Source organism: Lepus europaeus, chromosome 12 (assembly GCF_033115175.1).
Source record: "Lepus europaeus isolate LE1 chromosome 12, mLepTim1.pri, whole genome shotgun sequence".
Lineage (NCBI taxonomy): Eukaryota > Metazoa > Chordata > Mammalia > Lagomorpha > Leporidae > Lepus > Lepus europaeus.
The window spans coordinates 103,255,040-103,737,924 of NC_084838.1; the positions used below are offsets into that span (position 1 = coordinate 103,255,040).

Here is a 482,885-nt window from a genome sequence, read left to right on the forward strand (position 1 = left end):
ATCCTTCAGACCCCAGCCTTCTTGCCCTCCCTTCCCTGAGTTCTTTCTGCTCACTGAAGAGCTTCTAACTCCCTCCATTCCTGGCGGCTCCATTCCTTTCACCTCATCCTCCTTCCCTACTCCCATCCCTGGCTTTGCTTTAACGTTAGGGTGCTGAGGGTTTACCAAGAAGAGAAATCCTTCTCTGGAAAACATCTATGCCCACGGCACTGGTGTTAACAGCCCCACACCTGTACATTTTCATCACACATCCGATGTTTACAGGTGTGTGATTGCCAGATTTCTATCAGAGGACTGCTTTTTTTTTAAATAACATTTTTAAAACATTTATTTATTTGTTTGAAAGTCAGAGTTGCAGAGAGAGAGAGAGAGAGAGAGAGAGAGAGGTCTTCCATCCGATGGTTCACTCCCCAGATGGCCATAACGGCGGAGCTGCGCAGATCTGAAGCCAGGAGCCAGGAGCTTCTTCCAGGTCTCCCACGCTGGTACAGGGGCCCAAGAACTTGAGCCATCTTCTGCTGCTTTCTCAAGCCATAGCAGAGAGCGGTATCAGAAGTGGAGCAGCCGAGTCTCGAACTGGTGCCCATATAGGATGTCGGCACTTCAGTCCATGGTGTTAACCCGTTGCGCCACAGTGCCGGCCCCATGGACTGCATTTAAAATATATATATATTAATTTATTTGAAAGGCAGAGAGACATACAGAGACAGAGAGATCTTCCATCTGCTGGTTTACTCCCCCAAAAGCCCACAATAGGCAGGGCTGGGAGGCCTGGCCCGTTTGGGGGATACCACAGAGACAACCAGATCCTAGGAGGGAATTCATTGTACCTTCAGGGCCAGGGCTGCTCCCGGGAAACTTCCTGGACGTCAGATCTGACGCTGGTCACCAACTTGGCTTTCTCCGAAGCAGACGCCTCTGCCAACCAGAGAGCTTCGGGGCAGCCTCTTGTTTGATTTCTGCGTTTTGAGGTGTGAGGCCACACAGAGCAGCGCTGTCCCCAGAGTCACTTGTCTTGCTGCACACGTCACACCAGCACAGGAAACGCAGTGTGAATAAAGCAACAACCAGACTCTCTCAGCCTGCTCAGTTGTGTCTTTGAATTTTCCCCTTTTGCCCTGCCGGTGCCCTGCCCTGGGAGCACCTTACCGAGAGATTCCATGAACCCAGTCATGCTTTTAGCCCCCAGACTAGGCAGGAAAAACACTGTGAAGACGGGGCTGACTCTTCCACAAGCAGACTTGACTGTGGCTCTGGGCCAGGAACCTTGTTAGCACCTGTCGTGTCAACTCCACCAAACCAAGCAGGCCACAGGCTCCACCCTTCAGAGACTCCCAGAATCTTTTTGGAGTAATCACACCACATACACACACACACACACACACTAACAGGAGTATAAGGAAAGTGCAAAAGTGCCATGGGAATCTAGAGATGAGAAAGTCACATCTGATTGGAGAGACGCCTCGTCTGTCAGATCCGTCTATCTCCTGTGCCCTCGTACAGACAACAACGTGCGTGACAGCAATCGTTTTCCAAACTTGAGTCTGCCATAATCCTCATGCCATGACACCTGTCGCCAGAAGGAAATGAACTCAAGTTTCCCAAGTTCATATGAATCATGTGGAGACACCGGCATCCATGTTTGATAATGGAAATGCCACAACCAACATGGGGTCGGAGCTACAGGCAACCCCTCCCACCACCGCCCCAAGAATACACTGGCTAATCCCACCACTTATTTTATTTGGTTTTATAAATGCATAATAATTTCTATGTTCCCCCCTGGAGAAATGGTCAGCCCACAGGAAGGACTGAAGAGTTGAGTGGTGTGTAAATAAGGCAGCTCCTGGCGTGTAGCCCAGACACCATAGCCACAGCTCACTGAGATATCAGACTCCGAGTGAGCAAGTCAGGGCATGGGCTCTGCCATCAGGATCAGCTCCAGGACTGGTTTAAGAAACATTAGACTGGAGCCAGTGTTGTGGTGCAGTGGGTTGAGGCCTCAGCTTGCAGTGCTGGCATCTCATGTGGGCGCTGGTTCGAGACCCGGCTGCTCCACTTCCAATTCAGCTCCCTGCTGATGCTCCTAGGGGTGCTGCAGAGGATTGCCCAGGTCCTTGGGCCCCTGCACCCACATGGGAGACCCAGAGGAGGCTCCTGGCTCCTGGCTTCAGCCTGGCCCTGCCCTGGTTGTTGCGGCCATTTGGGGAGTGAACCAGCGGATGGCAGACAGGACAAGAACAAGCCCAGGGTGCCCCACAGAGGCAGCCAAAGGGAAACATGCAGATGCACTGTGTCCTTCAATGCTCACCTGCATGAGCGGGAGTTCCCTGGGGGTGTTCGCTTATCCTTTGCCCGTTGAAGACTCTCAGCCTCTAGAAAATATAGACGTTCGCAGGCCAAAGGCAGCAATTGCCTTCCTCCACCGTCTGACCCCTTGTCCCACTCTTGTTGCATCTGTAGACCCCTCCCACTGCCAAGGTCAAGATTTTGGCCATATTTGGCACAACCACCTGAATGATTATTAAACATCTTCAAATTGAGTCCTTTTGTCCCCACATTCATTTATTTTTTTAAGATTTATTTATTTATTTGAAAGTCAGAGTTGCAGAGAGGCGGAGGCAGAGAGAGAGAGAGAGAGAGAGAGAGGTCTTCCATCCGATGGTTCACTCCCCAGATGACCATAACGGCAGAGCTGCGCAGATCTGAAGCCAGGAGCCAGGAGCTTCTTCTGAGTCTCCCACATGGATGCAGGGGCCCAGGGACTTGGGCCATCTTCTACTGCTTTCCCAGGCCATAGCAGCGAGCTGGATGGGAAGTGGAGCAGCCAGGACTTGAACCGGCACCCATATCGGATGCTGGCACTACAGGCAGTGGCTTTGCCAGTTACGCCGCAGTGCCACCCCCTCATTCATTTCTTAACAAAATAAATTTGACCCCATTACTGTAAATAAAAATGTGCTATCACTGGCCACGAATGGGGGAAAATGTGAATGGCATTAACATCTAGCTAAACTTGCCCACTGTACTTGGTCCTGGGGTTCACCCTTGCTCTCTATTTAAAGAGACAGGGCTTGCTCTTACACATCAGAAGGACTGCAACAGACCTGGGAAGAGGACACGTTTCTCAGTCTGTGGGACCCTGTCATTGAATGCCCCATCAGTGCTTCCGGCCCAACTCTGGGAGACACCAGCCTCCTTCAAACCTTCTAGATTTCCCCTGCTCATTGTGGACCCCTGGACGTCACTGGCAGGGATCCCAAGTGCCTAGAAAATTTGCAGCAGAAGTAGACCAAGACCCAGAGCTGAAGCCGTCCCAGCCCCTCCCCCTCCCTCCCCGTGGCAGAAATACACAGATTCTGGTCGTTCTGCAAGACACTGAGGAGCAACACTGCCAGGCTCCTTCCTGGGGAGGAACAAAGCAGAGGGAGCCGGCATGGCAAGCAGGCGAGGAGAGGGGAGAGGCACAGGGGGCGCAAGACAGGGTGGCGGGAAGGCACAGATGCTCACTCATCAGGGGCCCCCGCGGGCAGAAGCAGCAGTGTCAGCCAGCAGCAGGAGCCTGCAGCCCTGCTGAGCCTTCCTGTCTGCCGGTTAAAGCAGGATGACCGCCGTGGGAGCTGTTCAGCGAGGCCATGTGGACTCCCAGTTTCGCCCGCCAGGAGAGACAAGCCAAGCTGACCTTTCAGAAGGTCTAATTCTGGAAGCAAAGCGCTGTCCTTTTAAGATGGATGGCTGCTACGGAGTTCCACAGAGTCAAGGCCGGGGAACACGTGCACTGAGCTATCTGACAGTGGCCCCGATTAGGACGGCGTGCAAACCCACGTCACGTCTTCCCGAGCCTGACGACTCAGATGCACAGATGGGAGCTGATTCTACAAGAGGCAACTCCATCAGCACCCCATGGACTTCAGAATTGGGGCGTGAACCGTGGTGAATGGATTTTGTCCCAAGAACTGTGCAATGTAAGATGATGAGATGAGATGGTGGAGGGGGCTGATGGGTAATTCCACTTTTTTTAAGATCTATTGATTTAGGCCAGCGCCGTAACTCACTAGGCTAATCCTCTTCCTGCGGCTCCGGCACCCCAGGTTCTAGTCCCGGTCAGGGCGCCGGATTCTGTCCAGGTTACTCTTCTTCCAGTCCAGATCTCTGCTGTGCCCCGGGAAGGCAGTGGAGGATGGCCCAAGTGCTTGGGCCCTGCACCCGCATGGGTGACCAGGAGGAAGCACTTGGTTCCTGGCTTCGGATCAGCGCAGTGCACCGGCCGTGGCAGACATTGAGGGGTGAACCAACAGAAGGAAGACCTTTCTCTCTGTCTCTCACTGTCCACTCTGCCTGTCAAAAAAATAAAAATAAAAAAAATCTATTGATTTATTTGAGAGGCAGAGAGAGAGAGAGAGAGAGAGGGGTCCTCCATCCACTGGTTCACTCTGCAAATGGCTGCAATGGCTGGAGCTGCACCAATCTAAAGCCAGGAGCCAAGAGCTTCTTTTGGGTCTCCCACACGGGTGCAGGGGCCCAAGGACTTGGGCCATCTTCCACTGCTTCCCTAGGCCATAACAGAGAGCTGGATGGGAAGTGGAGCAGCAGGGACTTGAACCGGCGCCTATATGGGATGCCAGCACTGTAGGCAGTGGTTTTACCCGCTATGCCACAGTGCCAGTCCGATGGGTGACTACATTGAGAACGAGTGAGCAACTGTCAATAACTCCTGGGGTCCATTCCTACATTGATGGACTTTTGTTTTTATATATTGACAAGAAAGAACAGAACTCCCAGAGAGAAAAGCCAGTTTAAACTTAGGAAAATCTAAGCCACATCTTCACCTTTGAAATAGGTCTGGAACGAGGCCAGAGATGAGAAAAAAACAGAAATAAGGGGAATTAAGGGGGCCATGTTGAGTGTCTGACCAGTCACAAATGCTCAGAAACGCGTGGGCACTTAGCAAGCTCTCACCCAGTGTTCATTGTTCTGGACTAAGATGTCAGACCTTGGGTTCCAATCCAGGCCTTCTGCCACAGGAACACTCATTGAGGAAGAGCATGGATTTTAATGTCAGGCAGCAGATTGGCATACGAACTCCATTTCTGCAGGCACACCCTGAGCCTCAGTTTCACCATCTGTGAAATGGAGGACAACTCTGGTGCCTACCACCCACACAGCTACTGGAAGACGGTGTGTGCTCTGCTTTCTGGCAGCGCTTATCGCCATCTCTCTGATTATTTCTGTTTTTCACTCACCCACGGGGACGTAGACAGAACAAAGTGGATGGTGAGAGCACTGAACAGTCTTTAGGTTATAAAATTCTGGGACAATACTGTCTGGCTACCCTTCAGTAGGACAACTTTTTTTTTAAAAGATTCATTCATTTATTTATTTGAGAGGCAGAGGCAGAGAGAGACAGAGAGAGAGAGGTCTTCCATCTGCTGGTTCACTCCCCAGATGGCAATGGCCCCAAATGGCTAGAGCTGTGCAGATCCAAAGCCAGGAGCCAGGAGCTTCTTTTGGGTCTCCCATGCAGGTGCAGGGGCCCTAGCACTTGGGCTATCCTCTGCTGCTTTTGAAGGCACATTAGCAGAGAGCTGGATTGGAAGTGGAGCATCCGGGACTCGAACCAACACCCACATGGGATACTAGCACCACAGGCTGTGGCTTTCCCCACTACACCACAACCCCGGCCCCAGTAGGACAACTTTTAAAATAGGTCATAAATTTTAAAATCCCTGGTAAAGATGGAGGATTGTAAACACACTCATTCACTTTTACTCCTTCCTGAGTTCCCAGTAAAATGACGCCAAGTGAATTTTTTTTAATAACTTAAAAAACCCACAAGGACAAAGGGAAAGCAGAGGAAACATTAACAAAAAAATTTAGAAGTTGAGAATGAGAAGGACAGGTATAATTGATATAGGAAATAAGACATCCTGATCCCAATCAACACGGAAAACAACGAGAAGGAACCTCCAAAGACTAAGTCACGGGCAGCAGCAGCTAGTTTCAGAAGCAGGCACGGCAGAGACTGGGGAAGCAGCCAGGCCTTGGATGCCGTCCCTGCTGAGCCCAGCGAGGTGCCTCATCTTCCCAGCACCAGCAGAAGACCACAGGTTTTCCCTTTTCTGAAAAAGCAGCGTCAGCAGTAGCTGAAGACAGACGTGCCACAGGCAAACTGGGCCGTCATTGGCTATTTGCGCACCAGTGCCTCTCGGGACACTTCCGTGCAGTTTAGGACCTCCGGCTCTAAGATTTGAAATTCAGTTCCTTTTCTGTGCACTTGGCCACATCTAAAGTGTCCAGTATCCATGTGGGACAGTACAGACCTAGAACATTCTCCGCTGTTCCAGAAAGGTCTTTTGGCCAGCTCTGGTCTAATGCAAGGATCTGACCCGCCCAAAAGAAAGACTCGAAGATGCTGATAGTGGGAGAGTCCCAGAAAAATGGCTCATCTTTTAAAACCTCTGGTTAGGCTCCTTCTTGGAACTGGAGCAAGGGTCTAGATGAAGACAGTGCCTGTCTGGAATATACACACCAAAACAAACTAACAGGAAAGCATAATAGAGGAGAAGCAGAGAGAAGCTATCAAAAGAACCATTATTCATATCTTCAGAGAGTTGAGAGAGGTTGCATCTGTAACGCAGAGGGGCAGTATTCTAGCAAAAACACTCAGAGGCATGTCTTAAAGCTATCTTAGAAATTTTAAAAGCAAGAAAAAAAAGTCCAGTAGAAGAAATTTTTAATTAATTAATTAATTATTTGAAAGACACAGTTACACAGAGAGAGGGAAAGACAGAGAGAAAGAGAGCAAGAGAGAGAGATCTTCCATCTGTTGGTCCACTCCCTAAATGTACACAAAATGGCCAATGCTGGGCCAAGCCAACACCAGGAGCCTGGAACACAATCTAGGTCTCCCACATGGTTGGCAGTGGCCCAAGCACTCGGGTCATCTTCTGCTGTTTTCCCAGACAAATCAGCAGGGAGCTGGAGTAGAAGTGGAACAGCCTAGATTGGACCAGTGCTCACATAGGATACCAGTGCTGTAGGCGGCAGCTTAACCTGCTGTGCCACAACACCAGCCCCTCAAGAGAAGAACCCAGTGATAAGACTGGAAAATGTCCCAAGGCCAGCTCTGTAGTGCAGTGGGTTAACGTCCTGGCCTGAAAAGCCAGCATCCCACATGGGCACCAGTTCGAGACCCGGCTGTTCCACTTCTGATCCAGCTCTCTGTTACGGCCTGGGAAAGCAGTGGAAGATGGCTCAAACCCTTGGGCCCCTGCACCCATGTGGGAGACCCAGAAGAAGCTCCTGGCTCCTGGCTTCAGATCGGCGCATCTCCGGCTGTTACAGCCAATTGGGGAGTGAACCAGCAGATGAAAGACCTCTCCTCTCTCTCTCTCTCTCTCTCTCTTTCTCTCTCTCTCTCTCTCTCTTTCTCTCTCTCCCCCTCCCTTCTCTCTGTGTAACTCTGACTTTCAAATAAATAAATAAATCTTTAAAAAAAAAAGAAAATTGTCCCAATATATGTACAAAAAGATAACTAGAGAGAGAAAAGGAAAAGAAAGGTGAATATATTGCCTTAGTGTTTGCACTTCCCTCACTTTTTTTTTCCTTTTGAGAGTCAGAAAGACAGCATACAATGCTGTCTTTGCTTTGTCAAGCAATGGTTCACTCCCCCAAATGCCTGCAATGGCTGAGGCTGGGACAGGCTGAGGCCAGGAGCTGTAACTCAACCCGCGTCTCCCGTGTGGGTTGCAGGATTCAACCACTTGATTTATCATCCACAGCCTCCAGGGTACACATCAGCAGGAATGCTAGAATTGGGAACAGAATTGGGATTCAAGCCCAGGTGTGGACAGAGGACCTTTCTCTCTGTCTCTCCCTCTCACTCTCTGTCACTCTCCCTCTCAAATAAATAAAATCTTGAAAAAAAAAAAAAACAAAAAAAAGGCCAATGCTCCAATATGGGATGCTGGCCATCCTCACCAACATCTTAACCACGAGGCCAACTGCCTACCTCTTCCTCAGCCTTTCCTTATGAAATGCCAGAAAGCTGAGCTCAGGTTCTAGAAGCTAGTGCCCCGGCCGTTTAGAGAGTTGCCCACAGGCCCCTGAGAGCGCAGTGCCCGATCCTGTGTGAGCTAAACTCCTATTCTATTTTGCCTTCTTTTTTTGTAGCCTAACCTTCCCCTAACGTTCCCCCTCCCTTGCATTTTATGTCTTTGCTTAGTAGTCAAAGACAGTGATAGAACTCTTCGTGTTTCTGGAAGTCAAAACAGAGAAGGCATTTTCAAAATACATGCAGATCAAATCAAAGGAGGGTTTGGATGAGGCGACCAAGATGGGGTCATTGTGTTTAGCACAATTGGCTCATTTCTTATTTTTTTTTTTAAAGATTGATTTATTTATTTGAAAGAGTTACAGAGAGAGAGAGAGAGAGAGAGAAGGAGAGGCAGAGAGAGAGAGAGAGAGAGAGAGATCGTCCATCTGCTGGTTCACTCCCCAATTGGCCACATCAGCTGGAGCTGTGCCGATCCGAAGCCAGGAGCCAGGAGATTTTTCTGAGTCTCCCACGCGGGTGCAGGGGCCCAAGGACTTGGGCCATCTTCTACTGCCTTCCCAGGCCATAGCAGAGAGCTGGATCAGAAGTGGAGCAGCCGGGACTCGAACCAGCGCTCATATGGGATGCCGGCACTGCAGGCAGTGGCTTTATCCACTATGCCTCAGCGCCAGCCCCAATCACCTCATTTCTTTAGTGGCAGGAGCCCTGACTTTTTTTCTCGTGCTCCAACTCCTGCTCTCGGGTGTGTCTTCGCCCTGATTCTGCCCTCTGCCTCACCCATACTTTCTGCTCCGACCTCTCTGTAATCCCAGGTGCAGCTATCAATCCTGCCAGGTTATTTTAGCAGATTGGGAAATGGCCAGGATTGTAATTGGCAATGAGTTGGGAGATGAAAGAATGATTTAAAAAGAAATAAGGAGAGGTGAGTATTTTGCACAGTGGTTAAGCCATCACCTGGGGCACCCATGATCCTTCCCAGAGTGCCTGGGTTTGAGTCCCAGCTCTGCTCCCAGTTCCAGATTCTTGCTAAGGCACACCTTGGGAGGCAGTAGGTGATGGCAGAACAGGATGGGTCCCTGCCAACCACATGGGAGACCTGGGTTGAGTTTCCAGCTACCAGGCGTTTGGGGAGTGACTCAGCAGAGGAGATAACTCTCTCTCTCTCTCTTTCTCTCTCTAATAAAATAAATAAATATTTTAAAAGAATTATGGAAATGAAAAATAACATTATCAGGGCTGGCGCTGTGGCGTAGCAGGTTAAATCCCCTACCTGCAGTGCCAGCACCCCATATGGCATCAGTTCTAGTCCCAGCTGCTCCTCTTCCAATCCAGCTCTCTGCTGTGGCCCAAGTGCTTGGGCCCATGCACCCACATGGGAGACCTGGATGAAGCTCCTGGCTCCTGGCTTCGGATCAGCCCAGCTGCAGCCGTTGCGGCCATTTGGGGAGTGAACCAGCGGATGGAAGACCTCTCTGTCTCTCTGCCTCTGCCTCTCTGTGACTCTGCCTTTTCAATTAAATAAATAAATCTTTTAAAAAAATTGTTTGACCTGATTTATGCAGAATTAATAAGCTATCCAGATAGTGTAGCTTTAATATGCTGCACCGTGATACTGGCAGCCCTGGAGTTCATAGATGGACTTGGGACCCAGCAGTTTTGAAGCGTGTATATGGAGTTTTTAAAAATTTATTTTCCAGGTGCAGCCCCATCTAACTAAAACTTATCTTCACCTTGTACACTTGACAGCTGATAAAAACATAACTTGGGAGTGATAATGGGTCAAAATTTACAAAATAAAGTACTGTTTTGGTGTGGGAGTTGTCATGAGGCTGTGCTGAAGTGAATTAACTATGTGGGATATTGAGTATCCATTGAAATGGATTTGTTCAGCTATTTACATTAATGAGCATTTAAAACAGATCATTTCAGGTGACTTAACATGAATGAATAAAAGCCGATGCTATTGGAAAAAAAACCTTTAAAAATTGTTTTTAATTATCTAAAACTCAAAACATATACAAAACAAGTTTAATAAATGCTTATGTTTGTATTTTTCCTATCCAACAATATCAAGTCATAGCTCATAGCAGTTCTGAAATAATGATACTGTATTGATATTGAATACTCACCCCGCACTATGTTCTAGGTGTTAGATATAGGTTGTGACAGACTCAAAACCATCAAAAGTGCCAAAGTGCTTTGCTGCTATGCCCTGCAACAGGTGGGGACTAAGTGGCTCCTGCGCTGACTCCAGGCTGGCGCTGTGGCATGTTCTAGCCAACAGAATTCAGGAGAGCCACTGAGCAACTTCCAGGGCAGGGCCGTGAGAATCGGCGGTGATTGGTTTGAAACTGGCTTGGTGATTGGCAAAGAAAATGTAGTTATTCAATCAAACACTCCGTAGGTGTTGCGGCGAAGGCATCCTGTAGCTGGGATTGAAGTCTCGGGGAGGGGAGCTCATTCCGTCTTCTGGGTGGGTATAATCTAATCAGTCCAAAGGCCTTCAGAGCAGGGCTAGGTTTCCCTAAAGAGGAATGCATAGAGGATTCACTTCCTGCCTCGGAGCCCCCACTTGCCCTTCCTGGGGCCTGCTCCACGTGGGCAGCTCCTGGAATCATGCAAGCCGACGCCTTGCTGTAATCCCGGCTGATGCACTTCCTGCTGGTCATGGATTCCTGGTGGGACCCTGGCGGCTGCAGATTTTGGCACATGCAAACAGGACGCTGCTGCAACCAACACCAAAATGTGGAGAAGTTAGAACCCCACATGCTCTTGGCAGGAGTGTCAGATCTTGATGCCAGCTTGGAAAATAGTCGGCATTTCCTCAAAACATTATGCATGGGCTCGGAACTGTGACCGGTGTATTCTACCAGCATGAGATGGTAATGAAAGGGAAGCTGGCTGTGACAGGTACAGTAACATCAGATGTTAACAATAGGGAAAGCTGGGTGTGGGGTGTGTGGGAACTCTTTGTACTATTTCCTAATTGCTGTTTTGTACATTTAAAACTATTCTGGAATGAAAAGTTTTTAAGACTCACAAAATACATTACAAAATATTTTGAACTCAATGGAACTGAAAACACAGACATTAAAACTTGTGTGATTTAGCTAAAGTAATGGCTAGAGGAAAATTTATAGTTTCAAATGCTTATATTAGAAATTAATAAAGGCATAAATTTTTTAAAAAAAATCCATAGAGTTGGCTTGGTCATTTCATTCCTAGGTTTAAACCCAAAAGAAATGAAATATTTGTCCACACAGAATGTGGACAAGAAGTATTAATAACCATAATCGAAAAATGCAAAGGACCCAATTGCTTATCAGTTGGCAAATGGATAAATAAGAAAAGAAGGAAAGAGAGAAGAAAGAAAATGAAAATGAAAAAAGGATAAGTAAAATGTGGTATATCCGTTACATAACATTTTACTCAGGAGTGAAACACTTGTTCAAATTGAGCGAATCTTAAAACCATTATGCTAAGTAAGAGAGCCAGCCACCAAAGACCACTTATTGTATGGCCCTATTTATACAGAGAAGTCCAGACTAGACAAATCTGTCAAGACAGGGAGTGGATTACTAATATCCTAGGGCTGTAGGATGTAGGCAGAAAGGTAGGAGGGCTACTACAGGGTGTGAGATTTCTTCTTGGAGTGATAAAAATGCTCGAGAATCAATTGTGCTCATGGTCGCCTGGTTTTTAATATATTAAAATCCCTGAACTATACATCGTTAATGGGTCAGTTGTAGGGTATGTGAATTATATGTCAATAACGACTGGTATACCCCTAAAAACCCCAAAGTTTCAAGTCATAGAGCATGCCAGAGCTGACCTAACGGAACCCAGGAGTGTCCCCATCCCTGGATTCATGCGTCTAGAGCATCAGTGTGCATACATAGAAATGTCCGTGCTCCCCCAGCTGGGAACTCTGAGAACTTTCTCTGCAACCAGCACCCCTCCTCCAAGCCCTGTCACAAAAGAACTGAAGAGAGAGTCTGGGGACCAGAACGGGACTCCCGGCTCCTGGCTTCAACCTGGCCCAGACCTGGTGCCATTTGGGAAGTGAACCAGTGGAAGGAAGACCTGTGTGTGTGTGTCTGAGTGTGTGTCTGTGTCTCTGTGTGTGTCTGTGTGTGTGTGTGTCTGTGTCACTCTGCCTTTCAAATGAATAGACAAGTATTTTTTGGACAAAGAAATATTTTGTGTATATGTGTGTATATATATATAGATAGATAGATAGATAGATAGTCACAGATGTACCTAGGTTGCTGTCCATTCAGTACACTTTAGCAATTAGTAATAAGTCCACACATTTTTGCTTGTCTACTCATCTATTATCTTCACAGACTATCATCTCAAGTAATTTGAAAATGCCATTCCTTTCACTCAACTCTCAAGAAACCCAACGATCGTATTATTTTTCATTTTTTGTTATTGAAAGGCAGAGACAGGCCGGCGCTGTGGCTCACTCGGCTAATCCTCCGCCTGCGGCGCCGGTACCCCAGGTTCTAGTCCCTTCCAGTCCAGCTCTCTGCTGGGCTCAGGAAGGCAGTGGCGGATGGCCCAAGTCCTTGGGCCCTGCACTCGCATGGGAGACCAGGAAGAAGCACCCGGCTCCTGGCTTTGGATCGGCACAGCACGCCGGCCTTAGCAGCCATTTGTGGGGTGAACCAACAGAAAAGGAAGACCTTTCTCTCTGCCTCTCACTGTCTAACTCTGCCTGTCAAAAAAGAAAGAAAGAAAGAAAGAAAGAAAGAAAGAAAGAAAGAAAGAAAGAAAGAAAGAAAGAAAGAAAGAAAGAAAGAAAGAAAGAAGAAAGAAAGAAAGACAGAAAGAAAGAAGAAAGAAAGAGAAAGAAAGAAAGAAAGAAAGAAAGAAAAAGAAAGAAAGAAAGAAAGAAAGAAAGAAAGAAAGAAAGAGAAAGAAAGAAAGAAAGAAAGAAAGAAAGAAAGAAAGAAAGAAAGAAAGAAAGAAAGAAAGAAAGAAAGAAAGAAAGAGGAAGAAAGAAAAGAAAGGCAGAGACAACAGAAACCTTCCTTCCACCGGTTCACTCCCCAGATGTCTGCAACAACCAGAGCTGAGCCCGGCTGGAGCCAGAAGCCAAGAACCCAGTCCGGGCCTCCCACACGGGTGGCAGGGACCCGAGGACTTGCGCCCTCACCACTGCCTCTCCCAGGGCTCACTTTAGCAAGAAGCTGTCATCTGTCGAGGAGCTGGGATTTAAAGCCAGATGCTCTCACATGGGATATGGATGTCACAGGCAAGTTATTAACCACTGCATCAAAAGCCCTCCCCGAATGACCAAATTCTTGAGCGAGCCGGAATGAAGTTCCGATTTCTGCAGGTTCGAACAGCTTCAGTGACCCGCTGACGGGTGCTGAGAAGACTCACCGTGCCAGAGGCAGTCATCTTTGAACTGCGAGGGCTGTCTGGATGCGAGAGCCCGGAGGAAGAGAAGTTTCCAAGCTGTGCGTAGCACTGGGCTGGAGCCCACGTCTCGGAGCAGCACTCTCCCATGCTAACGCAGGCCTGGCGGCTCTGCAGCTGGCACTTGTGTTTGATGAGGCCTTCCTCTCTGCTCTTGTTCAATCACGCCTCTCTTTGATCAGAAAGATGTTCTCCCTCCATCTTCAGCATTACAAAATACTCGCACAGTTCTGCTCTTGAAATGTAAGTGCTCATGTTTCATTAGCATTACTCGGATGATTCCACGGAATTCTTGCACCTGATTCACACAGTGTTAGCTTGCCAAAGACTTTTAAGCCCGTGATTAGTTCTATACATGGATGTGCCTAAATACACGGCTTCCTTAAGGAATACATCTTCAAAGCCTCAGACACCTCATAAACATTTAAAAATACGTGCTATCTGCTAAAGGGCTTCCACTATCAATTTTAAAATATCAAGGAAATGATCAACGATGCGGATAGATATTTTGAATAGTCACGACCTACCTGTCACTTGTAATTTATCAATTAACAGAGAGCTTGACAAACGATCCTTGGGTACTAGGACTCTCATCGGCTGGAGTGGGCTCATGAAACAGAAATCATACCCAGCTAAACTGTGGGGACATTTCTGTATACAAGGGAATGTCAAAGAGTTTCTGGACTGGTGTGCATTTAGCCCGGAGGGTAAGCCTCCTGCCTCCGACCCCAGAGTACCTGGGTTCGAGTCTCACCTCCAGCTCTTGACTTTAGTTTCCCACTAGCGCAAACCCTGGAAGGCAGCAGTTCAATGACTAGAAATTGGTTCTCTGTCACCCATGAGAGAGACATGGATTGAATTCCCAGCTCTTGGCTTCAGCCAGCCCAGCTCCAGCCATTGCAGGCCTTTGGGGAGTGAACCACCATGTGGGAGAGGGTGTCCCACCACTCTCCCCAGACTCTGCTAACCACCTTTATAACTTTAACTTCAATGAGTTTTTTTTTTTTAATTATATATGGGCTTCAAAATTCTTTTGCAGAAATAAATTTGTCTTTCACTTCCATTTTTCCACCAACTTCTGAAGTACCCTCATATCCTCAAACAGCCTTGCCACATGTCTAGACTGGACTTCTTTCCAGCACAGCGGTGCCCAAGAGTTGGGCTACATACATGCTCCCTGGCTTCTCCTGAGAGAGTATTCCAAGGCAGCCAACATAAGTTGCTGGAATTCTTATGACCTGGAAGTTAGACAACGTCACTTCCACCAAATTCTATTGGCCACAAGCAAATCACAGGCCAGTCTAGATTCAACCAGGTGATAGGATAAATTCTACATCTCAATGGGGGAATGGTTTGTGGAGGCAGAAAAGAACTAACTGATATGGTATCCGTATTACAGATGAGCTACCATATCATCTACCCATCTCTTGTCACAAAGTTAAGAATGACATGGAGGACTAGGAAAATAAGGTCTCACTAGAGTTTTCTGTTTGGATAGTCTTAAGGTTTTAAACTGGTAGTATATACATGATAGCTCCATTTTCTAGAGTAAGTAAATTTGTAAATAAATGAATCCACCCAGTCACCCAGAGAAAATCACTCCGAGGATGGCTATGGGTAAAATTAATATTCTCCTAGCTAAGAAGAACACAGACACAATTTTTCAGCTGTCCCTCACTCCCCCCCTCCACCGGAAGTATCAACTTAGTGCAAGAAAGCACTCAATGTTACTCAATGCCATTGAATAGGCAAGGAGCCAGCCCCCAGATGTCAGGATAAATATCAGGGCTTAGCAATTGGCTGGGTTGGGGGGAGACAAAGGACTTGAGCAGATGCCATGCTGAAGTTGTGAGAGGGAACATCTGTTGTGCTATTTGCTAAGGTGTTTGGTAATCAGGACAGACAGTGCAAACGCACAAATGGAGCAACTCGGATTGAGATGCAGAGCATGAACGCTGATGGCAATGTTTCGCAGCTAATTAGGTGTGGAGTGTTACATTGTGGCTCTAATTTTACCAAACGAAAGCAGAGCATTCCTCTTTAGCAGAGTTTACTCCCAATTTTCCAGCCGTGTGGCCTCTTTCCCATTCTTCCAACAACATAATGAGCAAGAATGAACCACGGCAACCAAGCCCAGCTCCTTACACTGTATAGCCCATATGCCACTCATTTTAAGTGACATAATGAAGTCACATTTCTTTGCAATGCAAAAACTATGGCAAATCACACTGCCACCCACTTAGCCCTAGAAGTCAAGTTCTTCTCCCAGCTTCCTCTTCACCAGTCTCTACGTATGCCTTAAGGAGTTACATTTCCTCACTAAAGACATCTTCCAACAGCTTTTCTTAAAAAAAAAAAAAAAAAGATTGATTTATTTATTTGAAAGGCAGAGTTACAGAGAGGCAGAGGCAGAGAGAAAGAGAGATCTTCCATCTGATGGTTCACTCCCCAGATGGCTGCAACAGCCAGAGCTGCGCTGATCCAAAGCCAGGAGCCAGACGCTTCTTCCGGGTCTCCCACGCAGGTGCAGGGGCCCAAGGACTTGTACCATCTCCTACTGTTTTCCCAGGCCACAGCAGAGAGCTGGATCAGAAGTAGAGCAGCCTAAACTCGAACCAGCACCCGTATGGAATGCCAGCACTGCAGGCAGTGGCTTTAACCATTATGCTACAGCACTGGCCTCCCAATAGCTTTTCTATCTGGAGTAAGAGCACCCACCTCCATGAGAACACAAGACAACTCCCCCATTCTCATCTTTTTTCCTGTCTGAAAATTGACTCTTGAACCCCTTTCTGGTCCCAGCTTCTACTTCCTTAAAAAGCCTGAGGGATAACGGCCATGTCCAACAGGACATTGTTTCTGGATAATTCTATGCAAGCCTGTAACAGGCGTGGGAAAACTTTTGTTCTGCCTAGAGCCAGTGGGATATATGTAACATCATTCGTGGACCATATGAAATTATCAACTTCAAAATTAGCTTCCTTTAGACTTACTGAACTTTAAAACTCTCCTGTGGTTGCCTTGGCTGGGCCAGACCTCATGATTTTGTGGGCCCTATGTGGCCTAGGGGCCATCCTCTATATCACTCAGATCCAGGTCTGGTGTAACCAGGTGCAGCTCTTCTGCACTTCTCCTCCTGCCTTATGTCTCAGTCCCCAGTCCTCATGAACAGCAGGCTTAACACACGTGCACACACACACACACACACCACCTCCCAAGAACACGCAAGGAGCACAGAGTGATTGACATCCTAATGGACAAAAGCAAAGCTACCTGCCACTAACACTTTAATCAGGCAGCCCAACTGCACAGGACTCCTAAAATACCCACTGCCTTGCCTACCACCTCTCAATTTCAGCAAACCAATCCCCGGCTTCCAGATCAATTTTACTATTCACATCTTCCACAATGACAAAAGACTCTCTGTGCCCCCCACCCCCACCCCCACCACCCCCCCCCAAAAAAAAAAAAAAAAACAGAGCAAGCAGCTTGAAAGGTAAAGCAAAGCCCCCAGTCCTTGGTAAAGGAAAATGCATTCCAGAAGCTTAAAATTGTAGGGTTGTTGTGTGCAACCCGTATCCACCCTTGGGGAGGGGAACAAATGGCCTTTCGCATGGATCATTTTACGTATAGACCAATACAGACTAACCTGAAATGGTTTGACTCCCAGAGTCTGAGCCCAGAGAAGAGGAGAGGTCCCAAAAACACAAATGGAAGACATGTTTTTGAAAACTGGTTTTAGACCCTCCTGCTGAGAAAGATTCCTGAATGGCCAGACAGCCATGCAGTAGGGGGCCCTTTTGGATTCTTGCTTCCTGTCCACCTGATGCCACCCCAAACCCCAGTGCTCCTGTGTGTGGTTTGCATCTCAGGACACTTCACACCCTCCTTCCTCTCCTCTCTCTCCTTTTCATCCACCCTTGTTCTCACCTCCTCCCCTTCCTTATCTAGCTGTCCTGCCTGAGGGTACAGTAGGGACCTGGACACAGCAGGTTTGGCTGCACAGAAAACCCCAGCACCATTTCAAACCCAGAGGGAAGGACTGGGAGCTGTGGTTATGATCAACACGAAACGTCTCAACAGCCCTTGATAAAAATTTTAGAAAAAGCAATCGAAATTAAGTTTTTCTCACACAACAAATTTATACTCTGAAACATAGGGGGCTACTTTTGGAGAAAAGTTCCTAATTTATTTTTTTAAAGATGTATTTATTTATTTGAAAATCAGAGTTACATAGAGAAGGAGAGGCAGAGAGAGAGAGAGAGGTCTTCCATCCTATGGTTCACTCCCCAACTGGCCACAATAGCTGGAGCTGTGCCGATCCAAAACCAGGAGCCTCTTCTGGGTCTCCCACATGGGTGCAGGGGCCCAAGGACTTGGGCCGTCTTCTACTGCTTTCCCAGGCCATAGCAGAGAGCTGGATCAGAAGTGAAGCAGCCGGGACTCAAACCAGTGCCCATATGGGATGCTGGCACTGCAGGTGGCGGCTTTACCTGCTACACCACAGCACCAGCCCCAAAGCTCCCAATTTCTCACCATTGAGTATAATACTCGCTGTAGATTTTTGTTTTGTTTTGTTTTGTTTTGTTTTTTTGTAGTATGTCTTCCTCATTTGCTGAGAGGGTTTTTTTATATCATAAATGGATGGTAGATCTTGTCAAATGCTTTTCCTGCATCTACTAATACAACTGTAATTTTTTCTTCTGTACACTGTAGGTGTGATGAATTAATTGAATTCGCTGTATCAGCTTTTCTTTATAAAACGTGTTTGTCATTCATTTTCAAATATTTATATCGACTCTGTTGTTATGAGTTTGATTTTCTTTTAGATTCATCCTATAAGTGAGATCATAGAGTATTTTTCTTTGTCTGGCTTGTTTCACTAAGCCTAATGTCTTCAAGATTGATCTCTGCAGTTGCAAATGGGAGGATTGCCTCTTATAAGGCTGGTATCTATCCACACACACGTGTGCACAAACACACACCTTCAAAAAGGTCATAGAATTGTATATTATGAAAAAACTATGCGTATTTTCCAAAATTCATTTTGCACCAAAATACTTATCTTTCCACTCCATTTTCCCATAAACTTTCTGAAATCCCTTCACATTTTACACTTCCTTTATCCATTCATCTGTCAACAGACACCTAGGTTGACTCCATATCTTGGCTATGGCGACCAGTGTTGTAAGGAACATGGAAGTGCAGATGTCTCCTGGGGACGGTGACGCTGTTCCCTTTGGATATACAGCCGGAAGCGAGATTGCTGGATCGATTTTACCTTTAGCTTTATTTTCAGCGTCTTGAGGATGCCCTGTGCTGTTTTTTATAGTGGCTCTACTAACTGACATGTCCAACAGCAGCGTCAAGGGTGCCCTTCATTCCACACCTCTGCCAGCGCTTTCTGGCCTTTGTCTTTTTGACACCAGCCAGTCTATAAAATGTGAGCTCATAGTCTAATCCTTGCTGCTTACTGATGTTGGTCATTTGCATGTCTTCTTTTGATAAATTTTCTATTCAGGTCTTTTATTCATTTTTCAATCTGGTTGTTTTCTTGCTAATGAGTTAAGATAGAGAGACTTGCTTTTCTCCCAATCCGTAAGTGCCGAGTGAGTGATTGTGGGGGAGGCTGAATCCTGAGAGGCCTAGAGGAACTTCCTGAGCCTGCCTCGAGTTTGAAAACCTGAAGTTTCAAATCCCTGGTGGCAAACACCCCAGCCCCAGGGCACTTCTGTCTAAGGATCATTAAGGTGGTACAGTAGGAGTGGCTAAGACCCTTTTGCATCACAACACCCACCCCTTGCCCACATCCGCTCATCCACTCTGTACCATCCGCTCTGTACCTCAGCTACATATACACCTCCCTTTTACAATAAAGTGAGACCCTGCTTGGACTGGGCTCCACACCACACCTGATTGTCCCCCGGTTTTGGGGAAGGCTGAGTGGCGGGTGGCGCACTTCCCCTCCTCGGTCAAGGCAAGCTGCAGGCAGCCTGCCTAATTCTCCGGCGGTGCCCAGGAGCCGTCAGCGCAAGTGATTTACAACATTCCTCCAGAAATCCTCGGAATCCAAGGTTGTAATTTTGACATTCACTCATTTAATCATCCACTTACTAATGCCTTCGACTAATGATGCAATCAACCTATCTAATCTGATTTAATCATGCTCGTTCATTCACTGCCGCCCATTCAAGCAATTTTTCATTTATCCCTTCAGTCATTCCTTCCTATCATTTAATGAGTCGCTGTCGCGAGTGCCTACTGTCACGTAGCTCAACAGTAGCAAGTGCGACGTACGACTTGTCAGTCACGGGGAAGAAAGGAACACACGGACACAAGACTGTCTTTTCCAATTTTATTATTCACACACCGGGGACACACCAGGGGTTTTATATCACACTACTCATCATCGTGCTCATTGTGGTCAATACACTTATCAGTATCAATACACTTATCACTCTATACTATTTAAAACACTTATCACTAAACTTCACTACTTAATCATGACTTAACTACTTAGCTTAACGTAACTACTTAGCTTAACTACTGGCTTAATCACCTAACTTAACATAATTACTTAACACACTTATCAATATCACTAATATCACTATCAATAATGTCAATAATATCACTTATCATAACTTATAGCTAACAACACACTTACTGAATCACTTAGCTTAACATATCTACTTATCATCTACTTAACTTACTTACTATAATACTTAGCTATCAGAGTAACACTATTTCCTTAATGACTAGAGGACTGAATATCAATAGTACTACTTGAAATTATTCATTAATCCATAGATCACAGTATACAGTGTTAAAGTAATTTTAAGGGCTATCTAATTATCATAGTATATGTACAGATACCTCGCATAGGGTCAAAACATGGGGTCAAAGCATAGTTATTATATTACACATGACTAACACTATTTGTAAAAGCTGCATTTTCAAGGCTCGTATCACGGTCACAAAAAAGAGTGTCAGTGTTCAAGGTTCAGAGCTCCATGTCTCAGCAGAGACGGATCTCGGATCAGTCACTTACAGGCAGGAAGTTGTGGGAAGACTGACACCCTGGGCAGCAGGCGGACGGCCAGGGGAGAAGTTGGAGAGGTCCCCTGCTGAGAGGCCTGGTCCGGCTTCGGGGTCAGGTCTGGCAGCGGGCTGATAAGGACTCCAGGCAAGGCGGTGAGACGGCATCTTGGCTGGTCAGACACTGGCCTCTTGATCCTGTCGTCGCCTTGTGCTGCGCGCATAGCAAAAGCTAGCAGGCCGGCTCTTCAACTCCAAATGCGAGGAGACCCAGAGGTTCGCTCGCACTGGGCCGCACACACACACACACACACTCAGACAGTGGGGTTACAGCTCAGGGACAGCTCTGCAGGTCGGCTTGTGCTGCTACCTGCTCCGTGCAGAGTAGCGGGCTGCCACTTCAGCTCCGGATGTGTGGAGACCCAGAGGTTCACACACACCGGGCCATGATCCCCGAGAGGATGGAGAGCGGTGCAGGGCTCCCTTTTTATCCTCATTTTCGGCAGTTCTCCAGCTTGCCATCCTCCAACTTGGCCAATCAATGCTGCTTCCTCCTTGCTTAAGTCTCCCATGTGGGTGCAAGGGCCCAAAGCACTTAGGCCATCCTCTGCTGCTTTCCCAGGCACATTAGCAGGGTGCCAGATCAGAAGTGGAGCAGCAGGGACTCGAACCGGTGCGTTTATTGGATGCTGGCACTGCAAACAGCAGCTTAACCTGCTGTGCCACAGCCCCAGTCCCAACGGTCATGGTTTTGATATTCATATAATCATTCATTTACTTGATCATTCAGCAATTCATTCATTGAATGAACAAGTAGACAGAACAATGACTGATTGTGATAGAATGAACGAATGAATTGGGACTAAGTCCTTGGACTTGTCTTTTTAGATCTATATTTGCTTCTCGTGGTCTAATCAGGCATGTGAATGTGTAGATATGCTGTTCATTCTCACGTTCATAACGGCAGTCGGACCCTACCTGAGAACTCCTGACTCACACATCTAACTACTGGCCACATTTTCACCTGGATGTCTAACAAATGTCCCTAATTTACTGTGTTCAGATCCAAGCTCTGGCTCTTATCTTTTCATGTTTTTTTTTTATTTTTTCATTTTTTGGTTTATTGAGCTGCAATGCACAAAACAGAATTCACTCATGTAAATGGCACAATGCAATCATTCACAAAGTACTGCAACCATCAGCACAATCAAGTTTGTCAGATTCTCATCACCCCCAACCCCAAAGAAATCTCATTGCCTTAGACAAACACCCCCTACTCCCCCACCTTTCCAGCATTCAACAATTGCTAATCGACTTTGTCTCTATATATTTGCCCATTTTGGACATTTCATAAAAATGAATTCAGATAGCCTCGGGTGGGTCTTATGGTATAGGGGATAAAGCTGCCACCTGTGGTGCCGGCATCCCATATGGGCACCAATTCAAGTTCCAGCTGCTCCTTTTCCAATCCAGCTCTCTGCTTATGGCCTGGGAAAGCAGTAGAAGATGGTCCAAGTGCTTGAGCCCCCGCAACCATGTGGGAGACCCAGAAGAAACTCCTGGCTCCTAAATTCAGATCGGCACAGCTCCCACCATTGTGACCATTAGGGGAGTGAACCAGCCAGACAGAAGACCTCTCTTTCTGTCTCTCGCTCTCTCTGTCTGTAACTCTGTCTCTCAAATAAATAAATAAACCTTAAAAAAAAAAAAAAAAAAAAAGAGGGCCGTTGCCATGGCTCACTTGGTTAATCCTCCGCCCGTGGCACTGGCATCCCATATGGGTGCCCGGTTCTAGTCCCGGTTGCTCCTCTTCCAGTCCAGCTCTCTGCTGTGGCCCGGGAGGGCAGTGGAGGATGGCCCAAGTGCTTGGGCCCCTGCACCCGCATGGGAGACCAGGAGGAAGCACCTGGCTCCTGGCTTCGGATCAGCGTAGCTCCGGCCATAGTGGCCATTTGGGGGGTGAACCAACAGAAGGAAGACCTTTCTCTCCGTCTCTCTCTCACACTAACTCTGTCAAATAAAATTAAACTTAAAAAAAAAAATCAGATAGTCTTTTGAGTCTGACTACTATTAGCGTAACATTTTCAAGGTTCAGCCATACTGTACCACGTGTCAGTATTTTATTTTCTTTTATGAATGAATAAAATGAGAGTACTTCAAAACATTCATGGGAACTGAGATTAAAAGATAAGTTCGTGGAAAGCAGAATTAAAAGACAAGTTTAGGCTGGCACCACGACTCACTAGGCTAATCCTCCACCTGCAGCGCCAGCACACTGGGTTCTAGTCCTGGTCGGGGCGCCGGATTCTGTCCCGTTTGCTCCTCTTCCAGTCCAGCTCTCTGCTATGGCCCGGGAAGGCAGTGGAGGATGGCCCAAGTGCTTGGGCCCTGCACCCGCATGGAGACCAGGAGAAGCACCTGGCTCCTGGCTTCAGATCAGCACGGTGTGCCAGCCGCAGCGCGCCGGCCGCAGCAGCCATTGGAAGGTGAACCAACAGCAAAGGAAGACCTTTCTTTCTGTCTCTCTCTCTCATTGTCCTCTCTGCCTGTCAAAAAAATAAATAAAATAAAAATTAAAAATAAAAAACAAACAAAAAAGACAAATTTATTTGGTGCAAAATAAATGAAATCCATACAGAAGAGGGGGGTCTTCATAAAGTTCATGAAAAAGTATATTATTGGGGCCAGCGCTATGGCTGCTGGTTCGTGTCCCGGCTACTCCTCTTTCAATCCAGCTCCCTGCTAATACACCTGGGAAAGCACTAGAAGATGGCCTAAGTCCTTGGGCCCCTGCACCTGTGTGGGAGACCTGGAAGAAGCTCCTGGCTCCTGGCTTTGGCCTGGCCCAGCCACTGTCATTGCAGCCATTGGGGAGTGAACCAGTGGATGGACGACTGACCTCCCTCTCTCTTTGCCTCTGCCTATGTAACTCTCTCAAATAAATAAATAAACCTTTTTTGAAGTGTGTATTATTTAAAAAAAAAAAAACACCACTCTGCGTGGATTTGAAATGCTTTTGTGCCAAAATGAATCTTTTTTAAAAAAATTTTTATTTATTTATTTGAAAGACAGAGTTACAGAGAGGCAGAGGCAGAGAGAGAGAGAGGTCTTCCATCTGCTGGTTCACTCCCTAGATGACCTCAACGGCTGGAGCTGTGCCGATCCAAAGCCAAAAGCTTCCTCCGGGTCTCCCATGTGGATGCAGGGTCCCAAGGACGTGGACCATCTCCTACTTCTTTCCCAGACCATAGCAGAGAGCTGGATCGGAAGTGGAGCAGCCAGGACTCGAACCAGTGCCCATATGGGTTGCCAGCACTGCAGGCATGGGCTATTTATCTGCTATACTACAGCGTCGACCCCTGGGGTGGGGTGGGGGGGGCGTCTAATTTCTCCATGTCTCTGCCAGCACTTGTTCCCCTCCAGCTTTTGCCTTGCAGCTATCCCTGTGCTAGTGAAGATGTATCTTGTTTGGGGCTTGATTTGCAGTTGCCAGATGACCAAACATGGCGAGCATCTTTTCATGGATTTATCAGTCATTTGTATACCTTCTTTGAAGGAATGTCTGTTTAACACCTTTTTCCCGCTACTAAATTGTGCTCTGTTTTCATTATTTCTTTGCACATTCCAGACACAAGTTCCTTCTCTGATATATGATTTACAAATACTTTCTCCTATTCTTAGGTTTGTCTCTTTACTATCTTCATAGTACTCTTGGAAGCACAAAAGTTTTTCATTTTGTGAAATCTAATTTATTTTTGCTTGGATTGCTGGTGCCTTTGATGTCCTATCTAGAGAAGCCGTGTCTCATCCAAGGTCACAAAGCTTTTACCACCCGTTATTGAGCTCTCGTCAAACCCGTGAGAAAGCAGCTTCCCTGGGGTTCCCACTGCAGTGGATGGTTTACTATGCTTGCCGTGCCCGGACCGAAAACTCTGGAGTCCTTCTCGACACTTGTCCTTCCGTCCTATCTGAAGCCAGGCCTGCAGCACTTCCGGTCAGTTCTAACTTCAAGCCTGCACAGAATCTGACTGCTTCCATCCCTCCCCCCGGGAGTCTCCATCGTCTCCACCCTGGTTTCTGGACCAGACTCCTCACTGGTTCCTCTTGGGCAGATCACGTCACTCCTCTGCTTTCGACCTCCCAGCGGCAATCCTGCTCCCTCGGAGGACGCGCCAAAGTCCTTGAGGTGACCCAAGAGCCCCTGTACTCCTGAGATAGCCTCTCCTGCTGTACCCCGACTTCTTCTTGCACACTCTCTGCCCTCGGGGGGCACTTTGTCGTACTGGAGCATCGCAGGCAAACTCCTACATCGTGGTCTTTGCACTTGCTATTCCCTCTGACTTGTGTGTATGTTAAGCCCTAAATAACGTTTGGCTTACTCTTTCTTATTTGATTGTCACCTTTTTTTTTTTTTTAAAGATTTATTTATTTATTTGAAAGTCGGAGTTACACAGAGAGAAAAGGAGAGGCAGAGAGTAAGTTCTTCCATCCGCTGGTTCACTCCCCAGATGGCCGCAACTGCTGGAGCTGTGCCGATACGAAGCCAGGAGCCAGGAGCCTCCTCCAGGTCTCCCGCACGGGTTTAGGGGCCCAAGGACTTGGACCATCTTCCACTGCTCTCCCAGGCCAAAGCAGAGAGCTGGATCAGAAGTGGAACGGCCGGGTCTCAAACCGGCACCCATAGGGGATTCTGGCGCTTCAGGCCAGGGCATTAACCTGCTGCGTCACAGCACCGGTCCCTGATTGTCACCTTTTTAAAGAAATTATTTAATATATTTAAAAGGCAGAAGAGACGGACCTACTAGTTTACTCCCTAAATGCCTACAACAGCTGGGACTGGACCAGGCCAAAGCCAGGAGCCAGGAGCTCCTTCTAAGTCTTCCATATACATGGAAGGGACCCAATTACTTGGTCCCTTGCACTGCTGCTTCCAGGGTGCATATTGGCAGGAAGTTGGAATTGAGCTGAACTGGAACTCAAACCCAGGTACTCCAAGATGGGATTCAGGCTCCCAAGCATTGGTTTTTTTTTTGTTTTGTTTTTTGTTTTTGTTTTTAAGATTTATTTATTTTACTTGAATATCAGAGTTACATTAACATTAACAGGGAGCTGGATCAGAAGGGAAGCAACTGGGACTCAAACCAGCCTCTGATATGGGATCCTGGCATCATAACTGACCATTTAACCTGCTGCACCACAATGCCAGACATTCCTTTCTTCTTCCTTTTTTTAATGAATTTTCACACGCCAAGAGATATTTAGAGCTATCTCTTTGTGGTTTTAATTTTCTTTTTTAAAAAAATTTATTTATTTATTTGAAAGGCAGAGTTACAGAGAGGCAGAGGCAGAGAGAGAGAGAGGTCTTCCATCTGCTGGTTTACTTCCCAATTGGCTGCAACAGCCAGAGCTGTGCCCATCCAAAGCCAGGAGCCAGGAGTCTCCTCCGGGTCTCCCACATGGGTGCAGGTGCCCAAGGACCTGGACCAACCTCCACTGCTTTCCCAGGTCACAGCAGAGAGCTGGATCAGAAGTGGAGCAGCCGAGACTTGAACTGGTGCCCATGTGGGATGCTGGCACTGCAGGTGGTGGTCCCAGCCATTATGCCACAGGGCCAGCCCCATGGTTCTAATTTTCTAACAAATGTGTAGCATCTTCTCACAGACTTATTTGCTATATGTATATCTTCTTTGCTGAAAACTTTTTGCCAGATCTTTTGCCCAATTTTTTAATTGAGTTGTTTGTTTTCTTATTGGTGTGTTGAAGACCCCTTTCTAAAAGGATAGTAATAAATATGTTTCAATATCCTCATTTCAGTTGATTCATTTAGGCAGAATAATCTGATGTAGCCGTGAATCACAAATTAAGAGACACAACGTAGGAACAGGGATGAATGAGAAATTTCCATTTATTGAGCTATGGAGACCAGTTCCTCCTTTGTGTAGACACAAACTGCACATCAATTTGCAAAGCTGGAAGTAGGGAATCTGGTGCCTGTTGTCAAAAATAAAAGACCAGAGGCCTGCACTGTGGCACAGTGGGTTAAAGTCCCAGCCTGCAGTGCCGGCATCCCATATGGGTGCCAGTTCAAGTCTTGGCTGCTCCTCTTCCCATCCAGCTCTCTGCTGTGGCCTGGGAAAGCAGTAGAAGATGGACCAAGTGCTTGGGCCCCTGCACCCATGTGGGAGACCAGGAAGAACCTCCTGGCTTCAGATCAGCTCAGCTTTGGCCATTGTGGTCATCTGGGCAGTGAACCAGCGGATGGAAGACCTCTCTCTGTCTCTCTCTGCCTCTCCTCTCTCTAATTAACTCTGACTTTCAAATGAATAAATAAATCTTTAAAAAAAAAAAAAGAAAGTAGAACATAACGTATTGGACAAGCCAGCCAATGCCCGCTCGGGTATGTACACAAGAGACATGAGAGCAAACGCTCATATCCAGCCTGATGCAGAACTGTTGAGAGCAGTTCCTAAATCTCCAAAATGAAATAATCAGCACACCCACACACCTGAAGACAGGACCAACCGTAGCACATCCACAGAGTGGACCGCACGGCACAGGGAAAGTGACAAATGACTTAAATGGGTAGTCCAGGAAATGAAACTCAGAAGCAGCATGTCAGGTGAAAACCACACAGATTCTCAGCTTCCTTCGACATCAAGTACAAAAGCAGACAAAGCTAATGTCACCCAGATGGCGACTGCTTTTCTGGAGACGGACGGAGTGGGAAAGGGGGTGAGAATCCCTTCTTGGAGCCCGATGGAAGCGTGCTGTCACTTGATCGGCATGGCCATTTTATGTTTTTTTTTAAAGAAAGAATATTAGGGGAGGGAGAAGAAAGAACAGCGTTCCCACTGAGGTATAAAGAAAGGCAGGGAGGGTCCTGGGGCCTCTGCGGTAATTTGAGCTCCCTGGTTGCTCTATGGTTCCGATGAATTTTTATTCTCAGTGTTATTGAAAGTCGTCATCAGCCAGATGACAGCAAAAAGAGACAGACCTTCCTGAAATACTGTTCTCTGTGATTTTTTTTTTTAAGTGCGTTTTTCCGTCATTATCTTGGCAGAAAAACAAGCAGCTGGGTCTCTTAACAAAGAGGTTTAATAGGACCCTGGGAAAAGAAAGAAAAAAAAAGGAGAAATTGAGGGGACAATGCCGCAGCAAACCAAGCCACACGAGGTGAAGCCCACGTCTCCTCTCCGCCAGTGGCATCCTAAGAGCCCTGACGCTCCATAATGAAGGGCCCCTAATTATCAGAGTGATTTCAAGCAGGTTGTGGAAAACATTCTCCGAACCCGAAAGGGTAGCAGCAAGTGCATTGGCAGCCCTGGCCCCGGTCTGTGCAGACTTAAACGCAAAAGGGAGAGTCGGTGCGGGTGTCTCTGCTCTCCTGTCATCGCGCATCCTGGGTTTGCGCTCTGGATTTCAAAGTTTCCTCGGGATCCACCTCCCCACACACACCCCAGTCTGTTCATCCCTCCTGCTCATTCTAGCTACACACCAAATTAGCAAGATGGAAGTCATAGACGGGCCACCGAAGTTCTGAAAACCTTCGAGGCAGCCTGGGCTTGGTTCCGTAGCTTCCGCTCCCCTCTGGAGACCCCACACGTAAATGCTGTTTAATTGCACAATTCAGATGTTGCGTGCCTGGGAACAAAGGAATCTGAGATGCCTCTGAATTCGACGGAGGCCAAATTAACTCCGTGGGCAACAATGCAGGTGCTGCTTGTCCCTGAAACCTCAATATTAGCAGAGTCGCTGGCTGAACCAATTCTGTTCAGAGGGACATGAATTATGTAAATGTAATTTATAGCATTAATTTCAGCTTGTGAATTTAATCCCCTCTGATGAAGAAAGGCTTCCGTGCTGTGAATATTTCCGAGGTTGTTTAATATGTTAAAATAAATATTGAGCAGCTGATGGCGAAACATGTTCTGCGCATCACAAAAGCTGTTTTGAAACAATAATTTGAGCGCTTGCTGAATATTTACAATCATGAGTTTTTAACTCAGCTCAATTTTCTCCTAGAATACATTTGCACGTGCCGTCCGTTCACAGCACCAGACAATTTTTGAAGGCGGCAGGTCTGAGCCGTGCACAGCAACCATGGCTGGGGCGGGGGGGCCGGCGAGGGGAGCACTTTTGTCAAATAGGCCTATTTAATGCCACCTACAAGGCTACAAGAAACAGACGGGTTAGGGGAGCTTTATGCTGTGCCCAAGCCCTGGCGGCTCACAAGCGTTTACCATGGTGAATCAAATCCTAAAATGAAGAGGAGAGATTACTGGATCTACTTAGAGTGTCTGTAAGACTTTAAACGGGGTATCTAGAAAACGTCAGAAAGGATGGGGCGAGAGCGACTCATTGCACTCTTTGGGAAAGGAAAAAAGGAAACCAAAAGTTGTAATTAGGAAATTGACCCCGGGGAACTTGGAGAGGTCTGTTAGTATCCGTTTTTGACTTGAGTATCCAGAGACCATATGCTGGTCCTGTTTCTTTCCCAGAAGGCCTTTCTGTGGCCCTCAAGCAGGATTATGGGTACAGGCTCAGTTCACCGATTCTAGCATCTTAACTAAAAAGATGTGTGCAGGGGCCGACGTTGTGGCATGATGGGTTAAGCCGCTGCCTGCAGCGCTAGCATCCCATGTGGGCACAGGTTTGAGTTCCCGCTGCTCCACTTCCTATCCAGTTCCCGGCTAATGCACTTGGGAAAGCAGTGGAGGATGGTCCAGGTATTTGGGCCCCTGCATCCAAGTGGGAGACCCAGCAGGAGTTCCAAGCTTCAGCCTGGCCCAGCCCTGACTGTTGTGGCCGTTTGGGGAGTGAACTAGCAAATAGAAGATATCTCTCTCTATTTCTCCTTCTCTGTAACTCTCACTTTCAAACAAATAAAATAAATCTTAAAAGAGGGGGAAGCTTGCTTGTTCTCCTTCTTTTTTTAAAAGATTTATTTTATTTATTTGAAATACAGAGTTACAGGGAGAGACAGAGAGAAAGAGAGGTCTTCCATCCACTGATTCACTCCCCAAATGGCCTCAACGGCCAGAGCTGAGCCAATCCGAAGCCAGGAGCTTCTTCCAGGTCTCCCACATGGGTGCAGGAGCCCAAGAACTTGGGCCATCCTCTGCTCCTCTCCCAGGCACATTAGCAGAGAGCTAGATTGGAAGTGGAGCAGCCGGGACTCGAACCGACACCCATATGGGATGCCAGTGCTGCAGGTCAGGGCCTTAACCCACTGTGCCATAGCACCAGCCCCTTGGTCTCTTTCTGCCCCTCCTGTAATCACATTGTTTGGAGCTTCTCTTTTCCTTACTTAAATAAAGTTTCACTCCTTCTACTTCTGATCCAGCTCACTACTAATGCACCTGAGAAAACAGTAGATGATGACTCAAGTGCTTGGGCCCCTGTACCCATGTGGAAGACCCAGATGGAGCTTCCGGCTCCTGGCTTCAGCCTGGCCCAGCCCCTCCCTTTGCAGCCATTTGGGGAGTGAACCAGTGGATGGAAGATCTCTCTCTCCTCCTCCCTCCCTCCCTCTCTCTCTCTCTCTCTGCCTCTCCTTTCTGTAACCCTGCCTCCCAAATATTTAAATAAATCTTAAAAAATAAAAAACCAGGAGTCAGGATTCGAATCCAAGCCCTCCAAAATGGGATGCAGGTTTCTTATCTTCTGGTCCAAATGGCCTTCCCTGCTGTTTTTATGGGGAAGTGACCCTTGTTTCTCAATTGTAGTCTCAGGCCAGAAAGTTCCCTGAGCGAGGACATGGAGTCCCTGTGAACCATTCAGGGTGCAGAACCTTTAGACTGGCAAGGGCCACGTGGCTATTTATAACACCATCTGTACAAAATGACCAGCTTCAAAGTGAGCCTGCTATAGAGTTACTGAATTTCAAGTTCCACCTGCAGTTGCCTTGGCAGAGCCAGACCCAGTGACTCCCCAGCCTTATCAGCCCACGGGCCGGCCGTGCCCCTTCATGAACTCCCTTCTTCCTCAGATTCCCCGAGCTGTCCGTGTAGCCCTCTCTTCTACTGACGGTAGACTTCTCAAAAGAAGCTCCAGGCAGGCCTTTGACAGTAAGGTTAAATTGCCACTGGGAACACCCACATCCATTTCAAGGTGCCTAGTTCAAGTCCCAGCTCCTCCACTTTCTCTCTGTCTCTATCTCTTTCCGTAACTCTGACTTTCAAATAAATAAAATAATTTTTTTAAAAATGATTTATTAAAGATTTAGCTCTCTGCTAATGTACCAGGGAAAGTAGCAGAAGATGGCCACAGTGCTTGGGCCCCTGCAACCACGTTGGAGACCTGGAAGAGGCTCCTGAATTTGGTACGGCCTGGCCCCAGTCACTGTGGCCAGCTGGGGAGTGAACCAACAAATGAAGAGCGCGCTCTCTCTCTCTCTCTCTCTCTCTCTTGCAAATAAATAAATAAATAATCCTAAAATATAAAAAGATATAATGGTATCACGGAAGGACATGCTACACTGTCCAATATAGCAGTCAGTAGTCACATGTGACTAACTTTAAAATAATTAAAATTAAATAAAATGTAAAATTCGGTTTCTCAATTGCATTAGCCACATCACAAATGGGTGATACCCAGGTGTGGCTACTGGCTGCTTATTAACACAGAGAGAGAACATTCTCATCACCACAGAAGAGACTGTTGGACAGCCCTGGCCAATGGCAAACTCAAATGACAACTTTCTATATCAAGGAGAAAATATTTAACACTTAGCTTGCAGTGCTTAGAGAAAGGATTGCTTAAGCCTCTGGGCGTGTGTATCTCATTCTTTTATCTTCAAATGATAAAAAAAATATATAGCCAGCAATCTTAATAGTTAGCTTCCTCTAGCTTTTATTGACCAGTACCTTGGCATTTACAAAGTGTTTTCCATTTTAATCCATAGATTCGTGTGTGGTTGTTCAGGCTGTGCCCTGAACAGTTCTAGAAACATCCTTCACACAGACTACAATGTGAGCTCTAGAATAGTATGGGGGAGGAGCTACACAGGAACATCCAGCAGTCCTATCTTCTCCCCCCGCCCCGACACACCCACACACACACACACACCCCACGCACACAGCAGTTCTAACTCAGAACATGGCTCAGTATCACACAAACAGCACTGAATTAGGCTGAGGACCTGGGACTCCAAACGGAGTTTTCTTTTTTCTTTTTTATTTATTTATTTATTTATTTATTTGAAAGAGTTACACAGAAAGAGAAGGAGAGGCAGAGAGAGAGAGAGAGAGGGGTCTTTCATCTGCTGGTCCACTCCCCAGTTGTACACAATGGCTGGAGCTGTGCTGATCTGAAGCCAGGAGCCAGGAGCTCCCTCCAGGTCTCCCACGCAGGTGCAGGAGCCCAAGGACTTGGGCCATCTTCCACTGCTTTCTCAGGCCATAGCAGAGAGCTGGCTAGGAAGAGGAGTAGCCAGGACTCGAACCGGCCCCCATATGCGGTGCTGGCACTGCAGGCAGCAGCTTTACCTGCTGCACCACAGAGCAGCAGAGTTTTCTAAATCCAAAGATTCCTTTGGACTGCAGCACCCCCAGTTTCTGAACAGGTAATTGAATGAGGATTAACACCCAAAGGATGTGCTTTTAGTTCCACGTGGTCCGGCTCCACCACAACCCAATGGCTCTGCTGGAATTTAGGGACACAGGGACGCTAATGGCACTGGAGAGGACCCCTGTGTGTGAGTGGCTTTATGCACAAGTGGACACTTATTTCTCCATCTAGATGGAAGGCAGACAAAGATCTTCCATACTCTGATTCACTCCCCAAATGCCTGCAAGAGCCAGAGCTGCGTCGAGTCAAAGCCAGAAGCTGGGATCTCTATCCAGGTCTCCCAAGTGAGTGGCCAGCACCCGACCACTTGAGCCATAACCCACTGTCTCTCGGAGGCCTATGAGCAGGGAGCTGGAGCCAGAAGTGGAGGCAGGCACTCTGGTATAGAATGCAGGTGCCTCAGGCAGCGAGCTCACTGCTGCTTCAAACGTCCATCCCACGCAGACACGTTTTCAAGGCGGGAGAAAGGAGTTTCCGTTGAACATTTTGTAAATCTGCCTTTTAGCGGGTAAAGCTGCCGCCTGCAGTGCTGGCGTCCCATATGGCACTGGTTCGAGTCCCGGATGCTCCACTTCCGATTCAGCTCTCTGCTATGGCCTGAGAAAGCAGTGGGAGATGGCCCAAATCCTTGGGCCCCTGCACCCTTGTTGCTTAGTGGGTAAATCTGCCTTTGTCCTGGGAATCCACCAAGAGATAATATGTGAATGAAAATGCATCCGGCCTTTTGTACCAGCACATTTGTGCGTGTTTAGAAAACAGCATGGCAAACAGTGCAGCATCCGTCTCCCTCCCCCAGGCGAAGGCATGATCACACCAGCCCCGGACAGCTGCCTCACTGAGGCCGGGGAGTGATAACCCTGGCCGAACTCGTATGCGCTTGCAGCTTCCCAAGGAAGGCAACAGACATAAATTGGGCTCTGCGGTTGAAATACGACGCGGGGGGAGTGGGAGTGGCAGAGCTCCTGTAACCAGGACACCTGCAGAGCCCTCAGTGGACAGCGGCAGCTGCAAGGGGACGAGTCCTGGTTCTTGGAAGTTCAGCCCGGGGCACTCGGCGGCTGGTGTGAAACCAGTGGGGGTGGCATCTCTGAGCCTGGGAGAGAGGGCTAGAAAAAGAAGGCCAAGAGTAGGTGTGGACGTAAGCTGAGTCTTCGGGAGTTCATGGAAAATGTGTGTTATGGGAAATCTATGCGTGCCTTACACATTCTTCATGCACAAAAATGAACTTTCAATTTTTCCACTAGCTCTGTTTAAAGATGCGATTATTTGAAAGGCAGAGTTACAGAGAGGAGACACAGATACACACAGAGAGAGACAGAGAGACAGAGGGAGAGAGGGAGAGAGATCTTCCATCCTCTTATTCACACTCCGAATGGCCACAATAGTCAGAGCTGGGCCAGGCCAAAACCAGGAGCCTGGAACTCCATCCGGGTCTCTCATGTGGGTGGCAGGGGCCCAAGCACTTGGGCCATCTTCTGCTGCTTTCCCAGGCCATTGGCAGGGAACTGGATCAGAAGTGGAGTAGCTGGGACTCGAGCCAGCTGCCCTATGGGATGCTGGCAATGTAGGCAGCGGCTTAATCCACTATGCTGCAGTGCCACCCCCTATTGTCTGAAGCAGAGGCTCCTGTAGCACAGACCTGTCCGTGGGTCCCAGAGTGTGACTTGAGTCTGGGCATTGGGTTCTTAGCCCCTTCTCTGCTGCTGTCTCTTGATCTGAATGACCAGCCTTGAAATGCCACCGAGAAATATGCACACACACACATATGCACACACACATATGCACACACACAAACCATAGGGCTCATCCCTCGCCCCCAGCACCGATGGCTACAGCAGGTGTTCCCACTCAAATTCTCTCTCCCGCACCACTCCTAGGCGCACAAGCCTGGCTTCCAACACCAGCACCTGCATTCATCTTGCCTCCGGGCTGTAGCCGGCTCTTGGAATCAGCGTGGTCGCCTGATACCAGGCCAGAAGTGCCATGGAATTAACACCCTTGGGAGTAGCCCTCCACCCATCATAAACAGCCCAGCTCTCTTGGCACATGGCATTTCCCTGCTGGCTTCAGCTCCCGCTGCCCACAGAGGTAACTTGTTGGAAAACATGCTGGTTTCTGGCTGTCTTTCCAGTCCTGACCTACTTCCCCATTTCAAAAGATCGTATCGGGAACTGCTGTTGGAAACCCAAATTAAGATATCCTATCAGTTTAAATCCAACTGAAAATTGATCCCTGTTAAAAATAAGAGTGGGCCGACCTCAGAATCAACCCATAAGCCTTCCTGGTCAGGCTGAAAGGCCTGCAAGAGCATCTCAGGCATGGAAAGACAAGACTCTGTGGGAAAAATAAATCCTACATGGAGGATCTCTGTGAGACCTCAGAGGAAAGAAAGGGTCATCAAAGAAGGAGACACTCTTCTCTGAAGGAAGAGAACATCCACTTTGCTTATGGCCTTGTCCAAATAGCGACGGAGTCTATGGTCACAAAAGGCCTCCATAGCCCTGGCAGCCCACAAGAGCCTCGGATGATCACTGACATCATAAAAAAAAAGAGTGTTAATTGTTAAAGGAACAACAGTAGTCAATGTGCACTTGCTCCCCAGGTAGGACCTCTATCCCTATTGAATTGCAATATGAGAATCAACTGCAAATTCTCTCCCCAAACTGTACGTTATGTTGTGTGTGGGCATGGGGGCAGATTGTTGAAGACTATGATTAGCATAGAGTTGGTCCTCTGTATTTAAGTCACACTAAAAATGATCCATAATGAAGAAGGAGATGGGAGAGGGAATGGGAGGTGGTATGGGAGCAGGGTGGGGCCAAGGGGAAAAGACTATATTCCTGTATCTATGTAAAAAATGCATTCATTAAATAAAAAAAGGCAAAAAAAATAAGCGTGGGAATAAGAGAGGGAGGAGATGTACAGTTTAGCACACACGCACTCAGACTTACCCCTAAGGGTAAATAGAAACATGCCATGGGGACTCCAAATCCCATCAAGGTGGCATGTATCAATGCCATCTTCCTAGTCAAAGTGATCAGTTCAGCTCATAATTGATCATAAAGATAGGATTAAGTGTCAAAGGAATCACATAAACAAGACTAGTGTCTGCTAATACTAACTGATAGAATTAAAAAGGAGAGAACGATCCAACATGGGAAGCGGGATACACAGCAGACTCATAGAATGACAGATGTCCTAAACAGCACTCTGGCCTCAGAATCAGCCCTTAAGACATTTGGATCTGGCTAAAAAGCCCATGAGAGTTTCTCAGGCATGGAAAACCAAGACACTGTGGTAAAATATGACCTAAATGAAAGATCTCTGTGAGTGAGATTCTAGCGGAAAGAAGGGGCCATCAAAGAAGGAGGTACCTTTCTCTCAAGGGAGGAGAGAACTTCCACTCTGATTATGGCCTTGTCTAAATAAGATTGGAGTTGGTGAACTCAAGAGGCTTCCATAGCCTTGGCAACTCATGACAAGAGCCTCGGGTGATTACTGACGCCATAAACAAGAGTGTCAATTGTTAAATCAACAACAGGAGTCACTGTGCACTTACTCCTCATGTAGGATCTCTGTCCTTAATGTGTTGTACTATGAGAATTAACGGTAAAAATAGTCTTCAAACAGTACTTTATATTTTGTGTGTCTGTGTGGGTGCAAATTGTTGACATCTTTACTTAGTATAAGTTGATCTTTGGTATATAAAGATAATTAAAAATGAATCAATGAAGAATGGGATGGGAGAGGGAATGGCAGATGGGATGGTTGTGAGTAGGAGGGAGGTTATGGGGGAAGAAACCACTATGATCCAAAAGTTGTACTTTTGAAATTTATATTTATTAAATAAAAGTTTTCTTAAAAAAAAAAAAAAGAAGAAGAAGATGCCCCTACCAGGATCTCCTGCTGCTGCCTCAGTCCCACATGGGGAGGCTCCCCTTTGCTGTTCCCCGTCGGGTCAGAGCTCTCCAGTCTCTCACCAGATTGTAAGGGTACAAGTGGGTTTGGGATCCAGTGATCTCCTGCCCCAATCTGCCTGGTTTCTGACCCTTTATAGAGGAGGTCTCCAGCCTGCTCCAGTGCCAGGACCCTTAGGTAAGGCAGTCCTGGTGGAACAAATTAACCTGCTGCCCACAATGCTGGCTTCTCGTATCAGAGCACCAATTCAAGTTCCCAGCTGCTCTGCTTCTAACCCTGCTCCCTGCTAATGTGCCTGGGAACGGCAGAGGATACCCAAGAACTTGGACCCCCTGCACCCATTGTGGCTTCAGCCTGGAGCAGCCTGGGCTATTGTGGCCATTTGGAGAGTGAACTAGCAAATGGAAGTGGTCTCTCTCTCTATCTCTCTCACTCTCTAAACAAAGAAAGGGAGAAAGAGAGAGAGAGAGAAAGAAAAAGAGAGAGAAAGAGAGAAGGAAAGAAAAGAGAGGAAAAAAGGAAGAAAGAAAAAAGGAGAGGGGAGAGAGAGAAAGAGAAACGAAGGAAGACTGGGACAAAGGAAGAGATTCTGACCCAGAGCCCAGTAACTTGACCTTAGACAAGCCCCTTACTTGAAACTTACAGGAAATATTAACAGATATCAAATATCACCTCCTCTGTGAAGCCCTCCCTGATGAGAACATAAAGAATAGATTAGATTGAAGACGCTATGCTCTGAGCGTCTGTCCACGCTTACCCTGGCTTCTCCACTGCCAGCCGGCCAGCTTGGATAGGTCCCTAACCTCTCCGTGCCTGGAGCCCCTCCTCTCGCAGGGGAGAGCAGCGATGGTGCCTCCACCACAGGGTGTTGTAGAAAGTAAATGAAGTGGCCGGGCACAAGGCTGGCAGGTGCTCCCCTACTGTGAATGCTATTCTGCTCCTCCACGTGCAGCCGGCTGCAGCCTCAGACTTCCCTGGGCCCTTTGCACACACCTCCCAGCTAGTACGAATTGCCTGGTGTTGCCATGAGATCTTCCCACCGTGTGTGTGGGAATGTCGTTCATTTTTGGATTCTGCCGTCTGATCCAATGCAGCACAAGGCAGTGGAACAACACTGCTTTTTTAGATCATGAAGGTGTTTGACACTCGGGCTTCTCTGTGTGCGTGACTTTTGTACCGGCTGATCGGAAGTGTCCACCTGCCAGGGAGAGGATTGCGGTGTGTAACAGAAGCAAAGAACAGGGCGGATAGGCAGCCTCTGGTAGGCAACTTAGAACACAAGAGAACAGCCCTGCAGGGTGAGCGATCTTCAGAGTGCGGATTTTCCACGTTTCTTGTTGTCCCTTGTTTAATACTTGAAGACTTCTAGTACCTAGGATCATGAGGACAGAACCTTCTAGGGCTGTGGCTGCCCAGTCTGTGGGACTTTTTTATGGAGCCATGGGAAAACACGCTAAAGAAATCTCTCCGATAGCCCACAACACACCCTTCCTTACAGGTGTTTATAAGGTGGCCGGGATTTGAGAAAGATAAGTTACGCGTTTGGACTTCTGCCACAGTATGTCCACACGGCATGTTCTAGTAGCAAGTGGAGGCAGACAGGGTCAGGGCTCCGTCCACATCCCTTTGGCTTAACAATTCCCGAGTGTGCCAACAGCTCTCGCTGTCTCCTCAGCAGAGCTGGGTGCACCTGCTCACGGACTAGACACATCTGGGGGTCAGCGGCCCAAGAGGACCCCTCCATCAATGTATTCTGACTTCTTCTTTGTGGTGACAGCCTTTTCTTTTTAAGATTTATTTATTTATTTACTTACTTATTTATTTATCTGGCAGACAAAGACACAGAGATAAAGATATTCCATCTGCTGGCTCACTCCCCAAGTAGCCACAATAGCCAGGGTTGAGCCAGGCCAAAGTCAAGAACCAGGAACTCCATCCGGGTCTCCCTTGTGTGTGGCAGGGGCCAAGCACTTGGGCCATCTTCTGCTGCCTTCCCAGGTGGGCACATTAGCAGGGAGCTGGATGGGAAGTAGAGCAGCCAGAATTCCAACTGGAGCTCTTATACGAGACGCCGGTGTTGCAACACCGCCGGACCAGTATGCTGGTCCCTCCAGGGACACAAATCTGAGATATGCTCTGCATAGCATAATCTCCTAGAGGTCCCCAGAGGCGACCCTCGGTTGCTGAGCGTTTTAACATGCTGGTGATGCACCCTTCACTGGGTTACCTTCCATGTTAGCGACAGAATGGAGATTAAAAAAAAAAAAGATTCCTCAGTGCCAAATCCAAGAATCTAGTCCACGTAATCAATGCAAACATTTCCCACAAATATTTCCCTCGCCTACATCCTACCCATCCTTTCCTTCAGGGTGTGACTGTCAACAACCTACGTCTCAACTCCTAGTGCGTGCTTAGGAGCAAGGCGCACTATCCAGTGGCTAAGCACATGAGTTTTGGAATCACGGGTTCTGGGTTCCAATCCCATGTCTTGCCCCCATGGAAGCGTCTAGAAGAATGAGCAAGGTGGCTGCCACAGAGCATGCCATGGGTATCTGTGAGCTCCTGTCCTCAGACCCTGGCTAAGAGGCTCCATCCCCCAGGCTGTGGGAGAGGGAAAGTTGCCCTCATCCAAATATCCTCACCCCCGGTGAGCAGCCAAGTAAATGTGAAGCCGGCCTTGCTCTTTTAATGTGGTCTGGAAAGAGGTACTCTGCCCCACCGGCTGCATCCTGCCTCTGGGGCTGAACATCCCAGATGCCACTCTATAAATCTCAAGTGCCTCCTAAGTACTGTCTGACAATCCAGCTCAAAACCTGGGAGGGCGGCGAGACCGCGAGAGCTGCCCCCAGCACTCTCTGAGCCTCTTCACGTTGCATCCTCTGTATTTTTAGTCCCGGGCGATGTTAATGTAAAAACTCTCCAGGGCAGGTTCAATGTTTCAAAATTCAGTGCATGGGCCAGCGCCGTGGCTCAATAGGCCAATCCTCCGCCTGCAGCGCCGGCACCCCGGGGTTCTAGATCCAGTTGGGGCGCCAGATTCTGTCCCGGTTGCCCCTCTTCCAGTCCAGCTCTGCTGTGGCCCGGGAGTGCAGTGGAGGATGGCCCAGGTTCTTGGGCCCTGCATCCGCATTGGAGACCAGGAGAAGCACCTGGCTCCTGGCTTGGGATCAGCATGGTGCGCCGGCCACAGCAGCCGTTGGGGGGTGAACCAACGGTAAAGGAAGACCTTTCTCTCTCTCTCTCTCTCACTGTCCACTCTGCCTGTCAAAAAATTTTTTAAAAGTAAAAAAAAAAAAAAAAAAAAAAAAAGTTAACCATTTGGAATTAGCTATGTGCAAGAAATCTAGGTGGCTAAGACTACTGGATTATCTAGTGTCTTCTCTTAGTCTGTTCCATAACAACAGAATTTTTAGCTGAGCCCATGACCTCAAAAATAAAGATTATTTTTCTGACCCTCTGTTGAGGACAGGTGTGGTCATATCAATGTAAAAATGAGGTGGAGAGGCGGCACTGTGGTGCGGTGGGCCAAGCTCCTCCTCGGGACACCGGAGTTCCACGCTGGAGGCTGCCCGGCTTCTGACTCAGCGTCCTGCTAAGGCACCTGCAAAAGCAGCGGGTGGTGGCCCGGGTAGCTGGGTCCGTGCCTCCAGGTGGGAGGCCTCTAGGGCTTTGGCCCGGCCCAGCATTGGCTGTGCAATTATTTGGGGGAATGAACTAACGGATGGAAGATCTCTCTCTCTCTCTCTCTTTCTCTCCGCCCCCCCTCCCCATCACATTGGCCTTAAAATAAATAGATGGTTTTTTAAACAAGGAAATATACACAATTTCACAGAAATGGCCCTTGGAAGGAAGCTTCTCCTTTTACTCCTGTCTACTATCTACTATCTGGAAGGTAGATATGATGGCTTGCACTGGAGCAATCATCTAAGGACCATGAAGTGAACATAAGAATAGAGAAGAACATGGAGAAAGAAGGTAGGGAATATTCCTTAATGTGATAAATAATCCTGCCAGCCCAGGGCCATTTACCCAGACCTGTACACAAGAGAGAGGAATTTCTAGTTTTTCAGTCACTTCTTATTTTGACTTTTCTGCACCTCACACCTGCTTCTAACCCTAATTCTGTGTGAATGGTACAGATAGATAACTGACTCTATAAGGTTGAGTTTCTTACATTTTCATATGTGGCAAAATCAAGTATTATGGTTTCAAGAGTGTGTGTGTGTCTGTGTGTGTGTGGTTCTGCTGTTAACAGAATTCCTACTTTATGAAGAAACAGGAACCATCTTAGTTACCACTTAAATAAAATTTGCTTTTGTGTGTACAGAAACCTCATCTATCCTATTATCTGATACTCAGGAGATGGGTGTTTAACAGTCTTTTTTTAAAAAGATTTATTTATTTGAAAGTCAGAGTTACACAGAGAGAGGAGAGGCAGAGAGAGAGAAGTCTTCCATCCAATGGTTCACTCCCCAGATGGCCGCAACGGCCAGAGCTGATCCAAAGCCAGGAACCAGGAGCTTCTTCCAGGTTTTCCCTGGGTGCAGAGGTCCAAGCACTTGGACCATCTTCCACTGCTATCCCAGGCCACAGCAGAGAGCTGGATCAGAAGTGGAGCAGCTGGAACTAGAACCGGTGCCCATATGGGATGCTGGCGCTTCAGGCCAGGGCGTTAACCCGCTGCACCACAGCACCGGCCCCTAACAGTCTTTACTACGGTTTTACCTAGACGCTGCTGTTGGGCTCCAGCCATCATTCTTCCCAACAAATACAAATCCTCCTTCCAGCTTCTTAAATCGAGGGTGTGTGGGGGAGTGGATATCTCATCTCTTCAAAGTCACCGAGTCACCCAGTCCTATAAACACATTTCTTTTCCGCTTGGATCAAGCCTCCATCTCCTCATTCCTCTCCTTGCTTGTTTCAGTTTGGGTTTTTTGCTTTTTTGCAGCAGGTACAGAGATCTGAGTTACATGACCATAACAGAAAAATTGAGAGTGTTGGCTTTTCTGCCTGCCTTCTTCCATTCCTTCCTTCCTTTTCTTTTTTCTCTAGAGACTTTTGATGACCCATCCCTTTAAAAAAAAAAAAAAAAAACAACTTTTTAATTGAAAGGCAGAGAGACAGAGAGAGGGAGATCTCCCATTTTCTGGTTTGCTCCCCAAAGCCCACAATGGCCCAGTCTGGGCCAGGCTGAAGCCAGGAGCCAGGAACTCAATCCAAGTCTCCCATGTGGGTGGCAGGGGCCCAACTGTTCGATCCATTACTTGCTGCCTCCCAGGGTGTGCGTAAGCCAGAAGCTAGAATTGGAAGACGCTCCAATATGGGAGGCAGGCACCCCAGGGAGCATCTTCTTTTTCAAAGATTCATTTTATTTATTGGAAAGGCAGAGAGGGGAAGGGGGAGAGAGAGAGAGAGAGAGAGAGAGAGAGAGAGAGGTCTTCCATCCGCTAGTTCACTCCCCAGATGACTGCATCAGCCAGAGCTGAGCTGATCAGAAGCCAGGAACCAGGAGCTTTCTCCAGGTCTCCCACGTGGGTGCAGGGGCCCAAGGACTTGGGCCATCTTCTACTGCTATCCCAGGCCATAGCAGTGAGCAGGATCAGAAGTGGAGCAGCCGGGACTCGAACTGGCGCCCATATGGGATGCCAGCGGGTTTACCCTCTATGCCACAGTAACGGCCCCTAGTTGATTCACTTTTCAACTTGAGCTCCAGTCATATCAGCAAATCACAGATCAGATATGCACTTAACACTTTTCCCAATCCATGTTGAAATACACACCCACGGAGTAGAAAAGCAGGCGCCTGTGTGCCTTGTGCCTTTGTTCCAGGCTGAGCTGACACGAGGGCCAGCGTGCACGTCCTTTGTCTGGGGGTTATTTCTAGGAAGCGCCACTAGGGAGCTTGGGGAACAGGAGCAAAGAGGGGCAAGTTGATGAAGTGTGGAGAAGCCCAGCATTGCTGTGGCCACTGGGGTTGAGACCCCTGCCCCGGGGAACCTGCTGGAGAAAGTACAGAATGTTGCCCCGAGTTCACCACCAACTCCCCTTCTGTGTTTGAAAGATTCCCTTACGAGTGGACGCAAACTCTCCAGCGCTGTGGGCCTGCTGCACGGGTGAGCCAGGCCCACATCTCAGTGCAGAGTTACAGGCAGTTGCAACAGGAAGCCCTGTGCCAGGGAGGATGCCTGAGACCCCGACCCCATCTGCTCCAGTCACCTGACAGCCTTGCCTGCCATCACTGGGAGATGTGCAGAGCTTTGGGAAATCCTGTGAGACCAGGACCCCAAACCAGTGTGCTTTTGCAGAGGAGGACATTTTAGTCGGGTGAGGTAGGCGTCCAGCTACAGATTACGATTTTAAGAATCTCAGGAAAGATCTCCCTTAGAAACTCCTTCTCCCCTCCACTCTTTACTTTGTTTTTTTTTTTTAAAAAAAAGATGCTAAATTCTTTTCACCTGCGAGCGTTATCCCGGGAGAATAAAATGTGAAGTCATTAGCAGCCAACAGTTTAAATGTCATTAGCTTAAACAGTGGGGCAAAGCTGCAAGTCTCCAGTTAATCGTTGTAATTATTTACATCACATTTGCCTTCCCCCAGAGAGAGCAAATCCCACAGGGGCAGAAGCCAAGCCTGTTCTGTTCATTATGGAAACCCCAGGGCTTAGCATTGTTCCCGACAACAGAGCGGGGCTTAGTCACCATCTGTCCGATGGCTGGATAGGTAAACAAGCAGAGAGAGGGAGAGGCGGCAGAGGCGTCCAAGTCAGCTTGTCAGCCCTACAGCCAAATACCGGGCACAAGCTACCTGTGAAGGAAGAAGCTGTATTTGGCTCATGGTTTTGGAGGGTCACAGTTCAGAACCGGGTGGACCCCATCCGTTCAGCTGTCTGGTGAGGCTGGCGGAAGGCAATGGATGGAGTGTGTACAGAGGAGCAGCCACACGGCGAGCCAGGAGGCAGAGACACAATGCAGTCCCACTCAGCGTTTACCAGCAACCCTCTGGTGAGACCGATCTTCCAAGGGCATGGCCCCAGTGACCTGGGGACTTCCCGCCAGGCCCACGTCCTCGACACCATGATGAGAGCCATTCTCCACCCCGGCCACCCTACCCCTCAGCCCGCCCCCCACGCACTCCCACCAAGCACCACCAATCTGGAACCCTGGGGTTGAAACATTTGCGTGAGGCAGGAGGTCAAATCATAACCAAACTATAGCAGCAGATTTGTGTGGAAGAAGGGGAAAAGAGAGGAAAAGCTGATAGTTCCAATACTTCTTTCAAATTGCCAGGGATTCATAGCAGGTGGGCTGGATGGGAAAAGGCAAGGGGGCTTTTAGAAAGGGGAGGTGTGTGCTGCAGGCATCTCTACAAGAAAGTTTGCCTATTTTGGGTCAAACAGCCAAAAAACTACTCTTTAGGTTTTTCAAATAAATAATTTCTTTAAATTTTGCCCTTCTTTATTTCTATGTATTTATTTGAAAGACAGATAGCCATATGGAGAGAGTTCTTCTATCCACTGGTTCACTCTCCAAATGCCCACAGCAGCTGGGGCTGGGCTAGGCTGAAGCCAGGAACCCAGAACTCCATCCAGGTCTCCCATATGGGTGGCAGGGGCCCAGGTACTTGAGCCAACATCTACTGCTGCTTCCCCAGGCACATTAGCAGGAGGCTGGATTGGAAGCAGAGCTGCGACAGGAACTCGGGCACTCCAATATGAGATGAAGACAATGCCAAGCAGCATCGTAGCCACCACTAGATGCTAGTCAGAGATGACTCCCTGGTCCCCCTACATCTCGGAATCAGAATCTCGAGGCGGTGCACTTGGAAGTCTGAATTTTTGAGCTCCCAGTATGATTTGGATGTGGGTCAGTCGACCCACGTTTGGGGATCCTTGCTACTGAGGGTGCAAAGATGACACCCTTGTGTTCATCGAGTTCAAGTGCAAATGACAAGACCTGGATGTAAAGAGCAGAAGACAAATGAGATGACACACCTGTCACACATCTCATCCGCACTCCCTTGGGGAGATTCCAAGCGAGAGTGACATTTGACCCAGAGCAAGACAGATAAATAGACTCAGGGTGGGGAAGCCAGACTTGGGGTTAAGTAGATTTAAGGGAAAAAACCAGTGGGCTTCTTTTTCTTCTTTTTTTTTTTAAAGATTTATTTATTTATTTATTTATTTATTTATTTATTTGAAAGCCAGAGTCACACAGAGAGAGAAGGAGAGGCAGAAAGAGACAGAGAGAGAGAGAGAGAGAGACAGAGACAGAGACAGAGACAGAGAGAGAGGTCTTTCATCTGATGGTTCACTCCCCAGTTGACCGCAACGGCCGGAGCTGCACTGATCTGAAGCCAAGAGCCTGGAGCTTCTTCCGGGTCTCCCACATGGGTGCAGGGGCCCAAGGACTTGGGCCATCTTCTACTGCTTTCCCAGGCCACAGCAGAGAGCTGGATCAGAAGTGGAGCAGCCGGGACTCAAATCAGTGCCTGTATGGGATACAGGCACTGCAGGCGGTGGCTTTACCCACTACGCCACAGCGCCAGCCCCCCACCCCGCAGTGGGCTTCTAAAGCTCCACTGGAAGCTGATGTTTATTTTGGTCAGGCCGCAGACACCAGAAGAGACTTCAGACAGAACGTCTTCTGTGCCCCTCCTCTGTTCACAGAAGGGCAGGGACCGACTCACACAGCCAGCTACCACCAGGGCAAGCACTAAGGTACAACTCAACCCCCAAGTCCAAGGTCTCCACCTGCCTGCCTGCCTCCTGCTGGTCTGGCCACAGAGCTGAGGCTGTGTTCCTCTGACGGACTGCTTGGCTCACGTCCCCAAGAATGCACAGCCATCTGGGACCAGGTGTCAGGGAGGCCCATCCCCCCCGGGGTGGGGCAGGCAAACCACAGGGCCAGCTGGTATAGCCTTTCTTCCACTCAACCAGATCCTGTTTCACTCCAGCCCATCACTCACAGAATCTCTAGGGTGACAATGTTGAGAAGGATGAGAAAAATCCACACACCCCGGAAATGACCTCAGAGACACTGAGATGTCATCATGGCCCAGGCTGAGCCTTGGCCCAGGAACTTTTATGTATATGAGCCTGTGACAAACTGCACGTGTTCCTATACTGTCCCCAGTGAGAACCTAATGGGCCACCTCATCAGTAGTGCTGAGCCATACAGACACAGCAGTGGGGGACCAGCAAAGAGCATTCTGTGTCCCAGCCCTCCAGGACTGCTTCTGGTACTGGAGAAGCCACTTGATTCCATTTGCTGCCTCTGGTTAAAAGGGAAGGTAGCCCAGGCTTGGCAAAATTTGTAAAATACAATTTGCAACATAGCAGGCGGGGGCCGGCACAGTGGCATAGTGGATGAGGCCTCCACCTGCAGTGCCGACATCCCATATGGGCACCAGTTTGAGATCCAGCTGCTCCACTTCTGATCCAGCTCTCAGCTATGGCCTGGGAAAGCAGTAGAAGATGGCCCAAGTCCTTGGGCCCCTGCACCTGCATGGGAGACCAGGAAGAAGCTCCTGGTTCCTGGCTTCAGATCAGCTCAGCTCTAGCTGTTGCAGCCAACTGGGGAGTGAACCATCAGATGGAAGACCTCTCTCTCTCTGCCTCTCCTCCTCTCTCTGTGTAACTCTGACTTTCAAGTAAATAAATAAATCTTTAAAACAATTTTTTAAAAAAGCAGAGCTGAGACTCAAACCAGGGATTCTGAAATCAAAGGCAGGTATCCCAGTCAGCAACGTAACCATTAGCCCAAACGCCCACTCTGCAATTTAGATTTTTTTAAGTAAAGATTAAAATTGCAATATAAACAGATTTTGAAGTTTGATTCAAAAAACGAGTGATAACATCCAAGGTTACCAAGAGTGAGCTAACACTTATCTACCCCTCTCCCGGGAAGATACCACGATATCCCAGGCAAATAATTCAGCCACAGATAACAAGAGCCTTATCAAGCTGTTTTCTTGGGTGCAAGCCTTACATATACATTATTAAATGGACTCATATGAATGTTAAATTTTTGCACTATTATAAAAGTCACTTCTTTTTTTTAAAGATTTATTTATTTGAAAGTCAGTTACACAGAGAGAGGAGAGGCAGAGAGAGACAGACAGAGAGAGAGAGAGGTTCTCCATCCCTAGTTCACTCCCCAGATGACCACAATGGCCAGAGCTGTGCCAATCCGAAGCCAGGAGTCAGGAGCCTCCTCTGGATCTCCCATGCAGGTGCAGGGGCCCAAGGACTTGGGCCATCCTCCACTGCTTTCTCAGGCCATAGCAGAGAGCTGGATGCGAATCAGAGCAGCCAGGACTCTAACCGGCCCCCATATGGGATGCTGGCACTGCAAGCGGCGGCTTTACCTGCTATTTTTAGTCATTTGTGAACAAATACATTTCGACTTCTTCTTTCCCAGTATATATGCCTTTTATTCCTTTCTCTTGATCCAGCGCCCTGCCTAGGACTTCCAGGATGGACTCAGGTAGAGACAGGAGCGCAGGCACCCTCATCCTGTGGCACCTGCCGGGGGGAAGCATCGGACCCTCACCACGAGGTAGGCTGCTAGTTGTCGGCACCTGTACACACGTTATTTGGGTGAGAGGTCTTTGTCAGCTTCTTTTCCTGCAACTGTGATGCATGGTTTTTATTTTTTAGTCTGTAAATACAGTAAATTGCATTGCTTCATTTACAAAAGTCGGATAAACCCACTTCATCTAAAGGCACTATCCTGTCTATATATTGCTGGACTCACCTTGACAATATTTTAAGAATTTTTATGGGCGCCAGTTCTAGTCCCGGCTGCTCCACTTGCGATCCAGCTCTCTGCTATGGCCTGGGAAAGCAGTGGAAGATGGCCCAAGTCCTTGGGCCCTGCGCCCACGTGGGAGACCTGGAAGAAGCTCCTGGCTCCTGGCTTCGGATCGGTGTAGCTCTGGCCATAGCGGCCATTTGGGCAGTGAACCAACGGAAGGAAGACCTTTTCCTCTGTCTCCCCTTCTCATTGTCTGTGACTCTACCTCTCAAATAAATAAATAAATTTTTAAAAAAGAATTTCTTTGCGCCCACATTAGCGCAGGAGAAAATACGTTGTGTTGTCCAGTGCTTTGCAGCTGGCATTTGCCTAGCCCTAGGGCAGGAAGAGAGAGCATTTCTTAGCAGAGCTTTGGCTTCTGTTGGTATTTCACTTAATGACTGACAGAAGTGCACAGGCTCTTACTTGCACATGTTTTATTCATTATAATACTACAATAAATAGAAATCTATTTGGTGACTGTCACAACTCTTTCATATAAATGCATAAGTTTTCTGTCTTGCATTTCCCAAGGATAAGAACTAGCATATATATCATGGTTTATGTTTGACCAAAAGGGTTTTCATAGTAAAAAAAAAAGGGGGGGGGTGGTTGGAGGTGGGGACACTGGTGCTGTGGCATAGCGGGTAAAGCCACTGCCTGCAGTGCCAGCATCCCATATGGATACCAATTCGAGTCCCAGCTGCTCCACTTCAGATCCCACTCTCTGCTGTGGCCTGGGAAAGCAGTGGAAGATGGCCCAAGTGCTTGGACCCCTGCACCCAGGGAAAACCTGGAAGAAGCTCCTGGCTCCTGGCTTTGGATCAGCTCAGCTCCAGCCATTGCAGCCATTTGGAATGGAAGCTCTGCATGTGTGTGTGTGCATGTGTGTGTGTGTAGCTCTGGCATTTGGTGCAGAGGTTAGGATGCTGCTCAGCATACCCACATGCCACACTGGAGTACCTGGGTTCAAGTCCCAGCTCGGCTCCTGACTGCAGCTTTTTGCTGACGCACGCCCGGGAGGCATCAGTTAATGTCTCAATGACTTGGGTCCCTGCCACCCGTGCAGGGAACTCAGACTGAGCTCCTAGCTCCTGGCTTCAGCCTGGCCCAGCCCCAACTGTTTTGACCATTCAGGGATCGAACCAACTGATGAGGGCCTTCTCTCTCTTTCTCTTTCCAATAAATTAAATTAAATATGCATTTTTAATAAAAATAAAGGTCCGCAGTGCTTTGTCCCCCCTTTAAATTCAGTTAAATATATATTAATGTAAATACAAATAAATGATAATATTTGTGTTGAAAACATTATATAATAATGGTCATGGTAACACTACACAGCTTAGAAAGCTGTTTTCCATGTGTTATCTTAGTTGACTTGTCATAACCTGTGGTCAGCATTATTATCCCCTTTTGCAGGTGAGAAAACCAGGCTCAGAGAAGTCCATATCCTTCCCATGGTTGCTCAGCTACTAACAGAGTATTTAGAAATAGTCATTTTTATAAACACAGAAACAATTAACATAGTTATAAATTTTGTAGATTTTAATTCCTAATGCTAAATGCTTGCTTAAGTCACATTTTTATGACTTGAAAACAAACGTTGATAGGGCTGGCATAGTGGCATGGAGCTAAAACCCCCGCCTGCAACACCAGCATCTTATATGAGCAACGGTTTGAATCCCAGTTGCTCCACTTCCAATCCAGCTCCCTGCTAATGCACCTGGGAAAACAGAAAAACATGGCTCAAGTGTTTGTGCCTCTGCACCCACGTGGGAGACCTGGAGGAAGCTCCTGGCTCCTGGCTCCTGGCTTCGGCCTGGTCCAGCTCAGGCTGTTGTGGCCACTTGGAGATTGAACCAACAGATGGAAGATCTCTGTGTGTGTCTGTGCGTCTGTCTCTCTCTCTCTCTCTGAAACTTTCCCTTTCCAATAAATAAATAAATCTTAAAAAGAAAGAAGAAAAGGAAGGGAGGGAGGGAGGGAGGGAGGGAGGAAGGAAGGAAGGAAGGGAGGAAGGAAGGAAGGAAGGAAGGAAAGAAAAAAAGAGAAAGAAAGAAAGAAAGGAAGGAAGGAAGAAAGAGAAAATGCTACACTTTGCTTGCTACTGTATATTTAAATATGATTAATACAAATACAGTCATCCACTGGTATTTGTGGAGGCAGATACCAAGACCCCCAAGGATACCAAAATTTACAGATGCACACGTCCCTCATAGAAAATGATGCCGTATTCGGGGCTAGCAATGTGGCATAGCTGGTTTAGCTGCCACCTGGGACACTGGCATCCCACACCCAAGCGCTGGTTCAAGTCCCGGCTGCTCCACTTCCAACGCAGTTCCCTGCTAATGGGCCTGAGAAAACAACAAAAGCTAGCCCCAAGCCTTGCGCCCCACGGCTCCTGGCTTCAACCTGGCCCAGCCCAGGCTGTTGCAGCCATTTGAGGAGTGAACTAGAGGATGGAAGATTCTCTCTCTCTCTCTTTCTCTCCTTCTCTATTTATACAGGTAAATAAATAAACAAGCCCTTTAAAAAGGAAATGGTGCAGTATTTGCCTAGAACCTGCATACCTCTTCCCACAAGCCTGTCTTCTCCCGACGAGGCAGACCACCGAATCCAACGTAAGCGCTATGTAAGCAGTCATCCCATCGCGAAGGGACCAACAGCCAGGGAAGCCGCCTGAACTCGCTCAGTGCAGGTGCAGCGTTTTCTCAAATATTTTCAATTTGCAGGTTGTCTGAATCCACAGAGGCAGAGCCCACAGACAAGAGCCAACTGCACGGGCACTACTCACCGGCAGCCATTAATTGTTCCGCTACAGACGAAGGAAATTAGTTGAAACAAATGACAGGAGAGCTGGGAGCGCTCAAATAATTACGAGGATGGCAATTATTCTCCCCCAATGTATTCATTAGCGGTAATTCGCTCTGGAGGTCACATCTCCGCATCCACCGCTCTCTCCAGTCCGAAATTACAGTTCCCGACTCTCGCAGCCACTTGACCTCCAGAGGAAACAGCTGCCTCCTCTCTCCTTAGCCTCTGTTTTGGAAATGTCACTCAGACACCACGGAGCAGTCCCGAGCGTCGGGAGCCAAACCGCAGGCTGCCGCGGCTCCCCAGTGACCCATCTGTCACCACCCCCAGAACTCAGTCTCAAATCTCTTGTTTTTCTTCTAGCTTTTCTGTCCTTGCGTTCACTCTGTTTGAGAGACAGAGAGAGGTCTTCGATCTGCTGCTGCACTCCCCAAATGCCTGCTACGAGTGGGAGTAATGGGCCCCAAAACCCAGCTGGAGAGCGGCGTGATGTCGAGCCCCTAAGTCACAGTGCGAGCAACACTGCTTACAACAACGTGTTTTGTTTCAAAATAGCAAAAGGGGGCTTTTCAATGTTCCTGGCGCGCAGAGGTGATACATATTGGAAGTGACAAAAACGTTAATTGGCCTGATTTGATCATTACATATTTTATACTTGTATTGAAATATCATTTGTCTGTCTGCGCTATTGCATAATAGGTTAAACCTCTGTCTGCGGCACTGGCATCTCATATGGGTGCTGGTTCGAGTCCCAGCTGTTCCTCTTCCTATCCAGCTCTCTGCTGTGGCCTGGGAAAGCAGTGGAAGATGGCCCAAGTGCTTGGGCCCCTGCACCCGCGTGGGAGACCTGAAAGAAGCTGCTGGCTCCTGGCTTTCCATCGGCCTGGCTCTGGTCATTGCGGCCACCTGGGGAGTGAACCCCAAATGAACCCCAGTGTCTAGAAGACCTCTCCTTCTCAAATTAATTAATTAATTTAAAAAGAAATATCACATATCTCATGAACATGTACAGTTATTATGTTCAATTAAAAACAAAAACAGCTTGCTAGTCCCCACCTAGGGGGTTCCAGATCAGGATCTTGACCGCGATGAATCCGCACTTCCTACAAATCACCAGGTAACTCGGGTGCTACTCACGGGTCCCAGAACTGCAGAGCCTTTCGATTCGGTCAGTGGTTCGCCTCTTCATTGTCCAGCTTCCCTATTTTTCCAGAAAACAGAATAAAATTTGGGGAAAGATGTTAAGATTAAAAACTAGTCCTACAAGAGCTGAGTCTTTGGTTTGTAAACCAAAGAGAAAAAAAAAAAAAACCTGCAAACTTCCAGCAAAACCCAGCCTCTATGCATTTTATAGTACTTTTATCGAATATGTTTCATGTGAAAACTCTTTTCACAAGACCATCTTAGGATGTCTTTTTCAGCCTGCCGACTAAAAGAACCTTAGGAAAATGTCAACAGTAGTTATCTCTTAGAGGTAGGATTTTGAGTGATGCATTTTTCTTCCGGCTTAACAGCATGTCCGGCCTCCACTTGTTACAACAAATGCAGTCGACCTGTGTCAGACAAAAGCAAGGCTGGTAAAAGCTCAGCAAGCAAATGGTTTTGCCAGGTATTTTAATAAAAACAGGAGACACCATCAAGCTTTCATTTTGCTTGTCTGCAACGCAAAGCATTTAAGGATTTATCTATTTTTCTGGTTTAATGCTTAACTTACATTTATTTATTTTACTACTTTATGAGAGAGAGAGAATAAGAGAGAGAGCGAAATCCCCCATCTGCTGCCCACCACAGCCAGGCCTGGGCCAGGCCGAAGCCAGGAGCCAAGAACTCAGTCCAGGTCTCCCACGTGAGTGGCAGGGATCCAACCACATGAGTCATTTCCTGTTGTTTCCCAGGGTGCATTAGCAGGAAGCTGGAGTTGGCAAGGCAGCCAAGACTCCAGCCCAGGCACTTACATGGAGTGGAGGCCTCCCAAGCAAACAACGTGACCGCTCTGCCAAACACCCACCCCCTCTATTTTTCAACCTACCTACTTTTGCCCAGAACTCCATATTGCAGTTCATGCTGGGAGCCCCGTGGTAAATCGAGGCATTAAATGGCAAATTTTGAGACCCGGGGTCCTGTCTCTGATCTGTTTGCTCACTAATAGGGTCTTCCCAGGCAATCCTGGTCCCCCTAGCTCCGTCTCCCAGATCCAAGGGGTGGCTGAAACCTGTGTAGGCTGTGTCCTCAGATTCTCCTTAGGGACTGAGGGAACTACGACCGTCCATGGGTCCCATTTTCATCCAGGGTCTCCAAGTTTACCCCAGCAACTCCCACATTCCCCTGCGGTTACTACCTGAACAGACTGAGCTGCTGGCAAAAATAACCAAGACAATCTCAGTTTGTGAGTGAGAAAACTGAGGTTTCTGTCCACCTAAATGTTCATGTATATTTCAGTAATATTTCATACCATGCAAAACAACAACAACTGATTCTTGCCCTGTTTTACGTCCCTGTCTATACAAAAATCATATTGGTCTTTCTTCAGCATACCTGCTCATTTTATTTATTTATTTATTTATTTTAAAGATTTTATTTATTTATTTGACAGGTAGAGTTATAGACAGTGAGAAGGAGAGACAGAGAGACAGAGAGAAAGGTCTTCCTTCCGTTGGTTCACCTCCCAAATGGCCGCCACAGCCTGTGCTGCACCGATCCAAAGCCAGGAGCCAGGTGCTTCCTCCTGGTCTCCCATGCGGGTGCAGGGCCCAAGCACTTGGGCCATCCTCCACTGCCCTCCCAGGCCACAGCAGAGAGCTGGACTGGATGAGGAGCAACCGGGACTAGAATCCGATGCCCATATGGGATGCCGGCACTGCAGGCGGAGGATTAACCAAGTGAGCCACGCCACAGGCCCCCATACCTGCTCATTTTAAAGGCTTTCTGTTTATTTTTCCTCCACAGATTTTTTAAAAATAATAAAATCTATATTGTATTGACTATTAAGGAAAGGTTACAATATTTCACATGCCAATATTTTTTTTCTTCCTGACTGATCCACGTCAGAGAAATCCAGAGAGCAAGGATGCTTTGAATAAACATGCAAGTCTGAATGGTGGAACAGTGGAAAAGCCACATTCTCTTGATTATTGTTATTTCATCGCCAAATTAACATGCATGCAACATCCTCTTCCTGCCATACAAATTGTGCCCAAAACAAAATAATAATTCTGCTTTTCGTACAAAAACATCATCCAAATCAAGGCAAGGTTTTTCTTAATGACCTAAAATATGTGCTGTTTAAAAAGAAGGGGGAAAATGAGAAATTTAAAAGCAATGACAACCCAGTGCTTTTCCAGGAGATGTAATTAGAAACAACTTAGAGCTTCGGATAGAGCAAAAACAAGAAAGTGCTGTTTCCATCTCGTGCTAACGAGAGCCAGGCTCACAAACCTTCGTCACCCAAGAGTCGTCCCCCATTGGTGTCCTACAAGTGTATGCCATTTGCAGGGCGTGCTCCACTGGGATTTGAGATATGGGAGTGAGTTGTGTTGGTTGTTGGTTTAACCTTTTTTTTTTTTTTTTCTAAGATTTATTTTAAAGACAGAGTTGCAGAAGTAGAGCCAAAGAGAGAGAGAGGTCCTCCATTTGCTAGTTCACTCCCCAAATGACCACAACGGCCAGAGCTAAACTGAGCTGAAGCCAGGAGCTTCTTCCAGGTCTCCCACCCAGGTGCAGGGGCCCAAGGACTTGGGCCAGCTTCCACTGCTTTCCCAGGCCACAGCAGAGAGCTGGGTTGGAAGTGGAGCAGCTGGGACTTGAACCATATGGGATGCCGGCACTGGAGGCCGGGGCTTTAACCCACTGTGCCACAGCGCCAGCCCCATGGTTTAATCTTCAGTGGGACAGTTTTGTTTCCTCTCCACCAATTTCAGCATCAGCAGCTCAGCAACCACCCTGCATCCTCTGCTTTTGCTCCTCCAGAAGCTGTCCCGGCATTACTCTGAGAACGCCCAGGCAGATGCACTGAAACTCCAGGGTCAGTCCCCGATTCTGAACAGGACACTTGGAAGTGTCCTACTCTGGGCATCATAGGTCATCATTCATCCGGATGGGAAAAGCAGTTTACAGACATAAACACGTATAGGAAGAGTCCGAGACAATCACAGTCCCATTTCCTCCAGTACTTCCACCTGTCCCTTTGTGACCATTGGGCCACTAAACCCCAGCTAGCGGAACCCACTGAACAGAGATGGGAGGTTAAAGACTCTGTGTCATAATCCAACTTGGCCGACAAGAGGAAAAGGAAAAAAGCTAGCCGCAGGCCCCAACACTGCAAACTCCAGCAGCGGCTGGCAAGCCAAAAGCCATGTTTGGGAAAGAAGGAAAAGCAAAAGCCAACAAAATGAGAGAGAAAGGCGCATAGCTGGCACAGACATGACAGCGTGAAGACAATGGCAACCAGAGAACACCTGGGGAAGAGCCAGAAGGCGGAGAGACCCACGAGGGAAGATGAGACACAAACAACACCCGCAAGGCGGGCGTAGAGCATGGCACTCACCAAACGCCCTCAATGGAGCTCGTAATTCCCTCATCTCACACTAGCGCTCACTGTGGCTTCAGATCTTTAGCTCATTGGGCTACATGTCTGGCTGGTTTTCCCTAAGATGTGATCCAACATACAAAGCTTTTCCTCAACAGTTGTCTTGGAGTAATTTTAAAGTATCCAGCTACCTAAAAAATTCACTCTTTCAGGATCCAACCCATCTCGATAACTAATTTTATAATTTCACCTTTTATGGTAGAAGTTGGGTTAATAGGGACCAGTGCTGTGGCACAGTGGGTTAAGCCATGGCCTGCAGCACAGGCTTCTTATATGAGCACCAGCTCGAGTTCTGGCTGCTTCATTTCCAATCTAGTTCCCTGCTGCTGCACCTGGGAAAGCAGTAGAAGATGGCTCAAGTCTTTGGGCCCCTGCACTCATGTGGGAGACCTGGAAGAAGCTCCTGGCTCCTGGCTTCGGACTGGTCCAGCCTTGGTCACTGCAGTCATTTGAGGAGTGAACCAATGGATGGAAGATCTCTCTCTCTTTCTCTCTCTCTGCCCCCCTTCTCTCTCTCTAACTCTGCCTTTAAAATAAGTAAATAAATCTTTTAAAAACAAGAATATGTTCAATTAATATAGTTAGCTTCCCATTACTATGACAAAGTACTAGAGACTGGCTACCTTATAAAGAAAAGAGGCTTGTCTGTTTCATGGTTTAGAAGGTCACAGTCCCAGAATGGTTGAGCCCCGTTGGTCTGGCCTCTGGAGATAAAGCTATCGCTGGCAGAGTCCTGAGGTGTCCCAGAGCATCATAAAGCAAGAGACGGGGACACGTGTGTCTGTCTGTATCTCCCTCTGCCTGGTGTCTTTCTCTCTTCTTATAAAAACCACCAGGATTCAGTCACAGGGGCTCCCCCATACTCTAATTTTCATCACTTCCCAAAGTGAGTCAATTGGGTTAAATTTCCCCCACCTGCCAAAAGCTCCACCCTGGGGACCTCCTTTTAAAACGTGGGCCTTTGGGGGACATTCAACACCCACATCGTAACACACCCCAAGTCTGAACAAAAGAGGCTCTTAATTCTATTAGGAAAGTACACTTAAGGATACCCACAGCAGCCTTGTGGCTCCAACCAGGTGATTTTTGGACCTCTTCATGCCAGCACTGTCACAATTATCATTTTTTCAGAAAGCTTTTATTTAATGAATACAAATTTCATAGGTACAGCTTTAGGAATATAGTGGTTCTTCCCCCCATATCCACCCTCCCACTCCCACTCCCATCCCACCCGCTACTCCCTCTCCCATTCCATTCTTCATTAAGATTCATTTTTAATTATCTTTATATACAGAAGATCAACTTAGTACATACTAAGTAAAGACATCAACAGACTGCACCCACGCAGACACACAGTATAAAGTACTGTTTGAAGACGAGTTTTACCGTTAATTCGCATAGTACAACTCATTAAGGACAGAGATCCTACATGGGGAGCAGGTGCACTGTAACTCCTGTTGTTGATTTAACAATTGACACTCTTCTTTATGATGTCAGTGATCACCCGAGGCTCTTGTCATGAGCCGCCAAGGCTATGGAAGCCTTTTGTGACCACAAACTCTGTCAGTGTTTAGTCAGGGCCATATCAGAGTGGAAGTTCTCTCCTCCCTTCAGAGAAAGGCACCTCCTTCTTTGATGGCCCCTTCTTTCCCCTGGGACCATCACAATTATGTAATTAAATTATTTTAAAGTATGTGAACTGATGAAAAATGGGCACAAAATTGTTCTCATGGGAACTAAATTGAATGCTTTGGAAAAAATTAAGCCAATTATCATTATAAAAATTCAAGAAAGAACCATAAGACTCTAGAAAGAGTTGGCATTCAGAATGTTTTCCAAGTGTCTTTAAACTGGCTTTCCATGTTAAAGAAACAAAGGATAATACAGAAAATACGTGAGAATTTCCAATTAACAAGTGCAAATTCAAATCAAGAACCCTAATCTTACATTGAATGACTTATAATAATCATACAAGGACAAGGGGTCTTCTAAAAGTTCATAGAAAAATATGCATTATGAAAAAAACTATGCATGGATTTCAAATGTTTGCATCAAAATAAATTTACCTTTTAATTCCATTTTCCACAAATTTTTTAAAAGACCTTCATATTTTCATTTTTTTCCAGATTTTATTCATTTATTTGAGAGGTAGAGTTATAGGCAGAGTGAGGGAGAGACACAGAGAGAGGTGTCTTCCATCCGCTGGTTCACTCCCCAAAAGACTGCAATAGCTGGAGCTGAGCTGATTCAAAGCCAGGAGCCAGGAGCTTCTTCCAGTTCTCCCACACAGGTGCAGAGGTGGAAGCACTTGGGCCATCTTCCACTGCCCTCTCAGGCCACAGCAGAGAGCTGGATTGGAAGAGGAACAGCCGGGACTCGAACCGGCGCACATATGGGATGCCAGCACCGCAGGCAGAGGCTTAGGATACTATGCCACAGTGCCAGCCTCAGGACCTCATATTTTATGCTAAAGCATTTAAGGCACATATATTTCATTCTATGACAGCCAAATTGAACCAGTTTTGTTTTGTTTTGTTTTGTTTTCAATTACTGATCCCAATAGCTCAGAGAAAAAGAGCTTTCCATTAGATTTATTTTAAAATTCTAGGAATAGACACCTGGATTTTTAAATATAATTTTAAATATTTTAACTGACATAAACATTGTACAAAGCTGTGGGACACTATGTGATGATCCAATACACGTACATGTACATTGTGTCATGTGCAGTCCGGGCAAGCGTTCCTTTGAACACTTAGCATTTCCTTATGGTGAAAACATTCCACGCCCTCCCTTCTAGGTGGTTGTAGTTATTGTTTAGAGATATATACGGGGTACTGTAGTCACACCCTACTGTTATCTACAGTCACCCTACTGTGCAATTGAGCCCAGAACTTCTTACTCTTATCTAGCTAGAACTTAGTGCCCATTAATCAGCCCTCCCCCCGCCCCTTGGTTTTAACCCGCCAAGTGCACAAGTTGCTGTGATTCAGAAGACGGAGTGTTGGCTGGCTGACCGTCTGCTGAGGAATCCTTTTTCCTTATGATGAAAGCTGTTCTTGGGCTTGTTGACGGTCCTGAAAGCAAAGCATCACGGTTCTTCACCTTTTTGTATGAGTGAGGGCCCCCTCTATCACGGAAGTCTGCCCGGATAGTGGCTTTCTCTTAGGGCTTGGCCCTTCTCTGGAGATGTGTGAGCTACAGGGAAGAAAGTGTGCTGGCCTAACTGCTACCCTCTCCCCATGCTATTCCAGAAAGGTCTCAATATGATTTTGCACTTGGAAAGGAACGCTTCTTCCTTAGTTTGGATGCTGAATGGAATTTAGAATTTCAATACAGGAGCCTGCGCTGTGGCATAGTGGGTGAAGCTGCCGCCTTCAGTGCTGGCATCCCATATGGGCACCGGTTCGAGTCCTGGCTGCTCCACTTCTGATCCAGCTCTCTGCTATGGCCTGGGAGGGCAGTGGAAGATGGCCCAAGTCCTTGGGGTCCTGCACCTGTGTGGGAGACCCGGAGGAAGCTCCTGGCTCCTGGCTTTGGATTGGCGCAGCTCCAGCCATTGCGGCCAATTGGGGAGTGAATCAGTTGATGGAAGACACCTCTCTCTCTCTCTCTCTTTCTCTCTCTCTCTCTCTGCCTCTCCTTCTCTCTCCATAACTCTGACTTTCAAATAAACAAATCAATCTCAAAAAAAAAAAAAAAACACCCCAAGCTCAACTCCATTTTTAGCTTCATCCAAGCCAGCAAAGAGTTGAAATAACTCTTTTCCCGCCATGATATTCTTTCTTGGCCTTGCCGGCAAATGAGCGAATGAATAATAAACTGGGGAAAGAGTGTAAATGGCTCTGCAGCAATTTCCATTCAATCAGGAGCGGGATTAACTAAAAGGCCTTGAAAACGTAATGGACTTTTGTTTATCTTGTGACACAGCACAACTGTATCTCAAGCAGGGAAAAGGCAGGAAGGGGAGAGACATCTAGAACCAAGTGTAGGCGAGACGCTGCTTCGCCATTGTTAAGAAACCCGACCATCGAAGTGTTACATGAAACTACCAGGCGGTGGCGGATCTCAGGGACTGGATAGCACTCACATCATTTTTTATTTATTTATTTATTTATTATTTGAAAGACAGAGAGAGAGATAGAAGCAGAGAGAGAGAGAGAGAGATCCTCCATCCACTGGTTCACTCCCAAATGGCCACAACGGCCAAAGCTGGGCTGATCTGAAGCCAGGAGCCAGGAGCTTCTTCCAGGTCTCCCATGTGGGTGCAGAGCCATATGGAATGCTGACACTGCAGGTGACAGCTTTACCACAGCATCAGCCCCTCACTCACATTGTGTTTAACAGCCTCCACCTTTATCTAAACTTGTTTTCTGTGATAATCACTATGGTCTTGATCCAGTTGTTTAATTTTAACTTTTAAAAATACATTTTAATTTAAAGACATTATTCAGATTCCATTAAATATTTCATAGATAGTAGAAAATCTGCATGTGTCTACCAGCCCAGTTTGCCCTCAGTTTCACTGTTTAAAGTGTGAACTACTTTATGAGTAAACATAGATTAAAAACTGTGATGTGTGAAAGGCATTTCCGCAAAGATGCTTCCGTCTCCATGGTACCAAGAGTGCATATAAATAAATCCGTGCTGTGATTAAAGTTGAGACACCAGTTTTCCCACCAACAATAGGCTTTCTCCTATCCCAAAACGCAGTTAAACTTGTAAACATGGGCTATGATTTGAATCTGATTAGGTCCCTGAACTCACACAGAAGTCTAAACCCCAAAGTCCTAAGTGGATGGTACTAAGAGGGTGGAGACATAATCCAGTTATGGCATTTAGGGAGTGGGACCTAGGACAAGGTACTTGGGCCATGGGTGCTACGCCCTCTCTCACCAGTTAACATAAAAGCCTGAGTTTGGGCCCAGCTGTCCTACTTCCTGGCTTACCATGTGGTCAGCTCTCTGCCCACGTTCTGCCATGGCCTCTACCACTCTCAGCAGAGGCTGACTGATCTTGAACTAGAACCTTCAAAACTGAGCTAAATAACCCTTTTTTCTCCATATATAGTTGTCTCAGGTATTTCATTGTAGTAAGACGAAGCCAGGAGTCCAGAACCTAACCCAGGTCTCCCCATATGCCTGGCAGGACGCCAACACTTGAGCCATCACTTCGCTACCTCCCAGAGTGTGCATTAGCAGGGAACTCGGTCTTAAGTAGAGCTGGAACTCATAATCACAAGTGGGTACAATGCAACTTTTCAATGCATATCCAGGCGTCCCTGGGACTGGGAACCCAAGCATCCCAAATGCTGTCCTTTTTTTTTTTTAAGATTTTATTTATTTATTTGAGAGAGGTGAGCAGGGGCTGGCGCTGTGGTGCAGGGGGTTAAAGCCCTGGCCTGAAGCGCTGGCATCCCACATGGGCACCGGTTCAAGACCCAGCTGTTCCACTTCCAATCCAGCTCTCTGCTGTGGCATGGGAAGGCAGCAGAAGATGGCCCAAGACCTTGGGCCCCTGTACCCACGTGGGAGACCGGGATGAAACACCTGGCTCCTGGCTTCGGATCGGTGCAGCTCCAGCTGTTGTGGCCAACTGGGGAGAGAACCATGGATGGAAGACCTCTCTCTCTCTCTTTCTCTCTCTCTCTCTCTGCCTCTTCTCTCTCTGTGTAACTCTGACTTTCAGATAAATAAATAAATCTTTTTTTCAAAAAAAGGAAGTAGAGCAACCAGGACTCAAACTGACACTCATGTGGGATGCTGGTACTACAGGCTGTGGCTTTACCCACTACGCCACAGCGCCAGCCCTCACTTCCTTTTCACTTCTCTGTGCTTGGAGCCCACCAAGCTGCTCCCTCCCAGTTGTTTTATATACAGGGCATTATGCGTCATCTTGAACTACAGTCAGCCCACCAGGCTACAAGCGCCAGACCTGTTCTGTTCACCTTACTGTGTATTAGTCCTCATATTTAACCTTCCCCAACATGTCTCCCCTTACACTTACCATCTTCTGTAACAGCTATTTTAAATTCTGATTGAACATACATCCTGGTTTTTTTTTAATTTCTGCATATGAGAGAAAATGTGCAGTATCTGTCTCTCTGTGGTTAGCTTAGTTCACACAACATGATCATCTCCAGCTCTATCCCTTTTGCTGCAAGTGTCAGAATCCCATCTCTTCGAAGGCCGAATGACAACCCTCTGTGTGTACATACCCCATTTTCTTTAGCTACTCATCTGGTGGTGGACACCTGGGTTGAGTCCATACCTTGGCTATTGGGAATGGACCTGCAGTGAACACACAAGTACAGGCATCTCTTTCGTATGCTGACTTAATTTCCTTAGGATCTGTTCCCCGTTGTGGGATAGTTGGGGCATATGGAAAATCTGTTTTTTGGCATCTGGAGGGCCCTCCACACGGTTCTCCAGGATGGCTATCTTGATTGACATTCCCACCCAGCAGTATCTAAGGGCTTCCTTTATACCTGCTCTTTTCTTATGCACAAAACAATCCGAGATACAGTTAAGCAAAGCCTCTCCCTTTAAATCTTCCTCCACATGTTTTAACAGTATCTCATCCTCAAAATGGGGAGGCTATTTCCACCCTTGGAACTGATGTAATACAAGAGTCACAAATCTGTTAAGAGAGGGCAGGAGAAAAGCTGCAAATATTCCATTGGTGATGTCTAAATATCAGAGAAACATGCATGAGCAGGTATTCCAATACCTGCACGTGTGAACAGGATGAAAACCCATGAACATACATGCACAGTTCACCAGGTAGGTTTAACTTCAAGTGAGAAACTATCCCCTAAAAAATAAAAACATTGACGACTATACAATAGTGGGGAATCTGACATGGTCCTCTTGCCACCCCCACACCCCCACCCCCGCATCCCTGCGCCATCTCAAACATTTCACAACAGGTCTCCAGAATCTTCTCTTTGTCCTCTCCTAAGCCAGTGCACGCTGGCTCTGAGATACACTTGGTACCCAGACTGAAAGGCTGGTAACTGCCTCTTACCAGAGACAGGAAATATCACCCAGCTTGAATGTCTTCCGCCTCTGCCTGCAAATTGAAATTCTTTCCCTAATCAAGCTGTTTCCAAACACAGAAGAAAGGGACAGAAAGGGAGAGGAAATTAACATCACAGGATGTGCTGTGGACAGGTAATGAGACCCACCAAGGTTTCCAGATCCCAGACTGGGGGGGGGGGGGGGGGGGGCTCACTGCGGTGCATTTGCTCTTAACTGCTGGCGATAAAATGAATAGAACTAAAATGGTCATCTCTCTGGTTTTCCTTGGCCTCCATTTTTTTTCTTTTCCCTTTTGGTTGTTTTTTTTTTTTTTTTTTTTTTTTTTTTTTTTTTGCTTGGGTTACCATTAAATCCGTCTCACCCCGTATCGTTTTACTGGGCTAAAATTAATTCTGAGTGTTTCTGATTATAGCAACTGTACCCCAGCCCTGATCAAGCCTAATTACGAATTGATGTAGGGTCCCGCCATTGTCGCACCTCGGTAATGGAGCCTGCATTTCAGCCAGCAGTGCCTTGTAAATGAACAGGGGAGAGGAGAGGCCCACGCGTTGTCTCCAGTGACCTCCTGTGCATCACAGAGAGCGAGCTGCATTGATAAACACGCTGAGAGGGGTTATCATCCATTATTCAGTTTCACAATTAGCGAACACCTGGCCCACTGGTAGTCAGAGCCTCTTCTCTTCCCATTCGTATCTATGTGAGCCCACAACGCGGACACAATGCAGCAGGCCAATTTTCCTTCATTCAAGGCAGGAAATTAGGAGAGGGCTGAGGGAGGCTTAGGTAAGGGGACCGCTGCTTCACATCTCCTTCCTTTTGCAAAGAACAGAGATTGGCAGAAATGCTGCAAACATAAGCGATGGCTTTGAGAGAGGTGGCCTTTTAACTACTGTCCTTCTGGGTGAAAAAAGGACTTAGGGACCAAGGAGCGCCCACCAGTTCCAGGAGCCTGGGGTGTGTCCAGAACAGCAAGACCACAAGGGCCTACACAGAACAAAGGAAAACCTGTTGCATTTGGCTTGGTCCTGCTACCACCAACTTCCAGCTGGCCCAGTTCTCTGCCTGCACAAGGCTTGATTTCCAGCGTTCTCTCTTTGAGCCAGACAACCAGACTCCTGCGGCAAATGTACACAGGGACTTCTCAAAAGTGTGAGGAAGGGACCAGCGTTGTGCCGCAGGTGGGTTGAGCAGCCTGCAATGCCAGCATCCCATTTGAGCGCTGGTTCGAATCCCAGCTGCTCCACTTAGGATCCAGCTCCCTGTGAATATGTCTGGGAAAACAGCAAAGGATGACCCAAGTACTTGGGCCCCTGCCACCCATGTGGGAGACCTGGATGGAGTCCTGGACCCCTGGCTTTGGCTTGGACCGATGCTGTCATTTTTATTGAATTCTCATCCCCTTGGCCATGTGTGTGTATCTCCCCCTCTCTCTGTAACTTTCCCTTTCAATTAAATAAATAGTTTTTAAAAATAAATAAAAGCTTGAGGAAAATAGAACTAAAAGGCAAGTTTATTTTGGTGCAAAAGAATGTTGAAATATAGGCATAGTTTTTTTTCATAATACACATTTCCCATGAATTCTTTGAAGACTCTTGTCTTTCAGATTTCTGTTAAGATTTATTTATTTATTTACCTGAAAGGCAAAGTTACAGAGGGAAAGAGAGGGAGAGGGAGAGAGGGAGAGAGGGAGCGAGGGAGAGAGGGAGAGAGAGAGAGAGAGAGAAAGAGAGATCTTCCATCTGCTGGTTCACTCCCCAAATGGCTGAAATATCCGGGTCTGAGCCAGATTGAAGCGAGGAGCTACATTTGGGTCTCCCACATGGGTGGCAGGGGCCCAAGCACTCAGGATGATGGCTTTGTTAGGATAGGATGAAGGCTTTGTCAGCATCACAGGGGTTTGGTTTTATTTGGGAGCTTGGAATTCTCACCAAAATACTTGCCCCATATAAAGGTGCCCAATGAACTAAAATCAGATTGTCCAGAATCAGAGCATTGGAAATTAGATGTCAGACTTCTTTATTCTCAGGCTAGGCTCAGGTGAGGGTCCTTCAGACAGCGACCTTTGGTAATGGGCACGATAAGGAGAGAAGACAGCCAGTCATTGCATTTACTTCAACTTGGTATGTGCTTCTAATTCACTGAGCAAAAGCCTCCTGTCTTCTCTTTATGGTTGCTGATTCTCTTGGGATAAGGTCACCAGTAACAAACAAGCAAGTCATGGAACCTCAGGTCAGAACGAGACCACAAGAAATCAGGAGGAACGGGCATTGTTGACACAGTGGGTTAAGCCACCTCCTGCCTTGCCAGCATCCCATATGGGTGCCAGTTCCTGTCCCGGCTGTTCCACTTCTGATCAGCTCCCTGCTAATGCTCCTGGGAAAGCAACAGAAGATGACCCAAGAGCTGGCGTCCTGGCACCCACATGGCAGACCCTGATGGAGCTCCAGGCTCCTGGCTTCAGCCTGGCTCAGCCCTGGCCATTGCAGCCATTTGGGGAGTGGCAGTGAATGGAAGATGGATCTCTCCTCACCCCACCTCCATCTTTCCTTCTCTCTGTCACTCTGCTGTTCCAATAAATAAAATAAACCTTTAAAAAGAAATCAAGAAGCAAAATTACTGAGTAGAACCTGGACTTGCTGCTGTCTACGTGGATACATGTATGTGTGAAAGGGGAAATACACATATTAATTTCATCCATGTATTTATTCATTCACCTGCTGTGGCTGGCAGCATTTTTGCTGCTAGAGATATAACAAGGAACAAAACAGACCAAAAACTCCTTGTACTCACGGAGCTGACATTTGTAGGAAAATGAATATGAGAAATGCAAATAAAATCCGAGGACTTCAAATACGTCGCTGCAATAAAAACAAAGCGCCCTTGCTGTCCGACAGCAAGTCCTCCTGCTCGGGTACACACGCTTACCGTTCTAAACACTGAGTCCACCTCCCGAGGAAGAGAACCTTGTAGTAGTATTATTATCAGCAATATTATCACAGGCCTGCAGGAGGAGGGGCAGGTCACATGGAAGCCCCAGTCAACCTCCCTGTTCAAAAAGGGCTTTGGGAATGTCGGAGCCAGGGTATTCAGGGCAGAACTGGGTGCAACAAAGCAACAGACCTCTGACAAGGCAGAGGAAAGGGGCGGGGCAAGCGCTTCGACACATCACACCTATGCCCAGCACGGCTGCTGAGCCATCATCGGAGGTGTGTCACTTAACAAGACAATGAGGTAGCAAGACATAAGGTAACTCTGGTCAGTGATGCAGTCTGGGCGGGCTCCAGGTAGGTCCTCAGCTGCAGCCAGTTCCTCCCGGTTTTAGCAGGAATCTTAAAAAACGCAGTTTAGTAGACTTTTAGCCAAAACAATTGTTATGGAATCGTTACTATGCAACAGGCAGGGAAATGACTATTATGGGCTGTTAGTACTTTAGGCAGCCACCAGGAGCTTGCTATGAAGCAAAGGGCGGGGACCCTTTGTTGTCCACGATTTCAGCATTAAATATTTTCATAGAAAATGCTATCCTTGTCTCAGTTTTAGACCATGATCTCACTGGGGGGTGGGGGTGGGGGGAGGTGCTTTCTCAAGGTGGACTTGAGATGGAGTCCCTCTTGTTGGGGACATTTCAAAGCCACCATGTTTTACCCAGGAAATTAGCACAGTTGTTTTCGAAGAGTTTGGTGAGATGAGTATCTAAAGCACAGTGCTTCTCCCTGATCTGTTTATGTTTCTGTAGATTCAAGTAGCCACAGTCAACTGAGCCATGGCGCAATAGATTAATCCTCTGCCTGCAGTGCTGTCACCCCATATGGGTGCTGGTTCTAGTCCCGGCTGCTCTACGTCTGAGCCAGCTCTCTACTGTGGCCTGGGAAAGCAGTAGAAGATGACTCAAGTCCTTGGGCCCCTGTACCCACGTGGGAGACCTGGAAGAAGCACCTGGCTCCTGGCTTTGGATAGGCGCAGCTACAGCTGTTGTGGCCATCTGGGGAGTGAACTAACAGAACTAACGGAAGGAAAACTTTTCTTTCTGTCTCTCCCTCTCACTGCGACTACCTCTCAAATATATATATATTCTGAAGGTTCCATCTAATATAAATATATTATATATTTATATATTTATTCTAATTATATATTATATATAATTAAATATATTATAATTATATAATTATAATATATTAATATATTATATATTATGGTGTATTAATATAGTATATGTTATATTTATATTATATATATTAATATAATGTATTAGATATATGTTATATATAATATATACATTAGATGGAACCTTCAGCAGTAAACACTTTCTAAATTTGAAATCCTGAGTAGCAGGATTGAATCTCCTGCCATCCTACCCCATCCTGCCTGAGCCAGGAATCATCCCTTTGAGGACGTACCCATTCTGTGTCTGCCACCCACTCATTAACCTCTCAAAGCTGTCATGGTTGTCCTATCAATTATGACAGTCCCAAGTAAACTTTACTTTACCTACCGCTGCCCCAATCTTTATTATGGTTGATTGCTATAATTGTCTGCTTTATTATTATGTATTTATGTTGTTTTCTTACAGTACTTCGTTTATGAATTAAACTTGATCTTAGATATGTTTGGATAGGAAAAACATGGTATATGTAGGGTTTGGTACTAGCTATGCTTTCGGGCGTCTACTGGGAGTCTTGGAATATATTACCCATGAGAACTGTAAGCCAGGATTTAGGAAAGCAATTTGACACCGTGGATCAAAACCTTACATTTGGGACTGGTGCTGTGGCCGTAGTGGGATGCAGTGCCAGCATCTCATATCGGTGCCAGTTTGAGTCCCGGCTGCTCCATTCCCGATCCAGCTCTCTGCTGTGGCCTGGGATAGCAGTAGAAGATGGCCCAAATCCTTGGGCCCCTGCAACCGCATGGGAGACCTGGAAGAAGCTCCTGGCTCCTGGCTTCAGATAGGTGCAGTTCCAGCCATTGTGGCCATCTGGGGAGTGAACCAGCAGATGGATGACCTCTCTCTCTTTCTCTCTGCCTCTCCTCTCTCTCTCTCTCTGCCTCTGCCTTTCAAAAAATTAATAAATCTTTTTTAAACACTTACATTTAGGGCAGGCATTGTGGCACAGCCCATTAAGATAGCCCTCGGGTGCCCATGTTCCATACCAGAGTGCCTGGAATTGATCCGCACCTCCACTTCCAATCCAGCTTCCTGCTAATAATGAACCTGGGAGGCAGAGCTGATGGTCAAGTAGTTCAGGTCCTGCCTCCTACGTGGGAGTCCTGGATGGAGTTCCTGGCTTCTAGCTGTGTCTGGAACATTTGGGGAATGAACCATGGATAGAAACATTCTCTCTCTCTCTCTCCATCTCCCTCTTGCTCTCTCTCCACCCTTCCTCCTTAACTCTCTCTCTCCATTACTCTTTCAGATGAATAAATAAATAAATAAATAAATATTTTTAAAAGCCTAATATTTTAAAATAGATACCCTTCTACCCAGTAATTCCTCCTAGAGCTACAGAGCTCAACTTTTAGAATCCATAAAAATCTCAAAAGTTCTTTTTTTAAAAAGGGCAAATTCCAGGGTGAGCATTTGGCTTAGCAGTTAAGATGCCATTTGGGATGCCCACATCAGCATGCCTGGGTTTGAGTCCTGTCTCTATGCTTGATTTCAGCTCCCTGCTAATGCACCTGGGAAAGCAGCAGAGCATCGTTCAAGTCCTTGGGCCCCTATACCCACGTGGGAGACTCAGAAGACGCTCCTGGATCCTGGCTTCTGCTTGGCCCAACCTTGGCCATTACAGCTACTTGAGGGAGTGAATCAGCAGATGGGAGCACTCTCTCTCTCTCTCTACTCCCCTCTCTCTGTAACTCTTTCAAATAAATAAATAAATCTTAAAAAGAGACAGAGGGCCGGCGCCATGGCTCAATAGGCTAATCCTCCACCTGTGGCGCCAGCACACCGGATTCTAGTCCCGGTCGGGGCGCCGGATTCTGTCCCGGTTGCCCCTCTTCCAGGCCAGCTCTCTGCTGTGGCCAGGGAGTGCAGTGGAGGATGGCCCAAGTGCTTGGGCCCTGCACCCCATGGGAGACCAGGACAAGCACCTGGCTCCTGCCATCAGATCAGCATGATGCGCCGGCCGCAGCGGCCATTGAAGGGTGAACCAACGGCAAAGGAAGACCTTTCTCTCTGTCTCTCTCTCACTGTCCACTCTGCCTGTCAAAAAAAAAAAAAAAAAAGAGCAGGGCTGGTGCTGTGGTGTAGTGGGTAAAGCCCTGGCCTGAAGTGCCAGCATCCCATATGGGCGCTGGTTCTATTCCCAGTTACTCCTCTTGGGATCCAGCTCTCTGCTACGGCCTGTGAAAGCAGTAGAAGATGGCCCAAGTCCCTGGGCCCCTGCACTCACGTGGGAGACCCAGAAGAAGCTCCTGGCTCCTGGCTTCGGATGGGCGCAGCTCCGGCCGTTGCGGCCATCTGGGGAGTGAACCAGCAGGTGGAAGACCTCTCTCTCTTTCTACTTCTCTCTGTAACTCTCTTTCAAATAAATAAAATAAATCTTTTTTAAAAAGAGAGAAAGCCGGCGCCGCGGCCTAATAGGCTAATCCTCTGCCTTGCGGCGCTGGCGCACCGGGTTCTAGTCCCGGTCGGGGCGCCGGATTCTGTCCCAGTTGCTCCTCTTCCTGTCCAGCTCTCTGCTGTGGCCCGGGAGTGCAGTGGAGGATGGCCCAAGTGCTTGGGCCCTGCACCCCATGGGAGACCAGGAGGAAGCACCTGGCTCTTGCCTTCGGATCAGTGCAGTGCGCCAGCCGCGGCGGCCATTGGAAGGTGAACCAATGGCAAAAAGGAAGACCTTTCTCTCTCTCTCTCTCTCTCTCTCTCTCTCACTGTCCACTCTGCCTGTCAAAAAAAAGAGAGAGACAGAGGGAGAGAGAAAGAGAGAAATGCAGAGGAAGATTTGCAGGTTAAGCTGTTTATCTCAGCCCCTACTTACAATTTTGAAATTTATATTCAAACTTATAATGCTGAAATATACATATTTTGGGCCGGGGCTGTGGTGCAACAGGTTCAGTTGCCACATGTGTTGCCAGAATTCCATATGGGCTCCGGTTCCACTTCTGACCCAGCTCCCTGCTAATGGCTTGGGCCATGCACAGACATGGGAGACCTGGAAGAAGCTGCTGGCTCTTGGCTTTGTCCTGGCCCAGCCCTGGTTATTGCAGCCATTTGGAGAGTGAAACCACGGATAGAAGATTTCTCTTTCTCTCGCAACTCTTTCAAATAAATAAATAAATCTTTCAAAAATAAATATATATATTGAAATATATACAAGAACATGTATTCTTATTTATAATGCTGAACAATTATTAACTACCTAGATTGACAAAACTAAGGATATGGTAAGAGTTATTATGGTATAATCCTTATAAGAGATTAAAAATGGTCTTTGAGGAGGGGTGTTTAATAATGGGAGCAGTTGCTAAATGAAAACAATCAAAATGCAAAATTGTGCTTACACCAAACACACACACACACACATACTGAAAACCACTGCAAATACATCAACCTGCTAATAGTGGCTGTGACTGGGTATTGGGATTATGAGAAATATTTATCTTCTGTGTGTTTCTATTTCTTTGAAACAATGAGCAAATATTACTTTCATAATCCAAAAATAAATAAACGTTAAAACCATACAGTAGCCATAAATCTCTTCTCCGCCTCTCTGGTTCTCGGCAGAAATATAGCCACCTCATTCCACACATAGCTGCCTCATCTCTCTGGTGCACTTTTTAGGCCCAATTAAGGAAAGCGTCTCCAGTGAGACAGTTGTCATCTATGTCAAGCCCATGTTGTCTTGTTGAAATTTAAATCTGCTTCCTCCATGGACTCAGAGAACAGCTGTTTGCTTTCTTCCTTAGACACATTGCTGGTGTCTATTTATGTCCTGAAGGTCTCTGGGAAGGAACTGTGTGAACCCTTATGGATACGGAAATGGCTGCGGAGGGGGCTCATGGCTGCCGTCCACTGAGAGGGTAGAGTCCTGGTTTCTATGCGGACTAAGGACACGCCCACCCAAGGCTCAGTCCCACAGATTTTGGGAAGCAATTATTCAATCAACGAGTGACATTGGAAAACATTTGCCTACAATTCTCCCATGAGCACAAATTGCCCAGCAAGCATCTAAATCTTGCAAAGCAATTATTAAAGAATGCTTCCCCAGAACAGCAAAAGGCCAGGCTTACCTTCCCACGGGTGTGGGTGAAACGTCTCTTTCACCCACCCTTTCTTCCTCCTTGCCACTACTCAGGCCTCCAACAAGCCATCAAGGTGGGCAGACCCCAACTAATATCCTTGCTGCCAGTCCCGGGTCCTGATTTTCATTCTTCTGCCCTAACAAGACGCCACTAACTTAAAGAGAGCACTCAGCCTCCTTATATGTAGCATGCATCTGAAAAACAGACATTCCAAAGAGGGGCAGATGCAAAGAGGTTCCCGCTCTTCCAGGAGCCCGCCTGTCTCCTGCCCATTCAACATCTGTCTCCACCCTGCTAACGATCTCCTTTGGTGGCTCTGGGGATGCCAGGCTTCCATCGGTGCTCAGCCCACAGCGAATGTGAATCCAAGGGAGGGAAGGACTGACTGGCACTTCCTTGGATGAGGACAAGCCCTCACCTGTGTACCATCCAACTCAAGTTTTGCAAACAGAAGGAACTTAATATACATGAAGTCCTTCTAAAAAGGTTCATGCAGAAGTGGGTTATATCACCACTTAGAGGCCAACGACCCACGTTACAGTACCTATTAGGAGTACAGATTCTTGGGGGCAGGCGCCACGGTTCACTTGGTTAATCCTCCACCTGTGGTGCCGGCATCCCATATGGGCATTGGATTCTGTTCCGGTTGCTCCTCTTCCAGTCCAGCTCTCTGTTGTGGCCCGGAAGGGCAGTGGAGGATGGCCCAAGTGCTTGGGCCCCTGCACCCGCATGGGAGACCAGGAAGAAGTGCCTTGCTCCATCTTCGGATCGGCACAGCGCCAGCCATAGCAGCCATCTGGGGAGTAAACCAACGGAAGGAAGACCTTTCTCTCTGTCTCTCTCTCACTGTCTATAACTCTACCTGTCAAATTAAAAAAAAAAAAAAAAGGACTGAGGATTCTTCCACTACAGATCCAGCTTGCTGCTGAAGTTCACCATGGGAGGGGCACAGGACATGTGAGGGACTTGAGTCTCAGCCAGCAATGTGGGTGACCTGGATGGAGACCTTAGCTTTAGTCCAGCTCTGGCTATGGCAGTCATTTGGAGAGTGAACCAACAGAGAGAAGATCTCTCTCTCTCTCTCTCTCTCTCTCTCGCTCTCGCTCTTTCTCTCTCTCTTTCTCGCTCTCCTATTCTTCCTTTCAAATAAAAACTACCTTTTAGTTCCATTTTCCCATAAACTTTTTTTTAAAAGATTTATTTATCTATTTGAAAGTCATAGTTACACAGAGAGCGGAGAGGCAGAGAAAGAGAGAGAGAGAAAGAGAGAGAGGTCTTCCATCTGCTGGTTCACTCCCCAGATGGCCACAATGGCCAGAGCTGCGCCGATCTGAAGCCAGGAGCCAGGAGCTTCTTCTGGGTCTCCCACATGGGTGCAAGGGTCCAAGGACTTGGGCCATCTTCTACTGCTATCCCAGGCCACAGCAGAGAGCTGGATTGGAAGTGGAGTAGCAGGGTCTCGAACCGGTGCCCATATGAGATGCCAGCACCGCAGGCCAGGGCGTTAAGCCACTGCACCACAGCACCGGCCCCAATCCCACAAACTTTTTAAAGAACCTCACATTGGCTTAATTTTCCTGCCCCACTCTTCATTATTTATTCAATAATAATAAATCTTTGTTGAGAAAATTCTTGGTGCCAGGCACTGGGGATAAAGGAACGAACAAAATAGACATGGTTTCCCATCCAAGTACTAACAAGGCCCAACCCTGCTGCGCTTCCAAGATCAGACGAGACTGGGCGCGTTCAGGACATGGTTCCTATTTTCACAGCACTTACATAGCAGGGGGGAGGTGATGGAGCAATTGACTGATTCGTTTTTAAAGTGTTCCGTTGGGTACGTTGAACACTGTGAAGAAAATACAAATGGGTTGTGTGACATAGCCTAAGCAGTGGCAAGGACACCCACAGCTGGTCAGGGAAGGTCTCTCCAAGGAGGTGACTTTTGAACCAGGGCATAACTATGAGGCCTAAGAAACCCTAATCTATTTAGCATCTCCAAGGTTCCTGGTGGGGCTGGGAGGTAAAAGGCTCATGTCTGTGGCTCTTCTACAACTATGAAGCTTGGGGAGCGACAGCCGGCTGGGGCAACTCTCATCTATTCCCCAGGTGCGCTCAACTATGCACAGCCTCTTTCTGTCCCTGCTTACTTGAGTATTACTTTGCATTTGGCTGGTGGGCTCTTTGGTTTTTTATTATTATTATTATTATTTAAATCTATAATCTATAAAGTAAAAAAATTCAAAAAGAAAAAAAAATGTATCCATGGAAATACAGTTTTAAGGGGGCTGGCATTATAGCATAGCAGGTACTATGCCAGCATCCCATGCGGTCACCAATTCAAGTTCTGGCTGTTTCATTTCCAATCCAGCTCCCTGCTAGTGCTCTTGAGAAAGTAGCAGATAGCCCAAGTATTTAGGTCCCTGCTCCTATGCCAGAGACCCGGATGAAGCACCTGGCTCCTAGCTTCAGTATGGCCATGGCGACTGCAGCCATTTAGAGAGTGAACCAGCAGACGAGCAGACGGAAGATCTCTCACTCTGTCTTCCCTACCCCCTCCCTCCCAACCCCATAAATATATCTTAAAAAAAAAAAAAAAAAAAAAAAAAAAGGCCAAATCCAGCTCTCCCATAAAGGCAACCTGTGCAACCAGTTTATTTTGCATCCTTCTAGAGAATTCTATGTCCATACACATGCATATAAAGGATCTTCAAAAAGTTCACAAAGGTGCAGGCATTTTGTCTAGTTAGGGTGCTTGTATCCACATGGGAGCAGCTGCGTTCAAACACTTCTGACTCCAGCCTCTTGCTAATGTGGCTTCTGGGGGGCAGCCAGTAATGGCTCAAATAATTGAGTTCTTGCCGCCCACATGGGAGACCTGGATTGCATACCTGGATCTCAGCTTCAGCCTGGCCCGGTCCTGGCTTTGCAGGTATCTGGGGAGTGAACCAGTGGAGGAAGGAGCTTTATCTGCCTGTCTGTCTCTCTGTATCTCTCAAATAAGTAAATACCAATTAAAAGAAAGAAGTTCCCGAAGAATGTGTACTGTGAAAGAGTAGGAACGGGTATTTGGCACCACAGTTGGGATGCCGCTCGGGGTGTCCACTTCTGATTCCAGCTTCCTGCTAATTCACCACCTGGGAAACATCAGATAATATTCACATACGTGGATCCCTGCCACCCATATGGGAGACCCAGATTCAGTTCCGGACTCCTGGCCTGTCCCAACCCCAGCTGTTCTCGGTGTTGGGGAATGAGCCAGCAAATGGAAGGATCTCTCTCTCTCTCTCTCTCTCTCTCTGCCTTTCAAATTAAAAATGAAAATAATATTTTTATTTGGAATGTAAAATGATGGATTTCAAACATTTTCCACACCAAAATAAACTTATCTTTTAAGTCCATTTTCTACAAACTTCTTGAAGTACTCTTGTGGCCAGGTAGTAGCACACATTCTGTCCCTGTTGCTTTTAAACCTTTAATTTCATATTTTAGTGATTCTGTCCTATCAATAAAGAAAGTTGTGCTTTGCTTTTTTTTTTTTTTTTTTTTTTTGCTTATTCAATGTTTTTTAGGGCTATAAGCTTTCCAAGGAGATTGTATCATAATATTTTTAAAGATTTATTTATTTATTTGAAAGGCAGAATTACAGATTGAGAGAGAGAGAGAGATCTTCCATCCACTGGCTCACTCACCAAAAGGCTGCAACAGCCAGAGCTGGGCCCTTCCAAAGCTAGGAGCCAAGAGCTCCCTCCGGGTCCCCAGCATGGGTGCAAGGGCTCAAGGACTTGGGCCATCCTCCACTGCCTTACCAGGCACATTAACAGGGAGCTGGATCAGAAGAGGAGCAGCCAGGACTCGAACTGGCACCTATACAGGATGCCAGCCCCTCAGGCTGCAGCTTTAATTTTTTTTTAATTTTTTTTTCAGGCTGCAGCTTTACCTGCTACACCACAGCGTCAACCCTGTAGTTCCATAATTTATCTACACATCAGTATGTATTTGGATTGTTTCCAGAGTTGCACTGTTCCAAACAAAACTGCAGTAAATTGTGCACACCCTCTAAGCTTTTATGCAAGACTAGTTTCCTTTAAAAGAAAGACATGCACACTGTGTAAAAGAAAAGGTAGCAATAAAAATTCCCTTTGTGCAACACAAAATCATTGTTAGAAATTAGCATTGTTGTAACAGAAGTAGCTGCCCCCCACACCGAATCAAGACAGAGAAGTAAGGGTTCCGGCTGCAGCACCGACTCTCTTCCAGGGCATAAAGGATTCTTTTTTTCTTTTTTTAAAGAATTCTTTTATTTATTTGAAAGAGTTACAGAGAGAGGTAGAGCCAGAGAGAGAGAGAGAGAAAGAGAGAGGTCTTCCATTCTGCTGGTTCACTCCCCAAATGACCCCAAAGGCCAGAGCTAAGCTGATTCGAAGCCAGGAGCCAGAAGTTTCCTTCAGGTCTCCCACGCAGGTGCAGGCCCAGGTCTCCTTGGGCCATCTTCTACTGCTTTCCCAGGCCATAGCAGAGAGCTGGTTTGGAAGTGGAGCAGCCGGGACTAGAACTGGCGCCCATGTGGGATGCCAGTGCTTCAGGCAGCGGCTTTAACCCGCTGCGCCACAGCGCTGGCCCCCATAAGGAGTTCTATCAAAGACAGCTTTGATGTCTTCACCTCTGACCCTGGGCCAATCCACATAAAATCCAACTCCATTGTTTCTTCTGCGTTTTGTCTCTCAGCAAACACCCAGGCTCTGCCTCCTCTCCAGGCCCCAGGAAACTGCTAATGATGCACACAAGACATTGCAAGCAAAGACCTTTGAGGTTAGAAACCAAGCTTCCAGGAGCCAAAAGAAAAGGAAAGAGCCTACTCACGAGGGAAACAGAAGCTCTGGGCTGTGCATGGTCATATCTTTTGTCTAAATCATCTTTTGATGATATTTGATCAAGTTAAAAAGAGGTCAAAAGTTCCTCTCTCAACAACAGCCAAGGGTCCGGTTCTGTGGTGTAGCAGGTAAAGCTGCTACCTGCAGGGCTAGCATCCCATATGGGCGCCAGTTCGAGTCCTGGCTGCTCCACTTCCAATCCAGCTCTCTGCTATGGCCTGGGAAAGCAGTGGAAGATGGCCCAAGTCCTTGGGTCTCTGCACACATGTGGGAGACCCAGAAGAGGCTCCAGGCTCCATTGGGGAGTGAACCAGCAGATTCAAGCACCTCTCTCTCTCTCTCTCTCTCTCTCTGCCTCTCCTTCTCTCTGTGTGTAACTGACTTTCAAATAAACCTTTAAAAAAAAAAAAAAACAACAGCCAAAAGGAATTCATCTAACAATCAAACTCATAGAGCAGCAAGTAGAAAAATCTCATGGTCAGAAAGAGTTTAATTAGTTTGGGGCACCTTGGGAGAAGTGGGCTTACATTGTTTTTTAAAAACAAAAATGGATGCCGGTGCTGTGGCACACTAGGTTAATCTTCTGCCTGCAGCACCGACATCCCATATGGGCGCCGGGTTCTAGTCCCGGCTGCTCCTCTTCCAGTCCAGCTCTCTGCTGTGGCCTGGGAGGGCAGTGGAGGATGGCCCAAGTGCTTGGGCCCTGCACCCACATGGGAGACCAGGAGGAAGCACCTGGCTCTTGGCTTCGGATCGGCGCAGCTCTGGCCATTGCAGCCATTTGGGCAGTGAGCCAACGGAAGGAAGACCTCTCTCTCTCTCTCTCTCTTTCTCTCTGTTTCACTGTTTGTAATACTACCTGTCAAATAAATAAAATCTTTTAAAAAATGAGGATGATGGGTTATTTAAGAAATATAGAATGCCACCTGGGACAGGTGTTCCCACTAGCAGCTAAGATGTCTGCATCCCATATCAGGGAGCCTGGGTTCTGTTCCCAGCTCTCGCTCCTCACTCTGGCTTCCTGCTCGTGCAGACCCTGGGAGGCAGGAGTGATGGCTCAAATGATTGGGTTCCTGCCACCCACATGGGAGACTTGGATTAAGCTCCTAACACCCAGCTTGACCTTGGCTCAGCCTAAGCCATCTTAACCATTTAGGGAGTGAACCAACATACGGCATCTCTCTCTCTCTCTCTTCCTGAGGCATTGGGAGTCTTCACCAACAGCCTATCCTATCAAGCAGATCACATATTCCTATATAAAGTCCTGTTTACTCAGGTGGGCTGCCAGGTATCTTTCCTGCTCACTTTAATTAATTCATGCCTTTTTTATTTTATTTTATTTTATTTTATTTTATTTTTTAGATTTGATTTTATTTACTTGAAAGGCAGAGTGAGAGAGAGAGAAAGAGAAAGACCTTCCAGCCACTGGTTTGTCCCCCTCCCCGCAAATGGCTGCAAGGGGCAGAGGTGGGCCAGGCTGAAGTCAGGAGCCTGGAACGCCATCGGTCTCCCCACGTGAATGGCAAGTGCCCAGGGACCTGGGTCATCCTCCACTGGCCTCCCAAGCACGTTAGCAGAAGGCTGGGTGAGGAGCGGAGGAGCCAGGCTCGATCGGCACTCCCATATAGGATGCAGGTAATAGCTTCACCTGCTATGCCACAACGGTGCCCTTTTTAAACTGTCTTGTCATAGCTGGACATATTGATGGGGTACAAGGTGATGTTTGGATGTGCACATGTATTGTGTAATAATCAGAGTCATTAGCATCACCTCAAAGAGTTACTATTTATTTGTGATTAAGACATTCAAAATCCTCGATTCTGCCTCTTTTGAAATATACAGTAGCTTATGGATTACCTACCATCGGCTAACTGTTCAAGAAAGCACTTGAACTTACTGCTACTCTCCAAACGTACTTTGAACCTGCTGGCCCTAACTAACTAGTGTTTCAAATCTGAAAATGCACATAGCTTTTTTTTAAAGCAGTGCGTTTCATATGCAGAAACTTTCAAATTCCCTAAAGACAGGGGCCTTTGTGTAGCAGGTAAGACTGCTGCCTGCAGCGCCAGAATCCCATATGGACGCCGGTTCGAGTCCCAGCTGCTCCACTTCCAATCCAGCTCTCTGCTGTGTCCTGGGAAAGCAGTAGAAGATGGCGTAAGTCCTTGGGCCCCTGCACCCATGTGGGAGACCCAGAAGAAGCTCCTGGCTCCTGGCTTCGGATTGGTGCAGCTCCAGCCACTGTGGCCAACTGGGGAGTAAACCAGCAGATGGAAGACCTCTCTCTCTCTGTCTCTCTCTGCCTCTCTATAACTCTGCCTTTCAAAGAAATAAATAAACCTTTAAAAAATAATAAGTATTATTCCCTAAAGCGTTTTACTGGTTAGAAGGATATCTCTGAAAAAAGCATGAAGGTACTTCAAAAAATTCATGGAAATGGAATTCAAAGGTAGCCTTATTTTGGTGCAAAAAAAATTGGAAATCCACATGTAGTTTTATTTTCCACTGACTTTTTGATGCCCTCCCGTACATCTTGCAATCGTGTGACTTGCAGAGGGCAGTCAGGGCACGCAGGCTAAGGCAGCTGCTCTCCTAAAGCCTTCTCAGGACAAGGGTTTTATTATGAGACAGTGCTCACAGGCTGGATGTACTTCCCGCAGATTGCTTGTCCTGCCATCATGAGCGGGGTTCTGCACTGGGCTACCAGGAATGCAGGTGCGTGGAACGATGTCATGTCCTCCTACAGGGTTCACCCCAGCTCACAGGAGAGCAGCAGAGGGAAGGAACTCGAGGACCTAGGAGACACGGGAACCCAGGCCTCTCAGCTCACTGAAAGGGCAGAGCACGTACCCACCAGGATGCAAAGCTACAGCACCTCTGAGCAGTGGGAAGCTTGCGTGTCACTAAGCCCCCACACCTGACCCTACTCCCAGCCTATGCCCTGAACTCCAGTAAGGGCTACACAGCCTGGTACAGTCAGCAATTGGTCTAAAACTCGGGCATTGTGACCCCTAAGGTGGCAGTCTTGTCTCTTTCAGCAGTGCTTCTCAAACTTTAATGTGCATACAGACCACCCTGGGGGAGCCTGTTAGACGCAATTAGATTGAGCAGGTCCGGGCTAGGGCGTGGAAGTTTGCATTTCTAACACGCTTCCCTGAGATGCGAGAGAGATTTATAACCAAGAGCAGTCAGTCCATCAGTGAATAGTTATTGCATGCTCTGCCTGACACCTGTGATTGGGATGATTTATGTGTCTGGTTCTTTTTGTTGTTAGTTAGTTAGTTTAAAGATTTATTTATTTGAAAGCAAAAGAGAGAGAGTGATCTCCCATCTGCTGGTTCATTCCCCAGATGGCTGCAACAGCCAGGTCTGGCTCAGGCAGAAGCCAGGAGCCTGGAACTCCAGCCAGGTCTCCCATGTGGCAGGGGCTCAAACTTGAGGCATCATCTGCTGCCTTCCCTGGCACATTAACAGAGAGCTAGATCAGAAATGGAGCAGGTGGGACTTGAACCAGTGATCTGATACGGGATCCTCGCACCACAAGTGGCAGCTTCACCCACTGTGCCACTTTGTCACCTTCCCCTCAAAAGGATTAATTTAGTTATTTGAAATGTCAAAGTGACAGAGAGAGGGAGAGACAGGAAGAGAAGAAAGATCTTCCATCTGCTTGTTCCATCCCCAAATGGCTGCAACAGCAAGGCTGGGTCAGCCTGAAACCTGGAGCTCTGGAATTCCATTTGGGTCTCCCATAGGGTGGCAGGGGCCCAAGTACTTGGGCCATCTTCCACTTCCTTCCCAGGTGCATTAGCAGGGAGCTGGATCAGAAGTGGAGCAGCCAGGACTTGAACCAGTGCTTATATGGGATGCTGGCATTACAGGTGGTACTTAACCCTGCAACACAACACCTGTCCCATATACTGGCTCTTTTAAGAAGCTAGCTTCTTGCCATGTGTATCGTGTGTGTGTGTGTGTGTGTCTTCTACTACTTACTCCAAAACCCAGCCCATCTCAGCCCCTGTCCTGTCAAATAGGCTGGGATCCCAGCAGGTGCAGCCGAGGCAATAGACCCACACCCACTGTGGTGAAAGCATGGCTGACAAATAGAATCCACACTTACCGTCCTGCACACTTCCCTCGCTTATTTTTTCATGAGAAAAAAGAAAAGAAAAACTCATTAAAATGTTTGCTGTACTTTTTAAGCTTAATAAAGCCAGCCCTAATAGGAGAACATTTGCTGCTTTGTCTTGCATATAAAGTCGTGATTCATCTGTATGTAATTTGGCCTTGTTTGTTACACTGTTGCCATGACAACGTTTTTCCTTTCAAGTCCCCGAGTAAATTGTGGAGGAGCACAAACAGCAGGCTCCTATAGGTAAATACTCCTTTACTCTCTACACAAACATTTCACTCATTGCACCCACTCTCTCCTATCCTGCTAACCCCAGCTCCATTAAAACTCAATTTTTGAATCCCTGCCTCCCAAGGACATGTGAAAGGCTTGCTCCACAAGAAAAGATCCAAATCAAAGAGGATCTGGGCTTGAATATGCTAAAGTGGTTTCCTTTTTCTGTGATTTTTATGTAGGCTACAGGTATGATAGGAATTAAGATGCCCACATCCCATACCAGAGCGCCTGGGTTTGATTCTCAATTCTGGCTCCTGATTGCAGCTTCCTGTAAATGCAGACCCAAGAGGGCAGAGGTGATGATTCAAGTGAGTGGATTCCTGCCACCCACACGCGAGACCCAGATTAAAGCCCTAATCCCTGCCCAGGCTGGCCATTGCAGGCATTTGGGGAGTGAACCAGTGCAGGGGTGCATGTGTTGCTTTCTCTCTCTTTCTCTCTCTCTCTCTCTCTCTCTCTCTCATTCTGCCTCTCAAATAAACAAATATTTTTTTAAAAATTCAAACAAAGAAATTAGTAGCTAAACTCTTCTCCATCCCAAATAGCAGACTTTCTTGCCTTCCATCTCCAGGCAAATACGGCAGCTCTCAAAACACCTGCGCTGGACTTTAACAGCTGATTTCGTAGGCGTTCAGATATTTGCAGGGTGTTTATGCACACATCTAAGAGCCCCCATCAGCTCTCAGCCCCTCGTGGGCGGGATGTTGGTATCACAGATTTGGGATGTGGCGAGAGCACATCTGTGTCTCATCTCCGCCTTGCCCATTTCAACCAGGTAGTGTTCCCAAATGCCCAGCTACAGAGAGGCGTTGGAATCATCCAGGGGCTTGCAGAATCACGGATTCCTGGGTGCCATGCCTGGGGATTCTGACTCTGAGTAAGTCTACAAAATGGCCATCCAAGCAGTCTTTACTAAGACCAGCACTAGTGACACCCCTGGTTAAGCTGCCGGCTGCAACACTGGCATCCCAGACGAGCACCGGCTCCAGTCCCTGCGGCTCCACTTTCCATCCAGCTCCCTGTTAATGCACCTAGGAAAGCAGCAGAAGTTGGCCCGAGTTCTTGGGCTCCTGCCACCCGTGTGGGAGACTGGATGGAGTTCCTAGCTCCTAGCTTTGGCCAGGCCCAGCCCTCATCATTGTGACTGTCTGCGGAGTCACATTCCCCCTCTCTCTTTAACTCTGCCTTTCAAATAAATAAATACATTTTTTTAAAAAAATAGTCTTTACTAAGAGAACTGTTGTGAAAATTACAAGAGATCAAAAATGCATATAAAGGGGCCAGCACTGTAGTATAGCAGGTAAAGCCGCCAGCTGCAGTGCCAGCATCCCATATGAGTGCCAGTTTGAGTCCTGGCTGCTCCTCTCCGATCCAGCTCTCTGCTGTGGCCTGGGAAAGCAGTAGAAGATGGCCCAAGTCCTCGAGCCCCTGAACCTGTGTGGGTGGGAGACCCTGAGGAAGCTGCTGGCTCCTGGCTCCTGGCTTTGGATCGGTTCAGCTCCGGCCACTGGGGAGTGAACCAGTGGATGGAAGAGCTCCCCCCTCACTGACTCTGCCTCTCTGTAACTCTGCGTTTCAAATAAATAAATAAATCTTTTTTTAAAAAAATGCATATAGAGCCTGTAACCCAGGCCTTGCCATTTTAGGCAATTAATAGGTGAGAACCGTACTCACTGATGCTAAAACATGAGTGGTAACACTATGAAGGGCTAGAGTGACAGGGCCTTCATGAAGGGTGATGGTGAATGGTCCCTGCTTGAGCTACAGAACTCCTGGGAATCCATATCCCAAGCGGGGCGTTTCTGAGAGTGAAAGGCAGGACGGTGACTACCTTAAACCAGGACAACAGGCATAACAGAGTTCCTGGTAAAAAGGATGTGTGGTGTTTCCCCCAATCCTTCTTTAAACTGGAAACACACCTGGTCCAAACTTTGGTCTCAACCTTTGTAGAAACCAATGTGGCAACATATATATGAAGTAAAAGTCTTAAAAACATGCCCCACTTTTAAATTTTAGTCCTAAAATTCTAAGGAAACAATCTAAAATACGGACCAAACTTTTGTTATAAGAACATTCATTAGGAACTAAAATTATTTAATAACCCCTAACTGGAAATAAATTCAATGTCCAATAATGGGTAAATAAATAGTGGCATATCCATATGGTAGAATTTCATGGAGCCTTTTTTTAAAAGATTTTATTTATTTATTTATTTATTTGACAGGTAGAGTTACAGACAATGAGAGGGAGAGACAGAGAGAAAGGTCTTCCTTCTGTTGGTACACTCCCCAGATGACCGCAATGGCCGGAGCTGCGCTGATCTGAAGCCAGGAGCCAGGTGCTTCTTTTCGGTCTCCCAAGTGGGTGCAGAAGCCCAAAGACTTGTGCCACCTTCTACTGCTTTCCCAGGACATAGCAGAGAGCTGGATTGGAAGAGGGGCAGCCGGGACTAGAACTGGAGCCCATATGGGATGCTGGCACCGCAGGCAGAAAACTAACCTATGCACCACAGTGCCAGCCCCTTTCATGGAGCTTTTAAAAGGTTATGAGGGGCCGGCACTGTGACATAGTAGGTAAAGCTGCCTTCTGCAGTGTTGGCATCTCATGTAGGCACTGGTTCCAGAATTTTGCATAAGCAATAATCTTTGGATGGCAAATAAAAAATAAAAGCAAATATAAATACAGCTGGTACTCAAACCAAGTACTCAGATGTTGATGTGATATCAACCAAGAGGCCAAATGCCTGCCCAAGGAACAACTTAATAAGAATTGCAAGTTACACACAGGTAAGAGCCAGGCAGATCACATCAGTGAACAGGACCCTGCATGTCATGTGTAACACAAAAGAAAAAAATTATAAATAAAAAATCAGGTGTGTATTATTCCAGTCTTGTTTCTCAGTGTCCGAGAAAATCAAATGGCACATTGCTACTACGAGGTAGTGTGAGGGAGGGCAAAAGCACTTTACCCCCTGAAATAAACAAATAAAAATACAGAATCACTCTCCATAGAAATAGTCTCCAAAATAGATGAAGCCTATTCTTTGTCTGGGTGCTGACTTTGAACAATAATGACTGTATCAGTGTCTTTTGCAATGCTGAAAATCCACAAATATGCGATGCACCTTGCAGACATAGTAATTTTTTGAAAGAACTATGAGAGTACTTCAAAAAGTTCATGGACAGTGGAATTAAACAATGTTTATTTTGGTGCTTTTTCATAACACATCTTCCATGAACTTTTTGAAGATCCCCTCCTATGCATGGATTTAAAAAATATTTTGCATTCAAATAAATTGATCTGGTTTTTAAGATTTTTTTTTTTTTTGACAGGCAGAGTGGATAGTGAGAGAAAGAGACAGAGAGAAAGGTCTTCCTTTTTGCCGTTGGTTCACCCTCCAATGGCTGCCGCGGCCGGCACATCTCGCTGATCCGAAGCCAGGAGCCAGGTGCTTCTCCTGGTCTCCCATGCGGGTGCAGGGCCCAAGGACTTGGGCCATCCTCCACTGCCTTCCCGGGCCATAGCAGAGAGCTGGCCTGGAAGAGGGGCAACCGGGATAGAATCCAGCGCCCCGATCGGGACTAGAACCCGGTGTACCGGCGCCACAAGGCGGAGGATTAGCCTGTTAAGCCACAGCGCCGGCAAGATTTATTTATCTATTTGAAAGGCAGTGTGACAGAAAGAAAGGGAGAGAGAGAGAGAGAGAGAGAGAATCTTCCATCTGCTGGTTCACTCCCCAAATGGCCACCACAATCAGGCCAAAGCCAGGAGCCAGGAGCTCTATCTTGGTCTCCTACTTGGGTGGCAGGGGCCCAGGTGCCTAGGCTATCTTCTGCTGCCTTCCCAGGCACATTAGCAGAGCAGCCAGGCACTACATAGGATGCTGGCATCCCAACCCATGGCTTAACTCATGGTGGGATTGGAGTTGGGGGGCACGATTTTTTTGAGGTACCCTCTTTTCCCCTTGTGGTTAGACTATCTGCAACTTTGATAACCTTGCAGGCGGTTGACAGGCAAATTCTTCTGTAGTCTGAACTCCTTCACAAAAGATAAGCAAATAAAAAATGTACCTTTCTTTCTGTTTTTTTCCTATAGCTTTCCTTTAGCTATAGCTTTTCCAATATATGAATACTGGATGTAGAACCAAGACCCTGGTTTGTATTTTAGGTTGTTTTGTGCCATTGGCATTATAATAAAAGCAAAGATAAACAGAATCATCTATTGTTGTGTTCTTGTCCAGCATAAATTTCTTGAGTTAGACTTCTAATTATAAGGATATACTCATGTGTATTTCAGGGTTTGCAATCTATATTGCCAGATTTGGAGAACAACCAATTGGCACACTTACAATTCTAAGACCAAGGCACGAACACTTAGCCAATGCCCTCCTAACACTAGGTAGTAGCACTTATTTGATTGCTGATCATTGCAATCATTTATTTTATTTAAATATGTACTTTTTTATTAGAAGTGTTAACTTTTCTTCATCTCTTCACTAGTCATTAGCATTTTTTAATTTTGCGAATCGAGTGTCTATAATTTTTCGCATTTTTCCACTGAGATAGTCCTAATATTCTCATCTAATTCTAAGTATCCTCTATACTTTAAATATATTACTTGTCATACATTGTTTATTTATTTGCGAGGCAGAGAGACAGAAAGAAGCCCTATCCACTTTGCCCTCCCCAGATACCTGCAATGCTGGAGCTGGACTAGGGCCAGCATCAGTAGCTGGAAATTCATTCCAGGTCGCCCACATGGATGGCAAGAACCCAGCGAATGGAGCTATCCTCTGCTGCCTCCTAAGGCCTACATTAGCAGAAGCCTGGAGTCAGCAGGTACCCAAACCCAAGTACTCAGATGTTGGTGCGGTGTCTTAACCACCAGGCCAAACGCCTGCCCACGGAACAACTTAACAAGGGTTGCAAGTTGGGGCCAGCGCTGTGGCACAGCAGGTTAACGCCCTGGCCTGAAGCAGCGGCATCCCATATGGGCGCCGGTTCTAGTCCCAGCTGCTCCACTTCCAATCCAGCTCTCTGCTATGGCCTGGGAAAGCAGTAGAAGACGGCCCAAGTCCTTGGGCCCCTGTATCCACATGGGAGACCCAGAAGAAACTCCTGGCTTCAGATCGGCACAGCTCCGCCTATTGTGGCCATCTGGGGAGTGAACCAGCAGGTGGAAGACCTCTCTCTCTCTGTCTCTAACTCTCTGTAACTCTGTCTTTCAAACAAATAAAAATAAATCTTTAAATGGGCCCGGCACTGTGGCTCAGCGGGTTAACGCCCTGGCCTGAAGTGCCAGCACATCCCATATGGGCGCCAGTTCTAGTCCCAGCTGCTCCTCTTCCCATCCAGCTCTCTGCTGTGGCCTGGGAAAACAGTAGAAGATGGCCCAAGTCCTTGGGCCCCTGAACCCATGTGGGAGACCCAGAGGAAGCTCCTGGCTCCTGGCTTCGGACTGGCACAGTTCCGGCCATTGCGGCCAATTCAAGGGTGAACCATTGGATGGAAGACCTCTCTCTCTCTGTCTCTCTCTCTCTCTCTGCGCCTCTCCTTTCTCTGATGTGTAACTCTGACTTTCAAATAAATAAATTTAAAAAAAATTAAAAACTAAAAAGGGTTGCCAGTTGAGCACAGGGAGGAGCCAGGCAGGAGACAGGTCACACCAGTGAGCAGGACCCTGCGTGTCGTGTGTAAGACAAGAGAGCAGTGGCAGCTGTGCCAAACTGGAAAAGCACATGCTGTGTCTAACATTCGCACACTGAAGACCTGCGTATATGCCTCCTAGGGCACCCAAAGCATGGGTGATCCAGCTTTAGCCAGTGGGCTATTAATTCAAAGGGACCAAAAAAAAAAAAAGGCGTATCACAAAGGAAGGGCTTGTTTTATTCTTGGAAGGAAGGTAGTCTGTTTTCCTGGTTACACTGCCAAAAACATTTGCTTCTCCCAATGGGAAAGGTTTGGGTGGTGTAAACAGGCCTCCCACACAGAGTCGTCTGTCGGAAATACGGTTTGGGGATGCTCACGGAACGGGAAAAGTATCAGACAACAATTCTCCACTGGCGAATTTACCAATTGCTCCGAGGTCCCTTTAAGAACAGGAGCCTGACCCACTCCCTGCAGTGAAGCCAAGAGCAGCCAAGGCGCTGGTACTTCTTCCCTGCTAACCAGCCAGGCAACACAACTGCACTGCAGCTCCTGAATGTCCCCCAGCAAAACTCACTGTTTGTTTTGTGTTAGGAGAGCTGGCTTGAAATCTGGGGGTGGAAGGGAAAGAAGGGAAAGCCAAGTGGTCCTTATTTTTTATTAAAGTTAGTTATTAAAAAGTTAGTTAGTTAGTTAGTTATTTGGCAGAGAGAGAAAGTCATTTAGTGCCGGCGCGGTCGGGGCGCCGGATATTGTCCCGGTTGCCCCTCTTCCAGGCCAGCTCTCTGCTGTGGCCTGAGAGTGCAGTGGAGGATGGCCCAAGTGCTTGGGCCCTGCACCTGCATGGGAGACCAGGAGAAGCACCTGGCTCCTAGCTTCAGATCAGCACAGTGCGCCGGCCGCAGCATGCCAGCCACGGCCATTGGAGGGTGAACCAACAGCAAAGGAAGACCTTTCTCTCTGTCTCTCTCTCTCTCACTGTCCACTCTGCCTGTCAAAAAAAAAAAAAAAAAAAAAAAAAAGCCATTTAGTCCCCACTGCAAGGTATTAGGAGGGTGGAAACTTGATCTGACTGTGGCGTTTGGAGGTGGGACTTCAGGGGGGTGATGAAGATTGCATGAGGCCATAACGCGGGGCCTTCACTCAGCCATGCCTTTGTGAGAACAGGAGGAGAGAGCTAAGCTGGGACATCCTGACTCCCATGTGGTGCCCTGAGCTGCCTGGAGACCCTGCGGGAAGTCCCCACCAGCAGGAAGGACCTCACCCCCCCCCAGCCCCTCCCCTCCTCGGCCCGGAATGGCTGGGTTCCACAGCAGCCTCTGAGTCCTGATTCCAGCTTCCTGCTAATACGTAGCCTGGGAGGCAGCAGGCTCAAGCAGCTGGGCTCTTGCCGTGGACATGGGCAACCTGGATCGCATTCCTGGCTCCTGGCTTCTGCCCAGTTCAGCCCTGCCTGCTGCAGGCATTTGGGGAGTAAACTAGTAGCTAGAATCTCTCTCTCTCTCGCTCTCTCTCTTTCTCTCTTTCTTTCTGTCAAATTAATTAATTAAATAGATATAGGAATATTTAACTCCCCAAAATTGTATGCCAGATGTCTTAGAGCAAAAAAAAAAGGTGGGGGGGAGGGTGGTTTAGTTATGAAACTTCTTGAGGATATGGGATAAAGTTTGCATTGTGATGGTCATGTTTGCATCTTGGAAGGATTACCAAGTAGGCAATCAAAGTACAATTTTAAGAACACAAATGCATACAAAAAAAATTAATAACCTCAACAGGGGAAACTGATTCCCTAATAAAAACTCACTGTGCCACTCTGAGTGTTGGTGATGGCAGTCCCTTTGATGGAAATGGTCATCATGGCAAAAACAGCAGGGAGCTCTTTGAGCATCATTTGGTTCATTCTCTCTGGGGAATGCATTCTTTTGCTCAGGCTGCCCTAACAAAACGTGAGAGACTGGGTGGCTACAGGACCGGAACTTCACAGACCAGAAGTCTGTGATCAAGGTGTTGGCAGGGTGGGTTCTTCGGAGGCACCTTCCTCCTGCCTCCCCACATGGTTGTCCTTGTCTGTGCAGCTGCCCCAGGATGTCTTACAAGCACATCACTCACCATTGCATTAGGGTCCCAACTAACAGCTCATTTTGATCTAATCATCTCTTTAAAGGCCCCCATCTTCAAATGCAATCACATTCCAAGGTCCTAGGGGTTAGGGCTTCAAGACGTGAATTTGAAAGGAATACAATTCAGTCCATACAGGAAGTAGTTTCTTGATAGCAAAGATAGCTAACATTTATTGAGGAATTCTTATGTGCTATTAAGCACAACAGGCACTCTACATATTTTAACTCGTTTCATCCCTCATAAGAACTCCATGAATTATGCACTTTGATCATCCCCATTCCGCAGATGCAAAGACTGAGGCAGAGAGAGCAGAAGTAGCTTGCCCAGGGTCTCACAGCTGGTAAGCAGCACAGCAAGGACATGAATGCCGGTGACATGCTACAAAACCAAACACTCACCACTGTATAACAGACAAAAATGTTTCTCTGCAGAGAACCTCCTACGTCAAATTGGTTGACATCTTCATGATAAAAACTGGACAAATTAGCTATAGAGAGAACGTACCTCAACATAAAAAAGGCCATTTATAACAAGCCAACAGCTAACATCCTAATGAATGGGGAAAACTGAAGGCTTTCTCTAAGATCTGGTACAAGACAAGAGTGCCCATTTTTATTCAACATAGAACTGGAAGTTCTAGCCAGAGCAATTAGGCAAAAGGAATAAAGGACACCCAAGCTGGAAAAGAGGAAGTCAAATTGTCACTGTTGGCAGATGGCATAAACTTATGCATTAGAAAACCCCAAAACTTCCACCAAAAGGCTCTCAGAACTAGGGATTTGGCCAACTGGTTAAGGTGCTCGCATCCTAAATTAGAGTGCCTTGCTTTCATGCTGTCTCTGGCTCCTGACTCCAGCTTTGTGCTAAGGCAGAGCCGGAGGCAGCAGTGATGGCTCCTGGATTGAACTGTCAACTCAGCCTCTGCCAGTCCAGACCTAGTTGTTGCAGGCATTTGGGAAGTGAACCAGCAGCTAGGAGCCCTCTGCCCACCTGTGTGTGTGTGTGTGTGTGTCTGCCTTTCCAACAAATAGCTTTCTGAAAGCTATTAGAATGACCAATTCATCAAAGTAGCAGGATGCAAAGTCAAAGCACAACAATTAGCAATGTTGTCAGACAGCAATGTGAATCATCTGAAAAAGAAATCAAGAAAGCAATCTAATTTCCAATAACTACAAAGAGATAAAAATTAAAACTGCCTAGGAATAAATTTAAACAAAGAGGTGAAAGGTTTCTATGTTGAAAACTATCAAACATTGAGGCTGGCGCCATGGCTCAACAGGCTAATCCTCTGCCTAGACACGCCGGCACACCGGGTTCTAGTCCCGGTCGGGGCACCGGATTCTGTCCCGGTTGCCCCTCTTCCAGTCCAGCTCTCTGCTTGGCCCGGGAAAGCAATGGAGGATGGCCCAAGTGCTTGGGCCCTGCACCCCATGGGAGACCAGGAGAAGCACCTGGCTCCTGCCTTCAGGTCTGCATGGTGCACCGGCCGCAGCGCGCTGGCCGCGGTGGCCATTAGAGGGTGAACCAACGGCAAAGGAAGACATTTCTCTCTGTCTCTCTCTCTCACTATCCACTCTGCCTGTCGAAAAAAAAGAAAAACAGAAAAAGAAAAAAAAAAACTATCAAACATTGATGGAAGAAATTGAAAACACAAAGTAATGGAAAGACATGCCGTGTTCATGGATTGGAAGAATCAATATCCTCAATATGTCCACACTACCCAAAGCAAGTGACAAAGCCCATATAATCCCTATCAAGGTATCAATGACAATTTTCCTAGGACTAGAAAAAACACTCCTGGGGCTAGTGTTGCGGCACAGCAGGGTAAGCCACCACTTGTAATGATGGCATTCCATATAGGAGTGCAGTTTTGAGTCCTGGCTGCTCCACTTCTGATCCAACTCCCTGCTAATGCACTTGGGAAAGCAAGGGCCCAGGTAGTCTGGCCCCTGTCACCCATGTGGGAGACCTGGATGGAGTTCCAGGCTCCCGGCTTCCGCCTGATCCAGCCCTGACCATTGCAGCCATTTGGGGAGCAAACCAGCTGATAGAAGATAGCTCGCTCGCTCTCTCTCTCTCTCTCTCCTCCTCCTCCTCCTCTTCCTCCTCCCTTTACCCCCATCACTATGCCTTTCAAATAAATAAAATAATTTTTTTTAAAAAATCAACTATTAAAATCCGTATGGAGGCCGGCGCCGTGGCTTAACAGGCTAATCCTCCGCCTAGCAGTGCCGGCACACCGGGTTCTAGTCCCAGTTGGGGCGCCAGATTCTATCCCGGTTGCCCCTCTTCCAGGTCAGCTCTCTGCTATGGCCCGGGAAGGCAGTGGAGGATGGCCCAAGTCCCTGGGCCTTGCACCCGCAAGGGAGACCAGGAGAAGCACCTGGCTCCTGGCTTCGGATCAGTGAGCTGTGCCGGCTGCGGCAGCCATTGGAGGGTGAACCAACGGCAAAAAGGAAGACCTTTCTCTCTGTCTCTCTCTCTCTCACTGTCCACTCTGCCAAAAAAAAAAAAAATCTGTATGGAACCAAAAAAGACCCCAAATAGCCGGAGCAATCTTGAGCAAAAAGAACAAAGCAGGAGATGTTACACTACCTGACTTTAAAACATATTACAAGGGGATACAGTGGGTTAAGACATCGCTTGGGACACCCACACTCCCATATTGGAGAGTTTGGGCTCAAGTCCCACCTCCGCTTCCTCCAGCTTCCTTCTGATAGACAGCTGATGGTGGCTCATGGAGTCCTGGAGTTCCTAACTCCTGACTTCAGCCTGGTTCAGCCCTTGGCTACTTGGATTTGGAGAACTGATTCATCAGATGAAAGATCGTTCTCTCTCTTTCTTTCAAATAAATAAATGCTAATATATGTAGATCCAGGTGGATCTCACCATCTTGCACACTTTTAGTCTGAGACTGTGTGTAAGAATTGGCAATCGGTGGTAGTAGGTGTGTGTACAGTAAAACTATGAATTGTAGGCAAGAGCACACGCGCTGTGTCAGGGTGGACAGAAGAAATCATGTTTTATATGGTGCCGACAAGCCGTGAGTCACTGAGGATACCAGGGACATAATAGTTTCTGGAGGCAATAAGTCACTCAGAGGGAAAAGGGGCCCTCTGCCTTAGCCTGGGTAATTAGCCTGCTAGGAAGGCAGGCACCGTCTGGCCCAGAGGCCTGGCAGCTGTGCGTGCCTTCCTCTACCTTCTGAGCAGACAGCAAATGACCACACCGCTGGCTGACATCAGGGACTGGTCAAGAAAACAAGTCCCAGGGCCCCTGGGACCAACGCTCGGCCCATCGTCTCCATTTCCCCAAGCCGCTGTCTGGCATGCACAGCACAGCCCAAAACGAGTTACAGCCAGCTCTGCAGATGCTCCTGAAGTCGAACTAATGGGGAAAGACTCAGATCGACCTGTAAAAGCAGTGGAACAAACAAGGGGTACGACAGGAGTCGGATACCTCCATCTATCCAGAAGTGACAAGAATAACAATCATAATAATTTAATCAGACCCCCTATAGCCAGCAGTGGTTCTTGCCACTGGCTGGATTTGGTTTGGTCTTACTCGTCTGAACCTAACAAAGGATACTATACTCAGCAGCAACAGTGGATCTGCAGTGGGCAGGGAAGACGGGCAGAGTGGAGTCTCCCTCCCTTCAGCCTCTGCCACCCGCTCCCTGCCACTACTGATGCAGCTGTAATTCAAGCAGCAGCAAACTTTTCATGAGGAACACGTCCATCCGATGGAGTCGGACCTAACAGCCACGTCCATTTAGTTTTATACATTGAAGAGGCTCAGGGAAAAGGTGATGTGCGATGAGAAAAGTACTCGAGGTCCATGACTAGCCCTCTGGAGGCCCCTAAGAGAGGGCTCAGAACTGAAAGAGGTGCAGGAGAAAGGGGGCCTTTCTGACACTTGGGAATGTGGGCATAAATTCTCAGTATCGCGATGCTTTGGAAAGCCAGTAAACCAAGCTAGAACAATGACTGCTAGGCATGGTCAGAATAGCTAAGGACTGGAGAATGGAGAATGGACTTCTTTAAATGGAGAACTCCTAAACGACAGTGATAAATCGCTTCACTGTGATATGGCTACTCGGTCTTAGACATTTTTAGTAGTTAAAATTAAGAATTGGCTAAATAGGGTTGGCACCATGGAGTAGGTTAAGCCTCTGCCTGCAGTGCCCTCATGCCATATGGGCACTGGTTCAAGTCCCAGCTGTTCCACTTCCGATCCAGCTCCCTGCTAATGCACCTGGGATAGCAGTAGAAGATGGCCCAAGTCCTTGGGCCCCTGCACCCGCGTAGGAGACCCAGAAGAAGCTCCTGGCTCCCGGCTTCAGATGGGGGCACCTCCAGCCACTGGAGTGAACCAACAGATATAGAAGACCTCTCTCTCTGCCTCTGCCTCTCTGTAACTCTGCCTTTCAAACAAATAAATCTTTAAAAAAAAATTACCGTGACAACATGTAAGTTGTTAACATTAGAAAAGGCAGGTAAAGGACATTGTAGAATCCATGATCTTCACAACTTGCCTGTAAATCTAAAAAGTATTTCAAAGTTATTTAAAATTTACTTCAAAAATCAATACTTGGCACTCTCAAGGTTTAATGCCAGGGTTATCTGATGAACATTCCGGGGAAAATTTGTTCACAGCCCCCTCTGTCTTACTTTCAACCTTTTAAAGGGTTTTGGAATCAGAGTTGCACAGAGAGAGAAGGAGAAGCAGAGAGAGAGAGAGAGAGAGAGAGAGAGAGAGAGAGAGAGAAGGAAGGAGGTCTTCCATCCGATGGTTCACTCCCCAAATGACCACAACAGTCAGAGCTGAGCTGATCCGAAGCCAGGAGCCAGGAGCTTCTACCATGCAGGTGCAAGGGCCCAAGGACTTGGGCCACCTTCCACTGCTTTCCCAGGCCATAGCAGAGAGCTGGATCAGAAGAGGAGCAGCCGGGACTCGAACCAGTGCCTATATGGGATGCTGGCACTGCAGGCGGCGGCTTTATCCCCTATGCCACAGCACCTGCCCCCCTCAGTTTTTACAAAAAGGTTTACAGATATAACTCCAGACTGTCTTGAGTCTTCCCAAACTTGATCTCACAATATGAAGATTTATGTCTTCATTCCTCAGAAGAAATCTCCACTCTGACACCAGCTTCTATTGTTTAACAGAGAGGAAAAAAAAAAAGAAGAAGAAGAAGAAGAAGCTACAAAATCATCCTCTACCACTTTATAGACTAACTTGACAGCAAAAAATTAAATGTATTCTAGAAGCTTCTACCCCCCCTTACTTCCTCCACCATCAGGAAACCATGCCCTCATAGAACCTTCTTTTCTACAAACTCCAGGAGCGTGACCTTTGCTTCCTCTCACTTGCCCAACCGCCCCCTCCAAGCCTCACCGTGGAAATCCAAAGGACATGCTGGATTCTACAAGACTCATTCAAGGCAGCTTGTAGAAAGTCCAAGCAAAATTTTGCTTGTACGACCCAACAACACTCCCACTGCTTCGTGGAGTTACATTTCCGAAAACATGGTCCATAAAAGAATTTTTTTCTTAAGTTTTTTTTTTTTTAAAGCAACTAAACTCTCCATAGATTTTAATCACGCAGACTAAAGGTCTTGGGTATGGGAGGAAAGAATTTTTTATTAAGATATATTTACTGGGGCTGGTGCTGTGGTGCAGTGGGTTAACACCCTGGCCTGAAGCGCCTGCATCCCATATGGGCGCTGGTTCGAGTCCCAGCGGCTCCTCTTCCAATCCAGCTCTCTGCTATGGCCTGGGAAAGCAGTGGAAGACTGCCCAAGTCCTTGGGCCCTGCACCCACATGGGAGACCCGGAAGAAGCTCCTGGCTCCTGGCTTCAGATTGGCGCAGCTCTGGCGGTTGCAGCCATCTGGAGAGTGAACCATCGGATGGAAGACTTCTCTCTCTCTCTGCCTCTCCTCTCTCTGTAACTCTGACTTTCAAATAAATAAATAAATCTTTTTAAAAATTTATTTATCTGTTTATTTGTTTGTTTCCTTGACAGAGAGAGGGAGAGAGAAGATCTTCCATCTGCTGGTTCATTCCTCAAATGCCTCCAACAGCCAGATCTGGACCAAGCCCAAGCTAGGAGACTGGAACTCCATCCAGGTCTCCCACATGGATGGCAGGGATCCAAGTACTTGGACCATCTTCCGCTGCCCTCCCAGGCACATTATCAGGAAGCCACATGGGAAGCAGAGAGCAGCAGGGACTCAAACAGCCATTCCAATATGGAATGCTGGCATTGCAACAGGAGGCTTAACCCTCTGCACCATAACCCCAGCCCTCAGAAAATAAATTCTCATGCATAGCATAAGGATCTTGAAAATCTGTGCTTCTCATTTCTGTCATGTTTCCCCCTCCCCCATAAGCGCTAACTCTCAAATCTGAAACAAACAGTTCTTGGCTATTCCCAGCAACATTGCATCTCCAACTCTCTGCACCTCCAGATCTAGTCTTTTCTTTCTTTGTTTTTCTTCTTTTTTTTCTTCCAGTACTTGGGTTTTTTGTCTGGTTCATCAAATAAAAATTAGAGGAAGTCATTGTTACAGACTGGGCTCCTGCACTGGGCCCCAACCAACCTGAATAAAAAGCAAAATGTAGTTGCCCATGTCCCATGTCACCGAGTCAAAACTTAAGTTGTTATCTGACCTTCCGAGAAGTCAGGAGAATGAGAGCCAAATTTCCCAAACAAGAGGAGGGCGTGATGAAGACATTCCCCCCACTTTAATCCTTACGCCCTATAATCCTTTAATCCTCACCAAAAGCGACCTGATGTGAGCCAGTATTAACCAGTCAGTTACTTTTCTATTGTTCGGTCTCCCGGTCCCCACCTAACATGGAAAGTAACTTTGAAGTGGCCAATCCACTTTGTTGTTCCTGCTTGTTTTCAGCCCTTCCCCGCCTATAAAACCAACTGCAGCTCAGCCCATCAGAACCCTCATCCTATTTGGGGAAGGAAATGTTGCCTGATGCGAGACTCAAAAGTAAAGCCACGTAAGGGCTTTCCATTGTTAGAATTTTGCCCTTTGACAGTTTCTACCTTTCCAATATGAAAAGCACAGCCTCTGGGGCCGCTTCTCTCCCTGTTCAGTTTTGTAAAATAAGGCCCAGGCGTTGCCATTTCTTTTGGAGTCAAATGGAGGCTGTGTTTGCAGGTGCATTTAACATTTTAGTCCCCGTGTTAACTGGCTGAAAGTTCTGATTCTAAGAAAAGAGACGTATATAGGGAAATGGGTGGGAGCTTCATGGTGCTTCTGAAATAACCTTCAGATGAGATTTATATTTAAACTGTACCAGTTCTATTTCCCAGAAAGTGTGGTTCTTAAAATTAAAGCCCAAATGAGTTTAATTAGAGGTGTTTCAATGGTGCAGAGTTTGACATTTCTCCTCCCACGAAGAAGAAAATGAATTGTGGAGCCGTCTCCATTCATGCAAACAATGATTCCTGGCAGCCGCTCAATCAGATTCTCACCTTCTGATTGCAACAACACAGCTTCCACTCTGCACCCAAGGTGACAGGAAAACCTCTTCCCCCGCCACACCCACAGGAGCAAGGGAAAAGTTTTGCCAGCACTTTACATCCCCGAAGGGAGGCCAGGTGGCTTACAACTCTTTGTAGGAAATACCGGCTTTAAAAAAAAAAAAATTCTTTTCAGTTCATTTAAACTGGCAAATGATCTCACCTTAACACAGCTGCCAGCTCTCCCAACCACACAGTCAATCTCTCCCTGGACACTGCTTATTGTGAACAGCTAAGGTGCCCCTAAACCAAAGTGCACCAGCCCGGGTACCACGGGATTGCCCCTGGCAGAATCCCGAGCCCCTCCCCCTCAGCGGCCACAGCTGAGGGCTGCCTCCTGCAGGAAAGGCTATCTGAGGATGGCGCCTCCCAGACCTTGCCTTGTCCCCAAGAGCCATCGCTTGCTGGTAGCTGGGAAGCACCACCTTTCACGTGGTATTTCCGGGCTCAGCTGCCCTTACAGTCTGGTAAACTTTTCCACCGTGTATTTTTACCCATCTCACTCCCTCCTCCAGGAAGTCTTCCCTGATCTGACCTCACCCATCACTTGGTATAAGGTGGGTGTTTTTCCTCTATGGTCTGGAACATCTCCTGTACCTAGATTCTTTTACATGTACAAGAGTGCTCCAAAAAGTCAGTAGAGAATGGGATTACAAGATATATTTATTTTGGTACCAGGAAAAAAAAAAAAAAAAAAGAAAGAAAGAAAGCTAAAACCCATGCATACCAAGGATTTCAGAAAGTTCATGGAAAACTGCATTTTTTATAACACACAGTTTTCCATGAACTTATTGAAGATCCTGTGTATGCATAGAGTTCAAACATTTTTGCACCAAAAGGAATATATCTTTCTATCCCATTTTTTTTTAAAGATTTATTTTCTTATTTGAAAGTCAGAATTACAGTGAGAGAGAGAGAGAGGAGAGAGGTCTTCCATCCGCTGGTTCACTCCCCAGATAGCCGCAATGGCCGGAGCTGCACCAATCTGATGCCAGGAGCCAGGAGCTTCTTCTGGGTTTCCCACGCAGGTGCAGGGGCCCAAGGACTTGGGCCATCTTCTACTGCTTTCCCAGGCCACAGGAGAGAGCTGGATTGGAAGTGGAACAGCCAGGACTCGAACCGGCGTCCATATGGGATGCCGGCACTACAAGTGGCAGCTTTACCAGCTACATCACAGTGACAGTCCCAGAAGCTTTCTCAACAGGCATCAGTACCACCTGCAGAGGTAACTTGAACCTCTTGCTGGGCCCAGGCCCAGAGAGTCTGACCCACTGGTTTAGGGTGGGGCCGGAGAATTTGCCTTTCTAACACGCCTCCAGGTGATCCTGAGTGCAAAGCCAGCCATCAGAAAACAGACAGATGCCTGCCAGCCACATCTCTACAAACACACCCGTCTGTTTGGACAGAATGAATCATCTCAAAGAAAAACTCCCGTGGAGGAGTAACGTTCAAGAACTCAGTGTGTGTTGCTGTCGCTTCTGTCACATGATCCAAAGGGCATTAAATGTCACGCCATACCTACCGGGAAAGACAGCTGGATATAGGGTTGAAGAGCCCAAACCTGGGGCCAGCATCCCTGGTCCCGAACCCCAGCTCCGCTGAACCCCGGCGCTCTGCCTTCCTCCTGGGTGGAGCAGGAACAGCGGCCTTCCGCTGGAAACGCCGCTGCGAGGCTGTGATGCGTTTATTTACGCGCGGTTCAAAAACCACGCTGGCCAGGCGTTTGACCTGGTAGTGGAGATGCCTGCATCCCGGATCACAGGGCCTGGGGTTCAGTGCAGCTTCTTTTCCCATCCAGTTTCCTGCTGAGGCACACCTTCGGAGGCAGCAGACCGCGGTTCAAGTACTTGGGTCCCCGCCCCCCGCCTGGGAGACCTGAACTGATTCCTGGGTTCAGCCTGGCCCAGCCCCGGCTGCTGTGGTCCTTTGGAGAGTGAACCAGTGGATGGGGGGTGGGCGATGGGGGGGTCTCCCCCATCCCTTCTTGCCTTTCAAATTAACAAAATAAAAAAATGTTTAATGAAAAATTTTTAATTTAACTTTTTTAAATTTTAATTTATTCCTCTGTTTCATCCAGGTGAATGAAAGCAAAAATTCTCTGAAATCAAGCGATTTCACAGATTAAGAATTTGGTTTCTGAAAACAGGCTTCAGTGTGATGCCCAATCCTGTTTCTCATTATGTGATCTTGTGCCTCTTAATTCCCCATCTCTAAGCCTCAATCGGCTCATCTGTAAATAAACAACAACAAAAAACCCTACCTCCAGGTGTTGTTGGTAATGCTAAATGAAATAATGCATGAAAACCATTTAGCCTTGGATCTGGACCAGAACAGGTCCTCCCAAGCTGTGCTGTGACTTCTTATTAATGTTGATAGCCGGTTACAGGAGCTGCATGGGAAAGAGGGGTTAACAGCACAGCTTTGCCCAGCGGAGTAGAATAGTAGAAGAAAAGCCCTGGTCGATATTTGAAGCGTAATCATATTTAGGAATTTTGAGGGCTCAGCCTTACCCTTCTCGTGTGTGTAAACCTCGGCATCGCTGTAGCTTTATAAATAACCCAGAAACACGACGAGTGGTGCATTTACAGCTTCTTGAAAGAGCTCTTTGTGGTCCCCAGAGTCTAGTGCAGAAATGGACATCGGTGCGTGCTCAGAAATTGCCAAGGAATGAGAAACCATCTCAGACAAGCTTTCCACCCACTGTGGATTTCTCCTCATCAAACAGCCCCTTCCCAAGATCACCATCACAGGGTCCATGCATTCTAAAATAACTCAGAGATCATTACAAAGAGCCTGCTGCCTGGCCAACACCACAGTCTGCCCCCACACACACTGTGGAGAAAAGAACCGGAAGAAAATAACCCTTAAACGAGAGAACTCACTTGCACCTGCTTGGTTAACTCTGAAAGCAAATGCTAAGAGATTTGTGTATGTATTTCTTTGGAAAACAAAATGTGGAAGTTCAAATTAGTTCTAAATGCTTAGAAAGCATGTGTCGAAGTTGCCTAAACATTCTATAATGCTGGCATGTTATAAAATTCTTTAAAAACACCCACTGCAGAAAGAACAGATTTGTATTACTTCTTTAAAAGTAGACAAAGAGGGGCCGGCGCCGTGGCTCTCTAAGCTAATCCTCCACCTGCGGCGCCGGCACCCTGGGTTCTAGTCCCGGCTGGGGCACTGGGTTCTAGTGCCGGTTGCTCCTCTTCCAGTCCAGCTCTCTGCTGTGGCCTGGGAGTGCAGTGGAGGATGGCCCAAGTCCTTGGGCCCTGCACCGCATGGGAGACCAGGAGGAAGCACCTGGCTCCTGGCTTCGGATTGGCGCAGCACGCCAGCCGCAGCGACCATTTGGGGGGTGAACCAACGGAAGGAAGACCTTTCTCTCTGTCTCTCTCTCTCTCACTGTCTAACTCTGCCTGTCAAAAAAAAAAAAAAAAAGTAGACAAAGAGGAGCCAGCACTGTGACATAGTGAGCTAAGCCTCTGCCTGCATCTCATATGGGCACGGGTTTGTGTCCTCATGGTTTGTTTTCCTATCCAGCTCTCTGCTATGGCCTAAGAAAGCAGTAGAAAATGGCTCAAGCGCTTGGGCCCCTGGACCCGCGCAGGAGACCCAGAAGAAGCTCCCATCAGACTGACTCAGCTCCAGCCGTTGAGGCCATTTGGAAGAGTGAAACAGCAGATGGAAGACCTCTCTCCCTGTCTCTCCCTCTCTCTCTCTCTCTCTCTCTCTAACTCTACCTTTCAAATAAATAAATAAAATCTTAAAAAAAAAAGTAAACAGAATTTCTTTGTAAAATCGGCTCATCTGGCAGGTAAGTGAATTGGGGCACATGCTAGGTACAAAGGACTAGTTGGCCCTGATATTCTAGAATTCTTTTTTTTTAACTTTTATTTGATAAATATAAATTTCCAAAGTAAAGCTTTTGGATTATAGCGGCTTTTTCCCCCAATAACCTCCCTCCCACCTGCAACCATCTCATCTCCCACTCCCTCTGCCATCCCATTCATATCAAGATTCATTTTCAATTATCTTTGTATACAGAAAATCAATTTAGTATATACTAAGTAAAGATTTCAACAGTTTGCACACAGAAACACAAAGTGTAAAGTACTGTTTGAGTACTAGTTATACCATTAATTCACATAGTACAACACATTAAGGACAGAGATCCTACATGGGGAGTAAGTGCACAGTGACTCCTGTTGTTGATTTAACAATTGACACTCTTGTTTATGGCGTCAGTAATCACCCGAGGCTCTTGTCATGAGTTGCCAAGGCTATGGAAGCCTCTTGAGTTCACCAACTCCAATCTTATTTAGACATGGCCATAGTCAAAGTGGAAGTTCTCTCCTCCCTTCAGAGAAAGGTACCTCCTTCTTTGATGGCCCATTCTTTCCACTAGAATCTCACTCACAGAGATCTTTCATTTAGGTGTTTTGTTTTGTTTTTGCCACAGTGTCTTGGCTTTCCATGCCTGAAATACTCTCATGGGCTTTTTAGCCAGATCCAAATGCCTTAAGGGCTGATTCTGAGGCCAGAGTGCTGTTTAGGACATCTGTCATTCTATGAGTCTGCTGTGTATCCCGCTTCCCATGTTGGATCATTCTCTCCCTTTTTTATTCTATTAGTTAGTATTAGCAGACACTAGTCTTTTTTATGTGATCCCTTTGACTCTTAATCCTGTCATTATGATCAATTATGAACTCAAACTGATCACTTTGATTAGGCATTGAGATGGCATTGGTACATGCCACCTTGATGAGATTGAATTGGAATCCCCTGGCAGGTTTCTAACTCTACCATTTGGGGCAAGTCTGATTGAGCATGTGCCAAACTGTACATCTCCTCCCTCTCTTATTCCCACTCTTATATTTAACAGGGATCACTTTTCAGTTAAATTTAAACACCTAAGAATAATTGTGTGTTAATTAAAGAGTTCAACCAATAGTACTAAGTAGAACAAAAAAAAAAAATACTAAAAGGGATAAAGTATTAAGGTTCCTCGACAGTCAGGACAAGGGCTGATCAAGTCATTGTTTCTCATAGTGTCCATTTCACTTCAACAGGTTTCCTTTTTGGTGCTCGATTAGTTGAGATATTCTAGAATTCTAAGAGAATTTATTCGTGTTTTTCTATGTGTGCTTATTTAGGCGCACACGCTTGTTTATATACACAAAATACATATACACATACACAAATACATATACATATACTAAGATGTTACTTGGTTGCAAGCATATGATAGAATGATATAATACTATCCTATTATTTTTTAGATTTGAAATGTCTAACATCTTTCCATACTCATTTCATATGTAAGTACTCCACCTACACACATACGTGCTATTTTTTAAAGCAGGGGTGGATATATCAGTGTCACAGAACATGGGATTGGTGACAAAGATCATAAAAGGAAAGAAGGGTATATCATTACATATGGGATATAATTAAGGGAAGACGGCTATAAACACCTAAATACCAAATAATACGGCATCCACACTGTGGTACCACTTTAAATACACCAGGATTCCCCTTCCTCGGCATTCGGCTTGATCTCACACAGAGAGATTTCCTACCAGCTGGGAAAGAGAATTTTTTTCCAAAAGTAAAACTAACTCCGAAGAAAAAGAATCGGAGTGTTTTTATTAAGTTCATTGCTGGGTTTAAAAAAAAAAATCGTACAAATCCCGTCATTGTGAAACTTGGAAAACATCACCAGATTATTAAGAACCTAACTTCCTACGGCATGTCATTCAGATACTTCATGTGGGGATTTGGGGTTTGCTTTTTTGAGGAGTCAGCAATCCAGTTCCCAGGCGAGCCCACTCCTCCCTCCCCACCCCCAAAACCCAACCCGTGGACCTGGGAATGCGCATTGCAAACCTCCCACACAGGCTCTAGAGGGCTGGGGCCTGACTCCCAGGCACCTGCCTCCCCCTCCTCCTCACTGTCGGTCTCACAGAAGAAGAAAAGCAAGGAGTCCCTCTCCACCGCGGAGGGCAGCCCGGAGAGCTCCTCTTCAGCCCTCTCCCTGCGAAGTGCTGGCCCTGGGATCTGCCCAGGGACCCTGGCATTCATGTCTAGGAAGACCTGGCTCAGAAAGCATGGCAAAACAGCGCCTTGGGCGTCGTCTCGTCCTTAAGAACCCAAAAACTAGGTCGCAGGGACTTTCAGGGGCTCCCAGAAAGTGGCCTCAGGTTGCAAAGCCCCTGCTGGGAGCCAGGGAAAGTCACGGAGAACCTTGCCCTGTGCACCTTCTGTTGTGCTCTACGGCCACCTGCCCCACCTGCTCTCTTAGAAGATGAATGGCACAAAATCTCTGCTTTACATTTTGCACGGTTTCTCATGAAAATGCCCACAATCCCCCACTTCACAGCAAGCGAAGCTTTTGAACAAAGATTTGAGAATGGCTGCTTCTGAGTGAAAAACCAGTTTTGTTCACAGGTATGCACAGCAAGCACATCCTTGACCTGGGGGGATGCCTGTGTATGAAACGGTTAACGAGAGGAGAGCTAACCAGATCTTTGGACAGGCCCGCTTCAGACACAAATACAATGTGAGCTCTGGGTATCAACAGGCTCCAAAGAAAATGTGTAGGAAAACACGGTACCACAGTGTCCAGATAGGACGGGCTTTCACTCCTGATTATCCACATCTTTTGTTTTCTGGACTGTGCTGGATACAAAGGCGGGGCAGGGTGTGTGAGGGAGGCTGGCATTTGCAAAATTATTTCAAATCCCAGTGCCAGAAGGAACCTAAGAAAGCCCTCCATTAAGCCAGCCTTCCCATCTTTGCAATCAGAGAAGTAAGACCCTGAGAGATCGCAACTTGGAACTAAATCCAAATGATAGAAACAAACCCTTGAAGAGAGGGCAAGTCTGGAAACCAGCACAGAGGCCCAACCAGCAGGTAGCGGCTGTGCTAGGTCAAAACCCTCCAGGCAGTCGTCCTTCCACAGGGAGAGCCCAAGTCCAGAGAAAGCACTGTGGGTTGGGAGTTCTTCCTCAGTGTTCTAATGCAGCCCTCCCAGAGTTGAGGACTGAAGGAACAAGAGGCTGTGGTGCAGGCAGCCTGTGTGCACCAGAGGTACCATGTCCGCTTTGGCCAAACCCTCTTCACTTGCAAAAGGCAGGAAGCTGTCTCAGAGTGGTAATACCACATGTGGCCCTGGTAATGAGAGGCGAATTGAAAACAAGTCTTGGAGAGCACACTCAAAGCAAAGCAAATGCCAGCTGCCCCTCCCTCTCACTCTGTAGCTCGGAGCCAGCACCCAAGGAGCCCCTGTTTGGGACACGAGAGGGACTGGGGAAGCACGGAGGGGCACTTCTCAAGTGGAATTCTATTTATTTTTCACAAAGGTTGAAGGGCTTCTTTTAAAATGAGAGACCTAATTTCAGGCATGGAAAGCCAAGATAGTGTTGTGGCAAAAAATGTTCTACATGAAGCATCTCTGTGAGTGGAACCCCAGTGGAAAGAAGGGGCCATCAGAGAAGGAGGTACTTTTCTCTAAAGGGGAGGAGAGAACTTCCACTCTGCTTATGGCCCTGTCTAAATACTGACGGAGTTTGTGCATTCAAAAGGCTTCCATAGCCTAGGCAGCTCATGTCAAGAGCCTCCGGTGGTCACTGACGTCATACATAAGAGTGTTAATTGTTAAATTAATAACGGAGTCGCTGTGCAGTAACTTCCCATGAGGGACCTCTGTCCTCAATGAGTTGTATTATGAGAGTGAACTGTAAAACGTGTTCTCAAACAGATTCTGTGTGTGTGTGTGTGCAAATTGTTGAAATCTTTACTTAGTATAGAGTTGGTCTTCTATGTACAAAGTTAATTGAAAATGAATCTTAATGGAGAATGGGACTGGGAAGGGGAGAGGGAGGAGAAGGAGGGATGGGTATGGTGGGAAGAATAACTATATTCCTGAAGGTGTAGTTATGAAATTTGTATTCCTTAAAAAATTAATTAATTAACAAAAATAAATAAATAAAATAAAATGAGGGGCCTAGAATTTAAACTTCTATACCAACCAAGACATGACATTGTCAGCAGCAACCACTATTGTATAATTACCATTCATCTAAAAAAGGTGAGATTTCTCCTTAAAAGGACTGATTTTTTTATGTTAAATTTACATTTTGGCTTAGCCATTGAGAAGAATTAGAGCCCATTAAAAAATTTTGGTTTCCCCGGTTGCCCCTCTACCAGGCCAGCTCTCTGCTGTGGCCCGGGAGTGCAGTGGAGGATGGCCCAAGTCCTTGGGCCCTCCACCCCATGGGAGACCAGGAGAAGCACCTGCCATCGGATCAGTGCGGTGCGCCGGCCGCAGCGTGCCTACCACCAACGGCAAAAGGAAGACCTTTCCCTCTGTCTCTCTCTCTCACTGTCCACTCTGCCTGTCAAAAAAAAAAAAAAAGATTTAAAAAAAATTTTTTGGTTTCAACAGACTTTTGTTCTTCTCTGCTAAGGTCTTTCATTCAGAATTTGGATGTCCAATGCATGGGAAAGCCTTTGGTTTTTGAGAAGCCAAACAATAAAAAGGGACTTCAAAAATTCATGAAAAATGCATATTATGGGAAAACTATGCATGGATTTCAATTTTTTTACATCAAAATAAATGTACCTTTTAATTCCATTTTCCAAGAATTTTTTTGAAGCCCCTTTGTACTTCCTTGATGTGGAGCTGTCGGTGGAATTTCTGTTCCACAGTGAGGCCAAGTTTCTCAGCCTGCAACAGCCAACCTCCCAGCACACAGACCCGACCCTCGCAGGCCCCCTTGCCACCACACACCCTACACCCACTCACCCTTCCTTGTTTCTCTTTCAGGGCAGCCCTGGCGACTGGTGCTAGGTTTTTTATTCCTACTGAAGCCACATTGCAGCTGTGTGAAGGCACAGCTTAAAGGCGTCTACTGTTCTGATGGGCACTATCGCAGGTCCATTCTGGCATTTTCTCTAGCATTGAATTCATTCATCCACTTGTGGTGCCGATGGGCAAAGCAGGAATCCATCCACTCCCCTATACCTCACATCAATTCTCTATTCACCTGTGCTTGGCCAAGAATAAACTTTCATGTAAGCACCCCATACATTGCATCCTAAGGCAGTTACAAAGCAGAGAGGTTGATCAGCCAATATGAATCAAATGCAGAGTTTACTAAAAGTTCCAAGTTACTAATGTTCTATTGGGAGAAAAATGTTTCCCTTTTGAGCAGCATGGTCATGAAATGGCAGGCTTCTGACTCAGTGCATAAGAATTCAATTATACTTGAAATGTAGATTAATTATCCTAACAGCGTTCATCAGTTTGGCAAGGGCTCCTCGATAATGATGCGGTCTCCTTATTGCTGCCATCATAAGACTGCGCGCCCATCATCGCAATCAGCTTATTGATACAAATGCCGCTTCCCTTCCGTTAATTCAAAGAGAACATTTCTCCAGTACTTTCCGTTGATGGGATGGTAAATAATTTTTAGACTAAAAGTTGAAGTGGATTGATTAGAAGCCATTTTTTCTGTTTTGCACAATAAAAAGATGAACTGCATGGTCCGCCGAGCCAATTTGCAGAGCAACCTCTCCTCTCTAATTGCTGCCAGGCTAATGTAGTAGAAGCCGAGTCCTAGGAAGTAGAGAGACCCATTTACCCAGCCATGACATTTAAGTAGTGCGCACAGGAGTGGATTTTTCCATTACCCTTCATTTCAGCCCCGCTGCATTCCACCTGTGACCCTTGTGCGATGAGGGCAACATGCTTTCATACAATTTGGTAACTATAATAAAAGGCCCACTTCAAAATGTTTGAGAGCAGACTAAAAACATTTTTTTAGAAAAGCGTAATTAAGTCCATAACCAATCTCAGTAATTCCTGATAATGTATTGGGAAACCAAATTATTTGATAAATGCTCTCCTAAGCGCACATCTTACTGGAAGGGGCGGAACATGGTATTCCATCTATCACAAGGAACATTCTTTGTCACTAATAGTCCCAACCTTTTACTTTGTGTCAGATTTTCTGTCAACAGCAAGAAGCAGGCAAGTTCTCTGGAAATGGCAGAGCCTCTGTTGTTCTTGGACTCAAAAAGAAACGGGAAAGCAGCCTCAAAGAGAGTCCATAGGGAAGGGCATAGCAAAGAGGCAGAAAATCCCGGGTTTCATTTACTACAAATCTCCTAAGACATTTGCTTCTCAGCCAGAGAGTTTCCCCAGACAAATAATCATTAAAGTAAGTCAAAGGCTGTCCAGGGTCGTGACTGGCAGTGACAAGGTCACGACCCTCCTCGGGCAGAGATCAGGACCCGGGACAGAGCAGACAGACAGCACAGATGTGTTGGCTGAATGAAGAGCGAATGTTTAGGGGACCCCTGGGCGCTGTGGAGGGAGAAGGCCAGAGAAATAATTTTAAACGCAGCAAAGTCAGTTTGCTTTTGACCTCTAAAAAAGAAAGAACACCAAAGAATTTAAGATTTTTTTTAACCTCTGATTGAGATTTCTTCAGTAGCTCATCACAGCACAACTTGAAGCAAAACCATCCCCACCAGAGTTGAGTTTGGAAGCTGATTCCACAAAAAAGTCATCTTCAGGTTTTTTTTTTTTTAAGATTTATTTTATTTATTTGAAAGACAGAGTTACAGAAAGAGGTAGAGCCAGAGAAAGGGAGGTGTTCCGTTCTGCTGGTTCACTCCCCAAATGACTGCAATGGTCGCAGCTGAGCTTATCCGAAGCCAGGAGCCAGGAACTTCTTCCAGGTCTCCCATGCAGGTGCAGGGGCCCAAGGACTTGGGCCATCTTCTACTGCTTTCCAGGCCATAGCAGAGAGCTGGATTGGAAGTGGAGCAGCTAGGACTGGAACCAGCACCCATATGGAATGCCTGTGCTGCAGGCCAGGGCTTTAACCCACTGCGCCACAGTGCCAGCCCCTATCTTCAGTTTCACACAGCCTTGGGCCGGGTAACAGAAGTGGAAGACAGTCCTTGGAGAATACTAAACATTTTACCCATCCTTTATCGTTGTTGCTTGCTTACATTGCTTTGATTAAAGATTCATCTGTAGTGCTCTTCCTGGGATACATTTAATAACCATTTAAAACCATCAAGTTCGAGGTTCGAGAGAAAAATGCCAACCTTGCCCTTAACGACAGCAGACTACCCAAGTAAACACACACAGTGAACGGTGTTCTTGGTGCTTTAACTAGTGCATTTAAAAAGGCAATTTGGTATGCCAATCTCGAGCTGAAAACAATTTTAAAATAACCTCATTCAACAGAAGTGGCAAGTCTCCTCTTGACAAAGCAGCAACTTGAGCTGACATGATTTAGGTGCCGCACACTCTATCCACAGAGTAACTTCTACAAGGCCAGGGGACGCGTGCTAAGGGCTCGTGGGACTGTAGGCTTATCTTGCTTTCTCCCGCATGAGAAAAAGCTCATGTAATTGACTCTAATGAGGAACTACCACAACTTGACCACTGTAGGAAGCACTGTTATTCAGCTGCCGTGAACTAGAACAACAGTACGTGCTTGCCTTGGCTTCTAAGTCTGGTAGGATACAGGAGAAGCGGTACTGAGGTGTTTTCCCCCTAAGGTGGCACGCGTAAAATGAGAGTGCACTAGAGATCACAGGTGGGGTCGAATGGTAACGGGGGAAGCTGAGCAGCAGCCGAGTCCAGGATGTTGCACTGGGAGGACAATGACAAGGTGGCTACTACCTGACAGCTGAGCCTTGGGCAGGGGGCCGGTGTTCAAGGCCTCCGGGTGCCCCTTCCCATCCTAGGGCTAAGGCACAGACCCTGGCTGACAGAAGCCAAGTGAGGGATTTACCACTTGAGGGATCATTGACCAGCGGATGATCCAAGGCAAAGGAGGGCAACTGGCAAACGAGAGGGTGAGACTCTGGGCAAGAAGTTCCATAGCTGGGTCTCTGGTCAAGCCAAGTCCCCATGGATACAAAAGTATCTCAGAACCTTAGAGGAGGGACTGCCATTGTGGCACAGCGAGTTGTCGCCTGCGACACTGGCATCCCATATGAGTGCCCGTTCAGATCCCAGCTGCTCTGCTTCCAATCCACTTCCCTGCCAATGCATCTGGGGAAGCAGCAGAAGATGGCCCAAGTGCTTGGGCCCCTGCCACTCATGTGGGAGACCCAGAGAAGCTCCTGGCTTCTGCCTGGGCCAACCAAGGCCATTGCAGCCATTCGGGCAGTGAACCAGCAGACGGAAGATCTCTCTCTCTCTCTCTCTCTCTCTCTCTCTCTCTCTAACTGCCCTTCAAGTAAACAAATAAAAATTTCAAAAAAAAATTAATCAAGAGAGGTGCCCATCCGTCCTTACGGATGTCCCTTCCCTAATAAACCTTGCTATTTTACCTCCCCCCAAAAAATTAATCAATAAAAGACCTTACTTGAGTCTGGGCAATCATCAAAGGTCAAAGGTTTGGGATTGTGCTTGTTTTCTCAAAGCTGTCTGGGTAAAAGGAACACAGTCCCTTCTCAGATGGGATCACTGGACATTAACGGACAAGGCCTGGTTCCTTCACATTCAGCTCAGCCTTTCAGGCTCTAAGATCCACTTTATTTAATTTTTTTTTTTTTTTGACAGGCAGAGTGGACAGTGAGAGAGAGAGACAGAGAGAAAGGTCTTCCTTTGCCGTTGGTTCACCCTCCAATGGCCGCCGCGGCCGGGGCACTGCGGCCAGCGCACCGTGCTGATCCGAAGGCAGGAGCCAGGTGCTTCTCCTGGTCTCTCATGGGGTGCAGGGCCCAAGCACTTGGGCCATCCTCCACTGCACTCCTGGGCCACAGCAGAGAGCTGGCCTGGCAGAGGGGCAACCGGGACAGAATCCGGTGCCCCGACTGGGACTAGAACCTGGTGTGCCGGCGCCGCAAGGTGGAGGATTAGCCTGTTGAGCCACGGCGCTGGCCTCTAAGATCCACTTTAAAAGTGCCCAAGTGGGCCGGTGCTGTAGCGTAGCAGGTGAGGCCACCGTCTGCAGTGCCCGGCATCCCATATGGGCACCGGTTCGAGCCCTGGCTGCTCCACTTCCAACCCAGCTCTCTGCTATGGCCTGGGAAAGCAGTGGAAGATGAACCAAGTGCTTGGGCCCCTGCACCCACATGGGAGACCCAGAAGAAGTTCCTGGCTCCTGGCTTCGGATTGACAGCTTCAAACCTTGCAGCCATTTGGGGAGTGAACTAGCAAATGGAGGATCTCCCTCTGTCTCTCCCTCTCTTTCTCTCTGTAACTCTTTCAAATAAATAAATAATTTTTTAAATGCTCAGGTATCATAGTCATAGCTACATAACCTATCTCTTTTTTAAAAAGATTTATTTATTTGAAAGGCAGAGGTAGAGGGAGAGAGAGAGGGGTCTTCCATCCACTGGTTCATTCCCCAAATGGCCACAAAGGCCAGAGCTGTGCCAATCTGAAGCCAGGAGCCAGGAGCTTCCTCCATGTCTCCCACGTGGGTGCAGGGACCCAAGGACTTGGGCCATCTTCTACTGCTTTCTACTACATTCCCAGACCATAGCAGAGAGCTGGCTCAGAAGTGGAGCAGCTGGGTCTCGAACTGGCGGCCATATGGGATGCCAGCGCTTCAGGCCAGGTCATTAACCCGCTGAGCCACAGTGCTGGCCCCAACATAGCCTATGTTGATAATAGAACCCGAGGTAGTTGGGGGAAGGTGTTAGGAAAACAGACATCAGAGCCACACACGTTAGATTCAAGGGATGTTTCTACTGTGTACTAGCTGTGTGACCTTGGGCAAGGCAATTAACCTCTCTGAGCCTCCTCTGTGAAATAGTCACAGCAAATAACTCAGGGCATTGAATGAGATCAGCGAGGTCACCTATTTTGCACAGTATTTCATGCATGGTGGGCCATCCATAAATCATGAATGTGTTTGTTCTCAGCAAAATGCTGCCCTGGACAAAGAGCTGAAATCTCGCATGTGGGCCTCCAAAGGCATAATGTTCTCCATTAGGGGTCACAGCTATTGCTCCTCCTCGGGATCCTTTTCAGGATAAGGCAAGGCACAGACGAATACCTGACTAAACGCCGAGTCTCCTGGCTGGGAAAATTTTTCATTTCCCTTTAGCTCTCACTCATGTCCCAACTATTTCTAGATTGCCTCTCCTTAGAAACCATTGTTGTACACTCTAGAGAAATAGTGATTTTAATACAAATCCAAACCAAATGCAATTAGTACAATAAGCTGCTAGAGGAAAAATCGTTTCGCATTCCGATGGCAAATATTTCCAAATTGTTCATTTAGTCTGTGCCTCTTGTGCACATAATTGAGAAGGAAGGACGTGGCATAGCATTGCAGAACATTCAGGAATTAAAATGCATGCATCGTCCATGAAAATGAGATAATAGCTACCCCTCAAAGAAGAAGTCCCACCATATGAAGTACTCATAACTACTTAGGCTGGTCGTCCCACTGACATGCTCTTAAATCCACAAATGCTGGCTGTATTAAAACGTGGGGTTTTGTGGACTGGTATTGTGGTATAGCACGTAAAGTCACTACCTGTGACATCAAATTCCCATATGGGTGCCAGTTTGATTCACAGCTGCTCCACTTCCGATCAGCTTGCTAAAGTACCTGGGAAAGCGTAGAAGATGGCCCAAGTGCTTGGGCCCCTGCCCCACATGGGAGACGAAGGCAAAGAAGATTTCTGCCTTTGGTCTGGTCCAGCCCTGGCCATTGTGGCCATTTGGGAAGTGAGCCAGTAGATGGAAGACCCCTCTCTCTCTCCTCCATCTCTCCCTTTCTATCTGTAACTGTGCCTTAAAAATAAATAAATAAGGGGCTGGCGCCGTGGCTCACTTGGTTAATCCTCCGCCTGCGGAGCCAGCATCCCATAGGAGCACCAGTTCTAGTCCCAGCTGCTCCTCTTCCAGTCCAGCTCTCTGCTGTGGCCCAGGAGGGCAGTGGAGGAGGGCCCAAGTGCTTGGGCCCTGCACCCGCATGGGAGACCAGGAGGAGGCACCTGGCTCCTGGCTTCAGATCGGCGCAGCGCAGCGGCCGTAGCAGCCATTTAGAGGGTGAACCAACAGAAGGAAGACCTTTCTCTCTGTCTCTCTCTCACTAACTCTGCCTGTCAAAAATAAATAAATAAATAAATAAAATTTTTTAAATGTGGGGTGTTGATTTTTTTTTCCAGAATAAGATGATGTGCAACTGGGGCCTTTGAGGGAAGATAAATTTTCCATAGGAAAATGAAGGCAGAGAAGGAAGACCCAAAGCATAGAGAATAGGAACCACAGGTGAGGGAAGTGAACAATGCTGGATGATAGGGTCCTGATGGGGGCTGTAAGACCAGGGTATCCCAACTGAGGGGAGCAGTAAGCTATGTATCAGGCATCGTTTTACAACCAGCCAAGCCTGGATCCTGAACAATGATGAGGACTGGCCAGAAACTACGCATTAGAGTGAAATAAGGCCCAACTATTGTACACTGTCCGTGGGAATGTAACCTAGTACAGCCTTTACAGAGAACAGCATGGTGCTTCCTCAAAAAACAAATGGGAACTAGCGTATGATCCACTCAGAAGTATTAAGAGTTTTATTTTAATTGGCTTATGATTAGATTGCCCATAAATTTAAGCTGCTAAATTTAATCAAAGATACATTTTAATTTGTGTGACCTGAATCTCTGTATCATATGTTTTAAACTTGTTAGTAGAAAGAAACTAAAATCATTTTATATGGTTGTGCTTAAATTTACTGGTTAAACAAACTACACCATGTTAGATATTTAAGAGGTGTTTCCAAATACATGATTCTTAAAATTTATAGAAGGCATTGGACCTCCTGGTAAATGTTTTCTTAAGTTGTTATCTAATGGTTGAAACTGTTTGCTAAGTATTCATGTGATATTGCTATTGTCAGCAAGCGATCTAGGACTTGCTCCCTCATTTCTCTATTCTAAGCCCAACTTGTTCTTTCATTTCTCTATTCTCCTCAAGGTAGGAAACTAATTCTATTATGAAGGAATCTGTAGGACGCACAATTTAATCTTTAGACCTTATAAAAGAGATGGCTAACAATTTTCTGTAATAGCATAGCCAAAATAAGAACTTAAATAATAATCTCATAGCTAGATTTACTTCGCCATCAGTGAAGTATACAGTAAGTAGAAAAAAAACCTTCCTTTCAGACCAAAGGGAAAGAAAGTTTTAAAGTGAGAATATAATTTTCCTCATGGGCATTGTCTACCTTAGAAAAACTACTACAGAACATGCCTGTGACTATAGACTTGTAGTTCAAGCCACCGAAGATTAGAGATGGGATACGGGCACTCCCTTGACTTGCATCCTCTGGTCTGCTTTAACACAAACCAGGAGGAAAAGAAAGCTAGGCATCAGAAGCAATGGGTGGCAGGCCTATAAATGGCTGATCTGTACAGTGATCTGCCCTCAAGGAGACCCAACAGGCCAGTCCACTGCAGTGGCTTTCAATGTGGTAAGCCTGGGCTTCAGCAGAAATCAGCTTGTGAAGAGCCCTGGCAGCTCTGCCAAGAGTTGGATCACTGGAAATGGACCTGCCCTGGAGTCGAAGGATGCCCAGGTCAGAGCCACAGGTCTTATTGGCTCTAAGCTGAAAAGCCCTTCACTCAGCCCAACTTCCAAAGTGACCACTGCAGCTGAGGGGACAGCCAAGTAGGGTCAGCAACATTGAAGGCAGAACTGTAAATTTCCTGTTAGAGATGCCACCTGCCTTTACCTGGCCAGCTCTCCTCCCAGGCCAGCCAAGTAATGAAAGTCAACAGAGTGCCTTCCCCTAGGAGGTTCACACCTCCCTTAGGATATACCCCAAGTGAAGAGATAGATAGGTCTGGGCCTCTTAACTTACAAGGCCTAAAGCCCAACAGATTATTATCAAGCCCCTTCTATCAGGTTCTACTTGCCTCTAAATCAGAAAACTTAATTGTAGCTTAGACAGCACCTTTCTTAGCTCCTCTAATAATGACTCTGTCCTTTGTTCTAGACCCTGTCTAGTGCACTTGGGCCTCATTTCTTTGTAATCATAACCTCTACTCTACCACCAATTGCTCTACTCCCAACCTGTGTGTACTGATGGTCCTCTTCCCCACTTAATGCTGTATAATTGTTCAGACCTGGTTAATGCCTCTCTTAGGATCATTGGTTACTATCCTCACCCTGTCTTTTATGATCTTGTCTAAATATGATCAGAGTCGGCAAACTTGGAAGGCTTCCATAGCCTTGGCAACTCATGACGACAGCCTAGGGTGGTTACTGGCGCCATAAACTAGAGTGTCAATTTGTTGGGTTAACAACAGGAGTCACTGTGCACTTGCTCCTCATGTGGGATCTCTGTCCATAATGTGTTGTACATTTTGATTTAATGCTATAACTAGTTCTCAAACAGTATGGTTCACTTTGTGTTTCTATGTGGGTCCAAACTGTTGAAATCTTTATACTAAATTGATCTTCTGTATATAAAGAGAATTGAAAATGAATCTTGATGTGAATGGAAGGGGAGAGGGAGCGGGAGAGGGAGGGTTGTGGGTGGGAGGGAAGTTATGGGAGGGGGAAGCCATTGTAATCCATAAACTGTACACTGGAAATTTATATTCATTAAATAAAAGTTAAAAAAAAGAAAAAAAAAAAGAAGAAGTGAAGAGACGTATTCAGCTTCCTGGATAACTACAGAACTGTCCCTAAACCTGGGATGGCAGGAGCCAGGCAAGGAAGAACCCTCCTGGGATCTTCTCTACAAGACTTATTTTAATCTGTATGAGAGATGTGTTTGGAGAAGGGCAGTTTGGCACGGTGGTTAAGACCGCATGGGACACCTGCATTCCATGTTGGAGTGCCTCTGTCTGAGCCCCGGCTCTGGTCCAGTCCCTTTTGATGTGCAGGCTGGGAGGCACCAATGATGGCTCAAGCACTTGGATTCTCACCACCCTCGTGAGAGATCTGCATAGAGTTTCTAGCTCCTGGCTTAGGCCTGGCCTAACCCTAGTTGTGAGCATTTGGTGAGTGAATCATCAGATAGAAGACTCTGTCTCTGTCTCTCTGCCTTTCAAATAAAATTTTAAAAACTCGTTAAATATTTTATTTTTACTTTTTAATTGATACATAATGACTGTAGATGGTTCCAAGGTGCAGTGTAGCACTCTGATAGATGTACAGAGTATGTAATGCTCAAACACATTAATTAGCATATATTTCACCTCAGGCTTTCATCATTTCTTTGAAACTATTTGAAATCCCCTCTTCTGGCTAGTTGGAAATATATTTTCCATAATTCACTTTATTCTTTATTTTTACTAACATTAATTTTAGTATACTTGTCACAGTTGATGAACCACACTCAGTTTCCCCTATTTTCCAAACTCCCTCTCTCCTCTCACTATTCCTAGCCTCTACTGATCAGCATTCTGTATTCAGACCTTGGCTGTTCGGTTCTTCTGTGTCCAAGTGTCAAGTGGTCTAGGTGAAAGTCACCGGGAATTTACTGCAGCTGGGGCTCTTTGGGCAGTGGGGTTGGGGTTAGGAGGCTGGGACGAAGGGAATTTGGAGGCTTTCTGCATTTCTCTGTTCGGGGATCATACCACAGCAATGCTTTTCCTGTTCCACATTATTTTTTGTTGTTGTTAAATTTTTTTAGTTATATAAATGAAACAAATTTCATGTATCTCATACAGTTTTAAGAACATATTGATACTGACCACCCCATCCTCCCTCCCACCCTCCCTCCCTAACTTTCACCCTTCCTCTTACTTTCTTATTTTTCTTTTAACTGTTGTGATAATATACTTTTTTTTTCTTTGAGAACAAGTTTTATCATTAATTAAAGAAGCACCTAAGGAAACAGGCAATGGAGTTGGGCACTTAGGCTTATCTAAAACTTATGAGACATAAGAATATCTTCCACTTAACACACTAAACAAAGTATATGTTTGGAAACAAGTTTTACTATTAACTCTCATAATACAACTCATTGAGGACAGAGGTCCCTCATGGGAAGTTAGTGCACAGCAACTCCTGTTGTTAATTTAACAACTAACACTTTTATGTATGATGTCAGTGATCAACCGAGGCTCTTGACATGAGCTGCCTAGGCTATGGAAGCCTTTTCAACCCACAGACTCCATCAGTTTCAGACAAGGCAATAATCAAAGTGAAAGTTCTCTCCTCCCTTCAGAGAAAAGTACATCCTTTTTTGATGACCCCTTCTTTCCACTAGGTTAACAACTGAGGTCCTTCATGTAGGACATTTTTTGCCACAGTGTCCTGGCTTTCCATGCCTGAAATGTTCTCCTGGGCTTTTCATCCAGACCAGACTGCCTAAAGGGCTGATTCTGAGGTCAGAGTGCTACTTTAAGTGATTGTCTTTCTGAGTCTGCTGTGTGGACTGCTTCCATATTGGAGCATTCATTGTCTTTTTAATTCTATTATTATTACCAAACACTTAATCCTATTCGTATGATTGCTTTAGCACTTAATCTTATCTATAGGATCACTTTGACACTTAATCCTATCCCAATGATCACTTTAACACTTAAAATGCTTCTCCCCCACCCCCTGCCACCCCACTCCCACTTGTGGGAATTTGGCACCCCATGGCAAGTTTTTAAACTGTACCCTCTGGAATAAGTCCATAGGAATGTATTGCATATTATTTTAATAAGCTTAGAAAAAAGGTTGTGCTTCCAGTATAGTGCTATGGAAACGTACCGTGCTCTTTCTCAGCAATGTGCAGGTAGATAGGACATCTATTTTTAAATGTTCAGCCACATAAATTAGCTTGAGCCCCAGACTAATTTTGAAGGAATATTAGATTGGATCTAAATAATTGAAGACAAGTGGAGAAAACATTTTAATAAAACCTCTTAATTTGACTCTCAGTTCCTGGAGCCATTCATGCTCCCTCTCATTTCCTGCCTCCTCCCTAGGTGGTTGGTGAGCTTCAGTTAAGAATCCGGTCATGTCAGGGGTCTTTTTACCTTGCTGAAAGCTGATCATGTTGATTGGAACTATCAAACTATCATACTATCTTCTCCAATCTGAACTGCCCCCGATCCTCTACATCATTTTCTACAGGTTTTTTTTTTTAAGATTTATTTATTTATTTGAAATGGGGGGGGGGGGAGGGAGAGAGAGAGAGAGAGAGAGAGAGTCTTCCATCTACTGGTTCATTCTCCAAGTGGGCACAAGGGTCGGAGCTGGGCTGATCCAATGCCAACAGCCAGGAGCTTCCTCTGGGTCTCCCACACAGGTGCAGGGGCGCAAGCACATGGGCCATCTACTGCTTTCCCAGACTGTAGAAGAGAGCTGGATCAGAAGTGGAGCAGCTGGGTCTTGAACCAGCGCCCATATGGGATGCTGGCGCTGCAGGCGGCGGCTTTACCCACTATGCCACAGCACCAGCCTACATTTTCTTCAGGTTTTTATAAGATCTTTATGCACTGAAAAGTAATGCCATACGTTTCTGTGGTTGTACTGCACAGGAAACTTTCACAGTTATTACTGAATCTTATTGTGCAGCCTCAATTGTCAGGTAAACCTTCCATGGCACATCACTAAATATCTGTAAACTATCTTGCTACACTTCAGATTCAATCGTTTTTTAAAATGATGCTCTTTCTTAGATAATGATGAAGCTGTCTCTCTCTCTTTTTTTTTTTTTAACAAGATATTATAAAGTCCTTGTCAACTCTCTTCACAATGTACATTAAAAGATAATGACTCTGGCCGGCGCCACCGCTCACTTGGTTAATCCTCCACCTGTGGTGCCGGCATCCCATATGGGCACCAGGTTCTAGTCCTGGTTGCTCCTCTTCCAGTCCAGCTCTCTGCTGTGGCCCAGGAAGGCAGTGGAGGATGGCCCAAGTGCTTGGGCCCTGCACCCGCACGGGAGGCCAGGAAGAAGCACCTGGCTCCTAGCTTTGGATCAGTGCAGCGCCGGCCGTAGCAGCCATTTGGGGAGTGAACGGAAGGAAGACCTTTCTCTCTGTCTCTCTTCTCTGTCTATAACTCTACCTGTCAAATAAATTAAAAAAAAAAAAAACAAAGATAATGACTCTTACAGTCACATAGGAAAGAATGCTTGATTTTTTTTTTTTTTTTTTTTTTTTGTTTACTTGAGATTCAAAGAGACAGAAAGAGACAGAAAAGATAGACAGATACGGACAGAAAGAGACAGAATGAGCGAGGGCTTCCATCCATGGTTTACTCCCCCTTCTGAGCAGAGACCAATGCTGGAAGCCAGGAATTCAATCCAGGTCTCCCACAGGGCTGGCAAAAACTCAATTACTTGAGCCATCACTACCGTCTCCCAGGCTCTGCATTGGCAGGAAGTTGGAGAAAAAAGCCAGAGCCAGGAATTGAATCCAAGAACCCTGATGTTGGAACGTGGACACCTCAACTGGTGCCTTAGCTTCTAGGATAAATACCCACCCCAAACGCTTCATATTAATGAACAGATCAGGCCAAGGCAGCAGAAACTGGTCAACATCTCCAATTCTGTACTTCACATTTGTTAATGCATTTAATTATTTTGGTGAATAAGTGAGTTTAGGGGGAGTCACTTGTTAGTTCTCTGGAATCAATTTGCCTTGAAGTTATTAAGAAGTATTTAATTGATCCCACTTGAACTAATAGGACAAGGCTGAAACCCTTTGCATCGAAACAGCTCTGCTCAAATATTTTGATGTACACTGAGTCTTGTAGCCTGAGAAGAACAAAAAAACTTGAACCCTAACAACCTAGCTCAAGAAAACTCTCTGAACATGGTGGGACCCTTGAGGGAAATTCATGAGCGAGGCTGCTGCTGCTGCTGCTGCCTTATCTATTGTTCCTGCGACACTTCACAGTCTATCAAAAACAAAAAAATACCAGTTCCTCTAAATGTGTGCACAGTCAAGATAACTCAAGATAATTTTCACTTACTTACTGAACCAACTATGAATAGGGAGTATATCTCAGAAGAAATATAATCATTATCATCATTTCTCTCTACATATAATTTTTTCAGACTTTCTAGCACAAGCTTTTAAGTCTTTTATTTTTTAATTGAATTCAAATTAGATTAGTCACATTGATTTAAAGAGAAGTAATTAAATTAATTTAAATTTAATTTTTGGATTAATTTTCAAATGGTAATATAGTCAATGGCTCAAGACTCAAACAATACATAAAAGTATAGTGGGGGCTGGCGCTGTGGCAGAGCAGGTAAAGCCACCGCCTGCAGTGCTGGCATCTATATGGGCGCCGGTTCAAGTCCCAGCTGCTTTACTTCTGATCCAGCTCTCTACTGTGGCCTGGTAAAGCAGTAGAAGATGGTTCAACTCCTTGAGCCCCTGCACCTGTGTGGGAGACCTGAAAGAAGCTCCTGGCTCCTGGCTTGAGATGGGCACAGCTCTGGGCATTGCTGCCATCTGAGGAGTGAACCAGCGGATAGAAAACCTCTCTCTCTCTCTCTCTCTGCCTCTGCCTCTGCCTCTGCCTCTCTGTAACTCTGCCTTTCAAATAAACAAATAAATCTTAAAAAAAAAAAGTATAGTGTGAAAAGTGTCACACTCACCCCGGTTCCCATCACCACTAAACTTTTACTACTTTCTTATAATCTTCTATATTATGCTTCTAGAATCTAGAGTTTCTTTATGCATTTAGAAACAAATATGAATGTACTTTTATTTTCTTCTCTTTTTTCCAAAGAAGATTATGTTCTATATAGCGTGTTTAGTATTGTACCATTTTCTGCTAAACAATGCAATTATTTGGTACAAGTCTTATCTTGCTTATTTATGTTCATAGTTCCAATTGAAAAACTTCATATTACAGAGATGCTAATTCTTAAAAAAATTTACCTACAAATAGTTAGTGTAATTCTACTCAAAAGATCAACAGGATTTTTTGTGGAACATGATTCATTGATTTTGAAGTTCATCTTGCTTTACCGGATGTGAAAACATATTATAAAACTACAGCAATTAGAACAGTATACTATTGATAAAGAAACAAATTGACTAATGGGTTTGAATAAAAGTCCATAAATAATCTAACACGTAGAAAATAATTTACTATTAAATTGACTCCATGTGTAACTGCTATTTTCAAAGGTCAAAAATAGTTGAGGGGCAGGCATTTGGCCTGGTGGTTAAGACATCCACATCTGATAGTGGAGTGCCACCTCAGGCTCCTGACCTCTCTCTCTCTCTCTCCGTCTCTCTCTCTCTCTCTCTCTCTCTCTGTCTCTGTCTCTCTTTCTCTCTCTCTCTGCCTCTCAAATGCATTTTTTTTAAATTTAAGTTGAAAATTGGCAATTTTTATATAGTATAATCAAATATATAAGGGTAACATTTTATATAGGTAGAAAAAAGACAAACTGTCCAAATAAAATTGACTATCTGTTTGGAAGGGGAAAATTTCATTAGATCCTTATCTCACAGCAAACGTTAACAATAAATTATTTCATCAATTGTGTTAGAGATGTAAATATTAGACATATATTTGGGGTTTTTTGAAAGCATTTTTTAAAGATTTATTTTACTTATTTGAAAGACAGAGTTACAGAGAGATGTATACAGCCAGAGAGAGAGAGAGAGTTCTTCCATCTGCTGGTTCACTCCCCAATTGGCCGCAATGGCCAGAGGTGAGCTGTGCTGATCCGAAGCCAGGAGCCAGGAGCTTCTTCTGGGTCTCCCACGTGGGTGCAGAGGCCCAAGGACTTGGGCCATCTTCCACTGATTTCCCAGGCCATTACAGGGAGTTGGATCGGAAGTGGAGCAGCTGGGACTCGAACCGGCGCCCATATGGGATGTCGGTGCTGCAGGCTAGGGCTTTAACCTGCTGTGCCACAGCGCTGGCCTGTAGACATATATTTGTATGCAGCTTAATTAACCACAGTAACAGATAGGTCCCCAAATTTCAAAGGCTTAAAACTTATGTAAAAGTCAAAACCCAGTGTTTCTGGCCGACTGGCTCTTCTCCAAGAGACCATTCAGATCCAGGCACCTTTCATATTGTGGTCCCATCATCTTCAAGATGCAACGCTCCATTTCTCCCTGGGGTTGTGCTCGTTACAACCCAGAGGAAGGAGAAAGAGGACAAAAGATCACCTAGGCCAAGTCTTAAGAGCCAGAGATTCATCTCTGCTGATATAGCAACGGCCAGAACTTAACAAGTGGTATGATCACACCAACCGCAAGGAAGGTTGTGCTGCAAAGGTTGTGCGTGGGGGGAGAAAGAAGAGCGCTTGCTGAACCTAGCCTGGCTCTGCTTGCATTGTTGTAGCTATTTGACTCTGTAGAAGAAAATGCAGAGGATCTATTTGTAAGCTTGCAGTAAGAGAAGACTTTCCTGAAAGTGAAAAAAGCGACAGCTTGGCTGACTTGCTTCGTGACACAAAACTATGTAACCACAATAAAGACACCAGTAAACAAAGCTTAAAGGACAAATGAGACATAGGGAGAAAACACGCCAATGGCCAAAAACAACATGAAAAATGGTCAATCGTATCCGGAAACACAGAAATGTACATCGAAAGAGCAAAGGGGTAACACATTTTATACCAATCAGATCTGTGAACATTTTTCTTTTTTTTTTTTTTTAAGATTTATTTTATTTATTTGACAGGCAGAGTTACAGAGAGAGGCAGAGACAGAGAGAGAGGTCTTCCATCCACTGGTTCACTCCCCAGATGGCCGCAACGGCCGGAGCTGCGCTGATCCAAAGCCAGGAGCCAGGAGCTTCTTCTGGGTCTCCCACGAGGGTACAGGGGCCCAAGGACTTGGCCATCTTCTACTGCTTTCCCAGACCACAGCAGAGAGCTGGATCAGAAGAGGACCAACCAGGACCAGAACCGGCGCCCATATAGGATGCCGGAACTTCAGGCCAGGGTGTTAATCCACTGAGCCACAGCGCCGGCCCCCTGTGAACATTTTTCTAAGAGGAGCCACTGTTGTAAGCTTCCACTTGGCAATGCTGGCATTCTATATCACAGCAACAGTTTCAGTCCTGGCTACACTGCTTCCCATCTGGCTCCCTGCTAATGCACTTGGAAATCAGCAAAAGATGGCCCAAGGGCTTGGGCCCCTGCCACCCATGTAGAAAGACCTGGTTGGAGTTCCTGGCTCTTGGCTTTGGCCAGTCCAGCTTCAGCTGTTGTGGCTATTTGAGAAGTGAACTTGTGAATGGAAGATCTCTTTTCCCTGCTTCTCCCTCTCTCTCTATCACTCTGCCTTTCAAATAAATAAAATCAATGTCTTTTTTAAAAGTTTTTTAAAGGTTTAAAACATCCAAGTTAAGTTTCCCCAGAGCAAACTGTGCACGTGCCTAAAAGAAGCCACCAAGGGTCCCAGGAGAGCAGATGACAGGGCGACCACTGGACAACATTTAGAGAAATGTGTCCCAAGAAAGGGTTTCGAAGCAGGAGGTGACAGGAAGCAACCAGCTTGAGCAGAAAGAGGTCGGAGGGAGCAAGGGCCATTGGGCTGGGCCCTGAAGTTCGGCAGCAATATTCCTGGCTCTGTTTTGTTGGTTCTACTCTTGGTTTCCTTTCTCACTTCACTCAGTTCCATACCCCATTTTCTTACATTTTGTTCATCTTGGAAACTACTTTTCCCATCTGGGTCAGCTAAACAGATGAATGGATGATTTATTCATCAAACGGTCGAATGAGTAGTTGAATAAATTGTGACTGTTTTCAAGAAAAGAAAGATAGGCCAGACATCCAGAGAAGCAAATCGCTGGACAACAATACAGACCTCAGATTCCCAAGAAAAGGGATGTATGAGCATTAAAAGCTACACCAGGAGCCAGCACTGGGGAGCGTCAGGTTAAGCTGCCACTTTGGACACTGGCATCCCATACGAGTACCAGTTTGAGTCCCAGCTGCTCCACTTCTGATCCAGCTCCCTGCTAATGCACCTAGGAAAGCAGTGGAAGATGGCCCAAGTGCTTGGGACCCTGCACCCATGTGGGAGACCCTGATGGAGTACCAGGCTCCTAGCTTCAGAATGAGCCAGCCCTGGCCGTTGTGGCCATCTGGAGCGTGAACCAGTGGGTGGAAGATAGTCTCTCTCTCTTTGTCTCTCTTTCTCTGTGTGTGTGTGTGTGTGTGTCTGTAACTCCGCCTTTCAAATAAGAGTTACACCAGATGCTTAGAGGAGCACTGGACCTGTATCAGTACAACACACAGCCCTTTTAAGCTGTATTAAAATATATAGCTTACAACTGAAAGTATAAAAAAGTGTACTGAGGGGGATTTCCTTAGCTAAGAGAGGTTAACTGCCATTGAAAATATATATTTTAATTTATATATTATAAATATATAAAGGGAGCTGCTGTGGCATAGCGGGTAAAACCGCCACCTGCAGTGCCGGCATCCCATATGGGTGCAGGTTTGAGACCCAGCTGTTCCATTTCCGATCCAGCTCTCTGCTGTGCCCTGGGATAGCAGTAGAAGATGGCCCAAGTCCATGGGTCTCTGCATCCACATGGGACATCTGGAAGCAGCTCCTGGCTCCTGGCTTTACACCTCCGGCCGTTGTGGCCGTCTGGGAGTGAACCAGCGATGGAAGACCTCTCTCTCTGTCTCTGTCTCTGTCTCTCTCTCTCTGCCTCTCCTTCTCTCTCTGTGTAACTCTGACTTTCAAATAAATAAATAAATCTTTAAAAACATATATATAAGTATACATATGCATGTTTTCCATATACATATATGAGAGAGAGAGACTCACACTCAATAGAACTTTAGTTCTTGTTCATGAAACAGCACTGAACGAAGAACAGGTTAGTGCTACAGTCACTCCGGGAAGCCCTGCTGATGAGAGCATTGCCATCTACAGCTCGTGGCTTCCAAGGCTGCCGGGGCCAGCCAGAGGGTAACGCGTAGGAGGCTTTACAGACCAACCTGGGGAGCACATGCCAGCTTTGAATAAAGTTCAGGCATGGGACCAAACCTAACTACAAGGCAGGGAGAAAACATGTAAACCGACACTGAATGAAAAGAACATGGCTCCAGGTGAACTCCTGTGCAAGTACCTCCTGCCATCGACCATAGCAGACCTGCAGTCAGACGTGAACATGGACCTCCTTGGACTGGTCCACTTGCTGTTGCCAGGAACAGAATGCTACACACTGGGCACACTGTAGCGAAGCAGATCTCTTTGGGCTCACAGTTCTGGAGGTTCAAGTTCAAGACTGAGTAGCTCAGGTGCAGTAGGATAAGCCAGCATCCCATTTGAGTACCAGTTCTAGTCCTGGCTGCTCTACTTCCCATCCAGTTCCTGGCTGATGCACCTGGGCAAGAGCCTAAGATAGCCCAGATACTCTGGCCCTTGCAACCCAAAAGGGAAACCTGGATGGAGCTCCAGGCTCCTGCTTTCAGCCTGGCCCAGCCCTGGCCATTGCAGCCATTTGGAGAGTGAACCAGCAGATGGAAGATCTCCCATTCTCTCTATCTCTCCTCTCTCTCTGTAACTCTGCCTTTCAGATAAATACAAAAATCTTTAAAAAAAAAAAAAAAAGTTGAGCATCCCCCCAGTAGACAATGGAGAAGGATGGTCTTCTTGCTGGCAGAGTCACACCTAGTGTCACATGGCAAGAGTCAGGAAGCACACGTGTGCCTGTGTCTCTTCTGGTCTCTCCCTCTCCTTCTACAGTCACCAGGACTCAATCGAGGGAGCTCCATCCTAATGACATTATCTCATCCTAAGCACTCCACAGAAACCCCAGCTTTAAACACCACAGTCAGATTAAAGTTCCACCCCCTTCCTAACCTCACAATGGGAATTACATTTCAAATCCTGCAACCATGGAGCTCACACTCAAACTGCATCCAAACTATAGTGGACCTCAATAACTTCCATTGTCCATACCGTGGGTCCCCTTCTCAGGAGCCCATGAGTACGTTCCAAACATCTGTCCAAGAATTGCTTTGGATATAAATTCCAGATGAGAATTCCACCTCCTGAAACTCGAGTTCTAGAGGCTTTTTCAGAGAACTGTTCTAACTCGATCTGGGAAAGAAAGCAAGCCCATCCCTACCAGGCATCTTAACAAGGTCACGGTGTTCTCCAAGAGAAATCAGAGATAGAAGACTGACTGCGCTTCTCAATGGGGAAGAATGTTCTGTGTGGCCTTGTGCGTTTGTGGAGAGAATGTCATGCTGGTATCAATCTTTATTAAACCACTGATCAATCCTTGGCAGAAGTACATTTTAGAAATATATTTCTATTGTTCACTGCTGCCCTGCTCTGGTAAGGCTATTTCCACACCGAGAAATAAAAGAACAGCTACACCATGTCTCTCAACCATGAACCCTGGTAGGCACCCATTTTGCTAAAAAGAAGACATTGATTTTTAGTCTTACAAGAGGGAACTAGAGCCCATTTAAAAGGAAACGTTCAGAATGCCTACTGACATGCAAATAGAACTACAGCATTTATATGTGTCAATTAAAGTCCCTCCGAGGATTTTCTTGAAATATTAGCACTTGCTTCTGTGAATTTTTTGTTTCAGAGAAAGATACAATTCACAGTTGTTCTACATTTCACGGCAATTGCCAAAAAAAATAAAAATAAAAAGTAGATTGTCATTAGCCCTGACAACATTTGACTCGAAGGACTAATTAGTTCATGTGAAAAACATAATGACTCGTTCACCCACCCAAGAAAGGTCAGGACTTCAAGCCTATGAAACCCCACTAGACAGAAGAACCAAAGTGAGTAGTGACTGACACTCCCGATACAATGTTAAGTCTAAAGGACTGACATTTGCCAAGCACCTGCTGCATGTGCCAGGCATCTCCTCCGTTAGATTGTGTCAGTTGGTCTCCACAACCACCTGCTTTACAGATGAAGAAACCGAGGCTTAAAGAAGTAACAACTTAAGCCGGCACTGTGGCTTAACAGGCTAATCCTCCATCTTGCGGTGCCGGCACACCGGGTTCTAGTCCCGGTTGGGGCACCGGATTCTATCCCGGTTGCCCCTCTTCCAGGCCAGCTCTCTGCTATGGCCCGGGAAAGCAGTGGAGGATGGCCCAAGTCCTTGGGCCCTGCACCCGCATGGGAGACCAGGAGAAGCACCTGGCTCCTGGCTTCGGATCAGCGAGATGCGCCGGCCGCAGCGGCCATTGGAGGGTGAACCAACGGTAAAAAGGAAGACCTTTCTCTCTGTCTCTCTCTCACTATCCACTCTGCCTGTCAAAAAAAAAAAAAAAAAAAAAGAAGTAACAACTTACCTTTAGTGTCACCACTGGTGAGTTGTGAAGCCAGGATTCAAAGCCAAGTGAATGTCATTCCAAAACCCACAGCTCTGACCACTCTTCCGAACCAGCTCAGGCATGTCCAGGCTAGTTGGCTTCTTCCCACTCAGATGCTTTTCCCCTGCCTACACAGAGTCTAAGGGTGCCTTGAGTTGTATTTGTATGTAGTCAGTGCTTTTCAGGGGGGAGCCTCTTGGAGAAAGGAAGAGAGGGACAGCAATAGCTGACCCTGCCAGGAAAGTCTGCCTAGTGGCCGGCATCATTTCGCATGCCCTATCCATCCACTCTTCCAACCCAGGAAAGCTCCCGTGTCATTGCACACAGATGGTTATGATCGGCCTTACTACATGTACAAGAAAGAACAACGGGATTCCAGGAAAGACTGCCTACCAGCACCTACTAATTTTTTTCTCCCCAGCGTTTCCTGCATCTGCTCACTGCTCCCAGAAATTTATTTTTTTTAAATGATTATTTATTTGAGAGGCAGAATTACAAAGAGAGAGAGAGAACCAATCTTCCATCTGCTGGTTCACTCCCTTAACAGCCACAATGGCTGAAGCTGGAGTCAGGAGCCCAGAACTCCATCCAGGTGTCCCATGTGGGTGGCAGGGGTCCAAGCATTCGGGCCATCTTTTGCTGCTTTCTAAGGCACGTAAGCAGGAAGCTGGATCAAAAGTGGAACAGCTGGGACTTGAACCAGTGCTCATTTGGGATACTGGCATCGCAGGCAGTGGCCTAACCTGTTGTGCCACACACAACACCAGCCCCTAGAAATTCCTTTAACAGATGATAAAACCTTAGTCCCACAATGAAAGTAGAAGGGTAATAGAAAGGATGGGAGGCAAAGGAAGCAAATTACCTTAAGTTGATACAAAAACTGTACCTGATAATAAAAGACCTTTTTGCAGTGAAATTTTGATACAAGAGGCTTGTCACTGAGCTTCATGCAGACCATAACAGACATCACTAATAGAACGCAGCACGATTTCCTCCTGAACTTAGACATGACAATCCTCTCAACACAGCACTCTAATCATAGTTGGCATATTTGATTGGCCCTGACTTACTCATCCCTCCAATAGAGATGCAGCAACCTTTCTTTATGAAGAAATGTCACAGGGCCATTGGGGCCGGCAAAGGAAAAACTGGGCTCCCAATGATGTATTTGGCCAATTCCCCGGTGACCCCAGATTCACAATACTGCTCATGAAAGCCACCATTGGCAGGTATTGTAGGAGTGCAAACTTAGCAGGAGATGTAAACATTGCCTCCTTTCTGAGTCTCTTCTGCAACACTCCAGGCTTTCATTACCCTTGGAACAATAGATCATAAATATTTTATACATTTACAACCAAGAATGCTACAATAGTAAATTAGATGCTCTGGTTCCTCATAGATCAAATTCAAGAGTTATATGCAGTAGTTCCAATTCAAAGAAATATTGAGGAAGACCACTCTGCCCTGTCTCATCCATTGAATTGATATATTAAATCTGAAAAGAATGCATGGAGCAACTATTTGAGGACTCTGGAAAGTAAACAATAGCAGCAAGGCTGGGAAAGAAGATCTGAGTTTGAAAGACCCATAGGGGGACAATAGGTGAGTTCCTGTTTTTCCAGGAGTACCTATTAGGATGACACAGGCAGGCCAAAATGCAGAAGTGAGTAAATACAACCCCAGGAATGAATAAAGACAAGCCCAGGAGCAGCTCTCTAGTTTTGGCTTGAGAAATGCAACAGAGACTCCGGAGAGAGAGAGACAGAGAGATTTCCCCTCTATCATGTCCCAGGCTGCAGGCAACCCCTCCCTGGTGGCAGGGGTGATGGTGGTAGCGGTGCAGGCAGCAGCCAGGGAGTGGTAAGCAGGGTTCCCAGGCACTGAGAACTTTCTTCTCCATTCAAAGAAGCTGCGGTCCCAAGAGGACAGGAAAACACCTTTTGATTTTTGTCTCTCCTTTTCCCCTTGCCGTTTGGCCCCAGATACGTGTAAACTTACAAGAATTAGGTCATAGGCTATGGTACTTATAGCCCAATTTTCTGGCAGAAAAGACAAAAATGGGACAGGAAACTGGAAAGACCAGAGACATCACAGAAAGGAAGGAGCCCAGGAAAGTGACCCCATAAAGTTGTTTATGAGCTCCTGACTCGCCCTCAAACTACACATTTAGCAATCATGGATTTTTGAGAACTACACTACAGAATAGCCCACTGCTTCAGTCCCAAACCTGCCAATGGATGGTGAAGTAACACCTTGACAGTAGGGACTCCATTTTGGAGCACCTGAGACTCCATCCTGGGAAGGTACCCCTCCCCCGCCACCTTGAGACTCTGGTCTGAAACTATGATCTAAAACACTCGGACTATAGCAGTCCACTCCATCACACTGAGTAACCTGCATCACACTTGGCAGAGCATAGAAACCCCCTGCATGATCGCTCGAGCTTGGAGGCGGATAGGCTGCACCTGGGTTAATGATAAAAATCTAATTTGTCTATGTCCCACATATGATTTAAGCCAATATCTGGATTAATGTCAAGATTACAACTGAAATTGTTAAGATATAACTGGTATTGTTAAGATTACAGTTGATATTAGTTTCCCATAGGTTTTAGGTTAGCTCGACCCCAGTAACCATGTATTCCTCCCTGATCCTAGCTACCATGTATTCCTGCTCCAGTCCTTGTGATTTTTGCCTTTATAAACCCTGTTGCTTTGGGCTTCAGAGCGGAGAGTTCTTTAAGGCATGAGCCAGCTCTCCACCACCAGCAATAAAGCATCGTCAAATTTTATCAATGTGTGGAGCTCCTCTGTTCGCACTCGCTCAGGTCCAACAATGGTGCACACACGAGGCAGATCCAAATAGAACTTCAAAGCCTCTGAAAACAGGAAACCACGAATCACAGAAGGCAAGTCAGAACTTGCCTGAATCCAACTGGGTCAACTGCCTTCTAAAACAAAAGCACCCGTTCTCTCCTTACAATTTAAACACAATCGAGAGCCTCGTCTTGCAAGATAGACCATTTTCCGAATAAAATCCAAAATTAATCGACACACAATCAAGAAAATGGATACACGGAACCAAGAAAATGTCAACTCACATGAAAATAACATAAAGACACTGTGTCATGAGAGCAGATGTTGGGATTATCTGAGAGACTTTAAAGGAGCTGTTATTACAGTGCTCCAAGAGGCAAGGCGAACTCTCAAGCAAATGGAAAGTTGGAAATCTTAGCAAAGAAGCAGAAAATAAAAAGAGGAAGCATGTGGAAATTTCAGAACTAAAAAACAGAATAAGGGCCAGCGCTGTGGCAGAGTGCGTTAATGCCCTGGCCTGCGGTGCCGGCATCCCATATGGGCGCCAGTTCAAGACCTGGCTGCTCCACTTCCGATCCAGCTCTCTGCTGTGGCCTGGGAAAGCAGTGGAAGATAGCCCAAGTCCTTGGGCCCCTGAACCCGTGTGGAAGACCCAGAGGAAGCTCCTGGCTCCTGGCTTCAGATCGGCGCAGCTCCAGACGTTGCAGCCAATTGGGGAGTGAAGCAGAGAATGGAAGCCCTCTCTCTCTCTCTCTCTCTCTCTCTCTCTGTGTGACTCTGACTTTCCAATAAATAAATAAATAAATCTTTTAAAATAATACAGAATAACTAAAAAATTTTTATGCCCCCAATGGGTTTAATAGCAAAATGAAAATGTCATGAAATACATATTTGTTCACCTTATATAAATGAAAAAAAAAAAAAGAAAATAGACACCAGGCAGAAACAAATCAACAAATCTACTGTGAGTAATCAGTAATGCTATTTCTGTGTGTGCAGATAAATATAAATTTTTGTCTCATTTTTTATTTCTTTAAACAATCAAAACAACATAAAATTTAAAAATCAAAATGGCAAAGGAGAGAGCTGATGAACTAGAAGATATATCAGTAAAAAATTTTCTGATTTGGATAATCTGGAAATGACTAAAAATATAATTGAATAGAGCCTTTGGAGACCATGGGAAATACCAAAAAGTCTAACATTTTTTTTTAAAGATTTCTTTCTTTATTTGAAAGTCAAAGTTACACAGAGAGGAGAGGCAGGGAGAGAGAGAGAGAGAGAGAGAGAGAGAGAGAGAGAGAGGTCTTCCATCTGCTGCTTCACTCCCCAATTGGCTGCAACGTCCGGAGCTGTGCTGATCCAAAGCCAGGAGCCAGGAGCTTCTTCCGGGTCTCCCACGTGGGTGCAGGGGCCCAAGGACTTGGGCCATCTTCTACTGCTTTCCCAGGCCACAGCAGAGAGCTGGATTGGAAGTTGAGTAGCCTGGTATCTAACTGGCGCCCATATGGGATGCCAGCACTGCAGACAAGGCATTAACCCACTGTGCCACAGTGCCAGCCCCAAAAGTCCAATATTGTGTCACATGAGTCTAAGAAGGAAAAGAAAGGGAAAAGAATGTGGGGCTGAGAAAACACTGAGAGAAACAGCAGCTAACAACCTCCCTCATTGGGCAAAAAAACATAATATATAAATTGACAAATTCAAGAACGAGTAAGCCTCAAATCATGCCCAAATACATTGAATGAAAATGTTAAAAATGAAAGACAGAGGAAAAGAGTGCATTACTTATATTCAAATGATTGCAGATTCCAATGCTTGTGGATTTCTCACAGTAAACCATGGAGGCCAGAAGAAATGAAATAACTTTTTTTTTAAATGCTGAAAGAAAAGAACTGTCCACACAGAATGATGTATCTGGTGAAAACATCCTTCAGAAATTACAGTTTTTGAAAAAGGGCTATCAGGTAGGGGACACTATCATTCATTACAAGCAGACCTACACTGAAAGAGTGGCTGAAAATTCTTCAGGCAGAAGGGAAATGATACCAGAAAGCAATCTGGAGCATCGGAAATAAAGAAAAACAGGACAGGCTTTTGGCATAGCAGCTAAGTCAAGGATTGGGATGCTCATTTACCACGCTGGAGCGCTGGGTTCAAGTCCTGACTCCCTCCCTTCCAATTCAACTCCCTGCTAATGCACACTCAGGCAGGCAGCCAGTGTGGGTCTCTTCCACCAACAGTGGAAACCAGACGGGGCTCCCAGCTCCTGGCTTTGACCTGGCCCAGCCCTGGCTGTTGCAGACATTTGAGGACTAAACCAGCAGATGGAAAATAATGAAGAAAGAGCCACAGAAATGCTACCTAGATAAATGTAGTAACAGTTCTCTTGAGTTCTTTAAAATGTGTGACATCAGGGACCGGCGCTGTGGTATAGCAAGTAAAGCAGCTACCTGCAGTGCCGGCACCCCATATGGGCACCGGTTGGAGTTCTGGCTGCTCCACTTCTGATCCAGCTCTCTGCTATGGCCTAGGAAAACAGTAGAAGATGGTCCAAGTCCTGGGGCCCTTGCACTCATGTGGGAGACCTGGAGGAAGCTCCTAGCTTCGGATTGGCACAGCTCCGGCCAGTGTGGTCATCTGGGGAGTGAACCATCGGATGGAAGACTCTCTCTCTCTCTCTCTCTCTCTAACTCTGACTTTCAAATAAATAAATAAATCTTTTTTAAAAAAGTGTGACAGCTAAAAACCAAAATTATAAGAATATTTGATGGAGTTTTCATTGTGTAAATGTGTTACATAAGACAATTACAACATAGAGTGAGAGTATAAACTGACGTACACCATTTACTTCGAGCCAAGGGTCTCCAAGATCACATTTGGGTTCAATGATTTGCTAGGAAAAAAAATCCCAGGATTCAGAAAAGCTGTTACGTGGGACAGGTTTTCAGCCTGGTGGTTAAGCCTTCCACATCCCACCCTGGAGTAGCTGAGTTCAAGTCCAGCTCCTGAGTCCAGCTTCCTGCTGATGCACACCCTGGAGGCAGCAGGTGCGGGATCAAGTGGGTGCCTGCCCTACGTGGGAGGATGGATTGAGTTCCAGGCTCCTGGCTTCAGCTTCAGCTTCAGCCCCACCCCAGTTGTTGTGGGCATTTTGGGAATAAACTCTCTCTCTCTCTCTCCCTCTCTCTTCTCAAACAAATACATTTTAAAAATAAGAAAAGCTGTTATACTCCAGGTTATTACTCATCAGAGTGAAAGGATTATAGCTGCAGTGAGCGTGGGCAGACTGCAGGACACATCTGAGACAAGCTTTTACTTGTCCTCTGAATCCTCCCAGCAGTGAGATGTGACATGTATGGAGTATTGTCAACCAGCAAGACTTGCCTAAGATTCAGGTCAGTCCCTCCACGGGTCAAACTGATTAATGTAGGCACAAACCTCCACCATAAATTACACTGTCAGCATAGACTATCTGGCAAGGTCCAAGGCCCCAGTTATACCAAACAGCTTTATTAAACAAAATATTCCAAGGATTTAGAGGTTGTCTCCAAGAAGCTAGTCAAAGGGCCCCCACCCCCTTTTTTTAATGTGCAGGGCATGGACACTTCAAGCCTGCTGAGTTAATTGCTTACTACACACATCTGAAGTGGGAAAATATTTATTCTAAGTAGAATGTAACAAGCTATGTACATGTATTATTATCCCTAAGGCAATCACTAAAAAGAAATGCAGAGAACATAGTCAAAGACACAATAGATAAATAGAATACTAGAATTTGTTCAAATAACCCCAAAAAGAAAGAAGCTGAAAGGGAATATAAGACTAAACATATCAGAGGGGAGAAACAGAACACAAATAATAAGATACTGGGCCCAAATCCAAACATGTCAATAAGTAAACGTAAATGTCCTGGTGCAGGCATGTGGCCTGGGGTTATGACACCTGCATCCCATGTTGTAGTGCGTAGGTTCGAGTCCTCGCTCCACCCTCAGTTCCAGCCTCCGGGCAGTGCAGACCATAGGAGGCAGAGCTGGTGGCTCAGTCCCTGCCACCCATGTGCAAGCCTGGATGGAGTTCCTGGCTCCCAGCTTCGGCCTAGACTTAGCTCTAGCTGCCCCAGGCGTTTGGGAAGTGAACAGTGGCTGGGATGTTTCTCTCTCTCTCTCTCTCTCTCTCTCTCTCTCTCTCTGCTGTTAAAGTAAATGAAAAAAGAAACTTTTTAAAATTTTAAATTATCTAAATACAATTAAAAATAAAATTAATTACCTCTCTCTTGGCCGGCGCCGCGGCTCACTAGGCTAATCCTCTGTCTGCGGCGCTGGCACCCCGGGTTCTAGTCCTGGTTAGGGCGCCAGGTTCTGTCCTGGTTGTTCCTCTTCCAGTCCAGCTCTCTGCTGTGGCCCAGGAGTGCAGTGGAGGATGGCCCAAGTCCTTGGGCCCTGCACCCACATGGGAGACCAGGAGAAGCACCTGGCTCCTGCCTTCAGATCGGCATGGTGCGCCGGCCGCAGCGGCCATTGAGGGGTGAACCAATGGAAAAAGGAAGACCTTTCTCTCTGTCTCTCTCTCTCTCACTGTCCACTCTGCCTGTCAAAAATAAATAAATAAATACCCCCCCCAGCTCTCTCTCTCTGTAACTCTGTCAAATAAATAAATCTTTAAAAAATGAATTTAGAGATAAATAAAATATGAGGGGCTGGCGCTGTTGCATGGCAGGTAAGGCTGCCACCTGCAATGCTGGCATCCCATATGGGAGCTGGTTCAAGTCCCGGCTTCTCCACTTCAGATTCAGCTCTCTGCTATGGCTTCGGAAAGCAGTGGAAGATGGCGCAAGTGCTGGGGCCCTTGCACCCACGTGGGAGACCCGGAAGAATCTCCTGGCTCCTGGCCCCTGGCTTCGGATCAGTGCAGCTCCAACCGTTATGGCCATCTGAGGAGTGAACCAGTGGATGGAAGACTCTCTCTCTCTCTCTCTCTCTCTCTCTGCCTCTGCCTCTGCCTCTGCCTCTCCTTCTCTCTCTGTGTAACTCTGACTTTCAAATAGATAAATAGATCTTTAAAAAAAATGAGATGATATGTCACCTATAAGAAATTCATCTAAATATAATGATACAAGTAGATTAGAATAATATAAGGAAATATCATGCAAATACTAATCAAAAGAAACCTGATGTGGCTATATTAATATCAAAATAAACTTCAAATTACAAAAGATAAAGAGAGAATTCAAGTGATAGAAGAGTCAACTCACCAAAAATATATAATAAATAATCCTAAATGTGTATCCATCTACAAATAAAGCTTAATGAACTAAAAACAGAAAGGAGAAATAGATACAACCAAAAGGAAAGTTGGAGACTACTCCTCTCTCATTAATCAAAAGAACTAGTAGACAAGAAATGAAAAAGGGGCCAGCGCCGCAGCTCACTAGGCTAATCCTCCACCTGTGGTGCCTGCACCCTGGGTTCTAGTCCCAGTCAGGGCAACGGATTCTGTCCCGGTTGCTCCTCTTCCAGTCCAGCTCTCTGCTGTGGCCCGGGAGGGCAGTGGAGGATGGCCCAAGTGCTTGGGCCCTGCACCCGCATGGGAGACCAGGAGGAAGCACCTAGCTCCTGGCTTCAGATCGGCACAGTGCTGGCCGTAGCAGCCATTTGGGGGGTGAACCAACGGAAGGAAGACCTTTCTCTCTGTCTCTCTCTCTCACTGTCTAACTCTGCCTGTCAAAAAGAAAGAAAGAAAGAAAGAAAGAAAGAAAGAAAGAAAGAAAGAAAGAAAGAAAGAAAGAAAGAAAGAAAGAAAGAAAGAAAGGAAGGAAGAAAGAAAGGAAAAAGGATATAGAACTGAACACTGCACCCTCAACCAACTAAATCTAATTGACATTTATAGAACATTCCACCCAACAACAGATTGTACATTCCTTTCAAATATTTATTCATCAAGACAGAGTATGTTCTGGGTCATAAAATAAACTTTAATAAATCTCAAAGAATTGAATCTTGCACAGTACATTCCCTTATAATAGAATTAAGCTGGAAGTCAATAGTAGAAAGATAACAAGAAAGTCTACAAACAGTTGGAAATTAAGCAGTGTACTTATAATAATCCATGGTCAAAGAGGATTTATCAAGAGAAATTAGAAAATATTTCTTAACAGAAAAAAAATGTGGGATAAACTCAAAGCACTATAGCTAGGAAAATTAAAAGCATTACATGCTCATATTAGAAAAGTTCTCAAATTAATAATCTAAGCTTCTGTCTGAAACAAAATAAATCAGTGCAAGCAAAAAGGAGATCATAAAGATAAAAGCAGCAATCAGTGAAATTGAAAGCAGAAAAACAATGGGGAAAATCAATGAAACAATGAGGTATTTTTTTAAAAAATCAATAAAATTGATAAGTCTCCAACAAGTCTAACAAAGATTAATAAAAATGGATCAGCAAAGAAAAAAAAAAAAAAAGGATCAGCCTCTAACAAGACTGGCAAGAAAACAGCAAAGAATTCACAAATTACCAATATCAAGAATGAAAAGGGAGATATTACTAAAGACTCTGTAGAAATCAAAAGGCTAATAAGTGGATGTTACGGCTGGTGCCGTGGCTTAACAGGCTAATCCTCCACCTTGCGGCGCCGGCACACCGGGTTCTAGTCCCAGTTGGGGCACCAGATTCCATCCCGGTTGCCCCTCTTCCAGGCCAGCTCTCTGCTAGGGCCCGGGAAGGCAATGGAGGATGGCCCAAGTCCTTGGGCCCTGCACCCGCATGGGAGACCAGGAGAAGCACCTGGCTCCTGGCTTCGGATCAGCGAGATGTGCCAGCCGCAGCGGCCATTGGAGGGTGAACCAACGGCAAAAAGGAAGACCTTTCTCTCTGTCTCTCTCTCTCACTATCCACTCTGCCTGTCAAAAAAATTTAAAAAATAAAATAAAAAAATAAGTGGATGTTACAGAGTACACACATAAATTCAATAACTTATATGAATAGAATATTTTTGCAAAAACCACACCCTATCAAAATGCATTCAAGGTGAAATAGATAACCTGTAAATAAATGGAATTCATGGTTGAAAATCTTCTGAAAAATAAATCTCTAAGCTCAGAGGGACTCACTGATGAATTCTACCAAAATAATTAAAGAAGAAATAATACAAAATCTATAGACTCTTTTCCGGAAAATAAGAGAAGGGAATATTTATCAACTCATTTTATGAGGTTAACGTTACCCTGAAAATAAAGTCAGGCAAAAACTTGGCAAGAAAAGAGAACAATATACCTTATGAATATTTTTGCAAAAATACTCAACAAAAATATTAGTAAGTTAAATCCAGCCATGTATGAAAAAGTATATATACTGGTTTAAAGGGCAAAAGTCAATTGATACATTTCATCATTATGACAGTCTAAAGAAAAAATACATATTATCAATTTATGCACAAAAAAATCTCTTGACAAAATTCAACATTCATTCATGGTAAAAAACTCTCAGCAAAATGAAATAGAATGGAATTTCCTTAATCTGAGGGGTTTTTTTTAAGTGTTGTTGAAGTGGTTAAATTGTGTCTCCAACTTCCCACCAAAATGTACATAGGGCCTTTAAAGAAATGATTAAATTGGGGCCTGGGCTGTGGCTCACTAGGCTAATCTTCCACCTGCGGTGCAGGCACCCTGGGTTCTAGTCCTGGTCAGGGCGCCGGATTCTGTCCCGGTTGCCCCTCTTCCAGGCCAGCTCTCTGTGTGGCCCAGGAAGGCTGTGGAGGATGGCCCTGTACCCACATGGGAGACCAGGAAGAAACGCCTGGCTCCGGCCTTCGGATCAGCATGGTGCGCCAGCCGCAGCGGCCATTGGGGGGGTGAACCAATGGAAGGAAGACCTTTCTTTCTGTCTGTCTCCCTCTCACTGTCTAACTCTATCTGTCAAATTTTTTAAAAATGATTAGATTAAAATGAAAGTGTATGTTGTGGTGGGCCCTAATTCAGTCTGTCTCTTTTATAAGGCAAGGAAGTTTGGACAAGATCGGGTAAAGGACACAGAGAAGAGAAGCCTCAGGAGAAGCAGGATTGCCCACCCCTCAATCGTGGGCTTCAGGTTCCAGAACTGTGAAAGATAAATTATTGATATGGAAGCCACCCGGTCTGCAGTACTTTGTCAAGGCAGCCCTAGGAAACTAGTACAGGCACCTACAGAACATTGACAGCTGACACTGCATTTGAGGGTGAAAACCTAAATGCTTGCCCCCACTAAAATCAGGAACAAAGCGGGAATGCCTATGGTCATCCCTCTGTTGCAAAAGTGCATATGAAGAGGAGAGCTCAGGTTCTTTATCTATCAAGGTAATCTATTTCAAAGATGTTACCTCTTTCCCGCACCTCAATTCCCTCCTACATTAACTAAACACACACACACACACACACAATCACAGCTGCTATCTGTAGGTCTTAGTTAAACTAATTTTCACCTAAATTATCAAGATGGTTGCATCATTCACTTGGAATGTAGTCTTGGGCATAATGAGGAATGGGTGCAAGGAGTCAGATTAACAGTCAACAACATGAGGTCTGCATACAGGAAAACTTGCAAAGGAATTAAGAATTTTGATGCATTCCTATAGGAAAATTACAACTCGCACGTCCCTGCCATGATGGACAAGATGCACCTCTCTTACATGATGTTCTCTCATCAGGATGCAATCTCTGTATCCTAATGAAAGGGGAATCAAACTTAGCTATTTCAAAAGTTTCTTAGAAACCTCGCTTCATGGCAGTGATTTGCGGGTTTATCTTCTCCCCACATATAATGTATCCGAGTAAGTTAGAACTATCTCTAACAGGCTCCACCTCACTCCTACCCTCGCGGAGAAAAAGGTTTGATGCAAACTATGAAAATTGCAGCTGGAGGCTTTGTGGAGACAATTTAACCTTCAGGAGGGGTAATCTACATGCTATGTGTTGCCCTAAATGGACGTGGAAAAAGGTGATTAAAGGAAAGTGAGGGTTGTAGGCTGAGGCTGTTTTTCCCCTGCGGCTCTTGAAACAATGCCTTTATCTCTTCCCCGATTTCCAATTGTTTCTCCTGTGATGCGGCAATAATGTAGTAGTACCATGTGCCCTCACTCCTGCATTAGTAAACACCAGGACCTACTGAGTAATTACAGAATAACCCCGTAATGAAATGCAGTCACGAGTTCTAATTAAATTTTAATGTTGCTTAAAACCATTCTACTTTAAAATGAGAATTTTCCAGCCATGTATCCTAATGAGTTATCAGAATGCATTACTCCCCAAAAAATATACAAATGAGAAGGTAAACACAGACTATTATCACCAGCGGGTATTGTGTGGCCGAACATTTATGATCAGAATTAATATCCAACATTAAAAAATTATTAAACTATAAAAGCATATCAAAATGCTGCAACAACAGTGGGGAAGGATTTTTATGAAAGCTCATATTTCACATTGAAGGGGGAATGTTAAATTATTCTCCAGTGAAGTAGTAGCCAGGAGTGGTTAATGTTGTCCCATACTGAAAATGACACGAACACAACTTCCATAAAATCAGAACTAAAAGAAAAGTTCACTAATCTAGGAAACATGGCCTTCCACGTATTCTGTTCTTTAAAGGTTTGCCGAGAATGGGTGTCTTCCGCTTTGTTCTGCTGCTCTCCTGTCTTCATCCATAATCCTCCTTCTAGGCATTTAGCGTGAACCCCTTCGATGACGGCAGAAAGAACGCCACAGTCGTCTGCTCTCCTTTTGACTTGCCAGCATAAACAGATCAGTCCTCCACATTTTTGGAAAAGACGTATCCCCCAACTTTTTCACCATTATCTACTGCAGTGTGCTGAAATTCGTCCTCACTTCTGCTGGACCCCTTCTATTGCTGCTTCTACCTATAAGCCCCAGTTCATGCCCTTCCACGACTTTAAAATACAACCGTATTGAGCCGGTAAACACTGCCAACGGAATTCTGCGAGTTATGTGCTTGTTTTGCAAGTCCTGTCAGTCCGTTATTTCTCTCTAGGATAGAAAGCTACCCTAAGTATTACCACTGACAGACTTGAAACATTTCCACAAGCCAAACTCTTGTGTTACTAGGGATACGTGCCCACTTCAATAACCAGAATCTGAGCAATTGCCCACCGTGGACCCTCAAGCAGTTGTCTGACCCACACCCACTTGGCAGTAGAAATTGTCGATGCTGCTATTGATGAAGACATTTTTTACGGCTGGCTGTGACAAGCTATTTTGCGACCTTGTCTTCCCTGTCTATACTGAATAAACAGATGAGGAGACATCTCCTAGCTTTCCTGCGATTGTCTTTGGCCAAGGTTCTAGGTGTTCAGAACAAGGCTAGAAGCTCCGGGAACTTCTGCAAACAGCTTGCGCTGGAGCCTCACTTGCATATCGTGAACTCCACTCTGATAGCTTCCCAGCGCTCCAGGGACTGCACAGGGAATGGCCAGCTCTGTGCAGGAAATTCTGTCCTGCAGATCAACAAGGAACTGGCCTCTGCTCAGTCACCGGGCAGGACACAAGTTTTGGAGTCAAACTTGAGTTTGAAGCTCCGCTTTGCAGCTTGCAAGATGATTCCCTTGAGCAATTTGCTTAATCTCTCTGAGTACTCCTTTTGATTACCTATAAATTGAGACTAATAGAAGTCACCTCACAAGATTATTAAGTGAGCAATATAGGATAAGCACTTGGCATGATTCAAGCACTCAGTAGCTGTTATCATTCCCATGGCTGCTCCTGTCCGTTGATGGTGCCTTTCCCCACAAGCAGTAGTGCCTCCTGGCTCCTCTCATGGCAATGCTGTTCTTGCCTTGAAACACTTTCAAGTTAATATTACCACTCTCCCAATCCCATGGTCCAAAGAAGCATTAAGTCCTATCACTGCATCTGCCTCTTTGCATTTACGTTGTTACCACTCACCTGGAACTAATGTTACTTAGTGAATGTGTACTAAAGCACCTACTATGTCCTGAGCAAGATGGAAAACACAAATATGTACAAGCCTTATCTCAAAATACTTATAATCTGGCCAGCGCCACAGCTCAATAGGCTAATCCTCCGCCTGCGGCGCCGGCACACCAGGTTCTAGTCCCGGTCGGGGCGACGGATTCTGTCCCAGTTGTTCCTCTTCCAGTTCAGCTCTCTGCTGTGGCCCGGGAGGGCAGTGGAGGATGGCCCAAGTGCTTGGGCCCTGCACCCCATGGGAGACCAGGAGGAGGCACCTGGCTCCTGGCTTCAGATCAGCACGGTGTGCAGGCTGCAGCGCACTGGCTACAGCAGCCATTGTGAGGTGAACCAACGGAAAAGGAAAACCTTTCTGTCTCTCTCTCTCACTGTCCACTCTGCCTGTCAAAAAAAAAAAGAAAGAAAGAAAAGAAAAAAAACTTATAACCTGGGAGTCAGGTGAAAAGTACAGATGTTTAGTTAGGTAATCAGAATGCAAGGCCAAATGAAACCAGATAGAATGTACTGGAAGGTTTCACACACAGATGAGTCAATAAAAAAATAAGTATGGGAAGAGCTCACGGAAGCATTGCCCCTTGAGGAGAAACTTGATCAGTGAATAAAAAGAATAAAAATATACTTCTTTCTTTAAAATTTTTATTTAAGGTATACAAATCTCACGCATTTCACATATACAGATTCAGGAAATAGTGATTCTTTCCACCCTACCCTCCCTCCTACCCACACTCCCACCCTTCCTCCTCCTCCCTCTCCTATTCCCATTATTATTTTTTACAAAGGTCCATTTTCAGTTAACTTTGAAAACATAAGATTAACTCTACACTAAGTAGAGTTCAAGAACTAGTTCTGTGTGAGAAAACAGCCTGAGTAGGTGCCAGACCTTGAGAAGTCTGTCACAGAGAGAGAATGCTGAGTTGCATAGGGACAGGCGGCAGAGGGTGGGAAACTGTTACAGCTGGAGCCAGAAGAACCTGGTGGAGTTCACTGGGGTGGGTGCATTCAACACACAGATGCATGGGCTTTGGTGTGGGGCCAATCCCCACAAAAGGAAGCTGAGTTGGACCAGTCAACATTGCCAGAGCTGAGACTAAAGTATGAAGAGTGGAGCCTCGGGCTTTAAGCTTGTGAGGACTCCAAAAAGGCAGGGCACTTGCTCCCTTCAGGGAAGTGCATTCCCCGGCCTAACACCATTTCACCTGTCAGAGTCTGGTGCCTGGCTAAGAGACCTTCCGGAAGCACTGGGGTGTAGCCCCAGCCAGAATCCATCCGCTGTCTTGAGTCCTTCTCCCAGTCCCAAGCGAAGGGTGGATCCACACCAGAGAACCGAGGGGTTGGGCTGGAGGCTCAGCTCCAGGGGATTGCTCGGGTCTAAATCAGAAGCCTTGCTCCTGAATCTTAAGGCCGGCAACCACACTAATTTAATTGCTTTTTCGGTCCACGTGCTCACTGGTGGGATGATTCGATGCTGTCTGGAGTCGAATTTGAGTGGGATCCACGTCACATTGGACTTTTTTTTTTTCCCCACATTGGACTTGCTATCCAACTCACCACATCAAAATGTTATGGGTGAAACAGCGGCGGCGAAGATATTACTACCTCAGTTCTTTGTCTCACATGGAAGAATTTCCAAGCAGACAAGCAGAGAGATTTAAAAGCAGGATTGATTAGAGTCAAAGACCTCCAGCCATAGTGGCATGGAGTGGAGCTTCCAAGGGAGGAACAAAACCCCAAACGGGCTGGTGGTAGTGGGGTGTTTAAGTACAATTTTGGGGAAGAAAAAAAAAAAACTTATCAGCTTGACATTGGGTTACTAGGCAAGGACAAAACCCATCAAAAGACCTGATTTATCCTGTCTGGCTTGCTCAGGATAAAACAAAGAGCCATCAGAAGGGGGGGACACCTAATGCTCTACAGTAAACTGGGTCTCAGAAGGAATCGCCACTCCCTTGCCATTCTCATGATACGACTGGAAGCTTCCAAGGAGTGGGCCGGCAGGTGTTTTTGACATTGCTAAAGACAGCCTGTTTGGGGGAAGGAAGCATCTTGCAACCCCAGTTTTCTACCAGGGTATCACCCTGGCAGCCTATTAACTTGACTCCTCACAATAGGATTCATGTCTGTATAAGAAACATCAGAGATCTGTTCTCTTTCTCTCTGCAAAGGAAAAGCTGTGTGCAGACCCGGCGAGAAGGTGACCATGTACTAGCCAGGAGAGCGAATCAGGCAGAACCATGACACTGCACTTCCAGCCTCCAGAACTCAGAAAAAAATCCTGTATTTTCAGCCACATAGAATGGCATTTTAAGGGGTTTACTTGTTATTTGGGGGGCAATGGAGAAGCCTTAAGATTTCTGAGAAAGTATCCCAATATATTGGAGTACTGGTTTAAGTCCCCACTGCTCTGCTTCTGATCTGGCTCCCTGCTAATGCTCCTGGCAAAGCAGTACTTGGGTCCCTGCCTCCCACATTGGGAGACTTGGGTGGAGATCCTGGCTCCTGGCTTCAGATTGGCTGAGTTCTGGCCATCGCAACATCTGGGGAGCAAAACCAATGAAAGGAAGCTCTCTCTCCCTCCCTGTCACTCCGCCTCTCTTCCTCTGCCTCTCAAATAAATCAAATATTCTGAGCATGAATTACATTTAGATTGACTGAGTGTTTCAAGCTAGAGAAAACCCTCTTCACTGGCCTCCTATATCCTGTCTCTACCTTCTCCCACCCATGTGTGACAAGAGTAGATTTAGTAAAGGGGAAATTGGACTCACCCGATGTGATGGGCGTCCAGTGTGAGTCTGACATGATTCCTCCCCACCTCCAATTCCCCTCTGAGTCTCTGTCACTCACATCCCCCCACCACAGGGATTCTCTGAAATCCCTATTAGATAATGGATGGGAAAGATGGTATTGGGTGGCAAGAATCACAAACATATTTAACACCTGTTGTTACAGTGCAGTTCAAAATTTCTTGGAAATGTGTATTATGAAAAAAGAAAACTATGCATGGAGTTCAATTTTTTTGCACCAAAGTGAACTTAACTTTTAATTCAATTTTCTTCTATGAGCATTTTTGCAGTACTTTTATTTAGTGCCAGTCATTAAACTATAGTACAGGCTTTCAGTATTCCATATACTATGTTCTTTTTTTAGTACTGAAATACGTGTCCCTGTGGGTATAATGTCATCTAGGTGTTTTTTCTTAAAATCAGGGGAAGGACACGATTTGGCCAATGAGTACCAAATGAAAATATAAATACATACACCAAGTCAAAAAGTGTGTTGTCTGGACTGGCGTTGTGGCATAGCAGGTAAAGCCACTGCCTTTGACCCCAGCATCCCCTACGGGTGCTGCTTCGAGTCCCGGCTGCTCCATTCTGATCCAGTTCCCTGCTAACACATCTGGGAAAGCAGTGGAAGATGGCCCAAGTGCCTGGGCCCCTGCCACCCATGTGTGAGGCTCAGGTGAAGTTACTGGTTGTTGGCTTTGGCCTGGCCCAGCCCTGGCCATTGCAACCAACTGGGGAATGAACCAGCAAATGAAAGACTTTTTCTCTGTTTCTCCCTCTTTCTCTCTCTCTCTCTGTAATTTTTTGAAATAAATAAAATAAATCTTTGGGAGGAAAAAAACTAGGAGGTCTACTTCCTCTTCTCCAGTCCAATGTCCTCCAAAGAAAAAAGACAGGGAAGAAAAAAACAAAAGTCCATGTGTATATTCCTTGGGCTCTTTCTTTATGTGCGCTAGGAATGACATCACAAAGACAGAGGCAGGTGTAAACAAGACATCAGCTTCCTTGTTTCCTTTGATTCAATTGAAATGTGAAGCCCTATACTAGGTATTCAGTCTCAGTCAGTCCTAAACCTCTTTCCCAAGAATCATGAAGACATGTGACACTGCTTAGATCTGTAGGCCCAGGCAGCTTCCATGGGCTTGGCATACTAGATCCTGGGAACCTCGGTATCCAAGACCCAGCGTTGCAGACCTGTCTGAGGTCCTGCCGAATCAACAGGTTCCAATGCCAGGAGGCAACAGAGAAGAGTGATTAAGAGCATGGACTGCGCTGGACAGCTGAAGAGCTCCGTGCTTTATTAGTCGTATGGCCATGGACGAGGCGCTGCAGCTCTCCATCATCCCTATCTCATGGCTAATATTTGATTTTCCCATGTAATCATTATAGTAAACCTTACCATACATTGCAGTGAGAAAAATAAAACTCTTCCCCAAGGTCAATTAGTTAGTAAATGGTGAAACTACGATTCATACTCAACTTACTGGAACCAGTCTCTTGGCTGCAATAAAAGTCAGAGGGTAGGGGGCAGGCATTTGCCTAGTAGTAGAAACATTGCTTCCAGGGCCGGTGCTGTGCCCAGCAGGTTAAATCCCTGTCCTGAAGTGCCGGCATCCCATAATGACGCCGGTTCGAGTCCCAGCTGTGCCACTTCCAATCCAGCTCTCTGCTATGGCCTGGGAAAGCAGTAGAAGATGGCCCAAGTCTTTGGGCCCCTGTACCCACGTGGGAGACCTGGGAGAAGCTCCTGATTCCTAGCTCTGGATCGGCTCAGCTCCAGACATCTGGGGAGTGAACCAGCAGATGGAAGACCTGTCTGTCTCTACCTCTCTCTGTAACTCTGTCTTTCAAATAAATAAATAAATCTTTAAAAAAGAAAGAAAGAAAGAAAGAAAGAAAGAAAGAAAGAAAGAAAGAAAGAAAGAAAGAAAGAAAGAAAGAAAGAAAGAAAGACATTGCTTCTAATACCCGCTGAAGATGCCTGGATCCCATGTCAGAGTGCCTGGGCTGCAGTCACGGTCAGCTCCCAGTTCCAGCTTCCTGCTTATGTGACCCCTGGGAGGCAGCAGGTGATGGATCAAATAGTTGGGTCCCTGTCACCCATGTGAGAAACTTGAATGTAGTTCCAGCTTTCTGGTTTCAGCCTGGCCCAGCCCCAGTCATTGCAGGTATTTGGGGAGTGAAAGTACAGGAGAGCTATCCATCTCTCTTCTCTTACTCTTACTCTTCCTCTCACTCTCACTCTCTCTGCCTCTAAAATACAAAAATAAATTTTTAATATTTTAATAAAACAAAAGGTTGATCCAAAAGTTGCTAAATACACTTTCCTTTTTTAAAAAGATTTATTTATTTATTTGAAATGCAGAGTTATAGAGAGGCAGAGAGAGAGAGAAAGATCTTTCATCCGCTGGTTCACTCCCTAGATGACTGCGATGGCCAGAGCTTCGCTGATCTGAAGTCAGGAGCCAGGAGCTTCTTCTGGGTCCCCCACACAGGTGCAGGGGCCAAGGACTTGGGCCATCTTCCGCTGCTTTCCCAGGCCATAGCAGCGAGCTGGATTGGAAGTGAAGCAGCTGGGACTAGAACCGGTGTCCATATGGGATTCCAGCACTGTAGGTTGGCAGCTTTACCCACTACACCACAGCACCAGCCCCCAAATATATTCTTTCTATTTCTATTTTTGCCTAATGTAATTGTATACCAGACCACTGCAAATTCCAAGTCAGTTATGTCAAATATTTACTGCAAACCTAGCTTGTGTTGACTTAACCCGACCAGCGTGCAAGTGAAGCACAGTAGGCAGGATGCTTGCTCTGAATCCATGCAGGCCAGCTTCCAGGGACACTCACAGCTTCTGGTGTCATAGAGCAAGCATCAATCATTTAAGGCATTTTCTCAGTCAAGACTTCAACCTAGATTAACCAGGCCCCTTAACTCGGAATATTTCTACTACATCCTAGGGTGATCAACCCATTCTGGCTTGTCCACTGAAAGTCCACTGAAAGTCCTGCATCCTAGGACACCCTTCATTCCTGGCCACCCCACAGTCACATCTGAAATCATTTGTTGGGCTTGATTTGCAAGCTTCTGTTTCTCTTAGATACCAAGTTCCTTGAGAGACTGAGTCTTAGTCATCATTGGAGACTCTGGCACAGAGCAAGTATCTGTTAATTGTTGGTTAATTAAGTGAACAAAAGAATGATGACATTTTCCCTCCAGTATTTCATGCACCATACCGGTTGCTACTGAAGCCAGTGTTGTGGGCAGTTAGATGGGTTAGTGGGCAGTCAGGGTGATCCTGGTGGAGGTTTAGGGTGCAAAATGCTTGCTTTCCCCCGAGGTTGTCCTTAGCAAGGTCGAAAGCACCTGCCTTCGTACCCCTTGGAAGCTTCCAATCCTATCCTGAGAATAGCAAGGGAGTGGCGATTCCTTCTGAGACCCAGTTTACTGTAAAGCAAATTAGGTGTCCCACCCTTCTGATGGCTCTTTGTTTTATCCTGAGCAAGCCAGACAGGATAAAAGATTGGGTATTTGGTCTTTTGATGGGTTTTGTCCTAGCCTTGAAACTGAATGTCAAGCTGATGAGTTGTTTTTTTTTTTTTTTCTTCCCAAAATTGTGCTTAAACACCCCACTACCACCAGCCCCTTTGGGTTTTTTCCCCTCCCTTGGAGCCCTGCTCCAAGCCACTCTTGGCTGGAGGTCTCTGACTCTAATAAATCCTGCTTTTAAATCTCTCTGCTTATCCGCTTAGAGATTCTTCTTCCATGTGAGACAAAGAACCACAATAATAATATTTTCTCTGCCACCATTTCACCCAAAACAATGTTACCTCCATTGAGCATTATGAGTGCCTTGAAAATGACTTTGTTTGATGAGTGATATCTTCTACCACATAAATACTATCTGTTAGTTAAATGGGGCAGCTTTATCTGTGGCGCCATCTACGCCTCACTCACCATCGTAAGCCATGGCCCCTATGCTTCGGTCCCAAGCCCCATGGCCCAACCACCAGCTCCACCCCCACCCTAATGGGATTCTGCTCCTACTTCCTTGCCCAGCCCCCAGCAAAGGTTTAACAGGAACTGTTCTCAAACAGCTCTTTCTCTCTTACGCTCTTGCCCACTCCCCCTGCCGTAGGGCTTCCACCATCGGACAATAAACCTTTCCTCCTACTCCGGTGTTTGGTGTGTTTTGTGGCGGCCTTACACCATTACTGACTACCTATGCCCTTTCACTCCATGACGTTGTGCATCTATGGCAAAGCTACACCCATCTTTCCATTTGAACCATGCAAGATCTCACCGCATCATTAGACTGCCAACACTTCTCAGCCAAGACTATTGCTTCAAACCATACACCTAATCTACTAGATAGAGCTATTTCTTCACCCAGGCTTATGTCTCTGGGGTTTTTCCAATGTTTTTGTTGGATCCATCTGCCATTTATTAAGTGTAAGGTGTCCGGTGCGTAACAAATCTTCCCAGGCAGATGAATCAATTAATTCACAAGCTTTTATTGGGATTCCGCTCCCGGGCGAGGTTCCCTGGCCCCAACAGAGCGGGGCGGGGGGGGGGTGTGTGGAGTGGTGCATCAGAGGTTGAGGTTGGGAGGGCTCCTTTTATAGATACAGGGCATGGGGGTTAAAGGTTGAGGCGGGTCTGATCCTCATTGGTTGACCTTTAGGCACCCGCCAGGACCTTGACAAGGACTTTTCGTCCCAGGAAGTGTGGGTAGGGACTCCATTCCCGGAAGTGTAGGCCTGCCCTCCTTGCGGATCCCAAAGCTACCATTAAGCACCCACTGAATATTTTGTATGAATACCACTGACGCCTTCAGTAATATTTTATTGAATGTTTTAGAACTAATGAGAGCTGTGGTGATGTATTATATAACTTCTGCCTTCAAGGAATGCCTGATCTACTGAAGGGAATACAACTTACAAACATGGAAAATAACTAATAATGGAATTTTTTTTTTAAGATTTAAAAGTAAGATTTATTAGAGTCAGAGACCTCCAGCCAGAGCAACATGGAGAGGGGTTCCAAGACAGGCAAAACCCAAAGGGGCTGGTAGTACCAGGGTTTTTAAGCACAATTGGGGAAGAAAAAAAACTTAACAGCTTAATATTCAGTTACAAGAAAGGGACAAAACCCATCAACGCACCTGACTTGCAATGTTTTTGCCTGTCTGGCTTGCTCCTGATAAACAGAAGAGGCAACAGAAGGGTGGGATACCTAACTTGTTTTACAGTAAACTGGGAGCTCAGAAGGATGGAGTCATCGCTCCCTTGCTTGTCTCTCGATAAGATTGGAAGCTCCTAAGGAATGGAGTAGGCACTTTTAACCTTGCTAAAGGTAACTTTTGGGGAAAGCAAGCATTTTGCACCCTAAATTCCACTGGGGCCAACCTGACTGCCTATTAATCCATCTGATCTTAAACAATACACTTAATGTGCTAAATGAGTGGCTAGACAATACCCCTTGATTATAATTATTTTACTTGTTTTGCCCATTATACTGTGAGTGCCTTGAAAATATATTATCTTTTTAACGTCAACTTTTCAAGAGATATCTGATTCTCAAGAGACATCTGATTTTTAACAAGCCTCTCAAGTGATTTAATGTACACTGCAGTTTAAGCTCAGGACCGTAGACAGTGGAGTGGGACGGTGGTGTGATAGAGACTAGAAACATAGTCCAAGCTGGAGCAAAGCACAGAGAAAGTAGAGATGGAGGAGACAGAAAATGAAGGCTGCTGCATTTTTCCCAGCATGAGGTAGTTATGATGTAGGCAGGCAGATAGGATAAAATTAATTAGATCTGTGAGCTGGAAGACCACGCCCCTGTGTGATCTCATGCCCCTACCTGACCCCACCTGTATGCCCACCTGCCAATCAGGCTATGCGACCACTCCCCTTGGGAACACAGTGGGGCGGCTCTTATTTTCCTTGCTGCCCTGGGTCCCCTTGCTGCCCTGCACCTTTGGGGCAGGTGGCCTTCGGGCCACCCACTCCATGCTTTCCGGCCTGCAGGCTCCTCCACATGGCTCTCGGCCTGCTCTCTGCTGGGGATGGACCCCAACTTAATTTCCAGACTTTTCCTTCTCCCTTAAAGCCCTCACTCCTCAATGCATTTTCTCTCACTAAATAAAAAGCTTAAAAACTTACCATGCTGCCTGGTTTGTTTGAGCCAGTAGGCCAGAGGGAAAAGATAGAAAGAAATGGGATCTTTGGTTTGTACCACTGAATGGCTGCACCAAACCCAGAACTGATCACCTCCAGAATCCTAATTACATATGTTCATTACCTAAATCATTGTGAACTGTTCTGCGTTCTGTTACTTGCAGCTTGATAAAACCAAACAGATACAATCACTGACTACATGCCAGGTATTGGCCTACCCAATTTAACTCAGTGCCTACAAGAGCTTGGTGAGGGATGCATTCTCTTTATCCACATTAGACAGATAAGGTTATGAAGGCACCAAGAAGTCAAGTAATTTGTCCAAGCCTGCACACCTAACAGGTTGCACAACAGGATTTTAAACCCAAAGTGAGTCTCCAAAGTCCTCGCTCTTAGCCACTACTCTCAATAATGGTGACAGCACAGGTAGCAATTAAGGAAATTGGGAACAGGTGTAAACAGCTGATAATTCAAGTGGAAATGTCCGTGAGGCGATTAGAAATGCCAAGTTCAAGTGACAATAATATAAAGGATTTTATTTCAAACAAGGAGCCACCTACATTGAAATAGATTTGAAACCTGCACTCAATAACCTACAAGGTGAGTTGAACAGACCCATATAGGTAGCAATGCTAGTTGGGCCTGAATCACAATCTTTGATTGACAGAAGGCCTTTGACTCTCCAAAAACTAGCTCCCTCGATCACACAAGCACTGAAGTCCTGGCGTATGAGGCCGTCATTTAAAGAATGCTACGAGGCAGCGTCCAAGGCTGACTCTCCACTCCTGAACGCCAGGGAAGACTTTTGGCGGTGCGTCGCAATTCCCCAGTGCAGGCCAATGCAGAACATGACCTCCATCTTCCAGCCAGATGCCAGCGTGCAAAGCTGTGCTGACCCAGCAAAGCTACCCCGAACCTGGCGTAGGGCCTCCTGCACTGTGACCATCCCACTCTCTTCTTGATCTGTCCTCAGGAAGGAGCATGGATGATGGTTACCTTCCTACCTCAGGGGATCAGAGTGAAAGGGCAGAAGTCCACGAGAAAAGGAAAGAAGAGACAGGGAGGGGGAAACGGGTGACACTCATTCCAAATCAAGAACACAATGATCATCTGAGCTTGTCTTTGTTCAGCATTGACCCTGCGCCGGGTTCTGCGCTGAGCCAGTGCCTTTCCTGCGTGGTCTCACTGGAAGCAAGTTCATCTCTGGTCGACTTCTGATTTAACAGAATCACAGCTTCCAAGACGTTATGATTCATCACCACAGGTACCATGGCACTTGCCTTTTTTTTTTTTTTTTTTTTTGAGGGGGTGCTTTAGTTTTCTTCTCCTTCTCTCTCTCTCTCTCTCTCTCTCTCTCTCTCTCTCTCTCTCTCCCTCTCTCTCTCTCTCATCTTTCCTCAAAGGCTTAACAAAGGTCAGCTGCAGCATTCTTCCGATGCCTGTGACCCTGCACTGACTCTCAAGGCCAACAACTAGGGTGAACACAGACTGGCTGGCCTGGGAGAACTGAGAGCTCTCAGCCAAGGAGAAGACAGCTTCTATGACCCCCCGTCACCAGCTTCGGCAGGCCGAGACTTCCACAGCCCTAGATATGGGCCACCAGTCCTTATCGACCCCACACACAATCACAAAGGCCCAGCAGCGCTAGGAAAGTCCTAAAGAAGGGCAGGATGTGCCGTGTGCAGTCTTTGGTATTGGCATTGGTTTTTGCTTTCCTTGGCAACAGCGACTCCAGAATAATTTTATTGTCATTAGTTGTTTCACTTCTAGTACAATCACTTCTGGCACACCAATTAAAGCTTTAATTGATCATCTTTTTGCAATAGCACTTCTGTTAGAATTTAATATTTCTCTGCACTCACACCCCAAGTCCAATTATTACAATGAATTCCAATCTCGCTAATTAAGGATGCAAGTCCTTACTTGTTCTCGCTCAAAGTAGTGAAGAGTCTAAGTGGATGGACTTCATTACTATTCATGAGTGTGGTCAATCCTTCTCAGGTGCCAGGTCAGGGGCCATTTGAAAGCTCAACAATCCTACAACAAAAATAACAACAAAAGGCCAAAAGATACACATCAGGCTGATTGCAGAGATAGGAACGAGACGGGATGCATCGCCCTGGAAGGGTTCAGCAGTCCAGGGCTGCTCAGACCTCATAACTGGCAGCTGCAAACAGCTGTGCCAAGCCCACGGGCCAAAGAGCAAGGGGTCAGCACGGTGGCTTGCTGCCTCGGAGAACTGGCTCCCTGCTGCTTGCTAAATCCAGGCTGCAATAAAACCGAGAGGCAGAATCTGATCTAACTTTTTAAAAGTCCACAAACGAAGAGTAGTTTGCAAGTTTTTTTTTTTTTTTTTCACAATTCTTCAAAAGTCCACTCTTTGTCCCAAAAGAAAATGAGGGAGTGTTTTCCCTCCTTGACTTTATACTCCTTGCAGACAAAGACCTAGTGGAGTATCTTGCATACAGTAGGAGATTAATAAATATTTTTTGAAATTAAAAATAATCAGCAGGTCCTAGCATTGAATATCTGCATAACAGCACAGCAAAGTAGGTATTATTATCCCAGCATTACTACGAAGAAGTTGAGAAAGACCAGTTCAGTCACTTGTTAATAAGCAACAAAACCAAGACTCAAATTCACGTCTTCCTGGCTCCAAAGTGCTTCCTGTTAAGGCATCCTGCTGCAAGCCACCTGTTTCGCTAAACTAAGAAAAGACCCTTTCCATTTCTTTTCTAATTATAAAACGCACAAGACTGTTCTGTAAATGTAAGCCCCCTTCTATTCTGATCTCCTTATTCTCTACAAATGATCTCATTCATTCCTTTCTTCAAAATGGAGGGGGAGGGGGCACAGGCATTCAGCCTAGCTACCACATCCCATTTCAGAGCTGCTGGAAATTCACCAAACAGATAAAAAGGATGTTAATAACTTCAAGAGCACAGACACTAGTAAAATAATTAGGAATTGAAGAGCTTGGCATGTTTATTATCTTAGTTCTTCATATCATTTAATTACAAATTTTTATACATTAGCTTTTTTTTTTTTTTTTTTTTTTTTTGACAGATAGGGTTAGACAGTGAGAGAGACAGAGAAAGGTCTTCCTTCCATTGGTTCAGCCCCCAAATGGCCGCTACGGCCGGAACTATGCCGATCCGAAGCCATGAGCAAGGTGCTTCTTCCTGGTCTCCCATGCGGGTGCAGGGCCCAAGCACTTGGGCCATCCTCCACTGCCTTCCCAGGCCACAGCAGAGAGCTGGACTGGAAGAGGAGCAACTGGGACTAGAACCTGGCGCCCATATGGGATGCCAGTGCAGGCAGAGGATTAACCAAGTAAGCCAAAGTGACGGCCCCCAGCGGTGGCTTTATCCACTACGCCACAGTGCCAGCCCCAACCTCATTTAATTTTAATTACCTCCTAAAAGTCTGTCTCCAAACATAATCACATTAGGGGTGAGGGGAGTCTGCACTGTGGCACAGCTGGTTAAGCCTCCATCAGCAACACCAGCATCCCATATGGTTGCCAGTTTGGGTCCTAGCTGATCCACTTCCAACCTAGCTCCCTGATAATGGCCTGGGAAAGCAACGGAAGGTGGAGAAAGTGCTTGGGCCCCTGAGCCGATGTGGGAGACCTGGCTCCTGGCTTTGGCCTGGCCCAGCCCTGGCTGTTGTGGCCATCTGGGGAGTAAGGCAACAGACAGAGGCCTGTCTCTGTAACTCTACCTTCCAAGGGGAGGGGTAAGAAAATGCAAGGACAGGGAAGGTAAAGGAAGATAAAAGGAAGGGGAGGAGAGTCAAGAAAGTGGAGGCAGGTGCAATGTGACTGGGTGAAGTTTTACAGAATTTTCAAGACATTTGGGCAGTACTAAGCTTAGGATTCCTTTTGTGCCAAAATCTCTCCCCGTGACCGTGACTTCAGGGGTCCTAGTCCCTCTCTGACAGGCTAGACCAGCCGGGGATTGCACACGTAAACACCCACAAGGCAGTAGAGGGAGACATGTTAATGACTAGAGGCAGCAGGTTGTGGGACAGCAAGGACTGCCCAGCACTCAGGTAAATGGCAAAAGGGGATTTCTTTTTTATTTTTTTTTTTTAAGATTTTTTATTTATTTGAGAGGTAGAGTTACAGACAGTGAGAGGGAGAGACAGAGAGAAAGGTCTTCCTTTTGTTGGTTCACCCCCCAAATGGCCGCTACGGCCGGAGCTATGCCGATCCGAAGCCAGGAGCCAGGTGCTTCTTTCTGGTCTCCCATGAGGGTGCAGGGCCCAAGGACTTGGGCCATCCTCCACTGCCTTCTCGGGCCACAGCAGAGAGCTGGACTGGAAGAGGAGCAACCAGGACTAGAACCTGACGCCCATATGGGATTCCGGCACTGAAGGCGGAGGATTAGCCAAGTGAGCCACGGCGCCGGCCCCAAAAGGGGATTTCTAACTGGAGGAGGGGTCTGTGCGCCAGCTCCAGGTATTATCTCCATGTGAGTTAAGGCACAGTCGGCAGGTCCTCCCACTTAACAAGAGGACTGTGAAGTCTCACAATTGCTACGTTCTGATTTTTTTTTTTTAATTTTTAAAATACTGCTCAGGCCTAGCCTCCACAGCTCAAATAACCTCAGTTCTTCAAGCCTGCCTCCCTAACACAGCATCAGGCCTCTTCTGCCTGCTGGCAACCAAGCGCCACAGTCCTGGTGTCATCCAATGAACTGGAGACAAACAGGACGATTGTCTCACTCCTTGGAGATGCTGCCTAGTGGTAACAACATCTGAGCCTATCAGATTTAGCTGTGGCTACAGCACAGCGTGGGACACAGGTGTGGCTGACGAGCCACACTTCTCCCCCATTATAAACTTCTGCGATTATACTTTTTTTTTTTAACCTAAGAATAAAGCTGTTTGGTTACTGCTATTAAATTTATCTTCTTGGTTTCTAGCATCCTAGGCTGTCAAAATCATTTTTTTAGATTCTGATTCTGTCAACCAGTGTATTTTCTGTCTCTATTATATTTGAAAAGCACATCCTCTCTGCCACTAGAGTCATTGATAAAAGATTGTAGAATAAGAGAAGACCTAGAGGAGAGCTGTGTGACATACGACTGAAAACCACAGCCGAGGGCTAGCACCTGGCTTAGTGTTTGCCCTCTGGGACACCTCCTCATTCATATGGGAAGGCCTGGGTTCCAGTCCTGGCCCTGCTCCCAACACCAGCTTCCTGCTGCTGTGCACCCTGGGAGGCAGCAGGTGACTCAAGTTATTGGGCCCCTGCCAGCTCTGTAAGAGACCCGGATTGAATTCCTGACTCCTGTCTTCAGCCTGGCTCAGCCCTGTCTACAGCGGGCTATCAGAGAGTGAACCACTGGTTAGGAGCTCTCTTTCTTTATGTCTCTCTGCGTATCAAATAAATACATTTGAAAAAACGAAGGAACCACAAAAAGCCACAATCTCATTAATCCACCTATATAGTCAACCAGAAATGAATCAACCTGTCAGTGACAATATTTGGAAACTAAGATGTATAATATAATTTATTGTTAATGGAAGAATATTTTTAAATTGGTTATCTATATGAGAAAGAAAAAAACAGGATGATATAAAAGAAAGATTTAGAAACTGAACACTTTCTTCTTAAAGATTTTATTTATTTATTTGAGAGGTAGAGTTACAGACAGTGAGAAGGAAAGACAGAGAGCGAGAGAGGTCTTTCATCCACTGGTTCACTCCCCAAATGGCTGCAATGGCTGGAGCTGTGCCGATCCAAAGCCAGGAGCCAGGAGCCTCTTCCAGGTTTCCCACAAGGGTGCAGGGCCCTAAGCACTTGGGCCATCTTCTACTGCTTTCCCAGGCCACAGCAGAGAGCTGGATGGGAAGAGGAGCAGTCAGAACTAGAACCGGCACCCATATGGGATGCTGGCACGGTAGGCAGAGGATTAACCTGGTGTGCCACAGTGCCGGCCCTGAAAATAAACACTTTCATTACATCTTATTAATTTTATCTTTGAACTCTGTGAATAGGTTTTATGATTATAAAATAAAATTTAATTTTAAACAATCAATCCCTAGGGACCAGTTTTGTGGTATAGTGGGTTAAGTGACCACCCACAGCCTCATCCCTTATGAGCACATGTTAGAGTCCGAGCTGTTCCACTTCCAATCCAGCTCCCTGCCAATGTGTTTGGGAAAGCAGTGGGAGATGGCCCAAGTATTTCAGCCCCTGCCACCCATGTGGGAGATCTGGATAAAGCTCCTGCTCCTGCCTTTGGCCTGGGAAAGCCCCCGCATTTGGGGAGTGAAACAGCAGATGGAAAAATCTCTCTCCTCTGTGTGTGTGTATCTCCCTCTCTTTCTTTAAATAAATAAATCTTATTTTTTTTAAAAAAGTCAACCCTTAAAAATTAAAACCAACATAAAATAAACATCTGTGCATTGAGTTCCTGGCATGACCCACAGAAAAGAATATTCTGGAGTGTTTTAAAACATAATGGTTTGATGGTGCATAATTAATATACTCTAAAGAAAACAGAACTGCAAAAATGGAAAACTTTCAGTTATTCTCAGCTATGATTTTGCTGGTGGGAGTGTTAGTGCTGTTCCTTTGAGACTATTTGGTCATGTGTTTTGAATTATGTTAGTGTGGTACTATTGGAAACTGGGATTTTGGACATGGAGAAAATAAATGGAGAAGTAACATACACATGATTAATTAAAAGCCTATGTCCTGAACTTAAATTGAAAATATCAATATAGCCTCATTATGTATTTTAGCCTTAAAAAAAAAAAAAGGTTTAAAATCTCCTGGCCTTGACTCAGAAAATACCTGTAAAAATAGTAACACTGGGGCTGGCGTTGTGGCATAGCAGGTTAAGCCACCACCTGCAAGGCTGGGTTCTCATATGGGTGCCGGTTTAAGAACTGGCTGCCCCACTTCCAATCCAGCTCCCTGCCAATGTGCCTGAGAAAGCAGTAGAAGGTGACCTGAGTGCTTGGCCTCTGCCACCTATGTGGGAGACATGGAAGCAGCTTTGGGCTCCTGGCTTCAGCAGGTTCATTCCCAGCCTCTTTGCTTCCCGGTCCAGCTGCCTTCTAATGTGCTTGGTAGGGCAGTGGAAGACACCCCCAAGAACCTGGGCTCTACCATCCATGAGGGAGACAAGGATGGAGTTCCTCCCTCCTGGCTTCAGCCTGAACCAGCAGTGGCTATTGCTGCCATCTGGGGAGCTGGACTAATAGGTGAAAGATTCTCTCTCTCTCTCTCCTTTCCTCTTTCCCTCCCTCCCTCTCTCCCACTCTCTTTCTCTATCACTTTCCCTTTCAAATAAATACTCTTTTTAAAAAATCATAAGGGAAAATTATTTTCAACTTAAATTTCTATACCATACCCAGGCTTTCAATCATCAGAAGAGAATAAGGACATTATCAAAGTGCAAGGACTCAGGAAATTAATAATGCATCTATATAAAGGTAACTTCTGAGCAAGTTACATGAGGATGTACTCCAGCAAGATGAGGGAGTAATAAAGAGAGTAATAAAAGAGGGATATTAAAAGGGAAATCTTAAGATGATAACCCTGCAGCAGGCCGGCGCAGTGGCTTAACAGGCTAATCCTCCGCCTTGCAGTGCCGGCACACCAGGTTCTAGTCCCGGTTGGGGTGCCAGATTCTATCCTAGTTGCCCCTCTTCCAGGCCAGCTCTCTGCTATGGCCCGGGAAGGCAGTGGAGGATGGCCCAAGTGCTTGGGCCCTGCACCCGCATGGGAGACCAGGAGAAGCACCTGGCTCCTGCCTTCGGATCAGCGTGTTGCGTAGGCCGCAGTTCGCCAGCTGCAGTGGCCATTGTGGGTGAACCAACGGCAAAGGAAGACCTTTCTCTCTGTCTCTCTCTCTCACTGTCCACTCTGCCTGTCAAAACAAAAAACAAAACAAAACAAAACAAAAAGCTAATGTAGGGGCCAGCACCATGGCTCACTTGGTTAATCCTCCACCTGCGGCACCAGCATCCCATGTGGGCACCGGGTTCTAGTCCCAGTTGCTCCTCTTCCAGTCCAGCTCTCTGCTGTGGCCCGGGAGGGCAGTGGAGGATGGCCCAAGTGCTAGGGCCCCTGTACCCGCATGGAAGACCAGGAAGAAGCACCTTGCTCATGGCTTCGGATCGGTGTAGCTCCAGCTGTAGCAGCCATTTGGGGGCTGAACCAATGGAAGGAAGACCTTTCTCTCTGTCTCTCTCACTGTCTAACTCTATCTGTCAAATAAAAAAAAAAGCTAATGTATAAAAATTTGTAATTAAATGATATGAAGAACTAAGATAATAAACATGCCAAGCTCTTCAATTCCTAATTATTTTACTAGTGTCTGTGCTCTTGAAGTTATTAACATCCTTTTTATCTGTTTGGTGAAAATAATATGCAAGAGTGACTTACCTTGCATCCCTTCCAACTTCCTGATCAGTGTCATCACGTAATAATTTGATATTAGCAATGATGGGAATATCTACACCCTGGAACCTGGAAAACATTATAAATCACATCTTTTTTTTTTAAAAAAAGTTTATTTTATTTGAAAAGCAGAGAGTTACAGAAAGGCAGAGGCAGAGAGAGAGGTATCTTCCATCCACTAGTTTACTTCCCAGATGGCTGCAACAGCCAGAGCTGCACCAATCCAAAGCCAGGAGCCAGAAGCTTCCTACAGGTCTCCTGTGCAGGTGCAGAGCCCAAGGACCTGGGCCATCTTCCACTGCTTTCCCAGGCCATGGCAGAGAGCTGGGTTGGAAGTGGAGTAGCCGGGACTTGAAGCGGCTTCCATATGGGATGCCGGCACTGCAGGCAGAGGCTTTACCCATTATGCCACAGCCTTGGCCCCTAAATAAACAAATCTTTTAAACAAAGACAGAGGTGGGAAACTTGTTCCCTTCTGGAATTTTGTGAATTCAGCTGTAAAGGCCAAACAGAAGCTCTTGATGAACTTCTTTCCATTTGCCTTTTACTCTCTACCCTAACTTCCCCACCACCACTCAGACTTAGTTGTTAACATTTTTAAAAGTTCTTGAGTTAACAGTTTGATAACACTTACTGATATTCACAATGTTAAATTCCCAAGGACTATCTGTCCTCCTGTATTTCCTAGAAATGTGACCTAACAAAAACATCTTGGCCCACCAGTTTTTTCCCCTACAAAAAATAAATAAATAAATAAATAAATAAATAAATAAATAAAAGAGGAGAAGAAAATATCAATTCAATAAACCTGAGATTTAGCAACTCTGTTTCATTCTATATAATATAACTGGAATAAAGAATCAGGCCATCATGGAAAATGATATCATCAAATACAAATTTATTGATTTTTATTCAGTACTAAGTGCATTGTATATCTGCTCCCTTGAATCTCAAAACTACAATTAATACCGACAGCATGAGTTCATCAATATGTAAAGAGAATGTATTTATGGCATAATTAACTTTCTTTTGCACCTCATTGTTAGAGAACTACAAAAATTTGGTGTCCTATTGTTCATTCCAATTTTGAAAAACAGTTAAGACCGTCACCAAGGAATGGTCACAGACAATTCACAAAATAAGAAACAGATGGGCCCACACCGGGGCACAGCAGGTTAAGCCTCCATTTGCTAGGCCAGCGTCCCACATCAGAGTGCCAGTTTAGGTCCCAACTCCTCTGCTACCAATCCAGCTTCTTGCCAATGCACCTAGGGGGGCAGCAAATGATGGCTCAAGTCCCCTGCCACCCATGTGAGGGACCAGAACGAAGCTCCTGACTCCTGGCTTTGACCTGGCCCAGCCCTGGCTGTTGCAGCCATTTGGGGAGTGAACCAATGGATGAAAGATACATTCTCTCTCTCTCTCTCTTTTTTTTTTCTCTCTCTCTCCCCACCTCTGTTGCTGCACTTTTCAAATAAAGAAATAAGTAAATCTTTTTTAAAAAAGAAGAAAATGCAAATGGAAGGGGAGAGGGAGCGGGAGGGGGGAGGGTTGTGGGTGGGAGGGAAGTTATTGGGGGGGGGAAGCCATTGTAATCCATAAGCTGTACACTGGAAATTTATATTCATTAAATAAAAGTTAAAAAAAAAAAAAAGAAGAAATATAATTATCAGATTGGCAAGATAGCTTTTGAAAAATAATATCTTGTGTTAAATATTTGAGAGGCTTAAAGGCCATAAATTTTTTTTTTTTTTTTTGACAGGCAGAGTGGGCAGTGAGAGAGAGAGACAGAGAGAAAGGTCTTCCTTTTTACCGTTGGTTCACCCTCCAATGGCCGCCACGGCCGGCGCATCGCAGTGATCCGAAGGCAGGAGCCAGGTGCTTCTCCTGGTCTCCCATGTGGGTGCAGGGCCCAAGCACTTAGGCCATCCTCCACTGCCTTCCCGGGCCATAGCAGAGAGCTGGCCTAGAGGAGGGGCAACCGGGACAGAATCCAAAGGCCATAAATTCTTAAATATTCTTAATGGGAATATTAACTATACAAGCTTCATGCTAAAAAATAAAACGAGGGGCTGACGGTGTGGCACATCAGGTTAACGCCCTGGTACTGGCATCCCATTTGGGTGCCGGTTCGAGTCCCAGCTGTGCCACTTCCAATCCAGCTCTCTGCGATGGCCTGGGAAAGCAGTGGAAGAAGGCCCAAGCCCTTGGGCCCCTGCACCCACATGGGAGACCTGGAAGAATCTCCTGGCTCCTGGCTTCAGATCAGCGAAGCTCTGGCCTTTGTAGCCATCTGGAGAGTGGACCAGTGAATGGAAGACCTCTCTCTCTCTCTCTCTCTCTCTCTCTCTCTCTGCCTCTCCTCTCTCTGTGTAACTCTGACTTTCAAAATAAATAAATCTTTTTTTTAAATGAACGGCAAAAAGGAAGACCTTTCTCTCTGTCTCTCTCTCTCACTGTCCACTCTGCCTGTCAAAAAATAAAAATAAATAAATAAATAAATAAAGATAAAAATTTAAAAAAAGTTTACAGGAACCGACACATGAATACTACAATGGAAGATCCAAATGCATACAATGCATGAATTTCAAAAATATTTTGTGTCAAACTAAACTTATCATTTCCTTCCATTTTTCCACAAACTTGTGTATGTATATATATATGTATATGTATATATATATACATATATATATATATAGAGAGAGAGAGAGAGAGAAAGTCTAGAAATAAACTCTCACATATACGATCAAAGGGTCTTTGACTCAACATCATTCCAACAAAGGATGTTGGGAAAACTGGATACCCACCCACATGCAAAATAAACTTGGACCCTTCTATACCATGTACCCAAATTAAAAAGATCAAAGACCTAAACATAAGGGCTAAAACTATAAAGCTTTTAGAAACATAGGGGAAAGAATGCTCCGTGGCATCGCATTTGTCAGTGATTTCTGGATATGACGCCAAAAGCACAGGTAACAAAAGAAAAAATAGACAAATTGGACTACATCAAACTTTAAAACATTTGTGCATCAAATTATACAACTGACAGAGTGAAAAGACAACTTACAGAAAACTAGGAGAAAAAATATTTGCAAATCACATACCCAATAAGGGGTTAATATGCAGTATGTGGAAAGAACTCCTACCTCTCAACAACAAAATGCTAGCAATCTGATACTTTAACTGGGCAAAGGTCTCGAACAGACATTTCTCCAAAGATATGCAAATGGTCATGAGTCCATTAAAAATGCTCAACTCCACTAATCATCCCCAGTTAAAAAATACTTAACAGGTTCCACATATTATGTACATTTGGAACGTGTGTTTCTGTTGAAAATGTTAAAACTTCTGCTGAACCCATAGGGCCCATTGGAATGCCCAGAACACCTCTGAAACAGTTTGAGAACTATGGATCTAAGTTAATCATTAAGAACAGGGGAGAAATGTAAACTGGGGCTGGTGATAACACCGTAACCTAAAGGTGTCACCATTGTTTAAAATCTGAGCTCTTCCGAAGCTATAGTCAGGAGGGTTTATGGTGCTACCATAACATGTGAAATCCTCTCACTATAATATTAGATTGCATTGCTCAGTCTTCAGCCTGGTCTTCCAAACCATGAACTGAATGAAGTATTCTATTCTACTGTTCTTTGAAATGCAGCCGAATTTATATTTGATTCGGATTTCTATTCCTTAAGACACAACTTCTGAAAAGAGCCATTGATTGAACTAGTATTATGTGCACATGTAATTTAAGTTTATAACTTAAATTTAAAAGTCCATGTAGTTGCAGTCCTGAACAGACATGTTATATATATATTATAAAATATATATATATCATGTCTAGGTAAATTCAGTTAAAAAGCAAGCTTTCCTGGGCCAGCAGGTTAAGTCAGCCCATATGGGTGCCAGTCTGTGTCCCAGCTGCTCCCCTTCTAATCCAGCTCCGTGTTAATGCAGCCTCAGGCAAAGGATACCCCAAGTGCTTGAGTCCTTGTCAGCCACATGGGAAACCCAGATGGAGTTCCAGGCTCTCCCCGTTCTGTCCATTTGGGGAGTGAACCAGAGGATGAAAGATCAATTTCTCTCTCTCTCTCTCTCTCTCTCTCTCTCTCTCTAATTCTGCCTTTCAAATATATAAATACTATATTTTTTTCTTTTCTTTTTTTTATTAGAGAGACAGAGAGAAAGGTCATCCTTCCATTGGTTCACCTCCCAAATGGCAGCTATGGCCAGTGCGCTGCACCGATCCGAAGCCAGGCACCTCCCCTGGTCTCCCATGCGGGTACAGGGCCCAAGCACTTGGGCCATCCTCCACTGCCTTCCCGGGCCACAGCAGAGAGCTGGACTGGAAGAGGAGCAACCGGGACAGAATCCGGCGCCCTGACCGGGACTAGAACCTGGAGTGCCGGCGCCGCAAGGCGGAGGATTAGCCTAGTGAGTCGCGGCACCGGCCTAAATACTATATTTTTGAAAACAAAAAGCAAGCATGCCTTTTCCATCTCTATTCCTCTGGCTGGATACAGAAAATTCTGAGTCTTAAAGGCTGGCAGAGCTGCAACATGGAATAAGTCTGGATCTTTGAATCACCCCTAGAAGAAAAGCCACCCACTGATGCAGAACATCCATCAGTGTATTGTCATATTAGCAAGAAATATACTATCTCGTTAAGCCAGTGAAATTTAAAGGTTGGTTTTCTTTGCAGCAATTACTGCAATCTAAACTAAGAACTATTATTGAACATAATTAAGAATGCTTTTCTACTATTTAAGTATAATGCTTGCTGAAATTTCTTTGATACACCTTTTTTTTCCCTCACCTTAAGTAAATTCCTTCTATTCCTACGTTGATAAGAGACTTTATAAACAAGTCTAGATTAAATGCCATTTTGGCAAGAGCTGTGATGGGTCTAAGATTTTGTCCTACTTGCAACAGAATACTGCTCAGCAATGAACAGGAATGAACTACTGATATAAGCCACAACAAGAATAAACCTCAAAATTATTATGCTGAGTAAAAGCAACTACACACAAAGAAGTGCATAAGTACCTCATTCCTTCTTACTGACAAATAGTAACCCATTTTATGGAAATACCAAGTATTGTCTATGCAGTTCAACTGAGGGGCTTTTGAGTTGCTTTCACTTTTTGGCTATTATGAATAATGCTACTCTGAACACTTACGTTCTTTAAAGCACAAGAGTATCTTCAAAGGGTGTGGGAAAGTGCAATTAAGGTAAATTTATTTCAGTGCAAAAGAACTCTTCAATCCACATATAGTATTTTTCAGAAAACACATTTTCCATGAACTTCATTTTTTTTTTTAAGATTTATTTATTTGAAAGTCAGAGTTACAGAGACAAAGAGATCTTCCATCTGCTGGTTCATTTCCCAGATGGCCACAATGGCCAAGGATGAGCTAGGCTGAAACCAGGAGCCAAGAGCTTCATTCAGGTCTCCTACATGGGTGACTGGGACCCAAAGACTTGGCCCATCCTCCACTCCTTTTCCCAGGCCATAGCAGGGAGGTTGATGCGAAGTGGAGCGCCTATATGGGATGCTGGTGCCACAGGTGGTGGCTTTACCCACTACACCACAACACTGACCCCTTTCCATGAACTTTAAAAAACCTACCATGGGCATTCATTTCAAAAACTTTTTGCTTCAAAAGAAACTCATCTTTTAATTCCACTTTGCTATGAAATTTTCAAAGTACCTGAATGTAATCATGCATATTTTTTATTCCATTTATATTAAGTTCAAGAACAGGTAAAACTAACCTATGTGGTAGTCAGAAGTGTGTTACTGGTATTTTCTTTAAAAAGTCACAACCAGGGACCAGCACTGAGATGCAGCAGGTGTAGCAACCATCTGCAATGCTGGCATCCCATATGGGTGCTGGTTCGAGTCTCGGCTGCTTCCAATCCAGCTCACCGCTAATGTGAGTGGAAAAGCAGTGAAAGATGAAAAAGTCTTTGGTCCCCTGGATCCCCATGGGAGACTTTGAAAAAGCTCCTGGCTCCTGGCTTCAACCTGCTCCAGCCACAGGCATTGGAAGTGAACCAGTAGATGGAAAATCTCTCTCTCTCTCTTTCTCTCTCTCTGTAACTCTGCCTTTCAAATAAAAACAAAACAAAACAAAATTTTAAGTCACAAGAGCCTTGAAAAATCACGTATCTTACTCAAAGTGGAGGTCATAAAGGTATACAGTATAAAAAAATCATGAAACATAGAAGTTCATCATTTCATGTTCTAATAATAACCAGTAGAGAAACTAAAAAGTGTGATAGAAGCATACGGGGAAGATAGTAAGATGAGATGAAATAAACAAATTAGTTGAAACTTTACTAGAGGAGCCAGCATTGTGCATAGCCCTGGTTTGAGTCCCAGCTACTCCGCTTCTGATCTAGCTCCCTGCTAATGCACCTGGGAAAGCAGAAGACGGTCCAAGTACCTGGGCCCCTGCCACCCACATGAGAGACCCAGATGGAGTTCTTGGTTCCTGGCTTCAGCTTTGGCCCAGCCCTGGTTGTAGTAGGCCATTTGGGGAGTGAACCAGGGGATGGAAGATCCTCTCTTTATTAGCGGTGATGTGGGTTAGGCAGGGAGTTAGTGAGGGATAAAAGAGTGGAGAGGGTTCCAGCAGTCTCCGCGCCTTACCCCTACACAGCTAAAAAAAACTCCACTCTCTTCCATGCCAATTCACCCACCTACTTTCCCATGATGCAACTGGGCCTCCTCCAATATGACACCATGATAAGCACATATATGCTGAGCTCTACTGGATACCATGGGTTTTTCCCGGAGATCATCACGTGCAAGAACCTTGCCCAAACTCCTCCTCATTTTTATATTCAATTAGGGAACCACCCCCTATGCAATAAAGGGGATGGATGAAGTAGGGATGCATGTGGCTATTCTCATGTGGCTGCCCACATCCACTTCTGAATGTGCATTCTCCCATTCTTGCTCTTTATCTATGTCTCTGCTTTGAGTTTCTCTCTTACGTGAAGACAAGAACTTAGAATAAATTCAGCTGGGGGACCCTGTTCCCCACAACAGAGGGATAGGCATTGTGGCTCAATGGCTTAAGCTGCCACTTGGGATCCTCACTTCCCATATCACAATGCCAGATTGGATTCCCCATCCAGCTTTCTGCTAATCAAAGTGGAAGGCAGCAGGTGACACTTCAAGTGCTTGGGCCCCACCACCTATATAGGAGGCTCGGATGGAGTTCTGGGCTCCTGGCTTTGGCCTGGCTCAGCCCAGTTATTTTGGGCATTTGGATGGAAGTGATATGGGCCTAGGTATCTTAATCTTTAATCCAGGTTCTTGTGCTCCCCCAAAGGTCAAATTTCAAAGCAGAGGCACTCATGGCACACAAGTGAAAATAGTATGTATTTAAAAGTGAGACAGTAAACATACTCTCACATGTGAGTGAGAGCCACCCCACGTGGAAAGACACACATCAAGAGTAGGTCAGAGAGCTGCCTATGAGGAGAGAGAGGAAGAGAAAGCCGAAAGAGTCCCAAGTGCAGCCAAGGGCAAAAGAGGGCCCTTCCCCCATTAACGGTCTCTTATATGAAGTAGGGAGGCAGTGGCTTAACTGAATAATAAAGTACGGTGGGGTCTCAGCATGAGTGAAGTTCTCCAGGCACCTCCACTTGGAATTGAACTTCCATGTGGTCATCCATGGCTTCTCATCCTTCTTGGTCCTGGATGAGACTCAGGTGCATTCTGGGAAGGCAGGCATATCGAACTGACAAGTGAAGAGATAAGGTTACAATGCAGGGCTGGCAAAAATCCCAGCTCACCTGTTTTTAACTCCCTGACTAGTTTCTACACATCAGAAGCTCGCTCACGCTCTCTCTCGCTCTCGCTCTCTCTCTTTCTCTGCCTTTCTAGTACATGGAAATAAATAAACACTTTTAAAACTTTAATAGAGCTAGAATTTGGTAGGTAGATGCCTAAGTTGCAGAATCTGCACTATTACTTAGCAAGTAAGAAAAAATCCAATACACACTAAAAACAAAAGTTAGGAGCCAACAGGTATCCCTCTAGGGAGCAGAGTGGGGATGGGATATATATATTTAGGAAAGAGTGAAAAGATGGATGCTTTCTATTATGAGTCTTTCTATGCTTTGTAAATTTGCAATTATGTTTATGTATTACTTTTGATGCTGCACGCCTACTCCTGCTGCCTCTGATGTAGACATTATCAGGTCCTGTATCTCTCCATAAATTTGCAATTCTCCTATAGAGAGCAACTGGTTAAATTAAGGGGGTGATATAGGGGCCAGCGCTGTGGCATAGTGGGTAAAGCCGCCGCCTGCAGTGCTGGCATCCCATATGGGCATCGGTTCAAGTCCCGGCCACTCCACTTCCGATCCAGCTCTCTGCTATGGCCTGGGAAAGCAATAGAGGATGGCCCAAGCCCTTGGGCCCCTGTAACTGCATGGGAGACTCAGAGGAAGCTCCTGGTTCCTGGCTTCAGATCGGCCCAGCTCCGGCCGTTGCAGCGAATTGGGGAGTGAACCAACGGATGGAAGACATGTCTCTCTGTGCCTCTGCCTCTCCTCCTCTCTGTGTAACCTCTGACTTTTAAGTAAATAAATAAATCTTAAAGGTGGGGGGGTGGGGAGTGACAGAAGGCTAAAGCCAGAGCCCAGACCCTGAATCACAAAGACTCAAATTGTCCCCATAGCTAATATCTCAGTGCTGGCCTCTGAAACTTTCCTAAGAATTCACAGCTGCTGTCCAAGGTGGTCCCCAATCCACCCCTAGACCCTACACAGACTGGTGCCCACCTCTGCCATTTGCAAAGAAACACAGTCCCCTGTCCCTGACCAATGAAGGAAAGGTCACGTGCACTGTGAACTGATAGAGGACCACAGAGGCTCATCCCCCACTTTATAAAATTCACTCCCTTAGGGAGTCAAATAATTAAGCAATAGCTGCCCAACGCTTTGCTCTGTGCACTGTAAATAACAAACTCTTCCACCACCAAATACTGGGTGCCAGTAACCTGCTTGCTGTAAGTCCAGCAAGTGGAATCAGTTGGTGAGGGTTCTGTAGCAGTGTCTCCAACCAGTTCAGGGGTGTTCTATAACACTTTCATCAAAGGTTTTCACTGTTCTTAAAAAACTTCTTTTAAAAAATATTTATTTATTTATTTATTTGAAAGTCAGAGTTACACAGAGCGAGGAGAGGCAGAGAGAGAGAGGGAGGGGTCTTCCATCCCATGGTCCACCCCCCAAATTGGCCGCAATGGCCGAAGCTGCGACGATCCGAAGCCAGGAGCTTCTTCAGGGTCTCCCACCCGAGTACAAGGGCCCAAAGACTTGGGCCATCTTCTATTGCTTTCCCAGGCCATAGCAGAGCTGCATCGGAAGTGGAATGGCCAGCGGCCATATGGGATCCCATATGGGATGCCAGTGCTTCAGGCCAGGGCATTAACCCACTGCGCCACAGCGTCGGCCCCTAACAAACTGTTAAAACATATTTTTCCTAGAACATTTAGCACACTGTCTGGAATTCAGCAAGGAACTCACAACCTTGATAAGGTTTCTTGGATCCATGCATGACACAAAAACTATAAAGCGTATTTTGGTCAAAACAAAACATAACCAAAAAAAAAAAATTTTTACCTGTTTCTCTGCTCACATCCCATTTCTGACAGCAACTCTGTAGTGTTTTCCAACATGTTGGTTTGAATTGGTTGTTAAACCAAACCTCGAATTCTCTGGACACCAAATGGCTGTCCAGTGATTCGATTTTATTCTGAATTCGATTTGACTCAACACTAGCCACCTGGACTTAGCAGAGACACTGACCCTCCAAGGGCTCAGTCCCACAAAATTGCCCCATACTTCAGGTGCCAATCACAAGCCCAGGCTGCCTGAACACCTAACCAACCAGCTATAAATCAGGAGAGCCCAGCACCTCCTCCTTGAGTGTAAGAGATTGTATGCAGCTCTCCAGTGGGTGGGGCTGACAGTTCCAAATGTCTAATAACTTGGTCTTTTTGGTGACTGGCCCTATCCTGAGGCTACTCTTGGGATCCATCCCAAGTCACCTCATTAGCATAAGCCCACGTATATTCAAAAGGAGCTTCTTACAAATGAAAAAGGGAAAGACACTGGGTTGTTCTACAGTTCTATAAATTGTAGATAGCTGATACAAGTACCCAAAGCCTCACTCACAGAAACTGTGTCTTGTCTGAGAGGGGATCAATTTATTTCCCTTCTCCACTACAGGAACTCCATTTGTATGTTAACTCCCACAAAAACACCCAACACATAATTTTTTTTTTTATTTAGTAGATATAAATTTCCAAAGTACAGTTTATGGATTACAGTGGCTTTTCTCCCCCCATAACTTCCCACCCACCCACAACCTTCCCATCTCCCTCTCCCTCTCCCATTCCATTCACATCAAGATTCATTTTCGATTATCTTTATATACAGAAGATCAATTCAGTATATATTAAGTAAAGATTTCATCAGTTTGCCCCCCCCCCACAGAACACAAATTGCCAAATACTGTTTGAGCACTAGTCATATCATTAATTCACATTGAACTACACATTAAGGACAGAGATCCCACATGGGGAGTAAGTGCACAGTGACTCTTGTTGTTGACTTAACAAATTGACACTCTTGTTTAAGGCATCAGCAATCTCCGCAGGCACTAGTGATGAGATGCCAAAGCCATGGAAGCCCCCTGAGTTCGCTGACTTCGATCTTATTCCGACAGGGTCATAGTCAAAGTGGAAGTTCTCTCCTCCCTTCAGAGAATGGTACCTCCTTCTTCCAACACATAATATTTAGTATTCTTTGTTTTTCCCACTATTTCTATTTCATGTATTGAATGTGAATGTATTGGAAGTATGTTCTGGAAGTAATACTGAAAGACCCTCATCTATTATAAAACCACTAGTGTGGATATATAGATAATAGCTATTCTCAACCAAATCTATCTGTCAGCTATCTGGCCAGAAAATAAGGCTCATGGCAGGTAGCTCAACAGAAAGAATTTAACATGGAAAAGTAGCTACAAATAGTTCAAAACACTGAGAAGTCTGAAAGGGAACTACGAGGCAACCCAGAGAGAAGCAACAGCAGGAAGCTGCTACGTCCTGGGGCTGGAGGTGACAGGACAGGAAGCAATAAGCTAACTGAAATCAGCTGTCAAGAGGAGAGTACTCATGTGACATTAATGCACAGGAAGTGGCATAAAGCTACATATTTATTATCCCACAACATTCCTTTACTTCATCCACATTTGTGTCGTTGGACTTCTCCTTTGAGCCAGCTAGGACATCTGTCTAGCTCCTTTGTTGCTTGAGTTAAATAAAGTCTGTAACACATGTTCAATCTTGTAACTGTCAGTGAGCCATGATTTTACCTTTTTAAAAAATTGCGTTTTCACAGGAAATATTAAAGAAGCATAAGATTTCTTGTACCCGAGTGTGTAGACTAAGATTCATATCCACAACAAATATGTAATAAAATAAGTTCAATCTACATCCAATTCCTTCCCTTAGCTGCCGTTGATCTTATAAATGAATTGATATTACAGCACATATTCACTAGATAATTGAAATGCACTACTTAGTACCAAATAAAAGGATATTTAGTTGTTTTACTTAAGGACAGGTCTATACCAATAACTCTAAATTAAGTGATGAAGCATGTATTACTCAGCTTTTCCTTACTTTAACTAAAGTACCTGAGAGTAGCGACTCAGGAAGGAGGCAGCTCTATTCTTTACACTTCGGAGGTCACAGTCTAAGATTGGGTGGCTCCATAGGTTCAGGCATCTGGTGAGGCCAGAAAAAAGCAGAGGGGTACATGAAAGCCAAGAAACAGAGAAAGGAGCCAAAAGGCCAGACTTAGCTTGAATGGCCACCCTCTCATGACAACTACCTTCCAACGATTGGACCCGTCTCCCAGATGCCATAAATAAATCAAGCCTCTACTTTTATTTTATTTTATTTTGACAGGCAGAGTTACACAGTGAGAGAGAGAGAGAGAGAGAGAGAGAGAGAGAGAGAGAGAGAGAGAGAGAAAGGTCTTCCTTCCGTTGGTTCACCACCAAAATGGCCGCTACAGCCAGCGCGCTTTGCTGATCTGAAGCCAGGAGCCAGGTGCTTCCTCCTGGTCTCCCATGCAGGTGCAGGGGCCCAAGCACCTGGGCCATCCTCCACTGCCTTTCCAGGCCACAGCAGAGAGCTGGACTGGAAGAGGAGCAACCGGGACAGAACCCGGCACCCCAACCAGGACTAGAACCTGGGGTGCTGGCGCCACAGGTGGAGGATTAGCCTAGTGAGCCACGACGCTGGCTTCTACCTTTACTCTATTAACCATGACCATAGACTTCCTTGTTTAAACTGGTCTGCATAACTCAGGGGAGCCAACTCCTGTTCGAACCCTAACAAAATCATATTTTGGATACTAGTCCCTTATCAGAAGTAACTTTTTTTTTTTTTTTTTTGACAGGCAGAGTGGACAGTGAGAGAGAGACAGAGAGAAAGGTCTTCCTTTTGCCGTTGGTTCACCCTCCAATGGCCACCGCGGTAGGCACGCTGCAGCCGGCGCACCGTGCCGATCCAATAGCAGGAGCCAGGTGCTTCTCCCAGTCTCCCATGGGGTGCAGGACCCAAGGACTTGGGCCATCCTCCACTGCACTCCCTGGCCACAGCAGAGAGCTGGCCTGGAAGAGGGGCAACTGTGACAGGATCGGTGCCCTGACTGGGACTAGAACCTGGTGTGCCGGCGCCGCAAGGCGGAGGATTAGCCTAGTGAGCCACGGCGCCGGCCTTTTTTTTTTTTTTTTTTGCCAGGCAGAGTGGATAGTGAGAGAGAGAGAGACAGAGAGAAAGGTCTTTTTTTTTTGCCACTGGTTCACCCTCCAATGGCCGCTGCAGGCAGCGCATCGCACTGATCCGAAGCTTGGAGCCAGGTGCTTCTCCTGGTCCCCCATGCGGGTGCAGGGCCCAAGCACTTGGGCCATCCTCCACTGCCTTCCCGGGCCATAGCAGAGAGCTGGCCTGGAAGAGGGGCAAACGGGATAGAATCCAGCGCCCCAACCGGGACTAGAACCCGGTGTGCTGGCGCCGCAAGGCGGAGGACTAGCCTGTTGAGCCACGGCGGCGGCCAGAAGTAACTTTCAAATACACACTTCCATTCTGAAGCTTGTCTTTTTTACTCTTTGACATTACTATTTGAAGCAAAAATTTAAATTTTTATTAAGTTCAATTTAAGAATTTTTATTTGGTTATTTATGCTTTACATGTCATATTTAAGAAACCATTTTATCATCTAAATTTACAAATGTTTACACCTGTTTTCTTCTACAGTTTTTAGTGTATAGTGCTTATATTTAGGTCTTTTCATCCACTGTGGCTGATTTTTGTATGTGGCATGAAGTATGAGTTCAATTTCATTTTTTTTGCATGATGTTGTCTCAGCACTTTTTTTTAAAGATTTATTCATTTATTTGAAAGTCAGAGTTACACAGAGAGAGGAAAGGCGCGCGCACACACACACACACACAGAGAGAGAGGGAGGGAGAGAGAAGGAGGGAGAGGTCTTCCATCTGCTAGTTCACTCTCCAATTGGCAGCAACAGCCAGAGTTGAGCCAATCCGAAGCCAGGAGCCAGGAGCCTCCTCCTGGTCTCCCATGTGGTGCAGGGGCCCAAGCACTTGGGCCATCCTCCACTGCTTTCCCAGGCCATAGCAGAGAGCTGGATCAGAAATGCAGCAGCCATATGGGCGGCTTTACATGCTGTGTCACAGCACCAGCCCCTCAGCACCATTTATTGAAAAGACTATTTCTCCATTGATTACCTCCATATTTGCCAAAATTAGATTAGATTAATTACCTTTTTTTTAAGATTTATTTTATTTATTTGAAAGAGCTACAGAGAGAGGTAGAGAAGAGAGAGAGGTCTTCCACCCACTGGTTCCCAGATGGCCGTTGTGGCTGGAGCTGCACCAATCTGAAGCCAGGATCTTCTTCTGGGCTTCCCACGTAGGTGCAGGGGCCCAAGGACTTGGGCCATTTTCTACTGCTATCCCAGGCAATGGACCGGAAGAGGAGCAGCAGGGACTAGAACTGGCGCCCATATGGAATGCCAGCACTTCAGGCCAGGGCGTTAACCCACTGTGCCACAGCACCGGCCCCTAGATCAATTACTTTAACAAATCATTGAACTATTCAGATTTTTTTGTTCTTTTGTAACTTTTAAGATATCTGACATTTCATCTAAGTTTCCAAATGCATCAGTATGAAGTTACTCATAACAGATCCTCTTAAAAGATTTTAGGGGCAGGCATATAGTCTAGCAGGAGGATGCTGGCTGAGATGCCTGCATCCCATATTGGAGTGCCTCAGTCTAAGTACCTGCTCCGCTCTGGATTCAGCTTTTTCCTAATGTGTACCCTGGGGAGTAGCAGATAATGGCCCATGTACTTGAGTCCTTGCCATCCACTTGGAGGACCTGCATAAAGTGCCCAGCTTCCAACTTTAGCCTGACCCAGCCCTAGCCATTGCAGGCATTTGCGGAGTGAGAAAGTGGGTGGGAGCTGTCTATCTGTATCTAACTCTCATATAAAACATTTCTAACTTGTTTTTTTTTTAAATTAACATATGTAGGACAGTGGGTAATGTCTCTGTTTCACTTTTTTTTTCCATTTCACTTCTAATTTTTGTGCTTCACATTTTCACTAGTCTTGCTAAGTGTTTGTCTTCAAAAAACAACTCTTAGCTTTTGTTAATTACATTATGTTCACTTTCTATTCTACTATTTATTTTTTCTTCCCTTTTTATAATTTATTTGTATTTTTTATAATTTAATGGGATAAATGCCCAGCTCAATAATTAACCTTTATTCTTTTCTGATAAATTTAAGATATAAAATTCCCTTTAACAACAGGTTAATCTCCACTCCATAAATTTTTATTTTCTTTCCATAATTTAAAATCTCAGGGCTGGCATTGTAGCCTAGAACCAGAGCCCGTAGGGGATGCCAGTATTGCAGGCGGTGGCTTCACCCACTGTGTCACCATGCTGGCCCCCAACGGTCAATTTTTGTAAACGTTCCACATATACATGGGGAGGAAAAGGTATTATACATATGTTGAATATAGTATATATGTATTGATTGTCAAGTTTAATTGTATTTTTTATATCCCTGCCAACTTTTTCCTCATTGAGTGCATAATCTTCCTCTATGATTGTGGATTTCTCTGTTTCTCCTTATGGTTCTGTGCATCTAGAATTGTTAGAAGTTTCTTTGTGAATTAGCCATCTTATCAACTGTCCCTCTTCACTAAGTATTTTGCCTAAAATTCTACCTTGATATTAAAATAGCCAGTTAGTGTTCATACATCTTTCTACAACCCTTCACTTTTCCTATTTCAGGATCTTTGCGCAATCTGTGTCTCTGTTATATAACTGGGTTGTTGCCTGATGGTGACTGTTGTATTGGAGGATTTAGCCTACTTGCATCCCATATCAGAGCGCCAATTGGAGTCTCAGCTGTTCTGCTTCCCTTCAGTTCCCTGCTTAATAAGCCTGGGAAAGCAGGAAAGGATGGCCCAAGTGCTTGGGCCCCCTGCCATCTCTGGGGGACACCAGGATGGAGTTCTAGGCTACTGGCTTCTGCCCAGGCTAGGCCCTTGCAGCCATTTGGGGAGTGAACCAGCAAATGGAAGATCTCTCTGTCCCTGTCTCTGTCACTCTGCCTCTCAAAATAAATTTGAAAAAAAAAAAAAAAAAATTCTCCCTCTCTCTGCCACTCTTTCAAATAAATCTATAAATCTTTGAAAATAAATCACTGCTCATTTAATCCATGTATTTACTCTTTTTGCTCATCACTCCTTCTTGCTCTCCAAGTTCCCATCTAGTATCACTTTCCCTCTACTTAACAACAATTTCTTTCTGGTAGAGTTGGAGAAATTTTCCCTTTTTTTTTTTTTTTTTTGGTGTAAATTTTCTTAGTTTCCTCTATTGTACCCTATCTTGAATGAGGGTTTTACTTTTTATAGGACTCTAGGTTGGCAATTATTTCACCACTTTGGACATGCCATTCTGTTATCTTGATTCCCACTGTTTCTATCAAGTCAGTTGCCACATTTTTGGTCAAGATATTACACCTCATCTCTCTCCCTGCTGAAGATTTTCTGTTTTCAACATTTACACAGGTATGATTTTTTTCTAATATATTTTACTTGAGACTTCTGAAATGTATAGCTTGATGATTTTCCTAAGTTTTAGAAAATTCTCAAGACTTAACTCTAATAATCTCTATTTCTCTTCCTGGGACCCTGCTTAGTCTTAGCTGCTCTGTTTACATTGTTTTCTGGTTCTTTTCTACCCACTTTGTCTCTGTGTTCATCATCTGATTTTTTTTTTCCTTTCATGATCAAATTAGCTGTCTCTTCAGCTGTTTCATCTGATGTTAATCTCATTGATGTCATAGGAAGCAATTGATTGGGTCAGCAGCACAAGTGGTGATAAGAATTTACCAATGCCGGCGCTGTGGCGCAGCAGATTAAAGCCTTAGCCTGAAGCACCGACATCCCACATGGGAGCCAGTTCGAGTCCCGGCTGCTCCACTCCACTTCCCAACCAGCTCTCTGCTATGGCCTGGGAAAGCAGTAAAGATGGCCCAAGTCCGTCGGCTCCTGCACCCACATGGAAGGTGGAAGCTCCTGGTTCCTGGCTTCAGATTGGCTCAGCTCCAGCCTTTGCAGCCATCTGGGGGGTGAACCAGCAGATGGAAGACCTCTTTTTGTCTCTACCTCTCTGTAACTCTTTCAAATAAATAAAAAATAAATCTTAAAAAAAAGAATTCACCAAATAGTGAGCAGACCGAGATTTACTGAACACACTGCCAGGAAGCAACCCACAAGCAGGACAGGTAGGGGCTGACAACTGTTGCCAACACAGGCTGTAATCTGAGGGGTACACTGGTAGTGGCAGCCCCTTCTTACAGTGGCCATTCCATACACTTGAAAGCGAGCAGTGGGCAGGACAGCCAGAGGTTTTGTGTTGCAGTACAGACTACACTTCGAGAAGCATACTCACAACTGCAATATTTTCTCAGGGTGAGTTTGCTAAGGTCCAGCTTTCCCAGGTAGGTGGTTGGCATCACTGAGCAGAGATGGGAAGCTTGTATCGCCTATAGTGTGCAGCCTCCACCAAACGCCCTGGGCCCACCCTCTAAAATTAACTCCTTAATTTTAGCTACTACATTATTTCTAGAATTTCCATTGGCTTTTAAAATCCCAGTTCCCTACTAAGAGGTTCTATCTTGGCTCCCTGTGTCACTCAGACATACTACATAGTTTAGTCCATGAATGTGAGAGCTTCACATGGTGTCTGCTAACTCCAGAACTGGATAAACTCGCCCACTTAGTCACAAGCCGTGCTGGATTAGGGCACGGGCCAATCCAGGGAAGATTTAAGAATGTGCAAAGTGAAGAACGTTGACTTTTTGCAAGCAGATGCGTTCCAAAGCAAAGACCGTTCATGCCCTTTTTTCCCTTCCCATTTGCTACTTACATGTGCCCTTGAGTTAATTCTTTTTTGTGTTAAAATCTGTTTGGAGGCGGGCGCCGTGACTCAACAGGCTAATCCTCCGCCTTGCGGCACTGGCACACCGGGTTCTAGTCCCAGTTGGGGCACCGGATTCTGTCCCAGTTGCCCCTCTTCCAGGCCAGCTCTCTGCTATGGCCCAGGAGTGCAGTGGAGGATGGCCCAAGTCCTTGGGCCCTGCACCCCATGGGAGACCAGCTCCTGCCTTCGGCACCTGGCTCCTGCCTTCAGATCAGCGTGGTGCACCAGCCGCAGCACACCGGCAGCGGCGGCCATTGGAGGGTGAACCAACGGCAAAAGGAAGACCTTTCTCTCTCTCTCTCACTATCCACTCTGCCTGTCAAAAATAAAATAAAAAAAAAATTTTTTTAAATGTTTGGAGATTATCATGCAGGTAACTTAAGTGTCTGCTTAGCCCATGCAAGTACAGACCAATGGCTACAAACTTGCAAGCAGGAAACAAAACTTGTTCCAACCCAATCGAAATGTAGGTCAAGTCAGCCAAGTTTTCTGATTCTCCCTTTACTAGAAGGCAGACTTTTCTCATCTAGTGCCATGTATGCTGAGGTATCTGGGCTTCAAGTACCATACTATTGGAGATGATAAAACATCATTAAGTAAGGAAATAATGATCAGACTTCATGAAATACTGGAGTTATAAAAACGAATCATTCAGGGTTGATGCTGTGGCATAGTGGGTAAAGCCACTGCCTGCAGCACTGGAATCCCATATGGGTGCCAGTTCAAGTCCTGACTGCTTCCCATCCAGCTCTCTGCTGTGGCCTGGGAAAGCAGTAGAAGATGGCCCAAGTGCTTGGGCCCCTGCACCCGCATGAGACCCAGAAGCAGCTCCTTGCTCCTGGCTTTGCATTGGCACAGCTCCAGCCATTGCAGTCATGTGAAGAGTGAACCAGCAGATGGAAGACCTGTCTCTCTCTGCAACTCTGCCTTTCAAATAAAATAAATCTTTAAAAATGAATCATTCAATCATACGCACAGGCAGCTTATATTCCAACACAGCAATGGCTCTCAACTTGCACCCCAGGGAATATCTGCCAATGTCTGGATTTTTGGCTGTTTGGAAGGATGCTACTGGTATCTAGTGGGTACAGACCAGGGATGTTGTTAAATATCCTACAATGAATGGGACAGCCCCCTAAAGGAAAGAATCATCCTACCAAGAATGTAGCAGTAGAGTAACAGAGAAACAAATAAGCATTCACACACACACACACACACACACAGGGTATTATTTACAATATTAATTTGGAGGGCATGAAAGTGGGCACAGGAATTCATGAAACACATGGACACCTAAAGCTTAAATTGAACTGGAAAACTATGAAGGGTTTGGGAAGGCAAAAGGATCACAGCCTGGCCACTCTGAGCATGAGTATGAAAGTGAGGAGTTGAGGCCAGCACTGTGGCGCAGTGGGTTAACACCCTGGCCTGAAGCACCAGCATCCCACGTGGGCCGGTTCCAGTCCCGGCTGCTCCACTTCCAATCCAGCTCTCTGCTGTGGCCTGGGATAGCAGTGGAAGATGGCCTAAGTCCTTGGGCCCCTGCACCCACATGGGAAACCCAGAGGAAGCTCCTGGCTCCTGGCTTCGGATTGGCACAGCTCTGGCCATTGCCGCCATCTGGGGAGTGAACCAGCAGATGGAAGACCTCTTTCTCTGTCTCTGCCTCTCTCTGTAACTCTGTCTTTCAAATAAACCAAATAAATCTTAAAAAAAAAAAAAGTGAGGAGTACATTCCCTTACAGGTTAGGAAACTACAGATAATCTGGTATGACTAAAACTTACGGGCAGATGAGGTAGGCAGGGAGTAATGGCGTAAGATGAGACTACAGTGAAATCAGAGGCCAGAACACAAAAGGCCTTACCTATCAGAGGAGCTCAGACTTCACCTTGGCAGTAAGGTCGCAGGGAGAAGGTTGATATTGAAAAGTAAGAAAAAAATATTTTAGAAGGATCATTCTGGCATCATCGCAGATTTAAAGGCAAGATAAAGATCAACTAGCAAACCACTGGAATAATCCAGACCAGAACCAAAATCACAGCACTGAGTGATGGGTTGAAAAAAGAGTACCACAGCCAGTCTTCAGAGTCTGAATATCAAGAGAGGAAATAAGGTCTCATCTCAGTTTTCAAGCACCATCCACAGGGACAGAACACAGAGGAACATTTAGAAAAAAAGAGGATGAAAGATAATGCCATCCCACTTAGATTTCTTGTTGTCAAAGAGCTACATACACATACAGATGTGACTAGTATTAGAACATGTATCAGCAATATCTATATTTTGTGTGCTTTGAACTCTGATTATCATGCTTCAAACAAAAATGCAAAGTAATTTTTTATCTTTTCTTCTATATTTTATGTCTATTTATCTTACTTTCAATTGTTTGCTATTACATTGCTTTCATTAAAATAAAGCACAGGGCTCAATGCTGTGGTGTAGCGAGTAAAGCCCCGCCTGCAGTGCCGGCATCCCATATGGGTGCGGGTTCGAATCCTGGCTGCTCCTCTTCTGATCCAGCTCTCTGCTATGGTCTGAGAAAGAAGTAGAAGATGGCCCAAGTGTTTGGGCCCCTGCACCTGCATGGGAGAGCGGGAAGCTGTGCCTGGCTCCTGGATTCAGATAGGCACAGATATGGCCATTGCAGCCATCTAGGGAGTGAACCAGCAGATGAAAGACCTCTCTTTCTCTCTCTGCCTCTCTGTAACTCTACCTTTCAAATAAATAAACAAATCTTTAAAAAAAACACAATGTCTTACTTTATTATTTAAGCATTGTTTAATGATTTAAAATCCAACACTTTAAATGTTTTAAGATAAAAGTAAAAACTGCTTTTTAAATATAACTCTGTAGCAGCAAAGTAGAATTGTAAAGAGCCTTTTAAAAACTCAGTACTTACAACAAAACTAAAGGAAGGTTTATATACAGATACCTAGAAAGATGATAATATTTATAGACAAGTGCCTTATTTTAATCCAATAAATGAACTGTTTCCTGGAAATTAATAATCAAGTTTTCAAAAAGCCACTTAAAATAAACTATCCTTGAAAATAAGGCTTTTAAATCATTCAACATTATCATGAAATAGTAACTTGTTAACAAGATTTATATTAAACATACCAAACAAATATTTACATTCAGCAAAATAAAAAGTAGCAAAGCAATCTGCATCTTGAGACCTGGTATTCTGATTCACTGGATTCTAATTTTTTTTTTTCCTAAGAATAAGGCTATAAACAAGTACTTTGGGTACTAAACGCAGAAGTAAACATCCTATTTATAAATAACTTTCATCAATATGATTCATCAGTTAACACTAATTCAATACTTTAGCAATTATCTTACGTTAAATGGCAGATCAAAAAATTACTACATTTCTTCATTGAACAATTAGTATAAAAAGTTAATTTATTAAAAAAACCTACATCTACAACAAAATAAACATTGCAAAATTAAATTGGGACAGCTATTTTTCTTTTTTACAGACAGAAAGCTTCAACAAATTGTGAACAAATTTAATTCTAAATATTTCCTTGTTGTCTTGAATTGTTCTCTAATGCAATTCTTAGTAAATTTATTTATTTAATCGCTTCTTCAGGCTCTCAAGGTGTTCCACATTAACATCTTCTAACGCCAGTACCATTGCTTTAGATGATGAAGGATTATATGAAATAGTCATGACACAGCACAAATCTATTAAATCTCTCTGGCATTTCTGCAAACCTTCCAGGAACTTTTGGTATTGAAGAGGATCCTTTTTTAACCGTTTCATTTCTAGTACTGAAAACCCTATCAGACTAGTAAGTATCTCATCTACAAAGTCTACATCTAGATACGCGGTACCATCAGAAACCTTTGCAGTTATACTCCAAACTCCACCAGAACTTGAGAGATTTCCAGTTAAAGTTACAATAAAGGCTTTCACTTTCACAGTTGCAACTTCCTTTGATTTGCTGGCCATTAGAATGGACAAATAGCTAAAGGGTGGAGAATACAAATCCACGGCAAGAGAAGAATCAGTGTTACTCACTGATGACCTTAAAGGACGAGTCTGTAAATGATGATCATTTTCTTTAGACCTTTGTGAACTCTTTCTCGGTCCACAGTTGAGCAGCTCTCTGTTTAACATTTTATTTGTCAAAGAGTATCCACCTGAACTGCTAATGGTTTGCTTTGTTTTATCATCTGAGTTCTCATATTTATTTGCAGAATCATGGGTCAGGGGCACATCATGCTGTACTGAAAAAACACTACTACTTTGGTCTCTAGCAGATGGACAACCAAAAGACTCGTCTTCATTAGCCATTTGTTCAGATAAATTTTTTTCATTCCAGCTACTGTTTCCATTTCTGCAAATCAAAGAAAAATTATTAGCAGTATTAGGTTTATGTGAAACCCTCTCTGTACTTCTATCTGTGTTTCTGTTTAAAGCCAACAGCTGCAATTCTTCAGTATCCATCTGTTCTTTCTGGACAGTTTCTTCTAAAAGCAAGGCCTCTTCCAATGAAAAGTCATCTAATTCCTCATCAGTGAAATGCATAGACTGCTTTGGTGGTTTCTCCTTTGATTTTGGTTCAGAACTTGACTGTCCCATGGGAATAATATTTGAAGAACTACCTGAGTTGAAACATCTTTCCAAGGAGGTGATATGATTTCCTGTAAGCTCATCATTCTCATCAAGACTTGCCAAGAGTTCTTCATCAGAAGGTCCTAAGGCAGGATCCAGAATATCTGTAGCTCTGGGGATGTTCTGGTTTGAATTACTTGGGATGACTGCAACTGCAGGATCAGGTTCCCCAAGTAATCTTGCAAGTACGGTTTCTTGGGCATATTCTTCTAACAGAGCATCAACTTCACCTCCTAACACTTTCACATTCTCTGGTTTCAATAAGAGAACACCAAGACGGAAAGAAATGTTTCCATGAATCAAAATTTTTGTACCTGGAGAAAGATTACTATGAAGAGCTGGAATAGTCTGATACTCCATTCCCTGCATTTGTATAATTCCATCAGTTAGCTGTAGCATCAACATTCGTGAAGGTTTTGCTTCCCAAGGTTTTTGGGTTACTTGTGTTTCAGCTGTAACTAGATCGTTTGCTGTATTCTTTCCTCTCAGCTTCTGTATCTGGGAATATGCAGGTTGGCTCACATCAACCAAGGAGTTAATCTGAAGAGCATAGAATCCATTCAGTTCTCCTTTTGGAACTTCTAAAATACCATCAGGTAAAAGAGGATGCTCTAAATCTCTCAGATCCGTAAGTAGCCATTGTTCAAACACTTGTTTATTCATTTGTGCCTGACTCAAATTGACATTACTGTTTTCTTCTTGGATCCAGTTAATACAAGCTTCCAGCCACATTAGAGGCACTTTAACATGCCATGTAGCTAAAAGCCAGGTTTCAACTCTTAATGCAATACTAGTTACACTCATTTCTTCTAAATAAAATAATATGCTTCTGTTACCTGAAAACAAAAAATAATATATTTAAGTACAATTCTATAATTATCTACAATGCACAAACAAGTATAACCGTACCCTTTATATTTTTCTCTTTAGCATCTGAAAACTGTTTACCTTCTACATGGCCAAATTCAAACCCCACAGGAAACCAATTAGTGTAATGAGAAAAGTGAAAGGTTCCAGACAGATACATGTGTGAAAACTGCCTCTGTCAAATCACAAACTAAACTACGTCACCTAACAGATTTCTCACCTCCTCTAGCCCCGTATTTTCATCTCCAGCATCTGTCCTACAGGGTTGTTGTGAGGGTTACGTGAATACAGATTTATGAAAGACACTCAGCAACAATTATTATATTAACATGATAATCAAATTCTAAGCATTTGAAATTTAAAATTTGGTTAAGGGGGTGGGCATTCAGCACAGCTGTTAAGAGAATGGCAGACATCCTAAATAGCACTCTGGCCTCAGAATCAGCCCTTAAGGCATTTGGATCTGGCTGAAGAGCCCATGAGAGTATTTTAGGCATGGAAAGCCAAGACACTCTGGCAAAAAAAAAAAAAAGAAAAGAAAACCTAAATGAAAGATCTCTGCGAGTGAGATCCCAGTGGAAAGAACGGGGCCATCAAAGAAGGAGGTACCTTTCTCTGAAGGGAGGAGAGAACTTCCACTTTGACTATGACCCTATCGGAATAAGATCAAAGTCGGCGAACTCTAAAGGCTTCCATAGCCTTGTCAACTCATGACTAGAGCCTAGGGAGATTACTGACGCCATAAACAAGAGTGTCAAATTGTTCAGTCAACAACAGGAGTCACTGTGTACTTATGTCTCATATGGGATCTGTCCATAATGTGTTGTCCAATGTGAAGTGATGCTATAACTAGTACTAAAACAGTATTTTTACACTTTGTGTTTCTGTGTGGGTGCAAACTGATGAAATCTTTACTTAGTATATACTGAATCGATCTTCTGTATATAAAGATAATTGAAAATGAAAAAAAAAAAAAAAACCCTGGTGTTAAATTGGAAATTGCATAGAAAATTAACCAATTTTTTTTTTTTTTTTTTTTTTTTACAGGCAGAGTGGACAGTGAGAGAGAGACAGAGAGAAAGGTCTTCCTTTTGCCGTTGGTTCACCCTCCAATGGCCGCCGCAGTAGGCACACTGCGGCCGGCGCACCGCGCTGATCCGATGGCAGGAACCAAGGTGCTTCTCCCGGTCTCCCATGGGGTGCAGGGCCCAAGCACTTGGGCCATCCTCCACTGCACTCCCTGGCCACAGCAGAGAGCTGGCCTGGAAGAGGGGCAACCGGGACAGGATCGGTGCCCTGACCGGGACTAGAACCCGGTGTGCCGGCGCCGCAAGGCGGAGGATTAGCCTAGTGAGCCGCGGCGCTGGCCAGAAAATCAACCAATTTTTAAAAAATATCATGTAGGATCTCTGTCTTTAATGCACTGTACACTGTTATTTAATGCTATAACTAGTACTCCAACAGTATTTTTTCACTTTGTGTTGCTATGTGGGGGCAAACTGTTGAAATCTTTACTTAATATATACTAAACTGATCTTCTGTATATAAAGAGAATTGAAAATGAATCTTGATGTGAATGGAAGGGGAGAGGGAGCGGGAAAGGGGAGGGTTGCGGGTGGGAGGGAACTTATGGCGGGGGGAAGCCATTGTAATCCATAAGCTGTACTTTAGAAATTTATATTCATTAAATAAAAGTTAAAAAAAAAAGATACCACTTGGGACACCTGTACCCCATTTCAGAATGCCCAGGCTTGGAGCCCACCTCCTCCACTTCCAATCCAGCTTCCTGCTAATGCAAATCATGAGGGGCAGCAAATGATGGCTCAAGTATCTAGGTCACTACTACACACCTGGGGAGACCGAGACTGAATTCTGAGTTCCTGGCTTTGACCTCGCTGCTGTGGGCATTTGGGAACTGACTCAGCAAAGGATCTATCTCTATCTGATTCAGATTCTCTCTCTGCCTTTAAAAAAATAAATAAATAAAATCAAAAAGTAAAGTTCAGTGAAGATACAACGTTCACTAAGATTGTTTTCACATCCACAATTCTATATTCAACGCTATTAAAACTTATGCCACTTATGTTTGGTCATTTAGCACTTAAATATGTGATCTAAGGATAAAGTTACAGCTGTAATAGTAGACTTTGAACTAATATAAAACATATTGCTAGGCAAAATATTCTTGAGAGTCCAGCCAGGAAAATATATTTGCTTCTGATTTATCAGTATGGTAAAGCACTAGCAAAACACTCAAGACCGATCAATCACATATTCACAAAAACATACTTTGTTCCTTCTACAGAAGAGGATAGAAGAGACAACATTTATTAACATTTTAATGAGCCCATAAGAAAACTGACCACTTGGAACAGTAGCAGGGACTCTGACGACAGGATTTGGAACTGGCTGTTCAGTGGCGTTCCTGATAGCTCTACTGCTCAGAAATGGCCCTGCGAGGTAAGCAGCAAGGGTGCTAAGATGAAGCTTTAGAAAGAATCCCTGGCCTGCTTTCATGAGGGCAACAGTGTGATGGTACAGTTTTCCAGAGTCCTGTTATCAGTCAGGGTTCAGTGGAAGCAAAAATAGAATAAAAACATGAGGTTTGGAGTGAGTTAACAAAAACAAGATATTCTGAGAAAGTTACACTCCCTCTAAGCCTGTTTCCCTATCTATATACAAGTGTACTTTAAAAAGTTTATGAGAAAATAGAATTAGGAGTTATTTATTATGGTATAAAATATTTTGAAATCCATCAGTTTTTTCTTTTTCTTTTTTTTTTTTTTTACTTTTTGACAGGCAGAGTGGACAGTGAGAGAGAGACAGAGAGAAAGGTCTTCCTTTTGCCGTTGGTCCACCCTCCAATGGCCGTCGCGGCTGGCGCACTGCGGCCGGCACACCGTGCTGTTCCGAAGGCAGGAGCCAGTTGCTTATCCTGGTCTCCCATGGGGTGCAGGACCCAACCACTTGGGCCATCCTCCACTGCACTCCCTGGCCACAGCAGAGAGCTGGCCTGGAAGAGGGGCAACCGGAACAGAATCTGGCGCCCCGACCGGGACTAGAACCCTGTGTGCCGGCGCCGCTAGGCGGAGGATTAGCCTGTTGAGCCACGGCACCAGCCATTCTTTTTTCTTTTTTTTTTTCAAAGATTTACTTGGGGCTGGTGCTGTAGTGCAGCAGGTAAAGCTGCTGCCTGCAGCACTGGTTCCAGTCCTGGCTGCTCCACTTCCCATCCAGCTCCCTGCTAATACGCATGGGAAAGCAGTGGAGGATGGCCCCAGTCCTTGGAACCCTGTACCCACGTGGGAGACCCAGATGAAGCTCCTGGCTCCTGGCTTCAGCCTGGACCAGGCCTGTGTGTTGTGGTCATTTGGGAGTGAACCAGCAAATGGAAGACTGCTCTCTCTCTCTCTCACACCTTGCCCTCACCTCTCCCTCTATAACTCTTTCACTAAAAATAAAATAAATCTTTAAAAAAAGACATTTATTTGAAAGAGTTACATGGAGAGAGGGACAGAAAGAGCGAGAGTGAGGGAGAAGGCAATGGTGATGGCGAGGGTGAGGGTGAGGGAGAGGGAGAGGGAGAGGGAGAGGGAGAGGGAGAGGGAGAGGGAGAGAGATCTTCCATTCGCTGGTTCATCACCCAGATGGCCACAATGGCCAGGGCTGGGCCAAGCCGAAGCTAGGTGCTTCTTGCAGTTCTCCCACATGGGTGGCAGGGGCCAAAGTATTTGGGTTATTCTCTTCTGCTTTTCCCAAGCAAGGAGCTGGATCAGAAGTGGAGCAGCCAGGACACAAAACGGGCACCCACGTGGGATGCTGGCATCATAGTCAGCAGCTTTACCTACTACACCACAACACCGGCCCTGCAGTTTTTTAAAAATACACATGAACTTTTTGAAGATCTCTTGTATACACAAATATAACATTTTTTGTACCAAAATAAACTCATCTTTTAATTCATCTTTTAATTAAACTTTTTGAATCAGCCTCATACTTACCTCAAAAGAACATGGAAAAAACATGTTTGATGCAGTGATTCAGAATATAACTCCAGGGCCTAACTTTCACTTTCAGATTCTGTAACTCCAAACAAGTTACTCAACATCAAGGTACCCTACTTATATGACCTGTAAAATGAGAAGAATAGCACTTCTCTCATAGGCTTATTATGATTAAATTAGTATGGGGAAAAGTAGCACCTTGCACATAATAAGAACTTAGTAAATGTAAACTATTATTAGAGCACCTATTACAGCACTTGAAAAAAAGCAGTCACACAAAAACTATAGTTATTGTTATTTTAGGTTAAATGTTTCCTACATTGGATAAAGTCCTACATAACCCTGAAATTAGTGAACTGACACTTTTTAAAAGTTCTCAATGAAAGAAATAATGCACTTACTTGAGACTGTAGGAGCTTAAATGCTGAAAATGCTAATAGAGCTCACCTTAAGCTACTGCTGTAGCAACAAAGTTATTTCACACTGCATCCCAAAAAACAGCTGAAAGAAATGTAGCACAGCCGGCACCATGACATAGCAGGCTAATCCTCCGCCTTGCGGCGCCGGCACACCGGGTTCTAGTCCCGGTTGGGGCGCCGGATTCTATCCCGGTTGCCCCTCTTCCAGGCCAGCTCTCTGCTATGGCCCAGGAAAGCAGTGGAGGATGGCCCAAGTGCTTGGGCCCTGCACCCACATGGGAGACCGGGAGAAGCGCCTGGCTCCTGCCTTCGGATCAGCAAGATGCACCGGCCGCAGCGGCCATTGGAGGGTGAACTAACGGCAAAAAGGAAGACCTTTCTCTCTGTCTCTCTCTCACTATCCACTCTGCCTGTCAAAAAAAAAAGAAAAAAAGACTGTAGGAAAATGACATTAAAAAAAAAAGAAAGAAATGTGGCATGTGCCTGAGAAAAGCTGCAAACTAAATATCCTTTCATATTTCTTAGTGACAAGAATTCCTATTATGCCTCTAAACTTTTCTTCCACTTTGCTGCTATATATACTACTGGTACATGGCAAATGGGATGTAAGTGCTCGCTACCATTAAAATTTTTTAAACAGTCCAAAAAAGAGGACATGGAAGCATACAGCTCTCAGGAATCTACAAACATTCATTTAATTTAAAGAAAGGTTAAAATTTAAAGAAGACAGGACCGTAGTAGGTAAAGCCACTGCCTGCAGTGCCATCATCCCATATGGGTGCCAGTTCAGGTCCCAGCTGCTCCACTTCTGATCCAGCTTTCTGCTGATGGCCTAGGAAAGCAGAAGACGGCCCAAATATTTGGGTCCCTGCACCTGCGTGGGAGACCCAGAAGAAGCTCCTGGCTCCTGGCTTCAGGTTGACCACACCTCCGGCCGTTGCGGCCATTGGGGAGTGAATCATAGGATGGAAGACTTCCTTCTCTCTCTAACTCTGCTATTCAAATAAATAAATCTTTAAAAAAAATTTAAAGAAGATGGGGAAGTTAAGGTTATTACAATTACACAACTGATGAATCTTTCCATCAAAGAAAATGAGACTATTTTAAATTATATGTGGAAGGGGCTGGCACTGTGGTGTAGTAGGTTAAGCATCCACCTGCAGCACTGGCATCTCATATGGGCGCTGGTTCAAATCCCAGCTACTCCGCTTCCAATCTATCTCCCTGTTGATGGCCTGGGAAAGCAATGGAAGATGGGCCAAGTGCTTAGGCCCCTGCACCTGCATGGGAGACCTTGAAGAAGCTCCTGGCTCCTGGCTTTGAATTGGCTCAGCTCTGGCTATTGCAGCCATGTGAAGAGTGAACCTGTGGATGGAAGACCTGTCTCTCTCTCTCCCTCTCTCTGTAACTCTTGTTTCTCAAGTAAATAAATAAATCTTTTAAAAATGTATTATGGAAGGCTGGCGCCACAGCTCACTAGGCTAATCCTCCGCCTTGCGGCGCCGGCACACCGGGTTCTAGTCCCGGTCGGGGCACCGATCCTGTCCCGGTTGCCCCTCTTCCAGGCCAGCTCTCTGCTGTGGCCAGGGAGTGCAGTGGAGGATGGCCCAAGTGCTTGGCCCTGCACCCCATGGGAGACCAGGATAAGCACCTGGCTCCTGCCATCGGATCAGCGCGGTGCGCCGGCCACAGAGCACTACCGCGGCAGCCATTGGAGGGTAAACCAACGGCAAAAAGGAAGACCTTTCTCTCTGTCTCTCTCTCCCTGTCCACTCTGCCTGTCAAAAATAATAAATAAATAAATAAAAATAAAAATAAATGTATTATGGAAAACAACATAAAAATTCAAAGGTGGGACTGGTGTCATGGCATTGTGGGTAAAACTACCACCCGTGATGCTGGCATCCCATATGAGTTCCAGTTGGAGTCCCAGCTGCTCCACTTCTGATCCAGCTCTCTGCTACAGCAGTAGAAGATGGCCCAAGTGTTTGGGCCCCTGTATCCATGTGGGAGACCCGGAAGAAGCTCCTAGCTTCTGGCCATTGCAGCCATCTGTGGAATAAACCAGCGGATGGAAAACTTCTGTCTCTCCCTCTCTCTCTCTGTAACTCTGCCTTTCAAATAAACAAAATAAATCTTTTTTTTAAAAAATTCAAAGGTAGGAAAGGTCCCTGCCTGTTGTAAAGAAAATAAACTATGTAGAGTTTGAAATATATGAAATCAGTCTTTTTTTTAAGATTTTTATTTTATTTATTTATTTATTTTGAGAGGTAGAGTTACAGGCAGTGAGAGGGAGAGACAGAGAGAAAGGTCTTCTTCCACTGGTTCACTCCCCAGGTGGCCACAACGGCCGGAACTATGCCAATCTGAAGCCAGGAACCTGGTGCTTCTCCTGGTCTCCCATGCGGGTGCAGGGCCAAGCACTTGGGCCATCCTCCACTGCACTCCCGGGGCCACAGCAGAGAGCTGGACTGGAAGAGGGGCAACCGGGACTAGAACCCGGCGCCTATATGAGATGCCGATGCCGCAGACAGAGGATTAACCTACTACACCACAGCGCCGGCCCCATCAGTATGTCTTTTTAACAAAGAAACCAAGAAATCAAGCTTCTTTCACAAGCTTCCTGATTTATCAAATAGAAATGCCTTCAACCTTCTTGGTAAAAAAGGAAAGCAAAATATTGAACAGGCTATATGGCATGCTAACTTCTATATATAAATTATATATACAAATTAGACAGAAGTAAGCACATGCTTATACACTTACAAACTCATCAAAGACATCTAGAAGGATCTGTAATAAACTAGACAAAACTAATTGGGCACTAAAGTAATGCAGCCTGCAGGAAAAGAAAACAATGTAGCCAACATTCCAAAAGCTCTAGAGTCTACTACGCCATGCATGGGGCAGAAGGCTGGAAACAGATTCCTTGCCAGAACTGGGCCAAAAATTGTACCTCACAACAGCAACCTGTAGCTTATGGAGGGAGCAGAGCTGCCCTGAGCCTAATTCACACATGGAATACACACAAAAATACTTCAAAAAGTTCACAGAACAGGGGATTAAAAGTAGGATGGTAGGCACTGTGGTGCAGCAGTTAAACTGCTGGCTGAGATCCATGTACCCCGTATCAGAGCACCTGGGTTCAAGTCCTGCCTCTGCTTCCAATCCAGCTTACTGCGAGGCAGCAGGTGATGGCTCAAGGACAGGTTCCTGCCACCCACATGGGAAACCTGGATGGAGTTCCAGGCTCCTGGCTTTGGCCTGGCCCAGCACTGGCTGTTACAGACATCTGGGGAATAAGCCAATAGGTAGAAGATCTATCTTTTTTTTTTTTTTTTACAGGCAGAGTGGACAGTGAGAGAGAGAGAGAGAGACAGAAAGGTCTTCCTTTACCGTTGGTTCAACCTCCAATGCCCGCTGCGGCTGGCGCACTGCGCTGATCCGAAGCCAGGAGCCAGGTGCTTCTCCTGGTCTCCCATGCAGGTGCAGGGCCCAAGGACTTGGGCCATCCTCCACTGCACTCCCGGGCCACAGCAGAGAGCTGGACTGGAAGAGGGGCAACCAGGACAGAATCCGGCGCCCCGACCGGGACTAGAACCCAGGGTGCTGGCGCTGCAGGTGGAGGATTAGCCTAATGAGCCACGGCGCCGGCCCAAGATCTAGTGGCGCCGGCACACCAGGTTCTAGTCCCGGTTGGGGCGCCGGATTCTGTCCCGGTTGCCACTCTTCCAGTCCAGCTCTCTGCTGTGGCCCAGGAGTGCAGTGGAGGATGGCCCAAGTGGTTGGGTCCTGCACACCATGGGAGACTGGGAGAAGCACCTGGCTCCTGCCTTCGGAATAGCACGGTGCACCGGCCGCAGCGCGCCAGCCACGGCGGCCATTGGAGGGTGAACCAATAGCAAAAGGAAGACCTTTCTCTCTGCCTCTCTCTCTCACTAGCCACTCTGCCTGTCAAAAAGTAAAAAAAAAAAAAAAAATTAAAACAGATTAAAGATCTGAAGATTACACCTGAAACTATAAAACTAGAAGAAAACAGGCATCATGAAGTACAGATAACAGAAGCAAAAACAGACAAATGGGACTTTAAAAACTTAAAAAAAAGGATACATACAATCAACAGAATAAAAATCCACAGAATGGGAGAAAATATCTGCAAACTACATATCAGATGACAGGTTAATATGCAACATATATATTAATAAATGTATATAATAGTAAATAGTATACATACATATAAAACTCAACTTGGTAACAAAAAAGCAAATAAGTAGGCAAAGGTCTTTAAAAGACATTTCTCCAAAGATATACAAATGGCCATCAGGCACATGAAAGTGCTCAACATAACTGAAGAGTAATAACGTAAATCAAAGCCACAATGATTACAACTGTTACAGCTGTTAGGGTGGTCAATATTTTAAAAAACAATAAAGAAAGAAAAAAATAAATGTTGGTGAGGACTTGGAGAATCAGAAACCCTGTACACTATTAGGGGTTAGTACAGCCATCAAGGAAAACAACAAAGGAGGTTTCTCAGAGAACTAAAAATAGAACTACCATATGATCCAGCTAGCTAACTACCTAAAGGAAATGAAATCATTATTATCAAAGGGATACATACTCACACTCCCATGGCAGCACTATTCACAACAGCCAACATATGGAATCAACCAATGTATCCATCAATGGATGAAAGGATAAAGAAAATGTCACAGACATATATCTATATACATCTCTCTCTAAATATATATACATCTCTCTCTTTCTATATATATATATATATATTTATATATATAATTCATTCTTCAAAGGGGATGAAATTCTTTCATTTGTGGCAATGTAGATGGAACGGGAGGACATCATCTTGATTAAAATAAGGTAGGTATATAGAAGCTAAAAAAAAAAATCTCAGAAGAGAACAGAATAGTGGTCACTTGAGCCCAGGAAGGGAAGAGAGGAGGGAACTAAGAGAACCTAGATAACAGGATGCACAACACAGCTAAACAGGAGAGATTTGTTCTGGTGTTCTATAGCATAGTAGGGTTAAATATTAGTCTGCATTTTATGATGTATTCATTTATTCATTTTTAGATTTATTTGAAAGGCAGAGTTACAGAAATAGAGGGAGAGACAGAGAGAGCTTCCATATGCTGGTTCACTCCCCAAATGGCCACAACGGCCAAAGGCTGGGCCAGATCAAAGCCAGGAGCCAAGAGCTTCTTCTGGGTCTCCCATGCGGGTACAAGGGCCCAGGTGCTCTCCGGGTACTACTGCTCTCCCAGGTGCATTAGCAGGGAGCTGGATCGGAAATGGAGCAGCCAGGGCTGGAATTAGCACCCATTTGGGATGCCGTCGTTGCAGGCAGCAGCTTTATCTGCCATACCACAACACTGGCCGTGATGCATTTCAAAATAACTATAAATGATGCCTCTAGAGGTTCCCAATACATAGAAATGAAAAATGTTTAAGAAAATGAAAACACTAATCACCCTGATTTGATCATTAAACATTGTTTTCATGTATCAAATTCTTACTGTACCTCATAAATATGTACATATATTATGTGTCATTTTAAAAAATCTAAAAGTTCTAAAAGTGGGCAACAGACCTTACGTTTCTCTAAAGAGATGTAGAAATGACTAACAAGTACTTGAAAAGATGTTCAACATCACTGACCATTAAGAGAAACATAAATCAAAACCAAAGGGATGTTTGCCATAGCAACTAAGAAGTTACTTGTGGGGGGGACAGTGTTATGGCACAGTGAGTTAAGCTGGCACCTTCTACACCAGCATCCCCTATGAGCTTCAAGTAGCAGCTGCTCCACTTCTGATCTAGCTCCCTGCTAAGGTCCCTGGGAAAGCAGTAGAAGATGCTTGGACTCTTGCACCCATGTAGGAGACCTGGAAGGAGTTCTAGGCTCCTGGCTTTGGCCTGTCCCAATCCCAGCCATCTGGGGAGAGAACCAGCAGATGGAAGATCTCCCTTTCTCTCTCTCCTTCTCTCTCCCTGTAACTCTGCCTTTCAAATAAATAAATTGTTTTTTAAAAAAGATAAAGTAGTAGCAGCAGCAGCTACTTGGGACACCCGTATCCCCTACCAGAGTGGCCAGAGCTCAAGTCCCAAATCCTCTCCAGATTCCAGCTTCCTGCTGATTTACACTGTGGGAGGGAGCAAGTGATAATCCAAGTACTTGGGTGCCTGCCATCCACAGGAGAGACTCGGATTGAGTTCTGAGCTCCTGAGTTCAGCCCTGATCATTGTGGACATTAAGATCTCTGTCTCTGCCTTTCAAATAAATAAAACACAAGAAACAAAAGTTAAAACCAACAATGTGGGGTGGGCATCTGATGCAGCAGCTAAACAGCTACTCAGGATACCTGCATCCGTCATCAGAGTGCCTGGCTCCATTCTAGCATTCTGAGAGGCAGCGGGTGAGGGCTCAACTAGTTAGGTCCTTGCCATCAGTGAGAGAGACCCGAAGTAAGTTCCTGGTTCCCAGCTTTGGCCTGGCCCAGTGCTGGCTGTTGCAGGCATTTGGGGAGTGTACCAACAGACAGAAGTTCTCTCTTATCTGTCTCGTTCTCCCTCCCTCTCTCAAGTGAAAACCACAGTGAGAGTTCACCTCACATCTTTTAGAGTGGTCAGTATCAAAAAACAAAATAGGGGCAGGTGGTTGGCCTTGTGGTTAAGACACCTATATCCGGGGCTGTGGCGCAGTCAGTTTGGCCACTGCCTGTGATGCTGGCAGCCCATACCAAAGCATTGGTTCCAGACCCAGCTGCTCTGCTTTTCAATTCAGCTTCTTGCTAATGTGTCTGGGAAGGCAGCCGAAGATAGCCCAGATATTTAGGGCCCTGCCGCCCATGTAGGAGACCAGGGTGGAATTCCCGGTTTCAGGCTGGCCCAGATCTGACTATTGTGGCCATCTGAGGAGTGAAGCAGAGAATGGAAGCTTGCTCACTCATTTGCTCTCTTTTTCTCCCCTTCCTCTCCCTTTCTCTGATGCTCTGCCTTTTAAACAAATAAAATAATAAAATGACCAAAAGATTTGAATAGATGCTTCACAAAAAAAGATGCAGATGTCAAACAGATGCAAAGATGCTGAATATTGTTAGATGTTAAGGAAGTGAAATACATTTAGAATAGTTAAAATAAAAAATAATGGGACGGCTTTGTGCACTGCAAGTTAAGCCATAGCCTGTGATGTTGGCATCCTATATGAGCACCGATTTGAGTCCTGACTATACCACTTCTTTTTTTTTTTTTAATTAATTAATTTATTTGAGAGGCAGAGTTACAGACAAAGAGGGAGACACACACAGAGAGAGAGAGAAGTCTTCCATTTGTTGGCTCACTCCCCAGATGGCTGCAATGGCCGGAGCTAGGCAGATCTGGAGCCAGGAGCTAGGAGCCAGGAGCCAGGAACTTCTTCTGGGTCTCCCACGTGGGTGCAAGGGGTCCAAGCATTTGGGTCATCTTCCACTGCTTTCCCAGACTACCAGAAAGGAAAAGAGCAGCTAGCACTCAAACGAGTGCCCACATAGCATGCCGATGCCACAGGTGAGGCCTAACCTACTACACCCTGGCATCTGTCCCTGAGCCACTTCTGATGCAGCTCCCTGCTAACACACCTGGGAAAGCAAAGGAAGATGGTCCAACTACTTGAGATCCTGCCACCCACATGGGAGACCCAGATGGAATTCCTGGCTCCTGGCTTCAGCCTGGCCCAGCCATCACCATTGTGGCCATTTGGGAAGTAAACCAGCAGAAGGACGATCTCTCTCTGACTCTCCCCTTCTCTCTCTGTAAGTCTGCTTTCCAAATAAATAAAATAAATCTTAAATAAATAAATAACCAACCAGCCTGTTTGGTGCAGCAGTTAAGATCCTGCTTGGGATTCCCAAATCCCATATAGGAATGCCTAAGTTCAAGTCTTGACTCTTCTTCCCATTGCAGCTTCCTGCTAATGTGCACTCTGAGATGGCACATCCTGAGCAGGTGACGGTTCACACACATGTGGGAGATCTGGATTGAGTTCCAAGCTCCTGGCTCCTGCCTGGTCCAGCCTAGGCCATTTCTAGTATTGGGGGAGTAAACCAGTAGATGGAAGATTTGTTTGTCTCTGCCTCTCTATGTCATTCAAATAAAATAAATGTGTTTTGACATATCATTTTAAAACCTCACTGTAAAAGTTCTGGAATTCTCATACCTTGCTAGTGGGCACACAAAATGACATAGCCATTATGCCATTATCAAAACCCATGGAACTATATACCAAAAGTCTAAGTTTTACTGAATACAAATAATGCTTTGATAAGAAAAAAGGGTAAATACTAAAAGAAATATAATAATTAGCTTTCACCATAGTTGAGCAAGACATAAAGAAAACAATATATAGCACAAAAGGAGTAGAAAAATGTTATAAATAGAAATAATAAATAAGATGGTAGAAATGGGCCGGCGCTGTGGCTCAACAGGCTAATCCTCCGCCTTGCGGCGCCGGCACACCGGGTTCTAGTCTCGGTCGGGGCACCAATCCTGTCCCGGTTGCCCCTCTTCCAGGCCAGCTCTCTGCTGTGGCCAGGGAGTGCAGTGGAGGATGGCCCAAGTGCTTGGGCTCTGCACCCCATGGGAGACCAGGAGAAGCACCTGGCTCCTGCCATCGGAACAGCGCGGTGCGCCGGCCGCAGCGCGCTACCGCGGCGGCCATTAGAGGGTGAACCAACGGCAAAGGAAGACCTTTCTCTCTGTCTCTCTCTCTCTCTCACTGTCCACTCTGCCTGTCAAAAAAAAAAAAAAAAAAAAAAAAAAAAAAAAAAAAAAAAAGATGGTAGAAATGTCTAAATATGTCAACAATAACAACGAATGCGAGGGGCTGGTACTGTGGCACAGTGGAATAAGCCACCATCTGCAGTGCCAGCCTCACATATGGATACCAGTTCAAGTCCCAGCTGCTCTGCTTCTGATCCAACTCCCTCCTAATGCTCCTGGGAAAGCAACAGAAGATGGCCCACTTGGGCTCCAGCAACCACGTGGGAGACCCAGAAGAAGCTCCTGGTTCCTGGCTTTGGCCTGGCCCAGTCCCGGCTATTTGGGGAGTGAATCAGTGGATGAAAGATTTCTGTCTCTCCTCTCTCTGTACCTCTGAATTTCAAATAAATAAATAAATCTTTAATACAAAATAAAAACAATGAACATGTACAGGTTAAACTCACCAGTCAAAAGATGCTCTCATATTGAATAAACCACATTCAGTTGTATGCTTCCTAAGTGACCTAAAACAAAATAACACCAAAATACAAAATTAAATAAAATCATGGCCTATTAAAATGTCCAATCACAATTCCAGGAAGCCATTAAACAGTGACATCATATTTACAAATACTGTGATAGCTGTACTTATATAACCTACACTTCCAAAGTGCTGTTTTCCTGCATCTGTTGTCATTTTTTTCTAACTCAGATATTAAGCTACATGTATTGTACTCTGTTGCATTGATTCAGTAGGGTACTTACTGCCTCCATTAATATTTAAACACCACAGTGCAGGCAAGCAAACCCAGAATCATTCTCAAAGGTGTTGTGATAAGGTGATGACAATCAGGCCGGCGCCGTGGCTTAACAGGCTAATCCTCCACCTTGCGGCGCCGGCACACCGGGTTCTAGTCCCAGTTGGGGCAACGGATTCTATCCCGGTTGCCCCTCTTCCAGGCCAGCTCTCTGATATGGCCCGGGAAGGCAGTGGAGGATGGCCCAAGTCCTTGGGCCCTGCACCCGCATGGGAGACCAGGAGAAGCACCTGGCTCCTGGCTTCGGATCAGCGCAATGCGCCGGCCGCAGCAGCCATTGGAGGGTGAACCAACGGCAAAAAGGAAGACCTTTCTCTCTGTCTCTCTCTCTCACTGTCCACTCTGCCTGTCAAAAAAAAAAGGGTGATGACAATCAACAGATAAACTGAAATCAGGACAAAGTGTACCTTCAGTAGAGTTATAATTGCTTAAGTAAATTAAGTATAATTATTTATCAAGCATAAATGTGCTCACAGAATCTTTTGTACTATAAATCTCTTTGAATACAGTACAGGTCCCTAATTTAGTATTATATGCAACCGAATAACAGATATGCTATTTTCTACCTAGACCTCGTTAAATACCAGGAGATAATACTGTTGAGACTTCAGGAGAAGGAAGAAAGACTGGCTAGTTGCGATTTGAAAAGGCCAAGGCCAGACATAAAATCAAATGAACAAGGCCAAATTTTAGAGAGATGAATCCTATTTCCCAGCAGGTACAGACACACAGAGAACTGGAGATAATGGTTTGTTGAAAATAAACTAAAACTTCTTAACCTCAAAGTAATAACTTGTGATAGAAAGAGTATTATTAACTATATGAGTGATGAACAAACTGAGGCATGAAGATTAAGCCATAAGATCATACCGAGAGGCCAGCATTGTGGCACAACAGGTTATAATGGTGCTTACGACAACAGAACGCCATCTAGGAATCCCATACTGGACTGCCAGTTTGAGTCTCTGATCCAGCTTCCTCCTAATGCCCCTGGGAAGGCAGCAGATAATGGCCCAAGTACTTGGGCCCTTGTTATCCATGTGGGAGACCAGAATGGAGTCCCTGGTTTCAGCCTGGCCTAGCCCCGGCTGTTGTGGCCATTTGAGGAGTAAACCAGGGGATAGAAGATCTCTGTTACTCTTTCAAATAAATCTTTAAAAGAGAGAGAAAAAAAAGATCATACCAAGTAACAGATCTCTGCTAATCTCCATTCCTGTAACTTCATTCTTTACCCTGTTGATTTAGGTGCAAAGGGAAAGTGTAGCCAGTCCCCACTGTACATAAAACTCACTTACATAAACAGCCATTCTAAAACACACCACCATTAAAATGAACAGACTTGGGGCCAGCATTGTGGGGCAGTTGGTTAAGCTGCCTGTGATGCTGGCATTCCATATGAGCACCAATTCAAGGCTCATCTGCTCCACTTCTAATCTAGCTCCCTACAAGTTGCTTGGAAATACAGCATATGATGAAGCTCCTGGCTCCTGGCTTCAACCTGGTCCAGCCCTGGCCCTTGCAGCCATTTGGGGAATGAACCAGCAGATGGAAGATCTCTCTGTCTGTCCCTTTCTCTCTGTAACTCTACCTTTCAAACAAATAAGTAAACCTTAAATAAAGCAAACAGACTTGAGAGCAGCATGTTTGGGCTAGCAGCTAAGGATGCCTACAACCTGTATCAGAGGGCCAAGGGAGTTCAATTCCTGACTCTATTTCCCTGCCAGTGCAGACCCTAGGAGGCAGTGGTGACAGTTTAAGTGACTAGGTTCCTGCCACCCAGGTGAGAAATATAAATTTGAGCTCCTGGCTCCCAGCTTCAGTCCCAGCCTAACTCCAGCTGTTGTGGGTATTTAGGGAGAAAATCAGTAGATGGGTGCTCTATTCTGTCTTTCACTGCCTTTAACATAAAATTCTGACTAATCCAATATGTCAATCTTATTTGGATCCTTATTCAAAATGACCCATTAGTTAAAAATCTGATTAAAGGTGCTAGCATTGTGGCACAGAAGGTTAAGCTGCTGCCTGCAATGCTGGCATCCAATATGAGCACCTGGTGGCTGCTCCACTTCCAATCTAGCTCCATGCTAATGCCCCTGGGAGAGCAGTGGAGGATGGCTCAACCACTTGGGCCCCTGCAGCCATGCGGGAAACCTGGATGGAGTTCCAGGCTCCTGGCTTCAGCCTGGCCCAGTCCTGTAGTTGCAGCCATTTGGGGAGTGTACCAGGAGATGAAAGATCTCTCTATTCTCTTTCTCTCCCTCTCTCTGCAACTCTTTCAAATAAATAAAATAAATCTTTAAAACCAACAACAACAACAAAACTCCTGTATTTTAAGAGTAATGGATCAGATGATTTTTAATTTTATTTTTATTTATTCCAAACAGGTACTTCTTTGTAAGTGTTACTGAACAAGGCAACTGACAAAAACTCCTCTCAGCTGACAGTTGGACAAATTCTAAGAAACACTGCTTGGCAAACCACAACAACTAAATTGTTCCATCAGTATGTGCCAGTCCTAATTAATAAAATTATCTCCAAGTACTACCCTCCAGGATTTGAATCTCAACTTCTTTAACTGACATACTGTAATTTTATGGTAATGTTATCATAATCAAGCAATAAAAGAAAACTCCAGTGACTAAAACCCCAAAAGATAACCAAGACATCTGCAAAACACAAGCAAATATGAGAGATGCTTAATATTGTAGAAGCATTCAAATATAACTATTCTCACGTATTGTACCAAAAAGTCAAGAAGTCTGGAGGGGAAACTATTAAATGCACATATATTACACGGAATTCTTCAATTAACAGTAAAGTAAAATAGATGGCATGATTGATTGGAACATGGCTATAGCCAAATACAAATCATAACCATCCAAATAAAAAGATGATGTATGATAGGATTTTTCCCTCATAGGTTAGAAAGCTGATTAAGATGTTTAATTAAATGGAAAAAGTGTTATATAAAGTCTGTACTATAAAGTTTAGACTGAGCTTCTATAATTGAAACCCTTAAATTATTAAGTAAATTGTATTACTTGCATCTAGTCCTTAAGAGACTTAACATTTTCATCCATCTCTTTCTGGAGAAATTTGGTAACCATAGTCACGGCAGGTAGGAGCAGCTCTGAAGGAAAGGTTAGCAAGGGCGGTACAATTTCCCATTCACTATTACACAAAGAACAGCCCCTCACCCTCAAGAACACCACTGTCCAAGAAAAGAAAAACAAATTACGAAAAGATGGTTTCTAAATTGTACACCGATATTATGTGCATACAAAATAATCTACTTCTTTTGCTTTTCAGAACTAATGCTAAGGAAACGATCAGAAATGAAAACAAAGATGTATGCGCCAGAATGTTTATCACTGTGTTTTTATATTGTGGAACAAACAATCTGTTCAAAATTAGAAAAAAAAAAAATAATCATATAGATTGCATTGCATCCATGAAATGGAAGGCTATGGACTCTAAAGAAATATTATTAAGGACTATTTAGTGACACGAAAACACATTCACATTTTGTTAGTAAAAAGCCAGATATAAAGCTTAATCCCCATTAATTTATAATCAGGAAAGAAGATTAATTTTTAAAAATTAATTAACATTTTCTGCATGATAAACTTGGCTGACCACACTAATCTATATTCTACATCTTGACTGCAGGAACCAAACAGAATAGAGTAGGAAAATTCTATCACTCACCACTAAAGCATATTTGATTTATGGGTTAATTTTCAATCAGTGTCTCATATTACAATTTTTTTTCATAGAAAAAGAGGTGGCAGGACCATCCTTTGGGGCATTTTATGCAGCATTCCACCAACAGCTAAGATTTAAAAGCACTAACAAATATTTAAGTCAAGTCCATGTTTCCATTATCTTTCCCTAAAGGTAGCTTTGCATTTTCATCCATTGGATAGATTTCATGGTAATTCCACAATTTTGAGAAGGTATTCTAAATATTAGGGAGGGAACATTTATATATAATTGAAATCAGAAATAAGTAATCAGAGGAACTGCCTGAAGATCCTTCATATGTAATGTAAAAAAAAAAAAAAAAAAAGAATAGGTTTGGGAGTCTGAAACAAGATTCTGTTATGTGACCTTGGGACCATGGCTTCTCTTAGTCTTAATTCCCTCACCATAAAACAAAGACAACCATAATTTACTCCACAGGCTGTAATAAACTTCAAATTGCCAGCACAGGCCTAGTACATAGTGGGGAACTCAGGAAATGGTAGTTAAAAATAATCATCCAGCTGGCTAATGTACAGTCTCAATTCTATTAGCCTATTGAAAGAAAGTAAATTCCACTGCTAATACTAGTTCTAAATTCAACGAGTCCAAAATGACCACTGCTTCATGCTATCATTTATACCAATTAATTATGCCGGACATCAGCCGCTACAATTATCAATCAAGTTGGCAAGACCTTGAATGAACACAGGTGTATGCAAAAAGTTCATGGAAAATACGTACTACAAAAAGATTTTGCACAGATTTTTTTTGACACCAAAATAAACTTATCTGTCAATTTCAGTTTTCCATGAACTTTCTAAAGCACCCAATATTGCTGGGGAACTCAATTTAAATAATGAAAGGATGGGAGAAAGACCTCCTGTTATTTAAAGAGACTTAAAAAATAAGTTAAAAGAGGTAAGAAAGAAAACAAACAGGTTAAGGACTGATGGGACAACCAACTCCATCACAATGCCATCTGGAGGCTGATGGCTTTCACCAGTCAGGGTCCAGTAGGTCCAGTGCAATTGGGAGGCAAAGGCTCCTACACAGCACGGCACGCTTCGAATTCCTACTCATGTCTGATTATCAACACAGAAAACGATGGCTGAAACAGAAACATTAACTCCAAAGAAAGTACTAAGATTACAGTCCCACTTACATGCACATCAGTATCAGTGAAACGTTCCAGATTTCTGATGACAGATTTTATCGCATTAACTGTTGCCAGCCCTGATTGGCACAGGAAATCACTGTAAATGCAAGTATCCCTGAGCCCCTACAAACATGCATCAATTCTTGGTTGAACGTTTCATAAAAAGCCGAATTTTCTATCTTAAAGCTAAAATGTGAGTTAAATTTCACCAACAAGACTGCACAGCCTTCATGGTAGGGGCTGCATGATATGAAAAATTACACTGCCACTTGAAGAGAACTTCTAGAAGCTCCACAACACCGGATGTGATCCCTGAGTTGTATTTGTTAACTCCCTTCCCAAGATGTAAACGCTGATCATAAAGTCCTCAATTTCCCCTACAACCATCCAAGGGTTTTCTTCCCAATCAGGCAAGGAGAGAATGGATGGATGGATGGATGTCACCACTGCATTTAAAAGGATGCTGCTGCATCCTATTTTGCAAAGTGTTGAAGAAAGGAATTAAGTTGCAACAAGAATGAATCAGCACAAACCCATCAGCAACTAAAAAAAAAAAAATATATATATATATATATATATATACACACACACACACACACACACGTATTCTGCTCCCGGCGGGTTTAGCGCCCTTGTGTAGATGTTAACATCTTTCTGCCTCAACAAGTTTGCGCCCGCAGGTGCAAGGCGGCGTTCAGGACGTGGAAAACGGGTACTCAGGGTGGCGACTTCCCAGGTCTGTCACAGACTCAGAGTGACCTTAGGGGCCTGAACAAAAGAAGTCATCAAGCCTTGGGCCCCGGGGCTGAGAAAGAAGGAATCGAGCACAAAGCGAGAGCACGCGGAGCACGCAGGAAAGGAAACCTAAGTGAGGGCGAGGGTTTTGTCTGCTTGCAACACGGTCCCGGTCCCCCGGCACGGGCAGGCGCTGCAAGAGCGAAGGGAACCCGACTCCGATGCCCACACAACGCGCTCCCGCCATCTGCACCCAGTTTAGACGACTGCGATATTGACTTCCTGAAACTGCAATAAGCTACGACGACACCACACAGTAGCCCCTCCACAGCGTTCTTCAAAACAAGGAAAAGAATGAACAATCTCGTCAGAAAGGGAAGAAAAAGCCTGGGTTCCCCCCCGCGCCCCCAACCAGGACCGAGCGGACACGCCGGCCCGGACTCGGGCTCGCCCCGCGCTTGCTTCCCGCCGGGACACCCGGCCGGGCCCCCGGGGTCCCGTCCCGCACAGCCCCGCAAGCCGGCGCGGCCGGGGGGCGTTCCGGGGAGGCAAGGGGACCCCGCGACGTGGGGACGGTGGGAACCGGGGCGTCCACCTGGGCCGAGCACCGACCTGGGCGTCCCGCCGTCCGCTCGCGCCACAGCGGCTCCGCGGGCCCGCAACGGTGAGCACGGCATTCGGCCCGGCGAGGCCCCGAACGCTTTTTTTTTTTTTTTTTTTTTTTTTGCCTCTTCCCGCCCGATTTCCCGCGCGCTCCAGCCCCTCCCCCAATCCCGAAAGACGCCTTCTGCCTCGAAGACGCCCCTGCGCCGCCCCCTCCCTGTGCGCGTGAACGAGGCTGGTTCTCGCGAGAGCGGCTCCCCTTCCCTCCCCCTAGGTAGCGAGTGCGCGAGCGAGGAGGAGGGCGCTCCAGGCGACGGCACTGCAGACGCCATTATCCTCTCTGTTTCTCTGCCGCACCGACCTCGACGTCCTGTCTGCGGACTCTAGGTAACTGGAGTTACTAGGGCTTAGGAATTGCGGATTTAGACACGGGCTGGGCCTCCCCGGAAGGCTGCGGCTGACTTTGTCCAAGCCCGGGTTTTCTTTTAGGCCCTTCGTGGCCTCACAGCCAGAAGGGAGGCGCCGGCGGGGGGCGGGGCTGTGGCCGCCGTGGCCCTGAGTGACGCGGCCTGCGGCCAATCGCTTCGCACTCGCACCACCGCCGAAGCTCGCGCAGCCAATCGGGCGCGACGGCGGGGGTAAGGGGGCGGGAGGCGGGGGAGGGGGGCTCGCGCTCGTTCTCTGTCTAGCCGTGACCGGCTGAGGCGGCGCGGCGGGCGAAGGGACGGCGGCCTCGCGTGGTGAGGAGCGGCGCCGAGCGGGCGGCGCGCGGGGGCGAGGGTCGGAGCCCGGTTTCTCCGCTGGAGAGAGGCTTTCCCCGGGGCTGTTGGTGGTTGGCCGCTTCTCGGAGGGGGGGAGGGCAAACGGTGGCCGCCTCCCCTCCCCCACCTCCGCCATTTCCCTGAGCGTGTATCCGCAGTCCGCGCCGCGGTGTCAGACCCTCCGGGGGACCGCGAGGCACGTGCCTGCTTGGGGAGGACCTGTGGTTAGGTGGCGTTGGGAGCCGGGCGCTGCGTGTGTGAGGGGAAGAGGGGGGCCGGCGGTCGGGAGTCGGAGGCGGTGCGAACGCCGCGGCGCTCTTTGTGCGGGTCCTCCCGAGCCGGGGGTTGGGGGAATGGCCTCGGCGGCTTTGTCTTCTTCGGGCGCTGGCGGGGGTGGGTGGGTGCGGGGGACGCGATCGCGGGACCGCGTGGTGGGTGGGGGAGGGGGTCCGCGCTCGGCTCCGCCTCGGAGCACGTAGTCGCCATTACGCGGGCCGCCATTTCCTGTCGGGTCGCGGCGAGCGGAGGTGCGGCGCTTTTTTTTTTTTTTTTTTTTTTTTGCCGTCGGCTTTGGCCCTTTTTTTGCGCTCGGGCCGGCTCGGCTGTTGGCAGTCGCGGTGTCGGGAGGCGGGGAGGGGGCAGCGTGGGGCGGGCTCCCCGAGAGGCTGCGGGGTGTGCGGAGTGGGGACTGCGGTGCCTCGAGGGTGAGCTGCGCGCGGCCCCCGCACTCTTCACGGTAGACGCTGCGTTTCGCTCCAGCCACCCTAGCTAAAACTCAGAATGGGACTGAGTGCCGGACTGAGAGTTACCGTTTCCGTTAGCCGTTAGGAGACCAGTGTGTTCGGCCAACGTTAGGGAAGAAAGCTTTTTCCTTTTTTTTTTCTTTTTTTGAGTTTGCGCTCTCTGGCCATTCTCATGGGGCCGTTTGTCGACTCCTGTCGCTCCTGAGAAAAGCTAGGAGAGATCCCTTGCCTTTCGGACACTGCAGAGTGTGTTTCAGCGTTCAGCTAATGGTTCGGGTGAACTGTTCTAACCTACTTCACACTATCCTGCCAGTTGTGGTCAAGGGTCCCGGTCAGTAATCAGAATGATAGTAGCGATTTGGGTCTGTTGACGGATCAGGTTTTTCGTTTCGTCCCCCTGGTTGTTGGATATGGCTTGCATTTGTCCTTGTATTTGTAAACTTGAGAGATTTCTGAGAACGGTCATCACTGGAAAGGCAGCCAAAAGCGATTCGATGTTCCAGTTTACAACTAGGTGGTTTCTTATTAGTCTCTCTTTAATATACTGGTGTTTTAAGGGCGAAATGGAAACCCATTGACTTAGCTTTTTCAGGTGTCTGAATATTACAATGTGAAAATTAGTTTTGCCTTTCTTGGCCAAAAATCAGACTCCTTGGAGATTTTTGCGCAGACGCTTGAATTTGAAAACCTGAAAACGAAGAGGCAAGTTTTAGAAATAGCTATGCAGTTTGTTGTGCTCCATTCGGTGTCTGTGGTGATCAGAAATTAGTAATGAAAGTAAACAAAGCAAAATGATTTATGTTGGTTTTTATAGGCTACTGCAGCACTAGGGTGTCAGTTGTTGGTCCCGCCCCGAATACTTCAGTTCTACTCTGCAAGGATATAGAATAACTGGTACGTTTTAGAAGTAGTCTTTTTTTCCTTAAATATTTAGTAAGATGTGGGGCTTAACTTTCCGAAAAAGCCAAATGTACTAGTGTCTTTATTTTTTAGCAGATCGGTGTCTATTTAATACAAGAAAATGGAAACTGAACAGCCAGAGGAAACCTTCCCCAACACTGAAACCAATGGTGAATTTGGTAAGACAACTGTATTTCATTATTATGATTATGTGGTTTAGTAAGCTATCAATACTATTTACCTTTATAATTTCATAGTCTTGAGATAGTTGTCAGCTGACACAAACTTATGAACTAGAAGTGATTTAACTTAAAACTAAAATGGTAGAGAGCCAATGAAAACTTTTCCTTGGATTTTGGAATGTAATTCCCTGGAGTATTTTATCGCAGTGTCTTGTTCGATAAATGCGGTCTTCACCAGAGAGGGTAAAAGCTGAGACCAGAAGTACTTTTGGCCTTTTTGCAACATGGTTTAACAACAAATGTTTTATGCACTAAATGGAGTTGCTTTCTTTGAAATCTCAACTATTAATTTCTAGGTAAACGTCCTGCAGAAGATATGGAAGAGGAACAAGCATTTAAAAGATCTAGAAACACAGATGAGATGGTTGAACTACGCATTCTGCTTCAGAGCAAGGTATGTTTCAAACTCAGTAGAAATTTGTCCCCCTGGGAAACCTTCAAAGCTTGGGAAATTAAACAGGCTTGTGGGCCCTGATAGTTACATTGTTTTGGTAATAGCTAAGAAGAAGGTTACTGGAGTGTGATCCTTAAAGCCTTAGTAGTGGGTTAAATCTTGATTGCATTGTAGATTCCTTGGGAAATTAATAGGTTGCTTGATTACTTTATCACAAGTCACAGTATAAAAGTGCCTATTTAAATTCTTGGTTTATTTTACGAGGTGGAACTCTGAAGTCTGCTTATATTTATACTCCGAATGCATGTCCAGCATTCTAAATGTTCTGAAGCTCAATCTTAACTCAGTCCTCAAAGCACATCTTGAAGATAGGGGGCTATTGATTTTCATGTGTTAAAGATGTTCAGCATTGTAGCAAAGGTTAGATTTTTGTTGCTGTTAAAACTAAGCATAGACTTTTTTGAGAGAGAGTAAGTTTTTTCTTTTGGTCTTTGTCTTCTACAGAATGCTGGGGCAGTGATTGGAAAAGGAGGCAAGAATATTAAGGCTCTCCGTACAGACGTAAGTATTACAAGGTTTAAACTGCACAAACAGCTTCAGTTTATGTTTCTAGAAGTTTTAAATAATTACATCATAAAAATCATTTAATAGTTTAGGTGCAAGCCATTTGTAATAACATTACGTAGATGATTTCAAGGTTTGCTGTTCCTGTTTTTAACAAAAGCCCAGATTAGGTTGGGGGATTTGTGTGAAACCTCTGCATTAAGATTCCTCCAAATTAATCACTTCAGGCAAGCTAACATTGTAATTAGCAATAGTAGCAAAGTGTAAAAACCCTTAATTGCACCGTTTTCCGTGTGTGAATCAATTACAGAAAACCATTGCAGGTGGCTGATTAAACCCAGAATTTTTTTTATTTTTTTATTTGTCCATCTGTTCTTTAACAGCTTGCACATGGAGCACAAAGATTTTATTTAATGTTCAGGTTGCATGATTGGAATATGGGTACAGAATAGATCAGGTACTTGATCTTATCAGGAAACCATTTGTCAATGCCTATGATTTGTTTGAGTCTTCATATTTTATAGTGGGTTGACTCTTGTGATTAGACACATTAAATGTTGGCAGTGCCAGAAGTGAGCATATTCATGGGACTTGACTACACCAAAATTCCTAAATTTTTTTCTCATGATGTATATACTTCTTAATGTTTTTCTTGCTAAAATTGAGGCAAATAGTAGCTTTGTGTTGAGTACTTATTTGACAGTATTTCATTTCTCTCTTGGTCACAGATCTTTGTATGTTCCTCTTGATTGCTGTAAACTGAACTTGAAAAATTGTTTAAAATTTTACAAACTTGCTTGTTAGGGTCTAGGAATGCATTTCAGACTTCCAGAAAACCAACCAAACCAGTCTTTTACTACTAGTAGGGGTTTTTGGTGGTGTGGGAATTTTTGTTTTGTCTTTTATAAACCTCTCTCCTCCTAATCCAGATGCTCTGTATAATTATCTGGGTTATTTATTTCCCCATTTCCTCAAGAATTTCAGTAAACTGAGTCATGATAGGTTTTGTGTCTACCCTCATGAGCCAGCCTGCTACTGAAACATCGTTTGTTTCTTTTTTTTTTTCTTTTTTTTTTTTTAAAGTTAGAACCATCATTTAAGGTCCTTAAATGTTAAGCCACAGTCAGGTATACAAAAGTCCATTATTGTGTTAGTCTTCAGAACAACTTAAGCTTGTTTCATTAATTGAGAGTATGAGTATAGTTTGTATTAAATTAAAATTTATTGCTTTTCCCCCTTTTCCCTCTCCTTGTTTTTTTGGCCATATATCTCCGTTGCCCATGTACTGGATCGACTTACCCCTGCGTTGCCCACCATGACGTTGGCCCATCCGCCCCTGAACGCCCATGTGAAAACCCTGGTTGGCTATGCCCAAAAATGTGCTCGTTGCCAAACGGGTACCATACTTGACAACTTCTGATTGAATGCCCATGCCCAATGCCAACATCCACGAACGCCAATGACCAATGCAGTACAATGCCAGTGTTTCAGTCCCAGACAGCAGTGGCCCCGAGCGGTATGTCCCAACAGTTTATGCCTCACTGCCTGATTAGAAAGAGAGAAATGTATTTTATTACCTGCCTTTTATATAATTAAATAGTATCCCCTTTAGACGGTGTATTGTTTTTCAAGTTTCTGTCTTATTTTCCCCATTAAGTCTTTTTGTCACTGAACTTTTACCGTGAGTTGCCCACCCAAACGATCCACTAATTTTATTTCGATGGAAGGAGCACAGCTTCAAGTGTTGCATATTTGCTGCATTGTAAATCAAATTGTTACCAAAATAGTCTCTCGCTCTGTCTTTGTGGCCCACCTTGCTTCCCAACATTGCCTGTTCATAATTTTTTCTGATGAAATGCTAACTCTGGTTCACTTTCCTTCACTTCTCATTTGTGTTGTCTTGTTTTGTCTTGCATTTGTATTTGTTTTCTTGCAGAGCCCATTAGTGATCTGATTTCTAACTGGTATCCATAACCTTATTCCAGATACAATGTTCACCACTTGCATATTCCCCCACTTTGCCTAAGAGAAGGTGTGCCAGTTTTACCAATGTAACAGCGAGGGTATCCTTAACGTAGTGGTGGCGGGGAACATAAGTATTCAACTCTGCTTCAGTTCTGGTCAATTTATTATTGCCCACTTAATCTGAGCCCTTCCAAAAGCCCATTCTCTGTCTCTCTGCAAGTCTCCTAATACTGTTACCATGTCTGTATTGGGCATAAAACAAAATGCATGTGAAAAAAAAATCTATAAATAGGCAACTTTAAATGGGGAATATTAAATAATTGTTACTTCTCTGTAAAAGTTTGTATGACTACTAGTGACAAACACAAAACTCATTTTTCTTTTCCACTCTTTTTGTACTATCTGGTATTTGTGATGTTTGACAGCATATTGAGTATCAGTGCTGATATTGAAACAATTGGAGAAATTCTGAAGAAAATCATCCCTACCTTGGAAGAGGTAGGCTCCCTTCTTTTTATATATATTTGGCGATATAAGGGGGAATGGGAATGTTTATAGTGTGTTATTAATAGTAGTGGTGGAGACCCAATGGTTGAAGCCATTTGTAGCAGTAACCAGCTGCTACACTACGTATACATCATTTGGGAGGTTTTTTTGGTTCTGTGTGTTTTTTTGTTTGTTTGTTTAAATTACAGACCTGCCACTTGGAGTAATATAAACTACTTGTGGCCATTTAATGGATTTAGCATGTGTTTTATAAGCTCTAATTTTAAAGTTGGTATTACTAAAATTAGAATATTCATTCTGGGAATATGTTTGAAAATGCAATTATTTACATCTGATGGTAGACTAAAGAGTGTGTAATCATTTACTAAGATAAAGAGGAAAGTACAATTAAGTCTTACTGTTAGATAATCAGTTTCTCATTTAATAATATAGATTTAAAATATGTTGTAGCTTTACCAATATATGCGACAATAGCCTGATCACGCTAGACACTTAACCTATTACTCTTATTTTTCTACTTTCAGGGCCTGCAGTTGCCATCACCCACTGCAACCAGCCAGCTCCCGCTCGAATCTGATGCTGTGGAATGCTTAAATGTATGTCATAGTGCCGTTGAACCCCACTGAAGTATGGAGCCTGGCCCATAGGATCAATTTTATTTTTAACATAGTGTACTTTTCCCATCTCTATAGAAAAAGGCTTAAACATGATACACAAATGGTCTTACAACTCACTGTTGACCCTGCTCCATGCTGCAGTGGGAATTAAACTACATTTGCAAAGTGCTTTGCAGTCATTTTTTTATTATGGTGTTATTTGAATGTTAATAATAATTTTGTGGTAACAGCGACATGCTAAATGGCTGCAGTGTGGGTATGGTGTTGCAGGACCTGAAAATAAAATAGTTTTTTAAGGTGGTGCAGAATGTCCTTTTTGGGCCTGGCTATTGAGGATAATAAGCACATAACTGGTAAAGTTATTGAAATATAAATTCAGGTTGCTCACTGCAACAGTATATTATTGTTAACGCTTATAGCAGATAAGTGTGTATTGGGGATTAATATAATTTGAGACTAAAATTCTATAACTCTCCTTCTACAGTACCAACACTTTAAAGGAAGTGACTTTGACTGCGAATTGAGACTGTTGATTCATCAGAGTCTGGCAGGAGGAATTATTGGGGTCAAAGGTGCTAAAATCAAAGAACTTCGAGAGGTAAAGGCATTCTCTTAATTGTGTTATCCTTACTAGAGAATAATTTTTTATTATAGATTTGTGTTTGTTGGGCATCTCTTATTCCCCTTTGAATTACTTCCTAAAGAGTCCTTATTTATCTTGTTTGCTTTTAAAATAACAAAAAGGCCTAGTGGTCCTAGAAAGATTATTTTATTACTTCATGTGAATCTAGAAAATCCTTTAATTTTTTTCCTCTGTTAAACTTACAGAACACTCAGACAACAATCAAGCTTTTCCAGGAATGCTGTCCTCATTCCACTGACAGAGTTGTTCTTATTGGAGGAAAGCCTGATAGAGTTGTAGAATGCATAAAGATCATCCTTGATCTCATATCTGAGGTATCTTCACAAGTCTATTTGCATTCAGTTTCATGAAATAAACATCTTCTGTAGAAGCAGTATTGTCAGGTTTGAACAATATGAGTCCTTTGTCTTGCCAGCTTCTGTTTCTTGGCTTTCAACCTTCCCTTTAATTTAGAAATAGCTTTGGAAAAGTGGAATGTGGTCATTTGGTAATTGGTGAAACCGTGATAGTGTCCTTTAAATAAAGCTCACTATGGTGCTGCTTATGTCCTCATTTTGCATAGTTTCTCAGCTTGTATCCCTACATACGGATTATAGGCTAGTCCAAGATAACAGTCACCTCAGCCAGCCAAATAGGGGTGATTTATTCACGGATTTGCTTTATTCATTTAGTTGTCCAAGTGCGAAAATAAGGGTTCGGCCATTTTGTCTTTCCAAAGCAGTAAGACTCACTTGTAGGGCTTGGAAAGTGGGTTTTTTAAATGCTTTCTACGGTGTTTGCCTGTATTTCTGTCCCGGCCTCTAGTGCCTCCTGGGAAAACAAGTGTCTTCATTGAAAAAAGAAAAGTTGATACTGAACCAAGGCGTTTTGTTTAGTCTGTAAGATTGCTATATTTTTGTTTTTAGTCTCCCATCAAAGGACGTGCACAGCCTTACGATCCCAATTTTTACGATGAAACCTACGATTATGGTGGTTTTACAATGATGTTTGATGACCGTCGTGGACGTCCTGTGGGATTTCCCATGCGGGGAAGAGGTGGCTTTGATAGAATGCCTCCTGGTCGTGGTGGACGTCCCATGCCTCCATCCAGAAGAGATTATGATGATATGAGCCCTCGTCGAGGACCACCACCACCACCTCCTGGCCGAGGTGGCCGAGGTGGTAGCAGAGCTCGGAATCTTCCTCTTCCCCCACCCCCACCACCTAGAGGAGGGTAAGTGTTTTTTCATTCACAAATTGTTAGCACACAAGAAGCTGCACTTGGTAGTAGGAATAGAGTTGGTATGTTATGTGAAACAAACTGTTTACAACAAGTACTATGCTTGCAGAGATTTAATGGCCTATGACAGAAGAGGAAGACCTGGAGACCGTTACGATGGCATGGTAAGAACAGTTTTTCTCATCAGTGTGTTACGTGGGGGCTGGGGGTTAAAATTTTTAAAATAGCCTTTTTTAAACAATGTTTAAGATGCTTTCTGCAAGTGAATTTAAATCCTTCCATTTGCTGAAGCTGTTGTTGAACTATTTGTTCTCCCAAGATACATAATTGCTGCCCAGGTGTGTTTATTTGTAATGTAGAATGGCAATTTAGGCATCTTAATATTTCTAAAACAGGTTGGTTTCAGTGCTGATGAAACATGGGATTCTGCAATAGATACATGGAGCCCATCAGAATGGCAGATGGCTTATGAACCACAGGTAGAGTCATAGGTATAAAGTACATATCAGTAAATTTAAGATGCTTCCCTGCTCACCAGTAAGTGTGCTTTATTTCCCCTCATGTTTTTGTCTTTAAATGCTGTAAACCTGAATCCTTTTTATTCTTCCCCCTAAAGATTGTCTTCTGAAATTTATTTACCAGAAGGAAATAAATTTGGGGGGTTTATGAGCATTAAAATACTTAAAGAAATTTTGAAGACAAAATAATTTTCTATTTTTTCTTTCTATTTTTAGGGTGGCTCAGGATATGGTAAGTTTTCTCTTTTGTGAAATTAAGCATTATTTCATGCTTTTTAAAAATGAACTTAACTACTCATTATTTAAATCAGATTATTCCTATGCAGGGGGTCGCGGCTCATATGGTGATCTTGGTGGACCTATTATTACTACACAAGTAACTATTCCCAAAGATGTAAGTATTGTTAGTTCTGTCAGCACTGTTTGATCTCATTATTGCTGTCTTTCCGTACATTTCTTTTCAATTCACATGGTTTTAGAAAGTATTCCACTTCAAAATTTGAAACTATTTAAGAGTTTCAGTGAGGTGTCTTTGGCAACTGACTTCAATGCCATAAAATACCTAGAGGGGTTTGAGCCCTTAGATTATTGAAGGAAATGTTAGTGTGTTCTATCAAATTGTATAAATAGCCCAAACTTTGAGGAGACATCAGGGTAATTGAATCTGAATAAATACCAAGTTTAGTATTCTTGGTGATCATTGAAAATACAGGTAGTTTTCTCTGAAAGTATATGATAAACACTTATTTTCTGAAATCTTTTCAGTTGGCTGGATCTATTATTGGCAAAGGTGGTCAGCGGATTAAACAAATCCGTCATGAGTCAGGAGCTTCCATCAAAATTGATGAGCCTTTAGAAGGATCCGAAGATCGGATCATTACCATTACAGGAACACAGGACCAGATACAGAATGCACAGTATTTGCTGCAGAACAGGTCAGTTGAAGATCAGCTTTGTGTTCACTTCAGACATACCTTGAAAAACTTCCCTTCTCAAATTGATTTTTCTTCTAGAAACCATGGTGTCTCAGTCATTTGGGGACCTAACTTCTAAACATCTTAATAGCTTTGCCTTAATTTTCCTCTGCTTTCTTACTAAAAACGAAGACATTCAGTACTAATCTTGCTGGAAGAAGCCTTAACCAAGCAAACCTCTCATTTCTCTGGTGAAAACTGCTGCCAAAACCACTTGTTACAAATTATACAGAGCCTGTAGACAATATAGAAGATTCATTGGATGTTGGCCTAGTTCTGTGTGGAAGACTAGTGATTTTGTTGTTTTTAGATAACTAAATCGACAACAAATCACAGTCTGCCATATGGCACAGGCCATGCCTCTACAGGACAAATGATTGGTGCTGTAAAATGCAGCATTTCACACCTTCCTGGCATTTCTTTTGTCTTTTCCACCAAATATTAACAGCTTTTAATTTCATTTCTTAATCCTGCTCTACTAATGTCTGATTAACTATTAATCTTTTTTCCTTGAATTTTACACTGCTTATTAATTTGTGATTGCTAATGGTTTTTTTTTTTTTTGCATTCTTGTTTCTTATAAAGGACATGTTTATCACTTAATTTAGCATTGAAATTGTCTTGATGTTGATTCAGATGTAATGAACAAAAATTCTAATTCGTACTTTTTTTTCTTTTCTTTTATAGTGTGAAGCAGTATGCAGATGTTGAAGGATTCTAATGCAAGATATTTTTTCTTTTTTATAGTGTGAAGCAGTATTCTGGAAAGTTTTTCTAAGACTAGTGAAGAACTGAAGGAGTCCTGCATCTTTTTTTTTTTATCTGCTTCTGTTTAAAAAGCCAACATTCCTCTGCTTCATAGGTGTTCTGCATTTGAGGTGTAGTGAAATCTTTGCTGTTCACCAGATGTAATGTTTTAGTTCCTTACAAACAGGGTTGGGGGGGGGAAGGGCGTGCAAAAACTAACATTGAAATTTTGAAACAGCAGCAGAGTGAGTGAATTTTATTTTTTGTTCATTGTTGGTGGTTAAAAAGAAAAACTTCCCCCCATGTAATTATTGTGAACACTTTGCTTTGTGGTCACTGTAACATTTGGGGGGGTGGGACAGGGAAGAAAAGTAACTAGTCCACATATCCCTGGCATCTGTTCAGAGCAGTGTGCAGAATGTAATGCTCTTTTGTAAGAAACGTTTTATGATTTTTAAAATAAATTTAGTGAACCTATTTTTGGTGGTCATTTTTTTTTTTAAGGCAGTCTTTTTTCAAACGGTGGCTGGATTTTCCATCCCACCCCAAACTAAACACTAAGTTTGATTTTCAGCTCTTCTGTTGGATATAAGTGCATCTCTTCTTGGACATAGGGAAATATCGAGGGAAATTCCATTCTGGTGATTCCTTCATGGTTCAAAAGTCTATTCATTGCTGGGGAAGAAATTCTATCATAATACTCATGCTTTATAATAAGCTGGGCATTTTTTGTTTTTATGAATGCTTACCCCTACTTGTCAAAGGTTTGTGATAGTTTTGAAGAATCGTAGTGGGCAAGCTGTACTTCAGATTGAGTAATGGTATAGGTCATATGCCCGAAGGCTCATTGGCAGCAAGTTTTATTGATGAAACTGACAGTTCTGGAAGTGACTGATACTGAATACTGATTATTTTTATTAGATAATTTCTCACTTATAGACTTAAATTGTCGACCTGCTAGTGTCTTATTAGTTAAACTTTGTACAAATATATATATTCTTGTTTTTCCATTGTATGCAAATTGAAAGAAAAAGATGTACCATTTTTCTGTTGTATGTTGGATTATGTAGGAAATGTTTGTGAACTATTCAAAAATGAAAAAAAAGTTCCTGTGGATGTTTTGTGTTAGTATCTTCACATTTGTATTGATAGTTTAAATTCGCTTCCAAATAAACTCCCATTAGATTTGTGTTCCCAATTTGAATAAGGGTTGATTGACACTTGTAAAAGTTGTTGAAGTGTTCCTCTTGTAAGGAAATACAATAATCTTAAATTAAGTAATTTTTTTGTGTGAAGTTTTTTAGCACTTACTAAATGAAATATGGTAGGTACCCAATTTGGGCTTTTAATTCTTTTAAATTCTGTGTTAGCTAAAAACCTAGTCATCATTTGTACCACTTACTATGAGTAGTTTTGAGTCCCTGAGGCTTCATTTTTTTAAATACCCTTACCTGGACTTTGAGAATATTAGAGATGGCCCTTAAAGTGTTATCTGTAGTCCTCTTAATGATCCAGAAAACCTGAAAACATAATTAGCAGCTTTGTATGGGAAGAGTTACAAGTATAATTCTGAAATTTAAGATCCTATATGTGAATTGAATGGTTACTCTTATTAAAGAGTACTACTGCGAGCGCATGTGGATAGATCTTTTAAGGGAATTGGAATGGCAGTGACGCTCCTTTTTTAGTATGCTCTGTGGTTTTTAATGGTCAGCAGAACATGTGACAAAACTATGAGAATATAACTTGAAACTAATGAATGCTACCTGTGGTTTAGTTTCCCCAAAAGTGAGCTTACACTGTAGTGCTGCAGGGATGAAACTTAGCCGCCCCCTGGGGTGTTGTAATATGACTTTCAGTTACTTGACATGAAATAGGCCATTTTCCCTAGAGAGAAACACTTGGAGAAGATACTGGCTTTTCAGTTTTTACAGCATCCAAAAGTGAGTTACATGAGTATATAAACTACTTAGCTGAAGGTACCTGAGGTGAGAAAATCTGATGGGTTGAATATTTGACATAGGTAACGCAGCTTTCAGGCATTGTCACTGTTGATAAATGATGCATGAAGTTGAGCAGGGAATTAACTTGAGAAACTCAAGTGAAGGAAGCAAACAGTAAATTTAGCACAACCAGTTTTTTAAACTAGTATGTGAACTATCTTGAAGCAAGAACAAGTGCTTTTGGGGGCCAGGCCAAAGCCTGAAGCCAGGAACCCAAACACTTGAACCCTCATTACTACTACTTTACAGGAGGTACATTAGAATAGAGCAGGATTGAAACTCAAAAACCTAGGATGTGGACTTCCCAGCCAGAGTATAAAATAGGTCAAACACCTATTGCAACTGTAAGGATTCAGAAGTTTAGACAAACTCGAAGTCTTGGGACTCCGGCATCCGTTAAGTCTCACATGGGGTTAGGTCCTGCTGCTCTGATCCAGCTTGCTTGACAATGTGCTTCCTGGGAAGCAACATGATGGATGGCCTAATTGGAGTTTCTGTCACCCACATGGGAGACCAGAATGGCATATTGGACATTTAGAAAGAACCAGCAGGGAGGATCTCGGCCTTATAAATCTTGGGGGATAAAAACCTTTTCATTACTTAATATCACACTGGAATGTGTCACAATTTCAGGGAGTCAGTTATAAAGAACATCTTAAGATTTTTAGTGCTCAAATGTTTATAAACAGTGACAAGGTATGATTGGTTTAATATTGCCATCAAATGGTTTTTAATTCTAAAAACAGTGGTTACAAGTAAGTTTAAATACTGGATTTCACAGCTCTCAGGAGTTTCCTCATTGCAAGTTTAAAGTGAAATTGTCCTGATTTAATAGTATTGAACTTCTGGAAAGTGATAAGGACCACATGATCACCAAAGGTGCTGGATTAGACTGCCAATTAATTGCTGGACTACAGTTCAGCTCTACTCGGTCTTCATAGAGAGGCACCGGGAATCTGTATTTAACATTCCCTAGGCGGCTCTTAACCTAAGGACATTTATAATACAGCAGGGAGGACCACATGCTTGCATGGCTTTTCAATAGCTTGTCAAATACATGAATTTAAAATTTTTGCACCAAAATAAGCCGCCTTCAGTTTAAACTTTTTAGATGTAGAGATCTCCCATCCGCTGCTTCACTCTGGAAATGCCTGTAACTGCTAGGCTACCCACCCCCCACCAGTATGAACTTTTTGAACACCCTGGTGTAGTTTGTGCTAATGAAGCATGTGAAAACAAGTGACAGGGGAAGGAGCTACACAGTACATGGTAACTAAGGAAGCAGAAACGCAACGGGCTGTGGATGTGCACATACGTATGTGTGCACGTCTGTAAGCCTGTTCTTGAACCAGGTTCATCCTGGAGTTCAACTAGGGAAATCGCAGCATCTTCACCCAAATATTTGGGACCCAAGTTGAGAACACAGATGGACATTGCTCAACCAGGGCTAGGCACTTCCAGTCAGCTAGAGAGGTAAATTTCTGGAAAAGCAGCCCAGGCAGACATGGGCTTGTGTTTGGTTGTATGTGTAAATACGCATTAGAAAATAGACGATGCTGGGGCCAGCTTTGAGGCATAGCAGTTAAGATGCAGCTTGTGACGCCGGTGTCCTGTATGAACAGAATCCCAGCTTCTCCATTTCCAATCCAGCACCCTTCTACAAAGCTGCTGGCAAAGCAGTGGGAGATGGTCCAAGTGCTTGCACCCCTGCCAAGCTACATGGGAGACTCAGATGGAGCTCCTGGCTTCTGCCTGGACCAGCCCCAGCTGTTGAGGCCATTTCGGGAAGTGAACCAATGAACAGGAGATCTAACTACTTTGAAATAAGTAAAAATTTTTTAAAGAAAATATGTAAGATACAAGTGTTTTGTTGGGATGGTTTCTACCACAAGGAGCCACATTATGCAATCTGGTAAGTTTAAGAAAGAAACCAACATGTATCTGCCCCAGAGTGGACATTGTGCTGCAGGCTAAGCACTCCCCATCCTCCAGCCCAATCCACTTTCCTGCTAACATGCCTGGGAAGGCAGTGGATGATGGCCAAAGTACTTGAGTCCCTGCACCCTTGTGAAGTTCCTAGATGGAGTTCCTGGCTCCTGGCTTCTGCTGGGGCCAGCCCTGGCTATTGTGACCATTTGGGGAATGAACCAGCAGATAGAAACACCCCACCTTGTTCTTTGTCCAGAACTGCTAAGAACTGTTGGTCCTCCTGTAAAGAGTTCTTCCTCTATTACTCTGTTTCTCCAAACTTATTTCCACCTCCTAATGCCTAGACATGCAATTATGAGGGAATTAAAAGGTATAGTCACCAAAAGCTCACACTTTTTAAAATCCTTTGAGAAATTTTCCCTTTTGATCACTGCAACTTCCTTCCCTCCACCCTGCCCCTTTTAATCATCCTCTTCTTTTTTTTTTTTTTTTTTTTAAGATTTATTTATTTGAAAGACACAGAGAGGCAGAGACAGAGAGGTCTTCCCTCTACTGGTTCACTCCCCAGTGCTGGTTCACTCCCCAAATGGCCACAGCAGCCGGAGCTGGGCCTATCCAAAGCCAGGAGCCTGGAGCTTCTTCCGGGTCTCCCAAGCAGGTGCAGGGGCCCAAGGACTTGGGCTATCTTCCACTGATTTCCCAGGCCATAGCAGAGAGCTGGCTCGAAAGAGGAGCAACTGAGACTCGAACCAGCATTCATATGGGATGCCAGCACTGCAAGCGGTGGCTTTACCCACTTAAACCAAAGCGCTGGCCCCTCTATCATGTTTTAGAACTGAGATGACATGCCGTAAGGCTATGGTGGAGGGTTGGTTACTGCATAGCAGAAGCCATAGAGAACCTAGCCAGGACCTGGATGGAGAAACAACATAACTGCGAAGATTTTCAGTTGCAATGAAAGCCAAGGTGGATTGTTAGTCCAGGAAGACCTGCTGTGCTAAGGACTAAGAAACCGCATCACCAGTTTTACTAGCTTTGGTCACCCAGTGGTTGTGAGGGGGAGAGTAGGGGCCAAAAGTCATATCCCAGCCAGCCTGCCCCTCAGCAGGAGGTCAGAGAGTGCTGACAAAAACCCTTTCCTCCTATAATCAGAACACTTAACTTTCCTTTGCATCCACAAGACATTTGAAAAGACAGAGGCAAAAAAAAAAAAAATCTTTAGAAAAACAGCACTAATAATATAAATAAAGAGGCTTCCCTGTAAATTAACTGAATAATTATTTCCCTTAAATGAGACCATTTAAAACAAAGAGATGGGCTGGCTTCATGCAGCCGGGAATGGCCACACCCCATGAAACAGATGGAGTTCTAGATGCTCCACTTCACTTTAGCTTCCTGCTAAGGTGCCTGGGAAGGCAGCAGATGATGTCCCAAGTATCTGGGACCTGCCATCCACAGGGGATGGAGTTCTGCATCCCAGCTTTGGCTTAGCCCATCTCTGACTGTTGTGGGCATTGGGTGATGAACCAGAAGATGAGTCTCTCTCTCTCTCTCTCTCTCTCTCTCTCTCTCTCTCTCTCTCTCTCTCCTCTATTTCTGCTCTGGCTGCACTTAACAGTTGAGCTGTCTTGGACCAAGCCCTAGAAAGCAGAGCGTAAGCCAGGGATTTGTTTTTTCTAATTAATTAATCAGTTACTCTGAAAGGCAGAGCAACAGAGAGAGAGGGAGAGACAGGGATCTTCCATCCTCTGGTTCTCTCCCCAAAAAGCTGCAACAGCCAGGTCTGGACCAGGTCAAAGCCAGGAGCCTGGAATTCCATTAGAGTCTCCCACATAGTTGGCAGAGGCTCAAGTACTTGGGCATCATCCGCTACTTTCCCAGGAGCATTTTTCAGGAACTGGACTGAAGTGGGGCAGCCAGGACTCAAACAAGCCCTTTCATATCAAATACCAACATCACAAGCAGCAGTTTTACCTGCTGCACCACAATGCCGCCTATTTTTGAAAGAATATATGTAGGAAGAAAATTGTTTTGGATGCTGACTAGCCAAGGTATTGAATTATAACACACATTTTGTTAGTAACATGCTATAAATTTCCTTTTATATATATATTTATTTATATATATAAATACATATAAGAGGCTTCTTATATATAAATATACATATTTATTTATATATATATATATATATATAATTGAAAGAGTTACACAGAGAGAGGAGAGGCAGAGAGGGAGATCTTCCATCCACTGGCTTACTTCCCAAATGGCCACAACAGCAGGAGGTGAGCCAAACCAAAGCCAGGAGTCAGGAGCGTCTTCCAGGTCTCCCTTGCAGGTGCAGGGGCCCAAGGACTTGAGCCATCTTCCACTGGTTTCCCAGGCCATAGCACAGAGCTGGACTGGAAGAGGAGCAGCCGGGACTAGAACCCGGTGCCTATATGGGATGCCGGTGCCGCAGGCAGAGGATTAACCTACTGCGCACAGCGCTGGCCCCCTAGCGTTGCTAATTTCAAGTCGGTCAGCAATGAAGTATGGATGACAGCTGTTTCTCTGCCTCCGCTGCCAGCCGGTATCACTCAGGTCTTCATGGGGTAATGAGGAACACAATTCTAAATTTCTGATGGTTCCTCCGCATTCAAACTTCGCCGAAATCCCACCTGGGGTGGGTGCTTGGGCACAGGGGGTTAAGCTGCTGCTAGGGACATGCACATCCTGTATCAGAGTGCCTGGTTCAAGTCCTGCCTCTGCTTCTCCTTCCTGCTAATACACACCCTTTAGGCCCTTTGACTTTCCCCTTTCCGCAGACACATGCCTGTAAATGTAGAACTGTTCTGCAACCATGAAGACAAAAGCCACAGGCTTGGGATGCTGAGGCAGAAAGCAAGAAGCCTAGATCCCTGCCGACATTCTCAAGGAGCTGCACCAACTCTGGACTTACTATGAGAAAAGCAATCCCCTTTTTGCTGAGTTACTGTAGTTTGATTTTGTTGTTGTTGCTGTGGCTTGAAGCACAATCCTCTCTAGATACTTACCTGCCCTGCCAGACGTCAAATGCTATGTCTGTCTTTGCTCCCTGTGAAAGATGAGATGCTTTCCCAGGAAGAGAAACCAACACAAAACTGCTTGAAACCACAAGGAAGTTTATTAGGAAAGACTAAGAGTTGATGCAATCCCATTATTCCACTTCTCTGCTGTTATTTTTGGTCTTGCAGGCTATTTTTCTTTTCTTTCTTTTTTTTTTTTCCCCTGTGAACTGACTTCCTACTCACTCAGGTTGCCACCAGAAGGATTACAGCAGTTCCAGGTCTAACATCCAAGCTCAGCTGGATCCACAAGTAGTGTGAATCACTTCTGGAAGAATGAGGAAACTTTTCTGGAAGCAACTTAAAACTTTTTAGCCTTTCAATTTACTGAGTTGAACTAGGGGACGTGCATACCTCCCAATCTAATCTAGTTGTGGCTCACAGTGATATTACGGATCCATACCACCTCTGGGGCTGGGGACGCTGGTCTACACTGATTGTGCTTAGGAGAGAGAGATGCCTGAACAACATCAGTTCCACTACAGGGAAGGAAGGAAGGAGATGTTGCATAAATAAATAACTCACTTTTTGTATTCTCAGTAGACATACCTGAAAAACAGAAGACAAACCCATACACACACAGTTTATGGTTTATTTCAATGTTTTTTTTTTTTTTAAGATTTATTTATTTGACAGGTAGAGTTACAGATGGTGAGAGTGACACAGAGAGAAGTCTTCCATCTGCTGGTTCACTCCCCAAATGGCTGCAACGGCTTTAGCTGAGCTGACCCAAAGCCAGAAACCAGGAGCTTCTTCTGTGCTTGGGCCATCTACTGCTTTCCCAGGCCATAGCAGAGAGCTGGATCAGAAAACGAGCAGCCAGGACTAGAACCGGCACCCATATGGGAAGCCAGCACCACAGGTGGAGGATTAACCTACTGCGCCACAGTCCAGCCCCTATTTCAATGTTGAGAGAAGCATGTTTTTTTTTTTTTCTGTTTATTCTATATCAAAACCATGAACACAGAATTCAGGTGGATTTTTTTTTCTGTCAACAAGGCTCAGTGAGAGAAAATGGCCTCACTCACTCACCTTTCTGAATTCTTTTGTAAATTGCTATTTTCTTGCTGATCAATTTTGACTAACAAGACTTATCACCCACTACGGTGGGTGGAAAAAACCTCAGACCAACAGGTTTATATATTTTTGGACAACTTTATTAGTGTACTAGAGACCTTTTCTGGAAAGCGAATTATCGTGGTCTGCTTCAAGTTCCTATTTCTTACCAAAATGAAAACACACACACACACACAAACCTGAAGGAATGTTTTCTGCTCCTCCAGGGGCATAGCTGTGAAAAGCTCCAAGCCCTCCAAAAATCCCCAAGAGCCTGTATACTGTTGATAACCAGACACGACTACTCATTTGTTTTTATTTATCTGAAAGGCGGAGAGACACTGACAGCTGCCATCCACTGGTTCATGGCCCAGATGGGACTGAATCAAGCAGACCGGGTGTTCAGTCCAGGTCTCCCGAGTAGGTCGCAGCGACCCAGATACCTGAGCCCTCTCAGCGTGTGCACTGGCAGGAAGCTGGAATGGGCAAGGGAGCCAGGACTCCGATACGTGGCACAGGTGTCTCAAGTGATTTTTTTTTTTTTTTTGACAGGCAGAGTTAGCGAGAGAGAGAGAGAGAGAGAGAGAGAGAGAGAGAGAGAGAAAGGTCCTCCTTCCGTTGGTTCACCCCCCAAATGGCCGCTGCAGCCGGCGCATCTCGCTGATCCGAAGCCAGGAGTCAGGTGCTTCTCCTGGTCTCCCATGGGGTGCAGGGCCCAAGGTCTCCCGGGCCATAGCAGAGAGCTGGCCTGGAAGAGGGGCAACCGGGATAGAATCTGGCGCCCCGACCGGGACTAGAACCCGGGGAGCCGGCGCCGCAGGCAGAGGATTAGCCTAGTGAGCTGCGGCGCGGCCTCAAGTGATTTTTTAAAGGTTTATTTGAAAGGCAGAAAGGGGGAGGGGGGGTCTTCATCCGCTGGTTCACTCCCCAGACGGCCGCAGCGGCCAGAGCTGCGCCGATCGACAAAGGCTTAACTCAGCCCCAGTCACCGAACTGCTCCGTGTCACTCGCAAGCCGCAGGTTCCGCTATCCGCTCCTGTCATACCCAGCACCGGGTGAGATTCGAGACCCAAGCCCAAGGCCGGACACAGAACAGCACCGACTCCACACCCTTGTCTCCTCACCCACTTCCCCAAACCTCCTAACTAAACCTCAGACTTCCAGAAGCGGCAGCCTGCCCAGGGGCTCGGGGCGCGGCACCACCACCTCGGGGCGGCTCGGGCCAGGCACCCAGGCCGAGGGCCGTAAAGCGCGCCGGGCCCAGGAACCCGGATGCGGGCCGTCGCGCACACTGCGCCCTCCGGAATCCGAGCTGTGGGGCCATCGCGACCGGGACCACGACCGGCAGCCGCAGTCCTCACATCCCCGCTTCCCATTCAGGGGCTGGCGGGGGGCACAGGACGGAGAAGCAGCAGCTCTCGGCCGATCGTCGCCCGACCCTTCCAGGCGGGTCGCGGGCCTCCGCAGCCGGAAGTGGGGCCAGAGCGCGCGCGCTCGGGCGGAGTGGGCGTGGCCGCCCTCCCGGAAGTGCCTGCGGCGCCGGCCCGAAGCTGTTCCCGCGGTCTCCTCGGGTTCCAGCGGCGCGGGCATCGCTGCGGGCTGGGGCCGCTCTGATTGCCGTTCTCTGGGAGGCCCGGGCCCTGAATCTCGAGTTTGAGCAGCCCCAAAGTCCAAACTGTCACCCCCCCCACCCCGCCAAGTCGCAGAGGACAGGAGCGGAATGGACGCGCCCCTGCCTCCCAGGGAGTCCGCCAAGTTCATCGCGGAACACAGTCGGGACGTGTTCATTGACGGCGGAGGCGTGCGCAGGGTGGCGGAGCTGCTGCTGGCCGAGGCCTCGGGGCCTGGGCTGCGCCTGGAGGGCTGGAAGGCCCTGCACGAGCTGAACCCGCAGGCGGCCGACGAGGCGGCGGTCAGCTGGGTGTTCCTCACAGACACGCTCAACTTCTCCTTCTGGTCCGAGTCAGACGAGCACAAGTGTCTGGTGAAGTACGGGGGCCGGGCGTACAGTGGGTACTGGGCCCTGTGCGCCGCGGTCCACAGAGCGCTCGACCAAGGTTGGTGCTAGGCGGGGCCCGAGACTGACCCGGCCTCGGCACGGCTCTGAGAGCCACTCCCCAAGGATACCAAACACAGGAAAGGCATGCTGTATGCAGGCGAAACACGCCTCGCGTGACCCTGTGTGGACGGTGGGGCCGGCGTGGCGCCGCGGGTTCGAGTTCCGGCTGCCCCGGCCCGACCCGGCTCCCTGCTGATGCCCCAAGCAAGGCAGCCCCAGTGCTTGGGGCCCCTCCTGGGCCGATCCGAAACCAGGAGCCAGGAGCTTCTTCTGGGCCTCCCCCACAGGGGCAGGGGCCCAAGCCCCTGGGCCATCTTCCACTGCTTTCCCAGGCCATAGCAGAGAGCTGGATCGGAAGAGAAGCAGCCAGGACTCGAACCAGTGCCCACGTGGGATGCCGGCGCCTCAGGCCAGGGCGTTAACCTTCTGCACCACAGCGCTGGCCTGATTAATCAAGTGTTGTAAAAGCATCCATGGATGTATGACATTCTTCTGGATTTTCTTTTCCCCTTAAAGGGATCCCGATAACTAGTGCCTCCTACTATGCCACTGTGACCCTGGACGAGGTTCGGCACATATTCCGCTCCGACACCGAGGTCTCCATGCCTATGATGGAAGAGAGGCATCGGATTCTGAACGAAACCGGGACAATTCTGCTGGAGAAGTTTGGAGGCTCCTTCCTTAATTGCGTCCGCAAAAGTGAGAACAGTGCCCAGAAGTTAGTGAGCCTGGTTGTTGAGAATTTTCCTTCTTACAGAGATGTGACTCAGTTTGAGGTGAGTTGCCTTTGTTGGGGATGTTCGAAGTCTTAATCCTCCCAGAGTTAATTCTTTTACTTCCAGAATTCACTTTGAGAATCAAAACTTGAATTTTGAAGTTCCTTTCCTGTGGATAAGAAATAGTTGGGGCCGGCGCTGTGGCACAGCGGGTAAAGCTGCCCCCGTATGGGTGCCAGTTCTAGTCCCTGCTGCTCCATTTCTGATCAGCTCTCTGCTATGGCCTGGGAAAGCAGAAGACCGTCCAAGTCCTTAGGCCCCTGCACCCACGGGGGCGACCTGGAGGAGACTTCTGGCTCCTGGCTTTGGATCGGCGCAGTTCCGGCGATTGTGGCCATCTAGGGAGTGAACCAGTGGATGGAAGACCTGTCTCTCTCTGTCTCTGCCTTTCAAATAAATAAAATGAATCTTTTAAAAGAAAAAAGAAATAGTAACAATGTCTCAAAGCCATTAGTTCTCTTGTGTGTGTTTTATTTATTTATTTTAAATAGTGACAGAGAAGGACAGATAGGAAGAGAGAGAGCAGGCCGGCGCCGTGGCTCACTTGGTTAATCCTCTGCCTGTGGCACCGGCATCCCAAATATGGGCGCCAGGTTCTAGTCCTAGTTGCTCCTCTTCCAGTCCAGCTCTCTGTGGCCCAGGAAGGCAGTGGAGGATGGCCCTAGTGCTTGGGCCCCTGCACCCACATGGGAGACCAGGAAGAAACACCTGGCTTCTGGCTTCAGATTGGTGCAGCGCCGGCCATAGCAGCCATTTCGGGGGTGAACCAGCAGAAGGAAGACCTTTCTCTCTGTCTCTCTCTTTCACCGTCTACAACTCTGTCAAATTAAAAAAAAAAAAAAAAAAAAAGGAAGAAGAGAGAGAGAAAAGGGAGAGATCCAGATCTTCCATGATCTTCCACTTATCTGGGCCAGGCCAAAGACAGGATCCAGGAACTCCATCTGGGTCTCCTATGTGGATGGCAGGGGCCCAAGGTCTTGGGGCATCTTCTGCTGCTTTCCCAGGTGCATTAGCCGGGAGCTGGATCAAAGTAGATTAGCTAGGACTTGAACCAGACCTCTTGATATGGGATGCCAGCATTGTAGACAGTGGCTTAACCCACTGCAGCACACTAGTACCACAAATAAATTTTTTTAAGGATTTATTTCTTTATTTGGAAAGCAGAGTTACAGACACGGAGGAAGAGACAAAGAGAAATCTTTGATCCACTGGTTCACTCCCCAAATGTCTGCGACAGCCAAGATGGGGCCAGGCAGAAGCCAGGAACTAGGAGCTTCTTCTGAGTCTCCCACATGGGTGCAAGGACCCAAGCACTTGTGTCATCCTCTGCTGCTTCCCCAGGCACATTAGCAGGGAGCTGGGACTTGAACCAGTGTCCATATAGTATGCCAGCATCACAGGTAGCAGCTTACACTATGTACCACACCAGCTCCAAAAGTAAATATTTAAAGAAAAAAAAAATTTTTTTTTGACAGGCAGAGTGGATAGAGAGAGAGAGACAGAGAGAAAGGTCTTCCTTTTGCTGTTGGTTCACCCTCCAATGGCCGCCGCGGCTGGTGCGCTGCGACCGGCGCACCGCTGATCCGATGGCAGGAGCCAAGTGCTTCTCCTGGAATCCCATGGGGTGCAGGGCCCAAGCACTTGGGCCATCCTCCACTGCCTTCCCGGGCCACGGCAGAGAGCTGGCCTGGAAGAGGGGCAACCGGGACAGAATCCGGCGCCCCTGACCGGGACTAGAACCCCTTGTGCCGGCGCCGCAAGGCGGAGGATTAGCCTAGTGAGCCGCGGCGCCGGCCTTTAAAGAAAATTTAATATGACTTTCAGGACACCATGTAGTTTGTTTACTTTTTTTTTTTTTTTTTTTAAGATTTATCTTATTTATTTGAAAGAGTTACAGAGAAAGAGACAGAGAGAGAGAGAGAGAGAGAGAGGCCGGCCTTCTATCGCTGGTTCGCTCCCCAAATGGCCGCAATGGCCGGAGCTGTGCTCATCCAAAGCCAGGAGCTAGGAGCTTCTTCTGGGTCTCCCAGAAGTGCAGGGGCCCAAGCACTTGAACCATCTTTCTGCTGCTTTCCCAGGTGCATTAACAGGGAGCTAATCAGAAGTAGAGGAGACAGCCTGCGCCGTGGCTCAACAGGCTAATCCTCCGCCTTGTAGCGCCAGCACACTGGGTTCTAGTCCCGGTCGGGGCGCCGGATTCTGTCCCGGTTGCCCCTCTTCCAGGCCAGCTCTCTGTTGTGGCCAGGGAGTGCAGTGGAGGATGGCCCAAGTGCGTGGACCCTGCACCCCATGGGAGACCAGGAGGAAGTGCCTGGCTCCTGCCTTCAGATCAGCGCGGTGCGCCGGCCACGGCGGCCATTTAAGGGTGAACCAACGGCAAAGGAAGACCTTTCTCTCTCTCTCTCTCTCTCACTGTCCACTTTGCCTGTCCAAAAAAAAAAAAAAAAAGTAGAGGAGCCGAGACTTGAACCAGTGCCCATATGGGATGCTAGCACTGCATGCTGTGGCTTTAACCCACCACTGCGCCACAGCGCCATCCCCAGTTTGTTTACTTTCAAGTTGTCCTAGATTTTTCTTTTTGTGGATGAAAGGAATGAAATTTTTTTTTTTGTAGATTGTGAAATAGATTTAGCAAACATTTTCTTTCTATTTCATTTACAGTACAACAGGCTTTTTTTTTTTTTTTTAAAAGATGTATTTATGTATTTATTTAGTTGAAAGGCAAAGTGACAGTGAGAGGAAGAGAGAGGGAGATAAGATAGATCTTTCACCTGCTGGTTCACTCCCCAAATGGCCACAGCTGAGACTGGGCCGCCCGGAAGCCAGGAACCAGAACTCCACTGGCGAGTCCCATGTAGGTGGCGGGGCCCAAGTACTTGGGCCCTCATCTGCTGCTTTCCCAGGCACATTAGCAAGGAGCTGATTGGAAGCAGAGTGTCTGGAACTCCAGCCTGGCACTGTTAAATGGGATGTGGGCATCCCCAGGGACAACTTAAACCCCTGCACCAAGCACTGGTTCTATGTGGGCACTTTTCATATTTTGACAGATAACGTTTGATGTTACTCTTAAATCATCTGTAGTACTTTATTTTTCTGTTTGTTCATGGTAAGTTTATTGAAGACTTTGCTCAAGAAAATTTATGGTTATATTTTTGTTTAACAATTATTTGATAAAGGTAAACATCTTTTGAAAATATTCATAAGGTTTAATACATTGTGGAAAATAAAAGGAATTGTTATTTCAGCATTTACTGGTATTTTCAGTGATACCAGTTAACATTTTTTTTTTTTTTTGACAGGCAGAGTTAGACAGTGAGAGAGAGAGACAGAGAAAGGTCTTCCTTCTGTTGGTTCACCCCCCAAATGGCCGCCACAGCTGGCGCGCCGCCCCATCTGAAGCCAGGAGCCAGGTGTTTCTCCTGGTCTCCCATGCGGGTGCAGGGCCCAAGGACTTGGTCCATCCTCCTTCCCGGACCACAGCAGAGAGCTGGACTGGAAGAGGAGCAACTGGGACAGAATCCAGAGCCCCAGCCAGGACTAGAACCCGGGTGCCAGCGTCACAGGCAGAGGATTAGCCTAGTGAGCCATGGCGCCAGTACCAGTTAACATTTTAGAGGTCCAGAATTTGATTACTAAAATAATTTGATCACTAAGGCCATAGCTGACTTAAAAGAAAATTTTTTACGCATTATTTGAATTATTTTTTAGATTCCTCACTGGAATCTTATATTTTGTTCCTTTTTTCATTTTAAGTGACATAATCTAATCGTGTGATATCTAGTCTGCTACCATGGAAACAGCAGTCATAATGTGACAATTATGTTTCCTTAGATCGCTAATGCTGATTTTGTTTTAGCCCTGTTTTTTCCCATTTTGCCCATGAATCTTATTAAAAATAGCAGATAACGACTGCTATCTATTATACTAAACTTTATGGTATAATAATTATCTTTGATACACAATTATCTTCAATTGTTTTATTTTGTGAGTTTTATATCTTGCCATTTTATAAACTAGATTCACTAGAAACCAAGTTACCATATAACAACCTAGCTTGTGTGAGAACAATCACAGCATTACTGTATTTGAGTGGTTCGGGAATTTAGGCTCTTAGCATAATACAGGATTGTTTCTTAATGCTGATATGTTCCCCAGTCTCTCCATTTAATTCATAGACTTCACATTGTGTTGAAAAATAAGCATGTATGTTTGCCCTGAAAAGCACAATTCCAAATTTTATTTTCTTAATGTTTATTTATTTATTTGATCTACTTGTAAGACATACTGACAGAAATAGAGTGAGAGATCCTCCGTCTACTGGTTTACTCCCCAAGTGCCCGCAGCAGCCAAGACTGGGCCACGTGGAAGCCAGGGGTCCAGAACTCCATCCAGGTCTCCCACATGGGTGATAGGGCTCCAGGACTCAAACTGATGCTTTAATATGCAATGCCAGTGTGACAGGCAGCAGTTTATCATTTTACAGAATCTTTTTATGGGGCCTTTCCCCCAAGTTTTCATTTAATTTTTATTTAGTAATTTATATCACTTACTAATTAAAATGTTCTCAAAGGTGGTCAGAATATATTTGGGGAGCTAATAATATTTGTTATTCTCATTTAGCAGCTCAACAGTTATAAAATGTGATTTGAAATTATTACCATTGATATTAGGAGCAGGAGTAAATTATAATTAAACTGAGCTTTTCCATAGTTTATACTAATCTGCATTTGTAGATTTAAAGAGAATTCTTAAATTATAATCCAGCATTTTATAATGCTTTATTAAACTTGTTTCTGTAATGTATAAATATAATTGGCTACTTTAGTTACACTTCCAAAAATGGTAGGCTTGATCATTTCTGACTCTTGATCAATTATGTTTTTATGTCTATGTCTGAAAAGAAAGTAAAAAAAATTAATGTGATTCTCCTCAGATGTGAACTCAGGTATTATTTTCTTCTTTATAGTCTTCTGTGTTTTAGACAATTTGTGTGAATTATGTTGCAACCCCAATTTTTTTTATTTTAAGAAATTTTCAGAAGAATACTACCTAGACCGTAAACATAACAAGCAGCTGGACTGCAGTGACACAGAAATACATGTGTAAAGTGATGCCACTGAGAAAGAATGCTAACCAGTCCCGGACCACATGAATTGTGTCCTGTTTGCCTGGAGTACATTGGAGTGACAGATAGTGTTTATTAGATCATTTTGTTTTCTGCTAAAGGTCTGTAAATTCTCATCAACAGAGTAAGATTAGTCTGCCCTTGACCAAATGTTTTCAACTTGTGCCTTCTTAAAACGTAGCACAGAGCTTTGGGAAGCCCGAGTAACACTGATATTCTCGCTGTTCACCAGGGGAAAAGAGTTTCTTTTTACAAACGGGCCCAGATCCTCGTGGCAGACACGTGGAGTGTGTTAGAGGGAAAAGGAGATGGCTGCTTCACAGACATCTCCAGCATCACCATGTTCGCCGACTACAGGTTACCCCAGGTCCTTGTCCACCTCGGAGCCCTGAAGTACTCCGATGAACTGCTGAAGAAGCTTCGCAAAGGTGTGCGGCCTCCATTCAGACATTTCTTGTTATGTGGGGAGCTGTGTTTAGTCTCTAGGTTTTTTTACACAAAAGGTCTCTTGCTTTAAAAAAAAAAAAAAAAAAAAAAGGAGTTCTGTTTATTGCTATAGTGTGGAATATGGATCATGTGGAAAGTTGTGCTATTGGGATGTTACAGTTTCAGAGCCTCGTAAAACGAAACCCGAGTTTGTGTTAGGTGGACCTGTGCCACTCTGACACTTCATCAGATGTGAGTGGTTAGAGCATTAATCAAGTGCAAGAGCACCTTAAATTCTCTCTTTTGGGTGCAGAATTTTCTGCTACTTTTTCTTTTCTGTTCTTCTTCTTCTTTTAAATTTATTTGAAAAGTAGAGTGAAGGGCCCATGCTGTGGCGTAGTAGGTTAAGACTCCGCTTGCAGTGCTAGCATCCTATATGGGCACTGGTTCGAGACCTGGCTGCTCCACTTCCAATCAGCTCCCTGCTATGGCCTGGGAAAGCAGCAGAAGTGGGCCCCTGCACCCAGGTGAAGGACCTGGAACAAGCTCCTGGCTTCAGATTGACACAGCTCCAGCCATACATTTGGGTAGTGAACCCTCAGATGGAAGACCTGTCTCTCCCTATATATCTGTAAATCTACCTCTCAAATAAAAAAAAAAAAAAAAAAAAAAAAAGGCAGAGTGACAGAGAAAGGGAGAAAGATCACCATTCTCAGGGTCATGACCCTAATGCCCCAACAACCAGGGCAAGGCCAGGCTGAAGCCAGGAGCCAGGAACTCCATCCAGGTTACCCACATGGATGACAAGAACCCAAGTACTCAGGTTGTCATCCGTTGCCTTGCAGGCAGATTCATAGGAAGCTGAATCAGAAGAGCGCTGTGGCGCAGCAGGTTAAAGCCCTGGCCTGAAGTGCCGACATCCCATATGGGTACCGGTTGTAGTCCCGGCTGCTCCACTTCCAATCCAGCTCTCTACTATGGCTTGGGAAAGCAGAAGATGGCCCAAGTCGTTGGGTCCCTGCACCCACATGGGAGACCCAGAAGAAGCTCCTGGCTCCTGACTTCAGATTGGCACAGCTCCGGCTGTTGTGGCCATCTGGGGAGTGAACCAGCGAATGGAAGACCTCTCTATCTGTTTCTACCTCTCTGTAACTCTGTCTTTCAAATAAATAAAATAAATCTTTAAAGTAAAATAATAAAATAAATAAAATAAAATAAAACTGTTTAAAAAAAAAAAAAAGAGAAGAGCTGAGCAGCTGGGACTCAAACCAGGCCCTCCAATTTGGGATGCTATGGATTGTGAGTGTCCCAAGTGGTACCTTAACTTGCCCAACCCTCTTTATTTTATTGTTAATTTTTTTTATTTGACAGGTAGAGTTGTAGACAGTGAGAGAGAGAGAGAGACAAAGAGAAAGGTCTTCCTTCCGTTGGTTTACCCCCCAAATGGCTGCTACGGCTGGAGCTGTGCCAATGCCAATCCAAAGCCAGGAGCCAGGTGCTTCTTCCTGGTCTCCCATGGGGGTGCAGGGTCCCAAGTACTTGGGCCATCCTCCACTGCCCTCCTGGGCCACAGCAGAGAGCTGGACTGGAAGAGGAGCAACTGGGATGAGAACCCGGCACCCATATGGGATGCCAGCGCCACAGGTGGAAGATTAGCCAAGTGAGCCACGGCGCCGGCCTCAACCCTCTGTATTTTAAAAGGAAGTTTTTATGATTGAATAATTTTACCCAGTTTCTTGTTGTTGTTCAATTAAAATCCTACACAGCCACGGAGGCTTAGCTCAAATGCTTCTACTTAGCTTTCCCTGAGTCTTCGTGTTTTGTCTATGTCCTGAATTTTTATAGCGCTTGTCTCTGCTGCTGTGAGAAAAAAATCCCAGTGAGAAGGGAAGCAACAACAGCCAGGCCTGGGCTAGGCCAAAGCTGGGAGCCAGGAGCTCCATTCTGGTCTTCCATATGGCTATCGGGGATTCAAGTATCTGGACCATCCTCACCGCCTTCCCAGGCACATCAGCAGGAAGCTGAATAGAAAGCAGAGCAGCTAGGACTCCAATGGGCAATCCAGTATAGGCTGTCATTGTTGCAAACAGTGGCTTAACCCACTGCACCCCAGTGCCGGCCTGCTGTCCTGTTTTTAAGTTTGTGATTACCACATATTCATTTAGCAAACATTTATTGGTGAATTAGTATGTGTAAGATGCTATGTGAAGTTCTGAGAATATTGAGACAAACAAGCCAGACATGGCCCCTGTCCTTGTGGAATTTAATGCCTAAGTTGAAGAATGATGTAACCAAAAATAAATCTGAGGATTACAGTTTTTGTTTAAAATGATTTATTTATTTAGAAAGAGTTACAGAGAGGGAGAGACAGAGAGAGAGGAATATTCCATCTGCTGATTTATGCCCCAGATGGCTGCAATGGCTAACACTGCAAGGCCAGGCTGAAGCCAGGAGCTTCATCCGGGTCTGCCACGTGCGTGCAGGGGCCCAAGGACTTGGGCCATCTTCTACCGCTTTCCCAGGCCAAACAGGGAGCTGGATGGGAAGTGGACTAGCCGGGACGTGAACTGGTGTCTACATGGGAAGCCGGTGTCATAGCAGTGACTTGACCCACTCAGTGTCGACCCTGGACTACAGTTTAAAATGAGTACTATTTAAGTACTGTACTACAGTAAAGTTTTGTACTACAGGAGGTACAGTAAAGTTCTGTACTACAGTAAAGTAGTATTGTACTACAGTAAAGTTCTGAGTGCATTTTGTTACCCACGATTAATGCTTCTTGCTGTTTTTCCTCTTTGCAGGAGAAATGCTTTCATATGGGGACAAGCAAGAGGTGGAAATCCGAGGGTGCTCACTTTGGTGTGTCGAGCTGATCCGTGATTGTCTCCTGGAGCTTATTGACAGAAAGAGTGAGAAGCCCAATGCAGAGATCAATTCCATTCTTCTGGATTATTGCTTATGGGACTACGCTCGTGACCACAGGGAAGATATGAAAGGAATCCCGTTCCATCGCACACGATGCATATATTACTGATCCCGAATATAAATAGATCCACAGCAAACGCCTACGTTTTTATAGCATATAGATCATCTGTGCAGTTTTGCTTTGCCATCTGGAATAGATGGTAGAAATTACAAGTACAGGAAAGTTGACTGTTCAGTCTTGCTTTAAAAATGTTTTCCCCAGTATTTCCTCTGTATTCACCACTGTATCCTTTGCTTGTTTCAATCTTGGCTGTATTTTCCTTTATTTTGTGGTGATACAGTTGACAGAAATAGTGAAGGAAGTTTCATACTTTCTTTATATCTCAGATTTCTTACAATTAATCATGTCTTGCAGTCTTTACTAATAATATTTAATCTCTTCAATTGATATCTTTTTTCAGGGTATACTTATTTTATTTGTACTGTAATCATTTGATATAAAAGAGAGGATAGAGTCTTTGATGTTATTAATCTTGACCTTATTTTTATGCTCCTTATTGGTAATAATAATAGATGATTTTAAATTTTGGATGTCTGCTTGCCTGCTATTTATTTTCAGAATAACCACATCAGAATTGAAAAAAGTATTTTCAAAACTTTTCTTAAACCACGAATGGATTATTTCACTAAAATAGAATTTATCACATAGGATTTTTAAAGTTTGCAGTAGGTCAGTTTATTTAGTTTCTGTTGCAGAACTGTCATGACCTCTGAGCGCTCGTCCCCCAGCTGCAGACCCTCACTCTTCTGACAGTCTTGATTTTGTTAGGTGTCTGCAGTGGCCCCTGGGGACACCAAAACCTGTGGATGCTCACACCCCATGTATGACATGGTGTGGTGTCTACATACGTGTGCACATCCTCCCCGGAACTTTACATCTTTGGATCACTTATTCTTTAAAGATGTATTTATTTACCTGAATGGCAGAGTTACAGAGAGAGAAGGAAAGACAAAGAGAGAAAGATTCCATCCTCTGGTTCACTCCCCAAATGTCTGAAACTGGGCCAGGCCAAAACCAGGGGTGGTCAGGAGCTTCATCCAGTTCTATGTGCGGGGGCCCAAGTACTAGGGCCATCTTCCGTCACCCTCCCAGGCACATTAGCAGGGGGCTGGATCAGAAGCAGGGCAGCCAGGACTCACCATCCCCTGTATGTGTTGCTGGCGTTATAGGTAATGACTTTATCTGCTACACTACAACACTGGCCCCTTTTAGATCACTTATAATACCTAATACAACGTAATTATAAGTAATTATTATACTGTATTGTTTAGGGAATGATAACAAAAAAACAGATGCATGTTCAGATGAGGACTTTGTGATCTACAGTTGGTTGAATCCACAGATGCAGAACTTGTGAACACGAAGAGCTGACTACACTTTGCTTTTCTGTTTTCTGTCATTGTGTGAATCAGGAAAAGATAACCTTTCCCTAAGGACTTTACTGCCATCTGCTGGAAATTTGTCATAATAGTCTTAGAAATGGAATGAAGGAAGGAAGGAAGGAAGGGAGGGAGGGAGGGAGGGAGGAAGGAAGGAAGGAAGGAAGGAAGGAAGGAAGGAAGGAAGGAAGGAAGGAAGGAAGGAGAGTGGCACCTCCTGGAATTGGGTACAACCTGCTCTGGCCAGTGACTGGACAGGAAGTCTGCTGACCATGCAGTGCCCCATGGTGCAGCAGACCCAGCTGTCTTTTATCTCAAGCCCCTCAGCATGGCCTGGCTCCTGATCCAGGAACTCTGTGTTCTAATCTAGGCAGTGGGATTGAAGGAGCAATGAAGCTGAAGAGTACAAAGAAAGTTGACACCAAAGTCTCCAATAGCTGCCACATTACATCTTGTTTCCATTTCACTGACCAATACTTGGTCACTTGACTACAACTACCTACCAAACAGGCTAGAAAACTACAAGTTATCTCTATTCTTGGCATTAGGTACATTCTAAATTATGTAAGGGGTATGCATAGATTTTGGGAAACAGTTTTTCACCACCACCACATGGGTTTTATAGACTCAGAGAATTTAAATAGTCTTTTTCCTAATGACTTCAACAGTCATTTATGGTCTTTTTTTTTTTTTTTTGGACAGGCAGAGTAGACACAGAGAGAGAGACAGAGAGAAAGGTCTTCCTTTTGCCATTGGTTCACCCTCCAATGGCCGCTGCGGCTGGCGCACCACGCTGATCTGAAGCCAGGAGCCAGGTGCTTATCCTGGTCTCCCATGGGGTGCAGGGCCCAAGCACTTGGGCCATCCTCCACTGCACTCCCTGGCCACAGCAGAGAGCTGGCCTGGAAGAGGGGCAACCGGGACAGAATCCGCGCCCCGACCGGGACTAGAACCCGGTGTGCCGGCGCCGCAGGTGGAGGATTAGCCTAGTGAGCCGCGGCGCTGGCCCGATGGTCATTTTTAAAATCTGTTACTTCATTAGGAATTACAAAAGGGTAACTGATATTCTTGATTCTGTGGCCCTTATATAGGCATGATCTCTCTCAATGGGTTTCAGGGAAATCTGGAAAACTTTTTTTAACAGTTTATTTTACTTATTTGAAAGGAAGAGTGACAGAGATTTTCCATCTTCTAGCTCACTCTGCAAACGGTCGCAATGGTCAAGGCTGGGCCAGGCCAAAGCCAGGAACTCCATCCAGGTCTCTATATGGGTGGCAGGGGTCCAAGTACTTGAACCATCTTTTGCTTCTTGGAAAGTGCATTGGCAGGAAGTTGAATTGTAAGCGGAGCAACCACGACTTAAAGACAGTGAAGTGTGCAGAGTTCCCCAAACTCCTTGCCACACCTTTAATTCAGAGGATACCTTCCTAATTCCTTGGTGCCTCAGTCTCCAGTAATAGCCTTTGGTTTGCCACTGTGACTTTTTAAGCAAAGTTTATTATTTTAAAAGAGTTACAAAGTGAGAACGAGAGACAGATCTTTGATCTGCTGGTTCACTCTCTAGATGGTGGCAACAGCTGATGCTGGACCAAGCCAAAGCCAGGAGCTAGGAGCTTCATCCAGGTCTCCCACATGGGTGGCAGGGGCCCATACACTTGGCTCATCTAGTGCTGCTTTCCCAGGCCATTAGCAGGGAGCTGGTTTGGAAATGGAGCAGCCGAGACTAGAACAGGTGCCCATATGGCATGCTGCCGTCACAGCAGCCACTTAACCCGCTAGGCCACAATGCTGGCTGGAGATTTGCCTCCTGTAAAATTCAGTCATTTAGCCAAGGCGCCTTCTCAATGCTTTCCAACCAAAGTGAACCGATTAGCTTTACTGTTGTAGCCTGGGGCATCTCAGGATGTTTTGGAAGAGAGAGCCTGAGAAAGCAGGGTTCTGTCTAGATCAGCTGCTACAGAAAGCAGGGGTAGTCCTGCCGCTGGCTATTTCAGATCTTACCCACAAGGAGGCAGAGAGAGAATGACGCTGTAACTATAAGGAGAGGGACAGTCATTTGTTTTGGTGGAGAGAGAAGCGTGTTTGGTACTTTGTGTGTGGCACATTGGTCTTCCGTCTTGTTTGGATAAAAATTAGGTGGTAGCTTTATTCTGTCTTACTTTGGCATGGCCTCAGATGTTAGAGCCTGTGAGATTATGTCATGGGGGTAAGTCCCAGGCTGTCAGGGATTGTCTTGTTTTCTTTTGTGTACTTTCTCCATCTTCAACTTCACCCCCACAGCACTAAAGCAAATTAATAGATTTCATTCCGTTCAATTAAAAAAAATATTTATTAGCTGCAACACTGTGCTCCTTCCCTGAAGCTGAGTATACAAATGGCTTAAAGATATGGCTGATGGAGGCTGGCACTGTGGCACAGTGGGTTAGAGCTACTGCCTGCAGTGCCGGCAGCCCATATGGGCGTCAGTTCGAGTCCTGGCTGCTCCACTTCCAATTCAGCTCTCTGCTATGGCCTGGGAAAACAGTGGAAGATGGCCCAAGTCCTTGAGCCCCTGCACCCACATGGGAGACCTAGAAGAAGCTCCTGGCTTCAGATGAGCTCAGCTCTGGTCATTGTGGTCATTTGGGGAGTGAACCAGTGGATGGAAGATCTCTCTCTCTCTCTGTCTCTCTCTGTCTCTCTGTCTCTCTACCTCTCTCTGTCTTTAAAATAAATGAAATAATTATTTTTTTAAAAAAAGATCTGGTTGAGGAAGTACAGAGATAATGAGCTACAGTATGTAACTTAGGGAAGCTACTTTCAGGCAATTATGTCTTACCTGATAACACCAACTCTAACTTGTCTCCCTGTCAGTGTGCTTAGATTTTTTTTATGGGATTTTTTTTTTTGGAGGGAGTGTAGGTTTTATTTATTTATTTATTTGGAGATTATTTTTTGAAGATAGAGGGAGAGATAAAGAGAGAGAAGAGAGAGAGGAGTCTTCTAACTACTGGTTCACTCCCCAAATGGCTGCAAGAGCCAGGGCTGGGCCAGCCTGCAGCCAGGAGCCAGGGACTCCATCAGGATCTCCCATATGGTTGGCAGGGACCCAAGTACTTGGGCCATCTTCCACTGCTTTCCCAGGCACAACAGCAGGAAGCTGAATAAGAAGTGGAGTTCAAGTCCTGGGACTTGAACTTGGGATGCTAGCATCTTAGGCGATGCTTAACTTGCTGTGCCATGATGGTGGTCCCTGGCTTTAGTATTTGATTTTCACCCTTTGGGTAGATGCTGTTATTGAAGACAAAACCTGAACAAGTAATGGAATTGAATTTATTCAGTTCAGGGTATTGAAATCAGAAAAGCACCCAGATCTAAGGATGAGAGCTGCTTGGTGGGACGATTTTGCCTTAGACTTTCATAGGGTGGGGTAGACCCATTACTGGTGGGAGGATTTATAGGTGAGATTGTTTTGCCATCAGGAGAAATCCCACTTCACTGAGCAATAAATGTTTATCTCCATGTGGAGGTAGTTTCAGGCCCACAAAGGGTTCTAATCATTCATGAGACAAGGAATAAATGGTTGCAAGGCCCGCATCCGTCCTTGTCATCAGGTTTAGGCAAAGGGGAAAGGATCTGTTTGGCTTTGTCACAGATCAAGGAGTCCTCTGGAGTCTAATGGGAGTCATGAAAGAGAGCCAGCAGTGCAGAGAGGGGTGATGCTCTGGGTCAGCCGTTTTGCTGAACACAAAGGGTGGGAGATGCCAAGAAAAAATGAAAGAGGTTGGAGGGCTTTATTCACGTCACTGTTTCCCCAGACTACATGTGGGCTGTAGGGACTCCGGTACTTCAGCCATCATCTGCTGCTTCCCAGGCACATTAGCAGGGAGCTGACCTCAAAGTCAAGTAGCGGGGACTTGAACCAGCACTCTGATATAGGACACAGGCATCCCAAGTTGTGGCTTTTTCTGTCCTTACATGTATTTATTTGAAAGGCAGAGTGGCAGAGGGAGAGAGAGAGAGAGACAGGGAGAGGACACTTCCATCCACTGGTTCACTCCACAAGTAGCCAGATCAGGGCCAGGTTAAAGCCAGGAGCCAGGAACTCCCTCTGGGTCTCCCACGTGGAAGCAGGGGCCCAAGCACTTGGGCCATCTTCCGCTGCTTTCCCAGACGTGTTAGCAGGGAGCTGGATTGCAAGTGGAGCAGCCGGGACTCGAACCGGCACCCATAGGGGATGTTGGGATCCAAGGCAGTGGCTTTACCTGCTACAACACAACGCCAGTCCAGACTTTTTGACTTGGTGTATTTATTTATATTTCTGTTTGGTACTCATGGGCTGAATTGTGTCCTTCCTCAGATTTTGAGGAAAAAAAAAAAAACCTAGATGACATTAAACCCACAGGGACATGTATTTCAGTACTATACATAATATATGGAATACTGAAAGCCTGTACTATAGCTTAATGACTGGCACTAAATAAAAGTATTGCAAAAACGCTCATAGAGGAAAATAGAATTAAAAGTTAAGTTCACTTTGGTGCAAAAAAATTGAACTCCATGCATAGTTTTCTTTTTTCATAATACACATTTCCAAGAAATTTTGAACTGCACTGTAACAACAGGTGTTAAATATGTTTGTGATTCTTGCCACCCAATACCATCTTTCCCATCCATTAACTAATAGGGATTCATTGTGAGAGGAGGAGCATGGTGGGGGCAAGAGGCACGGAGTCACCACACAGACCCCGGGAGTCAGGTGAAAGCAGGCCAGAGGTGAGTAACCTGTAGACTCGTTTATTTTCAGTTGGTACAGCAGCTTATATAGCCAAGGCAGCCAATCTTGTCAAGGGGCGGTCTATGCCCTAACCAATGACAGCCTGTTGCCAGGCAGTTTCCGAAGCCATCCAATCACAGCCTGTTTCCAGGCAGGCTCTGTTGTCAACAGCCATCTTGGCATGGCCTTCTTATTCCACCACACTTGTGTGTGTGTGTGTGTGTGGGGTGTGTGAGTGACAGAGACTCAGGGGAATTGGAGGTGGGGAGGAATCATGTCAGACTCACACTGGACGCCCATCACATCGGGTGAGTCCAATTTCCCCTTTACTAAATCTACTCTTGTTACGCATGGGTGGGAGAAGGTAGAGACAGGATATAGGAGGCCAGTGAAGAGGGTTTTCTCTAGCCTGAAACACTCAGTCAATCTAAATGTAATTCATGCTCAGAATATTTGATTTATTTGAGAGGCAGAGGAAGAGAGGCGGAGTGACAGGGAGGGAGAGAGAGCTTCCATTCATTGGTTTTGCTCCCCAGATGTTGCGATGGCCAGAACTCAGCCAATCTGAAGCCAGGAGCCAGGATCTCCATCCAAGTCTCCCATTGTTGGGAGGCAGGGACCCAAGTACTGCTTTGCCAGGAGCATTAGCAGGGAGCCAGATCAGAAGCAGAGCAGTGGGGACTCAAACCAGTGCTCCAATATATTGGGATACTTTCTCAGAAATCTTAAGGCTTCTCCATTGCCCCTCAAATAAAGACTGTGGGGAGGACTCTGGGTCTTGCTGTTCATGCACAGAACGCGGCAAAGGCGATGGGACAGCCTGATGGTGGCTAAGTTGTAAGATGGGCTTCTGTCTCACTGCTTTTCTTTCCCTGCCTCATCTTGAGTGTTGATCTGATGGAGAGGGGCACCTGCCAAGGAACTGGGCAGGGGAGGAACGGAAGGCAGCCTCTGCCCAGCAGCCAGCAAGGATCTGCGTCCCCGGGTCCAACCACCCTCAAGGAGAGGAATCTGGCCACAGGCAGGACGGGAGGCAAGCTGACCCAAGCTGATGTGACCATGGCCGACACCTTTATGGCAGTCTTGTGAAAGCCCCGAATTAGAGGACCCAGCAAAGCCACGTGCAGATTCCTGACCCACAGAAATGTCACTGAGTTATGGGGTGATTTGTGGTTCATCAATAGATAAGTAATACAGTAGGTATGTTATGCTGCTGGGTGGATGAAAATGTCATCTCTGATTCATTATCATCTAGATTATAATCTTTGAGTAGAATATTTCAAGTTGCGGGTTGCAGTCCATTCAAGGGCCATGAAATGGATCATAGGGTTATTATCAACATTAATAAAAAGTGAAATAGAATAGGATAAAACAGAACACCATGGTGGGTAAGGGTAAGTATAATCTCATAAAATTCTTTTTTTTTTAAAAGATTTATTTATTTGAAAGTCAGTTACACAGAGGGAAGGAGAGGCAGAGAGTGAGAGTGAGAGTGAGTGAGAGAGAGAGAGGTCTTCCATCTGCTGGTTCACTCCCCAGATGGCTGGAGCTGGAGCTGATCCTAAGCCAGGAGCCAGGAGCTTCTTCCAGATCTCCCACCTGGGTGCAGGGGCCCAAGGATTTGGGCCATCTTCTGCTTTTCCAGGCCACACCAGAGAGCTGGATCAGAAGTGGAGCAGCCAGGACTTGAACCAGCACTCATATGAGATGCCGGCACTGCAGGTTGTGACTTTACCCACTATGCCACAGCACTGGCCCCAAAACTTTTGTTTTCATTTACTCACATATATGTATTTTGAGTCATGTCGTCCATGCATGTGAATTGAGTCATGATGTCAGTTGTATTTTGAATGATACCTTAACATCAATGAAATTTGAAAGTCACTGCCCAAGGCCCATTCCCTTTCCTAGTCTCCTAAAGTTTCCCTCATGATTGGTGGACACCATGCTTGCCTGGTTTGCCCACAGGGGCGAGAGAATCTGCCTGGCATGGTTTGGCAGGATGCATTAGGAAAGTTCAGCTTCTCCACACTACACTAAGGGACCAAAGGCAAAATGGCGGCATAGAACTCCCAATATGGTAAGTAAAGGGGCTCTCTCTCTGTTCCAGAAATAAAGGGAAAACCAGACACTGCCTCAGTACTGAAGGAACCTAAAGTGGGAGGAGTAGGATCTGTTGCTTCCCGAATAACTCATTTTCTTTAAAAACAAAAACAAAAACAAAAAACAAAACAACTTTTTTATTTGAAAGCCAGGGAGGGGAGAGAGAGAGAGAGAGAGAGAGAGAGAGAGAGAGAGTATCCACTGGTTTACTCTCCAAATGCCTGCAACAACTAGGGCTGGATAAGCCAAAGCCAGGAACCAGGAAATCCATGCAGGTCTCCCATATAGGTGACAGCAACTCGAGTGCCTGAACCATTATCTACTGGCTCCCAGGGCGCTATGAGCAGGAAGCTGGAATTGGAAGCAGAGCCGGGACTCAGATCCAGACATTCTGATATGGAATGCAGTCATAGCCAACGCACCAAATCCCAGTCTATGGTTCAAGCTGTTCTGAGAATGTGAGTGCGTTAGAAGCCTTAGGGGGAAAGGACAAATGTTTCTTCTCCCTCCCTCCCTCCCTCCCTCTCTACCTTCCTTCCTCCCTTCCTTCTTTTCAAAAAAGATTTATTTATTTATTTGAAAGGCAGAGTTACAGAGAGACAGAGGCAGAGAGAGAGGTCTTCCATCTGCTGGTTCACTCCCCAGATGGCTGCAATGGCTGGAGCTGCTCCAATCCAAAGCCAGGAGCCAGAAACTTCTTCCAGGTCTCCCACGTGGGTGCGGGGGCCCAAGGACTTGAGCCATCTTCTGCTTTCCAAGGCCATAGCAGAGAGCTGGATTGGAAGTGGAGCAGCCGGGTCTCCAAACGGCACCCATAGGGGATGCCGGCACTGCAGGCGGTGGCTTTACCTGTTACGCCACAGCGCCTGTCCCGCAAATGTTTCTTTTACTAAACTGGGCCCAGCTGTGATCTTCTGTGATTTGCTGCTCCTCTACAAAGTTGGACTGGCCGTAGGTGTTGTCTGTAGCCCAGGGGTCCCAGTGCGCCATGGAGCACAAGTGGAGGAGGTCTTCCAAGGAGCTGCAAGGCAGAATTTCCCCCAGTGGGAGATCCATATGAGGCTCAATTTCTTCCAGCGGCCCTAAGCCCAGCTCTTCCCATTGCCTCTGGCTGCGGGAGACCCCTCCTCAAAAGACAACCTTCAGGGCCATCGTCCTGGCGCTCAAGTTTGTGTACCTTCCAGAGGATCCACTTGGATCATGAGGAAATTGCGATTCTTACCTTGCCACATGGTGGCAGCACAGCCGCTACTGCTCCACCCTGCACTACCATTCAATCAAGTGGTCTGGTGCTTCCAGCCTCTCACCCGGCACCTGTCTCCTCTTTCTGCAGCTATTGCAAATTCTGCAGAGCTTCCTCTGATTTGGGGCGGGGGGGGGGGGTCTTTTAGTCTCTCTTCTCTCTACTCACCCCACAAGGCCCAAGACCCCTGTCTCATATCCTTAGCATCCCTAAGTAACCCACCACCCTTTTTAAAAAACGATTTATTTCATTTATTTGAAAGAGTTACAGAGAGAGGCAGAGAGAGAGAGAGAAAGAGAGAGAGAGAGAGAGAGAGAGAGAGAGAGAGAGAGAGAGAGAGAGGCCTTCCATCCACTGGTTCACTCCCCAACTGGCCACAATGTCTGGAGCTGTGCCAATCTGAAGCCAGGAGCCAGAAGGTTCTTCCAGGTCTCCCACGCAGGTGCAGAGGCCCAAGCACTTGGGCCAGGCTTCATCAGTACTGGGTTCTCCCGTATCAATTCACAGTCCCAATGGGCAACACGGGTTTTTTCTGTTTGTTTTTTAAGAGTTCTAAGAAATGCAACACAATGAATTGACATATTTGATGTTTTTTTCCCTGGACTGCAGGCTTTAGTTTGGAAGAAAAATGCAGACTCTCAAAAAGAACTATAAAAGGCCGGCGCCGTGGCTTAACAGGCTAATCCTCCGCCTTGCTGCGCCGGCACACCCGGTTCTAGTCCCGGTTGGGGCGCCAGATTCTATCCCGGTTGCCCCTCTTCCAGGCCAGCTCTCTGCTATGGCCCGGGAAGGCAGTGGAGGATGGCCCAAGTGCTTGGGCCCTGCACCCCATGGGAGACCAGGAGAAGCACCTGGCTCCTGGCTTCAGATCAGCGAGATGCGCCAGCCGCAGCGGGCATTGGAGAGTGAACCAACAGCAAAAAGGAAGACCTTTCTCTCTGTCTCTCTCTCTCACTATCCACTCTGCCTGTCAAAAAAAAAAAAAAAAAAAAGAAGAAGAAGAAAAAAAAAAAGAAAAAGAAACAATTAATGGTCAATGTCATGGTTTTGCAAGAGCAAGAGACGCAAACCATCGAAAATCAGATGCCAGGTTTCTGGCCTTAAGGATTTCCCAATCTCCTCTATGAGATACATTTTGGACTAGAAGAAAAACATTTTCAGTCTCACAATTTCTTTGAACAATAAGACCCCTCTATGCACAGGAACCTGTGAATCCCTGACAACTGCTTTTTGGAACTCCAACCCACCTTGATTGCACCACAAAAAACTAGAGACACTGAGGCATTTAAAACTAAATCAATGGGGGCCAGCGCTGTGGCGTAGCGGGTAAAGCTGCCACCTGCACTGCTGTCATCCCATATGGACACCGATTCAAGACCTGGCTGCTCCTCTTCTGATCCAGCTCTCTGCTATGGCCTGGGAAAGCAGTGGAAGATGGCCCAAGTGCTTGGACCCTTGGACCTCCATTGGAGACTGGGAAGAAACTTCTGGCTTCGGATTGGCGCAGTTCCAGCTGTTGTGGCCATCTGGGCAATGAACCAGTGGATGGAAGACCTCCCTCTCTCTCTCTCTCCACCTCTGCCTCTCTGTAATTCTGCCTTTCAAATAAATAAATAAATCTTAAAAAAAAAATAAAAACTAAACCAAGGAGACGGTGCTGTGGCACAGCTATTGGAGCATCAGTTCAAATCCTGGCTGCTCTGCTTCCAATCCAGCTCCCTGCTAATGCGCCTAGGAAGGCAGAGGATGGTCAGATGTTTGGGGCCCATGTGGGAGACTTGGATGCAGTTCCCAGTTCCTGGTTTTGACCTGGCCTAACCTGGACTATTGCAGCAACCTGGGGAGTATGCCAGCAGATGGAAGATGCGTGTCTATCTCTTCTTCCTCTGTCACTCTGTCTTTATTTATTTATTTATTTGACAGGTAGTTATAGAGAGTGAGAGGGAGAGAGACAGAGAAAGGTCTTCCTTTCGTTGGTTCACCCCCCAAATGGCCGCAACAGCTGGAGTTGTGCCAATCTGAAGCCAGGAGCCAGGAGCTTCTTCCTGGTCTCCCATGCGGGTGCAGGGGCCCAAGCAGTAGAGCCATCCTCCACTGCCCTCCAGGGCCACAGAAGAGAGCTGGACTGGAAGAGGAGCAACTGGGACTAGAACCTGGCGCCCATATGGGATGCTGGTGCCGCAGGTGGAGGATTAACCAAGTGAGCCACGGCGCCGGCCCCCACTCTGTCTTTTTAATTCATAGTTTTTTTTTTATGTACATTGGAAAAGTTAAAAATAGAATTACCTCTCTCTCTCTTTCTGTCTCTGTGTAAGTCTGACTTTTGAATAAATAAATCTTTTCAAAAAATAGAATTACCATATGACCTAGCAATTTCATTCCTAGGTGTATACCCAAAAGAACTGAAAACAGATATTCATATAGTCATACAACAAGTGTTTACAACAGCAATATTCAATTTAGCCAAAAAGTGAAAATACCCCCAGGTGCCATGAAATCATGAATGGACAAAACATGTTGGAATATTATTCACCCATAAAAAAGAATAAAAAGTGCCGAGAGATGCTACAGCGTAAGCGGACCCCACAAACATTAAGCATAGGAAACCAGAGACGTTGCCGAAGTGTGACTGCACAGATACGAGACGCCCAGAACCGGCAGGGGCTGGCGGGAGAGGGGACCAACCGCAGCACGGAGTTTCTTTTGGGGAGTGACAACGTCTTGGAGGCAGAACACAGGCGATGGTGCATGACGTCGCGAATGCGAACTCGACAATAAACGTTACGTCAATAAAGATGAACTGGATTGGTGGATAAGCTATTGAGACGAAACCTGGAGGGGTTCTCGTCTTCGGTCAGGAGCCCATGGAGAGCTGCTTGAGCTCAGCACCGCGGGAGCAGCCGGAGCCTCCACTGCGGCAGGAGGAACCTGTGTAGGTAGGAACGCTCAGAGCCGGGGCTTGACTCTGCCACCCGGAGGCCGGGGCTGACTCAGGGGTGGGACACCGGAGGGCGGGGCGGGGCTCGGGGCGGGGCCAGGGGCGGGGCTCGCGGCAGGGGCGGGGAGCGGGTGGGGCAGGGCGGGGAGGCCGGGGAGGGGCGCCGCTCGGGGCTGGGCCAGAGTGGACGGGGCTCGCGACAGGGGCGGGGCGAGGCAAGGCTCGGGGCGGGGCTAGGAGGTACGGGGCTCGCGGCAAGGCTCGGGGCGGGGCCAGGAGGGGCGGGGCGCGGCGGGGGCGGGGCCAGCGCGTGGCGGCCCGGACGGCGTTCCTCGCGCGGCCGGCTTCGCCGGTTGCCTGGAGAACGCGCGACAACAAAAGGCGCGGGCGGCGGCAGCGGCGCGGCAGAGCGGAACCGGGGAGTCGTGCGCTCGCCGCCAGAGACCGGGCCTTTCCCGAGCCGGTCAGTGCGGGGACGGGGCCGGCGTCTGTCAGCGGCGCCCTGAGCTCGCTCAGCGCTCTGGCTGTGGGAGCCGCGGCGGGGTGGGCTCGGGGGCGGTTGGGGCGCAGGCGAGGCTGAGGGGGCACCCAGCGGGGCGTGGGGGTGCCCCTGAGGTGGGCGGGCCCTCCGGGTCGGAGCCCGCCGTCGCCGTGGCCCGCTCTGCGCGCTGCGGGAGCCCCAGAGCCTCCCCTCAGGGGTGATGGGCGCGAGACCCGTGTGAGAGAAAGTTGGTGCTCCGCTCGGGCCTTTCGGACCGCGCCCACCCCGGCCTCGGGAGAGCCACTGCTGCTGTCTTGGCTCGCACTTGGGAAACCCTTTAAGCTTGCCTGATGTCCCCAGAGAGCAGGTGTTAGCGACGGAAGGCGTTCGCGTCTCACGGCTGTGGCTGGCCCAACATCTGAGCAAGTGTCAGCGAGACGGAGTTGTTTTAAAAAAGGAGACTGCTTCTTGTGTATTGAAGACAAGCCGTGTGTTTATGAACCATTATTGCTTTATAAAGACTTATTTATTTGAAGGCAGATTTTACAGAGAGAGAGAGAGAGAGGTCTTCCATCCGCTGGCCCACTCCCCCAGATAACCGCAATGGCCGGAGCTGGGCCGATCCAAAGCCAGGAGCCAGGAGCTTCCTCTGGGTCTCCCACAAGGGTGCAGGGGCCCAAGGACTTGGGCCATCTTCCACTGCTTTCCCAGGCCACAGCAGAGAGCTGGATCAGAAGTGGTGCAGCCAGTGCCCATATGGGATGCTGGCATTGCAGGCGGCAGCTTTACCCATTGTGCCACAGCACCAGCCCCAAACCATTATTTTTTAATTGATAGAATAGTTGAGTTTCAGTTGCTCTTAGAGCCAAATTGTTTCTAGATGTTCCTATTATAAAAACCGAGAAGGTGGAAATATCTCAGTTGCGTTTGGCAGATTTTATTCACAATTTCATCAGAATTAGCCAGGCTTGGCTTAATATAGATCATTACTTTTATGGCATAACAAAAAGACTATCTGATAAAAATTTAAATGTTCGGGAACAGTTGGAAGAATCAACTCGGACGACATCCTTGCAGTCTACCAAGTTCCCATTGGCAAATGACTGTAGAGTTCTTTAGAATCCAGTAAAGGATTTACCACGTATATGAGTATTATTTAGTGCCAAGGTTACGTGTCTTTCTTTGTTTTTGCCATTCAGTATTTTGTTGTTGATTGTTTTGGGATTTTACAGCCCAAGGGACCTGATGCTTTTTACTCAGTGGGCTCCTTATAGTGTGATGTAAGTGTTTATTATTGTTAGGATCATCTTCATATGATCCACTCACAGAGTGATAAGTGCAAAGTACTACAGTTTTTTTAAAGGCTAGTTTATATATATATGTGTATATATATATATATATATATATAAATTTATTTATTTACTTGAGAGGTAGAGTGACAGAAGGAGAGACAGAAGGCGAGGTCTTCCATTCACTGGTGCATTCCCCAAATGGCCGCAAAGCCTGGAACTTTGCTGATCCCAAGCTAAGAGCTAGGAGCTTCTTCCAGGTCTCCCACATGGATGCAGGGGCCCAGGCTCTTGGGCCATCTTCTACTGCTCTCCCAGGCCATAGCAGAGAGCTGGATCGGAAGAGGAGCAGCCGGGACATGAACCAGCATCCATATGGGATGCGGTGCCACAAGTGGAGGTTTAGCCCACTACACCACAACACCGGCCCCTAAAGGCTAGTTAATATTAAATATGGTATCAGTAACATCCCCATAGCAACCCATGCTTCGAATGTTATTTTCGGTCTAGTAGTCAACTAGTTATTTAATGAGAGTGTTCAAGACAGCTTCTCCAAAGGCCTGGCCTCATCTCTGATTACTTTACATCATCTGCCTTTAAACATTCTCAGGTTACTTGTTACTTTTTTTTTAAGCTTTTATATGGTGTAAGCTTTACCCTACCAAGAGTGTGAACATTTGTGTACAAGCTTTTATACAAACATATGTTATCATTTCTCTTGGCAGGAGAATTGCTCAATCAAACGATAAGTCTGTGTTTAACTTTTAAGTAACAGCCAGTCTGTTTTCCAAAGTGGCTATGCCATTTCACATCCTCACTAAGAGAGAAGATTCCAGTTACTCTGCACCTCCACCAACACTTGCCATGACTTATCATGGTAATTACACCCTTTCTAGTGGATACGGAGTGGTTCTGTGTTTTCCTGATAGCAAAAGAAGCCAAGTATGTGCATATGTGCATGTGCTTAGTGACCTGGTTGTGTATCTTTTTTTTTTTTTTTCAAGATTTATCTATTTATTTGAAAGGCAGAATTATGGGGTGGGGTTGGGACAGATCCTCCATCTGCTGGTTGACTTCCCAGATGGTCATAACAGCCAGGGCTGGGCCAGGCAAAAGCCAGAGACCCAGAACTCCATCCATGCCACTTGGATGGCACTTGGACCATCCTCCACTTCTTTCCCCCATGCATTGGCAGGGAGCTGGATAGGAAATGGAGCAGCAGGGACTGGAACCAGCACTCATATGGGATGCTGCCATTGCAGGCAGTGGCTTAACCCGTTGTGCCAGAATGCTGACCTCAGGCCATTTGTATATCTTCTTCTTCTTCTTCTTTTTTTTTTTTGATAGGCAGAGTGGATAGTGAGAGAGAGAGACAGAGAGAAAGGTCTTCCTTTTTGCCGTTGGTTCACCCTCCAATGGCTGCTGCGGCTGGCGCATCTCGCTGATCCGAAGCCAGGAGCCAGAAGCTTCTCCTGGTCTCCCACGCGGGTGCAGGGCCCAAGGACTTGGGCCATCCTCCATTGCCTTCCCGGAGAGCTGCTCTTGGAAGAGGAGCAACCGGGATAGAATCTGGTGCCCCAACTGGGACTAGAACCCGGTGTGCCGGCGCCGCAAGGTGGATGATTAGCCTGTTAAGCCACGACGCCGGCCCATTTGTATATCTTCTTTGAAGAACTGCTTTTCCAGATAATTTGCTCGTTTTAACTTTTTTTTTTTTTTAAGATTTATTGATTTTGAAAGTTACAAAGAGAAGGAGAGACAAGAGAGCTTTCATCCCCTGGTTCACTCCCTAGATAGCCACAATCCCCAGCTGTGGGCCAGGCTAAAGCCAGGAGCTAGGAACTTCTGGGTTTCTCACATGGATAGCAGGGGCCCAAACACTTGGGCCATTCTCTGCTGCTTTCCCAGACCATTAGCAGGGAGCTGAATCAGAAGTGGAGCAGCTGAGACACGAACAAGTACCCATATGGGATGCTGGCATGCCACAATGCTGCCCTCCCCCCAACTTCATTCTTACACGTCATATCTGTTGTCCCTGTACCATTTATTTAAAAGGCTGTGCTTGCCCCTTGGAATGACACCATTGTTGAAAATTGCCCATAAACGTGAGGGTTTATTTCTAGATTCTCAATTCTGTTCTTTTGATCCATATTCTCCTTATGTTCGTATCACATGGTTTTCATTGCTGTTGCTTGGTTTTGAATGTAGGGAGGTGTGAGTCCTCCTGTTCTTTTTTGGTATTGTTTTGGCTATTCTGTGTTCTTGATGAGTCTGTATAAATTTTAGGATCCGCTTGTCAGTTTCTACAAATTAATCAGCTGGGATTTTGACAGGGTTGCATTAACTATGTATCAATTGGGGAATACTGACATCTTACCTATTAAGTCTTCAAAGCCATGAATGTGGGAACTTTATTTGTTTAGATCTTCATTTTAACTTCTTTAAACAATGCTTTATAGTTTTCAGAGTATAAATTTTATGTGTCTCTTGTTAAATTTATTCCTAAATATTTTACTTTTTTTTTTTTTAAAGATTTTATTTATTTGAAAGAGTTACACAGAGGAGAGGCAGAGAGAGAGAGAGGTCTTCCATCTGCTGGTTTACTCCCCAGATGGCCACAATGGCTGGAGCTGCGCCGATCCAAAACCAGGAGCCAGGAGCTTCTTCCTGGTCTCCCACGTGGGTGCAGGGGCCCAAGGACATGGGCCATCTTCTTCTGCTATCCCGGGCCAAAGCAGACAGCTGGACAGGAAGTAGAGCAGCCGGGTCTCGAACCGGCACCCATATGGGATGCTGACGCTTCAGGCCAGGGCATTTAACCCACTGCGCCACAGTGCCGGCCCCTTTTTTAATGCCATTATAGATGGAATTATTAATTTGTCAGAATATTTATTTTAAGTAAAGTTCTGAGTTTAATTTTAATATGTTAATTCCATCAACAATCTTCAGAAATAAATACAACATAATATTTAGGAGTATAAAAAGTAATTGTTATGTTAGTTTTGATTATTTTTGCATAAAATTTAGTTTTAAATTTATATTGATTTATAGAAATTCTTGAAATATTTTCATGGGTTTATTCCTAATATTTGTGACAAAGATGCCATTTTTCCATACATAGCTGTAAAATTAAACAGGATTCAGACTACACTGTAGCTATTTAGTTCTGTGTTGTCCTGCCCTCTGCTCAAAATCAAGTGTTTTCTTAACTGTATCTGTCTGCTCTACCCGTGTAGCAGCCTTATTACAGTAAGTGAACTCAGGGATTAAAATTTGTTTTTTTATTTCCATTCACAGGAGTCCAGATCTTACATACAATGGATGCTTCTCACACCAGACACTGAACGTTAAGAGATAACCTGTTTACAACCTAAGCTGCCATGGAAGAAATACCAGTAAAAGTTGCTGTAAGAATTAGACCTCTGCTTTGCAAAGAAGTTCTTCATAATCATCAAGTGTGTGTGAGAGTTATTCCAAACACCCAGCAAATTATCATTGGGAGAGACAGAGTGTTCACTTTTGATTTTGTTTTTGGCAAAAATTCCACTCAAGATGAAGTTTATAATACATGTATAAAGCCCCTGGTGCTGTCACTCATTGAGGGCTATAATGCAACTGTTTTTGCCTATGGACAAACTGGATCTGGGAAGACATACACCATTGGAGGAGGCCATGTTGGTAAGATTCTCACATTCGGCTTTATTTGAGACACCAGAGAGAAACTTGCATATGACAATATCTGATACATACTATGTACTTAGCATATTGATTAAATAATTAAAGAATGAATAGGATAATCCGTTGTCATCATGTGATCATCTTTGAAAGATTTGTGTTTAAATGGTGAAGCTTCATTAAATAATCAAATTTATGATTATATTTGAGGAAAAAAGTTCAATGCAATGTTCAGTATTCAGCCCTTGTTATTTAAAATTTTAGATTTTGAAATAAATGAGTTAAAATAAATGATTGCAACATGCCAGTTATGAATATTAAACATCCTGCAACCAGGAATTAGGGATACTAGGAGAAAAATGTTGCATGGATTAAAGTGTGTGGTTTTTTTTTGACAGGCAGAGTGGACAGTGAGAGAGACAGAGAGAAAGGTCTTCCGTTGCCGTTGGTTCACCCTCCAATGGCCGCCACGGCCAGCGCACCGTGCTAATCCGATGGCAGGAGCCAGGTGCTTATCCTGGTCTCCCCATGGGGTGCAGGGCCCTAGCACTTGGGCCATCCTCCACTGCACTCCCTGGCCACAGCATAGAGCTGGCCTGCAAGAGGGGCAACCGGGACAGAATCCGGCGCCCCGACCGGGACTAGAACCTGGTGTGCCGGCGCTGCAAGGCGGAGGATTAGCCTGTTGAGCCATGGCGCCGGCTAGTGTATTTTTTAAAAACCTAGATTTCTATTTCAAATTATTTCAGATATTGAATATTTTAGTATACAATTTCTTCTGCTTAGAATCATAGTTTAGAAAATGTGGAATCTTAGGATTTCCTGTGGCTCTGAAGGGAACCTTGGAAATCATCTCTCTTCACTGATGACTCCTGAGCATCAGCCACAGAGAGATGAAGAGCTTGTTCAGTTAGTTGGCTAGTGGTGGGTGGGGAATTAAAAGGCAAGTACTCTGTTGAATGTTTTCTCTCTTGGTGTTTTTTTAATACTAGCACCAAATTTCTGATTGTTTCACATATGAATCCTTGAATTTTGGTTAGTATTCTCTATATGTGCTGTGAATGTCAATATTTTTCATTTTCAATATTCTCAAATGTAAAATATGTTGCCCTGAGAAGCTGCTTTCATGATACATGTGGAGGTAGGGGACTTCCGAAGGGTAGCTGTGTCTTTGGGAGGACCCCTCATTCCAGCGATTGTGGGGAAGTTTTAAGTGGTACCTCCCAACCTCCCAATTATTTTTTTTTCCTGAAATGCCATTTAAGGATCTAGTTTCTTTCCATTTCCTCCCTCCCTGCCTTTCTTTCTCCCTTTCCCTTTCCTTCCGATTTATTTATTTATTTAAGAGACACAGTTACAGACAGAGAGAAGGACAGACAGGCAGAGGTCTTCCATCTGCTGGTTCACTCTCTGAATGGCTGGAGCTGAGCCCATCAGAAGCTAGGAGCCAGGAGCTTCTTCCATGTCTCCCATGTGGGTACATGGGAGCTGGATCAGAAGTGGATCAGGGATTAGAACCGGTGCCCATACGAATGCTGTTGCCGCAGGCAGAGGCTTAACCTACTATGCCATAGTGCTAGGCCTCCCAATTCTTAAAAATCACCATTTTACAGAATTGAAAGAGTACAGATACTGGATTATTTCTACCTTTCTCAATAAAATTAACCCAGTTTTTCTTGTGCAAGTTGTGACTTTTCTTGAGGATGGTAGTTTTTCTTTGTGTTTTTGATTGGCATACTTTTATGATCTTGAAGACCCAAAAACCAGGGCCAGCACTGTGGTGCAGTGGGTTAAAGCCCTGGTCTGCAGCACTGGCATCTCATAGGGGCACTAGTTCAAGTCCTGGCTGCTCCACTTCTGATTCAGTCTCTGCTAATGCACTGGGAAAGCAGTGGGAGATGGCCCAAGTCCTTTGGCCCCATGTAGCCTGGGATAGCAGTAGAAGATGGCCCAAGTGCTTGGGCCCATGCACCCATGTGGGAGACCTGGAAGAAGCTCCTGGCTTCTGGCTTCGGATCGACGCAGCTCCGGCTATTGCGGCCAATTGGGTAGTGAACCAGCAAATGGAAGACCTCTCTTTCTCCCATGTGGGAGACCTGGAAGAAGCTCCTGGCTCCTGGTATCAGATCTGCCCAGCTCCAGCTGTTGCAGTCATTTGGGGAGTGAACCAGTGGATGGAAGACCTCTCCTCTTCTCTCTCTCTCTCTCTCTCTCTGCCTCTACCTTTCTCTGTAACTCTTTCAAATAAAAAAAGACCGAAATACTAATAGGAGTTATGAAATAGTTAGAGCTTAGTGATTTAATTATAGCCATAGTGTGTTTTATTAAGAAGCCACGAATACAGTTCTAATTCTGTAAGGGAAAAATTACTAAAGTTGTTTATTGTCCTAAATATTTTTAAAATATTTATTTATTTATTTATTCATTTGAAAAACAGTGGCAAAGAGAAAGAGACATGCTATGCATGAAAGAGAGTGGGCTTCCATCTGCTGGTTCACTCCGCAAATGACCCCAAAAGCTGGGACTGAGCCAGGAGCCAGAAACGCCAGCTGAGTTTGTCACACAGGTGGCAGGGAGTCAAGTACTTGATCCATCATCCACTGCTTCCCAAGCACATTAGCAGGGAGCTGGGTTGGAAGTGGAGTACCTGGGATTCAAACTGGCCTTCAGAAATGGGATTTGAACTTCACAGCGACAGCTTAACCTTTTGTGTCTCTCTTGTCCTAAAATATTTTAGCTACTCTAAAATTCTGCATATCACAGGGAATACAGCACCAATAGGAACACTTTTTAATGATTTTTTCCTACTTAAAACATTCATGTTCACTATAAAAATAATTACAAGTGATGCCTAAGAAAGTGAAAGCTCTTCTCACACCTGAGTTTTTTGTTTGTTTTTAAAATTTGTTTAATGAGATGGTGACCTGTGATTCTGTAACTTTCCTTTTGCATTTAATATAAAATATTTTACTTCTCCTTTGGCTTATACATTTATACTTCATTCTTTGTGTAATATTTGCAGAATATGAATGGGTCATAGTACATCCATGGAAGCAGTTTGTGATTGCCTCTGACTTTTACTATAATAAAAAGGTTTCTTTATGTACATTTAACTTTGCCTATATGTTACATGAATCTACTTTCTATTGCTAATAGCACAGTAGCATAGACTGGGCAGGTTATAAAGAACAGAGGTTTAGGGGCCGGCGCTTTGGCGCAGCGGGTTAACGCCCTGGCCTGAAGTGCCAGCATCCCATATGGGTACCGGTTCTAGTCTCGGCTGCTCCTCTTCCTATCTAGCTCTCTGCTGTAGCCTGGGATAGCAGTAGAAGATGGCCCAAGTGCTTGGGCCCATGCACCCATGTGGGAGACCTGGAAGAAGCTCCTGGCTTCTGGCTTCGGATCGACGCAGCTCCGGCTATTGCGGCCAATTGGGTAGTGAACCAGCAAATGGAAGATCTCTCTCTCTTTCTCTGTCTCTTCTCTCTCTCTGTGTAATTCTGACTTTCAAATAAATAAAATAAAAATCTTAAAAAAAAAAAAAAAAAAGCCCTAGCCTGAAGTGCTAGCATTGCATACGGGCACTGGTTCAAGTCCCGGCTACTCCACTTCCAATCCAGCTGCCTGCTATGGCCTGGGAAAGCAGTAAAAGATGACCCATGTCCTTGGGCCTCTGCATCCATGTGGGAGACCTGGAGGAAGCTCCTGGTTCCTGATTCGGATCAGCACAGCTCCGGCCGTTGTGGCCATCTGGGGAGTGAACCAGCAGATGGAAGACCTCTCTCTCTCTCTACCTCTCTCTGTAACTCTTTCAAATAAATAAAATAAATCTTTAAAAAAAAAAAAAAGGAACAGAGGTTTACGTTGGCTCACGGTACAGGACAAGGGGCCACATATGCTGGTGGCCTCCTGCTGGTAGGGTTCTGAGGTGGTGCAGGGCATTGTCACGTTGCAGGAGATAGGGAGCATCTCCTTGTGTGTCTGCATGCTTCTGATCTCCTTCCCTCTTACACAGCCACCAGGGTTCAATCTCTGGGCTCTGGCACAATGGTTTTACCTCATCCTAGTCACCTTTCAGAGACTCCACCTCCAAACACTACAGCCAGCTTATGTTTTTACACTCTTAACTACCTCCCCTGGGGGGTTAAATTCAGCACCCGAAGCCTTGGGGACATGATCAGACCATATCCAAACACATGGGTTAGTATATTCCTATAGATTAGATTCCAAGAGGTGGATTTGTTGAGCCAAAGTATGCACATTTATCTAACAGTTTTTTTTTTTTTTTTTTTTTGACAGGCAGAGTGGACAGTGAGAGAGAGACAGAGAGAAAGGTCTTCCTTTTGCCGTTGGTTCACCCTCCAATGGCCGCCGCAGTAGCGCGCTGCGGCCAGCGCACCGCGCTGATCTGATGGCAGGAGCCAGGGACTTATCCTGGTCTCCCATGGGGTGCAGGGCCCAAGAACTTGGGCCATCCTCCACTACACTCCCTGGCCACAGCAGAGAGCTGGCCTGGAAGAGGGGCAACCAGGACAGAATCTGGCGCCCCAACCGGGACTAAAACCGGGTGTGCCGGCGCCGCAAGGCGGAGGATTAGCCTAGTGAGCCGCGGCGCCGGCTATCTAACAGTTTTATTAATTAATTTACTTGAAAGGGAAAGTGACGAGAGGGGGAGAGACAGACAGAGATCTTCTATCCGCTGGTTCACTCCCCAAATGCCTACAGCCAAAGCTGGGCCAGTCTGAAGCCAGGAGCCAGCAACTCTACCTGGGTCTCTGAAGTGGGTGACAGAGACCCAAGTACTTGGGTCGTCACCTGCTGCCTCCCAGGATAAGCATCAGCAGAAAGCTGGATGGGAAGCAGACCTGGTACTTCATCTCAGGCATGCAATATGGGATGCAGGCATTCCAAGCAGAGCCTTAACCTGCAGCACCACACGCCTGCTCCAGAGTATTCACGTTTAAAATGCAGATGGAGGGGTGGGCATTGTGGCACCGTGGGCTAAGCTGCCTTTGGGATACCCACATCCATTAGTGCAGAGCCTGGGATTGAAGCTTGCCTCCTCTTCCATTCCAGCTAGTGCATACCCTGGGAGGCAGCCCCTGCTACCCACATGGGAGACTCAGGTTAAGTTACAGGCTCCCGCCTTCAACCTGGCTCTGTCCTAGCTGTTGTGGGTATTTGGGGAATAAACCAGCAGATGCAAGATCTCTCTGTCTCTGTGTCTGTCTGTGTATCTCTCTGTGGCTTGGCATTTCAAATAAATAAAAAGTTTTTAACAACAATTTGCAGATACTGGACACTGAGAGCTACCCTCTGGGAAGGCTATGTCAGGTTATATTCCCACCACCACTATATGAAAGCTGATTGCTGATATCCTTGTCACTTACTGATAATATAGATTCAGACATTTCCCCCAGCTGACAGGTGACAAATTGTATTTTGTTGCTTGAAACTGCATTTATTTCCTGGTATATTAATGAAATTAGTGAGTTTTCCATTTCCCAGATTTTCTCTATGGGATATTATAGATACCTCTGTACCCCTCATCTGGTGTTTAATTGTTGATCATGCAAATAGTGTTGATTCTCCCCAATGAATATTTATTAAGCATCTATAGTATTTATTTTTTAAAGATTTAATTATTATTTTAAAGGCAGAGCTATAGAGAGGCAGAGAGAGAGAGAGAGAGAGGGAAAGAGAGAGGTCTTCCATCCGCTGGGTGGAGCAGCTATGAACCAATTCCCATATGGGATGCTGGCACTGCAGGTGACAGCTTTACTTACTATGCCACTGTGCCAGCCCCTGAAATTTTACTTTTTAATAATTTTTTTTTAATTCTTGTGCTTTGTTTTCTGTTGAAGTAAGGAACTCAGTAGTCTATTCCGACTAGTCTAGATTGCTTGTTTATACTACAGTTTGAAAGGGTTTAGACTTCTATTATTGGCTAGTTCCTAGAAACTCTAAAAAAGGAATCTTCATTTTCTCACTCACATTGAAAAACCTTACCACTTCTTTTACTTGCCATGCGATGGCAGTCTTGCATTTTAAAAATAGGCAAAAGTCTGTCCCAGTTGCTCCTCTTCAGTCCAGCTCTCTGCTGTGGCCCGGGAAGGCAGTGGAGAATGGCCCAAGTGCTTGGGCCCTGCACCTGCATGGGAGACCAGGAGGAAGCACCTGGCTCCTGGCTTCAGATCGGTGCAGTGTGCTGGCCATAGCGCCACTTTGGTGGTGAACCAACAGAAGGAAGACCTTTCTCTCTGTCTGTCTGTCTGTCTCACTGTCTCTCGCTGTATAACTCTGCCTGTCAAAAAAAAAAAAAAAAAAAAAAAAGCAAAAGGCAGCCATCCAAGTTACTAGACATTCAGATTCTTAGGATGGTTGTTGCCAAAAATCTAAATCTTAGTAACCTTCAGCTCGGAAGCAGGTTGTTTTTAAGGTTCATTGTAAGCCAAACTTTGTTCCTTGGCATGTGTTTTCCTTGAAACAATGCTTAAAATGGTAGGCAGGTTTCCTGAACTGGCTTGCAAAAGCTTATTAACTCTCAATTTCTCTATCACTCTATTTGTTTTAAATTTTGTCTTTATCTTGTACCTTTTTTTGTTACTTAGAAACATTGTGGTAAATATTCCCATAAATACAACTATACATAACACAGAATATACCATTTTAATTAGTACCTTTATGTGTACTGTTCTGTGACGTCAGATTTACTTGCTGTCTTCATGTGGTCATCACCATTGTTTCCAGAATGTTTCATTACCTAGACAAAAGCTCTGCACTCATCAAGGAGTGATTTCTCCCTACTTTCTGTCTCTGTGGACTGGTGTATTCCCAGTATCATAGAAGTAGGATCTCTCAGCTGGCACATTGCAGCATGTATCAGAACATCATTCTTTTCTATAACTTAATAATATTCCATTGTGTGTATATACCACATTTTATTTATCCATTCCTCTGTTGCCAAACACTTGGTTTGTTTCTTTTGCTTTTAGGAATGATGCTGCTGTGAACATTGTGTACTAGTATCTATTTGGGTCCCTTGTTTACATTTTTAAAAATAAATAAATTTATTTATTTATTTTACTTGAAAGGTGGAGTTACAGAGAGGGAGAGGGAGAGGCAGAGGGAGAGATTGCCCATGTGAGATGCTGGTGCTGCAGGCGATGGCTTAACTCGCTATGCCACAGCACTGGCCCCTTCGTATACACTTCTGTTAAGCTGCTTTTAACTTTTTAACTGTTCTCGAAGCAAGGTGGGGCATAAATGTTCTCTCGTAATGTCATTGTGCTAGTGTGTGTTTCAGGTTGTGGAAGCTGTGGGCTCAGCTAATGATGGAGAAGGGAGGTGTGGTATGGAGAAGTTCCTGCACTGAGGCCTAGACCTGGGCAGGGCCCACCACTCTGCACCTCTCTTCTGCACATGTCATCTGTCACCCTCAGACTCCAGCTTGGTTCTCTGCCCTCTCTCATCCCCTTCTACCCTCGTGCTTACTGTACTTTTCTATCCCCCCAGAAATTTCAGAACAGGTGTTCTTGGCTATGTTTAAGGAACCATAATACGAGGACTTTTTTTTTTTTTTTTCCTAAAGGGCTCTTGCTAAGGAAAATGAATTGCACTCCAGTGATTGGCATCTCACCTGACCATTCCCCAAGAGAATATGAAATAGGTTGAGTTTACGTGGGTCAGTTTCCCACTGCTTTGCAGCCTTTTCTGTTTCAGAAATGACATATTGTCTAAAACCTCCAACAGTTTTATCACAGTGGCTCCTCCTAGTAGGGGGCCCTTAGTGAACACCCGAGAGATAGTGTGGATTTGAGCAGGGGCAGCCTTTGATGTGTAGAGACTTCTTTATGGGCCTAGGGCCACATTCTTGCAACTAGTATTTAAGGAGCAGTAACTCAGTGGATTGGGAAAGGTGAAGAATTTATAAGGTGACATGGTCTATTTATGGAATAAAATGATACTCCCTATTGTTTGATCTTTCATATTTAAGTAGGTGTTTCTTTTTTTTTTAAAGATTGTTTATTTATATATTTGAAAGTCAGAGTTACACAGAGAGAGAGGAGAGAGAGAGAGAGAGAGAGAGAGGTCTTCCATCTGATGGCTCACTCCCCAATTGGCTGCAACGGCAGGAGCTGAGCCAATCCGAAGCCAGGAGCCAGGAGCTTCCTCAGGGTCTCCCACATGGGTGCAGGGGCCCAAGCACTTGGGCCATTCTCCACCACTTTCCTAGGCCATAGCAGAGAGCTGGCTTAGAAATGGAGCAGCTGGGACTCGAACCGATGCCCATATGGGATGCTGAAATTACAGGCAGCAGCTTTACCTGCTATATCACAGCACTGGCTCCTGTAATTGCTTTTTTATTCATAGATCCTAGACATCTATTTAACAGTAGGTACATGGTATATCATTGTTAATCAGCCATTGTTCTGATGGCTTTATTAGGTTTTTTGGAATTTTTTCAAAAATTACAATAAGTCTTTCCTGATCCTTATATAGCATCTCTGAGTACATCCATCCATAGGTATTCTTTTTTTCTTAAAACTTTAAAAATACATATATTTAATTTTTTAAAAAATTCCTTTTTGAGAGAGAAGAGAGAGCTCACATCTGCTGGTTCGCTCACCAAACGCCCACAGTAGCTCCCAACTGGGATCAAAGCTGGGAGCCAGGAACTCAGTCCAAATCTCCCAGGTGGGTGGCAGAGATTCAAGTACTGGAGGCACCACTGGCTGCCTTCCAGGGTGTGCATTAGCAGGAAACAGTGAGGACTTGAATCCCAGCACTCCAGTTTGCATTGCAGGCTCCCCAGCTGGCATCTTAATTGAGCAGACGGTTGAAGGACATCACTTGTGATGGGGCCCACTTCTCCCTTTGCCACTCTTTCTTAAATCCTCTCTTCAGACTTTAACCTCCACTGCCACGGAAACTTCACTTATCATGCATTAGTCATAAATGATCCTTACTTTGCTAAGTCCAATGGCAAATTCTCATCTTTTATCTAATTGGACCTATTGGCACATCAGACATATTTCTGCTGGTTTCCAGGCCACCACTTAACTGGTTTCCTCCTGCCTAACTGGTGGGCCTTCATGTTGTCTTGCTGGCCCCTTCGTAGTGAACCCGTAAGTGAAGGTGCTGTACAGCCCCGTTTCCATGGGCTTTTCTAACCCTCTGCTTTCTCCCTGGGTGATCTCCTCCAGCCCTGTGACATTAGATCCCATCTGTGTATAGCTGACCCCCGTCCCCCCCTCCCCATACTTCTGACTACTGGTTTGAATTCTGGACTTATGGATCCAACTGCTTATTCAGTATAAGGAATGCCTAGTGGACATTTCAAGTTTAATTCATTAAAAACTGAATTCCTGCTGTTTCCTCTCAAACCAGCATGTCATCTGCTCCTCCCCATTTCTGTTGATGGCAGCTCTGGTGACCCAAGACAAAACTTTTGGGTTGTCCAGGACTTACCTTTTCTCTCACATCCCACATGCAGTGTGTCAGGAAACCTTAATGGCTCTCCTTCAACAGAAATGCAAATCCAGCAGCCATCTTGGTGTGAGCCACCATCATGTCTACCCCCCGATTCCCTGTACGAACCTCCTAAGTTGTTGCCCCATTTCCATCCTACAATACATAACAGCCAGAGTGGCTTTTTAAAATCTCAGCTAAGAATAACTTCTTGCTCTTCTCCAGTGGCTCTCATCTGACTCAGAATAAAACCCAGGGGAAGGCATTTGATGTAGCAACATAAATCACCATTTGGGATACTCCCCACTGCCCCAAACGGATTAGTTTGACACCCAAGTGACTCTGCTTCTGATCTAGCCTCCTGCATCCTGGAAGGCAGCAGATGATGGCTCAAGCACTGGGATCCCTGCCACCCCAATGGGAGCCCCAAATTGACTTCTGGGCTCTTGGCTTTGGTTTGGCCTGGTCTTGACTATTGCAAGCTCTGAATTAGCAGGTGTAAGTGACTGTTTCTCTTTCTCTCATACACACACATACAGGCACACACTTTCAAATAAAATAAAAATAAATTAGAAATTTTTAAAAAAGAATGAAGCCCCAAGTGTACAGTCCCTCTACCAGGACCTGCATTATGTGGCTTACGTCACCATTCTGACCTCATCTCCTGCCACTCTGTTCTAGCCACACTGAGCTTCTTGCTTATGGATCACACATCACACCAGTTTAGTGCCTTTGCCTTGGCTGTTCCCCCTTGTCTGGGCTCCATGGCCCCTTTGCCTCCTCTTTCAAGCATTTGCTCAAATGTCAGCTTTTGAATGGTGCCCACCGTGACATGTCCTCTCAACATGCAGTCCCACTTCCTGTGCTGCTCTCTTAATAAATTCTTCAGGCACGCTTGCAACCTTTTCACATGTCATGTAGCTCACTTATTATTCTGCTTTGTTATTGCCTCGCTGCAGTAAAATCCCATGGGGAATGGATTTGTTTCCCCTGATTTTTTTCACTGATAGTTCCCAGGGTCCTGGGATAGTACCTGAACATGGTGGTATAAGAAAAACATATTTGTTCAATGAATGTATGACTGAATTCAAAGGGGAGGCACACAAAAGTTTTTACCTATGAATTTCATAGTTATGGTTTTAAAAAATCTATAATAGAACTGTAAGAAAAGAAATTCATTAATTGTAAGTTTTGCGTTGTAGCTTTTCTTACAGTTTAAGTTCCAGATGTGATTCCTTTTTCTAAAATTTCAGCTTCAGTTGTGGAGGGTCAAAAGGGTATCATTCCTCGAGCCATCCAAGAAATATTCCAAAGCATCTCTGAAAATCCTAGCGTTGACTTTGATATCAAAGTGTCTTACATAGAGGTTTACAAGGAAGACCTAAGAGATCTGCTAGAACTGGAGACATCCATGAAGGATCTTCACATCCGAGAAGACGAAAAGGGAAACACAGGTAAAGGAGCCTATAGGTAGACCTTAATGCAGTTTTAGAGATATTCCAGTAATTTAAAAAAAAAAAAAAAACAGGTAAAATGTGTTTACTTTTAAATGGATTGTTTATTGAGTATCAATCAATGAAGTTATTGAGGTGAAAAAGTAGGAGTTCGTACTAGTTGGTAAGCTGGGTTATTTCTTTTGTAATTCAAAATATTGGTTTCGTACATTGCCCCTCTCAGGTGAGACTTTGCTAGAGGCTAAATTTGCTTTTGTGTGTGTGTGTGTGTGTGTGTTTTCTTCTCTCAGAGCTACCCTGAGGTTAGGGGTGGCTTTGCCTTTAGATGTTCATCCAGTTGTCCCAAAACTCTTCTGTCTTCCTCTCTGCTTTCTCCCAGTTCACCTTTTTAATCCCTTTTTTCTTTTTTTAATTTGGAGTTCATATTTTTGCTTCTCCATTGTTGACGTTTCTCTGTCCTTTGTTGTGCTGCTCCAGGTCTGATTTTCTTTCTTTTTTTTTTAATTAATTAATTAATTAATTTTTTTCACAGGCAGAGTTAGACAGTGAGAGAGAGAGAGAGACAGAGAGAAAGGTCTTCCTTCCATTGGTTCACCCCCTAAATGGCCGCTACGGCCGGCGTGCTGTGCCGATCCGAAGCCAGGAGCCAGGTGCTTCCTCCTGGTCTTCCATACAGGTGCAGGGCCCAAGCACTTGGGCCATCCTCCACTACCCTCCTGGGCCACAGCAGAGAGCTGGACTGGAAGAGGAGCAACCGGGACAGAACCAGTGCCCCAACCGGGACTAGAATCTGGGGTGCCAGCGCCACAGGCAGATGGTTAGCCTAGTGAGCCGTGGCGCCGGCCATCCAGGTCTGATTTTCTAAGTTAGCAACCTGCTGTTCTCATTTGGTTGAAAATAGAAGGAAGTCAGAATGAGAGAGGCCAAATGCAAGATTTTTGTGTTTTTTGGTTTTTTTTTTTTTAGATTTATTTATTTATATATATGAAAGTAAGAGTTACAGAGAGAGCGACAAAGAGAATCTTCCATCTGCTGGTTCACTCCCCAGATGGCCCCAATGGGTAGGACTGGACCAGGTGAAGCCAGGAGTCAGGAGCTTCATCCAGATCTCCCACATGGATGCCAGGGGCCCAAATACTTGAACCATCTCGTGCTGATTTTCTCCAGCCATTAGCCGGGAGCTGGATTGGAAGTGGAGCAGCCAGGACACAAACTGGCCCCTATATGGGATACTGGTGATGCAGGTGGCAGCTTCATCTGCTATGCCACAAGTCTGGCACCAGATGCAAATATGTTTTTTTTTTTTAATTAATTTATTTATTTGAAGGAACTATAGAGGGAGAGAAAGAGACAGAGAGGTCTTCCATCTGCTGGTTCACTCCCCAAATGGCCACAACAGTCAGGGCTGGGTCAGGCCAAAGTCAGGAACCAGGAGCTTCATCCAGGTCTCTCACGTGGGTGCAGGAGCCCAAAGACCTGGGCCGTCTTCTACTGCTTTCCCAGGTGCATTAGTAGGGAGTTGGCTCAAAAGTGAAACTGCTGGGGCCGGCGCCATGGCTCAACAGGCTAATCCTCCGCCTAGCGGCGCTGGCACACCAGGTTCTAGTCCCGGTCGGGGCGCCGGATTCTGTCCCGGTTGCCCCTCTTCCTGGCCGGCTCTCTGCTATGGCCCGGGAAGGCAGTGGAGGATGGCCCAAGTCCTTGGGCCCTGCACCCCATGGAAGACCAGGAGAAGCACCTGGCTCCTGGCTTCGGATCAGCGTGGTGCGCCGGCCGCAGTGACCATTGGAGGGTGAACCAATGGTAAAGGAAGACCTTTCTCTCTGTCTCTCTCTCTCTCACTGTCCACTCTGCCTGTCAAAAAAAAAAAAAAAAAAAAGTGAAACTGCTGGGACTGGAATCAGAGCCCATATGGGATGCCAGCACTACAGATGGCGGCTTAACCTGCTGTGCCACAGCATTAACCTCCCAAATGCAAGTATTTTAAAGAATAATTTCTACTCTTCTGATTTAAGAGTTAATAGATTTCTCATAGAAAATTTTGAAAACAGAAAGAATAAGGAAGAAAGTTAAAGATCATCTTCAATCCTAGAACCTGGAAATACCAATTTAAAAATATTTATTTGTGTGTGTGTGAGAATGCGAGCAAGCACACCCACTTCTGTCTGCTGGTTTATTCCTGAAATGGCTGCCGCTGGTGGAACTGGGCTGGGCTGAAGCTGGGAGCTGGGACCCAGGAACTCAAACCACGTCTCCTGATGGGTAGCAGGGACTCAGTTACTTGAGCCTTCACCTGTTAACTCTCGGGGTCCTCATTAGCAGCAAGATGAAGTCAGAAACTGGAGCTGAGTATTGAACCCAGATACTCCAACATGTGACATGGGTATCCTAACCATTATACTTAATGTCTGCTCCTATAAATGCCAATTTTTGACTGTGTCTCTTTCCAGATTTATTTTTCTGTATTCACATCCTTTTAAAAAATATTTATTTATTTATTTGAAAGAGTTACAGAGAAAGAGGGAGAGAGAGAGAGAGACAGAGAGACAGAGAGATCTCCATCCTCTGGTTCACTTCCCAGATGGTCTCAATCATTAGAGCGGGTTAGACCAAAGCTAGGAGCCAGGGGCCTTTTCTAGGTCTGCCATGTGGGTGGCAGGGGCCCAAGGACTTGGGCCATCTGCTGCTGCTTTCCCAAACCATTGGCAGGGAGCTGGATCAGAAGTGGAGCAGCTGGGACTCAATCCAGCACCGATAAGGGATGCTGGCACCGCAGGCAGTGCTTTACCCACTATGCCACAATGTTGACCCCTGTACACATAATTTTTAAAAAATGTAACTTGCAACTCTACCTATAGTTTTGTATTTTATTTTTCACCTAATAACTATTTATATTGTGAGCTTTTTCATCACATATTTTTCAAACTTATGGGTCTTCATAGTAATATGGTAATGAATTGATGTGCTATAATGATTTATCTAATATTTCATCATTGGACATTTAGGCAGTTTCCAAGTTTTAATCATTATTAATAACATTGCAGTGACTGTTCTTGGATGTCTGCATCGCCTAGAAAATATGTAGTAGAACTTTCCTGGAGATCCTGTCCAAGTAATGATTTCCATAGGAAATTTCCTAGCAATTAGAAAAGTAAGATGGCTATGGCCTTTCATATGGTAGCCTACAGTGGGGGCAGTAAGTTTTGCCTCCTTGTAACCCTGTGCTTAGAAGCCCTGGAATTCCTAGATGTTTGAAGAAATTGGTTTTTGCTGTTTTTCAGAAAGAAAGTGAACATGGTTATTTATGATCTTATTTGATAATATTAGTTTATCTCTTCTGGATAGAATTCAGACTGATGTTTTAAGTTTCTATATCTTATGGAATGTAATTATTGAAATGTTTTTATCTTTTTTAAAAGTTAAAACATAATGCATGCTTATTTAAAACATCAGACAGCACAGAGGTATGTACACTACAGTATCCCTCCTGATAAACTTGATGGTCAAAATATTCCAAAGCTGATAGCAGTCTTGCACACATTTTGGAAGGCTTCATCAAACTATCTAAAGACAAACTGCCATATGTCTTCCTCATGGCCCACTTAACCCAAGTGCATTTGCTCGACATCCCGCTTGAGGGCCTCCCTGAAGTCGTGCTGCCCACTCTGGCTGCTGCTGCCCAGGCAGCACTGCCTGAGAAACTTGTTTTACACTTGTTGATTTCTGGGCCCCACTTCTCAGAGATTCTGACTTAACTGGTCTGAGCTGGGGCTAGGACATTGACACTTTCTCTTTTATAAAGTTACTGAGTGATTGGCAACTGGGTTTGAGAACTGAATTTGCTATGGTATAGCCTAACATTAGAAGAAATTTAATGATAATTTTACTTTGGATTTAGAATTACACTGCCATATTCTATAAACTCTGAAATTGCAACATGGCCTATTTGCAATACAGGTACTTTAGGACTTTATTAGCTAGGTTGTTAAAGTGTCAAAATGGAAGTAATGTAAGTGAAATATTTCTTTTTCAAAGAAACAGCGAGGTGATAGGCTCTGAGTGAAAAGGAAGCATGGTATTGTGATTTGAGCATGGAGTCAGAAGTGTTCCTGCTCTGATCCAAATCTCAGAGCCACCTACTCCTTGTGAACAATGTAGGTAGTAAGCTCAGATTATTTTTGGTTCTTTTCCTGCCACTGAAATGGAAACGTTTTTGCCTTTTTTTGTGTGTGTTGCCATCTCATCTGTTTACCTTGAACTCTGATATGATGTTTTTAAATCAATAAGCAACTTTATTTTTATTGGATTTTTCATTTGTCATTGATTATGACTGTATAGTACCAAAAAACCCCAAAGCTGAGAATGATTTGAATATTAATAAAACTACAAAGAAATTAATTTTTCAAATTTTACCACTATTTTGAGTTATCTATTTTCTTTTTCTTTTACTTAGTTGACTATAAATCAGAATATTAGAATAAAGTTTTTTGTCACTTTTAAAGAATCGAGTGTGTGACTTGAAAGAAACTAGATTTTTAAAAAATTACATTTTTTAGAATTTAACCATCAAAATGAGTGCTGCTAAAATAGTTTCTTTGGGATAATATTTAAAATTTTTAAATTATGGTGGTATTGTTACTATTGTTGGAACTGCTATTGGATTTTTAAAGGGTGCTTCTTGACTGGGCTGGTTAACAAATGAGTGTTGTGTGGTTAATTTAACTCTACTGGAGTTTGATGAACACCTGGTTTAAAAGCTTGCTGTTGCTATTTTAAGTGATTGTTGGGGCCAAGGAGTGCCATGTGGAGAGTGCAGATGAAGTGATGAGTCTTTTGGAAATGGGGAATGCATCCAGACATACAGGTTCCACCCAGATGAATGAGCACTCCAGTAGATCACATGCGATTTTTACAATCAGCATTTCCCAAGTTGAGAAAAATATGGAGGCAACTGAAGATGGCTCATGGTATCCTCACCGGCATATTGTCTCAAAGTTCCATTTTGTGGATTTGGCTGGATCAGAAAGAGTAACCAAAACAGGGAACACCGGGGAGCGGTTCAAGGAATCCATTCAAATCAACAGCGGCTTGCTGGCTTTAGGAAACGTAATCAGTGCTCTCGGAGACCCACGCAGGAAGAGCTCACATATCCCATACAGGGATGCTAAAATCACCCGGCTTCTGAAAGATTCCCTGGGAGGCAGTGCCAAGACTGTCATGATCACGTGTGTTAGCCCTTCCTCCTCGGATTTTGATGAGTCCTTAAATTCTCTCAAATACGCCAACAGAGCACGGAATATAAGAAACAAACCCACCCTGAACTTTAGCCCCGAGTCAGACCGCATGGACGAGATGGAGTTTGAGATTAAGTTGCTGCGAGAAGCTCTGCAAAGCCAGCAGGCTAGTGTCAGCCAGCCAGGCCAGATCCATCGAGAAGGGACTCCTGATAAAAACAGGATCCATTTTCTGGAGGAGCAAGTGGCTCAGTTACAAGGAGAATGTCTGGGCTACCAAAACTGTATAGAAGAAGCCTTTACCTTCCTGGTGGACTTAAAAGATGCTGTCAGACTAAACCAGAAGCAGCAACACAAATTGCAGGAGTGGTTTAGCATGACGCAGGAAGTCAGGAAGGCTGTCCTCACGTCGTTCCGGGGAAACCGAGGCATTGGGAACCTGGAGGAAGGACCACAGCACATTACTGTCCTCCAGCTGAAGAGAGAGCTTAAGAAATGCCAGGTATTTAGACATCACTTTATGAGTGACTTCCTTACGTTTATTTGGGCGAGGGAATTCTAAGAGGTATTTTGGAATTCTGGAAGATTTGTTAAAGTGTTGTGTGCCAAATCACACTTACCCTTCCTTCTGTCCTCTCTGTTCCTGTGGCTTCCTCCTCACAAGTCATACCTTGCTTGGCTCCTCCTTTTTTTCTTCTTTTGGTTAAAATGTATTTTAACTTGTTATATTTATTCAATAGAGCCATGTAGAACTGGATGTTAGTTTAGAGAATGATAAGGAATACATTTTCAGAAACAAAATTAAGTTACACTTTCCTCAGTTTTCTCCCTGTTTGGGTCAATGGTTCTTTTTTTTTTTTTTTTTTTTTTTTTTTAGATTTATTTATTTATATGAGAGGCAGCGTTACAGAGAGGGAGGGACACAGAGAAACATCTTCCATCCACTGATTCACTCCCCAAATGGCCACAACAGCCGGAGCTGGGCCAATATGCCTTTTTTTTTTTAAAGATTTATTTCATTTATTTGAAAGAGTTACAGAAAGAGGTAGAGTGAGAGAGGTCTTCCATCCACTGTTTCACTCCCCAGATGGCCGCAACAGCTGGAGCTGTGCCGATGTGAAGCCAGGAACCAGGAGCTTCTTCCAGGTCTCCTACGTGGGTGCAGGGACCCAAGGACTTGGGCTGTCTTCCACTTCTTTCCCAGGCTATAGCAGAGAGCTGGATTGGAAGAGGAGCAGCTGGGACTAGAACTGGCACCCACATGGGATGCCGGCACTTCAGGCCAGGGCTTTAACCCACTGCACCTCAGCGCCAGCCCAGGAGCTGGGCCAATCTGAAGCCAGGAGCCAGGAGCTTCTTCCTGGTCTCCCACGCAGGTGCATGGGCCCAAGCACTTGGGCCATCTTCTACTGCTTTCCCAGGCCATAGCAGAGAGCTGGATCGGAAGTGGAGCAGCAGGGACACCAACCAGCCGGTGTCCATATGGGATGCTGGCGATGTATGTGGAGGCCCAACCCATTATGCCACAGTACCAGCCCCAGGGTCAGTTTTTTTTTTTTTTTTTTTTTTTTTTTTTTGACAGAGTGGACAGTGAGAGAGAGAGACAGAGAGAAAGGTCTTCCTTTACCATTGGTTCACCCTCCAATGGCCGCTGAGGCTGGTGCACTGCGGCCGGTGCACTGCGCTGATCAGAAGCCGGGAGCCAGGTGCTTCATCTGGTCTCCCATGCGGGTGCAGGGCCCAAGCACTTGGCCCATCCTCCACTGCACTCCTGGGCCACAGCAGAAAGCTGGCCTGGAAGAGGGGCAACCGGGACAGAATCCAGCACCCCAAGTAGAACTAGAACCCCGTGTGCTGGCACCGCAGGTGGAGGATTAGCCTATTGAGCCGCAGTGCCGGCCCAATTGTTCTTGATAGAAAAAACTACAGCAAAACAAAACTATTCCTTGGATTTGGAGTACAGATTTAAAAAAAAAATCAATGTATTTGATAATATTTAATGAATATTGCTATTGTGTGTATATGTATATTATATTTATATTGAGTTCAGAATCACATTTCCCTATGTTTCATTTAAAAATATTTGTATTTCAAAATTTTTTGTTGTTTTTATGATTTCATTTTATTTGAAAGTCAGAGAGACAGAGTTCTATCTGATGGTTCACTCCCAAATGCTTCTAATAGCAGAACTGGCCAGGCTGAAGCTAGGGACTTTTTCAGGTAATTATATTCTTTGCTACACCAAAATTTAACAAGCTGAAATGTACTAAGTTTACTTGCAGTGTGGGATTTGAGACATTTTGTTTACATTAAGATCTAAAATTACATTAAAATCTTCTGGTTTCTATCTTGTACTTTAAATAGGTCTTTTATCTATACATGATTTTGAATCATCATTAATCATTTGGAAAATATTTGCTGAGTTATGCAGATATTCCAAATGTTGAAACATTTCACTACACAATATCCAGGAATCATCTTTGTTAATGTCATCAGGAAAGTCTTTAGGTATTAGAAGCTGTCAAGCTCACAGTGGCAGAAGTGTTTTCCAAACTTCAATTTTTCCATGAAATTAAAATTTTATCAGTTGTAACAAATATTGTTAGCTGTTTTCCTTGCAATTATTGGTTTTCATTTTTTTAATTAATTAATTTATTTGAAAGGTAGAGTTACATAGAGAGAGAAAGAGAGAGAAGGAGAGACAGAGAGAGAGCTTCCATCTGCTGGTTCACTGCCCAAATGGCTGCAGTGGTTGGGGCTGGGCCAGGCTGAAGCCAGGAGCCAGGAGCCCGGAGCCTCCTCCGGGCCTCCATGTTGGATGCAGGGGCCCAAGGACTTGGGCCATCCTCCGCTGCTTTCCCAGGAGCATTAGCAGGGAGCTGGATGGGAAGAGGAGCAGCTGGGAAATGAATCCTTTATGGGATACTGACACTGCAGATAGTGGCTTAACCCATTGTGCCACAGCACCAGTCCTCTGGGTTTTCATTTTCAATGTCTGCTGTATATGCAAATCTAAATAACCATAGTTTATCATTCTTTACAGTGAAACTCCATGAAAAAGTGGAGCATTCAGCTTGTAACTCAACAATTGTACATTGTTTCCCACACAAAGTATCTCCTTTAGTACTCAGCAGAAATATTTTGTGAATACCTTCCATTTTGTCACACAGAATACCAAAAAACACATACTCAAGAGTTGAGGATGACAAATTTTTTTGTTTGTTGCATCAAGACATTCTGAAGGGAAAATGGCACTTGTTTGTATGGTGAGTGAACAGCAGTGAACAACTACTAGAACAGTTTGGTGTCACTGCCTTTATGTGTCCTAAGGAGCTAATGGATTTACCTACCATTGCTTTCACACCATTTGGTGCAAATGTCATCATGGTGAAAAAGGCAAATATCATCTTAGTATGGTTTGAAAATGGTTTTGATATGGACACCCTGAAAGGGCTTAAGGGATGTACTGAAAGGGTCTCTGGAACCAGCTGTGAGAGTGCTGCTCCTTTCTGTTTAACATTTAAATATGAGCATTAAGGTGATACTTCTAAAATTATGAGGATTTTTTTTTGGAAAGGTAATGATTGTCCTACTTCTTTACTCATTAGTATAAGAAAGTGGTGGTACAGGATGTATAGGTAACTGGTAATTTGAATTTTGGGATGCACATGGGAGTTGGTAATGGAAAGCTCTTTTCCTTCGTGATCCTAAGATAGTTGAAATTGGAAGCTCATAAAACCCACTGCTTGGAGTTGGGTGAGTAGTAACTCTCTGTACATGTTGGAAACTTAATTTTTAAACTTGCTCTGCTTTTTGTATTCTAGATTATGGCTTCCTAAAGATAGAAAGTCTTGTTGGAAAAGGTGTCAGGAACAGATCATTTGGAGGAATGCTAGATTGCAGAAAGGATCAAGATTTCTTAACTGCAAGACACATCAGAACTTTGAAAATGCTCAGGAATATTACAGCTCTCAAAATGACAGACATCACAGTCAGTGTTTACCAGTTTTTTAAAAGTGGGGGCAAGCTTTGTTTCATAGCTTAAGCTGCTGCTTGAGATGTCTACATCCCATATTGGATGAGTTCATGTCCATCCCAGGTTCCCAAGTCGTGTTCCAACCTCCACTTCCTGTTTAGCTTCCGGCTTATACACACCCTGGGAGGCAGCAGATGATGTCTAAGGTAGTTTGGGTCTTTGATACCCATGTGGACATTGATGGAGTTCCTGGCTTCTGACTTCAGTAAGGCCCAACTCTGGCTGTTGCCAGACATTTGGGGAGTGAACCAGTGGATGGAAGATCGATTCTCTCTCTCTCTCTTTCTCCTTTTCTCTTTCTCATATATAAAAATAAATAAGCATTAAAAATTGCTTAAAAATGCATTCCCTCATTTTGTCTGGAATCTCTCAAGACAAGTAATCTTGTATGTCTCTTTTAAAACTGGCACCTATATGAGATGCTGCATCCCAAGCAGTGACTTAACCCACTGGGCCACAGTGCCCACCCCTAAAATTAAGTAGTTTTTTAAAAGATTTGTTTATTCATTTGAAAGGCAGAGCTGCAGAGAGGCAGAGGCAGGGAGAGAGAGCGAGAGCGAGAGAGAGAGAGAGAGGTCTTCCATCTGCTGGTTCACTCCCCAGATGGCTATAATGACCGGAGCTGTGCTGTTCCAAAGCCAGGAGCCTGGAACTTCTTCCAGGTCTCCCACGTTGGTGCAAGGGCCCAAGGACCTGGGCCATCCTCCACTGCTTTCCCAGGCCATAACAGAGAGCTGGATCAGAAGTGGAGCAGCCAGGACTCAAACTGGTACTCAAATGGGATGCTGGCACTCCAGGCAGTGGCTTTTCCCTCTATGCCACAGTGCTGGACCCAGAATTAAGTATTTAATAGTCATATAGATTATACAACTGTATCACAATATAAGGATAATTAGGATTATGTGTTTCCTGCTCATTTGATAATTTAAGGATCCCAAGCAGAGAAAAGAAGAAACTTGTTGGGGTGGGCATTTAGAATAGCAGTTAAGACTCTGGTTAAACAATGCTCACATCCCAAATCAGAATCCCAAATTAGCTGGTTCCAGCACTGACTCCAGCTTGTGCTAATACAGACCCTGGGAGGCAGTGGTAATGACTCAAGTAATTGGGTTCCTGGCACTGATGTGGGAGACCTGGGTTGAGTTTCCAGCTCCTGGCTTCAGCCCATCTCATCACCTGTTGCTGGCATTTGGAGAGTGAACCAGTTGATGGGATCTCTCATTGTCTCTTAGATCAATCAGTCAATTAGTCTTACAGTAATTCTAGCAAACTTGTAAACATCTTACTGAATGTTCTTTAGAACCTAAGTAACCAGTTTTCATTTACAGAAAATAAAAATCAGGAAAATATTCATGTCTGTATGGCAATTCCTATATTATAGCAATGATAGTTTATCTTTGCCTTTCTTAGAAAGAAGCCAGTAAAAAGTTGAAAATGCAAAGGATGAGAAAATATAAGAGACATCAACAAGCTTTCATCAGATCACTGTCTCTGTGGTAGTATATGGACTCCATTGAGTATTTTCTATGTAAATATCACTTGTGCCTTCTTTCCCTCCTAGTGTGCACTCGCTGCTGATGAAGTCGTCTTTAATCAGAAGGAACTGGAGGTAAAGGAACTCAAGAATCAAGTGCAGATGATGGTACAAGAAAACAAAGGGCATGTTGTATCTTTGAAAGAAGCACAAAAAGTGAATAGATTGCAGGTAGGGTTTCTTGATCTCTGTAGATTGAGTTGAAACAGTACCTAATTAGACAGAGTCACATGTTCAGTGATCAATGGAAGTGCTTGCAAAGTATGTTTCAGTTGAAGAATTTGGAACATAGGCTCCTGAAAAAGCTATTACAGTTTTTCCCCTAGATCAACTTAAATTTTTTTTTTTATTGTTAGCTTGACTTTTGTTTCACAGATATAAAAATAACACCCAGGAACTTAATTTAAAAAGTACATTTTGGTTATCTTTCTCCAAGCTTCTCTGTTGTTTGCCAAGGTTCTAGGCAATGTGATACTGTTAAGAATTAGAAAGTAAACATACAACCTAAACTTTTAAGTTTATTTTCCTTTTACAACCCATGTGTATTTTTCTCTTTGGTCAAATATTTCAAATTCCCTATCTAAGCTTTCCTATTGCTAACGTGGCTATGTCTGCAGTATAACATAGTATGTCCCTAAAAATACTACCTGGCTGTGATTATTCCTACTCCTAAATATTTAATGTCATTTCAAGCCTTCAGCTTCCTATCAGAGAGGAACTAGTGCTGATTTTGACATATTTTATTTTTGTTCTCTTCGTAGCCTTTCTTTTCTTTCTTTCTTTTTTTTTTTTTTCTTTATTTGGGGCTGGTGCCATGGCTCACTTGGTTAATCCTCTGCCTGCGGTGCCGGCATCCCATATGGGCGCTGGGTTCAATTGCCAGTTGCTCCTCTTCCAGTCCAGTTCTCTGCTGTGGCCTGGGAGGGCAGTAGAGGATGGTCCAAGTACTTGGGCCCCTGCACCCACATGGGAGACCAGAAAGAAGCATCTGGCTCCTGGCTTTGGATCTGTGCAGTGCCAGCCATAGCAGCCATTTGGGGAGTGAACCAACGGAAGGAAGACCTTTCTTTCTGTCTCTCACTGTCTATATCTCTACCTGTCAAATAAAAAAAAAAAGATTTATTTATTTGAAAGTCAGAGTTACACAGAGAGAAACAGAAAGGCAGAGTGAGAGAGAGAAAGAGAGAGAGAGAGAGAGAGAGGTCTTCCAGCCACTGGGAACTTTTCAGTTGGCTGCAATGGCCGGAGCTGGGCCGATCCAAAGCCAGGAGCCAGGAGCTTCTTCCAGGTCTCTCACGTGGGTGCAGGGGCCCAAGGACTTGGGCCATCTTCTACTGTTTTCCCAGGCCATAGCAGAGAGCTGGATCAGAAGTGGAGCAGCTGGGACTTGAACCGGCACCCATATGAGATGCCGGCACTGCAGGCAGCGGCTCTACCCGCTATGCCACAGTAGCCTTTCTAGTTGTGTAATAAATTAAAAACATTAACCAAAATGTATGCAAAACCAAATGGATTGTTGAGTGATTTATCACCAAGAGAACAACTGGGTAACCACCCCCAGGTCCAGGATCACAAAGTTCCAGCTCCTGAGAAGTCCTCAGTGCCTGCTTCCCATCTTTATCCTGCCCTCCTCAAAAAGAGCTGCTTTCTTGATTTGTGTGGTGATCATTTCCTTGCTTTTCTTATTTTCCATCTCACTATGTACCCTTCAACACCATAGTTTTTGGAAGTTTTATAAATTTACCCTGTTTATATTAGTCAGTATGTGGTTTCTTGATTGAAATTGTAATTAATATATTTTATATATGATAGTGGCTTACTTAGTTTAATAGCTATATTGTGTCTCACTGTATGATTATACCTCAAGTTTATTTTCTGTTCTGTTGATTGACATTTGTGGGCTTTTCCTGTGTATTTTCTTATTATGGACAGGTCTTTCAGATTTGTGCCTGGGGTTGAATTGCTTGGTCATAGGGTAGATGTAAAGTCTTCAACTTAAGTAGATTAACCTAGCCTGTTTTTCAGTTTGTACTCCACACATTAGCTGGATATTCCCACTGCCATATATGCTTGCAGACATTTGTTATTGTTAATTTTTAAATTGTAGCCAAGCTGGTAGGTATGTAGCCTTATTTTGTTATCGTTTTGGTGTGTATTCCCTGATGACCAGTGATTTGGAGCAGTTTTTAGTATTTTTTTGACTATTTGATAGCCTCTTTTGTGAATGCTAGTTCAAGTCTCTTTCTCGTTTTTTCTATTGTCTTTTAGATTAGTTTGTAGAAGTTTATTATATATTCTAAGGTGTGAGCTCGCTGTCAGTTATGTGATTGTAAATACTTTTTCTCCTTCTATGGCTTTTTACTCTCAGTGGTATTTTGATGAAAGGATTTCTTACTGAAATGAAATGGAGCAATCTGTTTCTTTATGGCTAGTGATGTTTGTTCTGTATTTAACATATGTTTCCTTTCCCCAGCCCTTTCCTGTGAGGTTGCTTTTCTATATTATCTTCCAGGAACTGTATTGTTTGGCCTTTCAGGTTTAGTTCTAGTGTCCTAGAATTTTGGCCATGGGGAAAATGGGCCATCCTCCACTGCACTCCCGGGCCACAGCAGAGAGCTGGACAGGAAGAGGGGCAACTGGGACAGAATCCAGCGCCCCGACCGGGACTAGAACCTGGTGTGTGAGCGCCGCAGGCAGAGGATTAGCCTATTGAGCCACAGCGCCAGCCTCAATTTACTTTTAATCTTTTTATATCTGCTTTAGTTTTTCTTATAAGCAGCATATGATTACTTAAGTTGGCCGGCGCTGTGGTTCAATAGGCTAATCCTCCGCCTAGTGGCGCCAGCACACCGGGTTCTAGTCCCGATCGGGGCACCGGATTCTGTCCCGGTTGCCCCTCTTCCAGGCCAGCTCTCTGCTGTGGCCCGGGAGTGCAGTGGAGGATGGCCCAAGTGCTTGGGCCCTGCACCCCATGGGAGACCAGGAGAAGCACCTGGCTCCTGGTTTCAGATCAGCGCGGTGCGCTGGCCGCAGCGCGCCGGCCGCGGCGACCATTGGAGGGTGAACCAATGGTAAAGGAAGACCTTTCTCTCTGTCTCTCTCTCTCACTGTCCACTCTGCCTGTCAAATAAATAAATAAATAAATAAAAATAAAAATACTTAAGTTTATCCTGACAACCTCTACTTTTTATTTAGATTATTTGATTCCTTTATGAATTTAACATAATTGCTATTGAGTATTTTACATTTTTCTTTTTCCTTCTTAACTTAGAAAATGTACTTTCACTCTTTTTTTTAAAAGAAGTTTTCCTAGACAGTATTTCATGCACCCTTGACTTAATAAAGTCTAATACTGGATGGTATTTGGACTCTTTTTCCAGATAGTATAAAGACTCCATTTACAACTTCCTGGCTTAAATGGCATTGGTATCATATATCTTGATAATCTGGATACATGATTTAAAAAAATAAGTTTGCACTTTTATTGATCAATTTTAACACAATGAAATTTAAGATTTTTTTTTCTATTTAGATATTGTAGTAAATATGACATATTAAGAATGACAGGAGTTTTTTTATTTATATAACTTTGTGCTTATGAAACACAGACTGACTTTAGAGCTTTCTGGACTGAAGATATTTTGGATGGGTTACATAAAAAATTCAGACCCATCCCCAGGCCTGTCAGCTAGCTGTCTTCTCTTTAAAGCTTTGGGCTTGCTTTCCCCAGGAGTAAAGACTCACTTGACTGCACCTGTGACCACTCTGTATCCTTTGCCGCACCCTCTGCTATCTACAGCTCTTTACTTTTCAGCTTTCTTATCTCATGCTACTTCAGTTTCGCTCAGAAAGTCCACACTTTCATAGAGCACTTTGTGTTGGCAGAGCAGCCAGTCAGTGGATGTGGCATTGTCTTTGAGTATTGGACCTCTTTTGGCTGGATTTGTGCTGCTTTCTATTCAAAAGGTTTTACCTCTGAGAACAATCATAGTGACTTGTGCACCCAAGGAGGCTAGTCTTTGGGTAAAGGAAGTTTGTGTTGTTAATGGTAGTTGTGACTTTGGTCAATGTAAAATTAATTTTTATATTAATCTACACATGTACTGAGGTTCTCTGTCAAATTTTCATTTCTCTTCTACAAAGAATGAAAAAATAATAGAACAGCAACTTCTTGTGGATCAGCTGAGTGAAGAACTAACAAAACTTAACCTGTCAATGACTTCTTCAGCTAAGGAGAATTGTGGAGATGGGCCTGATGCCAGGATCCCAGAAAGGAGACCACATACTGTGCCATTTGACACTCGCTTGGGGCATTATATTTATATTCCATCAAGACAAGATGCCAGGAAGGTAAAGTCCAGACGTTAATATTTTTCTCATTTTGAGATTAAAAAGATCATATAGAATGTAATATTACATAGCATGTGTAGAGTCTCAGCATTTTTGTTTGGCTTTATGGGCTTTCCCATATACCCTTTCTTTTAAGCATGCTTCTTTTTGATAAAAAATAATAAGAGATTGTATAACTATACTTAGAAGACATAGTTGGGTCAAGACGCTGTGTATACTTCATCAGGGATGAAGCTATGATTTGCTGTCGTATGTTCAGGCATGACTGAGTTTGACACTTTGACATTTTTTCTTCCTTTAACCATTCAAAGTTGAGATGAGGTTGGAGGGTATTTATTTTCACTTATTTGGTCTGTCCTATTATTTTTAAAATGACATTTATGTATTCTTCAGGCTTGCCAAGTTGACATAATAAAGATATGGTGTAACAAAAAGTATGAAGTTGTTTTAATTTTTATTTATTTATTAAACATGTTTTGGGTGATAAATATATGCACACTCAGATTTCTCTTAAAGAATTATTGAGAAATCTCTACTATGGAAGAGAATGAACTAGCAGACCCTTGAAATTTTTTTTTTTTTTTACAATGAGCAAAGCAAGATTTATTGAAAGCGAGAAACCTCCTGCCACAGCAGTCAGGAGGGGGGTCTCCATAGGAGGAGCTGCCCCAAATTTTGGTTTCTATTTAATAGTTTTATGAAGGGAAATGATATAAGTGAGATCTATGTGGTAGTTAAAAGGGCTAGAAAGTTTGACCATCATGTTGTATATGAGCAGTGTTAGGCAGTGTGTATCAGCCAGTCCTGGGTGTGAATACCAACCGTTGCATAGCCCTGGACCTATGAGGAGTCTTCAAAATGTCTATGGAAAATGTTTATTATGAAAAAATTGGCCGGCACCGTGGCTTAACAGGCTAATCCTCCGCCTTGCGGCGCCGGCACACCAGGTTCTAGTCCCGGTCGGGGCGCCGGATTCTATCCCGGTTGCCCCTCTTCCAGGCCAGCTCTCTGCTATGGCCCGGGAAGGCAGTGGAGGATGGCCCAAGTCCTTGGGCCCTGCACTCCATGGGAGACCAGGAGAAGCACCTGGCTCCTGGCTTCGGATCAGCGAGATGCGCCGGCCGCAGCGGCCATTGGAGGGTGAACCAACGGCTAAAGGAAGACCTTTCTCTCTGTCTCTTTCTCTCACTATCCACTCTGCCTGTCAAAAAGCAAAACAAACAAACAAACAAACAAACAAAAAACTATACATGAATTTCAGAGGTTTTTTTGCATCAAAATAAACTTTTTAAATTCCACTTTCCATTGAACTTTTTTAAAGCACCCTTATATAACTAGACATCCAGGTGAGCCCCGAGTTCCTTATTTTTAAGAGTAGGGGTAACATGGTGGGGTTGTCTAGAGGGTTTATGTAAGCTCTGACAAGTGCCCAGCACAGTGCTTAGTACGCTGTGGTCTCAACCCATGTCCCAGGCTCAAGTGCCTCAGTGTGAGGAAGGCAAAGCGGACCCTAACTATGTCTACTTTTATGCTTTTCAATTTTTTTTAAAGGATTTATTTATGTGTTTGAAAGTCAGAGTTACAGAGAGGGAGAGACAGAGAAAGAAATCTTCTACTTGTTGGTTCACTTTACAAATGTCTGCAACAACCAGGTCTGAGCCCGGCTGAAAGCAGGAGCCAAGAACTCCATCCAGGTGTCCCACATGAGTGGCAGGGGCCCAAGCACTTGGACCATCTTCTGCTGCTTTTCCCAAGCTATTATCAGGGAGCTGGATCAGAAGTTGAACAGCAGAAACTGAATTGGAACCAGTGTGGGATACTGGCATTGTAGGTGGTGGTTTAACCCACTGTGCCACAATGCCTGCCCTTTATAGTCAAAATTTTAAATCATTTTTTTGTTATTGTGGTGTTTTAAAATTTTATTTAAGTTCTACAGGTCTCATGTGTTTCATATATATAGACTTAGGAACATAGTGATGATTCCCACCCTCCTGCCCACACTCCAACCCTTCTTCCATCCACTGGTTCACTCCCTAGATGGCTGCAATGGCCAGAGCTGGGCCAGTCTGAAGCCAGAGCTTCTTCTGGGTCTCCCACGCAGGTGCAGGGGCTCAGGCACGTGCGCCATCTTCCACTGCTTTCTAGGCCACAGCAGGGAACTGGATGGGAAGTGTAGGCCGGGACTCAAACAGGTGCCCATATGGGACTCAGCACTGCAGGCAGTAGCTTTACCCACTACGCCGCAGTGCTGGCCCCTTAGTCTCTCTCGTTTGATTAGATCTGAAATAGACATGACTGGAATAAAGTCATTGTTTCGTATTAGAAAATGCTTCGTTCTGTTTTAAAGAGTTTCCTTCACCTCTAAGAACCCTTCTAGTCATTAAAAGGAGGGGAAAAGCAAGAAGATGCAAAAGTCATAGGACTATCTTCCTGTGTGTCCAGGCACTGGGGCCAGCCCTCCGGTTGGACTGGTCACTGCAGCAGCCTGAGAAGGCAGGCTTGTTGGGGAGACACACAGCAGGACAGGCTTTGCTGCAGTCCTCCTGGCCATTTCATTGCCCTAGAAACAAGTGGAGGTTTCACACTGAATACACAGACTAGCTAAATTAAGTCACGAGGACAGCCACATGGCATTTCATTTTGTCCTAGATTTCATTCTCCTTGGCAGAAATCTAGCTAAGATTTTCCACTGTAGTATTTTCTGTCTGGAGTCTAGCTCCAGTATATAGTTTTTCAAATGAAAATAGTCTGGCAAGGGAAATACTTCCTCAGCTTAAAATGCTTTCAAGGAAGAGGGGGTAGCTTCATCTTTTTTTGAAAAAAGATTTATTTTATTTATCTGAAAGGCAGAGTTACACAAAGAGGGAGAGAGACAGAGAGATCTTCTATCTACTGGTTCACTCCCCAGATGGCTGCAACTGCCATGGCTGGGCCAGGCTGAAACCAGGAGCCAGGAGCTTCATCCAGGTCTCCCATGTGGGTGCAGAGGCCCAGGGACTTAGGCCATCCTCTGCTGTTTTCCCAGGTGCATTACCAGAGAGCTGGATGGGAAGTGGAGCAGCCTGGACATGAACTGGCACCCATATGGGATGCTGGCATTGTAGGCTGCCACTTAACACAGTATACCACAACTCCAGCTCCGGCTTCATCAATTTTTAAATCAATTACAGAAAAATCTTGCTTTTATTTTTTTTTTTTTGAAGATTTACTTATTTATTTGAAAATCAGAGTCACACAGAGAGAAGGATAGGCAGAGAGAGGTCTTCCATCCGCTGGTTCACTCCCAGTTAGCCACAACGGCTGGAGTTTGGCTGATCCAAAGAGCCAGGAACCAGGCGCTTCCTCCAGGTCTCCCACGCAGGTGCAAGGGCCCAAGCACTTGTGTCATCTTCCACTGCTTTCCCAGGCCATAGCAGAGAGCTGGACCAGAACTGGAGCAGCCAGGACTTGAACCAGCATCCATATTGGATGCTGGCACTTCAGGCGATGGCTTTACCTGCTATGCCACAGCACTGGCCCCAATTTATTTATTTTTAAAGATTTTTATTTATTTATTTGAGAGGTAGAGTTACAGACAGAGAGAGGAAGAGGCAGAGAGCAAGGCCTTCTATCTGCTAGTTCAGTCCTCAAATGGCTGCAACAGCCGGAGCTGGGCCAACCGGAAGCCAGGACCCAGGAGTTTCTTCTGTCTCATTGGGGTCCAGGGGCCCAAGCACTTGGGCCATCTTCCACTGCTTTCCCAGGCCAGAGAGAACTAGATTGGAAGTGGAGCAGCCAGGACAGAAACCGGCACCCATATGGAAAGTAGGTATCACAGGCAGAGGCTTAGCCTACTATGCCACAGCGCCAGCCCCACTTTTACATGCTTGTTATTACATATTGGAGGGAAAGAGCAAAAAGACCTTTTTTATTTTAAATATATATTATTATATATGATGTAGAATACTTTTGTTACTAGCTTTTCTCACATTTCCTGTTATTGGACATTTAATTTATTTTTAGCAAGCTCTTACTCTGGAAAATTGAATACTAAAATGGAATTATGGGACATAGCCTAGGCTGAATCCTCCAAGAAATTGCCTGTAAACTAAGTAGTATACAGATAAATAAAAGAAAAAATATTAATACAATTTATAAAATTAATGGGAAAAAGGAGAAAAACTCATTTGTCCCAATTTCCACCAAAAACTCATCTGATGAATTGAAAATCCACATTGCAAGAAAAAAATATAACATAGAATTCTTTTTCAGCATTATGAGTATGAGATGATTAAAGCCACAAGCCCATGTTATGCACCCTAAAAAGCCACCTTGGAAAGAAACTATTACACTCATTACTTAGTTTTAGTGTAGTTTTAGTGTAGTACCAAGGCGCTGATAAAAATCTGTTCTATTGTGATGAGTGTAAGGTTCACACCTTTTTTCACGTTTTATCATCTTTGATGGCAGGATAATTTTAACGGCATATTATAACTGATGGCTTTTTTCTCCATGATAGAAAATAATGGGGTGTCTTACAGTTGATGACATTTTGGATTTGGTGAAATAGATTATTATGAACAGGAAATAAAAGTAGTAGCTTAAAAATATTACTTTCTGTTCTTTTTTTTTTTTTTTTTTTTTGACAGGCAGAGTGGACAGTGAGAGAGAGAGAGACAGAGAGAAAGGTCTTCCTTTGCCGTTGGTTCACCCTCTAATGGCCGCCGCGGTAGCGCGCTGCGGTCGGCGCACCGCGCTGTTCCGATGGCAGGAGCCAGGTGCTTCTCCTGGTCTCCCATGGGGTGCAGGGCCCAAACACTTGGGCCATCCTCCACTGCACTCCCTGGCCACAGCAGAGAGCTGGCCTGGAAGAGGGGCAACCGGGACAGGATCGGTGCCCCTACTGGGACTAGAACCCGGTGTGCTGGCGCCGCAAGGCGGAGGATTAGCCTGTTGAGCCACAGTGCTGGCCTACTTTCTGTTCTTGACATAATTATCTACTAAGAAAATGAACCAAGATGTTCTTAAGTGATATACTTTTTAAACCATCTAGATTCTGCAAATTCAAAAAGGTGGCAATATCTGTAAAATATTTTATCTTTTCCTAAATGAACTACATTTTTGTTGAGTCACAGAATTCCTGAGCAAAACCTCCTGTCTAGGGGCTAAGAGCCTCTTCAATTTTTATCTTTCACATGAAGTCCATTTATTTCTCACAAAGTAGTCATTCGCTTCATTTTGGTTTTTAATCATGTTTTTGCATGCGTAGTCACTCATGGTGAGAAAGGAGCAACAGTAGAACTGAGGGATTTGTCTGCTGAGATGTTGAGCAGGCACTTTGCTAGCTAAGCAGCTTCTTCCTGCAGAGCATAAGCAATGAAATCATAAACCTTTTAATCCTAAACAGAACTGTTAATTGACCTATAAGACTAATTATGTGAAAGCCATAGTCATGTCAAATGAGTTAAGCAAAGTTTTAGTACATCTGATGAACTAAAATCAAATGACTCACTAGTGAGAAGAGACCAATTTATTGTATAGCAATTAAGTCTGAGTACAACATCATAAGTCTACTTAAATTATTTTCAGACAGCAACCAAGTTGGTGAAGGACCTTAGGAAAGATCTAAAATAACTTTAGATGTAGTCTGTTAGAGTGGATGTGGAGACTGTCTTCAAATATTTGAAGACTTATTATTATTGATAGATGTTATATTTAAAATTAGGATCACTGGGAGGAAGCACCAAGAGAATATAAAGGAGGAATGGCTAATGAGAAGTGCTGGAAGTGGCATGTGAGTCCCAGGAATATGGCTAGATGATAATTTGCACTATTGCAAAGCAGAGAAACATGAGTGGAGTGGTTGAACTAGGTAACCTTTCTAGTAAGTTCTTTCCAACCTTGTGGCTGTGGAGTTCTAGGAAAAAGATGGCTAGAATTTTAAAACTGGCTTTTAGATGGATATTCCTCAGCTGATTTTTTTTTTTTTGACAGGCAGAGTGGACAGTGAGAGAGAGGGACAGAGAGAAAGGTCTTCCTTTACCGTTGGTTCACCCTCCAATGGCTGCCACGGCCGGTGTGCTGCAGCCGGCGCACTGCGCTGATCCAAAGGCAGGAGCCAGGTGCTTCTCCTGGTCTCCCATGTGCGTGCAGGGCCCAAGGACTTAGGCCATCCTCCACTGCACTCCCAGGCCACAGCAGAGAGCTAGACTGGAAGAGGGGCAACCGGGACAGAATCCGGCACCCCGACCAGGACTAGAACCCGGTGTGCCGGCGCTGCAGGCGGAGGATTAGCCTATTGAGCCGCGGTGCCGGCCCTCAGCTGAATTATTAGCCATCTTGTTTTAGTATTCATATTGTGAGCAGTGCTGTCTGAGTATGGTTGGAAAATGCTAAGATATCCCTAGTGGTGAACTGTGGAATGCAGAAGCAAGTGAGGTAGAGTAGGATCCAACACCTCTGTAGGAAGAGGTTTGGTCATAGAGGCTTTCACAAGCCTGGAAGGGGGAGACGACATTTATATTGGGTTGGAATGACTGTTAAAGAATGTTATTCACCACACAGTGCTCACCAGTGTAAGTCACCAAATGTTCCTCAGTGTGACACACTTTATTTGGGGTTCATTATTAAACTGGGTGGACAATTTGGTGTTTTTTTTTGTTTTTGTTTTTGTTTTTTTTTGTAGAAAGAAAATTTAAAAGCAAATTACAGGGAATAAGAGAGGGAAGAGATGTACAATCTGGGACATGCTCAAGCTGACTTGCCCCAAACGGTAGAGTTAGAAGCATACCAGGGGATTCCAGTTCAATCCCATCAAAGTGACATGTACCACTAGTGCCATCTCACTAGTCCAAGTAATCAATTTCTGTTCACAATTGATCATAATGATAGGACTAAGAGTCAAAGGGATCACATAAACAAGACTAGTGTCTGCAAATACTAACTGATAGAATAAAAAAGGGAGAGAACGATTCAACATGGGAAGCGAGATACACAGCAGACTCATAGAATGGCGGATGTCCTAAACAGCACTCTGACCTCAGAATCAGCCCTTAAGTCATTTGGATCTGGCTGAAAAGCCCATGAGAGTATTTAAGTCATGGAAAGCCAAGACACTCTGTCAAAAAAAAAAAATGACCTAAATGAAAGATCTCCACAAATGAGATCCCAGTGGAAAGAACAGGTCATCAAAGAAGGAGGTATCTTTCTCTGAAGGGAGGAGAGAACTTCCACTTTGACTATGACCTTGTCTAAATATGATCAGAGTTGGTGAACTCAAAAGGCTTCCATAGCCTTGGCAACTCATGACAAGAGCCTAGGGTGATTACTGATGCCATAAACAAGAGTGTCAATTTGTTAAGTCAACAACACTGTGCACTTACTCCTCATGTAGGATCTCTGTCCTTAATGTGCTGTACATTGTGATTTAATGCTATAACTAGTACTCAAACAGTATGTTTCACTTTGTGTTTCTATGTGGGTGCAAACTGTTGAAATCTTTACTTAATATATACTAAACTAATCTTCTGTATATAAAGAGAATTGAAAATGAATCTTGATGTGAATGGAAGGGGAGAGGGAGCGGGAAAGGGGAGGGTTGCGGGTAGGAGGGAAGTTATGGGGGAGGGGGGGAGAAAGCCATTGTAATCCATAAGCTGTACTTTGGAAATTTATATTCATTAAATAAAATTTTTTAAAAAACGCAAATTACAGTCCCAGAGAACAACATTCAACTCTGAAACAAAATGTTTTACTTGCTTTTGAATTAATGCCCAAACCCTAACAGGAAAAACTTTGATGTCTGCAGTTATGGGGCAAAATTGCCGTGCTGGAGATATAGTTGTTAGATAAATACTCAAACTTTTTTTTCTTAAGTTTTATTTACTTGAAGTCAGAATGACAGAGAGAGAGAGACAGACAGAGACAGAGACAGAGAAAGAGAGAGAGAGAGGAATCTTCCATCTACTAGTTCACTCCCCAGAATGCCTGCAACAGTCAGGTCTAGGCCAGGCTGAAACCAGGAGCCAGAAACTCCACCTAGGTCTCCAACGCAGTGGGCAGGAGCCCAGGTACTTGGCCATCATCTGGTGCTTTCTCAGGCACATTAGCAGGAAGCAGAGCAGCCAGGACTGGAACAGGTGCTCCACTATGAGATGGTGGCCTTGAAAGCCGTGGCTTAATTTGCTATACCACAATGACGGCCCCACTCATAGTTCTCAGCTGATTCTTCCATAAAAACTTCCCCTTCTCATGCCCCGTACTCCAGAATTGGGAGGCCACCTAGGGAAAACTTTACCCCACTCCATCCATCCTCATGCTGACGTGACAGGTGGTCCAATTAGATAACCAACAGTGGAGACACAAAAGTCAGATGCAAGATTTTTTTTTTTTTTTGACAGGCAGAGTGGACAGTGAGAGAGAGAGATGACAGAGGGAAAGGTCTTCCTTTTCCGTTGGTTCACCCTCCAATGGCCGCTGCGGCCGGCGCACCGCGCTGATCCGATGGCAGGAGCCAGGTGCCTATCCTGGTCTCCCATGGGGTGCAGAGCCCAAACACTTGAGCCATCCTCCACTGCACTCCCTGGCCACAGCAGAGAGCTGGCCTGGAAGAGGGGCAGCTGGGACAGAACCGGCGCCCCGACCGGGACTAGAACCCGGTGTGCCAGCGCCGCAGGGCGGAGGATTAGCCTAGTGAGCCGCGGCGCCGGCCAAGATGCAAGATCTTTAGTACCGTGTAGGCTTTTCTGGGGAGGAGGTTCATGAGAGACCCATTGTCAGCTAATTGAATTTTTAACACAATTTTACACATATTCCGCTGTACAAGGAAACTTCAAAAAGCTCAGAAAGATATGTATTGAGAAACCTATGCATGGATTTCAAAATTTCTTTGCACCAAGGCCGGCGCCATGGCTTAACAGGCTAATCCTCCGCCTTGCGGCGCTGGCACACTGGGTTCTAGTCCCAGTTGGGGCAACGGATTCTATCCCAGTTGCCCCTCTTCCAGGTCAGCTCTCTGCTATGGCCAGGGAAGGCAGTGGAGGATGGCCCAAGTCCTTGGGCCCTGCACCCGCATGGGAGACCAGGAGAAGCACCTCTCTCCTGGCTTCGGATCAGCGAGATGCGCCGGCCGCAGCAGCCATTGGAGGGTGAACCAACGGCAAAAAGGAAGACCTTTCTCTCTGTCTCTCTCTCTCACTGTCCACTCTGCCTGTCAAAAAAAATTTTTTTTTTCTTTGCATCAAAATAAACTTGCCTTTAAATTTTTTTTTTTAAATTTATTAGAATGGGTGGTGGGAAGGAGGGAGGGAAGAAAAAACAGAGAGAGAGAGAGAAACACTGCCAATGGCTGGCTCACTTCCCAAATGCACGCATCAGCCTGGGCTGGGCTGCACCAAAGCTGAAGGTAGGAATGCAGCCCTGGTCTCCCATGTGGATGCCAGAGACTCAGTTACCTGAGCCATCACTGCTGCTTCCCAGTGTCTGCACTGGCGGCAAGCTGGACTCCGGCATTTTGATGTGGGACCTGGGCATCTAACTGGCTAGGCTTAAAAGCTTGCTCCTGTAAAGGCAACTTCTAATTCCTACTTTTCCAAGGTCATGTTTAAGAACTTAAAGTACATTTTCAATAGAAGCGAGATATAACATCGGAAGTTCCCAGGGTAGTCAGAAAATTTTATTTATTCTATATTGTCATTAATTCAGCTGCACTTAATCGCCACCTGGGTCTGTTTTGCCCCAAGCAGGGGAGTGGCAGGGGCTCTAGATCTCTTCTGGGGGTAAGATTGGATTGGGTAGGAGACAAACCTTAAACAGCAATGCCATTGTTCTCCAAGCGTCTTGAACCGGGAAGATTGAGAGGCAGGCACAATTATTGGCACATTTATGCTGTGCTTAAGAGTTGGGATGTTTTTCATGCCTCTCTTTGGTTTTGTTTTTGAATACCATTTTCCACGAGCTATAATTTTAGAAGAACTTTCTAGAAGAGAACTGCTGTATAGGTTTTGAAAGAAGTATGTGTCCATTAGGCATAATAGTATTGTGAAATTAATTTTGACTTTTTTGGGGGAGGCATATATTCAGTGATTGACTGTTTTGACAGAATCTAATAACCATGTAAAAAATATATTGACGAAGGAATCCCTCAGTGCTTGGGAGCAGACACCATGAGCAAAGCTCACCTCCCAGGTTGAGAAATTTGTGGACAAGAAGTTGTCATTGAAATTAAATGGTGGTACGCTGTCGCTGCGGCTCACTAGGCTAATCCTCCACCTGCCGCGCCGGCACCCCGGGTTCTAGTCCCGGTTGGGGCGCCGGATTCTGTCCCGGTTGCTCCTCTTCCAGTCCAGCTCTCTGCGGTAGCCCGGGAAGGCAGTGGAGGATGGCCCAAGTGCTTGGGCCCTGCACCTGCATGGGAGACCAGGAGGAAGCACCTGGCTCCTGGCTTCGGATCGGCACAGCATGCCAGCCGTAGCGGCCATTTGGGGGGTGAACCAACGGAAGGAAGACCTTTCTCTCTGTCTCTCTCACTGTCTATAAATCTCTCTCTGTCTCTCTCTCTCAATGTCTAACTCTGCGTGGCAAAAAAATAAATAAATTAAATGGTGGTAGACATGTGCAGGGAATACTGTGGGGACTTGATCGTTTTATGAATCTTGTGACAGATGAATGTGTGGAGATGGCAAATAGCGGACAACAGAACAAGTATCATCATGTTAGAAGCCTTGGAACAAATATTAGTGTTAAACAAAGAAATCCATGTTCCCTCTCCAAAAGACCTGTTTTACTGTAATGTAAAAGTTGGGTCATGTACATTTTCATATGAAATTTTTTATTAAAAAACTTTTGTGATAGTCAAGAAAATATTTTGGCTGGTAGATGTTTGGCTTAGAAGATAAGATGCCTGTGTCCCATATTAGAGTGCCTGGGTTGGATCCCTGGCTCTTGCTCCTGACTTCCGTTTCCTCCTAATGAAGACCTTAAGGCGTAGTGGTGGTGTTAACTGGGCTCCTACCACCCATGTAGGAGACTAGATTGAGTCCCCAGCTCCCCGCTTCAGCCCCATTGAGGGCATTTGAGGAGTGATGCATGGGAGATTTGAGCTCGCTCTCTTCTGTTTTGTAAAAAAAAAAAAAATCTTTTTTTGAATAACGACATAAAGATAGACATTTTTAAAAATCACTTTTCTTTATTGTTGGGTGGGGGAATCCCTTGCAAGGTCTACACAAGTCCTCCCATGTACTCTCTGGATCGAGTATTTGCTGGATTTCGAACACGAAGTCAGATACTGTTGGGTCACATAGAAGAACAAGATGAAGTCCTCCACTGCCAATTTTCTGACAACAGTGATGATGAAGAATCAGAAGGCCAAGAAAAATCAGAACTTAGGTATGTTAAATATAGACTAGTGCAATAAACATCATTGTACATTGCAATAAATATAGAAGATGCCGGTTTTCATGAAAGTGTTGCTTATTCCATTTAATATCAGAGTAGGCAGGTTTTACTCTCAGGTAGCCAACTGATATGTTATGAAAATAGTGTTTGAACACAAGTCAGCAGTCTTAAAATTGAAAAATAATTTTGTTTTCGCAGCTTTCATGGTTACTAGATGCTAATTTTTTTAAAGATTTATTTATTTATTTGAAAGTCAGAGTTACACAGAGAGAGGAGAGACAGAGAGAGAGGGAGAGGGAGAGGAAGAGGGAGAGGGAGAGGGAGAGGTCTTCCATCCGATGGTTCACTCCCCAGATCGCTGCAACGGCTGGAGCTGTGCTGATCTGAAGCCAGGAGCCAGGAGCTTCTTCCCGGTCTCCCACGTGGGTGCAGGGGCCCAAAGACTTGGGCCATCCTCTACTGTTTTCCCAGGTCATAGCAGAGAGCTGGACAGGAAGTGGAGCAGCTGGAGCTTGAACCGGTGCCCATATGGGATGCCGGCGCTTCAGGCCAGGGCGTTAACCCACTGCGCCACAGGGCTGGCCCCAAGATGCTAATTTTAAGAGGGAAGTTTTTGGATATACTGATTCTGCTTGCAGGGTGGCAATGAACATGATTAATTTTGCATTGGATTCAACATTGGGTGGGGCTGCTTTTTACTTTGAAGAATATTAGGAAAATTCTGTTTTATTTTATATGATTAATAATTCTTTAACATTACTGTCACTTTTTACGGAACCTAATTTGAGTACAGGTTAGAAATGCTAACAGGCCAGCACTGCGGCTCAATAGGCTAATCCTCTGCCTGCGGTGCCGGCACCCCGGGTTCTAGTCCCGGTTGGAGTGCCGGTTCTGTCCTGGTTGCCCCTCTTCCAGGCCAGCTCTCTGCTGTGGCCCAGGAGTGCAGTGGAGGATGGTCCAAGTGGTTGGGCCCTGCACCCCATGGGAGACCAGGAGAAGCACCTGGCTCCTGGCTTCAGATCAGCGTGGTGTACTGGCAGCAGCGGCCATTGGAGGGTGAACCAACGGTAAAGGAAGACCTTTCTCTCTGTCTCTCTGTCTCTCTCTCACTGTCCACTCTGCCTGTCAAAAAAAAAAAAATGCTAACAAACAAGTTATTTGATCCTGATCTTTTTTCTAGATGCAGAAGTCGCTCATGGATTAAAAAACCAGGCTCTCTTTGCTCTCTCGTTGAGCTGCATGGTGCTCAGGAAGAAACACAGAAGCCACATTTGGGAGCTAAAGGTATATAGACTTTCTCCAATAACTTAGAGCCAGTCAGTGGTCGTAAGGGACTCTCCATTTTCTCCAGGTGATAACTGTAAAGCATCCAAGAGTTCTCAAACTTGTCAGCAGTGCTTCCCTGCCCGGTGTCACTTCTGCAGTTGTCCCTGCTCTACCTCTCATTCTTCACCCTTTTCACTCAGTAAAGAAGCTTTTTGACCAGTCAAGACTGGATAGAGATATAAGCTAATTTTCTCGCAACAGAGTTTTTTTTTTTTTTTTTTTTTTAAGATTTATTTATTTTATTTGAAAGGCAAAGTTACAGAGAGAGAAGGAGAGGCAGAGAGAGATCTTCCATCGTCTGGTTCACTTCCCAAATGGCAGCAAGAGCCAGGGCTGGGCCAGGCCGAAGCCAGGAGCCAGGAGCTTCCTCCAGGTCTCCCACATGGGTACAGGGGCCCAAGGAGTTGGACCATCTTCTTCTGCTTTCCCAGGCGCATTAGCAGGGAGCTGGATCATATGTGGAACATCTGGGACTGGAATTGGTGCCTGTATGGTATGCCAGCACTGCAGATGGTGGCTGAATCCATTGTGCCACAGTGCCGGCCCCACACAGAGATTTTTTATATTCATGTCTGAGTAGATAGACTTTATACTCTTGATGACTTTGAAATGCCTCATAAGCAGTTCACCAAGTGGCTGCTGCTTCATTGGCACACCAGACTACTGCTGCTGATCTGTTTGGCATTAAAGTGCAGTTAGTTTATTGAGTGCCATCACAGTTGATGGGGATTTTTATGTGTCAAGTGGAGTATCAGAGACATCTATATGGAGCCGAGTGACTAATATGTCTGCATCCCAATAATTTCACAGCTCTGGCTCCTGACTCCATCTTCCTGCCAATAGAGACTGTGATTGGGTTTGTGCCACTCATGTAGAAGACCTGATTGAGTTCCAGGCTTCTGGCTCTGGCACCAGCCCAGTCCTGGCTTTTGCTGGCATTTGGAGAGTGAACCAGCAGATGGGAACTTTCTGTTTATCTGTCTCACTCTCTATTTCTCTCTGTGTGCCTTTCAAGTTAAAAAGAACAATACATACACACACACACACACATATTGTTGCAAAAACTATTGTATAATGCAAGATTTTAGTTAATCTCTCTGGACCAATGATGGTCACCCCAAAAAAGTAAGAGTATAGAAAATATAAATAACATGGTAAGTGCTGCACTATGAAAATAGCATCCTTTTAGCAGCCTATGCATTTAATATTTACCAAAAATGGACTCTTTTTGTAAGCTTGAACGTAAAATCCCAACTGCTGTGTATTTTTGCCTCTCTTTTCTCACCTTTCTATTTTAGTGCCTTCCTCTGCTAATTCTAAATTACTTTTATGTCTGTTTTTCTTATTCGACTCTACATCTGTTGACTATTTTATGAGCAGAAAGTTTTTTTTTTTTTTTTTTAAGATTTTATTTAAGGCTGGCGCCGCGAATCAATAGGCTAATCTTCCGCCTGTGGCACCGGCACACCGGGTTCTAGTCCTGGTCGGGGCGCTAGAATCTTTCCCGGTTGCCCCTCTTCCAGGCCAGCTCTCTGCTATGGCCCGGGAGTGCAGTGCAGAATGGCCCAAGTCCTTGGGCCCTGCACCCGCATGGGAGACCAGGAGAAGCACCTGGCTCCTGGCTTCAGATCAGTGTGGTGTGCCGGCCATAGCGTGCCAGCCGCAGCAGCCATTGAGGGGTGAACCAATGGTAAAGGAAGACCTTTCTCTCTGTCTCTCTCTCTCTCTCACTGTCCACTCTGTCAAAAAAAAAAAAAAAGATTTTATTTAAGGTATACAAATTTCTTGTATTTCATATATATAGATTTACGATTATAGTGATTCTTCTCACTTTACCCTCCCTCCCACCCATGCTCCCACCTTTCTTCCTCCTCCCTCTGCTATTCCCACTCTTAATTTTTACAAAGGTCTATTTTCAGTTTACTTTATACTCATAATATTAACTCTACACTAAGTAAAGAATTCAATAAATGGTATGAAAAAAACCACTGTTCCTCAACAGTAGAGACAAGGGCTATAAATGATCATCGAATCTCAAAATGGCCAGTTCACTCCAAGACTTACTACATTGTAGGTACTCTATTCGTTACCACAGATCAGAGAAAACACATGGTATCTGTCTTTTTTGGAACTGGCTTATTTCACTATAATGATCTCCAGTTGCATCCATTTTGTTGCAAAAGGCAGGGTTTCATTTTTTAGTTTTGTTTCTTTTATTTTTAAAGATTTGAAGATTGGATGTCTCCAGGAGAGTCAAGAATCAAATTTGCAAAAATTAAGGAATTCGGAACTTATACTTAATGAAGCTAAGCAAAAAATGAGAGAACTTACAATTAACATCAAGATGAAGGAGGATCTGATTAAGGAGCTAATAAAAACAGGTAATAATATCCTGTGAGCCAGCCTAAAGGAGAAAGAGAAGCTTCAAAAGTTGCCTCTGATGTGGTAACATTCACTTTAGATTTTGAAGCTCAGGACTGTGCACTTGTGTTAGGTATAACAAGAGATGTTTTAGAGCAGTATATGGAGGTTAGTTATTAAAAGAATTTATGTTGAAGTTTCACATACGAATTGTTCCAACCATGGTGAACTCTGTGTTGTATTGAAACTCTATAACATAGCCGGCGCCGCGGCTCACTAGGCTAATCCTCCGCCTTGCGGCGCCGGCACACCGGGTTCTAGTCCCGGTCGGGGCACCGATCCTGTCCCGGTTGCCCCTCTTCCAGGCCAGCTCTCTGCTGTGGCCAGGGAGTGCAGTGGAGGATGGCCCAAGTCCTTGGGTCCTGCACCCCATGGGAGACCAGGATAAGTACCTGGCTCCTGCCATCGGATCAGTGCGGTGCGCCGGCCGCAGCGCGCCTACCGCAGCGGCCATTGGAGGGTGAACCAACGGCAAAAGGAAGACCTTTCTCTCTGTCTCTCTCTCTCACTGTCCACTCTGCCTGTCAAAAACAAAAAAAAACCAACTCTATAACACCTCACTTTTTTGACATTTTTAAAGAAACATACATGTTAACTTTTTCTAACTCATTTTACTATTTAAATTATACCCTATGTCTTTTTTTAAATTTTTTATTTTTTATTATTATTATTTTTTTTGACAGGCAGAGTGGACAGTGAGAGAGAGAGAGACAGAGAGAAAGGTCTTCCTTTTGCCGTTGGTTCACCTTCCAATGGCTGCCGCGGCCGGCGCACTATGGCCAGTGCACCATGCTGATCCGAAGCCAGGAGCCAGGAGCTTCTTCTGGTCTCCCATGCGGGTGCAGGGCCCAAGGACTTGGGCCATCCTCCACTGCCTTCCCGGGCCACACAGAGAGCTGGCCTGGAAGAGGGGCAACCGGGACAGAATCCGATGCCCCGACCGGGACTAGAACCTGGTGTGCCAGTGCCACAGGCGGAGGATTAGCCTATTGAGCCGCAGCGCCGGCCAAATTATACCCTATGTCTTAGTTCATTTTTAACATCAATCCTAAACTTCCTGTGTTAGATGCAGATAATTTGCACTTCTCTAAAGATGTAAGGATTTGTTCTTGAGAGCAGTTCTAGGCAAACCAAGCTTTGTCTCACATGTGTCTGAGCTCGGGGAATGTTCTACAGGCCCCCCTCATTTTATCCTCAGCTGCATTAGGCTTGCCTAAAAAAGGCAGCTCAGACTTTTGTTGTTTTCCTTCAAATACACTCGAAAGGTCAGCTTCAACTACTTTGACATTCAGTAAAGAATTGAAGCTCAAATGAAAAACAGCTCCATGATCTCCTTTGGGGGAAACTGAAGGAAATGCTGTCTTTCTTTTCTTCAAGCCCAAGACGATAATCACGTTCAAAATACATAAATTATGGTGGTCTCGAATCTGATGCACAAAGAAGAAAGCGGCCTTCCCACTTCCCCCTCCTGGTTTCTGGGGGTTGGTGCTCCTTTCTCAACCTGCTGCCTTTTCCTCAGTCTTACTGGCATAGGTGGTAGGCATCATCTTAGCGCCAGTTAACCAGATATTTGGAAGTTGACCGTGCCCCTTCTTCACAGGGGATCAAATGCCAGTTGAACCCTCTTCCAAGAGCTGGTATAGGGGTTTAAATGGCTCCTCCCTCTAAAGATTTCTGGGTAATGCCAGTGAAGTTGAGAATAATTAACTCCTGGAATAATTGTTTTCTTTTACAAAAGCTAACACATCGTGGATCTCAATAAACAGAATCTTTTGTGGCCTGCGGTATCCTTACCGGTTGATCTAAAATAGAGACCACCTGAGCTTACACAGAGTGGGCCCTGTTCTCACTCATCAGAGCCAAGGGCAGTTTGGAGCTTTCCTCAGAATCCTCTCCCCTCTCTGCCTCCTTCCCTCTTTAACAGCCAAGTTTTTAAGCCTTTGTCTTAAATGCGGACTTACCTTGCTCAGCCAGATTCTTAGAATAGAGCATTTTTAGGTTTTGATGTTTTAATTTTTAATCATAATTTATAATTGTTATTTTATTATTATTGTGGTGAAGGTAACGATGCCAAATCTGTAAGCAAACAGTATTCTCTGAAAGTAACAGAACTAGAGCATGAAGCAGAACAGGCCAAAGTGGAATTAACTGAAACAGAAAAGCAGCTACAAGAACTGGAAAGCAAAGATCTTTCTGATATTGCTCTGAAAGTAAAATTACAGAAAGAGTTCCGTAAAAAGATGGATGCTGCGAAGCTGAGAGTCCAGGTAATTTGAGGAATGTAATAGAGAAAACTTACTTAAGCCTTCCTTCCTTAGATAGGAAACTTCCTTATTCAAGAATCGTGCTTTTGAGGATTCTTGTACTGAATTAGGAGAGAAGTGGGGGTCAGCTTTTACTGGCCAGGGAATCTGGATGGCAGAGTTTCTTTTCCAGTGTGCTAACTGGCTTACTTACGTATTTTTCCAATCTGGATAGGCTACTTCTTCATTCAAGAAGTATATTCACTTAATCTAATGGTGAGAAATAAAGACAACCACAGAAATCGTGTTCTATCTGAAGAACAAAGGATTGACTAGCACTTAAGTAACACTACAGATGTAGAAAACGTCAGGTACATGGATGATATTTTGTTGGCACTCAGCAGTTGGCAACAATTTCAGACAGTTGTACTGATTGGATTCAAATAAATATGAGTACCACAATGTTTTTTGTTTAATAACTATTAATTTTCTAATTCCTGGATTTATTTATAGCTTCAGAAATAGCTACAGTTAAAAATTCTAGTCTATCAGAAATATCCCATTACAGAAAGATTTTGTGTAAGGAAGCCATTTCCAGGTGTCTTGGGGATGGGTAACAGTGCTTGGTTAGTCTAATCATGATAAATTTTTTTAAAAAATATTTATTTACTTGAAAAATCAGTTACAGAGGTGGGGAAGAGAGACACACACAGAGAGAGAAATCTTCCATCTGCTGGTTCATTCCCTGGATGGTCGCAACAGCCAGGGCTGAGCCAGGCTGAAGCCAGAGGCTTCATCCTGGTCTCCCACATGGATGCAAGGGCCCAAGCACCTGCTGCTTTTCCCAGGCCTTTAGCAGGGAGCTGGATCAGAAGTGGAACAGCTGAGATACAAACCGGTGCTCATGTGCAATGCTGGTGTCACAGGCTGGCTCCCATAATGAATTTTCTAGAATGATTTCTCTAGTCCTTTTCATCTCACAACTTGTTGCTTTCATGTTGTGAAAATACACTGTTTCCATTGTAGGTAGTTGAATTGTATTTAATCTATTCAGAGCATTTTTTTGGGAACTGTTCTATTGTTATTTCAACAAGATGAATGTTTACTACACTATATATTGGTGTTACTCTGAAAATGGTAGCAAATTTTTCATTACATAGATAGAGATAGGTAATTTTTGTGGTAATCCTGATCATTTTAAGGATTAATAATTCAGACTACAGCTTGCTATGTAAACAAGAGTACAGTACAGTAGTATGCAGTCATATACAAAGAACAAGTTGATAAGAAAGACCTCTAGTAGGCAGATAAAAAGAGAGAGTGGGGCCGGCACCGTGGCTCAATAGGCTAATCCTCTGCCTGCGGTGCTGGCACATCGGGTTCTAGTCCCAGTTGGGGCGCCAGATTCTGTCCCGGTTGCCTCTCTTCCAGGCCAGCTCTCTGCTGTGGCCCGGGAAGGCAGTGGAGGATGGCCCAAGTCCTTGGGCCCTGCACCCGCATGGGAGACCAGGAGAAGCACCTGGCTCCCAGCGGCCATTGGAGGGTGAACCAATGGCAAAAAGGAAGACCTTTCTTTCTGTCTCTCTCTCTCACTGTCCACTCTGCCTGTCAAAAAAAAAAAAAAAAAAAAAAAAAAAAACAAAACAGAGAGAGTAGTCCATATAAAATATATATGAAGCTATTTGAATGCCTGTGCTTAAGTTATTTCTGAAAAATTTAATATATTGGTAATTTTCTGTCCAGGAGAAGGACAAGCAAATTAGGGGTCTGGGAGAAAATCCTCTCAAATATAAACTTAGTGTTGTACTGTTTTTTTGTTTGTTTGTTTGTTTGTTTTTGTTTTTGACAGGCAGAGTGGACAGTGAGAGAGAGAGACAAGAGAGAAAGGTCTTCCTTTGCCGTTGGTTCACCCTCCAATGGCCACTGCGGCCGGCGCACCGCGCTGATCCGATGGCAGGAGCCAGGTGCTTATCCTGGTCTCCCATGGAGTGCAGGGCCCAAGGACTTGGGCCATCCTCCACTGCACTCCCGGCCCATAGCAGAGAGCTGGCCTGTAAGAGGGGCAACTGGGACAGAATCCGGCACCCCGACCAGGACTAGAACCCGGTGTGCTGGTGCCGCAAGGTGGAGGATTAGCCTATTGAGCCGCGGCACCGGCCTGTACTGTTTTAATCTTTATCATGTATATATGTTTATTTTTAAATTAAAAAACATTTTTTTTTGAGAGAAATCTCCCATCCACTGGTTCACTCCCACACGTCCACAGCAGTCAGGGCTGGGCCAGGCTGAAGCAGGTAGCTGGAAACTCATTCCAGCTGTCCCATGTGAGTGTAGGGGATTCACATTAGCAGGAAGCTGGAGTCGGAGCAGAGCTGGGAACTGAACCCAGGAACTCTGATATGGGATATGGGCATCCTAAGTGGTGTCTCAACCACTAGGTCAAGCACCCACCCCATATTTTTTTCTTAAAGCTTTATTTGAAAGGGAAAGAGTTAAGGAAAGGGAAAGGGAGGGGGAGAGAGAGAGGGGTAGAGGGAGAGAGAGAGAGAAAGAGAATCTTCCATCCCCTGGTTCACTTCCCAAATGGCTACAATGGCCAGATGTGAGCCAGGAGCCAAGGACTTTCTCCGGGTCCCCCCCCCCCCCAACCCCCGGGTTCAAGGGCCCAAGCACTTGCTGCCTTCCCAGGCATTAGCAGGGAGCTGCATCAGAAGTGGAGTAACCAGTATTCAAACCAGTGCCCATATGGGATGCTGGCATCACAGCTGGTGGCCTCACACCCCATAATTTTAAAATTAAAATACCTATTAACAGAAAAACAGAGGTCCATTTTGTTCTGTTTGATTGTCAGCATCAGAAAATTTCATCATTCTTTTGTTTACATATATGATGAAAATTATGATGGTTTCCCCAACTGTAAAATTAGAAGTGTAGAATAATAAAGCTCTTTGTGAACCTATGAAAAAAACAGTGAAAATCTATTCCATGGAAGGAAAATGCTTGTTTAGTTAGCTCAGAATATGAGATACAGTTGCTCATTTTGAACTATCCCTGCGTCATCAGGTCCTACAGAAGAAGCAACAGGATACTAAGAAGTTGGCATCACTGTCCATCCAAAATGAAAAACGTGCCAATGAACTAGAGCAGAACATAGATCACTTGAAATATCAAAAGGTACAGCTGCAAAAAAGACTTCGAGAAGAAAATGAAAAAAGGAAGCAACTGGATGCAGAAATTAAGCGGGATCAACAAAAAATCAAAGTAATATTGTCATACATTCCTGCTAAGTATAATACGAAATGTTAACGAGCTCAGAGCTAAGGAAGCCAAGGTCTTGATTCATTGGCTTGTGAAGTGCCTATCCTTGACCTACCCTTCACTGCTGTCCTCACTCACTTTAAAAGCTATGTTCATCTACATAGTAAAACCTATTTATTGAATTCTGAGTACTGTCTTGAAGGCTTTGACTTCATAAAAGAAGGTACAGTGATAAAATTTCTCTCAGTAGGATCTTAACTTTGGTTGAGGCTATCAAAAACATTAATTTATAAAGCTGACTTCCTAAAGAACGTCTATCATTTGAATAGGATTTCTAGTTTTCCAAGTGCTTTGATATGCATTGTCCATGTTGCTACATGGAGAGGTACCAAGTGAAATGCTACCATTTCATTCATGGTGAACAGATCTGTGTGTCCAGCAATTCTGTAGAACTGATCTTGTCTAGTTCTCAGTTTCCAGCTAAGAGATTTATTGAGAAAATCACTGTCTTCTCTTAGTCAGTTTATTCTTATCCAAAATGGCCTTAATCAAATTTGTCTCACAGGGCTCTTTTGAAAAAGAAGATAACACACACTTGTCTGGCACCATGTGCCAGGCTCTGTTCTGTTGAAATATTAAGCTAAACCCAAGGCTTAGGACATAATTGGGAATTTCCTAGATTTCTTTAAATTAAAGTCAACACTTAAAAAATATATTTATTTATTTATTTGAGAGGCAGAGTTACAGACAGAAGAGGGAAAGAGAGAGAGAGACAGAGATCCTCCATCCACTGGTTCACTCCCTGAATGGCCACAACAGCTAGAGCTGAGCTGATCTGAAGCCTGGAGCCAGGAGCTTCTTCCAGGTCTCCCACATGGGTGCAGGGGCCCAAGCACTTGGGTCATCTTCCACTGCTTTCCCAGGCCACAGCAGAGAGCTGGATCAGAAGTGGAGCAGCTGGGACTCGAATCAGCTTCCACATGGGATGCCAACACCACAGACAGAGGCTTATCCTAATACACCACAGCACCAGCCCCAAGTTAACATTTAGAGCAGTTTTAGGTTCACAGCAAATCTTTAGAGGAAGGTACAGAGATATGGTCAGCCATATACCCATAGACCCCACACATACTTAGGCACCCTCACTATCAGCACCTCCTAGATTTGCTAGACTTTTAACCCTGTGCATTATCTATGTTCAGATCTTTAAAAAAAAATCACAGAATTTACTATTAGAAGGGAACTTAAAGAGTTTTTAACTTTATTGAGATAAAATTCACATTATCATTCAACTCACTCACATAGTGTGTAATTCCTTAAGTCTTGCTGTAGTACATTATTATTTTTTTCTAAATTATAGGAAAATATAACATAAATTATCATTTTAATCATTTTAAGTGTAGAATTCAGTGGTACTAATTATGTTTACAACATTGTGTAACCATTGCCACTATTTCCAAAACTTTATCATCCCAAACAGAAACTCTGTAACCATTAAGCCTGAACTCTCCATTCTTCCCTTCCTTTAGTTCTTGGCAACTTCTGCTTTCTATCTCTGTGAATTTAGGATTCATCCATGTTATATGGCTTGTATCAGAACTTCATCCCATTTTATAGGCAAATAATATCCCTTTATACAACATTTTGTTTACCCATATATCTGTCAATGGACACTTGGATTGTTTCCAAACTTTTTTTTTTTTTTTTGACAGGCAGAGTGGATAGTGAGTGAGAGAGAGAGAGAGAGAGAGAGAAAGGTCTTCCTTTGCCGTTGGTTCACCCTCCAATGGCTGCTGCTGCCGGCGCATCGCGCTGATCGGAAGCCAGGAGCCAGGTGCTTCTCCTGGTCTCCCATGCGGGTGCAGGGCCCAAGGACTTGGGCCATCCTCTACTGCCTTCCCAGGCCATAGCAGAGAGCTGGCCTGGAAGAGGGGCAACCGGGATAGAATCCGGCACCCCAACCGGGACTAGAACCCCGTGTGCCGGCGCCGCAAGGCGGAGGATTAGCCTGTTAAGCCATGGCGCCGGCCTCCAAACTTTTGACAATTGTGAATAATGCTACCATGAACGCTGTCATATCAATAATTGAATTCCTGCTTTCACTGCCTTTCGGTATATACCTAGGAGTGGAATTTCTGGATCACATAGTAACTCTTTAGCTTTTTGAGGATCTACCAGCTATTTTCCATAGCAGCAGCATTTCACATTCCCACTCACAATGTGCAGAGCTTCTCATTTCTCCCTGTCTTCATCAACACTTGTTACTATTTATCTTTTATTATAGACATCCAAGTGGGTATGAAGTGGTATCTCATTGTGATTTTGATTTGCATTTCCCTAATGACTAATGCTGTTGAGCATCTTTTCAAGTGTTTAGTAGCCATTTGTATATCTTTAAAGAAATGGCAATTCAAGACCCTTGTTCACTTTTTTTTTTAAATTTATTTATTTATTTGAAAGAGTTAGAGAGAGGCAGAGGCTGAGAGGAGTTTTCCATCCCTTGGTTCACTCCCCAGATGACTACAGCAGCTGGAGCTGCACTTATCCGAAGCCAGGAGCCAGGAGCTTCTCCCATGCAGGTGCAGGGGTCCAAGGACTTGAGCAATCTTCTTCTGCTGCTTTCCAGGCAAAAGCAGAGAGCTAGATCAAAAGTGGAGCAGCTGAGACTTGAACTGGTACCCCTATGGGATGCACTGCAGGCTGCAGCTTTACCTACTATGCCACAGCACCAGCTCCCTTTGTTTACTTTTAAGATTTATTTATTTGAAAGGCAGAGTGACAGGGAGAGAGAGAGGGAGGGAGGTAGAGTAGTAGAGGGAGGGTGGTGGGAGAGAAGAGAAAGTGGGAGAGAGAGAACGCCTCCATCTACTGGTTTACTCTTCAAATGCCCACAATAGCCAGGGCTGGGCCAGGGCAAAACCAGGATCCAGGAACTCCATCCAGGTCTCCCATGTGGGTGGCAGGGACCCACATATTTGGACCATCTGCTGCCTCTTAGGATGTGCATTAACAGGAAGCTGCATGGAGAGTGGAGGCAGATCTGAACCCCAGGCACTCCAGCATGGGAAGCAGGCATCCCACGTGGGCTTAACCCACTGAGCAATACTCACTCCTGTCTACTTTTTAAAGTAAGTTGATTGCCTTTGTTGTTGAGTTATAGGGATTCTTTATGTATTCTGGACATTAAACCTTTATCAGAAATGATTTCTAGGACCGGTGTTGTGGTACAGCGGGTTAGATCCCCAGCTTATAGTGCCAGCATCCCATGTGGGCATCAGTTGGAGTCCTGGCTGCTCCACTTCCAATTCAGCTCCCTGCTGTTGCACCTGGGAGGGCAGTGGAAGATGGTCCAGATCCTTGGGTCCCTGCACCCTCATGGGAGACCCGGGTGGGAGGATTCCTGGCTTCTGGCTTCTGGCTTCGGATCGGCTTAGCTCTGGCCATTGCAGTCATCTGGGGAGTGAACCAGTGGATGGAAGACCTCTCTCTCTGCCTCTGCCTCTGCCTCTCTCTGTAACTCTGTCAAATAAAAAAAAATGAGTCTTTAAAAAAAATAATTTCCAAATTTTTTCCCACCCTATTTTTAAACTTTGATAATATCCTATGATATACAAAAATTGTTTATGTTGAAAACAATTTTTTCTATTTTTTTTCTTTTGTTGCTAGTGCTTTTGGTGTCATATCTAAGAATTTGTTGTCTCTATTGCCAAATCCAAGGTCAGGAAGATTTATCCCCAGGTAATGGTTTTAGCTCTGGTATGAGGTGGCCCATTTGGGAGTGTGGTTTTGCATATGGTGTGCAGTAGGGTACAACTTTATTCTTTTGCATGTGCATCTCCAGTTGTACCAGTACCATCTGTTGAACAGGTTATTTTTTCTCCTTGAATGGGCGTGGTAACCTGGTCAAAAAGGTGTGGGATACGGGAGATGCTGGTGGGGGTCATAGGAAGATGTTGGTCAGAGAGTACAGAGCTGCAGTTATGTCGGATGACTAAGTCTGGATATCTAATACACAGTTTGGTGACTGTTGTTAATACAGTTTTATACTGAAAAATTGCTGAGAGAGTAGTTTTAGGTGCTTTGACCACAATAGACAGAGGTTAGTGTTAGCTATGTGAGGAGATAGAAATGCTAATCAGGTTGATTACAATAATCATTTCTCTATGGATAAATATATTGTAAAATGTTATATATCAAGTATGTACAATTTTTATTTTTAAAAAGTCAACTGGCCAAGGGTATGCTTTCTAAACCCAGCTGTATTCCATTGGGCTGTATCTATCTGAATTTCAGTACCACACTGTATTCACTACTGCTGCTTTATAGTAAGTTTTGAAATAGGGATGAAAATCCTTCAACTGTGCTCTTCTTTTTCAAGACTGTTTTTGGCTACTTGGGGCCCCTAAAATTCCACATGATTTTGAGTATTGACTTTCACATTTTTTCAAGAAAAGTTGTTGGAATTTTGATAGGAATCACACTGAATATTGCTGAGTAGTATTTAAATATTTACAATATTAAGTCTTTCCTATAATCAGAAATATTTTCCATTTATTTAAGTCATCTTTAATTTTTCAGCAGTACCTTACAATTTTCAGTGTGCTAATCTTCTACTCCCTTGGTATTCCCAGACATTCTGTTCAGTAGGTGATACTTTAAATGGAGTTGCATTCTTAGTTTCCTCACATTACTCATTCTTGATAATGGTGGTAATTGTTGTAGCAATGTTAGCATGGATTGAGTGTATTCAGATAATACTATGCTAAGCATGTATGTAACTTACTTAATCCTTTTTTTCTCTTGCATTTTCAACTTTGCTTTCAACTTTTCCTATTCTCCTGTATTTTCTAAGTACCTTGGATTTTTCTGATTCTAAAATTATTCTCCTTCAGCCTTATTTTTTCCTCCAACTACTTCCTCTTTCTCATTTCCCTTGGGAAAGTTGACTACATCTGTTACTGTTCCTTCTACTTTCTCCGATTTTCTTACCTTTTCCAGTCTGGCTTCTGGCTTCTCTCCACCGGAAAGCTCTTGAGAAATTCCCCTGGGTCACTAAAGTCCCTATCTTAACATTTAGCCACTCCCAGCATGGTTCACCACTCCCTCCATCTTGAGATATTTTCCCCTTTGCCGTTGGGACATTATACTCTCCTTGTTTTTTCTTCTTTTAAACATTTAACTTATTTATTATAGAGGCAGAGACAAAAAAAGACAGAAGAGCTCCATCTACCGATTTACCCCAAATGCTTACAACAAGCAGAGACTGGGTTGGAGCCAAAACGGGACTGGGTACACACTACAGGTCTCCCATGTGGGTGGCAGGAGTGCAGTTCCTTGAGCCATCACCACTGCCCTTCAGGGTCTGCATTAGCAGGAAAGTGGAGCTCAGGTACTCCAGTGTGGGGTGCACTAGGCTGAGTGCCCAATGCCTTCCTTTCTGATTGCTTGTTCTCTGTTTGCTAGGTCATCCTACTCTGTCAGCCCTTTCAGTGTGCGACTTTCCCATGGCTCTGAGTCTATGGCATCTTCTATACTCTGTCCTAGGTGGCCTCATTTTATTTTTTTTTTCATGGCTGCAATTAAACTCTGGTAACTGAGATTTAATCTTTAGCCCCAGTGCTGTCTTTTGAACTCCAGGTTTATATTTCATCATCTTCATGAGGTAGTCTTAGAGATGAACTCATGGTCTTCCTTACTTGCCTCCCCACTATTCCCTCTCTCTGCCCCCTTCCTGGGAGAGACAGTGTAGTTCTCCGGTGTGCCTTACAAGGCAGATGGACCCATTTCCACTTAGGAAAGGTAGACATTTAAGAGTCTGCATTGACTCTGCCCTCTTTCATATCATTCATAGCCAATGAACTACTAAATCCTATGCAGTTTGTTACCCACGTGTCTATTTTATTTGAAAGGCAGGATGACAGAGAGAGAGAGAGAGAGAGAGAGAGAGAGAGAGATCTTCCATCTGTTGGTTCGCTTTCCAAATGGCCACAAAGGCCTGGGCTTGGCTAGGCTGAAGCAGGGAGCCTGGATCTCCATCTCAGTCTCTCACTCCTTTCCCAGGCACTCTACAGGGAGCTGGATAGGAAGCAGAGCAGACAGGATTCAACCCAGCACTCCAGTATGGGATGCCAGTGTCACAAGTGGCACCACAACACCGCTGGCCGCCTTCCATAGATCTCGCATTTGCCCAATTTCCACTTCTGCCAACGATGTAGTCTGTTAGAGTCCTTTCACACATGTGACGACAAGGCCTTCCTTGTCTGTGCTGTGCTCTTTGAGTTCCAGATCCTCATGTCTCATAGGCCATGACTTAAACCAGCAAGACCTAGCACTCCAAACTCATGCCGAGGGAAAGGAAAAAATTAATTCAAAGAGAGGATTTTCTGCTGAAAAGCAACTTTATTGTAATGTAAGCTTTTTACATTCTTCTCCAGGGCATTTTTGTTCCTTTTAGCCGCATCTCTAATTCTTGTGAAATGATCCATTTATGGGAGATAGCAAGTTTTTCAGAAAAAGGAACAGACTTGGCCAACAGTTATACTGATGTTTCTACTACATATAAAAACAGATAACTTTGCTCACATTCTTTAAGGGAATCATATCATCACTTTGGAGCTTTCTGGCACTCTTGTTTGTCCATTTTCTGTATGACTAAACCATTTCCAGAGAATACTGCAACTCTGTAGAGTCTCCTTCAAGAAGCAGATCTTAACGGAGATCCATGGGTACATTTTAAAGAGGAGCATGGGAACTCCTGAAATTGTGGGTGATGGTGATCTTGGCTTTTTACTTCTGAGCACCCATTTCCTCATCTACACGTGGAGTTCGTAATAGTCTCTGTCTCGTGGTATTACTGTGAGCATTAAATAATTAAATAGATGTCATAAGCCTAGCACAGTGCCACGCACAGTTATTTTAGTATTACAGCAGGGATTACAAAGGAAAAGGTAGCAATTTCTGGAAAGAGGAATTAGACTTATTGTGCTATACTTTGAAGGTGTATACAGACAAACTGAAATAGTGGGGTCAGCTCCAAGTGTAAGGTACCTTTAAGGTGGGTTTTATTTCAACATCCTGAAGTTGCTGTGGACTGTGGCAGGGCTAAATTACAACCATGAACAAGAGCTATGCAAGCAAGAAGAATTAATGGTTGATAAATATAGTGAAGTCAAAATTTACCCATAATATGATTGAGATGGGCATAGAAAATTTATTTCTTCCATAACACACTAGTCTTCCTTTGGAGTGGCCTGCTTTGCCACTGTCCATGCTGGAAATACGTATGGTGAGAACTAGCCAAACATCCTGTCTGTTCGAAACTTGGCCAGTAAATGTAAACATTTCCTTTAACTCTCTCAGGTCTCTTCAGTAAGAATACCCGTACTCGTAGCTTCTTTGTCCTGGAGCTTCTCTCCAGAGGTGGCATCCTGTATGTGCAGTGGTTGGGTGCAGAGCTTTCTTTTATTGTACCCCACGGAGTGGAGCTATGTGACCGGCTGGAATCTAATCCTCCTGCCTGATCTCCTGGTTCCTGATGCTGAAGCCGTGGCTGCAATAACTCAGAGGCCGGTGTCCCTTCCCGCTTAGAGCATGGAGGTGCTTGGCTTTATCGGTCTCTGTGGAGGCTTCCAGGTCTTTTCACTGCAGCCCAGAGGCCTGTCCTTTCCCTCAGTTGTGGGTTCATTTTTCCACAATGAATGATTGGCATTGGGCTTTCAACTGAGGATCTGTGCTGCAGGAGACCAAGGAATCCAGTTGGTCTTTGTGTCCTAAGCAGATCTCTCTGCAGTTTTAGTGAGGCAGGACAGTCCCGTGTGGGTGTAGGGCCTCTGCACTGCAGTACTCTTTCCTGACCGTGCTAGTGCCCCCTCTGCCCTGGCTGATACTTTAACTTACCTCCCTTCTGGGCCACATTTCAGAGGGAGGACAATTGGGACACAAGTCTTACTCCTTTCTGCTATTCCCAAGGTTGGAAAGTGCTAGGCTTTCCTTTCACTTTATTGGTGCTTCTGAGATATCTTGTCCAAAAAGGTAGTTTTCATTTTATCTAAAAAAAATCTGTCACGGCACAATACTCTTGTAAAACATGAATTAGTAGGAAGATAAAATAAAAAATTAAAGTCCACTTTTTAAACTTACTCTGTTGAATTACTATGAAAGTATCTAAACACTTTAAAATTTCTGCACTTATCCATCATGACATAAATAGCAAGCAGACTGGCCCACTTTGATTCCTAGCTCCTTCCAGACTCCTGCTAAGGTAGACAGCAGCAGATTCTCTGAACTCCCAGGGAGCACCACAGGTGTCAGGCCTCTTGACTTGTGAGACATGAGTGAAAACCAAAGAATTTGAAAATACTCTTCACAGGACCAAGCTCTGTCTTGCAAGGCTATTCTCATTCTGCAGACTCCGATTTTTTAATGCTAGCAACTGAATATTACTTTTCTATTTGCATGTCAACTATAAAAATTTCTAGTATACCCATAGCAGATTGGGGGTCTTGGGTAAACTTAGGTGTGAAGGTAACAGGCTAAGAAAGGCAGAAGAGAAAAAGCATATTTGTAAATTGCACTCTTATCCCTTTAAAGATAATTTACAACACTGGCAAAAAATGAAAAAAAATGCTCGGTTTTGTCAGCAAGCCCTCATTTTTTTGCAGTTAGATTTTTTTGCCTCAGTGAGAGCTAACGTTATTAGCCCCAGCCTTCCACTATTAATTTTCTCTTATTGCAATTAAAAAAATGAGTGTTAAAAAAAGTCTGCATTTAATGATGGCAAAGTAGTAAAATTGATGTTTTCAATTTCTTTTTCCACAGGAACTGCAGTTAAAAACAGAACAGGAAGATCAAAAGCTGAAAGCTGAGGACCCCAGTGCATTTAACTTGAAAAGCAGAAGAGGTTCGTTTGGAAGTGTAGACCAGCTCCAGGTCTGTCCATTCTATTTAGGGTTTCTGGTTTCTCTCTAATTTGCTGATTATCTAAATAGAAGTAAGAAGTGACTGACTCTGAAGAAATCTTTCAAACCCTAGACTTTTTGTCACTTGAGTACAAAATTTCTAATATTCCTTCTAAGAATTTTTTTATTAAAATTGTTTTCTTTTCTAGAAAAATGCTATGTTCTTATTTCAGTAGAAATGGGCTTACTTGTATGTTGCAGAACATTTGCATGTACACTAGCTGGTATTTATTCTCACATAAAGACTGGATCAGTCTCACAGAGACAGTTACTTTTCCACAAATCAGAGCTCTACATTCAAACAGAACCAAACTGTATTTACACTACACATATTAAAGAGCCACATTTTACAAATAACAAATCATGATCCATAAACTAATTTCAGGTTCAAAGAAACCAAAAATTTTATGTAATACTGTACTTAAAATTGTAATTACACTACAAATGCAAATGCATCTATCTTGAAAAATTTACTCTCTCCCTAGATTTTACATTGTAAGTTTTAATAAACTGACATTAAGGACATGGAGGTAGCCCCCATTTATACTTTCTACTTAGAAATGTCTTCAGCAGACATGATTGGGCTGGGGGTCCTCCCGTGGAAATGGCACTTACAAAGGCTCTCTCATCGTTCCAACCGTGCTCACAGGTGAGGAAGTTTGTGGTCACGTTTGAGCTCATTGCTATACTTCATCGGGTCTCCTGCTGGAGTTCTGAGGACATATCAGGACTGTTTCTACTGGTGCTCCTCCTGTTCCTACTACTTGTAGAGGCCCTGTTTGAGGCCTCCATGTTATCCGGGTGTGGCCGTGCTTTTGAGATCACTCTCTCCAGGTCTGGATGGAGGCCTGAATGCTCTCATCTTCTTTGCCTGTGCCTCTTTGCTGTCTTTTTCTCACACATATTCAGTCTCATTGTCTTCACAGAGATTTCTAGGAACTGTCTTTATCTGTTTGTGAAGGAAAATACTGATTTGTTTTCCTATTGTGTTGCTGCCATTGCTTCCTAATTATTTCCACTTTGTGGAGTGCATCTTGGAAAGTCACATTTCACTCATATTCATATTTGTACTTATTTCTGGGTCTCTGTAATTCAACAGAGTACTAAGATACTTGTTTTGGGAATTTCTCAGCTCTGTGTATTTTGTAATTATTTGAAGTTGATAAGCTGTTGCAAAGGAGATTGGGTTTCCTTCCATGTTCCATCATCTGTGTCTTTCACTGTGTGTAGTCATTTGGTCACTTCAGTAATTAACTGAATCAGCCATTCATTCACTCATTCAGTTAACATGTTATTGAATGCCAACAGTGGGTGAGGCTGTATGCCAGACATTGTAGAGAGAGCCGTCAGTCAGGTAGCTCAGATTAAAGAGATAGACTAATGGGACATTCACCAGTGTAAGTTCTATGATAAGCATGATGATGATGTATGTGCTTCTTCAACAAAGAAAAGATACCAGTGTTTAGCATGAGGAAATTGCCAGTCCTTTCTTTGTCAGGTTAAAAGACCCTAGCTTCCGTAACCAATTTGGGGAATACATTTTAGTACCTATAAAACACCCCAGCAGCATGTTAACCAGAAACCACTTACTTAGGGTTTCTAGACAGGAACAGGAGTTACTCTCACTGATACTTTTAAAATGTTCATTTATGAGGTTTCAGCTGATCTGAAATTACATTATTACCATATGCATTTTTATGGCTGAAGACAAAGATAAATAGTAGCATTTCTTTGGAATTTTAATGTAGAAATTGGATGAGCAGAAGAAGTGGTTAGATGAAGAAGTAGAGAAGGTTCTGCACCAACGGCAAGAACTGAAGGAGCTGGAGGAAGACCTCAGGAAGCGGGAGGCCATAGTTTCCAAGAAGGAGGCCCTGTTGCAGGAGAAAAGCCACCTGGAAAGCAAGAAGCTGAGGTCCAGCCAGGTATTCTGTTCCGTATGCTCTCTGATCATGGCTCAAGCGTTGTTCCCTGGGAGGTGGATCAAGCTAGAAATCAAAAGAAAGCTTCATTTTCACTGTATTTTGATCATTAAAACTCTTATCAGGCCGGCGCCGTGGCTCAACAGGCTAATCCTCTGCCTTGTGGCGCCGGCACACCGGGTTCTAGTCCCGGTCGGGTGCCAGATTCTGTCCCAGTTGCCCCTCTTACAGGCCAGCTCTCTGCTATGGCCTGGGAAGGCAGTGGAGGATGGCCCAAGTCCTTGGGCCCTGCACCCCATGGGAGACCAGGAGAAGCACCTGGCTTCTGCCTTCGGATCAGCGCGGTGCGCCGGCCGCAGCGGTCATTGGAGGGTGAACCAATGGCAAAGGAAGACCTTTCTCTCTGTCTCTCTCTCTCTCACTGTTCACTCTGCATGTCAAAAAAATTAAAAAAAAAAAAAAACAAAAAACCTCTTATCAAATGACCATTACTAAAATCTATAGTAATTTTGAAGTGAACTGTTTAATGTTCTGTTAAGTATACTTCTCAATTATAAAATATATGGAACATAAAATTTGGAATTTTAACAATTTTTAAATATATAATTCAGTGGCATTAATTCTATGCACAATGTTGTACATCACTAGTATATATTCCCCCCAATTTTTTATTACTGCAAATAAAAACTCTAACCAGTAAGAAATAACTCCCCATTCCTCTTCCTCCAAACCCCTGTTAATCAATTAAATAAATTGTACCATTTGATGCTTTATATTGAACATTGGTAATCTGGAAAAATATGCTTGAAATCTGTCTAGTTGTTGCCCAAAGTTCAGGGTTTGCAGGGATCTTATAAAAAAATTGTGCAGTGAAGATTTGTTTCATTTTTAAATTATAGAGATTTAGGAAATTTTACAAAAGTTTTTCCTGGAGGACTTAAATTTTTTTTTTTTTAATTTGAGAGGCTGAGAGAGAAGGAGAGCAAGAAAAAGAGAGAGAGAGAGGAGAGAGAGAGAGAGAGAGAGAGAGAGAGAGAGAGAGAGAGAAAGAAAGAGAGAGAGCTCTCATTCTTTAGTTCATTCCCCAGATGCCTACGACAGTCAAGGCTAGGCCTGAATCGCAGCCAGGAGTTTAGATTGTAACCTCTGACGTGAGTGGGAACCCAATTCTGTGGGCTATCACCACTGCCTCCCAGGGTTTCCATCAGCAGAAATGCTAGATTCAGGAGCCAGAGCCAGAGCCAGGACTCAAACCCAGGCCCTCTGATATGGGACAGAGGCTTCTTAACTGTTAACCTCAGCACTGGCTCCCTGTAATACTTGCATTTTATGAGCCAATTGAAGCAGTTTTATGAAGAAATTTGCCTCCATTTTAACTTTTGAAAAGAAATGATTGTGGAGGGTTCGAAGGGCCAGGGACGTTTTTTGTTTACCTGTAACTACATATTTTCAACAACAGTGCCTTAATAATGAAGCTGGCTGGCCCCAGACTGGATTAGGACTTGGCAGCTGGTCTTGGGACTTGAGCTCAGCATGGAACAGGCCAAGGATCAATGACATTGCTTCTCTATTAGCCTGGCCTTTCAGTCAGCATCTAGAGACCGGCAGGATCTGGGCTGCTGGTGATGTTTTCTTAACCTCTCCACATCAGTATCAGATGGGGCTGGGGACCCATTAGCTCACCCTGGAATACCAATTAGTACCAGCCCCTGGAGCCAGTGTTAGCGGTGGCCCCTCCAACAAGCCCAGCTGCTGGTACTGTTTCCAGGTAGCTGGCTAAACATCTCTGTCTGCATCAAGTTGCGAAAGCTTTTTTAAAAACATGGAAATGACAACAAAGGAGATTCAGAAATTAAAATCTCAACCAAATAAATTGAAGAAAATTACCTAGACCTTTATGATACGTCTGTACCAAAAAGGAAGGGAGGAGAGGGGGAAAAAAAGAATGAGAGGAAAATCTTTTCCCTGAAATATTTTTCATAGTAAAGAAAAATCAATAAGTGAAAATAAGCTGTTTTCTGTTTATGGTGAGAGGTAATACTTAGGAAGCAGGAACATGGCTGAGATCAACAGGGGTGCACATGAAAACCACAGTAGGTCAAAACAAAAGAAGAGAATCTTTGAACTTGTTTTAATGAAATGTTAGAGTGACTGTGATGCTGCTGAGTTCTTTTCTAAACAAAAGGCATAAAAAGATTGCATCTTTTCTCTGTTTCAGAAATATTTAAATAAGACTTCATTTTATACGTTTTAGACAAGAAACATGATGGGCTGAACACTGCTAAAAATACAGTAAAGGAAAACTCTTATTTTTATACCATACACAAACTTAACTGAAAGTGAAACATAGACCTACATGGAGAAGCTGAGACTATACAACACTCAGAACACATAGACTTAACTCTTGTGTGACTTTGGATTAAGCAGTGAGTTCTTTGATTTTTAACCTAAAGCACAAGCAACAACATAAGCAAAGGATAACTAGGACTTTATCAAAATTTAAAACAAATTTTGATGAAAAGGACACCATCAAGAAAGGGAAGATATCCCATGGAATGGTGGAAATATTTGCAAATCTTATATTTGAGAAGGGAATTGTATCTAGAATGTATAAAAATTTTACAGCTCAATAATAAAAAGTCAATCCAATTACAAAATGGGCATAAGATCTGAAACGATCTCTCTCAAAAGAACATGTACAAACAGTCAGTAACCTTGTAAAAAGATGCTCAACATCATTAACCATCAGGGAAACTTAAATAACTTATTCAACCATCAAATAAGGTAACATTTGATACCCATTGTGATACTACAATTGGAAGAACAGATAAGAGAAAGTATAGATGAGGAGGTGAGGAAACTGGAACCTTCTTACACTGCTGATAGGATTACAAAATGGTGCAGTTGTTCTAGATAATCTTGCAGTTCCTCAAAAGGCTAAACAGATACTGTGTAACCCAGCAGTTCCAGTCCTAGGTGTATAGCCAAGATAAATAGAGCATAGGTCCACACAAAAACTTGAACACAAATATTCATAGACACCTTACAGTAGCTAAAAATGTAAGCAACTGAAATGTTTATCAACTTATTTAAACAGATAAAACTCTGCTCTAACCATACAATAGAATAGTATTTGGCAACAGGAAGAAAACACTGATTAATGCCACAACGAGGAAGGACTTTGAGGGCATACAGTAAATGAAAGAAGCCAGTTGCAGTAAGCCAGCACTGTATCATATCATTTATATCAAATGTCCAGAATATGCAAAGTAGAAAAGAGCTGGTGGAGGCTTGGGGAAGAAATGCATTGATTGCTAATTAGTATGGAGTTTCTTTTGGGGAAGTGATGAAAATGTTCTAAAATTGACTGTAGTGATGGTTGTATAACTCTGTGAATGTATTAAAAACCACTGAATGATATACTTTAAACAGGTGAGTTGTATAATATATGAATTATACCTCACTAAAGCTGTTTTTTTTTTTTTCAAGTTATAAATCCTCAAAGGGGAAAAACAGTAGAGGAAGTTAACAGAGGACAGAAGATTACTTAAGTCTTTTATGGGGTGGGCATTTGGCCTGGCACTAGTTGGGAAACCCACACCCCATATTAGACTACCTGAGTTTGAGTCTCAGCTCCACTTCAGATCCACCTTCCTGCTAATGTGCTCTCTTGGAGTCAACAGGCTCCTAGCTCCAGCCTGGCCCTGGCCCAGCCCCAGCCCCAGCCATTGTGGGCATCTGGGGAGTGAACTAGCAGACAGGAGCTCTCTTTCTGCCTGTCTCTCTGGTCTCTCTGCCTCTCAAATTAAAAAAACCAAACAAAAACATAACAACAACAAAAAACCACCAAACTTTTTAAATTGCAAGTTTGTTTTCTACCAAGGATAGCAAGTAGATGAGAAGTTACTGGCTTAGCAGAACAGAAGCTGCAGTCAGGTGCCTGGAGGGACACAAAGGAGAGCCAAAGCTGGAGTTTCTTCCCTGTGTTTAAAAATAACAGCTTTAATAAGATACAATTTATGTAAGACATCCAAAAAACTTGGAAGCGAAAGTACCAAGATTTCCCAGAAGGCAGGAGTGAGGCATAAGAATGGAAACAGGGCACAGTCGGGAAGCTGTCCTTGTCTCACTCTGCGATGAGATGATTTATTTTCTGAAGATTGTGGCATGGCAGAGGGTTGGGGCAAGTAAAATACTCCTAATGGGCAATGAAAGTGAGTCTCCATATGAATTCTGAGATACCCACTCCCTAACCCCTGCTTAGATCTCAAAATGGTGGCAGCCAGATTTATACTTCCTAGTGGTAGACTAGTTTGGGACTTGCTAAAATAATCCCTGAAAAAAAGACATAAAAATATACTTGGGATCCTACATATATCCTATCACATCTTACCAGCTTTTTAATGCCCAACTCTTAAATATGATAGATATTTCAGGAATGCTACCGTATTAAATGACATAGACCATCAAATGGAAGAAGGAAGCTAGAGAAACTAGAGAAAGCAACATGCTGGAAAAACTTAAAAAAAAAAAAAAAAGACTTAGTTCAGGGGGATAGAAGATAGCGTTTTATCCATAAAACAAGAACTGCAGGTTGTTAAAAATATGAAAGGGGGCTGGAGCTGTGGCACAGCAGGTTAAGCCACCATCTGCAGTGCTGGCATCCCCTTACGGGCACTGGTTCAAGTCCCAGCTGTTCCACTTCCGATCCAGTTCCCTACTAATGCTCCTAGGAAAGCATCAGAGGATGGCTCCATTCCTGGGGACCTGAACCCACGTGGGAGACCTGAAGAAGCTCCTGGCTCCTACCTTCAGCCTAACCCATCCCTGGGCATTATGGCTATCTGGGGAGTGAAACCAGCAGATGGAAGGTCTCTGTCTGTCTCTCCTTCTCTCTGTCATTATGCCTTTCAAATAAATAAATGTAAAAAAAAAAAAAAGAAGAAGAAGAAGAAGTTAAAAGACTTGGGGCATGTGTCTGGTACAGCAGTTAAGATGCCATTTGGGGTGCCCACATCCCATTTCAGAGTGGCTGGCTGGAGACCTGGAGCCTCTGCTTCTGATCCAGCTTCCTGCTAATGCACACCCTGGGAGACAGCAGGTGATGGCTCAAGTACTTGGATCCCTGTCAGCCACAAGGGAGAGCCAGACTGAGTTCCAGGCTCCTGGCTTTAGTCTGGCCTGGCCCCAGCTGTTACAGGCATTTGGTAAATGAACTAGTCCAAGTAAGATCTATCATCATCATTCTCTCTCTCTCTCTCTCTCTCTCTCTGCCATTCAAATAAGATCAAAATAAATAAACTGGCAGTTAACAAAAAAGTTAAAAGACCTGAAGCAGTCTTCAAACTTATGAGGAAAGTGGCTTCCAATCAATAATTCCCTTCTTAACCAATCAAATTTGAAGGTAGAATTAGGATATTTTCAGGTAAAAAAAAAATCTTCAGTCAAGTCTGTCATAAGAAACTACTATTAAATGTGCTTCAGAAGAGCATAAACTATAAAAAAATCAAGATGCTAAAAATGTGATCCAACATGGAAAGTCCTGGGAAATACCAAAAAAGAAATTCCAGGACAACTAGTCCAGTTTGGGGCAGGAGGATGAAGGCTGCAGGCAAAATGTTTCCGGAAAATAAGAGATTAAAAAAATTTCCTGATAAATTTGAGCAAGTGAGAAAAATACTGAGAGGAATCTTACACTTCTATTGGAGAATTTATGAAGTGCAAAAAAAGTTGTTTTAGATCAAAAGCACAGCAGAGCTATCCCTCAGTAACCACAGGGGATTGGCTGCAGAAATCCAATGATACCAAACTCTCTGGATGCTCAAGTCCATTAAATAAAGTGGCATAATATTTGCATATAACCTACACAACCTTCCCTCATTTTAATTCATTTATAGATTATTTATAACACCTAATTTAGGGTAAATGCTATGGAAATAATTGTATAATATTGCTTAGGGAGTAATGGGAAGCAAAGCTGTTTGTGTTGAGTACAGACTATTTTTGTGTGAATATTCTCAATCTGCAGCTGGTGGACTCCACAGAATGTGGAACCTGGGGATACAGAGGGCTGACTGTGTGATCATTTTCGACCCCATAGTTGAGTTTTGAGTAGTCACAAAGTTATCATCATCATCATCATCATCATCACCATGGTAGCAATGTAAATGCATACTGATTTAACTAAAAACTGTAATATAACATATTGCAAGAATGGAGAAAGGGGGAGGAAATAGAGAAGATACAAGAGGGCTAAATCCTCGTCTCATGAAATACACAGTTAATGGATGGTATATAAAAACGATAACGCTATTTAGAAACCTGGATCTAAGCATCAAAGGAATAGCTAGCGAGGTTGGTGAGGCTGTTTCCGGGAAGGGGACTCTGGGGAACGTTGGGGTAGAGTGCTCTTCTAAAAATCACAGACCCATGACAATGAGTACGTATTATGGTTCTGTATACATACAATTACAGTCGCAAAACAGTCACAGTTTATCTCAAATAGGCCACAATGAGTATCTCCATTAATCTGGCTTTGTTTTCTGAGCAGAATGAAATAAAAGTAAAAACAAATTGTGTTTAAACCAACTACTTATATGTTTAAACACAGCAGATTTCAACCTCTAGGAAATTGAAATATAATTATATAGTGTAATAGGCCAAGGAAGAAAATTTCAATTTAAAAATAATATCAAAACAAGAAATTCTGCTTTTCAAAAGCAACCAAAGGCAATTCTTGGCAGCAAATTCATAGTTTGAATCTACCTGAAAAATGCTATTCAGCCTTTTAGAAATTGAAATTCCCTTCCTCCCCACAAAAATGCATGGGAAAAAACAGTAATATGAAAATTAAACACATATCCATTCAGGAGCTTTCTCTATGTTTTGCCTAATTTATGTGCAGTCTGGATTTCTAGTAACTGTCTTTGGGGTATCTGGCGGGTTATGTCTTTTTAGGCCTTAAACACAGATAGTTTGAAAATATCAACTCGCCTGAACTTGTTGGATGAAGAGTTGTTTGAGAAGAAAGCACAGCTGCAGGGCAGCACAGCAGAGGAGAAAATAAAGATTTCTGAACAAGTTCAAGCCCTCCAGAAAGAAAAGGATCAGCTCCAGAAACGAAGAAACAGTGTGGACGAAAAACTGCAGAGCGGTCGCTTGCTGTCACCTGAAGTAAGTCAGTATTCTTTGGAACTGGAGGTGCTGTATGATGATGGATCTCTGGAGTAACATCCTCGGTCTCTGTCACATACTCATAAAAATGATCACTCTGGTAAACTGTTTCCTTGAGACTTTGTCAGATGCACTGAGTTCACCTGGCACCTGTCTGGCACCATAAACCAGGCCCAGCTAAGGACGGAGATGTCCTCCCATTGCAGTCCTGTCACGGCCCCTGTGGGCATGGCCAGGTGTTAGGAATACTCTCCCTGGTTATGGACTTCTCATCTGAGATCTCGGAGCACAGAAAGTGATGTGAGTCCTCAGGTCTTCCAGGGAGGGCACCGCCTTGTCTCTGTTGATGGTTCTTGAGTGGTACTTGGTCATTTACTACATACAACGATTCCATAGAACCTTGGTGGAGAAAGGGCTGATGTTTGGGCCATATGGAGGCACGAAATTCAAATCATAGTAAAATGACTTGGCTGCAGCTTTCATTGAGGATATGGCTCTTCTCATTTTTCTTTCTTTAAACTATGTAAAAGATGAGTCATTTGTTCGCTATCAAATTGTCCCAGACTTTGTCTTTTTTAAGTTCAGTTGGTAATGGGAACTTTTCACACAAAGAGTAATTTTTGAGCCTGAATTTTCTCTGCAAATACTCACTACTGATATCCCATCCCTTCCCAAAGAAAGGGGAAAATTGCTAAATCAGGTTAGTAGCTAGAAGTCACTCACCTTGCTGAATCTTGTAATGACTGTTTTAGACTGGAGCAAGTGAGAGGCTGTTCAGGGAGCTAATTAAGAAGTAGGAGAAACAATAGTATGAAATTAGATTATTGTTTAGTGGGGGCTAAAGCAACATTATATACGTCTGCTGCTCTGTTCTATAACCTAACTTGAGGAAGTTGTGCAGAGGATCACAGAATCTTGCTGCCCTCCCAAACTGGAGCCCCAAGCTTGGAGATTTGAAGGCAGGAGATTTTAAGCTACAGGAAAACTTAAGTACTCAGGAATTCTTCCTTTTCAGTACTGTCATTGGCCCTATAGGAGAAATTTAAAAAGTAAAAAGTATTGTGTTATCCTTCCCTGGGGAAATTCATATTCTCTCTGGGAAAAGAAAAATAGAAAACTCTAAGCCCTAAAAATATAAAAAGGAAAGTTATGCATAACGTAAGGAAGCTGTCCTTGTATCACATTATTTATGCAAAGCAGCCCCGTGATCACGTGGAGGACAATTCCATCAAGGCAACCTAGGTGGATTAGAACCTTGAGCTAGATTATGAAAAACAAGAAAGCCATCTTAGAATATTGTTAAATGGGCCGGCACCGTGGCTTAACAGGCTAATCCTCCGCCTTGTGGTGCCGGCACACTGGGTTCTAGTCCTGGTTGGGGCGCCGGATTCTATCCCGGTTGCCCCCCTTCCAGGCCAGCTCTCTGCTATGGCCCGGGAAGGCAGTGGAGGATGGCCCAAGTCCTTGGGCCCTGCACCCCATGGGAGACCAGGAGAAGCACCTGGCTCCTGGCTTCAGATCAGCGAGATGCACCAGCCACAGCGGCCATTGGAGGGTGAACCAATGGCAAAAAGGAAGACCTTTCTTTCTGTCTCTCTCTCTCACTATCCACTCTGCCTGTCAAAAAAAAAAAAAAAGAATATTGTTAAATGTAGTGTAGAGATGAGAATGAGCAAATTATGATTTCAGAAACGTAGGGATCATTATTTTCAAGAAATACTTAGGATTCTATTTCATGTGGCATTCTGTAAAAACATTATTGGGAGTGGGGGTGGACATCTGAACTAGCAGTCAAGATACCAGGTAGGATCCTAGTGTCCACATCAGAGTTCCTGGGTTCATGTCCTGGCTCTGGGTCCCAATTCTAGCTTCCTGCTAATGTGGACCCTGGTAGGCAGCAGATGATGAACAAGAAGTTGGGTCCCTGCATCTATGCAAGATATCTGGATTGAATTCTCAGCTCCTAGCTTCTGCCCAGCCTGACCTCTGCTATTGTGGGCATTTGAGGAGTGAACCACTAGATGTCTGTCTCTCCCTCTGGTGTTTCTCTCATATTCTCAACGAATAAAAAAAAATTACAGGAAAAAAACTTGTTTTATGGATTCATGGTAGAAATATGGGACATATATGATATATTTATTTAGCAGCCTCTCGGATTGGTTAGAGGGAGTGATGGCCCTCCTACAATTGCTGGGGTTCCACTCAGTCACATGAGCTTCTGTGGACCCTTCTTCCACACATTTGGTTCTTCTTAGTGTAGTTCTGAAGCAGGCTCCGCTCTTCCCACTATTTTAAAGCCCAAATATTAATAATTAATAAATATTAATGTTCCCCAATAGATCAGCCAATAGGAAATGATCAGAAGCCTGAGATTCTAAAGTGACACAAGACATCAGTAAAATCTGGGTGGAATGGTTTGCTCTTTTGGTATTTTTAAATTTGATTAGAATTGTTTTTTTCTTTCCACAACAAATTAAAATATTTTCCCTAACAATATTAGTTTATGGGAAGTGATAAAAACATTTTACACTAAGAGAGAATTACCCAACAATTTGCCACAGACAAATCATATTGTTTTACAGAAGCCAGAAACTAAAGTTAAAAATGTAAAAGACTACTTGAATTCTAGTTTCCTAATAATACAGAACAATTGCCTAGTAAGTAGGGCAAACAAAGAAAATACAGGAAACATTATAACTTTACCTTTTAAACTTTCAATTCCATGTTTTATGATTAGAACATTCATATAATTTATAGCAAGATACACATGTCTGCAGAGCTTGCTCTCAAGCTGTCAGTGTTTCTTCTGTTTTGTTTTTTACTGATGGGGATAAGTCATCAATCGTGTTTGCAGAACACTGAGCTAGGTCCTTGCTGCTCACGGTGTAGGCTCTAGACCAGCAGCAACCCCAGAGCTTGTTAGAAACGCAGATTCTCGGGGCCAGCGCCCTGGCTCGCTTGGTTAATCGGGGCCTGTGGCGCCAGCATCCTATATGGGCGCCAGGTTCTAGTCCCGGTTGCTCTTCCAGTCCAGCTCTCTGCTGTGGCCCAGGAGGGCAGTGGAGGATGGCCCAAGTGCTTGGGCCCTGCACCCACATGGGAGACCAGGAGGAAGCACCTGGCTCCTGGCTTCGGATCAGCGTAACTCCGGCCGTGGAGGCCATTTGGGGGGCGAACCAACGGAAGGAAGACCTTTCTCTCTATCTAGAACTCTACCTGACAAATAAATAAAATAAATAAACGCGGATTCTCACCCTCACTCAGACCTGCTCAATCAGGATTCGAATTTTACCAGGCTCCTTTGTGCACCTTAGTTTGAAAAGCAGGACTCTGAGATAACGCGTGGTCAGCTCTTGATAATTTGTGGTTTGTTCTGGGGCACATTTTTCATCCTGGAAAGTTTTCCATGACCACTTGTCCCGTCAGCTTACAGGGAACCACGCACTGTTAAATGCTGCAGCCTCACCGCAGCAGGCTAGCCTCGGGCTCTGAAGTCACAACACACTTGTATATTATCTCAGTACTTTCATAACTGTGGGCATTAAGTTTACCCTGTTCTCAGCCATGTACACAGTCAAACTCTTTTCATATTTGCTTTTGGTAAAATATGATCACATTACATTTTAAATCAAAAGAATTCAATAGTCAGGGTAATTCACTTTTATTTTGTGGTTTCTTTTAATTATCCACCTAAGTACCTTTGGGTATTTAAGTCTAAAAAATATCATTTTTGTCCTGTATCAAACATTTATCAAATACTTAGATTCCTGATAGTGATTACACAGGGAAATAAAATGGTTGTTGAACATTTTTTTTCAAAGATTTTATAAAATGGTTTCCTACTGGAATAGGTTATTACATGCCAGTTCCCTGGATTCCAGAACTGGAGCTATGGAAGTCACTCTAACTATTCTTTAGGTCAAACATAAATACGGTACTTTCATTTCAGATGTGTGGGGGGAGGAAGAGTGCAAAGAAATACTTGGGTCACGTAAATCAGAGATAAATGAAAACACAAAGGATCTTCAGAAAGTTCATGGAAATAATGTGTACTATGAAAAAACTATGCATGGATTTCAAAAATTGTTTGTACCAAAATAAACTTATCTCTAATCCCATGTTCCCATAAACTTTTTGATGCATGCTGTTATTTTTTCAGCTCTTCCTTCCTTAACTTACTCAACCGTAAGCTGAGTAAGTTTAAACTGTGTGACAGGTACTGTGCTGGGTAATACCAATACAGGATGGACACACAGTCTGTCCTCAAGGAACCGAAGGTTTAGGTGACCTCCACAGTTTATGTCTACAGAAACATCTGTACACATCTCACCAGTCTGTAATCATTTATTTCAGGGTCTGGTTCCCCCAAGTTACATATATTTGGATAATTCAAAGAATTGATAGGTTTTATGACAGGGATTCAGCAAGCTTTTTTTTTTCCTTCCAAAGGAAAATTCTATCATATGAAAAAAATTGGCTTCTACCATTTTTAAGGCCTCTATTTTTCCTCCAATAACATTCCATAGGAAACTTACGAACTATTTCATGGCGCTAGTCCTCATTACTTTTTTACTACCACACTATGCTTTTCTCCAGAGACTCTCCACAGATTACTGGTTCTTCCTCTTTTTAAATAAGACTTCTTTATAAAAAATTTATTTTTATTTATTTGAAAGGCAGAATGACAGAGAAGATAGATCTTCCATTGTAATGGTTCACTCCCCAAATACCCACAACAGCTAAGGCTGGACCAGACTAAACCCAGGGGCCAGCAACTCCATCCAGGTTTCCCACGTGGGTGCAGGGACCCATTAATTGTTGCCTTCCAGGAAAGCTATCAGGAAGCTGAATCAGAAGTGGAGTAGGCAGGTCTCGAACCAGCACTCTGAAAGGGTATGTGGGCATCCCAAGAGGCAGCTTAACCTGGTGTATCACAACTCTGGCCCTCGATTACTGGTTCTTCATAATTTATTTTAAAATTTCCTTCTTTCCCTCTTAGCAGTACACGAGCATGATTCAAAAAGTTTATGGAAAAAATGAAAGTAAAAGAGAAGTTTATTGTGATGCGATTTTTTTTTTTTTTTTTTTTTTTTTTTTTTTTTTTTTTTTTTTTACAGGCAGAGTGGATAGTGAGAGAGAGAGACAGAGAGAAAGGTCTTCCTTTTTGCCGTTGGTTCACCCTCCAATGGCCGCTGTGGCCGGTGCATCTCGCTGATCCAAAGCCAGGAGCCAGGTGCTTCTCCTGGTCTCCCATGGGGTGCAGGGCCCAGGGACCTGGACCATCCTCCACTGCCTTCCCGGGCCACAGCAGAGAGCTGGCCTGGAAGAGGGGCAACTGGGATAGAATCCGGCACCCCGACCGGGACTAGAACCCGGTGTGCCGGTGCTGCAAGGCGGAGGATTAGCCTGTTAAGCCACGGCGCTGGCCCAAAATTTTTTTTAAATCTATGTAGTTTCTGAATTTTTGAAGTCTATGTATATTTTTCTCTTAAGATTTTAGTTATTTATTTGAGATGTAGAGTTATAGACAGAGAGAGGGAAAGACAGAGAGAAAGGTCTTCCATCTGCTGGTTTACTCCCCAAATGGCTGCAAGGGTCGGAGGTAGGCCAATCTGAAGCCAGGAGCCAGGAGCCTCCTCTGGGTCTCCCATGTGGGTGTAGGGGCCCAAGTACTTGGGCCATCTTCTACTGCTTTCCCAGGGCATAAATGCTGGGAGCTGGATCGGAAGAGGAGCAGCTGGGAACCACAGGTGCCAGCTTAGCCCACTTTGCCACAGCAGCAGTCCCTCCCAGTATTGTTTGGATAGATCATCAGAGGGGCAGCAGCGGGTCTCTGGCTCTCACTCATGGAATTCCTGACGTGGAATATGTATGCCAGGAGTTATGTTGTAGCTGACAGTATTGCCAACCTGGGGCTGAGGCTTTGCTGAGGTCTTGTTGGAGCATAATCCTTGCATAGGTAGTTTACATTTGACCTTAGACATTTCAATACTCATCTGCCTCTTTGATTGTATTTTTAGTAGGAGGGTTGAGGCATTATATGCCCTATATGTATATATAGTACAGCAAGAACTCGAACATTTTCCTGAAATTCAGTAAAAGAGTAGTTCATTAGACTAAATAGCATAGTACAATCTGAGTATGTGACCAAGTCCAAGTATACTGTTTCATTTAAAATGAGTGATTTCTATCGTATTGTGTCTAGGAAGAACATGTTCTTTTCCAACTTGAAGAAGGAATTGAAGCTTTGGAAGCTGCAATTGAATACAAGAATGAAAATATCCAGTGTCGCCAGAATTCGCTCAGAGCATCAATCCGAAACCTCTCCCACAGCGAAGCAAATGTCTTGGAAAAACTGGTTTGCCTGAATCCTATTGAGATTAGAGCTATTCTTTTCAGATATTTCAATAAGGTTGGTTTTTAAGAAACAGAGTGTTTTTCTTATTAAGAAGAATCAAGATGCTTATATGAGAGGAAACTTCAAATAGTTCATGGAAAATGGAATTAAAAAATAAGTTTTTTTTGCCACAAAGTTTTAGAAATCTGTGCATACAAGGAGCCTCCAAAAAGTTCATGGGAAAAATGTGTTATGAAAAAAAAAAAGCTATGTGTGATTTTCAAATTTTTTTGGCACCAAAATAAACTTTTTAAATTCCATTTTGCCATTAGTACCCTTGTATTGTCTATATCCATTTTGAATTTTTAAAGATATTAAATGGCTTAAGGGTGTGCCTGTGTAACTACAACAAGCAGGTCTCCTTGCAGTATGGAATGTGGTCATCTGAAAGTTCTGTGATTATTTAAATATGTACACCAACTCTAAGCTGGAGGGCCTTCGGGTGTGGGTGTTCTCATGCAGTGGGTTAAGCTGCCGCTTGGGAAGCCTATATCACATATAGGAGTGCCTGGAATTGAGTCCCAGCTACACTGCTGTCTAATGTGCACCCTGGGAGGCAGATGACTGCTCAAGTGCTTGGGTCCCTGTCATCCACATGGGGATCCTGGCTTTGGCCCCAACTATTACAGCCATTTGCGGAGTGAACAAGCAGATGGATGATCTCTCTGTGTCTCATTCTGCCTTTCAAATAAACTTTTTAAAAAGTCAGAGGCCCTTTCAATACAAGATCTTTTAAAAGCAGCTTTTTTTAAAAAAAATATTTATTTGAAAGGCACAATTAGAGAGAGAGGAAACACAGAGAGAGCATCCATCCACTAGTTCACTCCCCAGTTGGCCACAACAGCTGGAACTCTGAAGCCAGGAGCCAGGAGCTTCTTCCAGGTCTCCCATGTGGTTGCAGGGGCCCAAGGACTTGGGCCATCTTCCACTGCTTTCCCAGGTGCATTAGCAGGGAGCTGGATCAGAAGTAGAGCAACTGGGACTTGAACCAGTGCCCACATGGGATTCCGGTGCTGCAAGCAACAGTTTTACCCACTACACCACAACACAGTCCCTAAAAGTAGTTTTTAAAACCAAGGAATTTAAGTTATATTCCTTACTATTTCTTGAATGTTTTCTAGATTTGGGTGTTGCCACATAGCATTCATGACAAATCAGGGGCTCTCCAAATTTTGATTCCCTTTCTTCATTGCTGTTAGAGTAGGGGAACTTGTACTTTCTCATCTTAACTGGTGAGTTAAAATGGAGGTGAAATGGTACTTCAGTGATAAAGACAGCAATAGATTTGATTAACCTGAATGTGTTCAAGTCAATTAAAATATTTTATATGAACTTGACAGTTGACTAATCGAAAGGTGTTTCATAGCACTAATATTCACTGATACTCAGCTTTTTTCTAGTGTCTTTTCCACTCAGTGTATTTATCAAGTATCTGTTCCACATAGGATATATGAGGGTACTTCCAAAAGTTTATGGAAAAGTTGAATTAAATGATAATTTTGATGCAAAAATGTTGAAATCCATGAAGGTTTTTCATAATACATGTTTTTCACGAACTTTTTCAAGGCCCTTTTTAAAACTGTGTATTAAATACAATTCCAAACCTATGAAACATAGATGAAAATATTACCCACAGCCTCTCTTGGCTAACCCGTCAGCAGTAAGCTGGTGTAGAGGCTGAGGGCATATCCTGATGCTGGTGTCTGTAGGAAAGAAAAATGGCGGAGTACTGCCCCAGCCTCTGCTGACTCTTGCGGTGCTTTTTAAGCGAGGGTTCTTACCACAGGGTACCCTGGCCAAGGTCAGATTTTTCTGATCCTGAGAACCCTTTGTGGAAATGAGTAGTTTTCTGTACAGAAGATTATCAATATACATGACTTGAAACTGTATTCTGTATTTATAGTTTTAAAAATTACTTATAATATCCATTTTGGAATTAAAGCTGGGAACTACCTAGATGTTACAAAGAGTCTTTAGTGTCTCAGAATCCAGTTAGAATAGAGAAATAGAGTTACAGCAATATAAAATGTAAACTGCAGCAATCACATCTAAGAAACGATGGAGGAAGTGCTTATTAGAACAGTATTATAAAAGTTATCATAAAACATTATAACATTATAAAAGTGTTACTGGGCAAATGTTGTGATGCAGTAGGGACACCGGCATCCCACACTGGAGTGCTGATTCAAGTCCTAGCTAGTACGCTGCGTCTGATCCAGCTTCCTCCTAATGCACCTTGGGAGGCAGTGGATGATGGCCCAAGTACTCAGATCCCTACCACCCACATGAAAAAAACCACACTGTTACCAATTCTGAATCCCAGCAAATTCAAAAGGCTGTCAGGTTATTTTGTGGCTAGGTTCAAAGAATTTGCCTTGGGATCCAACACTTACGCAGGAATCACTTAGACAAGAGCACTTCAGAAAGTTTGGGAAAAACAGAATTAAAAGGTAAGTTTTCACATCCCACATCAGAATGGCTCTGCTTCCAAATCCAGCTTCCTGCTAGTGCTTGCCCTGGGAGGTAGTAGGTGACAGCTCAAGTACCTGGGTCCTGGCATCCGTTTGGGAGATGGATCAAGTTTCAGGTTTCTGGTTTTGACCCAGCCTGGTCCTGGCTGTCATAAGCATTTGGGAAGTGAACCAGTGGCTGTCTCTGTCTCTGTCTCATCTCTCACTCTACCATTTGTATAAGTTAAAAAAAAAAAAGAAAGAAAAAAAATGAAATTCTTCTGTAAAAAATTTTGAAATCCATATATATAAGGGTTCTTCAAAAGGTTCATGAAGGGGCTGGCACTGTGGTGCAGTAGGTTAATCCTCCACCTGCGGTGCTGGCATCCCTTGTGGGCGCCAGTTTACTCCCAGCTACTCCTCTTCCAATCCAGCTCTCTGCTGTGGCCTGGGAAAGCAGTAGAAGATGGCCCAAGTCTTTGGGCCCCTGCACCCGCAAGAGAGACCAGGAAGAAGCACCTGGCTCCTGGCTCTGGCCGTTGTGGCCACTTGGGGAGTGAACCAAAGGAATGAAGACCTCTCTCTCTGTCTCTACCTCTCTCTCACTGTAACTCTACCTCTCAAATAAATAAAAAATATTATTTAAAAAAGTTCATGAAAAAGCATATTCTGAAAAAATTATGCATGGATTTCAAAAATTTTTTGCACCAAAAATCTTTTAATTCCATTTTCCATGAACATTTTGAAATACCCTCCTATTTGAGAAAGTAAGGAAAATCAGTTTTATGTAGCCTAAGAAAAGTAAATTAATCTTATTAGGTTATCTAGATGCACTTAAAAGGTAAAAATTTGTATTTGCCAGGTGGTTAATTTGCGAGAAGCTGAACGGAAACAACAATTAGAGAATGAAGAGATCAAAATGAAGGTTCTGGAACGGGACAACATGGTTCGGGAGTTGGAGTCTGCACTGGAACATCTAAAATTGCAGTGTGACCGGAGACTGACCCTCCAGCAAAAGGAACATGAGCAAAAGATGCAGTTGCTGTTACATCATTGCAGAGGTAACTGCCCCTTTTAATCTGTTAGGCAAAGGTAACGTGTAGGGGGAATTGGGGAAGGAAGATAAAGACAGATTTTGATCATGTAAAAGGCCCAGTAGGTACAAAGGTGCTTCAGAAAGTTCGCGGCAAAATGGTTTTGAAGGATGTCTGGGGAGTGAACTGGCATATGGAAGACTTCTTTCTCTCTCTCTCTCTCTCTCTCTCTCTCTGCCTCTCTGTAACTCTGCCTTTCAAATAAATAAATCTTAAAAAAAAAAAAAAGATGTTTGGGTGCCAAAAATTTTGAGGGGACAGGAATTACCTTGTAATATTTTAAATAGCTGCTTGGAGTGACCCCATATTGCAGTGTTAGATTGAGTCCCAGCTACTCCACTTCCAATCCAGTTTCCTGCTAATGCATCCTGGGATGCAGAAGATGATGGCTGAAATGCTCGTGTCTGTTCCACCCATTTTAGAGACCCATATGCAGTTTCAGGCTCCTGGCTTCAGCCTGTCCTAGCCTTGGTTTGTTGTGGGCATTTGGGTAGTAGGCCAGCATGTGTAAGATATCTCTCTCTCTCTACCTTCCAAGTTGATGAAAATAAAATTTTTAACAAGTTTTTTGAGTCCATGTAAATTTTTTTCTGAATAAGCATTTTCCATGAACTTTTTTGAAGACCTCTAGTATGCATGGATTCCAAAAAAATTTTGCACCAAAATAAGCATACTCTATTAGTCATTTTCCATGAAATTTCTGAAGTACACTGGAATAAATAGTGACTACTGTAAGTAGTAGGTTATTTTATTTTACATGTTTGGCTACCATGAATTGGGAGAGTTGACTTTCATACTGGGCTATCATACCTGAAATGCTATTCCTTCTGCTGGCCCCCAGCACACACATAAAAACTGCTGCAATCCAGCTAGTCTGTGGTTAATCTAGTTTTTGATGAAAATATGTGTCTAGTTCCCAGGGAAATAGTATTATGATGTTTAAATATTTTCCATCCACCTAATTAAAGTGATAGGCTCTGTTAGGCCCTCCCATACATTCCTAGATATATTACTTAGTATAATTTTTGATTACCAGATTTCACACATTAAAGTTTGTATCTTGGGTTAAAACTGGTCTACCATTTATAGGCACATACTGTTGTCAGTGAGCAGCTGTTCAACTATCAATTCCAGTTAGGCCAGAGAGTCATCACTGTCATTGAGCCCCATGTACCCCAGGCAGATGGCCAGTATACAAACAGCTACTATAGCAACCAAATCACTGCCAATCATGACCATTACTGCTTCAATCCAAGCTTCTTAGTCTTCATTCTCATGAATCTGAAAGCTGAAAATTGGTCAAAAGCAATGAAGAAGAAGCAATATGAATTTGCAGAAAATTAGAAAATATATGAATTTGAGTGTTGAGGTAATCTGCCTCTAAATGAATTCTATAACTGGTTAATTAGCCACCAGTTGCCTAATGACAAGATTTCCTTGGCAGGATACCACATGCATCATTGCATTCAAACATGCTCTTCTTTCCTTAGTTTAATTTTAAGTCTCTAAAAGTGACATTTAATCAAAATTTTAACTGTTTTTAAAGTGACTGGAATCAGACCATCTGAAAAATCAATCATCTCATTCTATAAGTATATAAGTTTTTTTATAACAAAGTCATAATTTAATATATTAACAATTATGAATCTTCCAATTTCCGGTGAATTGGGGACGTAAAATAAAGTTTATTTTTTTTTTTGTTTTTTGTTTTTGGTTTTTTGGGGTTTTTTTGACAGGCAGAGTGGATAGTGAGAGAGAGAGACAGAGAGAAGGGTCTTCCTTTTTTGCCATTGGTTCACCCTCCAATGGCTGCTGCGGCCGGCTCATCACGCTGATCCGAAGCCAGGAGCCAGGTGCTTCTCCTGGTCTCCCATGCGGGTGCAGGGCCCAAGCACTTGGGCCATCCTCCACTGCCTTCCCGGGCCACAGCAGAGAGCTGGCCTGGAAGAGGGGCAACCGGGATAGAATCCGGCGCCCCAACCGGGACTAGAACCCGGTGTGCCAGTGCTGCAAGGCAGAGGATTAGCCTGTTAAGCCACGGCACCTGCCAATTAAGTTTATTTATATGATATAGTATGGGGATTCTGATTTACAATATCGTTAATTTTAAGTATTTTTGAAAACATGATGAGTTAACTTAAAATATATAATTATACTTAAATAAATTTTACAAAACAGCAAATTATAACAAGAAAATTACTAACTAGGAGGACCTCTTTCTAAGTGTGCCGTAGGAGAGAGTAGGTCAGGAAGTGTCTTCTGAAGAGCAGTATTATTCAGATTTGTCACTACAGCTAAACACCTGAAGCTAGCTACTCATGAAGGAAGATGTCTATGTGGCTCACCGTTTGGAAGGTCCGCGGCTTCATTAGTTGGGCATCTGTCTGGTGAGGCCCGAGGATGGCAGTGGCATAACACGTGCAGAGGAGGGATCACCTGGTGAGCCAGGAATCAGAAAGAACAGCTGGTCCCACCGGGCTTCTATAACCACCCCCTATCATAATGACCTTGTCAGAGCATACCGCGACTAAGGACCTCCCATAGCCCACCTCTCACCCACTTACACGACTTTGGGATCCTTAGATCCTTAGGACTTATCCTGCGTGAGTTGGGAGTTAAATCTTACTCAAACTATCGCAGTTAGCCTTCTGTATTTCTGGTTCCAGAGCATAGCCCAGTGTGGACAGCATCAGACATTCATAAACATCAATCAGCAGCTTTCAGTTGTCTTACGGCCTGAACTAGAACTTTACTGATGCTGGCTCTGTTCCCCTTCTTTGTCCATGGTGCTTTTCTTTGGGACTTAATCTTTCTAGTCTCTTTTAACCAGTTGTTTTTTGTGGGGTTTTTGGCTATATATTTCTTGGACCTTTAAACCTTAGGCTTATGAATTTCCACATAACCACAATTCCTGTTATAAATTGCAGATGGACAGAGCTCCAAACAGAAACTTTTAATAGAAAACACCTTATTCTACTGCTCTAAGCATAAGTCTAGCAAAAACGCTTGTGAATCATGAAAATTTGGTGGTTAGTAGGGCGTAGGATAGAAAATGTGACTAAGGGCTCAGTCCTTAGAAAAACATCACAGGTAGAAGAATCCAAATTGTAGCTGAAAACTACTCCATTCAGGTAACAGACGTGTGGAACAGATTTCTGACCCTTTAGGCTGGGGCTATGTTAAAACATAACTGTGAATTCTTTTTTGATTTTAAATTTAAGTTTCTATTTTATAGAGCCAGGTGGAGAAGATACTACAGAAACTTTAAAAACATATGAAGATAAAATCCAGCAATTGGAAAAAGATCTTTATTTCTATAAGAAAACCAGCAGAGATCTTAAGAAGAAACTTAAAGAACTGTTAGTTCGGCGGCAACTAGCAACAATGGAAAGTAAGACTTCCAGTTTTACTTATCACGCGGAAACTGTTTCTCTAGCATTTGGTGAGGTCATGCCTGATTAGTAGTGCAGCCTTTCTTGACTGATGAGGTGATTTAACGTTAAATATGTCCCTTCATTTTGTCTCTGTAGACAAAAATGGTAAGATAAAACCAAATGAGAAGTAATGAATAAAAATGTACATATGACAAGGAAACAATCATTTATTGATTGTGTGCCATGTGCCAGGGGCTTTTGTAATTCTTAAATCTTTTAATCCTTAAAATAATCCTGTCCTGTTTTATAGTAAGTTAAGCCTTCTTATTATGATTAAAAAGATTACAACAGAGAGGAATAAAAGTAAAGGCCACTAGTATATAGAATTGGCACTTTCCTAATTGAAATTAGACACATCAGATACTTTGCAAATGTTAGAAGCGCTGGGGTCAGGACTGTGGCACAGCAGTTAAGCCATTGTCTGCAGTGCCAGCATCCCAAATAGGGGCCAGTTCCCATCCCAGCTGCTCCAGTTCCAATCCAGCTCCCTGCTAATGGCCTGGCAAAGCAGTGGAAGAGGGTTCCTGCACCCACACGGGAGACCCCAAAGAAGCCCCTGACTCCTGTCTCTGGATCTGCCCATTCCCAGCTATTGCAGCCATTTGAGGAGTAAACCAATGGATGGAAGACCTCTCTCTCTCTCCCAGTTGCCCTCTGTAACTCTGCCTGTCAAATAAATAAATAAATCTTAAAAAAAAAAAGTTAGAAGCACCATAAAGGTAGTATTTTGTTATGATTAAATTTTTTTTTAAACTTTTATTTAATGAATATAAATTTCCAAAGTACAGCTTATGGGTTACAATGGCTTCCCCCCTCCCATAACTTCCCTCCCGCCCTCAACCCTCCCCTTTCCCACTCCCTCTCCCCTTCCATTCACATAAAGATTCATTTTCAACTCTCTTTATATACAGAAGATCAGTTTAGTATATATTAGGTAAAGATTTCAACAGTTTGCCCCATATAGCAACATAAAGTGAAAAAACTACCATTGGAGTACTAATTATAGCATTAAATAACAATGTACAGCACATTAAAGACAGAGATCCTACATAATATTTTTTAAAAATTAATTAATTTTCTATGCCATTTCCAATTTAACACCAGGTTCTTTTTTTTCATTTCCAATTCTCTTTATATACAGAAGATCAATTCAGTATATAATTAGTAAAGACCTCATCAGTTTGTACCCATGCAGAAACACAAAGTATAAAAATACTGTTTCAGTACTAGTTATAGCATCACTTCACATTAGACAACACATTAAGGACAGTTCCCACATGGGGTGTAAGTACACAGTGACTCCTGTTGCTGACTTAACAATTTGACACTCCTGTTCATGGCGTCAGTAATCTCCCTAGGCTCTAGTCATGAGTTGCCAGGGCTATGGAAGCCTTTAGAGTTCGCTGATTTTGATCTTATTCCGATAGGGTCATAGTCAAAGTGGAAGTTCTCTCCTCCCTTCAGAGAAAGGTACCTCCTTCTTTGATGGCCCCGTTCTTTCCACTGGGATCTCACTCACAGAGATCTTTCATTTAGGTCTTTTTTTTTTCCATGATATCTTGGCTTTCCATGCCTACAATACTCTCATGGGCCCTTCAGCCAGATCCGAATGCCTTGAGGGCTGATTCTGAGGCCAGAGTGTTGTTTAGGACATCTGCCATTCTATGAGTCTGCTGTGTATCCCGCTTCCCATGTTGGATCCTTCTCTCCCTTTTTGATTCTATCAGTTAGTATTAGCAGACACTTGTCTTGTTTGTGTGACCCCTTTGACTCTTAGACCTATCAGAGCCATCAATTGTGAGCTGAAATTGATCACTTGGACTAGTGAGATGGCATTGGTACATGCCACCTTGATGGGAATGTGTTGGAATCCCCTGGCACATTTCTAACTCCACCATTTGCGGCAAGTCCGATTGAGCATGTCCCAAATTGTACATCTCCTCCCTCTCTTTTTCCACTCTTAAATTTAACAGGGATCACTTTGTTATGATTAAAATTTATCCTCTTTAAGACAGTAATCAGTATTTCTCAAATAATATAGTCTACATTTTATATAAAAGAATTAGCCTTCCTATAGAGACAGTATCCTTCTAATAAAGTATGATTTATGAAAAGTTGACTTTAGAACCTTTTAGGAATACACCTATTTTATACCTGTAAAGAAAACTGCTTAAAGATGGAGACACACATGTAAAGAAACCACTGAGAAATTACATGCATGTACAATTAAAAGGTATATGCTGAATAGATAATAGAAGCAGAATTAACATTTTTTTAAAAATATGGCTCAGTAATATTTTTAAAAGTAATTCTAATGCAGCCGGCGCCGCGGCTCACTAGGCTAATCCTCCGCCTTGCGGCGCTGGCACACCGGGTTCTAGTCCCGGTCGGGGCACTGATCCTGTCCCGGTTGCCCCTCTTCCAGGCCAGCTCTCTGCTGTGGCCAGGGAGTGCAGTGGAGGATGGCCCAAGTGCTTGGGCCCTGCACCCCATGGGAGACCAGGAAAAGTACCTGGCTCCTGCCATCGGATCAGCGCGGTGCGCCAGCCGCAGTGCGCCTACCGCAGCGGCCATTGGAGGGTGAACCAACGGCAAAAGGAAGACCTTTCTCTCTGTCTCTCTCTCACTGTCCACTCTGCCTGTCAAAAATAAAAAAAATTAAAAAAATTTAAAAAATTTAAAAAATTTAAAAAATTAAAAAAAGTAATTCTAATGCTACATTATGTTTATATTAATCACATTTTCACAAATAATTTCATTTAACCCTCATACTCACGGTAGACTGGTATCTGCTAACCTCATTTTTATTTCCATTTATTTGAAAGACATAGATCTTCCATCCACTGGTTCACACCCCAGATACCTTTTTTTTTTAAATTAAACTTTTATTTAATGAATATAAATTTCCAAAGTACAGCTTATGGGTTACAATGGCTTCCCCCTCCCAAAATTTCCCTCCCACCCACAACCCTCCCCTTTCCCGCTCCCTCTCCCCTTCCAATCACATCATGATTCATTTTCAATTCTCTTTACATACAAAAGATCTGTTTAGTATATATTAGGTAACGATTTCAACAGTTTACCCCCATATAGCAACACAAAGTGAAAAAAAAATACTGTTGGAGTACTAGTTATAGCATTAAATAAGAGTGTACAGCACATTAAAGACAGAGATCCTACATAATATTTTTTTAAAATTAATTAATTTTCTATGCCATTTCCAATTTAACACCAGGTTTTTTTTTTTTCATTTCCAATTATCTTTATATACAGAAGATCAATTCAGTATATAATTAGTAAAGATCTCATCAGTTTGTACCCACGCAGAAACACAAAGTGTAAAAATACTGTTTCAGTACTAGTTATAGCATCACTTCACATTAGACAACACATTAAGGACAGTTCCCACATGGGGTGCAAGTACACAGTGACTTCTGTTGCTGACTTAACAATTTGACACTCCTGTTCATGGCGTCAGTAATCTCCCTAGGCTCTAGTCATGAGTTGCCAGGGCTATGGAAGCCTTTAGAGTTCGCTGATTTTGATCTTATTCCGATAGGGTCATAGTCAAAGTGGAAGTTCTCTCCTCCCTTCAGAGAAAGGTACCTCCTTCTTTGATGGCCCTGTTCTTTCCACTGGGATCTCACTCACAGAGATCTTTCATTTAGGTCTTCTTCTTTTTTTTCTTTTCCATGGTATCTTGGCTTTCCATGCCTACAATACTCTCATGGGCTCTTCAGCCAGATCCGAATGCCTTGAGGGCTGATTCTGAGGCCAGAGTGTTGTTTAGGACATCTGCCATTCTATGAGTCTGCTGTGTATCCCGCTTCCCATGTTGGATCCTTCTCTCCCTTTTTGATTCTATCAGTTAGTATTAGCAGACACTTGTCTTGTTTGTGTGATCCCTTTGATTCTTAGACCTATCAGAGCCATCGAATGTGAACTGAAATTGATCACTTGGACTAGTGAGATGGCATTGGTACATGCCACCTTGATGGGGTTGAATTGGAATCCCCTGGCACATTTCTAACTCCACCATTTGGGGCAAGTCTGAATGTGCATGTCCCAAATTGTACATCTCCTCCCTCTCTTTTTCCACTCTGAAATTTAACAGGGATCACTTTTCAGTTAAAATTTAAACACCTAAGAATAATTGTGTGTTATTTACAGAGTTCAACCACTAGTACTAGAACAACAACAACAACAACAACAAATACTAAAAAGGATAAAGTATTACATTGTACATCTAGAGTCAGGACAAGAGCTGATCAGGTCATTGTTTCTTATAGTGTCCATTTCACTTCAACAGGTTTCCCCTTTGGTGCTCAGTTGTCGCCGATCAGGGAAAACAAATGATATTTGTCTCTTTGGGACTGGCTTAATTCACTCAGCATGATGTTTTCCAGATTCCTCCATCTTGTTGCAAATGACTGGGTTTCATTGTTCCTTACTGCTGTATAGTATTCTATGGAGTACATGTCCCATAATTTCTTTATCCAGTCTACTGTTGATGGGCATTTGGGTTGGTTCCAGGTCTTAGCTATTGTGAATTGAGCTGCAATAAACATTAATGTGCAGATGGCTTTTTTATTAGCCAAATTAATTTCCTTTGGGTAAATTCCAAGGAGTGGGATGGCTGGGTTGTATGGTAGGGTTATGTTCAGGTTTCTGAGGAATCTCCAGACTGACTTCCATAGTGGCTTAACCAGTTTGCATTCCCACCAACAGTGGGTTAGTGTCCCTTTTTTTCCCACATCCTCTCCAGCATCTATTGTTGGTAGATTTCTGAATGTGAGCCATTCTCACAGGGGTGAGGTGAAACCTCATTGTGGTTTTGATTTGCATTTCCCTGATGGCTGGTGATCCTGAACATTTTTTCATGTGTCTGTTGGCCATTTGGATTTCCTCTTTTGAAAAATGTCTATTGAGGTCCTTGGCCCATCTCTTCAGTGGGTTGTTTGTTCTGTTGTTGTGGATTTTCTTGATTTCTTTGTAGATTCTGGTTATCAACCCTTTATCTGTAGTATAGTTTGCAAATATTTTTTCCCATTCTGTCGGTTGCCTCTTCACTTTCCTGATTGTTTCTTTTGAAGTACAGAAACTTCTCAATACTCCCCAGATACCTTTAACAGCCACGGCTGGGAATGCCACTGGAGTCTCCTGTAAAGGTGGCAGGGATCCAGCTACTTGAGCCATCAGGTGCTGCCTCCCAGGGTGTGCATTAACAGGAAACTGGACTGGAAGTGGAGCCAAGACTTAAACCTAGGCTCTCCAGTATGGGACACGGGTATCTTAGCTGCAGCACCAAGTGCCCACCCCTGCTAACTTTATTTTTAGATAAAGCAGTAAAGTTTAGGGAGGCCAAGGGACTCATGAACAGAACAATAATTAAATCATATTTTAAGGTCTTTCCTCTTTTGACTCCTGGTTCAGTATTCTAGGATAGAAGTTGTCTCAGGATAGAGATGGGACATAAACATACAAATCCCACAAAAGAGACCCAACCTAATGATTTTCAGTGTGGTAATGCAAAAGTGCTTACTGATACAACTCAAACATTTATATGAAATACTGCCTTGCAAAATATAGCTGAAACTACAACTTGAAATACTACTTGCAAAACATTAAGTAAGAAACAGAGAACAATCAGCACAAGACCATGTTAGCTTTTTAAAAATCCACTTTTGGGGCCATTGTTATGGCACAGTGGGTTAAGCAACTACGTGCATGGTGCCCATATCAGAGTGCCAGCTTGAGTCCCAGCTGTTCCGTTTCCCAGTCAGTCTCTGCTAATGTACCTGGGAAAGTAGCAGATGATGACCCAGTAATGGGGCCTTTGCCACCCATGTGGGAGACCCGGATGGAGTTCTGGGCTCCTAGCTTCATCCTGTCCTAGTCCTGACTGTTGCCATCTGGGGAGGGAATCAGCAGATGGAAGATCTTTGCCTCTCCCTGTCACTCTACTAAATAAATAAATCTATTTTTAAAAACAAAAAAATCTACTTTCAAGGAGTAGGTGTTTAGTCTGGCAATTAAGACACCCGCATCAAAGTACCTGGGTTTGATACCCAGTGCCATTTCCTGACTCCAGCTTAATGCTAACACAGACCCTTGGGAAACAGGGGTGGTGGCTCAGGTAGTTGGTTTCCTCCACCCACACAGGAGACCAGGATTGAGTTCCAGCTTCTGGTTCTGGCTTAGCCCAGTTCCAGCCATTGCAGGCATTTGGCAAGTAAGCCAGTAGATGGGAGCTCTTAACTGTCTCTCAATTTTTAAAAAATCTATTTTCAAATTTCAAATATTTAAAATAAGGTATTTAGTTTGTAAATGGCTCATGTTTATTAGTGTGTACGGGACATTTAAAAAGATTTATGTATTTACTTACTTGAGAGAGTAGGAAGGAGAAAGGGGGGAGAGAGAGAGAAAGGAGAGAAGGGGAGAAAGAGAGAGGGAGAGGAAGGGAGCATGGGAGGGGGAGAGGGAGAGAGAGAGAGAGAGAATATCGATCTTCTAGCCACTGGTTCACTCCACAAATAACTGCAACTGCCAGGTCTAATCCAGGCTGAAACCAGGAGCCCAGACCTGCATCCTCATCTTCCACATGGGTAGCTGGGACTCGAGTACTGGAGCCTTTATCAGCTGCCTTCCAAGCCACATCAGCAGGAAACGGAATCAGAGGTGGAGCCGCCAGGCCGTGAACACTCACATAAATATGGGAAGCCAGGTCACAGTGGTGGCTGACCCCGCTGCGCTGCATGCTGGCCCTCCAGACCTACCTTCCTTCCTTCCTTCCTTCCTTCCTTCCTTCCTTCCTTCCTTCCTTCCTTCTTTCCTTCTTTCCCTTTCCCTTTCCCTTTCCCTTTCCTTTCTTTCAAGATTTATTGATTTTACTTGAAAGGTGGAGTTACAGAGAGGGAGAGAGAGATCTTCTATTCGCTGGCTCATTTAACTTTTAGATTGAGAGGCAAAGTTACAGACAGGAGAGACAGAGGGAGAGGTCTTCCATCTGCTGATTCACTCCCCAAATAGCTGCAACAGCTGGAGCTGGGCCAGTCTGAAGCCAAGAGCCAGGAGCTTCTTCCGGGTCTCCCTCGTGGGTGCAGGGCCCAAGGACTTGGGCCATCTTCCACTGCTTTCCCAGGAATATTAACAGGGGGCTGGGACTCAAACCGGAACCCACATAGGATGCTGGTACTGCACGTGGTGGCTTAACCTGCTATGCCACAGCACCAGCCCTTCAACACATTCCTTTCTAAATAACAGTGTGGTATGGTGGTATAATTTGAAGAAACCTAGTTTTTTATCCTGCTCTTTAATGATAAAAAGCTAAAAGTTAAATCTTGGAGAGTTATAAAATGAGGATAATACCTGTCTGATTAACATATCCAAGAAGTCTAGTGTTGAAAATATTACTTCAGTTAATTTGCTGTTTTACCTAGAAGCATTTTAAAACTTTTTACAAATTGGATATAAGAGGTAATATACTAGGGTACTTTGTAAAGTTCATGGAAAAATTGAATTACATGTGATCTTAGCCAAAAGGCCGAGAAGCGATGAAAATTTGAATTAAAAGATAAGTTGAAGTACTGGCACTGTGGCACAGTGGGTTAAGATACTGCTTATAATGCTTGCATCTCATATCAAGAGTGCCAGTTTGAGTCTCAGATGCTCTGCTTCTGATCCAGTTTCCTGCTAATGCTCCTGAGAGAACACCAGAGGATGTCTGGCCCCCCACCACCCATGTGGGAGACCCAGCTGGAGTTCCTGACTCCTGGCTCAAACCTGGCTGTTAGGGCCATTTGGGGAGTCAGCCAGCAGACAGAAGATATTCTCTATCTCTCCCTCTCTCTGTTACTCTACTTTTCGATAAATAAATAAATCTTTTTTTAATCAGGTGATTTTAGTGCAAAAATATTAAATGCAGTTTTTTCATAATATGCATTTTTATGAACTTTTTGAAGACCCTTTATATACTCATTACATTTTTAAATATGGGAAAAAAGCAGCAAACAAGCCTCCCATAACCATACTTAGGTTTTTGCATAATTCCTTTCATATTTTCTCCACACTTTCGAGGATGCTTTCTAAACTACTTTGTAAGAATAAAATCAAGGGCGCTGGTGCTGTGGTGCAGTAGGTTAATCCTCTGCCTGTGTGTGGCACTGGCATCCCATATGGGTGCCAGTTCTAGTCCTGGCTGCCCCTCTTCCAATCCTGTGCTCTGCTATGGCCTGGGAAAACAGTGGAAGATGGCCCAAGTCCTTGGGACCCTGCACCCACATGGGAGACCAAGAGGAATCTCCTGGCTCCTGACTTCGGATCGTTGCGGCCATTTGGGGAGTGAACCAACAGAAGGAAGACCACTCTCCGTCTCTCCCTCTCACTGTAACTCTAGCTCTCAAATAAATAAATCAAATCTTTAAAAAAAAAAAAAAGAATAAAATCAGTTTAGGGAGACAGGCATTTAACCTAGCAGTTAAGACATGTTAGTAGATCTGCAACCCACGTTGGAATTCTAGGCTCAATACCTGGCTCCACCTCCTGACTCCAGCTTCCTGTCAATGCAAACCCTAAGAGGCACCAGATGATGGATCAAGTAATCGCCACACTCATGGGAGAGCTGGACTGATTTCTTGGCTCCTGGCTTTAACCTGATCCAGTGCTGACCATTGCTGGCATTTGAGGAACATACTAGAGAACTCGGAGCGCTTGGTCTGTCTCTCCAAATAATACATTTTAAATCAGTTTATATCGACAGTCTCCACTCACTCACTTAAGTTTAAATATTCAGAACAATCCCTGTATCAATTTGAATCACTATAAAAATGTATGTAAGGGTACCAGAGTCAGAAGATCTGGGTTAGAACCCCAACTTTTTTTTTATTAGCTATATGACCTTGGGCAAACTAATCTCTCCCTAGTCTGTTTACTTTGTTCATTATACAACTTTAAAAGCAGGAAACTCTCTGTTGTGAAGAATCAGTGTGCTCTGGAGTGCCCATCTCTGCTCTTCATTGCGGTCTTTAAAAAGTAAGATGCTTGCTTCCTCCCCAAACGTGGTGACCTGGGCAGCAGGAATTTTAAAAACCTCTGGTGACTCATGGTTGCAGCAGTCTGTAGCCAACTTAGTGTCTGCTTTAGTTCCATGTGAGGATCTATGTTATTTGCTGGTTCGGGTGTCTTGTTTTGGGGAGAATTTTTCAACTAGAAATCCATAAGTTTTAAATGAAGGGTTACAAACAAGAATGCCTACAGGAGCCAGGGAAGCTAAATGGGCAGGGGCGGCTCTGCTTCAGCTACTGTTGCTATGTTATCGTTTCTAATTTTTCTAGAAAAGCTGGAAATCCATATTTTTATATGATATCAATATTTATATTGTAGACCAAGTATTATTAACATTATAAGCCAAGTAAAACATGTCTGTGGGTCAGACTGGCTTGGAAGCTGCCAGTGTGCAATCTGTTTTTAAACTCTGTCCTCACAAGACTAAAAATGCACTAAGCATGTAGCAACATATGTTACATTTGGCATTTTTTGTCATATTATGTCTGGGGCCTGATTTCCTTTAAGCAAATTTTGATCTTTGATATCAGGTAGTCTATAATTTGAGATTATACCAGGCTTTGATCACTCATCCCAGCGGTGTCGCCCACTGAGGTGGGGTATGCCCTCTCTCCATTTTGACAGCAGAACTTGTGGTGTACACCCCACAGTACCCTTGGACAGCAGGACCCTGCCATCATGCTAGGAGTTCTGAGACCAGATTTTCACACATACAATGCCCAGTCCCAGAGGTACTTTGTAGTATTCTCACCTGGCCTGGGTGTGGAGTTCACCAGGAGCAAGCCCAGCAGGGGGCAAGTGTGGAAAGGCACCAGGGGTCTAGAGCAGGCCTGTGTTTCCATGAAGCATCAAAATCCGTAGAAGACTTATTTCATAACTTTGTCCTACTAATTAAAGTTCTGAGTTATTTACATGCAAGATGCCTATAAGTGAAATAAGAATAATTCATAGTCACACATTTGCCTAACAGACGTCATTTAACACAAGAAACCTGGAAGACATTGTGTGTACTGAGTGATTACAATGGAATTATTTTAGGATATTATGGTTAAAAATACCTGGCTTGGAGGGACTAACCTGATTGTCTGGTCTGGGGGTTTTCAGATTATGATGCTGGAGATGGAGCTGGCAATCCAGACGCAGCAGCAGGCGTGCTGGCAGAGGAATTCAGATGCGCATCCAGAACCGAGACTACGAGATTCAGTGGGAGAGAGCGACAGACAGACAGCTCCACAAGCAGCTTCAGAACACAACCAAATCCTCGGAAACTCTGGGAAGATGGCCCGGACGTGCCTCCAACATGTAGCTCTTTAGCACCTCCCAGTGGGCAAAGCAATGAGGATAAAGCAGAAACGGATGAAAATCAGTTTTCAAAATCTCACAGTCGACCATGTTCCCAAATTCAGCCAGTGGAAAATGTGGGACAACTTCATGGTGTCACACCTGTAAAACTGTGTCGCAAAGAATTACGTCAGATTTCTGCGCTGGAACTGTCATTACGGCGTTCTAGTCTCGCAGCGGGGGTCGGATCTATGACTGCAGACTCCATTGAGGTGTCCAGGAAACCTAGTGACTTAAAAACTATAGGCACTTAGAATTTTTAACTTAGTAGATACGTCAAACGTGTTAAAATTAAGGCTCAAGTTGACTAGCCCTTCCCTCGGGATAAAAAAAAGAAGGGGAGGAAGGAATTCTTATTCCTTTTGTATATTACTGGTATATATTTTTCCTGTGGTATATTTGGGGAATTTTAATTTGTATTTCCATAATAACCTAATACGTGTATTCTAATTCTTGGTAATATTTAAATATTTCCAGTTATAAATGTGTTTAAAATTACTTCCAGGTATATTTGAAGAACAAATCAAAAAATAGGCTAAAATATCCATCAAATGTATCTTATAATATAAAAGTATATTTCATTATAAAGACATTTTATAATACAATAACTACATTCCTGGTATTCTAAAACATTGTTATTTTTTAAGAAGCTGGCTAAATACTGTTTGTGTACAGCAAGAATCACCTGCTGATTTGTTCTAGCATGGCTGAAAATCTGTTCAAAATGCACGCGTGGTAGAGACACCTGTGAGACTTAGACCCCACAGAAGCTGAGTGATCAGTCTTAACTTTAAACATGGTCTCTGCTCTTTTGTTGGATATATTCTTATTATAATTTTGTACTACTGGATTGCTAACATGGAGTGTGTTAATCTCTGTCCTGCACCACACCCACAAGCTCTCTCTCACTGTGCTGCTAATGAGAACTGGATGCAGTTCCGTGGAACAGGGAAACATGGACAGGACACACTAAAACATTGTTTGTCAAGGCAGAGAACACTGGTTGTGACGCATCTGGCCACGTGGAGTACATGTGGAAGGGCTAAGGTCCAGCCAGTAATCTAATGCACTCCAGTCCGAGATTTTTCTCTGTAACCTGCTTAGTCAGGTTTTACAAACAGGTAGGCCCAACTACACTGGGGCTAGAAATATGTAAATGAAATTCTTGCTCAAATTTTCTTTCAAGTTTTTTGGTCAAAATCTTATTATGTAATATTTAGAAATCAGAACTAAACAATTTTCCTGCCAAGTATAGTTTATGCTTTTTCATTATATTTTTCATTTCATAGTAAATATGCCATTATAATGACTTGAGGTATTATTTGCTTACTTTTTGTTGTATTTCCAAATGTGCAGTTGGGTTTCCTAAACTAATTAGTGCTTGGAGAGGGCAGCAGGGAAGCCATCCTGACTCACAGAGGCCTCCTGAGGTGGTGTTGCCCACTGCCTGGCTGAGCCAGTCTGTTCTTACCTGACGCTGCTGCACACTTTCTCCTTGTCCTTTGCTGCTGTTGCTCCAGCCATCTCACGTAAGGCTGAGGCTCTCGTCTTGTGTGCAGACATAAAGCTGTCTTTTTCCAGTGGCTAGTCCTTAGAGTTCCTTGGAGTGGAGTTCCTTTGGTCCTATTTAAAACCAGTTCCTACAGGAAAACGAAACCAAATCAAAACCAACTTCTGAACAGGTGGATCGTTTACCTCTTAAGCATGGCACTAAAGTTCATTTAAATCCTGGATTAAGTATTCTATGACTTACCTGGAAAATGAACAGTTCATAACATAAGCCCAATGAGTAACTGCTTCCTAAGTTTCAAACAACTGACTTACAAACTAACTTGGAAACTTTGTTTTTAGCAGGGACTATTTAAAGTCAGACCCTGGTTTTCGGCTAGTCTTCCTTAATATTGCCTTTGGTTTGTATGATATGTATTTCTATACATTAACATGCAGACATTTAGATATATTAATAGCATAGCAAAAGGCTGTCAACAAAATGTACCACTTATATACCTATCATTTATATCAAATCAACAGTAACTTGATTTGGTGATGAATATGTGAACTGATTTTTGAAGTAGAAAACATGATTTTGCTCTTCCTTTTGGTTAAACTTACATCTTGTGTATGCTATGAGAGATTTTATTCATAAATGTAGACACACATGTAAATAATGTTCTGAAAATATATTCTAGAAACGAGTTTCTGGTCATTCCATCAAGTCAGTGCCCTCACAAAAGAAAGAAAAAAAAGGGAACCCCCAAAGCACATAAACTTGTTTTTACATATACTAATACGGTTTTTCACATGCTTTTCCTTAGTCTAAACATGTTTGTGATTGCTTTTTGCATGTATATAAAATATGTCTTTTTTTGTTCATTGTTTTTTCCTCCATTTACAACATACAACAGTATTTGAGAAGAAAAAAATATTTGCTTCTGCCCCATGTTAGTTCCTGCCTCAACTCCAGAATGTTGTAGATAACAGAGCTGGAGAAGTCGCTTACATGTGGGCACCATGGGTAGCGAGAACACCAGTGAATGAAGATGCTTTTGTACTTTAATCTTTGTTTTCTTTTGCTATTTTAAATTTTTTCGGTCCCTCAGTTCTTTAGATTTTTATGAACTCAGTGTCCAAGACGTCAGCAAAAATACATATGATCTTAACTAATGTGGATAATTGTGCCATTAGTTATTGCCTTATATATATATATATTAGTCTAGGCCAATAAAATGATGAATATTTTATTGGAGAATAGATGACTTAAATGGAAAAAAAAAAGTCTTACACCAAGTCCTAGAATGAATTGTAATGCAGTCAGATCCTTTAGTGGGGGTTCAGTTTTGTGGTCAACATAGAATTTTGAACATTAAATACAAGTATGACATGTTTTGATCTTTATTTCTTTGTGACTATAAACATGGGGTTACCAATATCTGAACCTTCAGGATAGAAAGTCATTCATGAGGGGCTGGCGCTGTGGTGCAGGGGTTAAAACCCTGGCCTGAAGCACCAGCATCCCATATGGGTGCTGGTTCTAGTCCTGGCTGCTCCTCTTCTGATCCAGCTCTCTGCTATGGCCTGGGAAAGCAGTAGAAGATGGCCCAAGTCATTGAGATCCTGAACCTGTGTGGGAGACCCAGAAGAGGCTCCTGGCTTCAGACTGGCGCAGCCCCAGCCGTTGCGGTCATCTGGGGAGTGAACCAGTGGATGGAAGATCTGTCTGTCTGTATCTACCTCTTTCTGTAACTCTGTCTTTCAAATAAAATAAATCTTAAAAAAAAGTCATTCATGACTACCATTCCTCTCTCAATTTCATTGGAATTTTTTTAAAAAAAATATTCATTATAAAGGGGCTGGCGGTGTTGTGGCACAGTAGCTCAAGCTGCCACCTACAATGCCCATATGTGCACTGGTTTGAGTCCTAGCTGCTCCACTTCCAATCTAGCTCCCTGTTAATGCACCTGGGAAACCATCAGTGCTTGGACCTTTACCACCAATGTGGGAGACCCAGATGGAGTTCCAGGCTCTTGGTTTCAGCCTGGCCTAGCCCTGGTAGTTGTGGCCATTTGGGAAGTGAGCCAGCAGACAGATCTCTCTCTCTCTCTAATTCTTTCAAATAAAAATAAAATCTTTAAAAAACATATTCATTATATTTTACATTAAATTTTGTAACAGGCTGCCTTAATATATACTGATAACATTACTCTTCTACATTTATATTTTCAAAAATTGAAAACAAAGTTAATAACGATATCCTTCAGAAATAAATGCCTCAGATGCACTGAAGTATTTGGAGCTTCTGTTGGCAGTAGTGCACCCAAGTGTAGGGTAGAGGGAGCCTCTGCCCAATAAGGAGTTTTTATCACTGTTCCTGATGCTGACAATAAAAGTAGATTGGCTTTTTGTAGGTTTTACTATTTTTTAATTCTTCAAAAACAGTACACACTTCGGTCACTGCTCCTCTAGGGCACAAGATACTGCAGTGGTGTGTTTGTTTTTTGAGAGAGAAAGAGCTCCCATCTGCTGGTTTTCTCCTCAGATACCTGCAATGGCTCAGGCTGGGCCAGGGTTAGGGCCAGAGCTCAGTCCACATCATAGCAGGAACCCAAATACTTGAGCCATCACTGATAGCCTCCCGGGGTCGGCGCTGGCAGGAAACTAGAATTGGGATCAAAGCCAGGCACTAGAGCATAGGACACAGGCGTCTTAATCACTAGGCTCATCACCCACTCCTGTATTTGACTTTCCTAATGGCCTTCGTAGTACTTCACCATGGAGGAAATAGGAATAAAGGAGATTTTAATGGAATTCTCAGGCAGACGTGTGGTATAGCGGTTAGGTTGCTGCTTGGGACTCTTGCAAAAAATCAGTTCTTGGTTTGAGTACTGGCTACTTCACTTTCAATCCAGCTTGTTAATGCAGCAGGTGACAGCTGAAGTAGCTGGAGCCCTAACACCCACAGGGGAGACGCTGATTAAGTTCCAGGTTCCTGGCCCAGCCCCGCTTTTTGTGGGCAGGTAGAAGATCTCTCTCCATCTCTCTGCCTTTCAAGTAAAATGAAAATAAATAAAAATTTAAAAAACAAATCTCAGAAAGGACTTCATGTATAATGTTGATGTTTTGCATAGTTACCATTTGTCCCTTTTTACGTATTTTTTCTTCCAGGAATTTCCACAGTTAAGTCAACAGAACAGCCACTGTTTGAAATATTAGCAGTGTCATTTGAAACTAAATACATTGAATTAGACCTAGGTGTATATTCTACTGGGTAATTACAACACAGAGTTCAACTGAGTTCTATGTAATTTAAGAAACAAATAGAACAACCTCACAGACTTAGTTATAATGGGCAAGATCCCTATATGCCAAACACAAAACCAGTCACAACATTAAAAAGTTGTACCTGGGGCCAGCACTGTGGCACAGCAGGTTAACACCCTGGCCTGAAGCACCATCATCCCATATGGGCTCTGGTTCGAGACCTGGCTGCTCCACTTCCCATCCAGCTCTGCTCTGGCCTGAGATGGCCCAAGTCCTTGGGCCCCTGCAACCGCGTGGGAGACCTGGAAGAAGCTCCTGGCTCCTGGCTTCTGATCGGCACAGCTCCGGTCGTTGAGGCCAATTGGGGAATGAACCATCAGATGGGAGATTCTCTCTCTCTCTCTCTCTCTCTCTCTCTCTCTCTCTCTCTCTGTGTAACTCTTTCAAATAAATACATCTTTTCAAACAAAGTTATACCTAATGATTTTTAGAAATCTGAAATTCCACTTACTAGTTACTAGATGTATAGTTAAAGTGGAACAGAAGAAAACATTTTATTTATTTTTTTATTTTTTTATTTTTGACAGGCAGAGTGGACAGTGAGAGAGAGACAGAGAGAAAGGTCTTCCTTTTTTGTCGTTGGTTCACCCTCCAATGGCCGCCGCGGCTGGTGCACTGTGGCCGGCGCACAGTGCTGATCCGATGGCAGGAGCCAGGTGCCTATCCTGGTCTCCCCATGGGGTGCAGGGCCCAAGCACTTGGGCCATCCTCCACTGCACTCCCTGGCCACAGCAGAGAGCTGGCCTGGAAGAGGGGCAACCGGGACAGGATCGGTGCCCCGACCAGGACTAGAACCCGGTGTGCCGGCGCCGCAAGGCGGAGGATTAGCCTGTTGAGTCACGGTGCCGGCCAAAACATTTTATTTTTAAAGACTTATTTATTTACTAGAAAGGCAGAATGATAGAGAGGGAGGGACAGAGAGACAGAGATCGTCCATCTACTGGGTCAGTCTCCAAATGGCCTCAACAGCCAGAGCTGGTTCAGACTGTAGCCAAGAGCCCAGAAACTCCATCCAGGTCTCCTACACGGGCAGCAGGAGCCCAAGCACCGGGGCCGTCATCCACTGCCCTACTAGGCGCATCAACAGAAACCTGGATCAGAAGCAGGGCAGCCAGGACTCAAACCAGCACCCAGTATGGGATGCCAGCATCACAAACCAGTAGCTTTAACCCACTGGGCCACAATGCTGGGCCCATAAAAATATTTTTAAACTACTCATATATTACTGTGTTTTCAAGCTTTTTACGGCACACACAAAACAGCATACTTTTTGAAGTCCAAAATGATAAATATTGCTAGATCTTAGTATCATTCTTAAAAGAACCACTTCTTGAACCACACCATGCCCCCCATTACCAATGACAAATTATAGGCATGTGCTAACTTACCCTTCACTCTCCACAGTGAGCCAGGATGCAAACTGCTTTGAGAAGACAGATGAGTGGGAGTGGGGAGAGGGAGGGACAGGAGAGAGCTTTATATGAAAGCACTCCATGGATGGGCAAAGAATTTTCAAAGAATCTATTTTATTCCTCGGGTAATAGGACTGAAATTTAATTTCACCTTTGGTTATCCCTAACCCCACGTAGTACTCAATTTCCCATTTGAAAATTTTTTTTTATAGTGATACTTTTTCCTATGATTACCATTAATTCTATATGAAAAGAAGCCATCCTGGATGGAATCTGAATGGAAATTGTGGAGCCATTCAATAGAAAATTACAAGAAACAGGAGCTTTGGACAAATTCCAACAGCAAACAACATAAACCAAAGCAAGCTGTTAGGACTTCGTGATTTAACACTGAAGCCCTATGAATGGCATGCCACAACAAACATTTGATTGTAGGCAGAAATAATGGTATTTATCTTTATAAAACAGTACCAGCTCAAACATTTTGCTTAATTTCCCTTTCTGTTAAACACTAAATTTTTTTGCTGACAAACCTGTGGCTAAAACACTCCATTGATGATTAAGACGAGTAGTGACTGGCCCGCCTTGAGAAGCGTAATTAACATTACACATTTCCATCTGTGGCCTGTAGTGGCATTTCACTGCCCTACCCTCTGGGGGTGAAAAGGAGCGAGGAGTTACCTGAATGTGACGGGTTTGCAATGTTGATAATTTACAAATATTAAAATTGTCAAAGCTTTGTTGCTACTTTCTGGCATGACTGTTTTTTCTAGATGGGAAGAGTGGGCACAGGGCAAGGCATTTCTATACTGAGGGCAGTCTCCTTTTGATATTCCACACCTGGCTGGGGGATGGGGCAGCGTCTGAATGGAAAAAGCCCATCTGTTTCACTCGACAGTGCCGGGAGCATCAGGTGTTTTTAGCAGCTGTAAGACATGAATGGCATAGGTTATCATCTTACTAATAGAGTCCATTAAATAATGACTTTTAAAAAATATTTATTTATTTGAAAGGCAGAGTTACAGAAGTAGAGGCAGAGAGAGAGAGAGGGGTGTTCCATCCAAAACCTTGGAGCTTCTTCTGGGTCTCCCACTTGGGTGCAGGGGCCCAAGGACTTGGGCCATCCTCCACTGCTTTCCCAGGCCATAGCAGTGAGCTGGATTGGAAATGAAGCAACCGGGACTAGAACCTGCACCTGCATAGTATGCTGGTACTGCAGGCCGTGGTCTTACCCGCTACACCACAGTAATGGCCCCAATAATGACTTTTTTAAAACACCAAACAAGCATTTTTTTTTTTTTTTAAAAAGGGGGTGGGGTGAGGGAGAGAGGCTGGTGTTGTAGCACAATGGGTTAAGCTGCCTTGACTTTTGCAACACTGGCATCCCATATCACAGTGCCAGTTCAAATGCTGGCTGCTACACTTCTGATCACACTCCCTGCTAATCTGCCTAGGAAAGCAGCAGAAGATGGTCCAAGCACTTGGGTCCCTGTCACCCATGTGGGAGACCTGGATGGAGTTCTGGCCTCCTGGTTTTGGCCTGGTCCATTGTGGCTACTTAGGGAGTGAATCAGCAGATGGAAGATCTTTTTTATTGTTTTCCTCTCTGTCAATCTGCCTTTCAAATAAAGAAATAAATAAATCTGGGGCTGGCGCTGTAGGTTAAGCCTCTGCCTGCAGTGCCAGTATGCCATATGGGTGCCAGTAGAGTCCTACCTGCTCCTCTTCTGATCCAGCTCTCTGCTATGGCCTGGGAAAGCAGTGGAGAATGGCCCAAGTCCTTGGGTCCCTGCACCCACATGGGAGATCCAGAGGATGCTCCTGGCTCCTGGCTTCAGATCAGCCCAGCTCTGGCCATAGTGGCCATTTGGAGAGTGAACCCAGCAGGTAGAAGATGTCTCTCTGTCTGTCTCTCCTTCTTTCTGTCTGTAACTCTGCTTCTCAAATAAATACATCTTTTAAAAAAATCTTTTTTTTTTTTTTTAAAGGAAAAGCTGGGGCCGGCGCCGTGGCTCACATAGTTAATCCTCTGCCTGCGGCGCCGGCATCCCATATGGGCACTGGATTCTAGTCCCGGTTGCTCCTCTTCCAGTCCAGCTCTCTGCTGTGGCCCAGGAAGGCAGTGGAGGATGGCCCAAGTGCTTGGGTCCTGCACCTGCATGGGAGACCAGAAGGAAGCACCTGGCTCCTGGCTTCAGATCGGCGTAGCTCCGGCCATAGCAGCCACTTGGGGGGTGAACCAACGGAAGGAAGACTTTCTGTCTGTCTCTCTCTCTCTGTCAAATAAATTTAAAAAGAAAAGGAAGAGGTATTTCTGAATCATTGTCTTGCATTAAATCAAAATATTATTTAAATTTTAAAATTAATTTCTCATATGCAACTCAAGTCGTTTGATAAATTGCAAGGGAAACTGCTACTTTTACTATATGGCAAATAGTCTGTTGCTTTATCAAACACATGAAAGCATTTGGCTGTCAAATCTGGGTAACTTTTTTGGTGCACAGGTGGTTGCTTATCATAAAAAACATTTTGTAAACAATGTGATTCTTAAAGTTTTAGCCAGTTATGTTATCAAGTATAAATAACAGTGTTCTCTGCTAAGTTGCACACGAATTCTATTTTCAAGGAAATATTTTAAAGACTTACCGAATCTATTTTATAGGTACAAGAACTGTCTCATGACTATTTCTTTGATTTATGAATCAAAGTATGAGTTTTAATAAGAGTTCTGACCACCCATTTTGGCTACTTGTTACTTCTTTCATTAGAAACCATTACATGTGAGTCACTGAACTGTGGCTAGAAATCAACTCTTAAAATCGGGGAGAACTGTTCCCATTTGGTAATTGCAAGTATTTTAAACTTACTTTCCCCAAGGAAATGGGAAAATGGTTAAGTTTTATTTTGGCACATGTATAAGCATGTATCAAATGAACAGCAAAGTCAGTCTTCATCTGGCATTTGATACTCCTCGTCTCTAACACAAGCAGTATGCTGGAATTAAATTTGACATTACCACGATGCCTTCTCCTTCATCAGCATGCAGAGGGGAGCTCGATGCCCGTGGTCTGCAACATCTGCCAATGTTAAGGAATATTTGACCTCTTATCAGATGAAAGCACCCAGGACCCAAGCAGCCAAGCGGAGGCTAAGACTCGCGGTGTAATGGAATCTACACTCAGAAGCATTCTAGTGGATTGTGAACAAATCAATCAGAAAGGAAGAATATTAATGTACACTTTGAGGGCTTCTTAGTAAGACTTGGCACAAACATATTACCACCCGTGAGAAAGGAAAGTAGATGTGAGGACCTGACTAGCTAGTGTGATTTCAACTGGCCAGGCCACAGCAAACCAAAACACCCTTCAGAGTCAGGGTCAGTACCCTGGGGTTTAGTTCTCATATGGGAAAGGATCTGCCTGTTTAAAGGGCAGCTAGGAGCTAAAGTTACTTATTTTCTGAAAACATCACAAAATGGCATTTCTATAGATTTTTAGTATATAAGCACTTTTCCTTTGTTTTTTGTAAAGAAAAAGATTTTTTTGAGGATTGAGCTGAGAACTTAGCCCTATCCCTCTCAAAGAACTCCATTGCAGTGACAAGCACTAGGAGAAAATAGAGCAAAGGAATAGGGAACTTAGGGGAGCTTTTTCAGATAGAAATGTTTCCAAGTTCAAAAATACATAAAGCTGTAAAAACCAGATGTAAGGGGCTGGCACTGTGGCATAGCAGGTTAAGCTGTTGTCTGGAGCATTGGCATCCCATATATGGGCACCGGTTCAAGTCTCAGCTGTTCCACTTCCGATCCAGCTCTCTGCTATGGCCTAGGAAAGCATTAGAGGATGGTCCAAGTCTTTGGGCCCCTGCACTCGTGTGGGAGACCTGGAAGAAAGTCCTGGCTCCTGGCTTCGGATCAGCTTGGCTACAGCCATTGTGGCCATCTGGTGAGTGAACCAGAGGATGAAAGATGTCTTTCTTCCTGTCTCTCTCTGTCTGTGACTCTATCTCTCAAATAAATAAAATCTAAAAAAAAAATTAAAGTTGACATGATTTACTTAAAATAAAAAGTGTACAACTGTCTTTGATTGGATTAAGATGGCAGAGTAGGGAGGGAACTTTGCTGCTCCATTCTAGAGGATAGTTTTAAAAAAGTGGAAAGAGTGCAGTCTCAGGGAAGAGTTAGGGAGAAAACAACAGAGGAAACTCTAAGTAAATTGGAGGAACACAGTGGACCTACATGGAGGGCGAAGACACGCACAACTTAGGACCCCACCAGCCGAGAGCCTCTGCACCAGTGTTGGAGAGCAAAGCGAGACCTGACTGCAGGAGCCCAAGCCACTGGGGAAAAAGCTACAGGAAGAGCCTAGAGGGAATCCGGCTTGGAGCCCTGTGGGGCATAGTGTACCTGCCAAACTGGAGGAGAAAAAACAGAGGAGGGGCATGTGTTCTCTCTCCCCAATCATCCTGCAAAGGCGTCCTGTAACATGCTGACGGAGAGCAGGTGCCATTTTGGGCATACATAACAGTGGCACCAACTCATGTCCACTCCCAGCAAACAGCCAAGTGGAGACTCCGGAGTCTGGTGGGGAGAGCAGACTGGGGGCTGGGTGCTCGTGACTGTGGGAGGCTTGTGTGCCAGGGAATCTGAGCTTATACTGAGGACTGCACAGATCCTGTGTGTAGTCCTTGTGACAGAGCGGATGAATAATATAATCACTGGGGCTAGCACCCAGGACTGGTCTCTGAGGAGAGGAGCTCAGCTGAGTCTATGCCAACAGACAAGAAGAAACCTCCCCACTGATATTAAAAAAAAAAAAAAAAGATTTACCACACCAAACCTGGATGTGTCACCTCAGATATGCCCTTCACCCCAGAGCACTGAACAGAGCTCCCTGGCCTCTGCCACCACACCCCTCTAGGTATTCCTTGAAAGCAGACACTCCACTAATCCAATCAGACATAGTCCAAAGATAAAAGCCATCACAGCGAAAATAACAAAGAAGAAACCACCGAGTATCCCCACAAATGCCAAATAACAAACGCACCAATCCAAGAAACAAGAACAAGGAAGACAACATGACCCCCCAAAAGAACACAACACTCAATACTAGATTGTGAAGATAATGAGATTGAAGAAGTGCCAGAAATGGAATTCAAAAAACTGATCATAGGATTACTTAGAAGTAATCAGAAGCAAATGCACAAACTAATGAAATCTATGCATGACATGAAAGAAAATTTCTCCCATGAAATTGAGATCTTAAAGAGAAATCAAAATGAAATCTTGGAAATGAAGAATTCAATAGAACAAATAAAAAATACAGTGGAGAGCTTTAACAACAGAATTGGTGAGGCAAAAGAAAGAATATCTGACTTTTCTAAGCTTTTTTGTGCTTTTTTTCAAAGTATAGGAAACTATGCAGTCAGACCAAACACAAGAAGAAATTACAAAACTAAAAAACACTGTTGGTAATCTACAGGATACTATAAAAAGACTCAACATCCAGGTTCTAGGAGTTCCTGAAGGCATGGAAAGAGAGAAAGGAGTAGAAGGCCTTTTTAGTGAGATACTAGCAGAAAACTTCCCCAAGTTACAGAAAGAAAGGGTCATCCAAGTACAGGAAGCACATAGAACTAATAGACATGACCAGAAAAGATCTTTACCATGACACACTGTAATCAAACTCTCCACAGGAAAACATAAAGAGAAGTTTCTAAAATGTGTATGAGAGAAATGCCAGATTACTTTCAGAGGATCTCCATTTAGACTCACAGCAGACTTCTCATCAGAAACCCTACAGGCTAGGAGGGAATGTTGAGATACAGTCCAAGCCTTAAGAGAAAAAAAAATTGTCAACCCAGAATACTATGAACGAAGGTGAAATAAAGATCTTCCACAACAAACAGAAATTGAGAGACTTTGTCACCAGCCATCCAGCCCTGCAGAAGGTGCTTAAGGATATGCTGCACACAGAAACACAGATACATGATCATCACTACAGAAGAAGGTAAGGGATGGAAGGCTCCCACTAAAAGTACAAAGGAAACCCAAAGTAAAAAATAGGAATATTTATGGAAAAATGGCAGGGCAAAGGTGTTGCTCATCAATAGTCACCTTGAATGTAAATGGCCTTAACTCTCCAGTTAAAAAGACACAGATTGGCTAAATGGGTTAAAAAAAAAAACACCGATTTGCTGCCTACAAGAAACACATCTCACTAACAAAGGTGCATCCAGACTAAAAGTGAAAGGTTGGAAAAAGATATTCCATGCTAACAGAAACCAAAAAACAGCTGGTGTAGCCAGCCTAGCACCAGACAAAATAGACTTTAACACAAAAACTGTTAAAAGAGACAAAGGACACTATGTAATGATTAAGGGGTCAATTCAACAGGAAGATGTGACTATTATAAATATATATGCACCTAATTACAGGACACTTGGCTATTTAAAAGAAATGTTAAGGAATCTAAATGGAGACATAGACTCAAATACAATAGTAATGGGGGATTTCAATATTATACTTTCAGCAATGGACAGATCAAGTAGACAGAAAATCAGCAAGGAAACAGCAGAATTAATCGACACTATAGCCCAAATGGACCTAACAGATATCTACAGAACTTTTCATCCTACAGTTGCAGAATACACATTCTTCTCACCTGTACATGGAACCTTGTCTAGGATTGATCACATGCTATGCCGTAAAACAAGTCTCAGCAAATTAAAAAAACATAAAAATCATACCATGCATCTTCTTGGACAATAAAATGAAGCTGGAAATTAGCAACTCAGGAATCCCTAGAGCATATGCAAACACATGGGTACTTAACAACATGCTCCTGAATGAACAGTGGGTCATAGAAGAAATCAAAAGAGAAATAAAAAAATTTCTGGAAAAAAGTGAAGAGGACAATACAACACATCAAAACTTATGGAATACAGCAAAAGCAGTGTTAGGAGGATTGTTGAAAGCAACTGGTGCCTACATCAAGAAATTGGAGGGGAAAGCACTGTGGCATAGTGGATAAAACTGCCTCCTGCAGTGCTAGCATACCATATGGGCACAAGTTCAAGTCCCAGCTGTTCCACTTCCGATCCAGCTCTCTGCTATGGCCTGGGAAAGCAGTACAAGATGGCCCAATTCCTTGGACCCCTACACCCACATGGGAGACCGGGAAGAAGCTTCTGGATCCTGGCTTCAGATCAGCTCACCATTGCAGCCAATTGGAGAGTGAAGCAGTGGATGGAAGACCTCTCTCTCTCTCTCTGCCTCTCCTTCTCTCTGTGTAACTCTGACTTTCAAATAAATAAATAAATCTTAAAAAAAAAAAAAGAAATTGGAAAGGCACCAAATAAATGAGCTACCAAAGCATCTCAAGGATCTAGAAAAACAACAGCAAACCAAATCCAAAACTAGTAGGAAGGAGAGAAGAAATAATTAAAATTAGAGAAGAAATCAACAAAATTGAATCCAAAAAAAGAAAAAGATCAGTAAAACCAGTAAAGAGCTGATTTTTTGAAAAAATAAACAAAATTGACACACCATTGGCCCAACTAACCAAAAAAGGAAAGAGAAGACACAAATCAATAAAATTAGAGATGAAAAAGGAAATGTAACAACAGACACCACAGAAATAAAAGATCATCAGAAATTACTCCAAAGAGATGTATGCCAACAAACTGGGAAACCCAGACGAAATGGAAAGATTCCTGGACACATACAACCTACCTAAATTGAGGCAAGAAGACAAAGACAAAGAAAAACTAAACAGACCTATTACCAAGACGGAAATTGAATCAGTAATAAAGACCCTCCCAACAAACTAAAGCCCAGGACCAGATCGCTTCACTACTGAATTATACCAGACAATTAAGGATGAACTAACTCCACTTCTTCTCAAGTTACACAAAACAATTGAAAAGGAAGGGATCCTCCCAAATTTTTCTATGAAGCCATCATCACTTTAACTCCTAAACTTGGAAAAGATGCAACAGAGAAAGAGAACTACAAAGACAAATTTCCCTGATGAATATAGACACAAAAATCCTCAACAAAATTCCGTCCAATTGCATCCAACAACACGTCAGAATGATCATTCACCTGGACCAAGTGGGATTTATCCCTGGTATGCAAGGATGGTTCAACATTCGCAAATCAATCAATGGAATATACCACATTAACAAACTGAAGACCAAAAACAATATGATTATTTCAATAGATGCAGAGAAAGCATTTGATAAAATACAACACCCTTTCAGATGAAAACTCTAAGCAAACTCAGTATAGAAAAAAACATGCCTCAACACAATCAAGGCCAGTGTCATAAAGAATGTGGAAAAGTTGGAAGCATTCCCACTGAGATCTGGAATCAGACAAGAATGCCCACTCTTGCTATTCAATATAGTCCTTCAAGTTTTATCCAGAGCCATTAGACAAGAAAAAGACATCAAATGGGGCCAGCACTGTGGCACAGCAGGCAAAGCTGCCTCCTGCAGTGCCAGCATCCCATATGGGTGCCAGTTTGAGTCCCGGCTGCTCCACTTCTGATCCAGCTCTCTGCTGTGGCCTGGGAATGCAGTAGAAGATGGCCCAAGTCCTTGGGCCCCTGAACTCATGTGGGAGACCCGGAAGAAGCTCCTGGCTCCTGGCTTTGGATTGGCCCAGCTCTGGCCCTTGCGGCCAACTGGGGAGTGAACCAGCGGATGGAAGACCTTCTCTCTCTCTCTCTCTCTCTCTCTCTCTCTCTCTCTCTGCCTCTCCTTCTCTCTCTGTGTAACTTTGACTTTCAAATAAATAAAAAATCTTTTTTTAAAAAAGAAACAGAAATCAAAGGGATTCAAATTGGGAATGAGGAAGTCAAACTATCCCTATTTGCAGATGACATGATTCTATATATAGGGGATCCAAAAGATTCCACTAAGAGACTATTGGAACTCATAGAAGAGTTTGGTAAAGTAGCAGGATATAAAATCAATACACAAAAATCAACAGCCTTTGTATACACATACAATGCCATAGCTGAAAAAAAATTCTAAGATCAATATCATTCACAATAGCTACAAAAAAATCAAATACATTGGAATAAATTTAACCAATGATGTCAAAAATCTCTACAATGAGAATTAAAAAACATTAAAGAAAGAAATAGCAGAAGACACAAAAAATGGAAAAATCTTCCATGTTCATGGATTAGAAGAATCAATATCATCAAAATGTCCATAATTTCAAAAGAAATTTACAGATTCAATGTGATACCAATCAAAATACCAAAGACATTCTTTGCATATCTAGAAAAAATGATGCTGAAATTCCTATGAAAACACAGGAGACCAAAAATAACTAAAGCAATCTTACACAACAAAAACAAAGCCAGAGGCATCACAATACCAGATTTCAAGACATACTACAAGGCAGTTATAATCAAAACAGCCTGGTACTGGTACAAAAACAGACCAATGGGACAGAATAGAAACAACAGAAATCAATACATGCATCTACAACCAACTTATATTCGACCAAGGAGCTAAAACCAATCCCTGGAGCAAGGACCGTCTCTTCAACAAATGTTGCTGAGAAAACTGGATTTCCACATGCAGGAGTACAAAGCAGGACTCCTACCTTACACCTTACATGAAAATCCATTCAAATGGATTGAAGACCTAAATCTAACCTGATAGCATCAAATTACTAGAGGACAATGGGGAAACCCTGCAAGACATTGGCACATGCAAAAATTTCTTGGAAAAGACCCCAGAAGCATAGGAAATCAAAGCCAAAAATCAACAAATGGGATTACATCAAATTGAGAAGCTTCTGTACTGCAAAAGAAACACTCAGGAAAGTGAAGAGGCAACCAACAGAATGGAAGAAATTATTTGCAAACAATGCAACTGATAAAGAATTAATAACCAGAATCTACAAAGAAATCAAGAAACTCCACAACATCAAAACAAACAACCCAGTTAAGAAATGGGCCAAGGACTTAAACAGACATTTTTCAAAAGAGGAAATCCAAATGGCCAACAGACACATGAAAAATTGTCAGGAACACTAGCTGTCAGGAAAATGCAAATAAAAACCACAATGAGGTTTCACCTCACCCTAGTCAGAATGGCTTTCATACAGAAATCAACAAACAACAAATGTGGATGTGGAGTAAAAGGTACCCTAATCCACTGTTGGTGGGAATGCAAACTGGTAAAACCACTATGGAAGATGGTATGCAGATACTTCAGAAATATGAATATAAAGCTACTATATGACCCAGGTATCCCACTCCTGGGAATTTACCTAAGAGAAATGAAATCAGCAAATAAAAGAGCTAACTGCAGTCCCATGTATTTTGCTGCTCAATTCAGAATAGCTAAGATATAGAATCAACCAAAATGCCTGTCAACTGAAGACTGGATAAAGAAATTATGGGATATGCACTCTATGGAATACTACACAGTGGTAAAAAAAAAAATAAAATCCTGTTGTTTGCAACAAAATGGATGAATCTGAAAAACATCATACTTAATGAAATAAGCCAGTCCCAAAGGGACAAATACCATATGTCCTCTCTGATCTGTGATAACTAACAGAGCACATTGCACTTTGAGAAGCAATGACTTGAACAGCCCTTGTTTCAACTGTCGAGGAACAGTTTTTCACTTTTTTTTTTTTAATGGAGAATGGGACTGGGAATGGGAGAGGGAGGAGGAGGTGGTTGTGAGAGGGCGGGTACGGTGGGAAGAATCACTATATTTCTAAAGTTGTACTTATGAAATTTGTACTCATTAAATAAATGGTTTCTTTGGGAAAAAAATAAGAAAAAATAAAGTATACAACTAAGTCTTTTTTTTTACATTCACCATGTTGTATGCCATCATTCTGGTACTAGAACATTTTCATCAACTTGAAAAGAAACTTTCCCAACTCCCCACCCTCACCCCATGGTAACCACTAACCTACTCATTGTCTCAGTCTCGTTTGCCCAGTCTTCATATTTCACATAAATAACACACACTGTGCAGACTTCTGTGTCCAGCTTCATCATTTAGCATAGTATTCTCAAAGTTAATCTGCACTATGTAACAGCATTTCGTTCATTTTTATGGCTGAATAAGAGTCCACTCTATGGATATACAACACTGCATGTATGCACTTATGAATTAATGGGAACTTGGATTATTTTCACTTTTTAGCTATTATGAATAACAGCACTATGAAATGCTATGAACATTTTGTACAAGTTTTTGTATGAACATACATTTTCAATTCACTAGGTTATATATCTAGCAGAATTGCTGGGTCATAATGTAATTGTACTCTTGACTTTTGGTGGGAATGGGAAACTTTCCCACTACAACTGCACCATGTTCCATCCCTAAACAGTAGTGCATGAAGGTTCCAGTCTCCCCAGATCTTTACCTGAATTTGTTACTGTCTCCCTTTTTTCATTTTAGTTATTCTAGTGGGTGTTGCTTTTTTCTAATAACTAATGTTATGGAGTACTTTTTCATGTGCTTGCAAGCTGTTTGTATAACTCCTCTGGAGAAGTATCTTTCTGAGTCCTTTGCTGTTTTTAAAACTTATTATTTACTTAAGAGACAGAGGGCTCCCATCCACTGGTTCATCCCCCAAATGCCCATGACAGCCAGAGCTGGGCCAGCTGGGCTGGGTCAAAGCTAGGAGCCAGGAATGCAATTCAGGTCTTCCATGCAGGTGGCAAGGACCCAACTACTTGAGCCATCACCTGTGGCCTCCCAGCATGCACACTAACAGAAAGATGGAATGAGAAGCAGAGCTGGGACTTGAAAACGGGTACTCCAATGTGGGATGTGGATGTTTTAACCACTAGGCCAACTGCCTGCCCCTTTTGCCCATTTTGCTCTTTCATTGTTGCACTTTAAGAGTTCTTTATGTATTCTAGACATACTTTCCTTATCAGATATATGATTTGCAAATATTTTTCCCACTCTCTTGGTTGTTTTTTCATTTTCTTGACAGTATTCTTTGCATTAGGAAAATTTTTACTTTACATTTGAGAAAAATATTTATTTTCTTGGGTGGGCCTGGCCCTACAGGGAACGAACCAGTGGGTGGAAGCTCTCTCTGTCTCTCTCTCTAACCCTCCCTTGTAAATAAATAAATAAATAAAGCTTAAGAAAATAAAAAAGAGGGGGAGAAAGAGAAATTTTCCACCTGCTGGTTCAATATGCAAGTACATCCTTCAGTGTTACGTAGTTTAAAGATCAACAATGCTGACAAAGACAGTTTATTCAACAAACTTCTACCTGCTAGGGCTTGTGCTAAGTGCTATATATTAGCAAGGTTTCAAATAAACCATAGATTCCTCTGCCAAGGAGCATACAGCTTGCTGAGGAAAGACAGACAACAAAGGTTGTGTTGGCTGGCACTGTGGTGACACACCAGTGTGCAGAGCTGGCCAGGTTTCTGTTTCTGATGGGGCTCATAATCTGAAGGGAAATATAACGGCTTTGGGAAGAACAGAGGATACTACCAGAGTCTGGAAGAAGGGCATCCGACTTTCGGGGTAAAGCCCTCTCTTCCTCTGTGTCTTAATGGAGAAGTTGGCCCTAGGAAGGTATAGGAATAAGTTTACTACTGGATACTCCATTACAAAGCCCAAGAAATGGGAAACATCATATTCTCACAGAACTTCAAGCCATTAGCTAATGTGCCTTGTGCATGGGAGGCTTGGTGTATCTACTTGCTGAATGGCTGAACCAACTAGTGCTGGATGTAAGAGATGCTGGAGATGAGGATGGGAAGGCTGGCCACACTAAGAAATCCCACAGCTATGAGAGAACCTGCCTGTATTCCTTGCTTACATTTCATACAGTGACTGGACTGGTTAACTTTTGTTTCCCCGAATCTTTTTTCATCACAAACAGTATATGTGATATAAGAAACACCGGAAGAGGGTTAAAAGCCATTAGACGGGATGGGCATTATGGCACAGCAGGTTAGGTAGCCTGCCTGGGATGGGGCAGTCTATGTTGGAGTGCCAGGTTGAGCCTCAGTTACCCTGCTTTCTACCCAGTTCCCCACCGATGTGCCTGGGAAGCAGCAGAGGATGGCTCAAGCACTGGACCTGCCACCTATGTGGGAGACCCAAGATGCAGTTCCTGGGTTCCTGGTTTCATCTGGGCCCAGACCTGGCTGTTGCAGCCATCTGATAAGTAAACCAGTGGATGAAAGATCTCCTCGCTCAGTCTTCCAATAAATAAATAAACCTTAAAAAATTACATGCAACTAATTATTTACAAATTATAGATGATATATACACATAATAAATTCATTTTAATCATTGCCAGACTCCTGTGGAAGATACTTCTTTTTGATCTGGTGTCAGAAAATATTTTTTTTTTGGACAGGCAGAGTGGACAGTGAGAGAGAGACAGAGAGAAAGGTCTTCCTTTTGCCGTTGGTTCACCCTCCAATGGCCGCCGCGGTAGGCGCGCTGCGGCCGGTGCACCGCGCTGATCCGATGGCAGGAGCCAGGTGCTTATCCTGGTCTCCCATGGGGTTCAGGGCCCAAGGACTTGGGCCATCCTCCACTGCACTCCCTGGCCATAGCAGAGAGCTGGCCTGGAAGAGGAGCAACCGGGACAGGATCGGTACCCCGACCGGGACTAGAACCCGGTGTCCCAGCGCCGCAAGGCGGAGGATTAGCCTAGTGAGCTGCGGCGCCGGCCTTAAAACAATTATTTTTGGGGGCCGGCACTGTGGCACAGCAGATCACTCCCCAGGCCAACTCTACACCACTACACGGGAACCATCTGCACCTTCACCCAGGAGATTCCATCATTCCTTTGTTGGAGCTCCTGTTTACTGGACACCACATGTTTCTATTTCTTGATTTATATACCCTTATCTGGGTAGAGTAACTCCCTCCAATAGTTACCTAAGAAATACATAGGAGTTAATAAATTAAATTCTGTTTGAGAGTCAGAGGCACAGAAACACACATACAGGGAGGGAAGGGAGAGGGAGGGAGAGAGAGAAAGAGAAATCTCCCATCTGTTGGTTCACTCTCCAAATGCCCACAACAGCCAGGGCCAGGCCAGGCTTAAGCCAAAAGCCCAGTACTCAATCCAGGTCTCTCACATGGGTGGCAGGGACCCAACCACATGGAAAAGCACTTGCTGCCTTTCCAGAGTCTGCGTGAGCAAGAAGTTACAGAGGTGGGACTCGAACCCAGGCCCTGTGATTGTGATCCCTGCCTGCAGGTATCCCAAGTAGCATCCTAACCACTGGGCCAAACACCCATCCCAGGAATTAATACTTTTTGAACCTTTTATTTTGAAATATTTTCTGGCTCCCTGCATTGGTTTCAGTTTCCTCTGACTTCCTTTTTTTTTTTTTTTTCTTTTTTCTTTCCCTTTGTTCATTTTAGGTTCTGTCGTTCCTGCAAGGGGACATCAACCTCCTCAGTGTTGACCGATGAGTTATCACTCATCTCGGTGCCTTCCATATTCTTAAGTCTTGCTGCCATCCTCCTTCAACACTTTTTTTTTGCCCTTTTCGTCTTTAGAGATTTATATCTTTTTCGTTCCTTTACTGATTTTAATGAGGTATCTGGAGTAAATGGAGAAAAACATGTTCAATGTACCATATTCAACTTTACCATTAGGTACTAAGTTGTTCATGGACAATGCATATTATGAGAATCTATGAATGAATTTCACAAAAAGTTTGCACAAAAATAAACCTCTTTTAATTCCATTTTCCACAAGCACTTTTAAATATCCTCATATAACATATGTTATATGTTATTACAGTAACTTTACAAAGTGACTGCTGTGATTCATCCCTGGCAGCCTGATTTTGGAGCCCCCATACTATTGTATGGTACATCATTTTCCAAGCTACAGGTAATCCTGTTATTTCTTATTTCCCAGGTGTTTAGTCAACCCCTATCCATTTTGAAACTATAGCTGGGGACCAGTGCTGTGGCGCACAGGTTAACACCCTGGCCTGAGGCACCAGCATCCCAAGTGGGCGCTGGTTCTAGTCCCGGCTGCTCCACTTCCAATCCAGTTCTCTGCTATGGCCTGGGAAAGCAGTAGAAGATGTTCCAAGTCCTTGGCCCCTGTGCCCACGTGGGAGACCCAGAAGAAGCTCCTGGCTCCTGGCTTTGGATTGGCACAGCTCCAGCCATTGTGGCCAATTGAGGAGTGAACCAGCGGATGGAAGACCTCTCTCTCTTCTCTGCCTCTCCTCTCTCTGTGTAACTCTGACTTTCAAATAAATAAATAAATCTTAAAAAAAATAAAGGCAAATGTTTTTTTAAAAAAGAAACCATAGCTGTTTTTAAATTTAGATTTGGAATCTTTACAATATATGATGTGGCAAAGCTAGCATCACTACAGAACTATTATTTGGAATACACTCAAGTGGACCTTTCCCAATATTTCATAAATTTATAACAAATTTTAAAGTATAATTATTTGAACTGGGAAGCCTGGCATGCATTGGGTTTATAATAGACAAATGGACACTTCCTGTAAAAGCAAGTAGTGGGCTGGCGCCACAGCTCAATAGGCTAATCCTCCGCCTGCAGCGCCGGCACACCGGGTTCTAGTCCCGGTCGGGGTGCCAGATTCTGTCCTGGTTGCCCCTCTTCCAGGCCAGCTCTCTGCTGTGGCCCGGGAAGGCAGTGGAGGATGGCCCAAGTCCTTGGGCCCTGCACCCGCATGGGAGACCAGGAGAAGCACCTGGCTCTTGCCTTCAGATCAGCGCAATGCGCTGGCTACAGCATGCCGGCTACAGCGGCCATTGGAGGGTGAACCAACAGCAAAGGAAGACCTTTCTCTCTGTCTCTCTCTCTCACTGTCCACTCTGCCTGTCAACAACGACAATAACAAAAAAAAAAAAAAAAAAAAAAAAAAAAAAGAAGCTGCAGCAGCAGAGATCTCATGTTAGCCACGCAAAACTTAAAAGCACCTGCTCAAATGAAATGTGATATCTGCAGAGATGAAAACATTAAACCCCTGATGGCCTTGAGCACCCTAATTCAAAGAATTCAAACCCCTCATTGTTTGAAGAGTTTAGTACCAGCTCACCATCACTCTCTCCGAGACTTCTCACTAGTCCAACACTATTGTGTTATCAGTCCTGTGGTAATTCTCACACAGGACTGATAACACATGGATGTCCCTTTCAAAACACTTACTTTCAATTCCTTGATTTCTTCTCTTCAAGGGGTCCTGTACCTCTGCTACTTCAATCACCCATTCCCAAGATCATTGCCTGAATCCTAATAACTACAGCCGCTAGCCTCCCACTCTCTGACTTTTCTCTCTCCAGGCCATTCCCTATAGTACCTGAACTCCAGCAATCCTGCAGCCTGATCCGCAGTGTCACCTAGCTGCACTACTATCTTCCTGCCATTCCCCATCCCCCTCCTACCACCTTTGATATCACAATGCTTCCTCTGCTTTGCCCTTCTCTCTCCATGACACTTGCCTGGCCAAATCTCAGTCCTGGTTATTGCCAAAACTACAACGTGGGGCCAGCACCGCATAGCAGCAGGTACAGCCGCCGTCTGCAGTGCTGGCATCTCATATCAGCGCCGGTTCGAGACCCAGATGCTCCACTTCCGATCCAGCTCCCTGCTATGGACTGGGAGAGCAGCAGATGATGGCCCAAGTCCTTGGCCCTGTACCCAGTGGGAGAACTGGAAGAAGCTCCTGGCTCCTGATCAACGCAGCTCTGGCCACTGCAGCCATCTGGGGAGTGAACCAGCAGATGGAAGATCTCTCTACCTCTCTGCCCCTGTGTCTCTGTAAGTCTGCCTTTCAAATAAATAAATCTTTAAAAAAAAAAAAACCTGCAACTCAACACTTGCACATGAGCAACTGAATACAGCTGGAGAAAAATACATGACCAACAGACTGGTCTTACTATAAATTCATGACCACTTAATCAAGGGAGCCCTTAGTGGTATCTGGAAAAGTGACAACGTTCCAGTCCAGGGTCAATTCCCTCGCTCCCCCATAGAGGTTTTGTTTGTTTGTTTAGACTTCTTTGATCTTCCCTGACCAGTTCCAGTTAAATGACTACCTGAGCTAGAGTAGCCTAATCTGCTCTAATAAACAACCTCAAAATGTTATGGTTCCCACTCAATAAAAATTTATACTCGCTCACACGACTGAGTGCGCCAGGTCAGGGCGCAGCTCTCGGTCATCCAGGCACCTCCGTTCCTGTGGCTCTGCCAACCAGAGGGCCGTAGGAGTCATCTGCATAATCAGAGTAGAGTCCCCGTGTCCAAGGTCCAGCTGGCAGAAAGGAAAACGCACCGAGGACAAGCACGTACTCTCAGAGGCGCTGGCCTGACAGTGGAAGGCATAGCTCCTGGCCACATTTGACTGACAGTCACTGAACCCCTGGCCAAATCAAACTGAAAGGGAGGCTGAGAAGCAAGTGCTCTGCCTGTTCAGGGAGAAAGACAGGCTGAAATGTGAGGGGTTAGCCATCTGCCGAGACTGTCTTGTACCTTATTTCACTGGGAAATTACAAGCAACTAGAACTCTTTTCTCTCGCTTTCCGCTCTACCAATTTTCTTCCGTATGTCCCATCTATCCAGGAACTAGGGGGGCTGGATCCCTAGACTACCCCTGATCAGAAAGTGGAAGTCCCCAAGCCTTCGATGACAATCTCTTGGTCATAACGACCGCCCCACCTAATCACAAAAGGCCTTCTTCCTCGGGCTTGTCTGCCTCTGTGATTTGGGAGTCTGTTAACCAATACGCCTTCCCACCCTGCTTTTGTGAAACCCCAATTCACCTTGCACTGAGGATTCTGCACAACCCTGGTTCTACCACCTCTTCTCCCCCTCTCTGGGCTAGTTTCTCTCATCTACATAGGAGCTCCTCAAACTCCGACGTGGTACAAACCTCTCAGGCTTCTGGGGTGGGGTATGAGGGTCCATGTGTCTCACAGACGCCTCAGTGATGACCACGCTGCCGGGCCATCCGCCAGACGGTGAGCAGCGAGTCTCTCAACATGTCCCTCTCGGGACATGTTCTTCCTCACGGTGAGGCTGCTGCCAGGCGGAGGAGCAGTCCCCGATCGGTGCCTCCCTCAGTCCTCTTCCCTGCACTCCAAACCTTTACTCCTAATTTCTTAGTGCCGCATCTACCTGGCTGTCTTGACAACCCTTCAAACCCTTAAAATGTCCGAATCTAACCTGATTGTCGTCTTTCAAAATTCCACCTGCTTTCCTTCTCTCTTCCAATCGTTTCTTTTCTAAGTATGTACAAACTCAAATCTCTGCCATCTTTGATTTTTCTCTTCCCACGCACAACTAATGAGTCGGTGGCCAGATTCTTCAGGCTTCTGTTTCTGCACCGTATCTCAACCACACTCCTCAATCCCTCCTGTCCGGGTCTCTGCCAACGTGTCTGCATACTTTCACAGACATCAGCAGCCCCAAGGAAGAGGCTTCCTTTTCTTCTCCCCAAACTGTTGGTAAGGCAACCTACAGAAGTGACTACAGACCCCTCCACTCGCTATCTGCGGCCCCCACTCTCCTTTGTCTCTGCCACTTCTCAACACACCCAGAGGCTCTGCCAGTACCGCACACACAACTCTGATTCACTTCGGGAGGCCAGGGGGTTCTGCCTCTCTTAACTCCTGCGGGGCCCATCCCCAAGGCCGCCTCCTCCGCGCTGCCTTCCTGCCTGATGCCCTTCGGTCCTCCCCAACGTGCACCTGCCACGTGCCACCTGCCTCTCCCTTTTCTTCCCTACTTTTGGGGGTGAGGGTAACATACCCCTCCACGCCTCTCAGTAGCGCCAGGTGTGTTATTCTACGGGGGCAGGGGGCGAATCACTTCACAGTGATTCAGGGTCGCGGCAGGCGGTGGGAGGCGTCCGGCCAGTCTCCGGGGTCCAGCCCCGGCACGCTGTAGCCGGCAGGCTTCGGGTCACTCTCTGTCGCTCCGGGATGCGGAGCGTGACGCCACAGAGACCCGGCACGGTGCGTCATCGCCCTCACAGAGACCTCCGGGCGGTCTCGCCTCGGGCACCGGCGCTCGCAGCACCGGCCCTGCGTCACCGCCCTCGGCCCCTCACGCCCACCCAGGGCCCGCTCACCGCGCGCTCGGCGATGCTGCGGGGGCGTGGTCCGGGAGGCCGCCCGCCTCCTCCCGCCGCTCCGGGACGGCGCCTCTCTCTCTCTCTCTCTCTCCCCGTGACCCCGAGGACCGCTGCGCCGCCGCCTACGTGAGACGTTTGGACCCTGCCCGGCCCCCGTAGCTCCCCTTCTCCAGCAGGTGGTTCTAGTCCTCCCTCTCCCCTCAACTCGGGGCGCTCGCGTCCACCCGCCCGCCTCCGGACCCCGCGCCAGCGACGCCCGTCAACCGAGCAAATAAACAAACCGCGCGCGCGGCGGCGGCGGCGGCGGGCGCGCCAGGCCCCGCCCCCCGCCCGCGGCTCTCACGCCGCCCCCTGCGCCGGGGCTTCCCTCCCGCCCCGCGCTCCTCGCTCGTCGCTCGCCCGCCTCGGCCCCGCCCCGCCCCGCAGCCTGCGGCCGCGCTCGCCGGCCGGGACCCGCTAGCGTCCCCGCGTCCAGCCCGCCGCGGCCGCCGCGCGCCCCGCCCCGCCCCCGCCGACACTTGACCCTGCCCAGTCCCAACGCCCAGCGCGGCGGCCACCTCAGGACTGCGGGAGACGCGGCGGCCGCTGAGGCCCGGTGAGTACGCGGCGCCGGCCGGCCGGCCTCGCGCCCCGCAGGGCGGTTGCGGCGGTTCGAACGCGCCCACCCGCGGGCTCGTCTTGGTGAGGACGCGGCCCCTGAGGCCGCCCGCTTGGCCACAGCCGCTGGGCGAGAGGGCGCGGGAGGGCCGGGCTCTCGGGCAGGGCCGCGGGGCGGCCGCTCGGCGGAGGGGCCGGACCTGAGGCCGCGGGCCTGGACCCCGCGGGGCCGCCCCGGCTGACAGGTGCCGCCGCCCCCGTCCCCGGGCTGCCCGGCGCTTGGAAATTTCTGGAGCGACGCCCCGACTCGCCGCTTTCCCCGCTTTGCAGCGCCTGCAGCCCGACTCGGGGCTCGCCGGGGCCCTGGTTCCTCCTCTGTGTACTTTGCGAGTAAGTTTGGAAGCATCGGGTGAGATTTGGCTTTGGTTCACGCAGGAGGTATAGTGAATTACTTTTTGAATATCGAGCTCCTCCTCCCTGCCAGCTATGGAAACGGAGCGAGGCGAAAATTTACACTTTTTTAATCTGATTTTTCTTTTTTTGCGGGGCTGTTATTTGGCGCAATCTTTCAGTTTGTTTTTTTTTTTTTGGGGGGGGGGGTCAGTTTTCTAGCATTTAGTGTTTACTACATGTTGACCGGTAATGACAAAAGTAGTTTCTCTGTCCTTTTCTCTCCACGCTCTCTCTCCCCCTTTTACATATCTACCTTAGCCAGATTTTTCAGTTGAGTAGATACTAACGCTGTCCTAAGAAGTGCTGATGAAAAATCATCTTTCTTATACTGAAAAGCCAGTGAGTAATGTTTTCTTTCCTACACCTTTCAGCGATGTCTCTGTACACAGAAATACGTAGATACGTAAATCTGTGCGTGCGTCTAACTGAAATAATCAGTTTAATACACTTGACGTGTGTCGCTGTGAAAATGAGAAATAGGGCGTTGAAGTATTGGAATCCTTGATGTACAAGACTTCATAGGATCTATAGGATTTTTTTTCCCTCAACCATTGGTGGCTGTCAAATTCTCATTCATTAATTAATTAATCTTCTATTAATTGTCATAAGTGGTCGTGGTAACCTTTCCTGAGAGCCGTCAGCCCTCTGGAGAAAAGCAAGAGCCTACAGTTGACCAAGCGAACACTAGGGACAGGGCTTTCTTATCCATGGCAGAAGCCCCTAGGTCCCCTCGTAGTACCTGCTCCTACTCCTTGCTTTCTCAGCTCACAGAAAATTAGGAGATGTGGATTTGAGGGACGCAGTTCTTAATTGTGAGGAGAAAATGGAGTTTGGGCACATTATGTTGTTTGTTTGTAGTAGGTGGGCTGTGAGCAGAGTTCCTGTATGCACTTGGACATTAGTTTTTCAGAAGTCAAATCGAATGATACAGTCGTGTTGAGGGACAGAACCTGAAATAATGAATTTTTTAAATGTCTTAAATCAGTGATGTCCAGTGCCATTTCATGTTACCTCCAATCTAAGCTGCATTTCAGTGAGACCATGCCAGTTGGCGCCTACATCATATTTCTTTCTTTCTTTCTTTTTTCTTTTTTTTTTTTTTTTTTTTGAGTGAGGCTTTCTGGTTGATAGTATTCCTTTTATTAGAAGGGGAGTGGGGGGCCCACGTTGTGGTGTAACAGCTTAAGCTGTGGCAGGCATCCCATTTGGGTGCTGGTTTGTGTCCTGCTCTGCTTCTGATCCAGCTCCCTGCTAAAGGCCTGGGAAAAACAGTGGATAATAGCCCCAGGGTTGGGCCCCTGCCAACCAAGTGGGAGGCCTGGATGTAGCTTCAGGCTTCTTGCTGGCCCTGCTCCTTTGGACTGGCTCAGCACTGGCCTTTGTGGCCTTCTGGGGAATCAACCAGCAGATGGAAGATCTCTCTCTGTCTCTCTCTCCCTCTCTGTAACTCTGACTTTCAAAGTAAATAAATCTTAAAAAAAAAAAAAAAAAAAAAAAAAAGGCAGGGGACAGGAATACGGAGCCAGTGTTGTGGTACAGCCAGATAGGCTGCCATTTGAGACTGTTCTGAGTCCTGGCTGCTCTGCTTCCAGTCCAGCTTCCTGCGGATGCGCCTGGAAAGGCAGCAGACCTCTGCCACCTGGTTGGGAGACCAGGATGGGGTTCCTGGCACCTGACTTAGGCCTGGTCCAGACTTCGCTGTTGCAGCCATTTGGAGAGTTAGCCAGCGAATGGCAGAACTGTCTCTCTCTCAGTCTGCCTTTCAAATAAATAAATAAATCTGAAAAGAAAAAAAAAATCAAAAGGGATATATTTGATTGCTCTTAGTTTTTGAGGTGCCCTAATTATGATCTGCTGGGCTGAAATATGGTGGCTGTCTTCTTTCCTGACCTAGTGAGGTCACAGCTTACAGATGAGATCATAATACCTGAAACCCAAGAGTACAAGTATTTCAGAAATGCCACTGCTTACAGTTTAGGTAATTCATTTTAAATCTGATGTATCCTACTTCAAGTCAGAACTTTAAAGCCAAATATGCTTCCTACACTAGTATGCTTTCAGGCAAAGTTAGTTGTGATGACTAATTGGTAGAATGGTACTAACAATCATAAAACAACTTTGAACTGGAAATAATCATTGTTAATCCATGTTGCATTGTAGGAATTGGGGATAACCTGTAGTGAATATGTATTTTTTTCTACTTCTAAAGCACATCTTTTTTTTTTTTTTTTTTAAGATTTATTTATTTATTTGAAAGAGTTACACAGAGAGAGGAGAGGCAGATAGAGGGGGCAGGGTTTTCCATCCAGTGGTTCACTCCTCAATTGGCCACAACGGCCGGAGCTGTGCTGATCCAAAGCCAGGAGCCTCCTCTGGGTCTCCCACGTGGGTGCAGGGGCCCAAGGACTTGGGCCATCTTCTATGGCTTTCCCAGGTCATAGCAGAGAGCTGGATCAGAAGTGGAGCAGCTGGGTCTCGAACTGGCACCCTTATGGGATGCCAGCGCTCAGCCAGGGCGTTAAGCCGCTGCGCCACAGCACGTGCCCCCAACCACATCTTTCAGTGCATAGATAGTTGTTTACCTGGGGAATTTAAACATGAAATAAACACTAGGTTTAATATATTTATTTATGTTTTTAAAAGATTTAGTTATTTATTTGAAAGTCAGAGTTACACAGCGAGAGGTCTTCCATCCGATGGTTCACTCTCCAATTGACTGCAACAGCTGGAGCTGTGCTGATCCGAAGCCAGGAGCCAGGAGCTTCTTCTGGGTCTCCCACGTAGGTGCAGGGGCACAAGGACTTGGGCCATCTTCTACTGCTTTCCCAGACGATAGCAGAGAGCTAGATCGGAAGTGGAGCAGCCAGGTCTGGAACCGGCACCAATATGGGATGCCGGTGCCTCAGGCCAGGGTGTTAGCCTGCTGCACCACAGCGCCGGCCCCAATAAATTTATTTTCTACACCCAGATCAAGTAGTGGTGGTTAGGAATAGGAAGAAGCCTTTGAATTTCAGGATCAGGAGATCAGGATCATTGGGGGCAAGGTGTAACAGTGGATTATTTTAAATGGAGTCTATTCAGTAGCAGAAATATGTGGAAACTAAATTGTGGAACTATTTCAGAGGAGGGAATGATTACCCCGAGGGGCATGTCAGAGAATGTTTCATAGAGATACTAGCTCCTGAGCAGGATTTTGAACAATGACTAGTTGTTTCAAGTGGAAGAGATGGAGAGCATTGTCAGCAAAGGCAACAGTGTAGAGGAAGGTATGAACAAGTAAATTAATTGTGTCTTTGAGAAATGCCAGGTATTTGGTTTTTCCTGGAGTACATGTAAAATCTGAGGAAGGAGAGTTGCTATAGAAAGTTGTCATATGAGTCAAATAATTGGTTTTGGTGTATCATGTATAAAATGGAGACTTCATTATACTTTAGACATTTTTGTGATCTGAAGTATAGAAGATTTAATAGTTTTTACTGAGTAGTGATCATTAAATTATAGAAGATAAGAGAGTAATGGAAACTACATTATTATATGATGGGCTGCCTATATATTTGTAGTTGTATTTTGTGTTTCTTTTGCATTTTGACCTTTTAAAACCTTTGTTTTTTAAATTACCTTGTGAGTTTCTTTTTTCTTCAACTACTTACATTAGCTTTGAAATTATTTCTAAAATGAGACTTAAAGGGAAGGGGGAAATTGTTTAAACATTATTAGATTTCTGGACTAAAAACCTGTTTATGTGGTATTTTAGTAATAAGCAAATGTCTGTTTAATGTTAAAAGACTGTTGTATAGATAGCTTAGTGGTGGTCTACTATAGTGTGGTGTGTTTTTTTTTTTTTTGAGATTTATTGGATTGATTGATTTGAAAGGCAGAGTGACACAGAGAGAGATCAGTCTTTCATTCACTGATTCACTACCTGAATGCCCACAAAGCCAGGACTAGGCCAACCTGAAACCATAAATCAGAAGCCAGGAACTCCATCTAGGTCTCCCACGTGAATAACAAGAGCCCAAGTAGTTGGGTCATCATCTACTAACTTCCAGATGTGTTAACAGAAGCTAGAATGGAACCAACACTCCTATGTGGGATGCAGAAGTCCCAAGTGGCAGCTTAATGTGCTGTACCACAACACTGGCCTTTGCTCTACTTTTATTTATGTTGTGTATTTCTTAATTATGTCATTTTAATGTACATAAACGGGGGCTGGAGTTGTGGCTTAGTGGGTTAAGCCACTGCCCATGATGCCAGCATCCCATATGGGCGCTGGTTCAAATCCTGGATGCTTCACTCTCAATCCAGCTCCCTACTAATGTGCCTGGGAAAGCAGAGGAGGATGGCCCATGTGCTTGGACCCTGTACCTACATGGGAGACCTGGAAGAAGCTCTGGACTCCTGGTTTTAGAATGGCACAGTCCTGGCCGTTATAGCTTTTTCTGGATTGAACCAGTCTCTGTCTGTGACTCTGCCTTTCAAATAAATAATAAATAAATCTTAAAAAGCACACAGATGTCCGAGCTTATATCCGAATTTTATTTTATTTTTTTATTTTATTATTATTTTTTTTCACAGGCAGAGTGGACAGTGAGAGAGAGAGAGACAGGTCTTCTTTCCTGTTGGTTCACCCCTCAATGGCTGCTATGGCCGGTGCACCACGCTGATCCAAAGGCAGGAGCCAGGTGCTTCTCCAGGTCTCCCATGGGGTGCAGGGCCCAAGCACTTGGGCCATCCTCCACTGCACTCCCTGGCCACAGCAGAGAGCTGGCCTGGAAGAGGGGCAACTGGGACAGAATCCGGTGCCCTGACTGGGACTAGAACCCGGTATGCCGGTGCCGCAGGGAGAGGATTAGCCTAGTGAGCCACGGCGCCGGCCTATATCTGAATTTTAAAGGCCAACCGTGGAATTTTTCAAGATTTTATTTTATTTATTTGAAAGGTGAGTTAGAGGAAAGGAGGAAGAAGGGAGGGAGAGAGACAGAGACAGACCGACCGACCCTGTTCTTCCATTTGAGGTTCGCTCTCAGGTGGCCACAACAACTAGGGCTGGGCCAGACTGAAGCCAGGAGGCTGGAATTCCATCCTGGTTTCCCATGTGGGTAGGAAGGGCCACCGTACTCGGACCATCTTCTGCCTTCCTAGGCAGATTAGCATGGAGCTGGGTCAGAAACGAGCTGAGGAACTTGAACTGGTTGCTCATGTGGGATGCTGGTGTTGCAGGTGGCAGCCTAAGCCTAGACCATCTGTGTTTAAAAGAGGGAGAAAATAGGGGAACAAGATGAGCTATATTTGAATCTATGCTAGTATTTCTTAGACATGACTGTAGGTGGAGACGTAGAAGTTTAGGACCCAAAACTGAAAAAATACCCTACCCTTAGTTTCTTTAAAAGGCCTGATGTCTTCATGGTGTTTATATTCCTTTTTTTCCCGTATGGGCAGCATGTTTATCCCTTTTTCTCCTCAAGGTTTAAAAAAAGTTAGAGGAACTCCTGGATTGGATAATATGACTATCTTTTGGTAATTTCTGAATAATTAATTTGGTAATGTTCTCCTAAAAATGTTAAATATTAGTGTCTTTTTAAAAAGATGTTCTTGTTTATTTTAAAGGCAGAGTTATAGAGAGGCAGAGAGAGAGAGAGAGAGATCTTACACCCATTGGTGCACTCCCCAAATGACTGCAGTGGCCAGGGCTAGGCCAATTTGAAGCCAGGAGCCAGGAGCCTCTTTCAGTTCTCGCATGTTGGTGCAGGGGCCCAAGGACTTGTACCATCTTCTGCTACTTTCCCAGGTACATTAGCAGGGAGCTGGATCAGAGTGGAGCAGCCAGGACTTCAACTGGCACCTATATGGGATGCCAGCACTGCAGGCGGCAGCTTTACCTGCCATACCACAGTGTTGGCACCCTGGTTCTGGTCTTTGATGGTTGTTGTCTATGGTTTGACATCACTAACATAAAGGACCAATGGCATCTCATTGTTGGTTCTGCCTTGTAGTTACTCTTTCTAAATTTTGACTCAAAATATAAAGCCAATATTCTGCTAATTACATTATTTTTAACCTTTTTTTTCCAGTTTGGAAATAGATGATCATTTTCCCATTTTAAGATTTGTGTGGTTTTTTATATTTGTTTATTTGAGAGACAGAGTTACAGGTAGAGGGAGAGACAGAGAGAGAGGCCTCCCGTCTGCTAGTTCACTCCCCAAATGGCTGCAATGGCTGGAGCTGGGCCAATCCAAAGCCAGGAGCCAGAAACTTCTTTTGCGTCTCCCATGTGCCTCTAGAGACCCAATCATTTGGGCCATCTTCCGCTGCTTTCCCAGGCCATTGGCAGGGAGCTGGATTGGAAGTTTAGCAGCCAGATCTCGACTGCTGCCCATATGGGATGCTGGCGCTGCAGGCAGAGGCTTAACTTACTATGCTACAGCACTGGCTCCAAGTAATATGATTGTCATGGAACATTAGAAGAAACCATTATTTCAAAGATTAAAGTCTTTGGGGCCAGCTTTGTGGCGTAGCTGATTAAGTATCTGACTGCGATGTCAGCATCACATATGGGCTTCGATTCAGCTCCTTGCTAATGGTCTGGGAAATGCAGCAGGAAATGGCCCAAGTGCTTAGGCCCCTCCACCAATGTAAGAGACCTGGAAGAAGCTCTGGGTTCCTAGCTTTGGCTTAGGGAGTGAACCAGTAGATGGGAGAGCTCTCTCTCTCCTCCTCTCTCTGGAACTCTTTCAAATAAATTTAAAATAATAATAATAATAAAAATTAAAGCCTTAGCTCCTAGATGTTGATTTAAGTTGGGAAACACTTTTTGCAATGGAGTCCCACATGCTTAGTCAGATTTTTTTTTTTTTTTTGACAGGCAGAGTGGACAGTGAGAGAGAGAAAGAGAGAAAGGTCTTCCTTTTGCCGTTGGTTCACCCTCCAATGGCCACCACAGCCGGCGCGCTGCGGCCGGCGCACCGCGCCGATCCAATGGCAGGAGCCAGGTGCTTCTCCTGGTCTCCCATGGGGTGCAGGGCCCAAGGACTTGGGCCATCCTCCACTGCACTCCCTGGCCACAGCAGAGAGCTGGCCTGGAAGAGGGGCAACCAGGACAGAATCCGGTGCCCCGACCGGGACTAGAACCCGGTGTGCTGGCGCCGCAAGGCGGAGGATTAGCCTATTGAGCCGCGGCGCCGGCCTTAGTCAGATTTTTAAATAGCTTGTGCCACTTGTGTTATGCCTCATAGGATCTCAAGACACATTTCAGTCCAATAATAATAGGGAGAACACCAATAGATGTTTATATTTGATGTTTGTACTGCACTGGCTACTGGTCTAAGCCCTTTACATATATTAACTTCTTTAGTCTTTGCAGCAGTTCAGTGAGCCAGGCCCTCTTATCCCTGTTTCACAGAGAAGAGATTGAGTAGGTTACACAGGGGCTCTCATAAGTAGCAAGTTAGATTTGACCAGTCAGTCAGGTTCTAGGGGCACATTCTTGTGCTGGTGCTCTGTGCCATTCGACTTCTGCATCACCAACAGGAAGGTCCAAGAAGCATCCCATTATCCCAAAATTGGAAAGAGAACCATGTCTCTTTGGAGCAGGATTGAAAAATGTGTGTTATGTCTTCATTATAGTAAAGGTTAGGCTAAGTAAAATAGGATAGAAAAAGACACTAAATTGAAATGAATTAAATGTTGCATTTCTGTAAAACTTCAGAATCCTTTCAGGGTTTCTAATGAGGAAATTGTACTTGCTTTTTTTTGTGTGAGCATAAAATTTTAAATATCAGATTATCTGTGAAATGAAAATATACAATTCATGGTCTAGAATTTTAAGATTTATATCTATATTTGAGAGGCAGAGAAATAGAGACAGAGAGAGCATCCATCTTCTAGTTCACTCTGGAAATGTCCTGGCTGAAGCTGGGAGCCAAAAACAATCCTTGCAGATGGGTGACAGGAACTCAACTGCTTGAGCCGTCAGTAGTGCTTCACAGGGTTTGCATTAGCAGGAAGCTGGAATCAGAATCTGGAACTGGGGGTCAAACCCACGTACTCCGTTGTGAGATGCAGGCATCTCCAAATGCTAGACTAAATGCCACCTCCTGATCCAGACTTTTTTTTTTTTATGATGTATTTATTTATTTGGAAGGCAGGGTTAAAAAGAGGCAGAGGCAGAAAGAGAGAGAGGTCTTCCATCTGCTGGTTCACTCCCCAAGTGGCCACAGTGGCCAAATCTGGGTCAATCTGAAAGCCAGGAACCTGATGCTTCTTCCAGGTATCCCATGTGGGTACAGGGGCCCACACACTTGGGCCATCTTCCACTGCTTTCCCAGGTCATTGCAGAGAGCTGGATCGGAAGTGGAGCAGCTGGGACTTGAACTTGTACCCATATGGGATGCTGGCACTGTAGACGCAGATTTACCCCACTGTACCCCCTGATCCAGACTTTCATATGATTATTTCTTCAAATTGAGTCACCATTAAAATTTTGTTTATAAATAAAAAAACATTTCTGTTAGGCCGGCGCCGTGGCTCAACAGGCTAATCCTCTGCCTTGCGGCGCCGGCACACCGGGTTCTAGTCCCGGTTGGGGCGCTGGATTCTGTCCCGGTTGCCCCTCTTCCAGGCCAGCTCTCTGCTGTGGCCTGGGAGTGCAGTGGAGGATAGCCCAAGTGCTTGGGCCCTGCACCCCATGGGAGACCAGGAGAAGCACCTGGCTCCTGCCTTCGGATCAGTGCAGCGCGCCGGCCACGGCAGCCATTGGAGGGTGAACCAACGGCAAAAGGAAGACCTTTCTCTCTGTCTCTCTCTCACTGTCCACCCTGCCTGTCAAAAAAAAAAATTAAAAAAAAAAAAATTCTGTTGTCTAAACGTTGAGTAATTTACAACAGTTGAAATTATTTTGAAAGAGTTTAAATCTTTTATTAAAATTTTTTTCGTTGTTATTTATATATACTTTTTTAAAGGTTTATTTATTTATTTGAAAGTCAGAGTTACACAGAAAGAGGAGAGGCAGAGAGAGAGAGAGCGGTCCTCCATTCGATGGTTCACTCCCCAACTGGCCGCAATGGTTGGATCTGTGCCGATCTGAAGCCAGGAGCCAGGAGCTTCTTTCAGGTCTCCCACGTGGGTGGAGGGGCCCAAGGACTTGGGCCATCCTCCACTGCTGTCCCAGGTCACAGCAGGGAGCTGGATCGGAAGTGGAACAGCCAGGTCTTGAACCGGCAAGGATGCCGGTGCTTCAGGCCAGGGCGTTAACCCACTGCGCCACAGTGCCGGCCCCATTTATATATTTGAAAGAGAAAGAGAGCAGTCCCACTTGCTGCTTCACTCCCCAAATGCTCACAACAGCCAGAACCAGACAAGGCTAAAGCTACAAGCCAAGGAGTCAGTGTCTCCCATGTGAGTGGCAGGAACCCAGTTACCTGAGTCATTATTACTGCTTGCGAGAACCTGTGTTAGGAAGCTGGAATCAGCAGCCAGAGCTGGGAATGTAACCCAGGTACTCCGATATCTGTACTTATGTCATAACCACCAGGCTGAACACCTACCCCTAAAAGCTCTCACTACCAAAATATTCCTTGCAATAAAATGAAAAGACTTCAAATTCAGTTGGACTAGCTTCAAGTATTTTAAAATTATGAACAGCTGGTGCTGTTCACAATGGAATAAGCTGCCGAATGTCACTCCAGTGTCCCATATCAGAGTGCTGGTTTGAGTCCCAGCTTCTCTGCTTCTAATCCAGCTCCCTGATAATGCTCCTGGGAAGGCAGAGAAGGATGGCCAAAGTACTTGGATCCCTGCCACCCATGGCAGGTACCCAGATGGCAGTTTCAGGCTCCTGGATTTGGCCTGAACCAGTCCTGACTGTTGGCTGTTTGGGTAGTAAACCAGCAGATGGAAGATCTCTTTCTCTCTGTGTCACTCCCTCTCTCTCCGTCACTCTGTCTTTCAAATAAATCAGTCTTTACACACACACGAAAGTATGTAGAGACTTAAGGTCATTGCGTAGAACCTTCCTCAGTAAGATGTAGTACTCCCTTAATATTTGGACACCTGGAATATAAACATTTCCAGCAGTTCCGTGAGTGTATCTATGATGATGGGCAGGTGTCTGATGAAGCAGATTTCCATAGGATGGAATACTTACTTTGTCACAGCTGACACAACTGCAGCACAGTGTGGGAGTTACCCACTGACAAACACCAGAGAGGTTCTTGCTTCTGGAGGTGGCTGCCCCCAGGGCCTGAAGATATACTGGTAGTTAACAAAGCTCTGCCATATGTCGCAGAAAGAAAATGTCTGTGAGCTTTGCAGGTATGTTTTAAAATAGTTTGAACATTTAGTTCAGGCAGAACAATCCAAATTCAGTTTCAGTATCAGTTTTAGAATGAAAAAGTTATTTGTATAAGGTGTACGTTATGAAAACTTGAGGTTATACTGCAGTAATTACCTGAAATTGCCATCAGCTTGAAACATCACAGTTGCTTTCTTGTTCAAGCTACATGACCATCACAGGTTAGTGAGGGGACTTTGTTCATTGTAGTTTCAGGCTGCTGGAGACTCTGTCTCCATGTATGCTCCTACAATCCAGAACCTGGGAAAGGAAACCAGTGAACCATGTGCTGACTTTCAAAGCTTTTTAAAGCTTATATTTCAGTGGCCAAAGTAAGTCACACGGTTACACCTGTAGTCAACAGGGAAGTGCTACAAAATTCTCCTTCAGGGAGGAGCAGTACTTGTCAACTGTAATAGAACTGCCACTCATAATTTATAGTTCTAACAGTTAAATCTAGTGGTAGTAGGCCGGCGCCGTGGCTTAACAGGCTAATCCTGTTCTAGTCCTGGTCGGGGCGCCGGAATTCTATCCCGGCTGCCCCTCTTCCAGGCCAGCTCTCTGCTGTGGCCCGGGAAGGCAGTGGAGGATGGCTCAAGTCCTTGAGCCCTGCACCCCATGGGAGACCAGGAGAAGCACCTGGCTCCTGGCTTCGGATCAGCGCGATGCGCCAGCCGCAGCGGCCATTGGAGGGTGAACCAGCGGCAAAAAGGAAGACCTTTCTCTCTGTCTCTCTCTCTCTCTCTCTCTCTCTCTCACTATCCACTCTGCCTGTCAAAAAAAAAAAATCTAGTGGTAGTATTTGAACAGCTGTGTAGGATTATTACGCCAAACTTCTCAAAGCAACTAAACCTTTTATAAAATTATTTTTTAAAGATTTACTTATTTATTTGAGAAGCAGAATTAGAAAGCTTCCGTCTGCTGGCTCACTCCCTGAATGGCCACAATGACTCCTCAAATGGCCATGACAGTTGGGACTGGGCCAGGACTGGGCCAGGTCAAAGCCAGGAGCCTGGAACTCCATCTGGGTCTCCTGCCTGGGTGGCAGGGGCCCAGGTACTTGGGCCATCTTCTGCTACTTTTCCAGGGAGCTGGATTTGAAGTGAACCAGCCAGGGCTTGAACTGGCGCTCATATGGGATGCTGGCATCACAGGCAGAAACCTAAACTTCCACAAAGCCAGCCCCTATAGGATTGTTTTTATCAAGATGTGTAGAAATTAACAGAATTTTTAGCATATCTTCAAGCCTAAAATTCCTTTCTTATTTTGTAATATCTTCTCCCTGTAACAAGTTATAAAGCTTTAGTTCTTATGCTTGCAGGAAAGATTTATGCTTAAAAATACATCACAGTTGGGGCCAGCACTGTGGTATAGTGAGCAAAGCCATATGGGTGCCAGTTCAAGTCCTGGGTGCTCTAATTCCAATCCAGCTCTCTGCTATCATCTGGGAAAGCAGTAGAAGATGGCCCAAGTCCTTGGTCCCTGCACCTACATGGGAGACCTGGAAGAAGCTCCTAGCTCCTGGCTTTGGATTGGACAGGCTCTGGCCATTGCAGCCATTTCAAGAGTAAACCAACAGATGGAAGACCTCTCTCTCTCTCTCCAACTCTCCAACTCTCCCTTTCAAGTAAATAGATAAATATTTTTTAAATATACTTCACAATTTATCTGGTGATGTAATGTCTGTACATTGTAGTGTTTTATCTTGATATGCATATTTCTGGAAACAGGAGCAATGAATCAATGTATAATAATAATACTGCTAAATGACCTCGCCATAGGATTTTTTCATTGTGTGACCAAAAAATTTTCAAACATTTTTCTGAATTAAGATGAAAGATTGAATTTATGCTTCTCATTTTTGTTACTTCCTGAAAATATATAAACTGTAGTGTGCAGTAAGCTTTTATAGTAGGCCTCCATGTATTTTACTTTTGCTTAGACTTCCCCCACATTGAATAAGGTGGACCTATGTGATTCTGTGATATAATAAATGTATGTGTAACCAGTAGCATGTTGTGGGAGTGACACCAGCTCATTCAGATATGAGCCCTGTGGCTCAAGACAGATATGATAAAACGATAAAGAAAACCAAAGGAAGAACTTAAACCAGGATAAAGTTAATCTGTGGAAGGTGGCAGTTGGGCAATGCTGGCAAGAGGCACAGGGGTGTGTTAACATTTTTTTAATCTTGATGGTTGGTATTTTATTTTGGTTTTCTTTATTCGTTTTAAAGATGTATTTTATTTATTTGAAATCTAGAGTGTCAGGGAGAAACAGAGAAAGAGAATTTTTATCTTATGGTTCACTCTCCAAATGGCACCATGGCTATCGCTGGGCCAGGCTGAAGCCAAGAGCCTGGAATTCCACTGGGGTGTTTCACATGGGTGGCAGGGGCCCAGACATCTAAGCCATCTTCCTCTGCTTTCCCAAGCACATCAGCAGGGAGCTGAAGCAGAGGTAGAACAGCTGGGACTTTAACTGGTGTTCTGCTATGGGATCCTGGCCTCACAAACAAAGGTTTAACCCACTGTACCACAATGATGGCCCTTTTTTTAAGTAAATATTGTATTCAGTTTTTATTTGCCTGATATATTTTAAAACAAAAATTTGAGTCCCAAAATCTACTAAGAAAAACCTATGCTTTTTTTTTTTTAAAGATTTATTTATTTATTTGAAAGAGTTACACAGAGAGAGGAGAAGCAGAGAGAGAGAGAGAGAGAGGTCTCCATTCAATTGTTCACCTCCAGTTGGCCGCAATGGCCGGAGCTGTGCCAATCCAGAGCCAGGAGCCAGGAGCTTCTTCCGGGCCTCCCGCGCAGGTGCAGGAGCCCAAGGACCTGGGCCATCTTCTACTGCTTTCACAGGCCACAGCAGAGAGCTGGATTAGAAGTGGAGCTGCTGGATCTTGAACCGTCGCCCATATGGGATGCCGGCGCTTCAGGCCAGGTCATTAATCCCCTGTGCCACAGCGCCAGCCCCAACCTGTGTCTTTTTAAATTGGAAGAATACTTCCTCTTCTAGTAGTTACAGGGCTTCTTACTGTGAACTTAAAGAATAGGATTGAACGTATCTAGGTTCAGGTCCTGATCTTATGGAAGTCATGTAGCCAGCCTAAATTATAGTTGCTTCATCCAAAATACTAAGCGATGTGGATTAGAAATTACCAGAAAGGGCTAACATTGGGGTGCAGCAGGTTAGGCCACCGCCTGTGACACTGGGCATCTCATATGGGCACTGGTTTGAGTCTCAGCTGCTTCACTTCAGATCCAGCTCCCTGCTAATGCATCTGGGAAAGTAGCCAAAGATGGCCCAAATACTTAGGCCCCTGTGCCCACATGGAAGACCACATGAAGCTCCTGACTTGGGCCTGGACCAGTGCTGGCTGTTATAGCTGTTTGGGGAGTGAACCAGTAGATAGAAGATCTCTGTCTGTCATCTTCTCTCTGTAACTCTGCCTTTCAAAGAATTAGAATCTTAAAAAAAATTTTAAAAAAAGCAGTTACTAGAGGACTTTAAGATCCCTTTTAAGTCTGAACAGTTTTTGTAAAACTAACAATAACTGAAACCACACTCACCTGTGCTTGTAATGGTAGGGTGTACAGAAACTAGTGAATAAAAGCTAATGTGAAAGATGATTTTGATGTTTCTTTTAGTTGACAGAGTTTTAGCTCTTTGCCATCACTTTTTTTTAAAAAAAAAAAAGATTTATTTTAGGGGCTGGTGTTGTGCCATAGTGGGTAAAACTACTGCCTGCAATGGCAGCATCCATATGGGCACTGGTTTATGTCCCAGCTGCTCCATTTCCTATCCAGCTCCCTACTAATGTCCGGGAAAAGGAGTGGAAGATGACCCAAGTGCTTGGGTCCCTGCATCTATGTGGGAGACCAGGAAGAAGCTCCTGGCTCCTGACTTCAGCCTGGCCCAGCCCAGGTTGTTGCAGCCATATGGCAGTGAACCAGAAGATGGAAGATTCTCTCTCTTTCTCTCAACTCTGACTTTCAAATACATAAATTAAAAAGATTTATTTAAATATTTGCAAACTATGCAACAGATAAAGGGTTGATAACCAGAATCTACAAAGAAATCAAGAAACTCCACAACATCAAAACAAACAACCCACTTAAGAAATGGGCCAAGGACCTCAATAGACATTTTTCAAAAGAGGAAATCCAAATGGCCAACAGACACATGAAAAAATGTTCAATATCACTAGCAATCAGGGTAATGCAAATCAAAACCACAATGAGGTTTCATCTCACCCCGGTTAGAATGGCTCACATTCAGAAATCTACCAACAATAGATGCTGGCGAGGATGTGGGAAAAAAAGGGACACTAACCCACTGTTGGTGGGAATGCAAACTGGTTAAGCCACTATGGAAGTCAGTCTGGAGATTCCTCAGAAACCTGAATATAACCCTACCATACAACCCAGCCACCCCACTTCTTGGAATTTACCCAAAGGAAATTGGCAAACAAAAAAGCTGTCTGCAGGCCGGCGCCGTGGCTTAACAGGCTAATCCTCCGCCTTGCGGCGCCGGCACACCGGGTTCTAGTCCCGGTTGGGGCACCGGATTCTATCCCGGTTGCCCCTCTTCCAGGCCAGCTCTCTGCTATGGCCCGGGAAGGCAGTGGAGGATGGCCCAAGTGCTTGGGCCCTGTACCTGCATGGGAGACCAGGAGAAGCACCTGGCTCCTGGCTTCGGATCAGCACGATGCGTCGGCCGCAGCGGCCATTGGAGGGTGAACCAACGGCAAAAAGGAAGACCTTTCTCTCTGTCTCTTTCTCTCTCTCTCTCTCATTATCCACTCTGCCTGTCAAAAAAAAAAAAAAAAGCTGTCTGCACCTTAATATTTATTACAGCTCAATTCACAGTAGCTAAGACCTGGAACCAACCCAAATGCCCATCAATAGTAGACTGGATAAAGAAATTATGGGACATGTACTCTATAGAATACTATTACAGCAGTCAAAAACTATGAAACCTGGTCATTTGCAACAAAATGGAGGAATCTGGAAAACATTATGCTGAGTAAATTAAGCCAGTCCCAAAGAGACAAATATCATATGTTCTCCCTGATCGGCGACAACTAACTGAGCACCAAAGGGGAAACCTGTTGAAGTGAAATGGACACTATGAGAAACAGTGACACGATCAGCCCTAGTCCTGACAATTTAATACTTTATCCCTTTTAGTATTTTTTTTTTGTTCTATTTAATACTATTGGTTGAACTCTGTAATTAACACACAATTATTCTTAGGTGTTTAAATTTAACTGAAAAGTGATCCCTGTTAAATATAAGAGTGGGAATAAGAGAGGGAGGAGATGTACAATTTGGGACATGCTCAATCGGACTTGCCCCCAATGGTGGAGTTAGAAATGTGCCAGGGGATTCCAATTCAACCCCATCAAGGTGGCATGTACCAATGCCATCTAACTAGTCCAAGTGATCAATTTCAGTTCACAATTGATCACACTGATAGGTCTAAGAGTCAAAGGGATCACACAAACAAGACTAGTGTCTGCTAATACTAACTGATAGAATCAAAAAGGGAGAGAAGGATCCAACATGGGAAGCGGGATACACAGCAGACTCATAGAATGGCAGATGTCCTAAACAGCACTCTGGCCTCAGAATCAGCCCTTAAGGCACTCGGATCTGGCTGAAGAGCCCATGAGAGAATTTTAGGCATGGAAAGCCAAGACACTCTGGAAAAAAAAAAAAAGAAGACCTAAATGAAAGTTCTCTGTGAGTGAGATCCCAGTGGAAAGAACGGGCCATCAAAGAAAGAGGTACCTTTCTCTGAAGGGAGGAGAGAACTTCCACTTTGACCATGACCCTGTTGGAATAAGATCGAAGTCGGCAAACTCAAAAGGCTTCCATAGCCTTGGAAACTCATGACTAGAGCCTAGGGAGATTACTGACGCCATAAACAAGAGTGTCAAATTGTTCAGTCAACAACAGGAGTCACTGTGTACTTACTCCTCATGTGGGATCTCTGTCCTTAATGTGTTGTCCAATGTGCATTAATGCTATAACTAGTACTCAAACAGTATTTTACACTTTATGTTCTCTGTGGGTGCAAACTGATGAAATCTTTACTTAATATATACTAAATCGATCTTCTGTATATAAAGAGAATTGAAAATAAATCTTGATGTGAATGGAATGGGAGAGGGAGCGGGAGATGGGAGGGGTGCGAGTGGGAGGGAAGTTATGGGGGGGAAGCCATTGTAATCCATAAACTGTACTTTGGAAATTTATATTTACTAAATAAAAGTTAAAAAAATAAAGAAAAAGCTATAACAACAACAACAAAAAGATTTATTTATTTGAATGGCAGAGTTGGAGAGAGAAAGAGAGATATTCCATGCACTGGTTCACTTCCCAAATGGGGCTGGGCCAGGCTGAAGCCAAGAACTCCATCCAGGTCTCTCCCATGTAGGTGACAGGGGCCCAAGCACTTAGGCCATGTTCTGCTGCTTTCCTAAGCACATTAGTAAGGAATTGGATTGCAAGTGGAGCAGCTGGGCCTCCAGCTGGCATTCATTTGGGATGCCAGCATCACAGGCAGCCGCTTAATCTGCTGTGCCACAACGCTGACTCCGGCTGTCAATTTTAAGTCATAGAATAAACTTAAAAAATCAAACTTAGGGGCCAGCACTGTGGCGCAGCAGGTTAACGCCCTGGCCTGAAGTGCCAGCATTCCATATGGGCACTGGTTCGAGACCTGGCTGCTCCTCTTCCAATCCAGCTCTCTGCTATGGCCTGAGAAAGCAGTGCAAGATGTACCACATGGGAAACTTGGAAGAAGCTCCTGGCTTCGGATCGGCGCAGCTCTGACCGTTGCAGCCAATTGGGGAGTGAACCATCAGACGGAAGACCAATCTCTCTCTCTCTCTCTCTCTCTCTCTCTCTCTCTCTCTCTCTCTCTCTCTCTCTGCTTGTCCTCTCTCTGTATAACTCTGACTTTCAAATAAAATAAATAAATCTTTAAAAAAAAGTCAAACTTAAAGTGATAGCAGTTTGTATGTGATAAGAATGTTCTTCCAAGGTGGGTTTTTGGCTCAGCAGTTAAGACACCCACATTCTGGGCCGGCACCGCGGCTCACTAGGCTAATCCTCCACCTGCGGCGCCGGCACACCAGGTTCTAGTCCCGGTCGGGGCGCTGGATTCTGTCCTTGTTGCTCCTCTTCCAGTCTAGCTCTCTGCTGTGGCCCAGGAAGGCAGTGGAGGATGGCCCGGGCCCTTGGGCCCTGCACCCACGTGGGAGGCCAGAAGAGGCACCTGTCTCCTGGCTTCGGATCAGCATGGTGTGCAGGCCGCAGCGCGCCGGCCGCAGTGGCCATTGGGGGGTGAACCAACAGAAAAGGAAGACCTTTCTCTCTGTCTCTCTCTCACTGTCCACTCTGCCTGTCAAAAAAAAAAAAAAAAAAAAAAAGACACCCACATTCTATGTTGAAATGCTTGTGTTCAAACCCGAGCTGATGCTGACCCTGGGAAGCAGAGGTGATGGTTCAAGTCATTGGGTCCCTGCTACCTACCTGGGAGATCTGGATTGAGTTTCCTGCTCCCAGCTTTGGCGTGGCCCTGTCCCAGCCATTTTTAGGGGGTGAACCAGTTAATGGGAGTTCTCTGCCTCTCTTTCTCTCTCTGCCTTTCAAATAAATAAATAAATAAATATTAATGTATGTTCTTTGTTAGTCTCAGAACCTGGGAGTAAATATATAGCTGGATTAAGGGTCTCTTTGTGCATGGTGCAAATTGATGGCCTTATTTTAGGACTATAAACCAGGGGCCAGCTCTGTGGTGCAGCACATTAAGCCACTGTCTGCAGTGCCAGCATCCCATATGGGTGCTGGTTCGCATCCTGGCTGCTCCATTTCCAATCCAGCTCCCTGCTAATGTGCCTGGGGAAGCAATGGAGGATGGCCCAAGTCCTTGGGAGACCTAGAAGAAGTTCCTGGTCTCTAGCTACGGCCTGGCACAGCTCTGGACTTTGCAGCCATTTGGGGAGAGAACCAGCAGATGGAAGATCGATTCTCTCTCTCTCTCTCTCTCTCTCTCTCTCTCTCTCTTTCTCTTTGTAAATCTGACTTTAATAAATAGATCTTTTAAAAAATAGTATAAACCAGGTTGATTCAGGACATTCTCCGTAAATATGTATATATGAGAATACTTCAGAAAGTTTATTCTTGGGGCAGGCATTGTGGTGTGGCAGGCCTGGGACACCTGTATCCCATATTAGAGTGCCAACTCAAGTCCTGCCTACTCTGATTCTGCACTAGCTCCCCACTAATGTGTAGGGGAAGCGGTTGGTGATGGCCAGTCAGTACCAGAATTCCTAGCACTCATTTGGGAAACTCTGATGGAGTTATGACACCTGGCTTCAGCCTGGCTCAGTCCAGGCTATTGTGACCATTTGGAGTGATACAGCAAGGTGAAGATCTCTCTTTGTCTCTCTCACTTTGCCTTTCAATTAAATACATCTTTTTAAAAAGTTCATTTTTATTGAAAAAGATTTTAAAATCCATGCACATGAGTAGTCTTCAAAAAGCTTGTAAAATTATATGTTACCCATAGATCTAAAAATCTTTTTGTGCAAAAATAAACCTTTTATATTCCACTTCCCATGAACTTTTTGAAGTGTCATTGTATTACAGAAATATTTAAAGAAGAGAAGAAACTGAAGCTGGCACTGTGGCATAGCTGGTTAAGCCACTGCCTGCAGTGTCAGCATCCTGTATGGGTACCAGTTTGAGTCCGGCTGTTCGACCTCCAATCCAGCTCCCTGATAATGCACCTAGGAAAGCAACTGAAGATGGTCCAAGTACTTTGGCCCCTTCAGCTATGGGGAGTCCAGAAAGAATCTCCTGGCTTGGATCGGCCCAGCTCTGGCCATTAGGCCATTTGGGGAGTGAACTCAGTGGATGGAAGATCGATTCTCTCTGTCTCTCCCTCTCTCTTTGTAATTCTGTCTTTCAAATAAATAAATTTTTTTAAAGAAAGAAACTAATGAATTTTTGAAAACCATATATGGGAAAATGAACATATAGTGGTGGTAGTCTTGCAGTAATTTTTTGTGAAATCTCAATTTTTAATTTTTATGTTGTACAATTTTATATTTTTTACTTAAGTTAAAAATTATATTACTGCCAAAAAGACTGTGCATATGAATCTAAATATTACTAAATATGTCAGAAATGTAATAGTACATACGTGTGTGTGTGTGTATAGTTCTGTAATCTAAAAAAATTTTTACTAAGCATGTTTACTCATGTGCCTCCTTTTCTGTCTCCCCACAGAAATTATTCTTGACGGGAGTATTTTAAAAGAAAAACCTTCAGAATGGCCTCAGCAGTACTTAGTTCCGTTCCCACTACTGCTTCTCGTTTTGCCTTGTTACAAGTAGATAGTGGCAGTGGTTCTGATTCTGAGCCTGGAAAAGGCAAAGGCCGGAATTCTGGGAAGTCTCAGGCTTTGGGAAGCAAATCAACAACAAATGAGAAAAAAAGAGAGAAAAGAAGGAAAAAGAAGGAACAGCAGCAGAGTGAAGCAAATGAGGTAACAGTTACAATTATTTGTGTTGCCTGATTTCCAGGTAGACTGTCACTGTCATAAGGGCAGGTGCTATCTTATTCACTCATGTATCCATAGTACCTGGTCCATAGGTACTCAGTAAATATTACTTGAATGAATGGCTTTAAATGTGTATATAATTAAAGTCAAATGTTATGAATGTTTTTTAAATGCCTTTATTTTTTTTCCTGACTATGGAAGCTTATGTGTTTAGTTTGAAAAAGTTTGAAACAGAGAAGTCTTAAAATGAAAAGTCATTTGTAAATAGATTTAGAGATAAAACATTAATATTTCAGTTCTGTTTTCTGTACATGTATCTGTGTATTCATATTTTACCTAAAATGGGATAATAGACTTTTATAAATGATTTTTTAAAAATTAACTGTGGTAAATTTTATATACCAGTAAATATAGATCTGCATTATTTTAAATAAATTGTTTAATTATATGGTTATATCCTACTTTAATTAAACTCTTGTGGTAAACATCTAGGTTTCCCATTTTTTACCATTATAGGCAAAAATTCTATGACTAGCCTTGAACATACAGTTTTTATGCATTTGTTGGTCATCTCTTTCTTCAGGGTAATAAGTACTTGATAGATCCTTCTCCCCTACCCATTCTTAGCATGAGTTATATGACCAACATTTAATATGCCCATTTGTTTTTAAAAGAAATGCTGAAACATAATTATAACATTTTTTTTTTGTTTAATAGAAGGAAAGGTTGGGTGTGTAACCTTTTTCAGCATCATTTAATGAGAGAAGTAATAAAAGTGTTTTTTCCTTCCTCTTTGTATTCATTTTGTAATGTCTGAAGACTTAGAAAAAAGACTTAAAATTTGTTACTATTGTGTTTCTATCACAATTGCTTTGTAAATATTCTATAATTCTTGCCATATAGATGGAAACTTTAAGAAAAAGGCATTTTCCCCATGGGTACAATTACAGAAGTTCAATCTTTCAAAATTTTTGATTGCTGATTATTTTCCTTTTTGAATTAAAGGTGATGTGGGGGATAGAAAATAAGGTAATAGTGCAGGTTATGGTAGAAAGTAAGGAAATGCGTAACTAAGGATGAACACAAAGAATCCTCCTTTCCAGTTTTGGCCACCTATGGTTCTAGCAGTCTTTATAGTTAAATCAGTGATCTTTGCCAGCGCTTCATCCAGAATCTCCTCCTTCCCCAGTTCATCACATAGCAGAAACCAGGTACTCCAAGTGGTATTGGCATAGCATCACTGACTCTTTTGCAGAATGCTGTGTTGATTATCAGTTAAAATTGTGATCCTCAACTTAAAGTCTCTTCGTTGTTTCTATCAAAAAGTACCAAAGGCTTACCGCAACAGAAATTTATTCTCTCATTTCTAGAGGCTGCAAGTTCAAATCAGAATGTCAAAAGGCCATTCTGTTCTCTGAGGTTCTTGGGATCCTTCCCTGTCTCTTTCTAGTCTGAGTGGAAACCATTTGATCTTGAGGCTTCATCACTATAGTCTCTGCTATGTTGTTGACATTCTTTTGTGTATCTTCATCTCTTCTATGAGGATACTGGTGATATTGTAGTAGGTTCCATTATAACTCAGTATGATCTTACCTTAACTTGATCACGTCTGCAGAGACCTGTTTCCAAGTAAGATCACATGAACAGATATTAGAGGTTAGGACTTCAACATATCTGTAGAGGGGATACAGTTCAGTCCATTTTAGAAAAATGCCAGTTAAAGTCCTTTGCCCACTTCTTAACTGGATTGTTTGTTTTCTTGTTGTTGAATTTCTTCAGCTTTTTATAGATTCTGTATACTAAGCCTTTGTCAGTTATATAGTTTGCAATATTTCCTCCCATTCTGTCGGTTGCCTTTTCACTTTGCTGAATGTTTCTTTTGCAATGCAGAAGCTTCTCAGCTTTTTGTAACCCCATTTGTCTATTTTCACTTTGATTTCCTGTGCTTCTGAGGTCTTTTCCAAGAAGTCTTTGCCTATGTCAGTGTCTTGAAGAATTTCTCCAATGTTCTTCTCTAGCAATTTGATAGTATCAGGTCATAGATTTAGGTCCTTGATCCATTTTGAGTTGATTTTTGGGTATGGTGTAAGGTAGGGGTCTTGCTTCATACTTCTGCACGTGGAGATCTAGTTTTCCCAGCGCCATTTGTTGAAGAGACTGATTTTATCTCCTTTGTCAAAGATAAGTTTGGTGTAGATGCATGGATTGATTTCTAGAGTTTCTATTCTATTCCATTGGTCTACACATTTTTTTTTCCCAGTACCAGGTTGTTTTGATTATATATACTGTGATGCCTTTGGTCATTTTTTGGGGGGGAGGGGTGGGAAGTGTGTGTACAAGATTGCTTTAGGCCGGCGCCATGGCTCAATAGGCTAATCCTCTGCCTTGCGGCGCTGGCACACCGGGTTCTAGTCCCGTTTGGGGCACCGGATTCTGTCCCGGTTGCCCCTCTTCCAGGCCAGCCCTCTGCTGTGGCCAGGGAGTGCAGTGGAGGATGGCCCAAATCCTTGGGCCCTGCACCCGCATGGGACACCAGGAGAAGCACCTGGCTCCTGGCTTCGGATCAGCACGGTGCGCCGGCCGCGGTGCGCCGGCCGCAGCGCGCCGGCCGTGGCGGCCACTGGAGGGTGAACCCATGGCAAAAAGGAAGACCTTTCCCTCTGTCTCTCTCTCTCTCACTGTCCACTCTGCCTATCAAAAAAAAAAAAATTGCTTTAGCTACTCATGGTCTTGTGTTTCCATATGAATTTTAGCATAATTTTTTCTAGATCTGAGAAAAATGTCATTGGTATTTTGATTGGGATCGCATTGAATCTGTAAATTGCTTTTGGTAGTGTGGACAGTTTAATGATATTCTTCCAATCCATGAACATGCCAGATTTTTCCATATTTTGTGTCTTCTATTTCTTTCTTTAATGTTTTGTAATTTTCATCATAGAGATCTTTCACCTCCTAAATGTATTCCAAGGTATTTAATTTTTTCTGTAGCTGTTGTGAATGGATTGATCTTAGAAGTTCTTTCTCAGCCATGGCATTGTCTGGGTATACAAAGGCTACTGTTTTTTTTTTTTTTTTTTTTGACAGAGTTAGAGAGAGACAGAAAGGTCTTCCTTTTTTTGGTTCACCCCTCAAATGGCCGCCACAGCCAGCACACTGCACCAATACGAAGCCAGGAGCCAGGTACTTCCTCCTGGCCTCCCTCGTGGGTGCAGGGCCCAAGGACCAGGGCCATCCTCCACTGCCTTCCCGGGCCACAGCAGAGAGCTGGACTGGAAGAGGAGCTACCAGGACAGAATCCAGTGCCCCCACCGGGACTAGAACCCAGTGTGCCGGTGCTGCAGGCAGAGGATTAGCCTAGTGAGCCGTGGCGCCGGTGAGCTATTGATTTTTGTGTGTTAATTTTGTATCCTGTTGCTTTACCAAGCTCTTTTATGAGTCCCTGAAGTCTCTTAGTAGAGTCTTTTGGTTCCCCAATATATAGAATCATGTCACCTACAAATAGAAATAACCTTCCTCCTTTCCAATTTGTATCCCTTTGATTTCTTTTTCTTGCCTAATGGCTCTGGCTAAAACTTCCAGGACTATATTGAAAAGCAATAGTGAAAGTGCACATCCTTGTCTGGTTCCAGGTCTTAGAATGCTTCCAATTTTTCCCCATTCAATAACATGCTGGCCATGGGTTTGTCATAAATTGCCTTGATTGTGTTGAGGAATGTTTCTTCTATAGTCAGTTTGCTTAAGGTTTTCATCATGAAAGGATGTTGTATTTTATCAAATGCATTTTCTACATCTATTGAGATAATCGTATGGTTTTGTTTTTCAGTTTGTTAGTGTGATGTATCATATTGATTGTTTTGTGAATGTTGAACCATCATCCCTGCATACTAGGGATAAATCTCACTTGGTCTGGGCGAGTGATCTTTCTGATGTATTGTTGGATTTGATTAGCTAGTATTTTTATTTTCTTTTCTTTTTTAAATATTTATTTGAAAGAGTTACTGAGAGGGAGAGATAGAAGCAGAGAGAGAGGCTTCCATTAACTGGTTCACTTCCCGAAATGGCTGCAATGGCCAGACTGAAGCCAGGAGCTAGGAGCTTCATCTGGGTCTCCCACGTGGGTGCAGGGGCCAAAGACTTGGGCCATCCTTCACTGCTTTCCCAAGCATGTTAACAGGGTGCTTGATCATAAGTGGAACCAGTGCCCATATAGAATGCTGATGCTGTAGGCAGCAGCTTTACCCACTACACCACAGCACTGGCCCCAAGTAGCTAGTAGTTAAGGATTTTTGCATCCATGTTCATCAGGGATATTGGTCTGTAGTTTTCTTTCTCTGTTGTGTCTTTTTCTGGCTTAGGAATTAAGGTGATGCTGGCCTAATAGGAGGAGTTTGGGAGGATTCCCTCACTTTCAGTTGTTTTGAATAGCCTGAGAAGAATTGGATTTCTTTAAAAATGTGGTAGAATTCAGCAGTGCAGCCTTCCAATCCTGGACTTTTCTTTGTTGGAAAGGTATTTATTACTGATTCAATCTCCACCTTGGTCCTTGGTCTGTTTAGGTTTTCTGTGTCTTCATGGCTCAATTTTGGTAGATTGTATGTGTCTAGGGATCTATACATTTCTTCAGATTTTCCAATTTATTGGCATCTATCTCTTTGTAATAATTCCTGATGATTGGCGGGCGCCGTGCCTTAACAGGCTAATCCTCCGCCTTGCGGCGCTGGCACACTGGGTTCTAGTCCCGGTTGGGGCGCCGGATTCTATCCCGGTTGCCCCTCTGCCAGGCCAGCTCTCTGCTATGGCCCGGGAAGGCAGTGGAGGATGGCCCAAGTCCTTGGGCCCTGCACCCGCATGGGACACCAGGAGAAGCACCTGGCTCCTGGCTTCGGATTAGCGAGATGCGCCGGCCACAGCGGCCATTGGAGGGTGAACCAATGGCAAAAAGGAAGACCTTTCTCTCTGTCTCTCTCTCTCACTATCCACTCTTCCTGTCAAAAATAATAATAATAATAATAATAATTCCTGATGATTCTTTTTATTTCTGTGGTGTCTGTTGTTAATTTCCTTTTTCAGCCCTGATTTTATTAATTTGAGTCTTCTTTTTTTGTTTTGTTTTGTTTTTTTGGCTAGTAGGGCCAATGGTATATCAATTTTATTTTTTTCAAAAAAATCTTAATTTCATTGATATTTTATATAGATTTTTTGGTTATTCTGTATTTCTTCCCTCCTAATTTTGTGTTTGGTTTGTTGTTGTTTTTCTAGGTCTTTGAGATGCAGTGATAGCTCATTTATTTGATGCCTTTCTAGTTTCTTGATGTAGGTACTAGTTGCTATAAACTTCCTCTTTAACACAGCTTTTGCTATATCCCATAAGTTTTGATTTGTAGTTTTGACATCTTCACCCATATCCAGAATTTTTTTAATTTCCCTTTCGATTTATTCTATGACACACTGTCATTCAAGAGCATGTTGTTCGGTCTCCATTTGTTTTCCTGTGTTCTAGAGATTTCTTGAGTTGTTAATTTCTGGCTTCATTCCTTTGTGGTCAGAGAAGATTGCATGGTATGATTTCAATATTTTTGAATTTGATGAGACTTGCTTTATAGTATAGCATGTGGTCTGTCCTATAGAAAGTGCCATACACTGATGAAAAGAATGTGTATTCTGCAACTGTGTGATAAAAGGTTCTGTAGGTATCAGTTAGGTCCATTTGGTCCATAGTGTTGATACTATATATAACTGTTGTATCTTGGTTGATTTTCTGTCTAGTTCATCTGTCCATTGATGAAATTGGGGTGTTGAATTCCCCATTACTATTGTGTTGGAGTCAATGTCTCCCTTTAGATCCATTACCTTTTTTTTTTAAATAACTGGATACCCTGGCATTGAGTGCATGCATATTTATTATAATCACATCTTCCTATTGAATTGATCTCCTAATCACTACATAGTCCCCTTTTTTGTCTCTTTCAACAGTTTTGTTTTAAAGTCTTTTTTAAATCTGATATTAGGATGGCTACTCCTGCTCATTTTTGCATTAGCATGGAATATCTTTTTCCATCCTTTCATTTTCAGTCTATGAGTATCTTTGTTGGTGAGGTATGTTTCTTGTAGGCAGCAAATAGATGGGTCTTCTTTTTAATCCATTCAGCCAGTGTTTGTTTTATTGTAGAATTTACACCATTTACATTCAAGGTTACTATTGATAAGTAACAGCTTGGCTGTGCCATTTTTCCATAAATATTTCCATTGTTTGGATTTCCTTTGTACTTTCACTGGGAGATTATCTGCCTTCATATTATTTCATAGCAGTACCTGTGTTTCTGAGTGTAGCACATCCTTAAGCATCATTTGTTAGGCTGGATGAGTGGTGACAAATTCTTTCAGTTTCTGTTTGTTATGGAAGGTCTTTATTTCACATTCATTCATAAATGAGAGTTTTGCAGGGTACAAACCTAGTTTGTACCCTGGGTTTAAAGTTTTTTAAGACTTGAACTGTGTCTCTCCATTCTCTCCTGTCCTGTAGTGTGGTGGAATGAGAAGGCCATGCCAAGATGGCCGCTGGCAACAGAAACTGCCTGGCAACAGGCTGTGATTGGATGGTTTCAGAAACCACATGACAATGGAGCCTGCCTGGCAATAGGCTGTGATTGGATGGCTTCGGAAACTGCCTGGCAACAGGGTGTGATTGGTTAGGGCATAGACTGCCCCTTGACCGGATTGGCTGCCTTGGCTATATAAGCTGCTGTAGCAACTGAAATAAAGGAGTCTGCAGGCTGCTTGGCTCAGGCCTGCTTTCACCGGGCTCCTGGGGTCTGTGTGGTGACTCCGCACCTCTTGCCCCTCCACGCTCTTCCTCTCAGGAACGAATCCACAGCAAAACTGTAGGGTTTCTGATGAGAAGTCAGCTGTGAGTAATTGGGGATCCTCTGAAAGTAATCTGGTGTTTCTCCTGAGCACAATTTAGAATTTTTCTTTGGTTTACTGTTGAAAGTTTGACTACATGTGTCCTGGTGAAGATCTTCTCTGGTCATGCCTATCAGGAAGGAGTTCTGTGTGCCTTGTATACTTGGATGTGCCTTTCTTTATCCAAATTAGGGAACTTTTCTGTAATTATTTCACTGAATAGGCCTTCTAATCCATTCTGTCTTTCCACTCCTTCAGGAACTCCTAAGACCCAAATGTTGGGTCATTTGATAGTATACCATAAATTTTCAACACTGTTTTTAAGTTTTCTAATTATTATTATTATTATTATTTCTTCTTCTCCTCCTCTTCCCTCCTTCTTCTCCCTTCCTTCTTCTCCCTTCTCCTCCTTACAGCTTCTGACTTCTTTTTTTTTTTTTAAATTTTTGACAGGCAGAGTGGACAGTGAGAGAGAGAGACAGAGAGAAAGGTCTTCCTTTTTGCCATTGGTTCACCCTCCAATGGCCGCCGCGGTAGCGCGCTGCGGCCGGTGCACTGCGCTGTTCCGATGGCAGGAGCCAGGTGCTTATCCTGGTCTCCCATGGGGTGCAGAGCCCAAACACTTGGGCCATCCTCCACTGCACTCCCTGGCCACAGCAGAGAGCTGGCCTGGAAGAGGGGCAACCGGGACAGGATCGGTGCCCCGACCGGGACTAGAACCCGGTGTGCCGGCGCCGCAAGGCGGAGGATTAGCCTGTTGAGCCACGGCGCCGGCCAGCTTCTGACTTCTTTCTTCTTCTTTCTTTCTGCCTCTTTCTCTTCCTCCTCCTATTCTTCTTCAGTTTCTCTTCAAAATCTCAATTTCATGAAAATTTTTCTTCTATGTCATGTATAGATTTCTTTAACTCTTGAATCTTCTTCTTATTGCTTCTGAGTAATTTTATGATTAATCTTCTGAATTCCTTTACAGGCATTTCATAATCTCTTTGTCTTCACATTCTAATATTGAAGTGTTGTTGTGTTCCTTTTGGGGGGATGATATTGTGTTCCTTATTGTTTCTTGAATTTCTGTGTTTAGTTTTAGGCATTTTTGGGAATACTTGCTGGTTTTCTTCTGTGATTTTATCTTTGAACTATGCCTGTGTGGCTTAGTGGAGTGTCTACTCTTTCAGTGAATTCCCAGAGGCATATGCTGGGTATGGCCAGGGATTTCTGGTCAGTGCTCCAGGGTGGGGCAAGTATCCAGGGTAACACACAAGTTGGGCATGGTAGATCTCCTTTATTGTCAGCAGGGAAGAGAGTATGATCACCTCTGTTGGCGTAATCACACCCTCTCCTTTTCTCTTCCAAGGTGATCAGTGCCCTGAGTTTGCCCACAGTGGGTGAACTCTCACCTGCGCTGCCACATGAACCACACAAAGGATCTGTGCAGTCTTCATATTAACTCAGATCCTGCTACAGTGACCCACCCCCAGCATTCAGGGAGTGCTAAGCCTTTGGCACTGCACACAGTGATTGCCCAGAGACCCAGCTACACCCTGCTCCCTCTCCACAGTCACAGAGTTACCTCCATCTCCGCACATAAGGCTCTAACAATTATGGGGTGCAGAGGATCTACCTTGTCCCAGTAGCCTATCCTGTTTATGGAAAGGCAGAGACATTCCCAGAGCCAGCTGCATGTGGGTGTTCCACCTTGGCAGTTTGATTCCAGGAGCCTGTGGTATGTTGAGAGGCTAGGGGCACCTCACAGTCCTATGAGCGTGTCCAGCACCCTGTCAGTCCTCCCAGCCAGACTAAAATCAGAGGGGAATGCAGATTTTTCCCTGTGGTAAAAATTCCTGTATCACATGAGTGCACAAGAGCCACCACAACCACTACACATTTCAAAATGGTGGCTTCTCCCCACCAGTTGCTGGCACACAAGAGCTGCCACAGCTGCAGCTGATTTCAAATTGGCACCTTTTTCCCACCCATTGCTGGGTGCACACATTCAACCTGCCACAGCCGTTACTGTTGTCAAGATAGAACCTTGTCCCTGCCAGTTGCTGGGTACATGTAGAAGAGCCAACACAGCTGCCCTCTCCTAGCCAATTGCCGGGTGACGTTGTTGGCAGATGGGAAGAGAGGAACGTTCTCTTTGTTTGCTGGGTTAGGCTGGTACCCTGTCCCCCTTAGGGCTCCAAGCTGGACTCAAAGACAGGGTACTCTACCAGGCTATATCCCCAGTGGCATGGGCTGCTTTAGTCTAGTCTCACCTCACTCTCCAAAGCTGGCACTTCCCACGCCTCTCAGCTGCAGGAGTCGTGTGTTTTTGTCTGTGCTCATTGCTGTGCACCTATACCTTCTTCTACACTAATGCCTAGCTTCCCTCTTCCTCCTGTAGAATTTCCACTGCAGATGTCTCTCCAGCTCTCCCCTGGGAATTCACTTCCTCCACGTTTTTGCTGCTATCTTCCCCTCACCTGAAGCAGTACGTCCTTTCCTTATTCCGCCATCTTGACTCCCCCCCCCCCCCCGCTTTGTTTTAGTTCATTATGTTACCTTGGATTAAAGCCCTGTGTTTTTTAGGACTAGCATGTTGCTGGTGTGACTTAGGCAGTTTCCCACTATTTAAACCTAACTATTGTTTGCATTTCAGAAGCACACTTATTTTACCCATGAAACTGTTCTCTAATTTAGTAAAGTAGAATCATTAAAACAGTGGTCTACAACGCATTTCACTTAATCATTTCATGTGCAATTCAACCAACATCCCAAATACTGGCAAAATGAATACTAAGACTAAAAAATGCAGATAACAATTTGAGTTATATGGGTTAGCATAAGGAGTGTTTTGGGGTAAAAGTATAAAAATACTCTTTTTTTCCCAAACTCAAAGAATTATTAGTAATACAGGATTAGCAAACTGAATTTAATATACTTTTTTTGCTTGTCTTATAGCTCAGGAATCTTGCATTTAAGAAAATTCCCCAGAAATCTTCCCATGCCATTTGTAACACTCAGCATGAGCTTTCACTGTCAAGCCCAGTACAGAAGGAGACACGGGAAGAAAACTGGCAGGAGTGGAGGCAAAGAGATGAACAGGTACAGCTAAATAAATACAATTATTTTACTTTGTTTTTCAGTGAGTTTTTGGATTTTTTAAAATGGCAGTGCATCTAAATCTATGTCACTTCCATTGTGAAGAATAGTCTGTATTCAATTAATTCACATGTGTTTGCTGCTGTTTTTTATCTACTAGAAAATCAGATCAGTATGTCATTTATGTTACTTTTAGCAATTCAAAGTTATTTCGTGGTTTTTAAAATTAATTGGCCTTTTTACAAATGAGGGAGAATGAGGGAATGTAGAGGAACAGGAATAAGTTTTGTTAGTGAAAAACCACATTTGTAGGGCTAGAGGTCTTTTGTAAAAACTACCACCTGGCAGTTTGCTTAAAAAAGAAGGAATTTGGCCCGCGCAGTGGCTCAATAGGCTAATCCTCCGCCTGCGGCCCGGCACACCGGGTTCTAGTCCCAGTCGGGGCGCTGGATTCTGTTCCGGTTGCCCCTTTTCTAGGCCATCTCTCTGCTGTGGCCCGGGAGTGCAGTGGAGGATGGCCCAAGTCCTTGGACCCTGCACCCCAGGGGAGACCAGGAGAAGCACCTGGCTCCTGGCTTCGGATCAGCATGGTGCGCCGGCCATGGCGGCCATTGGAGGGTGAACCAACGGTAAAGGAAGACCTTTCTCTCTGTCTCTCTCTCTCACTGTCCACTCTGCCTGTCAAAAAAAAAAAAAAAAAAAAAGAAGGAATTTGAGGGGAAAATGTTTTCTTTCCAACCTTGATGTGAAGCTGTTGATGGTATTTGTTTTGTTAACCTACTTACATGATATTTTGTTTCTTTCTATCTCTATTAAATATCAATAATAACAACCAAATAAAATAGAAAATTTATTAAAACCAATACATTTTCCTTTTTTTGTTGTGTCTAGGAAAAAAACATACTAAGCCTGGAATGTACTCCAGGAGATACCGTATGTATAGAAAATAAAGTTATTTCTTTGCTTATCTATTTGGTTTCTTAGAAGTAGATAGCATTGTAGCAGATGTTTGGTCTAGCAGAGTGACTTACCTATCATTTTTGGGTAATCAGTATTAAAAGAAGTAGACTCAATAAGCTGTGGTCTTAACATATAAACATTTTGTTTAGGCTCTTGCAATGCCTCAAGCTCATCATATGGATGTCAGTTATTATAGAGCCATGCCATAATGCTATTCAAAAGATATTTCTAGGCACTGTTAAACTGTATAAATCATCTTGTATTTCTAGGTATCTTTTTTGCTTGTACATTATTTATTATGCTAAATTCTTTTTTATGCATATAAATGTTATATTGATTGACTTTTTTAGATGGTAATAGTTTTACAGAAGTTTTCTACAGAGAGAATTTCTCCCAGTATCCCAAAGAGAACTGGAAAACTAATGATGGAAAGCTACTTAAATTTGCTCTAGGGGCAGGCATTTGGTACAGTAATTAAATATGCCAGTTGGGATACCCACATCTGTTTCCCAGTGTTCTTGTCCTGGTTCCACTTCCAATTCCATCTTCCTGCTAATGTACACCCTGGGAGGTAGCAGGTAATGACTCAGGAACTTGGGTCCCTGCCACCTACATGGGAGACCTGGATGGAGTTCCTGGCTTCTGACTTCAGACTGGGTGTTGTCTTTTCCTCCCTGTCTCTCGGTGCCATTCAAATAAATAAAAATTAATTAATTAAAAACATTTTTAAAACTGCACCAAAGTAAATTACATGCAATAAGAAAACAAGCACAGTTACTTCATTTTCTTTCTTCCTCTTGCCACTAATTACTATCAAAATGACCAGGTAATTATGTCCCTGCACTTGTATAAGGAAGCCATTCAAGGCTCAAGAACTTTTGTCGTGAATGACAGAACAGACAAAAAGCTGGATATGGAAATCTTAGCTGTTACATGGCTGCTTATTTCAAACATTCAAAAGAGAAATTATCCTGGGGCTGGCGCTATGGCATAGCTGGTAAACCCACCACCTGCAGTGCCAGCATCCCATATGGGCACGGTTCAAGTCCCGGCTACTCCACTTCTGATCCAGTTCTCTTCAATGGCCTGGGAAAACAGTAGAAGATGGCCCAAGTCCCTGGACCCCTGCACCCGAGTGGGAGATCCAGAGGAAGCTCCTGGCTCCTGGCTTCAGATTAGCCCAGCTCAGGACGTTGTGGCCATTTGGGGAGTGAACCAGCGAATGGAAGACCTCTCTCTCTCCATCTCTGTCTCTCTGCCTCTGCCTTTCAAATAAATTAATATTATTTTTAAAAAAAGAATTATGACAAATTTGCCAGTGCTAAATCACCATATTTATAATGCAAATTTACATCAGCTAAACTTCAGCATAAAATATGAGAACTCTAATTAAAAACTACCAGATGGACAGTAAAGAAGCATCCATTCCTACTTAAGAACAAGCCCTGTATCTTAACTGATTTCAGCTCAACTGAAGAAAAGTTTTTGTGACATGAAAGGGGAAAAAACTTTGTATTTAATGTCCAGAGTGAAAGCATAATTTGAGAATAATCAGCTCTAGGGAATGGAAGTTAATTTTAGATAGCACCTACTTTCTAGCGAGGGTCTAGAACATTTTGTAAAATGTTTATTATATAAAAGGGGAGATAAGATAATGGAATGTGGCCGGCGCCGTGGCTCAACAGGCTAATCCTCCGCCTTGCGGCGCCGGCACACCGGGTTCTAGTCCCGGTCGGGGCACCGATCCTGTCCTGGTTGCCCCTCTTCCAGGCCAGCTCTCTGCTGTGGCTAGGGAGTGCAGTGGAGGATGGCCCAAGTGCTTGGGTCCTGCACCCCATGGGAGACCAGGAGAAGCACCTGGCTCCTGCCATCGGAACAGCGCAGTGCGCCGGCCGCAGCGCGCTACCGCGGCGGCCATTGGAGGGTGAACCAACGGCAAAAGGAAGACCTTTCTCTCTGTCTCTCTCTCACTGTCCACTCTGCCTGTCAAAAAAAAAAAAAAAAAAAAAAAGATAATGGAATGAAATGAAAAAGTGGTTGAGAAACAGGAATTGAAAGGGAGATGGATGAATTTTTAAAAGTAACAAATAAAATAATAGCAGATAAAAATTTCATTAGAATGACCAAAGAACAAGAGTATACTCTGAAGAAAATTAAGCCAGTTATGTGAAGGAAAATCTGATATTTTGCTGATAAAATAGTTGTGATAGATTGGATTCATTGGGCTGAAATCCAATAGAGGCATAATTAGTATCCTTGAAATAAGTATAACACAGATAAGCATTAAGATGATGTTAATAAAAATTTCCCTAAGCTTAAGACTTGAATGTAAACTTAAAAGAACTGAAGTCAACTTTAAGTCTCCTAAAAAGTTTTTCATTTTAAGAATGAGAAATAAGGCAATAATGCTGTAAGTATATGCATGAAAGAAAAAAGATTGCCTGTAAATAATGAAAAATCAAGCTGACCACTTAAATCCAGAACTGAAAGTTAGGACCAAGACTTCCACACCTACCTAAAAAGTCATTTGTGTGAGTAAAGAAATACATGCTGAGGTATACAGGGACTGAAAAAAAAACGTACCACCGTTATCCTTTCTGAGATGGCCAATTTATTTATTTATTTATTTTAAGATTTATTTTATTTATTTGAAAGACAGAATTACAGAGAGAGGTAGGGACAGAGAGAGAGGTCTTTATCATCTGACTCCCCAGATGGCCGCAACGGCCAGAGCCGCGCCTATCAGAAGCCAGGAGCCAGGAGCTTCTTCCGGGTCTCCCACCCGGGTGTAGGGGCCCGAGGACTTGGGCCATCTTCTGCACAGCACTGGCCCCAATTCCTGGCTCCTAACTCCAGCTTCCTGCTAATGCTGACCCTTGGAAGCAGAGGTGAATGACTCAAGTACTTAGTTCCTGCCACCCACATGGGAGACCTAAGTTGAGTTCCTGGTTCCCAGCCCCTCCATTGAAGGTGTTCGGGGAGTGAGCCAGCAGATGGGAGCTGTTTCTTTTGCTTTCTTTCTGCCTCTCAAGGGAAAAAAAACATGTGTGTTGAGGGGTAAATCTGACGATCACAACAATTGGAAAACCAATGGTGAACACTGAAACTAGTTCAATAAAGAATTAATTGTAGGGGCCAGTGCTGTGGCACAGCAGGTTAACGCCCTGGCCTGAAGCACCAGCATTCCCATATGGGCCCAGTTGGAGTCCCAGCTGCTCCACTTCCTGTCCAGCTCTATGCTATGGCCTGGGAAAGCAATGAAAGATGACCCAAGTCCTTGGGCTCTTGCACCTGCCTGGGAGACCCGGAAGCTCCTGGCTCCTGGCTTCAGATCGGCGCAGCTCCAGCTGTTGCGGCCTATTGGGGAGTGAACCATCAAATGGAAGATCTCTCTCTCTCTCTCTGCCTCTCCTTTCTCTGTGTAACTCTGACTTTCAAGTAAATAAATGTTTAAAAAAGAAAAAAGAATTAATTATAGTGGTTGTAAATACAGTTTTTAAAGGAAGCATAACCCATTTGAAAAATTTGTCTGAAATGAAATTTTTTATGGATACAGAAATTAGGAAGCGGAGTCAGTACATATTGTGTATATTGGTAACATTGTGTATATTGGTAAAATTGTGTATATTGGTAACAATGTTTAGTTCCAAGTGTGATTTTATTTTTATATATTTATTTTTTGAAGATTTATTTTTTATTTGAAAGGCAGAGTTACAGAACGAGGCGGAGAGACGAGTGATCTTCTATCCACTGGTGCACTCCCCAAAGGGCCGCAATATCCAGGGCTGGGCCAGACTGAAGCCAGGAGTCCAGAGCTTCTTCCTGGTCTCCCACATTGGTGCAGGGGTGCAAGTACTTGGGCCATCTTCCATTGCTTTCCAAGGGCATCAGGGAGCTGTATCGGGAGTGGAACATCCAGAACATGAACCAGTGCCCATATGGGATGCCAGCATTGCAGGTAGAAGCTTAACTTGCTATGCCAAAACACCAGCCCCCAAGTGATTTTAAAATTTTAAGACACTGATCATGGGTCTTTTCATTCTATAAGGTTTAAAAACCACTTGAAAAAAAATAAGACATGGTCTATATAGCAAAACACACGAAGTGGCAGAGAAGCCTGTGAAACAAGGTATAAAAAGGATAATAGACAATAGCTTTGTTCTATTGATAATTATGAATATATTATCCATAAAAAACATAGACATATTGGGATAAGCTATCTGAACCACAATTTGATCTTAGTTTCTTTTTTTTTAAATCATTTTAGAAAGCACATTTCTTTTTTTTTTTTTAAAGATCTGTTTCTTTCATTTGAAAGACAGAGTTACAGAGAGAGGTAGAGACAGAGAGAGACGTCTTCCATCCGCTGGTTTACTCCCCAGATGGCTGCAATGGCTGGAGCTGAGCCCATCCAAAGCCAGGAGCTAGGAGCTTCTTCCAGGTCTCCCACGTGGGTGCAGGGGCCCAAGCACTTGGGCCATCTTCTACTGCTTTCCTAGGCCATAGCAGAGAGCTGGATCAGAAGAGGAGAAGCCGGGACTAGAACCGGCGCCCATATGGGATGCTGGTGCTTCAGGCCAGGGCTTTAATCTGCTGTGCCACAGCACTGGCCCTGATCTTAGTTTTACTCATTAGAAATTATATATATTGACACTGAAAGGTTCAGTAGGTTCTGGCTATTTAAGATACTATTTTGTTGAGATATGCTGCCAGAGGTACTAAGAATTGGAAAGATCTTTGTTGCAGTTTTAAGGTCTTTAAAGAAATGCTTTTCATCTCCTTTTTCATTTCATAAATGTAAATCTTTCCCAGTATAGTTTATTGTGGAAAAATTAGTCTTATATTTCCTACACATTTCTTTCCATAGGTGTGTATCAAAAGATATATGGTTCATATTTGAAATGGATATGTTATGTGATAGGTACTATATAAAATAGGTGAATTTTATTAAAATAAAGCTGTTTTTAAAAGGATGATTAGGGGCTGGCATTGTGGCATAGCAGGAAAAAATGCCATCTGCAACACTGGCATACCATATGGGCACTGCTTCACTACCGATCCAGTGAAGATAGCCGAAGTATTTGGGCCCCTGCACCCATGTGGGAGGCACAGAATGAAGCTCCTGGATTTGGACTTGGGCCTGGCTGTTGCAGCCATTTGAGGAGTGAACAAATGGATGGAAGATCTCTCCCCCTCCCCCCTCTCCCCCTCCCCCTCCCCCTTCTCCTCCTCCTCCTCTCTCTCTTTTCCTCTCCCTCTCCCCCTCCCCCCTCTCTCCCTCTCCCCCTCCACCTCCACCTCCCTCTCCCTCTCTCTTTTCCCCTCCCCCTCCCCCTCCCCTCCCCTCCCCTCCTCCTTATACCTATATTTCTGCAGTGCTTATGAGAAATGAGTAATTTTTCATTTGGAATTTATTTTTTGTTTGGATTTAATTGGGTAAAAGTGTTATGGTACTTAGACTAAACTATTTTTTTAGACTTTGGTTCTAACATGTTTACTGTCCTTTAGGCTCTCTTTTTTTTTTTTATTGGTTCTGCATACTCTGTGATCATAAACCCTTGAGGTTTGCTTAAGTAGAAAAAAGTGTTTTAATATTAAATTGGGAGTAGGAGGCAGTGAAGGAAGCCAAGGGGAAGGGGATCTGAAGTACTCCATCTTGGGCACATTTATGTATCTGTATCTATCTTTGCTGGTTCACTCCCCAAATGCCCCCAGTGGCTATTCTGTGCCATGCTGAAGCAGGAGTGAGGAGCTTCTTCTGGGTCTTCCATGTGGGCAGCAGGGGCCCAAGCACTGGAGCCATCTTCCACTGCTTTCCCACCCAGGACTTGAACCAGTGCCCATATGGGATGCCAGCACTGCAGGCGGTAGATTAACCTACTGTGCCACAGCACCAGCCCCTCTGTAGGTATTTTAGTGCTGCCTCTTCCCTTTTTCCCTTCTTTTCTTCCTCATCTCATAAATACAAAGAAAATAATGAAAATTTTCCACTTGAAACTTAAATGCGGATAGTTTCCAACTTAGAAGGTTTGCCTTAGAGTTTTTCAACTTTATGGTGGTAGGAAAGTGATACTTATTCTGTCAAAACTGTACATGGATTTTGAATTTTGATTTTTTTCTGGACTAGCAATGTTCAGTATGACACACTCTTGCTGTAGCTCATAGTAGCCCTGTGATCAGGAGTGCAAACCAGCAACACTTTAAAGTGTAGTATGTTGACTGCATTGTTTGGAAATTTTGTTTTCATAGCACTGTGTCTCAAAATCCTGATTTCTGTCTCCTGTACCCATACATTCTGTTTATCAGTTTCAGTTCAGTCTTCAATGACTTGAGATGTTCAGCGCTTTATTAAAAAATAGACTTTGTGTTTGATGATTTTTGCCCAAGTGTTGTGAGTACATTTGAGGAAGGCTAGGCTAGCTGGTATGTTCAGTAGATTAGGTGTATTAAATTTTTAATTTACATATTTTTTACTTACAGTAGTTTATTGGGGCATAACCCCATGGTCAGTCAAGGAAATTATGTATAAGATAATTTTTGAACACCAAGGTTTTGTTTTATTTGCATTTTAATGTTTGGGGCCTGTTTGTCTCTCTAGTTCTACCTTTGCATGTTCTGATTATTTACATTAACAACTACGTTTATAGCAGTCTTTTTTTTTTTTTCCTTAAGATTTATTTATTTGGGACCAGCACTGTGGTACAGCAGGTTAAAGCCCTGGCTTGCAGTGCCAGCATCCCATTTGGGTGACGGTTTTAGTCTCAGCTGCTCCACTTCTGATCCAGCTCTCTGCTATGGCCTGGGAAAGCAGTAGAAGATGGCCCAAGTTCTTGGACCCCTGCACCCACATGGGAACCCTGAAGAAGCTCCTGGCTCCAGGCTTCAAATCAGCACAGCTCCAGCCATTGCAGCCACTGGTCTCTCCATCTCTCTGTAACTCTTTCAAATAAATAAAATAAATCTTTAAAAAAAAGAATGATTTATTTGAAGGAGTGACAGAAGGAGAAACAGATCTTCCATTAGCTGGTTCATTTCCCAAATGGCTGCAACAGCCAGGGCTGGGCCAGGCCAAAGCCAGGAGCCAGGAGCCAGGAGCTCCATCTTGGTCTCTCACATGGGTGGCAGGGGCCCAAGTACATGAGCCATCATCTGCTGCACAGTAGTAGGAAGCTGAATTGGAAATGACTTAACCTGTACTCCACTGTGTGATACTGGCATCGCAAGTAATGGCTTAACTGCTGTACCACAACAGCAGCTCCTATAGCAGTATTGTAATAGAGAATTTAAAATATGTTTAGAGAGTTTGGAATCATATTTCTTTTCTCCTTCCTGATGTGTTTGTCTTATACTACTTGTTCTCCCTGTTATCTGGGGTCAAAAATCTTCAATACAGTCTATTATTAAGATCCCTCCTTGGTCTGGCACTGTGGTGTAGCAGGTAAAAGCCACAACCTGCAGTGCCAGCATCCCATATAGTCTCAGCTGCTCCACTTCCAATCCAGCTGCATGCTATGGCCTGGGAAAGCAGTAGAAGATGGCCCAACTCCTTGGGCCCTTGCACCCACAAGGGAGACCCGGAAGAAGCTCTGGCTCCTGGCTTCAAATCGGCACAGCTCCAGCCATTGCAGCTACTTGCGGGGGTGAACCAGCGGATGGAAGACCTCTCTCTCTCCCTCTGCCTCTACCTTTCTCTAACTCTGCCTTTCAAATAAATAAATAAATAAATCTTTTAAAAAAATTCCTCCATTTTTATTTTCTGCACTGCTACTTTTTGATCCAGGTGCCTGGATAGTATATATATGAGATTACAGTGGCTTACCAGGGACTTTGATTCTAGGTTCTCATTTTTCTTTTCCCTTTTTTTTTTTTTAAGATTTATTTATTTATTTGAAAGACAGAGCTACAGAGAGAGAGGAAGAGGCAGAGAGAGAAAGAGGTCTTCCATCTGCTGATTCACTCCCTACATGGACCAAGATGGAGTTCCTTGCTTCCTCCAGGTCTCCCACATGGGTAAAGGGGCCCAAGCGCTTGCGCTACCCTCCAGATGCACCAGCAGGGAGCTGGATCAGAAGTGGAGCAGCTGGGACTTGAACTGGCACCCACAGTGGATGCCAGTGTTACAGGTGGCAGCTTTACCTGTTAAGGCACAACACCAGTCCCTTTTATTTTTCTAATGTTCCAGTTTGTCTTTAGGATAATTTATACCAGCCCTGCTCTTTAATTTACCCCAACTGCCTAAAAGGGAGTCTATGGAACTGAATTCTACTCTACCCAAAAAATTTATTTATTTATTTTTGCTATTCTAATCTGTGTACAGGCAGACATTTTCTTAGTTATTTCAGAAATACTATGACTTTAAATCCTCAAAGCTATCCTGTAAGATTAATACTCTGATTTACTTTTAAAAATGAGAAAACTATGATTCACAAATGTTACATAACTTGCCCAGAGTCACAGCTATTATGAGTAGAATAGGAATTTAAATTAGCCAACTATGTCATCTCCTGAAGCTTGTGGTTTTTTTTCTTTTCCCCACATCTTTCTCAAAATTCGCTTTGTGTCAGGATGGCTTTCCTTATTCCATAATGAATCTATTCTTTTTAAAAATGTTTTATTTATTTATTTGAGAGGTAGAGTTATAGACAGAGGGAAAGGTGGAGAGAAAGGTCTTCATTCCGCTAGTTCACTCCCCAGGTGGCCTCAATGGCTGGAGCTGAGCTGATCTGAAGTCAGGAGCTTCTTCCGGGTCTCCCACGAGGGTGCAGGGCTATCTTCTACTGCTTTCCCAGGCCATAGCAGAGAGCTGGATCAGAAGAGGAGCAGCCAGGTCTAGAACCGGTGCCCATATGGGATGCCAGTGCCACAAGCAAAGAATTAACCTACTGCGTCACAGCCCCGGCCCCTGAATCTATTTTTTTTTTTTTCCTTGAACTCCCATCTGTTGGACTCCCCTTCCCCCAACACCAGCAGTGGCTGGGAATGGGCCAGGCTGAAGGGTGAGACTCAATCCAGGGATTGTACATGCAGGGCAGGAATTCAACCACTTGAGTCGTCACCATTGCCTCCTAGGGTCTGCATTAGCAGCAAACTGGAATTAGGAGCCAGAGTGATGCATCAAACCCAGGTACTCTGATATGGTATGTGGGTATCTTCACTGTTAAGCTAAACACTTGCTCCTTGGATCTATTCTTACTTTCATTGTTTATGTGGCTGGTACTTCCTATAGTTGCTTTACTCTTTTTCTACTTACCTAATTGTATATATCCTGGGTTTTTTTTTTTTTTAATATTACTTTATTTATTTTCATCTACTTGAAGAACAGGAAGGAAGAGAGGTCTTCATCCACTGATTCATCCCCCAGATGGCTGCAGTAGCCAGGATGGGCAGGAAGAAGTCAGGAGCCTGAGACTCCATCTGGGTCTTCCACATGAGTAGCAGGGGCCCAAGCACTTGGGCCATCATCTGCAGCCTCCCAGGATGCATTAAATACTTGAAGCTGGATTAGAAGCGGAGGAGCTGAGACTCAGTAGGGGATGTGGGCATCCTAAGTAGGGACTCAGTTGGGGATGTGTGGCTTAACCTCTGAGTCACAATGCCTGCCCCTGTGTGTCCTTTCAGTCCAACTTCAATTTTCTGTATGCTTCTCTAAATGCCATTTATTGTCTCTGTCTTCACTTTTGTAGCACTTTTCTTGTATTACTCTATTTCTATAGCTTGAATGTGTTAGTCTTTTTTTAAAATGTTTATTTGAAAGTCAGAATTACAGAGAAAACAGGAGAGACAGAGTAAGAGATCTCACATGGGTGCAGGGGCACAAGGACTTGGACCATCTGCTGCTGCTTTCCCAGACCCGTTAGCAGGGATCTGGATTGGAAGTGAAGCAGCCAGGACTCAAACCTGCACCCATGTGGAATGCCAGCATTTCAGGCGATGGCTTAATCCATTTTGCCAAAGTGCGGTCCCTAGATTTACTCTAGTTTTTAAAAATTTAATTTTTTTATATTGGAACTTCCTTGTATGCTAGTTTATGTTAATAATTAAAAATAAATTTAAAAATTTAGAATCAAATGCTGAGGAGAGCCCTATTTTTCATTTAAAAGTTCTCTTTCATTCTGCTTTTATCATGCTGTTAAAATCATCTACTTTAGGCCGGCGCCGCGACTCAATAGGCTAATCCTCCACTTGCGGCGCCGGCACACCAGGTTCTAGTCCCAGTCGGGACGCTGGATTCTGTCCTGGTTGCCCCTCTTCCAGGCCAGCTCTCTGCTGTGGCCAAGGAATGCAGTGGAGGATGGCCCACGTGCTTGGGCCCTGCACCCATGGGAGACCAGGAGAAGCACCTGGCAACTGCCTTCAGATCAACACGGTGCACTGGCTGCAGCGTGCCAGCCATGGCGGCCATTGGAGGGTGAACCAACAGCAAAGGAAGACCTTCCTCTCTGTCACTCTGCCTGTCAAAAAAAAAAAAAAAAAGCTACTTTAATATTTAAATTAAATAATAATGCCATCTTGAAAGACTGCCAACTTTTTAACCTAATTTCTCCTCACTGATTTTTAGAGTATTAGTCAGAATATGTGTATGTGACAAATTGGAAATAATCTTTTATGTCCTTACCACAATTAAATATCAACAGTATGGGTAAAATATATAATGGCTGATTGAACCAGCCTTGCTCAGAATAAATTTAAGTAGTTTTGTTATTTTTTTATTAAGATTTATCTTATTTATTTGAAAGAGTTACAGAGAGGGGTAGACAGAGAGAGAGGTCTTCCATCCGCTGGTTCACTGCCGCAGATGGCTGCAGTGGCTCCTTAAGCCAGGAGCCAGGAACTTCCTCCGGGTCTCCCACTTGGGTGCAGGGCCCAAGGACTTGGGCCATCCTCTACTGCTTTCCCAGGCCATAGCAGAGAGCTGGATCAGAAGAGGAGCAGCTGGGACTTGAACTGGTGCCCATATGGGATGCCAGCACTTCAGGCCAGGGCTTTAACCTGCTGCGCCACAGTACTGGCCCCTTGTTATATTTTTTTGTTAGGATGACTACTGTGCTTAAATTGCAACAAAAGTGTTTTTTTGTATAATACTAAAATGAATCTAATTATTTTCTTGTACATCGTAACTGTTAGTTTGGAATACCCACTTATTTATTTAGTAAATGTATATAGTAAATCCAGATGGTTACGTTATTGCTCTTTTCTACTCATTACTAATTTGGATTCAGTTTATTGTTCAGTTTCTCTCAGTTATTCTGTAGAAGCATGTACAGTTTACCCTGGGCTTAATTGCATTTTCTGGTTCTATGTATGTTATTTACCATTTAAATTCTAGTTTTATTTTCCTAAGTTAGATTGTTTTTCTGTGTAAACCTAATCTTTTTCCCCTCTTTTCAGTGCCACAGCATAGGATTGGATACGATGCTTTCAAAGGGATAACCCTGGTTAGAAATTTAAGGTTTAGTTCGTGGTGTTCGGTATTAATAGCTTTCTAGTTTTCAAGGTATCACTCTAAAACAGATCACTCCCTTTTGCAGTTGGTTTCTGTTAAATTTTGTATTTCTTTTTTAATCATTAGATGACAGAAACTCAAATTTGGCAAAAAAAATAATTTATTGGAATGGTACTGAGTGATTCACAGATTTAAATTAAAAACTTAACAGGCTTTGGGAAAGTTGGAAACCAAGGAATACCTGTATAGTTTTTCAGATACATGAGCTAGTGTATGTCATTTTGAGGTCTCATCAAATGGCTAAACCCAATTTGATTTATTCTTGGTCTCAAACTCTAATTCCTGAGAGAGCAAAAATGAATTAGATTGCTTGCCTACACCTGTTGGTGGTGATAGTAGCTTGGATATTTGTATGGGTGTGGTAGTGGGTAGTGTACAATGTCATGTACTAGGCTGTGCTGCTAAAACAAATGACTGGAATAAAGTGTAATTTTTCAAAGGAATAGAAGGTTCTGAACAGACAAAAACAAGAAATGTCCACTAAATTTATGCTTTTGTTACCCTATACAGACAGAAAAACATGTATTGAAAGCTAGGATGTTTATTCCTATTATTTTGTTACAATTAAACTATATACAGCTGCTCTTCCACCGAAGAGAAGACAACTCAAAGCCCTATCCAACTGTTATAGCAATTCTGTTTGGCAATTAGGTGAAGTAATTCTTAAAGAGAGTAATTTTATTAGAGAATGGTAGAAGCTAGATTGTAAGAAGTTAAAGCAAGGTTAAATGGTGAAAAAGAGAAACCAACAGTTAACAAATTTAGAAATCATTTTATTGTGTTAGATGACTTAAAGTTCAGCGAACCATACAGGTTATCATTTTGAGAGTAAAAGTAATTATTCTATAGCTCTCAGCATATTTCCAAGACATTTGGTCACCTTATTTAAGTATTCTGTACCTGTGAAATTTTCTATACTGAGGAAATGTTAATGATTATTTTTTCAGTAAAAATCACTATAATGATTTTCAGTGTCCTAGGCTGGATACTATCTTTGATATCTATTAATTACTATGTTGATTTTTGGGGTAAGATTTTTTTATTAAAATGAAATTACACAGTAGAGAAATAATTATGCAGTGGAAAATAGAAATCTCCAAATTTGGAGTTTTTGCTTTAGTATCTTCTATAAAATACAGGATTACATAGTTTGACATAGTTAAATAACCTCAGAGAACCCATACTGTTTCTTAACATATTTTTCTTTACCCATATGTGTTGTCATGTGTCATGTGTCATGGTTATTTTGCTAGTGTAGTATAATGCTGTCATCTCTTTATTGTGAAATTCTTTTTTCTTTTTTAGCTGACATCTGAAATGTTTGAAGCAGATCTTGAAAAGGCCCTGTTGCTAAGTAAATTAGAGTATGAAGAACACAAAAAGGTATTTACATTTTTGTTTATGTAGATATGTTAGATGTTAGGATCAAAGATTAGAACCAACCTTGGTGATTTTTTCATAAAACTTATTTAAAGTTTATCCTGAAAACTCCTTGTAACAAAACATTACCAACAAATTTTCATAATAGGATTCCTTCTCAAGTTTTGAGAGACAAAAACTTGTGGACTAAGCCTTGTCTAATGATTTGGAGTGTTTGGTTAAAGGGTTCATCCACCCAAAATGAAGGGAAGAGAGGGAATGAAATTCCTAACAAATAATTTAATTTTGAATTAATGTAGAAAGTAGTTTATTTTAAAAATTCAAGTAAATATGAGTGCTGCAGTACAGAAGCATCTATTAAGAGACCCTCTCCGAGATTGACTACCAGTAACTAAAATAAATGGGAGGAGCCCTTTTTGATATTTTGGCCCTGTAAACTCAGCGTTTGTCACTGAACTTCCACATTGGACTGTGTGTTGAAATGCATTCTACAGCCGTAACTGCAGGAAAATTTAAATAAGACATAGTTGGTTTCTACTTTCTGTATTTAAATTGTAAGAGCATTGTTTACCTTTATCTCATCTAACATTTTAACCCTTAACATCTGTAGGAATTTTTTTTTCATAAAATATATTCAACTTGTGATCACTCAGTGGATTATCTTAAATGGCCCAGTCATATTTAAGGCTTTTTTGGCCATACCATTGTACAGTATCACCTTCATCCAAGATGGAAAGAAAAGAGTAAAATTTATAGCAGATGTTTTTATTTTTTATTTATTTGAAATGCAGAGTTAGGAGAAGAGACAGAGAGAGATCTCCCATCTGCTGGTTCACTCCCCAAATGGCCGCAACAGCAGAGGCTGGGCCAGGCCAAAGCCAGGATCCCAGAGCTTCTACAAGGTCTCCCACCTAGGTGCAGGGACCCAAGGACTTAGGCCATCTTTGCTGCTTTCTCAGGTACCTTAGCAGGGAGCTGGATCCGAAATAGAGCAGCCAAGTCTTGAATCAAGCCATATAGGATGCCAGTGTTACAGGTGAAGATTTAATTTGCTACACCACAATGCCGGCCTCTCTTACTTTATTTTTGACATCAGCTCAATATGAGATAACTAACTAAAGGAAATATTTCCAACAAGGCCAAGCCGGCATCTTTTCCTCTTCTAAGGTTTAGGTTTCACCCAGAATTCCTGATACTTGGAATAGCCCATAGCAAGATTCATTGCTCCTACAACAAAGCCTTGAGGCTGCCATGTGTCTGTGGATCAGGTGAAGGGACATTTTAAGTTTTCCCCTGCTCTTCAGTTTCTGTAATCCATATATAGCAATTGCTGCAAAACCTGCCATTCCACTGGGGACAGGTAAATTTGGATCCCTGAATTTCATTATATAAAGAAAGAGAAACATCTATATTGCTTAATATTATGATTGCTTGAATATTCTAGGAGTGACAAAACCTCCTCACACTTCAACCCACCATTTAATGATTCTTAAGAGAATGGAGGAATTCCTTTGGTGTGCAGTGGCTGGTTTGATGTGACTACATTGATACAGTCTTTAAGTTAATATTCCAATGAAACAACTATGATGATTTTAGCCTACAGATTTTTTTGTAATAGATAGCTAAAATTTGGGATGCCAATTTCTATTCTGTTCTATCACTCATTCACCAAGTATTTCATAGCCAAATGTACTAAACACACAATCCAAAGTTAGGACATTGTCCAAACCCCTGAGTTTAGTGGAGGTAGATATATGTATAATTATAGTTTATAGTATGGAGACATATATATACTTAGTGCAGTAGAAATTCATAAAAATAGAAGATGTTTCATTACCTTTGCAGAGGGGTAAGTTTTAAGAAAGGATTCTTAAAATTCTTATTAGATGTATTAGAATTTCACAAAATACACAAAGTAGACATTTCACAGAGAAGAAGTGGCAAGCATACAACATATGTGCATTTGCTAGAATATAGCATGTTTGAAAAGCTGTAATTTGGAGACCTAGAATTGCTGGAGATACAGATACAAGGATAGAATATAAAGAACCTCATGTACCAGGCTAATGAGATTAGATTTTATGCCTCTTTCGGTGGAAACCTATTGTGTATTTTTAACTTTTAGATTGATTTCAGATTTTCGTTTTAGAAACTCGGGCTGTAGCAGTGTAGAAAATGGATTGAGGGGCTAAAATTAGAGGTTGTTGCAGTGTCCATCTGAAAGAAGATAGGGGAAGTGATAGAAAGTACAAGGAAAATGGAATAGATTTAAGAGATCTTTAGGATGATAAACTCAACAAGACCTAGTGACTAGTCTGGATATAAAGTGTGTAGGAAGAGTAGGCAAGGAGGTGTCTAGCTTAGACAGCTGTATAGATGGTAGTGGCATAACAACATACTCAATGTAGGGTCAAGTGAGGAAGGCAAAGTAGCCATTTGGGGAGTGAACCAGCAATTGAAAGATCTCTCTTTCTCTCTCTCTCTCCCTCTCTCTGTAACTTTGCCTTTCAAATAAATAAATAATAATAATAATAAATATAACCTGAAGAAAGAGATTATCTATTAGTTGATTTTATAAATTGTTGACCCTAATTATTTTTGGTAATTTTTTCCTAGGAGTATGAAAATTCTGAAAATGTTTCAACTCAGTCAAAAGTTATGAATAAAAAAGATAAAAAAAAGAACCATCAGGGAAAAGATAAACCTCTCACAGTATCACTAAAAGATTTTCAATCAGAAGGTAATGTATGTATAATATCTGTTATGCTAGAAGAACTGTTTTAAGTCATTTTATATTTAAAAATTTTCAGAAGCAAGTGATTTTCAAAAGTAAGTGAAATTGTTTTGTTACACTGTCATTTAGAATTTTAACAATGTGAACCTCTTAGTCCCTTTTGTATTGTTAAAGCAAAATATCTTGAGACAGGGTAATTGATAATGAACAGAAATTTATTGACTCTGGGAGCTTGTGCTGTGGCATAGCAGTTTAAGCTGCCACGCGCGATGCTGGCATCCCATATGGGCGTTGATTTGAGTCCCAGCAGCTCCAGTTCCAATGCAGCTCTCTGCTATGGCCTGGGAAAACAGTAGATGACGACCCAAGTCCTTGGGCCCCTGCACCTGCATGGGAGACCCAGAAGAAGCTCCTAGCTTTTGATGGACCCAGCTCCTGCTGTTGCAGCTATTTGGGGAGTGAAACAGCAGATGGAAGATAGTCTCTCTCTCTCTGCCTCTACATCTCTGTAACTCTGCCTGTCAAATAAATAAATCTTTAAAAACAAACAAATATTTATTGGCTCACAATTTTGGATACTAGTAAGTCTAAATTTGATGGTGAACTTGCTGCTTCATCACCTGACTGAAGGCAAGAGGGCCAGAGGGCAAGAGGGGCCACACTCACCCATTTATAAAGTACCAGTCTCATTTAAGAGGGCGGAGCCCTCCTGGCCTAGTTACCTCTTTTTGTTTTTTTATAGTTTTTTTTAAAGATTTATATTATTTATTTGAAAGACAGAGTTACAAAGAGGTAGAGACAGAGAGAGAGGTCTCCCATCCACTGGTTCACTCCCCAGATGGCTGCAACAGACAGAGCTGTGCCTATCCGAAGCCAGGAGCCAGAAGTCTCCTCCAGGTCTTCCACACAGGTGCAGGGGCCCAAGCACTTGGGCCATCTTCTACTGCTTTCCTAGGCCATAGCAGAGAGCTGGATCGGAAGAGGAGCAGCCGGGACTTGAATCGGTGCACATATGGGATGCTGACGCTTCAGGCTAGGTCTTTAACCCGCTGTGCCATGGCGCTGGCCCCCCAGTTACCTCTTAACACTATAACAATAGCAGTTAAATTTCAGTGTGAGTTTTGGAGGGAACAAACACTTAACCAGAGCAATCTATTTAGAAATAAACTAAAACCATTTGGAGGTTAAAATAATTTAAAACCAGCCATTAAAACCCTCTACAACTTCAGTAGAATTTCTTTGTTTTTCTGAGTTTGTCCCTTTTCTTAGACTTACTGAAAATAAAAACAGTAGCTTTTAATGATTTTGAAACACATATGTAGTGATTTGGCTTATATGAAGCCAAAAATAGAATCTTCAGATTTCTTAATTTTTGTTCAACTTCTGCAAGTTATCTAGCATTGCATCTTAGAAAATTAAAATGCAAATTTTAAAATGAGAGCTATTATCAGAAAGTTGTTTATAACATCATTTGTATTTATTACAGAAAATAGAATTATACAAACTACTAAACTTTTTAAGACATACCACAAAAGATACTATTTTTAATGTGGGAAATGGCAAAAAATGCTTACCCTGCGCTCTGCATTATGGTATCCAATTTATATATAAATTCAAGTAGAAATCGTAAGCCTTAGCTGCATTTTAAATGCTCAGTAGCCACTGTGAATGCGTGCTTCTTTATAAGCCTTGCTAGAGAAAGTGGTTGTCATCCCACAAAGTTTCATTGAACAGTGCTGTGTATCAGGATGGTTGCTGCCATTTGAACAGCTGTTTTGTTCATTGACAGGGAGATTTATTTGAGACGTGTGAATTTAACCTTAATACACTGAGTATTCTATGAAGATAAGTAATATAGAATAATAAAAAAAATTAAAAGTCAGAAAAAAAGCATTTGTGTGAAATTAGGAATATATTTAAGAGGACTGTATTCTTTTCCTTTAAGAATCAGGTTTTTCCTGTGGTCTGCTTTATTGTGGAGTTGAAATCTTACTAAAATAAGATTTCCTAAGTCAAACACAGGAAGACAAATACCTGATGTTCGCATTTATATGTGGAAGCTAATAGTTGATCTCAAAGAAGTAGAGAATAGAATAGGGGTTACCAGAATCAGAGAAGGATGTGGGAAAAGGAGGAAAGGAAAAGGATGTTTAGGGACCGGTGCTGTGGCAGAGCAGGTAAAGTGGCCGCCTGCAGTGCCAGCATCCCATATGGGCACCGGTTCTAGTCCTGGCTGCTGTGTTCCAATCTTCTAGTCCTGGATATGTTCCAATCCAGCTCCCTGCTATGCCTGGGAAAGCAGTAGAAGATGCCCAAGTCCTTGGGCTCCCACACCCACGTGGGAGACCAGGAAGAAGCTCCCAATTCCTGGCTTCGGATCAGTGCAGCTCTGGCAGTTGTGGCCATTTGGGGGAGTGAACCAGCAGATAGAAGACCTCTTTCTCTCTCTTTCTCTGTCTCTGCCTCTCTGTAACTCTGCCTTTCAAATAAATAAATCTTAAAAAAAAAAAAAAAAAGAATGTTTAGTAGGTATGGAATGTTTTGTAGCACAGTAGTATAACTATTACTGACAGTTAATTGAATATTTTGAAATAACTAGTGGAAAGGATTTTGAATGTTCCCAATACAAAGAAATGATAAATATTTGAAGTGATAATGCCCATTACCATGATCTGATCGTTACATATTTAAATTATATATATTAAAATGTCACACTGTACCACATAAACATGTGCAGTGTCAATTAAAAATAGAAATATATTTTAAAAGTAAGATTAAATCCCAAGCTTAGTAAGAAAGACTGTGTAAGAGAAATATGTTATATAAGAAAAAACAAGGTAAAAGCATGAAAAAAAGAATGCTTTTGTAAACTCTTATTTTCTTTCTGAAGTAGTATATAGCTTTATTAGCTGCATTGAGAAAAATATCACTATTGGCCGGCACCGTGGCTCAACAGGCTAATCCTCCGCCTTGTGGCGCCGGCACACCGGGTTCTAATCCCAGTCAGGGCGCCGGATTCTGTCCCGGATGCCCCTCTTCCAGGCCAGCTCTCTGCTGTGGCCAGGGAGTATAGTGGAGGATGGCCGAAGTGCTTGGGCCCTGCACCCCATGGGAGACCAGGAGAAGCACCTGGCTCCTGCCATCGAATCAGCACAGTGCGCTGGCCACAGCGCCCTGGCCATTGGAGGGTGAACCAACAGCAAAGGAAGACATCTCTCTCTGTCTCTCTCTCTCACTGTCCACTCTGCCTGTCAAACAGTGTGATGGAAGCTACACACTGCTGGCAAGCACGATTAACACAGTTGTGAGTCTTCCTTGGGTTCTGGCATCTCATTCTATGCTAAGGAGAACTGGAAGAATGATGGCGTAACCTGCCAGGACTTGGTAGTTTGATCTGAACTTTGTGATTTGGGGATTTACTGTGTTTATGGACTCCATTCTGATTATACATCCTTTACAGAACTGGACCAGCTTTTAGATTCTCAGACATAAGAAAACTAGTAAATTATTTTTAGTTCTTAAGAATGGAAAATTTCTGGGGCCAGCATTGTGGCATAGCAGGTAGAGCTACCAGCTGCGATGCCAGAATCCCATATGAGTGCTAGTTTATGTCCCGGCTGCCCCACTTCTGCTCTAGCTCCCTGCTAGTGGCCTAGGAAAAGCAGCAGAATATCGCCCAAGTGTTTGGGACCCTGCCACCCATGTGCGGGACCTGGATAAAACTCATGATTCCTGGCTTCAGCCTGGCCCAGCCGGAGCCATTTCAGCCATCTGGGGAGTGAACCAACAGGTAGAAGATTTCTCTGTGTCTCTCCTCTCTCTCTGACTGACTGCTAAATAAATGAATACATCTTTAAATAAAACAGAAAGAAAGGAACATTTCTGCTGTACACAAGAAGCATTGTTAAGTAGGTGGCATCCTGACCATCTCAAGTTTAAGTAAAAATACTTGGCTCTGCTCCTTCTGTATACTTTAGATTCAACCTTGTTATTTGTGTATATTCCCTTGTGCCTTCCTGTCCTCATTCTGCCATCGGCAATGCCTTTCCAGAAATGCTGTATTGTCTTTAAGTTGATGATTTCTTACATCCAGATTTATTTTGGGGGGTTATTGTTTTTATTTATTCCATAAATATGTATCAGCTTTTAGGAGTTTTTACACAGTATTGTCAAGTCACTGTGATGTATGTTTTTAAAATAAAATAGCTAATAATTTTAAAAGGCATAAATTACTATTCTGGTTATTTATTTATTTTTATTTATTAAGATCTGTTTATTTGTTTGAAAGGCAAGTTAGAGAGATATCTTCTATCCACTGGTTCACTCCCTAAATGGCTGCAATGGCTGAGGCTGGGCCAGACTGAAGCCAGGATCCTAAACTCCTTCTGGGTGTCCCACATGGGTGCAGGGGCCAAAACACTTGGGCCCATTAGCTGGGAGCTGGATTGGAAGTGGAACAGCCAGAATTTGAACTGGCATTTATGGGAAGCCAGCATTCCTGGCAGCAGCTTCCCCTACTGTGCCATGATTCCGGTCTCACTATTCTACTTTTTAAAATTCATTCTGCAAGACCAGTGATCTGAACATTATTTTTACAGCTCTAAAATTTGTGGTTTGATTTTGCACATATTTGTGTCCACTCAGTTTGTTCCACCTCCCCACCCCAAAATATATATGATATGAAATAACTGGGTACATTTGGCCTAGTGGTTAAGCCGCCATTGAGGACACCTGCTTCTTATTCTAACCTCCTGCTGATTGCAACCTGGGAAGCAGCAGGTGATGGCTCAGATACGTGTGTCCTTGCCACCCACGGAGGACTGGATTTAGTTCTCTACTTGAGTCTTCAGCCTGAACCAGCTCCAGCCTTTGCAGACATTTGGGGAGTAACTGGCATATGGGGGCGCTTTCTCTCAAAGTAAATAAAAATTTCAAAAAGGAACCAAATTGCTAAATTATATAATCTTCACATGATTAAATTACCCTTGGTATGGGTTGCATTTTCTAGTATACAAGACCTAGTACATAAACCAAGCAAATTAGTAATTATATACTAAATCTTAAGACTAGACAAACTGATGTGAGTACCCAAAAACTCATTCCATAACTTTTTACTTTTAAAGTCTGCCTCCATGAAGTAGACCTTCAAGTGGAAGGTGATAACACATTTTTTAAAACTTTCATTTAGTAAATATAAATTTCCAAAGTACAGTTTATGGATTACAATGGCTCCCCCCCATAACTTCCCTCCCACTCGCACCCCTCCCATCTCCCGCTCCCTCTCCCATTCCATTCACATCAAGATTTATTTTCAATTCTCTTTATATACAGAAGATCGATTTAGTATATATTAAGTAAAGATTTCATCAGTTTGCACCCACAGAGAACATAAAGTGTAAAATACTGTTTGAGTACTAGTTATAGCATTAATGCACATTGGACAACACATTAAGGACAGAGATCCCACATGAGGAGTAAGTACACAGTGACTCCTGTTGTTGACTGAACAATTTGACACTCTTGTTTATGGCGTCAGTAATCTCCCTAGGCTCTAGTCATGAGTTTCCAAGGCTATGGAAACCTTTTGAGTTTGCCGACTTCAATCTTATTCCAACAGGGTCATGGTCAAAGTGGAAGTTCTCTCCTCCCTTCAGAGAAAGGTACCTCTTTCTTTGATGGCCCGTTCTTTCCACTGGGATCTCACTCGCAGAGAACTTTCATTTAGGTCTTCTTTTTTTTTTTCCAGAGTGTCTTGGCTTTCCATGCCTAAAATACTCTCATGGGCTCTTCAGCCAGATCCGAGTGCCTTAAGGGCTGATTCTGAGGCCAGAGTGCTGTTTAGGACATCTGCCATTCTATGAGTCTGCTGTGTATCCCGCTTCCCATGTTGGATCCTTCTCTCCCTTTTTGATTCTATCAGTTAGTATTAGCAGACACTAGTCTTGTTTGTGTGATCCCTTTGACTCTTAGACCTATCAGAGCCATCGAATGTGAACTGAAATTGATCACTTGGACTAGTTAGATGGCATTGGTACATGCCACCTTGATGGGGTTGAATTGGAATCCCCTGGCACATTTCTAACTCCACCATTGGGAGCAAGTCCGATTGAGCATGTCCCAAATTGTACATCTCCTCCCTCTCTTATTCCCACTCTTATATTTAACAGGGATCACTTTTCAGTTAAATTTAAACACCTAAGAATAATTGTGTGTTAATTACAGAGTTCAACCAATAGTATTAAATAGAACAAAAAAAAATACTAAAAGGGATAAAGTATTAAATTGTACATCAACAGTCAGGACAAGGGCTGTTTCTCATAGTGTCCCTTTCACTTCAACAGGTTTCCTTTTTTGTGCTTGGTTAGTTGTCACCGATCAGGGAGAACATATGATATTTGTCCCTTTGGGACTGACTTAATTCACTCAGCATGATGTTTTCCAGATGGCCAACAGACACATGAAAAAATGTTCAATATCACTAGCAATCAAGGAAATGCAAATCAAAACCACAATGAGGTTTTACCTCACCCCAGTTAGAATGGCTCACATTCAGAAATCTACCAACAACAGATGCTGGCCAGGATGTGGGGGAAAAGGGACACTAACCCACTGTTGGTGGGAATGCAAACTGGTTAAGCCACTATGGAAGTCAGTCTGGAGATTCCTCAGAAACCTGAATATAACCCTACCATACAACCCAGCCATCCCACTTGGAATTTACCCAAAGGAAATTAAATTGGCAAACAAAAAAGCTGTCTGCACCTTAATGTTTATTACAGCTCAATTCACAATAGCTAAGACCTGGAACCAACCCAAATGCCCATCAACACTAGACTGGATAAAGAAATTATGGGACATATACTCTATAGAATACTATTACAGCACTCAAAAACAATGAAATCCGGTCATTTGCAACAAAATGGAGGAATCTGGATAACACATTTTTTTAAAAGGTTTATTATTTTAGTTGTTTGAAAGTTACAGAGAGAGGTAGAGACAGAAAGAGAGATCTTCCATCTGCTGGTTCAACTTCCCCAGATGGGTGCAATGATCGGAGCTGCGCCGATCCGAAGCCAGGAGCCAGGAGCTTCTTCTAGGTCTCCCATGGGGTGCGGGGGCCCAAGAACTTGGGCCATCTTCTGCTTTCCCAGGCCATCGCAGAGAGCTGGATCGGAAGAGGAGCAGCCAGCACTAGAACTGGCACTTCAGGCCAGGGCTTTAACCTGCTGCGCCACAACGCCGGCCCCCATAACTTTTTTTTAAGGTTTATTTATTTCAAAGGCAGAGAGTTACAGAAAGAGAGAGAGGTCTTCCTTTTTTTTTTTTTTTTTAACAGGCAGAGTGGACAGTGAGAGAGAAATGTATTCCTTTACCGTTGGTTCACCCTCCATTGGCTGCCGCGGCCGACGTGCTACGGCTGGCACACTGCGCTGATCCAAAGGCAGGAGCCAGGTGCTTCTCCTCGTCTCCCATGGGGTGCAGGGCCCAAGCACTTGGGCCATCCTCCACTGCACTCCCTGGCCACAGCAGAGAGCTGGCCTGAAAGAGGGGCAACCGGGACAGAATCCGGTGCCCGGACCGGGACTAGAACCCGGTGTGCCAGCGCCGCAAGGTGGAGGATTAGCCTGTTGAGCCACGGCGCCGGCCTGAGAGGTCTTCCATCCGCTGAATCTGGGCCGATCTGAAGCCAGGAGCTTGGAGCCTCTTCCAGGTCTCCCTCATGGGTGTGAGGCCCAGGAACCTACTCCCAAGGTGGTTTCCTGCTCCACTGCTTTCCAAGGCACACCACCAAGGAGCTGGATCAGGAGTAGAATAGCCGAGTCCAACCAGGGCCTATATGGGATGCTGGCACTGCAGGCAGCAGCTTTACCTGCTATGCCACGGCACAGGCCCCTATAACTCTTTTATTATTTATTTATGTATGTATGTATGTAGGTAGGTAGGTAGAACAGGCCCCTGTAACTCTATTATGTATGTATGTATGTATGTATGTATGTATTTGAAAGAGTTACACAAAGAAGGAAAGGCAGAGAGAGAGAGAGAGAGAGAGAGGTCTTCCATCAGCTTGTTCACTCCCCAATTGGCTGCAATGGCCAGAGCTAAGCCATTCCAGAGCCAGGAGCTTCCTCTGGGTCTCCCATGCGAGTGCAGGGGCCCAAGGACTTGGGCTGTCTTCTACTGCTCCCAGGCTATAGCAGAGAGCTGGACAGGAAGTGGAGCAGCCGGGACTAGAACCGGCACCCATATAGAATGTCGGCTCTGCAGGCGGCGGCTTTACCTGCTATGCCATAGTGCTGTCCTCCCCCCACCATAACTCTATTATAGTTTTGAAATTCTTTTACTTTGTTGTTTTTACATGTTTAAGCATTTTATATGTTAGTTTCCTTCAATGAAGTCTCACTTTTTTTCTTTTACAGATCACATTAGTAAAAAGACTGAGGTAAGTTTTAACTTTTATTCTAGAAAATTTGGTGATTTTAAGAATAATATTTAGCAGTAAATTTTTTTTGAGATATAGACATTTAAAAGAAACCTAAAGGTTGTCTTAAATGAACCCAGTCATGTTTCTGGCATTGTAAAAATGTAAAATATAGAAGAAAAGTATGATTATTTACATGAAATATATCATTTGGTTTTATTCTCATTTGTGTGTGTGATCCAAAAGTTGCCACTTTCAGGGAAAGATTTCAGGGAAGGGTAATTTAATTTTCAACTGTATATTTTAATCTTTGTGAAAAACTTACCTTGAGACTGTGTCTCATGTTTGCAATTACAGAAATTGTAAGGTGTGCTATGATTCTGTAGATATACCCATGGGTAATTATACTTCTCTTACTGTTCACCAGTAGGGGGTGGTATAGCCTGCATACCCTCCTAGTGTTAGGGATTTTTTTAAGATTAGTCCAGCATCTACAAACCTTTTAAAATTGGAGATGATGCTATTATAAGATATTATCTAACATTAAGGGAGATACTAATAAATGATTATAATTCTTTTGATATCTTTAGGTAATAATTTCAGAGTTTCATTATTTTTCTGTTATGCATTCTTGTCAGTAATTCCATTGATAAAATTTTTTATGATCACATGTTCCTTGCGTTCACTTTGGATATAGTATTACATAGTATTATATACTAGCATCTGACTGTGTTTTGGTTTCAGGTGTTTCCTTGCCAGGTTAGGAAAATGTACTCTCTTTCTTAAGATAAAACACGCATCTAAATAATTTCATGATTGTATTGATAATTTAGTCCTTAACTTTGCATGCAAACACGAAATTAATTTGTTATTAAAACGAATGGTTGACATTTTAAGTTGGTTACAAATCATTGTTACCATTTCTTAGGTTAAATTTTAAATGACCACATATATAAACTGGACGGTTTTATGCATATGAGAAGACAGGCACGGATGGTATACCCTGTTTCTAGGAGACTACCAGCAACTGTTAGTGGAGAAAAAATAATTCCGTAACCTGTTCTATTTTATTTTTTTTTCTTCTTTTCTGAAGTGAACAGAAAATGGAGACTGCCAGGCCCTTACGTATTTAATACATTCAAGAGGAGTTGTATTTAAATAAGAGTCTGTATTTCGAATAATACATTTTGTCTTTCATTCTAGTTTTAAAGCTGTGTTCTGTTTTCTGTTAAGCAATTTCACATTATAAAATTCGTTTTGAAGAATCCTAATGATTAAGATAACGTAGGCCAGCGCTGCGGCTCACTAGGCTGATCCTCCACCTATGGCGCCTGCACCCCGGATTCTAGTCCCGGTTGGGGCACCAGTTGCTAGTCCCGCTGCTCTCTTTCAGTCCAGCTCTCTGCTGTGGCCCAGGAAGGCAGTGGAGGATGGCCCAAGTCCTTGGGCTCTGCACTCGCATGAGAGACCAGGAGGAAGCACCTGGCTCCTGGCTTCAGATCGGCCATAGCGGCCACTTGTGGGGTGACCCAATGGAAGGAAGACCTTTCTCTCTGTCTCCCTCTCACTTTCTATAACTCTCTCTCTGTCTCTCTCTCTCTCACTGTCTAACTCTGCCTGGCAAAAAATTAAAAATTAAAAAATGATTAAGATAACGTTCTACATTTGTGAATGCAGCCTAATTATAATTTGTGAACCACATAACTACTTTAACTAGTAAAAAGTAAATATAGTTCACATTATTCTTTGACAGTTGTTAAAAGTATATAAAAAAATCTATTCTTCCATCAGAGGTATTGTAAGTTGAATATCCTTTATCTGAAATTCTGGGGACTAGGAGTGTTTCAGGTTGTGGAATTTGGAATATTTGCATTAACTTTGTTAATTGAATATCCCTAATTCAGACATCTAAAATTTAAATTTTAGTTTTTTGAACATTTTGGATTTAGGAGTATTTTGGTTTTTTGAATTAAGGATGCTCAATCTGTACTTACTTTCTGGAATTTAAATGGATACAAGTTACAGTGGTCATGCCATTGCTCTTACAATGTAGGAAAACTTACTTTTCAGATATTCCAAAAAAGAGGTTGCAATAAAATTTCATCTTCCTTTTTGTATTCCAAGATGACTCTTTGCACTGATTTTCTGAACAAGATGATTTTTAATACTACCTTGCCTACCCATGTTTTCGTCTTTCCATCTTACTGGGCTAACTTGGCCAGAGGGTAACTTGCAAAGGTTGCTCATCTTGCTTTAGAACTTGGCTAAAGATTCACTTTTTCCTGGAATCCTTCGCTGATGATGGTCTTACTTAGGTGCACAAAATACCATTACTTCATTTGAGTTTTCAGAAGGCTGTATCTTACTGATTTTGGTTTTCTGGTAGTTTTAATTCCTGGCCTATAGTAGGTAGTGTCAACACATTGGTTGGTTGATGAATGAATGAATGTTTTGCCTTCCCCCTAACTCCACCAGCATTTTTAGGTCTGCTTCTTCTTTCTTCTGTGTTTTATAATACAACAGAGGCACATAACAGATTACATTCCTCTGCCAGTTTAAGCACATTACTAGGGCTTTCGTGGAGCTCCACATTAAGAATAATTCTAAGATTGCCTCCTTGTTCAACAATAAAAAGCACCACTATTAAATAATTACATTTATTTGGAAGTCAGAATTAGAGAGAGAGAGGTAGAGACACAAAGAGAGGGATCTTCCATCTACTGGTTCTCTCTCTAGATGGCCTCAATGGCCAGATTGGGCAAGGACAAAACCAGAAACCAGAGCGCCTTCCTGGTCTCCCACGTGGATACTGCTTTCCCAGGCCCATTAACAGGGAGCTGTATCAGAAGTGGAGCAGCCGGGACACAAACCTGTGCCCACATGGGATGCCAGTGTTGGAGGCGGCAGCTTTACTGGCTATGCCGCAACACCTACCCTATATTTGCCACTTATAAAAGAGGAAGAAGGGGCTTCATGCTTTCCAGGAACTTAATATTCCTGATGTAAAGAGTAGTGCTTAATTATTGTGTATGTCACTATTTTGTGTATTAGTTTTTGTCTTAATTTATTGTGAGTTCCATGTGAGTAGCCCCTGCATAGAATAGTACTGATTTACACAGTAAGATTAGTGAATGATTAATCATTTCAAAATTTAGTGCTTCAGAGTCTACTGTAGGAGAGAAAAGAAAGTAGATTTACTTCATATACAATGCTGTCCTTAATACTGTTGCTCATTTGAAGAACACCATTATTTAGATTTCTTCTGGGAATAAATTTAATGCATTCAAGAGTGATAAAAGAAAAATAGTACATATAGATGGACCATTTTGAGATGCGTGTGTTACTGTGTAAGGGTACTTCAAAAAGTTTCTGCTGGGACCGGTGCTGTGGCATAGCAATAAAGTCTCTGCCTGCAGCACTGGCATCCCATATGGGCACCAGTTTACCAATATGGAAGAGCAAAGGCTGAAAGTAGCTAAGAACTTGTACAAAAAGAACCATATATAATATAATAGCTGTAATTCGTGAACTTTCTATGTATGTTTGTTTTTTAACTCTTTTTTCCCCTCTGCTCAGATTATTCCTGTGCCAGAACCACACTGTGCATAATTATTTTCATCTCATAATGTCTTATATATGGAAAAGCATATATAAGAGCATATATACCCTGCACCCGCATGGGAGACCAGGAGAAGTACCTGGCTCCTGGCTTCGGATCAGCGAGATGCGCCGGCCGCGGTGGCTATTGGAGGGTGAACCAACGGCAAAAAGGAAGACCTTTCTCTCTCTCTCTCTCTCACTATCCACTCTGCCTGTCAAAAAAAAAAAAGAGCATATATAAGGAGCAGTGTTAGCTATGTTAGGAAAAAATCAAATTGAATTTCTACCTTTCATCACATTAAGATCAATTTCAACATAGATTAAACACTTATATATAAAGGACAAAAAATTTATATATATAATTTAATTGTGAATTAGTTTTTTAACAGGTTCAGTGTGCTTTGTAGATACAGTTCTAAGAACATAATGATATTCCCTTCCTCTCTCTCTCCTTTCTTCCCTTGCCCTCTTTCCTTGCCATCACCTTTTTTCTCCCCTTCTTTTTTTTAGTTTTTGAGATAACATTTTAAAATTACATTACAGTAAAAAGGCTTAATATTTCATCGAATAAGAAGTTTAACAAGTAAAAATCAAAAAGACCCTAGTTTAGTGGGAGTATAGACAGTGGCTATAAATAGTAATTAAGTGGAAAAATAACCATTTCACTCAGATACAGTAAATTTTAAAGTAATCACAGATCATTAAAATTATAGTGGTATAACATTCTTAGCCATTGGTTTCACAAAGGTATAAAACAGTTTTACAAAACCATATATGCAGCATTACTGATACACATAGACCTTTTTTCACAAATTTTATAGATTTTTTAAAAACATGAAAATTGTACATATTTATAGGTTATTATGTGATATTTTGTTAGTGTACACATTGTATAATATCCAAACAGGGCAAATAACATTTATCTTTGCAAACATTTAACATCTCTTTAGAGTGAAAGCATCCAAAATCCTATATTTTAGCTTTTTGTTTGTTTTGAAAGACAAATTTAGAGAACAAGAAACAGAGAGAAAGATCTTCCACCCGCTGGTTCATTCCCCCAGTGGCTGCAACTGCTAGGATTGGGCCAAAAGCCAAGAGCTTTATCCACTTGGTTACAGGAGCCCAAGCACTTGGACCGTCTTCCAAGGGGACCGGGAGGAAGCTCCTGGATCCTAGCTTCAGATCAGTGCAGCTCCAGCAGTTGCAGCCAATTGGGCAGTGAACCAACGGATGGAAGACCTCTCTCTCTCTATGTCTCTGCCTCTCCTTCTCTCTATGTGTAGCTCTTTCAAATAAATAAATAATTCTTTTAAAAAAAAGATAACCTATTATTAGTGAAATTGTGTGATATCATTAAGTGAGATTGTCTTTCTGTGCTTGGCTATTTTCACTTAACATAATGACCTCCAGTTCTGTCCATGTCGTTGCAAATGACAACATTCATCTTTTTTGTAAGTCAGTAATATTCTGTTTGTATATGTACCTTATTTTCTTTATCCATTCATTGGTGGATGGACACTTAGGTTTATATTTCCTGACTGTTGTGAGTAGTTCTGCAATAAATATCTGGGTGTGCAGATGTTTCTTAGAGTTCACTTCCCTTGGATATATACTCAGTAACAGATTGCTGGATCACATATGGTAGTTCTATTTTTAGTTTTTTGAGAAGCCTCCACACTGTTTTCTAGAATGGCTGTACAAATTGACATTCCTGCCAACAGTGTGTAATGTTTCCCCTTTCTCTACATCATCACCAACACTTGTTATATAATCGAAAGCCTCCTGGAGCAAAATGGTATCTCACTGTTTTGATTTGCATTTCCCCAAGATCAATGAAATTGAGCATTTTTAATGTACTTATTGGTCGTTTATATGTTTTTTCTTTGAGAAATATCTTTAGACCTACTGGCCATTTTTTAATTGGATTATTTTTCTGCTGTTGAGTTTTTTGAGCTCCTTTTATATCCTGGATATTTACCCCGTGTCATATATATAGCTTGAAAATATTTTCTACTATTCTGTAGTTTGTCTCTTCATTCTGTTAATTGTTTTTCTGTTGCTATACAAAGGCTCTTTAGTTGATGAACTTCCATTTGTGTATGTTTGCCTTTATTTTCTGCATTTTTGGGGTCTGATCTAGAACATCCTTGACCGTTCCAATGTCAGGAATTATTTTCTCTATGTTTTGTTCTAATAGTTTCAATGTTTCAGATCTCAAATTTAGGTCTGTAATCCATTTTTTGGTCAGTTTTTGTACATAGTGGTAGGTAAATGTTTAGTTTCCTTCTTGTGTATATGAATATCCAGTTTTACCAGCATCATTATTAAAAAGACTGACCTTTTTCCATTGCTCAATTCCTTTATCAAAGATGAGCTTGCTGGAGATCTGTACATACACTTCTAGGGTCTTTATTCTGTTTCATTGGTCTATGGATGTATTTTTATGCCAGCACCATGTTGTTTTCATTACTGTTGCTTTGTATACTGTGAATTTTGTTGTAATATACTTGTCTATAAGCCTCCTGCTTTGTTCTTTTTGCTTAAAATTAGTTTGGCTATTTTTATAAGATTTATTTACAATTGTTTTAAAGATTTATTTAGAGAGAGGAAAAGCAGCGAGAGAAAGAGGTCTTTCATCCAACGGTTCACTCCCCAAATGGCCGCAACGGTCGGAACTGCACCGATCCAGAGCCAGGAGCTTCTTCCAGGTCTCCCATGTGTGTGCAGGGGCCCAAGGACTTGGGCCATCTTGTACTGCTTTCCCAGGCCATAGCAGAGAGCTGGATTGGAAGTGGAACAGCTGGGTCTCAAACCGGCACCCATGTGGGATGCCCATGCTTCAGGCCAGAGTGTTAACCTGCTGCGCCACAGCACTGGCCCCTCCGTACAATTTTAATAGTGTTTTTTTAGTTCTGTGAAAATGTCATCAGGATTTGGATAGCAATTGCATTGAACTTGTAAATCATTTTGGGTAGTTTGCACATTTTAACTATATTTATTCTTCCAGTCCATGAACATGGGATGCCTCTCTATTTCTTTGTGTCTCCTTCAGTTTCTTTCATCAGTAATTTATAGTTTTCATTGTAGAGATTTTTTTTACTTTTATCTCTTGGTTAAACTATTTAAAGATTTACTTATTTGGAGGGAGGGAAGGAGGGAGAAAGAGAGAGAGAGAATTGATCTTGCATCTGCTGGTTCACTTCTCCAGATGGCTGGGGCTAGACCAGGCCAAAGGTAGGAGCCTGGAACTTTTCCTTTGTCTCCCACATGGGTACAGTGGCTTTGGGCTATCCTCCTCTGCTTTCCCAGGCACATTAGCAGGAAGCCGGATTGGAAGTGGAGAAGCTGGGACTCAAACCAGCATTCATATGGGATGCCAGCATTGCAGGCAGCAAGTTAACGTCCTGTGCCATGATGCCAGCCCCCTCTTGGTTAAATTTATTCTCAAGTGTGTGTGTGTGTGTGTGCGTGTGTGCGCGCGCGTGCGCGTATGTGTATATTGGAATGAGATTGCTTTCCTGATTTCTTTTTCAGATGATTTATTATTGCTATGTAAATAACACTACCAATTTTTCTACATTGACTTTGTATCCTGAAGCTTTGCTAAATTTATTAGTCCTAACAGCTTTTTGGTAGAGTCATTGAGGTTTTCCACATGTAAGATCATGTCATGTACAAACAATGACAGTTTGACTTCCTCTACATTTATACTCAATTTTTGATGTTACATTTGACCTCTTTCAGTATTGCCTGTGTCAACATTGTCGTGAAGGGATCATAACTTTTTAGTTTTCACAATAAAGGTGTAAGTGGTTTTTAATGCCATATTTACAATACTGGAGCATTTTGAATTTGTTGGTATAGTTACTCTTACCAGTGAATTTTCTACCTTCTGATACTTTCTTCTTACTAGAGTCCTTTTGAGTTTAAAGAACTCCCTACAGCCTCTAAAGTTTCTGTTGAGAAATACGCAGTCATGTGAATAGGTACTCCTTTAGGAGTTGTTTGCATTTTCCCTCTTGCAGCTCTCTCTAACTTTAACCTTGGACTGTTGGAATATAATGTGTCTTAGCGTAGACTTGATTGGTTTGATCTGACCAGTGACCTTTGACTTTCCTGTTCCATGATAGGTGTATCTTTATTTGGGAAAGTTTTCTGTTGTTATATATTTGAATAGAGTTTCAACCTCTTTGGCACCCTCAAAGTTCCTCTTGAATCCTAATAACAAATACTTAGTCTTTTCATGTTACCTGTATTTCCTATAAGCTTTTTTCATCCTTAATTCTTTCTCTAACTATTTTCAAATAGCCCTTGAGCTCACTGATTTTTCTGTTTGCTCTATTCTGCTATTGATGCCTTCCCTTCCTCCACATTTTAAATTTTACTTAGTATATTTTCAGTTGAAGGATTTTTGCTTAATTTTGTTTAATTACATCATCACTCTATCAAGTCTCTTAGAATAGTGATTCATCTTTCTGTGCTCTCTTGAATTTTGCTGAGTTTCCTTAAAACAGCTGTTTTGAAGTCTTCATTCAAGCATTTGGAAATCTCATTTCCTAGTGGTTGGTTTCTGGCACCTTATTTTGACTTAAGATGAAGCTTTAGTTCCCTGAAGTTCTTGAACACTGAAGGATTATAGTAATCTGGCTTTCTTTATAGCTATGCTTCTAGAAATTATGCAGTCTGTTTATTTTCTCTGCATCTAAGGACACTTTTAGTGTTTCAACACTAGAAAGCACCCTAAACTGGTTTACCTAGGTTCATTGTTGATATGTTTTTACTGATCCAGTCATACAATACTTTCCAAACTCAAATTTGTCCTAAATCTACAACTGATGTGTTGTTTAGTATGAGCTGGGGAAATGCCTAAAAGGGGTAGTCTGTCCCTGCAAGCCTTTTCCTGGGCCTATGGTAGGCTCAGGCTCCTTGTCCTGTGTCCATAAATGCCATAATACTAAATGACATGCAGAGCCATCAGCCCACCAAGATCAGTGTAGCTTGTGGGGTAGAACTAAAGCTTACCCTGCTATGGCCTGTCTGTTGCTGAGGTGGGCTCATTGCCCCACTGGTGATGTTGGCTGGGATAAAAGACTACTCAAACTGGGACTGCACAACTCTCCTGAGCACTGAATCAGGTCTAGAGATCTGTCTGCAGGCACTAACCTGGGGACAAGGGACCATTAGGATCTGCCCAGTTAATGGATGTTATCAGGCTGAGTCCTATGATTCCATGTTATCCGCCCATGGTTGTGGGGATGGAGGAGGATGATAGAGGCAGCCCCTCAGCTATTCAGGCAGGCCCAAATGTGTCACACCTGGATCTCACAGTCACCAGGCCTTTTTTGTAAATCACAAAAATGGATGGGTTTACAGATCCAGGCAACAACATGCTAAATAAAAAGTCATAAAAGATTACATCAGAATGATAAAAATTTTTTAAAACCTAAAGTATTCTCGTACCACATAGGACCTAGGGAAGAACCCACCTGCAGACCTACAGCTGCCAGTGCACTATCCTCAGGATAATCTGTATTTGCCCCGTGATGCTTGAGCTAGTTCCCCTTTAACATTTCCCAGTGCTGGGACTCAGGCTCTTGGTGCTGTAAGCCCCAGCAGTACCTGGATAAGGGTGCTATCCATATTATACAGTTTGAAGGCTCTAGCTATTAGTGCCACAACCACCAGCATTATTCAGACTTGCCTTGTGGGGCAGGACAAGAGAACAGCTCCATCTGTATCCCACAGCACCCAAAGCATGGCTACAGTCATCACAAATCCAGTGTGGTTGGCACTGAACTCTCAGGGGACTAAAGACAGACAGATACCTTTGGAAGCTCACATCCACCTTAAAGTCATACTACTATGTCTACTGACTAGATGGTTGTGGCACTGGTATACACTGTTGATGCTGATTACTACTGAAGAAATCACTCAGAGGTTACATTTCTGGGCTCATCTAGAGCCAAAGTAAGAAAAAGAAACGGACAAAAAAACAAAACAAAAAAAAAGCAAAAAAAAAAAAGAATACGAAAAAGAAAAAAAAAGAAAAACGGTTAGAGCAGATGTGCAAACATCAACAACAGAGGGACACAGGAAAAATGAAGAAGGAAGCGTGACACCTCTAAAAGAACACAGTGGGTCTCCAGAAATACATTCTGACTTGGAAGAAATCTGTGTTATGCCTATAAAAGAATTCAGATTCTAAGGAAACTCAGTGGGGTACAAGAGAATACAGCTAATTTAAAGAAATTAGGAAAACAAATTATATGAATGAGAAGTTTAGTAAAGAGCTAGAAGTCATAATAAGAACCAAACAAATTTTGGAGCTAAAAATTTCAAATAAAAAACACAGTTGAGAGCTTCAACAACAGAATAGACCAAGCAGAATAAAGAATATAATATCTGGAGAACAAGACCTTTGATAAACCCAGTGAGACAAAAATAAAGAGAAAACAATTTAAAAGAATGAAGAAAGTCTACACAACATGTGGGATCCCATTAAGTGAACAGATTTTTCTTAAAAAGATTTATTTATTTGAAAGGCAAAGTTAGATCAATTTTCCATCTGCTGCTTCTCTCCCTAAATGGCTACAATGGCTGAGACTGGACCAGGCTGAAGCTAGGAGCTAGGAACTCCATCCAGGCCTCCCATGTAGATGGCCGGTGCCATCTTCTGCTTTTGCAGAAGGGTGCATTAGCAGGGGGCTGGGTTGGAGGTGAAATAGCTGGGACTTGAACTGGTGCTCATGTGGGATGCCAGTGTCCCAGGTGGTGTCTTAACTCACTGCGCCACAATGTGAGTCCAGTAAGCAGATATTGTTTTAAGCGATACTGGGAAGGGAAGAGAAGGAGAAAGGCATTGAGAATTACTGAGTGAAGTAGTAGTTGAAAACTTCCTAAGTCTTGAAAGAGATTTGGACATTGAGATACAGGAAGTTCAAAGGACCCCAGACATGCTCAATCAGAAAAGACCTTCTCCAAGGCATATTATAGTCAAATTGTCAAAAATTAAGGACAAGGAGAGAATCCTAAAAGCAGTAAGAAAAACATCGAGTTACATATAAAGGAAAATTAATTAGGCTAACAGAGGATTCTCAATAAAACCCTACAGGCCAGAAGAGAGTGGGGTGATTAATTGCAAGTTTTGAAAGAAAAACACTTCCAACCAAACTTTATATACAGCAAAGCTATCCTTTAGAAGTGAAGTAGAGGGTCCAGAACTGTGGCATAGTAGGTTAAGCCCCCACCTGCAGTGCCAGCATCCCACATGGGTGCTGATTCAAGTCCCAGCTTCTCCACTTCCATTCCAGCTCCCTGCTAATGCACCTGGGAAAGCAGAGGAAGATGGCACAAGTAGTTGGACCCCTACACCCAGGTGGGAAACTCTGAAGTAGCTCCTGGCTTCTGGCTTTGGTCTGGCCCAGCCTTGGCCATTGTGGCCATTTGGGGAGTGAACAAGGAGATGGAAGATGATTTCTCTCTCCCTCTCTGTATTTCTGCCTTTCAAATAAATAAATCTTTAAAGAAGTTAAGGAGATATAAAATGTTCCCCAGATAAGGAAAATCTGAGAATTTATCACCACCAGATGAGCCTTACAAGAAATCTTGAAGAAAACATTCATTACATCTCTTACATTAGAAGTAAACCTCATGAAAACACTTTTGACAGTACATAATTCACTAAAATACCAGCTGCAATTAATGAATCAACAAAAATGACAGGAGTTTTAATCTGTCAGTGTTAACCTTGAATGGAAATGGATTAAATTGCCCATTCAAAAGATCCAGGTTGGCTGAATGAATAGAAAAACCAATACCCAACTGTATGTTGGCTACAAGAAATGCTTTTCACAGAGAAAAATGCACATAAACTGAAAATGAAGAGTTAGAAAAAGATAATACTATGCAAGTGGAAACCAAAAGACCAGTGGGAATATTTATAATCATATCAAATAAAACTTTAAATCACAAACTGTAAAAAGAACATTATATGTTGATAGGATCTATTCAGCAAAAAAAATAAGAATCATAAATACATATGCACTCAGCACAAAGACAACTCTGGTATATATAGTAAATATTTGACCTAAAGAGAGAGAAAACTTCAATATAGTAATAGTGGGGGACTTCAGCACTCCATTGTCATCAATGGGCAGATCATCCAGACAGAAAAACATCAGAGTTGAGTCATACTATTGAATAAATGATCCTAACAGACATTTATAGAACATTTCGCCCAACAGCTATAGGATACATACTATGCTTATCAGCACATGGGACATTTTTTAGGATAGACCATATGTTAGGCCACAAATCAAGTCTCAGTAAATGTAAAAGCACTGAAATCATACCATGTATCTCTCAGACCATAAGGGAATAATAGTCTAATCAACAACAAGACAAACAATAGAAAATTTACAAATACATGGAAATTGAGTAACATTCTATTAAGTGACCAATGGATCATTGAAGAAATTGAAAAAGGAATTAAATCTTTTGAAAGATGAAAATGAAAACATAGCACATCAGTTTAATACTGAGGGAAGTTTATAGCAATCAATGGAACTGCCATATGATCCAGCAATCCCACTACTAGGTATATACCCAAAATACTTAAATTCATTGTGTAAAAGAAGTATCTTTTCTACCATGTTGAAAGCTGTTCACAGTAGCCAAATTATGGAATTAACTAAGGTGTCCATCATTAGATGAATGGATATAGAAAATGTGTTATATATCCACAGTGGAATACTGTTCAGCTATATAAAAAAAGAAATCCTGTCATTTGTACAAAATGGATGGAACTGGAGGACATCATGCCGAGTGAAATAAGCCAGAAACAGAAAGACAGATACCCCGTGTTCTCCCTTACATGTAGGAGCTAAAAATTGTAAAGCCTGCCCAAACACAGAATGTTTGTAACTAGAGGTTAGAAGGGGTGGGAGGGATAAAAGGATTTTGGATTTAAAGGGGGGGGGGAGCTGAATGTGGCTCATTAATTGTGACAAATATATGAGAGGTTAATAATAGGGTAAATGGGGTTAGGGGAATATGGAAACTCTTTGTATTGCTACCTCACAATCTTTGTTTTTCAATATAAAGCTATTAAAGTATTAAAAAAAAAAAGCAGTGATATATCAACCCAACTCCAGTTAGATTGGCTGCTATCAATAACAAAAGATGACAACTGCCATTGAGGATTTGGAAAAAAGGGGACCCTTGCCCACTGTGATAGGAATATAGCAATATAAATTAGTATAGCCATTATGGAAAACAGTGTGAGGTTTCTCACCTAAAAATAGAATAGACTACCGAATGATCCAGCAGTCACACTACCAGGTATGTATACCAGGGAAATGAAATCAGTTACTCCCATGTTATTACAGCACTATTCACATATAGCCAAGAAATGGAAACAACCTAAAATGTTCATCAACTAAAAAATAGGGAAAGAAAAAGTGGTAAGGGCTGGTGTGGTGCAACAGCTTAAGCCAATGCCTGCAGTGCTGGCATCCCATATCAGAGTGTCAGTTTGAGCCCTAGCTGATCTGCTTCCAATCCAGATCCCTGCTCATGTGTCTGAGAAAGCAGCAGCAAACTGTCCAAGTGCTTGGTGGGAGACAGATGGAGTTCCAGGCTCCTGGCCTCAACCTGGCCCACCTGGCTGTTGTGGCCTTTTGGGAAATGAATCAGTAGAATCTTTCTCTTCCTCCCACTCTGTCTTTCCAACAAGCACATCTTTTAATTTAAAAAAAAAAGGAAAAGTGGTAATATTCGCAAGGGAATCAGGCATAAAATGAATGGGATGTTTGTCATTTGCAACAACATGGATGGAACTGGAGGTCATTATGTTAAGTGAAATAAGCTAGGCACAGAAAGACGAGTGCCAGATCATCTCAGTCATGTGGAATATAAATTGATGTCATAAAGTTAACGGTATAATTGTGGTTATCAGAGCCTGGGGAGGGTGGTGTGGGGAAGGGTTATTTCACAGTACTAACTTATAATTAGATGGTAATCAGAAGCGTTGACATTCTGGTGCACAGTTGGGGACTACAGATCATGACAATGTGCTGTATATTTTTCTTTATAAAAAAAAGCTAGAAGAAAGGCATTTTAATGTTTTTACCATGAAGAAATGTGGACTGAGGAGATAGGTGACAAAAGACGTTTTAATCCCTTGAGATATCTTTATTGGCATATAGAACTTACGTAAAGATTTTTAAATGTAAAAGGTTAGGCAGCACAAGCCTAAAGTAATCAACAGAGCATGGTAGGCATATTCGTTGATTTGGTTGATGGGATACAATGGAGAGTCCAGCAGCAAACACTGACATTTATGTTTAGTAGATTTTGGAAAAAGGTGCCATGACAATTTGTTGGGGCAAAGAATAACTGCCTTCTCAACCAATGACGCTGGATATCCATATGCAGGAGTCTGAATTTCTACCCCTTCTTCACGCTATGCCAATAGTTAATTCAGAATGCATATTGGAACTAAATATAAGAGCTAAAACTATGCAGCTCTGAGAAGAAAATATAGGAGTAAATTCTTGGGACCTTGAGTTTTTGTCATGATTTCTTGAATTTAGACTTTATGAAAAATGTAAACCTTCTGTGATACACAAAGATTCCATGAAGGAAGAAGATGCAGAATAACTCACAGGAAAAATATATTTGTAAATTATATTTGGTAAGGTGTAGTTGTATGTAAAGTACATCAGGAACTCAAAAAAAGGCAAGTAACCGAGGCAAAAAGTGAGCAAAAAGGAGGCACGCACTTTGTTCAGTGGTTAAGACACCCAGGTCCCATATCAGAATGCTTGGGATCAAGTCCTGGCTCTGCTTCTTAGTCTGCTTTCCTACTAATGTGCACCCTGGGAGGCAGCAGCAGGTGATGGTTCAAGTATTTGTGTCTCTGCCATCTTCATTGGAGACCTTGATTGAGTTCCTATCCCTGATTTCAGCCTGGCCCTTCCAAGGCTGTTGTTCACATTTGGGGAGTGAACCAGTGGATGGGAGAGTTCTCTCTCTGCCTGTCTCTGTTTCACTGTCTCCATGCCATTCAAATAAAATTTAAAATCATCAAAAGAGATGAGTAGACATTTTCCCAGAAAGATATATAAATGTCTAGTAAGCACACAAAGGATATTCATCGTTAGTCATCAGGGAAATGTAACTCAGAACCATGATGAGAAACCACTTCATTACCCACAAAGGTGCCTGTAATCACAAAGACAGATAATAACAAATGTTGATGAAGAATATGGGGAAATTGGAACTCATTTGCACTGCTGATTATATCTGGTAACATCTCAAAAAACTAACAAAGTTAATTTAATTAATTGCTGTGACCCAGCAATTCCATTTGTAGGTATATATCCAATATAGTTGAAAACACATCCACACAAAATCTTATGCATGAATGGTCATAGCAGCATTATCCCTAGAAGCCAAAAAGTGAAATAATCCAAATGCTTATCAACCCAAATGGATAGAAAAATGTAGAATAAGCTATTATTTGGTAATAAAAAAGAAATGAAATACTGAGGTATGCCATAAGATGGACGAACCTTTAGAACAGTTTGCTAAATCAAATAAACCAATTGCAAAAAAAGTACTAGATTATTTCATTTACATGAAATGTCTAGAATAGGTTGATAGTAGATTAATATTGCCTGGGGCTGGGAGAAGCATTAGGAGGAAAATGGGGAGTGACTGCTAATGAGTGCAGTGTTTCTTTTTGAAGTGATGAAAATGTTACAGGATTGATTGTGGTAGTAGTTTTACAACTCTTTGAATATATTAAATAACCATTGACTTGTACACATTACTTGGGTGAATTGTGTGTGACTAACAAAAATTTTAAAATCAAGCATACCCAACCCCAAAACTATTAAGAAGGAAGAAAAGGACATTTCCAAATGTATCTTAACTGTTTATCTTCCGGAACCAAGGGGTTGATTGTCTCTTAATTAGCAGATTCCTTTTGATTCTTTATTCTTCTAGAGACTGACTAGGTTTATTAAATGCATACACTTTTGTGTTGAATGATAGTAAATCATATTCGTTTTTGACAGGAATTGAGTTCTTCTCAGACTTTATCACATGATGGAGGATTCTTCAATAGACTGGAAGATGATGTTCATAAAATTCTTATTAGAGAAAAAAGAAGAGAACAGCTTACAGACTATAATGGAACAGATAATTGCACAGCTCATGAACACAACCAGGCATGTAAAGTAGAAAATTCTGTTAAAATCAGTGAAATTAAAATGCAAGATTTTTTTTTAAAGTAAGCTGTGGAATCCAATTATGATTGTATAAAGTAACCGTTTTAGATAATATCTTAGTCATTAGATAATATTTTAGTCATTGTCACACAAAGATATAAATATTCAAAGCATGAAGTATGTACTTCATTCATTGATGAGTATTTATTGAGCATGTGCTATATTCTGTGTACTGTTAGCCACTGGTGTGAGGAAGCAGGACACCAGGATAGTTGAGACCCTTCTTTTTTTTTTTTTTAATGATTTTTTTTTTTTTTTACTTGAAAGTCACAGTTACACAGAGAGAGGAGAAGCAGACAGAGAGAGAGGTCTTCCAGCCTTCCATCCACTGGGTCACTCCCCAGATGGCTGCAACAGCTGAAACTGTGCTGATCCGAAGCCAGGAGCCATGAACAGCAGAGAGCTGGATGGGAAGTGGAGCAGCTGGGTCTCGAACTGGCACCCATATGTGATGTCGGCACTGCAGGCAATGGCTTTACCTGCTACGCCACAGTGCCGGCCCCAAGACCCTTCTTACCTTAGGTACTCAAAAGTAGTGGAAATAGGAGAAGGTAGATCTGTAAAGGCATTGTTATTCAGCACGATGAAGACTTTAAGGGATAGATGAACAGTAAAAAACAGGCTTTGAGTGGATAAGGCAATAAATACTGTTTAGGTGAATTGTGATGGGTATGATAAAAAGTGACATTTGAGGTAGGAGTTGAATGATGAGTAACTATGTAATCTGAGAAACAAAGGGTTTGTAGCCTAAGGGGACCTTTTGCATTATGAAGACCATAGACAGAATACTCAGGAAACTACAGTTAAGTGTAGTACAGAGACTGTGAGATAACATGGCCAAAGAAACAGATTGGAATTAAGTTACAAAGATCTTTTCTGTGAAATTAACAAGTTAGATAATTATACTGTACAACAAGGCAAGCTGTGGCCAACACAGCAGTTGTGGTTGGTGATCTGCCTTTGAAAGACCCATAAGCTAAGAACAGTACTTAGATTTAAAAAATATTGGAATGGTATTTTCAGGTTTTAAAAATGAATAATGTAGCTCCATATTCATGACACAGCATTTTTCAGTTCCATCTCTGTTGGAGAGAGCAGGATCACACCCACTGGATCCCATCCAATCCCTAAATTCCCACAACAGCCACAAGTTGGGGCTGAAGCCAGAACCTAGAAACTCAGTTCAGGTCTCTCTCCCACATGGGTGGCAAGGACCCAATTATTTGAGCCATTATCCCCACCTCCAAGGGGCTACGTTAGCAGGAAGCTGGCGTCAGGAGCCAGAACCAGAAATCTAAGCTAGGTTCTGCAGTATGGGACATGGTTATCCTGACCATCATCTTAACTTCCAAGCCAGATGCCCATCCTACTATTTACATTTTTTATTATTAATTTTTATTTGTATCTTTGAGGGGCAGAGACAGAGCTCCTACCTGCAAGTTTACTCTCCAAATGGCCACCGTAGTCACAGCTAGGCCGAGCCAAAGCTGACAGCCAGGAGCTCAGTCCATCTCCCACATGGATACCAGAGACCCAGCTATTTGAACCATCACCTACTACTTCCCAGAGTGTGCATTAGGAGGAGGCTTGGATTGGGAGCAGAGCTGGGACTGGAATCCAAGCACTCCCATATGGGTGTCCCAAGGGGTGTCTTAACCATGAGGCCAAAAGCCTGTCACCACTTTCCTCATCTTTAAATATATAAAAGAAATTGATAAAGTATGTGACAGACTGTATGTAATCTGTAAAGCCTAAATTAACTGTTGGGCCTTTTACAGTAGAGGTTTGCCAACCTCTGTTACAGACCAATACTATCTAAAATACCTAAGGAGAAAAGGATACTTCCTCTCCTCATACCCTAATCCTGAATTCATAGAGCCAGGAAGAGGTATGACTTATGCTGAGTTCTTTGCTGCCACATCTTAAATTTCATCCTGTAAAGTACATTATCTCTCATTTCTCTAAGTCTGCATTTATTTTGCTTATCAGAACCTCTAAAAAGATGTCACTTTCACTGTGTCTCTCAAAAAAATAGTTTCACAGAAAATGTATATCATACCCATAGATAATTACTTTTATAAAGGTAAAAAAAACATGTTCAGCTAAAGTGCTCTAGTAACTTAGAGGAGTGAGAATCAGAAGTGGCTTTTCGAGGAGAAAATTGCATTTAAATTGGAAGCTTAAAGGACTGTAGGATTGAACATGCAGAGGTGAGGAAGAAGACATGGAATACCTTAATTATGAAGGCAGTAAAGCATCAACCAGTTTAATTAAAACAGAAGTCCATAGAGGAATGTAGTATGATAAGGTAGGCTGGGAAAGACTGTGGAGGATTTAAAGCCTGGTTTATTTTTATTTATTTGAAAGGCAGAGAGAGAGAGAGAGAGAGAGAGAGAGAGATATCTTCCATTTGCTGGCTCACTCCCTAAACACCTGCACCTGCTGGGGCTAGGCCAAGCCAGAATCAGGAGCCTGGAATTCAATCCGGTCTCCAGGTTGGTGTCAGAGACCCAAACATTTGGCCATCACTGCTGCCTCTCATGGTGTATAACAGCAGGAAGGTAGAATAGGAAGCAGAGGTGGGACTGAAACTCAGTGCAACACAGGATGTGGGCAACCCAAGAGGTGTCTTTTTTAAAAAATATTTTTTATTATTACTATTATTATTATCTATTTGAAAGGCAGAGTTGCAGAGAGAAAGAGAGGTCTTCCTCTCTTCACTCCCCAAATGGCCATATTGGCAGGAGCTGGGCCTATCCAAAGCCAGGAGCCAGGAGCTGCTTCTGGGTCTCCCATGAGGTTGCAGGAACTCAAGGACTTGGGCCATCTTTTATGCTTTCTCAGGTCATAGCAGAGAGCTGGCTCCGCAATATCTTAACCTGCACCAAACACTTACCTCTAACGCCTAAATTGGTAGACAGTAATGAATTTTTTGAAGGATTTTAAGCCGAGAGGCAAGTTTTATAGAGTAATACTAATTTTCCCACAGTACATAGGAAAAAATTGAAGGAAGGTAGAGACTATTGAAAAGAATTATGCAAGACAGTACTTACTGGGTTAAAGGCAACAAGCAAGGGCAACATAGTGCCCATGGAAATGTAAATTGATATAACCATTTTGGAAAACAATTTGGCATAACTTTCAAAGCTGAAGATTAGACATAATCTGTATTCTAGACATTCTACTCCTAGATTAAACTGATGAGCTGCTCAAGAAGAATGTTCTATATTCATTTGTTTTTACCAGCAAAATCATTAAGAGAAATGCTATAGCTATACATAGCAACATGGATGAGTATCAAGAACATAATGAAAAAAGCAAGTCACTAAATCATAGTTGAATTCTGTATATTGTTAGTTCTTTTTAGTCTCATGTGTGCCATATATATATGTGTATAAATTTTCTGGATATTTGGAGCTTTTCATAAGTAGTCAAGGTAGGATCTTGTCATAGTATGTCATTGAGTGTAAGGGGATTGAGGCCAATTTAAAAATGCTCTACTTCCTTCTATATGTCTACCTCCCTTCTCTCTCCATTGTATTCCTTTTTCAAAAACACCTCTTACTGCCAAGGTTAAAATACTTTTTTAACTGAACATGTATATATTATCAGGAATTTTTTTTAAAAAGATTATTTGAAGTTAAAGTTACAGAGAGAGAGAGATCTTCCATCCACTGGATCACTCCCCCAGATGGCCACAATGGCCAGTGGCTAGGCCAGGCCAAGAGCTTTATATAGTCTCCTCTGTGGGTGACAAAGACCCAAGTGCTTGGGCTATTAGCAGGGAGGTGGATTAGAAGTGGAGCAGCCGGGACATGAACCAGCACCCATATAGGATGCTGGATTGCAGGCTGCAGCACAATGCCAATCCATTACCAGGAGTTTTTAAAGGTGAAAAAGTAGGTACCAGCATTGTGGCACAGCAAGTTAAACCATCATTTGTGATACAGCATCTCATACTGGAGCATCAGTTTGAGTCCTGGCTACTCTACATCCAACACAGCTTTCTACCAATGTACCTGGGGAGGCAGCAGAAGGTAGCCCAAGAACTTGGGTCCCTACATCCCATGGGAGAGAACAAGATGGAGTAGCTGGCTGCTGCTTCAACCTAGCCAAGTCCTCCTTCCTGCTTTCTCCCTCCTTCCCTCCCTCCCTCTCTCTCTGTTGCTTGGCCTTCCAAATAAGTAAATAAATCTTTTTTTTTAAATGTGAAAACAAATCAACCTTAATTCTAATTAACATGTTAACATTTGGCTTCATACACTAAACTGCTGCCACCACTTAGAAAAAAATAAAAGGAACAGGACAAAATGTCAGAATAAGTGAGTGACACCTGTATGTGGGTGCATATGTCTAAGCATACACAGACAGTATATATACATATGTTCCTAGATATACTGACATATACACGTTAATTTTGACTTGTGATATAAAACGTTCTTATGAATCACTATTAGATAACTCTGAAAGCATTGTTCTACATAGTCTCAATTTAATTAACTTTGCTATATGTAGTCTTCCAAATTTCTTGTTGCTAGAGACACCACTCCTCTCACAGAGCCCTTCCCACTTTGCTCAAGGTAATCCCCTCCCTGAAGTCCTCTCTCGGTGCTGCAGCCTAGCACCAGACAGAGAACCTGGATAGGATCTTTGCTTCCTTTTGTCTGTCTCACCGCATTTTGTTTTTCTTATGGTCTGCCTCACACATCACATTTTTCCTGTCATTCTTCCTAGATTTCCAGCCCCATGTGCACGTAGACTTTCTCTTATGTAGTCTTTTATCCTCATTTTGGTATAGTATCTTCTACTTAGAAGGTAATTTCTGTTGACATAAATGATTTTATTAAAGTAGTGTACATTGAAATAGTATGTGTTTTAAAGAGTGATATTTATTGTAAAAATGTTGGTAATATTTAGATAATATAAAAATAAGGAAATGGTAATAGCAAAAATAAATATTTGAAGGGTTGTTATATATATTCTTTTTTTTTTATTTTTTTATTTTTTTATTTTTTTTGACAGGCAGAGTGGACAGTGAGAGAGAGACAGAGAGAAAGGTCTTCCTTTTTGCCGTTGGTTCAGCCTCCAATGGCCGCCACGGTAGCGCGCTGCGGCCGGCGCACCGCGCTGATCTGATGGCAGGAGCCAGGTGCTTCTCCTGGTCTCCCATGGGGTGCAGGGCCCAAGCACTTCGGCCATCCTCCACTGCACTCCCTGGCCACAGCAGAGAGCTGGCCTGGAAGAGGGGCAACCGGGACAGAATCAGTGCCCCGACCGGGACTAGAACCCGGTGTGCCGGCGCCACAAGGCGGAGGATTAGCCTAGTGAGCCGCGGCGCCAGCCAAGTTGTTATATATATTCTGGATACTGTCTTAATACATAAAGTTCATAAGGTTATCTAATTCTCACAGTTGTGAGGTTGCTAGGTAACATTATCATCCCAGTTTGCAGAGGTAGTGAGGGAAGAATGACCTAATTTTATCCTGGAGAAATCTGTTGATATTTTAGTGTGGTCCTGCTTTACTGTGGACTTATATTCTTTTCCTTAATAATGTAGAAACCTGAGAACTTTTTCAGTTAAATAAGATGGTGAGCATTTCAAGTGACTAAATCGTCTTTATACATTAATTACTTCAGGTAATGGATAAATTGCCACCAATTACCTCCACAGAAAAGTTTCTTAAATGTACCAACCTGATAAAACACTGGTCTGCTTACTAGTGAAATTGCACATTTTCTTGTGTGTTTTTGATCATACTGGTTGCCACTGATTTTTTTTGCCAGTTTTCCATTTACCTGTTAATTTTGTTATAGTATTTTTAAAATTTTTATCAAATATTTCAATCTTTTCCTTTTTGTTGTCTGTCTTTAGTGTCCATTTCAGAAGGGCCTTCCTATTCAAAAGTGATAAGCATATTCATCTAGATTTTTTTAAATATTCATATGATTGCATATAGAATCAATTTATATTCTTGTCAAAAGTATAACTTTGTAGTTATAAATAAATAAATTGACTTTTCCAAGTTGGCCTTTTGTTTTATAGACTACCAGTCTATAGTTCAGACTTTTCTCACTTTTTAAAAATACCATCTTTGTAGGCAGGCATTTGACCTAGCTGTTAAGATGTCTACACGCTACATATGAGGGCTTGGGTTTGGTACTCACCAGCTCCTGAATCTAGCTTTCTGCTAATGCAGACCCTGCTGCAGCAACTGGTAATTTAATTGCTGCCTCCTATGCAGAATACCTAGATTGAGTTCCCAACTCCTGACATCCAGGCATTTGGGGGAGTGAACCAGCACAGCAGATAAGAGCATCCTGGTGCACAAGCTCGCGTGCTCTCTCTCTCTCTCTGCCTCTCAAATAAAGTTAAAAAAAATTTTAAGTGCCATCTTTATGTTGTGAGAAGCTCTTATAATTCAAGTCTTTTTTTTTTTTTTTTGACATTTCTGGTATCTTTCTCTGTCATATGTAAGTGCAATGACCACGCTTTTAATTATTGCTTGTGTTTATAGTATGAATTATTTGGTAAGTAAATCCCTCTTCATCAAATTGACTTTTTATGTGTTTCCATCCTGTATTCTCCCAGTTGAAGTTTTTACTGTCCCTCTAAGTTTCCAAGAATAAAATCCTATTAGAATTTCAGTTGACAATTTATTGAAATTAGAAGTACTACTTAGCCTTCTTATCTGCAAACATACTTTGTTATGTCATTTTCAAAATTGTGTAATTTTCATAGTATGGCCTTAAACTTTTTTAAATTGTATTTTGCTGTTAAGAGATTATTTTTCTAGTTAGTCCTCCACCTGATAATTGGTGCTATGGAGAAAAGTTCTTTACTTTTGTTGTTGTTTTTGTTTTTTTGACAGGCAGAGTTAGACCATGAGAGAGAGAGAGACGGAGTTATAGACAGTGAAAGAGACAGAGAGAAAGGTCTTCCTTCCATTGGTTCACTCCCCTAATTGCCGCCACGGCTGGCACTGTACCTATCCGAAGCCAGGAGCCGGGTGGTTCCTCCCGGTCTCCCATGCGGGTGCAGGGACCCAAGCACTTGGACCATCCTCTACTGCCCTCCCGGGCCACAGCAGAGAGCTGGACTGGAAGAGGAGCAACCAGGACTAGTACCCAGCGCCCCAATCGGGACTAGAACCCAGGGTGCCCGTGCCGCAGGTGGAGGATTAGCCTATTGAGCCACAGCGCCGGCCTTTTGTTTTTTGTATCTCAAGTTTCATAGTCATTTAATGTTCTTTTAAGTTTTCATGATAATAACAACTTTCCCAGAAACACTTTTAATGTGTTTATTTCAGGATAGAATTTTATTTTATTTTGAAATAGAATTTCAAAGCCCTGATACTGTTCTAGGGTATGCTTGTATTTTGAGATTTATCTTAAATATCTTATTTGCTTGTGTTGTACATAATTAAGATTATATAATTGAGTTAAAGTAGAAATGTCAGAAGTTTAAGGTTGCCTTAGAAGATTAATTAAAGTCAGGATTTTTCCTTTTCAACTTTTCACAAAGAAATATGCCAAATCAGGATTGGCAGAAGAATCTTAGTGCTAAAATAATGTTGTTGTTGTTTTAGGAAGTGGTTTTGAAAGATGGAAGAATTGAAAGACTAAAGTTGGAACTTGAAAGGAAAGATGCTGAAATCCAGAAGCTGAAAAATGTGATCACTCAGTGGGAGGTTTGTGTCCATTTACTTTTATAAAAGAAAAGTATATAAATTTGCATTTTCCGTTTCTCTTTTTTTAAATGCGCTTAAAATTTGATTCATAGAAATAGTCATTTTGCTATTTAGGTTTTAAGACTGATTAATGGTTTAAAGTCTGAATGATAATATTTATTTTTCTTGATGTAAATATATATAACATATCCATTTTAAGTGTACAATTCAGTGTCATTATTTGCCTGCATGATAATACTTAATCATCACCACTGTCTACTTGCAGAGCTTTTTCCATCATTCTTTTTTTAAAAGACTTGCTTTTTTTTTTAATATTCATTCATTTATTTGAAATTCAGAGTTACACAAAGAGAGAAGGAGAGGGAGAGGGAGAGAGAGAAGTCTTCCATCCGCTAGTTCATTCCCCAGTTGGCTGCAACGGCCAGAGCTGGGCCAATCCAAAGCCAAGAGCTTCTTCCAGGTCTCCCACACGGTGCAGGGGCCCAAGGACTTGGACCATCTTCCAGAGCTTTCCTAGGCCATAGCAGAGAGCTGGATCAGAAGTGGAGCAGCCGGGACACGAAGCAGTGCCATATGGGATGCCGGCACTGCAGGTGGCAGCTTTACCCACTATGCCTCAGTGCTGGCCCCTCTATCATTCTAAACAGAAGCTCTATACTCAGTAAACAATCCCCTGTTTTTTTCCCAGCTCCTGGTAACCTCCCATTCTCTGTGAAGTTTCCTATTCTGGTTACCTCATATACATGGAATCATATAATGTTTATCCTTTTATGTCTGCTTACCTCACTTAGCATGTTTTCAAGGTTCATTCATGTTATAGCATGTGTCAGAGTTTTATTTCTTTTTCCATTGTATGTGTATAATACATTTTGTTCATTGGTGTGCAGAGTGTCTGAGTCCCTGCTTTCAGTTCTTATGATTATATATCTGAGTGTCAGATATCTGGTTCATATGGGACTCCTACATTTAACTTTTTGAGGAACCACCAAACTTCTACAGCAGTTGTTAACATTTTGTGTCCCCACCAACAGTGCACAAGTTTTCCAGTTTCTCCACATGCCAGCCAATAGTTGGGTATACAATTCATGTTTAATCACAAATCTGCCTATTACTCTCTCACTTCCTAGCTTAGCCTTTTAGAAAAATCTCTTATTCATCTCAAGCATCATTCTTCTTTGACTACTATTAATTCACTTAGCAATATTTACTGAGTGCCTGGAACGTGTTACCAGTTGCTTTTCTGGGCTCTAAGTAATAGTGGGGAAAAAAAATCGAATTCCAACCCTGAGTGTTCTTAAATTTGCCTTCCTACTCAACTCACACATTCCAGAGTCATCCCTGCTAAAACTTTATAACTGCAGCCACTAATCTCCCTCAGCTTTTCATTTGCATTTATCATCCTTTTTGTTGTACAAGGCACAGGGAGTACAAAGATGAGTTAATAAGCAACTCATAGTCCAGTGAGAAAGACAGACATGTAAATAACTGTAGTGTAGTGTAGGGATTTGCCACCGAGGTTTCCGAGTACCCCAGAAGCACAGAAAAAGGAATGAGTCCATTGCTGCTGTTGAAAATTGGTAAGGATCAGGCCGGCGTCGCAGCTCACTAGGCTAATCCTCCACCTGCAGCTCCGGCACCCCAGATTCTAGTCCCGGTTGGTGCGCCAGATTCTGTCCTGGTTGTTCCTCTTCCAGTCCAGCTCTCTGCTGTGGCCAGGGAGTGCAGTGGAGGATGGCCCAGGTCCTTGGGCCCTACACCCACATGGGAGACCAGGAGAAGCACCTGGCTCCTGGCTTCGGATCAGTGCAGCATGTCGGCCGTAGTGGCCACTTGGGGGGTGAACCAACGGAAAAAGGAAGACCTTTCTCTCTGTCTCTCTCACTGTCTAACTCTGCCTGTCAAAAAAATTAAAAAGTAAAAATAAATTTAAAAAAACTAACAAAAATTTTTTAAAAAAAGGAAAAAAAAGAAAATTGGTAAGGATCTCACAGAAAAGGTGATCTTGCCAGGTAGCAAGCACAGTGCATACAAAGGCGTGGGAATGGTGGGAAGCACATTGTAGCTGACATTCAGAGAAATGGGAAGCCGTAGGAGGAGAGATTGGAGATTTAAGTTGGGGTCAGATACTGAACTCATTTGGTTGAATAATGGATACTGGGACAATAAGACAGAAGTAACAAGTTCTGTTGTTCTGTTTCATAGCACAGTGGGATGACTATAGTTTACAACAATGTCTTCCGCTTTCTCTAAGGAACTGGGAGAGAGGAGCTGGTAGGCTCCAAACATAAAGGATAAGGAAATAAAGGCTAGTTGCTTGGTTTCCTGGTTAATACTATGTCTATTGGTTAAATATTGCATTATGCCCCATAAAAATGTACAAGTATTACATGTTAATAAAAAATGTAAGCAATAAAATAATTTGAAGGAAAAAAAGGAATTTGAAGGCCTTGAGATTTTGAGAGGGCAGTGAAGGTCTTTGTAAGTGAAGTGACTTAAGAGTGGTTTTGTGGGACAGAGTTACAGTGTGAGACTGCAGTAAAGACAGTCTTGTAAAACAGTAAAGAAGTATTGAATGTAAAAGGAAGGCTGTTTCTTAATGTTACTTGTTTTTTGAGAGACAGACACAGAAGACACACACTCCCATCTTCTAGTTTACTGCCCAAATGCCCAAAATGGCAAAGGCTGAGCCAGGGCAGCAGCCAGGAGCCAGGAAAGAAATCCAGGTCTCCCATGACAGTGGCAGGGACCCAGTTAGTTGAATCATCATTGCTGGCTCCCAGGGTCTGCATTAGTGGGAACTGGAGTCAAGAGCTGGAACCAGGAATTGATCCCAGGGACTTGGATATGGGATACAGGGAGTGTAACTGCTAGACTAAATGCCCGCTCCCAAGATCACAGTTTTGAACTGTTTTGGAGAGCTAATAGAGTCCATTTTGGATATGTTGAGTTTGAAATGGCTGTGGTAAATGCAGGCATGTGTGATAGGATTCAGGTGGACACAGTGGAGTCATAACGTATGTACACTTTATCAATTGTATATGCTCTTTTTCATGAGCTGAAAAAATGCTAGTTAGGGCATTGTGTATTTCATACATGTTCCTTTTTGTAAATTACTTGTTACTATTATAGATTTATGTTTTTATACATGTATTTAGTAAGGACATATATATATATATAAAACTATGCTTTTCAGAAGCAATGTTAGGAATTTTCATGGATAATTTTGTTCACCTGCAATTTTTGCTGTATGAGCTGATCTTAGACTGTAAGGCTAGCCTTAAGAAGTGCTATCTCTTACACTGATCTGGACTTTGGACAGAGGCTTGAGCTAGAAGGTGGAGTTTAGTGAGATATTAACACAGATTAAAACCCCGAGAAGGGGGAATTGCATAATGAGCATAGTGGCATGTTCATGGTGAGAATTTCTGTACTCATAGTGAATGTTGCTGTTGAGTGTATTTTTTCCTCTCGTGTTTCTGTTTCCATCTGACTTGTCTCCCATGTGTACTTCAAAGCTCTCAGAAGTCCTACTGTCCCTTTACAGTGGTGCTCGCTTCAGTTCACTGGGTTGATAGCACTGCTGCTCGGTGAACACTGATTTATCATCAGCAACTTAATAGAATACCATTTAGTAAAAGCCACCTTTATTGGACTTGAAATACATTTAAATATGTTTTATAAAATTTGTGAATCCAGTAACTTCTGTACCTATACATGTACATGGATAAGTTTCTTACACTAATGTGTTTTCATCAGGCTTTTGTTTTTCTATAATATATTACATGCATTGTTTTCTTTAATGTGTTAAATATTTATAAATGATTCAGAATGCTATAAGATAGGCCAAATAAGGATAACATAGGCAGAAAATTGCCTAGAATGTGGATGTTAATATGGGAAAACAATTCTTCTGGTTCAGATGTATAATTGTATCATGTAGAGTGGGAAGAAGCTAAGCCATTTGGAAAAAGAAATTGTAGAAGATTTGAAAGATATTTCAGTAAAGTACTCATGTCAGCCAAAAATTACTAGAAAAGAAAAGATTTAATCAATGACAGAATAAAAGGTTGCACCTTAACTGAGAAGGTACAGAAACTGTATTATAAAATTAAATACTCACAACACAAGTTTCAAATTTTTAATTAAAATTCATTCTCAGAAATTATTTAAAAATTATGTTTCGGCAGTCACCTACTGGCCAGTGTGAAGAAGCAGATTCAGGAAGTTCTGGTGTATTATGGACAGTACTGGGTAGAACTGTGAACCATTTTTCTGTTGGTTTTCATCTACACTGTGTTGAGTTGTATAATGGTTTTATTGGGAGGAGAAAAGAAGACTGTTCCAGAAAATTTAATATTATCCTGACTTCTTCTCATTTTGCTCCCTCTTTTCTTGAGTTACCTGTAATATTAATACCTTTCATTTTACCAGTGATTTAAGTAGCAGACAGTTCTGAATACATCTTTCTCCATCCTATTTCTATAAAAAGCAATTTATGACCTAGAAAGCCCGGAATTCACATGTCCATAAATTGGTAGTAGATTATTAAAATTGTATTGTTAACTTTTTAAAAAACTAAATGTTTTCTTCTTTGACTATTAGGCAAAGTATAAAGAAGTAAAGGCAAGAAATGCACAGTTATTGAAAATGCTTCAGGAAGGTGAAAGTAAGTGATATGTATGTTTTTAGAATTAAAAGTTTGTCTTAAATCGAAGATAATTTTTCAAGATACATAATTTGCCAATTCACTAAAATGAAACACTGGTGCAGGCCAGCTAGAAGCTAATAATGTTTAACCACAAATCACACTTGCAGCACCTTAGTTTTATACAGGTTTATAATTACTCAAGAGAAGTCTTTGAGATTTTAATTATTTATAAACTATTAGATTTTATTTAGAAGAAAATCAAGTCTAACAACTGCTTCTGCGTTTTGATTGCTTGAGAAGAGAGCTTTGACACTGGAGGGTTTCCTTCCTATTCTTTTCCTTCTTGTTTCCTTTCTTCCTCTCCCTTCCCCTACTGCTCTTCACAATTTTTCTGCTGCACTAAACTTCGGACAAGAAGTCACCAGTGGAAAGCCAAGGAAATCAACCTGAAACATGATTAGAGATAACAAGATTAGTTAGGTTAATGTTCTGTGAAGTCCCACCAAATTAGATGAATTCCTGAATATGTATACCTAATGACACCTTGAAAATTCTGATAAATTTTTCATTCATGATAGAAAAGGAAATGTGTATTAATTTTTAAATACATTTTAAGTACATATAAGTAAAGCTATAATATGCAAATGAAATTATAAACCATAAAAGACATTAATTAAGACATGAATAAAGGAGAAAATATTCTCCCAAGTAGACAAAATTAAATGTAATAAATTTTCCTTATTCATAAATGCTAATGAAATCCCAGCTGTAGATCCTAGGAGTACTATATAGCACTTAAGAAATTAAGTGAGGGGCTGGTGCTGTAGTGTAGTGGATAAAGCTGCCACCTGCAGTACCAGGATCCCATATGGGTGCCAGTTCGAGTCCTGGCTGCTCCTCTTCCGATCCAGCTCTCTGCTGTGGCCTGGGAAAGCAGTAGAAGATGGCCCAAGTGCTTGGGTCCCTGAACTCACATGGGAGACCCAGAAGAGGCTCCTGGCTCCTGGCTCCTGGCTTCGGATCAGCACAGCTCCGACCGTTGTGGCCAATTGCGGAGTAAACCAGCAGATGGAAGACCTCTCTCTCTCTCTCTTTCTCTCTCTCTCTCTTTCTGCCTCTCCTTTTCTCTGTGTGTAACTCTTTCAAATAAATAAATAAATCTTAAAAAAAAAGAAAGAAAGAAATTAAGTGAAAATTGGGGTTGGTGCTGTGGCACGGCAGGTTAACGCCCTAGCCTGAAGCACTGGCATCCCATATGGCTGCCTGTTCAATCCCGCCTGCTCCTCTTCCCATCCAGCTCTCTGCTATGGTCTGGGAAAACAGTGGAAGATGGCCCAAGTCCTTGGGCCCCTGCACTCAAGTGGGAGACCCAGAAGAAGCTCCAAGCTTTTGGCTTTGGATCAGCCGAGCTCCGGCCCTTGCAGCCATTTGGGGAGTGAACTAGTGGATGGAAGACCTTTCTCTGTCTCTTCCTTTCTCTGTCTTTAACTCTACCTTTCAAGTAAATAAATAAAATTTTTTTAAAAAATTGTGAAAATGAAGGCTGGTGTTGTGGTTCAGTGGGTTAACCACCAATTGCAATGCCACCACCACCCACAGCTTTTTTCCTTAATGTTTATTTTCATCTACTTGGAAAGCAGAGCGGAGTGAGAGAGATCTAACTGCTGGTCCTCTCCCCAAATGCCTACAGCAGCTAGGACTGGCCAGACTAAAGCTAGAATCCTGTTATTCCATCCAGGTGACAGAAACCCAATTACTAGGCCATCATCCACTGACTCCCAGGATGCATTAGCAAGAACTGTGGAAGCTGAGCAGCCAGGACTTAAACCAGCACTCCCACGTGGGTTTTGGTTGTCCCAGGCAGTGGCTTAACCCCCTACAGCACATTACCTGCCACTTCCCTAGCTTGTTTTTAAGGTGAGAAGTTTAGCCATTGGAAATTCTCAGCTGCTTGAAGATTTCTAGGACTTAGAAGACGTAGAAACCAAAATATAAACCTCTGGCTTACTCACAGAGGAGAAAAACCTCTAGATAAATCAATAGTTCTAAGGGACTTACAGATATTATATGACCAGCTATGACCACATGAGCTTCTTATACTTGATAATGTGTTACTGGTGTGAAAAGCCAGAGAAAATAATTTTTTAAGATCTATTTATTTGATGCCGGGTAGATAGATCAAGACCTTCCATCCACTGGTTCACTCCCCACATGGCCACAACAGCCAGAGCTGCACCGATCCAAAGCCAACTTGGGCCATCTTTTACTGCTTTCCCAGGCCATAGCAGAGAGCTGGATCAGAAGTAGAGCAGGCCAGGGCTCCAGATTCTGTCCCGCTTGCCCCTCTTCCAGGCCAGCTCTCTGCTGTGGCCTGGGAGTGCAGTGGAGGATGGCCCAAGTGCTTGGACCCTGCAGGAGCATGGGAGACCAGGAGAAGCTCCTGGCTTCAGATCAGCGCGGTGCGCCGGCCGCGGCGGCCATTGGAGGGTGAACCAACGCAAAAAGGAAGACCTTTCTCTCTGTCTCTCTCAGTGTCCACTCTGCCTGTCAAAAAAAAAGTGGAGCAGCTGGGTCTCGAACCAGCGCCCATATGGTATGCTGGCACTGCAGGTGGCAGCTTTACCCTCTACACCATGGTACTGGCCCCGAAAATAATTATTTTCCTTGTAGTGTGTTTACCCCCAGCAACTTAACACAAAAGAGCACTCTGCATTGTTTTTTTTTTTTTTTTAAGATTTATTTATTTATTTGAAAGAGTTACACAGAGATAGAAGGAGAGGCAGAGAGAACGAGAGGTCTTCCATGTGCTAGTTCACTCTGCAGTTGGCCACAACAGCCAGAGCTGCACCAATCCGAAGCCAGGAGCTTCTTCCAGGTCTCCCATACGGTTGCAGGGGCCCAAGCACTTGGGCCATCTTCCACTGCTTTCCCAGGCCACAGCAGAGAGCTGGATCGGAAGTGGAGCAGCCTCGAACCAGCACCCAAATGGGATTCCGGCACTACAGGCGGCAGCTTTACCTGCTGCGCCACAGCACCAGCACCTGCATTGTTTTAAAAATTGCCTTTTTTTTTCCCTATGTAAAATTGTTTGTATTCTTGTATATTTCTCCCATTTAGTGAAGATGGAAAGATTCCTTCATCACATCTGTATAGTATTTTAACAACACATAAATGTAAAATTTCTAAGAAAAACTGTTCTGATATTAATGATCAGAATTTGCAATTGAAAAAATAAGAGCCCTCAAGAACCTAGAAGTACATTCATTGAATTTGAAGACAAGAAACCATTATTATGAATATACAATATCACTAAAAGTATTGTTTAAAGAATTTGAGGGATTAAAAAGACTATATTACCATTTCTCCTTTTTTTGTCAGTGAAAGATAAAGCAGAAATACTTCTGCAAGTTGATGAGTCGCAAAGTATCAAGAATGAGCTAACTATACAGGTAAGGAGCTGTGGAGCAAACATGGCTGGTTTTCCTAAGCAGTGACTTAGTCCTAAATTATTAAGCTTGACCAAACAGAAATACAGCCTCTGGTACTTCAAGATGATGATGTTAATGATACTTCTGTTGTGTATTGACCAGTAAATGGAGATTCTGGTTACTGCACAAAGTATGTGCTGAAGAATAAGGGAAAAAAGTTGTATTTACTGAAATATGAATATAGAGATAGAAAAGGCAAATTGAACTTAGCCTATGGCTGGACTTCACATCCTTATTCTGTCTTAAGATTGTGAGCTTGAATGCCTAATGGAAACTACAGGGAGGGTCTCTCCTCTAATACTTGTTCATATAGCTGTTAAAAATTCATCATTGTAACTAAGTGTTGGAATTAGAGTATTTGCCCAAAAAAAGTCTTTTTCTTGTTGAATATTTAATTATAGGTGACATCACTTCATGCTGCATTAGAACAAGAGAGGTCTAAAGTAAAAGTATTGCAAGCAGAATTAGCCAAATACCAGGTATGCTTTTATAATTTGAAGTGTTAAGACTATGCTTTCAAGGATCATTTCTGTACTTCGCTACTGATTTTGAAGTGTTTTCATCACAAGCAATATGTTTAGAATAGATACCATCTAGAATAAATGTACTATTTTATTCTTAAGCCACAGTTTATTTACCAGATACATTAATAATTTTGTTATTTATCAAATCTGTTTTTTAAATGTTAATATTATTATACATACTGATATGTACAGCCCTAATTAAAGTAATTCAGGTAAGTGCATAGTTGATGTGGCATGCATGACATTGAATCATATTGGGGGAAGGCACATAATGACGTCCCATTACAAGTTTGATCACTTGGTGTTAACCTCCTGTCTCCATTATAAAGTATCTTCATCAATTAAAAAGTAACTTGTGGGGTGACACTTTGAGATTGTCTGAATTTCCTTTTCATCCAGTGGTTCTAGCATCATTGAAAATATTTGTATCAGTTTCTGTTTTGGTGGCTGCAAAGTAGTGATTTTCTAGCTTTATCATTTCTTCTATATAGACAGGTGGAATTCATACTGTGTTATTCGGGATAAGCAATAAAAAGGATCATGCTTTTTTTTCTGGATGGAGCAATAAAAATTACCAGTGTCATTTGCACATGTGTGTGTTTGTAAAACAAAATGCATTTATTAATGTGGAGATACTGTTTTTAAAAAGCCCAAAAGCCACTGGTGGCATAAAGAAACATGAAAGTTGTTGAATCCTGGCTTTGAAATCTAATCAGTCCCAGACGGAGAATTTCCTTTGCCTAGGAGACTTTGAAGGGGATCCATGAATGTTTATTATTTTTGTTTCTGTAAAAATCTCTTTGAGAATCATGGTAAGAGTTTTCAGCTGTATAACATTGGTGCCTCTCTATAGTAATTATCCCTCAAAAAGACTTTTGCTGAATTTATTTTCCTGCTATCAGGAAATAAATCTCAAGTACATGTCATACATATCCCACAAAACATATTCACACTGTATTTCTCTGAATAAATCTTTGCAGAATTTTCATTTGCTTAAGAGTGAATGGTAGCATTCTTCACTTGGGAGGGCTTTTTTTTTTTAAGTTAATGTAGAAATGTATTTTCCAAGAGGGAAAGCTAGCAATAGACAGATAAAGGCTGGGGGGACAGGTTGAGAAAAAAAATAAAGAGAAGCTGTCATCGTTGTCAAATGAGGCTGGGCTCCAACCAGATATGACCACCAGTTTAAGAAATGTACTTCCCCAGATGAGCAGCTCCCACACTTGGCTGAGCATCAGGATCAATTGGATAATTTTTGAATTTGATTTGTAACCCAGTTAAGTAGGTGTGGTATAAAAGTTAGAGGTCAGAATTTTAAAAATATTACACTTAAATGATTGTACTAATCACCTAGTTTGGGCACATTTGCCAGAGTTTATGAAAGTGGAAAAAACTGTGTAGATATGTCAAAGCATTATGTGTGGTTAAAGTAAGGGTAGAGTATGAAGTTAGAAAAACTATTTGCTTTTTAAAATCAGAGTAAAGCATAAAAGGTCATGCTAAAAAGTAATTTATATAATTTTTTCTTATATTTTAAGCTGGCTTTTCATGAGCAAATTGCATATTTATATATAATATATATTAAATATATATAAAATATTTAAATATATAACACTTAGAAATATGAAGAGTATAAGACTAGTTTTCAACCTGCTGATGAACAAAATCAGTTTCTAATGCTGTCTAGTATTAGCACAAACTAGACAGGACTAGTACAAAACTAGACAGGACTTGTCTACCTATAAATTGAGTTATAAAAACTATATTACCCAAAAGATAATTAAGTAAATTTTCAAATATGCTTATCATATGGAACAAACTGAGTGTGTGGGTTTAGTGTTGGTATGGGTCAGAAACATTGTTTTTTAAAAACTGTGGTTTCAGTCAAAATGAGCTCTAAAAAATAAGATATCATGATCTCATTAAGCCTAATTCAAATAGAAATACTTCAACTGTTTTTTAAAACCTACTTTACCCATTTATAAAAATAATAAAAATAATTTAATGATCTGTACATTGAAATTTACAAAAGATTCAAGACACAGAAATTGCTTCCTTCTCTTGCCCCAGAATACTTTTGGTCTCATGTATTCATAAAGTGAAAATGGTCCCAAAATGGCATTCCCTAAGTAATTTGCTCTATTTTTCTTTACAGGGTGGCAGAAAGGGGAAAAGAAACTCTGAATCTGACCAGTGTAGGTGATTTCATTAGCTTTTGAAGTCAACACAAAAACTAACACTTTCAGGGTTTTACAAAAATGTATATATTTAATGCCATGCAACTGCTAAACTATGCAGTTTTTGTTGAAGGAATTAAAAACAACTAGCTCACTAACAGTCTAGAATTGTATGTTCTTTTGGCTTAAAGTAAAAAGAAAAAATAGAGAATTCCAGCAGAACTCGATGATTATTGTTTACTATCCATCTTTATCACCTTAGTTTTTCATCAGTCAATAAAATAATTTACTCTTCCACTAGTATGTTTGATTTTTTCAAGTTTCAGAAACAGCGTGAAAGTATATTTTGCTTATAACAGCACCATCTCATTGGATCCTTTTAGATCAGCAAACGTTTTCTCAGCACTTTCTGCAACCTCTAAGGGGCATACAAAACCAGTAAGATACGGTTGACAGCATGAAGTAGCTCATACTTAATGAGATAGGAGGTGGTGGGTAAAATGAGGGCAGTACATACTTACTATCCGTAGCAGAGGATGGTATCACGTTGCTTGGAAATGGAGGCCGCTTGCCTGAGGTAGGTTTTAGAAGGTATCTGTTCTTTCTTTAAATTTATGGAGAGGCATTCCAGGCAGAAAAAATGGAAGGAATCTGGAGTGAAAGACTTGTTTAAAGAACAGTTTGGGTTGAGGATGGTAACATGACATCCTGGGAACAGAACGAGTGTTGGTGTGTGGGAGGAATGAATTAGAGCTTTCTCAGTGGAATCATCACTGCTGGAACGATTAGTGGTTTATGAGACTCAGGTGGTGTTTTTTTTAAATTTTTGAAATACAGGATTTGTGTGTGTGTTCTTGCCCTCCACAATAAGCATTATATGAAGGATTCCACTCCATGACAGTCTTTGACAAAAAACGATCTTAAATAGAGAGCTGATGAAATCGTCATCATTGCTTCTATGTCTGACTTCCGTAAGGTTATATGAACCTTGCAAAGAATGGTGACAGCTTCTTACCCATATTCCCAGTGTTTAATATGCTGAGAGGCAAATTGGGGGTTAAAGAATTATTCAGTTCATAAAATGGCCAAACATTTTGAAATTATTTTCTCCCAAGTTTAATTCTTTAAGAATAGGTATCATCAGAATCCAATTCATTGAACATGCATCGTAATAGTCTATAACCTATTTTTTTTAACTCAGTGATGAGCAAAGATGTCTAATGCTGTTTCATATAAGCAAGACTAGTCAGAAGCATAATCACACTTGTTTCAACTATAATATAATCAGCCAAGTAGTCATGGAGCTACATTATCAAAGCACACTCTATTGTCTCCTGCTTTTGATTATCTACCTACACATTATCCGGTGGGTACATTGTCTAGCACCTAGCACAGTGGTAGACACACAACATGGCACATTTAACTGTCCATCAGAAAGGGGCCAACAATATGATTGACAAAGTAAAATTGGGTATCAGATGACAACAGCTAGTGAAAGTCTTGGGTAAAAAGTCTAGGGCCAGCATTGTGCTGTAGCCTGTAACACCAGCATCCCATATGATTGCCAATACAATTCCTGGCTGCTCCACCTCGGATCCAGCTTCCTGCTAATGTGCCTGGGAAGGCAGCAGAGGATGCCAAGTTCTTGGGACCCTGCACTCATGTGGAAGACCCAGATGAAACTCCTGGTTCCTGGCTTGGGCCTGACCCAGCCCCAGCTATTGCAGCCATTTGTAGGATGAGCCAGCAAATGAAAGATCTCTCTCTCTCTCTCTCTCTCTCTCCCTCCCACCCTCTCCCCCCCCCCCCCGCCTCTCTGCCTTTCAAATAAATCTTTTTTTTTAAAAAAAGCTGTGTAAAATGTACTAGGGATAGAAGAGTATAGCACATACATAACTAAAATTACAGATAGAATGATGGATTCCAGAAGATATGGCTCTTCAACAAAGTCAGCTGTTACTTATTTTAAACATAATGTTTAGGCCGGTGCCACGGCTCAATAGGCTAATCCTCCGCCTGCGGTGCCAGCACACCGGGTTCTAGTTCCAGTCAGGGTGCCGGATTCTGTCCTGGTTGCCCCTCTCCCAGGCCAGCTCTCTGCTATGGCCCGGGAGTGCAGTGGAGGATGGCCCAGGTCCTTGGGCCCTGTACCCGCATGGGAGACCAGGAGAAGCACCTGGCTCCTGGCTTCAGATCAGCGTGGTGCACCAGCCATGGCAGCCATTGGAGGGTGAACCAACGGTAAAGGAAGACCTTTCTCCCTATCTCTCTCACTGTCCACTCTGCCTGTCAAAAAAAAATTTTTTTTAATAATGTTTTTTAATTTAAGATTTATTTTGAAAGAGGGAGTAGTGATGTCTCAGTTACTTGGGAGTCCCAGACTCCTGGCTTCAGCCCAGCCATGGCAAGGCACTTGAAGAGTGAACTAATGGATGGAAGTGTTTCTCTCCCCCTACTCATTCTGTCAAATAAATCTTTTAAAAAATTGAAATGGCAAAGATAGAGAATTAGAGAAGAAAGTCATTTCAGGGGACCTAATTTTTTTTTAAGAGAACTAGGAGGCAAAGGGGTAACAAAGAAAGTGGCAGTAAGATTGAGAAAATGGAATAAAAACATATCCAATGTGGAGTCTAGCAAACATGGAAAGTATAAGAAAACATGGCTTCGGGGGTCAGGGCTGTGGCACAGTGGGTTGAGACATGGCTTACAAAAGTGGCATCCCATATAGGCTCTGGTTCTAGTTCCAGCCACTCCACTTCAGGTCCAGCTCCCTGCTAATGTGCTGGGAGTGGGAGATGGCCAAGTCCTTAGACCCCTACACCCATGTGGGAGAAGCTTCTGGCTCCTGACTTTGGTCTGGCCCAATCTTGATTGTTGTGGTCATTTGGGGAGTGAACCAGCAAATGCAGATTCTCTCTCTTGTGGCTCACTTGGTTAACCCTCCGCCTGCGGTGCCAGCATCCCATATGGGTACTGGTTCTAGTCCCAGTCACTCCTCTTCCAGTCCAGCTCTCTGCTGTGGCCTGGGAAGGCAGTGGAGGATGGCCCAAGTGCTTGGGCCCTGCACCAGCATGGGAGACCAGGAGGGGGCACCTGGCTCCTGGCTTCAGATTGGTGCAGCGCCAGCCGTGGCGGCCATTTGAGGAGTGAACCAACAGAAGGAAGACCTTTCTCTCTCTCTTTCTCACTGTCTATAACTCTACCTATCAAATAAATTTAAAAAAAAAAAAGATTCTCTAGCTCTGCCTTTTGAATAAATAGAAGGGGAGAGAGCGGGAGAGGAGAGGGTTGTGGGTGTGAGGGAAGTTATGGGGGGGAAAGCCATTGTAATCCATAAGCTGTACTTCGGAAATTTATATTCATTAAATAAAAGCTAAAAAAAAAAAAAAACAAAAAACAACAAGGCATCAGAAACAGAAACCAGATCCCAAGTCTAGATGAGCATAAAACTGCTAGTGCTACTGATAAATAGGCAGGGGCGATGGAGTCATAGTGAGGGAGGAGGGAGTGGAGATGGACAAAAGGACCTTGATACATTAAGTTGTATTTGCCCACAGAACATCTGAAAGTACAGAGTCCAAACTGGGAATGTAGATGTGGTCTGGTTCTTAGAGGAAGAACTTGGGGTCCATGCACCGTGACGCTGTCAGAATGGTTCACGTCCCCAAGGATGAGGGTGTGAAGAGAAGAAGAGGACCGGCTTTGGGAAGGATGGAAGGAAGAGTGGTCAAAAGAGTAGGAGGTGAGGTTAGGAACCTGTGGACAGGTCTCAGGTTACAAGGCAGAGGGGAAGCTGCTGGATTTAGCAGCTCGGGACAGGGACGCATCGACATGGGAGACCCTATGGAGTTCCAGGATCCTGACGTCAGCCCGGCCCAGCCCTGGCCATTGCAGCCATTTGGGGAGTGAACCAGTGGATGGAAGATTCATTGTGTGTGTGTCTTTCTCTGTAAATCTGCCTTTCAAATAAGTAAAAATCTTTTTTAAAAAAAACTTTTAGCCGGCGCCATGGCTCAATAGGCTAATCCTCCGCCTTGCAGCACCAGCACACCGGGTTCTAGTCCCAGTCGGGGCACCGATCCTGTCCCGGTTGCCCTTCTTCCAGGCCAGCTCTCTGCTGTGGCCAGGGAGTGCAGTGGAGGATGGCCCAAGTCCTTGGGCCCTGTACCCCATGGGAGACCAGGATAAGCACCTGGCTCCTGCCATCGCATCGGCACGGTGCGCTGGCCGCAGCGCGCCTACCGTGGTGGCCATTGGAGGGTGAACCAACAGCAAAAGGAAGACCTTTCTCTCTGTCTCTCTGTCACTGTCCACTCTGTCTCAAAAAAAAAAAAAAAAGCTTTTAACATACTGTTTTTTGCAATTAAAAAATGCTACTGCTTGGATTTGTGTTACGTAATCTGCTGTTACAGAACTATGTTGTATCAGCTTGTTTCCTTGACTTGTTCAGTTGAGTTAAGTGTTACTACAGGACATGGCTGGACAGGGAAGTTCCATTTTGTCTTTCAATCCAGAATCGGTCACAGTAACAGAACTGAGACAGGGGGATAGCAGAGTGAATGAAAATGACTGTGGGAAGTATCTGCAAAAGATCATGAATGAATGAACATTATGAGAAAAACTTGTACCCAGATAAACTTATCTTTTAATTCATTTTTCCATAAACTTTTAGAAGTACCTAGTAAGTTTGTAAGAAAACTTATAGTCAACCAGCTTGACATTTCATTTGTTTTACTTCCCATTTTATGAATTTTAGAACTTTAGTTTTACTCACTACCATTATCTGTGTCATATTGATCTGGTGACAGCTATACAAGAATAATTTTTATATAAATATTACAAATTAAGATGTGAATTGGGGGTGATAAAGCCCCAATTCAATGTAGGGGCGGGTAAAGCTGTAGCCTGCAGTGCCGGCATCCCATATAGACACCACCTTGAGTCCTGGCTGTTCCACTTCTGATCCAGCTCTCTGCTATGGCCTGGGAAAGCAGTGGAAGATGACTCAAGTAATTGGGCCCCTGCACCCACACGGGAGACCCGGAGGAGGCTCCTGGCTTTGGATCGGTGCAGCTCCGGCCGTTGCAGCCAATTGGGGAGTGAACCAGTGGATGGAAGACCTCTCTCTCTGTCTCTCCTCTCTCTGTGTAACTCTTTAAAATAAATAAATCTCTCCTTTTTAAGATTTATTTATTTGAAAGAGTTAAAAGGCCAGAGCTGAGCCAAAGCCAGGAGCTTCTTCTGGGTCTCCCATGTGGGTGCAGGGACCCAAGGATTTGCACCATCTTCTGCTGCTTTCCCAGGCCATAGCAGAGAGCTGGATTGGAAGTGGAGCAGCCGGGTCTTGAGCCAGCGCACATTATGGGATGCCGGTGCTTCAGGCCTGGGCATTAACCCGCTGCACCACAGCGCTAGCCCCATAAATAAATCTTTTTTTAAAATGCGAGTTATAAATTGTATCATAGTAAGTCCACTTTGCTTCCATTAAAAATTTTTTAGGGAAGAGAGCATTTTCTTCCCAATACCTCAGTATACTTATATTGGATCAATAATGGATATTGGTGGTACTATCTTACATAAAGTTAGTTTTGAAAGCATGTAATTGACATATAGTTAACCCACAACTGCACATAATAGATTGGAATTGGAGAAAATATGCTGAGATGTACTTTTTGGACCACTTTGTGATCGACTTAGTAAATGTTATGTGGGGACTTAAGAAAACATGCATTATGCTGTTGTCAAAATCTGACATTGACTGTGAACTATCTACTTTTCCTTATTTTACCTTCCTGGGAACTTTTATCTTTCTGAAATGACAAATCGTGGGTAATTTGTTGTTGTTGTTTAAAAGTCTTATTAGCTGGGGCTGGCACTGTGGTGTAGCAGGTAAAGCAGCCGCCTGCAGTGCTGCCATCCCATATGGGTGCCGGTTCAAGTCCCAGCTGCTCCACTGTCGATCCAGCGCTGTGCTATGGCCTGGTAAAGCAGTAGAAGATGGCCCAAGTCCTTGGGCCCCTGCACCCATGTGGGAGACCCAGAAGAAACTCCTGGCTCCTGGCTTCGGATCAGCCCAGCTCCAGCCGTTGAATCGTTTGGGGAGTGAACCAGTGGATGGAAGATCTCTCTCTCTCTCTCTCTCTCTCTCTCTCTCTCTCTCTCTCTCTCTCTGCCTCTGCCTCTCTGTAACTCTGCCTTTCAAATAAATAAATCTTTTTAAAAAATCGTATTAGCTATACTGATTTCCTTGAACTGAGTATTCTCATGATATATTTGATACCATGCTTTTACTGTGACCCTGTGTCCTTATATAATAGTCTCTCGTGAGCACTATTTTAACCCCAGCCTGACAGACTGTGTGTTTCTGTCTCTTTTTCACATTTTCTTTGAGTGAGTGGCTTGGTGAGCTTCTCTCCTTGTCAGGCCTTCAGAAGTCTAACTCAGCATCTTCAAGCTAGTACATCATATCCCTGGAATAGCAGAAACTAGAGCATTTATTAGTTCCATTTTGCTGTTTCCTAGTGAAGACATACCCACCAATTTACAGGACAAAGTTTGCCTTCAGAGACTGGGTTGACATTTTTAAATAACTGATTCAGGGACCTGTCCTTAAACCAGCTATTGTTGGAAGAAAATAACTATTAGATGTTAGTTGCTCTTTTTCAACACTGTAGTCCATTTTGAGCCACTGATTTTTTTTTACCATTCAATATTTTATACAAGATCAGTTTCCCAACATTCATTCCATTGACCGAGTGCACAGCATTTTTGTGAACTATTGCAGAGTTACATCAGTACAAAACAGTTTAAATTAGTAAAGCAGTTTCAAAAGGGAAGCCCTGGATTTTTTCTGGGCAGGAGCCAACATTGTGTGCGACACGGACTGTGGAACAGGCTTCATGGTGCCACACTCAAGGACACAGTGAGAAGTGGGCCAAAGGTCCCTTTGGCCAAGCTCAACAGCTCATCGATGGGGATGACACTGCCATCTCAGCCACCAGCCCTGTCTCTGTGTAACCAGCACGACTCAGGTGGGAAAGGGAGAGGAGCCACTGATTGTAATCTTACCAAATACACCACTTTTTTCTAGTCCTCTGATCTGTAGTAATATTTTATATATGAAAGCATCTTTTTTTTTTTTTTTTTTTTTTTTGTTTCCAGAAAGGACAATACTAATATTATGTCTTAGTCCATTTCATGTTGTTAGAACAAGACAGCTGCGGCTGGGTACATTATAAAGAAGAGAGGTTTATTTAGCTAACAGTTCTGAAGACCCAAGAGCATGGTTCCGGTTTCCTGGTGAGGCCTCCCTACCTTAACCCTACATTGTGCCCCAACTTGATGAGACAGGAAGCAAGAGAAATTCATGGAGGTGCCAGGCAGGCTTCAAGCAAACCACTCTCAAAGAGTGTTCCAGGGCCAGCGCTGTGACACAGTAGGTTAATCCTCTGCCTGTGGTGCCGACATCCCATATGGACGCCGGTTCAAATCCTGGCTGCTCCTCTTCCAATCCAGCTCTCTGCTATGGCCTCGGGAAAACTGTAGAAGATGGCTGAAGTGCTTGGGCCCAGCTCCAGCCGATGCGATCATTTGGGGAGTGAACCAGCAGATGGAAGACCTCTCTCTCTGTCTCTCCTTCTCACTCTCTCACTGTCTGTAACTCTGCCACTCAAATAAATAAAATCTTAAAAAATAGAGAAAGCATTGTTCCCTCTTAGCTAATTCCTCCCATTTGGCCCAACCCCTCACAGGCCTAACCATCTTTCAGGATCACCACACACAGGAAAATCTAGGGGACAGCCCTCAGCCACATCCAAACCATAGCATCAGCTAATATCTAAATTTACTTAACAACAATGTATTCTTGCTAATATTTTTTGCTTAGAACAAATTCTTTTCTTTGGATTTCTAAATGTTCTATCAATCATTTATACAATAAAAAATTATGGAATAATATATTAAACCAGTTCTGTTTATTATTTTTAAAAGATTTATTTATTTGAAAGGCAGAATTACACGGAACAGAGACAGAGAGAGAGGTCTTCCATCCACGGGTTTACTCCTCAAATGGCCTCAACTGCCAGGGCTGGGCCAGGCCAAAGCCAGGAACCAGGAGCTTCTTCCAGGGATGGCAGGGCCCCAGCATTTGGGCCATCCTCCACTGCTTTCCCATGTGCGTTACCAGGGAGCTGGATTGGAAGCAGAGTGCCAAGACTGGAGCAGGTCCCCTTGTGAGATGCTGGCACCACAGGTGGTGGCTTTACCCACTGTGTCAGAGCAACAGACCCTCTCTCTGTTATTTTAAAAACTGCAGTCAGCCTTGTTGAAAACCACTGGACTAAAAGACAAAACAGAAAAATCAAGTAAAAAAAAAAAAAACTATGGGAAAACATATGTCTGTCTTTAAATATTATAGAGTGTGTGTTTGTGTAACACCTGTCACACACAAACATTTGGCTGCCCCTTCCTCTAATTTGGCCATGAATTCTTTGACATTCCTGCTATTCAAGGAATGCTATTCAAGGAATTCTGTCACTCCTCTGGAATCCGAATGGGCTCTGTTGACTATTTCTGTCAATAGCATATGGCAAAATGACACCATTTCTAAGCCTGAGCCTTATGCTTTCACAGCTTCCACTTCTACCCTGTGGAGTGCTCGCTTTGGTGGAAGCCAACCAGCACACCCACCCTCTCTGGTCACAGGGAAAAGCCAACTGCAGGTAAGGTGCTCTGGGGGATGCCTCAGCCCAGCCAATCGCCGGCAGCAACTGGGGGACACCTCAGCCGAGGGTTCATTTTACCCCAACCTCAGCCCCACTCTGACTGCCACTACGCAGGAGACACCAAGTTAGAATCGGCCTGACATCTTAGCCCTCTCCGGCTGCTATCACAGAATCCCACAAATTGGGTAGTTTATAAACAACACAGATGCCTCGGGGGCTGGTGCTGTGATACAGCAGGTTAAGTCACCGCCTGCAACGCTGGCATCCCAATGAGCACGGGTTCGAGCCCCAGCCGCTCTGCTCTCAGTTCAGCTCCTGCTAAATAATGCATCTGGGAAAGCAGCAGAAGACAGCCCAAGTGACCGGGCCCTTGTCACCCAGGTGGGAGTTCGGGATGAAGTTCCAGGCTCCCGAATCCAGCCTGGCTCAGTCCTGGCCATTGCAGACATTTGGGGAGTGAACCAACAGAGGGAAGATTCTCTCTCTCCCCTCTCCCCTCTCCCCCTGCCCCTTTCTCCTCTCTCTCTCTCCTCTCTCTCTCTCTCTCTCTTCTGGCACTTGCATCACCACTTTGATATGGGATGGGAATGTCCCAAGTAGCAACTGAACCCACTTTGTCACAAAATACCTGCCAAACCCCACCACCCCCTTTTAAAAACGTATTTGAAAGGCAGAGAGAGAGAGAGCGAGAGCGCACTTCCCTCCCCTGGGTCATTCTCCAAATGGCCACAAACGGCCAGGACTGGGACAGGCCGAATCCAGAACTCCAACCTGGGTCTCTCACGTGGGTGCAGGGGCCCAAGCACTCAGGCCGTCCTCTGCAGCTTTCCCAGGTGCAGTAGCAGGAAGCTGGATCAGAAGTGGAGCAGCCAGAACTGGAACGGAGCTCATATGGGATGCCGATGTCACAGGCAGTGGCCTAACCTGCTGAGCCACAATGCTGGCCCCTGAATGAATCTTTAAGAACAGAAAGAAGGAAAGCTCACAACATTGGAGACTGGGGAGTTTGCGAATTCGGTGTCTGGTGAGGGCCTGCTTCCTGGTTCTGCGATGACATCTTAGAGCCTGTCCTCACGTGGCAGTCCAGGCAAGGCAGCTCTCTGTGGCAACTCTTTTTTTTTTTTTTTTTAAGATTTTTATCTATTTATTTATTTATTTGAGAGGTAGAGTTACAGACAGTGAGAGGGAGACAGAGAGAGAGGTGTTCCTTCCTTTGGCTCACTCCCCAGATGGCTGCAACGGCCCAAGCTGTGCCGATCCAAAGCCAGGAGCCAGGAGCTTCTTCCGGGTCTCCTACATGGGTGCAGGGGCTCAAGGACTTGGGCCATCTTCTACTGCTTTCCCAGGCCACAGCAGAGAGCTGGATTGGAAGAGGAACAGCAAGGACTAGAACTGGCACCCATATGGGATGCTGGCGCCGCAGGTGGAGGATTAACCTGCATCATGGCGGTGGCCCCCCTGGGGCAACTCTTGTAAGGGCTTCTGCTTGGTCACCTCCATTAGCATCATATCTGTGATTCAGCTCCAGCAAGAATTCGGAGAGGATCCAGGCATCCAGACCATTTTATCAGGCAACCCACAGCACAGTTAGAGGTGATAACAAGTTGTTTAAAGCTACAAAGGTTGGGGTGATTGGTTACATAGCACTAAATAAACAAACAGAGGGCCGGTACTGTGGTTTAACAGGTTAATGCTGCCACCTGCAGTGCCAGCATCCCATATGGGTGCCTGTTCGAGTCCCAGCTGTTCCACTTCCCATCCAGCTCTGTGCTATGGCCTAGGAAAGCAGTAGAAGATGGCCCAAATCCTTGGGCCCCTGCACCCACATGGGAGACCCAGAAGAAGCTCCTGGCTCCTGGCTTCGGATCAGCCCAGCTCTGGCTGTTGTGGCCATCTAGGGAGTGAACCAGAGGATGGAAGACCTCTCTCTCTTTCTCTGCCTCTCCTTCTCTCTCTGTGTAACTCTGACTTTAAAATAAATAAATAAATTTAAAAATAAATAAATAAGCAGTGCAAAACTTACTTGGAAGAAAGGTAAACACACACACACACACACACACACGGTAAGCCGTTTTCTGCCCCAGGTAGGAGGCAGAAGGTGGACCCCACTAATGATTGCAGGCGTGGCAAAAGACTGAATGGCGAGAATGTGTTGCTAGAAGCTGCAGGAAGGGGATTCCTGTTCAGAAATGGCCCCGCGTTTGGCAATGTTGTCTACAGAAGCATGGAAAATAGAGACTGAGAAGAGTTTTTCAGACAATGCAGAAGTTGATCATTAGTAGTATTTTAATTTATTCATTTGAAAGGCAGAGTTAACAGAGAGAGGGAGAGACACATCTGCTGGTTCTCTCCCCAAATGGAGACAACAGCCACGGCAGAGTCTGACCAAAGCCAGGAGCAAGTGGCTCCATCCGGGTCTCCCACGGGGGTGCAGGGGCCCAAACACTGTGCTTTCCCAGGAGCATTAGCAGGGAGCTGGATCAGAAGCAGAGCAGCCGGGACTCAAACCCAGGAGGCCAGCTTAACCAACAGCACCCCAGCACTGGCCCCACCACTGGTATCTTAGCTGCCGGTGAGGAAATACGGGAAGAAAGAGATCAACTGAAAACGGCAGTTTTTGAGCAGAATTGTTTTGGGTTGGAAAGTAAAACTGGAACTCCAGCTTTCCCAGGAAGTCTCAGTGACTTCAGGGCAAAGGTCAATCCGCAGGGCCACGGAGGGGGTGGCTCTTCAGGTCTCTAAGGCTTCAGGCGGTAAGGGCGTGCCGGGCACAGCTAGGAAGAGTCCAGTATCTCCTGTGCCTTTCGCAGTTAGAGAGGGTTCAAGGGGTTTCAGGGCAGCCTATCTCAGCAACAGCGTGGGTGTGACTTTGTCTAGTGACGCTAGAATGATCGGCAACTGGATCCCCCCAGGTCAGAGAGCTGCACCCCCTAGGTCTCCTAAAGTGACAGCTGTGACATCTGAAATGACAGCTGTCCCATTGCTCCCAAGTGATCAGACAATGGGAAGCTGTATCCAGGCTCACAAAACTTGCATCTGGAGGCCAGCGCTGTGGCTTAGCGGGTAAAGACACCACCTGCAGCGCCAGCATCCCATATGAGCACCAGTTTGAGACCCAGCTGCTCCACTTCCCATCCAGCTCCCTGCTATGGCCTGGGAAAGCAGTAGATGATAGCCCAAGTCACTGGGCCCCTGCGCCTGTGTGAGAGACCTGGAAGAAGCTCCTGGCTCCTGGCTTCAGATTGGTGTAGTTCCATTTGGGGAGTGAGCCAGTGGATAGAAGACCTCTCTCTCTCTCTCTCTCTCTCTCTCTCTCTCTCTCTCTGTCTCTCTCTCTCTCTCTCTCTCTCTCTGTCTCTCTCTGTCTCTCTCTCTCTCTCTCTCTCTGTGTGTGTGTGTAACTCTGACTTTCAAATAAATAAATTAATTAAAAAAAAAAACTTGTATCTGGTGCAAATCATACATAACCTCCACCATTTTGGGAAATGTGGCCTCTACCTACCCTGTCTCCATGGCAGTCTTGTGAGTGTCTCACCAGAAGAACCTAAATTCATCAAGAATCCTCGTTTTTGTTTTTGTTTTGTTTTGTTTTTGTTTTTGATAGGCAGAGTTAGACAGTGAGAGAGAAAGGTCTTCCTTCCACTGGTTAAGCCCCCAAATGGCCGCTACGGCCAGCGCGCTGCTTCCTCTTGGTCTCCCATGTGGGTGCAGGACCCAAGCACTTGGGCCATCCTTCACTGCCTTCCCGGGCCACAGCAGAGTGAGGGACCTGGAAGAAGCGCCTGGCTCCTGGCTTCAGATCAGCTCCGGCCATTGCGGCCGTTGTGAACCAACGGAAGGTGTAACTCTGACTTTCAAATAAATAAAATAAAGAAGGAAGGAAGGAGGGAGGGAGGGAGGGATAGCATAGCAGGGGGTGGGGTGGGGGTGAGAATGGATGCTGATCACAAATAAACAACATTCAGCTGTAGTGGAATGAATTGTGCACTCCATCCCAAGAAAAGTTCAAGTCCTGACCCCCAGTACAAATATCTGTGACCCAGTTCCAAGTAAAGCGCTTTGGTGATGTCATCCCAAGAAGATAAGGTCACTCGGCGTGTAGTGGGTCGTAAATCCCATGGCTGGTGCTTTAGAAGAGAAAGAGATGTGCACTTAGCTCATGGTGAGGAAAGCCACATAGCAGTGGAGGCAGAGGGTGGACCGATGCCTGGGTGCAAGGCAGGGATTCTCAGAGCAAGCAGGAGAGGGAGAGGCAAAATGAATGAATGAATGCATAAATAGATCTATTGATCCATTGTCATTGATCGCCCTCTCCATCATCCCATGTCTTAGGTCAAGTTTCCCTCCAAACACATCTCAAATCCCCCCACCGCCCCCCATATCTCCCTAGCTCGGTTGCCAGCTGTCCCTTCCAAGTCTCGCCATCATCTGTATGCTGAGCTTCTCATTGGTCCTCCGGCTTCTGCTCACGCACTCACAGTTGTTGACAGCCAGACCAACTTCTCAAAAATGGAAATCAGTCCTGACATTCCGTCCTTTTCATAAAGCCCCTCGCTGGCGTGGCATTCCGTAGGGAATAAAATCCAAGCCCCCCTCCTAGGTGGAATAGATCTGGATACATGTTTATTTCTCTTCCTGGATACATGTTTATTTCTCTTCCCGGAATATTCGGCCCGGAACCCACTGTGCTACAGCCACACCAGCCTCCTTTGGCTCCCTGAGCTCAGGCCTTTGGATTTCATGCTCTGTCAGCCTAAAATGCTTTTTCTTCAACTCTTAATAACCAGCTTAGGGCAGGTGCTTAGCCTAGTGGTAACGCTGAGGGGTTCAGACACCCATTGACTCCTGACTCTGGTTTGCTGCTAATGCAGACCCTGGGACGCAGCGGTGATGGGTAAGTAATTGGGTTCCTGTCACCCATGTGGGAGGCTCCTAGTTTCAGCCTGGCCCAGCCCTGGCTGTTGTGGCCATTTGGAAAGTGGATCAGCAGATGGGAGATCTCTCTCTCTCTCTCTCTCTCTCTCTCTCTCTCTCTCTCTTTGCTGTGCCTTTCAAGTAGATGAAAATAAATAAGTAAACTTCTTTTAAAAGGTAAATCTATCTTGGTGCAAAACATTTTTGATACCCATGCATGTTTTTTCATAATATGCATTTTCCACAAACTTTTTGAAGACTCCTCTGATGCTGGATTTCAAAAACATGTTCGCACCAAAACAAATTTACTTGAGACCTATTTTTTCCCATGAGCTCTTTAAAAAGAGTTTAATGTGATCCAGAATTAAGATGGGGCATTGTGAATAAAATGAATTCTTTTCAACAATATTTCTAAAATATGAAGGGAAGAAAGGTTAAAACCTGTATAAAATATTTCAAAAATCAATTATCACAAATAGATTTTGTAATAAAATTTCCAATTTTTCTTTTCTCTTTTTAAAAAAGATTTATTTATTAATTTATTTATTTGAAAGGTAGGCTTAGAGAGAGAAAAGCAAAGACACAAAGAGAGGGATCTTTCAGCCACTTGTTCACTCTCCAAATGGCTACCATGGCCAGGGCAGGCCAGGCAGGAGCCAGGAGCCTGGAACTCCATCTGGGTCTTCCATGTGGGTAGAAGGAGCCCAAGTACTCAAGCCATCTTCCGTTGTGTTCCTAGGTGCACTAGCAAGGAGCTGGATCAGAAGTGGGGCAGCCGGGACTTGAACCAGTGCTCACATGGGATGCCAGCATCTCAGTAGGGAGCTTAAACCATTGCACCACAACACTGGCCCCATTTTTTCCCCCTTTTGGCAGTACCTTGGATGTCAGTTAACTCCAGCATGAGTTTGCTAAAATGCTTTATTGATTTATTTTTATTTGTTTGAAAGGCAGAGACAGAGACAGAAGATCTTCCATCTGCTGGTCCACCCCCTAAGTGCTGGCCCAGCCAAAGCCCAGAGTCCAGAACTCAATCCAGGGTTCCTCATGGGTGGCAGAGATCCAACTACTGAGCCATCACCTGCTGCTTCCCAGGTGTGCATTAGTAAGAAGCTAGAATATGGGGTCCGAGACTGTGGCATAGCAGGTAAAGCTGTCGCCTGCAGTGCTGACATCCCATATGGGCACCGGTTCAAGTCCCGGCTGCTCCGTTTCCCATCCAGCTCTCTGTTATGGCCTGGGAAAGCAGTGGAAGATGGCCCAAGTGCTTGGGCCCCTGCACCCACGTAGGAGACCCAGAAGAAGCTCCTGGCTCCTGGCTTCAGATTGGCCTAGCTGCAGCTGTTGCAGCCAGTTGGGGAATGAACCAATGGGTGAAAGACCTCTCTCTCTTTCTCTGCCTCTCCTTCTCTCTCTGTGTGACTCTGACTTTCAAATAAATAAATAAATATTTTTAAAAATTAAAGAAGCTAGAATATGGAGCAGAGCTGGGACTTGTACCTGGCACTCTGATATGGGATATAGGTATCCCAGTTTCTTAACCACCGTGACAAATGCCTACCCCTGGCCAATTTGGTCTGGACAAGGGATTAAAAATAATTTAATGGGCCGGTGCCGTGGCTCACTAGGCTAATCCTCCACCTGCGGCCCCAGCACACCAGGTTCTAGTCCTGGTTGGGGTGCCGGATTCTGTCCCCGTTGCCCCTCTTCCAGGCCAGCTCTCTGCTGTGGCCTGGGAAGGCAGTGGATGACGGCCCAAGTGCTTGGGCCCTGCACCTGCATGGGAGACCAGGAGAAGCACCTGGCTCCTGGCTTCAGATCAACATGGTGCGCTGGCCAGCCACGGCGGCCATTGGAGGGTGAACCAACGGAAAAAGGAAGACCTTTCTCTCTGTCTCTCTCTCACTGTCCACTCTGCCTGTCAAAAAAATAATAATAATTTAATGGAAAATGATTTTATTTCAACAAGTAATGTAGGAACAATTGTATATCCATATAAAAATTATTTTTGACCCTTTATACCATACACAAAAACTAACTCAAAATGAATCACAGTTAAAATGCCTAGCAGAAAACATTAGAAAAATTTCATCATGTTGGGGTTGGCAATCAACACAAAAAGCATGAGCCGTAAAGGACAAAATTAATAGACACTGGGTTTGGTGATCATTTCTTGGATGTAACATCAAAGGTAAAGGCCCCAAAAGAAAAATTGTACACAATTGCGTGTCATAAACATTACATTTTTGGGGATCAACAGAATTAAATATCATCTCACAAAATGGGATGATTATATACCTGATGAGGTGTTAATATCCAGAATATATAGAGAGCACTTCAAAACCAGCAATAAGGGGCACGGCAGGTTAAGCTACTGCTTGCAATGTGGACATCCCACATGGGAGTGTGCTTTCAAGTCTGGCTGCCCTGCTCCCCTTTGAGTTTCCTGCTAATGTGCCTGAGAGGGCAGTGGAAGATGGTCCACATACTTGGGCTCCTGCCACCCACGTGGGAGAACAGGGTGGAGTTCCAGGCTCCTGAACTTTGGCCTGACCCGGTCCTGTCTGTTGTGGTCAACTAGGGGAGTGAACCAGAAGATGGAAGGTCTCTGTCTCTCTCCCTCTCTCTGTCTCCCCTTCTCCATCTCTCTTCGTTGCTTTACCTTTCACATAAATAAATAAATCTAAAAAAAAAAAAAGCTGAGCAATAAAAAAGTAAACAACCTGATTCAAAAATGAGCAATGACTTGAATAGACATTTCTCCAAAACAAGAAATATAAATGGCCAACAAACACATGAAAATGTGCTCTAACTCAGTTATCTTCAGGGAAATGCAAACCAAATGTTGATGAGGCTGTGGAGAAATTGGGAGCCGTGTGCACCATTGGTGGGGAAGTAAAATGGTTCAGCTGCAGCGCCCAGGATGACAGTTGCTCAGAAAATTAAAAATAGGACTAACCATATGATCTCCACTTGCAGTGACACTTCTGGGTATATACTCAAGAGAACGAAAATCAGATTCTCAAAGAGATACGGTTTGTACAACCATGGTCACAGAAGCTGTTTGCACAGTAAAAACGCAGAAGCAGTGCCGTGCGCAGGGCAGATAAACAGATAACCAAATGTGGTGTAAACAAGCACTGACTAACACCTGCTACCACGCGGACGAACCCTGAGGACGTGGTGCTGTGCGAAATAAGCCAGTCACGGAAGACCAACGCTGGGTGATTTCGCTTTTATGAGGTGCTCAAAGAAGCTTCACTTCTAGGAGGTACTTCCACAGTAGACGCGCAGAAACCATAGCGCTAGAAGGCAGAGCAGTGATTTTCAGGGTCTGAGGGGTGGAGGAGAGGAGAAGTTACTGTTTAATTGCTCTAGTTTTGCAGCATGAAGAACCCCAGGGGTGACGGATGCACAATATGAATGTGCTCAATGCCATTGAATGATGCATTGAAAAATGGCCTAGATAGTAAATTGTATGCACAATAGAAAAGGGAGGAGGAGAAGATCAGGCTGTTCACATAAAGAGAAATGGAAATGGCCAATAGAAATATGAAAATATGGGGCCAGCGCTGTGACATAGCAGGTAAAGCCACCTCCTGCAGCGCTGGCATCCCATACGGGCACCGGTTCGAGTCCCGGCCTCTCCACTTCCCATCCAGCTCTCTGCTGTGGCCTGGGAAAGCAGTGGAAGATGAACCAAGTCCTTGGGCCCCTGCACCCTCATGGGAGACCTGGAGGAGGCTCCTGGCTCCTGGCTTCCGATCAGCGCAGCTCTGGCCATTGAGGCCATTTGGGGAATGTACCAGTGGATGGAAGACCTCTCTCTCTCTCTCTCTCTCTCTCTAACTCTGACTTTCAAATAAATAAATAAATCTTTTTTTTTTTTTTGGACAGGCAGTTAGACAGTGAGAGAGAGTCAGAGAGAGAGTTATAGACAGTGAGAGAGAGAGAGACAGAGAGAAAGGCTTCCTTCCATTGGTTCACTCCCCTAATGGCTGCTACGGCCAGCGCTGCACAAATCTGAAGCCAGGAGCCAGGTGCTTCCTCCTGGCCTCCCATGCGGGTGCAGGGCCCAAGCACTTTGGGCCATCCTCCACTGCCTCCTTCCCGGGCTACAGCAGAGAGCTGGACTGGAAGAGGAGCAACCGGGACAGAATCTGGTTCCCCAACCGGGACTAGAACCCGGGGTGCCAGTGCCACAGGCGGAGGATTAGCCTAGTGAGCCATGGCGCCGGCCAATAAATCTTTTTAAAAAAAATATGCTCAAACCACGAGGAAAGGGGCTGGCCCTGTGGCGCAGCAGGTTAATGCCCTGGCCTGCAGTGCCGGCATCCCATATGGGCACCAGTTTGTATCCTGACTGCTCCACTTCTGATCTGGCTCTCTGCTATGGCCTGGGAAATCAGTAGAAGATGGCCCAAGTCCTTGGGCCCCTGCACCCACATGGGAGACCTGGAAGAAGCTCCTGGCTCCTGGCTTCGGATCAGCACAGCTCCAGTTGTTGCAGTCAATTGGGGAGTGAACCAGCGGATGGAAGACCCCCCCCCCCCCTCTCTCTCTCTCTCTCTTTCTCTCTCTGTGTGTGTATAACTCTGACTTTCAAATAAATAAATAAATCTTAAAAAAAAAACACATTCACCCCCTCTACCAAAATGGCAACAGTTTTCATTAATTACGCCTGTTTAATTTAGTTGATGATAATTCCAAGGGTTGATGGAAATTCTCATATGGAGCTGGTGAGAGTGTGAATTGTTAGGGCCCCAAACCAGCAGTTGCACCCACACTGTATATACTCTGAGAACCTTACGTTGCTGGGTGCAAGGGTATCCATGGAGGCCTTGTGTGCAATAGGGAAACAACTGGGGGAAAAGTCCCTCCACAACGGATTAGCAAGCGCCACCTAGCGACAGCAATACAGATGGTCCTCAAAAACCAAAAGTCAAAGAAGAAAGGGAAACGCAAAGCGTATGATTTTAGACACACAGCTCTGAAAATGGGCAAAATCAATCCCCTATTGATATTTTATAAGTGATAAAAATCTACAAAATCAACTGATCATCATGAAGTTTGACCCACTGTTTATCCCCAGGGGGCAGGAGAGGGTTGGAGAGGAAAAAAACCGATGGAAGAAGTCGTCTGAGTCCTGGCACTGTTTTATTTCTTACGTTGGACATAATTGCCTATGTATATTTAGACACATTAACAAATATGTATCTGTATTTAACTATAGACAGGTGTACATGTAGATGCTGCACTTTCTATATGTACCATCTAGCCCATATCACCAAGTTAATCAGTAACAAAAGAAGGGGTGCTTGAGAACCTATCTCATTGTTTAAAATGTGCACTTATTTGAAAGGCAGAGGTGACAGAAAGAGAGGAACCTTCCAACTGCGGGCTCACCCCGAGATGCCCACAACTGCCAGAGCTAAAGCCAGGACCCAGGAGTTCCATCCGAGTTCCCACATGGGCGGCGGGGACTTGAGCTATGCAATACCAGAAAGCTGGATTGAACGTAGAGCCACGACCCAAGCCCAGGCACTCCTCTTTGAGAGGCAAGTGTTCTAAGAAGCACCTTAACCCACCATACCACAACGCCAGCCCCAGTGGCTCTCATTGTAATACTTTGCACAAGGCGGTTACACTAAAAGAACCCTGGATCTCAGCTCCTTTAAGTACAACTATTTAGATGCTTCCAGGAAGCAACTACTAGGGTTCTTCTCCCTCTCTTCATGACCTGTGGCTCTGTCTGGGGCCCAGGGAGATGTCTATTTCGCATTTGTGCGAGTTTTAAAATAGTAGCGATTTTGCCCTTGTGATAATAAACAGCTGGAGCAAAGGAGGAGGTTTTTGGAGCATGACATAAGCTTTAAAAGTGCGCTTCCGGGCGGCGCCGTGGCTCAACAGGCTAATCCTCCGCCTTGCGGCGCCGGCACCCTGGGTTCTAGCCCCGGTTGGGGCACCAGAGTCTGTCCCGGTTGCCCCTCTTCCAGACCAGCTCTCTGCTATGGCCCGGGACGGCAGTGGAGGATGGCCCAAGTCCTTGGGCCCTGCACCCGCATGGGAGACCAAGAGAAGCACCTGGCTCCTGGCTTCGGATCAGCACGATGCGCCGGCCGCAGCGGCCATTGGAGGGTGAACCAACGGCAAAAAGGAAGACCTTTCTTTCTGTCTCTCTCTCTCACTATCCACTCTGCCTGTCAAAAAAAAAAAAAAAAAAAGTGCGCTTCCGAGGCAGGTGTTTGGTCCAGTGGTTGAGATGCTATCGGGACGTCCACATCCCATATCTGAGTACCTGCATTCAAACCCTGGCTCCACCACTCCTCCCAGCTTCCTGCAAGTGTGGACTCTGGGGCAGCAGGTCGGGGCTGAAGTTACTGGGTCCCTGCACCCACATGGGAGACCTGGCTTGAGCTCCTGGCTTCCGGTTTCAGCTCGGCCCAGTTCTGGCCAGTGGAGGAGTGAACCAGTGGATGGGAGTTTCTCTCTCTCTCTCTCTCATTCTCTCTCTTTCAAATAAATGAACAATCTTTTTAAAAGTGCACTTTTAAAAAAATTTATTTATTTATTTGAAAGTCACAGTTATACAGAGAGAGAAGGAGAGGCAAAGAGAGAGAGAGAGAGAGAGAGAGAGAGAGAGGTCTTCCATCTGCTGGTTCACTCCCCAGTTGGCCGCAATGGCTGGAGCTAAGCTGGGCCAATCCAAAGCCAGGAGCCAGGAGCTTCTTCCAAGTGTCCCATGTGGGTGCAGGGGCCCAAGCACTTGGGCCATCTTCTACTGCTTTCCCAGGCCATAGCAGAGAGCTGGATGGGAAGTGGAGCAGCTGTGATTCGAACCAGTGCTCATATGGGATGTCGGCACCACAGGCAGCTGCTTTACCCATTATGCCACAGCGCCGGTCCCAAAAAGTGCACTTTCAAACAACAGAAATGGCTACAAACAGAAATAGTCGATGGTGGGTGTAGTCTGGTTTGAGATCCCAGTGGTGTGTGAGCCACGGCTCTCGCGTACTCCTGAGGGTTGATGGTGCACATCTTTTCCCAGCTGTGTGCTCAGTAATGTCACATCACATTTTTTCTTTCTTTTTTTTTTTAAGATTTTATTTATTCATTTTACAGGTAGAGTTACAGACAGTGAGAGGGAAAGACAGAGAGAGGTCTTCCATCCCCTGGTTCACTCCTCAAATGGCTGCAACAGCTGGAGTTGGGCTGATCTGAAGCCAGGAGCCAGGAGCCTCCTCCAGGTCTCCCACGTGGGTGCAGGGGCCCAAGGACTTGGTTCATCTTCCACTGCTTTCCCAGGCCATAGCAGAGAGCTGGATGGGAAGTGGAGCAGCCAGGACTCGAACCAGCGCCATATGGGACGTCAACACCACAGGCAGAGGATTAACTTACTGCACCACAGCACCAGCTCAATACATCACATTTTTAGCATGAAACTCTGCCACGGTGGGAATATTTTCACCATGCAAATGGGCAAATGATAAATGGCACAAACCAGCATCTGTGCACCCACCCCAGGCAGCTATGGAGCTTTGTCGTCACACCACTGCTCAAGGAGTAAGAATGCCGAGTAAGCATTTAGACTCCCTCCGCCCCCTCCCCTCTTCGGAATAGCTTAAGCTGACAAACAGCTCTCTCAGGAGAGGCAGAAGAAGCCAGCATTGTGGCTTAGTGGGTAAATACTGCATGCAATACCAGTATCCCATATGGACACTGGTTCGAGTCCTGGCTGCTCCACTTCCCATCCAGCTCTCTGCTATGGCCTGGGAAAGCAGTGGAAGATGGCCCAAGTCCTTGGGTCCCTGTACCCATGTAGGAGACCTAGAGGAAGCTCCTGGCTTCAAGTTTTAGCCTGGCCCAGCCCTTGGCTATTGTGGTCATTTGTGGGGTGAACCAGCAAATGGAAGATTTCTCTCTCTCCTCATAACTTTGACTTTCAGATAAATAAATAAATGTGGAAAGGAAACTTAACTGATAAAAAAATTCAGAAAATATTAAATTGAAGAGTTGAGGAAAAAATGGAAGATTAAAACAAACTTGAAATTACTTTAGTGTTGCTAATAGGAAAAAGGAAAATTATTAACATGGTCTCTTCCTTCTTGGGTAGCTTCCTCAACAGCTGATTTTTATATCCAACTACTCCTTCAGGAGAAAATAAAACTATTGGGGCTGGCACTGTGGCACAGCGGGTTAACGCCTTGGTCTGCAGTGCCGGCATCCCATATGGGTGCCGGTTAGATACCAGGCTACTCAACTTCCAATCCAGCTCTCTGCTGTGGCCTGGGAAAGCAGTAGAAGATGGCCCAAGTCCTTGGGCCCCTGCACCCATGTGGGAAACCCAGAAGAAGCTCCTGGCTCCTGGCTTTGCATTGCCCCAACTCCACCCATTGTGACCATTTGGGGAGTGAACCAGAAGATGGAAGACCTTTCTTCTCTGACTCCCCCCCACCTCCATCTGTAACTCTGCCTCTCAAATAAATAAAAAAATTTTTTTGAAGTCTATGTCTCTCTGTCCCTGTCCTTCTGTCTGTCTGTCTCTCTCTCTCTCTCTTTATGTTGCTCTACATTTCAAAAAATTAATTTTTTTAAGTCAAGGTTGGCATTTGGCCTAGCAGTTGGGATGTGGGTTGTGACATCTGCATTGCAAATTGGAGTGCTGTGTTTGAGAGCCAACTCCACTCCAAATCCTGGCATGCCTGCTAAGGTGCTGATGCCCGCCCTGGGAGGCAGCAGGTGACGGCTCAGGCATTTGGTCTCTGATGCCCACATGGGAGAATTAGGCTTCAGCCCAGCTGCTGTGGGCATTTGGAAAGTAAACCAGTGGATGGGAGCTTTCTCTCTCTTTCTGTCTCTCAAGTAAAAAGCAGCCAATTAAGCAATAGTTTTAAAAGACAATCAAGATCTGTGTGCTAGGTGTGCTCCTTGCTATTGTGATACTCCTGCTGCTAAGTCTTTGGGTTGAAAAAGTTAGGCATGCCCCCCACACACACACACAAACACACTCTAGTAGGTACACACCTACTATTATTATCTATATTTGTATTGACAACCCTGCTTCCAACTGATTCCAGTCCAACATCATGAAATTCATTCCAGTTTTCTATATTACTATGTTTTAAATTCCCTTCTCGGACAGTGAGAAACCTGCCCCCACTACCCACTTTTTAAAAGATTTATTTATTTATTTGAAATTCAGAATTATACAGAAAGAGAAGGAGAGGCAGAGAGAGAGAGAGAGAGAGCGAGAGAGAGCGATGTCTTCCATCCACTGGTTCACTCCCCAGTTGGCCGCAATGGCCAGAGCTGTGCCGATCTGAAGGCAGGAGCCAGGAGCTTCTTCCACGTCTCACACACAGGTGTAGGGGCCCAAGGACTTGGGCCATCCTCTACTGCTTTCCCAGGCCACAGCAGAGAGCTGGATTGGAAGTGGAGCAGCCGGGACTCGAACCGGCACCCATATGCGATGCCAGCACTGCAGGCGGCAGCCTCACCTGCTATGCCACAGCGCCATTCCCCCCCACCGCCAGTATTATCCTTAATACAGTTAGAAGTGAATTGTGTTCTTCATGGTAGCTATGCTCTAAAGTCTGTGCCAATGCTGAGTTAGTGGCTACTGAATTACCACTTCCAGAGAAGTACAGGGTTAGGTTCCTACAAGTCGCTGGTCACATTTTTATCACCCAATCACACCTAATCCAGTTTTATGTGTGTTTCTGTTTGAAGACACCTTATATGATAAATGACAGTATTTCATATACTTGTTACAAAAATGTTGAAATCCATGCATAGTTTTTTCATAATATGCATTTTCATGAGTTTTTGAAGAGCCCTTGTATATGTAGAACTCAAAAATGTCTTTGTACCAAAATAAAAATATTTACACATTTTAAAAATATATATATAATTATTTATTTGAAAGGCAGAGTTAGAGAGAGAGAAAGAGAGAGATTGTCTATCTGCTGGTTCACTCCCCAAAAGGCTTGCAGTGGCTGGGGCTGAGCCAAGCTGAAGTTAGGAGCCTGAAACTCCACACGGGTGGCAGGAGCCCAAGCACTCAGGTCATTTTATAGTGCTTTCCCAGGCACGTTATCAGGGAGCTGGATTAGAAGTGGAACAGCTGGGACTGGAACTGATGCCCATAAGAGATATTGGTGTTACAGCATCTGCTTAACCTGCTGTACTACAACATTAGCCCCAAAATAAACATATCTTTTTTATTTTTATTGTTGACAGGCAGAGTGGACAGTGAGACAGAGAGACAGAGAAAAAGGTCTTCCTTTGCCGTTGGTTCACCCTCCAATGGCCGCTGCGGCCAGCGCACCGCGCTAATCCGAAGGCAGGAGCCAGGTGCTTCTCCTGGTCTCCCATGCGGGTACAGGGCCCAAGGACCTGGGCCATCTCCACTGCACTCCCAGGCCACAGCACAGAGCTGGCCTGGAAGAGGGGCAACCAGGACAGAATCCGGTGCCCCAACCGGGACTAGAACCCGGTGTGCTGGCACCACAGGCGGAGGATTAGCCTAGTAAGCCGCAGCGCCGGCTTATCTTTTAATTTACATGAATTTTTTAAAAAGATTTATTTATTTATTTATTTGAAAGGCAGAGTCACAGAGAGAGAGAGAGAGAGAGAGAGAGAGAGAGAGAAAGCGAGAGGTCTTCCATCCATTGGTTCACTCTCCAAATGGCCACGATGGCTGGAGCTGAGCCAATTGAAAGCTAGGAGCCAGCAGCCTCCTCCAGGCCTCCCACGAGGGTGCAGAGACCCAAGCACATGGGCCATCTATTTTTATATATATTTTATTTATTTATTTGAGAGGTAGAGTTACAGACAGTGAGAGGGAGAGAGGGAGAGAGAGAAAGGTCTTCCTTCCGTTGTTCACTCCCCAAATGTCCGCACCTATTCGAAGCCAGGAGCCAGGTACTTCTTCCAGGTCTTCAGCCAGGTGCCGGGGCCCAAGCGCTTGGTCCATCTTCCACTGCTTTCCCAGGCCACACCAGAGAGCTGGATTGGAAGATGAGCAGCTGGGACTAGAACTGGCCCCCATATGGAATGCCAGCACCGTAGGAGGAGGATTAACCAACTGTGCCACGGCGCCAGCCCCCTTGGGCCATCTTTAACTGCTTTCCTAGGCCAGAGCAGAGAGCTGGATCAGAAGTGGAGCAGCCAGGACTAGAACCAGCTCCCATGTGAGATGCTGGCACTGCAGGTGGAGGATTAACCCACTATGCCACAGCGCTGGCCCCCATGATTTTTTTTTTTTTTTTTTTTTTGAGAGAGAGACAGAGAGGTCCCATTCACAGGTTCACTCCCTAAATGTCTGCAAAGGATGAAGCTGGATTGGAACCAAAACCTGATCAGGAACTCAATCCCTGTTTCTTGCGTGCGTGATAAGAACCTAGCTACTTGTGGGGCTGGCACTGTGGTGTGTGGGTATAGCCGCCGCCTGCAGTGCCGGCATCCCATATGGACGCCAGTTCAGGTCTTGGCTGCTCCACTTCCGATCCAGTTCTCTGCTCGGGTCCAGCTCTCTGCTATGGCCTGAGAAACAGTGGAAAATGGCCCAAGTCCTTGGGCCCCTGCACCTGCGTGGGAGACCAGGAAGAAGCTCCTGGCTCCTGGCTTTGGATCAGCTCAGCTCCTGCTGTTGTGGCCAACTGGGGAGTGAACCAGCGGATGGAAGACCTCTCTCTCTTTTTCTGCCTCTCCTTTTCTCTCTCTGTAACTCTCTCAAATAAGTAAATAAATATTTAAAAGAAAAAAAAAAAAAAGCAGCTACTTGCCATCCCCTAGGGTCGGCCTTGGCAGGAAGCTGGATTCGGAATCAGAGTTGGGAATTTCACCCAGGCGATCTGCTGTGGGATGTGGGTGTCTTAACCTCTAGGCCGAATGTCTGCTCCCACATGAATTTCTAAAGCTTTCTTGTGCATTGTTGATTCATTAAACATTGAAGTCATGGCCAGCAGCACTATAACTCCTGCTTGGCCGAGGCTTAGTCAGCTCAGTAAAGCACATCACAGCCTAGCTGCGGTAGAAACACTCCAGCACTGAGCTTTGGGGTGGGGGAGCATTTTAAATGGTGGAATCATGATAAAAAAGCGAAAGCAAAAGTTACCAACATGGCAGCGAAGAGATGGTGAAAAGGCTGGCAAAGAAAAAAGAAAAGACACCACGAGAGCCGAACTAAGAACATGGAGCAAAGCCTTGATTGGCTTCAGCTAGGAGTGGATGCATCAGGTGGCCCATGTTTTTGCTGCCCTTTGCCTATTGATGATCGGCCAAGGAAGCATCACAAGTATTGATTTTGCGGTTCCAGATAAATGCTGGCAACTCGGTGAATTCTCAAACGTGGAAGCCACAAACGACGAGGGTTGGTTGTGTTGTTTGGATCCGTTTCCCCTTTCGTAACCCGTCATTCATCGACACAGATCTTTCTGAATGGGAGGAGAATGCGAGAAGCCGCTCGCAGGGGAAGCACTTGTGCTTTTGCGTGTCCCCAGTCCCAGAGAGCCTGCTGACCTACAAGCTTCCGTGATTAATGAATTTGCTGACTGAGGCCTCTGACAAGGGAACCAGCCTGCGCCTGGAGGGAGCCCTTGGGGTTTTGGACCCTGGGCCGCCCTGACACAGTGACCACAAAGACTCCTTTTGCAAAGCAGCTGTGAGCTTACTACTGGGCTCCCGTGGAAACAGAATGCCTGCTGGACAACTGCCTTGTGACTTTCGGTCTGATGTTTTCATTTTTGGATGCCTCAACTGGAACTGAATGGCTAACCAGGTGGGTCAGATGCAATACACTTTGCTTGTCAACTGGACATGGAATATTCCAGAAAGCCACTTTTCTGACCACCACCAACCCCCCAGAGGCATCTGAGCCCTGTAGGAAAACATAGCAAAACTCTGCCCCCCTGGGAGAAACTTTCTCTTCGTCTCCTGTTTTTGTTTGCTTGTTTGTTTTCTGCTGGCTCCTCCATTCAGTTTCCCCCAAATGCCTGGGCCCAATTCACTGATGGCTTCCATAAGCTAAAACCAAATGGGAGTGTACTGAGCTACCACGGCTGTTCTGCCTCGGCGTCGCCCATGTGGAGCAGGCAGTGCACGTGGGTACCCACTCCGTGGGCAGAATTTAAGGCCAGTCTCTTATCTGCGACCAACAGCCCTCTTCATGAAACCTCAGTTTATTTGTATGGACTCCCCGGCTGTTGCCAGTGGCCTAAGTCTTTGGTCTGCACTTGGAACACTACAGACTAAAAACTCCCCCACAGTAGAGTGGTGAATGGTAGAAGCAAACCGCAGCCGCTGATGTTGCGTCTGGCGTGTAGCTGTCCGTGGGAGGGGCCCATTCTCGGCTGCGAGTGATTGGACTCAAGCTACTGCAGCTGCTGGTGCCACCCTGCTCGTCACCATGGTTACCTGTGTCATCGCTGTAGGAGACATAATGCAACCCCCACTGCTACGGTTTGAATATGGTTTATCCGAGTTCCTGCAGAAGTTTACTTATTATTTTTTTTTTAAAAAAAGATTTATTCACTTCTTTGAAAGGCAGAATTACAGAGAGAGAGAGAGAGAGATTGCATCCTCTGGTTCAATCCCCACCCAGATGGCCACAAAAGCTAGGTTGGGCCAGGAGCTTCAACTGAGTCTCTCACGTGGGTGCAGGGGCCCAAGCACTTGGGCCACCTTCTGCTGCTTTCCCAGGTGCATTAGCAGGGAGTTGGGTTGGAAATGGAGTAGCCAGGACTTTAACCCGTGTCCATAAGAGAAGCCAGCATGACAGGCGGCAGCTTAAACCACAGCACTACAACGCCAGCCCCTCATACTCAAGTTCAATCCCAAAGGCAGTGATAATGCTATTAAGAGGATGGAAACTTGATTTGTCTACAGCGCTTAGAGTGGTGCTCCCCTGATTGAATCCTGGTGGCCTTCCAGGCAGAGGCAGACACAGACACACACACAGGCACTCACTTTCTCCACCTCTTGCCCTGTTACGCCGTGTGCTGCCTCTGGACTCTGCTGGCCAGGAGACCTCGGCCATGGAATGATACAGCTCAGGGCCTTCACTGGAGCCTGTGCCGTCCAGACCCTGCAGACTTCCAACAAGCTAGATGAGTCCATTTCCCGAGTAAGCCATTATTTCGTTATAGTAGGGAAAAGCAGAGGGGCTGGTGTTGTGGAGCAGCTGTTTCAGCCGCAGCTTGCAACACCAGCCTCCCATAGCAGAGCACCAGTTCGAGTCTCAGCTGCTCTGCTTTGCATCTAGCTCCCTGCTGATGAACCTGGGAGAGCAGCAGCAGATGGTCCAAGTGTCTGGTCCCCGCTGTCCATGTGGGAATCCCAGGTGGAACTCCTGCCTCCTGGCTTTGGCCTGGCCTGATGTTGGCTGTCACAGCCAGCAGGGGAGTGAAGCAGTAGACGGAAAATCTCCCTCTCTTTCTCTGTGTCTCTTTCTACCTTTCAGATCAATCAATCAATCAATCAAAATGTCTGAAAGAAAAGCTGACTAATAGACCCATCATCATAGAGTAGGCAGAGTAACCTACACATCTGATGCAAGGGTTACCCCTCCACGCCCAGCCTCTGACTCCTGACAAAATTGCACACATCGATTTCACAGTGAGTGACGTCACACTTCTGGCACATTGCTTATGTTGGACTTTTGACTCCCTCGCAGGGATACTGGTGGTGCCTTGCTCTGTTGACACCTTTTCGGCTGATGCAATGACTGGTCTGCTGCAATCAGTTGGTGATAGTCAGACCATTGTGATCTTTCAAACTGTGCCATGCTTTTGACCCTCTGAACCATGTGCTGTGGGCTAATGGTATTCTTTATTGCAAAAGCCACTCAACAGTGAGCTAATAATCCAGGCACTTAATGGACCTCCCGTGTTCCCGGCTATCCGCAGGCATCTGATATTGCTGACTTTTGGGACAGTAGGCTCAAAACCAGTTGAAAAGATCTCTTGCCTCTTCCTAGTCCACACACCATGCCCAGAAAGGAATCATCGCATCTTGTTCCCTTCCTAGGTAATGATTAGGGCAAGATGGATGGGATGGGAGGCTTCTAAGACTCAGAAAACCCAGAATTTTCCATGGGAATTCTTGGGCACAATGCTTCTTTGTTTACCCTGATTGCAATCACAGGCTGGGCCTGGTTGGTGCAGCCTCTGGGTAAAATCCAGCCAAAAGCAGGCTAAGGGATTTGAACTTCATTCAGCTACTTGGCTTTTGTTGAACTGACATGTTCTCAGCTTGTAACAATAATGACTACTATGGAGTGCCTTGATCCCTGAGCACCCCCATAAGTGGCCCATGTTCCCTATAATGGGGGACACAGGGCTGGGCATTTGGTGTAGTGATGTAGCCACCACTTGGGATGCTCACATATTCTATCAGAGTGCCTGGAAACAAGCCCAGGCCCTGTCTTGGATTCCACCTTCTTGCTAACATGCACCCCAGGAAGCAGCTCAAGAACTTGGTTTCCTGCCATCCATGTGGGAGACCTGCATTGAGTTCCCATCTGAGCTTTGGCTGGCCCAGCTCTGGCTGTTGCTGGCGTTTGGAAAGTGATCCAGTATCCATATGGGCTTAACCGGTTGTGCCACAGCACCAGCCCCAAGCTTTCAGTGTTTAAGAAAACTTCATCAGTAGGTCACATAGCCCTCAGATAACTGAGAGAACGTTCCACCATGAGTCTACTTCGGATGACTTGAAAGAATTTCTCAAAGATATAACTGATTTGCTATCGGTTTGCACTTTATGCCTGGGAACCACTGTGGCTCATCTGACTTGTTCTATAGCCTAACTTTAGCTGAAGCCATCAGTGACATCACATGGACCCTGGACGACATCAGATGAACATCAATTTACTGCTCAGGGTTATTATACTGACAAAATTCCTCTATTCTTCTTTTTATTTTTTATATTCTTCTTGAAGGCCATGGCAAAGTATGTGGACATAGTAACAGATCCTGCTGTATTTGGATTAATGTGTTGGGACAAGTGGAAAACTCAATATAGAAACACTGCATAGGAAGAAGCCAAAGTAGATCCTGGTGGTTTATGATCTTTTTTTTTCAACGGATTATACCTGGAACCCAAGAGAACATGGTTATTAATGCTAGGCAGGTTGGCCTTCTCCTGCTACTTAGAGTCTTATTGACAGTAATCTTATTAATGCTATATAAGACAAATCAAGTGGATTTAGACCAAGCCTTAGATGGTCAAATTAATCAGTGCCCAGTAGAGTGGTGTATTCACGGGATGCTTTGCCAGTAGTTGAGATAATGCAGAAAGAAGTGGTGGGTGTTATTGGGAGACAATTCTCTATGGGTTTCTCATGATTCTGCACACCTTGTGAACAGAGGCGCTGACTGCTGATGGTAGGCAGAACCATGGTTCCATGAAGATGTTCATATTGTAATCCACAGAAACTTTGAACATGTTATCTGACATGCAAAAGGCACTCTGCAGATACAGTTAAGGCTCTTGAGATGGGGAAATTATCTTACATTAGCTGCACAGGCCCAACATAATCACAAAGGATCCTTACAAAGGAAAGATGCAGAGGCAGAGCACATGAGACCACGGAAGCACAGGTTGGAGTGATGTGGCCACAAGCCGAGGAGTGTCGGCAGCCCCTCAAAGCTGGAAAAGGCAACGACCCGTTTCCCACGAGAGCCTCGAGAAGGCACACAGCCTTTGGTTTAAGCCCTGTCAGAGCCATTTTAACTTCTGGTTTCCAGAATTGGGATTAATAAATGTGTGCAAAGCCGCTAAGTTTGTTGTAATTTGTTAAATCAGCAATAGGAAACTAAAACACTGCCTTTGTTCTAGGCTATCTTTCAAGGATATTTATATAATGCATAGCCTTGGAGAATATAATATCTCCCAACAGAGCAAAGGGGGTCATGATTCCTATCCATTATAAAAGATCAGGGCTCCTTGGCCTTGGGGTTTTCTTTTCTATAATGAAAGTCAGGCATATACAAGTATCACCTGGCCCTATTTGTATCATTCTTTGGGAATTAGGGAATTGATGCAGGAAAATGCTGACCCACTGGCTGCTCATATTGCTGTAACAAAGTCCTCTGTTTCAGGGTTGGCACTGTGGCTCAGTAGGTTAATGCCCTGACCTGAAGCATCAGTATCCCATATGGGTGCTGGTTCGAGACCCGGCTGCTCCACTTCCCATCCAGCTCTCTGCTATGGCCTGGGAAAGCAAAAGATGGCCCAAGTCCGTGGGCCTCTGCACCCACGTGGGTAGACCCGGAAGAAGCTCCTGGCTCCTGGCTTTGGATTGGCGCAGCTCTGGCCATTGCAGCCAACTGGGGAGTGAAGCATCAGATGGAAGACCTCTCTCTGTCTCTCTCTCTGCCTCTCCTCTCTGTGTAACTCTGACTTTCAAATAAATAAATATACCTTAAAAAAAAAAACAAAGTCCTCTGTTTCTGAACTTGAAGTCTTCTGCTAGATTTATGAAACTGTTAACTTGGAAGTAGGGAAAATAGTCAGATCGTGCACTATTCTTGATAGGTCATAGAACAACTCAGATAATCCTCTTTCTTTCTTTCTTTCTTTTTTTTTAATTTTATTTAAAGGGCCAGTGCTGTGGCACAGTAGGTTAATCCTCCACCTGCAGTGTTGGCATCCCAGTTCGAGTCCTGGCTGCTCCACTTCCCATCCAGCTCTCCGCTATGGCCTGGGAAGGCAGTATAAGATGGCCCAAGTGCTTGGGCCCCTGCACCCGCCTGTGAGACCCAAATGAATCTCCTGGCTCCTGGCTTCAGACGGGCCCATCTTCAGCTCTTGCGGCTATTTGGGGATTGAACCAGTGGATGTAAGATCTCTTTCTCTGTCTCTCCATCTCACTGTCTGTAACTCTACCTCTCAAATAAATAAATAAAATCTTTTAAACAAAAAGAATTAGCAAAAGAAACCTGTACATTTGAAAAAGTATATAAATTTATTAAAAATTTTATTTAAGGTATACAAATTTCATTTATTTCACGCATACAGATTCAAGAACATGGTGATACTTCCCACCCTACCCTCCTTCCTGTCCATACTCCACCCTTCCTCCATCTTCGTCCTGTTTCCTCTCAATTTTCACGATGATCTACTTTCAGTTTACTTTACATTCATAAGATGAACCCTACACTAAGTAAAGAGTTCAACAAATAGTATGGGGGAAGAAGCTGTTCAGGACTGTAAACAATCATCAAAGCACAAAGTGTCAATTTCACTCTTCTACATTATCTTTCTGGTGCTCTATTAGTTACCACAGATCAGGGAAAACACGGGGTGTTTGTCTTTTTTGGGACTGGCTTATTTCACTAAGTATAATGGTTTCCAGTTGCATCCATTTTGTTGAAAAAGTTGATTTCATTAATTTTTATGTCTCAGTAGTATTCCATAGTGTATATCTACCATAATTTCTTTTTTTTATTTTTTAAAAAGATTTATTTATCTATTTGAGAGGCAGAGTTACAGACAAGGAGAGGGAGACAGAGAGGTCTTCCATCTGTTGATTCATTCCCCAAATGGCTGCAACACCCAGAGCTGGGTCAATCCAAAGCCAGAAGCTAGGAGCTTCTTCTGGGTCTCCCACAAGGGTGAAGGGGCCCAAGGCCTTGGGCCATCTTCTACTGCTTTCCCAGGCCTTAGCGGAGAGCTGGATCAGAAGTGGAGCAGCCAGGACTTGAACTGGTGCCCATATGGGATGCTGGCACTGCAGGCAGAGAGGCTTAACACAGCGCCGGCCCCCATAATTTCTTTATCCAGTCATTAGTTGATGGGCATCTGGATTGATTTCATACCTTAGCTATTGTGGATTAAGCTGCAATGAACATGGGGGTACAGATAACTCGTTCATATGCTGATTTCATCCCCCTTGGGTAAATTCCCAGGAGTGGGATGGCTGGGTCATACAGTAGATCTATTTCTTCAGCTTTGTGAGGTAGCTCCATGTTGTCTTCCACAATGGCTGTACTAGTTTATTTTTCCACTAACAGTGGACTAGTGTGGGGTTTTTCAAATGAGGAGACAGGACATGAGCACGTCCATTCTAAGAGCATGCCTC

The 482,885-nt window shown here is 44.1% G+C and overlaps 5 protein-coding genes and 1 long non-coding RNA gene across 37 annotated transcripts; 4 read left to right on the plus strand and 2 right to left on the minus strand.

Annotated features, from left to right (window-relative positions):
* Nucleotides 1-50,673: 50,673 nt before the first annotated feature.
* Nucleotides 50,674-198,065, minus strand: RMI1 (RecQ mediated genome instability 1). Of its 9 annotated transcripts, none has more exons than XR_009867693.1 (6): nucleotides 197,842-198,065; nucleotides 191,241-191,300; nucleotides 166,209-166,299; nucleotides 154,462-154,545; nucleotides 147,978-148,091; nucleotides 50,674-50,812 (listed from the first exon to the last, which is right to left on the minus strand). XR_009867693.1 is itself a non-coding variant. In XM_062208622.1 (3 exons), exon 3 carries the CDS (start codon nucleotides 177,534-177,536, stop codon nucleotides 175,680-175,682), a length of 1,857 nt encoding a protein of 618 aa, XP_062064606.1. In that variant the 5' UTR covers nucleotides 177,537-177,568; nucleotides 191,241-191,300; nucleotides 197,842-197,947; the 3' UTR covers nucleotides 174,943-175,679. The 9 variants fall into 9 exon arrangements, 2 of the variants coding, with proteins under 2 accessions (XP_062064606.1, XP_062064605.1); XR_009867694.1 differs by lacking the exon at nucleotides 50,674-50,812 and adding an exon at nucleotides 127,645-127,707; XR_009867692.1 differs by lacking the exon at nucleotides 50,674-50,812 and having other exon boundaries at nucleotides 145,781-148,091; nucleotides 197,842-198,061.
* A 36-nt stretch (nucleotides 198,066-198,101) lies between these two features.
* HNRNPK (heterogeneous nuclear ribonucleoprotein K) lies at nucleotides 198,102-209,907 on the plus strand. Of its 11 annotated transcripts, none has more exons than XM_062208627.1 (17): nucleotides 198,102-198,219; nucleotides 200,151-200,230; nucleotides 200,333-200,415; nucleotides 200,775-200,872; nucleotides 201,377-201,433; nucleotides 202,909-202,952; nucleotides 203,827-203,899; nucleotides 204,433-204,504; nucleotides 205,010-205,123; nucleotides 205,354-205,482; nucleotides 206,074-206,381; nucleotides 206,497-206,551; nucleotides 206,783-206,866; nucleotides 207,122-207,137; nucleotides 207,217-207,299; nucleotides 207,671-207,840; nucleotides 208,567-209,907. In XM_062208627.1, exons 3-17 carry the CDS (start codon nucleotides 200,358-200,360, stop codon nucleotides 208,598-208,600), a joined length of 1,395 nt encoding a protein of 464 aa, XP_062064611.1. In that variant the 5' UTR covers nucleotides 198,102-198,219; nucleotides 200,151-200,230; nucleotides 200,333-200,357; the 3' UTR covers nucleotides 208,601-209,907. The 11 variants fall into 11 exon arrangements, with proteins under 11 accessions (XP_062064611.1, XP_062064618.1, XP_062064619.1 ...); XM_062208624.1 differs by having other exon boundaries at nucleotides 198,103-198,219; nucleotides 200,330-200,415; XM_062208633.1 differs by having other exon boundaries at nucleotides 198,103-198,219; nucleotides 200,330-200,415; nucleotides 208,627-209,907.
* An 8,318-nt stretch (nucleotides 209,908-218,225) lies between these two features.
* On the plus strand, nucleotides 218,226-228,572 carry QNG1 (Q-nucleotide N-glycosylase 1). 2 transcript variants are annotated; one of them, XM_062208636.1, is made up of 4 exons: nucleotides 218,226-218,754; nucleotides 219,273-219,532; nucleotides 224,890-225,085; nucleotides 227,885-228,572. In XM_062208636.1, the coding sequence occupies exons 1-4, from the start codon at nucleotides 218,418-218,420 to the stop codon at nucleotides 228,115-228,117; spliced, it is 1,026 nt and encodes a 341-aa protein (XP_062064620.1). In that variant the 5' UTR covers nucleotides 218,226-218,417; the 3' UTR covers nucleotides 228,118-228,572. The 2 variants fall into 2 exon arrangements, with proteins under 2 accessions (XP_062064620.1, XP_062064621.1); XM_062208637.1 differs by having other exon boundaries at nucleotides 218,596-218,686; nucleotides 227,885-228,570.
* A 12,294-nt stretch (nucleotides 228,573-240,866) lies between these two features.
* Nucleotides 240,867-335,942, plus strand: KIF27 (kinesin family member 27). Of its 4 annotated transcripts, none has more exons than XM_062208638.1 (18): nucleotides 240,867-240,951; nucleotides 245,556-245,936; nucleotides 256,658-256,858; nucleotides 261,636-262,594; nucleotides 267,690-267,833; nucleotides 271,806-272,012; nucleotides 283,207-283,376; nucleotides 284,566-284,669; nucleotides 286,937-287,092; nucleotides 289,194-289,399; nucleotides 292,439-292,636; nucleotides 301,451-301,561; nucleotides 303,339-303,515; nucleotides 310,470-310,685; nucleotides 316,891-317,097; nucleotides 320,395-320,593; nucleotides 323,862-324,017; nucleotides 334,228-335,942. In XM_062208638.1, exons 2-18 carry the CDS (start codon nucleotides 245,639-245,641, stop codon nucleotides 334,716-334,718), a joined length of 4,200 nt encoding a protein of 1,399 aa, XP_062064622.1. In that variant the 5' UTR covers nucleotides 240,867-240,951; nucleotides 245,556-245,638; the 3' UTR covers nucleotides 334,719-335,942. The 4 variants fall into 4 exon arrangements, with proteins under 4 accessions (XP_062064622.1, XP_062064624.1, XP_062064625.1 ...); XM_062208640.1 differs by having other exon boundaries at nucleotides 267,690-267,737; XM_062208639.1 differs by lacking the exon at nucleotides 240,867-240,951 and adding an exon at nucleotides 243,028-243,135.
* LOC133772069 (uncharacterized) lies at nucleotides 323,004-359,888 on the minus strand. 6 transcript variants are annotated; one of them, XR_009867704.1, is made up of 7 exons: nucleotides 341,535-341,614; nucleotides 340,671-340,702; nucleotides 335,936-336,104; nucleotides 334,567-334,704; nucleotides 334,201-334,440; nucleotides 333,875-334,046; nucleotides 328,898-329,220 (listed from the first exon to the last, which is right to left on the minus strand). It is a non-coding gene; the product is annotated as an uncharacterized LOC133772069 (long non-coding RNA). The 6 variants fall into 6 exon arrangements; XR_009867702.1 differs by lacking the exon at nucleotides 328,898-329,220 and adding an exon at nucleotides 323,004-323,062 and having other exon boundaries at nucleotides 334,201-334,574; XR_009867699.1 differs by having other exon boundaries at nucleotides 334,201-334,574.
* Nucleotides 359,889-359,963: 75 nt separating this feature from the next.
* GKAP1 (G kinase anchoring protein 1) lies at nucleotides 359,964-450,464 on the plus strand. Of its 5 annotated transcripts, none has more exons than XM_062208645.1 (12): nucleotides 359,964-359,983; nucleotides 380,496-380,754; nucleotides 390,613-390,756; nucleotides 391,645-391,686; nucleotides 404,522-404,599; nucleotides 407,213-407,336; nucleotides 415,748-415,770; nucleotides 439,229-439,330; nucleotides 443,933-443,996; nucleotides 447,357-447,427; nucleotides 447,868-447,945; nucleotides 450,146-450,464. In XM_062208645.1, exons 2-12 carry the CDS (start codon nucleotides 380,539-380,541, stop codon nucleotides 450,191-450,193), a joined length of 990 nt encoding a protein of 329 aa, XP_062064629.1. In that variant the 5' UTR covers nucleotides 359,964-359,983; nucleotides 380,496-380,538; the 3' UTR covers nucleotides 450,194-450,464. The 5 variants fall into 5 exon arrangements, with proteins under 5 accessions (XP_062064629.1, XP_062064627.1, XP_062064631.1 ...); XM_062208643.1 differs by lacking the exon at nucleotides 359,964-359,983 and adding an exon at nucleotides 360,296-360,402; XM_062208647.1 differs by lacking the exons at nucleotides 359,964-359,983; nucleotides 391,645-391,686 and adding exons at nucleotides 360,296-360,402; nucleotides 431,430-431,582.
* The last annotated feature ends 32,421 nt before the right edge of the window (nucleotides 450,465-482,885 follow it).

Bases quoted from the DNA above. Each gene is read 5' to 3' on its own strand.
- RMI1 (XM_062208621.1), bottom strand. From the start codon at position 180,116: ATGAAAGCAGGCCAGGGATTCTTTCTAAAGCTTCATCTTAGCACCCTT. The intron at 177,569-179,962 runs GTCAGTTTTCTT...TTTTGTTTTCAG, and splicing joins CCCTGCTACTGTTCCAAGTG to GTAACAGAAGCATATTATTT.
- HNRNPK (XM_062208627.1), top strand. From the start codon at position 200,358: ATGGAAACTGAACAGCCAGAGGAAACCTTCCCCAACACTGAAACCAAT. The intron at 200,416-200,774 runs GTAAGACAACTG...ATTAATTTCTAG, and splicing joins TGAAACCAATGGTGAATTTG to GTAAACGTCCTGCAGAAGAT. The intron at 206,552-206,782 runs GTAAGAACAGTT...TTTCTAAAACAG, and splicing joins GAGACCGTTACGATGGCATG to GTTGGTTTCAGTGCTGATGA.
- QNG1 (XM_062208636.1), top strand. From the start codon at position 218,418: ATGGACGCGCCCCTGCCTCCCAGGGAGTCCGCCAAGTTCATCGCGGAA. The intron at 218,755-219,272 runs GTTGGTGCTAGG...TTCCCCTTAAAG, and splicing joins CCACAGAGCGCTCGACCAAG to GGATCCCGATAACTAGTGCC. The intron at 225,086-227,884 runs GTGTGCGGCCTC...TCCTCTTTGCAG, and splicing joins GCTGAAGAAGCTTCGCAAAG to GAGAAATGCTTTCATATGGG.
- KIF27 (XM_062208638.1), top strand. From the start codon at position 245,639: ATGGAAGAAATACCAGTAAAAGTTGCTGTAAGAATTAGACCTCTGCTT. The intron at 289,400-292,438 runs GTAATTTGAGGA...CTGCGTCATCAG, and splicing joins CTGCGAAGCTGAGAGTCCAG to GTCCTACAGAAGAAGCAACA. The intron at 303,516-310,469 runs GTATTCTGTTCC...ATGTCTTTTTAG, and splicing joins AGAAGCTGAGGTCCAGCCAG to GCCTTAAACACAGATAGTTT.
- GKAP1 (XM_062208647.1), top strand. From the start codon at position 380,539: ATGGCCTCAGCAGTACTTAGTTCCGTTCCCACTACTGCTTCTCGTTTT. The intron at 404,600-407,212 runs GTATTTACATTT...ATTTTTTCCTAG, and splicing joins AGTATGAAGAACACAAAAAG to GAGTATGAAAATTCTGAAAA. The intron at 447,428-447,867 runs GTAAGGAGCTGT...ATTTAATTATAG, and splicing joins AGAATGAGCTAACTATACAG to GTGACATCACTTCATGCTGC.